The 547,308-nt window shown below is 48.5% G+C and overlaps 8 protein-coding genes, 3 long non-coding RNA genes, 2 other non-coding genes and 3 pseudogenes across 42 annotated transcripts; 9 read left to right on the top strand and 7 right to left on the bottom strand.

The window, feature by feature from the left end:
• Window positions 1–44,187: 44,187 nt before the first annotated feature.
• On the bottom strand, window positions 44,188–46,382 carry LOC118639545. The gene is made up of 3 exons (XR_004961197.1): window positions 46,150–46,382; window positions 45,250–45,349; window positions 44,188–45,058 (listed from the first exon to the last, which is right to left on the bottom strand). It is a non-coding gene; the product is annotated as an uncharacterized LOC118639545 (long non-coding RNA).
• On the top strand, window positions 45,541–52,779 carry LOC118639544. 7 transcript variants are annotated; one of them, XR_004961195.1, is made up of 6 exons: window positions 45,541–45,811; window positions 50,077–50,192; window positions 50,538–50,613; window positions 51,218–51,349; window positions 51,936–52,263; window positions 52,428–52,779. It is a non-coding gene; the product is annotated as an uncharacterized LOC118639544 (long non-coding RNA). The 7 variants fall into 7 exon arrangements; XR_004961196.1 differs by having other exon boundaries at window positions 45,585–45,811; window positions 51,936–52,080; XR_004961192.1 differs by having other exon boundaries at window positions 45,588–45,811; window positions 51,188–51,349; window positions 51,936–52,779.
• Window positions 52,780–101,876: 49,097 nt separating this feature from the next.
• On the bottom strand, window positions 101,877–102,636 carry LOC118638975 (annotated as a pseudogene).
• A 2,229-nt stretch (window positions 102,637–104,865) lies between these two features.
• ACSF3 (acyl-CoA synthetase family member 3) lies at window positions 104,866–169,000 on the top strand. Its single transcript, XM_036275856.1, has 10 exons — window positions 104,866–104,907; window positions 112,413–113,109; window positions 114,371–114,526; window positions 129,658–129,812; window positions 131,524–131,672; window positions 140,511–140,623; window positions 153,909–154,035; window positions 164,748–164,882; window positions 165,256–165,367; window positions 168,648–169,000. Exons 2-10 carry the CDS (start codon window positions 112,447–112,449, stop codon window positions 168,793–168,795), a joined length of 1,758 nt encoding a protein of 585 aa, XP_036131749.1. The 5' UTR covers window positions 104,866–104,907; window positions 112,413–112,446; the 3' UTR covers window positions 168,796–169,000.
• Window positions 151,392–152,308, bottom strand: LOC118638746 (annotated as a pseudogene).
• A 19,687-nt stretch (window positions 169,001–188,687) lies between the features above and the next one.
• On the top strand, window positions 188,688–207,297 carry CDH15 (cadherin 15). The gene is made up of 14 exons (XM_036275471.1): window positions 188,688–188,737; window positions 194,549–194,707; window positions 194,911–195,066; window positions 196,165–196,309; window positions 200,810–200,970; window positions 201,751–201,879; window positions 202,269–202,454; window positions 203,570–203,823; window positions 204,469–204,611; window positions 204,774–205,010; window positions 205,178–205,417; window positions 205,559–205,695; window positions 205,880–206,047; window positions 206,970–207,297. The coding sequence occupies exons 1-14, from the start codon at window positions 188,696–188,698 to the stop codon at window positions 207,168–207,170; spliced, it is 2,358 nt and encodes a 785-aa protein (XP_036131364.1). The 5' UTR covers window positions 188,688–188,695; the 3' UTR covers window positions 207,171–207,297.
• Window positions 207,298–208,003: 706 nt separating this feature from the next.
• Window positions 208,004–212,964, bottom strand: SLC22A31 (solute carrier family 22 member 31). The gene is made up of 9 exons (XM_036275786.1): window positions 212,587–212,964; window positions 210,767–210,870; window positions 210,516–210,670; window positions 210,096–210,264; window positions 209,777–209,922; window positions 209,583–209,691; window positions 209,248–209,462; window positions 208,767–208,878; window positions 208,004–208,292 (listed from the first exon to the last, which is right to left on the bottom strand). Exons 1-9 carry the CDS (start codon window positions 212,962–212,964, stop codon window positions 208,004–208,006), a joined length of 1,677 nt encoding a protein of 558 aa, XP_036131679.1.
• Window positions 212,965–225,450: 12,486 nt separating this feature from the next.
• ANKRD11 (ankyrin repeat domain 11) lies at window positions 225,451–456,218 on the bottom strand. Of its 18 annotated transcripts, XM_036275404.1 has the most exons (16): window positions 382,222–382,399; window positions 380,560–380,641; window positions 323,332–323,406; window positions 323,131–323,259; window positions 321,643–321,745; window positions 277,846–277,990; window positions 261,963–262,101; window positions 249,496–249,666; window positions 249,085–249,288; window positions 247,414–247,556; window positions 244,654–244,801; window positions 237,575–244,209; window positions 231,531–231,629; window positions 231,303–231,446; window positions 228,881–228,973; window positions 225,451–225,920 (listed from the first exon to the last, which is right to left on the bottom strand). In XM_036275404.1, the coding sequence occupies exons 6-16, from the start codon at window positions 277,930–277,932 to the stop codon at window positions 225,735–225,737; spliced, it is 8,049 nt and encodes a 2,682-aa protein (XP_036131297.1). In that variant the 5' UTR covers window positions 277,933–277,990; window positions 321,643–321,745; window positions 323,131–323,259; window positions 323,332–323,406; window positions 380,560–380,641; window positions 382,222–382,399; the 3' UTR covers window positions 225,451–225,734. The 18 variants fall into 18 exon arrangements, with proteins under 18 accessions (XP_036131297.1, XP_036131292.1, XP_036131300.1 ...); XM_036275399.1 differs by having other exon boundaries at window positions 323,131–323,406; XM_036275407.1 differs by lacking the exon at window positions 323,332–323,406.
• On the top strand, window positions 368,083–374,797 carry LOC118638973 (annotated as a pseudogene).
• On the top strand, window positions 396,614–397,029 carry LOC118639154 (60S ribosomal protein L34-like). The gene has a single exon (XM_036275414.1). It carries the CDS (start codon window positions 396,644–396,646, stop codon window positions 396,995–396,997), a length of 354 nt encoding a protein of 117 aa, XP_036131307.1. The 5' UTR covers window positions 396,614–396,643; the 3' UTR covers window positions 396,998–397,029.
• A 14,650-nt stretch (window positions 456,219–470,868) lies between the features above and the next one.
• LOC118639696 lies at window positions 470,869–471,059 on the bottom strand. The gene has a single exon (XR_004961262.1). It is a non-coding gene; the product is annotated as a U2 spliceosomal RNA (small nuclear RNA).
• A 7,953-nt stretch (window positions 471,060–479,012) lies between these two features.
• On the top strand, window positions 479,013–519,232 carry SPG7 (SPG7 matrix AAA peptidase subunit, paraplegin). Of its 4 annotated transcripts, none has more exons than XM_036274428.1 (17): window positions 479,022–479,204; window positions 481,751–481,853; window positions 484,149–484,238; window positions 487,937–488,178; window positions 489,334–489,473; window positions 490,547–490,649; window positions 491,072–491,197; window positions 492,055–492,217; window positions 492,613–492,786; window positions 503,406–503,530; window positions 504,426–504,528; window positions 505,990–506,100; window positions 507,897–508,012; window positions 510,493–510,649; window positions 512,555–512,721; window positions 516,311–516,388; window positions 518,900–519,232. In XM_036274428.1, exons 1-17 carry the CDS (start codon window positions 479,022–479,024, stop codon window positions 519,095–519,097), a joined length of 2,379 nt encoding a protein of 792 aa, XP_036130321.1. In that variant the 3' UTR covers window positions 519,098–519,232. The 4 variants fall into 4 exon arrangements, with proteins under 4 accessions (XP_036130323.1, XP_036130324.1, XP_036130321.1 ...); XM_036274429.1 differs by lacking the exon at window positions 479,022–479,204 and adding an exon at window positions 480,345–480,394 and having other exon boundaries at window positions 518,900–519,097; XM_036274430.1 differs by lacking the exon at window positions 492,613–492,786 and having other exon boundaries at window positions 479,013–479,204.
• LOC118638491 lies at window positions 506,092–525,405 on the bottom strand. 3 transcript variants are annotated; one of them, XR_004961100.1, is made up of 4 exons: window positions 525,294–525,405; window positions 525,100–525,204; window positions 506,335–506,519; window positions 506,092–506,197 (listed from the first exon to the last, which is right to left on the bottom strand). It is a non-coding gene; the product is annotated as an uncharacterized LOC118638491 (long non-coding RNA). The 3 variants fall into 3 exon arrangements; XR_004961099.1 differs by lacking the exons at window positions 506,092–506,197; window positions 506,335–506,519 and adding exons at window positions 515,736–515,884; window positions 520,179–520,270; XR_004961098.1 differs by lacking the exons at window positions 506,092–506,197; window positions 506,335–506,519 and adding an exon at window positions 515,736–515,884.
• Window positions 525,406–525,519: 114 nt separating this feature from the next.
• On the top strand, window positions 525,520–528,535 carry RPL13 (ribosomal protein L13). The gene is made up of 6 exons (XM_036274770.1): window positions 525,520–525,565; window positions 525,725–525,845; window positions 526,143–526,284; window positions 526,494–526,667; window positions 527,556–527,612; window positions 528,352–528,535. Exons 2-6 carry the CDS (start codon window positions 525,742–525,744, stop codon window positions 528,508–528,510), a joined length of 636 nt encoding a protein of 211 aa, XP_036130663.1. The 5' UTR covers window positions 525,520–525,565; window positions 525,725–525,741; the 3' UTR covers window positions 528,511–528,535.
• LOC118639667 lies at window positions 526,352–526,436 on the top strand. Its single transcript, XR_004961241.1, has one exon. It is a non-coding gene; the product is annotated as a small nucleolar RNA MBII-202 (small nucleolar RNA).
• A 10,147-nt stretch (window positions 528,536–538,682) lies between the features above and the next one.
• PDCD5 (programmed cell death 5) lies at window positions 538,683–545,028 on the top strand. 2 transcript variants are annotated; one of them, XM_036275275.1, is made up of 6 exons: window positions 538,683–538,834; window positions 540,428–540,465; window positions 541,976–542,037; window positions 543,374–543,465; window positions 544,441–544,512; window positions 544,848–545,028. In XM_036275275.1, the coding sequence occupies exons 1-6, from the start codon at window positions 538,769–538,771 to the stop codon at window positions 544,893–544,895; spliced, it is 378 nt and encodes a 125-aa protein (XP_036131168.1). In that variant the 5' UTR covers window positions 538,683–538,768; the 3' UTR covers window positions 544,896–545,028. The 2 variants fall into 2 exon arrangements, with proteins under 2 accessions (XP_036131168.1, XP_036131169.1); XM_036275276.1 differs by lacking the exon at window positions 544,441–544,512 and having other exon boundaries at window positions 544,848–544,995.
• Window positions 545,029–547,308: the final 2,280 nt, after the last annotated feature.

The following is a 547,308-nucleotide window of genomic DNA, read 5'->3' as shown; positions in this document are numbered from 1 at the left end:
CGGCTGTGCCGGTTTGCAGAGCTGAGCCTGCAGGGCAATGGGGACGAGCAGAACCCTGCACACATGGGCAAGGCGCCTTTTCATGTTCTGAGCTGAGCAGTCTCGTTTCTTAGTGATCCTTGTGTGTATCGCACCTTGGACAGGCCTGAGTGTCGTCATAGCCACTTATAGGTGCTACCAGCCACAGTGTGGGGCCCAATCACCATGACAGGGTTCTCACCCCTCACGATGACCCTTTCTTTCCATCACAACACTCCAGGCAAGGGTCACTTTGTGACCCCACCCCTCAACCACAGCTGACAGGCCAGGCCAGAACAATATACTGTCCCCTTGGAATTTGGGGAGGGGGCTCTGGGATGTCAAACATGTGATGGAGAGGGCAGTGGTCTGGGCTCCTGTGGCCTTCCAGGTCTGGTCCCAGCCCCCAGGTCTCGGCAGACCCTCTACGTGGAGAGGTCAGAGCACCGGGGAGCAAGACCTTGTCTCCTATGTGTACGGGGAAGGTCATCATTGAGTCAGGGCTGGTGTTCATGACAACCCGCACCACAGAAAAGTCATCTCTAAGCAAAGCTCCCTGGCCCCGTGGACACAGAGCACCCCCAGTTCCTTCCTAGGGGCCTTGAGGTCAGCTCTTTGGTCCCAGGGACCACCCTGCTGTTCCAGAGCACCGTTGGACCCTGGCAGCTGGTCCAGGGCAGAGGCGGGAAGACTTTCAGCCTCTGTAGGCTCTGCCACCTGCTCCCATGGGCTGACCTTCTGGTTTGGTACATCGGCCAGGGTGTAAATGCAGAACCCGGCTCCCGGGACAGCAGCCGAAGCCGGTGCCCTCTGAGTATCCGCTATCCTCTCCCCAGAACGGAAGCCACCTTTGGACTTGAGTTCCACGGCCATGACCCCGGGCAGCTGCAGGGCAGACCCACTGAGGATGAGTTTCTGCCAGGAGCCAGAATGTTCACTTTCATCAAGTGCTCCAGAAGGTTCTAGAGCTCACTAGTCAGGAAACCTGGCTCCGTCCTGGAACTCCTTGTCAGAACCGCCACTGTGCCGAAACACCTCCACCCCGCGGCCAGGCTCCCTGGGCCCCCCACAAACTCGACACTGTGGCGGCGCCGGGACCCAACTCGGACAGCAGAACTCTGCACAAAGCGCCAACGCGTTGCACCTGTCATCAGCCCTTCCAGCCCACGGAGGGTGGTGGCGAAGCTGACAGCACCCGCGTGTCCCCTCCTGCCTGTGCAGGACGCTCTGCCTGCCTCTCCTCACTGAATCCTCACACTGCCCCGTGGGGCTGTTCTCACTGTCCCTGTTACACAACTTGCAAGCCAAGGCCAAGATGGTAACTCGCCTGAGACACACAGAGTGTAGGGTTAGGGTCCACACCCAGGCTGTCACCCTGTCCCAGCTGAGCAAAGTTAGCTCAAAGGATGGTACGGTCCACACAATGGAGTGTGGTTCAGCCCGAAAAAGAAATGAAGTCCTGCCCTGGTCAGTCGGCATTGCTCAGTGGTTAGAGTGTTGGCCTCTGCACTGAAGGGTCTTGGGTTCGATTCCTGGTCAAGGGCATGTACCTGGGTTGCAGGTTTGATCCCTGGCCCTGGTTGGGTCGCATGAGAAGGCAACCAATCAATGTGTCTCTCTCACATCAGTATTTCCCTCTCTCTCTCTCTTTTCCTCTCTAAAAATCAATGAAAAAAATATTCTCGGTGAGGATTAAAAAAAAAAGAAATGAAGTCCTGACACACTCTGATGTGGATGAACCTTGAAAACATCACGATGAGTTAAGGGAGTCAGATACAAAGCCTGTACGGCCTACGGTCTCATTTATGTGCAATGTCTAGAACAGGCAGGTCCAGAGACAGAAAGTAGACTGGTGGCTGCCCAGGGCTGGGGGTGACTTCTAAGGGGTACGGCATTTCTTTTAAGGGCGATGAAAATGTCCTAAATTTAGATCATGATGCTGCGCACACAGCTCTGACTATACTAAAAACCACTGAAATGGTACACGTTAAATGGGTGAATTGTGTGCTTCTGTGTGCTATCTCGAGACAGCGGTTTCAAAAGCAAAGCAGGCCCAGAACTAAGCACCTTCCGAAGCACCCGCACTTGCCCTTGCTCGAGGGGAGACGGTCGGTGAGGCTCGAGGAAGACAGGTCGGGGAGCCCGTCCGGAGAGGGACGGGCTCTGGGCGAAGGCCATGCGGGAAGGAGGCCTAAAATAACCAAGAACCTGAAACTCCAGGGAGAAGTTGAGGGCGGTGCGGTCACCTCGAATGGGGAACTCCTCAGGGAAGGAAAGGAGAAGTTTTATTTGGAGGTGATGTTAGGGTGAAGCTCGGCAGGGACGGAGGAGGGAAGGCTTCGCGCAGGGAGACACGTCCTCAGTGTCCTTGGGCACCACGTGCTGGTCTGTTTGTGGAAGAACCCCGATAGTGGACAGGAAAATATTCCCATTTCCTGGATACGGGTGGGGCGCGACCGAGCCCTGGGCAGACGGAGAGTCCGGCTCAGTGGCCGCTCAGCAGCCTTCTTTGGCCTTCGGAAGGGATGCAAACCCGTTCCTGGGGACTCAGGGCCCAGGCTCCTGTGTATCGGGTCCGAGCCGGCTCTGTCCGTCCCCCATTGCAGACCGCAGGCCGCCTTTGGATTCCTCTCCGAGCCCCTGCCCCAGCCCGGCACTCCAGGTGCTCATTTTCCACCCACTGGGAGCAGAGCGCCCGGCTGTGCCAGGCACCATCCAGGGCAGGGATTCAAGGTGAGCCGAGGGAAATGCTTGACTCACGGCGCTCGTGTCCGACAAGCATTCAAGTTCAACAGGACTGGAGCAGGAGTGGGCCCATTTCCATCGATGAAGCTGGGTCACTCACAGACCTGTTTTCTTGCAGCCATTCCAGGCTGTGTGCCAGTGCCAAGGGCGCTGACCGGTGGGACTGATGCCACCCTGCTCTGACAGGTGGGAACTGGACAGTCACACAGGTCGGTGCTATGACCACTGGTGGGCTGTGACAGCTGGGGCACCTCCCCATCAGAGAGCAGAGGGGACCTCCTTGGGGAGTGAGGTTAGAGTCACCCCAGCAGCTGATGGGTTTGTGGGGAGGGATGGGGCTAGGTTGTTCAGGGCCTGGGAGGTTATCACGAGAGCAGCAGGTGAGGACAGAGGCGTGGGGTGTACCACCCCATCAAAGCTGAGTCACAAGAATGTTCTAGAAATAACTCCACACAATGCTTTGGTTGTCAGAGAAGCCAGGAAGGAGCAAAATGGAAGGAAACGGTTGAAGGAGAGAGAAGCTGGGAGAAGCACCCCCGGGGAACTCCTGACTCCCCTCTTTCCTCCCTGGAAGCTTGGAAAGGTGATGGAAAAAAGACGGGAAGAGAGAAACTCCATTGTCCAAAAACCCCGAGGTCAGGGGGGAGGCGGAATTCTTGTTTTAAACGACTAGTAAAATTCTAGGGGAGATGAGTCTGCTGCTGCCTTGAGTGATGTTCAATAGAAACCTACAGAGAAAGATGAGACCTTTCAGAGACAAGTCTGGAAGCCCAGTTCACACTATTCCCGCGGCCTACTCTATCAGGATGGTCGTCTAGATAAGAGAAGTGTGATAAGGACTCCTCCTCGCAGGGCCTCGGGCAATATGGTCTCCCCTCATGCTCCAAGTTCAGTGAGGACTGCCACTGATCAAGTGGCCACAGTGTCACCTGCTCTGCTGACTCCGTGGGCCCACAGCTGGGTTGATGGGCTCATGGGTGTGGAGCTGTTTGAAGACAGCTGAGAAGATGTGAAATTAGAAGCCAGAAAGTCCTGGTGTAGGCAGGGCCTTAGAGATGGGAACTGGGACCCTATTATCAAGTCTGTTGAGTGGGATGTCTACAAAAGCCTCGATTTTTCTTATAAAGAAGAACTGGCCCAGTTTTTTGTCCTCTGCACCTTCTCTCTCTCTTTTTTTTTAAATCTTCACCAGAGGACATTTTTCCATTTTTTGTTCAGATAGAGTGGGAGGCAGAGAGAGAGATTGACGTGAAAGGGACACATCGAGTGGTTGCCACCCACACGACCCAACCAGGGCCAGGGACAAACTGCAACTGAGGTACATGCCCTTAGCGGGAACCGAACCTGGGTCTCTCTGGACCGTGGGCCAACGCTCTAACTGCTGAGCCAAACTGGCCAGGGTTGCACCTTCTCTCCTGCTCTTTCTTTCTGCCTGGAATGCAGATGTGATGCCTGGAGGTAGTGCAGCCACTTTGCAACTAAGAAGCTATAAGTAAGAGGATGGTGGAACAGAAAGAGCATAGAGAGCCTGCATTCCTGATGGCGTTGTCGCTGCACCAACCTGAACCACTTGCTACTGGGCTGTTGTCATGTGGACAAAACCAAACAACCCTGTTTATACTGTAATTTGTTTTCTGCTGTTTGAAGCTAAACACAATCTTATTGCATATAGGGCTCACATCCTTCATGGTTAGGGCTGCCAGATTTAGGAAATGAAAATACAAGATGCCTAGTTAAATTTGAATTTCAGAGGAACAATGAAGAATTGTCAGTATAAGTGTGTCCCAGTCAATATCTGAGACCTACTTATACCAAAATAGTGTTTGTCTGAAATTTGATTTTTAACTGCAACCTTATCTATGGGTAAAGTAACAGAACGCAGAGGCCTGTCCAAGGTCTTGTCCTGAGCAAGCGGTGGAGTACAGGCTGTGTCCTGTTTGTGCTGTGTCCTGTTTGTTCTGGGCCCCCCTGATTTCCATCCTGCTCCGGTATCTCGCGTGCTCCCCTAAACTTGCCCTAACGGATGCACAAAGAAGGCTGAGAAAAGCCACGTGAGTCCTCACCCAGGACAGAGCAGCTAAGGGTGGTGCTCAGACAGGAAACTTGCAGAAAGTGAGAGTGGTGAATGCTTCTGTGGCAATTTGACCGTGACGTGACATTTTAATTGCATTTGAAAAAGTATCAGTCATCTGTGGATGAGGGGGTGGGACAACTGCTCCCCATGGATAGTGTGTGACTACTGACCCAGGACTCGCAGGAAATGCCCCGGCCCTGGGAGCACTGTACTGTGAAGGATGCTGAGGCCTCGTCTGAGCTCAGCAGAAACGTGCTGTGATAGAGTAGCCATACCTGCCCACAGGCCACTGGATGGGGGACCTGCAGCCCAGGCCAGTCAAGGGGAACAGTCATCCAAGTGGTCCTCAGGAGCCGAATTTCAGAAGTCACTTTGGTTGAGCCCTGTGGAGCGCCGGCATGCTCAGCGCCTCCCCTGGTCCTCCTGGAAGCACTGGGCATGCCCCCAACACAGATGTCTCCAGAAGCCTGGTATTATAATGGGGAGGACACACCCTGGCGCCCTGCACCTTAGATTCACAGGCCCGACTCCCTGACTGATTTCTGCACATAACGACCCCACCTGCTCAGAAGGGGAACACGAAGGGGGGACCCTGCATGGCAGGTGTGGGGAGGTACATCTGGAAGGACGGACAACATACACTTGCAAACGTGCTCTGTGGGCCGTAGAGGAGGAGATAAAGAAGAGGCCTCTGTGTCCTGGCTTCTCGCCCCTCCCCCACCCAGATAAGCGCCTGGGTAGGAGCAGCAGGCAGGATGCTGGGGGCCAGCTCCTCCCACAGAAAATCTGGAGGGGAAGCCAGAGGAAGCTTCCCAGGCCCAGAACGGGAGGGAGATAACACTGCCACAGCCCTGGCGAGGGGAGGTGACCCAAGGTTCCCTGGAGCGAGGTCACTGATGATTTTCCATGTCTGCAGGACACACATTGGATGGGTCAGTGGGAGCCCTGGAGCCTGTATTACATGCTCGTTTTGCCATGCTTTTTTTTTTTTTTTTTTAAGAAATTGAAAAAAATTTTAATTGTGATTAAATACACAGAACATAAAATTTACCATTTTAACCATTTAAAAATGAATAATTCGGCGGCAGTAAGTATATTCACATCGTTGTGCCACTATCGCCTCTATTTAGTGTCAGGACTTTCCATCACCCCCAAAGCAAGCCCCATCCTCTTTAGCAATCACTCCCCATCACCGGCCCCCAGCCCCTGGCAGCCACGCATGGACCTTCCGTCTCTGTGGGTTTGCCTGTTCTGGACTTTGTACGAATGGAATGAGGCCCTTTGTGTCTGCCTTCTTTCACGGAGTGTAGCTTTTCCAGGTTTACCCACACCGCTACCAGCTCAACCGTTCTCCAAGAGTCTCTCTCAGCCGGTGCTGCCATTTCTCTGTCCTGGCAGTGAAATGACCCAGCAGCCTTCGGACCTGGATGCCAGACCCCTTTGCCTGGTTGCAGACGGTGGCTGCTCCCGGTGTAGGCAGAGCATGGGTGGGGAGGCAGCAGGCAGGGCTCGAGGCCCAGCCCAGAGGTTGAGGGGCTCCTCATTTCTCTGAGTCCCTGTCTCCTTGCTGTGAACAGGGGACACTGGACAGGGAGGGCAGTTGGTTTACAGTGGTGTCCTCAGAACGAATAGGGGTTCTGCTTCCCAGTGCAAAGAGCGCAGAGAACCCCCTGCCCCCAGCCCAGCCCTGCCCCATGGAGCAGGCCGGATATCGCTTGCCCTGCGGCTGGGATCTTTAACACGGGCATGCGCACAAGACTTTCCAGGTACCTGGGCAAGGTAGCCTAAAGGAATCTGTAGGGTACTCAACTTCCAGGCTATCCTGGCAAAGAATTGGCCTGTGATCTGCCCATTCTCCTTTCTCATCTCACCTCTCCTGATCTTCCTCCTCTGACTCACACAGTCACGTCTCCCCTGCAGCCTAAATCCAACCACAGGGCTTTGCCTCAGGGTGTAAAAACCAGCAAGCACCCTGGCTGGTGAGTGGCTCAGTGGTTCGAGCACCGGCCCATGCACTGAAGGGTCTCGGGTTCGATTCCCGGTCAAGGGTACGTATCTGGGTTGCAGGTTTGACCCCTGGCCCCTGATTGGGGTTGTGCGGGAGGCAAGCAATCGATGTGTGTCTCTCTCTCCGCTCCCTCCCTTCCTTCCACTCTCTCTGAAAATCAATGGAAAAAAGATCCTGGGGTGAGGACGAACAACAGACGAACCCAGAAGCCTCCGCTACCTTCCTCACATCCTCTTGATGTCGAGCCTACAGCTGCTAAGGGTCAGTGGCCCTCAGGGGACACACCTTTGTTGACTTTAATTCATTGCTGTTTGGGTCCCAGACGCTGTAAGTCAGGTGGTAACTTGTAGGAAATGGACAGGTGGTAACCCATGATTGTTCCGTGGGAAAGATGGCGCTCAACTGACCGGTTCATCGGCGCCGGTGCTGCATTCTTTCCCTACAGGATCTGGAACTGCCCGTGTCCTCCCGTGAGCCACCTTTGTCGCCCTGCTGCTCTCTCATCGACGAGAGAGACACATCTTTGACACATGCTCCTTTGTTATCTGTGCATTTCAGAATTGTTTTTAACTTTGAAAGGTGTACTTTGAATTTTTCTTCCTGCCTGCTTCCTACTGTCTTTTTTTTCTTTTTCTTGTTTGTTAATCTTCACCCAAGGACATTTTTCCACTGATTTTTAGAGAGAGTGGGAGGGAGGGAGATAGAAACATCCACATGAGAGAGGCACAGTGATTGGTTGCCTCCTGTACAACCCTGACTGGGACTGGGGATTGAACCTGCAACCCAGGTACAAGCCCTTGACCAGGAATCAAACCTGAGACTTTTTGATCTGTGGGCTGGTGCTCTAACCACTGAGAAAACTGGCCAGGGTTCTACTTTCTTTCTTTTCTACCAGTCTATCCATCCATCCATCCATCCATCCATCCATCCATCCTCCCATTCATCATCCACCATCCATCCACATATCCACCCATTCATTCATCCATCCATGCATCCATCTATTGATATCGGAATTGGAATTCAGCAGTGAGACAGTTGGGTCATTTAATAACATGCGTATTTGAATTAAAAGCTGACAAACATCAGTCTGAGTAGAATGATTTCCAGTGAGGACCCGCCTGCCAGGTTGGGTTGGTGGCAACGTTTCCATTAATCAAGTGCACTACATCTGAAGCTTCAGGGTTTTCATGCACATGAGTATACAGTCCAGTATAAAATATACAAGACACTATACAACGCAACCTTTGTGACTATTGAAACAACAATATTTGAACTGGCCTGTTGGCACCATTGCCAAGGGTCCTGCCTCCAGTCATTGGTTTAGAAGAATATTTGAAGTGCAGTGATCCCCAGGGGCCCTGGCTCCGGCCTCTGCCATGTTGTTATGTTTCATACCAAGTGGGCTGGGCACCTGCAGGGTAGAGATTGTGAAACAGGTGTGTGCCCCGAGTGCCATTCACTAACACAGGTGTGCATGCAGGAGGCGAGGGAGTGTTAAGTCCTGCCCTGTGGTCAGGCTATGGGGGGTGGCTAATTGCTACTTTTGCAGACTTCTCTAGTAGCCATGGGGCCACTGTCATCTTCCAAAAGAGAAGCAGTTCTAGGGTCCGGTGTGACTGAGCTGGACAAGGACGTTTCGTAAGAACTGTCACCTTGAAGGGGACTTGGCTTTCCGAAAACATTTTAGAAGGCATGCAAGTAAAAATAAATAAAAAACACTGACCCATCGGTTTCGAGAATAGGCCCTGGTGTCCAGCATGTGACAGGTCCCTCCCTGACTGAGTGCCCGCCATGCTGTCGCGGTGCCGCAGGGGCAAACCTGAGTGCCAGCCTGCCTCCCTCAAGAGGATGAAGAGCTCTGCGGTGTGACCACTGCCACCATGTATAGTAGGACCCCCTGCCCTGGGACCCCCACAGGGTCTCCGCTGGGCTCCCACCGACCTGTCGCCCAGCCGGGGCTCTGTGTCAGGAGCAGCTGCAGGTTCCTGTCTGGCCCACTCCAGGCCCAACTGTAGGAGCTGGGGCTGCCCTACCAGGAGGACATCCTGGGCTCCAGCATGAAGCATTGTTCTATCACAGGGACCTGGCCTCCTCAAGGGACTGGTGACAGTGCCCTCTTACCAGTTCAGTCTGCAGGCCCCTCCTCTGCACTGTGGGCTGATGGGAGGGGGGGGGCAGGGGAGGCAGCGACGGGGCTCAGCCAGCAAGTGGCAGACGCAGAAGTCCCTTCAGCCTCCTCTTTTTTCTACTGCCGTGGAGGGGCACGGCATTCCCCTCGGCCACTTGGAACCCGGTTTCTTGCCTCCTAGACTGGAGCGGGGTTCCCAGCTCACCCAGCCGTATGCTCCAAAAGTCACATCTCTCCTGCCCACGCAAGGCCAGGACTTTCCACCACGTGGGTCTCACAGCAAAGGCCTCCCTGAGATCAAGACCCGAGACTTGTGGCCCAGAGCAGGGTTTAACTTGTCCTCAGCCGGAGAGTGGCAGGCGTCGCGGAGGGGGACGGCGCTGCCAGGGGTCACCAGCACAGAGTAGAGCCAGGGCAGGGTCACCCGGGCCTCTGTCCCGCCTGCTCATTGCAGCTGGGCTCCCCCCGCCCCCCCACTAATCCTCACCAGGGGTGACTACTGAACCTGTGTTCAGAAAGGATGAGGCTAGATTGACTGCCCTCCCCTTCCCCCGACACACACAGACCATGGGCTCAGAGGTGGGATCAGTAAAAATTTCCAGGAGCCCCGGGCCCCGCCCAGCGCCTGCCTCCTGCCTGGCCTTCGGAGCTGATACACGGGCTTCCTAGAACCGGGAACTCCCAGGAGCCATGCGCTCAGGCCTCCAGCAACACCCCACGCCCCTGCTGGACACTGTGCGAAAGCCTTTCCCAGGAACTGGGAGGGACTGTCCTTACAGCTCTGTCCTCTGGCCCTCGTGGGACCACAGGGACAACTGTGAAGGAACCGCCTGCCCTGCTGCCCTATCCAATGACCACGGGGAGAAAAATAGAAAATTGCCAAAGAATATATAGAACATGTAACAATGTAAAACAGAAAAACCACAATGTGTCTGGGAAAGACAGAGAGGCTCCAAGTGCTGATGTGTGTTGACAGGTCCCATGTTAATGATAAGGAAATGGAGACCAGGAAGGGGGGGGTGGTGAGGGTCCAGCATGGCCAAGACCCCTGCTGAGAACGCCGAACTCCTGGGGCCCCAGCAGGCTGGCCTTAAAGGGCTCACAATCCCGTCTCACCACCCCAGGGTAGGGCAGCCTCCAGGGTACTGAATCTATACAATTCACGCTTGTGAAGAAGGGGCAGGAAGGGAGCTGGCTCTGGAGCTAGGAACAGCATGTGTGCCCTGTCTGTTCCCTGCGATGGGGCGTTTCTGCTGTGTGTGTATGTGTGTGAATTATGTTATAATCTAAATTAAAGATTGGTCACAGAGACAAAGGAATGAGACGGACAGGGAGCACGTTAGAGGCTCAGAGGCTGGTGACGGTGAGACCTGTGTTTCCCGTCTCCGGGTCCCCTGGTCACAGAGCAGCCGGTGGAGCAGGAATTGAACGTGAGCCGCGCGTGAAACGTTCCATATTCTGGCAGCCGGAGTGAAGGAGTAAGAAGAAACAGGTAAAACGAGCTCTAATGTTCTGTTAGATTGGATCTATCTAAAATGATATCATTTTTACACGGGTTCAAGTTAAATTTAAGGTCTTTTGCATCCTTGGTTTTACTCGAAGACTTTGAAATCGTTTGCCAGGGTGGCTCAGGTGGGACCAGCAGCCTCAGGTGGTGGCTCCAGCATTTGTCCACCTTGGGGACAGAGGACACCTCAGTGCATTTCACAGGTGGTGAGCCGAGGCTCGAGGCTCAGAGATGCATGGTGTGGTGGAGGTGAGGCCAAGTCGGGGTGGACACAGGTGCATACCCGAAAGGGGAGTTGCCCAGCCCTGCCTGGGGACAGCATGGAGGGGTGGGGCTGCAGACTTCTGGTCCAGCTGTCTCTGGGTCACCTCGGGAGGGAGGGAAGCACCTGGCAGTTTCGGTTTCCGACAGGAAGCTGCCTGCTCCTATCTCCCCTGCCCCAGCTGCGCTCTCTGCCCCGAAGCTCTAGGTAGAGCCCCCGCCTGGAGAGCCCCCCAGGTGGGGACAGTCCCTTCAGCTGCAGACAAGCAAGCCCTGGCTCAGAGACTGGGGCCAAGCTCAGCCCCTCAGCTGGCCTCCTAGGCCTTGGAGGACTTGGGGGTGCAATGCCCTGAGGGCCAAAAGCAGGAGAGTGACATGGGTTCTGACTTGCACTTTTTGTCACCTGCTTTTAGAATGTGTGGTCCCAACCTTGGTCTAGAAAACGCTATGGCGGCAGAGGGGTGAGAATGAGCTCTGACATCTGTCTGTCCAGGGTGGGGACAACATCAAGATGACACCCTGCACTGAGGACCCCTGGGAAACAAGCGAAAAGAAGGAGGGAGTCTGGGCTGTAGGGAGCTTTGGGGTGAGGGAGCTTTTTTCCTCTCCTGGCTGAGGCAGAAGTAGGCACAAGGCCAGTAACAGGGGCGCTGGCAGTGTCCTGGGAGAGGTAGGTCCTGGGACCCTTGGGCAAACTACAACCACTCTGAGCTCCGGACTGAGCTCCAAGGTCTGGGTGTTGGGGTCCTGTGCCCTGGCTGGCAGGCATCTTGCACAGAGCAGGAGAGGGAAACCTTAGATCTTTCTCTTAATCACAGAACCCGGCCATGAAAGCACCCCAGGGTCTCAGCCCCAGAGCTCAGCAGAGGGGCCCATGTTTCTGAGGAAGCCCTGAGCCTCTGGCCGAGATGACCGGGCTGGCCCCAGCTGGCCTCGGATCGAGGTCCAGCAGACTGGAGTAAGGGGCACAGCCAGATGGGCCAATGAGTAAGGTCTTTCCTGACCCTTCTGCTTGTCCTTCCTCCCACTTCACTCCCCCTCCTGGGGTCTGTGAAGTTGGGGCTTTCCACAACACTCAAAATGTACCCCAATTTGGGAGAAAGGAGGAAGCTCTGGGAACCCACAGGGCAGAGTAAATCCCCCACTTCCTTCTCCATGGGCTCCCTCTCAGCTGCACCAAGTGGCTTTGCCAGGGGAGGGACCGCATGGGGTCACAGCTAGGCTCCCAGGAGGGGGTAAGCGTGAGGATGAGGGAGAGAAAGGTGGTCCTGGAAGGCAAGCTGGGCACTGGGCCAGGTAGGTGCGGGTGGGGGGCTGTCCCTCACCATCCCCTAGCCTCTGTGGATGCTGGCTGTCATCCTCACCCCACAGACAAGCCTGCTAGGTCTTGAGCAAGCATCAGAACTGGTCCCCAGCCCTCCATCCTATCTCAGCTACTCATCTGGTCCCTGCAGAGGAGCAAATGGAGAATCAGGGAAGCTGGACCACAAAGACCAAAGCACAGAGCCTGCCAGAGGTCTCGTCCTCAAAGCAGCCTCCTCTGACCCCTCCCTGTCCCTCGGGGGCCTCCCCACCTGCACTGTCCATCCCCACTATGTGTTTATGAAGCTGTGCGGACCCAGGGGAGGGATTCAGCCACGTGCCCCCTCCAGGCTGTGAGTCCCATGTTGGCAGGTGGCCCTCTCAAGGAGGGACACTTTTCTGCACCTGCGTCCTCAGAGTGAGAGTCAAACTCAGATGGCCACACCCTTCCAGAACCCTTAGCAGCATGGAGTGGGCACTCAAAACACCCATGTACACTTCAGTGGTGGATGGTGTTAGACCTGGGCAGGGGTGGGCCCACTTTTCAAAAGGTTTCAAAGCGGCAGTCAGCAGAGGAAAGGTGTCTTGGTCAGACAGACATGAGCAGACCAGGATGATGGGCCAGGTACGGAAGGTCCCCAGGGTGGAAAGCCCTGGGTGCCTAGCAACGGGCAAAACTGGGAAAACAAGGACCTGACCCCTGAGGGTAACCTTTCCTCCCCTAGCATATCCCTGGTCATGAGATTTGGACCCCTGACCTTCGTATCACGGGTCATGAGGTTTAGGCGCCCTGGCTTTTCCTCTCTAAAAATGACATCTAGGCCTCAGCTGTATTTCAGCTCCGGGCCCAGAAAAGCAGCAAAACCAGACAAGTGATGCTGTGGCTGCCTCAGGACCAGCTGCGTTGATGAATAGCTGGCCAATCAGTGGAGACCATGACCCTGACAGAGCACACCTGGAAAGCTGATGCATATCTGATTGAGACCCTCCCCTGAGACCTCCCCTAAGATTGCCACTGCAAGACAGAGATAGAAACCCTCAATGCAAAGGACCCAGTGAGCTCTCTCTGCAGGGAGCGCACCTGCATCATTGTCCTTTCCCCACAGACACGCACCTCCTAAGCTCTAAGGGACCCCACAAGACTTGCAGCCAGGGGAGCAATGGGCAGTGGCGGCTCGTCCCGGGCTAACCCCCTGAAACCGTTTCCAAGGCCCCCTTTTCTCTGACCTCCTAGTGAGCCAAGGTAGCTCAGCCTGGGCTCTCCTGCTGCTTCTGCTATGCCCTTCCCTGTTTCACTGTCCTGAGTGTGCATTTGCTGCAGCCAATGCATTCTTGCTTTGCTGCACTTTGTCTCTTGACTGAAATCTTTCCTTTAAGAAGACAAGAACCGAGTTCTTGTCATCTTGCTGGGAATGGTCTCACCCTGAGGACCCTGGGATGGGCAGGCCGCTATGCTCCCTCAGCTGGGATGTGCTTACTCCAGTTGTCAGCTGTAGACATCAGGCAGCACCTGCCCCGGGCTCCCCAGTGTGGTGCAGGCGGGCCCCGCTGAAGGCTCTGGGAGGGTCCAGGTGCGGGTGTGGGCTGCCGAGCAGGGCCTTTACATGAGTGGTGGGTGCAAAAGGGATTCCCTTCTTGAGGTCCCACCTGGGCTACATCCTCTTGGGGAGGATGCTCAGCAGACAGGGAGAGCCCCAACCCTGCTGGTGACCCTGTGTGACCTCAGACAGGTTCCTTAACCTCTCTGGTTTCTATCCTCATATGTATAACCAGGTCATTGATGCCTTAAAGGGCGCCTGGGAGGAAGCCACACCTGGGGCTAGGAAGGAGTCTGGAATGGAATTGCTAGTTCCACTCTACCTGCCCCCTTCCCTCCAATAGTCGTGGTTTTGGGGGAACAACTACAGGGGCCCTCTCCCATGTCCCCACAGTCGGGGCTCGCTGAGTCTGAGGCAGATCACGGCCCACTCAGAAGACCTGCACTGTCCGAGGGACAGGCCTCCTGGTGCACACCCGGCTTGTCACCCAAGGATTGCTGAGCCCCTGCCGATGCCACCTGTGTGTCTTCCCACCCGGAGCAGAGACAGCCGAGCCTGAGGAGGGACCCTGCCCCAGGTCTTTCAGATGCCAACTCGGGTGAGCCCACCTCAAGGCAGGCTGCACCCCATACCCCCTGACCCGCCAGCTCTGGTGAAGGGTTGTATGCGAGCTTGGGCCTCTGACCCAGGCACCCTGGGTCACTGTGGCCAAGTGGGAGCTTGGGACAAGGGACAGGAAAAGAGCCCATGCTAGCTGTGCCAGCAGAACGCGCACGTGGTGATCTGACTATGAGGATTTCATTAGCGCCCACTGCGGTTCGACTTTGGCTCCATAACAAATCAGTAGGAATGACCTGGAGTCCACGGGCACCCGGTCAGCCTGGAGCGCCCTCAGAGCGCGAGTGGCGCTGGGAGAGCCCCTCTTGTCCCCCCCATGACTGCCCCTGCCCTCTCCCCTCCCTCAGCTCCATCCCAAGTGGACATCTCTGGGAAGGAGCACTAGATGGAGAGTCCTGGCTCAGCTACAACCACGCCGGGCCTCTCCCAGGCCTCTTTCCAGCTGCACAGCCTCTGGTCAACTGCAGTGGCGGAAGTGAAAGCGCCTGAGAAAGCCCCGCGCAGCCCAGGGCAGGCAGGTTCAGGACACCACTCCTGCTCAGGCAGGGCAAGTCAAGAAGTGAAATCATTCTTCGCCTCCTCCAGCTGCCCCATGGGACCACTTCCTCCAGGAAGCTGGCTTGGTGTGTACCCTGTCTCCCTGGGTGACACCCCGCCCTGCGGCTCTGTCTTCCTAGGCTCAGCTTTCGGGTCCGATGGATGGGGAGGACCGGGGTGATCAGTATCCTCTTGCTGGATGGCCCTGAAGGCTTGGCCCGCGGGCTTGAGGGATAAGGATGGCCGGAGGGAGGAACGCGTAAATGTCAGCAGAAACAGTGGGTCCAGAGAAAGAGCACTCTGCATTGACCAGGGGAGGAAAGGAGACCCACTTTCCCAGGGCCTGGGGTGGAGCAGGCTCCCTCCTCAGGCTCCCTCTTCTTCCTGATGCAAGGACACAGGGATGGGGGCTGTGCACTGGGTTAGGGGCTGTGCACTGGGGTTAGAGGCTGTGCACTGGGTTAGGGGCTGTGCACTGGGGTTAGAGGCTGTGCACTGGGTTAGGGGCTGTGCACTGGGGTAAGGGGCTGTGCACTGGGTTAGGGGCTGTGCACTGGGTTGGGGGCTGTGCACTGGGTTAGGGGCTGTGCACTGGGTTAGGGGCTCTGCACTGGGTTAGAGGCTGTGCACTGGGTTAGGGGCTGTGCACTGGGTTAGGGGCTGTGCACTGGGTTTGGGGCTCTGCACTGGGGTTAGGGGCTCTGCACTGGGTTAGGGGCTGTGCACTGGGTTAGGGGCTCTGCACTGGGTTAGAGACTGTGCACTGGGGTTAGGGGCTGTGCACTGGGTTAGGGACTGTGCACTGGGTTAGGGGCTGTGCACTGGGTTAGGGGCTGTGCACTGGGTTAGGGGCTGTACACTGGGTTAAGGGCTGTGCACTGGGTTAGAGACTGTGCACTGGGTTAGGGGCTCTGCACTGGGTTAGGGGCTCTGCACTGGGTTAGGGGCTCTGCACTTGGAGTAGGCAGTGAGACTCAGTTCAGAGCATTCATTTATTCCAAAATTGAGCCCCAGCTCCTCTGCTCTGTGCCCTGGAGGCTGGTCCTGGGGGCTGTTCAGGGGGCTTCAGCAGATGTGAGGGGTTGGGGTGGGAAAGAGAGGGGGGTGTTTGCTCTGCAGTCCTCTCCCCTGAGAGCTGCCTGACTCCCTGGATATTCATACCCCTCATTCCACTCCCTCTCCTGGCCCCTCTCTCCTTACCCCTCTCTCCTCACCTCTATTCACCCCCCACCCCCGCCAAGACTTCTGTGCTGTCCCTGCCTGCCACTCTGTTCGACCTTTGCAAAGGGCTCCTCTGCCAGCTGTCCACACTTCATCACCCCGCCCTCGTGCTACTGTTTCCTGCCAGGACCACCTGATCTGGCAGGGGCTCTGGGGCCAGCTCTCCACCCTAAATGGGCCCCACACCCATGTGCCTCCGCATCCATTCTGCAGGGTCAGCAGGGCTGGGTTCGACTGCACCTCTGCTCCTGCCTGCCGTGTGCCCCTCGGACCCTCGGCATCTCCTGTGACTGCAGCCACAGCAGCTTGGCAGGCCCCGAGCTGTGATCCTGCTGCAGGAGCCCCCAGCACTGTGTGGTCAGCAAGGAGGGAACAGGAGGTGGGAGACGGGTCTGTCACCTCGGGTCTGTGTCAGGCCCAGTGGGGGGAGAAGCCCCACTGCAGTGAGTGAACAGAGCAGGGACAAGAGCAACAGCACAGGCAAGTCAAATAAGCACCGACGGTACTCGGCGCAGACCCGGATGGACAGTCATTGCCATGTCACAGGTCAGACGGTCACTGTGGGCTTTGCTCTCTGTCCCTCATTGCAGAGGGGCTGTGACTCCGATGTCCTTTCACACACACGCCAATCCCAGATGCCCTGGGCCCTCCCTGTGGGAGTCTACCGTCGTTCATAGCTGACCATCTCCCTACAGGCACTGGGGCTGAATAAAAAGTGGGGCAGAGACTCCTCAGGCTTCAGATTATCTCACCCCCTTGGAGGCATCCAGCCTCCCTTGCCGCTGGAGGCCATGTGCCCAGTTCCTAGCTATGGGCTGTGACAGAGCGGCCTGGTAGGTTCTGGCAGAACAGTCAGAGCATTGGTCACCTGGACTGGAATGGCCCCGATCCAATGACGTGTCTTTATAAGAGAAGAGGACACAGAGACACACACTCGGAGAGGCCACGTGATGATGGAAGGAGAGTGGAGTGATGCGGCCACAAGCCAAGGACACCTGGAGCCCTCGGGAGCTGGAAGGAGCAGGGAGGAACCTCCCCTAGAGTCCCTGGAGGGAACGCAGCCTGCCCACACCTGGGTGTCAGATTCTGCTGCCAGGGCTGGGAGGGAATATGTTCTGTTGTTCTCAGTCATGGGTTTGTGGGTGGATGTTGCAGTGGCTCCAGAAAATTACTACAGCAGGAAGGGCATTCCAGGCGGAGGACATTGCAGAGGAAACCTGTGGTCAGGTAGCGGCTGGAGGGGGAGGAGGAGCCTATGTGGGGACTATGATGGCCTCTGAAATCCGCGCTGGACCAGGCGACCCAAGGCTGGGTTCTGGCAGCTTCAGGACAGTGTCCTCTATGGGGTTTTGCCTGACACCCCCTAACATCCCAACCTGCCTTTGCTTGGACTCCTCTGGTGATGGGATGCTCACTACCTAGTGCTTAAGATGAAATCTGCTACCTGGATCTCATGCTAGCGTCTCAGGCGATACTGAACAGGCCTGTTGTAGGGTGGTCAGAATACATTGCAACCCCTCCCCCAAACACACACAACCTTCCTCTGTTTCAGGCTAAATCATGAGCAGATTTCAAGGCCTCCGTTTCCCGAACCTTGGCCAGGTGTCCTGGTCCTCACCTCTCCTTCCTGAGGGGCACAACATCCTGACCTTCAGTCTCCACACCTGGAAGATGGGTTTGCCCAGCTCCTAGTAAATACAGGAGGTGCCTAATAAATCTGAGCATAGCAAACCCTCCTCTAGATGGGGTTGTTCCTTCCTTCCCCACGTTCCACCTGCCCTCAGCGGCCTCACAACAATGTGGGGTCTTGATGGGTCCCCAATGCTCAGCCCTAATGGGGCTGACGAGGGTCGCAGTTCCTGAGGGGACGGGCCAGAGAGGGGCCAAGCTGCTCAGGGCTGCCTTGCACTTGGCCGCGGGATCTGATGGTCAGAGCAGCAAACGCCTCACTGTACCCCCATTCTCAGTCCTGAAGCCCCTCCTCCCCAAGCTCCTACCACGCAGGAGGGCAGCAGGACACATTGGTGTATGTCCGCTCTCAAACAGAAAGAATCTTACACTGCCGCTTTAAAAGGTATGATTTACGGTTCTTTTCCTAGTTCAGAGCCACTTAACGTGGTTTGGGGTCTCGAAGGTTTTCGTAGACTTGTGGGAAGCCCGCAGGCCCGAGCAGCTGCACGGTGGAGCTCCGCTGCCCGAAGGCCCGGCCCGGACCCTGGAGGCTCCCTGCAGCCGGCTCACTGCTTCTTCCCCTGGTGCTGCCTTCCGGCATCACAGGGCCCAGCACGCGTGCCCCTGGGCGAGCCCTGGTGGGCAGGATGTGCCCCGGTATGGCTGTGGCTATCTCTGGGACCAGGTGATTTAGAGAAGATGCAACATGAGTTACTCAAAGCCAGGGTCCTGGGGCTGGGAACTCCGTGCCCAGGTAAGCCCTCAACCCAACTCATTCGCCAAATGCCCACTGCTTCGCCCCCTGCCAGTACAGCCGCCCCCCGCGAGCAGTGCCCCTCTCGGGATGCACGGTGACAATGGGGTCAGCACACCGATGGCTGAGACTTTGAGTCAGAGGTCCACCCAGGACATCCGCTCCAGTTATCTGCAGCCCAACCAACACGACGGGTGACACGGTGAACGCAGCCGGATTCGAGGCCACCTGCCGGCCTCACACTCTTTCCCAGGTCAGTACCACCTGCACCCCGCCCCCACGCAAACCAAGCGGCAGCTCTCCTGTACACCCCGCCTCCTGGCCCTTGAGAGCACTCCTCCACTCAGGAAGCAGAGGATGGGGTTTGACACACAGGGAAACTGAGGCAGAGGTGAGGAAGGACTGGCCCGGGGCAGTGGCGGGAGGCAGGACTGAGCTGCTGGCTCCAGGACAGTTGGTTCAGGCAGGGCTGCCCCAGAAAAGGAGGAGGTGGCTGTGCGGTGGGACCAGAAGACCTCCCAGGGCCAGCCACCTGCCACCTCCCTGTAGGCATCTCTTCCACGATTAGGAGAAGCCAAATGACTTGCTCATTATTATGTGTGGGGTCAGGCCGTTCCAGCTTTGGCTTCGCCTGAGGTGACCGACGGAGCCCCAGACCCAGGGGGTTGGCCCTTGGGCCCCCGGATGGTGGCCGGTGGAGGGCTGCTCAGGGAACACAGTCTCTCTGCAGAGGAGGTAGGGCCGCCCTTGGGTTGCGGTGCTGAACATGGGTGTCAGGGGCCTGCTTGGACCCTGGGGATGACTACAGTAGTAAGACTCGGGGCTGTGAGCTCTGGAAGCTTCCAAAGGCTCCTTGGGGCATGGCCATGTGGCTGTGGGTTAAGGACGGGGGCTTGTAGCTCCTTTGGCCCCGTGTCCTGGGATGAGGTCCTGTAGGGCCCCAAGGACAGAGCAGCTGAAGCCAGGGGTGTTAGGAAGGACAGAGACCAGGTTCTCCACGGCCCCCACTGCCCTGTGGCATGGGCTGCAGAGGGCGGGAACCCTGGCAGGGCTGCTCCTTGGCAGGGGCCAGGGGCCAGTCTGGACCCTCACTGCCTCCCAAGGCCAGGCCCTCTCCCCTCTGGCCTGTTTCCTCATCCAACCTCCACAACCTGGGGTCTCCCAGGAGAAGAGCCCTGTGCACCGCCCACCCACCTGCACACCACCTTCCTCACCAAATCCAGGCCCGTGTCTACTGCGGAGCACAGAGCCCACTCCCCTACATGGAGCCCAGCAGCCCCTGCCTCCAGCATCTGCCTCTGGGTGGGGCCCACATGCCCAGCTTGGCACCTGTAGGTCTTCCCCGAGCCACCTGCCCCAGCTGTGCGGGATGTGCCCTCTGGGGAGGCTGTGTGGATGTTTGAGGTGAGTCAACAGCAGGCTCTAGCTGTCAACAGAGCCGGGCAGGCAGCAGCTTGGAGATGTTATTCTCTCCGGCCACCTGCTCTGGCTGCTCTCCCTCCCCCACACCCCTTACCTGGGCTGCCCTTCCTGGGACCTCGCGGAGCCGAGCAGCTGGTAGATGCCAGGAGCCTGCTCTCCAGGACCAGGGATGCGTGGGACATGGAGCTGGAGGTGGATCCCGGAGGCTGAATCCTGACCTGGGTGCGAAGCGGACAGTCCTCCAAGGGCCAGCAGGGGCCAGCGTGGGGCTGGGATCGAGCTTGGCTCTAAGTGCCCCTACCGACGTGGTGGGGCCTCAGGGACAGATGAGGGGCCGTGGCCAGCTGGGTGTTCTGGCAGCCAGAGGCCTCTGTGCCCCAGACCGCTCTGGGCCTTCCAGCCGCCGCTGCTGCCTGCCTGGGGAAGGGGTGGGAGGCCGCAGGGGCTCATGTGATTCGGGGCGGGCTTGGGGAGGCAGGCGGTGGGGGAGGTCTCCCTGCAGCCTGCAGGCAAGGCAGCCAGCTGTGTCGCTGCGATAGTGCGGCTGGGGGACAGGGAAGCGGCCGTGCAGCTGTGCCCCCCGCTTCCTCAACAGGAACCATCTGGGCCGGCCCTGCCCAGCCTTCCCTCCCGGCCATTCCGGTCTGACTCTCCAACAACTTCCTCCTACCACAGGCCGCTGACACCCCGCCCACCCAGCCTGGCCCTGCTGGGTGTTTCCTCGACCTGGGTGGGGGCTCAGGTCAGCACACGGGGTCAGTGTCCATCCTGGCCCAGTCCCCTAGGTGAAGCTCCGCCTACCTCTCTCCCCACCCTCCTGGACCTGCCCTGCCTTCAGCCTGGGGTGGTCTGGGGCCCTCCTCCCGCTCCTCCAGACAGACTTGTTCTAGAGCCCCCTTCCCGGAGCCAGTGGTCTGTAGGCATCAGCTGTGCCCTTGAGCCGGACCTCGGGCCGAGTTCTGGTCCAGCGGCTCTGGCCAGTTCCTCTCCACTCAAGGCTCCTCTCCAGCTGCCCGGGGCTCCTGGTCCCACCTCTCCGGAAGTGCCACCAGCTAAGTCAGGCAAGGAAGCCCCTCTTTGTTCTCGGCCTTCTGCGCAGGGCTGTGGGGGTCCTGCCTCCTGCCGGGAGCTCCTTGGAGACCCTTACACCACGTCCCAGCGGATGCTTTGGGGGAACAGGACCAATTCTGGCCCACAGATGAAATTTGCTGGGGGATTTGGGGCTATACCAACTTCCAATTTGAGGGACTCTACCAACCATGTCAGAGCCCTCTGTGACCACTCAGACACTAGAGGGGTGTCCTGGCATCCCCTCCCCACTGGGCACCTAAGTGGCAAAGAGGAGGCACATCATAGGTGCTAAAAAAGTCACAACTGTGGGAAGACAGCATATCACAAGTGGCCTCACAGAAGAGACGGTGGAACCTGTTACCTATGCCCCTCCGCCGGCCCTGCGGCTGGCTCCCTGGGGACCGACGGCAGCTGCAGTTACGGGGCCTCACCCAGGCCACAGCGTGCAGCCTGCAGACCCAGGGCCGGCAGACAGGCTGCTGAGCTATTTCCACTGCCCAGGTCGGGTTTCTAGGTAATGCCTGCACATGGTGGCGTAATTCAAGCGGAGCGGGGGCAGTACAGAGGAAAGGGCGTACTTCCCCCCTGCTGTCTTTCTCCAGAGGCCAGTCTTGTCACAGTGGTTTGGGCATCCTTCTAGGGTCCGTGCAGGGACAAGACTGTGTTTGTTCCTGGAAGGGGCTGCCACCACCTGCAGGGCCTCCCCACACGCCTCCAGGGCTCAGGGGGACAGGAGGGTCCTGTGACTCTGGCCAACCCCTGGGCATCACCTTTGTCCTCATGGCCTCTCCTTGCTTCCCATGGCCTGACTCAGAGGGGGACCCAGGATCTGAGGGTGACCCTGGCTGCCCTTCCGTGGCCGGTGTCCTGTCTGGCACAACGGTGACTGCCGTGGTCCCGGCTCCCGGGCTGTTTCTGGGTGAGGGGACTCTGTCCTGAGATGCTGAGCGTGGTCTGCCACGCAGTTGGCCTGCAGAGACACAGCTGTGACTGACAGCTGGCATCAATATTCTTGTCATTGTCACTGTTGTTTTCCAGGCCTCAAGAGGTGGGGGTGGGTTTCAGAGCAGGGAATCGAGGGGTCTTGAGGAGGCATAGACCTCTGTTTAGGCAACCTGGGCAGGGCAGCCCCCACCCCCAGCTCCCGGCAGCTGTTCGGGTATCTTGCACCTGTGGGAGCTCCCCCCACCCATGGGATACTTCCACTTTCGAGACCGGGCCTCTGTCCTGCCTGGTTTTCTAATTATTGGGGCTGACAGAGATTGGGCTGGAAAGAAGAAAGTTACACGTGGGGTCTGCCCCGGCCCCTTGGTGGCCACCTCGGCGTGTTTGCCTGCACCCCCAGGCCAGGCAGTTGGTGTCTGTGGGGAAGCAGACGTTGGCTGTGGCTTCTGGAGCTGGGCGGCCTGGGAGATAAGGAGCTGGGGAGGAAGCGGCTGCAGCTGGAGGTGGTGCAGGGGTGGGGTGCTCGGCTGGTCCCCCTTGGTCCCAGAGCGGCTCCCCCCAGAGACCACCGCCATCAGCAGGGGGTGGAATGGAGGGATCCAGGACCTCCCCTCTTTCCTTCCTCCCACCTCACCCACTTGTTCCTTCCCTTCCTCCTGCAAATACTATGCGGGTCCACTCTGGGACTACACAAGTGCACAGGACAGCCCTGTGCCTGCTCTCTGGGGACCTACGGGAGACAGACATTCAATCAATAAGCCCCCAACAGATGTGGCCCATGGGGCGGTGAAAAGAGGTGATTTGGAAGCTGTGTCTGAGGAATCAGTTGGGAACTGCCCCTAGGGAGGTGGGGAGAGCATTGCAGGTCGAGGGGCCCTGAGGTGGATCTTCAGGATGGCCAGGGCGTGGGAGGGGGGCCACACGGAGGGGGAGATGATCCTAGACGGAGGTGGGCAGGGAAGCCCATCAGTCTGGGTTTCATATTTCTGCCTTTTCTCTTCGCACACAGGAGTCCCCATGACTGTTGGGCGGATGAATAGGTAAACGGGTGGATGGGTGGGTGGTGGTGGGTGGATGCATATGTGGATGGGTGAATGCGTGTGCGGGTGCATGGGTGGGTGAGGACAGGGATGGATGGGTGGGTGAGTAGATGAGGGGGTGGGTGGGTGGCTAGCTGGCTGAGTAGATGGGTGGATGGATGGATGGGGGGGTGGCTGGGTAGATGGTAGGTGGGTGGGTTGGTGGGTGGATAGATGGATGGATAATGGATGGGACGGTGGATGGATGGGTGGGTAAATTAATGGGTGGATAGATGCTCAGTGTATGTGTGGTTGGTAGATAGATGGATCGATGGATAGATGGTTGATGAATGAATAAAAGGATGAGTGGATGGATGGATGAGTGCGTGGACAGATGAATGGATGTAAGGGTGGATAGGTGGGTGGTTGATGGATGGATGACTGGATGGGGGGATGAATGAATCAGTGGAAACACAATGCCATGCAGGTCTCGTAACAGCCCTATTTAAAGAGGAGGAGCTACTTTACAGAGGTGACATCCATAGTCACAAAGCCCCAAAGAGGAATATAAGTCACAAGGCAGCCCCAAAAGAGGCGGAATGGGAGGATGTGGGCAGCTCTAAGTGAACCAAGTCAGGCCCACACCCTCTAACCCGGTGCCTAGCAGGCCGCTGAACTCTGCTTCCAGGTCCCAAATGAGGTGTCGCCAAATGGTGGTGGGCGACAGGCTTGGTGTAGGAAAAAGCCCCCCCAGGCTCCTGCTCAGGGCAGCCCAGGGCTGCGTGCCTTGCCCCCCACGCCCCAGCTCAGGGTGCAGCTGAGCAAACCCAGAGCCTTGGGGAAGGTACCACGTGTGTGCCTGAGTGAGTCTGGGGAAGGAAATGAAAATGTTAACAGTGACAGCGAGGACAGTAAAGCTCCCGTTTACTGAGCACTGAGATGTGCCAAGAGCTTCTCAAGGTCTCGATGAGTCTGCTCAGCACCCAGTGAGACGGGAACTATTGACACCCCATCACTAGGAAGCCCAGAACAACTTCCCCACGTCACCTGCTTGGGCAGCTGGGATTTGGGACCCAGGTTGGATCCAGCCCGGACCCTGGAGGGGGACCAGGGAACAGGGTGGAAGGTCCTGCTTCAATGATGACCCCAACCATTCCACACACAGCCCCTCTGGCCCCACCCTTGGTCTCTGGTCCTCACTAGCCCCTCTCCTCCCTGAGTGGCATGAAGCTGAGGCTCGACGGCCCATTCAGCAGGATCGGAAGCCAAGGCTCAGAGAAGGACCTGTAGAGTGTCACCTCTGCATGGCCCAGAAATCCCGGGGTGGGGGTGGCTGGCCTACAAAGTGGCAGCCTCTGGGTCCTGGGGTGCTGCCTTGATCGACCATGCATCAAAGGGGAAAGCCCTTCCCCAACACTTTCCCTTCGAGAAGCCCCAGGTGGAGGCTGAGGTGGGGTGGACCCTGGGCAGCTGGCTCCGTCCTGGCTCCTGGTTTCTCTCTGACTCTCTGGGCTGACATTTCCCACGCCCCCCGGCCAAGCTGTCCTGCATGCAGAGAGGGCCCCCATTTCAGCGAGGGGCTGTGACTGCCTTCGTCTTTGAGTCCACAAGGCCATGGGCTCAGCTGACCTGGGCATGGTGTGTTTGGTTCAGAAACAGAAGGAAGCCTCCTCTGGGCTTGGATGTTGTTTTTTCCTTTTTGCCCTTTCTTCCTCCTCTCCATCTTGCCTTGGGGTTGGCCGCAGCTTAAAGGGGGAGCAGATGGGCTCTGGCACACCAACCAACCTTCTATCATTTCTGCAAGATTGTCATCAGCTCTCCTGGAAGGCAAGTCCCTCCTTGACCAGGCCTCGCCGCCTCCCAGTGGGTGAGGGTAGATTCCCAGGCTGCTTGAGGCGAAACTATGGCATACAAGCTTTGGATGTGAATATTTGCAGCTGCAAGAGTAGTTGGAAGAGGAGATCTTGTTCCTGTGTCTCTGGAAGCTGGGAATCTGGGTCATGGGATTTTGTTTCAAGCTGCCTCCCTCTTTCTTGGAAGTGGCAGCAGGAAGGGGACATGCCCAGGACAAACTGTCGGGGGTTAGTGGCCGTCCCCCACCCTGGGAGTGTCTGGAGTCTGATGACCTGGGCCTAGGTCCCAGCCTTGCATCTCGCCAGCTGCTTTGTCACCTCCCTGAGCCTCACTGTCCCCCTCTGCTGGGTGGGGCAAGAACAAGCCTGTGGCCCTGGTGTGGAGGATGAACTGGGGCAGCGTGAGGAGCTGGGCCCAGGGCTGGCCACGGTGAGACCGAATGCCTGGCAGCCCCAAGCAGCATTGTTGTTATTTTTCTCTTCCTCGTGCCTGGCTCCGATCCAGGTCAGGGGAAGAACCAGGTGTTCTCCTGTGGCCCCGCGGGTAAACCAGATGGCCTGTCACAGAATCATCTTCTCAGGGAAGGAGGAGGGTTTGGATGCCTCCTCTGGCCACACGGTGGAACTCAGAATTCCTGTCTCCTCCTCCCACCAGACTGAGGCCCTGGAAGATGGGAGCAGTCGGGACTCAGATTGGACCCAGGGAACGCCTCCACCACGAGCATTCCCTGGGTCCCCCTCTCCCATTGCAGCAGGGCCAAGTTGACGCTCCGCGTTCCAGGCCCTGACAGGCCGTCCTCCATGCCCATCTTCGTGCTGCGGGCCAGGCAGTTTTCGTGAATCCAGCTCTAGTGTCCGCTCTTCAAGTCATGAGGTTATAGGTGTATGAAGCTGGCAAAACCCTCAGAGATGGCCCAGCGTTACGGTTCCAGATTGGGGTGCACTACAGGGGCATCCCCCAGGGGGCTGCAAGGCCCTCTCCAATTTGCAATAGGGAAACAGAGACCCAGTTGGGGAGTGGGGTTCAATGACTTGCCAAAGGTCACCAGCCAGCGGATGGCAGAGCCATGCGTGTCCAGTCTTCACGTTCTGCCTCCGTCGCTGGGCTCCACGCAGGGCTGGCGGTGGCCCAGGCCGAGTCCAGGGGTTCGCGGGCTCAGAGCTTTGCCTTTCCATTGGGATCCTTTCAGCTGCCATGACCAGAGCATCGAGGGAACAGTGGTTGAACAAATACAGACATTTACTGATCGGGCGACCTGGAGGAAGGGGTGCTGGATTAGGTGCAGAAAGTCGGGGATGTCATGAGGGACCCTGGCTCTTCCCAGCCCTATTGTCTGCCATCCCTTGCACGCTGGCTTGTTGCCTCAGGGGTACAGGTCGGCTGCTGTCGTTTCAACCATCACGATGTCTGGCCACTGCTTTTGGGGGTGAAGAAAGGGATCCAATGAGGAGAATCTTTCCCAGAACCTCCGGGCAGTTCTCCCTTTCGGTTTATTGGCCACACGGGTCACACAGCCGTGCCGAGGTGTAAGGAGGCTGGGTGCATCCCTGCGGTCCTTGACTCTGAGAGGGGGTGAGCTCCCCATGTTCCCCTGGCAGGGTGGGGGTGGAAGAGAGAGCTCAGGGGAGGCAGGACTGGAAGGAGAGGTGGCGCTCTCCCGAGACTGTGGCAGGGATGCTTTAGGAGAGGAGGGTGATCCTTCATGGTGGACCCTGGGTGTGGGCAGCACATCTTAAAATGATGGCAATGGGGTGGGGGGCTGTCCTGGCGAGGGGCAAGGGGCAGCTCGCTGGGACTTAGATAAATGAATCGTGTACTGGGACGGGGAGCAAAGTCACACCTGCAGAATGAGGGTGACCTTCTCTTTCTGGTGGAGGGTCAGAAGGCAGCAAACTCTCCCTGCCGGACAGATTTTGTAAACTCAACTGCAAAGGCTCCTTGGGGAGCTGCGGCGGTGTTTCCCTCGGCCTGGGGCGGCCTCCTGCCACCTGGTCAGTCTACTGCGCTGCTGGCTGTGGCCGGGGAGGGACATGCACCTGTGGGTGCCTGGCTTCCTTCCGGGAGCCTCCAGAGGCCCACAAGGCTTCATGTCAATGCCGTGTCTGTTGTTTGGCACAAACTAAGGGTCCAGAAGAGGTTAGCTTCATTATTTCCCTTAAAAATCTCAATTCTTACTTTTATTTTATTTTTCTTTATTGATTTTTTTTTTTTTAAGACAGAAAGGAAGGGAGAGGGGGAGAGAGATAGAAACATTGATGAGAGAGAACATTGATTGGCCGCCTCCTGCATGCCCTCCACTGGGGATTGGGCCCATATGCCCTGACCGGGAATAAAACCAGTGACATTTTGGTGCATGAGTTGATACTCAACCACTGACCCACACCAGCTGGGCTCAATTCTTACTTTTAAAATGATGTGCCCCTAATTCCTTTAGTTGTTCCTTTAATCACCACATATTGATATTGGTATTTATGGAGGGCAGGCAGTCTGTTTCTTCACGGCCATGTCCCCAACACCTGGGGCCGTGCCTGACACAAGCACTTGCTGAATGAATGCATGCATGAATGAATGAGTGAGCTGCAGTCTCCTCTGTGCCAGGCCCTGGGAAGCCAGATGTGACCAGCATGGTCCGTGCCCGGTTCCATGCAGTGGGCCCCCTGTGTGAGTACTTACTCTCCTGGTGGACTAGAGCTCGTTCCCCAGCAACACCCCCCCCCCCCCACGACTGAGAGCCACACTTGCAGCTGCGATCATTGAAGACCTGGGAGACAGCTGGCTAACACCTGGAGAACCCCACCTTCCATATGAACAAGGGAATATGCACGAAAGACGTCATGTCTCCTAGGACCATCCAGGCCAGGGAGAGACACCACACCGAGCACTGGTGAAGCAAATAACTCTGCACTCAGCCCTCTGCACCTGCAGCCCTGGTCCACACGGCTGTGGTTGGGGCAGGCTCCTTAACTGCCCTGGCCGTCAGTTTCCCCATCGTCCGCCGGGAATAACAGGGCGTTGTGAGAGGAGGCACGTTGTTCTCTGCAGAACCCCAAGTGCAGAAGGAGCCCCGGGCCAGGCAGACCTGGCACTGCAGCTGCTCTGCTGGGAGACCTTGGCTGCAGGATATCTTGCTGCCCTGGGCTCCACGGGGCACCTCCGCCTGCACCGTCTCCCATCCCCGTCCCAAACAATTGCCCTGGGGTCGCTGTCTGCAGAATCCTGGCTGGAGCTCTGAAGTCGAAGGCTGCATCCGGCAGCCTTATCTTGGTTCCTGGGAACTTCCCCTGGGCTGGCAACGAAGGTGGCCCCAGAGATACTAGGCATGGGGGTGGGTGCTTTCCTGCCTGTGACATGATTAAGTAACAAAAGCAGTTGCTGGTGGGAAAATCAGCCTCGACACCCGCCATCTGGCCCTGCCCAGCCCTGCTCAGCCTCTCTCCCGATTTATCTCCCCTGGCTCAGCCCTGCTGGCTGCCCATTATCACCGCCAGGCTGGACTGGGAATTGCAATGTCCAGCGAATTTGCAAGAAGCTTCTACCAAAATCCTCAGCCAGACCCAAGGTGCAAAATGAGGGTCCTCCCCTAGGGGCACCTGGAGTGTCTCCAGCCAGCTTCCTGGGTACTTGCCCTAAGTAAGTCCCTGTCCCCTCCCCTCTGCCCTGCACCATGACAACCTCCTCCCATCTCACCCTGCCACAGGATGCTGTTTTGCTCACACCTGCGCTCTGTATGGGTTCACATCAGCCCCCAAGTCTAACCGAATCCAAAAATATTAAACCAGGGCCCATCTGTTGGCCAACTGATGAACGCAGATGTGCTCTGGATTTCAGAAGCGACTGGCAGCCAGTCAAGGCTGTTAGAAGAGGCACCTGCTGCCCCATTCCTCCCACTTCCGCTGCCCCTCCCAGCCCCAGGATTCTCGCGGCCAAAACAACCCCCTCCTCTGGAAGGGGCTGGCTCCTCCCCCCACCTGCATCAAGACCCACAAAGAGCCTCACCCACCAGCTGGAAGGCAAGACTCCCCTCCAGTCCAGCTGGGCCCCTTTGCCCTGAGCCCCCACTGTGAGCCTGGCCATGGGGTTACAGCAGGGACAGGGCCAAGGGCTCTACTTTGAATGGAGACACGTAGCAGTCCAGCACCAGGTGCCAGGTACAGCCACCTGAAGGCATCTGCACCTGCAGTTCTCGCCACCTGGAACACTCTTTCCAGGGGCATGTGCTCCCCCCCCCCCCCGAACCTCCTTCAGATCTTTGCTCAGATGAGGTTGGGACTAAACAAATATGACTTTTTATCTTGCTTTGACACTCAGATCAAGCCCTGTCTACTGCATGTTATGAACATGTGCTGGCTCTATTTCAAGAGGGGAAGAGGAAGGAAAAAAGAAGACGTTCCTCTCTCCCCTGTGTCCCCACGAAGGAGGCAGTGGCAGAAGCAGGAGCCAGAGAGGAGGCTGTGATTCGGGAGTTTGGGGATGGAACTGGACCATGAAGGCTGCGCTGGGGTGGAGATCTGGATACAGCTGGGGGAAGAAACAACAGGACAGTCTGGAGATGAGACAACGGAGCCCCCAGACATGGAGGTCCTGCCTCCTTCCTCTTGTCAGGAGCCCACCTCCCCCACCGGCACCTGCACATGAGGCTCCCCTGTAGTCACTGCCGGTTTGGCTCCAGGGACAGCCAAGTGCGTGGTGGCCCCAGGCCCAGGGGTCTGCATGGCTGGGTAGAAACCAGGGCCTGCCCAGAGGGAGATAGTCCATTGCAACCGAATCCCGGGGACTAGGCCCACCACTGGACAGGTAGGGAGACCCGCATGCAGGCACTGGGAGAACACAGCAGGGCCTCACCCACCCGCCCCTTCTCTCTGGGCTCTCACCCTGGGTTTTCCCTGGACGTCGGTGTGCAGGGCCTCTCGCAGCGGCTATGGGGGCTGTGGAGGGCAGGAGGCCAGGCTCCTCCCAGGCACTTTCTTCTCTCCACTGAAATGAGGGGGGTACTGAGGGCCATGGTCTCCCATGCAAGAGGTGGCAGACCTGGCATTGGAACCAGAGCCTCCTCCGGGCTTCAGACATCCGCATCCTCTGTTCCCCAATGACAGATGTGGGGCCTAGGCCAGCAGTGCTTTGCTGAGCAGCTGGACCAGGTGCCCCAAGCTGTGTCCTCCTGGCAGACGTCACAGCCAAGAGCCTGTGGGAGAGACTGTGAGCTGGGGACCTGTCACACTCAGTGCTCTTGCAGACACCCTCTGAGAGGAGGTTCTCAGAGCAAGGACTCCCCATGCAGGGGACCCAGGGATCCTGTCTGTCACCCACCCCCTCAGAAGCCTCAGTTGCTTCATCTGTCAAATGGGCATCCTGGTATCTTCATTAAGAATTTCCCAGTCCTGGCTGGTGTGGCTCAGTTGGTTGGAGCATCATCCTGTGCACTGAAGGGTCCGGAGTTCACTTCCCAGTCAGGGCACATAACCAGGCTGTGGGTTTGAACAATCCAGGATTGAACAATCCAGGATTGAACAATCCTCGGTTGTGTGAGTACAGGAGACAACTAATCTATACATCTCTGCCACATCAATGTTTCTCTTCCTCTCCCTCCTCCCTCTCTAAAATCAATTTTAAAAATTAAGAATTGCACAGATTTGTGGATTTTAAGCCTTTTTGAGTACAATCTATAGTGAGAAATACATTTTATATCCTGCCCAATATTTACATGTTCATGTGTGTTGCATAAAAAACACCTGTTACTTATATATGCATGTGTGTATATATATATATAAAATGTGTATGTGTAATATATATATATATATATATATATATATATACATATATATATATATTTATGTCTATGCTGAACAAGTTGTGTAAAACAACACTATCCTCACCCTTACGGGAGTGGTGATGCTTTTATTTTATGCATCTTACTTAGTGCTTCTTTAACCTTTTTTTTATCCTCACCCGAGGACATTTTTCCATTTTTTTGTTCAGATAGAGTGGGAGGGAGAGAGAGGAAGAGAGAGAGAGAGAAACATCGATGTGAAAGGGACACATTGAGTGGCTGCCACCCGCACAACCAACCAGGGCCGGGGACAAACTGCAACCGAGGTACGTGCCCTTAGCGGGAACCGAACCCGGGTCTCTCTGGACCGCAGGCTGACACTCTAACTGCTGAGCCAAACTGGCCAGGGCTTCTTTAACCTTTTTATTGTGAAACAAACACACCTTTGTGTCACTGTGGCTGGCAGCCTCCCGGGCCACCCTGCTCGGTCACCTTCTTCCACAGCCTCTCCTGACTCCCGAGATGCTCGCTCCTCTGCATCTCGTCATCGTTTGGCCACCTCTGTTTCTCCCTCAATGCAGAGTGCCGTTTTATCAGTGTGTGACTGGAACCACGACAGCTTGGCGTCCCCTGTCCGTGTTGATGAGTGTAGCCGTGTGCACGGTCATCCACCTAACATTCCTCTATCGGAGTCGCCGCCTCTCCGTTCCCTGGGTCCTTCCGGTCGCCGCTGTTACAGGCACATTCGTGAATGTTTTTGTATCTCCTGGTGCATGGGTGACCTGTGGGGTCCTGGGTTTGCACTTCCCAGTGCTCCTATTTTCCGTTTTAGTCTACAGGACTTTACTATAAAAATGCTGGTCGTACAACACATGCCGCGTGAAAGAAGCTGGTCGCGAAAGGCCACCTGTCATTTAATTCCATCTGTACCAAATGTCCGGAAGAGGCAAATCCACGGACAGAAAGGGGATTTGTGGTGGCCGGGGCCAGGGGTTTTGGGGAAACGGGGAGTGACTGCCGGTGGGTTCGAGGTTTCCTTTTGGGGTGATGAAAATGTTCTGGATGATGAAACTATTCTGGGTATGATGTTGAAACTTCATGAACAACGACTGCGCCCAGCCCTCTGAAGCCCCTGGGACCCTCACCCTGTCATGGCCACCTGAGCCCCTCCCTTCACGACCCCTCACCAAGCAGCAACTGAAGGGGTGGTGTCAGGTGTCGGGGAGCTCTGGGACCCTGCTCCAGCCCACATTGCTGGCCAAGCCTGCTCTGATGGTGCGTGTGTGTGTGTGTGTGTGTGTGTGTGTGTGTGTGTCCCGGGCTGCTGAAACAAAGTCCACACATTGAGATATTTAAACCATAGAAAATACTCTCCTACAGCTCTGGAGGTCAGAGTCTGAGATCAAGGTGTCAGCAGGGCTGGCTCCTTGTGGCGCTGAGGAGACTCTGTCCAGGCCCCTCTCCCCGTCCTGCGGGTCCGCTGGCGATCTTTGATGTTCCTTGGCCGGTAGACACGGCACCCCTCTCTGCCTCCATCCTCACATGGCGTTCTCCCTGTGCACATGTCTGTCTGTGTGCAGATTTCCCCTTTCTGTAAGGACACCAGTCGTCTTGGCTTAGGACTCACCCCAACAATCTCATTTCAACTAATTACACCTGCAGTGACCCTATTTCCAACTGAGGCCACATTCTGAGGTACCAGGGGTTAGGCCTTCAGCTGGGGTTAGGGCCTCAACATGAATTGGGGGGAAATGCAGTTCACGCCATGACAGTGAAATATCCTGAATTTTACCCCTGTGCCAACCTTGGCTTCGCAGAGAATCCATGCAGTGTGGGGCCAGGGTAGGATTTTTTTTTTTTTAATCCTCACCCAAGGACATTTTTTGCATTTATTTCAGATAGAGCGGGAGGGAGAGAAGGGGGAAGAGAGAGAGAGAGAGACATCAATGTGAGAGAGACACATCGACAGGTTGCCCCATCTGGGGCCGGGGACAAACTGCAACCAAGTTACCCTTAGCAGGAACCGAACCCAGGACTCTCTGGTCCACAGGCCGACGCTCTAACCGCTGAGCCAAACCAGCCAGGGCCAGGGTAGGATTTAAACGGGAAGATGGGCATGCGCCCTTGGGGAGGGGCTGCAGTGGGTCAGTGTGTTCACGGTGCAGTCACACGCTGCGCCACTGGCCCTGCTCTGCTGGCCACCTGCCTGGCATCCTGTCACATCAGTCTCCCTGAGCGGCTTGGATGAACCCTCGAGGACCTGGTCACATCCACTGGGCCAATAATATGGGTTTTGAGACTGATCCAATGTGCTCTGTTGGTGCCCCTGATGGGTCACTGATCCAGGCTGTGGCCCGGCCCAGCAGCCACGCCTGGTGGCCCCCGTGCAGGATTCGCATCTCCTGCTGGAGCTCAGGAAGGGCTGCTACAGGGACCCCCTTGGGCAGAGTGGGAATGAATTATTTCTCTATTACTGACCAACTTCTAAGGCTTTCTAGGGCTTGAGATGGGGCTGCTGCCAGGGCAGGGCAGGATCTGAGGGGGTGTCAGCCAGGTTCCCCCATCCTGCCTCAGGCTGCCCGAGGTCCCCACGGTGGTCAGCCAGAGCAGAGAGGTAGGTGGGCTGCTGTGGAACTGACCTCCAGCCTTGGTTTACACCAGGTCACCCAACTGAGCCACACCAGTCAGGGCTGCTGAATTTTTTAAAAAGTATGATTGATATGCTAGCAGAGGAGATAAAAGGAATCAAATGAAATACTCAATTACAAGCAGAGAAGGCAGGAAAAGATGAAGGGGGCGATCAATACTCTTCAAAGGAAGAAACAGAGTCCAAAGTCTCTGCCATGCTCTATCCTCAATGCTCAATATGCAATAACAAAATCACTAGACATGTGAAGAAATAGCAAAACTTAACCCACGGTCAATAGAAAAATCAGTAAGTAGTAAACACTCATATGACCCAGATATTAGATTAGTAAATGAGGACTTTAAAGCAGCTTTTTAATAAAAATATGTTCATAATGAGTGAACAATGGGATTTCCCAGCAGAGAAATAAAATCTAAAACAGAAACACACAAAAACTCTAGAACTAAAAAGTACATATCTGAAATTTAAAAATTCACCAGATGAGATTAACATTCATTTAGAAACCATAGAGGTAAGAATTTATGAACTTGAAGACAGAGCAATAGAAATCATCTCTTATCTTTTTTTTTTTTTTCTTTTTTTATTTTTTTATCCTCACCCGAGAACATTTTTCCATTTTTTGTTCAGGTAGAGTGGGAGGGAGAGAGAGGAACAGAGAGAGAGAGAGAAACATCGATGTGAAAGGAACACATCGAGTGGCTGCCACCCGCACAACCGACCAGGGCCGGGGACAAACTGCAACCGAGGTACGTGCCCTTAGCGGGAACCGAACCCGGGTCTCTCAGGACCGCAGGCCGACACTCTAACCGCTGAACCACACCGGCCAGGGCGAAATCATCTCTTTTCAAGAATAGTGATTTTGCCCGGCTGGTGTGGCTCCGTGGTTGAGTATCAACTCATGCACCAGGAGGTCGCCAGTTCGATTACTGGTCAGGGCATATGCCCAGGTTGTGGGCCAATCCTCAGTGTGGGGCATGCAGGAAGCGGCCAATTGATGTTCTCTCTCATCGATGTTTCTATCTCTCTCTCCCTCTCCCTTCCTCTAAATAAATACAATAAATAAAAAAAATTTTTTTTAAAAGAATAGTGATTTTAAAGAAACACTGGAAAAAAAAAAAAAGGAACAGAACCTATTGATCTATAGATCAATAACTTTCTAATACATGTATAATTGGAGTCTCAGAATGAAAGGAGAGAGAAATTGGATATAAAAAATATTTCAACAAATAACAGTCAGATCTTCTCTAAATTTAGTGAAAAGCATCCATTTACAGATCCAAGAAGTTCAGCAAACCCCAGTCAGAATAAATGGAGAGAAAACCAGACATAAGTACATCATAGTCAAGTGCTGAAAACTAAAGAAAATCATACAAGTAGCCGAAGAAAAGGGACACATTACAGACAGGGAAGCGCAGTCTCAGACTTAGTGTCCCCTTCCACATGCCCATCCACATGCCTCACCCTAGACCTGCTTGTCCCCAGTCTTCACTCTTTCTCCTTCAAGGCCCATGACCAGACCAGGCCACTGTCCACCGCCCATGAGCCTGTGCTTACTTTGACCTTGAGCCACTCTCTCGACTCTACGTGTATGACCAAGGGCAGCATTCAGAGCCCCGACCTGGGAGGGTTTTGCTCACCAGTCTTTCAAGGTGACTCCCTAGTGGGGCTGTGGAGCAGCAGCTGGCCACTGTCACCTCACAGTGACACTGGAATGACAGATCTGAGAACCTCCCCTGTCAGCTGATCATGACCGCCCCCTGTGTAGCCCTAGATGCACACGGAGGGAGGAGGGGTGCCAGCGAAGGATGTGGGGGTCTGCTCCCTCATGCAGTGTCCTACACTCCCCGCCCTGGTTGTACCACTTCCATCAGATGATGGGGGGCCGCTGGCCTCGAGACTTGGCGGGGTGGACACAGAAGCTCCGGCTGCATTGTCACTTGCTAAACCTGGTCAAGTGTTCTGTCTCTTCAGCACCTGGCAGCACGCAGGAGCGGCATTTTGAGTGGGATACAGTTCTCCGCTGCAGAGGACAAGCCCTTGCTCCAGAACCCTAGGGGGCCTGCGTTTTGGTTCTCCGGTTGGAGACTGCCGTGAATGCCACACAGTATCTGTCCTCACCACAGACACCCTTGGGCTGTAGGACACGCCAGGCTAGATGGTCAGTGGTAGGGCTGCTTACACCACAGCCTGGGCCCCTCAAAGCGGACAGCATGCATGTTCCGGGAACATGGTCCCAGTACTACAGCACTATTCCCAAGTGAGCTGCCTCCATACCCGCTGTGCTTGACCAAACCCTCCTCTGAGTGGTGACATGTGCAAGATGCAATTATTTGTTCTTTACTCTGGAGGGGACATTCTGGCACACCCCAGACAACTTGGTCCTTACATTTTTCACTGATATGGTACACCTTCAAATCTCTGTATGGTTTTTCTCCCCTCCGGAGTGCATGGCCTCCAAAGTACTTCTTGCTGATCTGGCCCGGTGAGCCTGGTGTCATTGCTCTGCGGACCACTGTGATGTTCTGCTGGGTATCCAGATGCAGTAGACAGTGGGCTGGAGGTTTACCGTGGCCCCAGGGCAGACCTGAGATGGACACTGCCATCCACACCTGCAGACCCTCCTTCCTGATGGGAATGAAAAGACTCCTCGTTTGCCAGATGAGTGGTTGCTGACGTCAGGTGGGAGCTGCGCCTATGTTTTCCAGAACGATGCCACGGCTGGCACATTTTCTACAACTTGGGCTCTTGGTTTAATCTGCGCAGTCCGCTGTTATCTGCTATTGACAATCTGGCTTTTGTAGGGACCAGACTCGTGGATTAAATGGGGGTGACACAGGGCCACCCCCTGCATTCTCTGTCTTTGAGGGTGACACATATCGGCCATCCTCTGAAGGTGGCATCGTCTTTGAGTTATTGTCTTCTGGGACATGGGAGCTGACACTGTAAAGACTTCCACTTGGCCTGCCCACTAGGAATCGATGTCAGGGCTCGGCACCTCCCAAGTGTGTTGACCCAAATGCACATCCAGCGGCCACGGAGGTGACTGCCAGGCCCCCACGCATCCTCACTCACAGGGGACAAGTGTGCTTGGGGCCCTGTTTCCAATGACCCTCAGACTGGGTGCTCCCTTTCTTCAGTGACACTCAGTCAGTGGCCTGTGGGATATGAGTTAACATACTCACTGTGGCATGGCCTTCCGCGCCGGGCCCGGTGTTCCTTCTGTCAGTAGCTTCTGGATCTGAGAATGGGCACAGCTTTGAAAACGGGCAGAAGGGCATCACTTATTTGGGAGAAGGGTGCTTGTTCTCGGCACCCTGACCACTGGCCTCATGAATTAGCAGCACCTGTTCTGTTAACCGCCACAGCTCTCTGCAGCTGAGCCCCACCTGCTGCTCCAACCTGCACCCGCTGCATTGTTGCCCCCACCTGGCTTCCAACAGTCAGCTGCCCACCTGCCCTCTGTTATCTTGACTCCTACGGTCTCTGTAGCTGTCAGGGGAGGCCAGTTCTGGGCGCCAGCTCCTCCAGCCAGCTGGCCCATGGAGAACTGCTGTCACCGAGCTTCTCTTGGGTTCTGGAGACCGTCACCTGTGCCTTCGTCACTGCACACGGAGTGTCCCCAGCTCCTTCTGCCCTCCCTGGGGGTCTGTGGTGCAGCATCCACACAGCAGGCCTGACGCTTCTGCACTTGGGAAGTTTTCCTTTCTCCCCTCTTCCCAGCACCACGCTGGCTGGAGGAGCACCGACTGCCTTCTGGAGTTCTTGCCAGCGTGACAACCTGTCATGGGGCTGCATCCATATTGATAACCCTCTCGTCCCACTTCCCCACCCTGCAGCCTCAGGGTCCAGTCCTACCTGGCCCCCAGCCTTCTCGGCACCTGTCAGCCAAACTTCATAGCTCCTTGCCTGGCGTCCCTTCATCCGCAGGCCAGGTGCCCCGCAGGGGTGGGCGGGGTCTGCCCCTTTACTCTCTGAGCCAGGAGGGGAAGGTGGGGAAATCTGGGGGCAGGCAACATTTTAGGGGGCCTTCCTGGTCTTCTGGGGGTGCAGGGTCTTGCTATTTCCAACCAGATGCAACCACCTTCTGCATGGGACACACCTGCTGAGCATCAGCTCCGCCCCCATTCAGAAATGGTCCTCCTGCACACCGGTCTCCCCACCACAGTCCGCAGATTCTGAGTAACCAACTCAGCAAACTTTCGCTGAGCACCTACTGTGTGCGAGGTGCTGTTCTGGGCAGTGGGGGGCACAGTGGGAGCAAAATGGACACACACCCCTATGATGGGAGACAGGAAATAAAGCAAACAAGTAAGTGGGGTCTATACTCTGCCAGTCTACACTCAGGAGGAAATGGCAGCCAAGAAGGGGCGTGGGGTTCAGGGCCTGGCTGGGATGATTCCCCAAGGCGCGGATGTGGAGGCGAGGGAGGAAGTGGACCAGGCAGAAGGCACAAAGGACCTGGGACAGGAGGTGGTTTGGTGTTCACACCAGTGGCCAGTGTGGCTGGAGTTGGGGGGGGGGTGTAGGAGGTGGGGTCAGAGGTCATGCAGGTCCACAGGGCCTTGTAAGGGTGAGGCTGTCACCAAGGTGGTGCCAGGGACTGGTCAGACTGGGATGAGGGAAGTGAGGCAGCTGGGGCGAGAATCCCACAGGAGCTGATGGTGGCCTGGACCCAGCGGTGCCGGGGACGGGAGAGGAGGATTCTGAGGCTGGGTAAGGTAGAGCTGATATATGGGGGCGGGGAGAGTGAGGGGTTAGAATGACACAGAGGTGAGGGGGAGGGTGGGATGCCCAGAGGGGCTGGCTGGGGAGGAGCTCACCTGCGTGCTCAGCGGGAGACGCCTGTTGGTGAGGTGGCCCCGCAGCAGAGCTCAGAGCTGCTCCGGTCCCATGCAGAAGTGTGGCGGTTCCACTGGGGGAAGGTGGAATCGAAGCCACGGAGGAAGTACGTGCAAATGATAGGGAAGAGACCCAAGGACCAAGTCCTGGGCTTTCCAAAGTTTTGGGGGCCAACAGAGAGCCTTGGGGAGAGCTGGAGCGCGTGGCGTCCTGAGGGCCAGGTTGCAAAGGTGTTGTCAGAGAGAAAGGAAGAGGGAAGGCCAGGGCATGCAGACGGGGGCTCAGGAGAGCGGCCGCGGGCCTGGCAGTGCACCTCGTCAGCCTGCTGGCCTCTCTGCCGTTGGCCCCAGCTGAGCTCCCCCTGGGCCGGCTCCTCACCTGCAGAGCCTGAGCCCACCCCGCAGCTCCGAAGCCTTGGCTCTAAAAATAGATGCCACCTGAGAGAGTAGACAGATGGGAAGCCATGCCCCCTGGCCACCGGCATCCTACTCACAGCTGGCCGGCCTGCCAGCTTGCTCGGCTGGCAGTGGACCAGGTAAGCCATGCCTGGCTCTCATGAGGCCTGGTGCATCCCAGCATGTTCCTGGCAGAGGAGGAGGCGAGCAACATGGCATCCAGCCCTAGGGGTGGCCCCAGCCTCACCTCTGGTGCCCACACCTCAAGAACCAGCTGTGGATCATGAGCCTCGATGCCAGCCTACCCGGCCTCACGCCAGCTTTTCTGCTCACTGCACACCTTTGGGCAGGTCCTGTGATCTGTCCCTGCTTCTAGATCCTCCAGGTAGCACCTACCCTGTGGGGCGGTGTGAGAATCTAGGAGATAAAATATGCTGTGTGCCCAGCAAGGGCTGGGGTGTGTAGAGCCCAGTAACTGACGCCAACCTACTGGCACCTTCATCCCTTCAGCTGTAGGGACCTACCCTCTACTGGACTGCCTACGTCCCCTCCTCACCTGGCTCACAGCCCCAGCTCGGAGTCCTGGGAGGCCTTAGATGGCATCCCAGATGGCAGGTGGTACATCTCTAGTGACTCACTCACTGGCCTTCCTGCACAGGATCACAGCTCACTCCTGCCTGTGACTCCCAGGACCCCGCCATCTCTGGGGAAGGGGGTTCATCCTGCTTTGTTAACGTCAGGCGTGGCCACATGGCATTTTGACCAGTGGGATGTGGAGAGACTGACGTCTGCCAGATCTGAGCTGCAGCTTTGCAGGTCACCAAGGGTTTCCACCACCAGCTCACTGTCATCGCTTTATGCAAGAAATGCATGGCGCCACGAGGCTGGTTCTGGGATCCGGAATGAGAACAGTCACAGCCAACCTGTGAGCAAAGCGTGTGTGTGGTTGAAAGCCACAAAGCTTGGGGGGTTGTTTGTTACCAGAGCAAAGCTGATGAATACACCAAGCAGAATAAGTTTCCTCCATGTTGCGCTGACACTTGTGAAAATCAACTTTATTTTGTTGTAATTTATATACAGTCAAAAGCACACATTTTTTAAAATAATTTTTTATCCTTTATTGATTTTAGAGAGAGAGGAAGTGAGAGGGAGAGAGAGATAGAAACATCGATGAGCCCTGGCCGGTTTGGTTCAGTGGTTAGAGCGTTGGCCTGCGATCCAGAGAGACCTGGGTTCGGTTCCCGCTAAGGGTGTGTAGCTCAGTTGCAGTTTGTCCCCGGTCCTGGTTGGTCGTGCGAGTGGCAGCCACTAAATGTGTCCCCTTCATGTTGGTGTTTCTCTCTCTCTCTCTCTCTTCTTCTCTCTCCCTCCCACTCTATCTGAACAAAAAATGGAAAAATGTCCTCAGGTGAGGATAAAAAAAAAAAAGAAAGAAAGAAACATCAATGAGAGAGAACATCGATTGACAGCCTCCTGCCTGCCCCCCACTGGGGATTTGGCCCACAACCTGGGCATGTGCCCTGACTGGGAATCGAACTGGTGACCTCTTGGTGCATGGGTAGACGCTCAACCACTGAGCCACACCGGCCAGGCAGCATCACCATCTTTAGAATGCAGCTCTGGGGCTGCATGCCGCCAAGTCATTCTCTCTGTTGCCGAGCAATGTCTCATTCAAACACAGCACATCACATGTATCCATTTGTCTGTTGATGCACTTTGGGTTATTTCCAGTTTTTTTACTATTACGAACCAGAGTGTCTGCTATGAATATTTGTGCACAAGACATTTGTAGATGTACATTTTCATTTCCTTCAGGTAGATCCCTAAGAGAAAAATTGCTGGTTATATCCCAGGTATATTTACTTCCCTAAGAAGTTTCCCAACTTTTCTCAAGTGGTTGTCCTAATTTTGCGTTCCCACCAGCACAGGGAGAGTTCAGTAGCTCCACAGCCTCTCCAACATCAGATAAAGTCAGGCATTGCTTATTTTTAAGTTTGGTCTTTCTAGTCGGTGTGCAGGAATAGTCTATTAGTGTTTTCATTGGTATTTCCCTGAGGACCCGCATACGAGCTTATCGGCCATTTGTATGTCTTCCTTTACTGAAGTGTCGTAGTGTCCGGGCCGTGTTTGGGATTGTTTATATTTTTATCATTGAGCTTTCAGGATTCTGTATAAGTTATCAATACGTGTTCTTTGCTGTGTATATGTCCTGTGCTTATGTTCCCCTTGGGTGGCTCTTTTGTTTTCGGAATGGTGTCTTCGACAAGAAAAGTAGAGCAGATGGCTTGACTTTGGATGAAGTCCGATGCATTGTTTTTTCTTCCGCAGTGAATGCTTTTTGTGCCCTAGCTGAGGGCTCGTCTCTGGTAGGTTTTTCTCCCGTGTTTCCTTCCAGAAGTCACATACCGTTAGCTCTGGCACATCCGTCTGTCACCCACCGCATGAGCCTCCTTCCTGTGCTGCCGGCTCAGGTGGGGCTGCGTTCCCGCACGAACACCAGGCATCTCGGCTGGTTGTTGAGGAGACCTCCTTTCCTGTCGGGGTCTCTGGTCCCTTTGCGAAAGTGACAGTTGGGGTGTTGCCGGCCCCTGCCCCTGCCCTGAGCACTGGGTCTTCCTCATCGCATCCCAGTGTCCACACCGCATGTGCTAAGAAGCCTGGGCCTGGGCTCTCTTGCCCACTGGATGAGTGTCCTGGGATTGCTGTGACAAAGGATGATAAACTGAGCAGCTTGAAGCAACGGAAATGTCTTCTCTCATAGCTCTGGAGCCAGAGGTGTTTGGTGGACCAGGTGAGTGGCCGTGGGGATCTGGTCCAGACTCAGGCTCCAGAGATGGCGCATCTGGGTTGACCCAAGAGGTGTCTATGGGAGGAATCATGGAGGCCTGGTCGCTGCAGCGGAGACTGGGGCGGGAGGCTGGGATGTGGGGAAGACTGGGGCGGGAGGCTGAGATGTGGGGGGAGACTGGGGCGGGAGGCTGGGATGTGGGGGAGACTGGGGCGGGAGGCTGGGATGGGGGGGAGACTGGGGCGGGAGGCTGGGATGTGGGGGAGACTGGGGCGGGAGGCTGGGATGTGGGGGAGAGACTGGGGCGGGAGGCTGGGATGGGGGGGAGACTGGGGCGGGAGGCTGGGATGTGGGGGAGACTGGGGCGGGAGGCTGGGATGTGGGGGAGACTGGGCGGGAGGCTGGGATGGGGGGGAGACTGGGGCGGGAGGCTGGGATGTGGGGGAGACTGGGCGGGAGGCTGGGATGGGGGGGAGACTGGGGCGGGAGGCTGGGATGTGGGGGAGACTGGGGCGGGAGGCTGGGGTCTGACATTGTTTCCCCGGCAGGCCCGGGGGAAGGAAAGCTGGAAAGGTCTGGAAGTGTGGTCTGCTTCTGGGAGTGAAGGGCAGAGAAGGGAGAGTCCAAGGGTGTTAGTTAACCAGGGAGACCTCTCGGGTCAACCAGGCTAAGGAGGGAAGGAAAGGGCCATCCCCGGGGGCCTGGGGTGAAGGGCATGACGGGAGGCTGGGAGGGGATGGATGGGTGGGAAATGGGGTGGTGGGAAGACTCCAAGGAGGACCAGGCAGGTTTAAGTTTCGCTAGAAGAGCAAAGAGCCCAAATTGCAGCAGACTGACCAGAGCTGGAGTATGAACCCCGGCCGAGAGAGAGGGAGCAGCCCCCACCAGTTTCTGCTCCCCATCCTTGGTGAGGAGTGTTCCTGGGGGCGGGGAGGCTCAGCTGAGGCAGGTGGGGGAGACTGTGAGCTGCCCAGCCCTGGCCCCTGTGGAGCTGTGATTGTGGTCTCTTGCAGTTTGGACAGAGCCAATTAAAGTCCTGGCTTCCACTAATTATGTGACAAGGGAGTGCAGGCACTTTTTATTAGTTAATGAGGGCTTTTCATTTGGCGGCCTAATGGCCTCCGACTGTAGAGGAGCCCTGTCCTTGCCCTGGGAGCCGGAGGGCTGCCCCTGGGGCTCTGCCTTGTCCTGACTGACAGGCGGCTCCCAGCTCCTGGCCTCGATGCTTCTGGCTGCGCAATGGGGTGATGACTGTCTGCTTCGTGCTGGTTGTGAAGAAGGGGGTGGCAGCCAAGGGTGCGGTCCTGGGGGCTGTCCTTGCCACCCACACTCTTGTGGGGCTGTGGCGGCCTGTTCTAGCTGTGCCGTTGCTGCCTGTGTGACCTGGATGTGCTATAGCTTCCTCCAGGTTTTTCTGGCTCCCACCTCCTCTGAGCCTGTTATCCTGGGCCTACTGAATCTGCACCTCCCTTTACCCAGTGGCCTCCCGGTGTGGGACCCACGTGTGTGGGAAAGAGGAATTTGGGTGGGGGCAGCTCCTCCAGACCTCCTACTTCAGCCTCTCTGGGGAGCCTCCTCACTGGGACCCCAGTGGGTTGACCTAGGAATACTCACCCTGTCTCACCTATATGCTCTCTTCTTCACCTGTCTGCCATCCTAGCCAGATGGAAAATTCCCCAGATGTCCCCCTCTCCCCAGGGACACTTGGGTCCTGGGCTCAAACTTTTCCCACCCCCATCCTCCTGGGGGGGTCCTTCCCCTCCAGCCCAGGTGCCTCTCTCTTGCTCTGACCCTTCTGAGCAGCCCACTCTTTGCCCCAGATGCAATCACTTGAGGCCCCACGAGAGTGGCCCTCACAGACCCACCGCCATGCCTGGACCAGCAGTGCATGGGGGTCTTGGTGACTGGCAGCCAGGGGGACGGGGATGACCCCACCCTGTGTGGTCTCCTTGGTGGCTGGTGGAACAATGGCTCAGCCACGCACCTCTGCGGCTCCCGGTGGTGAGGCAATGCATCATTTCTAGCTTTGACCTTTCCCTTCTTAGTGACAGAAACCACATCGATCCCCACAAGCGCCGAGCCTCTCTGTTCTTCGGCATGAAATCTGGAAAATAACGCGTCCCAAACGGTACACAGCTGCCCTCCCCACAGACTCTCTGATTTCTGTTCTTTAGATAAACGGTAGCCGTTGCCATCCCACACCCTTCCTGGGGCGGCCTCTGGTTGTCACGCTATTTATGAAGAAGACGCAAGAAGTCTCCCGCAGCCCCTGGATGGGGTTCCTCCCCCACACAAGACCACTCAGTCTCTGGGGGACGGCCGCTGTGTTAGTCCAGGCAGGCTAGGCTTGCTGCCAGAGCAAATCACTCCCCCAAATTTATATCCCACTTGCAAAAAATGTCTGTGTGGATGGAGAAGCATGCCCTAGCCAGGCAGCTGTCCCTCATGCAGACAGAGGGTGCTCAGATCTCTGGAGCCAGCATCCCTGCATCTCTAGGGAGGCGATGGAACCCCAAGATGGTTCGTGCCCCCTGGTGTGAGGAGCTAGAAACGTAGGTACACACGGATCTTAGGGGGCAGCATGCTGTCCTGTGCCTTTGGGTTTCCTGAGCTCAGTACCTGTAGCCTTTGGCACTGGGTTGCCAGTCCCCTGAGCTCTTCTGTGCTCGGGACTGATTCTTACCCTTGGGTTCATTCGCTCATTCAACAGACTTTCGCCAAGCACCTTTCGGTAGCTGGCACCAGACTTGGTGCTGCGGCTCTTGGTGCTGACCGGGACACCGCCATCCATACCTGTGAGGGGCTCCCGGACAGGTGGGGGATGGTGGGAGTGTCCTGGCGCTGCTGTGACCACAGACAGGAGATTAAGACAACAGGAATCTAGCCCAGCTGGTGTGGCTCAGTGGTTGAGCGCTGACCCACACACCAAGAGGTCGCAGGTCAGATTCCCGGTCAGGGCACATGCCCAGGGTGTGGGCCCGATCCCCAGTGGGGGGCATGCAGGAGGCCGCCAATCAGTGTTCTCTCCCATTGATGTTTCTATCTCCCTCTCCCTCTCCCTTCCTCTCTCTCTCTAAAATAAAAAAGGAAAAAAATATATAAAAAAAAAACGGGAATCTATTTTTTTCCAGTTTCCTCCCAGGTGTCACCAAGCTGTACTCCCTCCAGGGGCTCTGAGGAAGGATCCTCCTGCCTCTTCCAACTCCCGGGAGCCCCATGGATTCCTCGGCATGTGGCCACATCTGTCCAACCTCTGTCCTTGTCTTCACACAGCCTCTCACTGTGGAGGACCTCATCTCAGGATTCTCAATCAAATGTGCAAAGACCCTTTCTTCAAACAAGGTCCCATTTACGGGCTCTCAGGGTTAGGATATGGACATATCTTTTCCGGAAACTCCATTCCATCCACTGCAGGGGCATTGATGACACTAAACCAGGGACACAGAGGAGAGGAGCCCCCTTTGCCCCCCTGCAGGCTGGGCCCTAACAGTGAGCGGCTTCACACGCCTCTCGGTTCACTGCGTGATGGGGGTGTGAGCATCCAGCCTCACAGATGAGGGAGGAGACACAGACGAGTTGGCCAAGCACCCCCGGCGCCAGCCCTGCGCCGGATGGAGACCGTCTCCGAAGGCCCGGCCACTCTGCAATTCCTCTCTCTGTCACGAGTTGCCAACTTGGAGCAAGGTGACTGTGACTGATAACCTCTCGGAACCTCAGCTTCCTCATCTGGGAAAGGGAGATAATCATGGCTCCCCCAGATCCGTGGCGGTGGCGGTGGAGCAAGTCTTGAACCCGCCTGTTCCTCAACCGTGACAGGCTCCTCTCAGGGCCAGGCCAGATCATGTGCGCTCTGCCCCGGCTCCCAGGTTCATCCTCCAGGGCTGCGGGTGAAGGCTCCTTGTAATGAATCCCTCATCCTCAGGGCTGGGCTGGGAATTCAAGATCCGGGTGAGGGGTGAGGATGGGCAGACCTGGAGGGTGTGAGTCATTCAGAAAGGAACCCACAAAAAGAGGGAAGCAAAAGGCAGACAGGAGAGAGGCAGCTGGGACTGGGAGAATGGGGGAGACCGAGGGCAAGGAGGGCAGGGATGAGACAGGAGCCCCTCACCCCCTTCCTCACCTCTTCTCCCCCTTGTCCCCGCCGGGCCAAGGGGCAGGTGCAGCAGAAAGATGTAAGCGACCGTCAGCCTTGCCTTGCCTTGGTGCAAAGAAAATATTCCCTGAAACACATTAAAATGAAGTAAATAAAAGAGATAAAAATGGAAATATCAAGGCAGCAACTTCTTCTCTTCTGATTACAAAGCAGGCGGTGGGAGGCGGGGTGCGGGCCCTTGAAGACGCAGCTGCAGCAGCCGGGCCGGCCTGATAAGGGCCAGGCGGCCTGCGCCCGCGAGATAAAGCCGGTGCCATGCTGCCTGTCCCCAATCCCGCCCGGCCATCAATATTCACACGGCCCGACCCACTGGCGTTTCAGATAGATTAAATATAGACTGCTGCTGCTACGACCGAGACCTTATTAATCCGCTTGCAGGCATTTAAATGCAGGCATTGAAAATACCGAGTTTAGAGCGCAGCCGTCAAGAGCCTGACACTTCCTCGCGGTCTTTCCCTCCCACCCCCCTTGGCTCATGTCTCCGTGTCTCTACTTCCCTGGGAAGTGAAGTTTCCAGATTCAGGTGGAGGTACGGGTGGGGGTCCAGACACCTGATGGAGGTCACGCCTATCGGGGCGGGGCTGAGTGGCATCCCAGCCAGGGTCTTTGGGGGCTGCAGTGATTCGGGGAGGAAATGGCTTGACTTTGGCACCAGGGACCCTGCAGAGCAGGGGTGGGGGCCGGGGGCAGCCTCACCCTTCTGAGTCCTTTGTTTGTGGGGTGTGGCCTTTTCCTCCGCAGCTGTCTGCCCTCTGACAGAGACAAGGCTGAACAAACAACCACACAAACAAATTACAATGACGGGAAAGGGAAAGTAAGGAATGTGACAGGGTAGAGCATGGGGCTGGGGAGAGGAAGATGCCACACCATTCTGCTCGGATCTCTCCATGGCTCCAATCTTCCTTCGTGTAAAGTCCAAGCCCCCACCCTGACCCTGAGGACCGGCCTCCTCTCCCAGCCTCCGGTGTGCTCCACTGCCTCTTGGGAGCCTTCCTCCAGAGGTCCGCTCAGCTCCTGTCCTCACCCCCTCAGCTCTGCTCAAGTGCCGTCTCCTCAGAGGCTGGGCTTAGACACATGGCAGGAGGAAGGACAGGACCAGCAGGTAGAACTGGCGTGTGCAGAGGCCCTGGGTGGTGTGATGTGGCTGGCGTGGCTGCAGGACAGGGAGGGAGATGGAGAGGGAGGGGGAGGGGAGGAGGAGGGAGAGGGAGGGGGAGAGGGAGAGGGAGGGGGAGGGGGAGAGGGAGAGGGAGCGGGAGAGGAGAGGCAGAAAGAAGGTGAGCAGACAGTGGGCCAGGCAAACCAGGCCTCAGGCCATGGAAGACGGAGGTTTTCCAGTAGGAGGACAAGAGCACATCTAGGTTCCCCCGGGGTACGGCACTTCCACATTCCACACCGATGCACACAGCACCCTGGCACGCAGCACCCCAACATACTGACATACTGACTGTACCCCGACATACTGACTGCACCCTGACACACAGCACCCCAACATCCTGACATACTGACTGCACCCCGACATACTGACTGCACCCTGGCACACAGCACCCCGACATACTAACTTCACCCTGGCACACAGCACCCCAACATACTGACTGCACCCTGACATACTGACTGCACCCCAACATACTGACTAAACCCTAGCACACAGCACCCTGGCATACTGACTGCACCCTGACATACTGACAGCACCCCAACATACTGACTAAACCCTGGCACACAGCACCCTGGCATACTGACTGCACCCTGACATACTGACAGCACCCCAACATACTGACTAAACCCTGGCACACAGCACCCTGACATACTGACTGCACCCCAACATACTGACTAAACCCTGGCACACAGCGCCCTGACATACTGACTGCACCCTGACATACTGACTGCACCCCAACATACTGACTAAACCCTGGCACACAGCACCTCAACATACTAACTTTACTCTGGCAACAGCACCCTGACATACTGAACTGCATCCTGGCACACAGCACCCTGGCATACTGACTGCACCCCAACATACTGACTGCACCCTGGCCCACAGCACCCTGGCATTCTGATTGCACCCCGACATACTGACTGCACCCTGGCCCACAGCACTGCGGCACACAGCTCATGCTCAGCTGTCTCGGTCCAGGCTACTGCAGAAGCACGCCCTCAGGTGGGCTCCACAGCCAGGTAGAGATGCTGGCACTGGCAGGTGAGCACCTGGCTGCTGTGCACTGTGTTATGAAAGGCAAAAGGCAAAGGGATACGGCAGAGCACTAGAGCATCTCCACGTCAGGGAACGCTGGCTGAATCCCAGCCTCCGTGACAGCTGTTGAACGAGTGGACACGGTGGCCCTATGAACTAGCACCTCGAGAACAGATGCTGAAGCCGCCCTGCACATCCCTCCAAGGTGGCTCCCGTCCTCCGTCGCCCCCTTCCCTGCTCATGCTTCTCTCCGTGTTACGCCTCCTGTATTCTTCTGTCAAGCCTGTCAAAACCAGGTTTCCATGGGGTGGACAAAGGGAAGAGGACAGATCCCCTTTTCCCAACACAAAACACCAGGTCCCCCAGCTGAGCAGACAGAACCTTGGAGGGAAGCCCCTGGGTCCCAGGCTCTGTCCCCAGGGTGCTCTTCTTCCAGGCGAGGTTCTTCCAATGTCGGCAGCAGGGATGTTCAGACGTGTGGTCTGGGACATTCACTTGTGGGTTAAGACCAATATTTTAAAAACTCTTAGTATGCATTGCACATGGAGAAAGTAAACAGTGTTTGCGAAACTTTGGTTTGGGGGTGACATGTGAGTATGATTGCCAAGGCTGCCCCCTAGCCACCCTCTCTCCTGCTTCACACATTCACTTGTCGGTGTTCAGAACCTCTGTAAGGTGGACGCTTGCGACGCCTCCATTCCACAGCTGGGGAGACTGACGTGCGGGGAGTTAATTGTCTTTGGTCAGCTGGGGGCTCAGAGCCAGTTCCATGTTCCAAGTGGGATATACCCAGATAGGCCCCCTCTCATCTCTGAACCTATTTCCTTGTCTCTAAATGGGCATCACCCTAGGGACTGCCCCACAAGGATGCTGCGAGTGGTAAGCAGGGCACACACTCGAAGGGCACAGCCGCTGTCAGGCCCTCCTGCAGCTCTTCCCTGGGCCCCGCCTCCGGAGTCCCAGTGGCCGACGGGACGAGGCCTCTCCCTGGCTGAGCCAAGGCCAGCAAGCATGTTCAAGGAAAATGTACAGAACACGAAGAGGAAACGTTTCAGAAAGCACAGGACATGAGAATAGCCAAGTTCCCCATTCCCCTAACTCCCCAGGCGCACGTGGTGGTTATGAAGAGCCCCCCACGTCCTTGGAAGCATCAGACCCTGCACGAGGGCAGCTGCCCTCTGGCCGGTGGTGACCATCTCTCCCAGCACCCGCCCTCCTGGCTGCTCCTCATGGCGTAGACTCCAGTGCCATCTCTCCCCTCCCTCGGGGCCAGTCTGCTTCTGCATCTGGCTTCATTCATAAGCAAATGCCAACCCGCTCAGATCCAGAGCTCCTAGTCAGCAGAAAGCTCTGGGCAAATATCAGCAATCATTAATAATCATTAATGAGAATTAGAATAGGAGAGTCTCTCTTGAGAGTGGGTACCCAGTGGGCACAGGGACTTGTGGCTGACCCATCTGCCTCTCCCCTACTCCTCACACAGGCTGTGCTGTGGCTGCTTCTGCATGGCTGAGACAGCCCATGTGGTTCTGAGACAGACCACCTCCTCTACAAGGTGTGGTCCTGATGGCTAGGTGTTCCCAGTGTTCCCAAGGGTAGAGTGTGGGTGGGTGAGCTGGTATCTAGAATTGGCTAGCATCCCACCATCTTTCTCTAAGCCTTGCAAGGAAGATGCATGAACTAGGAAGGAGGGGTCTGTGTGGTTGGTGTGACCCCTGGCTCCTCTTCTTTCAAGCTGTGGGACCCTGGACCAGCCACTTCCTGCTCTGAATCTCAGTTTTCTTATCTGAAAAATGGACATAATCGTACTGACCTCACAGGCTGCTATGGGGATTAAATGAGCTAATGCAGGTGATGCAGGCAGGTCAACCGATACAGAGGAGGTCACAGCGTTTCCGTGGCCACCATGGCCCTGTCGCACTGGCCTGTCCTGTCCAGGGAATGACAAGCAAATAAACACAGTCCTGGGTGGTGATGATGAAGGTGTGGGGCCCTGCATGGTATCAAATGTCTAGGGGCAGAAGTCCTTCTTGAACAGCACCCCTGGCCATGGTGCTGAACCACCGTCTGGTGGGGAATGCTGCTCCCCTACCCTGGGAGCTAGGCGCCCCATCCAACATTTCCCAGGCAGTCGAAGCCAGGCAAGAGGCAAGATAGTATCGAGAAGGATGGGAGAGCAGAGGAAAGACAGAAAACAGGAAGGAGAGCAGGAAAGAAAGAGAGACACAGAGAGACAGCGGCGGAGAGAGGGAGAGACAGAGGGACGGCCGAGAATCGGACAAGGGGCCCGCCGTCAGTGACATGTCGCCAGGAGAGAAGAGGAACTGTGCTGATGTTTTTCAGCAGTCGTGGTTTCTGAGGAGGATGTATTCCAGGTGGCTACTTAATACGATTCTCCTTCCCATGTGCTCCGCTCATGGGTCCCCCAGCAGGTCTGTGTGAGAATACAACAGCTCAGCCACGGTGCATGTGTGCACGTGTGTGCGCATGCATGTGCGTGTTGTTAGGGATGTGTGTGTGTGTGTGTGTGTGTGTGTGTACATGTGCTGATATAGATGAATTTCGGACGGCGAGTTGACTAAGTTTGGCATCTTGTTAAACAGCGTCTTAGAGTTGTCTGAAGGAAAGGTCGCGGTGACGTGGGGGAGGACCTCAAGCACGAGCTGGAACCCCAGGAGGACAGCCCCAGATGTCTCATGCTTGTGCCTGTGACCTATGGGTAAGGAGGCCCCTCAAGGAATGCTTGGCCCGGGGAGGGACACGGGGCCGCCTATTTCCCAGCCCCACCGCCCCCAGAGCCAGGGCCCTTCCCAGGTCCCCAGGGAGCTTTGGTGGGACCACAGAGTTCCATGGTAGCCTTGGCTCTGTCTCTTCACCCCCCCCTCCCCAGGCCAAGTCTCCAGCCCAGGAGAGATGGAGAGGCCTCAGATCAGGAAACCGCTGGGGAGAGCTTTTAAAAATGCAATTAAATGGAAAATAATTAAATCCAATTAAAAACAAACCATGAGGGGAATTCTGGGGACTCCTGGCTGGCTGCTATTTTCTGCTGCTTTTCCACTGACAGCTCAGGCCACCTCCACCCTGCCTTGGCAGCCTTCCCAGCGCGCACCGGACTGGACTCCGAAGGTGGGACAAAGGAGGTCAGTCTCCCACACCTTCCAGGAGCCCCTGCTTTGCTCTCCTCGTCCTGCCCCTGCTGTCCTCTCCTGCCTCTTGGGTCACCTCCATGTCACCCCTTCTCCCTTGCAAGGAAGGGGTGCCTATGAGTCCTGCTCTCCCCCAGTCAACCCAAAGCCAAGAAATCATCTGAAATGCACTCGCTCAGAGCTGCCTCCAGACCCTGAGTATGTGACCTTCCCACTGCGGCATCAGAGCCACGTGGGTGCTTGTTAAATGCAGATTTAGCCCTGGCCAGTTTGGCTCAGCGGTTAGAGAGTCAGCCCGCAGACCAGAGAGTCCCAGGTTCGGTTCCCGCTAAGGGCACATACCTCGGTTGCAGTTTGTCCCCGGCTCTGGATGGGGTCATGTGGGTGGCAACCACTCGAAGTGTCTCTCTCATGTTGATGTTTCTCTCTCTCTCTCTTCCTCCCTCTCTACCTCCCACTTTGTCGGAGGATAAATACAAAAAGAAAAAGAAAAAGAAATGCCAATTTACTGGTCCTAACCCATCCTGGCTGCTAGGTCTTGGGACTCTGAATGTATAGTAACCCGCAGGCAATTCTGGTGGCTGGTGGTCCTTCCTAGCCTGGTGTCCTTCCTTCGGAGAGGATTAACTCAAAGCCCAGAGAGGAAGCTGGCCCAAGGCCACACCAGGGCCGGCAGCACTGGGATGGCCACTGTGGAGGGACCTCAGGCAGCAGCCAGCACCGGGGTAGGGTGAGGAATGCAAGGGTGCCTTGTGTGTCTGAGGGTCCACGGAGGAGCCACCTTGCTGGGATGCGCTGTCTTGGGGATCTGGGTGCATTCCTCCCCTAAAACGTCCATTATCAGGTGGGGCCACAGCTGTTTGCCAGGTGGGGACTGAATTCCGGGCTGAGTTCCATGAAGCTGTCTCCCCAGAGCCCAGCCCGGAGCAAGCCTGCGTCAGCTGACACTGGATTGTTTGGGGCCATCAGCAGGACAGCCGCAGAGGGATGGGCTCCTGCCAGGGCCATTTGCACACTTGGAGCAGCATCTGGCCCTTTGCATGACAAACTCGTAGTCCTGGGGGCTGAGACGGAAGCCCCATAGTGGGAGTGCTGAGGGGGCCTGTCAGCCCCCAGCTAGTGCTCCAAGGACATTGCTGACCAGAGAGCTAGTCTCGGAGGGAGCAGCGCCTGGAGGAGGCACCGTTTTTATTTCAAATTTTAATGTTAATGGAGAATAAGTACCACTACCACCAACAAAAGCCAAATGCCCAGCACTTTAAGGCAGTCCCCCAAACATCCCTTCTGTCCCCATTCCATGACCTCTGTCCCCACAGCCTTCCAGAGACAGCCGTGCATAGACAAGTATCCGTGTGACCACATGGTACGACATGATGCATCGTGTGCGAGTTTGTATAATCACGTGATACCCGTGTGCGCTGCAGTGTGTGTGTGCAAGTCTGTGTGATCACATGATACCAAGTGAGTGTGAGTATGTGTGTGTGAGCTACCTGCCTGTGTCTGGCATCTTTCATTTTGCACCTGCCCAAATGGGAGCAGCTACAGAACAGAGAGTGTCATTCTCCCTGCTCGTCATACTCAGGGAAAAGAGCCCGTCCACCCCCAGCAGTTCTGAGCCCATCCCAGGAGGTGTCTGGGGCAGAAGTTAGTTTGTGTTTTTAACTTCTCAGATAATATCAGTATCCAGCCAATGCTGAGAACCCCACAGTGGAAGCCAGTTGTGTGACTTGCCATTTTTCCTTTGATGTATCTAGTTGTGTTTCTACAAGTCTCTTGACCGTGAGCTTTTTGTTGTATTGAATCCACAGTGGTCCCTCGGTGATGACATTTGGGGTGTTCTCACTCCTCTGCCTCCACAAACATGCTGTGTGCCCTGGGCAAGCACATCAGAGGTGAATTCCTGAAGATGGAGTTGGTGGATGGAAGGGTATTTTGAGTTTCAAATTCATTTGTCTTTTTATGTCTTCACTGGGGAGAATACAGCATAAAGTCTTACCCGTTGAAGAGAGGGTGAGCATCTTCTCTCTTGTACACAGGAAAGTTGCATTGTGTTAGTTGGGAGCATGCTTGGTTACTATTGTTGTTGTTTGGAAGTTCAAGCCTGAATAAAAGGATGGGTTTTGAGTTATCAAAGGGTGGACTGGAAAAGATGTAGATCTGCTCTCTCAACCTTTGTTCTACTGTCTTTTTATTTGGAGAAGCTAAAAAGCTAATGTCTGGTTCTGGACTCCCTTGCAGCTAGCTTTCTGGATGCAAATGAGGCCCCACCAACTAGCTGTTTTTACATTTTCACAGACAGACCCTGGTGACAAGCAAAATCATGAAACACCCTTATCTCCAGGGCAAGTGGACAGAATCTTGGACACACACACATACATACCACACACACACTGCACACACATAGATGCACATACACACCATATCACACACAGACACACACTCACACATATACATGCCTATACCCTCCACCACATACATACCACATATACACTCACACACAATACACAAAGATATACACTCCACATATACCACACACCCTCACATTCCCCCCCCACACACATGCATACATATCACACCATACATCTACACACACCATACCTTGAGCTCCTTGGGGGCTGTTGTCTGGTGTCTGGGCAGCACAGCCTTGGTGCTGGGCCTTGCGATTGTCCCCCTTCCCAGGAGCTCCCCCTGCAAAGTCTTCGTCTGTCCTGTAGGAGCTGGGGTTCCTGCATCAACAGGGGGTGGGTGTGGCAGCTGGGTCTGGTCCACCCACATCCTGGGACCTTCCCAGAGGGCCCCTCTGGCAACTCGCTTCCTGTCCCCCAAACTCAGACCCTATCCATTGTAGACCTGGGGCTACCAGTCTCCCAGAGCCTCCAGGCCCCACCTCCTTCTCTATCCCCCTCCTCTTCCCCCTTCCCACCACCGCTGTGGCTGGCTCCTCCACGCATCACATTCCCATGTTTGGCAACAGCTGGCTGAGCTTAATTAAGCCCCACAGTGCCGGGTTCCACCTGGCAAGGAATTAACAACAATAACAAAATAGTGAACATCTGAGGAAGGGGTGTGAAGAGACAGGCAGCGGGGTGAGGGCCTCCTGAGGAGGCTTCTCGGTCCTCACTGTCCTCGCCAGTCCTCGGCCTCCTTTGAGTGGCACGGTGGCCTTGGTCTGCGGGTGCCTCCGTGTTCTCCCCATGTAAGCAGCAGCCCCCCTCCGTAGGTCTTTGTTTCTAGGAGCTGGGGTCTCTGTATCAACAGGGGGTGGGGGTGGGGGGGCAGCTGGTCCACCCATATCCTGGGGCTCTGAAGAGGCCCAGCTACTAGAGGGCCACAGGGTGCGGGTTCCTGTGCAGCTGCCCAGGGCAGGGACAAGTCCCCAGCTCACTAGGGTCCAGGCAGAAGGACACGAGCTGTGGTGGAGGCCCCATGCAACGTGTTGTTTCAGGAGTGGGGAGGCTGGCGCTGGGTTTCCAGTGGGAATTAGAGGGCTTCCCTGGTGATGTCTCTGTAAGGGGCTAAGAGCAAAGGCTGTGCCAGTGGAGGGTCTGCAGCAGGGGATGGGAAGAGCCACACAGCCAGCAGTGTCCCTGGACAGACTCATGGCCTTGGGCGCCACGGGTTCTTTTGCGTGCGGATCTGGCGCTCCACAGAGGTGGATCTGGGAGGGTCCCGAGTCCCAGCCTGCAGGGCTGGAGTTGCAGGGAGACTCTCCTGACTCCCAAGCTTGTGCTCGGTTTGAAACACCAGAGACACCTGTCACCTTCCCAAGGGAAGAGTGGGGGCTCCTCCAGGAGGCAGGCTCCAGTTGACTCTGGAGAGGAGGGCCAGCAATGTGGACACACCCCAGGAGGCTCCGTGTCGGGCAGGACTGGTTAGTGAATTGTGAGGTCCACCTGCGCATTCAGATTGGTTCCTTTAAAAATGTTATTTGTAACTTGTAACCCATCGGCTTCCGAACGGCATTTGGGACATGCAAGAGAATAATAGAACCGTGCAAACAGAAGTGGCAGGTTGATTGCATAAATTGTTATACTCCCAACCGGTCTGAAGTTTTATTCTGAACTTCCTGGCACCTAAGGCAAGAAGGGAGGTAAGAGGTAAGAAGGATGGGTTAGCTATAGATTTGTGTGTGTATGCTCCGGTTTTCCAGGAAATTGTAGGAGAGGAGGGAGCTCTCCAGAGAAAGCTGTGAAAGACCTGGAATGGGTCCCTTCTCTCTGACCTCAAGGAAATCTTCTGACCTGCCTACACAGGTATGATAATATGTCACCTGCTTTCTTGGATGGTGGGCAGGCTCAGGAGCACAGTGCAAACTGTAAAATGACAGTGATACTGTCAATACAATGGTCATTGTGTTGCAGTAGTTTCCCGAGAGCAGGAATGCTGTCACACCCCCCGTCAGGTCAACCATTCGTCCTGGCTCTGCAGGTCCGCCCTGGCCTGTGCCTGTCGTCCTGATGTAGCTGTCAGGAGAACCCCCTTTCACTTCCAAGTGTTCTGGCTTGGAGGATACATTTTATAGTGACCGTGTGCATGTGTGTGTGCGCGCGCATTTATATTTCTGTTTTATTAATATAGCAATAAAATGGAGCCCAGCTGGTGTGGCTCAGTGGTTGAGCATCATCCCATGCACTGAGGGGTCGCTGGTTTGATTCCCGGTCAGGGTACATGCCCAGGTTGTGGGCCCAATCTCCAGTGAGGGGCATGCAGGAGGCGGCTGATCGATGTTCTCTCTTATCAATGTTTCTATCTCTTTCTCCCTCTCCCTTCCTTTGTCTCTAAAATCAATAAAGAAAGGAAAAAAGATTAAAATGAATAAAATGGAGCCCCTGATCTCCAGGGGCACGTGTTATGAAAGAGTTACAAGACACTTAATCAAGAGTCCAAGCAGGGTGTTGTCTAAAAGATGTCACTTTGATGACGTAGATTGAGTCCTTTGTCCTTTGCCTGCAAGGCTGGGGGTGAGAAGGAACAGAAGAGGGGAGCATGCTCCGGCAGGTTCGTGCACATGCCTTGCTGTGGGCTCTGCACAGCTCTGCCACCTCCTGTGTGACTTTGGCAAGAGAGGGAACCTCTCTGAGCTGCCTACCTTCTCATCTGCAAACTAAGGTTGTTGTGAGGGTGAGACATGGTTGGATAAATCACCAGGCGTAGCGCCTGTGACTGACAAGGTAGGTGCTGTGATTCCTGTCATTGTCATCACATGTGCGTTGACCTTTTCACACTTTCTTCTTCAGCAATACTGATGACTCACCCTTCCTGGGACCAAATGACTTTCACCTTCTCCTCTGTGTGGGTGGGTTCATTAAAAATTCATCTTGTCATCAGCCATATGTCTTTTCAAAATTTTCTTTTTCTTCTTGTGTCAGTTTTGGTAACGTGTGTCCTTCAAGGGGTTTGTCCATTTCCTCCAGTTGTCGAATTTATGCCATTAAAATTGTTTGTAATATTCTCTTATTTCCCTTTTAATGTCTATAGGGTCTGTGGTGATGTCCTATCTTTCATTCCTTATACTGGAAATTTGTGTTCATATTCTCTCTGTCTCTCTCTGAGTAATATAGCTAGGAGTTAATTTTATTAATCTTTCGAAGAACTAACTTTTCGGGTTTTTAGTTTTTCTGTTGTTTGCTCAATTTCTGTGTCATTGATTTCTGCTTTTTATGATATCCTGTCTTCTAGTTTGAGCTTAATTTGCTCATCTTTCTCTTGATTTTCAAGGTGGAAGCTTAGAGGTTTTATTTAAAACCGTTAGTCTTTTTAAACACAAGCATCTAAAGCTAGAATTCTCACTTGAAGCACTGCTTTGACTATTGCACACAAGTTTTGATATTTCCTGTTCTCATTATTATTTATTCAAAATATTATCTAATTGTCTTTGTGATTTGTTTTACTCGTGGGTTATTTAAAAGTTTCTTTTTTGTTTGTTTACTTTCCAAACCCTTGAGAGAACTTTACAGATATCTTAGTGTAATTGATTTCCAACTGGACTACAACTAGAGACTATATCTTGTATGATTTTAACAGATTTCTATTTATTGAGACGTTTTATGGTGACTACTCCACATGTACTTGAAAAAGTATGTGTGCATTCCGCTCTTGTTCAGTGGAGCACCCTGCAAATGTTAGGTCATGTCGTTTGATAGTGTTAAGTCTTTATATCCTTGCTGAATTCTTGGTGGGAGGGAGGAAGGAGAGAGAGAGAAAAACATTCATTTGAGAGAGACCCATCAACTGGCTGCCTCATACACAACCCCAACCAGGGCCGGGGACCAAATCACAACCAAGGTACGTGCCCCTGACTGGAATCTTGCCCATGACTCTTTGGTCGGTGGGCTGATGCTCCAACCGCTGAGCCAAACCGGCCAGAGCAGATGGGTTAGTTTCTGCTTCACATATTTGAAGCTCCTATTAAGTGTGGACTCACTTATCACTGTTTCGCCTTCCTGGTGTATTGAAAATACTTGTATTTCACCTTTATTTTTAAAGGACTTTTTTGGGGTAGTATATGGAATTTTAGGTTCCCAATGTGTATATGCACAACCAATTGGCATGGACATTAGGCTGGGGAAGGCAGGAGGGGGATGGGAGTAGAAAGGAGGGGGTCAATGGGGAAAGGGGGGGCATCCATAATACTTTCAACAATAAAAATATATTGAACACACACACACAAAGAAGTTTAGGTTCTCAGTTTTGTTTTTAAAGACGCCTTTCTGCTGTATTGTGACCTGCAAAGAAGTTGACTGTATTTCTCATCTTTGTTCCTTTGCATGCGATGGGTCTGTCTCTGGCAGCTTTTAAAGTGGCCTCTTTATCTTTGGTTTTAATATGTTCCTATGTTGTTGTTGTTGTTTTTTTTAATGTTTATGCTGCTTAGGTTTGGTTGATTTGTGGGTTGATATTTTTCATCAAATTTGGGAAATTATCAGTTATTATTTCTTCAAATATTTTTTCTGCCCCCTCCCCTTTCTCCTTCCCCTGGGACTTAACTGACATATACACCAAGACTGCTTGATGCTGCCCCTCAGGTCACTGAGGGTCTTTGTTGTTGTTTATTAACAATCTTTTTCTTTCTGTGCTTAAATTTGGATACATTTTTATGGACCCAGCTTCAGGTTGACAAATTATTTCTTCTGTAGTCTGATCTGTGTTCACAGTTAAAAGTTACCTGGTGAACTTTTCGTTTCAGATTCTGCATTTTTCAGTTCTACATTTTCCATTCAATCCCCCCTAGTTTCCATTTTGTGGAGAATTTCCATCTTTTTGCTCCGCTTTTCTTTCGTTTCAAACCTTCCTTTTGTCATTTCAACAACCGTGTCCCCTGTGGGTCTATTCTCTTGACCAGTGGTTTTCTTTTTTGTTTTCTAGTTAAATTTTCCTGCTTCTTGGAATAGGTAGCCATTTTTAACGGTACGCTGGACACTGTGAGCCCTATATTATTAAGTGTCTGGGTGATGTGTTATTCTTTAAAGAGTGTTAAGTTCTGTTCTGGTAGAGAGTTTACTGGAAGGTTGGTGCGATCTGTCAGAACTTGGTTTGGGGCTTTGTGAGGGCAGGATCAAAAGCAATCCTTACCCTCAGTCCAGAATAGTCCTCCTTCTGAGCTCCGAGCTGCTCGGTGTGGTCTCTCTGCTCCAGTTTTTGGATGGCAGTGTCTCCCAGCCCTGTATCAACTGCAGGCTCTCCAGTCAACTCACAGCCCTTGGTGGTTCTCTGCCGGGTGCTGTGGAGTCCCGTTTGCATATGTACAGCTTACGAGTCGAAGATTCGGGGAGCTCCTGTGCAGATTTCCGGGCCTCCTTCTCTCTGCACTCTTCAAATTGCAGGCACCTCGGAACCTGGCATCCACCTGCGTTTCCCCTACTGGTTGAGGCCAATGCACTATTGGGAGCTCTGCTTCCCTGCATTGGTTTGGGAAGAGCCCCCAGGCAGAAAGCTGGGGTGAACAAGGAACCGGCTGTCGTGCCACGTCTGAAAATATTTGTGGCACTCATTCTGCCCAGTTTAATCGTTGTTTACAGCAAGAGGGTACGCCTGATGCCCTCTGTCTCTCTCGTGGCCAGAAGCAGCAGCACACTGTCTACTTCTGCAAACTATTGCCTTCCATTTGTATTGCTCTTTTTAAAAACACCCCAGTTCCATCAAAGCCCCTCTCGTTCCCCTGGACGCCATTCAGATGTGTCGTCTGTTGGTTCTCCCTCAATCCCTCGGGGGTGGAGCAGTCTCCACACTGAACCTTATCACATTCTCTCAGGTGTCTGAGTTGGCGGTTTCTGCGTCTTCTTCTGGAGGGTGAGCACCTGGGAAGTCGGGGACTCTCCACTGGGGTCTGTGAAAACCCTTCACAGTGTCGGGCACATTGCAGCTTCAGTGCATGTGGGTTTGTTTTGTTGCTGCGAAGGCACAGGGAGCCGCTGTCCCTCTGCTGCTGACCTCTTAGAGCAGTCATTGCCGAGAGCGAGGCTGCGAGGCCTTGGCTACAAGAGGTCCACCCCCCTTCTTCTTCTATAGGAGGAAGACCCAGGGAAGTTTGGCGATGTATTTCCATATGTCATTTATTTATTCATGATTTAACAAAAAATGATCGAACATCAACGATGCGTGAGGCTCTGGGGCTAGAGATCAAATACGTTGCCCTCAAAAATCTCTGAGGCTAGGATGAGATGGAACAGAGGAAAAAAATAAGTGCTGTCCACCCAGGGACCCTGAGCGGCAGGAGCGTGGAGGGCCTCAGCCAGCCTGGAGGGCCTCAGCCAGCCACGGACGATGTTCCAGAAGGGAGGCCAGCGCTGGTCTGTAAAATCGTCAAGGAAGAGGGGCAGGACGAGCAGAGGTGGGCCAGGGAGAGGCCCTGAGCAGGTGGTGTCTGGGTGCAAGTGGACTTGCCAAGGGTTTGGGGCGAGGGCCTCATGTGCAGAATAAGGAGGAAGGACTCAGTCTGGTGGCACAGAGGAGCCATGGAAAGCTTTAACCCAGGGTGGCGTGGTCAGGGTGTGCGTCGCTCCAGCCACCGAGGCTGGAGCAGAGAGAAGCCAGGAGTCGGAGCGCTGGGAGCTCCCACAGCAGGAGCCACGGGGAGTGAGAGGGGCTGAGGGCTCCAGGGGGCCAGGAGACAGACAGGGAAGGACATCTACTCACGGAATGCCAGCTATCTCTAAGCTGAGGCCAGGCCCAGGTTCACAGAAGAAAGAGCTTCACAACTTTTTGTTTGACACATGCTGGGGAGCCCCTCCTGTGTGCAGGAGCTCTGTGTGGACAGACAGATGCTTTGCTCTTGCCGGACACCTGAGAGAGTAAGGCTCACAGCCAGGCAGTGCCTTGCCCAAGTTCTCCCAGTAGGGCTGGCTGAGCTGGGGCAAAATGCAGCCTCTAGACTCCCATCAAGTGCTCTGCTGTATACTCTCTCCTTGGGTGTCCATCCTCACACTGCAGGGCTCAGTGGAGATGAATATGTGGCCAGAACTCCACACATATGTTCACATATGCACCACACACTCACACTCAGTGGCACAAAAGCACATGCACATACACAGAGATATACATGTATACACTGTCACACATGCATGCAATGTATGCATATGCATGAGTGTGCACATGTGTGCATGCACTCATACATGCAGGTGCTCATACTAATACACATATGTACGAACACATACACAACCATACAAATGGTCACACGTGCATATATATATATGCACACATCCACACATGTGTGCATGTGCACACATTCATGTGTACACTCTCATACCTGTGCACACATGCACACGCGCTCATGTACATGCACATGTGAATACATGTACACTTCTGTGCCTCTGTGCACACTCACAGTGCACACACATTCTCACACATGCACACTCATTCCCAGAAATACATATGCACACATACACTTTCACACACTCATAAACACATGCATACACACATGTATGCACACGTACACCCGTGTGCACACATTCTCACAATGTGAGCTCCCAATCCCACACTCATGTGCAAGTGCACAATGCATAAAGGTATGTGTACACATGCACTCACTCTGAGCTCAGGCGGAAGGGAATGATGTGGGGAGCCGCCTGGTCCCCTGAGTCTTGGCAGAACACTCTTGAGCAGGTGGTGAAAGCTGGGCTGGCTGTGGACACAGGGTGGTGGGTGGGTGGTGGTGCACATGGGGAAACACCTGTCAGGTGCGGGTGCCCACAGACACATGCCAGGTCAGCTCTCCTCAGCGACCTGACAGGATGTCGCACAGTGAAGTCTGCGGAGCACCCCAACACAGCAGCACCAAGGCCGAGTGCCCCCTGCCAGGAGGTGGCCAGCCCTCTCGGGAAAGATGATGAGAAGGGGTGGGCCCCCACAATCTTGTCTTGCAGATCATGAAAAATGACTTTGTTTTGATTATACTTGTCGATGAGAGGGGCAAGCAAAGGCACGTGTTCCCCTTGGCATGTCCCTGGCCCCAGGGTGGCTGTGCTTTTGGGGTGCTGGTGTTCCAGCAAAAAAGCACCCCTCCCAACCTCTGGCCTGTCCTTCCCTGTGCCCCACTCCCTGTTCCACCTGCAGTGTCTTCTCTCCCTTTTCTTCTCTTTCTCCCTCCACTTTGTCCTTTCCTATTTTCTCTCCCTTCAGACCCACCCTCTCCTCCTACAGCAACAAAGAAATCGACTGTCAGCCGCCCCTCCACCCCCCACTCTCTCCCAGAGACACTGATGCGCGGACCTGTTTATTAACTTGCCAATCTTCCTCTCCTCCCTCCTCCCCCTCCCCTGCCCTCCCTTTTCCTTTCCTCCCCCCATTTTTCTTCTCCCATATTCTTTATCTTTTTCTCTCCCCCACGTATTCTCCGTTCTCCCTCACACATTCTTTCTCTGTGTCCCTCATTCTCTCTTTCTCTCTCTCCATCCTCCTCATCCCCCACCACCACCCCCTCTCTCTCCCTCTCTTAAAAGGCAAGAGAAATGGAAGTCAAGATCTTCTCTTGGCGATAATTATTGAAAGTTCAGTGTGGAGACAGACAGCAACGCTGTGAGGAGGAGCGAGGGGGAGAGAATATTAAAATGCATGTGCACAGCTTGGCTTTGCAGCAGATGTTGGCATAATTAGAGAGGAAAAAATTATGAAATTAATTTGTGGTTCAATGTAAATTTCAGCAATGGGGAAAGCTGGGCTCAGTCACCTCATGGGCACAGATAGACACACACACGCGCACACGCAACGCACGTGTGCGCGCGCGCACACACACACACACACACACACACAGAGCACACCCCAGCTGCCAGGGACGTGGTAATTGTCAGAACCTATCCAGGGGGAAAGACTGGCATGAAAAACAGGGAGGAAGGGGGTGCAGATTCCTCCTCTTAAAGGCACAGGTACTCCCGTGAGCTGGAGGAGAAATGCCCCTCCCCCAAGTAGGAGGTGGGAACTGTCCAGCTGGTCAGGGTTCAGCTCAAGCCTTCTGCTGTCACAACAGCCCAGGGAGGACACTGCTGCCCTCAGCCTGGGAGAGATGCACACACAGCTGGGTGCTGCCTCTTGCCCTGTGGGTGTCCCTGCACCAGCACGTGGACCGCCGTCCTCTGGCTGCAGGGGCACCATCCCTCAGGACCATCTGCGTGGTGTGATATCAGACAGGAGAGAGAGACACTCCGGGGGAGGGGACAGCAGTTCGGTGGGTCTGGGGATTCGGTCAGGCAGTTGGGGTAGGGCAGAAACATCGAGGTGCCAAGATCCTGTGAGCAAAGGCAGGGAGGCCAGATCATGCAAGTTTGGGGACGGGTGGCACTGGGGAGCCATGGAGTTCCTGAGCAGGGCGGGGGTGTGAGCAGACCTGCGTGGCTCCCCTTACCGAGCCTCCTGGCCTGGGCGGCCTCTTTCTCTCCTTTGCTCTCTGCTCTTGCTGCCTTTTGGTTTCCTGCCCACTTGCTCCCTCCAGTCCTGTCCCCTTGAAAGGAGGCTCCATCTCCTGGGGCCAGCTTAGGCTGGGCCGCCCCTCTCAGGCTGTCCTTTTCCAGGCTGGGCTGGCTGAGACCCTCTGGGCCTCAGTTTCCCTACCTGCTCAATGAGAGCTGGGCAGGAGCTTTCCATCTGCACCCTGGGTGCCCTAGGCCATGACAGAGGAAGGGGCCGTGGCCCTGAATGCCTCTGCCCTTTGCTCTGGCTGCCACCATGGCCTCTCCCAGCCTGCAAATGATGAAAAGTTAGTTGTGAATGCAGCCCCTGCCACCTTCTCCGTGCACCCCACCACGCGGAGGAGTCCCCTCACAGCCAACTTGGGAGCTCCAATTGACGCCCGCGGGCTCCAAGGCCCTGCCGCCCATTTTCTGTGACCTCTTTATGACTCTGAGCCTTCCCATCACTGTCCTCAGCTTGGTCATTTCCAGGGCATCCCTTTGAGGTGCTCCAGTGCAAGTCCCTGAGCTCGGACGTCATGCTCATGCCCTCATGTGCCTCTCCTGCCCGTGTGTGCCTCTCCTGTCTGTATGCGCCTCTCCTGCCCGTGTGTGCCTCTCCTGCCCGTGTGTGCCTCTCCTGTCTGTATGTGCCTCTCCTGTCTGTATGCACCTCTCCTGCCTGTGTGTGCCTCTCCTGTCTGTATGCGCCTCTCCTGCCTGTGTGTGCCTCTCCTGTCTGTATGTGCCTCTCCTGTCCGTGTGTGCCTCTCCTGCCCATGTGTGCCTCTCCTGCCCGTGTGTGCCTCTCCTGTCTGTATGCGCCTCTCCTGCATGTGTGTGCTGCTCCTGCCTGTGTGTGCCTCTCCTGCCCGTGTGTGCCTCTCCTGTCTGTATGTGCCTCTCCTGCCTGTGTGTGCTGCTCCTGCCTGTGTGTGCCTCTCCTGCCCGTGTGTGCCTCTCCTGTCTGTATGTGCCTCTCCTGCCTGTGTGTGCCTCTCCTGCCCGTGTGTGCTTCTCCTGTCTGTATGTGCCTCTCCTGCCCGTGTGTGCCTCTCCTGCCCGTGTGTGCCTCTCCTGCCCGTGTGTGCCTCTCCTGCCCGTGTGTGCCTCTCCTGCCCGTGTGTGCCTCTCCTGCCCGTGTATGCCTCTCCTGTCTGTATGTGCCTCTCCTGCCCGTGTGTGCCTCTCCTGCCCGTGTGTGCCTCTCCTGCCCGTGTGTGCCTCTCCTGTCTGTATGTGCCTCTCCTGTCTGTATGTGCCTCTCCTGCCCGTGTGTGCCTCTCCTGCCCGTGTGTGCCTCTCCTGCCCGTGTGTGCCTCTCCTGCCCGTGTGTGCCTCTCCTGCCCGTGTGTGCCTCTCCTGCATGTGTGTGCTGCTCCTATCTGTGTGTGCCTCTCCTGCCCGTGTGTGCCTCTCCTGCCTGTGTGTGCCTCTCCCTGGTGCACTCCTACTCACCCCTCCACTTCATCCCCAACCTGCCTGGATGCAAACCCTCCGTGGGCCTAGATAATTCAGCCCATGTTCCCCAGGTGAGTCTTCCCCCGAATTATCAGACTCCAGGCCTTCCTTGTCCAGGAAGCCCTCCCTGACTACCCTCTGAAAAGCAGGTGCTCATCCAGAGTTGTCAGTGTTGTCTGTGCCCCTCTCCTCAGGGCCAGGAGCCCCCGCAAACCCCGCAAGCTGCACTGCAGGCCCTTGGCTCTTGCCTCAGGCTCCTGGTCTGCTCTGTCCTCTTGGGAGCCATGTCTGCACATCTCGAGGTTCATTATGATGTCACTGATTCTCCTTTAACCCTCCGGGTCTTGAGGCTGAAAAGATTGGCCTCCCAAGACTCAAGCATTGGAGTCCACAAACACTTGCCCACGGGCATTTGAGCAGCAGGTGTGCCGGCATCCAGCAGTGGCTCCAGCTCAGGTCCTGGGGTGGTTGCTGGTTGCAGAGTCACCCAGTGGTGGCTTTGTCACAGCAGAGGTCAGGGTTAAACATGGCCCCAGGGAGCCCCAGGCAACTGCAGAAGAGACAGCTGGGTGGTGGAGGGGTTTCCTGATTTGTCCAGAGTCATTCAGCTCGTGAGGGCTGGGGTTGAGGCTTGATCTCAGGGCCACGTGGACCCAAACCCTGTCTGCTGCCTCCTCTGGATGAGGATGGGGGACTCTGAGCAGAGGCTGGAACCTCTCCTGAGACTCTCCTAGTAACTCAAGCCCTGCCTATGATCAGGCCTCAGGACTTTCATGACACCTGGCCCTGTCTGATATCAGGGCTCAGGCCTCTAACCACCACTCCACCACCCCCACCCCCTTGGGATCAGGGTGCCAGTTTCTGGTCCTCTCCAAGGTGCTGAAATAATACCAAGCTGGGCCAAGGGGCCTGGGAGCTAGAAGCCTCGGTTGACTTCCTCTTACTGCCTGGCCAGCGAGGGTTGATGCTAACTCTGCATTTTCTGATCTTGGCTCCCAAGGGTGAGGAGAGGAAAGGGCATGGCTCTGGGGGCAGCCAGACCAGTCCCCATGCTGCTCTCTCTCAACACTGAGGTGTGTGACCCAAACAGATTACAACACCTCTCTGAGTCTCAGGTTCCCCTGCTGTCCAGTGGGAGTAATGCCGCCTACCCCACTCAGATGCCATAGGAGGAGGGATGATGGAGACCGGAGCTCAGGCTCCTAGCAGCCCCCGTGGAGGCCAGCAGCCAAGGGGCTCCCCCGCTCTCCCCGAGTGAGCCCTGAGCTCCCTCCAGTCCCTGGCCAGGGAGATAGCCTTACCTTTTTGCTACTTTGGATTGTTTCATTATTTCAACCCCTCTAAACGTACATCCTTACTGATAACCTAACTAAGCAGCAGCGGAAGGGGAGGTTGAGGCTGGTGAGGAATGGTGTTTGTGTGTCTGTCTGTGTTCGTGTCAGGCGGGAACCTGCAAACCTGTGAGCACATGGATGTGCCCACACTTGAGGGTGAGCCGGGGGAAGGCTGTATGTGGAGGAATGAGTGTGCCCGTGAAGTCATGTGCCTATGCGTCCATCCGTGTGTGTGTGTGTGTGTGTGTGTGGACATGCATGTTTGCATGTTCCTGGGGTTATTCCCAGCAGCCCCCACCTCACTCCACTCCCCAGCTCATTAAGGCTCTCCCATTATCCTGACATTTGTGCGCGTCACGTACCGGCAAGAAGTAATTTACTTAGAAGAAATTAAAAGTTCATTTTAATTGAGCGCACACTGCAGTATGCAAATGAGCACATTATGCACCCGATGCAGAGACAAAGCTATAATCAGCGGTTAACCCTACCCACGCCGGCTCGGCTCCTCAGCTCCTGTGCTGCCTTGGCTCTGGGTGTGGGTGGTCCTGGCCTTAGGGAGGTCTCCCTGTCCCCATGGGGGAGGGGGCTGGTCAGGCTGGGAGGGTCACATTCTCCCCAGCCCTCTGTGAACTTTTTCCACATGTTGACAACCGCATGAACGCCAGCACCCTAGGGAGGGATCCAGGCTCAGAGCCCGCCTCAGGCTCCAGCCAAAGCCCCAGGCAGTAGGGACTCAGCCTGTCCCCCTCACTCCATGGGGTGGCCTCACCCAGGCTACCAGCAGCCCCAGGCACACCGAGTGCAGCAGCAGAGAAGGCCTGAGGCCTGATGCTCCTGTCCCATCACAGAGAGAGACCTCAGGGTGCTGGGTGCTCCTCTATACCTTCCAAATCATGACCTGGGGGCCAGCATCTAGTGTGCACTCTGGCCCCATGAGAGAAAGGGGTGGTGGCGGTGTCCCCGAGAGGACAGCACGTCACTGCCGCCCAGGGCCTGGTGGAATGAGGCCAGCACAGGATCCCAGGCTGATCTGCAGGCCAGTCCCACCACATGGGACACCCTTCTTGTGCCTGTGCTGGGCACATCTGTCCACCACCACCGTTTATAGTTGCAGCCCTGGAAGTTCAGAGGGACAAGTGTCTTGCCTGAGTGGTGGAGAAATCCTAAGAAGCAAGGCTGACATCTGTCTTTGTGATCTGCATCGGTGTCCCCGGTGCCATGTTACTCGGTGGGGACACCGGGCCTCCTCCATTACCCAGGGAGATACTGCAGTTCTTCCCCAGGGCCCTGAAGGACCCCCTGACAGGTGCACCACCTCCACACAGAGGACCAGGAAGTCGGAAAGGCCCTCACGGACAGGCGGGTTTTAGTCATGTGACCGTGCTGCCCTGCACAGCCTCTGACCTCTTGTCTCCTTTCCTCACTGGTCAACGGGGCAGTGTTGGGCCCGCAGGGCGGGGTCCAGTGTCCTGTGTGATGAACAGGTGCAGCCCAGGGCAGGTCACTGCCTGCATTCGCGCTCCTCCCCGTCCACCCCCTCCCTCTGTCTTCTCTCTGGTCCTACTGTGCTGACGACAGTCTAGCACCTGTTTAGCTTACCCAGCCACCCCCAAACAATGTGGGGGCAGGGCAGACTCCCACCTTGCCTTCCAAAGGGTCTTGGCCCTGGGCTGGAAGCCAGGCTCCCCACGGAGCTTCAGTTGGCCCCTGGGTGGTTGTTTTCACGTTGGATTTTCTCTACCTGTCAGACCTGGGATTTTTAATGACAGTGAAAATGAAGCTGGTTCGCAGATGTGCGCTGACAGCCAGCTGCAGGAGGCAGACAGATTACCTCCAGGCCCAGCCCACATTGCCCGCGGAGCCAAACAAAGGAGCCGTCCTGGCTCGCTTGGATGAGAGGGGCGCAGGGGGCCGAGCAAGCCGCTCTCATGTCACTGCTGGCAGCACCCACCCGACCCAGGTTCCTGGGGCCGGTGTCCGGGCGCTCAGGGGTCTGTGCTCCCCGGCTCCCCTCCCCAGCGACAGCCCCTCAGCTCTGCCCGCAGTTCAGCTTTGACTCCACTGCTGCTTCATCTCACAGGGTCCCTGAAGGAAGAGGAACTGCAGGCTGCCGCCCACATGAGATTTAAGGGAACCAGGCTCTCAGACCTGAAAATCAGCCAGTGGGACCCTAAAAGGGGGTCTGGACTCACTGGACCTGGGTGGGCCCAGGAATCTGCATCCTCAGCAGGTGTTTTGGGACCTCCATGAGGGTGACCAGGACCGCCCTGAGAAGCCTGTGGGCACCCCCCTCAGTGCCACCTGCTGACCCTGGGGTTCCTCACTTTCCTTTGCCTCAGGCAGGGGATGCTGGCCTGGGCAGGACTACGTGCAGAGCTGGGCTTCTCCCCTCCCCCTCTACCAGATGCAGCGGTGATTTCGGCCCTTGCACAGTCCCTGCAGTGACTTTTTCCCAGCCCGAGGTGGGAGGGCAGCTAGTCTGCCTCTGTGTCCACCAGGCTCCTGGGCTGTGCCCCAGAGAGTTCTCCAGAGCACCAGCCCTCCACCAGAGTGCCTGCAGGGTGACACCCTGAGAGACCAGGGGGGTGGGGCAAGCCACTGCGCTGGCTGTGTGATGTGGGCAGGTTACCCTGCTGTGCCTCAGTTTCTCCTACACCACAGCCACATGTCTTGGCACTTTAAATGTGTGTGTAGGGCTCCACAGTGGCTGCATCGCCTTGCACGCCCCCCAGCAGAGGGGTCTACGCTGAGGGGCCAACCGGGGGCCTGACCAGGTTGCGGGGATGGAAGACTTGTCCGGCTCCGGTGCCTTGTTGCATGCTGCTGTGTGGCCAGTGGTCCAGGGCTACCTCTCGTGGGCCAGCCCTCTTCCTTCTCCGGCTGGCAGCTGTGGTTCTGCAGCTGCTCCTTCCTGCCCGCAGCTCCCAAGTGCTGGGCCAGCCAGTGGCATGTTGGTGCCCGTGTGTGCTTTTGTGGACGAGCTCCATCCCGTGTTCCTTCCTCCTTCCTTCCCTGCCCCCAGCCCATCCCCATGTCCGCAGGCCTCACGTGCTGGGAGAGGCATGCCCCCGTGTCCCACGTCACGCGTGGCCTGCTGGCTCTTCTGCAGCTCCTGTCGTCACCAGCTTCATTGGTGGAGCATGTGTCTTAATACCCACTGGCACTGACTTCACTGAGCATGTGCTGTGTGCCAGGCACGGACATAACCTCATGGGAGGCATCCCTGAGGTGGTCAGTGGCAGAACCCAGGCCTTGCAGAACCCAGGTCTCTGACCTCAAGCCTGTGTTCTTGGTCGCAGGGTGCTGCTGAGCCAGAAGGGGACAGCATACTGGGCAGATTTTGCATCTGATGTGGGAGGCTGGCCCTGCGGGTTGCAGACCCGAGAGCACTATTCACTAGCTGCTAGAGGGTCTGGCAATTGCAAGAAAGCTCAGAAGGAGCAGGATGTTCTTGGGTCTGTGGCCCAGACTCCGACACTGGCAGACACACAGGCTCCTCAGTGACTTACATGTGGGTGTAGACTAGCCCTGAGAGAGGGCATTTGGAACTCATTCAATTCAGGTAGCACAGAGCAACTCCTGGAATCCCAAAGCAGGGCGGGGTGGGGCAGGCTGTGGGAGAGAGTCCCTGTGGTTGATTGCTGATGTCTTTCCCAACTCAGGTCGGGCCAGGCCTCTGTTGATGCAGAGGAACTGAGTCTCCCAGAGGGCAGGTGGCTGACCTGGCCTGTGGACTCTGGTGTTCGTCTAGTTGGTCATCCCTCTTCCAGACCACTCCCTGCAACATCTTGTGATTCATGCCCACAACTCCTATGGGTTGCCAGGGTACCCACAACAGCTGCCCTCAAGCCCCCCGATCTGGCCACTTCCTGACATGGGGCACGTTGTTTCGATTCTATGGAAAGTAAAGTCCTGCAACCAGCTGTGGTTTAGGTGTGTCTCACACTTTAGGAAACGTTTCTTGTCCCATGCGTGGCATGTGCTCCTAGTTGCTCTCAGGCGCCATGACAAAGGGCAGCTGTTATTCAGATGACCACGTGCAGAGTGGGCATGGGGTGACAGCCCTCACCAGACCGTGGGGGGATGAAGTACGGTGCCTGTTGTCATGTCTGCTGTGGTGAAGATCAGGCGTTCGGCTAGAAACATGGCCCCGGTTAAACATCGTCCCTGGGGACACAGATCTGGCTGCATCACTGTGACGTGTCCTACCTCTTCTAAGTGGACACTGCTGTCCTAGGGAGTGGGGATCTCAGCCGTAGCATGTGGTGGCATTACCGGAAGACATAATCCTTGTCACTCATGCTGACATTTCAGAGTGCATTATTCCATCCTGCAACAACCCTCAAAATCATTACCCACCTGGCAAACTAGACAGAGGCTCAGAGTGGTTTAGTTGTCTGCCAGGGCACGCGCCCTGCTCAGTCTGTCATCAGGGGCCTTTCACAAACTTTTCCGGCTTCTGGGACCTCACAAGCCCTGAATCTGGTCAGAACAAAGAATCCAGCTCCCCAGATGGTTCTATGTGCCCTCTGCCTCCCAGGCACTTCCTCTCACCAGCTCTATCACTTAAAGAGATGTCCTTTCCTGCCAGCGAGAACACTCCTCCTGCATGGCCCAGGGCAAATGCCGCCTCCTCCGGGAAGTCTGCCTTGACTCCTCCAGCAGACGCTCATATTCCTCTCTGAAATCAGAGGGCTCTCAGCAGTGCCTAACCTTCTGCCAGCCCACCTGGTGGGGAGTACAGCCATGTGAACCCCCCATGGCTCCTGGCTGTGGAGGTTGTGGAATAAACAAATGGATGAAGATAATGGGGTATCTCCAGTTCCTAAAAATCGTAGGTGAGGGTCAGCCGAGGAGAGCAGCTGGGTGTCATTAGCAGCTCTATCCCCAGTGCCTATATCTTCTGGTCTCAGAGGAGCCCCCATGTGGACCCTGCAACAAAAGGGGGGCTGCCAGGCACCTGGAGGTGGGACGCAGCGGAAGGCCTGGGTGAGCCAGGAGGCTTTGGGTAGGCTGGCTGTGCGCTCATCACGCCCTCTTTCCAAGGCTCCGAACAGCAAGCAGGAAAGAGTTAAGTTCTCTGTGAGCCACTGGAGAAGGAAGTGGTAAACAATTTCTCTCTCCCTGGGCTAAATTAATATGCAAATTCCTACACCCCCTTCTACTCCCTTCCCCTGCCTTGAAATTAGCGAGGTAGACTGCTCAGCTAATTACGCATTCAAACGAGCAGGCTGCGTTCTCAGCGCTGAGGGGAGGCTGGAATGGTTGTGAGAAGGTAGAACTGCAGGGCCCTTCTGGTGCCTCCGGAGCCGCTCCCCTGCGCCCCGCAGATGTGACCCAGCAGTGACCGCCAGCCACCCGGCCCAGAAGAGGGTGCAAAGTCCCCTCCACACTCTGGCACTGGGAAGGGGACACTCTGAGCACCATCCCCTTCCCCACCAGCCAAACCCGACATTCTTCCCGGCACACAGGGACCCCCCATGATCCTGATGGTGCCTGCGGTCAGGACCCAACAGCAGCCAGAGCTGGGCAGGGGAGTGGGTTCTGCGGATCCAGGTCCCGGCTGGGACAGTGGCTTCATGCTGTGTCCAAGGAGCACTGGGGCTGCCCCCAGAGGCCTTCATGGGGGGCAGGCAGGGGTTGGCTGAACATGTGGGACCCTCACGCCCCCTCCCTCAGCGGTGCTCCTCTCACAAGCTGTTTTATATACTGTGGTTTTAGGTTGCATTTCATTCCGAAAGGTGTTTCCCTGTAAAGTAGGGGTTTGAGCAGCAGGAGAGAAGAGGGAACAAAGGCCACCTGGGCACCTGGGGTGGATGGTGTCAGCAGGAAGCAGGCAAGCTCCAGGGCTGAAGATGATCCAGACCCCTCCCCACCCTGCCCCGCCACACACACACACACACACACACACACACACACACACACACTGTTCTTAAAGGGTCCCATCCTTACTCTGCCTGTGAAGCCGGAGCTCCCGCCCAGGGATCCCAGCCCTCCTGACCTATCCTTGAGCCTCCTCCTCCCACATGCCCATCAGCAGCCTTGCTCACGGGAGGTCATCCCATAAGTCTCCCCCCCACCTCTTCCTTAGTCACCCACGCTGGGCCAAGCTCCAGACCGAGCACCCAGCCAGGCCTCTGTACCTTCCCCCATTCCCTAGCCCACTTCTCCTGAGAAGCCTCCTGATGCTGTGTTCATTCCTGTGCAAGACGGAGTTTAACGTCCTGGAGTCTGAGAGGGTCTGCCCAACTTGTCTCCAAGCCCCTGCAAGACAGCACCTTGTGCCGGACTCTGTAACAACCACAGCTCCTGGCCCTCAGCTCAGCACACCGGGGCATCTGTCCACGGAGACAGCTGTGAGGCAGCCGATATGGTGCCCTGTTCTGCTGGACACACTGGTGGCCATAGAGGAAGAGGCTTCGTCTCTGCTGGCCTCAGTTTCCCCCCTCTGTGCTGTAGGACTGTTGGACTAGATGCTCTCCAAAGATTCTTTCTTGTGTAAAGTTCTGAGTCCAGAACCTTATTCATGAACATGTCCATCTGTCCATCCACCACTCCAAAAGCATGGACTGAAGGCCTCTGGGTGCCCAGCACTGACCTCAGGGAAAAGAGTGGGGTTGGGTTCCCGAGAGATGTACAATTACAGAGTGACCCTCCTGTCCACAGAGAAGGGGAGTGAGGGACACAATGAAAGCAAGACGAGAAGGCAGAGACCACCCTGACTCTACATGTCAGGGGCTCGCGGCCCCTCGGGTCCAGGGAGAACCTGCAGGGCAGGCAAACACCCCTGCCTTGTGCGCCAGCCTTTTCTCTGCCCATCCCAGGAGCAGCCTAGACTTCCAGAGTTCGGAGGCGCAGGAAGGCGAGCGGAAGCAGAGGTAGATGGATGACATTAAGTATCCACTGGATGCAATAAAGTGCGGTCCAGCATCCTCCCCACTCCTAAGCCAGACACTCATCAGTCAGATGAATGGGGGTTGGGGCAGGGTGGGGAGCTGAGGAAGAAGAATTGCCCGGAGCAGCCAGCATCACTGTGGATCAATAAGGACCTGAAGCTCTGAGCAGCAACAGTGAGTAATAAATAAATATAACAAATAGGCAGAAGGGTAAACCGGGCCTTGTGGGAAAGGTCTTGGAAGGGGCCGAGAGCTCAAACCGTGGGTGACAAGGGAGACAGGAGGTGGGGTGTCAGTCAGCCACCAGGGCCAGGGGCCTAAGGGCACAGTATCCAAGGCAAGACTGGCCCAGAATTCATTTCCGGAGCCCAGTGGGTGACTGGCCGCTGCAAAAGGACAAAGGTGCCCTCCCAGTCCGATGCCAGCAGGTGTGACATGGGTTCTGGAGGAAGGGATCCAATGCTGGCCACACCAGACCACACCCCTGATCCCACACTGGACTCTGTTGCTGTTGAGTGGGCCCAATAGTAGGCACTGACCACTCTGAGCAGGGACCCTGAGGAGGGGAGAGGGGCCAGAAGCCTCTCTTCTCCCTAGAACCAGCGTCCTCCCGGGAGTCAGGGTTTGGGGTGCTTTGCGCCTCTGACGGTGATGCACGGCCCTGCTAAGTCAGCCACACACGCTGTCAATTCTGGCGCAGCTGCGGTCCCCGCCTCGTAGGTCCTCAGTAACGCCAGGCTGCAGAGCGCGCTGCAAATTAACGCCATTTGTTCTGCACAACGTGTTCTATTTCTACACTACACGCATAGCTTATTACCTCACCAGCAGCGCGGGAGAGCGGCGGCGGGGGCTGGGGGCTCCCCCAAGCCCACCGCCTGTGAAGGGAGGGCGCTGGCGCTGGATCCTTGGACTGTGGTCTTTGGAGGGCTGTTGTCCGGCTCTGGGGATCCTTCCCAGGGGAGGGTCCCAGATCCTGTCTGCCCATCCTGTGACAACAGCCAGGGCTCCAGGCCTGACACTCCCTGGCCGCTTCATTTCTGCACCATCCCGCTCTGTGGCCTTGGAGAGGTGATTCAGCTTCTCTGAGCCTTGAATGTGGAGCCCACGCACCTGCCTCCAGACAATTAGACAAAACCACCGGGGCAGAGCTCAAGCCCGACACTCAGTAAGTGGCACCATTACGGAGTTTACTCCAGGTGACAGTTACCAAGGTCAGAGCAGGCAGTTAACAACAGATTTAGCCCAGCGGCCATGGCGGGTGAGCTAGGCCTGGCGCAGACTTGGGGAGGGCTGGCGCCTGGAGCCCACCAGGGGCCCCTTCCAGGCCAGGGCCTGCTCCTGCGAGTGGACAACGTGGAGCACAGGTTTGGGCCTTGGTTCTGATCCTGGGCAGCGTCTCCTAGAGCAGTGGGACCCCCTAAAAGCACCCAAGGAACACGTGTTGCCCAGGGAAGCCTATGGGGCAGGACTCAGCTTCGCTGTGGCCACCTCCCATGGACCAGAGCCCCGGTGTCATAGGCCTCTCACTCAGTGGGCCTCTCTGTGTTTCCCTACCCACGGTGGGGACCTCAGGGGCAGCCATCGGCCCCACCAGACTCCTCCAGACCAGGGAGGCCCTGGCTGAGCAGAGGGACCAAGCGGAAGAAGGACCACCGCTGGATAAGACACATCCACCGGCCCCTTTCCTCCTCGCCAGCTCCCGAGACACCCACTCTGTCTGGCCGCGCTCTGCCACTGCAGGTGTGGGGTCCAGAGCACGGTGACACCTGGGAGCTCACACAGCCCAGAGAAACCTCTGGTCTCCCAGAACCCCATTCCCCAGCGAGAGTCCACAGGCCCCTGCAGGAGGGCTGGGCAGCCTCAGTGGCCCCTCAGGGAAGGCCGGCCCAGCCCAGAGTTCAAGGGCGCCGAGTCCCTCTCCCTGCCAACAGCACCGATGGCTCCTGGGTGCTTCTTTCCTAAAGGCAGCTAAACTGGAAGCTTCCTCTGGGCCCCGGCTCCCCTGTGCTCCTTGAGGGTGGACCCGGGGGAAAAGGTGGCAGAAGGCTGTCTAGACCCGGGGTGGCTGAGGTCAGGGGCCAGCCTTGGCCGAATGGAGCCTGGTCACTGCCTGCTGGTATTTTCTGAGGGCAACTCAGGCCAGGCACCAAGCCAAGAGTTATCCTTCCATGAACTCTGGTGTGGCTGGGACCATTTTACAGATAAGAAAGTGGAGGCTCAGAGGGGACAGAGCTCACACAGCAAGCACAGAACTGGGGTTTGGACTGGGCGTGGCCGGCCCCAAGCCGGGCACCCAGTGTCAGCACTGCCCCCACATTCATGGAAGGTTGTCCACCCCTTCTGCTCCTCTCCACCCCCCGAGCCTGCATTACCACCCCCGCCCCTGACTGAGCGGATCGCCAAGTGGTCATGGGCACCAAGTCACACAGAGGGTGTGGGGGAGCCACCTGAGCCCTGGGCATGCCACCCTCATCCTCCTCTCCATCCAGCCCCTCCCCTCTCACCCACCAAGCCAGACACGAGGACCTACAGAGTCTCACTTTCCTGAACAGACACACTCCACAGATCCACCAGGCAGGAGGAGCATCGTGATGCCTTGGAGCAGGAGTCCGATTCAGGGAGAGAAGGGTGGGGCACCCAGGTCTGTCACTGCCTGAGCAGAGGTACAAAGGTGCTGGCTGAAGGGCCAGGGTGGGGCCAAACAGGAGGGTGCAGGCAGCCAGCCTCAAGCCATCAGGGATCCACCACTGGTGAGTGTGTGCCCAGGGCTCACCCAGGCAGGTGGTTCTTAGATGGCCCCCCACAGGCATTGACAGCAGGGCTTGGGCCCTCCGCTCCAGCTGCCGGTCGGTGCTCCCGGTTGGCAGAGAGCTGAAGCAGGACTGGGCAGGCTGTGGGGCGGGCGCAGTAGCCCACCTCATCCCAAGCCCATCTGTGGAAGCAGTTTGCCCAGTGGAGGGGCCTGGAGAAGTGACCCCGCCGAGGCCCCTCACCCAGCTGGCCCCAGAGCCAGTCCCCAACCACAGCCTCCTGCCTTCCTGTACTCGCTTCCTCTAGGCTTGGCTGAGGAGTGGACACAGCAACTGAGATCCTATCCATTGCATTTCAGGGACCTGGGGTGACACCTGAGCTGGCCACTGGGAAGCTGCAGACAGTGGCTGGGGCTCTCCACGGCCTTGGCAATGCCCTGGGGTGCCCAGCATGACTAGTGCACGCAGGATATCACCCGTGTCTAGCCCAGGGCGCAGGGCCAGTCTATTTCACTTGACATTATGGAGCCCAATCTCCACGTACAGAAATGACACATAGTAGGCTTTGAGCTGATACCGTACAAACAGATGGAAGGACTGATGGACGAATAGGTAGATGAACAGTCGACGGTTGAACAATGGATGGATGGATGAACAGACAGATGGATGGACAGATGGGTGGATGGATGGCAGGTGACCTGAGTGCCAGCAAGAGCTTCTGGCCACCACCCAGCAGGAGAGACTCGGTGGGCTGTGGGTCAGGTCTCGGTGCGGCATGGAGGCCATCAGGAGCTATGGATCCCTTTCCTGCTGGGCTGCGGAGTAGGATGTCTTGTCCCCACCCGGGGTGGCCAAGGTTTGGACAGGGCAGGGCAGGTGGGGATGGTCGGTGCCTGCTCATTCCCAGGACCCTCTGGGAGGTGTGGGAGCCGCAGAGGCTTTTCTGTCAAGAGGCAGAAAGACTTCATGAATATTTCATTAGGGAAGCAATGTGGCAGTCAAGGAACATCTGGTGGGACTCTCCAGGGAGCTGGGAGCCCAGGCGGGAAACAGGACTGTGAGATTTGGAGGTGGTACGAGGGGGTGCTAGCCTCTGCTGCCGAAGGCAGCTCTCACCCTGTAACCACACTGGCTCAGGTCGCCCACCCGTTCTGGGAACAAAACCTGCCGGTGGGGGCGACTGTGGGCAAGGCTGTGGGGGTGGATATCATGGTCAGCTTCCTGGTTACCCCACAGCACGGCTCCCTCTGCCTACTCCCCCCACCCAGGCCCATGGCCAGAGCTACTCAGGGGAGGGGGTCCAGGGGTCTGAACCTTCAGATGAGGCCACAGGCTGGGGCAAAACTGGGACCAGGGGCAGTCCAGGGGGGCAGAGGAGCCCACCTGGACTTCATAGGCACTGCGTTGTGGAATGAGGCTGTGGATGGGGGGTTTCCTGCCTCCATTGCTGGAGGCACAGTAGATGGTCACTGCCCGCAGCCCCTTGGGTTCTGCAATCCACCGCCAGGTGCTCAGATCAGGGCTCACCTGGAACAGGGCAGCACCCATCCTGCTACAGGGGGAGTCAGAGCTGATGATGAAGGGTCCTAGGGGCTGGGGATGGAAAGACCTGGGCAACCTGCGCCGGTGCCAGGGCGTGATCCACAGGACCTACCTGGCCGACACCAGCCCACACGCCGAGGGGCTGCCCACCCTCCTCACAGCCAAACAAGCTGAGACTCTGAGGCCCTAGGCTGCCCTGTTGTGTGCAGACCCTGGACTTGGCTCCTGGCCAGCACCCTGGGGCCAGACAGGTTGGGTCCTGGCACCCTCTTCAGAGCCCCCATCACCCGCCAATCTGGGAGGACGGACCATCACTGAGAGCCCCTGCTCTCTGCCCGAGCAATCTTGTGGCTGGTCCCCTGCCAGGGTCTGAGCCCTGCCTGAAGCCCCAAAGCACCTCTTGCTCCAACTCCACCCACCTAACTCCAAATCCTCTGTTCCCTGGGCCCCTCCGTGCTGGGTGCCCCCATATTACTGCCCCTTAGCCAGCGCAGACCTTGGAACCTCCTCACTGCCCCCCTCCCAGGGCTGGGTTCCTTGGCCTTCACACTCACAGCTCAAGCCCCTTCCTGCTTGGCAGAGCTGGGACTGGCCACTGCCCCGAGCACGGCCCACATGGGTCTGAGCCCGTGCCCTTCCCTGCCAGGTGTGCCAGGCGCCCTTGTGCAGCACCTTCTTTCTGGGTCTGCTCTGGCTGCTCGGAGCGCCACACAGGACAGTATCCAGCCCAGAGTCCCCGGAGAGACAGTGGCGTCCCCCTGGTTCCTGTCCCCCAGTCCAAAGTGTGCAGCCCTGTATGTGCCGTTTGCCCGATGTGTTTGGAGGTTCCCTCCCACCTTCCCCATGGCTCCTGCCCAGGGAGGGGGAGCTGGGCACCGGGGCTAGCAGCACTCCACACAAGTCTTCTGTCACCACCTCCCGGCGGGCAAGAAGTCCACACAGCCTCTGCCACTGCCTTGGCCCTTTTTGCCCAGCAGGGCTTTGTCGTTGGAACCCCCCATGCATGGCTCCTCCCCACCCGGGCAGCTTGCCCCCGTGCTCTCGGCAGCTGGGCTCCTTGGCACAGCCGCCTGAGCTCCCTCTGATGGCCACGTTTGGCTGTGGTCCCACCAGTCTGCACACAGGCACCGCGGTGCCAAGCCAGGCTGGAGGGCTCTGGGCAGATGGGAGGGAGGGAAGTGAGACGCTTCTCCTGGGATCCCCCAGCCCTCCAGGTGTCACCCTCCGGCCCTCCTCCCGTCCCCACCTGAGTCCCCGGGTTGGCCTATGAGAAGAAACAGACAGACATTCAAGGACGGTTTGGGGACACCATTCCAAAAACGGGGCAGAGAGGACCTAGCCTTAAGAGCCAGCAGGGCATGGCGTGGAGGTGACTCAGCCATGAGACCCCAGAGGGAGTGGCCCGAGCACCAGAGGCTGAGGCAGGGACCCTGGATGTGGTTGCTGTCCCCTTAAATCCCGACACTACCCATACCCAGCTGGCCAGCCCTGCTTCGATCCTCTGTGAAGGGATGGCACTTGTGCCACCTGAAGGACTCCTGGCCACCGCCCCTGGACAAACAGGCCCCAGGATGGTGGCCCATCTCCTAAACCCATGGCAGTGCTCAGGGAGCCAGGGGGTGAGAGGGTTGAACCTGCTGGCCCAAAACCCCGCAGGACACCGCCATCCCCGTAGGTTGCTGTGCCACGTTCCCCGCACCCAGGCCGAGACCCAGCCACCTGCCCAGTGAGCCCCACTCAGTTGTTACCTGTGCCTTGCCGGCCGCCACTGTCCAGCTGCTCCCGCCGGGTCCTCCGCGGCTCCGCTGCCAAGCGCTGCTGCCTCCCCAGGATGGGCTGCCAGCATTTTGCTGTGGTTTTTGTTTGTGAGTTTCGGCCCCACGCGTCCGCGGCACCCAGGAGGCGCCCAGCCCGCCGCTGGTCCATGGCAAATGTCCATCTTCTCGCAGCGGCTCCTCACCTCTCCCTCCTCCTGTCCCCACAGTGCCAGCTCGGAGGCAACTGGCACGGACGAAGCCCGGCCAGCCTCTCGCAGCTGGGTGTAGCCACGCTTCTTTTTTTTTGTATTTTAAACACACACACACATACTCGCACATGCACACACACACATGCCAAGCCCCCCGCCCCCGACAACATGCATCCCTTCTGTCAGGAGCAGCCCCAGCCAAGAAAGCCCAGAAGCGGGCGGCGGCGGAGAGCGGGGCTGCCGATCAGTGGAAACCCCAGCCCCGAGCCCATCCCTGCCTCTCCCAACACCCTCCTCTTACGTAAGAACATCACGTTCATGTCGCACTTCGGAGCCTCCTGATTGGGTCCACCTTGTCACCGGCCCGGTCCTTCTGCGCACCCTGGCCCCAGCCACCCTGGCCCCCTGCCCAGCCCCCTTCCCGAAGGTGTGCTTATTTATGGAGTGCCCACTCCCGGCCGCGTGCTGAGCAGCCAGCTAGACGGACAGGCCTGGCCTCCTGGAGCGGACAGTCCAGCCAGGCACGTGGTTAAACGCGAGGCTGCGGGAGACTTGCTGGGACTGCGATGGACAAGACTACGTCGAGGGTGGCAACAGAGTCCACTTGAAGGGCCAGAGCTGGGGCCCAAATGGACACGAGGGTCAAGGCCAGTCTGGGGCCAGCACAGAGATGCGGGAAGAGGCCTCGGTGAGAACTCTAGCTGCTAGGGCAGCAGGTGGGTGCTGCCAGCTGTCTGCTCAGGGCCCTCAGCACCCTCTCCCCTGCTTCTACACCCCAGGGGGTGAGCCCACTGCCTGTCAGGTCCCTGGAGCGGGGAGTGGCCCCTGGAGCATGGGGAGATGTTGGGGGCAGGTGCAGCTGCACGTGGGCCCACCTTCGTCCTCCCCCACCCTGAGCACAGGCTGAGCGCCTCCAGCTGGAGCCGGGAGGGGTGGCCGTTCCACAGACTTCCCACCACCTTTTCGTCATCCAGGTCAAACAACAAGCTGGCGGGTCCCCTTGCCAGGTCTCCCATGAGCTTGGCCAGCCCCCGACATCCTCTTCCAGGCAAGTGGAAGGTCGACACCGGGGACAGGATGTCACCACAGCCAGAGGGCAGGTATGAGGGGTCCTCTCAGGGTTTGGCTGGGCCATCTGGCCGGGGGTTCATTTGTAAACCCCAAGGCCAGCTTGGCTCTGGGTCAAAGGTCACCCAAGCCAACTCACCTGTTCAGTTGGCCTCACCTGAACACCTCCCCTCTGCTGTGATGGGAGGGGTGCCTGATGGGCCACTGGGCTCTGGGTGGTGGAAGCCTCTTTGTTTTTCATCCTCATCAGAGGACATTTTTGCATTTATCTTCAGACAGAGCAGGAGGGAGAGAGGAAGGAAGAGAGAGGGAGAGAGACAAATCGATGTGAGAGAGACACATTGACTGGTTGCTGCCCTCATGACCCCAACCAGGGCCGGGAACAAACCGCAACCGAGGTAAGTGCCCTTAGTGGGAACTGAACCCAGGACTCTCTGGTCCAAGGGCCGACGCTCTAACCCAGTGGTTCTCAACCTTCCTAATGCCGTGACCCTTTAATCCAGTTCCTCATGTCGTGGTGAGCCCCCAACCATAAATTTTTTTTTTTATCCTCACCCAAGGACATTTTTTCATTTTTTTGTTCAGATAGAGCGGGAGGAAGAGAGAGAGAGAGAGAGAGAGAGAGAGAGAGAGAGAGAGAGAGAGAGAGAAACATCGATGTGAAAGGGACACAGTGAGTGGCTGCCACCCGCACGACCCAACCAGGGCCGGGGACAAACTGCAACCGAAGTACATGCCCTCAGCAGGAACCAAACCCGGGTCTCTCTGGACCGCAGGCTGACGCTCTAACTGCTGAGCCAAACCATCCAGGGCCATAAAATTATTTTTGTTTCTACTTCATAACTGTAATTTTGCTACTGTTATGAATCACCATCGGAAATATGTGTTTTCCGATGGTCCTAGGCGACCCCTGTGAAAGGGTCGTGTGACCCCCAGTGGGGTCGTGACCCACAGGCTGAGAACCGCTGCTCTAACTGCTGAGCCAAACTGGCCAGGGCGTGGAAGCCTCTTATACACCTCTTGTCTTCAGGCATCGCTTTATGTTTCTGGGTATTAATTTTTTATTACTAACAACTCGAAGGATTTGACAACCTTAATTCACTTCCAAACCCCTTGAAGTGCCCCAGATGGACAAGAAGAAAAAGTCACCCCAGGAGCTCATGCTCCCATGGTGCTGAGGCCCAGGGACCACAGGGAAAGTTCTGAACTGAGTTAGTGCTGATTTTCGGCACAGGGTCAATGCCCATACAAGCTCCAGCTGGTTCTGGTCACAGTTGGCATTTAGGCTCTGAGGTGACCCCCAGAGGCAACCTCTGACCTCTAGGCCACTGGGCCTTCCTCTCTGTAGGGTTTGCCCGGGCTCCAGGCTGGAGGAGGTTCTGGAAGGAATAGCCTCACCGGGAGGCCTCCTGGCCTTTCAGCCTTGCCTCCCTGAAGCTCCTTCCACCCACTGCCTCCCTGCGCTCCCCGGGCCCCCTTCCCCACACCGCCTCCTCGCAGCTTCTGGAACATTCTGGCAGCTCCTGCTGAGGTACCAGCTATTTCCAGATGCCCCTCCTTCACATGGCCCAATGCCTCTTCTTCATTCAAAGCTCTCACACCCCCTCAGAGAGTCTTCCCTGACCATTCCTTTTTCAAATAAAATTGTGGGAAAATATGCATAAAATGCACACGTCAGTGGCATCTGTCACAGTCAGTATTGGGCCCCCACCACCTCCTAGTTCCAGAGCACTTCTGTCACCCCAAAAGGAGATTCGTCCCCATCCACAGTCACCGCTCCCCAGCCCTGGCCACCACGGACCAGCTTCCTATTCATGGCTCTGCGTGCCCTGGGGGTGTCAGGTCCGTGGAATCACCCGCACACAGCCTCTCTTGCTGGCATGGCGCTCCGTTCATGCTGTGGCCTGTGTCAGCTTCCTTCATTGTTTTGTCTCTGATTTATGTCCTTTGTAAGTGGCCCAGGCTGCCTATCCTCCTGGTGGGCTCACACACTCCCCTTCCACACGGGTGGAGGGCTTTGCGTGTCCGGGAGCTGGGCCTGGCCCACGTTCGGTCCAGGTCAGCCTGCTGCAGGGCTCGGCTGGGACGGGCCAAACTCACTTTGAACGAAAACAGAAGCACTTCTAGGAACAGCAGACGTTCAGTCTCATGACAGAAGGGCTCTGGGTGTGGCTTAAGGGACAGGTGGACTTCACATTTCCCATGTGTGAACGCAAAGCCCTGGTCTCGGTCAGGGTTGGGATGGTCACCCTATGCCAGTCCACACCCAGTCACCCACCAAACTCTGCTTCCTGCATGTTGCAGGCGCCTGATGAGGCTGGAAGCGCCCCAGTGGCTGTGGGACCCCAGGTTTATGGCCACTGTAGCAGCTGCCACTCTGCCGGGAGGGGAGACCTGCTGTCTGGCTAGGGTTGCAGGAGCCGGGACTGGGGCGGGTCGTCTATCTACTTGCACCCCTTCCCATTCTCAGTCCACATAGAGTGAAGGGTGGACGGCAGCAGAGATCCCGCTAAGGTGACCACTGTGAGTGGGGCCGTGTGCGCCCTCCCGGGTGGGTTCTGTGGTTGTATGTGCACATGTGTGCACTGGTTTATGTGAGCTGAATTGTGGTAGCATGCTGGTAAACAAGCCCTCTAAAAAACCAGCAAAACACTACTAGGCCGCATTTGCCAATTTCCCGGTGTGAGTCCTCCCACAGTAGCTGGTTTCCAGCCCCAACATGATGTCTCTGCACTGGGAGAGAGAAGAGATGGGCACCAATGGCTTCCTCAACCCAGTGTGAGCAGGCTCCAGGACCACAGGCTGGGCATAGCTATCCAAGCATGTCTGTGCCTCCCAGGCAGGCGGCAGTGTGGTCACCTCTCTGCAAATCGGGTGGGAGTCTTCATTCAAGCCTCATGTTATGCCCATCAGGAAAGTCGTGTACTTGTCTGTTGTATATTGATTCTGCAATCACATCTGTGCTTAAAGTTTACTAAGAAGGTTGCTTTTCATTAAGCAAGTGTCCTAGGGCCCAGCCAGTGTGGCTCAGCAGTTGAGCATCAACCCATGAACTAAGAGGTCACTGGTTTGATTCCCGGTCAAGGCACATGCCTGGGTTGAGGGCTCAATCCCAAACAAAGGGAGTGTGCAGGAGGCAGCCGATCGATGTGTCTCTCTCATTGATGTTTCTTTCTCTCTCCCTCTCTCTTCCTCTTTCTCTAAAAATCAGTGCCTCTTCCTCTTTCTCTAAAAATCAATGCAAACTTTTTTTTTTTTTTTTAAATAAAAGAAAGTATTTAGGGGTGAAGAGGCATCATGTCTGCAACTTACTGTCAATGTTCAGAAAAATATAATAATATGATTATATTGAGAAAAAGTGATAAAGAAATACAGGAAAATGCTAACAGTTGGGGAAGCTGGATGAATGGTGTGTGGACATTCTTTATACAATTCCTCTATCGTCTGTACGTGTGAAATTGTTTCAAAATAAAAAGTGACAAAGGAATAAACACATCCTCTCCCAAAAAGAAGTAATGCATGGTAATGTTATCTAATGGAATTTTCTGCTTTGGTGTGTTGATCTAACGATTTATTTGAATTATTTAAATAGATGTCTTAGTATTGAACTATCCTTGGATTTCTGAGTGAACCACATTTGCATTTTAATATATTGCTAGATTCCATTTCTAGTACTTATTTCCAGTTTGTTAGGTTTATATCCATAGTAAGAGCAGTCTGTGGTTTCCTCTATTTGTGTGTGTTTGTTTGGTTTTGATATCAGAATTAAGCAATCTTTGTAAAATACATCAGAAATTGATTTTCCTTGACCATTTAGAAGAACTTATCTCTGAAACTTTCTGAGCCCCATGCCCTCCTTGCAGTAACTTCTACGTTTTTTTTTTTTCTGTAACAAAAATAAATTAATTTAAAAAATTATTATTATTTTTATTCAGTTTCTTCTTTGGTTATGGTGTGTTTGGACTTTCTGCCTTGTTAGGTGACTTTCTATTTCCACAAAATTGTGTATTTCAGTAATATTTTAGAATATATTAGGATAGAATTGTGCATATTCTCTTGTGATTTTTACCCTCTTAATTGGTAGCTATGTCCCCTTTCTTACTCTGCACTGTGTGCCTCAGTTTCTTATTTTCTGAATTAGATTAGGTAGAAGTTAAACTATTTCATTGTTTGTTTGGTTCATTTCTCGATTAAATAGCTGCGTCTATCAGTGTGGCTTTTTCTGTCTCCTTATTTTTTCTTTTGCGTTTTATTTCTTTGTTTCTTCTCTTTTGTTTGGGTTTATTTTCTCTTTTCTAACTTTTCACTGGGATGCCTTTTACCCCACATTTAATCATGGAAATATTTCAGGCCACGACTATACCTTTCTGTCTAACTCAAACTATATCCTATAAGTATAAAAATCTACGAATTTCTTATTTTCTAGATATTTTGCAATTACAGTTTTGTTTTTCTTTTTGTTAAAATAGTCAATTAGGTTGTTTTAAGTTCCAACTGGGAATTGTAACAAGCTTTTCATTATTAATTTAAAATGTCTATGTATTGTGGTCTTCGAATTCTGCCTGGATAATATCTGGGGTGTCCCTCTTTCCTGGTCTTCCTGGGACTGGGGAGTTTCTCAGGACGAAAGTCCTTTAGTGCCAGGCAAACTGGAATGAATTGGTTACCCTAATAATCAAGGTTTTCTCTATCACCTAAAATGTGATTTGTTTTAGTACTTGCTATAAGGGAACTTAAAAGAATGTGTTTCCTGATTGTAGGGTACAGAGTTTAAATTTAGATCGACTTAATTCACTTAATTAATAATATTTCTCAGTTCCTCTATATCTATTTTTTGGCTAATTTGATTAGTCAAAAATTGAGAGAAGTGTACATCTCCACTGCTATTTCATCCACCTTTTTTTTTTCCGTTTTCACTTTTGTTTTGTTTTGTTTTGTTAATCCTCACCCAAGGATATTTTTCCTATGGTTTTTTAGAGAGAGTGGAAGGGAGGGAGGGAGGGAGGGAGAGAAACATTGATGTGAGAGAGACTCATCGTTTGGTTGCCTCCCACACTCACCCCGACTGGGGCCAGGAACAAACATGCAACCCAGGTATGTGCCCTTGATCAGGAATCAAACCTTTGAACCTTTGAACCTTTGGTGGGCAGGCCAACGCTCTAACCACTGAGCAATGCCGGCCACGGCTTTTTTCACATTTTTCCAAACAGATTTTGCCTTATATAGTTTAGCACTGTTATTTTCACACAAAAGCTCATTAAAGTTGATAAACCTCTAGCAAGACCGACAAAACTAGAAATGAAAGGAGACTGAACTCGCCGATATCAGTAATGTACCAGGAAATACCACCTCAGACCCTGCGGCCATTAAAATAATAATCAAGAAATAACATATGAAAAACTACACTCCAACATGCCACAACTTAGAAGAAATGGACCAGCTCCTTGAAAAGCACACATAGCCCGAACTCAACCAAGATGACATAGACAATCTGCCTAGCTCGGCAGCCATTCAAAAAATCTAATTCATACCCTAAAAAGCTCCCCCAAAATAAATATCCAAGTCCCTGATGCTGGAAAATTCTATTGAGCATTTTTAAATCCTTTTCAGAAAATAGAAGAACACTTTCCAACATAGTTAATGAGACCAGAATTACCTGGTTACCAAATACAAAGACAGTTTTTAAAAAAGAAAAGAGAGAAAGAGAAACTATAACTATCTCTCATAAATTTGGATGCAAAAACCATCAACAAAATATTAGCAAACAGTTCCGGAGCCCAGCGTGTGAGCAGCCCCAGAGGCAGGTACGGCACGGACACAAGTGGGATGCGGACAAAAGTGGCCCCTGCCCAGCCGGTGCGGCTCAGTGGACTGAGCATCATCCTATGGACTGAGAGGTCCCGGTTCTATTCCCGGTCAGGGCATGTGCCTTGTTGCGGGCTCAGTCCCCAGTGGGGTCGTGCAGGAGGCAGCCAATTGATGTTTCTCTGTCACATCGATGTTTCTATCTCTCTCTAAAAAATCAATAAAATATATATATATATATATATATATATATTTTTTAAAGTGCCCCCTGTAGCCCTGGCCGGTTTGGCTCAATGGTTAGAGCGTCGGCCTGCAGTCCAGAGAGACCCAGCTTCAGTGCCCGCTCAGGGCACGTACCTCGGTTGCAGTTTGTCCCCGGCCCTGGTTGGGTCATGCGGGTGGCAGCCACTCGATGTGTCCCTTTCACGTCAATGTTTCTCCCCCCCCCCCCTTTCTCCCTCCCTCTCTCTTCCTCCCACCCTATCTGAACAAAAAATGAAAAAATATCCTCTGGTGAGGATAAAAAAAAGTGCTCCCTGCGTGTGGTCGTTGGAGCCACGGTGACAGAGCAACCTGAGTGGGTTTCCACCAGAACTGGTCTGCAGAGAGCTCAGAGGAGGGAGCTTGGTGGGAGCTAAAGAGAGGAGGGGTCCTTGAGAACATTTCTCGGGAGGCGCACCAAGGTCCTGGGGAGAAGCTGGAAGTGCTGCATTACAGGTGTCCTCCCAGAAAACACCCCGAGAGGAAGGGCGGTGTCACTCTCCACGCTGAGCCCGTCTGAAGCCACCTGGAGGACAGCGGTCACTCCTGGGCTTTAGCTTCAAAGGACTGGACACTGAGTGTGTCCAGGGAGGTCTGTGGGTGGTGGTCGGGGCTCAAAGACGGTCCTGGAGGAAGAGGGGACTCTAAGCCTGTCATCGCCTTCAGTATAAGTGTGTCCCCAGCAGCTGTGCATTGACCCAAGGGCGGAGGGAGGACCCCTGGCCCTAAAGGGTCAGCTCCCCATGCCTGATGGGTCCCCAGGTGGGGGCGCAGGTCTTCTGGACCAGACCTACTGGGCTGGGACCACTGGCCCAAGAGCCGGACATGATGGTGGTTGTCAGGTCGCAGGAAGGAAGCCCGGCCACGCAAGGGAAAGCAGAAAGCAGGGTTCGGAGACTAGCGGGTGTGTGGTGGCCCAGCCCCTGTCCCGGTCCCTGGGCCTGGCATCATTCTCCTCTCCGGGTAGCAAGTGCACGTGGCCTTATCCAGGGAGCACTGCAGCTGCCTCAGGCCTAACAACACCGTCTGAAGATGGGTCACTAGGGGGCCACTCGCTGGCTGCGTGGCTGGAGTCAGGTGTTCCCGTGCTCCGGGCCTCCGTCTCCCTTCTCTGCCTGGAAGGGTGCCGAGGTCTCGAGAGAACTTCACTCCACATCCCCTCCTTGTGGGAAGAAGCTGCTGGCTCTTGAGCTCTTGGGGTGCTGGGGTGTCCCTAGAGCCCCAGAGAGAGACCTGAGTGGGGAGAGGCTAAGGAAATGGAAGGCACCAGCAGCGGGTCGTGGCCCCAGGTGTGGTCCGGCTGGCCGGGCTGGAGGAAAGAGGAAGGGAGACTGGGCACGGGGAGGGCCCAGCCCACGGGAGTTTCCCAGCAGCACAGCCAGCCCCGTTAGATACCCAGTGGGGCCCCGGAAATGGGGGCTGGCCTGCAATCGAGCGAGCTCGTGACCCACCCCAGCCTACCTACCCAAGGTCACGGGATAGCAGGACAGCTGGCCACGGGCTGGGGTCACGTGTCTCCCAGGAGTCCCCGGGGCCTGCTGGGAAGGAAGGCTCCCCAAAGGCCCTGATTCTCACTTGGGATGCCCTGGTGGTCAGCTCAGCGAGGGGCCTGGGGCTGGAGGAGGGGCACAGAGGCTCCCAGGGCACGTGGGCCATGCTGACAACCCCCAGCTCCCTCTGGGCTCCAGAAGCTCTGGGTCTCACGGCTGCACTGTAGAGCCACATCCTTAACTCCACCCCAGCCCCCAGCCCGAGCCCCATCAGCCACCTCAGCTCGGCCCTGTCATCTCTGCTTCCTGTAGGGGTAGGGGTGGGGAACAGCCAACGGCTAGGGTCTCAGGTGCGCTGCGGGAAAGCAGGACCCCTTGGCCCCCAAGGAGTCCAGCTGGTCCCACGGGGCCCCTAATTGGGCCCTGGGAAGGTAGCAATTGGAGCCCAAGGCCAGCCACCTACTGGCTGCCTGTGTTTATCTCTGAGCCTCAGTCTCTTCATCTGCTAGCTGGGAATGGAGGTCGCCGTGCAGCTGGTCCATCTGAGACACTGCCCCATGCTGGCTCCTGTTCCCCCCTGCCCTGCACAGGCATCCGTTCAGGGTTGTGGGAATCTTCTCCTTTCTTTTCTCCACCAGTGAACTCCCTTTGGGGAGGCCATGCGGTGATCCGAGGAGAAAATGTTTATTAAGTGAGTATCTTCTCTCTGTCTGTTCCATCTGACCTGCTCAGCTTTACAAACCTTCAAGCATGAGCACCGTACACTTCACCACCGTTATTCTTAAGACACCCACTCAAAGCCCTTTTAGTGGCTCCCTTTGCCTACAGACCAGACCCAAGACACCACCTCCGGGGCCCGGGGCCCAGCAGCACCCCTCGGCAGGGTCGAGGTCCCAAGGCCTGGGGGAGTTGACCTGCGGGAGGATGATTAGCTGTTGGGAACAGCAAAGGCATAGCCTGGACCCCAGAGGTCCCACCGGTGTTTCCTAGGCAGCCGGCCCGCAGGGGGCCCTGCCATTGCTCCGTGGTCATCCTGAGCCAGCAGAGCCCCTAGCGACCTGGGGAGTGAGAGTCTGTCCACAGGCTCCCTGACCAGGCCCAGGCCCCACATCCCACAGAAGTTTTCCGTCTGGCCTCCACGGCCCTTCTTCCAGTGCCCAGGGAGCCCGGGAGGCTGCAGGAGTTTATAGGAATTATCCTGAAAAGCCCTGGATGGCCTGTGAGAGGGCTCAGCTTCAGGCCAGGTCACTGCTTCTAGAAGGTTCCATAAACTTGAAGGCATGTGCAGGTGAGCCACTTGCTTTGCTCACCACACACTCAACTCTGTCTAGTGGCCTGAGGAGGGTGTCCCAGACCCAGGGCCTGGCTTGGAGCCCTCGGCCGGCCCTCCTCAGCGTGCCTGTCCTGTTGCTGTCACCCTGGGGGGGACCTCAGCTCCTATGCGGCCCAGGCCGTGAGAATGGAGAGCCAGTCCCCGCTGGCCCCGGAGCGGTAACCAACCCCCTCGGGCTCGGCAGGCTCCTGGGGGCCGGCCCAGCCCAGCTGCACCTGAGCTGAAGCATGCAGTGTGTGGGCGCGGGGGTGTTCCGCCTGCAGTGTGCCCCCACCCACCCAGGACCGAGAAGTGAAATTGCTAGGTGTCTGGGTGGAGGCCAGCAGGATCCCCCAGGCAGGTTTTCGGGCCAGCCTCCTGCCCAGGCACCTGGCTGGACTCTGAGTATCCTCAGCACAGGGTCTGAGAGGACCGCACTTCAGAAGTATGGGAAAGAGGCCCCACCCGCCCAGCCTGCTGACCCGCCACTGACAGCCACCAGCCGGAGGAAGAGGCGATTCTGCAGCCAGGGCACCTGTGCACAGGCGTGGCTTCCATGCCACAGGGGAACCACGTGGGCAGCATGCTGGAAAGGGCCTACGTGGCAGCAGTCCTGCACCATGGCCTGTTCTCAGTGCCCAGCATGTGTCCTCAGCACGGCCCCCAGAGCTGTCGCCGTTATTCACCCTACCCCCTTCCACAGGTGAGGAGACTGAGGCCCAGAGGCAGGTCCAGCTATCCCATCTGCGGGGCCCACTGAAAAGGAAAGTTTGGGCCACCTGTTTGAAAAGTATGACGCATTGCAAGACTGACAGCAGAGCATTGAGCAAGCTTGGACCTCAGGAGACTTGGCAGGCACTCAGGGCTTGCTGCCTGCCAATCAGCCAGCCCCCAGGGAGAGCTGGGGCCACCACACACTCTAGGACAAGCTGGGAGGACCTGCTGTGAGAATCAGTGCAAGCATTCTCAAACTGGGTTCCCCAGAGCATAAGGGTTCTGTGGGCCCCTCACAGGCTGCCTTGGGCATGGCCAAGCAAAACCCCCAGCCCACCCTTCCACACCAGGCCCCCAGGCCCCCAGAAATCCAACTGTTCAGTTTACATATTTCTGGTCAATATTATTTGGAATAAGTAAATATTGACCTTCCATGTAAAAAAAAAAAAGGTTTTGGAGGGAGCATGGTTCAGAGAGATAGAGGTGTTAAAAATGCAAACCATGGATTTCATCCAACCCTGTATTTCAACATGAGGGAAACTGAGGCCCAAGAGCAAGCTACAAAGGCAACCCAGAATCCAGTCCCTCCTGGTCAACTGGAGCTGGTCACCCCCTGATCTCTTGCACAGGATCAAAGCTGGTCCCCCAAGTGGAGGTTTGGGGGCTCCCTGCTAGTCTGAAGTTCTTTGGAATTTTCCTCCAGCTCACAGCGGCAGCTCCCAACTCAAGTTGGGAAGCCCCACACTGCTTGCCCTGTGACATTTGTATATCTGTCTGTGTGAAGGCTGGTTAATGTCCCTTCCTACAGAAGCGTAGGGTCAGGGGGACTGTGTCACTCTGTCTCAAGGTGCTGGTCACCTTTGGGAGAGCAGGATGTGTGTGTGGAATCGGCTGAGTCAAGGAGGGACAGATGACAGAAGGCTGCCTCTCCCTCACACCTGGCTGCTGTCCCCATACACACCAGCCACCAACCAGGTGCAGTGACAGCCAAGGAGGGGCACAGCCAGGTGCAGACCAGGAATGGGGGTGGGGGAATAGGAGGTCATGCCCCACCCAAAGAAGATCAAACTTTTAAAAGGTAATCATTGTGCTGGTCAAATAAACTGCCTCCACATCTGGGTCTGACCGGATTTGCAGCTCAGGCCTGACCCAGTGCCTTTGGAGGTCCTCTTTCCTCTGCGTGTGGACACGGGCACACCCTACCTGCCTCATCACCGCCATCTACAAATATTTGTAGGGCACATTGGGTGCCTGCCCATGTTCTGGATGCATCAAGAACAGAGGCCAGACCTTCCCTGGGGTGTCGGAGCTTGGATCTTGATCTGCTATGGGCTTGCTGTGTGGTCCTGAGCAAGCTGCTAGACCTCTCTGAGCCTGTGTCCCCATCTGTAAAATGGGGCAGCGTGTTCAGCGAGGGTAAAGAACTGGCCCAGGGGAGGCTCATTCAACGGAAATTTTGTCTAGTGTTTTGGGGGAAGCCACCCACCCTGTTACTTTCTTATCCGGAGGATCAGCTGGGACAGGAGCGGGACACCTGTGTCATCTGCTCCAGGAGGCTGGATAGCAGGTGGGCACTGTGCTCCCGCTGGCTCCTTCCTGAGCTTCTTTCCAGTTGGCCTCCACTTGATGGAGAGATAGACAGAAACTGTCTGTCCAGCCTCTCTCCCTCAGAGGTTCTCATCCAGCCTTCCCACTACTTTGTAATTGGTGCCACGTTAGACCCATTTTACAGACCAGCAGACTGAGCCTCGGCGAGGTATTTGCCGTGAATGATGGAGCCAGGACCCAGCCCCCACATCTCTCCTCTGCTGCCCCTCCCTGGTCCAGGGGCTGCTTCCCTATCTTTTGATCCCTGAGGCCATTCCACCCATTGTGCAGCTGCTCCTGGTGTAGCCAGCAGGGCTCCCTCCCTTCCCACCTTCCCTCCCACCCCCACACCCACCCCCGTCCCCCGCCAGGGATGTGTCTGTTCTCTGGCCTTTGCTCACGGGGCTGAACTGGACTGAAATGCAATGGTACCCACGTGTCACCTTTACAAGGAGTGTCTGCCAGGTGCGGGCCCTGCTGGCTGCGCCCTGTGTGTGGCCGCCCCATTGCACTTTCCTCAACTGGAGCAGCCCCTTCTGCGGGCATGAGAAGTCTGCATGGCTGGCTTGTGGAATCGCTTGGCCCACGCGGACCCAGAATTAGAGCTTGGTGAACTACCCTCGGCACCGCCCTCACTCTTGTCATCGTGGTCACTCTGCCGTCCATCACTGTCACCTTATCCTGCCTGTGTCTTCTTCAGTTCCCGGAGGGCCCTGCCCACATTGCCCTGGACAAGTCAGTGGCCCAGCAGTCTCTGCACACAGCCTCCAAGTACCTCTCCACCCTGTCTCCCTGGATGACGTTCTCCTGGGCCAAGAATCGACCTGACCCTGCATCGGTGACAGTAAAGGGCCCAGGGGCTGGCTGGCTCCTGTGCTCTCTCCCGAACGCAGGTAACCCAGGGGAAGCAGCTTCTGTCTGGGAGGGCAGGACAGGATCCTGCATGGCAAGGGCTCTGGGAAGGCATGGGACCTTCTGGTCCTCCTCCTGCACTCCCGGAAGAGAGACTGAGGCTCAGAGAGGCCCAGAGGGGGGGTTGGAGGGGCACAAGGACAGGCCGGCTGTGCGCAGACCGGCTGGCATGGAGCCCACTCCAGAATGCCTGGGGTAAGGGGCCAGTGAGACTGCTCATCTGTCATTCTGATTAAACCCAGATGCCCTACTAGGGATGCAAATGTGCTCTGGGAGCATGTAAATGAAAAGCATAAGAATCAAGAAGTGTTCCTAGAATCGCTTCATCGGGAGCCTGGGGGGAGGGGAAGTGGCAAGAAGCAAGCTGTGGGAGTCCCAAGCCCAGTGCCCCAGAGCCCCCCCCCACTGGCCGCTGCTGGCCCCCAGAACGGCCCACACCAGCTGGGGGGCCAGGAGCAGGCAGGTGCTGGGACTGGGCCTAGGGCCACCTTGCCTGCACCCCACCCCCACCCCGCCCCAAGGCCCAGGGAGAAGTCTGAATGAAGCATGGCCAGCTTTTTCCAAGGATTCCATCCTGGGTCTGGAAATGGGATATTGAGCTCAAAGTGACCTGAATTCAAAAATCATTCTGGCCCTGGCTGGTTTGGCTCAGTAGTTAGAGCATCGGTCCTTGGACTGGGGGCGTCTCAGTTGGATTCTGGTCAAGGGCACGTACCTGAGTTGCAGGTTTGATTCCCGGCCGTCAGGTGGTACAGGAGGCCACAAACTGATGTGTGTGTTTCTCTCTCCCTCCCTCCCTCCTTCCCACTCTCTCTAGAAATCAATGGAGCCTGGTCTGGCCGGTGTGGCTCAGTGGTTGAGCGTCAACCTATGCACCAAGAGGTCCCCAGTTCAATACCTGGTCAGGACACATACCCAGGTTGTGGGCCTGATCCCTGGTGGGGGGCATGCCGGAGGTGGCCAATTGATGTTCTCTCTCATTGATGTTTCTATCTCTCTCTCCCTCTCACTTCCTCTCTCTATAAAATCAATAAAGAAGAAGGAAAAAAAAAAAAGAAGTCAATGGAGCCCAGCTGGTGTAGCTCAGTGGTTGAGCATTGACCCATGAACCAAGAGGTCGCTGGTTCGATTCCCAGTCAGGACACATGCCCAGGTTGCAGGCCCGATCCCCAGTGGGGGGCATGCAGGAGGCGGCCAATCGATGTTCTCTCTCATCGATGTGTCTGTCTCTCTCTCCCTTGCCCTTCCCCTCTCTCTAATATCAATGAAGAAAAAAAAAATCAATGGAGAAGTATCCTCAGGTGATGATTAACAACAACAAAATCATTCTGGTAGACAGCAGAGGCCAGGAGTGGAGGCTGAGACCTGGCCCCGGGGTGGGACTGTGAGGGCAGAAAGAGCTCGAATGCAGGCTGGGCCAGGAGATCTGCCCACACGCCTCCTGGGGCCTGAGCCTTGCCGTGGGCGGCTGGACTTGCCAAGGGGGCCAGGCAGGCCTCCACAGACCAAGACTGTACTCTGCTCAGCTCCTGCCCCAGCCCACGCTGAACCTGAAATGTGGACCTAAGCCAGGAAGCCAGGTAGGACCTTCTCCAGGGCCTCCTGCTGGGTCCAGGTTGTGGCAGAGCTGGGCCATGGAACAGTCTGGAAGCTTCCCAAGCCCCTCGTTTTCCTGACACCAAGCATGCTCTGGGGAGCTGGGGTTGAACCTGGTGCCCAGGCAACCTCTCCAGCCACTCAGCCCCACAGCTTTGCCCTGGGCAACCTCAGAAATTCCTGGACCCAGGAGCACCGGGCCTCCTGGACGTATCCCTCAGCTGCTGTCCTCTTGTTGGAGCTCTCGGCTCATGTTTGGTAGCAGGAGGAATAGCTGTTCAGGGGTCCAAGTATCCAGGTGTCCAGATGCTCAGGTTGCCACCAACCTGACTCACCAGCCAGGACCACTAAGGATCAAGGAGACTAGCCTGGCCCGACACAGGCCGCACACCCTCCACCGCGGCCTCCGGGGACTCCTGGCTCACCTCCTGCTGTGCTGAGTGGTCGTGGTGAGAGAGAAGGAAGAAGACAAGGGGACATGCGAGGCCTTGCACGAGCTCTCCCTTGGACCTTGGCTCAGGTGGGAGCCTGCACTGAACTGCACGAACCCGTCTGGCAGCGTGCTCTGAACACAGCCCCGTTCTCAGAGACTCCGGGAGCCCTGGGTGACAGGGAGAAGCATGCCAAAAAGAGGAGAAGCACTCCCAACCCCATCCTGTTCCCCTCATGCCTCATTCGGAGACAGCAGAAGCACCGGCCTCTCCCTGCAGCCCTGGCCTCCCCACTCCTTCTTAGGATCATTATTAATTTTTTAAAACAACTGTCCCATTTTATTTTCAGGGTTGCCCTTTACTACATTTAATGCACCTCTCCCCCACCTCAGTAGCTCATACCCTGTGCCCCAGTCCGTGGCCCAGGGGCCTGGGTTTCTCCAACCTGACTGTGGTGGGTGAGCACCCCTCAGCCCTTGGGCACGGGCCTGCTGAAAACATTCTGCAGATGAAATGGTTCCCCAGGGCCTGATCCATCTCTGGGCCCACCCCCCATTCTATTCCCCAGGTTACCCTATTTCTATCTGAGGCACGATAGTAAGAACCAAGGAAAATTCCTTGGCAAATGGAGTGGGGAAACTGAGGCAGAGGCTGATTCAAACTGGTCCCATCCAGCACCCTGACTCACCTGCCTCCTTCTCCTTCACATTAAGCCCTTAAGCATTAAGCCCTCAGAACAATGAGATTCTGATCAGCATCAAATAATTTTAGGAACAAAGCCTCGGGTCTGTTGACCACAGAGACAGTTTTGGTCAAACTAGAGATGACATCTAGGCCTCAGGTGTGTTTCAGCTCCAAGCCCAGAAAAGCAGCAAAATCAGACCAGTGATGCCATGGCTGACCTTAGGACCAGACGTACGACTAATGACCCCCTGCCCTAGTACCCACCAAGCAGTAGATATTATGACCCTGAAATAACACACCTGGAAAGCTGATGAATATTCTATTGGGATCTTCCCCTAAACCTCTCCTAAAATTCCTGCTTTTAGAAAACAGATAAAAAACCCTTAAGGCAAAGGACCCAGTGTGTGGGCTCTCTCTCTCCCTCTCTCTCTTGCATGCCTGTGCCTTTCCCCAACATCTTTCCTAAGGCACAGAGCTTGGCTTTTTTTCCTCCAAGGGCCCTTCTTTTGCCTCGGTAACTTGTTTCCTGAGCCCATGCAGCCCAACTGGCTCACTTCTTCTGCCTCTGTGACTTTCTAAAGAGCCAAGGCAGCTCCTCCTAGGCCCGCTCCTGTGGCTATGATCTTGCCTCTTCTATCTTAAGCCCTTCCTTTGTTTCACTATCCCCAGCTTTAATAAATGTATTCGCAAAATCACCTGGACTCATGCTGTGAAATCTTTCCTGCACGAAGTCAAGAACGGAGAGCCCACGTTGTAGCCAACACATCTTCACCTTCACCCCCCACCCCCACCCCGGCCACACACACACACACACACACATTGGGTGAGGGGGAAAATGAATGAATGAGCATCTTACTTCTCAGACACTCCAAACTCAGCCAGACTGTGGCTCATGGATCTGTCGCTGTGCCCAGACAGACCCCACGCCCCCTCCTGGCACCCCCTTCCTAGGCCTTTTGTGGAGATGGCAGTAATTCTGAATGCTGTGAAGATCAATTCAAGCGGTTCAGCATTGGAGAGAGAGCCCTGTAAATTGGAAGGTGCCAAGTGAGGACACGTTCTCCTCGTCTCTGGAGCTAAGGAGCCATCTGGTTTGCACACACCGAGACTCGCAGGAACTTCCCTGTTGTCACTGACTCCGGGTTTTCCCATCCAAGTCCAGGTTTTCCTTGGCTCGGGAAGAGCCTTGCAATTTTGCAAGATTTCCGTTCTCGAGAACCACTTCTGGACTCCTCCGGGGCCTCAGGTTCCCTCGGCCTTGCAGCACTAGCTGTCCTCTCTCCGGGGAGTAAGACGTGCGCGGGGACCCCAGCACCATGGGGGAGACAGTGCCTCAGCCAGGGGGCCCTCGCAGCAGACACTGTATCTGCCTCGGCGGGTACTCATGGCTGTGCAGTGAGAGACCCGTGGGATGTGGTGGGGATAGGTGAGGGCTTGGGGGTGACAGCAGAGGAAGGATAGAGATGCCCAAGGAGGAGGAGGAGCATGGTGGGAGGAAGGAAGGTTTGGAAGCAGTTCAATGTCCAGTTACCAGGAAACGCCTCTCTGGCCACAAGCAGTTGCTGAAGTCGTGGCCACATCCCAACCAGCACTCTGGCATGCGTCAGGGCCACTCTTGAAGCGCTTCCAAAGCTGGAAGCCAGCACTGGGTGACCTGCGGACCCTGGCACAGTGTCACTTCTCCCTGCTCTGTGAAGGGAGATGCTGCCAGCAGGAAGCTGGGCCGTGGCACGCCCGTGCTTGGGGCTGCTTCATCCCACTGGGTTTCCCCTTGACAACCACATCTGTGACGTTGGTCCCAAAGGGTCAGCCCTGTTTATCACACCTCTGGGAGGGAGGTCAACCACGGAGCCTGGCCCCCACAGTCTGTGTGGCTCTAGGTAAAGGCACGAACATCCAGTGGTGCACAGGCCCTCTGCCAGGTGCCAACGGGGCTGAGCCTGGGAAGTGTGGGGCTGATGCAGAACTTTCCCCAAGTCCAGGAGGGCAGATGTTCTGATCGGGTTCTGTAATCCTGTCTCCTTGATGTGGGCCTTGGGCAGAAAAGAAAGAGGTAGGTGGAAAGAAATGGGGAGAGGCTCACAGATGTCCCTGATAAGTGTGTGCAGGTACATATAAGTACACCTGTACATGCATGTGTGACATGCACGTGTGCACTATACATGTGTGTGCCTATATACCCATGTGTCCATACATGGGTATGCATGACATACATACATGTTTGGAAGCTGAAAAACCCCATGATCTGTCATCTGCAACCTGAAGAACCAGGAAAGCCGGCGGCGTAATTCAGCCCAAGTATGAAACCCAAATCCAGGAGCTGTGAGGGAAGAGGGCAGGAGATGGTGGACGGCCCAGCTCACCTCCTGGATGACAAGGGCCTTTTGCCTTTTTGTTCTATTCAGGCCCTCCGCAGATGGGCCGAGGCCCACCCACCTTGGGGAGGGCATATCTTCTGTCCGGGCCTACTGATTCAGATGCTAATCTCTTCCAGAAACGCCCTCACAGAGACCCCAGAAACAAAGTTTACCAGCTCCCTGGGTATCCCTGAGCCCAGTCAGGTAGACACATAAAATGAACCACCACAGGGAGAGAACTGGTTTATGTGCGCTTCGCATTTTGTCACAGGAGATACTGAACAAGGTGATTACTCGAGGTTAAGATTTAATGGAAACTGTCATCGTGCTGCCTCATCAAGGACGGTCTCAGAGGAAGCGGCGCGTCTTTGTATGTGTGAGAGTGGACGGCACAGTGATTGTGAGCACAGCTTGGGGCCGCGGCCTCGGCTGAGCTTGGACAGCTACAGTTTTGCCAACTTGGCGTCTGCACCGTCAGTGCAAAGGTCAACTTGTGAGAAAAAGCAAATGACATCTTAGTGTTCTGGTTATGCAGCTGGTTTTGACCTCACCAACCCACAGAAAGAGCCCTGGGGTCCTCGGGGTGAGGAGCGTTGGTGCAGAGAACCAAGTTCAAGCTCTCTGAGTGCCTCCCACGTGCTGCGCAGACCACGAGAGCCAGGTGTGCTCCCTACTGCTCACAAAGCAAAGTCTAGGCTCCTTAATTTCACCACTCCAATCTGCAGCCAGCCTTCAGTCCTATCCCCCACTGCGCCTCTTCGAGCCCCGAATTTCCCCTGAGCATGAACTGTCCACAGCGGGCCCTACCTGCCCTCTCTTCCCCTCTCCCCACGTTCAAATCCTGCTTATCCTTCGAGGACTAATTCAAATGTTGCTTTGTCGACGAAGCCTTACTTGACCCCACCCGTCTAAACCTGGTTATTCCTGATCCTTTTCTATCTTATGATATAGATGTTTGTATAGATGCTTTTAGAGTAATAGTGATTATTTACTCAGCATTTGATAGATTCTAGGCACCATGCTAAGAGCTTTACATGAAATTTCTTATTTAATTTTTATAACATCCATCAGAGGTGGGCATTCTTCAGTTGAGACACTGAGACGCAGAGAGATTCATTTGCCCAGATTACACAGCTGTAAGTTATAGAAGCAGCATATTCGTTCTTTACGGCTATATCCAAATTACCCCCTTCCCAAACTTAGTGGCTTAAAATAACAGATGTTTATTATCTCCCGGTTTCCGTGGGGCAGGAATTTGGGCACAGCCTCAGCTGGGTGGTTGACTTTCCCCGCAGCTGGAAAGTCATCAGGGGCCGCCAACTCATCTGAAGGTTCAACTGGGGCTGGAGGAGCCATTCCAACGTGGGCTCTCCACAGTGCTGCTTGAGTGTCCTCACCACATGCCCCCTGCGCCCCGCCCCGAGCATGTGGTCCTCAGAGAGCCAGGAGGAACTTTCATGCCTTGTATCAGCTCACCCAGAAGCTACTCGTTGACACAGTTTTATTCCGTTTCATGTGGGCACAGATACCAGGAGAAGACGGGGTTTACTGTGACCATCTTGGAAACTGGCAGCCACAAGCAGAGTCAGAACCTAGGGGTTGCCTGACTCTAATACTGGAGTCCCTAACCCCTCCCCGAGGCTGCAGCAGACTAGAAAATCCGAAGCGCTCCCCGAGCTGACTCAGCGCCGTCAAAACCCTTCTCAGCTAGCAGTGTCGGGAAGGTAATGTGTTCACAGTTTGCAGAAGCTCCCTTTGTGAGGGAACTGCTGCCAGCCGGATTTGTGTTTTGCTTTAATCAAGTGAAAAGGTGTGACCCAGACGCCCCCAGCAGTTTGGGCTCATTAAGCTGGAGGTGTAAACGGAATAGAGGGGATGGGGGCGGGTGGCTCCTACCCGCCTCCGTGCCGGTTCCCAGGATGTTCCAGCTGCTAGGATTCCCTCTGGAAAAGGCTGTGGTTTGGGCGTGGATGGGGGTCCTCGAGCGAGGCCGAGCTGCACCAGAGCTCTGCCCAAGCTGCTGGGGCAGGCGGGAGCCACCCACCCCGTGCAGAGGCCCCTGGAGAAGCCATCCCCACTCCTCGGCATCCACCGCCTGCTCTGGCTCTCTCAGGGGCTGGCCACAGGGACGCTGATAATGACAGCAGTGAAGAGCGGCGGCAGTTACTATTTATGAAGAGCGTTCAGTGTCCTGGCTCCTTGACCCTCACAGCAGGATCAAGCTAGGACCTGAGGAGGGCCCTGTCATTACCCTTTCATAGACAAGAGCAGTCGGCCACCAACACACTGTTTTACATTTGGGGGGGCTCCCAGCCACACGCAGAGGCAGACTGAGAGTCCAGAGCCCCCACAGCAGTGCGGAGGCCTCACCCACGCAAGACTCCCTCCCAAGGGCTCCTCTCCTCCAAGGGTCAGTCAGATCCAAGTGCAGCTCAGGTCCTGAGCAGATAGGACTCTCTCTGGAGGGGTCAAGGGGCAGAGAGGAGCTCAGCCCAGTGGGCTCACCTCCTGGATGACAAGGGCCTCCCAGTTTTCAGCTGCAGAAGTGCAAGATGGCTTGCAGCACTCTTACAAAGAGGGCCAGCTCCCCACCAAACTGAAGGGCCTCTGAGGCCATGCCAGCCCCTGACCGCACTGATGGGGAGAAAGTGTGGATTCACCAGACAGAGCTAGCCGCAATCTCTCGAGGTTTGTCTCTTGGGAAGGTAACTGCTTCCATTTTTTTTTTTTTTTTTTAATCCTCACCCGAGGACATTTTTCTATTTTTTGTTCAGATAGAGTGGGAAGGAGAGAGAGGAAGAGAGAGAGAGAGAGAAACATCGACGTGAAAGGGACACATCGAGTGGCTGCCTCCTGCACGACCCAACCAGGGCCGGGGACAAACTGCAACCGAGGTACGTGCCCTTAGCGGGAACCGAACCCTGATCTCTCTGGACCGCAGCCGACGCTCTTAACCGCTGAGCCAAACCGGTCAGGGCCTATTTATCCTTTTAATGCCATGTTGCCTCTTCTTATTTCGCTCTCTCTTAATTTACTACGCCTGCAGTAGAATACTTAAGTTGTTTCCTGGTTTGTGGCTATAATACATAACACTGCCTTGCACACCTTCAAAGATACAGCTTGTGGTAACGATGTATCCTTTATGCAAGGGGTTGGTCTGGCATCGTGTGGGGAAGACTTTGATTTTAAGCACAGCCATAAAGAGGTGAGAGGCATGTGGCAGGGAGGGAGGCAGGATGTGGAGTTCTGGGTTCCAATCCCAGCTCTGTCACTTTGTAGGCATGTGAGCATGGACACAGGATATAATTCCTCTAGCCTCAGTTTCCTCATTGGTGCAACGGGTGCAATGCAGCCCTTTCCAGAGAGGCTCACGGCTCACAGCCTCACTGCCTCTGGTCTCTGCTCCGATGGATACCCCTCCCCGGAGGGGCCCTGGGACCTCCGTGCCTGAAAGCCTTCCCCTTCGCCTTGCCTGGCTTCCTTTTCCTTCGTAGCACTTATCCGCTCTCTTAGTCAGCTGGTGGCGAAAACAAAATGCCCCACACAGGGGTGCTTAGACAAGAGATACTTACTGCTCACAGCTCTGGAGGCTGGAAGTCTGCGATGGAGGTGCCAGCAGGTCTGGTGTGGGATGAGAGCCCACTTCCCGGCCTGTGACGTCATCTCCAAGCTGTGTCCTCACATGGGGAGCAGAGAGGAAGCCAGGGCTCGGGACTCTTAGGAGGCCACTAAGCCCACCCTGGGACCTCCACCCTCATGACCACACCTATTCCTAACTGCCTTCGCAAAGACCTCACTTAACACCATCACGTTAAGGGACTGAGTTTCAACATGTGAATCTGAGGGTGTGTGTGACAGAAACATTCAGCCCATAACCTCATCACATGGCACAGTACTTGTTTATTTGTCTGTTTATTCCCTTTTCTCCCCTCCTCCCCCCCGTGAGCATGTGAGCTGCAGGGGAACAAGGGCTCTGCCTGAATGCCCTCGCCTGGAGCATGCCTGGGGACATGTTTCACCTGCGCAGACAGCAGCCTGTCTGTCTGGCCAACTTCGGGGAGGCCAAGGGGAGGCGGCGGGAGAGCAGGAGTCTGTGTTCCTCAGTGGAGGTTGGAGGCGTGATGATAGAATTTGCATGTAGATGGTCATCAGATTCCTCCTCCCAGTGCGTCTGGTGGAAAGCAAGTCCTTGGAATTCTCTTAAAGTGTTCAGGGGACCAGAGGCAAGAGGGTGGCCGAGGTGACAGTGCTGGGCAGGGGCTCTCTGAGGCTGAGAGGAGCGACTTCTACATGGACGCCCCTGAAGCACTTCCTCCTCCCTTCACCCTTAAAATGTATTTCATAGTCTAGATTAACTTTCATTTCTTACACACAGCTTCACGTCCACCCTCCCCTTCTGCATCACCAGAGGCACCAGCTTTCAAGTGATTCTTTTAATGCTTATGTCCACGTGCCTAAATAGCCTCCCGGTCCTCCCTTTTGATTTCCGTTTGCTCCTGTGATGGACAATCCGGGTTCACTCTCTCCCACCACACCCTGTCCTCTACCCCACACCCTTCCTGTGCCCCCATCCCTCCCTCCCAGAGTCTACCATAAACTCGGCTAGATCAACATCCGTTTGCATGTTCATGTTTACATTATAAACATTTACACTGTTGTCCATCTGTACATGTTACTGGGAATGGAGCCTCCTAAACCAACGCAATCGCTTTGCCTTCGTTGCACATCTTCGGTCTTCCCGGTATTTCATCATCGCCTCGTTTTTTTTCTTGATCAGCTTTCTATAGATTTATCTCTCTTCTGTGCCCAAACTCTCCCTTAATTGTTCAAATCCCCTCTCAACAGAGCAAACTCATCAGATATGTCATCAGGGTTGCGCCTTCCTGAGGACGACTGTCCCGGTCTGGCAGGTGGGGGTCCCCCGGGAATTGTAGGAGCCATGGCCAGTGAGGAAGCTAGGATTTGACTCAGGCTGCATTTATTTGTTTGTTTGTTTGTTGTTGTTGTTGTTGTTTTTAGATATTCGAAATACAACTTCATCCTGATTCTAGACGAAAAGGAATGGGAATGTCAGTAACAAACGAGGTCTCACCACTGAACACTGTGCTGCGACCGCCACGGCGTTAGAGTTGAAAGTAAGAAAGGAAGCGCTGCATTCCAAAACAGCTACATGTGGGGGCCAAATGAGGGAGGCGTTTTTTAGCTGCCACACTCACCCCAGCCCGTTCATCTCCTTCAGCACCCCAAAGGTCAAGCACAGGTTCTGCTCAGCTATATGACACAGTGGTGAGCATGCTGCAGCGCTGACATCACAGGACAGTTGCCTGTAAAACTGGACACGCCAGGCTCCAACTTCTCTTCCTCCCGGGTCGTCATCCTCGCCCCGGACAGCGGTGCTCGGAGCAACCTCCGCATCGTGCTCACACGGCACTGCCAAAGCTGGGTCCGTGATGACCTCAGACGGGGCAAGAGCGGGCATGGCGACAAACTTCAAGTGAGGGTCTCCAATCAGTTTTCTAACAAGCCAGAGGAAAGGCTTTTCAGAGTCGTAGTTACTTTGGGCAGAAATGTCATGGTACGGAAGACACTTCTATCAGTGAAAGACAAATGATTTGCCTTAACTTTCCTGTCTTTAGCATCTACTTTGTTGCTATACAACATGAGGGGGATGTTTTCACACACTCCTACCAGATCTCTAGGCCAGTTAGGCACATTCTCGTGAGATTCTTGAAGTTCCATCAAACATTATGATGGCTCCCTGGGCTGGATATAACAGCCATGTCTCAGTCCACTGAACTTCTTCTGGCCCGCTGTATCCCACACACTGAATTAATAGGCCCTCTGTTGGCATGGAACATGATGAGATGGACCTCAACACCCAGGGTGGCTACACACTTCTCACATTCACCAGTGCTACCATCACCAACCGATGCAAGTTTGAACTGAACTTGGGGTTCTCTTTGAGCAGCCATGGTGATGTTACTTCCAGAAGTGTCTCTGGGACCATCTGATTGACTTGACTCAGGTTATTTGTGGGGTTTTTTCTTTATTGATTTTTAGAGAGAGAGAGAGAGAGAGAGAGAGAGAGACATTGATGAGACAGAACACTGATTGGTCGCCTCCTGCATGCCCCCAACTGGGGATCGGGCCCACAACCCAGGCATATGCCCTGACCAGGAATGGAACCAGGACCCCTCAGTCCATGGGACATGCTCAGTCCACTGAGCCACACCAGCCAGGCAACTCAGGTTTTAACTGGGCCACTCTGGCTGCTGTGTTAGGAACAGACTGAAGGGAGCGCTGTTAGGGAGACCTGGAGGAGGCTACTGTAGCAATCTGCCTGTGAAATCAGGGTTTCCTAGGCCTCCTGGGGTGGTTGCAGTGGAGATGGTGGGGAGTGGCTGGTTCTGGAAGATTTTGAAGGAAAGGCCATGAGGACTGGATGTGAGGCAGGCAGGAAGGAGAGGAATCTGGATGACTAAGCACCAGGAATGATGAATAAGATGGGAAGGCAACTGCTTAGGGACTGTCTCAGTCCGTTCGGTCTGCTGTAACAGACACTACAGACGGGGTGGCTTACAAACAACACACATTTTTTTCTTCCAGTTCTGGAGGCTGGAAGTCCAAGATCAAGGCAAGATCCAGTGTGTGGGGAGAGCCGCTTCTTCCTAGATGATCTTCTTTTCTCTGTGTCCTCCTCCCATGCAGAAGGGACAAGGGAGCTCTCTGGGGTCTCTTTCATAAGGGCACTAACCCCATTCATGGCATCTCTGCCCTCATGACTTAAGCTTCTCCTAATACCATGGCATTGGGCGTTAGGTTTCATCACATGAATTCAGGGAGACACAAACATTCAGTCCATAATGGGGAAGATTCTGAGTTCAGGTGGGGCCATGCCAGGTGTTGGACTTTTTGGACATCCAAGTGAGATGTTGGGTGTGCAGTGTAGGATCTTCCATACCCCCGTGTTCTGAAATATCCCAATGTTATTTGCTCAGTTGCTGTGGGCTCACTTTTCCTCACTGTACCAGACACTCTGTGGCCCTCAACCCAGAAGCCCATGCCTCTCAGTTTCACTAATTGTCTTAAATTTTTGTTTGTTTGTTTTGGTACGTGCCCCTAGTGGGAACCGAACCCGGGGCTCTCTGGTCCGCAGGCCGACGCTCCAACCGCTGAGCCAAACTGGCCAGGGCTATCTTAAAGTTTTTAATGATTTCCTCCCCTCTGTCTTCTCTGCTCTCTCTTCCTAAAACTACTCTTTTTTTTCATATTGGATCTCATGGACGGGCCCATTTGCTTTTCTTTCGTCTCCTGTTTTCCATCCCTTAAGTCTTTTTGTTCGATTTCTAGGAGGTTTTTCATCCCTTCTTCACTTGGGCTATTCGATTCTTAATGTCCAAGAGATTCTTTATGTTGGAATGTTCTTTCTTAGAGCATCTTGTTGGCTTATGACAGAGAATCACACTCATCTCTTCTGCATGACACCTGGCAGGGTAGCAGCCAAGGCCCCACAAGTTCAATGGCCCATGTTCAATGCCGTAATCTTCCCTGAAACCCAGCTTTTTTCCTCCCAACAAAACTATTCTCGGGCTCCGGAGGGATCTCCGGGGCTCGTCAAGGAAGGAAGAGGGGCCCGGAGAAAAACTGTGTGTAGGTTCTACACATTATCTAAACTGTGTGCAGATAATTTGCGCATATTGTTGGACGGCCAAGCCGTCAAAGTGTTATTTTTATTTTAGGAAAAAAAGAAAGAAAAAACACGTTTCAGCCCACTGAATGGTCTTGTGTGTCTGGCTGTAAACGGTCTCCTTCGCTGTGCGGGAAGTTAGAACATCTGTCGCCCTAGAGGATGGCCAGTGTCCAGGATCCAAGTCCTCTCCGGCACCCAGCTGGCCACAGGCTCTCCGGATCCCAGGGAGGGCTGGGGCCCAGATGCGTTTTAATGGGCCCGCTGTACATCCTAATATGGGGACACTTTGGTCTACAGCTGTGCGGTCCAGTCGGGATACTGAATTAAGTGAGGTGCCAAGTAAACCCCTCTCGCTCCGCGGGCCTCACTCCGGGCGCCGCGGGGTCGCACAAGGGGACCAGGGGGAACGTTCGCGGCCGGAACCCGCCGCCTCGGCGCCGCTCCGCGCCGGGGTGGGGATACGCGTGGGAACCGGACGTGGGGTGCGCGCGCAGCTGCGGTTCCGGTTCCGACCCGGCGGGAGGAGGAGGAGCGGGAAGCCGCGCCGGCCGAGGTACAGCCCGCCGCCCCGCCGTCCCGCCCCGCTGCGCGCCCCGGCGCCTCCTCCCGCTCCCCAGCCGGCGCGCGGCTGCTCGGGCTGCTGGCCCCGCGTCCCAGCCCCCTTCCTCCTGCCACCTGGCAGGTTGTCCTTGGGCGGCAGGTGCCCTTGTCACGTGGAGGACCCTGCCCTCCGCGGGGTGCTCGGGCAGTGGTCCTGGAAGGATGTTGGGGTTCGTGGAGTGGCGTCCACGCTTAGCCACTGTTAGAGGGAAACCTGATCTGTTATGTCCGAAGTCCATTTCTGTTCTCACTGGGCCTGCAGGGATCATCCTTAACTACCTGTGGGCACGTTACTCTACACAAACATGGCACTATGTAGGTGCCAGGTGTTGTGCAGGCCTTGTGAGCGGGCAGCTTTCCGGAGAGAGGGGAGACTTGAAAGAGGAGGTGATACTGAGCGGGGCTTTGAAGGATCATTAGGAGTTTGCAAAAAAGGGAAAGGATGGGAAAACTAGGATGTGGGAACAGAAATCACGTGTTTGGGGAGTGGTTGATTCCCCGCGGGGGAGGGGAGATGTTTGTGGTTGGGGGTTAGTCATGGACGGTGGTCAAGGGGTGACAAAGCTGGGCCCAGGAGCACAGGCATTACCAGTGGGTTTCAGGGGGCCCCAGAGGTTTCTGCGGTGAAACATGACAACGGAGTGATCATTCTCCAGTCTCTGCTGTGATTGTTGCAATTGAGGGTTCCTTGCTCTCACCCCATATCCCAGGACTCCTGTTCAGGGCAGTGTGAATTGGTGGATTAAACTGTGGGCCTGGGATAGGAAGCTTCCTCCCTCCAGGTGGCATTTTAAAAATAGTATTTTACTTGCTAATATGGATGGAGGTTTAAGTGTGTTTTTCCTTTTTGGTTTTTTCATTTGAATGTCGTACTCGTGAATGCAACGTGAATGTCTGTTACTTAAAAATATAACTTCAAGAAAAACCTGCCCCAAACCGCAGGCATCGTGTTGAAACAAATGTCTACCGCAGGGAGAGTGAAGTCCACTTCTCCCTCCCCTCTCAGGCAGCAGACAACAGGAAGTGCTGGGGTCCACTTGAAGTTCAGGGTCAGGGGGGGTAGAGGTGTTGAGTGATGGTAATCAGTCAGGTGCCATTTTATTCATTTTGAAACCAGCCACCTTCATTTGAATGCAAGTATCATTCTTATCAGATAATTTTTGTCATGCAGTTCCCTGGTGAGGGTATGCAGCCATTTGCTTCCCCCTCGGTGTGTGCCAGGCCATTCTCACAGCTCTCTGTGCAGGTCTTCTTATTACTCTGTCTACAGATGGGGAGTTGAAGGCTTAGAGAAAGGCGGAAGAAAGGAGGATGTTCCAGTCTGCCTCTGTATTGACTCTGAAATCTGACCCCTTAACCAAAAGATATGAACTCCCTGGTGTTGAGTGAGGGTTCTGAGAAGTCCATGTGCCTTGGTGGTCCGACCCGAGAATCTGGATGATCTCTGCTGGGTCTCTGCTGGGTTTCCGGATGGGCTCCTGCCTCCTGGAGGAGTCTGAGCACAGCATGTCCTCTGGGAGAAGGCCGTCCTGACTTACCAGAAGGCAGGTTTCTGTGCTTGCACATCGATGCACAGTGACATTGGTTATCTAAGGTTGGTTAGGATGCTAAGCAGTTTTATGAAGTGTGTTAATGGAAACAGAAAACCCATGGTCAAATTGCATTTACTTGGTAATAGCTGTGCCTCTGGAGGTGATGGAGAGCTTCATGACTAAAGGAAGCCTGTGGTTGTAAGGTGGGGGCTCTCTTGCTTAGGGTCTTTCTGGATCTGGAGTGTTCAGGACACAGACATCTTCCCTGAATCAATTTTTTTCTTAACTTGTTCAAAGCAGGTCCCAATCCCCATGACTTTGAAGATTTTAGCTCTGTGTTGAAAGAATTATGATGCAGTGTTTCAGGGTCACATAGCTAAGGGACATAAAAGCTGTTTTGAATGAGTGGTGGCCCCATGCTCCTATGTGTTTAGTGAGAGAATAAATGAGTGCAACCTCTCTGGAGGCTCCTCTGGTAATATTTACCCAAATTAAAAGTGATTTTTTTGTTGTGAGGCTCCTTGGGGAGCACTGTGCAGGGCCACTTGTCAGCATCTGCTCCACAAACACCCAGGTATGACCACAATTACAGTTGCCACCTGAGTCTCCTTCTCTGCATGTTTGCTTGGCTGGCTCCTCATCCTGAGCTCTAGCTATACTGCTCCTTCTAGAAGGGCCTGCCTTCAGGAGTGCTCTGGTTAGAGGCCAGGGCTGTGTCTGTCTGGCTCATACTTGTCCCCATGTAGAGCCCAACTAGGTATTGCCACCTCCCAGACACTCAGAGACTTGATGGCAGGTGATTCGGGGTGAGGGCACCCAAGTCTCTTGCTGCTGCAGATGCATGACCTAATTGGTACTCAGCGTTATCCCAGTGTGCATTTGAATGGCTTTTGTCAAAACTTAACTATTTCATTGTCTGCTATACCTTTTATGAATGAATAGCTTCAACTGAAAGAAGAATTCTATTGCTCCGGCCAGGTGGCTCAGTTGGTTGGAGCGTCATCCCCATATACCAAAAAGGTTGCAGGTTTGAATCCTAGTCAAGGCACATACCTAGGTTGTGGGTTCAATCCCCAGTCTGGGCACAAACGGGAGGCAGCTGATCAGTGTTTTCTCTCTCTCTTTCCTTTCCTCTCTAAAATCAATAAAAACACCCTGACTGGGGGCTCAGTGGTTAGAGCATTGGCCCACAGACCAAAGGGTCACAGGTTTGATTCCCAGTCAAGGGCATGTACCTGGATTACAGGTTTGATCCCCAACCCCTGTTGGTGTGCATGCGGGAGGCAACCAGTTGATGTATCTCTCTCACATCAATGTTTCTCTCTCTGTCCCTCTCCCTCTCTTCTACTCTCTCTAAAAATCAGTGGAAAAAAATAACCTTGGGTGAGAACAAAAAAAATTGTGATAATCAATAAAAACATGCTTGGGTGAGGATTTTTAAAAAAAGAATGCTGTTTTCTCTCTTTTTTTTTTTTATCCTCACCTGAGGACATTTTTCCATTTTTTGTTCAGATAGAGTGGGAGGGAGAGAGAGGAAGAGGGAGAGAGAGAGAAACATCAATGTGAAGGGACACATCGAGTGGCTGCCACCTGCACAACCAACCAGGGCCGGGGACAAACTGCAACCGAGGTACATGCCCTTAACGGGAACCGAACCCGGGTCTCTCTGCACCGCAGGCCGACGCTCCAACTGCTGAGCCAAACCGGCCAGGGCTGTTTTCTCATTTTTAATTTACCTCTATTATTTTGAGAAATTAAAGAGCTACAGATAGTTACAAACACCCTTTAGATCCACCATCCAGAGCACATATTTTATGTTTATGTTTATTTCTTTTGTATAAAAGAAAAAATCCATCTCCATTTTTAAAAACTAAAGACATTTAGTAGACTTTTTAAGTCCGATTTAAAAAGTCCTACATGTCAATTGTGGAAAGGCTGGAGAAAATTGAGAAGCACTGAGAAGAAAAAAATCGCCTGTAGCTCCGTAACCCCGTGAACATCTGGGTGTTTACTTCAAATCTTTTTAACTCTGACTATCCTTTTCTCCTCAGCGGTATTGCGGAGTCTCTCCCAGCCAACTTGTGCTACCCACAGTAGGGCTGTGGCCCCAGCATCCCCGTGTATATGCCCTGATTTCCTTTGACTTCTTCTGGACCACTTGGTTTAGTCCCAGTTTTTCAGTATTATACATAACACTGCTGTGAACATCCATGGTAGGGAGAGAGAGAAGTGAGAGAAACGCATTGATTGGTTACCTCCTAAATGAGCCCAACTGGGGCCGGGGATTCAACCTGCAACCCAGGTACGTGCCCTTGACTGGGAATCAAACCTTCGATCCTTCAGTCTGCAGACTGATGCTCTAACAGCTGAGCCAAACTGGCCAGGGCATCTTAGGATACATTTTAAAATACAACCGTGGAACAGAGGACCCACCTTTTCTATTTTCATGTCTCACTTTGAAGAAATTGGGAAGTACCCTTTGGGATGGATGAGGCACTGCCATGGGCCTCACCTAGACTGAGACAGCCCTGCAGGCAGCCTGTGAGACACTGTTGAGTTCATATTGATGTCTTCTCTCAGCGTGCTCCCCATCACTGACGCTCCTCCATCGCAGGCTCCCCACCACTAAGCGTAGGGCAGACAGGTGGGACCAGCAGGCCTGGGTTTGGATCACTGCTTCGGGCCTGTTACTTTGTGGCCTCTAAGTTTCCCCTGGAGTTGTTGCTATGACTGTGCACTGCATCCATTCACAGCCACCCACCGGACCTCACCCGCAGCCCAGGCCAGGCAGGGAGGGCGGGCCACTTTTCCAGTTTCCCATCTCAAGCTGACTGCCCCCCTCCCTCAGCAGGTGCAGCTCCTGGTGCCCCAGGGGAGTGAGGCAGAGGTTCTCTAAGACCCCAGAGAGGAGGCCTTGAGGACGGGAGATTCTGTTGATTTTGGTGGCTGTAGCTGTGGCTTGGCATCTGACACTCACTCATGCCTTCCTGGCGGAGGGGTGGGAGAAGCAGCCCAGCTCATCGCTCGGTCTGTCCTCCTTGTGTCTGTGTGCGGCACCTGGCTGCCTGAGCATTCGACTTTTTAGCACCCCAGAAAGTGCCATCACTGGAAACTAGCACCCCCTGGAACATCCCCTGTGCTCTCACCAGCAGGAAACTGGCCTCAGCCATAACTCAGAAATACTAGTAGGTGTTCTATTTTCCGTTTGCCCACTCTCTTTGTTTTAGTCCCCCCTCCACCACCACCCAGCCGCAAGCAAATAGAGATGAATTTGCTAGAAGTGAGAAAAGAAAACATCTTAAAACTGCTCTGGTTTGCTTTTCGCTAGCTTGCTTGCTTTCTAAAACTGGCATGTCTCACATGTTTTATCACATTTCTTGTTTCCTCTGGTCAAGCCTAGCTGTTTTCTTACAGTATGACGGGTTTCATTATAGTAACAGAAATCCGGGGTGTAAGACCAGATGTGAACCCGCCTCTGAATGAGCGGAGGGCAGAGCACAGAGAAGTCCTAGGATACCCTCTGGCGTTTGATAGGTGGCCTCTTTCATCTGGAAACTGTGTGGGCGAGTGTACTTGGAACTAAACTTTGTTAAAGGCCCTGGAGCCTTAAGGAATATTTGCACAGGCCCTGGGAGCAGCCAGCCAGAGCTAAGAGGCCTCTGCATGAAACCCCTGTGGGCAGAGTGGGGTATCTCTGAGGTGTGGCATTTCCTCCCACCTGGCTGGGCGGGAGACTGTCTTACCAGGGGCCCCTGGCTGCAGGGCAAGCCAGCCAAGAAGGCTAACAGGCACTGGGCAAAGCGTACCTCGGCTCCAGCTATTTTTATTGTTGTGGAGTTTGTTTTGTTAGGTAATTATAAAGTGTTGTATCTAATCTGTTTTTTAAATTAAGAACAGAATAAAACTGTTTAGTACATACAGATAACAAACAGTAGCACATTCGTTCCCCCTGCAGCAAGTTAATGAGAGAGAAAAGGGAGGATTTGTCAGAGAGAACATGCTGAGCACGGAAGGAAAACCCCTGACTCGGGTGTGGAAGACGGAGAGAGAACTCTGAAGGAGGCAGCGCCAGCCCTGGGGCAGCCTGGGCACCTCCTCGGGGCAGGGCTGCCTGCTGGTGATTCCTGGCCTTCCTTGATTTTCAGGACCTGTTGGGGCGGGGGGGGTATAGCTTTTATTCTCCAGTGTTACTGGATGGCCCACTGGAAGGCATCCTGTCAGCCCCTGGCATTCGGAAGCACCCTCTAGGGTCCCTGTGCCTGCCCCGACCCTCCAGGAACAACTCAGCTGGCCCACTCCTCAGCTCCCTGTCACGGATGCTGCTCTGACCCAGAGCCACAGTCGAAGCTGAGAGAGGAGCGGAGGCCAGCAGGTGCTCAGGGAGGGGGAGCAGCGGCCACTCTTAGCTCCAGAGGCTGTAACGGGCGGAGTGATTCCTGAAGGAGCTGTGAAATCGGGGATTTCAAACCAGGGCAAGTGGTCATTAACCTTAATAGGCTGCGCTGGCACTGGGAGGGACCCGTTTTCAATTATGCTGGTAGTGAAGAGCCTAGGGTAGCAGGTGGGCTCCTGACCTCTTGAACTGAGCTAGACTTCAGTTATAAATTGCCATCAGTGCAGAAGCAGTTTGGAAAGTGCGAGCTTCCTTGTGGGCCTGTCGCTGTGGGGAAGTGTCCTAGAGTGGACCGTGAGCCCAGAGTCAGGACTGCTCTCGAAGGCAGGGGCTGGGGATGGACCAGGGCCCCTCCCCAGGTCTCTTCTGTCTCCGGCTCCAAAGAATTCTAGTGGGAAGTCAGCTGTTCACAGCCTCCCCAGTGAGTTCTCACTTCTTGCTGACCGTTTTGGTCATTATTTAGTAGTTATGTTTTGGAGGAGAGAGGAAAGAATTATGTTTCAGCTTTAAAAAAAAACAGATGGAAAGTCTTCAGACACATGAACTTGCTTTATTTAAGACCTTGCACGTCACCAGGTTCCCAAGTGTTCATGGTTGGGGAAGCGTTTGAGAGCAGACTCAAGGCCTGAGTCTGTGGGACCCCTCGTCCTCCAGACTCGCCTGCTGAGGGAGAGCACGGGCTTAGTGGCCCTTGGTGCTCATCCCTCCTCGCTAGTCTTCCCAGGCTCAGGTTTCTAAAAACAATGTTTCAGAATTTACCTTAAGTATATGGGGGTTCAGAATGAGCCACCCCAAGATGTGCCTCTGGTACATGGCCTATTTGGAGCTAAAGGCAACTGAGACCTTGTGGGCTTGAGAGAAACTCCTGCTGTCCCCACCCCCACCCCTCTGAACTCTCTAGAGGATTTGAATTTATCAATTGCCTATAAGAAGGGATTTTCAGAGATGACATTTTCTGACCTATGTATAGGACAGGGCAAACTTCTATTTACTGACCCTCTGCTCTTATCCAGCAATGACCTTCTAAAGCCCCAAGTTACCTTACCTCATCCTTAGCTCAGAATGTCATATTTACCTCATTTTCTTTTCTGTCTCTGAACCTCTTATATATGCAGGGTCTCTGACTTTCTCATGTATGTGGGGGTCCCGTGCACATGAAATTAAATTTGATTTTTCCTGCTCAGTCTGTCTCTTGTTGATGATCTGTCTAGCCAAAAGAACCAGAGGAGGGAAAAAGGAATTTTCCCGCTTCCCCACAAGTGCATTGAATTCTATGTGCTTCTCCTTGGTTTTCCTAGTTTAGCTCATTGTTTTAGACTCTTATGTTTTTGAAATCCTTAAGCTAATGAGATTACATGTTGGGCATTTAAATGCCAAAGGTGGTATATTGTGAGAGTCAGCATATCCTATTTAGAATGTTCCCTTACGATGGAAAGTTAGGCCAACTTGGTCTGGTTGGGTGGTTTAAATCTTTGGGTGAATTAGGACCCGGTCAGGCACAGTAACATGTGATGCCCTCACTTCCTCTTCTAGCCCCGCCCCAGGGAAACCAAGCGGATGTTTGTCAATGCCGCCCAGAGTGATGTCCGCGTGTCGCCTAGTCTGTGCAGTGGTCTCCCGCCAGATGGCTCCCTTAAGACGTGGAGGAAGCCGCCCTCTGCACGTAGCCCTCGAAGCCCGCTCTTTCAAGAGTGCCCCCGTGTTCACCCGGGCCCTGGCCTTTGGAGACAGAGTGGCCCTCGTTGACCAGCATGGCCGCCACACGTACAAGGACCTGTACTGCCGCAGCCTCCGCCTGGCCCAGGAGATCTGCAGGCTCCGTGAGTGTGCCGGCCAGGACCTGAAGGAGGAGAGGGTCTCCTTTATGTGCTCCAATGACGTCTCCTACGTGGTCTCGCAGTGGGCCTCCTGGATGAGCGGTGGCATCGCTGTCCCTCTCTACAGGAAGCACCCCCAGGCCGACCTGGAGTACTTCATCCAAGACTCCCGGAGCTCTGTGGTCCTTGCTGGCCAAGAATACGTGGAGCTCCTGGGTCCAGTGGTCAGGAAGCTGGGGGTCCCGCTCCTGCCTCTCCCACCTGCAGTCTATAATGGGGCAGCCGAAGAGCACGGGGCGGGGGAGGTGCCAGAGCGAGACTGGAGAGACCGGGGCGCCATGATCATCTACACCAGTGGGACCACAGGGAGGCCCAAGGGTGTCCTGAGCACCCACCACAACATCGGGGCTGTGGTGAGTGCTTGCGTGGGCCACCGCTGTGGGGAGGGTCCGGCAGTCATCGACACAGTTACGGCACGGCTGATGGGGATGGTGTGGTGTTCGTGTACTTTCTGTAGGGCCATTCACAGCTGTCACCATCCTAGCGACCCTCCCCGAAACATGCGGCAGTGAAGGGTCATGTGAGCAGCAGTCCACTCAACCATGTAGGGCAGCTCCTGGGAAAGGGCTGAGGGGCTGCAACACTCAGCCCATCGAGGGGCTCCCCCCGGGCAGTGTGGCATGTGCAGGACAGATTGGACCACTGGACATGACGTTAAGGTGCTCTTCAGAGATGAGCGCAAAGCAAATATCAGGATGTGTGATCAGCACCTAAATGGGGCTTGTTTGTGACACCTGAAAGCAGGAAGGAATTCACATGTGCCCGTGTCTTGGGTGTTACTTTTGTGCTCTGTAGCCTTAGTTACCGTCTTTGCAAAACCCCAGCCACGTTATTTATCTGTAATTTGTACCTTTCTTCCTTCCAAAAAACTATTCCATGCAAATTAAAGACTATTATACAGTAGGAGCAGTAGGATAAAACAGAAACTCAAACCACAAGAAGAAGGAGGTCAGTGCCATTGAATTTAGGCTAACTCAGTCCCGTGAGTCAGCAGTAAACTATCCAGGCTGGCTGCAAGGGAGCACGATTGATCTATCACCTGTACCTCCTAGAGGACATACTTTCCGTCTGGAGAGGCCGTCTCTTGCACAGAGCGGGCACCGAGGCATGCAGGACAGTGTGCTCAGTGGTGACTCAGCTGGGCGAGTCTCCTGCTGCTTCTCAGTATAAGCGGAGGGTGTGCCTGGAACACCCAGCTCTGGGTTCCTTCACGGCTGAGCTGAGGGTGGTGCTGGAAGTGCCAGGAAGCTCAGACAGGCTTCGAAGGGTGGGCACTGGATACAGCACTGGCCTCTGGTGAGGACCCAAGTCCCAGGGCCTGTTAGAGCTGAAATTGCACCTCTGACCACCTGGGGGAAGAGCCATCAAGAGTGTTTGCAGAGGCCACAGACACCGAATCAAAGACCCTTTCGCACTGACTCAAGCCCCTGACTATGTGCCTCTATTCTCCAACAGAGGGCTAGTGGGTAAAGCATAGTCCTCAGTAGATGCCATTAAAGATGGGCTAACAAAGAATGAGCCTCCTCTCCCCACCCTCAGCTGGGAGGCCCCCTCGGAGTTCCTCCATCTGCATGGCGGCTTCCCTCCGTCTGAGGCTGTGCTATTGTCCTGCAGGTGACCGGGCTGGTCCACAAGTGGGCGTGGACTCAAGACGATGTGATCCTTCATGTCCTCCCACTGCACCACGTCCACGGCGTGGTCAACAAGCTGCTCTGTCCACTCTGGGTGGGAGCCACCTGTGTGATGCTCCCAGAGTTCAACGCCGAGCTGGTAAGTTGGGGACCAGCTCTCGGCCTGGCCAGATTGGGCACCTGAGGACCAGGCTCCTTCCTCTCTCGTAAACTCTGCCAATGGTGTAAGTGTTCTGTTGCCACTATAACAAATGATCCCAGTCTGGGGGTTTAAAACAGCCCACTCTTATCCTCTTACAGTCTGAAAGTCACATGTCCAAAATGAGTCTCATGGAGCTAAAGTCAAGGGGTTGGCAGGGCTGATTCCACCTGGAGGCTCCAGGGGAGAACCTGTTCTTGCCTCTTCCAGTTAATAGAGGCACCACAGCCCTGGCCGGTTTGGCTCAGCGGTTAGAGCATCAGCCTGCGGTCCACAGAGACCCGGGTTCGGTTCCCGCTAAGGGCATGTACCTTGGCTGCAGTTTGTCCCCGGCCCTGGTTGGGTCGTGTGGGTGGCCACTCGATGTGTCCCTTTCACTTCGATGTTTCTCTCTCTTCCTCTCTCTCCTTCCTGCTCTATCTGAGTAAAAAATGGAAAAATGTCCTCGGGTGAGGATAAAAAAAAAAAAAAATAGAGGCACCACATTCTTGCCTTGTGGCTATGTCACTTCAGTCTCTGCTTCTGTGCTCACCTCTCCCTCTGTCTCCCTCCCTTAGGGACCCCATGATCACAGTGGGCTTGCCCAGATATCCAGGGCAGCCTCCTTATCTCAACATCCTTAACTTAATCACACCTGCAGATCCCTTCTACAACATGAGGATCACACCCCTGGAGAAGAGGAACATTTTGGGGCCGTTCTTCAGCCAACCACACTGGCTTCCAGCAGTTCTGGTGCAGATGGTCCAGCTGGGGGCTCTTTGTTAGTTTCTTTGCTTGTCTCCTTTTTAGCAGGTTGTTCCTTCCCAACGTGCTGTGAGGTCACGGGGGAGGGGACGTGTGGTTGTGGCTACATGGAGAGGGAAGTGGGAGTGGAGCTGGCACTACTGAGCAGAGCACAGCCATGAAGGACACTGCTTTGAAGGGGAAAGGACCTGGGATCTGCCACTGCCACTTGGCCCGTGTGACCTGGTGTGCAACTCCCCCGGAGCCTTTCAGACCCTGTCCTGAGAGCCCAGGCCAGCTCTGGGATAGGGGCTCCGGGACTTCCCTCCTTCAGCCACTGACCTCTGTCTTCATCTTCTTGTGTTTTATTTTTCAGCTGCAGGACTCTTAATGTTTTTAGATGAACGGAGAGTCTGCAGCTTAAAGATGCCTCTCAGGGCATGGTGCTGAGGCACTGTTCACCTTTAAGGACAAAGACCTACACACGGCCTCCTGGCCCAGAGGCCAGGCCACCTCCCCCACCTCCTTTCACTGTGGGGCTCTGACTGAGGGCCCTTCCAACCAAGCCTGCGGTTCTCAGCACTGCCCCCACCCCAGCCCATGGATCGCTGCACCGAAGGGAGGACTGGGGGTGGGGTTGGGGAGCAGCATCTGAGGCTGTTGTCTGCTTGGCAGGAGTGGCTGCAGAGGGCACGTGGGGTAGCCACGGGCAGGGAGGCTGCACCTGACTGCGAGGCTTGTGCAGAATGCAGCAGTGCTCTGGGCTCTCCAAGACCCCTAGTTCTCCATCCACGTGGAGGCCTCCCCGGGACCAGGGTGGCACACAGGGAAGCCTCCTCCTTGTGTAAGTTTCTGCACGCTGCTCCCCCCGCACAGAGTGCTCGTGGGTTCCGTCTGTCCACACTCCAGCGGTGGTTGATTACTGGGGCAAAGGAGGGAGAGCTGTCTCCAGATCCCCCGTAAACAGGGAGAGTAGGTCCCGCCCTGACGCAGAGCCCAGTGGCCGAGCCCGTCACTGACAGACTTCGCAGGTGGGCATTGCAGAGCCCTCGTTCCCAGCCCTGCTTCGGGAGCCACAGGAGTGCCCAGCAGACCTGGCAGGGATGCTCTGTGGGGCTGGCACAGCAGTGGAGGAACAAGCTGAGCAGGCCTTTGCTCCCCGGAATGGGAGAAGAAGTGGGAAGGACTTGTAGCTGGCCGCCTCCTAGCTGCGCCAGGCCTTGCCCCTTCTCACCTCTCCCACCCTCACCATTTTGCTCCAGCTGCGCTGGCTGCCCTTCTGTCTGTGCCACCCCCCCCAGTCAGCGCTGTCTCTGCGGACCCTCAGCCTGCCCTCGGCTCGCTCGCCTCTGTAAGTCTGCCCGCACGTCACTCAGCAGGGCCCCGGCCGCTCAACACTGCACCGTCCCTCCGATCCTGCCCTGACCCTGCACTTACCGTAGCGCTGACCACCTTGAGGCCATAGAATCATCTCCTCCTAGGTCAACCCTAAGGGCACAGGTTTTCCTTCAGTTCTCGGAATGTCCCCGGGGATTAGAGCATCGAGGGTCAGAGTGTCCGTGAACGGGTGGATGAACGATGGCTCTCACTGGGATGCCTGGGCTCTCGGGCCTCTCACTTCCCCCCTGGCTGTATGGACCGTGGGGACACACTGCTGGGTGGCAGGTTCACACCCCTCTCCACAGCCTGTCTTGCTTTTTTTAAATATCATCATGACCAGCTTGGTTTGTGCAACAAGCATATGGGGAGAAACTTTAGGGAGAGGTTATTTGTTTAATAGAGTTTTGCTGTATCAACCCCTCTGAAATCAGAGCATAAATACAGTGTAACACTATTGTCTACTTAAAATCCATGACCAGAGCCCCTTAAAGCCGTGAGCTTCTCTGTGAAGCTCTGGGTTTGTGCATGTTGATAAAGACCAGGGCAGCAGGATTGGCCTGTTGTGCTCCTGGCCGGGGCCATGGATGGTGTGTGCATGGATGGGCTCATTGGTGTCCTTGGCTGTGGGAGGTTCACGTGGAAACATGGCAGAGAACCTCATCCTTGGCTTGCGGGAGGCCCCACCTGCCACCTTGGTGTTCCACTCTCTGAGGTGGTCTTGCTGGTGTAAAGCTTGATGGAATTGACTTTGTGGATGTGCCCCTGTGTAGCTTAGATGTTGTGAAAATGAGAGTGCATCTTGGACAAGTCAGCACTCCAAGGGGGAAAACCCACAGGGTTTTCATATCTGCTCCCAGAGCTCCGGTTTTGTGTCTTTGGCTTCTTGGGCCTTCTCCCGCCTCTCCACAAGGGCCCAGCTAGGGGCCGGGAAGCAAATGGTGCCTCGCCCACCGAGCCCGCTCTGCTCTGAGCACGGAGGGCCGTGGTCTGTCATCAGGATGCTCCTTTCTCCTGTGAGGTGCTGGGGGTGAGAGGCCACCAGGGCAGCTCGCAGGGAGGGTCAGCTCAGCCCTTTGTGGTTCTTGGCACCACCTTGGAATTTCTTAAAACTGCAGCACAACTAAATATCAAAACAAATTTGATGTGGTCGTCGATAAAAGATTGCAACCCTGAACTGTTGTGAAGTTAGACATTTATATTAGTAAAATGCTTTTATTAAATATTGAGGTTTTGTTTAAGCTTGTGTTTAAGGAATTTGTGTAAAGCAATGGAAGGGGGTGACCAGAAACCTGCAGTGGTGTTTAAGTCACACATCCGAAGGTCCGAAGGTCATCCTGCTGAAGAAAACGCATGCTAACAGTGGGGTGACGGGCCGTCACGTCCTGCGAGGCTGACTGATGAGGTGACAGTGACTCGGAGGACAGCCAGAAAGATGGATGGGCAAACTGCCCGATGTCACCCCTGAAGAACAAAGTCTGGCTGTTGATGAGCTGTCCAGAGTCTCGATCGATTTCTTGTCTCAAACGACTTCGCTCTGGCCGACTTCCTTGGGATCCAGCAGCAGGAGTACTAAATCAGGGCAGGGCCGCGGGGCTGGCGCTCACTCTCTGTGGCCTTGCTGGGCACCTGCTCAAGGGCAGGGGCTCTGCCGTGCTGGCGGCTGGGGAAACCACCAGTGCGTTCTGTTGAGGCCGCACCCCTGCCCAGGACACCATTTCCTGTGGGTAAACGTGCTTCCGTGCTGACCTGTAGCCAAAGTTTATTCTGGGATCTGAGAAACTGGATCGTGTTGAAGTGGTTGTGTGGGTGTGTTTTCAGGCAATGTGTGTACCAAGGTACAGGCAGAGTTTGGGGAAGGGAAGCAAAGAACAGTATGCTACACTAGTCCCCTAGATCTGTTCCACAGGATGGGGTCACTGGGCAGGAGGTGCTCACACCTCACATCTGCTCCACAGTCTGGGGGTCACCAGGGAAGGCGGTGCTCACAGGTCTTCAGAGCCAGACATCACCTGTCTGCCCATCTCCGGTCTTTCATTGTGGAATGTCTTCCCTTGTTGCCAGATTTTGGCCAGAGCACCTTAAACACAGAACAAGAACCCCTTCCTGTGTGTTGTGTAGAATCACCCAAGAAATGGGTGATGGTTTCATCTGTGGGTGTCGTTGCTTTAAGCCGGTGAGTGTTTGCTGCAGTTTCTGACCTTCCGTCAGTCCCGTCCTTGGTGGGCTCTGCATGGCGGTACCGCCGGCCGGGGCCTAACTCCGGGTTTTCAGTACTGGCTGCACAGCATGGTCACACTGGGGGTGTGGTGAGTAAAAGAGATACCTGGACCCTCACATCTGATGCCCGGCAGTACCCCAGCTACCGGCAGCCTGATTTGGGAACTGTCGCTTGGTCTTGTTGTAACAGCTGCATCAGAGCAGGTAGAAATGGTTTCACTAATGAAATGTAGGGCTCAGAGAGGGATCCCCCAGAGCTCTGATTCTTAAGTTACCAATGTGTAGGAACAGCATGGCTGATCTGAGTGAATCTAAAAACGGCGAGGCCTTTCCAGCTGCGTGCGGCTCCAGGTGGATGTCTCTGTGCCAGGGTCGGATGTCTGCATTGATGACCAGTTACCGTCCTTCATTCGGCTGACTGAGCTCCGTCCTTCCCGTGGCCTCCTGTGGAAAGCCCCACGTGTGTGGCCAGTGGAGGAGGCCTGGCCAGGACCGCAGGTCCCCAGAGTGCACGGAGGGCTCACGAGGCCTGTCCTTCCTCTCATGCCAGAGCACAAAGAGGACGTGCCATGCCTGGGACGTGTGCAGTTTAATTCTTGGCCGTTCTGTGCCCTCTCGTCCAAGTGCTCATGGTAATAGGGAAGCCCTTGGTGAGTGGAGTCAGGCCCAGGCCCAGGCCAAGGTGTCATCAGAACTCGGTGGTGGTGGGGTCTACACACAGGTCGGCCACACGAAGCACAACCCAGTGGCTCACCCCTAAAAGCGCAATGGGCGAGAAGGAGATGGGGGCCCTGAGGCTGCTCCTCAGCCAGCTCAGGGTATCAACGCTCAGGAAGCCCGAATGGTGTCCAGTGTGTCCACTTGGCCACGCTCCTCCAGGCCCCACACTCCCTGGTGGCAGGTGGCAGCCGCCCTGCATTTCTTTGTGAGCCAGTGGGAATTAGGATGCCACGCAGAGTTTCTAGCAAATCTGCATTTCAGAGCTTGGAAGGGACTGGAGGGAGTTAGTCCAAATTGATGTCATGTTGTGAGAAGACAAGCTGAAGGGCTTGGGCAAGGTCATAGCTGCTCCTGGGGGAGTGAGGCGGCCTGTCGGTGGCTTCGTCTCTGTGGCTTGACTAAGGCCAGCTTCGTTTTCACTGCTGGCCCGCTGCTCCGTGTGCGGTGACTCTGAGCCATTAGGTTTTATCTCCTCTCGACTGAGCGTAGGAAGTGTGACTGTAGGGAAGAGCACTTCATGACCACATTTTAAAAAAATCTTAGCTTCTGCCCTGGCTGGTTTGGCTCAGCGGTTGGAGTGTCACCCTGCGGACCAGAGTCCCAGGTTCGGTTCCCACTAGGGCCACGTAAAAATATAGAAAAGAAAAAATCTTAGCTTCTCATTTCTGTACACACTGATTTCCTGTCTACTCAGCAATAGAAAAATGGGAATGGTGTTAACATAAATGAACCCTTGGGTCATTCCAAATGTGGATTGCTTTTACATGAGTTGTTAATATTTTTATTGTAAATAACATTAGCTCACTTCTTTGCTTGTAAAGAATTATAGGATGTGAGTTTTAAGGGCCCTTAGAGAGAAAACCAAGTTTAACCCCTCTTTTCATTGTAGTCTTAAAACTTTAAAAGTTATGTTTCAGACATCTACAAGAAAAATAAATGAATACCCATATGCCATCGCCCAGCTTCAACAGTGATCAATCAGAACTGTTCTTGTTTCTCCTAGACACATGCTTTCCCAGCTCAGGATTATATTGTTAAACAAATCCCAGATAGCACGTCATTTTAGCATCTCTAAAAGGTAGGGACGCTTTTTCTCAGAGTGAACGACACGATGAGGTAATGAGCAGGAATCCCTTAATGTCATGTGACCATCAATGCCGTCACTGTCCTCATTTCTTAGGTCTGTTTGAATGAGACCTAAACTACTCCTGCCTTGAGCTCATTGACACTGCCACCTCTGTCACTTCACATGCAGGTGGCCCCTCCATCTTTTCCTTGCGCTTTTTTGCTTAAGAAATCAGGCCAGCCTGGCTGGTGTGGCTCAGTGGTTGAGCATCGACCCATACACCAAGAGGTTGCCAGTTCGATTCCCGGTCAGGCCACATGCCCAGGTTGTGGGCCCAATCCCCAGAGGGGCATGCAGGAGATGGTCATTCGATGTTCTCTCTCATCGATGTTTCTATCTCTCTCTTTCTCTCTCTAAAATCAATAAAGGAAAAAAAAAAGGAATTAAGCCGTGTGTTGAGTAGACTTTCTCAGTTTTTTGGATTGCATCCTTGTGGTGTCATTTAACATGTGTCCCTATCCCCTGTGTTTTCTGAAAACTGGTCATCTGATCTGGAAGCATGATAAGACTTGGGCTTTATGTTTTGTTTTGGTGAGAAGGAGTCTTGAGAGGTGGTATTTGTGTTCCTCCAGCAGGGACACAATTGCCTGGTTGTTTCTCATTTCGTGATGCTTACTACCTAGAGCTGTTAATTCATTGGGGTTTATAAGATGGGAAGTGTCATGGCTTCTCATTTTAGGTGAGGTAAGATTTACATACAGTAAATGCATGTAAACGAAGGATGCAGCTGATGCATTTCTATCTATGTACACATCTGTGTAACAGTTACCACCCAGATAAGATGGAGACACTCACATCGCTCCAGAATGCTCTCTCGTGCTCTTTCTCATCATCACCCTACACCCCCATGCACCAGAGGTAATGCTGGTCTGGCTCTGTCACCATTGTTTCATTTTATAAGTGTTACATGTTCTTCATGCAAATAGACTTGGCAGTGTGTGTTCTTTTGTGCCTTCTAGTTCATCATACTACTTCACAGTGTTTTCCTTGCATTGCAGCAGTTGTCCTTTGTTCTTTTTTTTTTTTATCCTCACCCGAGAACATTTTTGCATTTTTTGTTCAGGTAGAGTGGGAGGGAGGGGGAGAGAGAGAGAGAGAGAGAGAGAGAAACATCGATGTGAAAGGGACACATCGAGTGGCTGCCACCTGCACAACCCAACCAGGGCCGGGGACAAACTGCAACCAAGGTACATGCCCTTAGCGGGAACCGAACCCGGGTCTCTCTGGACCGCTGGCCAACGCTCTAACCGCTGAGCCAAACCGGCCAGGGCTCCTTTGTTCTTTTTTTGTGTTGCTGTGCTGTGTGATAGGCCACAGTCGATCCATTCTGCTGTTGAAGGACACTGGGTTGTTTCCAGTTTGGGGAGATTGTGGATAAAGCTGCTGGGAACTCTCTCATGCAGACCTTTCTGTGGACATTTCTCTTGGATCTGTGCCTACTGTGCTAGATACCAGCTGGGCTGGAGGTACATTTAGTTTTGGTTGCACACCAAAGGGTTCTCCAAAGTAGTTGCCTGTTTCATCCTCCCACCAGCAGGGTGTGAGTGTTCCAGTTACCCACATCCTACCCACAGGTCGTCTTGTCAGTTTTAGCCACTCAGGGGTTGTGTTCGAGGTGTAGTGCCCGTGAAGTGAAATGCATAGATCTGAGTGTGTGGCTTAGTATGTTTGGTTTATTGGTTTGTTTATTTTTCCCCAGGTATAGTATTTTCAATGTCTCTTCCAATTTTCATTCAGACATCACTGTCTCCACTACACCTAGTACCGGGCATAGTCTTACCAGGTGTTAATGAATACACCTGTGTAATACACCCCCAGGTCAGGATATAAGACATTCCCACACCCCAGAAGTTCTCTCACAAGTCCTTCCAGTCTTCTTCCTACTCGAGACAGCCACCTCTTCTGGTTTTTATTGCTATACTTTTATTTACCTGCTCTTGAACTTTGCATATAATGGAACCACAGTGTTTGTACTCTGTGACTCACTTTTTTCGCTGAGCATAATATTTTGAGATTTATCCATGTTGCATATATCAGCAGTTAGTTCCTTTTTTTTTTTAATCCTCACCCAAGGACACTTTTGCATTTATCTTCAGATAGAGTGGGAGGGAGGGAAGGAGGAAGAGAGAGAGAGAAACATCCATGTGAAAGAGACACTTCAAGTGGTTGCCACCCATGTGACCCCAACCAGGCCGGGGACAAACTGCAACCGAGGTATGTGCCCTTAGTGGGAACTGAACTTGGGACTCTCCGGTCTGCGGGTCAACACTCTAACTGCTGAGCCAAACCGGCCAGGGCGCGGTTAGTTCCTTTTTATTACCAAGGATCCCACTGTTCGTCCATTCTCCTGTTGGTGGACATTTGGGTCGTTTATGTTTTGGACTTTATGAATAAAGTTGCTGGGAACATTCTCAGATAAGCCTTTTTGCAGATGTATGTTTTCATTTCTTTTGGGTAAATACCCAGGGGTGGAATTATTGGGTCGTAGGGTCATGTGTTTCCAAAGTGGCTGTCTGTTCTGTGCACTTGTCAGCAGTGTGAGAGCCAGGGCTCCCCGACTTTGCCAACTCTGGGCAGTGTCAGGCTTCGTAGATGTCAGTGATCCTAGTGGGTGTGTAAGGCTGCCTCATTGTCACTAATATGTGCTTTTCTCCCCTGGCCAGTGTGGTTCAGTTGGTTGAGCATCATCCCATGCACTGTAAGGTCACTAGGTTGCAGGCTGGATCCCCAGTAGGGGGCATGCAGGAGGCACCGATTGATGTTTCTCTCTCATCTGTGTATCTCTCTCTCCAACTCCCTTCCTTTCTCTAAAATCAATAAAAACATATATATATATATGTATTTTTTTAATTGTATTTCTGTGATGAGCACTTTTCATATACTATTGGTCATTCAGCGATTTTCTGGTATGAAATGCTTCATGAAGTCTTTAGTCCATTTATAAATTGTGTTGTGTTTCTTTTTATTATTAATCTGTAGGTATTCTTTATATATTCTGGATAATAGATCTTTGTCACAAAGGTTTTGTGAATCTTTCCCCCAGTCTCTGGTTTGTTGTTTCACTTTTTAAACTGTTTTTTAATAAAGAGAATTTTTAATGTTGATAAATCTGACTTGAGAGTGGTAATGGTGGGCATCACCGACTTCTCAGTCTTGGGGAAAGCATTCGTATTTTACTGTGAAGTCTGATGTTAGCTGTGGAATTTTGTAGATACTGTATGTTTGTGTCTTTTTATTATACAGTGGGTTGAATAGTATTAAGTTATTTTCCTTTATCTGTGGAAATGATTGTATAGAGTTTCCTCCCTTTATTCTTTATGTCTCTCCCCCTTTATTTTGTTCATGTTTATTAGTCACACTGCTTAAAGTTTTTAATGTTTCTCATTTCCTGATCTTATGATCCTTCAATAAACTTCTTGGCTCTGATGTGTTATTCTTTTTATAGATTGCTAGGCTTGATTCGCTAATATTTTTAATGGGTTTTGCACCTTAGTTTATGAGGACCACGGGCCCGTAGTTTTCGGTGGTGTCCTTGCTGGGCTTCTGCGCAGGGCCGTGCTCAGCTCCGCGCGCGTCTGGCCGTGCTCCTCCCCGGCCTGGGAGCGGTGGTGCCCGGCGGGCCTGCCCTTTCCTCTCGGGTTTGGTGGGATCACCGCGTCTCCAGACTGGACCTTTCCAGGAAGGGGTGTCGTTAAGGAGTCAGCTTCCTCAGTAGCTAGAGTACTTTTGTTATTTTCCTTTTTGCTCCTTCTGTCAGTTTTAATTTTTAAAGGAAGTTGTTTATTTTATCAGAATTGTCTAATTTATTTGCATAGTTTATAATTTTCCTCATCCTTTTCATGTTTCTAAGATTTATAGTGATGTCTCCTTTAAATGTCTGATATTGCAGTTTATGTTTTCATTCTTTTTCTTGATCATTCTTGTTTTAGAAATTTATCAGTTTTATTAATCTTTTCAAAGAACCAACTTTGTTGATTTTTCTCTAATACACCTGTACTTTCTATTCCATTAACTTCTTTATTATCTCCTTTCTTTAGCTTCATGATATATTGATATTATTGTTACTTTAAACAGTCAGTAGTCCTTAATTTGTTTTTTAATAGAGTGGGAGGGAGGGGGGCGAGAGAGAAACATCAATGTGAGAGAGACACATCGATTGATTGCCTTCCTCACGAGCTCAACCAGGGCCAGAGACCAAACTGCAGCTGAGGTACATGCCCTTGACTGGACTCGAACCTGTGACTCTTTGGTCCCCAGGGCTGACGCTCTAATCCCTGAGCCAAACCGGCCAGGGCTCTTAATTTTTTTTTTTTTTAAATAACCCATGTATTTCCTTTTCTGGTGCTCTTCATATGTTCCTCCAGGTCTGTGCTCCCCTCTTGGGTTGTTTCCCGTCAGACTGCAGAACTTCCTTTGCTAGTTCTTACAGCGCAGCTGTGCTGATGACAGATTCTCTCAGCTTGTTTCACAGAGAATGTTACTGCATTTTCTCTTTTTGGAAAACGTAGTTTTCCAGATGCAATTCACATACCATAAAATTCACCTGTTGTAAATGATTTAAAGAGTAGTGCACTAATCATCAGAGAGATGCAAATTAAAATGGCTATGAGGTATCACCTCACACCTGTCAGAATGGCTGCCATCAACAAATCATCAAACAACAAGTATTGGCAAGGCTGTGGAGAAAAGGGGGCTCTAGTACACTGCTGATGGGAATGCAGACTAGTGCAGCCACTATGGAAAGCAATAAGGTGTTTCCTCAAAAAAGTTAAAAATTGAACTGCCATTTGACCCAGTGATCCCACTTCTAGGATATATCCAAGAATCCTGAAACTCCAATCAGAAAGACTATATGTACCCCTTTGTTCAGCACTATTTACAATAGCCAAAATCTGGAAACAGCCCAAGTGTTCATCAGTAGATGAGTGGATAAAAAAGCTGTGGTAATATACACAATGGAATACTATGCAGCTGTAAAAAAGAAAGATCTCTTATCCTTTGAGACAATATGAAGGGACCTGGAGAGTATTATGCTAAGCGAAATAAGGCAGTCAGAGAAAGACAAATAGCACATGATCTCACTTATTTGTAGAATATAATGAACAAAATAAGATGATGAACAGAATAGACCCAGAGACATAGAATTAGGGTTCAGACTGACAAACTTCAGAGGAGGGAGCGGGGGGGGGAGAAGGGAAGAGATAAACCAAAGAACTTATGCATATAAGCATAACCAGTGGACATAGACAACAATGCTGGGGAAGGGAGAACTGAAGGAGGGTGTCAGTTGGGGGAAAAGGAGAAACGTCTGTAACAAAAATTAATTAAATAAATAAATTAATAAATGAGTAGTGCAACCATTATCTCAATTCTTGTTCCCACACCAGCCCTTGGAAAACCACTGTCTTCTGTCTCTGTAGATTTTCCCTTTCTGCACCTTGCACGTAAACAGAATCATATATGTAGTCTTTTGTGTCTGGCTTCTTTCATTCTGTAAAACATCTTTGAGTTTCATCCATGTTGTACCGTGTGTATTAGTAGTTTGTTCCTTTGGTTCCTGAATAGCATCATATGTATAGCTGTCCCACATTTTGTTCACTCATTTACCATTTGATGAGCATTTGGATCACTTCCAATTTTTGTCTGTTAAGAATATTACTGCTGTGAACACTTGCACACATATTCTTGTGTGGACATGTTTTCATTTACCTTACATAGATGTGTAGGGGTAGAATTGCTGCTTTGTGTGGTAAAGTTATGTGTACAGTTTTGTTTTGTTTTTTTCCTCTCTCAAGGACATTTTTCCATTTTTGTTCAGATAGAGTGGGAGGGAAAGAGGAAGAGAGAGAGAGAGAGAGAGAGAGAGAGAGAAACATCATTGTGAAAGGGATACATCTAATGGTTGCTTCCCGCATGACCCCAATCAAGGCCGGGGACGAATTGCAACCAAGGCACGAGCCCTTGACCAGAATCGAACCTGTGACTCATTGGTCCGTGGGCTGATGCTCTAACCACTGAGCTAAACCAGCCAGGGTTATGTTTAATGTTTTAACAAACTGACAACTGTTTTCCAAAGTGCTCTATTGTTTACATTCTTGCCAGCAGTATGTGAATGGTACATTTTCCCCACATCCTCACTTGATTATTGTTTTTTTTTAATTATTATTATAGTAGACATAAAGTATCCCATTATGGTTTTAATCTGCATTTCCCGAGTGACTAATGATATTGAGCATTTCTTTCTTTCTTTTTTTTTTTAATCCTCACCTGAGGACACTTTCTGCATTTATCTTCGGATAGAGTAGGAGGGAGAAAGGGAAGAAGAAAGAGAAACATCGACATGAGAGAGACACATTGAGTGGTTGCCACCCACACGACCCCAACCGAGGCCGGGGACAAACTGCAACCGAGGTATGTGCCCTTAGTGGAACCAAACCTGTGACTCTGGTCCGCAGGCCAACGGTCTAACCGCTGAGCCAAACCAGCCAGAGTGATGTGGAACATTTTTTCATGGTCTTATTTGCATCTACAGATCTTCTTTGGTGAACTGTCTATTCAGGTCTGTGGCCTATTTTAAATTGGGTTTTCTGTTTTCTTATTGAATTGTAAGAGTTCTTTAAAGATTCTGGACACAGGTTCTTTATCAGATACATGGTTTGCAGATATTTTCTCCCAGTCTGGCTTGTCTTCATTTTATTACTGGTATCTTTTGAAACACATGTTTTTTAATTTGATGAAATCTATTTATCAGTTTTATTTCTCCCATTGAAGTGACTTGGCTTCTTTTTCAAAAATCAAATGGCTACCAATTCATGGGTTTATTTCTGAACCCTCGTCTGTTCCATTGATCTTGTGTCCAGCCTTACTCGGCATCACACTGCACTGATCACTGTTTCAGAGTACGTTTTGGAGTGGGAAGTGCGAGTCCTCCACCTTTGTTCTTTCATTTCATGTTCGTTTTAACTCGTCTGCCTCCTTTGCCTTTCCATGTAAATTGTAGAGTCAGCTTGTCAATTTCTGCAAAACAACTTGCTGGAGTTTGTGGGAGGAATGTGTTGAAGTAGCTCAGTTTGGGGAGAATTGCCATATTAACAGTGTTGAGTCTTCTGATCCATAGACATGGGTTATTTCTCCGTTGATTTAGCTCTTCTCTCTTTTCCTCTTCTTTGACTGTAGTTACCGTATATTCGATCGTCTCATGTTGTCCCACACATTGCTCACGCTCTATTCTTTTTCTTTTCTTTTCTTTGCTGTCTATGCTTCGGTTTAGATCATTTCCACTGACTCATGTTTCACTTATTTTATCTTTTCTTCTGCTGTGCATAGTCTGTTAAGTCTATCCAATGACCTCTTAACTTCAGATACTACATTTTCCTGTATTATAATGGTTCTTTTTTGCAAATCTACTTCTCCAGTGAAATCCTTTATTATCCCTCATTTTGTTCATCTTTTCGTCTAAATTCATTAGCCTATTTATTGTAATTATTTTAAATTTCTTTTTTTTTTATCCTCACCCAAAGACATTTTTCCATTTTTTTGTTCAGGTAGAGTGGGAGGGAGAGAGAGGAAGAGAGAGAGAGAGAAACATGGATGTGAAAGGGACACATCGAGTGGCCGCCACCCGCACGACCAACCAGGGCCAGGGACAAACTGCAACCGAGGTACGCGCCCCTAGCGGGAACCGAACCTGGGTCTCTCTGGACCGCAGGCCGACGCTCCAACTGCTGAGCCAAACCGGCCAGGGCTATTTTAAATTTCTTGTCAGATATTTCCAACATCTGGATCTTCTGAGGGTCTACTTCTCCTGACATTTTTTCCCCTTAATGATGGGTCACACTTTTCTGTTTCCTTATATGCTTTGTAATTTGGAGGGATGCTAGTCATTGTCTTTAAAAGGATGTTATTTTTTTACCCAGAGAATGTGCCTTTCCTCTTTCTAGCAGCTAAGGTGAGGAGCTAATTACTGTCATCCAGTTAGGAACCAAGATGGGCAGGGGCTGAACTGCAGCATTAGTTTCCATTTATCCCCGAGTTTCAAGCGTGAGCTCTGTCTGCATTCAGTACACTGGGCCCCCAGCACCACGAGCTCTCTGCTCTGCGTCCTGACCATGAGCTCGCATGGCGGTGCTGCAGTGGAGGGAGCCACAGAGTGAGCATAATGCACCAGTTATTGTTTTTTTATCCTCACCCAAGGATATGATTTTAGAGAGAGAGGAAGGGGGAGGGAGAGAGAGAGAGAGAAACATTGATTAGTTGTCTCCCATATGCACCCTGACTGAGGATTTAACCCACAACCTAGTTATGTGCCCTAACCAGGAATCGAACCCACCACTTTTTGATATACGGGACAATACTCCAGCCAACTGAGCCACCTGGGCAGGGCATGCCAGCTTTTCTTAGAGGTTAGGGGAACACACAAGAACTTCACCTGGTGAGCAACTTGAAACATCTTTGTATTGAAACAACAAGCATTTATTAAACTACAAAATTAACTTAACTTTTCCGATATAACAGAAGATGTCATCTGTTCAACATCTGTCACATGTTCATCTGTGCCAGGCACTGTGTTGACTCTCAGGCTTACCAGTGACCACTTGGAGGAGTCTGAGGTGCCAGGTGGCACATACCTCCTGAGGGTGGATCGAGACTGAAACCTTGTCTCTCTGTACTTCTCTCCCAACCCTCTCCCTCCTTACAGGTCACTCTGAAGGCCAGACATGAGTGTCCCGGCATTGTCATCCTATAAAAATGAGATACCCTTTTAAGTGGGAGCTGCTTACAGACCCTTTAACGCTTCAGAAAAGGAGCAGCGTCTATTAAGAACACTGTTCGTGGAACCGGAGGCATCCGTACCTGTGTGCAGGTTTTCTAATCTTCTTGCTATGTACTGCTTTTTTCTTTTCAGGTTTGGGAAAAGTTCTTAAGTTCTGAAACTCCACGGATTAATGTGTTTATGGCAGTGCCTACAATATACACCAAGTTGATGGATTATTATGACAAGCATTTTACCCAGCCCCACGTCCAGGATTTCGTGCGTGCAGTTTGTAAAGAAAAGATTCGGTAAATGAACACGGTACATCTGCCCATCCAGAAAGTCTTAAAGATCAGCAGATATCACATTTCTAGTAAATAAGTTCTGCTAAGTTTTAGGAAGCAGTGTTTCTCCTTTTCTGTAAAATATATATCTGCATATTTACATTCTGCATATAGCTACATTCTCTGTTTATCCGTGTGTATTCTATATCTGTATCTCTCTCCTGTCCTTCTGTAGATATCTATATGCATGTAACTCTCTCCTTGTATTCTATCCACTTTCTCTATCTGTTTGTCTTTGTCTGTCTTGTGGCAGAGTTTGAAGGACAAGGATGAGGACAGCAAACTGACTGTCTTGCTCCCATCCTTTCTGACCCCACTTTACATGCCTCCCCAGCTCCTGCTGAATCACTTCTCTCCACCAGTCTCTGGGCCTTTGAGCCCTTCCTTCCTGGGGTCCCAGCACACCCCTCCTGACAGAGGTGCACCAAGACTTTGGGGTCCTTCAGGGGCAGTGCGTATGCTCTGCACTGTCTCGGGAACCCGTGGACACGGCAGGCTCCTCTCCCTGTTATACTGAAGAGGGACCCGCTTAGCTGCACCCCTAAATGGGTAGCTCGGTGAGTTTTCACAGGCCCTATAGACACACGTCACCAGAGGGACACGACAAGCTATGTCTGGTGTGCACAGCTTTTCAAATCCATGGTGAGTGAGCTGTTAGACAGACGTGAATTTAAAATTCCACTGTATTTGTGTGTGTGTTTCTGTGGCCTCCTGGCCGCTCTATCCATCTGATTCCTCGTCCTTAAGAACGCAGGAAGGGCACCTTTGTTTCCCTCAGAGAATTCTGGATTGCCCAAGACAAATATTTGATTTGGTTATGATTTTGCTCCTCTCCTGTGAGAGCATGTTGGCGGGACGAGAGCTCTCTTCGGATGCTGCCTGCTACCCGTCACCGGATGGCCACCCTCTCACACGCCGTGGTGGGGTCGGGCAGCTGCTGACGGGGGTGTCCAGTGCTCGGCCACCAACACAAGAGGGGACTGGGAGCACATTCTACCCAGCCCTACAGAACGCAGGGCAGGAATGACGTCAGAGAGGGAAACCAGGCTGATTTCTGGGTAACAGAGGCTCTGAGACCTGCCCTGTTTAGGCCTTGCTGGGGCGAGTCCCTTTGCAATGTACACCTTCGTGAGGAAACACAGCAGTTGCTTCTTCTCTGTCTCTAACTAGAACCCAAAACTTCCTCTCTCCACATAATGCTTATGTGACATGGTGCACCCCGAGTAGTTACGAGCTCTCGGATGCTCCGTGAGTGTCCTTGTCACCATCGTGAGCCCTTCAGCCCCAGCCAGTGTGAAGCACCTCCGCCGTCCCCAGCTGGACTGCCTCCTCTCGTCTGCCGCTCCTGCCCCGCAGGCCTGGAGCTCCTGCCCCTAATCTGAATTCTGTCATAATCATCTTATGATTACTGTTACTGTTTGTGAGCAGCATGTTAATTATTTGCAGAGTGCCACCAAAGACCCTAAAACTATTTTTTTCTTTTACCTTGATTGCTCATTCCTTTTGAAGACCTATTTAGATTCTAAAATATACCCAACACATTCTTTTCAAAGAATAAAGCTAAATTTTAGCCCCCAACTGTGGTTTTTATCCTGCATCGTAAATGGTGATGGTGTCTATTGTGCCAAGGATGCCGTCATCGCAGAAGCTAAGGTTGCTCTGGTTTGCCGGGTAGGTTGATGGTTTCGGGATCCGCCGCCCTGCCCCTGCCTGTGCTGGAGAAGTGGAAGAACATCACAGGCCACACGCTGCTGGAGAGGTACGGGATGACGGAGATCGGCATGGCCCTGTCCAACCCCCTGGCCGCAGCAGCTCGCTTGCCAGGTACACCAGGGCCTTCTCGGGGTGCCGGCCGGGTGGCCTTGGCCTCTCCCCTCGGGGCTCTCACTTTATCCCAAATGGCCGTTAAGGACAGCACAGAAAGGTGTTCTTTGTACCAGTGTCTTTTCCAGTTACCTGGGGCAGGGGGGCAGGTGGGAAGAACATGAACCACCAGAACCCATGTGCTTCTTCTTATTATTTTTTTTTCCTCACCCGAGGATATTTTTTCCATTTTTTATACAGATAGAGTGGGAGGGAGAGAGAGGAAGGGAGAGAGAGAGAAATATCGACGTGAAAGGGACACATCGAGTGGCTGCCACCCGCACGACCAACCAGGGCCGGGGACAAACTGCAACTGAAGTGTCCTTAGCGGGAACCGAACCCGGGTCTCTCCGGACCGCAGGTCGACGCTCTAACCGCTGAGCCAAACCGGACAGGGCCCCATGTGCTTATTATAAGAGTGCCTCCTAGAGTGGGGTGCTGCTTATGTCCAGGCCAAGTCGGCCACTGGTGAGAGCCTCCGGTCCTGGTGCCCTGAGCCACACAAGGCCAGTGGCTGTAGGAGACATGACCAGTGTGGGGGACAGGAGTGAGGGAACCACCACCTGTGCTTGGTGACCTGCACATGTCTGAATGACCTGCTGCTCGAGACGGGGTCTCGTCTTCTGGCCTTCCTGCCCAGCCTTCTCTATGATGTTCCGCTCTGACTTTCATTTATTTTATGTTTTTAATTCCTCACCCAAGGAGATGTTTTTAGAGAGCAAGAGAGAAACATCTACGTGAGAAATATCAATTGGTTGCCTCCCATACAGCCCTGTCCAGGGATCAAACCCACAGCCTACATATGTGCCCTGACCAGGAATCGACCTGCAACCTTTTGGTGCATGGGATGACATTCCAACCAACTAAACCACTCCAGCCAGAGTCACTCTGACTGTCATTTAAATAGACCTTTACATCCTGGGTCCTTAACAGGGAATCTTTAAACAGAGCCCGAGGCCCGAGATGGGACTGTACTCTGGTCTGCTCTTGGCCCTCTCTGGTCCTCACAGGAAGTCACCTCCAGTGTGGCCAGAACACAGCGACAGCTCATTTGAAGTAAAAATAAAACAACCCTGTGTCTGGAATTGTATCCGGACACCCATCTAGCTTGCACACACAGTGAGGTTCATCTCTCGTGTTCGGTTATGTGCATAGTCATGTAGCTGCCATCACACTCAAGATATGAAGGGCTTAATCACCTCACAACCTTCCCCTTTTGTGTGGTCAGCACCTCCTCCACCTCTTTCTGGACTGTCATAGAAATGAAGCCTACAGGACGTGGCCTTTTGGATCTGGCTTTCCTCACTTAGCAGGATGCATGTCCATTTCCATTGCCACGTGGGATTTGTGGTGTAAACAGGTCCCTGTTTATTAACCTGTTCACCAGCTGAAGGACGTTGGGCTGTGTCTAGTTCCAGACAGTTAAGAGCAAAGCTGTTGTAAGCAGTGTGTGGATTTGTGTGAGCGTCTATTTCTCGTGAGTAAACGCCTTGGAGTGGGATGGCTGGGTCAGAAGCTGGGTCTGTGCTTCACTTTATAAGAAGCTGCCAGACTGTCTCCAAAATAGCCCCTGATGTATAAGGACGACTTTTCCCACTGATAGATGAGACTGCGGCTTTGAGAAATCACAACCTGCCCAAGGCCACAGAGTGGATATGTGTCCGAACCGACATTCACGCCATTAGACAGGGACCCCCACTTTACTGGAGCACAGCAGACAGTCCAGTTTGAAGGAAAAGAGATGGGGCCAAAAAATGGGCAGGAGAGCCCAGCTGCTGTGGCTCAGTGGTTGAGCATCAACCCCTGTACCAAGAGGTCGTCGGTTCGATTCCTGGTCAGGGCACATGCCCAGGTTGTGAGCTCGATCCCCAATGGGGGGCATGCAGGAGGCAGCCAGTCGATGTTCTCTCCCATCGATGTTTTCATCTCTCTCTCTCCCTTCCTCTCTAAAATCAATAAAGAAAAAAAAAATGACAGGAGACTTTCTGGGCCTTAACAAGAGCAAACACAAGGCCAAGAAGCCAAGACCAGGAGGCAGGACAGGAAAGAGTGAGCTAAGAGCAATGTGGGGACCGCCTTTGAGAAGGGGACTCAGGGACTGTGCAGGCAGGTGTTAAAGTGCAGGTCGGCCCGGAGGCCCAGCGGGGCTCGCCCTCCAATGGTAGAGGGACCAGGAAAGCAGCCGCCCTGGACAGGTACACCAGGAGGGTCCCCCACTGCCTGATCTCTAGTTCCCTCTGACAAGGCGGAACCCGAAGACTCTGAAACCCAAGGTTTATTGGTGCAAAATTTCCTGAATCTTAAATTCCGGCTGCAGCTCTTACACAGGCCTCAAGGGCAGTGTGTGGAACATCAGAATGGGCACTGGCTGTAGTCTCTGTTCTCTACTCTGGAATCAAATATCCGCTATTGTTTTCTTGTCTATAAAGCAAGCCTCTAAAGTCGAGTGTTGTGCCAGTTTCTGGTTTGGAAAAAAAGTAAATAAAGTAACCTTCAACCTTAAATGTTAGAGTGCTACATGAGCCCTGGCCGGTTTGGCTCAGCAGTTAGAGCGTCAGCCTGCGGACCAGAGAGTCCCGGGTTCAATTCCCACTAAGGGCACTTACCTTGGTTGCACTTTGTCCCCGGCCCCAGTTGGGGTCGTGTGGGTGGCAGTCTGTCGTTGTCTCTCTCTCTCTCTTCCCCCATCCCTCCCTCCTGCTCTATCTGAAGATAAATAAATGCAAGGATGTCCTCAGGTGAGGATTAAAAAAAAAGAGTGGTACATGAAAATCCCTAAAATATCGCCTCTGAGCATCATTTCTGGAGAAGTCAGATTGAGAAGGTTTTCTTGGGGCCCTTTTGGTATTTTCTGTGCCCTGCGACTCCTGGGCTGGGGCTGGAGCCCAGCCTGTTCCCTTCCCACTTGGGACACAGCGGTGCCACTTCTCCTGGCTTTCCCACACCTCCCAGTGTGGGGAGTGTTTCTGGAGCTTCCTTCCTTTTTGTCGCCTGCACAGCCTCCGAACATCACTCCTACGGTTGCTTGAACGACCACCAGGATTTATTCAAAGGTTCTCAAACCTGATGGGGGCACGGAAGGGCAAGGTCAGCCTCCAAGGAGGGACGTGCTGCATGAGGGTGGATGTTTGCTGTGTGTTAAGTTCTGGGTCGGATCCGATCGTTCATTCCCTGTGTCCCATGCGGTTATCGTGAAGGAAGATGAATAATTCATGGCCAAGCGCTGCTGGGCCTAATGACGCTCTAATTGGAGGTTGAGATCAGAGGCGCTAATGGCTCCTGCAGTGGGACTCCGTGGAGCGTTGACAGGAGCTCCAGGACCTTATCGGCCTGTTTCCATTCTCTGGGGACGAGCTGCAGAGCAGCCTCGCTCCCCAGATGCTGGACCGAGCTGCAGGCCAATTAAAGTTATCTAGGAAGAGCAGACAACTGTTTTACAGAGAGGCGGAAAAATGACACGCCACTCTGACTCTGGCCAGTGCTGCTGCCAGATGGATGCTGGGAGGGCAGCACTGTCTGCATGGTGCTAGGAGGGGGCACAGTTCACAGAGTATCAGGTGGGGGTGCTGTCGCCGTGGTGCTAGGTGGGGGCGCTGTCCTCGTGGTGCTAGGAGGGGGCACAGTTCACAGAGTATCAGGTGGGGGCGCTGTCCCGTGGTGCTAGGAGGGGGAACAGTTCACAGAGTATCAGGTGGGGGCGCTGTCCTCGTGGTGCTAGCAGGGGGCGCTGTCCACGTGGTGCTAGGAGGGGGCTCTGTCCCCGTGGTGCTAGGTGGGGGCACTGTCCTCGTGGTGCTAGGAGGGGGCACAGTTCACAGAGTATCAGGTGGGGGCGCTGTCCCGTGGTGCTAGGAGGGGGCACAGTTCACAGAGTATCAGGTGGGGGCGCTGTCCTCGTGGTGCTAGGAGGGGGCGCTGTCCACGTGGTGCTAGGAGGGGGCGCTGTCCACGTGGTGCTAGGAGGGGGCGCTGTCCACGTGGTGCTAGGAGGGTGGCCACTGTCCAGTTGATCCTGCTGTGCCAGGGCCAGGTCAGGGGTGGAGTGGGGTGTTTCCAGGGCTCCAGGGCTGCTGACCCCTGTCTTCAGTTTCTTCTCTGTGGACCTCACTTTTATGTATTAACAGGGCTGTGAAACTCAAGTCATTATCTCTGCCTTGAGAGTTTAACTCTTTTGTTGTGTTTGTGACGCCATGGTTAATTAAAATTCTGTCAGCACTTTTATTATAGATCTTAATGGTTTATAACTTTCACTTTGCAAGGAGAGATGAGGCCTTACTGAACAGAGCAGAGAGGAACAGGAAGAGTGTGTGTGTGGTGGGGGCAGTTTCTTCCTTTAAAAATGGAATTGAAAGGTAGCAGTCAGGTGGTGGGGGCAGGGAGGCTGGCCTTTTCTGCGTTTGAGGAGGAAAGCCGTAGGTCCCTCTTTGATAGAAATACATATTTGGGCTGGTTCAAGATGGTGGTGGAGCATAGAGGTCTTGCTCGCAGCACCTCCCAGAACCACACTGAAAGTTACAGCTAAATTGGGGGACCATCACCCTGAAATACTAACTGGAGCGTATCTGAAGAGGACACTCTGAACCAAGGACTGCAGAAGCCACATCCAGACCACACCTGTACAACAACTTGTACTGCGCGGTCAGCGTGGAGCCTCACAGGCAGCCAGCCTGAGGGGTGATCCCACACGTGAGCAGGCCAGCAGCAGTCAAGACCCAGTTCCAACGGCAGGGCCCATGTAACCCACACACGGGCAGTCCTGGAGCATCCAGCTCGGGACATCAAGAGATTGCACCCCTGGGTCCCAAGGACACTGCCCACACCAGGCCACCTCACAAGGACGGGGAGGCATAGCATTTCTACCTAGTACATAGAAGCAACACAAAGAGACATTAAAATGGGGAGACAGAAACAACCCCCAAATGAAAGAAGAGGAGGAATCTCCAGAAAAAGAGCTAAATGAAATGGAGGCAAGCAATGCATCAGCTATGGAGTTCAAAGTAATGGTTATAAGGATGCTCAAGGAAATAGAAGCCATGAACAAGAACCAGTCGGTCATGAAGAATACCACATCTGTCTTCAAGAATACACTGGAAGGCCCTGGCCGGTTTGGCTCAGCGGTTAGAGCATCGGCCTGCGGTCCGGAGAGACCCGGGTTCGGTTCCCGCTAAGGGCATGTACCTTGGTTGCAGTTTGTCCCCGGCCCTGGTTGGTTGTGCGGGTGGCAGCCACTCGATGTGTCCCTTTCACATCGATGTTTCTCTCTCTCTCTGTTCCTCTCTCTCCCTCCCACTCTATCTGAACAAAGAATGGAAAAATGTCCTCGAGTGAGGATGATTAAAAAAAAAAAAAGAATACACTGGAAGGAATTAAAAGTAGATTGAATCAGAGGATTGAATCAGTGACATGGAAAACAAAGTAGGAAAAGGCACCCAATTAGAGCAGGGGGAAAAAAGCCAAGAGGATAGTTTAAGGGAACTTTGGGATAAGATAAAACCTAATAAAACCCCTATTGGTTGGGGGGCGGTGCAGGAGGCAACCAATCAATGTGTGTCTCTCACATCTATGTTTCTCTCTCTCTCTCTTTCTCCCTCTCCCTCCTTCTCCCTCCATCCCTTGGTCTCTTCCACTCTCTCCAAAAAGCAATGGAAAAAATATCCTCAGCAGAAGATTAACAACAACAATAACAAAAGCTCAACTGTCACTAATCATCAGAAATGCAAATTAAAACCACAATGAGGTTACACCTCACACCTGCCAGAATGGCTACCTCAATAAATCAACAAACAAAAAGTGCTGGAAAGGATGTGGGGAAAGGGGAACCCTAGTGCACTGCTGGTGGGAGTGCAGACTGGTGCAGCCACTGTGGAAAACACTATGGAGTTTGTATTAATAAGGCGACTTTTGGAAAACCCCTAAGGATGGGGCTGGTTGCTAGGGGAACCAACCAGGTGATCGGAGGTTTGGAACTCAGCCCCGCCCTGACCACCTAGGAGGGGAGAGGGGCTGGAGGTTGAGTTAATCACCAGTGGCCAGTGAGTTACTGGATCATGTCTGCATAGGGGAACCTCTGAGGAACACAAGGAGGTACTGGGAGGGTTGCGCCCCTGGAGAATGTGGAAGCACGGAGCCCCTTCCCCCCCATACCTGTCCTAGGCATCTCTTCCATCTGGCCGTTCAGAGGTTGTATGCTTTATAACAAATTGATCTTTTAGTAATTAAACTGTTTTCCTGGGTTCTATGAGCCACTCTAGCAAATGATTGAACCCCAGGAGGAGGTTGTGGGAACCTCCGATTTGTAGCCAGTCGGACAGAAGCTGTGGGTAACATCTCTTGGGACTGGGGTCACTGAAGTGACCCACTGGAGGTTGTGGGACTGAGCCCTTAACCTTCTGCACATGAGCCCCCACCAGCTGCAGCAGATGGCCAGGCATGGCCTGGGATGGCCTCACCTCCGCTGCCCTGAGGCCTCCTGAGCAGACCCAGGCGGGCTCCCTTGTCCGCACACCTCTCTGGTCCCAGGGCCTGGATGGAGCCTCTGCTTCCTTCCTTCTGGGGAGGTGAGCTCGGGGCTCACAGCCGAGGCGGCGGCGCTGTCAGAGCTCGGTCGGCCCGAGGGGCCCTCCCACTGCGGCCGGTGGGCTCCCGAAGGGAGGGAATGAGGAGCAGGCTTTCCTTTCTGAGTGAGGCGGTCGGTCCCGCTTCAGATTCTGTACTTAAGTTGATGGAGTGCCTGCTGATTAAATAATCACATTCTGCCTGATTACTTAAGGTGTGTTTATGGAACTCTTTATCTCTGGCAGGTACTTGAAGAACTCATATCTGACCAGTCTCGGAGGATAATACATCAATTTCCAGTATTTGATGTGTTCTTGTTATTCAGGCTAATCACCCTGCCCAGCACTGCATCACCCTTGTTCAGGCAGCAAGAAACATCTCATTGATACAGATTACGGGAGCATTGTCAGCTGCACAGGGCGAGGGGCAGTGCCGGGGGCGCGGGCAGTGTGGCCTGTCTGAGCATCCTCCTGCGTGGACTCAGCCCTGCCTCGCACACACGGCCTTTCTCTTGTGCGTGTTATCTGCCCGACTTCTTTGAATCCTTTGTTCCGTAGCTTTTACACACACACTCATCGTAAATTATGACCCAACACTCCAGTCACTAAGAGCTAAAACCAAGGTCTGCCTACTGAAGTTTGACCATAACACATGAGTGATGGGAAACATTTGGAGACCTTGGACCCCAGGTGAGTGTCCAGCAGTCAGGGCTGTGACCCTTGCTGGTCGCCACTGGCACGTCCATCAGTCCTCATTAGACCGTGAGGTGCAGTGAGGAGCAATGTAAACAACAGGAGTTAAACTCGTGACTAAAAAGAGAGCTCAACAAAGAAAGGGATTATTTAATCTAGAAAAGATGGTGACCTTGAGGTCGGCTGGAAACCAGGTTTAGAGTGTGCAGAATTGCAGCTGGTCCTGACCGCACCCAGGGGCAGGCTGAGCCATCAGTGGGAGAAGCAAAGCTTGTGAGGTCGGAGGGGATTGGGCTCGGCCCCACCTCCGCCTTCACAAGCTGGTCCTTGTCTCTGGTGCCCATGTCTTGCTCCTGGGCTCTCGAGTCCTGAGTGTCCGAATGCCTGCGTGGCCACTGGCAGTCTGTGTACCACCAAGAAGAGGTAGGAGGATGCACGCTGTCTGATCCCTTTCATGTGAATGTCCAGAGCAGGCAAATTCGTGGAGACAGAAAGCAGATTAGTGGTTGCTGGGGGCTGGGGGACTGGGAGTGGAAATGGACTGCTGATGGTTACAGGCTGCCTCGGGTGATGGAAAGTTCTGGAACTAGATGGTAATGATGATGGCACGACATCGTGACTGTGCTAAATGCCACTGAATTTTCACTTTATAGTGATCAGTTGTATCTTGATACAGATTTCACTTTAATTTGAAAAATCTTTGGAAGCAAAAAGAGAAAAGGGGGAGGATTCTGGTCTGTCTCCTTCCAGCTGGGACGCCCAGGACATGGAGAAGCCATCAGGACCTCAGGTGCAGAAGACAGGCCAAGGAGGACAGGGCAGAGCTGTTTTAGCCAGTCGAGACTGATGTAGGAAACCTCGTGAAGAGTTTGCAGACCTGGCTTCGGAGACCTGACAAATCCTCGTTGATTTCAGCAGTTACAATAAAGGCCCTAAACCTTGAAGTGAATTCTCATAGACGCTGGGAGTTTGGTCTTGACCCCTCTGTCACGCCTTAGTCATGTAGTACAGTGGCTGTGGGACACGTCCAAGCCACATGCCTCTCCTTCGTAGGTTTGTGTTTGATTGTAAGCTGGCCCACCACGCCGGGGCCTTCGAGTGGGATGGAGACACTGAACAAACCATGGTTCTAATTAAGTGGAGCAGAATGCCAGCGACAGTACCCCACTGCCTTGAGGATCCTTGCTCTCCGCCCAATCTCAGCATCGGGCCTCTCGGGACTTCTCGGGACAGGTGCACTGCGTGCCCTTGCTGCTCAGCCAGGTGCTGCAGGACAAGCGGCAGCCGTCCGCACCCCGCCCCGGGTGCCGGGAGGCCTTCCTAAGGTGGCCTGAGGCTCTCTGGAGCATTCGGAGCCTCGCCTCATGCGCTGTTGGCAGCCGCGGGCGCTGGCGGCTGCGGCAGGGTGGGCACTGCCGCGCCCAGGGGGGCCCGTGCTCTCAGGTCCTCTCTCCTCTGCGAGTGACGTCCAGGCAGGATCTGAGCACCTCAGGTGTGCAGCCCTCCTTTGGAATCCCTCCGACCCCATCTTTCTCATGTTTCTCCTCTGCAGGTTCTGTGGGGACCCCACTGCCAGGCGTTGAGGTGCGAATTGTCTCAGAAAACCCACAGAAGGAGGGCTACCCCTACCTCCTCCACGTGGAGGGAAATGAGAGAGACACCAAGGTGAGTCACGCTGTTTTCCATTGGTGGCACGTGGGCGTGGCACGTGGGCATTGCACGGTCATGACCACCAGCAGGCCAGTCACAGAGGTTGAAGGTCTCTGCTTTGGAGGTGGAATCCCACTGCTCGGGGATGGCCCTCCTGGATGATAGAGATGCTGGCTGGTGTTCACCGAGGGTGCCCACTGGGGTCTCTAGGCACTGCCCACGGTGTGGACAGCCTAAGAGGGTAACCAAGGCCCACCTGTGCCCCGACCTCCAGTGCTCTGCCTGGCTTCTCCCTGGGCTCCATGCACCAGGGTTACTTTGAGGTGGGTCATGGCAGTATTGACTGAGGACAACCCAACTTAAAACAGATCAGTGTAGTGGGATCTGGTTAAAAAGTCTATGCTGGCTGGACTCTGGTGCCCACTCCGAGTGGACGCCGACACAGACTTCCAGGGCAGGTGTGGCCACTCCAGCGGCCTCGCGAAGGCTCTCTGGGCAGATCCCCGGAGGCCTTTCATTAAGATGCCCCATTTCTACTGAAATCTTCTGTATTATTCTAAAAGTTACAAGGGTAGAGAGGAAAGGAACACTGTCTATTGTCTTAGTTCAGTGAAGATTTTCATAGCTACAGCTGTGCTGGGCATAAGTGAAGAGGAGTCGCAGGAAAGTTTAGGGCTTAGTGGGAAATGGAATTTTGACTTAAAAGGAAATGATTTGCACTACAGCTGATTTCCATATGAGACATCACCTGTGACTGGTTTCTGTTACTCAGAGGTTTCAAAGGATGACAGTAGTGAGTCCCCATTCCAGCTCATCCTTCTTCATGAGCGCGCACACCTGTGCCAGGAGAGGCTGAGGCCATGCTCAGTGGGTCCAGTTTCCACATTTGAAATGGGAGGGTGGAGGAGATTGTTGAATGTTTTCATGGGAGCAAACAGGTGGAACTTGGATGCTTTATAGTGTAACTTTACGGCCCGGCCGGTGTGGCTCTGGATTGAGCGTCACTCCATGGACTGAGAGGTCCCAGTCCAATGCCCAGTCAGGGCACATGCCCGGGTTGCAGGCTCACTCCTCAGTGGGGGTGTGCAGGAGACTGCTGATGACGTTTCTTTCTCACATCGATATTTCTCTCTCTCTCTAAAACATCTATAGAAACATATAAAAACCAATAAAATGTAACTTGACAAAAATTTCAGAAGGGCATCAAAAAGTAGGTATTCTGTTTACCCAAGAAAAGCCCTTACCTGGGCCCTCCCTAGGCCCTCTCACTCAGCCTCTACTCCCAGGTGTGATGACCTCTGGACCCGCCCGGCTCCTGCACCGCCACCCGGAGGGCCGAGCCATTGCCCCACCCCCTGACCGCCCTGTGCAGAGCTCTTGCCTCTGCCCTGCTGGCTCCTTTTTGCTTCTTAGCCTGTGCCCTGCACCACTTCTCCAGCCTCCGCCTCCCTGTGGACGCCCACCCACAGGCCACCGGCCCTCCCCGTGTTTGATGGCTGCCTCCCCGCTGGATGCTTAGCCTGCGTACCAGGTCAGGGATGGCCAGCAGAGAGTGCAGGCTGGGGTGTGGGTTGCAGGGACACTGTTCCATCAGGAGGTCCCCAGCAGAGAGGAATGGTGTGGGTTTGTGGGTCCGTCAGATGCTAGTGGCACAGGCAGCACCCATGACTGCTGCCTCCGCCAGGTGCCTGTCACCTGATGGCGCGGCCTCCATGTGCACCTGTTCTGCTGGAAGAGGCAGAGATAGATGCTGCCAGAGAGCAGGGGTGGGGGTGGGAGCATCTCCCTCTTAAATTGCAATACAATTTAATTCGCACCTGTGGTGGCAAACAGCCGGCCAGCTGACAGCTCCTCTCCCATCCTTGATTGTTTCAGTCTACAGAGAGTTGTGCACCGAAACTCGCTTAAAATAGAAAAAGCCGTAGCCCTGGCCCAGAGCGCTTGACAACCAGGAGAAGGAAGCACTCGCTTCACGGGGTGGGGCTCCAGGGCCGTGGGTGCCACTGGCTAGGGCTCTGAGGAGACAGGGGCAGGACAAGGAACCAGGGTCTCCTCCTCCCTGCATGGTGAGCTCCACACAGATACACCCTGGCTGTCTAAACGTGAAAGTAAGGGGATTTAGCGCTCGTGAGGGTGTGTTCTAGAACATTTTCAGTGAAGGGATCAGGATGACAAACAGCTCAGACTGGAGCTGCCCTGGTGGCCACACAGAGTCTGAGGCCCACCCCATGGAGAGACTCCAGAGGGCCTGTTGTCCCTCACGGGGTTACGGTGGACCTGGACCTGGTGTTTGGTCTTGTGACCAGTGAGGCCGCGCTCAGCACAGGCTGCCCCTGGGGCGACCAGAACCACAGGAGGACCCCTGGTAAAGTCCCGGCTGCAGGGACCTGCTTCTTTCTCCGTGTCTTTCTTGGAAGATGCCCCGCCATGACACTCTGCCTGAGCCCACCTCCGGGGCTGTAGGACACTCATCTCTAGGGTGTTACCTTCGAGGGCTGCAGACCAGAAACAGGGCTCTGTGGTCTCTCATGGGGAGAGTGAGGACACCTCCCTCTGTGTTTGATGGTATTTAGCAAGCTACTTTTATCCTTCAAAAGTGAGGACTCAGTTTTCACCCTCTGCCCCCAGGACTTTGTGGAGTAAGAACAGAGCAGTACTCAGGCAGTCACCTGCATGGAATTTTCCATCCGGGTGTCCCACCCCTGGGACACGGCCTCAGCTCCAAGCGGACACAGCCACATTGGCCTGCCTGTGCCAGCCCGTCGGCACCGTCGGGGTCAGGTGTCTCCTTGGCTTGTCATAAGGGCAAGTCTTCAACTTGGAAATGCCGCCTCCTTAGCCAGACAGGCAGCAGGCTCATACACCTGAGTGACAGGCCTGCGGTCAGGGCAGGTAGCATCTGCCAGAGGGAAGTGTGCTGCGTGATGCTGTAGCGTAGACCAGGGAGGCCGAGGGAGGACATCTTCACTCAGCACCTCCCTGGAGCCAGGGCTGTGGGCACTGTGGCCTCGGCTTCCCCCATCCACTCCTTCCTTCCTCACCCAGGGAGCACACGAGGAGACCCCTCTGGGCTGGCACCAAGCCCCGCGTTGCTGCCAGGATCCGCAGGCAGGAGTCAGCAGTAATGCACCCATCATGGCAAGCACAGTGCGGGGCGGGTGGGGGGCGGGGTCCCTCAGGCCTCTGCACTACCTCTGCACTTCCCAGAAAATGGGGTGATCCCTGCTGACCCCTGTAGGCCCGGAGTGAGGGGCCCACACAAGTCCACATCACCCAGTAGCTGTGATGCTGGGGGGCTGGGGGTACAGGTCAGGAGGGCGACTCACCTGTCCTGGGGGTGTGGTGAAGCACAGGTGTGTGACCAGCAGCCCACGGGGCTCAGTTGTCCCAGCTGCCTGGGGCTTGGCTGCCAGCACTTCCTGGCAACTCTGTCCGGTGGGACAGCAGGCCGGCAGAGTGTGCTCTCCCCTCCCCTCCCGGAGGTTCTCTGGCTCCCTTTGAAGTGGTCCCACCTTCCCGGTCTCTGGCTGCTACCTCCCTGCTGGGCTGGGTTAACCGGGCTTTGTTTGCTCTGATGCCTCTTTCACGTGCTACAGCCTCCAGCTGGCTCCAGCCTGTAAATTGCGCTCGCGCTGTCTATTCTATTTATTTATTTATTTATTTTATCCTCATCCGAGGTCACTTCTTTTTTTTATTTTTGTTCAAATAGAGTGGGAGGGGGAGAGACAGAGAGAGAGAGAAACATTGACGTGAAAGGGACACATCGAGTAGCTGCCTCCCACACAACCCCAACCAGGGCCGGGACAAACCACAACCGAAGTACATGTCCCTAGTGGGAACTGAACCCGGGTCTCTCTGGACCGCAGGCTGACGCTCTAACCGCTGAGCCAAACCGGCCAGGGCTGTCTATTTCTTTCTTTCTTTATTTTTTGAAATTGCTTGCTTACATGAGAGCTGAGTGCCAGCCCACAACAACGGGGTCCATCTGCAGATAGGGCTTCACAGCTGCACTAGTGCAGAGGGGAGCCGGCCCTCACACTGCATCGCTTCCCGTGCTGAGGATGCAGAGGCCCAGGGGGTGAGCGTTAGCGGGAGCAGGACAGCGGCCGGCCGTCAGCTCTACCTCCTTCCATCTCTTGGAAATTAATTATCTCACAGCTTATCCATATGCAGGCTGTCACTCTGGACAGCAGACTGCTCTGTTGCCTCTCCTCTCCACGCCACCAGCATCTCCAGTCCCCTCCCCTGTCACTGCCATCTGTCACTACATGTGCCACCAACTGCTGCACATGACCCGCAACCCTCAGTGGGGCCTGGCACGCTCTGCCCACCACGGTCACGGCGCCGTCCCCACAGAGGCTCCAGACAGGAAGCGCACGACACTGAAGGGGGACTCACAAGGAAAACAGAGTCCAGCCCTGGCCGGTTTGGCTCAGTGGTTAGAGCGTCGGCCTGCAGACCAAAGAGTCCCGGGTTCTATTCCGGCCAAGGGCATGTACCTCGGTTGTGGTTCATCTCCGGCCCGGTCGGGGTTGTGCGGGTGGCAACCACTTCATGTGTCTCTCTCACATCGATGTCTCTCTCTCTCTCCCTCTCTTCCTCCCTCTCTCCCTCCTGCTCTATGTGAAGATAAATGTAAAAATACCCTCTAGTGAGGATTTAAAAAAAGAAAAGAGTCCACTGTCACCCTGATGTGCCAGGTGAACGCCTGTGCTGTGTCTTCCAGCTGTCAATCAGAGCCTGCCCCCGCCCCCACATACCCTTTAAAGGCGTGCTCTGGAATGCAAGGCAGGAAGCCCCGCCTTCCCATTGTCTCATCCTGCTCAGATAACCAGTCTTTCTGGTCTAAGCAGTGGGCAGTGCTTGACTGGGCGGCCCTTCAGGATGCCGGAGCCAGCAGTCAAGGAAGGGCCTCTAGGGACAGGCGCTCTGCCATGTGCCTGCCCGGGCTCTCACCTGCCTGGACCCTGCACCTTCTCGTATTCCCTCCCGCACCGAGGGCAGAGCTGCTTTCTCCTCGTGCAGGGCAGGTGTCGGGCTCCCCGGGGCTCCCCGCAGCACCTGCGCTGACGCTGACGGAGGAGCGGAGGAGCAGAGCGCTGCTCCATCAGGCCGGCGTGGGCCTGGCTCCGAGTTGGGGCAGGCTCTGCGCCTCTGCAAGCGGGATGCAGGCTGCTTCAGACGAGGAAGCGTGCGTTCTCCTGTCGGCCGCCCTCGGGCATGCTCTGGTCGTGGCCAGGTGGAGAGGCACTCCTGGGCAGTGCGTGTGCCCTCGTCACAGTGTTCCTCTGGGTACGAAGACGGGGAGTCCCCTGTGAACACAGCCCAGATGCGTATTGCCCTGTGGAAAGTCGGTATGGCATGGAGTCACAGGAGACTGTGGACCCCCGAGCTCTGGGTGTGTGTCCCATCCAACCTACACTTAAAGCACCCTCAAGGACATCTGGGGTCCCCAGAGCACGGGGAGCGGGCCCCATGGACCACCCACCCAGCCCTGCTGGCCCTAGTGGGTGTGGTCTCAGCTCCCGGGTCCTGAGGAATCCCAGCAGAAACCCTGCAGGGCTCTGGCTGTGTGTGGCCTGGTGATGTGAGTGACAGATTGAGTTGAAGGAAGCGTTTATTGTTACACGCTATTTTAGCTTAGTTGTTATTTCTCTATGATATTCTCCTCAGACTGTTCTCCTTCTCCTGGTTTATCATCACCCTTGATATCCCGTCATACTCTTGTGTCTAAGATTTACGTCAACCACCAAAATTAAGTGGACCTTACTGTCAAGGCCTGTCCTGTGAATTAGTATGGCACAAATGTGTATTGGGCGTGTGTGTGTTTAGGGCTCTATCTGGTGCTGTATTTTTCTCCTCTCCCTCAAGAAATAAAAATGCCTTGTCATTTTTGGCATAAAGAAAATGATGACATAGTTTAGTTACTTGACGTTTCCTTTCCATAGACCGGAGACCCCCGCAGCAAACCTGTACAAAGCTAGGACTGGTGGCCCCCCTGTCTTCACGGTATTTACCCTGGTGGGCGTGGTGGGTCACCTAAGGAGGGGCTCAGATCAGGTGTTGGATGCGATGGGGCCGGACTGAGTGGCGCTGGGGGCTCTGGCTGGAAGAGGGCTGGCTTGGGCTCCAGAAGAGCCCGACTTCGCACCCTAGTGTCTGTGGCCACCGAGCCTGCGAGCTGGCAGCTGCTGTGCTTGAGGGCTGGTCCGTGCGTCATGGGGTTCAGTGCAACGTCGCAGCAGCAGTCATCCTCAGTCACCACATCCCAGTCACCATCTGTGGGGAGACGCAGTCTGGCTTCAGAGATGCCAAATGTAAAAAAAGTGCCCCTCCAAATTAATAGAATTAGCATCCCTTCACTTCATGCAGCTTGCCTGGAATAAGATTATAAATATTTTTTCTTACTGTGTAAAGTCAGAAATTGTTGAGGACACAATGTTGAGGTGTAGGCAGGAAGCCCTCTCTGACCTGAGTTCTGGTCCCCATTTCCTGCCCGCCACCAGACCAGTTGTCATGCGGTCAGTGTGCACCTGGGCGTGGGCAGACGGGCAGGGAGTGGCTTTGCTGGGTCTGGACTGTGAGGTCCAGCACAGACGGAGGAGTAAAGAGAGGGTCCATAGAAGGCAGGAGCTGGAGTGACCACAGCATGGAGTGGAGTGTTTCTGGGTGTAAGTTAACACAACGGGGTGGGTGTGGGTCTAATCACAAGACAAACCACACAGTGGAGAGGTGACACTTAATGCCAAGAATGCTCAGACTGACGGAAGAGCTTCCGTAGGGACCCGGGCTGGGGCAGGCTGAGGAAGGGCAAGGACAGAGGACTCTCCGTCAGTCACTCTTCTCCACCTCAGAGCGGCACTGAGGTGCGGTGTCCATTTCTCCCTTCGGCTCCGTCAGTTTCTGCTTCGTATATTTTTATGTGTAAATGTTTGTACTTATTATATCTTCTTGCTGTATTGAACCTTTTATTAATATATAATGTTCTTCTTTGCCTCTTGTAACCTTTTTTGATTTTAAGCCTGTTTTGCTTGGTAGTAGTGTAGCCACCGGCCCTGTTCTGGTTACTGTTTGCGTGGAATGTCTCCGCCTTCTCACTTCCAGGCCAGGCCCTTGGATTTCAAGGGAGTCCCTTGTAGTTAGCAGATAGTTGTTGTTTTTATTAAACCTTTGTTGTTGTTGTTTTAAACCCTCTCCCGCAGATACTTTTTCCATTTATCTTCAGTCAGAGTGGGAGAGAGGGAGAGAGAAAGAACGAGAGAGACATCGATGTAAGAGAGACGCATTGACTGGTTGCCTCCTGCACGACCCTGACCAGGGCCGGGACAAACCACAACTGAGGTACGTGCCCTTGACTGGAATCAAACCCACAACTCTTTGGCCCGCAGGCCGGTGCTCTAACCGGCCAGGGCGCTCCTTCACCTTTTCACCCGTTCCCCAACACCCCTCTCATCTGGCTACCGTCAAAATGTCCTCTGTATCTAAGTCTGTTTGTGTTCTGCTTGTTCGTTTCTTTTTCTTTTTTCTTTTTTTTAATGTTTTTATTGATTTTTCAGAGAGGAAGGGAGAGAGAGAGAGAAACATGGATGTGAGAGAGAAGCATCAATCAGTTGACTCCCATACACGCCCTGATCGGAGATCGAACCTGCAGCCTAGGTATTGAGCCCACAGCCTTGTTTAGAACGGGACGAGCTCCAGCAGACTGTGGCACCCAGCCAGGGCGTGTTTATTATCTTTATTACATTGATTGTCGTAGGCTGTCTGTGCTGAGGACCAGCCTGCGGTGTAAAATTAGGTCTTTTTATGTCTTTTCTGAACCTCTCCGTGGGCACGTGAGACACTTTCTCATTTCTCCCATGTGCCCAGTTGTTTTTTAATGTGCTAATTTGAATGTCTGGCTCAAATGAAAAATGAAGGGGGGTAGGGCACCAACCCTTGAAGTCCCTTGGAAGTCACTTCGTTGGGTTGGGGAGGGACTCACACCAGTGTAGGGCGGTGCAATAATGATGCACGCCTGCCTTTTGTCGGCACCTCTGTGGTCCGTCCGCAGTCAGACAGCCCAGCATCCGGAGCAGAGGGCAGGGTCCTGTGTGTTCACTCTGTTCCCGCGAGCTGTGTGAGGTCTGCCCCAGGAGCACGTGCGCAGCTGCCAGCATGGGGATGGGGTGGAAGATGGGTAGATGCTACAACAGTAAGAGCTGAAAATGACCAAAATTAACTGAAATTTGCCATCCACGCCTTCCCCTGGAAGGTGCCAGCCCTCCACAGACTCCAGGGTTCCAAAGTAGTTCCATCAGACAGGTTCAGCCCAGGCGGCTGTCATCCAGGCAGGGAGACGGCGCCTGTGCTTCCTGCTCGGCCAGTGTCCCTTCAAGTGGCTTGTTTTCCTACTGTTGCGTCGTGAGACTTCTTTGTTGGAAATACGGTTTGTCAGTATTTTCTCCCGGTCTGTCTTTTCATTCTCTTGCATTTCATAGAGCAAAAGTTGTTTTAATTGTGATGAAGTCTAATTTATCTCCACCCCCCCACCCCCCGGCTTTTATGGATCATGCTGTTACCTCTAAGAACCCCTTTTCTAACTGCAGGTCACAGACATTTTCTCCTAGCTTTTCTTCTGAGTCTTTTTTTTTTTTAATCCCTATCCAAGGACACTTTTTTTGCATTCATCTTCAGATAGAGCGTGAAGGAGAGAGGGAGGAAGAGAGAGACATTGATGTGAGAGAGACACATCAAGTGGCTGCCACCCACATGACACCAACCGGGGCTGGGGACAAACTGCAACCGAGGTACGTGCTCCCAGCAGGAACCGAACCCGGGTCTCTCTGGACTGCAGGCCCGACGCTCTAACTGCTGAGCCAAACCAGCCAGGGCTGCATTAAATATATTGATCAATTTGGAGAAAATTAACAATCTTAGTATGATGAGTCTTCAAATCCATGAACACAGTATGCATCTCCATTTACCTAGGTCTGTGTGTGGGTGGGGAGTGGAGAGGGTTCAGCATACAGAACCTATACATGTTCTGTTAGATTTTTACCTAAGTATTTCCTGTTTTTCCTCCTTATTTCTCCTTCCCCTTTGCCTCCTCTTTTTCAACTTTTGTTAGTGTAGTTTTCTGTTTATTTATCTCTAATTGTTAATTGCTAGTATATAGAAATACAGTTGATTTTAGTGTTTGGCTTCATATGGTTTAGTAACCTTTTTAAATTCACTTATTAGTGTTAGAAAATTTTGTAGATTTCTTGCGATTTCCTACATATATCAATCATGTTTTCTTCAGATAGAAGCAGTTTTATTTCTTCCTATACAATCTGCATGCCTTTTATTTCTTTTTCTTGCTTTGTCGCCCTAACTAGCATTTCCAGTATGATGGCAAATAGGAATAGGTAGCAATGGATACTCTTGTCTAGTTTTGGATCTTGTGGGGAAGTATTTGGTCATTCAGTGTTAAGTGTGAATTAGCTCTAGGCTTTTTGTAGATTCCATTCTATGTATAATATGCTGAGAGTTTTATCATGAATGGACATTGTATTTTTCAATGCTTTTTTCTGCATCAATTGATTTTTCTTCATTAGGCTGCAAATATAGGATTATATTGATTGATTTTTCTAATATTGAACCAGCCTTGCATTCCCAGAACAAACTCCATGTGGTTGTGGTGTGTCATTTAATTTGTATGGTGCTGGATTTGATTAGCTAACATTTTGTTAAGGATTTTTGCATCTATGTTCATGAGGGATTTTGGTTTGTAGTTAGTTACCTTGTACTTTTTTGTCTGGTTTGGGTATCAATGATACTGGTATGATAAAATGAGTTGGGAAGTGTTCCCCCTTCTTCTGTTTTCTGGAAGAGTTTGTATGTAATTGGAGTTATGTGGGGTTTTTTTTAATGTTTGATCAAATGTACCAGTGAAACCATCAGGGTCTAGAGGTTTTTGGGTTATTTTGTAAGATTTTAACTGAATTCAACTTCTTTAATAGTTGTAGGACTATTCAGATCATTTATTGCATCTTGAATAAGTTTTGGTAGATTATGATTTTTATGAAATTGGCCCATTAGAATTGCTGAATTTATGTGCCTAGTTTTTCATAGAATTCCCTTATTGACCTTTTAATATTTTAGAGTCTGAAGTGATACCCTTCCCATTGTTCATACTGATCATTTGTGTCCTTCCATTTCTTTTTTCTTTGTTATTCTTGCTAGAAGTTGACCTATTTTGTTGATCGCTCTTCAAAGAACCCCCTTTTTGTAGTTTATTGAATTTCTTCTATTGCTTTTCTCTTTTTAATCTTAGTTTCTGTCTTATCTTTATTTTTTATTTTTTCTTGCTTGCTTTTTAAATTTTTTTTCTCTTCTAGTTTTTTTTTTTTTTTTTTTACACAATTACTTAAGACCTTTTATTAACAGGTGCTTGCAGTTTGTTGAATTTTTTAAAAAAATCAAATTGTAAACTTTTATTACAAATCAAAAATGAGGTTCTTAAAAATCTTAGCTTGACCAGAGATGACACCATTTAAAAACTTTCAAAGGTGTATTGAGAAAAACCAGGCTTTTAAAAAACAAAACCACGTTTGTCACTACCAAAATGAGACATCTTTAGGTAAAAATAATAAAACCGCATGCTTTGTAGATGATGCAGATAGTTCTGGTTATCTGGCCCATGGGCAAAACAGAAGAAGCACTGAGGTCTTCAGCGCCCGTCTCTGCTCATCTCACTGCTGGATTCCACATTCCTCTCGTCTGGATGACTCAACCGGACGATGGTGGGGATGGTGAGCAGCATTTACTCAGCCTCCAGAGCGGACGAATTCTCAGCTGGTGGATCAGCTGGTTTGTGTCTTTGCCCTCTTGTGGTTCAGGGTTTTCTGGGCATCTGCCTTAGTAATCGAAGTTGCGGGGGTACCAAGGTTGAGGTGGCTGCTGACCTCGGGTCCCATCTCCTTGGTGTTCCTTACCTTCTGCTCTGCCGTCCTCTCTAGGCTCTTTCGGCCCAGAGGGCCCTAGTGGAATCGTGGTCTGTAGCGCCGATACATATTCTGTCTCACTGGTCTACCTTGTTCTCCTGCACCCCAGTTGTCAGCACCCTCCATCACTTTTCCCTGCACAGGAGGGTTGGAATACTGGGGTCGACACCTACAGGGTCTCTGCGTGTGGTCAGGTGGGAGCCATAGCCTGCGGGAGGGAGGGCACTGTCGGGCCTGGCCCTCGGGAGCTCTCTCCCGCCCCTCATTCTCTACTCCACTCTCACCGTCCTGCTAGTCCTGCTGGTAATGGTGCGGAGGAACCTGCCACGCGAGGAGCGTCTGGTGGTTATGGCTGCGCATTTCCTGCCTTGCACTGGAGCTCCGCCCGGCCTATAACACTTGCTGCCTCCGCACCCTTTTCTCCTTTAACATCAGACTCCAGTCTCTCCATCTCCTGCACTGGAAGGTACTTCCTGGGGTTCTTCTCTATGGCACCCTGCTGTACAAATACATCTTCCTTGGTGTCACTCCTGTTGATGAGGCCATATTTGTTTCTTGCATTGGACCATTTTATTGTTCAAAACCTTTGTTGTGAGACCTTTTTGTCCCCACCGGCAGGTGCCACTGATGTGAGGCCACCAGGGCTGCCACTCCCTGTGCCCATGGTGCCCGGCTTGGTGTCAGCAGCGCTGAGGGTGGGGCGGCAGGCTGCTGCTGCTCGATTGTCCTTGCTCATGGTTGCAGCGATGGCGACTGGGGTTGGCTGCTCTGCGGCCCCTCCCAGGTGTGATGGGAACCAGGCCAGCAGTGGTGGGGCTACTCAGGGTCTCTGGGGTCTGCTCTCTGCTCCCACTACCAATTGAACTTCTCATTTCTCAAGGTGAAACTTTAGGTTACTGATTTGAGAAATTTTCTCTTTTCTGATGTATGCATTTAATGGTATAAATTTACCTCTAAGCACTGCTTTAGCTGTACCCCGCCCCCGACGTTGATGTGTTGTATTTTCATTCAGATCAAAATAGTTTCTGATATTTTCTTAAGATACCCTCTTTGATTCATGGGTTATTTATAAGTGTGGGTATTTATTTTCCAAGTGTTTTGAGATTTTTCTGTTATTGATTTCTAGCTTATAGTCACAAAACTTGATATGATTTCAGTTTTTTATTTATTTATTTATTTTTAACCCTCACCCAAGGACATTTTTCCATTTTTTGTTCAGATAGAGTGGGAGGGAGAGAGAAACATGGACGTGAAAGGGACACATCGAGTGGTTGCCACCCGCACGACCCAACCAGAGCCGGGAACAAACTGCAACCAAGGTGCATGCCCTTAGCGGGAAACGAACCCCGGTCTCTCTGGACCGCAGGCCAATGCTCTAACCGCTGAGCCAAACCGGCCAGGGCTGATTTCAGTTGTTTAAACATGTGTTAGGATGTGTTTTATGGCCCAGAATGTGTGGTCCTGCTTGGCGGGTGTTCTGCTGGTGTGGGCTGAAGTGTAGTGTCATTTAGGTGCAGATGGTTGATGGTGCGCTGCGTCCTTCCCCAGCCTTGCTGGCTTTCTGACTACTGGTTCTGTGACTAAGTGAGGAGTGTTGGATTCCCCAGCGAAGCCAGTGGCGGCTTACCAGAGGAATGTACCCGTGGCCTCACGGGGGCCTCCTCTGCTTATGCTTTTCCTGGTACCACAGAAGTCCCTGCTCAGTGTCTTACAAAACCCACCTCCCTCCCGTCCTTGCTGCGGTCACACTGGAGAAACACTGAGCTTCCCGGCTTTCCACGGCCACGTGAATCCCAGTCCACGGTCTCTTGGCACCAAGTCTTCCTGGAGCCGCCCTCTCTCAGTTGATTACTCTGTCACTAGGCAAGGTAGCTGCCTCCAGAGGGCTCTGCAGCAGGTGCTACCAACTTGGGGCTCCTCCAGTAGCCACAGGTGGGGTGCAGGCAGCTGCCTGCCTCTCCCGGGTTCCATGGCTTGTCCTGAACACAGGATTTCACGGGAAGCCAGGAGTGTGGCTTTTAGAAGTGGGCAGACAGCTAAGCCAGCCAGGCCCAAGCTCTGAGACCTGGCCACTTGCTCACACCTTTGAAACCCAGGATGGAGCTGTTTTAGGATGAAGAGATGACCCACAGCTCTGCCCAGGGCAGGGTGAGCTCAGGGAGCAGCTCTGATTGAGGTTCTTTATTGAAAGCTGTGTTTTTCAGTCATTTCCAACAAAGTACTTAGTTTCAGAAAAGCTTGGTAGTCCTCAGGTCGGCGGGGGCACAGGGAAGGCAGGTGGAGACCCCATCCTGGGAGGTTTGCTCTGACGTGCACGTTTCTCTCCCACACCACAGGTGACCCCAGGATTCAAGGAGAAGGAGGGGGAGCTCTTGGTCAGGGGACTATCCGTGTTCCGGGAATACTGGGACAAACCAGAGGAAACGAAGAAGGCGTTCACCTCGGATGGCTGGTTTATAACAGGTGGGGGCAGGGCAGAGAGGGGAGGGCCCTGGAGGAGGGGTCGGAGGGGAGGGAAGGAGTGTGGCTTGGCCGCCCCAGGTTTTCACCAGCCTGGACACCCATGATCTTCTGTCAAGGGCAGAGACAGGGCTGGGGGGCACTTTGTGTCTCATCTTCATGGCTGCACCCCCACCCAGCACCTCTGCCCCCTGCCAGGCCCTGAAGGGAAGGTCCTGAGGGGACCCTCAGGAGGCACAGCCCCTGCCTGGTGGTCCCAGTGCCCCTCCTGGGTCAGGACACCGCCATTCCCAGTCAGCACTGCGCTCGAAGTCAGAGCTCCCCCTCCCCCCCCCAGCCCATCCTGCTAGCCTTCCCCAGCCCCACCGAGGATCACAGCTGTTTGCTGGAACATGGTTTCTCTGTGGTGTGGGCACTTCACTTCCCGGCTGGCTTCCTGCTGAAGTCTGCACTCTTGGTGTCGCCCTCCCAAGCAAGCAAGTAAAAACCTGTCCCCAGAACCCTGGCCCTCGCCTGGCAGGGAGGTCAGCCCTGCTGGAGAGTGCGGTGGCCCCCAGGCCGGCATCCTCCCAGCTGCTCTGCGGAGCCTGCCCCGCCGCCCCGCCCCGCCCCGCCCCCACCTCCTCGGGTCCAGCAGTTGTTCCGCTGCGGCTGTGTTGGTTCACGCGTGTGCGTGCTCATCTGGAACACGCACCAGAACCTCAGTTCCTGACCTCTCAGTGGGGGGATTCTGGGTGCTTTCTCTATTTCCTTTTGCCTGTCTGTATTTCTAAAACTTTTGTGTTGAGCATACATTGTTCACAGTAATCTCAAGGCAATATTTTCTAAACAGAAAGGCCTGTTTTCACATGTCACCAGACACGGCCCCATCATCAGAGATGGGCCTCGAACCCTGCCCCGCTGAGGGAACAGAGCTCAGGAGTAAAGGAGGCAGCCCGCAGGTGGAGTGGGGTACCACTGGGGGCCGCTGTGCACGTCTGATGGCAGAGGGGGTGTTAGAAGTGGCCGTGGCCGTGGCATAGCCTGGTGGCCCCGTGGCACATGCTGCCTGGGTCTGACACAGGCATGTCATCTCAACAGGCTGAGGTCAGCGTGGACCTGTAGGGGGTGGACCCCATGTCCACTCTCCAATCTGCCACTGCCATGGGCCTGAGGTCACCGACTGACAAGAGTGGGGAGCTGTGTGGACCCAAGTGGGGCTTGTGGGGAAGGGGCAGATAGAGGGTCCTTCTGGGAGGTATCAAGTGGCCACCTTTCTGCCCCTGTGCAGGTGGCACTTAGGGCTGGACTTGCTGACCCCAGCCTGTTCCATGTGTGCCCTGTGGTCCCACAGCCTTCCGTGGCTTCTCTCTCGTGCCCTCTCAGGAGTGTACCTCTCAGCATCTGTGGTTGGCAGCATCCCATCCCCCGGCCCCTCCACACTGAGCAGATTTGGGGAGGATTCGAAGGGTTTTCAGATTGAGTCCAGTGTCCCGGGAACCCTGGCTGAAGAGTCTGGGGTGCCGGTCAGCAGAGGTCCCGTGGTTGTGGACCCCGGAGCCCAGGTTACTTGTTTAGGGCCCTCCCGTCTGCCTGTGACAGGACGTGGTCAGTATATTAACACACGCCCGTCTGGTTTACCCTCTGTAAACATCTGCGTTAATACCTGTCAGTCTGGGAAACAAACCTCTCCTTTATTGTCCTCCGAATGCAGAATTTAGCAAACGTCACTTTCTAACGCATCTTGCTTTGTACGCGTACCTTCTGCAGCCCTCTGAATGGCCCGTTTGGAGACCTGACTTACTTTGTAGCCATCTTCTTTTACTTTAAAATTCAGATAAAAAGCTGCAGATTTTTCCCCCCTTTAAAAGCACGGGAACCAAAACCCTGTGGATTTTGCCGCTAGCAGGGCTGACTGTGCACGGGGGCGGCCGCGGCGCCGAATGCGGGGCAGTCAGCCCTCAAACATTGCAGTCACCGCTCCTGATGAATATTTCAGTTGGAAAGGAATCGTATGCATTAATTATTGTAAAGAGATGTCTTTAGGAGAAAATGATTTTGAAATTCGGTTTAATTTCATTGTAATGCACTGCAAACAGGAAGGGAGTATGTGTGTTTAATTGGCTCTCGGGGGTGAGGCCTGGAAGCCGCATGCCTTTGTCACAGGCCATTAGCGGTACAGACTGCATAATGAGAGCGCGCAATCAGCTCGCAGCTGCCGGCTCCTGCGGGGAGAGCATGATATTAAATAGAAATCAGGATAAATTAAACTTAACCCTTTCCCGGGCCAGCCCCTCCTGCCACGCGGATCCCAGCAAGAGCTGGGGAAGGCCGGGCCCGCCAGCTCCTCTCAGTGGCCTGCACGTCTAGATGGCCGGAGACGAGCTGGCCGCTCAGTGCGAGCCACGCCGGCCCCCCTGCCCTGCGTGTCTGCCTCCTTCCCTGCAGCCCGGTTCTGCCGGGGAGAGTGTGTGTGTGGGGGGGGGGTTCCTCCTCACACGTCCCTGACGGCCTCAGTGACTCCTGACTCGAGTTTCACCTGAGCTCCGCCCCCCTCAGAGAGGGAAGCTGGTCGACACTCGGGCTTCAGTGCCCGCCCAGCGCAAGGGGACAGGCGATTCCGGGACCCCGGCATCCTCAGGGCTGCACGTCGGTCCTGCTCTCGGAGCCGAGGACACGGGATAAGGCAGAGGCGGGGGGACACGGGTGGAGATGAGAACTCAGGACACGCATGAGGACAGAGATGAGGCCCAGGGCCCAGATGAGGACACAGACATGAAGACACGGGTGGAGATGAGAACGCAGGACACACATGAGGACAGAGATGAGGCCCAGGGCCCAGATGAGGACACAGACATGAAGACACGGGTGGAGATGAGAACGCTGGACACGCATGAGGACAGAGATGAGGCCCAGGGCCCAGATGAGGACACAGAGATGAAGACACGGGTGGAGATGAGAACGCAGGACAGACCTGGGACACGGACAGAGCTGAGCAAATGCTGCAGCTCCTGCTGCCTTCTCCATGCTTGTCCCTGCAGTTTTGTAATTTTAAAGAGACTGATAACTGAACACGAGGAAATAAAAATGGCATCTCTGATGATTTCAAAGACTATGCATCCTACACTGTTCGGTGTTGAACAAAGACATAGTAAACAGTGAGCTCTATTTTCCTAATGTTAGATAAGTACCTGTGTAGAGGTATTTAGGTAACTGGGAGAAAGAGCCACGGGAGAATCACCGGAGCATTGCCGGGGTGTCTGGGGGTGTCCCTTCCCTTTTTTTTTTCCTAAAATGAGCTCATGATACTATTACCAGAGACAAACATTAAAAGCTGTTTATTTGAGGAAACAACTCACCAGTAGGACAACAGAAGAGAGATCCTGAGGTGGGTTGGCCTGAGGTTTGCAGCTGGGCGGAGGGAGGACGTCCCTGAGGGGTCACTGGTGGTGACTGAGCCCTGACGGTGCAGCCCGGGGAATCAGCACTCACAGAGCCGGTCAGCCTGAGCACAGTGACGGGCAGGTCACAGGAAAGAAAGAAATGCAGCTGGCTGAAAAATGCAGAAAATGTTTCACTTCCTAATGAAGAAAGAGATAAACATAGAAACAAAGACGGAACCCTTTTGATCAAATTGGCGAAGATTCTTCAAAAGCTGATGCTCAGTGCTGGGAGGCCAGCGCTTCCCACGTACGGTGGGATTGTGAACCCAGGGAGTTCCTAGGAATCTGTTTACAGGAAATCATCCGAGGTGTTAAAAAATGGACGCGTAAAGCTGTCTGTTGCAGAATTATCTCGAATGTGAGAAATTGGGATCGCTTGCTCAGCGATGGGGGTGGCATGTGGATTGTCATCCATCCAAACAGCAGAACAACGTGAGACTTTAAAAACCTTGTTTTCAAAAATAGTGACACGCGGGAACCTCCTGTTGGTGTGTGTCATATACACACGCGTGCCTGGGTGTCACGTGCGGCGTGCGGTGTGTTTGGGGTAGTGTATGCCGCCGGCTGTTATCACTGCGTGATCTTCACGTGTCCTCCGTTTTCTCCCTCGTCCTCCAGCATCTCCTCAGTGGGCTTTGTTACTCCTGCAAACACAGGTAAGTATGAATGGTTTCGAATTTCACTGAAGTGGAAGCCTTCTCACGTTAAGAAGGCCTCAGGATGAGCACTCCGAGCGCGTTTGCTCCGCTCACAACTTGCCAAGGCAGCTTACTCGCAGCCGCTCTGATGCATTTCTCCAACAGGGAGTACTCTTACTTTGACCAGTGAATCCTAGTTAGAAATTAGGCAAAGTGTGGCAGTGCAGGGCCGCAGGTGTGACAGCCTTCACACCGGCCGACCGAGGGTGACCGTCTCATGCCCAAGCCTTGCTTTCCCCCGAGGCAGGGTGCCTGTTCCAAAGACGCGAGGTGTGGTTGGCCGGTCAGCATGCAGCTGCCCTGGCTGCAGGCTGAGCCCTGCTGTGGGCCTGGTGCCCTCTGTGGACACCTCGTGTGCAGAGCCGCTGGGGTGTGGTGCCCTCTGTGGACACCTGTGCAGAGCCGCTGGGGTGTGGTGCCCTCTGTGGACACCTCCTGTGCAGAGCTGCTGGGGTGTGGTGCCCTCTGTGGACACCTTGCGTGCAGAGCTGCTGGGGTGTGGTGCCCTCTGTGGACACCTCCTGTGCAGAGCCGCTGGGGTGTGGTGCCCTGTGTGGACACCTCCTGTGCAGAGCCACTGGGGTATGGTGCCCTCTGTGGACACCTTGCATGCAGAGCCGCTGGGGTGTGGTGCCCTCTGTGGACACCTCCTGTGCAGAACCGCTGGGGTGTGGTCGTCGGCAGCCGGCCTCGTGTGTGTGCTGTGTTTGCTCATGTCACTTAGAAATCCTTTGTTCCCAGCAGTCATAAAGATGTTCTCCTATATTTTCCTCTGGGACTTGTCAGGCTTTGCTTTCACGAGTTAAGTCTCCGACCCCCTGGAACTGGCTTCCGTGTGGAGTGACGTGGCGACGTCGCGGCGCCTGCTGCCCTGTGCAGACCCGGCCTCTGCCGCGTGCCGAGTGAGCTCTGCTGCACGGGGTTCTCCGGGCCTCCGTGTGTTCCTTCGGCCTTTTCCTCCTGCCCTGGTCGGTCCCGGATGCCTGGGTAGAGGGTGAATGTTTTTAGTTGTTTTCATCCAAACTGTACACCATGGCTCAAAGACGCCATCGGATTCACCAGTTTGGGAACAAAAACCAGTCGCCCCCAAGGTGTGTTCGCTGTTTCTCTGATGTTGATCTCGTGTCTGAAATGACCCCTGACGCTGCCAGGAGTCCCCACAGCACTCGGTCATTGCGCTCGTGCGCAGGGTCCGTTCAGAGCTGACCCTGCGGGACCGTGTGCTCCCCTCCTACGTCCACTTCCCTGACCAGCTCCGCAGTGCAGCGCGGATCGCCACCCTCCCGCCTTGGAGAACCCTCCACTGTCCTGCCCGCAGCCGGCTCCCACCTGCCTCCGTTGCCCATGGTCCCCTCCGCCCTCCTGTTCCTGCACCGTGGCTTCCTCCTTCCTTTTCACTCCTCAGGTCGGGGCCCACGGAGGCCTCCTGAGCATGGCTGTGTGTCTGGCAGTGTCTTCATTCTGGTGAGGCTGGGCACCGAATTGTGGGCTAGAAGTTCCCCGTACTGGCCTCTAGCTTCCATGTTGCTTCATGACCTTCCCCTCCGAGGGGTCCTAGAATTGTCTTGGTCCCCAGAGCCCTGACTTAGGCCGTGCACTGGGGGCGCTCTGACTTTCTTCTGCCTCACTCTGGAACCCTGTCTTGGAGTTCTGGGAATGGTTTGGCTGGTTTTCTCCCCTCTGAAGCCCAGCGACCTCTGGTGGCGGAGAGTGAGAAGGGTGGGTGGGGTGGCCGGCCCTGAGTGCTCACAGGCCCACCCCTCCTCCTGCCTGGCCGTCCAGCACCCTCTGTCCCCAAAGAGCAAGCCACCACCATGCCGCAGGCTGGGCTCCTCGCTCGCTTCCTACTTTCGGTCCCTTCACTCCACCTCCCACCGGGCCCCGCCCGAGCCTGTGTGGATCAGCGCCCTCTTCACACCCTCGCCCTCTTCACACCCTCACGGTCACCTCTTGGGGGTCTGTGTAGTTCTTGACCAGTAATGCATCTGTCTTCCAGCTTCCAATTTTTCAAACATAATCTCCTTTCCTATTCTCCCTGCTTAAAGCTTTGTGCCTTTAAAGGTGACTGTTGTTTTGTCTCAAGAGGGAGGGAACTGTGCTCACCTGCCCTTTCTCCCTGGTGCTCCCAGGCGAGGTCCATGCTCCGGAAGCTGTCATGTCGTCACTTCCTCTGGTCTGTCCCGTGTCCCTGTGCCCAGGACTCTGTCAGGACAGCAGCCGCCAGGCCTCTGCACGGCAGCAGCCAGGGCCCGTCTCTGGAGCCCGCAGCACAGCTGCACCCCTGCCGGCCCTGTCAGGCTTTGCTTGTCAGGCTTTGCTTTCACGAGTTAAAGGGCGACCTGCAGACAGAGCGGAGGCTCAGAGAGCAGCCAGGGAGGAGCTGACCAGTGGTCTCTGGCTCCCTCTGTCCTCAAGGCCCAGGAGCCCAAATGAGGGTGCTCTGTGGCCGCCATCGCAGTGGGTCTGGGTCTCCCCCTTTGTTTCCTCACTCACCTACCTGCTCTAGCTTTCTGCACAGTCAGGGCTGCGGCATGTGGGGTGCCCAGCACCCCCCTAGCAACCTCAGGATCCTTATCAGGACAGGGACAGTGCTGTTCCCATGTCACTCCAGAGTCAGCACTCGGCCAGCTGGGAGTGCTTTGTCCAAAGACCACACGTGGGCCAGGCCAGGCCTACCGCCCACGGTTCGCCCACACACCCAGAAATGTAGCCTCTGAGTGTCGGGAGACTTGTTTTCAATGACAGTTTACAGCGGAGGGCAGTGCCTAAAGTCTGCTGCAAAGCCATGTGCCGGGCGTCAGTGCCATTGTCCCGGTCCTGGTATGTGTGGTCAGCGAAGCTCCCTGATCTGGGGCGGCGCAGAGCCAGGGCGGCACACGCCCCTCAGCAGGAGGCCACTCCCAGAAGCGGTGAAGTGAAGGCCGTTGACCGGTTTAGTCCGAAGCACCAGCTCGGCAGCACGGCCCTCCCCTGGGCTGCCGGGCTCTGCGGGGGGCTGGAGCCCTAAAGGACGCAGGCAGGGTCCTCACCCTCGCCAGTGCTCATGCAGTGACGGTGCCCTGAGAAACTGCACATCACCAGCCACGTGGAGAGCAGACATAACCAGCGGGGGCCCTTCAGGGTGGTGTCCGGAGGCTCTCGGAGATGACGGGGGAGGCAGGGACATGGTCTCCAAAGGGAGCTGCGTGCACCGAGCAGGGAGGGACGTGGCGTTGGTGCGGAGCTGGGGGAAGGCTGTGCACTGGGAATCCTCCCGGTCTCCTCGCAGCTTCATGAAAGGCCAGGAGCCGCCCGGCCTGGGAGCTTGGGATTCCTCGTGGGCCTTGGGAGGCCTTCTCCTCCATGGCTAGCCAGGGGTTCAGAGGCCATCGGGGCCAGCATAGCTGTGGGCGGAGGGCCACCTGGAGGGCCGTCATGGCCCCTGCACAGATGCACACACGCTGGGAAGAACACCCCCAAGGCCAGGCGAGTCCCAGGCATCCCCAGAACCTCCCCGAGGCGGGTGTGGGCTGCTTTCGTAGAAAGACAAGTCTCTTGACCCTGCTGCCCTAGGGATTCAGGCGCAGCCTCTTACTGATGGGTGGCTGCCACGCTCTCTGACACACAAGCCTGGTACCTCAAGAAGGACACAGCGGGCACTGACGTCCTCCCTGGTCAGCTGTGCTGTCCCCCTGGGTGTGCCCTCAGCGTGACTCAGGAGGATGTGCAGCTGTACTGTGGTTGCTGGGTCACGTGGTGACCCTACCTGCTCTGCATTCACCCAGACACACACACACACACCCTGGTGTGGGGTGACCCTGCCTGGTCTTCTAGCTCTCTCCTGGGTGTCCCCACCCTGAGCCTTTGCCCCAGACCTTGGCCTCGGCTCCCGCGGTGAGCGGCCACATGGATGGCTGTGAGGACTGGGCTGGGGCCACGCACCTGCCTGTCCCTCGCTGACCACAGCCGCTGCCGAAGGGCCCGCTGGGAGACCCGGCCCACATTCCAGACGCGTCCTTGTGAGTCAGGCTTTCTCAGAACTGTTTTCGGTTCTTGCTCAGTGTTTTCTCTGGAAAACCACCTTTGCCCCACCTCAGGTTCATGCCCAGTCTCATAAGGCCCCACTCATGTCTGCGCCCCGCTCTTTCAGGCCCTCTGTCACCCACCCATGAGGTGGCCAGAAAGCTCGGACTCCCTCCCCCTTCACTCGGCCCTCACCCAGGCTGTGCTCCTGCGCTCGGTGCCCTGCTCGTCCCCACCCTGTCCCCCCTGGAGCTTTCAGATGCAAACGCTGCCCCTTCGCCCTGTGCCCGGCCTTCCCCCAGCTCTCGGGGTACCCCCTCCGCCCTGGCCCCCCACGCACTGGGCTTCAGCCCCACCCTTGCCTCCACTTCACGTGCTTCTTCCCCTCCAGACGTCGCTCCGCAAGGCCAGGCTGCCCTGCCTCTGTCCGGCCGGCCGGCAAACACTGCCAGAGCTCACTGCCCAGCCCCTGCCTGGTGGGGTGTCCTGGGGCTGCTGCACCCACGCAGCACTGACAGGGGTTCACACCACAGGAGCCTCTTCCCTCCGGGCTCCGGGAACCAGGGGTCTGAAACCTAGTGTCGCAGGGCCAGCTTCCTCCCGAGGGCCTCGGGGAGGATCCCTCCCACCTCTCCCGGCTCCGGGGCTGCAGGTGTCCCTGGCTGATGGCTGCATCGCCCCAGCCTCTGCCTCCATCCTCACACGGTCTTTTCCTCCATGTGTCCCATCTCCCTCTGCCTCCCTCTCTGGGGACATGTGTGGTCACATTTGAGGCCTCTGGGTAATCCAGGAGGACCACCTGTCTGCGTGTGTTGTTTCTGCCTGACACCCGGGTGAGTGACCAGGCTCTCCGAGTGTGCACCTCTCCTTACTTGGCATATAAATCCCCAGATCTCTCCACGATACACCTCCGTGTGTCCACAGCACCCGCCGGCCCAGTGCCCGGCCTCCGGCAGAGGCCCTCGTCTCACTGCCCACCAGCAGGCTGCTGGCAGGAGGCGGCAGAGGAAGCGTCACCTCTGTGCACTAGTGTGCGGGAAGGGGACACCTGCAGACGCCAGGGAGGTGCCCTCTGAATAGGGCTGATGCGGGGAGCCATCTGCGTGCCCCGGGGCTGTGGAGGGGCCCCTGTGGGTGCAGCCGTTGGGCCGAGAGCTCTCAAAGAGGGTGCAGGCGACATCGCAGAGGCCTCAAAGCCACACACGACGGCCGCGGAATGGTCGACGGCGAGGGGTCTCCAGCAAGACCAGGGACAGAGGCACGGCCCAGGGCAGGCAGCGACACCTCGCTCCACTGGGTCCCTGGGCTGGTGGAGGCCAGGGGAATCAGGCCAGGGAGCCTGGGGGGACCCGAATCCAGCACGGCCTCACCTGGGCAGTGGGGGGGGGAGTGGCCCAGACTGGGGCCATTCTCTGCATTTAAGTGACAGGCTGCTGGCAGACAGGAAACTGGGAGACCGCACAGCGTCCAGTGCGCGGGACACGGCAGAGCCAGGCTGCACAGCGGGAGCGGGAGAGAGGTTGCGGGACCGTAGGGGCTTGGGACAGGCTGCGTCCACCCCAGGCCCTGCAGCCCACTCCAGTCACCTCACGCCTGCGCCTTCAGGCTGTCCCCGCCCACAGCACACTTCTGAAGCTTCTCCTTCCTTGTGCTTCCTGTCAGCGCGGAGAGAACCACATGCTCGCCACCCTGTGCTTTTGGAGCCTGGCCTTCCCGCTGCACTATAAATACACCGGCGGCCCGTCCAAGCACACCATCCGTCTTGTTTAATAGACTGGAGAGCGCCCTGCTCGGCGGCAGGTCTCAGGGAGGGGCCCAGTGATGGATGGCTCCTTCCTGGGTCGGACGGCATGATGTATAATGAAATATTTATGATTTATTTCAGCTAATAGCCCGGCATGAAGTGCAGGGTGAAAGCAGACGGGTGAGACCTCACTCCTTGCAGAGGGCGGGATGGGGTGTCCCCAGGCGTACACGCCACACGTTCACACACGTGCGTGCCCACCTTCCATACCCTCGATGCCCCCGGCTGGAGTGCAGACCTCCAGCTCCTTGTCCTCCGTTCCCTCCCACCCCAGTGCTGGGTGACGTCTGAGAAAGGCCGGATCTGTAGCTGGGGAGGGCTCCTGCCGGGGTGACGCCCAAGGGGAGCAATGTGGGACAGTGGGTGGTTAGCTGAAGGAGCAGAAAGTCCCTGTTCTCCTGTCAAAGACCCACATGGAACCCCGTGTGGCCCAGGAATACCTATTGGGCAAGGGGCACAGTGATATCCAGCCCGACCGGGGCTCTGCTGTGGCTGGAACCCTGGCGTGGACACCGGGAGGCAGCCAGCTCTCGTTTGCTCTGTTTCCATGGGCCTGCGGGGCAGCAGGTAGGGCACTGGCCGGGGGCAGCCAGAGGGCTGTCCTGGCGCCAGCACTGCAGATCGAGGTCACGGCCGTGCCCGCAGCTGCCCCCAAGCGGCCGGATGCAGACGCAGGCACCTCCGCGCCCACCCGTGTGCGTGTCCTCCCTGCCTGCCCCTGCAGGCACGGGGCTGACACCCGAGCCCGGCCCCAGCCTGCCTCCCGGTCAGCAGAGCCCCTTTCCTCAGGCGACACCGCCATGTTCAAGGACGGCAGCTACTGGATCCGGGGACGCACGTCGGTGGACATCATCAAGAGCGGTGGCTACAAGGTCAGCGCCCTGGAGGTGGAGCGGCTGCTGCTGGCCCACCCCAGCATCGAGGGTGAGTGTCTGCGGGGCTGCGGGTCCCACGGCCACACTGGTGGCCAAGGTGGCTCCTGTGGACCCCAGTCCAGCCATTGCCCCAGGGCCCCAGGTGGTCTGTCTGCAGGAGCCCCTAGGCCTGGGGACAGAATGTTCCGGGCTTTTCATTGTCCTCAGCCCATTTATCAGTACTGTCCCCAAGGACAGTGCAGGGGGAGGGCAGGGATGGTGCGCAGGCGGCTGGCTCCCACCCTGGGCCCCCACAGAGACCCCGGAGGCCGCGGCAGCCGTCTCCCGGGCCTGCTCGGCCGCATCCCTGCGTTTCCTGTGTGTGCTTGGCTGCCCCCCCAGGGTCCCTGTGCTGCAGGTGCCCACCCTGTCTTCCCCCGTAGATGTGGCTGTGATCGGTGTTCCAGACATGACGTGGGGCCAGCGGGTCACCGCAGTGGCGACTGTGAAGGAGGGCCACTCGCTGTCCCACAAGGAGCTCAAAGAGTGGGCCAGGTGAGGGCGGGGCAGCCGGCGGGCGGCAGCAGAGCAGTGGGTGGGAAGGGACCGGTCTGTCCTGGGGTCTGGGGGGGCAGGTGGAGGCCCCACTGTCATCCGTCTGGGGGAGGACCGGGAAGGTCAGCTGCCCCCGTGAAGGCTCCGGGAGGCTCTGCAGACAGCAGAAGCAGATGCAGGGCCCGCTCATGCCCGTCACCGAAGGGCCGTGAACTCATGGGAAACCGGAGCCCCACTCCCAGCCCAGTGGCTCTGGTCTCAGGCTCGGGGAAGGTGCTGAGGTGGCAGAAACGTGTGCTCCCAGACAGGCCCTGTGAGGAGCGAGTGAGCCCCCCAGGGTTAGGAGGGGTCCTGCCAGGGACACGTCTGGTTAACCCGCCCCAGGGTGCTGGTGAGCCGGCTCTGGGGCCTTCCTGGGCCTCCGGCTTCAGCCACGCACCGTCCTAGGCTGTGCTCTGAACACGGCACTGAGCACGGGGACTTTCCTGGCTCCTCGGGTGCGCGTGCCCCCCAAGGCCAGAGCTTCCCCCCGAGGGCAGCCAGCTCCCTCAGCAGCACAGCCCCTGTCCCTTCCTCGCCCTGCATTTTGGCTGGTTTGCCTTCGCCTAACCCTGACCCTCCCCAGGACCCTTTCTGCTATCTGCCTGGCCCCGGTGGTCCTCTGTCCCAATGCTCACAGCCACACCCCAGGGCTCAGCCTGAATCCCCCATCCCATCCTTGTCAAAGGCTGGACAGGACAGGACAGGAGGAGGGTCTAGGGGACCATGGGGCAGTGTCCCTGTGAGCTCAGAAAGGGGCAGTTAGTAATCTCCAAGTTCTTTATCTGAAACCCAAGAATTTCCTCCTTTCTATTCCTTCTCCCCATAGCCCCCTCCACCCCAACTTGCATCCTTCTCGGTGCTAAAGATATTTTTGGTTTGTCCAACGTGATTTCACAAACATTCGGAGTCCCTGTTTCATCAGGGGCCGCACAGCTGTGCAATTAGAGCCCCGGGGATGTGCAGAAGCACAGTTGGAGCCCTGCCGCTCAACAAAAGAGAAGAGGCTGCTCTGATTAAACAATGGCTGTTAACAGTTACGTGTGCATGTGTGTGCGTGTGCGTGCGTGTGCACGCGCGCGCGTGTGTGTGCATGTGCGCGCGTGTGTGTGCATGTGCGCGTGCGTGTGTGTGCGTGTGTGTCCTGAGAGCTTCCGGAGAGTTTAGCTCTGCTCCTCTCTGCATCTCCACAGATTCAGCTCAGGCTTCTGGCCCAGCCCCAGCAGGGTCCTGCGCGGAGGGTCAGGGCTTGTGCCCGTGGGAGTGGGAAGAGCCTGAGAGGGGTGCTGTGTGCAGAGGATTTGGGGGTGCTCTGGGGGATGCTCCCAGGAGAATAGGAATATCTCAGACTGAGGCTGGCATCTGGGCCTTTGTGTCCTCCAGTGGGGCACCCACAGGGGCGACACCGGCTGCCCACCCGTGAGGGAGCAGAGCCCCCACCTGCGCCCTGGTGCGTGCGGGACAGGGAGGGCCGCACCCGCTCTTTTGGACATTGGTTAGTTAGTGAGGCAGATGTTTCTTTCTGTCATGTTTGCTACCATTTGGGGTCTTTCTAACATTTTTTAAATGACATTTTTGCTTTTGCCGCCATTTTTTTCATTTCTTAAGACGATTGCCGCCCTCCCTGTCCCTCTGCTCCCAGCAGCGGGCTGTCTCCACCCTGCTGCGCTCTCAGCAGGGCTCACGGGCGGCTGGTGGCCCAGTGCAGGCAGCGGTCTCCTGGGTGGTGTGCACGTGGCTGAGCACTGGGCCACCTTCCGTCCCCCAAACGGCCACGCTAGAATGAGCCACGTGGGACTTACACACCTGGGAAGCCTCCTTGGTGTCAGCTTCTGATCAGATCCTGGGTGGTGGCTCCAGTCCTGTCCAGCAGCTCCCGCCGTCCCTCCAAGGAGACGTGTCCGAGGCAGTAGGTGACATCTCCATTGTCCCAGGGGCTGTTCACAGGGAAACTCGCTCCTAGCAAACAACTCCGCTGTGCGGATCCCAGTGCGAGAAGCAGCTCCAGAGCTTTGTATTGTACCAGTTGCTGAGCTGGGGCCCTGGGGAAACAGGCCCAGCGCGCAGACTCTGAGACAGACTGTCCCACGTGAAGATTTCCACAGAAGGACCACTGTCCGTGGACGTGGCAGGGTCTGCGATTTTAAACCTGCATTTTTCACAGAGCTTTGAGTTATTTATTTATTCAGGTTAATCCTCACCTCAGGATATTTTTCCATTGATTGTTAGAGTGGAAGGAAGGGAGAGAGAAGTAGACATCGATGTGAGAGAGACACACCGACTGGTTGCCTCCCACATGACCCGACCAGGGCCAGGGACGAACCTGTAACCCAGGTACATGCCTTTGGCTAGGAATCGAACCCGAGACCCATTGGTCCTATGGCCGGTGCTCTGACCACTGAGAAAACCGGCCTTGGCTACTTATTATTTTTTAGTTAATCCTCACCTGAGGATGTTTTTTCCACTGACTTTTAGAGATTGGAAGGGAGGGATGGAGAGGCATCAGTGTGAGAGACACATCGATTGGTTGGTTGCTTTTAGATCATTTTTTTTTAATAGGTTTTGTTCCCTGACTTAGTGGTGGCTCAGTCAGGTTTATGGTGTGCGTCTTTGACTTCACAGTCTCCCTCCCGTGAGGTCAGCCGCTCCACACAGACAGCTTGTGCGCTGTTGTCGCTCTGCGTCACTTCACATTCGTTACACACCCTTTACTCTGTCAAACGGCTGTCTCCTGGAGAGAACGCAGTAACAAGGGATGGTATCTGTTTCCCATCTCTGGTTCTCTTGTCCTTGGCTAGTCCTCGGTTCTGTGAGCAGGGTCCTCCTGCCTGCAGACACACACCCCTCTGGTGCCGTCTGCTGCTGCGGGACCTGGTCAGCTTCCGTGTGTCTCCACCCATCTTTAATTTCATCTTCATGCTTGAGAGATACTTTCGCTGGACATGGGATTCTAGATTGACTGGTTTTTCTTTTCGTTCCTGGGAAATGGTGTTCCACCACCTGCTCACCTGCACTGTTCATCTTGGGAACCTGCCGTCCTCTCAGGCCACCGCAGACCCGCCTGGGCCCCCTTGTCTCTGGGCCCTGGCACCCCGCTCAGTGCCGGCATGGTGGAGGAAACATGATGTGCCCCCCAATCACCACTGGGGACACCGAGTTTGGCAGCCAGGCTCTTGGGCCGTGGGGTGGATGCCACCTGGGCCCGGAGTTTCTGCCACTCAGGTCACGCTTGTCTCTGCAGAGGCGTCCTGGCCCCGTATGCCGTGCCCTCGGAGCTCCTGCTGGTGGAGGAGATCCCCAGGAACCAGATGGGGAAGGTCAACAAGAGGGACCTGCTCAGACAGTTCTACCCCAACAGCCAGGGTGCACCGGAGGCCAGGCACCCATGAGCCAGCATCTGCTTCACACCCAAACCCCCAGGTTGGGGGGAACAGTCCAGCCTGATGGATGAGATCACAGCCAGAGACCGCCGCTGCCCTGGCCCTGCGGCCACACCCACACCCACACCTCAGGGTCCCTTATGCCCTGAGGCTGCTCGGCAGGTCCCAGGAGGGTCCAGCTGTCACCCTGGATGAGGTCTGCAAAGGACATTCAGTAAAGCTGCTCAGGAAGAACGCCTCAGCTGTGCTGTCTGCCCAGGGCCCCGGGGGGCGGTGCCCCAGGGCCAAGCATGCACTCGTCTGCCACTGCCCGGGGGTGCTCCCACTGTCTGCCCAGGGCCTGCGGGGGGCGGTGCCCCAGGGCCAAGCATGCACTCGTCTGCCACTGCCCGGGGGGTGCTCCCGCTGTCTGCCCAGGGCCCCGGGGGGCAGTGCCCCAGGGCCAAGCATGCACTCGTCTGCCACTGCCCGGGGGGTGCTCCCGCTGTCTGTCCAGGGCCCCGGGGGGCAGTGCCCCAGGGCCAAGCATGCACTCGTCTGCCACTGCCCGGGGGTGCTCCCGCTGTCTGCCCAGGGCCCCGGGGGGCAGTGCCCCAGGGCCAAGCATGCACTCGTCTGCCACTGCCCGGGGGTTCCTCTCACTGTCTGCCACACAGTCCCTGTTGCAGCCGGTCACCTCTGCTGTTGTAGCGTGGGTCCCACTGTTCTGTGGCATCCAAATCCTCTTGGTGGCCAGAGGCTGACCACCAATGGCCCTGCAGCTGCTCCACCTTCACCCTTGACCCTTAACCTCCCACCCCCTCGGTGCTGCTCCCTCCAGACACCCTGCACAACCCCAACCCCTTCTTTCAGTCTCTGTCTAAAAGCCACCTTCTCCTTCCCTGCGGCACTCCCGCCGCTCCCCCTAGACAGGCCCCGGAGCTTCCCCCTCCGGCCGTGGCCACACGGACCCCAGAGAGGGAGTGAGGCGTCAGCACTGGTCCAGACGCACGGGCCCCTTTGTGCAGCCTGAGCAGACAACCGAGGCTTCCGGACAGTTTCCCGTGACCTGCCGGCGGCTCCTCTGCCCAAACTGAGGGGAAGTGACACTCCCAGCACAGCAGGGGTCTGGCCCTGACTTCCCCAGCCACCTGTCCCCGGAGCTGGAGGAGCCACGCCCGCCTGTGCCCCGCAGGGCCTTGTCGAGGCTGTGTAGCTGGCGAGGGGACGCGGGGCTGGGACCCCTCTCCCCACCCCAGCGCTGCAGGTGGCCTGTGACTCCCTGAGGCCTGGCCCTGGCCTGGCATTTGCTCAGAGGAACATCCAGCCCCAAGCTCCCTCCTGCCTGAGGTCTGGACACGCATGCAGTCACCCACCTGCCAGGCAGGCCCCCGGGGCCTGAGACTTCCAGAATGTTCCCCCTGCTGACAGTGCCCCGCCTCCCCCATACACACATCTGGGTGTGCCCCACACCCAGCAGGCGCCCTGGGAGCGGAGTTGTGAGCCCATCTACCTGCTACCTCATAGGGGCCGAGCTGGGTCGGAACGTGGCTGAGGGCAGCCTGGAGCGCCAGGTCCCTGGGGGGTGATGCCCGGACAGGCGCCTCGGAGCAGGGGGGCAGCTTGTGCCTCCAGGTACCTCAGGACCCACGCGGGGGGTGAGGGGTGGGAGGGCGGGGACACCTGTTTCCACCGCCCCACGTCCCACCAGGTCCCTCCTGGATGTAGACTCCCTAGTGGCGGGGGGTAAGCTTGGCTGCCGCCATGCCCGCCAGCATCTGTGTGTGTGGACACGGGGGTCACCGAGAGGAGGGGCCCCTGAGGGGAGACGGGCTGGGACAGCCAGAGGAGCGTCTGGGCCCTCTGCCTGGGCCGCCCTGACCAAGGACTGACCCCACAGGGTCCCACCCAGGAGCTCCTCCGGCCCCCTGGCTCTGAGGAGGCCACAGCAGCGTGTCCAGGGGACCCGAAGTTCGGCCGCTGGGGTCGGGGAGGCCCAGCCACAGCACCCACCACCAGGCCCCAGGCGCTTCCCGTCCAGCCAGGGCTCAGACCTCACTGACTGTGGCAGGAGGTGCCCGCGGCTCAGGAAGGCCCCCGGCCCGTGGTGAGCCCACAGCTGCCCTCCACATCTGGACCCCTGTGCCTTCCCTCGGGACACAGGCCTCGCCTGCCACCTTCACCCAGGGGACCTACACGTGTCACCTGGACCAGGCTTCCCCGAGTCCCTCCCAGAGCAGGGCAGCAGCAGGAAATGTCACAGGCACAGACACCCCGCCGAGAGCAGCTCGCAGTGCTGGGCCCCAGGACCTGGATAGATGCACCTCACATCCTAGGTGAGCCCAACCCCCTGAGGGCAGGGGGTCAGACTCCAAGTGTGTCCCTAAGCAAAGCCACCTGCCACTCTGGTCCCCAGCCAACACAGGTGGGTCTGGGGCCCCGGGGAGAAAGATCCTGTGTCTACCTGCTCAGAGACAGGGCCCAGCTCGCACCCCTAGAACCAGGTCATGGGGTGCTGAGCTCAGAGTTCTGTCTGTAAGGGATTCTGGAGATGGTCCCTGCTCCGGTCCGTTGTGAGATAAAATGAGCCAGTCATGCAGAAAACAGCAGCCCGGCACCCAGGTTTAGATGCGATCACTGTAAAAAAGACAGGGCCCAGCTGACATGAACCAACAGTAAGAGATACTGCCTTCAGGTGCACACATATCCCTGCATACCTGTGTGTGCTCACAGACACCCCTGCATACCTGTGTGTGCTCACAGACACCCCTGCATACCTGTGTGTGCTCACAGACACCCCTGCATACCTGTGTGCTCACAGACACCCCTGCATACCTGTGTGTGCTCACAGACACCCCTGTATACCTGTGTGTGCTCACAGACACCCCTGTATACCTGTGTGTGCTCACAGACACCCCTGCATACCTGTGTGTGCTCACAGACAACCCTGCATACCTGTGTGCTCACAGACACCCCTGCATACCTGTGTGTGCTCACAGACACCCCTGCATACCTGTGTGCTCACAGATACCCCTGCATACCTGTGTGTGCTCACAGACACCCCTGCATACCTGTGTGCTCACAGACATCCCTGCGTACCTGTGTGTGCTCACAGATACCCCTGCGTACCTGTGTGTGCTCACAGACATCCTGCATACCTGTGTGCTCACAGACACCCCTGCATACCTGTGTGTGCTCACAGACACCCCTGCATACCTGTGTGCTCACAGACACCCCTGCATACCTGTATGTGCTCACAGACACCCCTGCATACCTGTGTGCTCACAGACACCCCTGCATACCTGTGTGTGCTCACAGACACCCCTGCATACCTGTGTGTGCTCACAGACATCCCTGCATACCTGTGTGTGCTCACAGACATCCCTGCATACCTGTGTGTGCTCACAGACACCCCTGCATACCTGTGTGCTCACAGACATCCCTGCATACATACCTGTGCTCACAGACACCCCTGCATACCTGTGTGCTCACAGACACCCCTGCATACCTGTGTGTGCTCACAGACACCCTTGCATACCTGTGTGTGCTCACAGACATCCTGCATACCTGTGTGCTCACAGACATCCTGCATACCTGTGTGCTCACAGACATCCCTGCATACCTGTGTGTGCTCACAGACATCCCTGCATACCTGTGTGTGCTCACAGACACCCCTGCATACCTGTGTGCTCACACACCCCTGCATACCTGTGTGTGCTCACAGACATCCTGCATACCTGTGTGTGCTCACAGACACCCCTGCATACCTGTGTGTGCTCACAGACATCCTGCATACCTGTGTGTGCTCACAGACATCCTGCATACCTGTGTGTGCTCACAGACACCCCTGCATACCTGTGTGTGCTCACAGACATCCTGCATACCTGTGTGTGCTCACAGACATCCCTGCATACATACCTGTGTGTGCTCACAGACATCCCTGCATACATACCTGCGTGTGCTCACAGACACCCCTGCATACCTGCCTGTGCTCACAGACACACATGCCCAGTGACACCCCCCAAGTTTTGGGGATGAGTGGGACTAGGATTATACAGCAGTTTTCCGAGTCCCTGGAATCACCTTAAACTCAGAAATCCCAACTCTTGTTCTGTTTTACATGGAAAAAGCAGATTCCAGCACTAAACAGTAAGTTTGGAAACTATCGCTCATTTCTTGATATGGTCATGCGCTGCGACCTCTGTCTGGGGTCCCCTGGGCACCTGCACCACCCCTGCCTCTTGCTGCTCCTCTCCCTCCTGGGCCTTGTCTGTGCCCTCGTATCTGTCCGCCGCTGGACGAAGCTGTTCCCCACAGGACCCGCTTCCCCTTTACCCCCCACCGCCCTCAGCCCCCTTCCCTAACCGTCCCCTCCCCCGCCCCCTCATCTCCCATAGTCCCCTCACCACACCTGCAGCCCCCTGCCCCACCCGGCACATCCAGCCTGTGTCGCCCCGTCCCTGTGTCCGCAGTGGTTGGAGTGTGGCCTCTCTCCATCTGTGGTCAATTGCTCAAGGTCACCTTTGTCATTGTGGTCCTGTGTGCACTGTTATGGCCTCTTGGTGCCCCTTCCAGAATCTTCCTGAGCCAGAGCAGCCCATGCTTCTCCAGGACCCCTGCAGCCTGCCTCGGGCCCTCTGGGGCCGGCTGTCCCTGCCCACGGGGCCGCCAGCGGCGGGCAGAGCAGCCCTTATCCTGCCTGCAGGAGTCAAGTGCATCCTTTGTTAAAACATCAGGGTGCAGTGCGTTCGTAGCTCGTCAAATAGATCAATATCAAATTATCATGTCCCACATTCATAACTCTCACGCACGCAGCCGTGGGGGGACAGGGTCACCGGAGAATGAATAGCAGCAGAGGCCCTTCGCGATCCATCACTGCAGACAGCCGCCAGCGTCCTGCGCTGCTCTGACGCGGCCATTAATAAAGCCGGGAGACGGATGGCGGCAGGGAGGGGCCGCACCACCTGCCTCACCCGGGGCCTGTCTGAGCCCCGCAAGGTGGGGAGGGCCCCCTCCGCCTGAGTGCGAGGGAGAGGGGGCTGGGGTCGCACTCCAGACCCCAACGCATTCACATACCCGATGGGTATGCCGCTCTCCTGGCCAATGCAGGTGGGCACCTCGAGCAGGGTGCTCTTAGCCCATTTTACAGACGAGGAAACTGAGGGCCAGTGAGGTGAGCAGCTGTCCTAGGGCCCCGGGAGAGAAAGTCTGTGGTGCAGCCCGTGCTGTTGGGCCCAAAGCCCTGGTTCGTCTACCTTCAGGAGCTCTGAGGGGTGAGGTCAGACACTCAAGTAGCTCACCCAGCCACTGACGGGCCATGGGTGCTGGGGAGCACTGGGGGCGCTCCAGAGGAGGTAGCATGTGAGGTGGGCTTGGGTGGCCCTAGATGGAGGTGGGGCAGCGTGGCCCAGGGCTCAGGCCTGGGCAAAGCCAGCAGGCCCCGGGGTTATTCTGGGTGTGGAACCTGGGAGAAGACACTGGACAGGGGACCAGGAGCAGGGAGCTGGCTGCATGGGGTCGCCGCGTGCTGGAGGTGTGCGTGCACAGAGCGAAGGGAGTCGGCCCGCCTGACTTGGGCAGCCCGTCCCCAGGGTGGCCTGGCTCCGTCTACCCAGATGGGGAGCTCCTCTGGGGCTGGTCAGGAGCCATGGAAGCTCCCCAACAAGCCTGGGCCCACCTCTGCCAGGTCCCTGTGGGTCCCCTAGCTGCCCACAGCGGCTGGGACTGCTGCCAGTGAGGGCCCCCCAACTCATCCACATCCTGGCCCCTGAGTTTGGGCCTGTGGATATGTTATTTCATGAGGCCAAGGGGTCTTAAAACAGAGGCTGGCCCCAGCCGGTTTGGCTCAGCGGTGAGAGCATCAGCCCGCGGACCAATGAGTCGCGGGTTCGATTCCCGTCAAGGGCACGTACCTTGGTTGCAGTTCGTCCCCAACCCTGGTCGGGTCATGCGGGAGGCGACAAGTCAATGTGTCTGTCACGTCGATGTTTCTCTCTGTCTCTCTCTTCCTCCCTCCCTCTCACTCTATCTGATGATAAATAGACAAATGTCCTTAGGTGAGGAATAAAAAAAAACAGAGGCTGATCCTGGGTCCCTGGACGGGCCCAGAGTCATCACAGGGTCCTAACACTGGAGAGGGGCAGGAGGGCCAGAGTCGGGGTGATGGGTGACCCCTGAATGGCCACTGCCGGCCTGGACGGTGGAGGGAGGAGGTGAGGGCCAAGGAGCCAGAAAAGATGAGGAAATGGTTCTCCCCAGAGCCCCCGGAGGGACCAGCCTGCAACACCTGCTCTCAGCCCGGGGACCGCGCAGGACGTCCCGCCTCAGGCTGAGGACACGGTGTTTCGGTCTCCAGGAGTGTGGTGATGAAGCCTCTTCCTGTCCCCTGCTCTCACACCAGCCTCCTGTCACCTGGCACTTTAAGAGGACGAAAGGGGTTGTTGAACTAACTCTGGGAACCGGCTCAGGTGGCCTCTCTGTGGCTCCCATTTTCTCTGCGACCAGCGGCCTGGGGACTCGGGGCTGGTGTGGCCACGAGGCCCCTGCCCCAAGGGGTAAACTGAAGCGTCCTACACAGGCTCACAAGGGTCGGTCCCTGGAGAGAGAGGAACATGGGAAACAGGCCCCAATATGCTCGCGGAGGGGCATCTGGTTGGAGGAACAGAGGGGTTGGGGCGAGGGGTCTCCAGGGAAGCAGGGGGAGCCTGACTCACCAAGGCCAGGGTGGGAGGCCCCACTTCCACCCTTGCATCCCCCCTTGCAAGCCCCTCCCCCTTCTCATCCAGATCTCAAGTTGGGGACAGTTCCTTGGGTTGAGCACAGAAGCAGGCGGGCGGGGCCGGAGGACGCACCCCCACCTTCTCACGAGGGCGCAGCGAGCCCTCGGCCCAGAGGAGCACAGGGGCTCCCTCAGCCTCTCCAAGGGCACCGCCCCTCTGCACCTGCTGGCGGGTGGGGCTCACACTCTGTGCGAAGTGTGCAGACCGTGGAGAGCACTGCACGCCTGCGTGTGCAAGAGGGTGGCACGTGCACATGGGCTGAGGCTGTGTGCAGGCTTGTGCAGAAGCAGCCGTGTGTGGGCTCACATGCAGGCTTCCAGGCGCGACCCGGGGCGCAGCACTCGACCTCGGCACACCTGCCCACCTTCACATGTGGCCCTGCCCGCCCCAGGCCGCGGCGCCCACCCGGCAGCCCCTCTCGTCATCAGCTTGCACATAGCTGACAGTCTGATCACATCTACACAGCCATTCAATTACCCTGGAATGGCCACGGGCCATTAAGCCGACAATCTTCTCCATTCCAGCCTGCCAGCCTTTCCCCACCACCGAGCAATAAAACCATTAGAACAGTGGCAACAAGCAGGCGCATCCTTAATGCACCAGCGACGCTCCTGGTAGCGCTGCCATGACAGGGAACAGCCTCTCCCTGGGCTTAGGTAGAAGGTGGACGCAGCGCCTGCCGATTGGCTGCCTCTGCACACACACACGGACACAGAGACATACCCAGGTGTGTACATGCATACATGCGTGTGCATCACATGCAAATGGACACACAGACATACATACCTGTGCACACGTACGCACAGAATTTCAGGTGTACACACATGGATATGAATACATGTATGCGCGCTACATACATATTCATACAGACATGTGCACAACCATGTACACACATACACATACACCTGTGTGCACATACATCGACCTATATAACCACACATGCTGTGCACATGTGTACACACACATACACAAACACATAAATGTCCATAGGCAACTCAGATCTGAGCTCTGAAGCCACCCGCCAGGTGTCAGCTGCCTCAGGCCCCTGGTGGCCAGTGACAGAACAGGCCAGTGGGGACATGCTGGGGGCCGGCAGCAGCGGCACCAGACCCATTCTTTCCAGAGTCTGTGCCCCAGCACATGGGACACTCCAATCTCACCTCCACAGACCAACAGACTTTTAGTTTCTGCCTCTGTGCTTGGTGTGAAGTGGAATCTCTTTGTTTTCATTTGCATTTTCATAATTACCAGTTAAAAGGAATCCCTTGAACATGTTTATTGGCCATTTATGTTTCTTATTCTGTGACTTGCCCATTCATGCTCTTTGCCCATTTCTTCTTGGTTGTTGGTCATTTTTTTATTATGAATTGGTTATGTGGCTTGTCTTTCACGTCACTTAATGATAGCTACAATATGCATAATTTAAATTTTTTCTTTTTTTAATCCTCACCCAAGGACATTTTTCATTGAATTTTAGAGAGGGGGAAGGGAGAGAGGGAGACGCACGCAGAGAGAGAGAGAAGCATCGACTGGCCGCCTCCCGCACACGCCCCACGGCCTTGTGGTGTAAGGGACGACGCTCCCCCACGGAGCCACACGGGCCAGGACGCAGACAAATATAACTTAAGGAAGAAACACGTATGGGGGAAAGAGATCTAAATAACATCCACCAAAAAGATGGAATAATTGCCCTGGCCGGTTTGGCTCAGTGGGGTGTTGGGTGTGGGCGCCTCGTGAGACAAGCAGGTCGTGAGGGTGGGGCCTCCCTGGGGGAATCAGTGCCCTTACCCAGGGACTTGGAGCTCCGGCCCCTCCCACAGTGCGCACCCACAAGAGGACGCCGGCTGCGAGCCAGGAAGCCCCCGCCGGACCCAGGTTTGCTGGAGCCTTCGCCTTGGACTTCCAGCCTCCAGAACGGTGAGAAATCGGTGTTTGTTGTTTAGAAGTCACCCCGTCATCTTGTCACAGCAGCCTGGAAGGAGAGCAACCGAAGACAGACCCGAGCGGAAGGGACGGGAGGCTGTCGGTATCTGTGCATTGGCCGCCGATCCTGAGGGGACAGGGATAGCACCTTACCGGCATCTGAAAATCTCCGAATTCCAGCACCCTTCGCGCCCAGGGGTTTGCCTGCATTTTATTTAAGATTTTGAGGGGGGGTCTCGTGGCCCCGGAGAGCACCCAGGCCTGCTATCTTTTCGTGGGTGGGTGTCTTTGATTACTGATTTGGCCACTTTCATGGTTGCTGGTTTATTCAAAATTGTCACTTCTTCACGAGTCCGTATCTTCTGTTAAACCATACACTTCATCCTAGGTTTCAGATCTATTGGCATGAAGCTGTGCCCGGCCTTCTCTGTCCTGTTCTTACGGTGCTCAGTGTCTCCGTCATCAATCTTGCTACATTGGTCTGTTTAACTTTCTCCTTTGTTGCTAGTCCTCACTGCATTTCTTTTGTTTCCTGGTGGCTTCAGTTGGACCCTCCCTCACTGGCTTCTGTATGGCTTGTTTTTTGTTTTTGTTTTTTTCTTTATTGATTTGAGAGAGAGAGGAAGGGAGAGGGAGAGGGAGAGAGAGATAGAAACATTGAAGAGAGAGGACATCAATTGGCTGCCTCCTGCATGCCCCCCACTGGGGATTGGCCCACAACCTGGCATGTACCCTGACCGGGAATCGAACCGGCGATCTCGTGGTGCATGGGTCGACGCTCAATCACTGAGCCACATGGGCTGGGATGGCTTGTTCTTATAAATGCATCTCAGGTCCTTAGACACCACCAGTTCCAAACCCATGATCATTTCCACTCTGATGGGAGGACATTTTCAATCCGCTGTTTTCTCTTATTCTCCATGTAATTCCGCAAGAACATGGTCCACATGATTCCGGTTCTTTGAAATCTGAGGCGCCTTTTGTGTCCTGCGCAACTGCTTTCTGTTTCAGAGTCGAGAGATCAAGAGACTCTGCCAGATTAAATCAGTTAATGTGGTTACCTCAGTGCCTCTGTGCTTCCGAGTCTGGCCTGCCCGCCCCCTCGGTCTGCAGCGCGTTCAAATCTCCACCAGGCAGTTGTTGGGTTTTCCCGGTCATTCTGTCAGCTTTACACAGTTCAGCGTTATGTTCTTTGGCCCACATCATACTTGATTATTCTCTCTTTTGTTTTTAATCCTCACCCAAGGATATTTTTCCATTTATCTTCAGATAGAGCAAGAGTGAGGGGGAAAGAGAGAGAAACATCGACGTGAGAGACACATCAATCGGTTGCCACCCACACGACCCCAAGTGGGGCCGGGGATGAACCGCAGCCGAGGTACATGCCCTTGGCCGGAATCGAACCCGCGGCTCTTTGGTTGGGCTGATACTGGAACCACTGAGCCAAACCGGCCAGGGCAATTATTCTATCTTTTTGGTGGATGTTATTTAGCATCTCTCTTTCCCCCTACGTGGTTTTTCCTTAAATTATATTTGTCTGCGCCCTGGCCCGTGTGGCTCTGTGGGGGGAGCATCATCCCTTACACCACGAGCCCGAGGGGCCCATGCGGGCGGCGGCCAGTCGATGCTTCTGTGTATCTCTCTTATCTCTCCCTTCCCCTTCTCTAAAAATATTCAATGAAAAATGTCTTCGGGTGAGGATTAAAAAAGAAAAATTATATTTGTCTGAGGTTAATATTGCTATTCCAGGGGGCCCGTGTTTTAGCGGCTCGTCTGCATCCTTCATCACCACCCCTCGGTGTGGTGGGGGGCGGGGGGTGTCTCATAAGCAGCACAGCTAGATCTGGTGCAGTCCAATTACTGTGGTTACTGGTGTACTGAGCCTTATTCTGCCTACCCCTTAGGGCTTTGGTTCTGTTGTTTTTGCCTTTTCCCTCTTTTTTTTTTAATCCTCACCCGAGGATATTTTTCCATTTATCATCAGATAGAGTGGGAGGGAGGGAGAGAGAGAGAAACATCGATGTGAGAGAGACACATCGACTAGTTGCCTCCCGCACAACCTTGACCAGGGCCAGGGATGAACCGTATCCAAGGTACCTGCCCTTGACCGGAATCGAACCCACGACTCATTGGTCTGCGGGCTGACGCTCTACTGCTGAGCCCAACCGGTCAGGGCAGCCTTCTCTTTTATTTTATTTTATTTTTTAATCCTCACCCGAGGACATTTTTCCATTTTTTGTTCAGGTAGAGTGGGAGGGAGAGAGAGGAACAGAGAGAGAGAGAAACATTGATGTGAAAGGGACACATCGAGTGGCTGCCACCCGCACGACCAACCAGGGCCGGGGACAAACTGCAACCGAGGTACGTGCCCTTAGCGGGAACCGAACCCGGGTCTCTCTGGACCATAGGCCGACGCTCTAACCGCTGAGCCCAACCGGCCAGGGCCAGCCTTCTCTTTTGTTGTGTGAATAAACATCTCTGCTTTCTTCCCTTTGATTATTAGGCAATTATAAATTCAATGTCTGTTCTTTGAGAACTCTTAAAGATTTTTAAACGCATACTATAAAGCCTATAGTTCTTCCAACCCCGTGTGTGGATCTGCGGTGCGTGGCCGCCCCGGCCGGGACAGGCCGCAGCCCGCTGTAATCTTCCTCTAAACACCTGCCCCTCTGTCATCTTGCTATTTCTTTAGAGCTTCCATTTTGTTTTCGGTTTTGGACCCGAAAACTAATAAGCTCTGTGTTTACGTTCAATCGTTACGTTTATTGACATTGCATCAACTTCTTGGCTCAATGGATTTCATTTTAATAAAGAACCGCTCCGTGATGTTTCCCTTGAAAGCGTCTGAGTGGGGACTCGCCTAACCCCGTACACCCGGGTCGCGGTGCCTGCTCCCCTGAACGAGTCCGGCGGGAGACCTGAGCCGTTCTCCGCCATCGCCCTGCTCCTCGGCCTCGGGCCCCCGCGGCCCTCGCGGTCATTGTTCTCCTCCCTCTGTGCACTCAGGGCCTCTTGTCCCTGACCCGGCAGCGTGCCTCCCCCGCTGGAGACTGCTGGAATGAGCGGCTCTGCTCTCTGGGTCCCCAGCCCGGTCCCCAGCCTTCCTGCTGCCTGAGCGTCCTCTGGCGAAGTGTCCCTCTCCAGACGGAAACTCACAGCCGAAGTGCGCTCAGCCCTGCTGGGGACGCGCCACTCGGGGTCCACACGGCAAGTGGGGTCACTGGACAGCCTGCTGAGCTCAGATGTCAGCCAGGCCTGCCGCACCCCATCTTACCCCTCACAGCTCCAGGAGCCTCGGCGCTCGTGTAACCCTGTCGGCCGTTCCATCCTGCTGCCATGGGCTGGCGCGACCGGCTCTCTGGGGCGTTGTGTCAGCAGCCGAACAGCCTGGGGCCTCCTCCGCAACTTCTGTCGGGCGCTGGTGGAATTGCTGACCAGGGCGAGGGTGAGGGCGAGGGGCAGCCCCCCCAACCCTTGCTGCAGGTGAAGGCCCTTCTCAGCGGAGGCTGCGGTGGGCTAGCCACTCCGCGGTGCCACACCCTCACGGTGAAGGTGACAACGTCACGCCACAGAGGTTCTTGTGCATGCGTGTCAGGTACGGTGGCCTGTTAAATCCAGGGTGACCTCCCCACGAGTCCAGTCCTGCTCCAGGGAGCCTCACTCCGGGGGACAAGGCCCAGTGGGGACATCGGCTGGAACCCTTGGCCAGGGAGAACGAGGGTGAGAAGTGATGCCCTGAAATGAAATCTGGGTCCTCCCTGGAATGAGGGCGCTGGGGGTACACAAAAGAACCTGGGTCGGGGGCAGGATCCAAGCAGGGTCTTGAAGTCACAGGACTCAGAGGGCTGCGCACCGGCAGGAGGGAGGAGCCAGGAGGCCAGTGCTGCTGGGAGGGGCAGCGGGGGGAGGGGGCGTCTGGACCCTGCCAGGCTTCCCGCGCAGCAGCTGGATGGAGGTGCAGGAGGAGGAGCAGGACAGAGAGAGGACGGTGGGGTGGGAGCTTACATTTGCCCAGGCTGAGCTGCCAGGGGGCACTGGGCACAGCCTAGGTACTTCTGAGGGAGCGGACAGGGAGAGAGGGGTCGTCTGCCCCCAACATTCAGAAGGGCAGGGAGCATCAGGACCAAGGAGAATGGCTGAAGTGCTGGTTCTCTCCAAAGAGGCCAGGAGGCCGTGAGCCAGGCCCCGCCCTCGCCCAGTAGCTGAGTTGGCTTGCACTGCAGTCCTGGGCACCCACCAGCTCTTGCACTGACCTGGGCACAACCTCCCGGGCCTTTCTGCCTGGGTCATCTGCGTGGAGGAGAAAGGCCAACAGGGAGGCCTGTATACCTCGCACCTTCCTCCTGGGCCCTGTCCCTGGGGAGGGAAACACAGCAGCCCGTGGGCCTGCCCCCAGTGAACAACCCACCTCCACCAGGGACCCAGAATGGAGGGCGAGATTAAATGCAGCAACGATGTCGTCAGACTAAATTGATTCCATTACAGCAATTGATTTCATCTGAATGGTCATTAATGTGATTTATACGGCTGTTTGGGATTCTTTGCTCCCAAATCTGTCACCAGGCTACTTGATATTGATTGAAAGACAATGGTGCTGGTGCCCAGTGGAGCAGGCTGGGGGTGGGCAGGGGCTGCACGGCCGGTGTTGATTTAGGGGCCCCCACACCCCTCCTGGTGCTCTCCCCACTCTGCACCACGTACCCCCTGCAGTCTCCCCTCCCCTCCTGTCGCCCCCCTCCCCCTCCCTGGCCTTCACTTCTCAGATTGAGGAGTTGCCCCACGCACCTGCATCAGCAGCTTCTCCAGGCCCCGGGGAAAACAGTGAGGTAGGAGAGGGGACCCATGCCCTGCAGGGCCTCCGGGCCTCCAACCCCCCAGCCAGCCACAGTGCCAAGGGGACAGCCCCTGGTCTCCCCTCCCCTCCCCGCAGGCCTGGAAGGACCAGCCACCAAGTGACCTTGTTTGCCTGGAGCCCCCCCCACCAGCTCCCGTCACCACCAGGGACCCTCCCAGAGCGGCTGGGCACCCAGAGCCCTGTGGGATGCCGTGCGTGTGACAGTGCAGGAAACAGTCTCCTGAACACTCCAGGGACCAGCGCTGCCAGGACCTCAGGAGCGCCCTCTCACGCCCGCTGTGCGTGAAGCCAGGGCCTGGGCACGGGCAGCCAGGGAGGGAAGTCACGAGGATGGAGGCCCAGGGTGCACACCCCTCAGGGGCTCTCACACCGCCTGTGTTCCACCCCACCCGCTTCTTCCAACGTCTAGTCTGGGGCCTGTGCCACCCCTTCCTGCCCAGCCCAGAGGGCAGCACCCACACCAGCCCCTCTCCTGGGCCCTCAGCACCCTGACGCTCTGCCTATGAAGGACACGGGGCCTGCACCCCGCCCTGGGGTCTTGGGTACATGGTGGCCCCAGCCGTGTCCCTGGCATATCTTGATGAAGTTTTTTCCAACAACACTGAGTCTCCGGGGGGTAGTTGTCATGACTCACAAACTGCTTTAAAATTTGACCCTCTGAGCCCGGCCTCGTTCTCTGGCCTGCCCCCCACCCAGCCCTGTCAGCCCAGCCCCATCACTATGGCCGGGCCTGCTCCCCCGAGCCTCACTGGACCACCAGCCCTCCTCATCGAGGCCGGGTCTGGGCTGACTTGGCTCAGCCCGTGACAGTGCCACCTGGCAGAGGCCATGCCCCTCAGTGCGCCTGCTGGGCTGGTTGCCCCCCCGCTGCCCCAGACATCCGGGTCAGCTGTGGAGAGGAGGCTGGCTGACTGCAAGGCCAATGCCGGGGTGAGACCTCAGGCGAGCTTCCTGGACCTGGCCAGGGCCTTTGGAGAGGTTGGCAGGGGTGGATGTGGGCAGGGGTCTGCACCGACCCTGTGGCCAGCAGCCCCTTGATAACACTTGGAAAAGCGAGGGTCCATATGGAGATGGGGGGTCCCGCCCTGAGACGGACAAGGTGCGACAGGGTCACGGTGGAGGCTGCATTTGCAGAGGAGTGTGTAGGGGACAGATGTGTCCAGGGTGGGAGCTAGACGAGCCCATCACAGCCTCCCCTCTGCCCACTAAGCCTAGAGCCAGGGACCAGCTCAGGCCCAGCAAGAGGGAGGACCAGGCTGCCACTTCTTTCAAACCCATCATCCCAGGCACCTCTGCCTGGCTTCCCTGGAGCCACACTGCCCTCTGCTGATGCTGGCAAGCATGGTGGGAGCCACTAGAACCCAGGCCCGCCCCTTGCCTTGCCCTGCCCTGCCGCCCTGGCGAGCCCCTCCCCCAGTACCAGGTCCAAGTCTGGCTCGGGTGATTATCACCTGAAAAACAGGCAAACCTGGCCACTGGCCAGATTCTCCATCTCTGTGTCAGGGTGGCTGGGCAGGCAACTGCTCAGCAGGACAGGACCCCGGGGGACTTGGAGCTCAGGGAAAGCCCTGGAGGGCGTCCAGGACAGAGCTGCTGGCCAGGGTTCCTCTGGCCAGCGGCCTGGAGATCCAGGACAAGGGTCACATTGTATCAGCTGCTGCTGGCTTCTCCCTCCCATGTCCTCAGGGCGGCAGAGCCCTGCAGCTTCTATCTGCTGTCTGCCCATCCGTATTTCTTGAGCTCTCAAGAGTGAAAACATAGTTTGAGAATGGCTGTTCTGCATTTGTTTGGGGGGTGTCATTGGGCTTCTGACAAAGACAAAGCCCCCAAACCTGCCTACACCTGTGCCGACGTGGGAGGCCTCTACCTGTACTGTGCTCTGTGGCCGCCAGAGGGCGGGCAAGGACTGGAACCAGGACAGTGACACCCCTGCGCTCCACGGGCCAGGTGCTGGTTCCAAAAGGCGCCAGCCTGGCCTCACCCACCCCTCCTGTCTCCTCCTCGAGGCCCAGCACTCCAGCTTGCCCTCCATCCTCTCTGACCCTGGGGCACATTTAAGGGCTGACAAGCTCTCTGTAGGACCTCACCCCAGTTAGGCCAGGGGGCCCCGGGTAGGGTTCAGGACAACTTCCACATCTGTTCCTCCCCTTCATTCCCCCCAACTTCTCATCCACCTCCCCCCACTGAGGGCCCTCACTGCTTCACCACCTCAGGGCCTATTGGTGCTTTGTCTCCTCTGGGAGGGTAGGTCCGCACTGAAGCCCTGGAGCCTGGCAGAGCTGGCACAGGGGAACTGTGGGCGCGAGGGAGGGAGAGGGGGAGGGAGGGAGGGAGAGGGGGAGGGAAGGAGGGAGAGGGGCAGGGAGGGAGGGAGGGAGGGAGAGGGGGAGGGAGGGAGGGAGAGGGGGAGGGAGGGAGGGAAAAAAACAAAGGGAAGGAGGAAAGAACTGTCTGCCTCCACTCAGCCTCTGTCCCGACCTCCGGATCAGGTTCAAACGTGGAACGGGCGTGGGCCCTGAACCTGGGCTCCATGGCCAGGTCCTGCTTCTATCGCCTTCTGGAGCCTCCAGGTCCTTGCTGGTAAAATGGGGGCCCCAGAGGGACCAGCCACATGTGGGGTGAAAACGATGCCTGGGCCTCAGGAAGCACCTTTTAGCCTTTACCCTGGTTATGTGCAGTTGCCCACTGGACACCTTCACCTGGACCAGAGACACCCCCGTTCATGTCCACAAGGAGCTGTCCTCTGTCCAGGTCAACACCTGGTGTCAGGATCACCTCCTTCCTGTCCAGTGTCTCCCGAACACCCAGGCATTCTTCTATGTGCTCCCTCTCTCTAGGTTCCCCACTCCCCATGTGGCAACTGAACCCTGGGTGAGCAGGTGCCCCTTCGTGCAGCCCAAGAAAGTTCACACCTGGCTGTCCCCTTGCCACACAACCCTAACTGACCATTGCTCACAAAGTGGATCTGTGTGCCGCCGGGGCCCCTGGAGGACGGGGGCAGTGTGGACACTGGTTACCCCCCTGCCAGGAGCCAAACCCCTGCTTGGTTAACTCCAGCTGGCATTGCCATTACTCAACCAGAACAAGTTACTGCAAACTTAGGGGCTGCAACAACATCGATGTATCATCTCGCTGTTTCTTTAGATCTGAGTCGGCGTCCAAGTGGGCTGGACCAAGTCCTCTGTTCCTGGTCACAGAAGCTAAAGACACAGTGTCAGCTGGGTGAGCCCTTACACAGAGCTGGGAGGAATGGGGGTGGAATCTGCTGCAAACTCATCCGGGTCCTGGGCAGAATCCAGTTCCTTGTGGTTGTCGGACTGAGGTCCCATTTCCTCTAGCTGTTAGCTGTGCTGTCCCTGGCTTCCAGAGGCCTTGCTGCCCGCAGCCCCTGCACCTCAGAACCCACACCCACATGTTGGTCCCTGGCGCAACTTGAATCTCTCTGATTTCACCCTCTTGCCAAATTTCTCTGCCAGCAGCCAATCGCTCTCTGCTTGTAAGAGTCCCAGCGATTGCATTAGATCTGCCCAAACGATCCAAGATCATCTTTCACCTCAAGGTCCCTTTGCCACAGAAGGTGATGTTTTCACAGGTTCTGGCTTCAGGACATGCACAGTTTTGGCCATCAGTCAAGCACCTGCTAAGCCGCAATGTCCCTACCTACAGTGAGGGCGGCCCCTGTTTCCTAGGACTGTCAGTGTGTGTGTGTGTGTGTGTGTGTGTGTGTGTGTGTGAGATATTTGTGTTTATACGCTTTTATACATGATAATAATTCTTATTTCACTGTATAATTGCAGTATTAGTCTAAAGTAAATATGACATCATTATTCTAAAGTTATAGTAGCTTCCTCTATCTACTGAAGGTTGAAAATCCCAAAGCACAGAGGATGCGCCCAGAGGGTTGGTCCCTGGCCACCCTGGCCCCCTGCGTTCCGCCAGTGGGCAGCTGGCTGCCTTCTGGGCCTCTCCTGATTCTGTTCACCATCAACCTGCCTCCTGCCGGTTCACAAGCACACCCTCTTAGGCGACTGGGCAGTCACCCACGCGCACTGTCTGTGTCGGCCCTGACCAGACTCAGGCCCTGGTGGGCAAGTGAGGTCAGTCCTGCCCACCCTGTGTCCCTGGGCCTAAAACCATGAGGCACTGCCCAAGAGGGGTCACCCAGCAGAACGGGGATGGGAGTGGCCCTGACCTTCTGGTGGACACAGGGGCTGTACAATCCCAGTTCTGCTCGGACCGAGCCCCCTGAAACTCCAAGGCTCAGCATCACTGGATAGGAGGGAAAATAGCTGCCCACAACCCACCTGGGCGAAGGGCCGGCCCCTCTGCACCAAGCCCACTGCTCAGGAGCATCCCTCCCTCCTAGGCACCTCTCAGGGCCAGATCCAGGGAGAGGCAGCCCAGGGAGGGAGGGCCGAGCTGCGGAGTTGAGGGTCTGGAACGTCTAAGGGAGGCTGCAGAGCTGGGGAAGGAGAGGGCAGCCCAGTGTGGGGGTCAGAGCTGCAGTCTTGGGGTACAGGAGTGGGCGAGCTTAGAGGGTCAGCTACTGAAAGCAAACTGTCCCTTTGTGGCCTGGGGTGGACCAGCTTTTGACGGGACGTCCTGGCTCATGGAACCCAATCCCCTCACTCGGACAAAGAGGAAACTGAGGCTGGCCGAGAGGACTACTGACCTGGCTCAGGACAGGGGACGGGTCGTGGGGGTGAGTTCTTTACCCGGGGCATCTTCCCCAGCCTGGGCACCACACCCTTCCCCAGCGGCCTCTCCTGCACTTGAGACCCACCCATGACCAAACCCAGCTTACCCTCTACCCTGGAGACCCCCACACCTGGGGGAGGTTGCTGGGTGGAAAAGCAGCAGGTGTAGGAGAGGAAAGCATATCAGAAGGCCGTCTCCCACCTGCGTTGGATGTCTGAGGTTACCCAGGGGGACAAGGGCTGCCTCTTTCTGAGTGGTTCAGCCCCCTCACTCAGAGGGCTTCTCCACCCACGTTTGGGGTCCCTCACCTCAGAGGAAGGGTGATGGCTGTCAGGGTTTGCTCCCCAGTCCCAGGACTTCAGAGCCTGGAGATGGAGGAGGCTCCCTGCTCCCCACCTTGGAGCAGTGAATGCCAGGGACAGTCACTGCCAAAGCCTGCCCCAGGTAGCTTGGCCTCCTTCCAAGCAGGCCAAGGGACAGATGGGGCGGCACCTGCTCGGCAGCCTGGCAATCTGGAGAGGAAAGCAAGAGGCCCTGCCTGCTCCCGCAACAGAGAAGACCCAGACGGGGGCTCCCCAAATAGGGCCGGGCTGGTCAGCAGCCCCACTCCCCAGTGCTCCTGCTCCTCAGACTGCCTGGGACCCACAGGGTCCTCCTCCCTCCCGGAGTCCGCCCCTCCTTTACCGCATGCTGGGGCTCTGAGAGCAGGCAGGATCGTGAGAAGAGCAGTATCCCGGGAGACCCGAGAGACCAGAGGAGGGAGGAATGGCTGCCAGCTGGGTGGGGAGGGCTGGGTTTGTGCCTGGCCTTCCTCTGTGCTAGCCCTGGAGTCAGCAGGGAAGACAGTGAACCAATGAGGGAAATGTAATTCAGGGGGTGAGATGCCTTGTGATGGGCAGTGACAATGTCTGAAAGGGTGGTGAGGAGGTGCCATCAGACACAGCCCTCGAGGCAGTGAGAGCAAGCCTCGGGGAGGGGGAAAGAGCATTCCAAGCAGAGAGAACAGCTAGTGCAAAGGCCCTGAGGCAGAAGTGTGCTTGGCAAGTTTGGGGACCAGAAAAGAAAAAAAATGAGTGAATGAATCCGCTCTGTACCTCGTCCCAACTTCACGGATTAAGGCTTGGTTCCAGTCTGACCCTGGAAGTGGAGCGTCCCAGGACAGCTGCCTGACTCCCCGCCCGCGCCAGGGCCCGCCATCAGCCCCACGGAGACCTCCCAAGTGCTGTCACTGGCCCAGTCCCCCACTCTAGGCACACACGTCCTGTCATTCAGTCCGCGGTCCACCCCCCACCAACCCTGACCCAACCCCCTGCAGTGCTGTCACTCAGCGCCAGACCCCGCCTACATAGTGCTGTCACTCATTCTTGACCCCACCGGTTTGCCCAGCACCGTGCTGTCACTCACTTGGCCCGCCCGAACCCGCTCCCACACTTGTGCTGTCACTCAGCCCCTGGCCCCGCCCTCCGCCCCGCCCCGCCCCGCCCACACACACGTGCTGTCACTCACTCGGTCCCCAGCCTGCACACTTGCGCTGTCATTCAGCACCAGGCCCCGCCCCGCCCACGTGCAGTCCCTCGCTGCCCTCCGCCGGCGCACTTGTGCTGTCACTTAGCCGGGTTCTGTCCGAGCGGGAGGCGCAGCTCTGCCTGCGGGCGGACACTCGGCCCCTCGCCCCATGGACACCGTGCTCTTCTTGGCCCTCGGGCTGCTGGCCCAGGTAAGGCACAGGCGCCGCGGGGCCCTGCCCCCTGCACTGCCCCACGGAGTTTCAGAGTAGGGCGCCCGGCCTCCCTGGGACTGCTGGCCTGGCTGCCTTTGTGGGTCCTGGGTGAGGCAGCGGGGTCCAGGGCTTGTGTGCCCCAGCAGTGAGGGGCCCAGACGCCAGTGTAACAGCCTCGGCCTGGACTGGATGGGAGCCAAGCTGGGGCACTGCCAGGAGACCACCCACAGGCCGGCCCCTCCCTGAGGTGTGCCCCTCGCCCTGGGGTGGTCAGTCTTGTGGTGGGGGGCAGGGAGAAGGTAGAGCAGCAGGGGCACCCGCCGCTGGAGGAGCTGGGAGGCCAGACTGTGCAGGGACCCCGCTGAGTTGGTGGTTAGTTTTGAGGGCAGTCTGAGCCCCCCTCCATGAGCCGGGCCAGCAGGGACAGCTGCACGCTCCACCCTCCAGGAACTCACGCTCCCTTGGATGTACCCTGTGCCCGGGAAGCCAGGTCCCCGCACAGAGCCTTCCGCAACCCTGCTGGTCCCCAGCCTCCCCAACATGGAGCAGGATCGGTAGAAGGAAGCACCGGCTGCCCCTTCCTCCCACTATGGGCACCCCCTGAGCAGGGCCACATCTCCCGATGCCCTAGGCTCCTGGGAAGGCGCTAGGCTGTGCCCACAAATGGAGCGTGGCCTCAGTGGCCTCCCATCTTCAGAGGACTGGGCTGAGCCAGGGTCACAGGACAAAGGCCAGGGGCCAGGGCTCACAACGTGGGGTTATCAGTTGCCATTAAGGTTCCAGGCCCATCAGGCAGCACCTCCGGATGCTGATGAGAGCGGGCTTCCCGGTAACCACCACAGGGGCTTCCTGAGCTCCCCCAATTCCCACAGACCTCCCAGCTCCAGCTGGCCAGCTCAGGTTTCACCCTGGCAGCTGACCAGGTGTCCACCAGCCGGACCCTCCACAGCAGCTGGCCCCTCAAGGCACTTAGCACCCTGGCTCCAGCCATCTCCACCCCTGCCTTAGGCCCCCCCACTGTCCCCTCCCCCCACAGTGTCCCTATGCCGAGGCCTTGGCTGCCGTGTCCCGCTGGCTCAGCACAGAGGTAGTCACCTAGGCCCAGCAAGGCCTTTGCCCTTCTAGCCCTCTGTTGGGAGACCACCCGCTTCAGAGCCCAGATGCCTCCCCATCTCCCATGCTCCCTCCCCACTTGACCCAGGAACAGCATGTCTGCCCCAGCACCCCTCCCACATCCCGTCACCCCAGGTGCATTTCTGCAGACCTGCTCCTCTGCGTCCACTCTGCTGCAGGGGAGGGGAGAGAAACCTCTCAGATTCCTCCCCCTGCCCCAAGGGGTACTGCAGAATGCCCTTGCCCGGACAACTGGGATTCAGGTGGGGGTGAGGGACCAGCCGGTGGGGGCCTGGCTGCTCAAGTTCCTGAACACGGGGGCTTAAATTAGTTCCACTGTAAGGGGAGGGAGGGGAAGGGTCGACCCCTCCCCCACCCAGCTCAACTTTCAGACTTGAGTCCTCTCCTGTCCAGCCACATGGGTTCCGTGGCTGTCCTTGGACAATTTTCTCCACCTCCGTGAAGCCCCAAGGCAGGCCGGCCCCAGGCCCAGGACGGCTGTCTGGGGTGGGCCCTGGTGGGGGTGGAGAGACCTAGAGATCGGACTGAGCAGATCCATTGCCTTGGATGAGGCATGTGCCCCCACCCCTGCCAGTGTCCCCTAAAAATCTCAACCAGGGGGCTTAGAGTGTGTATTTCCAGAACTGACCTGTGTCGTTCCCTCCCTCTGCCCACCGCGGCTCCAATAGCTGAGCTTACTCTGGGAGAGGCAGAGGGATGGATGGGGCAGCTCGGGTGATTCAGACAGGCCCAGGCCCTGCTGGGACCCCAAGCCTGTGTCTGTCCTGTGAGCCACACAGTTTCTGGAAAGAGGAGGCCTCAGCCGCAGTGCTGGGGGCTTTGCAAAGGGTAAAGACCCCCAGGGGCAGGGTGGGACAGTGCCTGGGACAAGAAGGCACCCACAGCGAATGCTCTCATCTTTTCCAGCAAGGGCGGGGCTGTAAGCCACCGGGCGGGTGACCGCAATCAAGGCAGAGGGGACTTGGCTCCTGGACCACGGGCTCTCCCAGGTGGGCGGGGTGGCTGGGTCCACTGTGGCGCTGTCACCGCAGTGGGGACAGGCAGAGGGAACGGCCGCCCTTCCCACAGCCCTTTGCCTGGCCGCCCTCATTCCTTCCCTGAAGCCGCAGCAGCTGGAGGGGGCTCGGGGGTGCTCGGGGCAGGCCGACAGCTGGGTCCATTCCTGGCGTGCCTGACGCTTGCCAGGCCATCCAGGAATGGGGTGGCCTGGATTCCAGCCCTGGGGGGGAAGGGGCTATGGCCCCAGCAGCTTGTGGGGAGTCCCGAACAGGGGTTCTTGTCCTCCGTGGCACCTGACCGCTCCCCCAGGCCAGGCTCCACCAGGCTCCACCAGGCTAAGGCTCCTGCCTGGTTCCTGTAGACTCCCAGAAACTGCGAGGCCAGAGAAGCATCAGGGCAGGAGGTGGCCAGCTGCTCACAGGCCCAGGGCCCTGGCCCAGGTCTGGGTTGGGCAACACGATTCCTGCTTCTGCAGGAGTGTTTGTAAGGCGCTCGCTGCGCAGCCTTGTCAGAGCTGGTGCTCTGTGCATGGTGGGAGCTTCACTGCTTGGCAGCCCTTGGGCCAGTGCTGGGGTGGCCCCCAGTGAGGGGCAATGGCCTTGGTGTCTAGGGCTTCCAGCACGTTCTCTCAGGTTCTTGGTTAAAGGCAGACCAAGAACCCAGCAGCTGTGGCTCAGTGGTTGAGCATCGACCCATGCACCAAGAGGTCGCCAGTTCGATTCCTGGTCAGGGCACATGCCCAGGTCGTGGGCCGGATCCCCAGTGGGGGGTGTGCAGGAGGCGGTCAGTCGATGTTCTCTCTCATCGATGTTTCTCTCTCTCCCTCTCCCTTCCTCTCTCTGTAAAAGCAATTAAAAACAAAAAAAAGGCAGGCCAAGGGTGGACCTGGGGTGTTATTGGGCATGCACTTGGGGCAGTGGGTCCATGATGCCGTTGTACTGGCTTGGTGTGGGAGACAGCAAGGTGTGAGCACTTGTCACTAAAGGGTGCCGCCTGCGTGCCGGGGTCTGTGTCCCTGGCTGTGTCCCTGGCTTTGCTGCCCGTTGCCCAGGTGCTCTCTCCCCCTCCAGCCACGTCTTCTGGGAAGGGGACGTGAGAGGCAGAGGACAAACTGGGAAGTGCCCCTGAGCTGCGGGGTCCAGCCCAGCCGCCCCACCCACCGCAGCCTCTGATCTGGGCGAGGGGCCTGTGCCAAGGCTCTGTGGCTTCTGCTGACCTCATGAACTTGCGCCGTGGACAGACTGGGACCCAGGGTTCCCAGGCTTCGTCTCCACCACCGCACTGGCCCCACACCAAAGGGGCGGGCATCCGAGGGAGTCAGCAGAGGTCACTGGCGGGAAGGGGGCAGACGGAGGCTCTGTGGTGGACTGGGGGTGGGGGGCGGGGATAAGGGCCACAGCTAGACAGGGCAGAGTGTGTCCCACTGTTCCTCCAAGAGCCTGAGGTCAAGGAGCACCTGTGGACTGTGTCCACCTCTGTCTAGCCCCACCCCAGGGGAAGTCAGGGCCGGTGGGCGCTGCGAACACGGGGCTCTTTCAGAGCCTGCTCCTGAGTGATGGGGGCCCCGTGCTCCCAGCTGTCCTGTGCTCTGAGCCTCCCTCTGTGAGCTGAACTCGCCACCACTCCTAGGGACCCTGAGGCTCAGAGCGGGTCTGGGGAGGGGAGCGGAGGGGGCAGGGGGCAAGGGGCAAGGGGAGGACTGGAGCTTGGTGCTGTCCCAGATGCTCAGAAAACAGACGCTGTCCCCAGTGGTACGGTGACAAAGGCAGGCAGGTCTCCACTGGGTGGGAACACCCACCACCCTGGAAGTGGCTTGTGCCTGGGTGGTTTGGGCACGAAGCCCCAGGCAGGCTGAGGCCAGCACTGCCATCTGTCCGGCTGCAGGGGTGGGCGCTGGCCAGCCACCTGGTTCTTTCTCTAAACCTGGTTTCTGCTACCTGGACTCCAGGCTCTGTAGGTGACATGCCCCTGAGGGCTCTGAAACTGGGGAGCAGGCCGGGGGCATCGGAGAGGTCGGCTTCAGTGTGGGGTTACTGCCACTCTGTCCCCAAAGTGTGCGAGGACTCACTGTGCCCGGCCCGGAGCCCAGGGAATAAGACCTGGGCAGAAGGGGGAGGCGATGCAGGGGACTGAAGAGAGGATGACACAGCGAGCAGCCCTCTGCCCCTGCCCCACCCTAAGCACCCCGACTCAGCGCACACGGCCCCCCACCCCATGCCCCTCCTCCATAGACTGCATGGCTGGAAGGGAAAGTGAAAGTCAGCAGGACCAGGCCGCTGGTAGGGGGGCTTGAGGGGCTTGGAGGGGCCCTTGGCTAGAAGAAAATTCCCTTCAGGAGGACCCAGGAGCCTAGAGACCCTGGGTGGGGGCAGACAGGGGAGCAGGAGGTTCACTCACTTGCTGGGGCCCAGCGGGGTTTGGCTGCAGGAGAATGTGAGACAGGCACCCTCCCATGGCCTAAGAGCTGCACCAGGGCGGCCTCAGCCATGATTTGGGGAGCATGAGGGACCTCCTGTACCTCCATGCACTGAGGGGCCTGTGCGAAGACCTCATATTTACACCAGGGCCGTTCTGGGAAGCGCAGGAAGGGTTTGTGGGGCTGCTGCCCCTCTGCCGTTGACTCACAGGATAGGTTTCCCCTCTGAGCGGTGGGGTGGGCTGTTTGGTGACAGAGAGCTGGCAGTGGTCTGAAAAGAGTTCTGGCCCCTCTGCCACACCAGCCTGCCCGGATTGGATCCCAGAGTGGTGACTGGGTGCCCCACCCTGGGGCAGAGTCGGGGGGGGGGGGGGAGGAGCCGCGGGCCCCTCTGCTGCCCACAGACTTGGCGCGGGGACTTTAGGGGCAGCCTCACGCACAAGGCATCCTGTGGATGGGGGAGGAGCGTGCCGAGGGTCCCCAGGTGCTAGGAACTGAGTATTGGCGTGAGAACCGCACCTGGTTCCGGGGGTCTGGGGAAACAGCACCGGCTGGCAGGGGGCGCGCTGGCCCCTCAGATGGCCCCTTCCTGTCTCTGGGCCTCTTCTGACAAAAGCATCCATCTGGCCGACCTCAGGAATCCCAACTGTGAGGAGGCCTGGGAAGGCCATGTGTCACTGCCCCTGACCCCCGCCCGCAGCCGAGAGCCCCCACCTCGTCCTCCCACGGGCCCAGCCGTGTGCAGCGGGCCTGCCCCCCCCCCCCATTATCCACATTCTTCACCACCAGGGTCCTCTGGGGCGGGGCCCAGCTGGGCCAGCTGTTGTTCCCATTACCCATCACTCGCGTCCCTCCCAGGCCTCCTCTCCCACCCCAGGTCCCCCCCCCACTGCCCCAGTACACCATACCTCCAGGCCCTGGTGCCTGAGCCGGCCCTGGACCATGGGTGGGGGGGGGGTGCCTGTCCCTCAGTAAAATGAGATGGGTTACAGCATGGTCGGTTCCCCCCAGTCACCCAGGACCTGTGACAACTCCTGGTCCCTGGACTCTGTGCCTCCCAGGGGGGGCTAGAGACAGGCTGGCGGGGAGAGGGGGGGCTGCTGGGCCTCCCAGGGCCGGAACTCAGGGTTTTGTGGGGCAAGGTGCTCCTTGCCCTTCAGGGAGGGGAGTTCACTCACCCACTACGGGTGGGGTCAGGCCTGCTCCCCGGCTCACTGGGGGTGCAAGCTGTGTGACCCCTGTTTGTGTCTTTGTTGCAGAGCCTGGGCCTCTCACTGGGGGTTCCCAGGCTGAGGAGGCCCAGCACCCTGTTCCCCTGGCACCGGGCGCCCGCCGCAGGCCGTGTTCGGAGAGCCTGGGTCATCCCCCCCATCAGTGTGTCCGAGAACCACAAGCGCCTCCCCTACCCACTGGTGCAGGTGAGGGCGAGGGGCCGAGTGGGCAGAGCAGGGGCTGGCTGTCCCCAGTGGGTCCCCAAGGTGTGTGCTCTAGGACAGGGATGCCACTGGGGCCACAGGCTGAGCTGCCCATCCCAGCTGGGGGCGGGGCTGAGACTGCCCGAGAGGGAGGGACACCCCCCCCCCCCCCCCGCACCTCCCCAGCCCATTTCCTGCCCCGACAGATCAAGTCCGACAAGCAGCCTCTGGGCAGCGTCATCTACAGCATCCAGGGGCCCGGCGTGGACGAGGAGCCCCGGGGCGTGTTCTCCATCGACAAGTTCACAGGGAAGGTGTTCCTGAATGCCACGCTGGACCGGGAAAAGACAGACCGCTTCAGGGTGAGACCCCTCCCCCTCCCTGGCTCCTGTTCCCCTGGGGGCGCATTAGGCCCAGTCACTTCTCCGGCAAGATCTGACTTCCCTGATTGGGGGACAAGGGTGGGAATTTGGGACTAGGACCTACTACCCAAGGAAGCAGATGTCATCTTCCCATTTAACAAGGGAGCAAACAGGCCCGTGGAGGAGAGCTCTGTCCTGCCCAGGGACTGGGCAGCCCGCAGCAAGGGCAGGCACCACCTCCCCAGGAAAGCACCATCCCAGGCTGGTGACACCCTCTTCACCCACAGCCAGTTCTTGCCCCACCTGGCTACGTTTGGTGGGGATGAGAAGCCGGAAGAATCCCACAGTATTGCCAAATGCCCCCAGCAGGTGCCCCTTGATTCACGGGGTTGGGACCCAGGGGAAGGCACCACAGACCTGCCCTGTGGAGGGTTTGAGACTGTGAGATCTGAGAGAAAAGGCAGTGGGGAGAGAGTTAAAGAGCCAGGGAAGCAAGAGGCTGAGGAGGGGAGCCAGGAACCTCACCTTTGTTCCCTACAGAGTAATCTGTCCCCCACCCCCCATCCTGGCCTGTCCTAAATGTCCTTTTGAACCTGCCTTGGGGAAGGGGCCCCTGCCTTTGCCTTCCTGTGCCTTGAATCTTCCTTCAGACTGTTTCCTTACGCAGAAAGTTGCTAGAAATTATGTCATGACCATGCTCCAAAAGGAGAAGAGGTGGTTTAATTAAAAATGTTATGTGCACAGAGGAATTAAAATAAACTTCAAGAGGAACCAAAACTGTATAGAAAAAGGGAGCGAGACCAGGAATAGTGGGAGCACTACCTCAGTCCCACCTAAAACCCAGCTGTGAGCTTCCTGGTGGCCAAGGCAAGAGGGGAAGCATGGTGGTCGCCCTGCCTGCTCTGCGAAGGAGTCTCCTCTTCAAGGGAAGTCCCCTTTGCAGAAGCACGTGCCCCACACCGTGCTGTTTTTCATCTGCGTAACTTGGTGTGCCCAGCGGAACATAAAGTCTACACTTGCTGTCCCTTTGGTACAGCCCTCATGGGAGCCACAGAAATTAGGGATCACAGTGCCAGACATTGCTCTCTGCTTGACTAGCTAAGGGCCTTTGCTCTGGACCTGGGAGGATCCACCCTGGAGGAGCCCACGGACCTGGAGATCGTGGTTGTGGATCAGAACGACAACCGGCCTGTCTTCCGGCAGGAGGTGTTCACAGGCCGAGTGCTGGAGGGCGCAGCGCCAGGTGAGGTGGGCGCCCGGCCCCCCTGCCCAGTGGGTTCCCGCAGGGGAGGGGAGATGCCGCAGAGGGGCTCTGGGTAGGTCAGAAGCTGAGGCTTTCCCTGTAACAAGATTTTCAAAGAGTCTGCAAGGAAGTAAACAGTTCCCGGCACTGACGGAATTCCCAGGAGTCAACTCATGTCACTTCCTGTTTCAACCCCCTGAATCTTGCAAATGCAATGAGAGGATTCGTGGAGGGCAAAGCTCTGGCTGCTGCCACCTCCTTTAAATGGAGGGAAAATGCACGTAACATAAAATTAACCGTTTTAAAATGAACGCTTCAGTGGCATTTAGTACCTTCACAATGTTGTGCAACCAACACCTCATCTAGTTCCAGACTTTGCCACCCCCCCGGAAGGAAACCCCTCGCCCATTAGCAGTCTTGTCCGCTCTCACGGCCTCTTAATTCCACATTTTGATCACAAACAAAACACAGCCCTCTGTCCTTTACGAATCTTCACAGGAAGGACTGCTGTGTGTGCGTCTGTTCCAGGCGGGCAGATTTCCTTCCAGACAGCGATCCCTCCTCTCCCCCTGCTCCCAGGGACTTGGTCACGCCCCAGGCCAGCCCTGCTGCAGATGGAGAGCACCAACGCATGCAGAGTGCGCCCTCCTTTGTCCCTCACGCTTGTTGTATTTCATCCCATGTTTTGTTTTTCATGACTTAACATGACAGTCCGTTTTTTGCTTTTAATTTTTTATTTTGACGTAATGTCATACTTACAGGAAAGTTGCCAAGAATGTCTGTATACCCTTCACAAAGATGGGACACACATCATGTTTCCTTCCTTCCTTCCTTCCTTCCTTCCTTCCTTCCTTCCTTCCTTCCTTCCTTCCTTCCTTCCTTCCTTCCTTCCTTCTCCTTCCTCCCTCCCTTCTTCCCTCCCTTCCTCCCTCCCTCCCTCCCCTCCCTCCCTCCCTCCCTCCCTCCCTCCCTCCCTTCCTTCCTTCCTTCTCCTTCCTCCCTCCCTTCCTCCCTCCCTCCCTCCCTCCCTCCCTCCCTCCCTCCCTTCCTTCCTTCCTTCCTTCCTTGCTGGTTGCGGATCTGATGCCTTCAGTGTATACATTCTAATTACTTAGCCACAACACACTTATCAAAATCAGGAAGTTAATATCTCATCTACAAACCTTATTGCGTTCCAGTTAGCCCAATAATACCTTTTATAGCAAAAGGAAACCCTGCCTCTTCTTATAGTCTCATTTCAGAGTTCTGCCGGGGAAAAGCCCCAGTGTCTGGTCAGCTATGGATTCGGTTCTGTTGGCTGCTTGATCTTTGAGGGTGGATCTTTTTCCCTCTTCCTTTTCTGTGTGTAAAAGAACAGCAGAGATGGAGATCAACAGTGGGTGCCTGGAAATGGGGGTGGCCTCCCCTTGGGCAGGTGTCATCTTTTTTTTTTTATCCTCACCCGAGGACATTTTTTCATTTTTATTCAGATAGATAGAGTGGGGGGGTGGGGGGGGAGAGTGGAAAGGAAGAGAGAGAGAGAAACATCGACGTGAAGGACACATCGAGTGGCTGCCACCCACACGACCCCAACCAGGGCCTGGGACAAACTGCAAACCAGGTACGTGCCCTTAGTGGGAACTGAACCCGGGACTCTCTGGTCTGCGGGCTGACGCTCTAACCGCTGAGCCAAACCGGCCAGGGCTCCCCTAACCATCTTTATAAAATTGTTGAAAGTATTATAGATGTCCCTCTTTTTGCCCCATTGACCCCGTCCTCTCCCATTCTGCCTATCCTAACCATTTTTAAGTGTATGATGCAGTGGTATTGAACACATTCATCAAGTTGTACAACCATCACCACCACCCATCCCCGTAGCTCTGTTCATCTTTTCAAACTGAAACTTTGTTTCTATTAAACACTAACTCCGTTTCCCCTCCCCCACCCCTGGTGACAGCCATTCTACTGTCCCCTCCATGAACTGACTAGGTGCTTAACGTGAGTGGAATGTATCTTTTTATGATCAACTTCTTTCACTTACCATAATGTGTATCCATGTTGTAGCATGTGTCTGAATTTCCTTCCTTTTTTGTTTGTTTTTTGTTGCTGTTGGAAGGCTGGATAATATTCCACGTGTGTAGAGAACACGTCTTGCTCATCCATTCATCTATTGACGGGGACTTGTGTCGCTGCCATGTATTAGCTGCTGTGAATATGGTTGGACAGATATGTCTTAGAGACCCTGCTTTTGATTCTTTGGGGATATCCCCAGAAGTGGAATTGCTGGGTCATATGGTAGTTCTATTTTTAATTTTCCAGGTAACTGCCATACTGTTCTCCACAGTGACTGCACCATTTGACATTCCCACTGACAGTGCACAAGGGTTCCAGTTTCTCTACATCCCTGCCAGCAATTATTTTCTGCTTTTTGGATAGAAGCCATCCTGATGGATGTGAGGTGCTTGCTACCTTGTTGTCGTTTCAATTTGCATTTCCCTAACGATTAGTGATGTTGATCCTCTTTTCATATGATTATTGGCTGTTCATCTGTCTTCTTTGGAGAAATGACTAGTCAGGTCCTTTGCCCATTTTCGAACTGGGTTGTTTGGTTTTTGTTGTTGTTGACTTTTAGGGGTTGTGGATATTAATCCATTATTCGATATATGATTGCAAATATTTCCTCCTGTTCTGTGGTTGTGTTTCCACTCGATAGTGTCTTCTGATGAACACAACTTTTTCATTTTCATGAAGCCCAATTTATTTTTCTTTTGTTGCTGTGCCTTTGATGTCATATCCAAGAAATTATTGCTAAATCCAGTGTCATGAAGCTTTCCCCTATGTTATCTTCTAAGACTTTTATAGTTTTAGGTCTTACATTTAGGTCTTTGATCCATTTTGAGTAAACTTCTATATATATGGTGTTAGATAATTATGGGTCCAACTCATTCTTTTGCATGTAGCTGTCCAGTTTTCCCAGCATCATTTGGTGAAAAGACTGTCCTTTCCCCACCGAATGGTCATTGCCCCCTTGTCAAAAATCATTTGACCCTGTATGTGACCATTCCTGGCTGTATTCTTTTCCATTGGTCTATACGTGTGCTTTATGGCAGTGTCACAACGTTTTGATCATTATAACTTTGCAGTAAGTTTTTTAGAACCAGAAAGTGTGAGCCCTCCAGTTTTGTTCTTATTTTGCAAGATTGTTTTGGCTATTTGGGTTTCCTTGAGATTCCATGTGATTTTTAGAATGGCTTTTCTGTGTAAGCCAAAAAAAAAAAAAAAAAAAGGCCTTGGAGTTTTGATAGTGATTGCATTGAATTTGTAGATTGCTTTAGGTAGTGCTGAACTTTTAACAATATTAATTCTTCCAATCCAGGAACATGGGGTGTGTTTCCATTTATTTGTCTTCTTCACTTTCTTTCAGTGACGTTTTGTAGTTGTCATTGCACAAGTCCTCCACCTCCTTAATCACGATGCTGACATTCTGAAGCATTCCAGCAATTACTTTGAAGATGGTCTCTGACTGTGGGTCTGTGTGGTTGGATTTGGGCTTCGCATTTCCGGTGGGAATTCCTTACAAGGGATGCCATGTCCTCCTCGGCGCGTCATAGGAGGAGGGACACGCGTCCTGTTCTGAAGATGTCGACCTTGATGCACCCAGTGAAAGGAGTGTCTGTCAGGCTTCTCCACCGAGATTTTTCTCTCTTTCCCTTTGTAATCAATAGGTAGCTTGTGGAAGAGACTTAGAGACTGTGCAAATATCCTGTTACTCCTCAAAGTTCCACCCACCCGTTTCAGCGTCCACTGATGGTTCTCGCCTGAATCCGTTGTTATTCCGATGGCTGTAAAATGGTGGTTTTCTAATTCCATCATTCTTTTATCAGTTGGCTTCCTACTATATGGTAGAACTTTACTTCTCCCCTATGTATGTACGTAAGTATGTATGTGTGTGTGTGTGTATGTATATATGTGTATATGTGTTTTGTTCCTTTATATTAGCCTGGACTGTGGTGTACACCTGAGCTTGGGGAGGATGGAGGTCAGACCTACATCTCACCACAGGGAAAACGGGTGTGAGGACAGGCATTGAGGAACCTCCTGGCCCCTGCATAGTCCTCACCCCTTCCTGAGATTAGGCGGCTTGTTTGCCCCAGAGCCCAGGTCTGGCCCTGGTCACTGCTCCTCTCTGCTGGTGGGGCTGAGGACAGCGCCCGTGGTGCCCAGCACAGCCTGTGTCCCAGGCGGCTGCGGCTCAGGGCCGGCCCCAGATGCTCCTGCTGCCTCCCGTGGTCTGACCCGTGCTCACAGCCCTGTTGGGCTGTCTCGGTGTCTCGTGGGAGACACAGACAGCTCTTGATTGAACGTGTATCATACACTCCTGCTTCCTCCCCCACAAACAATGTCCAAAGGCTGGGACATTCACGTTTGCCCAGGTCTCTCCGGCATGGTGGGCCGCAGGGGAGTGGAAGTTAGGGGCTGGCACCCTTGGGCGTCTTATTCACACGCTCTCATTCCTCCTAGGCACCTATGTGACCAGAGCCGAGGCCACGGATGCTGACGACCCGGAAACGGACAACGCGGCCCTGCGGTACTCCATCCTGGAGCAGGGCAGCCCCCAGCTCTTCAGCATTGACGAGCTCACGGGGGAGATTCGCACAGTACAAGTGGGCCTGGACCGTGAGGTGAGGCCGCCAAATCTGCTTCGGAAGCTGGGAATAGGGAAGCCAGGGTCACACGGGACCCATCTTTGTCCACCGGGTTGGCGCGTTTTGGTGAACAGGGGCAGCTCATTTAGAGTTGGAACCTCGGACCAGGCCTTGCTCAGCCAGACTCTCCCTCTCTAGTTGCTACAAACGGTCACAGTGACTGGGGGCTCTGGGCACACTCAGCTTGCCTCCTGGGTGGTTGTGGGTTAGGTCAAGAGAGGGTGAGAAGCCCTCTGTGCAGTGTCTGGCCCTGACACAACTTCAACTTTTTTTCTGCCAAAAATACCCATTGCCCACTAAGCAGTCGGGCTTGTCACTTCTTGTGCCCCGCAGTGGCCACTCGTGCTCAGAGGGATGGCCACCCTCTGTCAGGACCACTGCTGCCTGTCGCTGCTGGACTTCTGTGCAGCATCAGCACCTCCAGGAAGCCCTTCTTGGTTTCTCCACAGCCGCCTGTGTGGCTCTGTCTGGTCACTCACTGTGTTCGGTGATCATCTCTCTGCTGAGGCAGGGATACAGCTCGCCGGTGCCCCTCAGTGTCCAGCACCCAGTAGGTGCTCTGTACACGCTCATCTGACTTGGTAACTGGACCTCGAGAGGCTGCACATTGTGCCCAGAGTTTGGGAGCAGACAGGGTACCTGGAGCCGCTTGGGACCCTGCCACGCACAGGGCTCTCCTGTGTCGGCTGAGGCCACGAGGGTCTCGTTCCTGGCCTGGCTCTGTGCCCACCCGGTCTCCATGTTGCCATCCCCCAGGTGGTCGCTGTGTACAACCTGACCCTGCAGGTGGCAGACATGTCTGGAGATGGCCTGACCGCCACTGCCTCGGCCATCATCACCCTGGAGGATGTCAATGACAACGCCCCTGGCTTCACCAGGGATGAGGTGCCACTGCTGTCCCCCCCAGCCCCTGCTCGGGCTGCCTTCCCTCCCCACGCCCAGTGGGGACCAGGTTTCGTGGAGGGTGTGAGGCTGGGAGCTTTGGAGCAGGAGCCCGAGACCTGAGCTGGGGGCAACAGAGACGGTGCCTGTGAGCAGAAAGCTGTCAGCAGGAGCCAGGAGAGCAGTCCTAGGGGAAGCAGCCAGACACCCCTGTCTCCCCAAGCCCATGTGCCGAGCCCACAGAGAGGGCTCGCCGGGCCCTGGAGGGGTGCCGACTCTACAGGCAGACCAACCTGGGAGGGCTCCAGTGGGTGGGCAGCGCTCAGCTGGGAGGGGCAAGGGAGGCTGTCCCCACGCGACAACCCTGGCGTCACCGGGGTGGGCTCCCACAGTTCTTCATGGAGGCCACAGAGGCCACGAGTGGAGTCGACGTGGGGCGGCTGGAGGTGGAGGACAGGGACCTGCCTGGTTCCCCCAACTGGGCAGCCAGGTTCACCATCCTGGAGGGCGACCCCGATGGACACTTCACTATCCGCACAGACCCCAAGACCAACGAAGGCGTGCTGTCTGTGGTGAAGGTGAGTGGGGCGCAGCTCCCTCCCTGCGGTGTCGCTGTGGGCCGAGCTGAGGCGGGTGTCTCTCCTCATGCCCTGGGACCCCCTGGGACCCCGTCTGGACCTTCTGTGCGCCCTCAGGAGAGCGGAGGGAGGGGACGGAGCCAACAGGACAGGAAGTGCTGGGACGCAGGCTCAGGCCATGCTGACCCCGGGCAACGGGGCCACCCCACAAGCATGTGTGCCGTTTACAGTGTGAATCACTGTACCTGCCTCAGCCGGAAGGGAAACCCAAGAAACCATAAGAAACCCGGGTACGGACACATGTATATTCACACATGTAAGGATATAGATATACTTAGATATTGCTGTCTAAAGAGACTGGTTGCGAGAACCCGGCTCACACCGTAGTGGGGCTGGCTGGGCAGGTCTGAGCTGGTGCTCCTTCCTCCCCAGAAACCTCCGTTTCAGTCTCTTTTTTTTTTAAATCCTTATCTGAGGATATTTTTACATTTTATCTTCAGACAGAGTGGGAGCGGGGGAGAGAGAGACACACACACATCGATGTGAGAGAGACATATCAATTGGTTGCCACCCACATGACCCCAACTTGGGCAGGGGACGAACCACAACCAAGTACATGCCCTTGGCCGGAATCGAACCTGGGACTCCCTGGTCCGCAGGCCGACGCCCTCACCGCTGAGCCAAACTGGCCAGGGCTTCTGTTTCACTCTTAAAGACTTTCAACAGTGGGTGAGGCCCACCCAGATGGTTCAGCATAATCTTCTTTATTTAAGCCAATTGACTGTAGAAATTAATTTAACCACATCTACCAAATACCTGCCGTCAATACAGAGATGAGGGCTTGAGTCGCCGGGAGGACCGCCCAGCCAAATAGCACATGAAACGCCACACAACACCCAACACATTCATCCTGGGTGATGAGTATTTATTTGACCATCTTTACATCATTCTTTGTGACCTTTCTGTCCTGCATAAGCTTCACTGTTCCAGGGCTGAAAGGGAAATGGGGACGCAGGCCAGGGCCTGGGACAGGGGCCCCACGGAGGCTTTCTCCGGCCCAGCCCGCGGGGGCCCAGCGCCCTGAGCAGGCTCTCAGCTCTGCTCCCTCCCCACAGCCCCTGGACTATGAGCGTTGCGAGCAGTATGACCTCCGAGTGGCGGTGCAGAACGAGGCCCCCCTGCAGGCTGCTGCCCCCAGAGCGGAGCGGGACCAGGCCAGAGTCAGCGTGCGGGTGCAGGATGTCAATGAGGCGCCCGTGTTCCAGGAGAACCCACTGAGGACCAGCCTGGCTGAGGGGGCGGCCCCGGGAACACCCGTGGCCACCTTCTCTGCCCGAGACCCCGACACACAGCAGCTGCAGAGGCTCAGGTGCCTCCCCGGGGACCCTGGGGGTGAGGCAGAGGGAGCAAATGGCCCCATTCCTCCATTTCCCTGCCAGGGCCAGGAGCACAGCTGAGGGTACCCCAGCCCCTGTGCCCTGAGGGCTCCCATCAGGGCACTGGTCAGAGGGTGCAGGGCTCATCTGTCTGTCTGTGTCCCTGACAGTCCAGGGTGTGACCTTGTTCTGCAGGGCAGGACATGGCTACAGTCGGCACCGAGTGACGTGGCCACAGTCTATTCTGACCAGCCTCTGGGTGTCTAACCCTGTTCATTCTGGCAAGCGGGGCTCCCATGAGACTAGCCCTTGGATTTCACCCCCAGCCCTGACCCTGTGTATCTGTGTCTGTCTCCACGGTGTTCATGGGTTGAATCCTATCAATGTGATGCTGTGTCCCTCAGTTGCCATGGGGCCCGGGTCAGCTCACCGGCCTTCCTGTGCCTCACTTTCCTCATCTGTGAATGGGGATAGAAAACACCAGCCGAGGGCCTCAAAGGCACGTGTGTGTACATGCGTGTGTGCACGCAGTGTGTGTGCATATAAGGGATGTATGTGTGTCTGTATGTGACCACCCCGGTAGGGAGTCCTGTGGAGCTCAGGGCCAACCTGTTCCCTCTCCCCTCCTTGGCTGACAGCTACTCCAAGGATTATGACCCCGAGGACTGGCTGCAAGTGGATGGAGCCACAGGCTGGGTCCAGACCCAGCGTGTGCTCAGCCCGGCGTCCCCCTTCCTCAAGGATGGCTGGTACAGAGCCATCATCCTGGCCTATGATGACGGTGAGCACTAGTCCATGCCCGGGCCCCACGGCTGTCTAACCCGGGCGGGGCGTCCCTGCCGCTGGCCCAAGGGCTGAGAGGCAGGCCCACAGAGCAGACACACAGGGCGGGCAGCAGGCCGCAGCAGGGGCAGGACGCCCACCAGGCCTCTTCTGTCGGCAGCCTCCCCGCCCTGCACGGCCACCGGGACCCTGTCCATTGAGATCCTGGAGGTCAACGACCATGCCCCTGAGCTGTCCCCACCATCTGGAAGCCTGTGCAGCGAGCCCACCCAGGGCTCTGGCCTTCTCCTGGGTGCCACGGATGAGGACTTGCCCCCCCACGGGGCCCCCTTCCACTTCCAGCTGAACCCCAGCATTCCAGAGCTGGCCCGGAACTGGAGCCTCAGCCAGATTAACAGTGAGCTCCCCCCAGACCCCTAGGGGTCCGGAGGGGTGGGGGTGGGGGGGCGCGTTCAGGCGGGGCAGTGGGCAGATGGGAAACAGGCCCAGCGTGTTACGATGGCTGTTGGGCATGGAGGGAAGGCCAGCCCCGGAGGCCCCGCTGACCTCAGGCGCCCTCCACAGTAAGCCATGCACGTCTGAGGCTGCAGCACCAGCTGCAGGAGGGGCTGCACCGCCTCAGCCTGCTGCTCCGGGACTCGGGACAGCCGCCCCAGCAGCGCGAGCAGCCCCTCAACGTGACGGTGTGCCGCTGCGGCCAAGACGGCGTCTGCCTGCAGGGGGCTGCTGCGCTGAGGGCAAAAGGCCCGGGCATCAGCCTGGGTGCCCTGGTCATCGTGCTGGCCACCGTCATCCTGCTGCTCTGTGAGTGCTCACGCCCTGAGACCACTGCCCTCAGACCCTGGAGCCTTCGAGCGCCCCACTCCTCCTCTCCCTGCACACCCCGTGCCCCTACGTCCCTCACAGCCATGCCCAGCGCCAACCTCACCTTGTCTGCCTGCCCAGTGCTCACCCTGCCGCTGGCCCTCCTCCCGCGGTTCCGGCAGCAGTCGTGGGACAAGGGGCTTCTACAGGGGCTGCAGGACGACCTCCGGGACAACATCCTCAACTATGATGAGCAGGGGGGTGGGGAGGAAGACCAGGTAAGGGTGGGGAGTGTGGAGGCCAGAAGGTTAAGCTGTGGGAAGGGCCCCAGGGATCCCAGGCTGTGGGCCTCCCCAGATCATCTCCCTACACCCCAAACCTATCGTGCAGTCTCAGGAAGGCGCCTGGGATGGAAACCCCACCATCATGGATCAGGCTCCAGGCCGTGCACTTTGTTTGCAGGATGCCTACGACATCAACCAGCTGCGCCACCCCTCCGAGCTGGCAGCCCTGAGCGCCCCTCTGGGACGGCCGCCTCTGCGCCGTGACACCCCGTTGAGCCGGGTGCGACCCCCACCATCTCGCGCACTGCCCACCAGCCCCGCTGACATGGCAGACTTCATCAACGACGTAGGTCCCCCAGGGGTGGAGAGGGCAGGGGCACACATGTGCGTGCACACACACACACACACACAGCACATACAAGTGCCCTCCTCCGTGGACCCCCGTACACGCGCAGTCACAGAGTGGGCTCACTGTGGGGGACCCTGGCCGAGCTTCTAGGAAGCTCCTGGGAACATGATTGCTGACTGAGGCTGGGGGACAGAGGGCCACAGGCACTCAAGCCCTGTGGGAAGAGGAGGCTGGTGACGCCCTGCACAGGACCTAGCTGAGCTGGGGCTGGTTGGAGCCGGCTCTGCAGCGCTGTCCACTAGCACTGGCAGAGGAACCTTAACGACCCCTGCAGGTAGAAGTGACTGTCCGCTAAGCCCAGGCGTCCACAGTCGCCCCTCTGCACCCAGCATCAGTGACTTCCTGAGGTCCACACAGGAGATGCCCAGAACAGGGGAAATGCAATTAGGTGGGCAATGGGGGGAGCGTGCAGGTACTCCTCAGCAGCGCCCTGGCTCATAGAACGCCCCTGACAGATGCCTGGCGAGGGGCAGGCCCCGGCGCAGGTTCCGACTGGGAGGCAGGCAACCCCACAGGAGCCGATGGGACAAGCACAGGTGGAGGTGACAGACCACTGGCCAAACCTTTAAGAGGCAGAACTAGCTGTTCTCCCAGCTGGGGTGTCAGGGAGCCTCAGGCAGGACAGTCTTCGGGGAAGGCTGGGCCCCAGGAAGGAGAGCTGCCCAGAGGAAACCTCTTTCAAATCTGAATCCCAGGACAGGGGCTCTCAAAGGTGCCTGCACTCTCAGGGCTGCTCCTGGAACCCCCGGAACCCTCAGACCTCCTCCGCCCCTTCCTGGTGCGGAGCCTGGGGTTGACCTCGCCCTGCGCTGCGGCTGGGCTGCGTGCGCTAGGGTCCTGAACTGGGGCCTCTCTGTAGGGCTTAGAGGCTGCAGACAGCGACCTCAGCGTCCCACCCTACGACACTGCTCTCATCTATGACTACGAAGGAGACGGGTCCATGGCAGGGACCCTGAGCTCCATCCTGTCCAGCCTGGGCGACGAGGACCAAGACTACAGCTGCCTCCAGGACTGGGGCCCGCGCTTCGCCCGGCTGGCTGACTTGTACGGTCCCCCCTGAGGGCCCGAGGGAGGGCAGGATGCAATGGCCACTCTGGGCAGGGAAGGGAGCTTTCTAATGGGGACCAGCACCCACCCTGCGGAGGGCACAGCACCCGGACACAGGGGGTGGACACCTTACCAGGATGGACAGCCTGACCACAGAGGTCCGATTGGACATGCCAGCAGCTGGCCATGTAGCGTGGAGGACCAGCTGACCTGTGCAGAGGTGGCCGCAGGGCACCTGGCCCCACACTCAAGGGGCTTTGGGCAGCCTGCTTCTCCCAGGGGAGGATGGAGTCTCAGGGGCCGAGCCCAGGGCCCAGAACGGAGCTGTGGGAAGGAGGTGCCCCTCCCGCCCTGAGGGCCCAGCAAGCACTGTTAAGTAGGGGCCAGCCACCCTCATTCCCAGCTCTGCCTCGCCCCAGGCAGCTCTCATCTCTGTATGAAAGGATGCAGCTCTCCAGCAAATGTGAATTAAAAATGCGCTGTCTTTCTGGTGCAGGGTCTTCACAATGACTTGCAAGGCTTTGCTCCACCCCAGGCCGGCCAGGGCCTCCCCAGGCAGGTGGTGGGAGGGGCTGCAGGCACCCTGACTTGGGGAGCCCCTTCCAGCCCCAGGATGTGGCCTGAGGGAAGAACCATGAGGATACCAAGTTCCATGAACACTTTTATCCTTCACAAGTGGTGATGGGGTGTGGGAGGCCAGAGCCCCCTAGGAACAAGGGGTCCAACTGGGGACCCCTCTTCACGTTGACCCCACAGCTCCTCCCTGAGACCCCTCTGCCCACACTGACATGTGGCCATCTGAGGGGAGGTGCGTCTGTCCAGCCAGAGTCGCCCTTCCTGGACCCACTATGTCTGGGCCCAGCAGCGCGAGGGTGGCAGCAGGGGCAGGTGGTCCTGGCGGGGGCGGCCCCGAAGGAGTGGGGATCTGCGCAGGCGGTCGGCATCCTGCAGTGACTGGGGCAGCCCGCGTCCTCGGCTCTCAGGCAGCAGTAGGACACACAGCAGGAGGAGGATGGAGAACGAGGCGAAAACCATTTGTAGCAGAAAGAAGCCCCGTCTGCCGTGCATGTCGGCGAGAGGGGCCGCCGCCTGGCCCAGGAACCCGGCACCCAGCACGAGGCCCAGCCCTGCCCCCCTGCAGGAAAGGGCACAGTGTGGGCGACCGGTGGCCACCCTCTCAGACAGCCGGACATGCAGACGCAGTGCCCCCAGGCAGGCCCAACTCCGGGGAGGGGCCGGCCCCCCCAGAGCCAGAGGTGTGGGGACTCTAGGAAAACAAACTGAAAGCGGTTTTGTGGAACAGCTGCCCCTCTCTACCCTGACACAAGTTTTGTTCTTTTCATTAGAAAACTGGAACACAAAATGCCCCCTGGAATTTGACTGTCTCTGGGGGCTGGCTCCTTTCTGCCCCTCCCCCAGGCCTCCCTCTCCCCATCCTCCACTCCGGGCCTGTCTGTGCGGTGTCACCCAGGAAAAGACAATCCGAACTCCAGTTGTGATGGAGTGGACAAGTCTTGGGCATAAACTGTGGGGGTGTCCACTCCCAAGAGGGCTCTGGGAGCTGGGCTGGCAGGATTCTGGGCCCTGTGCTGCGCAGCCCGAAGCTCACCTGGTCACTGTGGGGAAGATCTCTGCCGCGAAGAGGCTGCTGAGGGTGGACACCGCCTGGGAGGCCAGGAGCCCCAGGACAGAGAGGGACAGCATGGTCCAGGCCGGCAGGTCTGCGGAGTGAAGAGGGGGATCCCGTGCTGCCCACACCAGGCTATTCCAGGGCCCTCCCCAACCTTTCAGCCCCGAATCTGCACTCTGGGCCTGGCATCAGGTGCTCCAGGCTGCTCCCATCCAACCCAAACCCTAATGTTAAGCCCCTGCATGTAGATATTTTTAGCCCCTTAAACTCTTTGGGCCTCAGCTTCTTGGGGTACACAGTGGGAAGATGAACAAGGTAAAAAGAACAGCAGTCTCATCCCAACACACCTTGCTTCTCTCATGACCCCAGGAGGGGGCTGATCCCAGGACCATCCCCGCCCCTCTGGGCTGACCTCAGCCCAACAGGATGACCCTGTTAGCCCACAGGACTCTGCACTCACACAGGACCCCTGAGAGAATCAGCAGGGATGCCAGGCCCATGACCAAGGTGCCCAGCAGCAGGACCAGGCGGCGCCCCCAGCGATCCACTGTCAGGAGCAGGAAGACGGTGGCTGCCACCTCTAGGCTGGCCGCCAGGTAGTAGGGTCCGTAGAAGGCTGGCTCATGAGGGACCAGTCTTCGGAAGAAGCTGACTCTCATGCCCCCTCCAACCAACCTGGGAGGGAAGACAAAGCTATGGATTCAGCCATAGCTGGGGACTCTGGCAACTGAACCCCCCAAAGGGGTGGGGGACACAAGTCCCTCTTTTAGCCCACCCACACCGTCCCCTCCTCACGAACTGAAGCCCAGGATGAGTCCGTTCTTCCAGGTGGTGTGGGTGTGCCAGAGCTCCAGCACCCAGTGGTGCCGGGGCCGGGGGCTTCCTGCAGACAGCACGTCCAGCTCTATGGGCACGAGAACAGAGGGGCGCGTATGTGCGGTGACGTCCCTCCTCCGGCACCCAGGCCTCCCTCCTGGCTGGTACATTACCCGTAGCCAGGGAGCTCTCCTCCTCGGGGCTGTTCTCAGGGTCCACGCCGCTGGCTTCGGCAAAGTGCCACAAGATCTTCCTGGCTTGGGCCAGCTGCCCCGTGGCCAGCAGCCAGCAGGGAGACTCGGGGAACAGGGCTGGAAACCTGCAGGGGAGGGGTGAGGACGCCTTCAGGTCCTCCACACAGTGACACCAGGCTCCAGTGCCTTCCTCCCTGGACCCGGGGTCAAGACATCAAGTGGCTTTATGTGTCCCTGTCCCGTACCCACATGCCTGGCGCTCCATGGAGGCCGCTGACCTGTCTCCCTCCACACTCACCCCCAAAAGAGCAGCAGCAGTCCTGTTGCCAGGGCGCTCAGCCCCTGCAGAAGGCGCCAGTCCTGCGCGAGCAGGGCCAGGCCAGGCAGAAGCAGAGTGCCTGCCACCGAGAAGAGGCCAGCCCCCACAGAGAACGTCAGGCGGCGTGGGGGGTCACACAGCTCCAGACCTGAGCAGACACAGGTGGCTGTGGCTGAGTCCTCCAGAAAGGGCTGCTCTGTCCAGTGCTGCAGGGACCAACTGCTGACCTGCCCAGGAGCCGGACATCTGAAGCCAACTCACTGCCCACTCCAACACCTGAGCCAACAGTGCCTCCCACCTTCTCAAAAAGAGCCCTCAACAGCCGTACAGACATCCCCTCCAGTGGGGTTGGAGGCCGAGCCTGAGTGGGTGCCCCTCTCCAGTCCCCCAGGTACTCACGAGTCACGTAGAGGGCGAGAGAGGCCCCTGCCAAGGCCCCCCCGTGAAGCAGCCGCAGGACCAGCAGGGCAGTAAAGCTGGCGGCCAGGGCCTCACCGGCCCCCAAGCCTGTGGCCAGCACCAGGGAGGTCACAAATACAACCCGGCGGCCAAACCTGGTGGGCAGTGGGGGACACACAGGAATGCAGGTCAGGACAGCTTAGGGGTTTAGCTGGACCCTAAGGGGCTCAAAGGGAGGGGCAGCACCTCACCGGTCACATCCCATGCCCAGGATGACACAGCCCAACAGCCAGCCCAGGAGGTGGCTCGTCTGCTCCAGTGGCACCTTCCAGCCGTTCTCACACACAAGGTTCCACTGCAGGGGACACCCACCGCCTGTCAGCCAGCCAGGAGCCCCCCACACCTTGCTGGAGTCCCCAGAATGTCAGCCTGGAAGGGGGCCTTAGACACTATGTTGCAATTCCTTTCTAGACAGAAGGGGAAACCGAGGCACAGAGAGGGCAAGGGACCTGCTCAAGGTCACACAGTGTGGTCTCCTGACTCTGGTGGGCTTCACATGGAATTGGGAAAAAAATTCCTGGTCTGAGCCCCCATGTGATAATGACCTGGGGTCCCCAGAGTACCCACATGGAGCCCCAAGTCTGGCTTCTGTTTTCTCTGGATGGAGTTTCATCCACCTCTTTCCAGCCCTCACTCTCCCCGAGGCTGGACCTTGGTTGATCTTAGTTTCTGCTTGCTGTGCCCAGGGCCACCAGGGCCTCATCCTCACCCTTCCCTGACCTGCTCACTTCAAGAGCAGCTCCCGGAACAGATGGCAGGGCTGTGCCCACCTGCTTTTCCTGGTCAAGAGCCCTTGACCTCAACCTCAGTCTTGCACTTCCCCACCTCCCTTTCCAAGGTCCTGTGCCTTTCTTTTTTTACAAGCTTAATACACTGTTTAGGGTCACACTATGTCAGTGTTTTTATTTTAAAATCCAACTACTTGTGAAAGTTGGTGGGCGCTGATCAACTGACACACCAAGAGGCCGAAAGGAGTGTGGTGGACAGAATGGGTGGGAGAAGAGAAGCCCTGCGGGGTGCGGAGCCAAGACAGGCCTGGCAGGGATGTGGCAACCTCGCTCCAGTTTCTACACTGGGCTGATGCTCCCAGGGGTGGAGGTGCAGCTGTGGGGCCGAGGCTGCCAAAGGGAGGCAGGGATGGGGCTTGAGGGTGGGACAGAAGGTACCAGCTACCCCCTCCCTATTTCTTCCCACCCAGACCCGAGTTGCCCCCTTGGACTCCCCTGCCTCTAGTCCAACCTGCACACACCTCACAGGGGGGAGGTCTGCCTTTTGAAAAGTGAACTGACTTTTGCTCCCTTTATTCTAAGCCTTCTGTTTTGGGAACCCAGTTTTGACACAGCCCAAAGCTATGGGTTGCTCAAAATGGTTATGGCACTGAAGTGGACTCCTGGCGCCTGCCTGATGATACTTTCAGCTTAACAACTCCAACTCCAACTCCTCCCCCCCCTCCCCCTCCCCCTCTCCCTCCCGCAGCTGCCCACCCGCCTTGGCAGCCTCAGGGTCTCAGGCTGCAACCTTTGATTTAGGCAACAGCTGCACCATCAGAGAGGAGGGGGGCAGCACCCTCAAATGAGAGCCTCAGTAGACCAAGGGCAGAAGGGCAAGGGTGTGAAGGAGGGGGACAGAGAAAAGGGGGTTCAGTGGAATGGGGGACAGAGAAAGGGGAGAAAGGAGAGGCAACAGAGAAGAGGGAGAAAGGAGTAACAGGATGGGGAACAGAGGAAGGGGATAGAAGGAGGAGAAAGGGGGAAAGGAAAGAGGGTACAGAGGAAGGGGGGAATGGAGAGGAACAGAGGAGGGGGGACAGAGGAAGGGGAGATGGAAGAAGGGAAAAAAGTAAGGAAAGAAACAGGAAAATGTGACACGAAGGGGGACTGAGGAAGGGGGACTGAGGAAGGGGGGAAGAGGGGCAGGGGAAAAGAGGAATGGGGAACAGACCAAGGGGGTACGAAGTTGGGGCGCAGAGGTGGGGGCAGGGTGTAGAAGACGCCAGGCCATCCTCCCGCACCTGGGTGACCGGGCTGCGCAGCAGACCGGCGGCGGGCAGCGCGTAGTGCCAGCCGCGCGTGCAGGCCCGCGTGCCGTTGGGGCGGGCGCGGGGCGCGGGCTCGGGGTAGCGCAGGAGCAGGCAGGAGCTGCGGGCGCGCGCGGGGCCCAGGCGCGGCACGCTGGCGTCCAGCAGCGCGGGTCCGCTCAGCGCGCGCAGCGCTGGGGGCAGCAGCGCGGGGTCCGGCCGGCAGTGGTGCGCGGGCAGCGCGGTGAGCAGCGGCTCCAAGCCCAGCGCCAGCCCCAGCGCCACGCACGGCAGCCACGAAGCGGCGGCCAGTAGGCGCCGGGCCCGGCTAAAGCCTCCCGCGGCGCGCAACACCCGCACCTCTGGCTCCATCCGTGGCCGCAGCGCCGGGGCGAAACTTGAGCGGGAAGAACCTGCGGGGCTGGACCCGGCTGCCTGCAGGCTAATGGGCGGGGTCGGCAGGTGGGCCTCCGAGGGAGCCGGCCGGCGGGGCGGGGCCTGAGGGGGCGGGGCCACTGAGGGGACGGGCCAGAGAGGGCGGAGCAGGTCCCTAGTGCGGGGCCTGAGAGAGGCCGGAACGGGGCGGGCTGAGGGGAGAGGCCACGGAGGACACGGCAGGTGAGGGTTTTAGAGGCGACTGCAGAGGCGTGGCTGCGGGGCGTGGCCAGCGGGGCGTGGGCGAGGGGCGTTCAGGGGTGCGTGGTCTAGGAGGCATCGGGGTGGCGCTGGAGGGCGAGCCTGGGTTGTCCTCGCGGGCCCCAGGCGGACGCTCTGTCAGGCGGCTCCGGGGTCTCAGGGTCCCAGCGTCGGCCTGAGACCCGGGGTCTGTGGCGCGACGGGGGATCGCGGGTCCGGCCTGTGGAGCACGGGGTGCACTGCCCCCCGGCGGCCTGACGCGGCGCTGCAGCCGTGGGAGGGAGCGGCTCGACCGTCTGTTCCGGTGTCCAGCTCCAGCCGTTCTGCGTGGCCACCGTTGCTGCAGCCCTGGCGGAGTGTGGTATCCGTGAGCAGAGGCCCTGCTCGGTGCTCTGCGTTCCAGCAGCGGGAAGGTGATCGTGATTATGTTGCAAAACGAGCTTCAGTTACTTGGTCCAGCCTTGGGTCCTTTTGTGAACTTGGCTTGGAATGGCGTTGCGTGGACGGAGTAAGTAGGGGCGCCGGCACCGTCACCCTAGTGGAGGCTTCCATCCCAGGAACAAAGTAGGTCGCGTTTGTTTTCAACTCCTGTTTTTTGCCGCGAGGAACATTACAATGGGTCCTATGGATTACGCCTAAATTTCCCTAACTAGTTTGCTTTCTCTTGCTTTGTGAAGGGACTGTGGCTTTGCGTTGCGTTTTCGAACTGGCTTTTTTTTTGCTTTTAAGGTTGTTATTGGCTTTTAAAAATATTGAGGTGAAATACACTAAACGTAAAACTAACCATTTTATGCTGCCACCTCCTTTATCAAGTTCCAAAATATTTTCATCACAAAAGGACACCTGGTAATCATTAAGTAATCAGTACCTATTTCCCATCAGCCATAGAATTTGTGGCCTTATGGGTCTGGCTTCTTTCACTTAAAGTAGTTTTCAAGGTTCACTTACATTGTAGTATCTGTCAGGATTTCATTCTTTTTATGGCTGAGTAATATTCCATTATATAGATCCGTCACATTTTGTTGATCCGCACTCATTTGTTAATGGACATTTGGGTTGTTTTCTACTTTTTTCTTGTGTGAATAGTGCTATAAACTTTGGTGTACAGCAGGTTCTCCAATAACATCATTTTGTTCAAAGTTGTTTTGTTGTATGTTGATATGCTGTGGGGACTTAACTCTTGTCTATGTTAATTAGCATATGGTAAAATTGTTTTACTACATGTTATTTTGCTTAGTTGCAGAACCTATCGATGTTAAATGAGGAGTTACTGTACAAGTATTTAAGTATCTATTTTCAGATCTTTTGGTGTATGTGTAGAAGCAAAATTGCTGGGTCAAGTAGTGAGTCTATGTTTAACTTTTTAAGGAACCACCAAACAATTTTCTGCAAGGGCTGCTTATTTTTACATTCCCACCAGTAATGCATGAGGATTCCAATTTCTCTACCTCCTTGCCAATACTTATCTCCCCTTTAAAAAACAAAACCAGAACTATATTCATCCTGGTGCCTCACTGTGGTTAGTGATGTTAAAAATCTTTTTATGTGTTGTCATGTGTATATTTTGCCCGTTTTTTACTTGAGTTGCATGCCTTTTGTTGTTCAGTTGTAAGAATTCTTTACATATTTTGGATACATAAGATATATGATTTGCAAGTATTTTCTGCCAACCTGTAGAAAATCTTTTCACAAGATTTTAGTGTTGATGAGGTTCATTTTTTTTTCTTTTGTGTTTGTGTTTTTGGTGTCATATGTGAAGAAATCATTGCAATATAATGAAGATTAGCACCCGCATTTCCTTCTAAGTATTTCATGGTTTCATCTCTTAGATCGAGAGTTTTTATCTAATTAATTCAATTAAATAATTTAATTTAATTAAAGTTTTGTATATAGTGTGCAGTAAGGGTTCAACTTCCTTGTTTTGCATGTGGATATTCAGATTTTCCAGCACCATTTCTTGAAAGGCCAATTCTTTTCCCATTGAATCCTGTTGGCACTCTTGATGACACCAATTGTATGGTTAATATTTGGACTCCCATATTTTTATTCCATTGATCTATATGTCTGTCTTTATGCCAGTACCACACTTCTTTAAAATTAGTATTTAATAAAATGTTTGTACTGATTTTTTAGAGAGGGAAGGGAGAGGGAAAGAGATAGAAACATTTATCGGCTGCCTCCTGCACACCACCTACTAGGGAATCCAGTCTGAAACCTGGCCATGTGCCCTGACGGGGAATCAAACCTGCGCCCTCTTGGTGCATAGGGTGATGCTCAAGCCACTGAGCCACACTGGCCGGGCAGTACTGAAAGGGGCAGGAGGGAATATTAGAATAATAGAAAATACCAGAATAGAAAACTAATAGTGGGGTGCTGCCCATAATTATAAGAAATGTTAATCATCCTTTCATTGTTAATCGTGATTGCTTTGTTCTGACTAAAGTAAAGCCCATTCTGACCTGGCTGGGAGGTGTACACCTTGGGAGTTTCCCTGAGGAATGCTGTTTATTCTCCTTATCTGAGAACAAGGGAAACTGCTTGACATCATGGAAAGATTTTGGGTTGCTTTTGTTCTTTTTCATGCTCTTTAAGATATAATGTTAGGGTGTTCATTTCTCTTGTTTCTTGAGATAGGTCTGTAATGATATAAACTTCCCCCTTATTACTGCTTTTACTGCATCCCAGAAATTTTGATATGTTGCCTTGTCATTCTCATTTGTCTCTATATATCTTTTGCTCTCACCTTTTATTTCTTCTTTGACCCATTTTTTTTTTTTTATTACAATCTTGTTCAATCTCCACCTATTTATGGGTTTCTTTACTTCCTTTTTGCAGTTGATTTCTAATTTCAAAGCATTGTGGTCAGAGAATATGCTTGGTATAATTTCAACTTCTTGAATTTGTTGAGGCTAGTTTCGTGACTCAACATATGATCTTCCCTTGAGAATGTCCCATATACACTGGAGAAAAATATATAATATGCCCTGGCTGGTTTGCTCAGTGGTTAGAGCGTCGGCCTGCGGACTGGAAAGTCCCGGGTTCCTGCGGACTGGAGAGTCCCAGGTTCGGTTCCCGCTGAGGGCATGTACCTCGGTTGCGGTTTGTCTCCAGCCCTGGGGTCGTGTGGGTGGCAACCATCGATGTCTCTCACATTGATGTTTCTCTCCCCCCTGCCCCCCCGCTCTATCTGAAGATAAATGCAAAAATGTCCTCGGGTGAGGATCAAAAAAAAGAATGTATAATCTGTCTTTCTATGATGAAAGGTTCTTTAAATGTCAATTATGTCCATTTTGATCTAATATGTAATTTAAGGCCAATATTTCTTTATTGATCTTCTGTTTGGATGATCTATCTAGAGCTATCAATGAAGTATTAAGGTCCCCTTCTATGATTGTGTTTTTGTCTGTTTCTCCCTTTAGTTCTGTCAGTAGTTGCTTTATATAATTCAGTGCTCCCTGATTGGTTGCATATATATTAAGAAGTGTTATGTCTTCTTGATGTAGTGCCCCATTATTATTATAAAATGTCCATCTTTGTCTGTTGTTACTTTTATTATCTTGACATCTTTTTTTTTTCAGATATAAGTATGACTACACCTGCCTTTCTGTGGATGTTATCTGCTTGAAGAATCATTTCTACCCTTTCACTTTGAGTCTAACTTTGTCTTTGCAGCTTAATTGTGTCTCCTGAAAGGTAGCATATGGTTGGGTTTTATTTTTTTATATAATCTGCTACTCTCTGCCTCTTTTTTTTTTTTATCCTCACCCAAGGACATTTTTGCATTTTTTGTTCAGACACAGAGCGGGAGGGAGAGAGAGGAAGAGAGAGAGAGAGAAACATTGATGTGAAGAGACACATCGAGTGGTTGCCACCCGCACGACCAACCAGGGCCGGGGACAAACTGCAACTGAGGTACGTGCCCTTAGCGGGAACCGAACCCGGGTCTCTCTGTACCACAGGCCGACACTCTAACTGCTGAGCCAAACCGGCCAGGGCTCTCTGCCTCTTTATTGGTGAATTCAGTCCATTTACTGTTAGGATAATTATTGATATTTAAGGATTTACTATAGCCATTTTGTCTTTTGTTTTCTGGTAGCTCTGTGACTCCATTGGTTATTTTTCATTGTGTTTCTGTCTTTTGTTTTTGTCTGATAATATTACATACTTCTTTCCTCTGTTTCCACTTTTTTTAAGCTATGTGTCTCACTTTTGGGTTTTTGTGTGTGGTTACCATTAGGTTTATGAAAATGAAAGTTTCATATATGCAGTAGTCCTTTTTTCTTTGAATGCATCTGATCGCCATCTTACTTTGCAAATTAAGACCTTTACCTCCTCCTCTTTCATGTTTTTGTTCTTTTTTTTTTTTTTTTTAATCCTCACCCAAGGATATGTCTTCATTGATTTTAGAGAGAGAGGAAGGGAGAGGGAGAAAGATGTGAGAGCAAAACATTGATTGGTTGCCTCCTGTATGCATTCCCACTGGGCTCGAACCTGCAACTAGGTATGTGCCCTGATCACGAATTGAACCTGCATCCTTTTAGTGTATGGAATAGTGCTCCAACCAAGACACCAGGCCAGTGCCCCTTGTATGTTTTTGTGGTCATAAATTATCCCTGTTCCTGCTGTAAATTTGTTGATCTTGTAGTTTTGTGACCTTTTTTGTTCTTTGTTTCAGTAGAATAACCCCTTTGAGTATTTCCTGCAGTGGAAGTCTTCTGGTGATAAATTCCTTCAGCTTTTGTATTTGGAAAAGTATTTCTCCTTCATATTTAAAGGAAAACTTTGCTGGATATATTATTCTTGGCTGGTAATTTCTTTTAGTAATTTGAATATTTGGTTCCACTCTCTTCTGGCTTGTACAGTTTCTGTTGAAAAGTACATTGATAACCTAATGGGCTTTCCTTTATAGGTTACTTTCTTCTTTTCCCTGGCTGCCTTGAAAATTCTTTCTTTGTCATTAATTTTTTAGTTTTAATATAATGTGCCTTGGAGAAGGCCTCTTTGGATTGAGGGAACTAGGAGTTCTGTTTGCTTCTTGAATTCAAGGATTTAGCGCTTTCCATAGGTTTGGACATTCTCATCAACTCTTTGAATAGGCTCTCAGTTCCCTACTCCCTCTCTTTTTCTGGTATACCTATTATTCTTTTTTAAAATGTTATATTTTGTACACTTATTCATACCATAAATAATACATAGTATTTCTTAATGTATGCATTTTGTAATTTAAATAAATGACATCATTCTTTATAGTTTCTGCAACTTGTTTTTTCCCTATTTAACATTAGGTTTTTGGCAATTATTCTTTTGCAATTTCTGATGGAGTCAGATAATTCTTGTAGAGTTCATTTATTTATTTATTTATTTATTTATTTATGCGCAAGTCTCTCTCTTCTTCCTTCTGTGTCATTTCTATCACTAAGTATTATTCATTTATTGATTTTAGAGAAAGAGGAAGGGAGAAGGAGAGGGAGGAGATAGAAACATTGATGAAAGAGAACATCAATTAGCTGCTTCCTGCATGCTCCACACTGGGGATTTGGCATACGACCTGGGCATGTGCCCTGACTGGGAATCAAACTGGAGACCTCTTGGTGCATGGGTCGATGCTCAACCACTGAGCCACACTGGCTGGGCTCTATCACCAATTCTTTCCTCCATCTGGTCAGCTGTATTTCCTATGCTTGCTAATTCATTCTTGATCTCTTTTATTGAGTTTCTCTAGAATTTGTTTGGTTCTTTTCCAAAGTTTCAATCTCTGGTAAAGTACTTGTTTTATTTATTGATTTGTTTTTTGAGCACATTAAATTGCCTGTCTGTATTTTGTTGTCATTGTTAATATTCACCTGAGAATATTTTTCCATTGATTTTTTCAGAGAGAATGGGGTGGGAGGAGAGACACATTGATTGGTTGCCTCCTGCACATGCCTTGACAGGAGCCAGGGGTTGAACCTGCAATCCAGGTGTGTGCCCTTTACTGAAATTGAGTCTGCAACTCTTTGGTGCGCACGTTGACACTTTAGCCGCTGAGCCACACTGGTCAGGGCTGCCTGTCTGTATTTTCTCACATCTCGTTGTGTATTTTCAGAACAGCAATCTTGAATTCTCTGTCATTTATATCACATATTTCCATGTCTTTAAGTATGATTTCTGAAGATTAATTTTCTTTCTGAGCTGCCTCGCTACCTTGATTATTCATGGTATTTGATGGATTCCTTCTCTGTCTAGGCGTCTATGTATGAGTGGCATTTGTCTAGCAGATTCATATGAAGAGATCTATTTTTTTCCAGTAGGTGGCACTGAGTCACGTTGTTTAGCTCTGTGAAATCCCAGTGTGTCCAGTAGCCAGGTGCTGGGCAGTCAAGTGCTGGCATCAGTGTAGCTGCAGTGGGGTGGGCTTCTTTGTTGTTTTTCCCTCCAAGAAATGGTGATCTCTGATCTCTGTGGGCCCCCCTGTGCCCTATCCTGGAACTGGTCACAGAGTGCATCCTTTACTCAGTGAAAAGTGTGATTCTGTAGTACCAGTTCTCATGTTTGCAGATAATGTGCTCTATAACCTGACACCAAGGGTGAAGGGAGGTGAGCTCTGGGAGGCTGCTGGGGGGAGGGGGCAGCAGCACAGGGCTCTGTGGCTTTGTTTCTCTGTCTAGAATGCCAACCATCCGACAGCCGCAGCTGTACTCCCTTGCTGTGTCCTTCCCAGGTCTCTGGGCTCAGCCACAGCTCATGTTGCTCACTCCTGCAGGAATGCCCACTGAATGAATCTCTGCTCCTCCTGACTGAAGGGAGCACCATCCACAACCGGATTCCTGTCCTCTCCAGCTTGGGCCCTACCATGAACTGCAGGGTTGCTTCTGTGGATCATCTCAGCCCTTCTCCCTTCTCGCCTCCTGTTTGTTCCCACTTGCCCACCTTGAGATGTTTCAATGCATGGATCTCTCAGGCATGTTTGCGGGTTGAGCAGGAAATCTTTTGCTGAGTTAGAACTGTTCAAATGGTTGAACGTCAAGGGGAGAGAACAAGGGGATCTCTCATGCTGCCATTCCTCTGATGTCAGTTTTGATCAGAAGTATGAAATGGGTTTTGCTGGGCAAAAATCCAGGTTTCTATGGTGGCATTCCTTTCTGGAGACTCTGGGGGAGAATCTGTTTTCTGCCTTTTCCTCTTTTTGGAGGTTGCCTGTATTCCTTGGCTAACTACTCTGTTTCTCTCTTCAGAGCTAGCAAGATCAGAGAGTCCTTTTCATGTTGCCATTGCTCTGGTTAACTTAATTTTTTGTATGTTAGATAATGATAGATCCAATTCATCCTTTTACACGTGGATATACAGTTTTCCCAGCATCATTTCTTGAAAAGACTGTCCTTTCCCTATTGAATGGTCATTGCCCCCTTGTCAAAAATCATTTGACCATGTATATGTGAGGGTTTATTCCTGGGCTCTGTATTCTATTGGTCTATATGTCTGTCTTAATGGCAGTACCACACTGTATTGATTACTGTACCTTTCGAGTAAGTTTTGAAATCAGGAAGTGTGAGTCCTCCAGCTTTGTTGTTTTTCAAAATTGTTTTGGCTATTTGAGGTCCCTTGAGATTTTATATTAATTTTACAATGGGTTTTTCTTTTTCTGCAAAAAAAAAAAAAAAAAGTCCTTGGGATTTTGATAGGGATTGCATTGAATCTGTAGATTGCTCTGTTGTAGTATTGACATCTTAAAGATTAAGTCTCTGAATCCATGAACATAGGCTGTATTTCCAGTATTTGTCTTAATTTTTTTTCTAGCATTGTTTTGTAGTTTTCAGTGTACAAGTCTTTCACCTCCTTGGTTAACTCCTAAATATTTTAATCTTTGTGATGCTGTTGTGAATGAAATTATTATTATAATTTCCCTTTCGGATTGTTCATTTTTATTTCTTTAGCTTTCAGTAGTTTATGATTTACTTAGGTATTAGTTTTTCTGAGTTTATCCTTTTTAGGTTTGTTTAGCTTCTTGAATATATAGGTTTATTATCTTTTGCCTAGCTTGGCATTTTTCAGCCTTTTATTTCCTCAAAATTTTCAGCATCATCCTTTTTCTTTTCTCCTTGTAGAACTCCAAGAACATGAATGTTAGACCTTTGTGTCCCCCAGGTACCTGAGGACCTGTTCATTTTTTAAAATTGTTTTCACTTTGTAATTCAGATTGATTAAATTTTGTTGATCTCTCTTCAAATTCACTGTATCTTTCCATTCTACTCTTAAATGTATACACAGTGAACTTTTTGTTTTGCTTCCTTTATTTTCTAGTCCTAAAATTTTAACTTGGGTTTTCTTTTTTTTTAATCCTCACCTGAGGACATTTTTCTTTTTATTTTCAGATAGAGGGGGAGGGAGAAAGAGAGAGAGAGAGGGAGGGAGATAAAGGGAGAGAGAAAACCATCGACGTGAGAGGGACACATCGACTGGTTGCCTTCCACACGACCCTGACCAGGGCCAGGGACCACAACTGAGGTACATGCACTTGACTGGAATCGAACCCGTGACTCATTGGTCCGCTGGCCGATGCTCTACCACTGAGCCAGACCAGCCAGGGCCACTTGGGTTTTCTTTTGCTGTTTCTCTTCTGCAGGTTGGGAAAAGGCCTTCATTTCCTTTATGTTTCCATCTAAGCTGGGGACTGCCCTGTGCAAGGCACCAACTTCCTTCACAAAAGGACTGTGTGTCCAGACTAACATGTTGGCCCATAGCACTTGGGGACTGGGTATTTGTCTAGAATTTTTTTTTTTTTTTTCATTTATCCTCAGAGCAGGAGGGAGAGAGAAACATCGATGTGAGACACATCAAGTGGTTGCCATACACACAAGCCCAACGGGGGCCAGGGACAAACTGCAATCTAGGTATGTGCCCTTAGCAGGAACCGACCGGGGCCTCTCTGATCCACGGGGTGACACTCTAACCTCTGAGCCAAACCGGCCAGAGCTAGAATTTCTATTCCATACTGATAAGGTTCTGAAGCCTTTGAAGGCCAAGGGATTAGGAAGTGTTTGCAGGGGCTTTGAATTATAGGGTGGTAAACCCTCTAACCAGTGAGGAATTTGGCATCTATCTGTGTCAGAGCCAGGACTCTAGGCTGCATTGTGGTAGCGCTAGCTGTGTGAAACCAGGGGGCTAATGGTGAGACACCAGTGCCTGGCGCCAAGCACTGCCTTCCTCCAGCTCAAGCTAGACCCTCCTGAGGGCAATCTTACATCTATACCTGCAGTTATAGGCCTCGGGGACCATCAGCAGTATCTCCAGCCAGGCACAATTTGGGACTCTTGGGTGTTGCAAAAATAACTGCACTGGCCCTAACTAGTGTTGCTTAGTTGGTTGGGCATCATCCCATACACTGAAAGGTTGCCTGTTCAATTCCCGTTCAGGGCAGATGCCTGGGTTGCAGGCTAGATCCCTGATGGGGGTTGTGTAGGAGGCAGCCAGTCAGTGTTTTGCTCTCACGTAGATGGTTCCCTCTCCCTCTCCCTTCCTCTCTAAAAATCAATTTAAAAAAACCAAAAAAAAAAAACCCCACCAAAATACCTGCAGACTCCTCAAGCTCCTACAGAGATGAACATTAGGAGCAGAATCACAGACAGCCTTTGTTTTTAAAATTTATTTTTAAATGTTCTCTGGGGTACCTTATTGATGTCCACCAGGCTGTGCACGCTGTGTAGGTGGCCACATGCATGAGGCCAGGGGTTCCAGGACTTCCACTGTTGCAGCCTTAAACTGTTGATGCCAAGGCACAACCATGGGAATGAATTCAAGTTAATTTATGTTTAAAAAAGCAGGGCTGCCCTGGCCGGGTGGCTCAGTTGGTTGGAGCCTCATCCTGTACACCAAAAGGTTGTGCTTTTGATTCATGCGGGGCGGGGTGTGGGGGGGAGGCAGCCTATGGATGTTTCTCACATTGATGTTTCTCCTTTCCTCTCTCTGTAAAAATCAATAAAAACATATCCTCAGGTGAGGATTGAGGGGAAGAAAAAAACAGGGCTTAACAGAAGTGTTACTCTGATCAGAGTTCTGTGATTAGAAAAACAACTTTTGCCCAGAAAAGCCATTGGAGCTTTAATGGCATCTCTGTGCCCCTTCCCAGATACCCAAGTGGTGGGACTAATCTGGAGGGAATATGCACGAAGAGGAAAACAGAGTCAGAATTAGAGAGGGGGTGCTCCCCCCATTATCCCAGGCATGGACCCTGAAAGGTCACACCAGGGTGCTCTAGGAAAACCAAGGCCCTGCCCATGGCCTGCCCCAGGAGAGGCTAAGGCAGGCCAAGGAGCCCTTACCTGCACCTGAGGAGGAATTGGTCACAGGCCACCTCAGGCCATTCTGGGGCGCACTTCTGAGCAGGCTGTTCTGCAGTGGGTGTGGCCCAGGAATCATGCTCTGGAGCGCTGTGAGGCAGAGCTGGGCATGCGAACTCATTTCTACAGCTCTTGCCGCCCCCACCAGATACAGGAAGCACGGAGAAGAGGGTGAGGGATCCAGGACATGAACAAAGAAAAGGTCTACCCAGACCCCACTGCTCGGACCTATCTCCTCCACACACTGCACATTCCTGCAGTACCCCAGGTGTTGGGAGAGCCAACTGTTTGTGAGCCAGATGTCAGAAGTTGTAGACAGGATGGAGTAAGGGTGGTCTAGGGGAAATGCTCAGGTGGCTCCTGCACATCCCCAAGCTGTCTGGCACACCCTGGAGTGACCACATGGCCGCTCATCCATTCCTGCAGGCATTCTCCTCGGTGCCCTTTCTACTCTGTGCGTCGCTCAGCCTCTCCTGGGACCCACTGTGTCAAACCTCCAACTCTTGCCCCTGGAGCTGGTTTTCTGCTAGCACCGGGGTTCTTAAAGTGGGGACCCCACACCAGCTGCTGCCTCAACAGAGGCAGATTCAGCCCCAAGCAGTTCTCTCAGCACAGGGAACAGGTAGAGCCAGGAAGTGAGAGCTGCTCAGGCCTGGACAGTGGTCTCTTCAAGGCCCCCTGCCCAGAGGAGCTGCTGCCCAAGCAGCGAATTATTCTGTTTCCTTCCTACTTCAGGCAGGCCCCTCAGGACAGATGCAGGCACCCTGTTAGGTTTTTGGCAGCCAAGGGCTAGTCCTCTCTATGTTCCCACACCCTTAGTCTCCTCAACAGAGAGCAAGCCTTGGTATTTTGCAGGTGCTGATGGCTCTGCCCCAGGCCCTTGTTGTCTACCTGGGGTTTGGGATGTGAAGAACACAGGGTTTGGCCCCTGGCCTCCCCACCTGCTGTCTCCCCATTGTGAACTGAGCAGTCCTGAGCAATAAGGGCAGGAAAGGAGGGGAAAATACATTTGACCCTTAACAACACAGGTTTGAATTGCACAGGTCCACTTATATGTATATTTTTCTCAGTAAATGGTGTAAATGTATTTTTTCTTTATGATTTTCTTAACTTTTTTTTCCTAGTTTTATTGCAAGAATACAGTATATAACATAACACACAAAATATGTGTTAATCAACTATGTTACCTGTAAGGCTTCTGGTCAACAGGAGGCTATTAGTAGTTAAGTTTTGAGGGAGTCAAAAGTTATATTCAGATTTTTGACTATATTGTTCAAGGGTCAACTGTATAATTTGTTTCAAAATTAAAAAAAACTTATTTAAGAAAGTGGAGTTTTTCAGTGGAGCAAGCCCTCATCTCATAGTCCTGCACATTGGCCCCTCCCGGGGAGGGGACTATCATGTACAAAAAGCATTTAATTAATTTATTTATTTCTTTACACATAACTGAAGTGATGTTACAGTACATAAGTTATTTACAACTGTGCAGTAATGTGTTGCAAAATAAATTATCTAGAAGGCAGCAAAAAGTACATTGTGAATGTGTATAAAACTGTACAGCGTTTAACGGGTACACTTTTTATATGATTATTGGCTCTGTAGTGTTTCAAGTTATGTTCTCAGAAAGAGAAACAAAATGCCCAAGATTAAAGGAAAAAATATACAAACCACGTGGATTTGACTCCATTAAAAACGCAACCGGAGAGTCCTGGCTCTGTGTCCCTCTGTGGCAGGCAGGTAGGCGGCGCAGCTGGCCCTCGCACAGCACAGCGTCCCAGCCCTAGTCTGAGGCCTATAGCTGTCAGCAGCTCCATGGCAACAGGACAGCAGCAAGGATGGCACTCTCCCTGCCCTCTGACCTGAAGGTCACTGTGAGGAGTGGACGCCTTATCTTTATTTCCTTTAGTTGATCAGAATGGAACAAGAAATTGTAAAAAATGCAATCCGTTCTGCAGCTCCTGAAATGCCCCGGCAGCTGGCTGGAAAACAGACCCCAAGACTGCCGAGGTCTCCTTGTCCTCCCTCAGCAGCTGGTATAAAAGAGACGTGCTCTAGGGGAAAAGTGCAGGGTTTTCCCTGGGTGTTTCCACCTGAGGGACAAGGTCTCCTTCCACCACTTGGACTTGGCAGCAGTGCTGGGCTGACCCATGTGGCCTTTGCTTATGTCCTGTGCAGCTGTCCTGTGGTGTGTCAGGCTGGCAGAAGCACGAAGTCGTCGTTGACATCTACCATGGGCACGTAGAAGGAGGGCACCTCATTCACACACAGGGATTTGTGCCCAGCAGGGTCCAGCTCCTGGACCTTCAGCTGCCACTCCATCCTCTGCACGGCGTTGAGGGCCGCAGCTTCATGCTGCTGCCGCATCAGGAGACATGTCTGCACGGAGAGCACAGCAGGTGAGGGAAGTGGAGGCAAGATCCTGGCCCATTCCCCAGGTATCCAAGCAAGAGGCCTGGACCCAGACCCGGGGCCAAGCTCTGGCCGCAGGATGGCCTGCCCCTCTGCATGGCCCATAGTGCCATCTTAAAGAACACCTGAGGAGATTATCCCTGCTCTGTGTCCCCACCCTCCATGGATTTCACAGTAGCACCTAATTAGAATTTGCAACTGATGTTTTTTTTAAATATTTTTTTCTTTCTTGATTTTAGAGAGAGGGGAAGGGAAGGGAAGAAAGAGAGAGAGACAATGATTGGCCGCCTCCTGCATGCCCCCCACCAGGATCGGGCCCATGACCTGGTCATGTGCCCTGACCAAGAATTGAACCAGTAACCTCTTGGCAAATGGGTTGATGCTCAACCAGTGAGCCACACCGGCCAGGTTGATTTTTCTCATTTATGGGTGGTGATATTGATTTAATTTGCATTTACAGTAGAAGTTATATCTTTTAAAAGTACACTTAATTTTGTCCTTGCTGGTGTGGTTCAGTGGTTAAAGCGTCGCTTTGCACCAAAGGATTGAGGGTTCGATTGTCAGTCAAGGGCACATATCTGGGTTGCAGGTTTGATTCCTGGCCCCTGTTGGGGTGCAAGTAGGAGGCAGCTGATTGATGTGTCTCTCTCACATCGACGTCGTTTCTCTCTCCTCCCTTCTACTCTCTCTAAAAGTCAATGAGAAAAAATATCCTCGGGTGAGGCTTAACAAAACAAAAGATAAGATAAAGTAAAAGTACACTTAATTTTTAAAAAGGATTGTCTAGGGTTTAGTATTAAAGTATTTCATCTTGCCCTGGTGGGTTTGGCTCAGCGGTTAGAGTGTCAGCCTGCAGTCTGGAGAGACCCGGGTTCGGTTCCCACTAAGGGCACGTATCTCGGTTGCAGTTTGTCTCCAGCCCTGGTTGGGTTGTGTAGGTGGCAACTACTCGATGTGTCCCTTTCACGCCGATGTTTCTCTCTCTCTCTCTCTCTCCCCCTCCCTCCCTTCCTCCCTCCCTCTTTATCTGAACAAAATATCGAAAAATGTCCTCAAGTGAGGATAAAAAAAAAAAGTGTTTCATCTTCATGGGTATATTATTAAATATAAATAGGTACAAAGTTAAAAACAAATAATGATTCACTGGATTACTGAAATGGGACATAACCAGATGTAGCACCTGTGGATCTGGGGTTAGGCACATTTTGGAAACAAAGGTAATGTAAACATGGGCAGACAGTAGACTATACTTTGGATTAAAAAAGCTTAATGTTACAGTGACTGTACAGTAAAATAATCTTTTCTAAGATGTGCACACAAATATTTAGAATAAAATATCACTATAATTTGCTTTAAAATAATTATATTTTTAAAAGTTGTTGAGAGGCGGTGAGGTGAGTGGGGGAATAAAAATCCTCCATCTTTAGTCTTCTGGAAATAACACTGAGCGCTGCAGTATGGCAGCCATGTCTCTAAACTGTCTTCACACGTGTATGCTGGAATGTGTCTGGACCTCAGGATGGACCCGCTTCATGAAGCAGCTCAGATACCCATGTTTGTCTAGTTTAAAATATTTTGTAGTATTTCCATTTTCAGATATTCCCACGCTCCATTTAATCACAGAATTATTGATGGGCTTCTGGGTTTCCATTTCATTGGGTTGTTCCAGTGAACTTTTTTTTATGTATCCCTGTTTTACACAACTAATGGGAACTTATTAGGTTAGGTGGCCAACACACACTGAAATTTGACAGATACCGTTTACCCTACAAAACTACCAAATAACAGTTGTCCCCAACTGCAGGAACATGCAGGGGAGGCCAGCAGGCTGTCTTCTAAATAGGATCTAGTTTAACTTGTGGTTCTGAAACGAATGATCACACAGAACGTGGCCTCATGAAGGTGTGGCTGCTTCATCTCCTTCGTTTATTGACTACATTCTTCACTAATTTCTTTTTCTATCCAACTTTTTTCTTACTAGTTTGTAAGTTTTTCATACATTAAGGAAACTGGACTTAATGTGGCATTTTTAATGTACAAAGTCTAATTTTACTGTGGTTAAAAATAATCTGTTTATAGGAAGGTCTTCCCTGTGGCTCCCTTCAAACCTGGCTGATGGCTGACGGAGAGCAGTAGTGTGGCTCTGCACATCACCTTGGAGCTGCACCTGCACCCACATTGTGACGAGATGCTAGAGCCTGAAATGCCACATGGACTCACTATTCATGGGCTCCCACCCCATGTGGCACCTGTATGCACTGCTGTGGCACCATGGTCATGAGTCATGGAGGTAAGGGGCACAGGTAAGGCTGGCATCCTGGAAACACTGTCTTACTCTCCAAGTACAGGTAACACAGGGTTGGGATGGGGGAGTTCTGGATTCCCCTCCAGCTCTGTAGCTCTCAGTGAGAAGAGCAGCAGGCACAGCCCACTCGGCCCTGCCTCATGGAGCTTCCTGGGTGGTGCTGACTTGTGTGTTAATTCTGTAACTGGCATATTACGTGTTGTGGCTGGTCCTCATTAGTGGCCCCATGTACAACTCTAGCAGCTGAAGATGAGGATGTGCTTCTTACTTGCTAATCTTTCTATCTCCCACCCATCCTCTGGCCTGCTGCAATGGTCAGCACATCTAGAACAGTGGTGATGGGTGTGTGCTGTGACCTTTAGGGAGGGCTCAAGGTGGGGGTCCTACAGAGGTCTGACCGCCAGCTGGTGACAGGAGCTGCTTCCCGCACACCTGGACAGGAGGGAAGACACTCTAAGGAAGCAACATGGAGGTGGGGAGACCCTGAAAGTACCAGCTGGGTTCAGAGAGAGTCTGAAACTGTCACCTCCAAACATGGGACCCAGCAGCCTCCCACTGCCCCAGTGGATTCCTGGGGGCTCCCAGCCCAGGTGCAGTTTGGGGGGAAGTACAGTGCACTCACCTTCATGCGGTCGTACTTGTCATCCACATCCTGGAGCCAGGAGATGAACTGGCGGGCATTGAACCGATCTCGCACAGACTTGTTCTCGTCCCCCTGGAGAAGAAATCAAATATGGGCGTTTGCTAGGGGAACAAGGGAGAAGGCAAACCTGCAGGGCGTTTCAAATCCTCCTTCCTCAGTGAAGAATGAAAGCTGCAGCCTCATTCCTTAATCCACACATTGTAATCATGATCAAGGACAGACCAGTATGACCCTTGGTCCCCCTCCTCCTCCTCATATGGCTTGCGTAATATGCCTAGGAGGCTGTGGGGCTCTCTGGATGCTGTCTGTGGTGAAGCTGCCCTGGGGGTGACTTGGGACCCCCAACGAGGGCTTTCCACATGTCTGTTATGCTGCCCATAGAGGAAACATCATTGGGAAGCCCTCTAACTCTGGCCTACACTCCTTCTGGAGGTAATACATAGGCACATGGTAAAGCTGGTGATGGCATCTGTTTTCATTTCTTCTGTTTGTAAACACTGAAAGTAATTTTTTTTCTTTGTAAAGGATGTTTGAGAGGCCTGAGGCGGTTGAGGGCCTGTGATGAACTGCGGTTTACAAACAGGGATACCTCAGGAGGGACCAGGATACAATGGAGCAGGTAGTTTTCAGATTCCTGCTGTCTGGTTCTCCCGGGAAGTTGGAGTAGTTGGCATGCTGAGGAGAACATGTGGAAGTCTCTCAGCCACAGATACATGCATGACTGACCACTGGTGGCTGAGCCCAGGCCCCACACCAAACATCTTTGAAGGGAAGAAGCTGCAGCCTGAGGCCTTCTCTCTTGGACATGCAGAAGGAATGCAGGAAATCCTTTAAAGATCAGCAGATTCCCTTTGTTTTTTCTTTTAGATGCAAAACTTTCAAACACCTAACTCTGAAGTAATCACTTGATCCCCAACCAAATTATTTTACTTTTCAGTTTGTTGACAAATATTATGCTTTAGGAAAAACTTGTCATGATACATAGTATGTTAGATGGGGAAACTTTTAAACATACATCCTTAAAGAGTGTATGTTAAATGAATGGAAAATCTTTAATGCACTAATAAACATTTTTTTTTAAACTAAATACCACTGAACCAGTGTATGTTACCCCACAGCCAAACCAGAAATGCTGCTCAGAACCCCAGGGGTCCATGTGATCCGGACACAGCAGGAATTCATGCCAGCCAGGGGGCCAGGAGGGATATCTGTCAGTAGGGGACTTAGCACCAAAGCCTGAACAGGGAAGGGGGTAGCAGGAGAGGCCCAGAGAACAGTCATGTTCTAGGAAAGTCAACATGAGCAAGGGCACAAGGCCAAGAAGAAGAGGGCGGGCCCAGAATGATGCACACTGGGTTGTTTCTAAAAAAGTCACAGTGGTTGCTGGGGAAGAGAATAAACTGGGGAGTAAAGCCCAGGGCAGACAGCCTCAGAAGGCCAAGCCTGAGTGTGGCAGGCAGCAGGGGGTGGGAGAAGCAGCCAGGCTCCAGATGGACAATGGGGGACATGAGAACCCACTCTGCACAGGTTAAATCTTAACCGTGTCCATGGACTGATCAAGAAGCAGCTGAAAACAACTGAAGCTGGGAGTCAGTAGCAGGCAGAGATACTTAATGGCAGAGTCTTGCACCCTAGCAGACAAAGGTGGGGAAACCCACAGACCACAGAGGCAGGGGCACCCAAATGTTTAGTGACAGGTCAGGTTGGGTGGGGGAAGGAAAGGGTATTATGACCACCATATGGGACAAATCTAACACTGGGGGTGAGGGGAGCCAGGATGACCAGCTGAGAGGGATGAGGCAGGACCACTCTGGAGAGCAGATGGGCAGTGCTGTAGGCGCTGCTGCCCAGCCTATACCAGACCTGCAGGTAAGTTCCAACAGGGCCATGGGGAATGGGGAGGGGAACCACTGCTATGCTAGGCAGCCCTAGGCTCCCACACTTCTTGGCCCTTGGCTGAGGGCCTTGCTGCCACTGTCACCATGTTGGTGCAAGGACACTACTGTTCCCAGCATGAGAGCCTCCTTATGGGGTCTTTGCTGCAGAAGGCTATTGATGCAGCAGCTCTTGGTGCTGCTAATCCTAATCATATATATGTTTTAGAGGAAAATTTAACTCTTCAAAAGTAACTGAAACTAAGGCCCAGCCCAACCCAGTGATCTAACAGCCTTTGCTCATGAGGACTCTGGAATGGGGCCTCAAAGAACTCACACAGCTTCTCATGTACTGCTGTCTGATTACCCGTGCCTCCTCTGTCTCAAAGGCAGACCTGCTCATATGATCAGAGTAGTTTGTGGGATGTGGGTGTTTCCTGCTCCTGCTTATGTGTGTAGCCAAAGTCTGGAAGGCCCAGCTTTTCTTAGGAGACAAGTGTGAGTGTACAGCCTTGGTGACCACTGACCTGGCTTTCCAGAGGCATATTGTAGACCTCAGAGTCCAGCAGCATGGTGCAGGCGCTGAATGGCACAGCCTGGTTTGCAATGGTCCTCGCTGCCCGGCAGTGAACCCGCAGGATCTCCTGTTCACAGGAGACGATAAGCTTTTCCTGAAGGACAGAAATCATATGAGCCAACCCTAACATGGCCAGATTTATTCTAGGCCCACAGTCCCTGAACTCAAGACTTCTTACCCGCTCAATGCTGTGCTGCAGCCGCAGCTTCCCCCTCACAGCCTCCTGCTGCTTGAATAGCTCCTTCAGGGGTTCTGCCAAGGAGGGAGGGGGTGCAATCTGCAGTCACAAAAGGTGAGAGGGAAGGGTTAGTGGAGGCTGGGAACCTACGCCAGCACTGACCAAGTCTACCCTGAAAATACATCTTTGATCACATGAAATACAGGTGCACCAGGTAATTCCCTAGAAAAACTAGATGTTTGTATGCAAGAGAGCAGGTGAATGAACAATGGATTGGACCCAGGTCCCGAAAGGGGCACCACACAGCTATGAAAAAGAATGAGGGGGAATGAGTTCCAGAGAAGTGTGAAGTGTAAAAAGTAAAGCACAGAGTGTCTACACTGCTACCCTTCATTTAAGAAAGAAGAGATTGCCCTGGCTGGTTTGGTTCAAAGGTTAGAGCATCGGCCTGCAGACCAGAGGGTCTTGGGTTCAATTCCTGGTCAAGGGTAAGTACCTGGGTTGCAGGTTAGATCCTCTGCAGGAGGCAACCAATCAATGTATCTCTCTCACATTAATGTTTCTCTTTCTGTTTCTCCCTCCTTCCCTTCCACTCTATCTAGAAACTCAATGGAAAAATATCCTCATGTAAAGATTAACAACAACAACAAAAGATCAAGAACACATATGCTGTGCTGTCTGTGCAGAACAAATAGGACAAAGAAGGAGGAGCAAGCAGGGTAGAGGAGGTGGACGCCGGGCTTTTTCCTTTATTAATAGTGAGGTTTCGTCCAGCCGGTGTGGCTCAGTGAGCATTGTCCCATGGACTGAGAGGCCCCAGTTCGATTCCCAGTTAGGGCACATGCCTGGGTTGCAGGCTCGACTAATAGGAGGTGTGCAGGAAGCAGCCAGTCGATGTTTCTCTCTCATATTTGTTTCTATCTCTCTCTCTAAAAAATTAATGAAAACATACTTAGCCCTGGCCAGTTTGGCTCAGCAGTTAGAGCGTTGGCCCGCAGACCAGAGAGTCCTGGGTTCGGTTCCCACTACGGGCACATACCTCTGTTGCAGTTTGTCCCTGGCCCCGGCTGGGGTTGTATGGGTGGCAACCAGTCGATGTCTCTCTCTCACACTGATGTTTTCTCTCTCTTCCTCCCTCTCTCCCTTCATCTGAAGATAAAAAAAAAAAAAATTTAAAGTAGTGAGGTTTCATGTCTCTCACATAAACCCTAACACCAAATGGGATGCAGATGCCAACATGGAACACATGTCAATAGAGCCTGACTGATCTAGTGGGGTCAGAGTGAGGGGAAGAGAGTGCTCACCTGGGTCACTTGAAAAGAGATCATGAGGCGAAAGACCAGAACTACTCACAAAGGCTCTTTTTTTTTTTAAATCCTCACCGGAGGATATTTTTCCATTATCTTTAGATAGAATGGGAGGGACAGAGGGAGGCACAGAGAGAGTGAGAAATATCAATGTTAGAGAAACACATCAAATGGTTGCCTCCTGCACGCCCCTGACCAGGGCCGGGGACAGAACCACAACCAAGGTACACGCCCCTGACCAGAATCAAACTCACGACTCTCTGGTCCATGGGCTGATGCTCTAACTGCTGAGCCAGACCGGCTAGGGCACAAAGGCTACCTTCTAACCAGTGCAGGCATTTCATGGGTGGGCCAGTGCTTGTGAAAAAGACACGTACACTAGGAGTGAACACATCACAAGTAAGAAGAACCACCCTGGCCAATTTGGCTCAGTGGTTAGAATGTCGGCCTGTGGACCAAACAGTCCTGGGTTCGATTCCGGCCAATTGCACATACCTTGGTTAGGGTTCACTCCCCCGCCCCGATTGGGGTCATGCGGGTGGCAACCAATGTGTCTCTCTCACATTGATGTTTCTCATTCTCTCTCTCCTCATCCCACTCTGTCTGAAGATAAATGTAAAAATATCCTCTGGGGAGGATAAAAAATAAAAAAAAGAAGCACCTAGTCTCGCCCTGGCTGGTTTGGCTCAGTGGTAGAGTGTTGGCCCATGGACCAGTGAGTCATGGGTTCGATTCAGGCCAAGGGAATGTACCTTGGTTGTGGTTTGTCCCCAGCCCCGGTCAGAGTCATGCAGAAGGCAACCAATGTGTCCTTCTCACATCGATGTTTCTCTCTCCCTCCCGTTCTATCTGAAGATAAATAGGAAAATATCCTCAGGTGAGGATTCAAAAAATAAAATTTAAAAAAAGCACCTAGTCTCTCTCTCAAAGAAGGAAGATGCAAGCACAGGATGAAGTAGAAGTTTCGATGAAGACCAGATCGGGGGGATAGAGTAACACTCTTTGCCTGGCTGTGTCACTCAGGACCTGGTTTCTAATCACCATTCTCACTAGACAGAACCACATGGTTAATAACAGGGCTCAGCTGGAACATCTTGTGAGGCTGTAAAGTGAGAGCACATTCAGAAAGATGGGACAACCTAAAAGAGTTCCTAATAGCCAATGCTGGAACAATTTGCACACAAAATAAGTAATGGTGATTCACATTGGATTACAGGAGCATTCCAATCAATAAACATAGAAAGAGAGAGAAATAGAATATCAGCATTAGGCCAACACCACAGGAATGACTGCTGCACACAAGATATACTAAAGAGACTAAAATCGGTGGGCAAAAGTTCAAGGAAAATAGGACTTGGAGTCTCAAAGTACTTTCTCCAAGATATTTATCAACTATGAAGGGAAAAACAGTAACTACACAGTGGAGATGCCTAGGAGACTTGAATCACTGTCACCACGATGGGACTGCTGACATCAAGAATCAGACACGATGCATCAAGTCCTCATGTCACATCTGTGCATTCTCACTAAAAACGTCTCTCAGTCCAGTCGTGGACGTAAAACCAATAACCTAATCAATATTCCTCAAAAGTGTTATCAAACTGTGCCTTTCAAGGAAGACAAGGAGAGGGTGACCAACACAGCTCAGGAGACCCAGGAGATGCAGCATCCCAGGGCCCTGTGAGCAGCATACATACACCCTGTGCTTTCAACTTTTGTCAGTCTAAAATTAACTCAACACATTAGAACATCTAGTCAGTCTCTTCAGTGGCACACCTCACCTAATCAGGCCCTGCTCCAACCCCTTTGCCTCAAAGGACCCAGCCCCACAGGGGCCCTGCTGTTCCTTCTTCTTCCGACTCTACCTGGGCTGCCCATAGGTGGTACCAGGTGAGGAGACAAATACAGTGGCACATCTAGGTGTAAGCCTTTCTCGTTTTTGAGTTTTAGTGTTTCTAAGGCACCACCATTTCCAGATACTCAAGAGAAAGCATCAAGACCTGGTGGCACAGCTGCTGGAACAAGGCCTCAGCCTCTGGCCTGGTATCCAGGAATGCTTGATCTCTGCTTGCCCTTACCTAACAGCCTGGGTACTCAATTATGTGGTAACAGGAAGTAATACAGAGCTTTCTTCTAGGACTAGGACCGGGGAAAGGGGGTAGGGGAAGGAGACGTCTGGCCCATGGGCTGCAAAAGGTCTGAGAAATCAATACCAGCTAACATCACATACCTCACCAAATTTGCCTGACCAAATGTAGAGAATGATTTTTAAGTTGATAATTTTGTATGGCCCATGAATGATGTTATAAATATCCAAGTGGCCCTTGGCAGAAAAAAAGGTTCCCCACCCGTTCTAGAAAGACATGAATACAGAAGTAAAAATGCAGACACTGACAGGGTGAACCCTGGATAGCAGGAGTACAGTGACTTCAACTGTTTTATTTCCTAAACTTTGTATGGTGGTCATGGTACTTTTATTTTGGTAACAAAAATTTAAACAACAAAACAAAAGGTCTCATCAAACAAATCTTAGGCCACATTTTTCTGAATCTAGTAACCTAGATGAAGCCAAGCAGCTGGATCTTCCCAGGCCAGACAAAGGCAGAGTTGCCTCAGTCCCTTCTCCCTAGAGTGGTTAGTGTACCAGAAGGGAGAGTGACATCCTGCTGGGTTCAAAGCTAGCCTTGCTCCCTGGAAACAAAGTACTGGGCAGGGCAAGGAGGGTGGTGGTCCCAGTGGAGGCTGTGCTCCATGCCTTAGCCACCGAACCTGATACTCAGAGCCACTTGCCCTCATGCAAAAGACACTGGGTGCCAGTCCTGGTTAGCTGAGCTTTCAACCTGATGGAGAGCCAGCACAGATACTGAGTTTGGGAACACCAAGGTCTGACAGCAGAACACATGAATCCAACATGACCTTCCTTTGGGACAGGAAGTTCCCTCCAAGACTGGTTATGTGGGCTACATGCTGTGGGCCTTCCTCAAGCCCCAGGGAATTAGCTCACCTCGACCAGCATCCTTTCAACAGCTGTGACTGAGGTTCATTCTGGGTCTAATAGACAAATCAAACAGAAGTCCTGGCTTTTCTTCAAGGGGGTGAAGAAAGTCAGTAACTGCATACTGTGTGAACAGGCAATCCCTGGGGAGCACATTAGGCTAGAATCCTCAAAGGCCAAGAAGGCTGTGGCTGAACAGAGGAGGACAGAGATCTGGCTACACTATAAAAGGATCGCTTTGCCTGCTGTGCTGAGAACAAACCTCAGTGGGCGAGGAGGAAGCAGGAGCTGGCCTAGGTGAGAGGGTGGAGTGGGGTCAGCTGGCCTGCAGAACCCCATATAGATGGATTTGCTGATGGCCTAGACATAGGCATGAGGATAAGGGTGTGTCACATCTGCACAGACACAGAGTCAACAGGTCAGGGTGAAGGGTGAGCCACCAAGAAAATGGGACAGATAAAAGGGGATGGAGGCACTGGGTTCAGTGCCAAGAGACAGGTGGGGTGCTGACTGAGGACAGGCCCACTGGGTAGAGAAACCTGGAAGCGCAATGAAGGGTGTGCTTTAAGGAGGTGGCAAAGGTGCCAGGGTTACTTAGGACTCCAGTGTGATGACAGCTGAGGCCTAGCCTCAGGTCAGTAACATGAAGCTGCTGGGAACCAGGACAAGAGGTGTGGAGGAGTTTAAGGGTGAGGGGCCAGGGTTGGAACCAGGCCATACATCCCCATGGAGGCCTTTAGCTATTAAAACACGTTGAGAAGAGCTCTTTTTCTTCTTGGCTGCTTGAAGATTGGTCGCCATCATTAATGACAGCTAACTGTGCGGACCAGGATATTCATGACCAACAGACTACTACTTCAGCAGAAACAAATGGTCATTGACGTCCTTCATCCTGGGAAGGCAATAATACCTAAGACAAATTTGGGGAAAACTAGCCAAAACATATAAAATCATACCAGATGTCATTGTGTGTAGATTCAGAACCCATTTTGCTGGTGTCAAGACAGCTGGCATGATATGATTCCTAGGATTATGCAAAGAAAAATAAACCCAAACATAGACTTACAAATGATGGCCTGTATAAGAAGAAAACAGAAAGGAATGCAAGAACAGAGTGAAGAAAGCTGGGGACTTTCCAATGATGGTGCTGCAAAAAGTGAGCTGGAGATTGGACAACAGAAGGAGCAAAGATTCTTTAATGACTTTATCTGTGGTGACTATGCAGATTTTTCATGAGAGGCCTAATAAACTACGAACATTTATGTGGGGGGAAAAAAGGGAGAAGTTGAGAAGAGACACTGAGCTACAGAACGGGGGAATGTTGTGCAGGTGTGCCCGACATGGAGGTGGGGACCTTGGTCAGCTACAGTCCCAGGTGAGGACATGAGGGAGATTAGGGACTGAGCAAAACCAGGGTTGGCTCTAGATGTTCTGCAGAGAAGGAGCTGGGTGACAGTCAAGAGGGGATGGGCATGGAACCAAGGGCACTCAGTGACCCAGTCAGGCAGTGGATGGGGAAATGACATAGGAAAAATGATGAATGACAAAGAGGAAAGCAAATGATTCTTCTGACCCAGAGGGGCTGTGTCAACATGTAACTCCATGTTGGAGGGTGGTCCCCAGGATGGCACCACACTCACTTTAAGCTCTGGCATCCCAACAGTTTGGCATTTGCATTCAGACATACAGCAAACAGGGTCTTGACCCCAGTCAACTGGCACCCTCAGGGGCCAGGGCCCCACCTTGGCACTCACCACAGGGATGTGCAGCTTGCTGAGTGGTTTGCCGTCTAGGAGGTAGGAGCCTGTATAGGTGACATACTCAGCATAGCACTGGGGTGCCTGTGGGGTGATGTAGCAGAGGATCTTTCGCTTCTCCTCGATCTTCTTCCTTATCTGTAAGTATTCAAAGTACGGGTTGGATCTGTCACTGTGGTAGGGCTCAATATCATCCAGCTTTATGGCATCGACGATGGCTGCCAGTGTCTGCTGGATCACCTCCCGTGTCTGTTGCGTGGACGTGTTCATATGCTGCTGCAGCTGCTGGCTAGAGCGCTGGAAGCGGCGTTTACGTGGGTGCTGGGCCTGGGGGTCCTCCTCCTCAGAGCCTCGACCCTTCGCTCTGGGAGTAGGGGCAGGGGCAGGTTCCTTCTCAGAAGGAGGTGAGCTCTGCTTGTTCTGGTTGGCCAGCATCTGAGCCCGGTTCCTGGTCATGCGCTGGGGGATCTCCTCCACTTTGGGGGCCTTCGGGGCTTCAGCTGTGGGTCTGGGTTCTGGTTCTGTAGTTTCGGGCTGGACACTTCCTGGAGGCCCCTCAAGCCCAGCATTGTCATGGGGGACAGCCCCGTTCACCACCTGTGCCTGTGCAGGGCCATCCCCAGAAGGCTCAGGTGTGCTGTGGGATGCTGCCAAGGGGTCTGGACCCTCCGCCTCATCTCCACTACCTGATGGATGCTGTTCTGGGGGTGCTGGAGTGAGCCCCAGGCTGGAGTCGGAGGCTTCAGGGGCCCTCCCCTCCGACACAGCCTCTGATTCCACTGTGGCTTCCAGAATCATGTCTGGCTTTGGCCCCTCTGAGGGCTCGGGCTCGGCCTCAGGCTCAGCAGGGAGCTGGGTAGCTGCCTGATCAGGAGACAGCACAAGCTGTTCCTCAGCAGCTGATGTAGCCACATCCCCACTGTTCAGGACCAGGGGGGCCCCTGCAGGAGTACTTTCTGGAGGAACAAGAGGACTCTCTTCTACAGGTTCTGTTTCGACATCAGAAACATCTTTAGTTTGCAGAGGAAGCTCTGGCAGTGAGAAGGGCCCCAGGTCCAGGTCGTCCTCAGAGTTGGCAAAGGCATCGGGCCAGGGCACTGGCTCCACCTGGCTGAGGGCAGAGAGACTGTGGCCATTTTCCAGGAAGGTATTTTCCAGAGAACCCAGAGCCTCCACCTGAGCAACAGTGGTCAGACACACAGGCTCTGGGGGCACATCAGGGGGTGCTTCAGGAAGCGACTTGCAGTTACTAAAGAAGGACTCCAGCCTGGAGGAAGGGGTGAAAGGGGCTGGTTCTTCTGCAGTGGAGATGGTGGCCGGGATTGCTTCTGCAGAGGCATCTTTGACTTCCTCAAGTCCTGGCTCAGGGACAGACAGAGGGTATGGGACAGGGGAGACTGGGTAAGGGGGCTCTGTGGTGCCAAAGGGCCCAGGGGCAGCAGGGTGGAGAGACTCAGCAGGGCAGAAATGTTTTGGGGACTCTGGGAATCTCTGTGGAGACTTAAGCATAAGGTCTGGCCCCATGGGCCAGCTGACAGGGTTTTCGGGGGCATTCCCGATTAGGCTGGAAGAGAGGCCCTGCTCTGAGGTAGCAGGATGAGCCCACTCAACCGGCTCCTCTGTGATTACCGTGCTGAAGGGACCCTCATCCAGGGGCTCCAGGTAGCTGGGCTCTGGGGGGATGATGGCAGCGGTGGCCTGCTGGTCCTCTGTGGCATCCAGGGGAATGCCCAAGTCAGGGGGAAGGGCCCCCTCCATGGATGGGGCCAAAAGATCATCTCTGTGCGATGTGGGGGACTTTGCTTGTAAACCAGAGAAGGCACCCTCTGGGGAGGGGGTGGTGGTAACCACAGCTGTGGGCGGGCAGTGCAGAGTGTCTACCTTAGGGGAAGGGATGCCATAGTCTGGGGAGTAGTACCCCGGAGACAAGCAGGCGAACTTCTCTGTGGGACCTGGGGGTACAGGGGCCTTGTCCTCCAAGTGCTGCCCTGGTGAGTCGTAACTGGATGCAGTAGGGACACTCTGCTGTCTGAACAGCTTGTCCCCAATGCTGAATTCTTCTTCAGGAGTCCTCCTGATATCGACAGAGACTGAACGATAAAGGTTTGTGCACAGAGGCCTTGTTGGTGTCTGGCTTGGGGTTTCTGAAATCCCACCCGCTGCCACAGAGAATCTATCAAAGAAGGAGGGAGAGCAGGCGCTGGCAGCAGTGCTAGAGACAGGCGGGGGATCTGTACAGTCAAATATGAGGTCAGCATAGTCTTCAGCGCTGCAGGATGGGGTTCTGGGTGTGTGCATCGCCTCCTCGTAGCTGGGGCCAGACACCACAGACGCGGGGGTGGGCACCCCAGTGGGCCGGTTCTGGTCAGGCCTGGGAGAAGCAGGCAAGATCTCTTTCATATGAGGTCCTGCCAACCAGTCTCTGGCGTCCACACCTGGTCCTGGGTGGGGCTTATGCTCAGGAACTAATGAGGCAGGAGCCGACTCCTTGAGCTTTTTGTCTTTAAGGGCAGGGTCCAGGCCCAGCGGCTTCTTTGGAGGGACATCCAGACTCTTCTTCCGCATGTCCTCACCTGGCTTCATCCTCTCCTTGAGCTTTGGGTCTCCAGACCTGTGCCTCATCTTCTCCATCTGTTTCATTCTTTCTTTGTGCCGTTTGTGGCGTTCTTCAATCTCCAGATCTTTCTGGGAGAGCATTCTCTCAAAGCTGGTCATCATCAAATCGCCGTCTCCCAGAAGCTTCTCTCTGGGCCTGACATCTTTCTTGCCCGGGTCTTTAGACAGTGGTAACTTATCGTTTCCATTGCTGATCTTCACAGAGTCGCCTTTTTCTTTCTCTAAGTTTTCTTTGAATTTCTCCTTCAGTTTGGTCTCACTGAGTTTCAGGCTTTCATCCTTGGCTTTATCTTTAAAGGAACTTGGAGAACTGTCCTTGTCCTTGACTGCAGGCTTGTGCTCATCTTTGTGATGTCTCAGGAGCCCGTCGCCATGCTTGTCCCTGTGTCTCTCCTTCTCGTCTTTCCACTTCTCTCGGTGCTTCTCTCGTCTCTTCCTCTCTTTTAGGATGCTGATGGCACTAGATCCATAAGGTTTTAGTTCCTTTTCTATTTTCTTAGAAGGTTCTCTTTCAGAATCATTTTTATCTTTCTTTTCAGTAGAAAACAATTCAATGGTTTTATCTAATTCATCTTCTATGTCAGTTTTTGTACTGTAAGAAATACTATAAGCATCAGCATCCAAGAAATCCTTTTCATACTGGCTGGAGTCCTTCTTACTGCCAATGTCCTTGTAGTCATCGCTCTTTTCTTTTTTCTCTGATTTTTCTTTCTTGCCTCTCTCTCTATCATGGCTTTTCTTGGATGAGGATGAGGAGTGCCTGTGCCTTTCTTTCTCTTTCAACTTCTCCTGTGGGCAATTTTCCTTGACCCTCTCCTCCAGAGGCTCAGTGAAAGACACCTCCAGGAGGGCACTCAGGCCAGGGTCCTGCCCTCGGTCCGTGAAACTGTCGGAGGACACCTCACTGATCTTGTCGTTGGAGTCTTCTCTGTACTCATGCAGAGCTTCTTCCTCCAACTTTTCCAGCAGGCTCTTCTCCACCTCAGCACTTTTTGATGCCTTTCTCTCTCTGCAGTGCTCCTTGTCCGGTCTCTCCCTGTGCCTGCTTTTGGCCTTGTCTTCAGCAGAGGGTTTCTTCTCCACTTTCTCGGAGGGCTTCTGTTTGTTTTTCTTTTCCTGAGTAGAATCAACTGAAGTTCGGTCTTTCCTATCCTTATATTTTTCAGTAGACTCTTTATCCTTCTTCTCTTTGTGCTTTTCAAAGATTTTTTCTTTCTTGTCTTTCGCCCCTTCTGTGGTTCCTTTTTCCTTTTTCTTTTCTTTGAGTTCTTTCTCTTTCTGCTTCTCCAAGTGCTGCCTGTCAACAGAGTGCTTCCGGTGTCTGTCTGAGGGGTATGGCTCCCTCCCGTCATCTTTTTCCTGGAGGCTGTCCACCCTCTGCACTTCACTGGCTTCTCCAATTTTGAATCCACTTGCTGTATAATCATCTTTTTCATCTTCACTTTCATCTGTGAATATATCTGCAATATACCAACTTTTCTCTTTACTCTTTTTTTCATCTTTTTTTTCAGAGAAGTCTTCTGAGATAATTCCAGGGAAATTTTTCTCCTTTTTTTCTTTAACTTGGTCAAGAGATGTTTTTCTTTCCTTGTCTTTACTATGTACATCTTTATGTTTTTCTTTAGTATCTTTCTTCTCTTTAAAACATTTATCAAATTCTTTGTCCTTCTGACATTTTTCAAGGATAGACTTTTCACTTTTATCTTTGTCACTGGACTTATCTTTATATTTTTCTAATTTTATTTTTTCCTTCTTCTCCTTCTCAAGGCAGTCTTTTTTCTCCTTTTCTCTCACTGGATGATGTCTTTCCCAAGGCTCCAGATTCTTCCCAAAGTCACAGTCAGACCTGTCCTTGAATACGCTTTCACAGCTGTACTCCTTCAGGTCCTCCCGGTATGCCTCCTCAGCCTTCACTCGGCCATCTTTCCGCTCCTTGGTGCTCTCAAAAGGGTCCTTCCTGTCCCTGCAGATGTCGCTCAAATCCCTGTCCTTTCTGTCTCGTCCACCTTCAGCAGACTCTCTCCTCTTTTTGTCCTTTTCTGAAAGGTAGCTGGGGATACTTTTATGCTTTTCAATTTGGTCTTTTCTCTTCTCAGAGTTTTTATCCAGATAGTCCCTGTCTTTCTTTCTAAAGAAAGCATCTTTGTCGCTTCGTTTTTCACTGTAGTCTCGCTTCTCCCTGCTTTTGTTTTCCCTCTTCTTCTCCTTACTGTCCTCTTTCACGGTTTCTAAGATCAGTCTGGCCACAGAGTCATTTTTAATGTCTCTATAGTCTGTCACTGGAGAATCCCAACTATCTTCCCCTTTGAAGTCAAAGGATGAATCAGACAAGTCAGAAAACCACCGATCTTGCTGATCATCAGAAAGACTAAATTTGGTGTCTTCATTCTCCAGAAACTGACTTTTGTTACAATATTCATCAAAAGCAGAATCTTCCCTGTAAATTTTTTCTTTTTTAGGTTTGTCTTTATCTTCTTTGAAAGTCTTTTCCTTCTCTTTTGAAATCTTGTCCTCTTTAAAATCATTCTTTTTCTCTAATTTTGAGGGCCTGTCCTTGGACTTTTTCTTTCTTTCCTCTTTGTATAGTTTCAGTTTTTCCTCTTTTGGAGACTTTTCCTTCACTAATTTCTCCTTTTCTGCTTTATTTGAACGATCCTTCTCTTCTCGGAAAGACCTGCTAACATCTTTGTTCGTGTCTTTGATTCTCTTGAGTGACTTTTCATCTTTGGAGACCTTTATTATGTCATCTTTAAAGAGCCATTCTTTTTCTTCCGACTTCATTTTGTTAAGCTTCTCTTCTTTCTTAAAGTGGTCTCTATCGTGCTTTAATACTTTTAACTTGTTTTCAGTGGAAATGTCATTGTCTAAAAGTATAGCTTTGTCTGACCTTTGCTTGGAGTCCTCATATTCATAAGTGAAACTTTTCAATTTGAGTTCCTGACTGACTGAACACAGTCCTTTCTCCTTGTTTTTGTGTTTGTGTTTTGTTTTATGTTTCTTGACCACTTTCCCCTCCTTGTCTAACTTGGGAATGACACCATCCACACTGGGATGGAAGCTCTTCTTCTCCGACAGAGCACTCTGCAGGCTGCCCCGCTTCCTATGCTCCTGCCTCTTCCTCACTGGCTTTAGTGACTCCACACTGGAGCCCTCGGAGGAGCAGTCAGACTCACTGGTCAGTCTCGTTCTCGTGGAGTCTGATAAGGAGCTGACCTCTGACCAGGCAGGAGAAGAAATGGTTTTCCAATTGTCTGTCCGCCAGTGCTTGGCATGCTGGTCTGTGTGGCTGGGGTTATGCTTCTGGGTAGCAGAGCTCCCATGAGATGAGGTGGAGGAAGCAGACAGGGAACTGAACAGGGAGGGGTCCTTCAGCACCAATGGGGACTCCTTGAGGCAGCCAGAGCTCCCCACCGAGTCGCCATCGTCCTCGCCACTCTCAGAGGACTCGCTCTCTGACTCGGAAGAACAGAATTTGTCGCTCCTTTTCCCAAACCGCACTTCTTTGCCTTTTGTTTCTTTCTTTCGCTTCTTTTTCACTTTATTTTTTTCCTTCTGCTGCTTAGAATTAGAAGACTCCCGTGTTTTATTACTAGGCAAAATTGTGTGTGCAGAAAGTCTCAGCTTCTCTCCTGTTCCCACAGTGACTCCAATGTCCTCCTCATCTGACGTGTCTGACAAGATGCGATGAGCTGCTTTCTTTGGTGCAATCGTGTTATTTTTAGTGTAACTTTTCACTTCCATTTTGGGTATAGAAATAAAACTATTTGATTTAGTCTCTTTTCTGTAATCCTTTTTCAGTAAGTGTTTGTCATCCACTGGAGGGACTCTGTCCTGCTCATCATCCTCGTCAAACTCATACTCGTCCTTGACAGGGGTTACAATTTTCTGGGGCTCTGGATTCTTAGCCTTGTGCTTTAGGCCTTTTTCAAACTCAGAGTCCGTGTTATTTCCATCAACTGAACTAGAAGGTGCAAATGATGGGGCATCTTCCTCTTCTGAGCTCTCTGTTGGAAATAAGGAGAAAGATGTGAGAAGCAGGTTCAAAACTCTTGCATACATGGACAGGGGAAAGCTCTCTACAGAAAGGCCTCCCCAAGCACTTGGTCACCCCTAGGATTAGAAGGGATCCCCCTCCCAGAGAAGCATTTCACTTGAGTTAGTGAAATCTGAGGCCATCCAAAAAAAAGGTTTGCGCAAAGACAGGCTGGCATCTTATAAGCCTGCAGGCTTTTTTGGTACTGAAACCCCAGGTCCTCACAGTCCAGAAGTTCCTGTAAGTGCCAGGTAGTCTAGGAGGCTGGGACCCGGTGTGCTGATCTGCAGGTAAGAGTCAACATTGCCTTTGACGTCACAGCAGAACTGGGAGACTTAGACCCCGTTAGTGTCACACACCCTGCTCCCACTCCCATGACCCGACCCTGCACATAGCCTGGTACCCAGCCACTGACCAGTCGAGCTCTCCTCACTGGATGTGTAGGTGCCCTTGCCCAACAGGAGGTTCACCATGGTTGGGGAGTTGGCCACCTTTAGCGGCGTCTCGCCCTTTCGGTTGCTCTGCTGAGGATTCCCTCCATACCGCAGCAGCAGCTTCACCACCTACAAGACAGTAGCAGGTGCTTGAGGGCATGTTCTGAGAAACACCAACTGTGCTATAGTGCCTGTGTAAAGCTGTATCTTGTTCAGAGAACCTTGAGCTTAACCAGGGAACAACCCCCAGGCAGAGGGACAGAAGTGGTGTGTACTTTCTGGTGGGGTCTCTAGACCTGTGCCTCTTCCACAGGAAGGACCCTAACAGAGTCCTGGTACCTCTTCCAGGCTGTTTTGCAGGTAGAACCATCCCAACTCCCACAGATCTCAACCCTCGTGATAACTTGACCACTTTCTCAGAATCTTCTCACATAGGATCTTCCCCTCCTGCCATTGATGAGCTCACCATCCAGCAGGGTCCAGTGGTCATCAAAGGGTTCTGGTAGCTTAGGGAGAAGTTGGTGTTTTTTTTTTATTGGAGGGGGGTTTACAGAATAGAGGAAACAAAGACCAAGCTTCTGCTAGCAGATTTATTTATGTTTTCATTTATTTTAGAAAATAAGATCATCTCTTCTTTATTTTACATGGGTAAGGATGGTCATGTGAATGACAGAAACACTCCAGGTGACATTTCAACAGCTCTGTTCAACTGTTCATGATCAGCAACCTGTGCTTCATATGCCCAAGACAACCGATTCACTGAACTCAAGTACAATGATTAAGTTCAATCTCAACTTTAGTTCAGTTTGAGATCAGAGCATGAGAAGAATCTTTATTTTTTTTAACAATTAAAAACAATTTTTTTTTCTTTTTCATTGATTTCTTTAGAGAGAGAAGAAGGGAGAGGGAGGGAGAGATAGAAACATCACTGAGAGAGAACATCGACTGGCAGCTTCCTGCATGCCCCTCACTGGAGATCAGACCCACAACCTGGGCATGTGCCGACTAGGAATTGAACCGGCAACCTCTTGGTGCATGGGTCGACACTCAACTACTGAGCCACACCAGCCGGGCAAAGAATCTTTAAAAAGGATGTAACTCTTGTTACTTACATACTCTTATTTTCACTCAGTAGTTACAGTTTCTACTGCTTCATCAGGACAGTCTCCTATTGCTGCTCTAACAAATCATCACCACCTTTGTCTTACAATCCAGGTCAGAAGTCCAAAATCACTTCTGCTGACCCAAGTGACTTGTGGTATTGGCTCTTTCCTTTCCATGTGTGTAGGGTTCCTTGCAGTGGGGGGACTCTGGTAATGTGTCCTTGCTGTATGCCAACTGAGGGCCATCCTAGCTGCTGGAGGCCGCTGCATTCCTTTGCCATGGCCCCTGCCTCTAGGGCCAGAAGTGTAGGTCAGGTCTCCCTCATGTCTTCCTCCCTCCAGCCTCTGCTTGCAACTGTGACCCAACCGGGAAAGGATCTCTGTTGTCAGGACCCTTGAAGGCCACTGGGATAGTCCGGATAATGCACGATCATCTCCCACCTCATGGTCCTTCAATTTCTCCCATCTGACGTCCCCTTACCATTTGAGGTCACATGTCACAGGTTCCAGGATCAGGATGGGGGTATCTTTGGGGCCATTATTCTGTCTCCCTTACCATGTTCTAGTCTTTGGCATTTTCCATAACAGAAAGTTTTAAAATGAGAATTACAAAAGTACAGAGATTCAAATGACAAGCCCCTTCCGCTCTACTTCATCATCTACCAGCTCATAGTCAGTCTCATTTCAATCACACCTGCCCACTCACGTAGGTGTTTTAAATCACATACATTTCATTACATTTTTCAGTATATTTCTCTAAAAAGGTTCTTTAAAAACAAGAAAGTATAATGCCATTATCTTACCTAGTAAGTTTATTATAATTCCTAACATAAAATATATAATCAGTGTTCAGATTTCTCTAGTTGTCTCAGAAAACTTTTCATTGAAGAGTGCCACCCCATTTTGTCTCTCCCCTGCAGTGACTTGTCAATTTATGCTCATCACATTCTTGATGCTATTGGTTCCCTAGTATCTGCCAAAAATGACCAGGGAGAGCAGCCACAAGGAGCATTATGAATTCAAACAGCCATGGTGTGTTCTGGTCTATGGTGTCTTCATCCTCACCATGCTCAACTGTCTTGTCTTTGGCCAGGGGCCTCTTCAAGATGACTCTGGTAATGACTGCAGCAAGACCTCCTCATCTTTGCAACCATTCTGCTTTCTGGTAGCACAAGATGTACCAGGCATATCATGTACATCTCCTGCTTCAGACCTGGAGGCAGTCATTACTCCAAGGAGGCTGAGTCCTCTCAGGAGAAACCGTGCACTGAGGTACTCACTACACCTCTCAGCATCACATCAGTCAAGGCCTTCCTAGTCTAACAGAACCACAGGGACAAGGACAGGGTCAGCAGCAATCCTTAGGGCCCCTCTTCCTATGGGTAAGATCGTTCACCTATTAAATTCCAACTACACCTGCATGGCCAGAGCAGGGCACTGTCACAAACACTGCAGACGATACTGGTTGTTGAAACTATGAGAGGCCATCCAGGTTCCAACCCAGGATGAGAAAGCTGTGCTGGTCAGAGAAGACAGCTCTGGTGAGGGACAAAGATTCATTTCTCAGTTACCCAGCAAACATGAAGGACAGAGAGACAGGAGCTACAGAACGATGTGGAAGTCAGACAGGAGACCCACCTTGTAGTGACCATTGTTGGCAGCATCATGTAGGGGTGTGTCATCATCCAGGCCCTTGGTGTTCACCTCTGCACCTGCAGCCAGCAGCTGTTTGGCAACATCGTAGTAGCCCCGGTTACATGCCTCGTGCAGCGCTGTCCAGCCTGGAAACAGACACTTAGGACATATGTTATTTAATCCTCAGGAACGTCACTCCTGTCTCAAGGCAGCACTTTGAAGACACTAAAGACAGGACAAAGCCCTAAAGGGTGCTGCTCTGCAATGAAAGGCTAGAGGTCCAGGGAAGCCCTGAATGTGCTTTAGTGCCTCTTGTTTGTTCAGGGATATCTGGCTTGTTAACTCTACAGATTAACCACCTGCAGGGACAATCTTGAGCAGTGAGGGTGGAGGTCTAGTGAACATATAGCATCATGAGGGGCAGCCTCAGCCTAGCTCATCCATCAACACATGGAGAAGAAAACCTCCCATTTTTGGAAACACACCCTCCATGGAGCACATGGTTGAGGCCACACCTGGAGAATTCCCTTGGCGGTAGCCCAGAGAGCCTCAATCTGCCACCAGGTAGAATAGCCACACACCAGTGTACAAACAGGGCCGCTCCTTTGGACAAAAATTCCAGTGCTGTGAAAAATCTTGATATAGGCCCTGGCCTGTTTGGCTCAAAGGTCAGAGCATCAGCCTGTGGACCAGAGAGTCTTGGGTTCAGTTCCTGCTAAGGGCATGTACCTTCGTTGCGGTTTGGCCCCGGCCCTGGTTGGGGTTGTGTGGTTGGCAACCTGTTGATGTGTCTCTCTCACACTGATGTTTCTCTCTCTCTCTTCCTCCCTCTCTCCCTCCCACTCTATCTGAAGATAAATGCAAAAGTGTCCTCAGGTGAGGATTTTAAAAAAAAAGAAAAGTTTTTTGTAAAAAAAGGGTGCTAAATTAGGTTTTAGTCAGATACTATCAACTACAACAATGGGGAAAATCTACAACTATTCTGCACGAAGATGGCTTTGCTCATCTTACGTTCTCATTCCCCTTTAACAAACAACTCAAATATGTTGATGGTGCATCATGGCATAATGGAAGTAAATTACGCAAAAAAAAAGACACCACTGAACTGCAGTCATGGGGCCCTCACTCAGCCTATCTCAGGTCAGGAAGGCACACCATTTATCCTACACTAAAAGGAGAGTCTCGCGGTGACATTTCTTCCCTGGGAGATGGGAAAGTGTCCCTGGGCTGATAGGCACAGAGGCACCCTCTGCTGGGGCGACATGACTTCCTAAATATGCCTGAACACTCTTGAGAAGCCAGGAAAAATTATTCCTCTAGCACAGAACTGGGCTTTATATAACATAGCAGAGTAATATAGCTAAAAATTTCTCAATTCTCTTAAAAATTATAAAAATAAAATGATTTTATTTTGAAATACTTTCCAAGAAACACTAATTCGTCTATCTCAGGAACAGCAAATTATACTTGTACCTAGGACACACCTACAGAACCACATGGGCCCAGAGACTGGCTCTTTCTCCTGCCACGCTGATCCCAAGTCAAGGCTACTGCTGCCAGGATGATGACACTTGGCCAAAGGGCTCCACGACTCTGGGGAGGCCAGCCTCACATCCTCCTGTGAACTTGCTGCAAGGTACCCCTGCCCTGCCCCTGGGTACTGTGTGTGCTCACCTGCAAAGTCTTTGACGTTGACATCCGCCCCCTCACTGATGAGCTCCTTGATGCGCCGGGCATCTCCCCGGATGGCAGCTCGATGTAGGCGGGTCTCTCCGCGCTCGTTTCTCTTGTTCACTTTATCTTTGGTTTTTGAGGCAGAGTTAGGCGTCCCCTTCTGACACACTGTCGATTGGGAGGGATGCTTTGGTGTTGTATCTACTGCAGGCCAAAGAAAGGACAGGTGGAGCATTACTGAAAGAGCCAGTGAGGCTGGGCCTGGGGGTGTCCCTGCTTTATCGAAACCTCCAGGACCAGGGCCATCTTCATGAGTGAAAGAGGACAGCTTTGCAATGGATCCCCAATCCCAAAGAAGAGAATTTCTCCAGTCCCAGGAAACACCCACTACCCACCACCATGGAGGCTCACCTGGGCTATTTGCAGACTCTTCAGCTGTCATCTGCATGAGGAGAGCCACCTGCTGGCGCTCAGAGAGGGGGTAGCCAGCTCGGATCCCAGACAGCCCCATGCCAAACAGCAGCCCGGCCTTCCGGGTGACAGGCTCCTTCTTAATCCTCTTCCGCTCAGGACCCTGCTTCTCTGTGAGGTGGTGGAGGAGAGGGGGGAGATTTCATGCCATGGAGTCCTTGGAACCCAGCCTTACCTGGCATTTCAGAGCCCCTGCCTCCCACTTCACAGGGAAAGGGAAAGAAGAGTTGGCAGCATTCCTACTGCCCATCATCACCTTTTCCAGAAATAACTGTGAGACACAATTCCAACACCTTGTTTATCAGCCAATGAAGCCTGCTAAGCTGTTGCCCCACCAACCATTTACTCAGCTCCAGGTGCCTCCCCAGACCACCCACCATGTGCAAGGCGGTGGGACAGCTGATCACCAATGTCCTGGCTCACACAGGACAGGTCTCCATCTATTAAATACACGTATCTGTAATTCAAGTCCTCCTTCCCGTCCCTCCTCCAAACAGTACAGACATAAAATGGCAAACAAAGTTTAGAAATACATAAACAGATCAAGGCTGACTTGCAGTACTGTACCTTTCTTCTTGCTTCTAGGCACCTCCATTTCATGCCATGGCGCTTCGAGGAGCGAACCCGCCTTGAACCACGACATGGACTGAGCTGGAGGCATCTAAAGGCATCAACACAGAGCACTAACAAGACACGATGGAACAGCGCGGCCATCCCGTCTCAGCCTCCTCATAACAAGCAAATCCTCCACCTATCTCACCCATTATAAAATACCCTGTCAACGTTCATCAGAAATATATGTGCTGTTTCTTTTAAAAAAGGCAGGGGTTGAGAGAGAGAAAAGATACCCACAACTCCAGGAGCCAAATGCTTGCCTTCTTCCTTTACCTCACCCTCCTACTGAGGGGAAATTGGGGGTCCATCAAGAGCCTCACAACCCTCCCCCAAAGCCCATGCTTTCGGGGTGAAGACCCTATTCAGGGCCAAGATATTGCAGGGTGTTCTAGGTCACGGGATGCAAGCTGCAGGCAGGAAAAGAGACACGGGTCTCTAAAACTCTCCTCTAAGGGGTGTTTCCCATGCTTCCCACTCAGCATATCCAAGGAGCCCCTCTCTTCAGGTCACTCAGCTGGATTCCTGGCTGGGGCTTGACCCTAGAGAGGTGGGGACATTTGTGAAACCAGACTAAACAGATCACATGTCCATCTTGTCTACTCCTTCCCAGAACAATGTCCCTTCTACTATTCACCACCTCAGGCCCCACGAACATGTAATATTTTATTTTCTTAAAGAAAGTTTTCCATAAACTGCTATTTCTTTAGAAAGTATTTTAAATTGCCTTTTTAAAAACTAAAGTTGTAAATTGGTGAAAATGCTGATTTATGAGTTGAGGTGATAACTCAGGCACTACAGGTCACCATCACCAGCAACAATTATTTTTTTTGGTTAGTCCTCACCTAAGGGCATTCTTCCACCCATTTTTTAGATAGAGTGGGGGGGGGGGGGGAAGAGAGAGAGAGAGAAACATCGATGTGAGAGACATCGACTGGTTGCCTCTCACATGACCCTGACTGGGTCAGGGATCAAACCTGCAACCCAGGTACATGTCCTTGACTGGAAATCGAACCTGCAATCTTTCAGTCTGCACATCAACACTCTAACTACTAGATAAACTGGTCAGGACACCAGCAACAATTTTTACACCTCTTTTTCAAATAGCAGGGCCTCATGGTACACCCCAGAGTCAAGGGCCTTTGAGGAAGCCTCTGCACAGGATAATGAACTCCAGTAAGTTCCAAGAAGCTATACCCCACTTTTGAAATGACTGGGAGCTGTCATATCTGAATCAGGGCATTTTGTTTAAATGCTCTTCTTACACAGCTGAATGCTCCAATCTCTGCAGCTGCCCCATGCTCTGCCTGCGTTCTCTCATTTATCCACTTGGTTATTTGCTGCTAGCCTACATGACATGTTCTGATGATGAAAATGACAGAGCTTTCCATTGCCAAGGTATAAATAACAACAGAAACACCCTGGCCGATTTTGCTCAGTGGTTAGAGCATCGGCCAGAGGACCAAAGGGTCACAGGTTTGATTCCCAGTTAAGGGCACGTACATGGGTTGCAGGTTTGATCCCCAGCCCCGGTCGTGGTCATGCAGGAGGCAACCAATCAATGTGTCTCTCACATTGAATGTCTCTCCCTCCTTTCCACTGTATCTAAAAAAATACATAAATAAACAAATGGGAAAATATCCTTGGGTGAGAATTAACAACAAAAATGATGAAAACAAGACCAGTGGGAAGGCCGGACCCACCTCCTTGGCAGCTCTCCACAGGCACAGACCAACCAGCACCTCTCCATGGAGAGAGCAGTGATCCTCCACCACTGAGGAGGTATTTCCAGCACAGGGTTCTGAATGTCCACTGCAGTTCCCTCACAGTAAGGCAGGACGAAGGTACATGCATGCTCCCCATACTCTGTAAGCTGGACCTCACTTCTGCCCAGTCTCCCAGGAAGCACTGGTTGGTCTCAAACAATCAGCCTCCAACCTCTCAGGGTCTCTTGCCTACTGTGTCCCCACTAAGCACACACAGTTCAAGAGGCCCATTGCCTCCTCCTCACCTACAGCTGTGAAGACAGGAAATTCACTAGGAAGAGGGTGAAAGTAGAACCCGAGGAAAGCACAGTGTGGAGAATTCCTGGTTGTGAATGACATTTGCTAACTACACTGAATAAATACAGAGGTATAGTTTCTCTGCTATGTGCAGATGCTGGTGGTGCTGGGTGGACACAGAAGGGCAGGGCAGGATCTGAGTGGGATGTCTTCAGGGTAGATACGACAACGACTTTAAGATGCCAGAGGAACCAAGCAGAAGGCAAGGGGTCAAGAAGATGGGAGAGGGACCTCCAGGAGCTCAACCCACACTTCCTGAGAGTGGTGGCTGAGAACTTGTGACATTTTACCCAGAGGGCTTTCTCTGCAGCAAGAGAGTTTGTTCCTCGTTGCAGAGCAGGACCCAATGGCACCTGGCCTGCAGTTCAGGAAGGAACAAAGGTCAGAGGTGGAGTACAGAGACAATTAGCAGGCAGTTGGCGGGGGGGCCCCCTGCACAGCACCACACCCTACCACCATCCCTCCCTCTGCCCATTCTGTCACTGAGCTTCAGCAAAGGCAGGATTGTGTCTTCCCTCTCTCCCATGCCATGAACTTTAAGTGCTCTCCATGATGCTGAGGGAAAGGCACAGACACTCTCCTGGTGAATTCACACCCTCACCGGAGCCTTGGGCTGTCCCACATGTGGAAAGGGTGCAACCTTCTCACAGGGACCTCCCTGGGCTTAAATTGGGTGTTTTATGTTTCCTAACAGGGAAAGACCCCAAATGTAATCAGATTTAAGGTGCCAATTTCTCAATGGCAAAATACCATTTTCTACATGCACCTAGAGCTACCAGTATCTAGAGGGGTCTGAGTCTGGCCGAGTTGTGAGTCTCTGGGTGGAGGGAGAGCCTGCAGAAGCCCTGCTTGCAGAAGAAGTCTCTCAATTCTGGCCCAGCCTCAATGAGGTCATAGAGCTGAGGATCAAAATGTACACAGAGTGTTGTTGAATACTATAGAAGTGATCCCACTGCCTTTCTTCCAGATGCCTCCCCGCCTGGCCTTGGCCCACTGTGTCCTGCTGTGAAGGGCCAACCCAGAGGTCAGCCCAGGTGAGACTGATCCCTCAAAAGAAGGAGGGTGCACAATGTGCCTCCTATTCCAGGTGGGCAACGTGCCCCTGGCCAACCAGCACTCCCACTGTCCAGTGCAATGCTGGGTACAGGAAAAGAGGAGGAACACTTGAGGCAACTGACAACCTCCTTTGGCATTACGCTAAATTTTGTTTGTAATATCTAACCAGAAATAAAGTAGAACTTATATGAATTCCAAAGGGCATTTGCCAAGTTTCAGAGTGGAAAGCTGGTAGTTCCGTGTGAGAGGCAAGCAACAAGTTCAGGTCGAGGGTATGGCTATAACAAGTAGGTCTATGAAACGTCCCCCAGGCTTAGATTGGGGGGTCAGAGGGGCCAGGGTTGCAAAGCGGCGCCTGTGGTCTGCAGCTTCCACATGCTTTCAAGAGCTCTGAGGGCTTTGCAGATGACAGGCAGAGTTCCAGAGAAGGCAGAGTAATGGAAAGCATGGGTGGGAAACAGCTGGGCCTATGATCCCAACAGCTGGAGCAGGGCTGTCTTCCTACTGGATTCTCACTTCCTGTCCCTTCAAGTCTGTCTGCTGTCTTCCTCATTTCTGCTGTGTTCCAGGTATTCCAATGTCAGCTGTGGCACTCCTCTTAGGCTGATGGATGAAAGATGGTTTTCACATGAGCCTGGCCAGTCCTCCTACATCTTCTTTAGGAAATCATGGTGATGTGACAGTACTTTGTATCTCTACAGCACTCATATTCTTGTGTATATTCACTTTTGCTCTCTATGAAATAGGTGCACATTTTATCAGGTCCTCTTGGTATGTGGTCACCCAGCTGGCAAATGCAAGCAAGAATCCCAACGCTCATCAGGCCGTTACTGGGTTTCCTACTAAAGCCCTTTCTCCTCCTCATCTCAGCCGTTCTGGAACATACTCCTTCAACATTCTTTATTGCAGTGGTCTGACTAGAATGAGGCCTTTTCCCAGGGGAGTAGGACTGGCAAGGGTGGATGTTTCTGAGGAACTTTTGTGTGCAGGAGTCGGTGTCCAGAGTCCACTTCCTGTAACTGAGTCTCACTTCTCAATAGAACTCAGATGCATCCACAGGAGAAAAGACTTGTCTAAGTTACAGTGAATTCTGGCAGAAAGGAGTGAGCGTCTAGGGGAAGTTTCCCCATTAGAACCAGTCAGAAGAGTTCAGAGTTGTGTGGGTTGGTGCCGGCTTCTGGCTTCCACAATATTATTAGGAGGTTGGCTTTCTATCTGTAGGCAATGTGTCCTCTCCTTGGCCACTTTTAACATTTTTTTTTTTTTTGTGTGTTCTGTAATTTCATCACAAAATACTTTTATGTGTAATCTTTCCCTTGCTCATAATGCACTATCTTTCCTGAACTGAAGACTCCTGTTTTCATAGACATAAGAAGTTCTGTCTTCCCAGCACCAATGCCCCCACTTCTCTCCTTAGCCAGATGCTAACGCTGCCCCAGTCCCTCCACCACACACAGAACTCATAATGTCTTTCATGTCTCCTATCTTTTTTCTATGTCTCAGTCTAGGCAAATTATTCAGTTATAACTCTCAATTCACTAATTCTTTCTTATATCTAATAAGCTACAAAATCTGCCCACTGAATTTTAATTTCAGTGATAATTTTCATTTTCATATTCCATTTTATATTTTTTAAAAATCTACATGATCTTTCTTGACAGTATCTTGTTTCCTGCTCATGTTTTCAATTTTCTCTTATTGCATTCTCTAATCATCCAAAGGCATGAAGTCCCTGGGGCTAAACCTCCTTCAGGATGGGTTTCTTCATCATGGTCTGTAGTTCTGATTGGGAAACTGGGTTCATCTGAATTCTGGAGCTCAGAAAACTGCACAATGCCCATCTGGGACTGGAGGGAGCACAAGGTATTTCCAATGACATAAGGTAGCACATAACCAACTGACAGTATACACAGAGGGCAGGACAGGTTAGTTTCTAAGATTTCTCAAAGACCCTCACCCCGTCCAGAAGAGATAAGTAAGTGCCTTAGTTGAGGAATGGTGTCTTCTAGCCCGAAGTGTCCACAGGCATGGCCTCTCATTGGCCTAACCTTGTGAGGCCCTTGGACTGTCCACCGCTGCCCCAGCAGACTTACAGTGGTGGCCAGGGCAGAGATGTATTCCAACTCTCACTGTTCTCAGCCCCTGGGGACTTTCAGATGCTCACTTATTTATCACTCACCATCTTTAATTCCTAGGCTTTTCCGGCAGAGGTTTTCCAAAAGACATAGTCCACCATATTGCCAAAAGGGAAATCTGTAACTTCTATGACCCACCATAAATCCTAAGTTGTCAATACCATCTTTTTTTGTTGTTAATCCTCACCTGAGGATATTTTTCCATTGATTTTTAAAGTGTGAAAAGGAGGGAGAGAGGGTTAGGAGAGAGAAAAATCGATGTGAGAGAAAAACATCGATTGGTTGCCTCCCGCACAACCCCGACCTGGGCCAGGGATTGAACGTGCAACCAAGTACGTGCCCTCAACTGAACCTGTGACTCTATGATCTGCAGGCCGACACTCCAATTTCTGGGCCAAACTGGCCAGGGCTGTCAATACCATCTTGATTCTACTCCATGGGAGAACATTTAGAAGTTCTATTGTAAAATCATAAAGTTCACTGTAATGTCGGGTAAAACTCAGATAAGTCTGCAGTAGGTAGAGTGGTGGGGCACTGGGGAAGTTGCTGTCTCGACAGCCTCCCTGTGTTTCACCTGGCCTCAAGAACATGCGTTTCACACCAAACATATGGCTCAACCTTGATGTTCAGAGTCATGAAATATATAGTAAGTACTTAAGACCAAGAACCCTGATTCAGGAACAGCCCACACCCTAGACAAATGATCCAAATCAGGAAGTAAAAAAAAAAGTCAGGTAATGAGTTGCATGAAGGATTGTCATGTTTACTCACGCATCACACTCCAATTTTCAAATGCAGCAAGATAGAAGACCCAAGGATCCAAGCAGAATGCTGAGCCATTTAACCAGCATTGTAGGGCATCATCTAATATTTAGGCTGCAGTTGGGACTGGCTTCTCCTTCCAATTTCCTGATTTGTATCAACTTCTTTCTTTTTTTGAGAAACTATCATCATTCATCATTTTTTAAAAGGGGGCTCTGTGTGGCTCAGCAAGTCCCTTCTTCTCTGGTCTTAATCTCTTCTCTCCAAGAAGGGAGCAGCTGGGTCTGCTTATGGGAATTCAATGAGGGCTATCATGACCAGGAAGCCAGAATATAAGAAAGTGATGTCAGCATAAAAGGCCCAGACATCTGCCTCCCAACCACTGCCTGTCACTTTCACTATACCAAAACATATTGAGAATTAAAAAAAAATACTAATTCAAACCTGCAACCACACCTGAACCATGTCATCAATCCTGCTAGACCCTGGGCCTGCCTGCACCAGTCTTCAACTGCAACCCTGGGAACAGCTTTGGTGGAGGGGCCATGTCCTGACCCAGACTCCTCCTGAGAGCTGACTGGAGCACTCGCTGCAAGTCACACCCCCCACCCCCAACACACACACACAACTTCATAGGTCAGAATCACAAACTCCTCGCAGTTTAGAGATTTACGAATGAAAACATTGATTGGCATAGGGAAGTTAAGAAATACACCCAAAGTCCCACGTCTCACCAGGATGCATCCGGGACAGGCTCCTGTGCCCTCCCGTCTATGACCTTCCCTGGTTGACTATACTCCTAAGTGTCCTCAAAACCCAGGGAAGTAAGTAGTCCTGTGACTCCATGGGAGGACCAGAAGCTAACCTTACTTTGTGTCTTGTCACTGTAAACAAGTTACAGGCAAGAGCAGGACTATATGAGGGGTCCCAGGAGTCCTCCCAGCAAATCACTGGAGTGGTTGTGGGGCCCTGACTCACCTGTACTATGTTGACAGAATGGGCTCTGGCTACCTGCTGGAGTGCGCCTATGAGGGGTCCTGAGTGAGACTATGATACCCTGTAGAGTCAAACCTTTTTTGCAACTGAGGGAAATAGAGAATTTTAAATAGAGAGAATCTTCTTTTGGTAGTTTAAACTCCCTTTTGTAAAAGAAGCTGCTCACATTTAGAGAGGAAAATGATTGGATTGTGGCCTGACCAGAGGAATTCTTAATTATTTGAAAACATTTCACTCGGATATGCTTCTTTATGAGAGACCAAAAATGGTTCCTCAGATAAACCAGGCTCTTACTCTCAACTCTAAACATCATGGAAGAAGCGGGTTCTGGGCTCCTTTTACCTTCTGCCCTGTAGCCTCACTGGCTGCTCACCAACATCCACATCCCATCTCTTTTCTGCATAACAGAATTAATCTTTATTCCATGGCAGTAGTGGGTCAGGAATTGGCAGAACCTAAGTCTAGCCACATGGTGTGAGAAGAAAGCTACAGAGAAATGGGCCCAGCTTTGTCCTTCTTTTCGACTCCACTTTGAGATGTGAGGTGATCAGGCACCCAGTGCACACTAAAGCAGGGCTCTCTGCTGCATGTGGCTAAAGCATCCTACCCCAGTCCTTCTAGCTTTGGGAGTACTGTCATATGCATCAGCCAAGTCCTGAAAGCTCCTAGGGTCACACTGTGGGTGGTAGGTGCCCTTTACAGCCAGAGGTTTCACAGAGGTGTCACACACTTTCCCATGCTGCCACTTTGCTCCCCCTCTGCCACAGTCAAGGACTCGGTGAATAAGCAGAAGCCCCTTCATCGTCATGCAAAAGTCACCTCCAGTTCACAGCAGGGCATGGTTCTGGATTCCAAGAAGTTCTGCAGATGCCAGCAGCAGAGATAATGTCTTCCTTTCACAAACAGGGGACAGCCCCCGAGAAGTCACAACAGCCAGTACATCCCTATCTTACAGAACCAGGGTGATCATGATTTCAGTAAATAAGTGTCCTTGAACCTCAAACACTAAATGAGTGAGCTCACATTTCAGTACTGGTGAATAAATACCCCAGATACTAGAGCCAAGTCTTACTCCCAATGTAAAAGTGAAGTAAGAAAATCTTAATTTTTCCTCATTCCAAAGACACGTTCAGGTGTTGAGAACAGGCAGCTGCTAGCTCTTGATGCTTCTGGCAGAGAAGCTCTAGATGGGGAGCCCATGTGGCCTCAAGGGACAAACAGGGCCCACCTGTGTTCCAAGTAGGAAGCAGTAGACTAATGTTCAGACTAAGGGATAGAAAACTGTAATGGATAAAAGGCTTATGTAGGAAACCTGGAGAGAGTAGGTAATCATCTAAACCAACCTATACAATATTTACTTATAGGTTTTTTTCAAGTTCTGGGAAAATTTGAACACATAAATAGTATAAATTGAAGCAAGTAGCAGATATCACACAATTTCATTGTGAACACTGTAAGTGGTAAAATGCTTTACAACAAAACTAGTAGTAGGCACTTGGGCAGGCTGAGCCTCCTCTACAAAGACCTGCCTAAGAAAAGTTGTCCTGCTGGAGTGGCCTGCTTATTCTGCCTCGACAGAGAGCCAGACCTGCTTCGGCCCTAGGCTGGAACAGCCAAGATACAGCATGTGCAGCCTGTGTCCAGCCCTAACAGAGACCTGGCTCTGGGGCACACTCTGGCCAGAGCTCCTTGAAGGACACAGAAGTAGTTCCTGCCACATACTCATATTCACCTGGACATGAACTGCCCAGGGTGCTATGTGGGTAGCCAAAATGACAAACCACGTCAGGGTGAATTTGCTTTGATTGGGCTTAGATGTGCAGAGTATTTCCAGCTTTCACCACAGATGGGTATTGTTTTTGGCAAGCTGCCCCCAACCCTGACTAAGTGCTGCGGGTGCTGCGGACACCTGCCTCCTGTGGGCTGGGTCACGTGGAGCAGCTCCTGAGGGTCTGGGAAACAGAAGAAGGTTCTTAGGCAGCACAGTGGTCTCTGGGGGAAGCTCAGCAGCCTCTGTCACCTCAGGGCACAGTCAGGGAAACTCACTATTTGCCACTCAGAGCCCCAACTTCTGGAGCCTTCTGCTGTGTCCACCTTGTAGAGAGCGCTGGATCACATCTTCCCAGCAGAGGGTGCTGGAGGAACACGAAGAATCAGGATGCAGGGCAGCACAGACCTGGTGCCCTCTCCACGTCTGTTGCTCCTGAGGACCCTACTTTAGGCCAAAGGGACCAGCATATATATCTCTCTATCTCAGTCACTTGTCAGAGTTAATAATTCTCCCCTGTGTGGCTTCTCACCTCCTCACAGCTGGAGGCACAGCCCTGCGGTGGGGGCAGCAGCTGCCAGAGTTGTGTACCACTCAGAGAATAGTCTCATCCATCTTACTCCATTTCTGTGCAAGAAATGCTCCTAGAGTTAGTAAGGAGTTAATGCCCAGCTCAGGTTTCCTGCTGACCAGAAAGTGAAAGTAGGAAGAAGACAGGTAACAAGGGCCAGGCAGAAGACAGTCTCCCACTGGTGTGTGTGGTACACAAAGATCAGCTAGTTTAGAGGTTCCTAATACAAGCGATACCCGACAAACCCAAGAACCAGAATCATCTCACTGGAAAATCTAGTTTTGTCATATTAACAGAGCAGACATATAAGAAAGTTATTAAAATCGGCCCCCAAAAGGGAAATAAACACAGAAGTGCAAGTACCAAATTCCCTGTTGCCCTCACCTGGGTTCTGACTCACAGAAGAATAAACATGAGCACTCCCAGAATGCCCCAAGAATCTTCTGGACACCCCAGAGAACTAGTGTGGACACCTCCTTCGAAGAAGACGCCAACCATCAACACTCTAATCAGTGAGGCCCACTGGAACACACAGACCCGAAAAGCTACCATCAGGACAAAATAGGTCCTTGAAACCTATGTAATGTATTAACCAATGTCCCCCTAATAAATTAAATGAAAAATGTTTTAAAGAGATAAAATGGGCCCTGCAAAAGAAATCCTACCAACTAGACAGGATGGGTAGCCAAGAATGCCTGCCCCTAGGCATGCTCTGCAGGAATGAAGATGCATAACCTCTGCTCAGGCAGCATATTTTCTCAGGAGGTGGGAGCTCTAACACTGCCTCCTCAACTCTGAAAGCAAGGCTCCGGGGATTCACGGGACCATCACAGAAGTTTGATGCCAACCTCTAGACCCCCAGCATCCAGGCAGCTGATAACCAACAGCAACAGCACACCCTCCACAATTAGAACAGGTACAGGCATTAAAAATAGGAGAGAATATCCAGGCCCGGTCTGATCTCTGGATAAGCCTGAGTCACAGAATCCCTGTGAGCACTGCTCCATTCTATGGGAGCCCAATGTCCACATGTACCCACACCCTCTCTCTGCTCCACTGCTCCATGGAGTATTGGCCCCTCCCCTTGCACACCCATCCCTTCCCATCCCAAATGTGCCTGCTCAGTGACAGGAGCCATGGGCTTGGTCCATACCATCTTCCTTATATCCCAGCCAGCAAAATCAAACCCATTTCACTGGCTTTTAACTACCCAAACACTCTGCCTTTAACAGTCTCCCTTGAGGAGCACCTGCCCAGGAAGCTGTGAGTGAGGGACCTGTGACCTCATGAATAAATGCTGTGACACAATTTTTCCAGGCTGCTCCCTCTGCCCTTTCTCCCAATTTTCTTACGTTTATCTTGTTTCAGTACCTAACACACACCCTATATGCAGGAAGCCCATCACCATGTCCCATCTTTGCAGGGCTTCTGCTCCTTATCCTGTGGCTGCATTGTGGGAAAGTCAGGGCCCATCTCACAGCTCTGTGGGCTCACTCAGACTCCGAGGCCTTCTGCGTGCTCTGTGCCCTTTCTCACCCCTGGCCTGTGACCGGCCTACAAGTCTGCAGAGCAGTCAGATGGCCAGCAGGCTGGGAAGGGCCCTGGGCACCAGGACCAAAAGGCAAAGTGTGGGCTGGCAGGAGAGAAGCTGGGTTACTGCCTGGACAAAGCACGTGTCCCAGTGAGCAGCTCAAGATGGAACCAACTTGAAAGTACACATACCAAGTATTATTAACCCCTCACATGCACACACTCAAAGGCACAGAGACATGCACGCACACATGCAACACACACATACACACATGTACACACTTCACGTGCAGGCACATGCTCACACACGTGTACACATTCATCCGCACACACAAGTACACATACTCTCACACTCAGGGCTGACTTGCATTCACTGGGTCCTGTTTTCAGTGGTCCCTTTGACTTTAATTTCAAATAATTGGGTTTAATTTATGTCTTTGTAGCCCTGAGGGAAAACATGTTTAACCTCCAATGAAAAACTTTCAGGGGACTAAAAAGAGCACTGAATGCCTGAAAGCCTCATGGCTAGATACACACTCAGATGTCCCCTGGGCATGCTGGGGACCAGAGGAGCATTTCTACTTTGCACACTTATGTGAATTATCTGTGTGTTAATCTTTCCTATCATCTCCAAGTAGCTCTGAACATCAGGTAAAGAGAAGGAGCTGTGAGGCCTTGCTCTGGGCCAGGTCTGCAGTAGGACTCCTCAAATGGGTTTGGAGCCACCTCCCAGGTGGGGCCCAGTGTCAGCAGACCCCTGAGGATGAAGGTCAAGGATACTTTCTGTGGAAGAGAAGAGTCTGGCAGGTATGATGTGGGAAGGGTCCAAGTGAGGATGACCTGGAGGCATTCAGGAGGGAGCAAAGGGACAGGAGACAGCAGGAGGGGCAGAGGCGGTGCCGGGCTCCTGGTACCTGTGTCTGAGTCCTTCTGCTCTCCATTGGCCCCCACAGTGAAGGGCAGCTTCCGTTTGGTTGCTCTTTCTCTCACTTCCTTCCCTCCATCACTTCGGTCCAGCTTTGGGGTCTTGGTTAGAGAAACTTTATCTTTATCCTACAAAAGAAAGTGATACTTTCAGACATCATTCCCAAATTAGTCTCAAAATCCTCATATTTACTATGGTCTCATTTATGTGCTAGTTAAAGCAAATCTCTTAGATGTGCACATGTAGCTTCCTCCATCTTCCTCTACAGACCAGACAGCCAAGCTCATCCATAAGGTCCCTCACAGACAAGAGCTGCAGCTGAGCCCTGTCCATGAGACACAGTTGCCCCCGAACCCATTTTCCCAGGGAAAAGTTACAATGAGGTACAAGAACCTTAAAAAGGTTTGTGGAAAAGTGGAATCCTAATTTCCACCATGAACTCTCCCTGTGGAATAAAGAGGCCCAGATGCCCCACCTGCCTGGGGCTTCCACTACCCAGGAGGGTGTTCATCCCTCAAGAGGCTGCACTCCTCCCTTTTCATGAATGGGCTGGATTCTCCTCCTTCCCTATCTGACACCCCTTGCATAGTCCCACGTGGTCTCACATGACCCTCAGTGCTCATGCTGTCTCTGACACCACCACAGGCCTGTGAGACTGAGAAGCTGTCTTCAGGACAAATCCTGCAAACATAGTGCAGATGACTCCCTCCAAAGCAAGAGCTTGCTGGAGAGAGTGGGCGGGACACGTCCTCATCACCCTCTTCCTTGCTCTAGTCTCAGGGCTGGGGTGTCCTGCAGGGTAGGGACTAACAAGTCCGAATTCCAGCCTCACTCTGACCAGCTGGCCAACCTTGGGAAATTCTAGCATTGTGTCTGCCTCAGTGTTATCATCTGTAGAATGGAAGACAGTTCCCACCTCAAGATGATAAATGCGGATCTCAGTGTGCGTAGAGGATGTAAATTCAGCCGCTCACTGTTCAGTACTGTACCACGTGAGGTGAAGTCACATATGGAAATGGCAGTGTGCAGAGTCCTAGGGGAGGTGAAGGTAGGGCAGCAAGATCCCAAAATGCAGTATGTATTTGTGTTTGTGTGTGTGAATGAAATGGCACTTTGTGATGACAGAAGCCCCTGCTTTGCTGGCTCTAGTATATGGACACCCTGGATCCAACCCCTAAGTGGACAGTACCATTAAATGTGGGGGTGCTCCCCGGAGGAGCTACCTCCCAACACCAAGCATAACTGAATTTCCTCCTCCTGTGGCCCAGATGATCCTCCAGCTTGATCATTCAGCTACAGCATCTACCAATCTTAGCAGTTCAGAGACACCCTCAAGTGAACAGGAAGATCTCTGCCAGAACATGCTGCCAGTTCCAAGGGCATCTGGAGTACAAAGAGGGGCCACCAGGCAGAGCCTGAGCCATGGCCAATACTGCTACACAGATGCTAGACATGCCATCTCACCTCACAGTGCGCCTGAGATGTCAGGATATAGCCACATCTGTCACTACCTATACCCACAGGACAGAACTGGGAGAAGAATGGGAACCATTAGCAAAAACCCCGAACTCTAAAAAACACCCGCCCACCAAGAAAACTCCTGGCCCAGTTGGTGAATCTGCTATACAGATATATAAAAAAGATCATACAAATAATAAGGTATTCAAGAATGCAAGAAATTAAAAAATCAATGTAATTCACCACGTGAAGAAAATAAAGAAAATTATATGAACATCTCAATTACTGCAGAAAAGGCCTGTGATAAAGTTCTACATTAATCCTGACATGACGTCTCTCCACATGAGGATAGTCCTCTACTTGACAATGGAGACCCAGGGACCCTTATGATCAAGTGCATAAGACTGGGTGTTGCCCTGAGTTGGGAGGGGTGTTTCCTAGGCAAAGTTGCCTAGAATCATCTCATCTATTAAAAAGCAACTCAGGCCCTGGCCAGTTTGGCTCAGCGGTTAGAGCGTCGGCCTGCGGTCCGGACAGACCCGGGTTCGGTTCCCGCTGAGGGCACGTACTTCGGTTGCAGTTTGTCCCCGGCCCTGGTTGGTCGTGCGGGTGTGGCAGCCACTCGATGTGTCCCTTCACGTCGATGTTTCCCTCTCTCTCTCTTCCTCTCTCTCCCTCCCACTCTATCTGTACAAAAAATGGAAAAATATCCTCAGGTGAGGAAAAAAAAAAAAAAAGTAACTCAGCCCTGGCCAGTTTGGCTCAGCGGTTAGAGCGTCCGCCTGCGGTCCGGGGAGACCCAGGTTCGGTTCCCGCTAAGGGCATGTACCTCGGTTGCAGTTTGTCCCCGGCCCTGGTTGGTCGTGCGGGTGGCAGCCACTCGATGTGTCCCTTTCACATCGATGTTTCCCTCTCTCTCTCTTCCTCTCTCTCCCTCCCACTCTATCTGTACAAAAAATGGAAAAATGTCCTCGGATGAGGATTTAAAAAAAAAAAAAAAAAGCAACTCATGTATCTTTTAAAAAATGTTTTTATTGATATTTTAGAGAGAGAGGAAGGGAGAGAAAGAAACATCGATGTGAGAGAAACATCAATCAGCTGCCTCCTGCACGCCCCCTACTGGGGATCATGCCAGAAACCTGGGCGCATGCTCTGACTGGGAATCAAACAGGACCTCTGAATCCATGGGACAACGCACAATCCACTGAGGCACACCAGCAGGGTGCAAATCACATTTTTAAGCTAGCAAAAAATACGACTATGCAAAAGAAAATATCCATACAGCAAATTAACATTTGGAAAGGTATTCTGTATTAGGAAAATGCAAATTAAAACCACAAGGATATCTAAATACTTCCACTAGAATGGCTAAAGTAAAAAAGACTAACTGTGAAATGTTGACAAGGATGTGGCACAGAAACTAGAACTTGAGGTGTTGCTGGTGGGGATGAAATGGCAAAACCGCTTTGAGAGTTTCTCATAAAGTTAATTAAATGAGTGCATATGTTCACAAACTGACAGTAACATTCACAGCAGTTTAATTCACAATAGTAAAAAAATAGGACTTCCGGTCAAGACGGCGGCATAGGTAAACGCAGTATCGCGTCCTCCCACAACCACATCAAAGTTACAGCTAAACTACAGAACAACCATCACTCAAAACCGCCTGAAATCAAGCTGAATGGAAGTCCTACAACTACGGAATTAAAGCAGCAGCCACATCGAGACGGGTAGGAGGGGTGGAGGCCAATGGGCTGGTCCCACACCCATGTGTGGTAGATAAAAATCAGGAGGATGCCTCTGCTGGGAAGGTCCTCCCTGAGGACTGAGGGGTCCCCGTCCCACACCAGATGCCCCACTCAGGGTTCCAGTGCCAGGAAGAGAAGTCCCCATAACTTCTGGCTGGTAAAACCAGCAGGAACTGAGGCTCAGGGAAGCTGAAGCGGCTGGAGCCCCAGGCAACTCCTTAAAGGGCCCATGCACGGACTTATGGAACTCACTCCCTCTAAGCTTAGAGGGGAGGCAGCTTGAGGGGCACCAGAGACATACAGGGAAGAACAGAGCTGTTTGGCATTGGAGTGAGGGCTGGAGAGAGGGGGCTTTCTCCTGGACAAACGTGCTGTCAGAGGCCTTTGTTTCTTTGGTGAGCCCTTCCCTGGGGCGGCAGACAGTCGCAATATCTGGGACTCCAGCAACCTGGCTCACACTGGTTGCCCTGCCCTGGTGATTCCCTGAGGCCCCGCCCCACCCAACTTTCAGGCCCACCTAAGCTGTTGCCAGTTGCTTAACCATAGGATTGGCCTGTCTTGGATCCTGCTTCAGGTTTTCCTAAATTCTTTCAAACAAGTAGCATCTGGTCTCAGATAGACCCATACTTCTCGCTAAGTAATACTCAGAAACACAGAGAGGCAGCCAAAATGAGGAGACAAAGGAACAGGTCCCAAATGAAAGAACAGAACAAAACCCCAAGAAAAGAACTAAGCGAAATGGAGATAAGCAACCTAACAGATGCTGAGTTCAAAATACTGCTTATAAGGATGCTCAATAAACTTAGTGAGGGCCTCAAGAGCATAAAAAAGGACCAGTCAGAAATGATGGATGCACAGTCAGAAATGAAGGAGGCATTAACTGAAATAAAGAATAATTTACACAGCTTCAATAGTAGAGTATGTAAATCCAAGAAGCAAACCATCGATTTGGAATATAAGGAAGCAAAAAAACGCCCAATCAGAACAGCAAAAAGAAAAAAATTTTAAAAAATGAGGATAGTGTAAGGAGCCTCTGGGACAACTTCAAGTGTGCCAACATTCGCATCTTGGGGGTGCCAGAAGGAGAAGAGAGAGAACAAGAAATCAAAAACCTGTTTGAAACAATAATGGCAGAAAACTTTCCTAACTTGGTGAAGGAAACAGACACAAAGTCCAGGAAGCACAGAGAGTCCCAAACAAGATGAACCCCAAGAGGCCCACACCAAGACACATCATCATCAAAATGCAAAAGGTTCAAGGCAAAGAGAGAATCTTAAAAGCAGCAAGAAAAAGGCAACTAGCTACCTACAAGGGAGTTCCCATAAGGCTGTCAACTGATTTCTCAAAAGAAACTTTGCAGGCCAGCAGGGAGTGGCAAGAAATATTCAGAGTGATGAAAAGCAAGAACCTACAACCAAGATTACTCTATCCTGCAAAGCTGTCATTTAGAATTGATGGCCATATAAAGAGTTTCCCAGACAAGAAAAAGTTAAAGGAGTTCATCACCACCAAACCGTTATTATATGAAATGATGAAGGGCCTTTTTGAAGAAAAAGATAAAATATATGAACAAACAAAATGGCAATGTATACATATCTATCGACAATGGAATCTACAAACAAAATGAACAGACAGAACAGAAACATTCTCCTAGATACAGAGAACATTTTGTTGGTTGCCAGATGGGAGGGGGATTGGGGGAATGGGTGAAAAAGGTGAAGGGATTAAGAAGTACAAATTGGTTGCTAGACTGACAAACCTCAAAGGGAAAGGGGTTGGGGGTGGGAAGAAATAAACCAAAGAATTTATATGCATAACCAATGGACAGAGACAAAAGTGTGGGAAAAGGCGGGAGGGGGGCGGGAGTGGGAAGAGGGGGTCAATAGGGGAAAACGAGGAACATCTGTAATACATTCAACAATGAAGATTAAAAAAAAAACAACCACAATTGCCCATTAACAGGCAAATGAATATATTAATTCTAGTGTAGTCATAAATGGAATATTCCACAGCAATAAAAAAGACACTGTTACATGCAACAACATAGATGACTCTTCTATGGCACCTCCAAAAGAACAATGTTGATGCATGTACTCATCATCACATCATGGCACTTCTGGGCCAAAAAATAAAATCCCCCCTTGGAACCAGATTTGGTTCAATTCCTTTTTTTCCCTTCGAGGGATAAAGTATGATCTTTAAATGATTTGACTGTATATCTGAAAAATCCAAAGGAATATTTAATTAAAGGATTCAAATTAGTATGTAAATTAAAGAAGTTGCTAAATAGTGGAAGTAATTGATTTTTATTTACTATAAATAATTACAAAATGATATCAAAATATTACTTATATAAATATCAAAAGATATCAAACACACAGAATAAATCTAACAAAAGATGTTCAAGCCCTCTATATGGACAATTACAAAACATTACCGAGAGAAAATAAACACGACTTATAAAAATGAAGGGTTATGTTCATGGTAAGAAAATTCACATTGTTAATATGGCAGTTCTCTACAAACTGATCTTTGCATTGATAGTAATCTAGTCAAAATCCCAGCAGGCATTTTGTAGATTTCAACCAGCTTATTTCAAATGTACAAGGAAAAGCAAAGGGTCAAAAATAGTAAAGACAATTCTGAAAAACAGCAAATTAAACTACCGGAGAGCAAGACAATAAAATGATGGCCATCACAACAGGTGGTCCTGGACCAAAGACCAAAGGTTCAGAACAAAGAGCACAAGTTGGAACCTCACCTTGCTGGGGACAAAGGCTCTGCTGCAACACAGTAGGGGGAGGGGAGGTCTTTTCAGTAAGTGACAATGACCATGTGAACATTCATAGAATATAAAATAAACCTTGACCCCTTATACCACAAAACAAAAATTAATTCCAGATGAATTGCAAACTGAAATCTTTTAGAAGATAGTACAGAAGAACATCTTCATGACTGGTAAACAACAGAACACAAATAAAACCACAATATACCACTACACACCCACCAGCATGACTAAAATTAAACTGACACCACGCGTTAGCAAGAATATGAGTCAACCTTAAATCTCACAGCTTTAGGGACTGCATTAAAGATATAATACCTTTGACAAACGATTAAACCATAACTACCACTGTGGAAAAAACCCAATGTACATATGTTCATGTCATTACTCTGTTGTTTTCCAAACTAAAAAGAATACAAATGTTCACAGAAGAATGGATAAATAAGTTGCTGAACATTCATACAATGAAATACTACACAACAACAAAGAGAAATGCTGCTAAGAAAAAGCCTGTAAATCAGATGTAATATTGAACAAGTGTTCTCCTCATGTAAATCCCAACAGTAAAAACTTGTCTACAGCCCTGGCCAGTTTGGCTCAGCGGTTAGAGCATTGGACCCCAGACCACAGAGGCTGAGTTCGGCTCCTGCTAAGGGCACGCACCTCAGTTGCAGTTTGTCCCCGACCCTGGTTGGGGTTGTATGGGTGGCAACCAGTTGATGTGTATCTCTCACATCAATGTTTCTATCTCTCCCTCTCTTCCTCCCACTCTCCCTCCTTCTGCTCGATCTGAAGATAAATGCAAAAATGTCCTCGGTGAGAATTAAAAAAAAAACAAAACTTGTTTACAGTGCTAGATGTCAGAACAGAGGTCACTTTGGTCAGAAGTACTGCTGCAGACTGCACAGGAACGCTCCTAAGGAGACTGGCAATGCTGGTATATTTTTATCTGGAAGAAGTCTATCCCAGGTTTTAAAAATAAAATGTAATATATGATATGCACTGATATTTCAATAAAAAAGTTCAAAGAGCCCTCAGTTCGGTTCCCACTAAAAGCACATATCTCAGTTGTAGTTTGTCCCCGGCCCCGGTAGGGGTTGTGTGGGTGGCAACCACTCGATGTGCCTCTCTCCCATCAATGTTTCTCTCTCTTTCTTCCTCCTGCTCTATCTGAAGATAAATGCAAAAATGTCCTCAGGTAAGGATTAAAAAAAAAAAAAAATTTTGTGTGTTTTAAAATCCCATCTCCTCACCAAGTATGGGAAAAGCAAAGACCTGCACTGCACCTTGAGTGCAGTAGGGGCTCAGTCCTGAGCAGTAACACAGCTCTCCCAACAGACCTGGGTTCAGAACCTTGCTGAGCAGCTGGACTGGGGCAGAGTTGAGCTTTCCTCACTAGTAAAATAGGAATCTCAACAGGAACTAACTGTACACATTACAACATGTTTTCATTTCCTAAATGCTAAAAGAATAACTGAAACATTAAAACCTCATCAACCACTTCTGTGTCAGACTTTGATATGCCATAAAAACTGCCTGGGTGGTAACAGCTGGCATGGGACAACCAGATGGTGACCTGGTCGCTCCTTGTCATTTCATATATCCTTCACAATAAACTTGAGGAGGGGGCTCCACACACATCATATACAAAGAAAGAAAGGCCAGCTTGAAATTCCCCACCACACCATGCTTTCCACATAGAGGGGAAAAGAAAGCTGTAATACTGTTTGAAGGATGGTCCTGGTCCACTTGATCCATTCACCCTGGACCTACCTTAACTATGGTTAATTAACACTTATCTACAAATGACCAACAGTGAAAGAATCCAATAGGAACAAAAATTATATTAGCCATTAAAAACAGCATAAATATGTCGATCTAATTGTTCCACTTCCATTTGTTGAAAAGATTACCCTTTCCCAACTAAGCTGCCTCAGCATCTTTGCTGAAAATCATTGACCATACATGTATGTGGGTCTATATGTTCTACTAATCTATAGGCCTGTTCCTAGGCTAATACCATACTATCTTATTATTGTTAACCCTGTAGCAGCAATTTTCAACCAGTGTGTCACAGAGTTTTTAAAACATGTAATACCTGACTATTTAGTTAGGGGCACTGACTTCTTTTCTCTTAGATTGTCAAATAAAAAAATAACAGCTCTGGCTAGGTGACTCAGTTGGTTGGAGCATCATCCAACACATCAAAAGGTTGTGAGTTCAGCCCTGGCTGGTTTGGCTCAGCGGTTGGAGCGTCAGCTTGCGGTACAGAGAGACCCGGGTTCGGTTCCCGCTAAGGGCATGTATCTCGGTTGCAGTTTGTCCCCGGCCCTGGTTGGTCGTGCGGGTGGCAGCCACTCGATTTCTCTCTCTCTCTCTCTCTCTCTCTCTCTCTCTCTCTCTTTCTCCCTCCCTCCCTCCCTCCCTCCCGCTCTATCTGAACAAAAAATGGAAAAATGTCCTCGGGTGAGGATTTAAAAAAAAAAAGGTTGTGAGTTCAATTGCCAATCAAGGCACATACCTACATTGTGAGTTTGGTCCCTGGTAGAGGCATATACAACAGGCAACAGACTGATGTTTCTCTCTCACACTGAAGTCTGTCTGCCTGTCTCTCTTTCAAATCAATTTTTTAAAAATATCCTTGGGTAAGGATAAAAAATAACAGTCAACACAATAGACATCTGGCATGAATGAATCAAAATTATACCTGTTTTTGGTCAAATTGGCAAAAAAGATATTTTTTGGTGTGCCACAGAGTTTTAGTAATAGTTTATGTGTGCCATGAGATGAAAAGGGTTGAAAATCACTGCTCTACATCTGCCTGCGGTCCCGAGAGACCCGGGTTTGGTTCCCGCTAAGGGCACGTACCTCAGTTGCAGTTTGTCCCCGGCCCTGGTTGGTCTTGCGGGTGGCAGCCACTCAATGTGTCCCTTTCACATCGATGTTTCCCTCTCTCTCTCTTCCTCTCTCTCCCTCCCACTCTGTCTGTACAAAAAATGGAAAAATGTCCTCGGATGAGGATAAAAAAAAAAAAAAAAGAAAAGAAAAGAAAATCACTGCTCTATAGTAAGGACTGAAATCAGACTATGTCCTCCAACATTTTCCTTCCTTTTCAAAGCAGTTTTAGCCCTGGCCGGTTTGGCTCAGCGGTTAGAGCGTCTACCTGCAGTCCGGAGAGACCCGGGTTCGGTTCCCGCTAAGGGCATGTGCCTCGGTTGCAGTTTGTCCCCGGCCCTGGTTGGTCGTGCGGGTGGCAGCCACTCGATGTGTCCCTTTCACATCGATGTTTCTCTCTCTCTCTCTCTCCCACTCTATCTGTGCAAAAAATGGAAAAAAATGTCCCCGGGTGAGGATAAATCAAAGCAGTTTTAGTTATTCTAGGTCCTTTGAATTTCCATATGAACTCTGAAATCAGCTTATCAATTTCTACCAAAAAGCCTACAAGAATTTTGAGTGGCATTATGTTGAATCTATAGAGATCAATTTGGGAAGAGATGGTATCTAAATGATATTGAAAGTTTTCTGACAAATGAATATGGTGTAACTCTCCATTTGTTTAGGTCTGCCTAATTTCTCTCAGCAATGTTTTGTAGCTTTCAAAGTACAAGTCTTGCACATCTTTTATCAAATTTATCCCTTAAGAATCTATATTTTGACACTACTATAAATGTATTGTAAAATTTTAATACTCGATTGTTCACTAATAGTATTTAGAAATATACTCTGCATACTGGCTCTGTATTATGCAACTTTGCCAAGCTCACTTCTTAGTTCTTAGAGCTTTTGTGCAGATTTCTTAGGATTTTCTTCATAGATAATCATGTCCTCAGTGAGGAAAGATAGCCTCACTCCTTCCTTTCCAAACTGTGTATCTCTTATTTCTCAAAGGCCTCACCTGCCTTTGCTTGTGAAATCTGATTTGAGCATCTGAGGGTGTCAGTGTTTGCACAATAATGCCTAGTGAATGCCCAGTGTATAAAGCATTGAGAACACAAAAAGGCTCCTCCCAAGAGCTTACTTATGGTGGGAGGAGATCATAAGACAAACAAATGCAGCTGTGTCAGGGAAGTACACAATACAGAGAAGAATCATGTAGTGTAAGGGGCACAAAGAAGGGTGCACAGCCAGCAGGGACTGTTCAATTTGAATAGCAGTTGGGGAAGCCCCTGTGGCTAAGTGAGCAGAAACCTTAAATAACTCCCCAGCTCCAGAACCAGTCTGGGAGCAGAAGGGGACCTTGGCAAATCTCATTTCCTCTGTTTTCCTCTATTTCCCCTCTGCCCTCACAAAACAGAGACAGACAGGCTAACAGGAATCCTAACAGCCAAGACTCTCCAGGTCATAGAGATTGCAGGAGTCGATCTGTGACAATAACCTCAATTCGCTGGAGATTTCACTGCCATCAGAAAGCCTATTTGAAGCCTGAAAAGAGCCGATACTCTCAGGGGTCTGGGGTCCAAGACAACCAGACCCACCATCATCCTTTCTGTGATTTTATTATCAGGACATAACCTCTTGCTCTTTCTTCAGCACATTTCTTTTGGATTTGTGGAACCAGTGTTCCCAGGGTTCCCCAGAGTCAGGAGCAACATGGGGACCTATAGCCCTAAAGACTCTGTTTATTGTAGCCTTGTATAGAGCAAGAGCAGAGGAGACCTTTTTTTCTAATCCTCACCCAAAGATATTTTTACATTTATCTCCAGACAGAGTGGGAGGGGGAGTGAGAGAGAGAGAAAAAGAAACATCGATATGAGAGAGATACATCGACTGGTTGCCACCTGCATGACCCCAACCGGGGCCAGGGATGAACCGCAACTGCGGTACGTGCCCTTGGCTGGAATCAAACCTGGGACTCTGGTCTGCGGGCCTACATCTAACCGCTGAGCCAAACCGGCCAGGGCAGACTCTTTTTTGAACACTTTTGGCAATCCAATATGGAGTCACTGTTAGCCATGACAGTTATGTAAAGTGCTATGTCAAGACTGAGGTAATGGCCCTGGCCTGTTTGGCTCAGCGGTTGGAGCGTCGGCCTGCCGTTCAGAGAGACCCGGGTTCGGTTCCCGCTAAGGGCATGTACCTCGGTTGCAGTTTGTCCCCGGCCCTGATTGGTCGTGTGGGTGGCAGCCACTCGATGTGTCCCTTTCACGTCGATGTTTCGCTCGCTCTCTCTTCCTCTCCCTCCCTCCCGCTCTATCTGAACAAAAAGATGGATCCTGGGGTGAGGATAAAAAAATAAAAAAAAAGACTGAGGTAATGGGGTATAATGGGAATGCCCTTTGGTGGGGCCCAGAACACCCAAAACTACAAGTCTGAACACTTGGACAAGGAATTCATCTCGGATATGAGTGGGACTTCCACCCATTGTGGGCTATAAGAACTCAGAACTCCAACCATTCAATACTCCAGCTTGGCTGTACCATGGATCAACTCAGAGGCCCACTGAACCTCCGCTCCACCAGACCTGTGCCAACACTGTCACCTGGCTTGAGACTGATGCCTGCCTCTCTATCTGCGGACGTGGCCAGTGACCAGGACTTTGCAACAAACGATTGCTCTGCTTGCTTCTATCATGTAAGTCCCCCGACTCTGTCTATAACCTACATGTGACTCTATTGGATTATTGGGGAGGTCTCCCTTAATAAACCTGGCATTATGGAAAAACACAAATGTGTGTGGGTAACTCCTTTTTGGCAATGCTCCCTTGTTCATGACAGGCCTTGTCCAAGGACTTCCATAAAACCACAGTAGGAAGCAGCTACAAGCCAAGGCCACTTCAACCATGCCCCTTCCAGCTTCAAAACTGAGGTCACCTTGGGTGGGTAGCTCAGTTGGTTGGAGCATCGTCCTGTATACCAAAAGGTTGTGGGTTCGATCGCCAGTCGGGGCATGTATGGGAGTCAACTGATTGATGTTCCTCTCTCACATAGATATTTCCCCTCATCCCTCTCTTCTTCTCTCTCTTTAAAGAAACAGCAAAAGCAAAAAACTAAGGTCACTTTTGAATTTACTCCTCTTGGATAAAGAGGGGTGGATCACAGGATCAAAACATCCCCACTGACAAGGTCTTTAAGGAGGCTGAGAGTAATATCTACGGACCAGGCTACAGGGTTTCCTCTAAGAACAGTGTTAAGGGAATACTGGATGTTACAGTTTGTGGCATGCACAGTACGTGTACAGTTCTCAGAGCACTCACTGCATCCTTGAAGGACTTGTTAAAATAAAGGGCAGGCCTGGCCGGTTTGGCTCAGTGGTTAGAGCATCGGCCTGCAGTCCGGAGAGACCCGGGTTCAGTTCCCGCTGGGGGCATGTATCTAGGTTGCAGTTTGTCCCCGGCCCTAGTTGGTTGTGCGGGTGGTGACCTCTCCATGTGTCCCTTTCACATCGATGTTTCTCTCTCTCTCTGTTCCTCTCTCTCCCTCCCACTCTACCTGAACAAAAAATGGAAAAATGTCCTCGGGTGAGGATGATAAAAAAAAAAAAAATAGAGGGCAGGCATGTACCCTCAGCCTGTATGATTCTTTGTGCATTCCTAAAAGGTTCCTAGGAGATGCTGATAGTGCTGGTCTGAGAATACACTTTGATAAACACTCATCTCACACAAAAGAAAATGAATTTACTACCACATAAACTTGGGAGTAACCATGAGCTGTTGTGCAGTGTCCTTTCTGAGTGGTGTGTGACAAGCAGAGGGGGAAGAATCCTGTGTGAGATGGAAAGAAGGGATGGTGTGGGAAAGCCCCGGCCTGGGGATCAGGGGGTCATTTCTTGCTGGGTGGCCTCAGACATGACAGTGGTTCTTGGCTTCTCTGTACAGAATACCATTAACTACGAAGGGGCTTACTAGATCTGTCTAAGGCTCCTTCTACCTTGGATATTTTGAGATTCTGGGGTCTACTGTGGGGACATAGCATTCCCTGGGCAGGATCCTGAGGAGGCCCTGAGGAAGAGCCTGTCTGCAATGCAGCTGCCCATGCTCCCCGAGGAGTCCATGCAAGAAGACCCTATGCCTAAAGGACACCAGGGAACTGCCAAAAGCGGCATGAACACTTCCTCCAGAGTTATGGGCCCCTTCTCCACTGTTCACAAATGCATCACTTATATCATGATTCTTCTGCAAAAAATCTAAAAATATGCTGCTTTTGGTAACATGGATCTGTATCTGAAGAAAAGAGAGTTTATGAGAGAAAATAGAACAGAACAAGTTCAACCATGTGTCAACAGCAGAACTGGCGGTTCTGTGCCCCTAGCCTCTGCCATCCCAAGATCACCGGACCCTAAGGTAGAGGTCACTTTCAAGCTGCAGCTGCCACCAGGTACATCTTCCCAGATATTCTCTTTAGAATTGTCATTTAAGCTGAGAAAGCTCCTATACTATTGAGCACCTGGCTCCATTATGTGGCATCTTCAGTGTTAAAATTTGTCTGCCTCCATGAGGATTAATATCTGGCTTCATCTAGGGTAGTTTTAAAAAAAAAAAAAAAAAAGCCCAGCCAGTGTGGCTCAGTGGTTGAGCATCAACCCATGCACCGAGAGGCTGCAGGTTCGATTCCCAGTAAGGGCACATGCCCAGGTTGTGGGCCCAATCCCCAGTTGGGGGAATTCAGGGGGTGGCCAATTGATGTTCTCTCTCATCAATGTTTTTATCTCTCTCCCTCTCCCTTTTTCTCTCACTAAAAATCAATAAAAGGAAAAAAGTTTTTTAAATAAAAAATAAAAGTACAAAGCTACCTTACTGAGGGAAAAAGAAAAGCAAATCCACACATGTCCCAAGGCATACGTGTACATGCTGCTCACAACAACCACACCAGAGCCAGTTCAGTCTAGCTGAGTCTCTGTTTCAAGTAAAGGAAACCCATGCAAACAAGCCCCATGTTAGAGGGTGAGCAGGATGCCTGTCAGCAGCCCCCATCTCCAAGGTGGGCACTGATATTGAGTGTCTTTTCCAATTTGGCTTCGGGCAAGAAGCCCTTCCAGGTAGGAAGAGCCCCAATTCCTTCACCTTGTGGAGAACTGAGCCAGTGGGGATAGCAGTTTGGAGCTCCTAAGGACCCAGCCTGGAGGCAGAGAAAGCAGATGGGTAGGGCTGCAGGCCTCTGACACAAGAGCAAGGCACAGGTGGGGCTCTCTCTCATCTTGAGCTCATAGCTAGGAAATCCTCTTGCAAGAAAAATCCATACAGAAACCTGGAAACCATGGCACTATCAAGGGTGGTTTGGCCTATTCCGTGTGAAAGTGTCCCAGTAACTGGGATCTTGGCCAGCAGAGTGGGAGTTCTCATGCTCCCCGGGGCATACTGTCCCACTGACTGCATTTCCTCATGGGCACAGCACCACTTGTCCATCCCAAGCTGAACCCAGGCTTTCCACAGACCTCACAAATTTATGTACATCTCCATGTGTGCTCAGACCAAGCTCAAGCCTCAGCCGCACCAGGCAATAGGGGACAGAGCAAATGGGATAAAATGTGTGAACACAACTGCCCCAACATCAGAGTCTTAGAGGCCTGCTTGGTCATTCTGATTAGCAACCAAGCATGTATATGTTCATAAACTATTCACCTCAAACCTAAACTAAATGAATCCATGGTTCTACTTGCTAATCTTCTCATGTGGAAAACATGCTCCCCTTACAGCCCACCAAACCTGGGGTGTCATCAGAGATATGGGCATGAACTAACACAGCAGCAGGAAGCACTGGCAGAGAGTGGCCAAGCAGCAGTCCCAGAGATTCTGTTCATTCCCAAGTGTCAGGACAATGGGGGCTGGTGGGAGGGGAGGGAGAAGCAGCTTGAAGGACTGGTAACTGGATTGCAAGAGGTAACCCCTGAGCATTGAGGCTAAGAGTCAGACTCATTAGTGTGGATGGCCTGCCACATGGGCATCCAGGAAAAGAAGGAAAGGAGTCAAGAAACATCAGGATTAAAGGATGGTACAGCCAGGGTGGTGTCATTCCATGGGCAAGCTGGCACTGTTACCCCACCTCACCACAACTGCACAAGATGCTCTTGTTCCTGCTGCAGAGATGAGAAAACCAAATCTCAGGGCAGATAACTGACTTGTTCATAGTCACAAAGACACATGGCAAAGCATGAGCTTGAACTTCTTTCTGTCTGATTCCAAGTCCATGCTCACTGGGCAGCCTCACACAGGAAATGTGCACCGCAGAGCTCAGTGCCATCCCACACCACAGGGTGGGAAGTGCACTCCCCAGAGCACCGGTCACCCCACAATGCAGGACAAGAAGTGCATACCCCAGAGTCCAATGTTAACAGCACATTAATAAGATACAAGAATTTTAGAATTACATCCTATTTTCCTATTCACATTGAGAATAAGCCAAATTGGAATTTAAACCATCCAGCAGTGGTATTAGAATAACTCAAATATGGTTAAATGTCAGATTTGGTCTTACTGAAACCATGACAGGAATCCTGTGGTCCTGGGGGACAGAAGTGTGGAGCCAAAATGAGGTTATTTCAAACATAAACCTATTATTTAAAGACCTACTTTGGTCCCCAAATAATAAACATCCTATAAAGAAAGCAAGCCCTCTTTGGCAAGATTACTGCTCTCCTCAACCACCCACCCAACAATACCTTCTCCACTGCTGGCTGCTGAGGGAGGCCCAACAAAGAAAACACATGACCGCTATATAGACGGACAACTTGAGTGGGCAAGGCGACATTCTCAGCCTTTATCCCTGTTTAGATATGGTGAATGTGCTGAGGATAGGTGAGTGTGAGGAGGAGAGTAGGGCAAGGATTAGAAGGGGTGAGAAGAGGGTAAAGAGGAGAGGAGGTTAAGGATGAGAGGAAGACAAGGAGGAGAAAGAACAGGAAGAAAAGGAGGTGAGCAGGAGGAATAGACTTGGGCCAAGTGTTACCTTTTTCCCTGTTTGTTTCTCCACCATGTCGTTGCTGAGAGAAAATTCTTCTTGCTGTGGTGTTTTAGAACACCCACCCTTGGGCATCGTTCTTCTCCCCTTACTTGATCTTCATTTATACGGCCATTGCTTCGTCATCAACCGTCTGCTTCAAAAGAGAGGAAGAGGGTTCATGTTTGTTGAACTTAAAAAACAAAACAAAACAGGCAATCTCAAACTCATGACAGATGGACCAAATCAACATAACCAGTTCTTCTGATCAGCACATAGGAAAAGACTACTTAGGATGCACCCAAGTGGTCAATATCAGGAGGAATAAGGTCTACAATACATGACAGAGAACACGATGGGAAAAGCAAGAATTTCTCAGCTGCAAAAAGGATCAACCAGCAAAGGTAATGGCCATGCTTCTGGGCAGTGGTGGCCAATACCTGAGACCTCTGATTGCATGCTGGGTTCCAGCAGCTGTAGCTCTGCTCTTCAGGTCTGGGTACCACACAAGCCCTTCCCTCACCCAACATGGGCATAGTCACACCAAAGGTGCAGTACCTGCCCTTCAGATCTACAAATCTTGATCACCATCCTCTGGGACAATGGCCTCAACACCACTCACTACCTAGAAAAGCAGTTCCATTCCCACACTGCCCCCCAGACAGAAGGTCAGATGAAAATCATCATTATTCTTTTCAAGCACACCCAGTTCACCAACTTCTCCCAAATAAAATGTTCAGAGGGCAGTGATGTGACATCTCTGAAGGCGTTTCCAGAGCATGTCCAGGCAACTTTGATGCCAGACTCTACCTACTGAGCCAGATCCTGCACATGAGCCTGAGGCCCTGGCACCTGCATTTCCCATGAAATCCCAGGACACCTGATGTATTCATCATATTTTTATTTTCTGATATGTTAACACCTTAAAATTTGTGCTGTCTGGCCCTGGCTGGTTTGGCTCAGCAGTTAGAGCATCAGCCCACTGATCAAAGGATTGCAGGTTCAATCCCCAACCCCTGTCGGGGTGATGTGGGAGGCAGCCAATTAATGTTTCTCTCTCACATTGATATCTCCCCACCCACCCGCCTCCCTTCCACTGTTATCTAAAAGTCAATGGGAAAATATCCTATGGTGAGGATTAACCAAAAGAAAAAAGAAATAAAAAGTTTGCTATCTGGGAGAGATTGCCCTTTCCAGGGCTGGCCCTTTCTTTTCTTTTCTTTTTTTTTATAGCTTTATTTATTTATATGGGGAGGGGGGAGGAGAGGAGAAAGGCCCTGGTGTGCTCCCTCCGGGGAAAAAGAGCTCAGGACTGGCCCTTTCTTAGAGACAGCAAAGGGCTGCTGAAGTGGACATGCCTTTCGCACAAAAAACTACTAATCAGGTCCTATCTCACTTACACACAAGCGAATTATTTCCCCTGAGGAAAATCGTTCCAGCCACTAAGCAATACAGACCACCCTATAATCCACAGCTTAAAGAACTATTCAAATTAATCAACCCTAAACTGCTCACTCTGCCGTGCCTTGCCTTCCTGTGGAAACCCCAACAAAAGATCTGGCCAAGACTCCTCTCGCTCCTGTATTCTCCTCCTGACCACCCTAATGCTTTCCCCGGTAGCTCTGTGTGGCACAAAGTAACCTCTCTCTGGGACCAGCGTGAAGAACTTCCTTTCACATTTCCACTTGTGGCTACACTGACCTGACCCGGACATGGACATTCCCACAATACAGACCGCCTCTCTCTCCACTTCCCAGTCCTCCTATGCTTGTGCTATACATCACATCCAAGGGTTTAGTCGCACAGAGTAGGAGGAACAGGGAAAAGTAATTCTATTCCATCTTCCTAAAAGCCAATGCCTTACTTTTCATGCATTACTTTCATTGTCAGAGTTAGAAAACAATTTATACAAAACAAATTACATGTACTGTTTCATCTCCTTTTTCCAGTCATACGCTTTTGTGCTTATCCATTTTTTTTTTTTTTAATCCTCACCCGAGGACATTTTTCCATTTTTTGTTCAGGTAGAGTGGGAGGGAGAGAGAGGAACAGAGAGAGAGAAACATCGATATGAAGGGACACATCGAGTGGTTGCCACCCGCACAACCGACCAGGGCCGGGGACAAACTGCAACCGAGGTACGTGCCCTTAGCGGGAACCGAACCCGGGTCTCTCAGGACCGCAGGCCGACGCTCCAACCGCTGAGCCAAACCGGCCAGGGCTGTGCTTATCCATTTTGGATGAGTAATTTTTATAATAAACTCTATTATGGAATTAAACAGCCTCTATTATGTATGATGTGTAGCTTTGGGGACACGTGTTCAAAAGCATTCGGTAAGTGGCAGTACCCTACTCTTCCTACTTCCTGTCTGCTGAAGATCGATCTGTACCCTTCAACCATGCCTTCGGGAGATCCTTTTGGTGTTTACCTGACTTAAGAACACCCAAATTTATTTTGGAAAGAGGGACACAGCTGACCAATTTTATTCACTTCCTTCCCCAGCACACAATGCAGGTTAACTGGATACTGTCACCCATGTTCTGATGGCAGAGGCCAGAAATGACATTTTCTATCCCTGCTTGAAGCTACAAATTCTAAATTCTCCTCCAATTTTCCACTATAGAACTGAAACATCTCAGCTTGGAGGAATGGCATATCAGAGCCTATCTCAGGGATAGCTGTTGAAACTCATTACTGTGTGGGAATTCATCAGCAATGTTACATTAGAAATTTAAAGATTATCCGGAAGTTAAATTTTTAAAAAATCCTGACTGCCTGCTCTCATAATGGAAAAACTGAGCAAAGTAATCATGGGATATTCAACCCTCCAGCTCCTGGATGTGAACACATGAGTCTGTGGAGAAGGTGCAGAAAACAACCAGAACAGCCCAGGAGTGGCCGCAGTGCAGACCCCGCAGTTCCTGGACCCTGATCTCATAGCCCACTTCACAGCATCTCAACCAGGAGAGCATACAGACAGCCACTTCATTCTTCAAACAATTGATTTCATTCAGTGTCCCTGAGTTGGCTCTGCTGGATGGTCTCTCCATTCAAAATGGAGTTCTGAGGCCCCTGAACTGACCTGAGAAGACCTGCCTCCTTCTCCCACTCCCACCACCCTCCCCCTAGGAAAGGCTACACAGTGGTTACTGGACAGCATCAAGAGAATATGATGTTTCCAGAACAAATGCCCCCAACCTCCAATGCCTAATTATCTTTAAAAACAACCAAAGCTGTGGGCCAGAGAAAATGGTGATGTGAGTTCTGAGCTTGTTCATTCAGAATTTCTTACATTTTCAAAGTGCCCTCAAAAACTGGAGGGCAAGGTGTTCTACAGGTGGACATTACAACTAGGCTAAGTTCTGATGTGACACCCAGCCACACTGGGAAAGAGCTCTGCTCACCATGCCCCAGGACCTGTGACGGAGGTAACATCTCAAAGTACAGGTTGAACCCACAAAGTGGTTGTCCTCTAAGGTGTACCAATGATTTCTTAGTACCATGTAACCATGAAATGGTCCACCAATGTATGCTGTCATAACTGTTGTTAGTATTATAATTAAAACACTGAGACCTCGGGGTACCAGTCTTTGGGTCCAATTCCTCTGACCTAAACTTTGGCACACAATCCTCTGCAACAGGCAGTTTGTCTTCTGCTACCAGGAGACTCACTAGTATTTTCATTTTGTGACCAACCAACCAGTTAACTCCATGTGATCTATCAGAGTGAGGGCAGGTCCATTCCTCATCAGGACAACCTGAGGGACATTACACACTGACAACTGGTCAAGCATGCTATGTCCTGTCCTGGCCCACGGACCACCTAGGCACCTCACTCATGAGATCCTCATGTCTGGGCGTGGTGCTTGTTAAAAAAATACCTCAATATTCAGCCCTGGCCGGTTTTGCTCAGCGGTTAGAGCATCGGCCTGCGGTCTAGAGAGAGAGACCTGGGTTCGGTTCCCGCTAAGGGCATGTACCTCGGTTGCAGTTTGTCCCCGGTCCTGGTTGGGTCATGTGGGTGGCAACCACTCGATGTGTCCCTTTCACATCAATGTTTTTTTTTTTCTCTCTCCCTCCCTCCCACTCTATCTGAACAAAATATGGAAAAATGTCCTCAGGTGAGGATTAAAAAAAACACAAAAAAACAAACCTCAATATTCAGCACTAATTAGGAAAACCAGGACAATGACAATCGTTTCCTGGTACATCCCAGTACACTAGACCCATCTCTTTAAGGAGCAATCAGTGAAAGAGAGATCATAAAGGCCGTTAGTGATAAAGAGACAAAGCTCAGATTTGCCAGTGACACGTTCCAGTTGAGTTTCTGGGAAAGCTGGATGCACAAGTCAATCTATACCATTCCTCACATGACCCATCATCCATCCAGTGAGCTCCCTGGGCATGCCAATTTTTATTGTTTTCTCGCGACAAACTAGATGAGAACAAAAGCTCAAACGCTTGGTCATCCTGACTATCCCAGAGGCTACTGGTCCCTCGGACTCCACACCAACTTGTGCCCTCTTCCTGGTCAGCCTCTCCCTTGGCTGCAGGAAGTGGCTATGCCAGCCAAGGAAATGATGCAGATGAAGCAGGACCACCAGCAACTCCAGTCAACACTGTGAGACCTCCTAGAGAAGCTGACTCCCTACATCAGGAGCCAGGCTCTAGAGCACTGCTGTGAAGCCCAGGAAGAGGCTGGGACCACACAACAGTTGACACAGTAGAAACAGTCTTCATGGCTAACAATTCTCCCTTCTAGACAGTTACAAGGCTGTCTGTACTCAGGCCGTGGTACTTTCTGATCAACGTGCTCCACAGCTGACCACAACTCAATAGATGACCAACAAAGGCTTACCCCTGGAAGACCACCTTCTTCCTGGAGGTGACCTGGCTATCCCTTGCTCATACATACTATAAGTACAGCCTGAATCCCCTTGCTTCCAGTATCAGAAGAAGTCTACTATAAACTCAGGGATGCTCTAATCCCAATTGAGACAAAACACTCCACAGCACACTGGGACACACGCTGAGTTGACACTGAGCACCTGGGAAATGTCTACAATATAGTATGAAGGTGGCAAAGGATAGCACAGCTGGTCTGAGCCCTGCCTTGGCCACTAACCAGCTCCTGCACAGAAAAAAGCAGCTGGATACAGGCCCTGTTTCTGCACCTCCAAACTGAAGGGCAGCTGTTCCACGTTCGTAGGCTGTTGGGGACATGAAGACCATTCAGGAAAGCACTCAAGAGAATCTGAAGTAGAGGGAATTTTCTAAAATGAGACGCTGTCACATTCCATGAGTCACATTGGAATTTGCCAATTACCTGGCAGCTGCGTGTCAACCCCCCCCCCCCCAAAATCTATTTAGCCTGGAGGGAAGCAAGAACTGTCTGTAGCCAGGCCCCTGACCCATGATCACAAAGGACAGGAAAGGCCATCCAGTCCTGTACCTATGCACATTGCAGGTGGCCCACAGCCCACAAAAACTCCACGTGATATCCACTAGCAAAATCTTCCTGCCTGCCTGCTGTGGGGCCCTGCATCTATGGATCTGGAGAGACAATCATTCAAAGAGCTGACAAGACAAATGTGACAAGTGGCCTTTGGACAAGGAAGACAAGGTATGTTTCTTCCCAAAGGTGCTTTGAACAGCCTTCAAGTATGAGAACTGCCAGCAGATCCAGCCCCCACCCATACCCCAATAAACACACTCAGGGTCTTTGTTTAAGCTAGCCATTCCAAATAGCACACAGACTTCCCTTCTCTACACACAATATTACACAGCAGGTCATGGGCAGGAGACACAGCACATGTGAAAGAGGCTCCTCCAAGATAAAACCTGATGCAGGAAGGTGACAGGCACTACCCTCAATGCCTGCAGCTCAGCAAAAATCCTAGGAATTTTACCGCTATCCTGCCTTAAGTGTCAATCTAACAGCAACAGGAATCAGAAGGCATTTTTAATGGCCTTATGTAGATCAGAGCTACAATCCAAGTGGAAAAAGACAGAGCCTGTTAAAGTTCCCAAAGGCACTAGGGGCCTTGTGGGCTCAGCCAGCTGGAGCAGCTCTGCCAGGGAGATCACAATGGAACAAAGACGCAGGGTCAAAAGCCCTGACCACCTGGTACAGGCCACACACATCAGTGATCAAGGAAAACCACCAGGACCCAGGGCACCTCCTCCAGCTGAGCTGCAACCACCAGAAGAGGACAGGCAGCCAGAGAGGAAGACCCACTTGAACAAGCACACACACCAGGAGTGCAGAGAACATTAAGAACCCCTACTTACACAGCAGGAAAAGACAAGGAACAAAACAGAGTGCTACAAAACAGAAACAAAGGATTAGAAACAACCTTACTATCAGAGTAGAAAAATTTAAGGAGAGAGAATAAAAGGTCAGAAATTTAAAAATAAGATAGGCCCTGGCTGGGTAGGTAGCTCAGTTGATTAGAGTGTCATTCCAATATGCCAAAGTTTAGAGTTCGATCCCCAGTCAGGGCACATACAAGAATCAACCAATGAATGCATAAATAAGTAAAACAACAAATCTCTCTCTCTCATCAATGTTTAAAAAATAAATGAATGAAATCAAAACAAGATAAAACGTTAAGTTCTTGAGAATCAATCCAAAACTCTCTGCCAAACAAAGGCAAAGACTTTATACCAAAGAAATAATTAAAAAAAAAAAACAGCCAAGGACATGCCTTTTTAAACAAAAAGAATCTGAGGGCACACAGCAGAAATGAACGGAGCCATAACCCTGCCTAGCCTCCAGAAATCCCACCCACTAAAGACATCAGGACAAGGACAGTGCCAAGGTCCTCCATGAGAGAGTGAGAATCAGATTTCATCAGAATTCTCATCAACTTTATGAATGCCAGATGACAATAGAGGCCTAGACCTGAGAAAAGAATTTCCACACTGAAATACCCAACTCAGCCATACTGTCAATGACAGTAAGAGCAAATTGAAGACACTTTTAAAAAACCACGTGTAGAAAAGTGAAGTTAACCTCCCCTATACCTCTTCTCGGAGAGTCAACATACTATAGCCTCAGGCCAAAGCCAGCCCATCTCCATTCAACCTGAGAATGGGTTTTATATTTTAAATCCTTGGGGATTAGTCCACAAGAAAATCAAGACTAATATTTTGTGACAAATGAAAACTGCATGGAATAAGAATTTTTGTGTCCAGAAACAAAGTTTTACTGGACCTCAGCCATGCCCAGATAGATTGCAGCTCTGGTCCACAGATGTCTTCACACTGTAAGGGTGCGTAGACCTGGATCCTACCCAGGACCCCCCCTAGTTCAGCGGTTCTCAGTGTTGTCTGTAGGTCCTGAAGATAACTGGGGCCCTTTCATAATAATATCAAGAGCTACCTGCCTGTGCCAAGGTACACATGGTCATGACCCAGAAGGAAGCAAGTTCCTTATGGTCCCTGTGCTCCTTGCTGTCACACAATCACAATAAAACAAGCCACTATCACCTATGCTCTCCTCAACAGAGCAGCAACAATGATAAATTTTAGCTCTGGTCGGGTGGCTCAGTTGGTTGGAGTATCATTTGCGGGTTCGATCCCCAGTCAGGGCATGTATGGGAAGCAACCAACTGATGTATGTCTCTATCTCTGTCTCTCTTCCTCCCTCCCTCTCTTTAAAAAAAAAAAAGGTAAAAACATATCCTCGGGTAGGGATTTTAAAAAGTATACATTTTAGCCCTGGCCGGTTTAGCTTAGTGGTTAGTGTTGGCCCGCTGACCACAGTCCCAGGTTTGGTTCCTGCTAAGGGCACCTTGGTTACAGTTTGGCCCTGGCCCCGGTTGGGGTCGTGTGGGTGGCAGTCAGTTGATGTGTCTCTCTCACACTGATGACTGATGTCTATGTCTGTCTGTCTGTCTGTCTGTCTCTCTCTCTCTCCCTCCCTCCCTCCCTCCCTCCCTCCCTCCCTCCCTCTTACTCTATCTGAAGATAAATGCAAAAATGTCCTTGGGTAAGGCTAAAAAAAAAAAATTGTACGTTTTATTAAACTGTAAACCTTGAATCCTTGTCCTTCCAATATTCTGTGACAAGCTGGAAGCATGTGTGAAGCACTTCTGCTGCATATCAAAGCATAACACTCATCTGAAGAAAACCTGCAAGTATGTAAGTTGCTAGATGAACTAGCTGCGTTTTTATGGAACACAAGTTTTACATGAAAGACTCTTTCAGACAAACTATTATTATTAAGAACTGGGTATCTGGCATTTACTTTATCAAAAACGAACAAACTGAGCCTATCACTTCAAGGAAAAGTAATAGTAGTTGTGGCCAATAATAAAATTTGAACTTTCAAGTACAATCTGAATTTTAGAAAACTTGTATCCATCTCCATTAATCTGACACTATCTCAATGCTGAAAGACATTTTAATGAGATTGGTGGCAATATAAAAAGGTTATTTTGTAAATAACATGTAATATAACATGTCAACATTTGGAAGATCTACATAATTCAGTGAACCAATATTTTCCAAATGACTAATACAGGATATTACAAAACAACACACAGGAAAGACTCATCCATGCACAGAACACAACAATGGGACTGCAGTGCTAACACTGAACCAACAGGATTTTCGGAGCCTGCACTGCACTCCTGTTAAAGTAGAATCCACAATCATGTGAGAAAATTCCCAGTGTCTCCCCCTCTCCTACTACATGTCTGTGAGAGGCTGGATTTTTTTTTCATACTTTAAACAAAACAGCAGAGTGCAACAGGTGGAGTGCAGGCACAGACAGTATGTCCAGCTGTCTTATTTAAGCCAGGTATTAAGAGATCTGCAGATATATAAAATAATGCTAATTTTTCACTAAATTTTTGTGATTTCTTTTGTAAAATAGTTACCTTTCATTAAATGTATTTATATGTAATAGTTAACTAAATATTGAAATAGTTTCTGCTTTACTTTTTAAGACAATGTTTTAATGTAACAATTTGAAAGCTACAACCCACATACCAAAAGCTCTGTGGGGTCCTCACTAATCCTCAAGCCCAAGAAGTCTGGGAACTTCTGCAACCACAAGGGCAGGAAAAGACTTGCACTCAGGAAGTGATGAACCAAAAACCAGGAGAGCAGTGGTGTGAAAGTCAAAATGACTACTGCACCCAAATTATCGTAAGAAAAAAAGCGGGAAAAAAGTCTTAAGAGGAAAAAAAAGAACTCATGCAAATAAACTTAAAATTGAAAGTAAAGAGCCTCAAAATGAAAATCAAAGTTATTTAAAAGCTGAAGCAACACTGTTAAAATAGCATGATGCTGATATAGCACTAACCAACAGCAGAGCCAGAAACGACCCTGGGCCCATAAGTGAACACTAACTTATGACCACAGAGAGACCACAGGGCATGAAAGACAGTTTTGTCCACTGAGTTTTGGGACAACTGGACATCCATATGGAAAAAACTAGACATGATTCCCACTTACACCATAAGAAACCAGTTCCAGACAGATTACAAATCTAAATGTAAAAGGCACAGCCATTACGCTATTAGGCAATAGTAACAGCTTCACAGCTTTAAGGTAAAAGTAAGATCTTTTCATCAGAAACATTAACCATAAGGAAAAGTCTAAAAATCTGGACATTTTGAAAATAACAAATTTTGTTCATTGAAGGTCAACTTTTCACAAAGGAGAAGAGAGTATTTCCTACACATGCACTTGACAAACAGGTCTCATTCAAAATATATATATAAAGAATTCCTACAAATCAATGTGAAAAAGACAAATCATCTAATGCATAAATGGACACGAGGTTTAGGAACTTCACAAAAAGAGGAAACCCACAAGCCCAGTAAGTCGATGAAAAGTTATCAGCTTTTTTGACAATCAAGTAAATGCAAACAAAATCAAAACATGGTATCAGGTATCAGAGAAGATCTACAACAAAGGAAGCTGATATAATCTAATGGGAGTATGAACCAATGCAATAAGTCTGGCACTAGCTACTCAGATTGAACATACACATATCCTACAATCCAGCAATTTCATCCTGGACACACATCTAAAAGAAATGCAAGCACAAATGCACCAGGACACAGGTACAAGAATGTACACTGCAGCAAAGTGTGTAAGAGGGCCACACTGGTAGTATGGCACTGTGATGGTGACAAAGAATAATATTCAGCAGTGACAACACACAACCCGAATGAGTCTCACAAATAATGTTGAGGAAAAAAATACATTATATCTTTACACAGATTTCCAAAAACACTCAACTACAATGTTTAGGGATGCATACTTAGGTGACAAGACTGTAACAAAAATAAGGACCTGATTATCATAGAATTCTGGAGAATGGTGGGGGCTGGGGCACCATGACTAGGAGGCTGACCAAAGGGTATTTCTGAGTGAAGGGTTACACACGTGTGTTCTTTGTGATGAGTAAATTGTACATTTTCGCTTTGTGGACTTTTAGGTGTTATGTTACATTTCACAATAAACAGTTTTAAAATAAAGTTAAAAAAAGCTGGATATGTTCAAAACATCGTACACACTATATATACTCTAGCAGGACTTTAGAAAGTAAAAGGTTGGTTATCTGACTTTGTTGTAGGACTGGTCTCTCTCAAGTGGCACCAGCTCCAGAAAGGGATGGTGAACCCCCATGACCCTATGTGATCCTGTTGAGAATTATGCAGACATAATGAAGTAGCAGCTCATGGCTTCCCAACATTTGGAGTGAATCTAACCTATGCACAAGCCACTGTAATTGCAGAACAGAATGAAAAGTGAAAACTTTGATAAAGGTAAACACATAGCTTTAGAATGTGAGAGGTTAAGAGGAGCTGGAAAAAAACAAAACAAAACCCAGTAAGAAAAATAGCTGTCTTACACAGAAGGAACTAAGATACAGACTAAATGAGATGAAAGTCAAAGAAATGTAGGCACACTCCTGAAAGGTACATAACCAAATAACTAAAAATAATAATAACCATAAAGCATTGAATGGAGGAGGGGTGAGTCCAAGATATCTTCTAAGGCTAATCTGTATAGAAATTAACTGAGTGACCAGGAGTAGACAAAAACACAAGTGGAGAGAAAGATCAGAAAGAGGTCCCAGGCACACTCATGCATTTCTGCTGGGAATGCAGAAGAGGACAGCCCTCTAGGAAGAGGCTGTGGAGTGGCAGCCTGTGGTATCATGTACATCTCACCCTGTAACCCAGCTATCACACTGCTAGATCTGCCCCAAGATGCACGAACAAGGACGAGAAAGGGAGGCACAGGGCAACATACTACAACACTACCTAGAGAAGTACTGAGACACAAAGTCCACCTATTAGGTGGCTTCTCAGGTCATGCAGCATATCTACACTGTGAAGCAGGACAAAAGGGGGAATGATTTATTACTATGGAGTGACTGCTATATTATCATCAAGTAAAGAATACAATTAGGTGAGTACAGCTATGCTTGTGGTAACAAATACAGAATATGCAAGGCTGGTTCAACATTAAAAAAATCAGTCAATGCAATCCACCATATTAACAGGCTAAAGAAAAAAATTACATAATCCTAACAATTGGTGCAGATAAATAAAGTATTTAACAAAATTCAATATTCACCCTAAAAACTCTTGGCACAATAGGAGTACTACAGAGAAATATGCTCAATACAGCCAACATTCACAACAGTAAAAAAAAACTGAATGTTTTCTACCCAAGATCAGGTACAAAGCAAGGATGTCTCCTCCCAGCACTGGTAAATGGACATGGCACTGGCCAGAGTAATAAGGCAAGAAGAAGTAAAAGGCATGTAGATTGGGAAGGAAGAAATACAATAGTAAAACTTTCTACAGTGGTCCCTCAGTATCCACTGGGGAACTGATTCCAGGAACCCCCTACCCCTGCAATGGATACCAAAATCCATGAATGCTCAAGTCCCTCATACAAAATGGCATACAGTATTTGCACACAACCTACCCACATCCTCCTGTATATTCCTCCTGTATATCATCTCTAGATTACCTACGTTACCTTAATACAAAGTAAATGCTATATAAACAGTAGTTGTATTGAGGAGAAAAAAGTCTGTACATGTTCAGTACAGGTACAGCAACTATGATAGGCTTAACTACACTGTACATTTCAGAAGCAAAAGTTTTTTGTTTGTTTTTTTAAGTATGTTCAATTCATGGTTAATTGAATCTGCAGATGTGGAAACTGTAGATACAGAGGGCCAACAACAGTATCTGATAATGACATGATTGTCTATCTATAAAATGAAAAGGAATCTGCCAAAAACTCCTAGAAATAAAGGGTTCAAGAAGGTTGCAGAATACCACATCAACCCACAAAAATTCACTGTATTTCATAAAACTGCAATAAACATATGAAAACAAATAAAAACAATACCATTTACAATTTGATCTAAATAAATATGAAATGCTTATGTATAAGTCTAAGAAGACCTATAAAAATTTTAGGGGGGTGGGAGGAAACAAGAGAAAATCTTTAAGACCTAGGGCTAAGTAATGAGCTCTTAGAGCCCTGGCTAGTGTGGCTCAGTGGATAGAACATCGGCCCTCACACTGAAGGGTCAAGGGTTCGATTCCCACTCAAGCATGTACCTGGGTTGCAGGTTCCATCTTAGGCTTTGGTTGGGGAATATGCGCGAGGCAACCAATTAATGTGTGTTACACACCCTTTTCCTCCCTCTCACTCACTTTAAAATTCAATGGGGAAAAAATATCCTCAGGTGAGAATTAACTTAAAAAAAAAAATTCTTAGATATGACACTAAAAGTACAATGCACAAAAGAAAAAATCTCAACAAAATTTACAACTTTGGTCTGTGAAAGACCTAGTTTATAGGGTGAAAAGACGAACTGCAGCTAGGCAGAAAATATCTGAAAAACACAAATCAAACAACTTATACGTAGAATAAGCAATCAAAATAATAGTCAACAACAATCCAACTAGAAAATGGACAAAAAACAGGAATACACATTTCACCAATGAAGAGATATGAAAGCTAAACAGCAACTTTGGGAACTGTGTTATACAGATCTGCTAAGGTGTTTTCAAAACCAGGGTCAATCCCAGAATCATTTAGCATGATAAACAGCCATTTTTTAAAATGTGAAATAACAGCCCAGCCAGTACGGCTCAGTGGTTGAGTGATGACCCACGGACCAAAAGGTCACCAGTTCGATTCCTGGTCAGGGCACTTGCCCAGGTTGCAGGCTTGATCCCCGATGGGGGCATGCAGAAGGCAGACTATCGATGTATCTCACGTCGACGTTTCTATCTCTCTCTCCCTTCCTCTCTCCAAAAAAAACCAATAAAAACATTAAAAAAATAAATCAGTGATGGATCCTTCACTACCCATCTCTCAAACAGGGAAGGGTAGAACTAAGGATGGAGACCCCTGAAGATGATATTCTAAATACTTCTCTTGAAAAAACACTTTGGTACCTGGAACTGTCGGTGAGCATACCTTAGCTTCCACAGTATGTCCTCTGTCCTTCTTTGAGAAGCCATTCTCTTCTCATCACTTTACTCTCCCCAAATAGTGAGGTCCAGCCACTTCCAACTGCAGGCTGGCACAGAGCTACAACTGATGCAAAGTGACAACAAGATGTACCACCCTGCTGGGTGCTCAGTATACTGTGAGATCCCTAGGAGAAGTGTCAGGGTGGGAAGGCCAGGATCTGACCTGGGTGCAAAGACTGGTGGGCATTAGGCTCTGCCTATGCTCCACTGCAGGTGCCATTCTAGACATGCCCCAACTGACAAGAATGCACAGACCACCAAAGCCATGTCACATCCACACTGACTTATGCAAAACCTGCAAACAGCCCAAATGTCTATCAGCAGGAGAGCAGATGGGCCATGATGGCACCATGACAGCATACTGTTGGTAAGTTTCCTATGGTGCTAGAAGTGCATACTGGGGTGGGGGTGGGGGCACACACAATTCCATCTTCATTTGGGTGGTTGCACAGGTGTATGTCATTTCCTGCACCACCATTGGCACGTGAGGCCTTTGCATTCAGGGGTCTCTGCCATCCTTGAGCTTCAGATAAGATTGGCTCTCCCACCAAGATCCCGCATGCACCCAACATTTGGCATATTGCCCCCCTCACTACCCTACCTACCAAACCACCCCTCTGAAAGTTCTGTGCTACTTCATTACCCTGAGAAAGGACACCAGATGACATCACCTTGGTGTGAAGCCCCTCACACACACAGGTTCAAGGGTGAGATGACCCTCCACATAAACCTTAGCTGTGGGCCTGAAGAACAGGAGCAAGTGTCCACTGAGAGGGAGACCTATTCTCTTTTTTGCTTTGTTTTTCGTCCAAGAATAACTCCTGAGTTTTCTCTAGGCCCATGCTACTAGAGGGTAACAAGCAGACATGCAGCAGCTGGTGGCAGGACACTATAGTGAGACATGCTTGAAGTCTGTTTGATGACTTTCAGGCAGATCTTTTATTAGAATTTCTAAATTAAGAAGTGATGGTGGACATCACAGGAAACTCAACTTAGACACTTTTCCTGCCAGTTGGTTAAAAAAGCTGTAACTGTTACTTTACTGATGGGTTTTTGGCCACGTGACCATGTAGCCAGGAGATCTGAGGACTCAGAACCACTGTCTTCAGAAGTGGTAAAGGCCCAGGGCCAAGATAGGAGCAGCAGTTTATTTTGTTCACTGCCTTCACCAGAGCCTAAAGCAGCCTGGATGGGATAGGTGCTCAAGAAACATTTGTTGAACCCTGGCCAGGTAGCTCAGTTGGTTCAAGTGTTGCCCAGATACGCCAAAGTTGTGGGTTCAATCCCCATCAGGGCATATATCAACCAATGAATACATAAATAAGTGGAACAAAAAATTGATTTTTTTTCCTCTCTCTCTCTCAAATCAATAAATAAAAATTTTAGATAAAGGAACACTTACTGAATAAAAACACACAAGAGCACCCAACACACACACCCTTAAAGACTGCATCTCCAGTCTCCTGCATGGAAAATCCCTCACACTTTCCTACAAGATTCAGATAACAGCCACCAACTCTGCAACAATGATGGGAACCAGAACTTCCACAAGACATGAGGTACCCTGTTTACAAGAGATGCCTTCCAAGGACGAGAGGAGGAAAACTACCTGCTAAAGCAAGTCCTCCTGAGGGACATGGCTGACATGTCCCTGTCTGTGGTTCATCCACTCTGTGCAACTATTAGCATTCTTGTGCTACCCCCAGGATGGTCTAACTGGAGCTGGACAAACCAAAGGAGAGATGATGAAAAGATTTCATACAAGTACAACATTTTAGATATCAAGAACATCTTCCCATTAGAACTTCAAATTCAAATGTCAAAACAAAAGACAGGGTGAAGATGTTAAGCAGGGTACTTCTATTAAATGTTACAAGGAGGAGACATAACTAGCGGCTTAGATTCTTTATCCCCCATGATCAAACACAGCAAGTGCCACAGGCTCTGGGTCTCAGTACACAGTATAAGACACACACTTACATAGTGCTCATTATTTTATTTTATTTTTAAAATATTTTTTCTTTATTGATTTTAGAATAAAGGAGAGCAGCAGGAGAGAGAGATAAAAACACTGATGAGAGAGAACATCCTACATGCCCCAACTGGGGATTGGACCCACAATTTGGGCATGTGCTCTGACCGGGAATTGAACCAGCAACGTCTTGGTGCATGGGTCAATGCTCAACCACTGAGCCACACTGGCCGGGCCAATGCTCATTATTTTAATTCTGTTGAACAATATATGCTCCAGCAACAGAGATAATGTGTATGTCTCCTCCCTCTTTTCCTCAGCCCAGTGTGCAGACACGGGCAGCTCTGACACATGGAGACACTTCAGGAAACCCAGGACACCAAGTATTCTATCCAGCAGCCCCACACCCCATGGTGGTATTCCTGCCTTGCCACCTCATCCATGTCGCTATCCCCCATTTAAAAGCCCACATTCCGCCCTGGCCGGTTTGGCTCAGCGGTTAGAGCGTTGGCCTGCGGTCCGGAGAGACCCGGGTTCGGTTCCCACTAAGGGCACGTACCTCGGTTGCAGTTTGTCCCTGGCCCTGGTTGGTGGTGCGAGTGGCAGCCACGTCGATGTTTCTGTCTCTCTCTCCCTTCCTCTCTCTCCCTCCCACTCTATCTGTACAAAAAAATGGAAAAATATCCTCGGGTGAGGATAAAAAAATAAATAAAAGCCCACATTCCTGAACCAACCTCTTGGCAAAATGAACAGGCAATTAGAGTACACATCTACATGACATTGCCATAGTCTACAGGAAGGCTGCCCCATGCATGTCCTTGGGGCACCTGGGGTACCCAGTCCCCCTCACTCTAACCGAAACTACTCTAAAGAATTTTAATATCAACTTGCAGGGTCCACACAATGTTCCTGGTGTGAGTGGCTGCCTGCCAGCATGCATCTCTTCATGTCTGACCTCTTGCAGCTCTCAGTTAGTCATCTGCTCTGTATGGATGGCTGTACTGCCCTGTGTGCAGTCATGATGGTTCCACTTGGTATGCTTTTCTTCATTTTAGCAGTTATATACTGATTTAGAGTATATATATATATAAAAAAAAAAGATTATAGCTAAGCCTTTGACCAATGCTAAGAGAGTAAGAGCATCCCAGGACGTAACACCAGCCAGAGTCACATAGTTAGGTAGAACTTGAATCATCGGAGCCAAAGTGATGACTTATCCTACTCCCTTTGTTCTCAGCCCATCAACTCAGCTTGGACCTGTGCTCAACCTTGTGTCCAGTCCCAGCTGGCGAGGCACACCTGCTGAGTGTGAGGGTACTGCCTTTCCAACCTCCCTATTGCATGTGGGGCACACTAAGGGAGGCCATCAGAGTGACCTCCTGGTACATCAGTGTTGCCATATCCCTCCGCCATGTCCATTACCAGACACTGAGACCTGTCTAGTTACCAGGACATGCAGTGCATCCTCCACTGGGCCAGGGTGGCCATATCTATAATCTCACAACAACATACCTCTCCCATGAAGCCCTTCACATCCATCTGTCCATGACAGGTATCACCAAGGCACTTACCCTGCCTATGTGCTGCTCTGAGTGGCTGCACTCTGCATGGTCTTCCCTCAGTGCCGCATGGCAAAGTTCCCCAGGCCAAAACCCAAACCAGGACAGCCATCTGTTTACTATAGAGGGTACTAACAAATGCTGACTTGCTGCCAGTTTGCAAAAGATCTGTCTAATTGGAAATACTATATTCACAATACTCTTTTAGTTTTCTAAAACAGAAGACCTTTTGCAGAAAAAGGCTACCAAAAAACGACCATCTTTGCTTTCCTTATGGTTAGATAATAAACAAGGTAAAACAATAGTTTTCCTCTTTTAAATGCAAAATTTGCCATATAGATTCTTGGAGCAAAACAAGCGTAATTAGTAACAACTAAATCATCCAGAAATAGACCCATAATAAAGCCACCTCCTTTCTCCCCAAAGTCACCATCAACTGGTTTGTGCCCAGAGTCTCATCAGACTCAGTAACAAACATAAAAACCAGGAAAGAGATCCAGTGTTCACTGGTTCCCTGTGCTTAACCTTTGAACTTGACTAGAAGGACATACTGGGTAACTGTTCACAGACAACTATGTAGAATTCAATGTTCTCCCCCATCTCATCCCTCATATTCTTTTTTGTTTTTTAATCCTCACCTGAGGACATTTTTCTATTTATCCTTAGATAAAGTGGGAGGGAAGGAGAAATAGAGGGAGAGAGAGAAACATTGATATGAGAGGGACACAATGATTGGTTGCCTCCTGCACAACCCTGACCAGGGCCGGGGATGAACTGCAACCAAGGTACGTGCCCTTGACTAGAATCAAACCCACGACTCTGATCCTCAGGCCGATACTCTAGATACTCTAACCGCTGAACCAAACTGGCCAGGGCCCCCATACTCCTTTTTTTTTTAAATCCTCACCCGAGGTCATTTTTACATCTTTTGTTCAGACAGAGTAGGGGAGGGAGTGAGGGAGGGAGAGAGAGAGAGAGAGAGACATGGACATGAAAGGGACACATCAAGTGGTTGCCACCCGCTCAACCCAACCAGGGCCGGGAACAAACTGCAACCAAGGTACATGCCCTTAGCAGGAACTGAACCCGGGTCTCTCTGGACCGCAGAGCCAAACCGGCCAGAGCCCCCATACTCTTTTTTTTTATCCTCACCTGAGGACATTTTCCCCCCATTTTTTGTTAAGATAGAGTGGGAGGGAGAGAGAGAGAGAAACATCGATGTGAAAGGGACACATTGAGTGGCTGCTACCTGCACGACCCAACCAGGGCCAGGGACAAACTGCAACCGAAGTACGTACCCTTAGTGGGAACCAAACCCGTATCTCTCTGGACTGCAGGCTGACGCTCTAACTGCTGAGCCAATCCGGCCAGGGCTCCCTCATACTCTTTTAACTACAGGTCTCACAAGCACCAGAACAAAATAACTTGAGATAAAATATCCCAGTCTAAAGACCTGTTTGTGATAATGGTCAACAAAAATGTTTCCTTCATTGTTCTTATGGTTAAAAGAGGATAAAATTGAGTTTGTCTTTGTGAAAACAGGAGGTACAGGTTCAAAAGTTGGAGGTAGCTAACAATGTTGTGACACTTACAACCTTGTCCTGTACCACCTCACCAGAATGGGGCTTGGCATGAACTTGGCTAAACATTTTAGGGCAAACAGGCTGATAAGCTAAATAGCCACAGACAATGCTTCCAGAGGAGGCCACAGCCTGGTGCCTCCTGGCTGCCAACAGTGTGGTGGATGGGAATGGCTATGTTGCACAGGTGTGTGTAAAGTACTGTGTTGCAACATGACTTTCCTGTTTCCTTAGAAACACCACAGGCAGATCTCCTGTAACCAAACCTTTCCTAGGACATTGGCATCATCAGCTCAGGGCACAACAAATGCACTGACTGCAGCTTGACATAACTAAAACCTCAATCCCAGACTGCTCACCTTTGCAAAACCAAGTAAAAGGCCTCTCCTTAGGTAGACAGCAGAGTGTTTGGAGAAATTAAGATACTTTTCTTTATTAAAAGGGCATTAACTGAGAGGACATATTTAAAATACATTTCCCCAAATGTCCTACTTCCTTTGGAATGAAGCAAAGCAGCTTTTTATGTATAACAGCCATAAAGTGCAAACAACCCAAATGTCCATGAACATATTAATGGATAAGTGAGCCGTGCAGTGATCATATCATGGGAGACAACTCAGCCATAAGAATGAACTACTATACATACATCAACATGGGTGAATCCCAGGGAGAAATGCCAAAGGAAAGCCCAGACACAGACGGATGCTTGCACACACTTTGCATACAATGCAATTCTGCTTAAATGAAGACCCACACAGGCAAAACTACACCACGGTGACAGACACTCAACAGGGAAGGAGGACTGACTTTAAAAAAGCTCACAGAAATGGTCTGTAACTTAAAGGGAATGGAAGATTACATATGGGTGTATATACTTACTTTCCAACTGTATACTTAAAATCTATGTATTTTATTCATGTCTAAATTACATCTAAATTTAAAAAGAAAACATTTAAAATTATACATTTACCTTGAGAAAACATCAGTAGGGCAGCTTCTACCCCAAAAAGATATATAGATCTCCACATGGAAGCTGTCATAGTGACCTTATATGGGAAAGGGTCTATGCAGATATAACTAAATTAAGGATCTCCAGCTAAGATCATCTTGGATTATCTGGAAGGACCCTAGAGCCAATAACAAACATCCTTATAAGAGAAGGCAGAGGGAGGTTAGGATAAGAGAAGGCAGCCATGTGAAGACATAAGAGAAACTAAAGTGATGCAGCCACAAGCTAAGGAATGCTAAGACCCACCAGAAGCTGGAAGAGGCCAGGGAGGATTCTGCTTGAGAGCCTTTGGAAGAAGCATGGCTCTGCCAGCACCTCAATTTCAGAATTCTGGCCTTTAGAACTGTGAAAATACATTTCTATTGTCAAAGCTACCCAGCTTATGCTAAATATTACAGCAGCCCTAGGAACTAATACCTCTATGCAAAATAAACTTGTGAATTGTCCTGACTGACCACTTGCTCCCCAAAGCCAAAATAAATGGACTCTCTCCCATGTCCTCAGGCCTTGGAGACGTCACTGCCATGGCTTGCAGCTTACACTGCAGGCCAGCAGAGGCTGCATTCTGTCTTTCTATCCTGCTCCTAGGGAGTGTGACTCCCTAGGACCACTGGGGTAAGGTAGCACAGCAGCTCCTGGAAGTATCTCTACCTAGTGGAAGAGCCTCAGTTGTGTAAAATGACTCTGACTATGGCTATCACATGCCTAGGAACGTTCATCACAGAAACTGGACTTTGTTTACAATAAACGGAAAGGGTCTCTGGTAAGCCCAAAGCAAGAGGCTAGCAGGCACTTGCTGTTCCACACTGGAGGAGAACTGCTGGGAGGGGACCCAGGCTGGGCCCTAATAACAGCTCAGACCACAGATAACAAGTGGCAGTGCTCACTTGCCCAGCTGGGGCTTTCCTCCTGCAGGGGACGGGCAACCCTGGGAATAGAACTGTTTTCACATCTGTAAATAATTATACAAGTGCCTACATAACAGTGTCAGTGTTGCCTTTTAGGTTGCAAAGCCTGAAATATTTACTATCTTGCCCTTTAAGCTAGAGAGAGGTGTCTATAGTAATTATGAACAGAATGCTAGTTTCAACAAAATAGCTCAGATCTAAAACAGAAAGGCAGAGATAGATGTTGGAAGAAAAAACAGACTACAGAACAGTATGATCTCATATGTTTGCTAAAAATAAAACAATATAAAATATAAGTTATACATGAAACAAGAATAGAGAACCTATTAACACTGGTGATTTGAGTAATGGGCATGTGTTTTCTTGTTGTTGTTGCTTTACATTTATCTTCAGACAGAATGGGAGGAAGAGAGAGAGAGAAACATCGATGTGAAAGAGACACATCGATTGGTTGCCACCTGCAGACCCCAACCAGGACCGGGGACAAACCACAACCAAAGTACGTGCCCTCAGCCAGAATTGAATCCGGGACTCTTTGGTCCGCAGGCTGACACTCTAACCGCTGAGCCAAACTGGCCAGGACATGGGCACGTGTTTTTTAGGAAGTTTTGCTTATTTGTATTTTCAATTTTCTACCATGCGCATATATTGTTTCTATAATCTTATTACAGAATAAATAGATCAAATTTCTGGGTGTATTCACAATACCTTATTTGTTTAACATTTTATGTTTTACTATCATTTCACCTACATGATCTGGATAAAACCCAATGAGTTTTGTCAAGAATGTATATATATTTCACAGGTGAAAAACAGAAGCTCAGAGAACACTAGAATCCACATCCCATCTGGAAACATCCTCCAGTGCTGCCTGTCAGAAGTCCATAATCATAATAAAAGTAGTATTACTATTAAGGTAAAAAACCATGGATCAGATAGTAAAAGGACCTTAGGCATATGAGAATTCCTCTTATATATAACCAAAAGAGTAGATGTGGCCAGGCTGGCTTTAAGGTGTATACCCACCAAATAAAAACAAAAACTCAACTATGAAACTTTCTTTTAAAAGTTGCAAACTGGCCCTGGCCAGTTTTGCTCAGAGCATCGGGAAGGGTCTCCGGTTCGATTCTCAGTCAAGGGCACATACCTGGGCTTGCAAGTTTGATCCCTAGCCCTTGCAAGAGCCCTTTGTGGAGACTCGTGCGTGTGTGTGTGTGTGTCCCCGCCCTTCATTCTCTAAAAAAAAAAAAAAAAAAGTCAATGGAAAAATACCCTTGGGTGAGGATAAATAAGTAAATAAATAAAATTAAAAAACACTAATAAAAGTTGCAAAATGGGGGAGTCCGTCAACAGCATAACCGAGGTCAAATTTTAAAGCCTCCAAATCAATAGTATCTATTCTGTACCAAGTATGATTGACATTCATAAAGTGTCAAGTGTAAAAGCAGTTCTTTTTCAAACTTCAAACCATTCCAGGAATTTGAAATACCCCTATATTTGTTTAAAACAGGTTCCTGTATTTTATTATTTCCTCATAAGAAATATTTTCTATCCTTATTTTATAACAAAGTAACACTGACTAATATTAAAATGTTTCAAGCCCTGGCCGGTTTGGCTCAGCAGTTAGAGCGTCGGCCTGCAGTCCAGAGAGACCCGGGTTCGGTTCCCACTAGGGGGGTGTACCTTGGTTGCAGTTTGTCCCCGGCCCTGGTTGGTTGTGCAGCCACTCGATGTGTCCCTTTCACATCGATGTTTCTCTCTCTCTCTCTTCCTCTCCCTCCCTCCCACTCTATGTGAACAAAAAAAAATGGAAAAATGTCCTCGGGTGAGGATTAAAAAAAAAATGTTTCAAGAATACAGAAAAGTATAAAGAATAATGTAACAAACACTCATGTATCTACTGTCTGTTCATTCTGCCATATCTGCCTTAGAATTATTTAAAAAACAAAAAATATTACATACACAGTTGATGTACCTTATGTAACTCCCATTTTGCTCTCATTCCTCCTCCTCGCAAGAGTCTAGATTTTGATGCTAATTATTCCCATACACATGACTAATATTGTTTATATGCAATATTATAAATTTTTTAAAATTGAGATTTCCACTGAGAAATGTCTAAAACCCAAGTCCACAGTTCTGTTTCTAAAGAGAATGAGACAGGTAAGAGCAACTAAAAACACTGACGTTCTGCTGCAACCATGACATAAAGAAAAGACATGAAAACAATGCTATCATTCTGTTTCTCTTCATATTAAAATTTATCACAAGATTTTTCAAGTTATCAGGTAAAGTAATCAAGCAATCAAGCTAAAAAAGAGCAGACAAATTGAAATGGAGCAATCTGCAGATTGCTCCAGCATGCACCCACAATGCCCTTGTATGAACAGACCCCACCAAGCAGTCCCCACCTTCCAGAAGGACTGTGTGGGTAGTGAGATTGAGGCTCGTCACCTTAGTAACAGCTCTAAACATATGTACAGTGACACCAATTGATTTCTGAAAGCTGTAAATAGTGGATAATGGCATTAAAAATTCTGATTAAAGTAAGGCTCACCCACCCTTCTCTGTACCCCACCCATGCCTTAAATCTCACCATAACAACTCAGAGCAAATCTATGTATGTGCTTTTAATCATCTAGATATACCATTCTATATTATTATGTACCTACAGAAAGCAAAATAAGGCCCTTGGATCAATTGTCTTTGTGCAAATCCTGTATAGACATGAAGTGGCCACGAGACGGCAGAGTGTGTGGTACAGGACAATGAGCCTGAAGCAGATGCAGGGCTCTGCAGGGATCATAGGGCCTTCTCTGGCCCCATCCCTTCCTGCCTACATGGTCACCTGATCCCCTCTCAGGCCTACCCATTCTAAGATTCCTGTGACTTACTCTGCACCTGGCTTCAAAGCCCTGGGAACTATCCTCAGATCAGCTCCACAAACCAGGAAGTCACAACAGAAGAGGAAAATGGTGTGGAGGGCCTGCAGCCTGGGGAAAGAAGCCCCTGAGAGAGGGTCCAGGCTAAGACCACACACTTCTGGCAAAGCAGAATATAGTCAAAGAAAGTATCAGTGTCAAAACCCATCTCCATCTTTGTTTGAAAAACACAATTCATTTTGCCTTGGACAAAGAAAGTGTGGAATTTGCCCTTACTGGTTTGGCCCAGCAGTTAGAGCATCAGCCTCAGACTGAAGGGTTGAGGGTTCAGTTCCAGTTAAGACTATGTACCTGGGTTGCAGGTTCAATCCCTGGCCCTGAGGCAATCAATCAATGTTTCTCTCTCTGCCCCCTTCCCTCCAATCTCTCTAAAAATCCATGGGAAAATATCCTCGGGTGAGGATTAACAAAGTAAAAGAAGAGGAAAATGTGGAATTCCCTGAAGATTTTGAGACCATGGAACAAAATAATTTAATCTAAGATAAATCAGTATTAGTATAAGTAGATGTATTCGGGATCAGACTTACAAAGCAATGGGCCAACATGACCTACCTAGAAGGGATTGAGGGCAAGACTGAACAAGAGAGAAACGGACATCATTTCATAGTAACTCCCAGCTACCATCCCATTAAGATCAGAAATATCTATCGCCTATCTTCAATCTTCTTCTAATGTATGATGTAGTGGAAGAACAACATGCCTTTTCCTTCTTTCCTTTCTAACCATATTTGGAAAGCATTATATAGAAAACTAAGCAAAATAAATGTTGTAAAAAACCAAGTTATGGGCTCTTACAGATACACTTCTCAGCATAGTCATCATTAAAATTAAATACTAAGTAGTCCAAGGAAATACACAATCACATTTTAAAACTAAGATGTTAAAAATGTTCTGAGAAATTGTTTTTATAGAATACAGCAGTTCTCCCTTATCTGAGGTTTTGCTTTCTGCAGTTGCAGTTACTCACGGTCAACCACAGTCCAAAAATATCATAAGGAAAATTCCAGAAATAAACAATTTGTAAATTTTAAATTGTGCACCGCTAATCTCGCACTGTGCTGCTGGGGACATGAATCATCCCTTTGTCCAGTGTATCCAAGCTATATACACTACCTGTCCATTAATCACTTAGCAGTCAGGTTGGTGATCAGATCAACTGCTGAAGTACTGCAATGATTGTGTTAAAGTACCCTTTGTATTACTTAATAATGGCCCCAAAGACTAAGAGTAGTGATGCTGATAATTTGAATATACCAAAGAGAAGCCATAGTGTGCTTCCTTTAAGTAAAAAGGTAAGTACAAAAGATATTATGAGAGACAGACAACATTCACTTAACTTTTACTACAGTACATTGTTATATCCATTCTATTTTATTAGTTACTGTCATTAATCTCTTACTGTTCCTAATTTATTAATTAAACTTTATCACAGGTTATACGTATAGGGTTTGGTACTGTCCACAGTTTCAGGTACCCGCTTAAGTCTTGGAACGTATGACCCATGGATAAGGGGATCTCTACTGTAATCAAACTTGTTTACTCAAGAGAGTCTATCTGCAGTGATTTACCCCCAAATGTCAAAAGCATGGAAGAAAGGAAAGATGTGAAAGAAAAGAAGGTCTACATCATGTGTCCTGAAAAAGATATCATTTAGATACATTATAATTCTGAACTCAAGATGCAAAACCAGTAAAAATTATATACTTATGTTTGTTCTCAAATCTAAGTGCATTTTGTTTCAGCAGTATCTAACTTCCTGAACAGATACAAATCAACATTTATAAACTCCAACAACTAACTTTTTAAAAAAAGATTCAGCTATTTAAATTGTGTCTGTGTAATTCTTCCCAAGTAAAATAAACTCAGATTTGCCATTTTATGTTAACTGTCCTATGCATGTGTACAGGGGGTGAGGGACACTGACAGTGGAGAGAGGGGTGTACATGCCAGTGTCTCATCTTGGATGGACCATCTACTAAAGAATGAATCTGTTTCAGAACTTCACTCCAGTGAGAAAACACAAATAGCAAAGAGTCTGAAGTTGGTCAGCTGCTACCTTATGAGAAGCATTTTAATACCTTCACAGAGAAAAATTATGAGGTTTATTCCCAAAGATTCACTGTTCATGTTTTTCTTAACCTCTGAGAAAGGAATCAAAGCACAGTGAAACATCAAGCCACACTCCCCTCCATCTCTCCTTCACCATGTGTTTTCTTTGTCCAATAGGCTCTTTTTTGCTGGCTCAGTAGGACTCTCTTCCTTGCTCCAAAAGACTAGGGTAAACTAATGGAATAGAGGGAGTATGAAGGTGCCTTGGAAACTATGAATTATGGGGCTGTTTTGGGTCTGGGGAATCTGCAAGTCAGACCCTTGAAACTCATAGGTATGGCTATGGACATGAACACAGGTATCAAACAGCTCCACCACTCAGTGGCTGAAATCGTCGAGCAAATGACTTTATCTGTGCCTCGATATTCTCATCTGTAAATTGGGGAAAAACACTGTCCTCCTGGGCCATTTGGAGAACCAGCAAGTGTTTCTTATACATTGGCAACTGTAATTAATGACAGTATCCCACTCCCTTCAGTTAGTAACTGGGGTTTAATGATCGACTTCAAATTACATTTGCACGGAACTTTACTTTTATACGTTATTTTATTTAGTCTCTAACTAGCCTCAGCTGAACAGATGGTATTATTTCCACCATGCAAATGAAGGCAGGAGTTGAGATGATCCAAAGACATACCCTCCCTGGGAGTGCCACGCAGGGCCTCCAAATGGGGACCATCTCTTGGGGCCACAGCAGGGTCAGTAAACTCCAACTAAACTGACAGATTTTATCTTCTTGGGGATAAAATAATTCCATCTTCTGAAATCACCTATGAATACAGAAATCTTGCCCTTCCCCTGTCTAAAAACTGCCTGAGAGCGCCAGCCGGTTTGGCTCAGCGATTGGAGCGTTAGCCTGCAGACCAGTGAGTCCCGGGTTCGGTTCCTGTAGGGGCATGTACCAAAAAAAAACAAAAAACACAACTGCCTCAGAGTCTTGAGGATAAACCCTTGGTATTTCTTCAAGGTCTTGGAGACTGTGTCTGAGAGAATGTTTCTAAGAGAACACTGAAGGGTTAAGGAGGGTCTATATAAAAATAAAGAGATGGGAGTGAGGACTCACTCGCCTGTGGAAAGCTTGACTGAGGCCTTCACACTGAGAGGGAGAGAATTCATAAGTATCAGGGTTAGTTTTAAACATAAGGGCAGGAAAGATGATTCTGGTAGCAGCACTCTTTTTGATTTAAAAAAAATGCAAAGGACAACAAATATAGAGGAGGGAAACTGAACAACTTGAAAAAATTTTTTCTTTTTTTATCCTCACCCAAGGACATATGTCCATTTTTTGTTCTGATACAGTGGGAGGGAGGGAGAGGAAGAGAAAGAGAAAGAGACAGAGAAAGAAACATCAACGTGAAAGGGACACATCGAGTGTCTGCCACCTGCATGACCAACCAGGACCGGGGACAAACTGCAACCGAGGTACATGCCCTTAGCGGGAACCGAACCCGGGTCTCTCTGGATCGCAGGCCGATGCTCTAACGGCTGAGCCAAACCGGCCAGGGCCAACCTTGAAAATTTTTATCTTCATCGAGTAAACACCAAACTGCATTTTCTCTGGTTTCATTATGAGGCGTCTTATGGAAACTATCCAGTAATAGGTGTAGCTGGACGAAGTAAAAGTCACAGGAAAAAAATATAAACTAACAATATAATTACAACAGAGTGGACAAGGAGCATAAAGAAAAGCAGAGTTGGGAGGTGTTCCAGGTCTAAAAAGTTGCTAAGATCATTCCCTACAACTCCACACAAAACTGCTTTAAATCTTACACAGGTTTCAAAATTTGGGAGCATCCACCAGGAAAGGGAAGGAAAAAGCTGGCGTACCACACATCACTCTAACTTCCAAGATGACCATGAAAGAAAGTCTATAATTTCAAAATTTTTAGAGAATAGAAAAAGGCAAAAAAGGAAAAAGATGTCAGAACAAATAGAAAGCCCAATACAATATGATAGACCTATATGTTTATTAAGTGCAAAAATAAAGGGACTAAGAAATCCAGTAAAAGACAAAGTTTGTCAGATTGAAATGGAAAAAGTAATCTACCCACCTCAGAATAAGGAAGGGATATTTAATATATAAAGGAAATAAAAGACATGCCAGGTAAATATTGAACAGAAGAGCTGAGGTTGCTGCATGAATACTGGATACAGGCTTGAGGCCAAAACACAACTCATGAGATAAAGTTAGTCATTGTAACATAACAAAAGGTTCCTTTCACTAGAGAGATAAGATGGTTCCAAATGTTTATGCACATAATAGAACAGAGTAGGGTCTCAGAATGAGGTTTCCCAAGATGTGTCTCAGTGGTATTCGGATTATTTTGAGTTAAAGGCAATTTTAACTTCAGGCTCAAGAGAAAACTCTGCCCCTCCCTATAAATACCTAGAAGAAACTGAATTAAGGGTCTTTTCCCATAATAAAAGATTATCAGCAATAATAGGCAGGGCAAACTTCTATTTACTAAACATCTGTTCTTCGTATCATCCTGTAATGACCCTTTGAACTTCATCTCTACCTCAAAATGCCTATTTTATCTCCCCCCCACCCCATTTTATCTCTGACCTCTCATGTACATGGAGTCTCAGACCCTCTGTTGTATGCAAGATTCTCATAGATATGTATATATTAAATTTGGTTATTTTTGCTTGCTAATATGTCCCACGTCTATTTGATAATTAGACCAGCCAAAAGAACTTTGAGGGTAAAGAAGTTTCCTCCTCCCTCACAACAATTTCAAGTAACGAACAAAAACTGACAGAACAAGGAAAAGAGACACAGCCACAATCACAGGAGTAGACTTTAAAATACCTTCCAGACCTGGCCAGTGTGGCACAGTTGGTTGGAGTGTCAGTCCCATACACCAAGTGACAGTTTCCATTCCTGATAGGGGCACATGCAGGAGGCAACCAACTGATGTTTCTCAATCTCTATCTCTCTCCGCTCTCCTCTACAATCAATAAAAAATAAAAAATAAAAACCTGCCAAAAAAGAAGAGATGGGTAAGGAAAACTAGAATTAAAATTTAAAAATTTAGCCCTGGCCACTTTGGTTCAGTGGTTAGAGCGTCGGCTTGAGGTCCACAGAGACCTGGGTTCGGTTCCCGCTAAGGGCACGTACCTCAGTTGCAGTTTGTCCCCGCCCCTGGTTGGTCGTGCGGGTGGCAACCACTCAATGTGTCCCTTTCACGTCGATGTTTCTCTCTCTCTGTCTCTTCCTCTCTCTCCCTCCCACTCTATCTGAACAAAAAATGTCCTCGAGTGAGGATAAAAAAAAAAAAAAAATTTAAAAATTTAAATAAAATACCTTCCAGGAACTCACAGGCCAAGGAGATAACCCCTACCAAAAATTAAAATACAGAAAAATTGAACACAATAGCAAACATGATGCAATGAGTGCGTACACAAAACATTCTAGCCAATAATCAGACAATGCCCATTCTTTTCAAGGACACAGGGAACAAACACTCATGAAAACTGACTATACATAAGCCTATAGAGCAAGTTAGACTTGCTCTATAGCAAGGAAGGGAGCAATCATGAACACTTTAAATCTGAGAATTAAGAAATCAGAGTAGGGAATTCAAAATCTTCAAAATTGGGAATGACAAAATGCTACAAAGTAAATTGGGAAATTCATCTAAAAAGGTTCTTAGAAAGAATTCTATTTATCTCCAGAAGGTATCCATTAAAGAGGTTTTAAAAACCAGAATATAGCCCGGCCAGTGTGGTTCAGTGGATTGAGCATTGTTCCATGGACTGAGAGGTCCCGGTTTGATTCCCAGTCAGGGCACATGCCCGGGTTGCGGGCTCAATTCCCAGTGGGGAACCTGCAGGAGGTAGCTGATCGATGTTTCACATTGATGTTTCTATCTTTTCCTTCCTTCCTCTCTCTAAATAATCAATAACAACATTTTAAAAAATCAGGATATACTCAAAAGCATAGAAGAAAAAAGTGATGAATACAAAATAAAAAACAAATATATAATAGAGGTTAACCAAAGTCAAATGACCCATAAAATAGACAAGCTAAACGACATAGAAGCTAAATGATGCAACAGGAAAGCAATAAGGAAACTGAGAAAAAGGGGGCTTTCAGGTCAGTAGAGGAGACTGTGCTGGATGAGAGTGACCTAAAGGAGATGACCGTGTACAGCACATGGACTAGACACTGGCTGGGATAAAACACTGGACCACAAAAGGTCTCTCTATGGTGGGGCATTAGATGAGATAGAAGCTTACTGAAAGGAAAAGGTAGTAATCACTGAATGAAAAAGAGGTAAGGTTTTATAAAATTAGTAAGTATATATTATATATGCATATCAGTTAGGGTTCAATCAGAAACTGCTGTATACCCTGGCAGGTTTGGCTCAGCGGTTAGAATGCCGGCCTGCGGACCAGAGAGTTCCAGGTTCGGTTCCCACTAAGGGCATGTACCTCAGATGCAGTTTGATCCCGGCCCCAGTTGGGGTCGTGTGGGTGGCAACCACTCAATGTGTCTCTCTCACGTCGATGTTTCTCTCTCTCTCTCCCTCCCGCTCTATCTGAGGATGAACGCAAAAATGTCCTCCGGTGAGGATCAAAAAAAAAAAAGGAACTGTTGTATATTAAACAGGAAATGTACTAAGAAATGTATTTCAAGGAACTGGCTTGCAGCAGCAATTTTCAACCTTTTTCATCTCATGGCACACACAAACTACTAAAATTCTGCAGCACACCAAAAAACATATTTTTGCCCACCTGACCAAAAAATAGGTATAATTTTTTTTTAATCCTCACCCGAGGACATTTTTTGCATTTATCTTCAGAGAGAGCGGCAGGGAGAGAGGAGGGAAGAGAGAGAGAGAGAGAGAGACATCAATGTGAAAAAGAAACATGGACCTGTTGCCACCCACACGACCCCAACCGGGGCAGGGGACAAACTGCAACGGAGGTATGCACCCCCAGTGGGAACCGAACCTGGGCCTCTCTGGCCCACAGGCCGATGCTCTAACCGCTGAATCAAACCAACCAGGGCAAATAGGTATAATTTTGATTCACTCACACCGGATGGCTATTGTTGTGTTGCCTGTTGTCAATTTTTTATTTGACAAGCTAAGGGAAAAGAGGTCAGTGCCACTGATTAAATAGTTAGGTGTTGCATGTTTTAAAACTTCCTGCAGCACACCAGTTGAAATTCGATGGTTTACACAGTACGTATTGTGAGGACTGGCAACCCAAGTCTGAACTTGACAGGGCGGACTCTGGATTAGAAGCTTCAACTCTGCTGAAGGCCTTTGAACAATACATCAGTCCACCCATTTTTCCTGGGATGTTCTGCCTTACTCCAATCAACTCATCATGGACTGTATGCACACTGAGAGCAACAACTAGACTAGCACTGTAGCCTAACCAGGTCAATCCACCAAAATGACCATGTCACATGTAGATATGCATGTATACGCACGCGCGCACACACACACACACACACACAGATCTCTTCTCCAGGCAGTGAAAATGTGATGTTTATGTTTTACTTTTCTTTATCATTGTCTTCTGATTTTCCAAAATACAGAATACTGTTTTAGCAATAAAGGTTATTTTTAAAAAGAACAAAAGAGGTGACTACAAACAACCCCACTTTATAATAGATATTAGCAAAAGAGTATTTTGTCGTTCATCTTTAGTACAATGTCAATCAGCTGTAGGTATCTCTTAAAATGTCCTTTATTTTAAGGAATTTGACCATTTAATTTGAACTGTCAAATTTATTGGCATAAAGTTGTTTTCCTTATCTTTATAACAGTTATAGAATCATAGTGATGTTCTTTCTCTCATGCCTGATACTGAAATTTTGTGTCTTCTTTTTTTTTTCCTGTGTAAGTTTGGCTAAAGATTTTTCAGTATTATTTATCTTTCCAAAGAAATAACTTTTGGTTCCACTGTATTTTCTCTATTGCAGTTTCTAAATTTTTGACTTTGATAGATTAAAAAGCAAATGATAAAACTCTATTTCCATTCACATTCACAAAAAATATACTCTTATTGATCCTTTTAGAGAGAAAGGGAGGTAGGAGGAGAAAGAGATAAACATCATTGTGAGAGTGAAACATTGATCAACTGCCTCCTGCATGCCCTGTAAAAGGGTTCGAGCCCACAATCTGGGCATGTGCCCTAACCCAGAAAAAAACCAGCAACCTTTTGGTGCATGGGACAATGCCCAACCGAGTCACACTGGCCAAGGTCCCATTCACATTTTTTAAAACTAAGAAAAGAAGAAATCATTGTCAACCTAATAAAGAGAATCTACTAGAACTCAACAGGTAACATTAATTGTGAAAATCTCAAAAGTTTACCCCTAAGATTATGAACAAGACAAGAATGCCCACTGTCAACTTTTATTCAGTACTAGACTACAGGTCCTAGACAGTGCAATAAGATATGAAAAAGAAATGGAAGGTATACAGAATGGAAAGGACAAAGTACAACTGTCTATACTCACATTCAACATAAATATCTATGTAGAAAATTCTATGGAATCTATTTTTTTAAAAAGCTACCACTATAGCCTTGGCCAGTTTGGCTCAGTGGTTAGAGTATAGGCCTGTGGACCAAAGAGTTGCTGTTTTGAGTCCCGGTCAAGGGAATGTACCTAGGTTGTAGGTTCGAACCCCAGCCCTGATCAGGGTCATGTGGGAAGCAACCAATCAATGTGTCTATCTCACATCAATGTTTCTCTCTCTTTCCATCCCTCTCTCCCTCCCTCCTACTCTATCTGAAAATAAATAAATATATAAAATACCAATACAGTCTGGCTGGTGTGGCTCAGTGGTTGAGCACTGACCCATGCACCAAGAGGTCACTGGTTCAATTCCTGGTCAGGGCCCATGCCTAGGTTGTGGGCCAGATCCCTAGTGTGGGGGACGCAGGAGACGGCCAATTGATGTTCTCTCTCATGAATGTCTGTCTCTTTCTCTTTCTCTCTCTCTCCCCCTCTCTCCCTCCCTCCTCTCTCCCTCCCTCCTCCCTCCCTCCCTCTTCCTTCCTCTCTCTCTGGAATCAATAAAGAAAAAAATTTTTTTAAATCAATGCAAAAATATCCTTGGGTGAGGGTTAAAAAACAAAACAAAACACCTACTACTGTAAGTGAGTTTAACAAAGTTGCAAGACAGATCACTATTTAAAAAAAAAAAATCAATTGTATTTCTCTGGTCCCTGGGCCAACACTCTAACTGCTCAGTCAAATTGGCCAGGGTAAAAAAAAAAAAAAAATCGACTGTATTTCTATGTACTACCAATAAACAATAGGAAGCTGAAATGAAAAAATATATATACAATTACAATAGCATCCCCAAAATTAATTACTTAGGAATAAAATATGTACAAGACCTCTCAAACATAAAATTCAATTTAGCTAAGATGTCAATACTCTCCAAATTGTTCTACAGATTCAACACAATCTCAATAAAAATCCCAGCAGATTTTCTGTAGCAATTGATGGATGATTCTGAAATGCATATGGAAATGAAAAGAGACCCATTACAGCCGAGCTAATGTTGAAAAAGGCAACATTTCAAGACTTACTATAAATCTAAAGTAATAAAGACATTATGATAACTGGTATAAGGACTTGCATGTAGATCAATGGAACAGAGAATTCAGAAATGGACCCACACGTTAACACTCAACTAATTTTCAATAAAGGTAAAGCAATTGAATGAGAAACAATAATCTTGTGAACAGGTGGTGCTGGAACAATAATCTTGTTAACAGGTAGTGCTGAAAAAATAAGACAAATAAACTTCTATTAAAAAAGAAAAAAGACCTTTAACCTTACCTTATACAAAAATGATCACAAAATAAAATACAGAACTAAATATAAGAGACAAAACTACGTAACTTCTAAAGAAAACATTAAATTTCTGTGACACTGGATTAGACAAAGACTTTAAAGACACAAAAAGCATTAAGTGTCTAAGAAAAAATATTGTTAGGTTGGAATTCATTAAGAAAATGAAAAGACAAGCCACAGACTAGGAGAAAATATCTGCACAACATAAATTTGGTAACGGACTTATGTTTAAAATATATAAAGAACTCACTTAGGTATAAAATGTATTTTTAAAACTCTCAGTAAGACAACCCAAATTTAAAAATGTACAAAAATGATAGATATGAAGGAATGGATACTTCAACAAACAAGATACATGGGTAACTAAAAAAAAAAATTTTAAGTACATGAAAAGATAATCAACATTTGTTGTTAGGAAAATGGGAATTAAAATGGGAATCACAATGGGATGCCACTAGAATTGCTAAAATTGAAAGACTTATCATACCAAGTGATGGTGAGAATACAGAGCAAATGGACTCTTGTTCACTGTTGCTGGAAACATGAACGTATATAGTCACTTTGGAAAACAGTTTGGCAGGTTCTTAAAAAGTTCAAACATTCCTCTACCATATGACCCAGAAATCCCAATCCTAGGTATTTACCAAAGGATAAATAAAACATATAGTCAGTTCACTGTTGGTGGAAACAAAATTATGTAATCAATTTGGAAAACAGTTTGGCAGGTTCTTAAAAAGTTAAAACATTTCCCTACTATATGACCCAGAAATCCCAATTCTGGGTATTTACCACAGAAAAAATAAAACATATAGCCACAGTATTCTGTATGCAATTAGTCAAAGCAGCCTTATTTATAGTAGTTAAAAACTGGAAACAGTGCAAATGTGTATCAACTGTTGATTGTATAAACATATTTATCCAATGGAATGGCATGCTAAGTGAAAGAACCAGTCACAAAGACTTTACACTGCATGATTCCATTTATTAAATTCTAGAAAAAGAAAACTTACTGTGACCAAAGCGTATCAGGGGTTTCCCAGGCCCAGGGGATAGGAGAAATGTTGATAACAAAGGTACACTTTTACAGATAATGAAGATAGTCTATGTCACAACTGTGGTGGTGAAAACATGGCATTCAGGAATAACAGAGATGTTTTGTCATGACTCTGGTGGTTAAGAACATGACTATACTGATCTGTTAAAACATTACACATTTTATACTTAAAATTGTTGAATTTCATTGTATTTAAATTTTGTCTCAATAAATCTCTCAAAAAGAGAGTGTGGAAGAGTATATCACCATCTGTTTCAGAGGACTTTTACAGCAAAGGGGAGCCAAGAAATATGCTGGCAGTAAAAGAGGGGGTGGGGTTGGTAATAAATGGGAAAAGGACAGAATGTTTACATGCTGATGAGAGCACCCCATATTCACCCCTTCAAAAAGCAAGTTGGAGGAGAAGAGGTAGCACTACTAGAAGCAGCAGCTTCAGCAAGAGCTGGCAAATTTTGTACTGGACAGAGAGCAGAGCCCACAGGCAAAGTGGGAGGGCCTCTGGGATGTATACACAGCTTCTCTAGACTAATTTTGAGAGTTGTTCCGGTTCTGATGGCTGCTACAGGGGATGGAGCCAGAGAGTGTTGTAGGGTTGGAAAGGCTGTCAACTTGCACTGCAACCCTTCATTACTCATCAAGTTGAATAATTGATTTTCATCGTGTAAATGTACACATGCAGACTCGCTTAAGTAAAACCTATCAAACTCTTAAAATGAAACATTTGATATAATCTCTTTAACGTGACTGTAAGTTAAATTATGGACATCTGGGTTCTTTTTGTGTTTCTATCATTACAAACAATGCTTCCATGGGCATTTCTGACATCTGTTCACATAGACATGTGTACAGGTTTCCTGTGGTACCACATAGTATTTGATTCCATTATAAAAATGTTCAAAATGGGCAAATTCATAGAGACAGTGGTTTGCATGGGACTAGGGAGGAAAATGGGAGAAATGATAACCAAAGGAAATGGGATTCTTTCTGAGATGATCCAAGTGTTCTAAAATTGACTCTAGTGATGGTTGCATGTCTGTGAATATACTAAAACCATTTTAAATGGATGAAATGTATGTTGTGTCAATTTCATAGAAAACAATTATTGATTTTTTTAGAGAGGGAGAGGGAGGGAGGGAGTGGAAGAGGAAGAGTGAGCGAGGAGCACCGATTTGTTATTCCACTTATTTATGCATTCATTGGTTGATTATTTTTTAAATGTTCTTATTAATTTTTTAGACAGAGAAGAAGGGAGAGAGATAGAAACATGGATATGAGAAACATTGATCAGCTGCCTCCTGCACGCCCCCTACTGAGGATCCAGTCCGCAACCTGGGCATGTGCCCTGACCTCTCAGTCCATGGGACAACGCTCAAACTCCTGAGCCATATCAGCAGGGCACTGATTGATTCTTGTATGTGCCCTAAGGATGACATTCTAACCAACTGAGCTACCCAGTCATAGATGATTAATATTTCTCAAAAGGAGTGGCTTCATGGTGGCCAAGCATGCACCACACCCAAGGCCAGGGTTGTAAGCAGGTATCCAGACCAGCACAGCCCTTCCCCAAAACCCACTGGCAGGAAGCACACCTCAGTGTGACCACTGGAGAAATGTACACCCAAGACCCAACCTACTGCTTCTCTGTGCTGGTCAATGGGCAGTAGGGCACTGGCTAGGCACAGAGGGCATATAAAGGAAGATCCTGCACTGTTACTAGAGCTGCTCTGCAAAGAACAAACATTGCCATCCTTTTGTACAGCTCTCACATGAATGGCAAGGCCTATACTCAGGGCTACTTCCTCTTGCCCTAGCCTGTCCAGACCACACATTGCAGCTCCACCCACATCACTCCTCGGCACAAAAGTGTCCGGTGGCTGATCCTTCTCCACCAAATGACCCAGTTTAGCATTAAGAACCCCATCTACATAGCTTCCGCCTGTCCCTGGGAATGTCTGCAGCTTAGTTAAGCAGGTTTATTTAACATGTCATGTACATACTGCATGCTGTGCAAGGTACTTATGGCACAAAGCTAACCAGGGGCACTGGCATCCTCCAACATTGCTTTATGAACCCTACCCCCAAGGCCTCTTTCATTCACCGTGTCTTCTACTCAATGGCACATTTAAGCAAAGGAGCCCATTACAACAAAATTATTTCTAAAATCACATTTGAGGAAAGGGTATGGAATAATTAAACCTTAAATATTTAAATACTAACTTTATAGAGTCTAGTTACTTCATCCTAACACTGATGGGAAATTGTAACACAAAAGAGTAAACAGGAAGCTTCTACCTTTCTCTACAGAGAATCTCAAAGAGAGAGCTAGAAATGCTGGCACAAATATTCATCAAAAATGAACACCAGTCTCAGGCAACAGACCTGGTCACATATTTATGTAATGTAACATTTCTAATGCTGAGACATGCAGCCAACACTACACTACAAACAAGACCCAGCCCTTGCAGCAGAACATGCGCTCCCTAGGCTAACAGGAAGGCGGACCTCTGCAGAGCTGGGGCAGTGAAGACCTCTACACAGGCTGTGTGCCCTGTGTCTGCAATGACTGACAGGAGCCCCACACAGTGGGCACACTACCTGCACCAGGAAGCCAAGACAACCCACCCCACCCCTACCACCATCCTCGAGGTCAACCAGCCAGGTCATCTTACTGCTTTTATTTGTGTATTTATTTTTTCTTTATTGATTTTAGAGAGAGAGGAAGGGAGAGGAGGAGGGAGAGAGGGGGAGAGAGAGAGAGAGAGAGAGAGAAACATCAATGAGAGAGAACATTGACTGGCGGCCTCTTGCATGCCCCCCACTGGGAATAGGGTCCACAACCTGGGCATGTGCCCTAATGGGAATCAAACTGGCGACCTCCTGGTGCATGGGCTGACGCTCAACCACTGAGCCACACTGGCTGGGTTCATCTTACTGCTTTTAAATAATACACTGCATAAGTGGCTGAAAAACATGCCTTTACTCATTCAAATCTTCTGAGGCATGCATCTTCAAATTGATTCTACATGTGATAATCAAATTCTGCATTAAGGAAAAAAAAAAGTTCTGCCCAAGTCAGTGGTTAGAGCATCGGCCTGCATGCAGACTGAATGTCTCGGATTTGATTCCCTGTCAAGGGCACATACCTGGGTTGCAGGTTTGATCCCAGACATAGTCAGGGTATGTGCAAGAGGCAACGGATCAATGTCTTTCTCACATTAATGTCTCTCTTCCCCCACCCTTTTCACTCTCTCTAAAAAAAAAAAAAAAAATCAATGGATAAAACATCCTCAGGTGAGGATTAATAACAACAAAAAGTTCTTATTGAAGCAAGTACCTCACCCTAGAATTTGAAGTCTCCTTTTCCTCCTCACTCTGAATTTAAAAAGAGGAAACTCTAAGAACTGACTTCATGAAGTTAGACAAGTCTATAAATATAAAGAGCTTAAGATAATCAATGTTTCAGTAAGTAGAATTTCACTAAGTAGTACTAACCATGTAAAGCCAGGTGAAGATGCAAAGACTCTCACAAGGTCAGGTGAAGAATAAGGTGTGCCCAGGCAGCCCAATACTCCTAGACAGAGACACCCACTGCAAGGCTACAGGAATCAGAGATCTGATTCATCTGTGGGTATTCTATCATCAGTGTGCTTCCAATAAAAAGACTGGGAATGATGTGGCAAGTTCTGTCCTCCTAGTTCCTTTAGGAAAGATAAAAAGTCCAAAGGCAGTAGGGAAATGGTGGGTAAGGAAAGAGTCTCAAAGCCCCAAGCGGTTCACAGAAAGACACACTGAAGATTCACTAGAGTACAAGAAGAAAATACTGAATGAAACAACACAATTTGTTTTAATCTAAAAACAAAAAATCTAAATATTACCAACTCTCCCTGGCTAGATGGCCTATGGCTGTTGTGTGAAGTGTCAGTGACCTCCAGGCCAGTGCCAGGACTGAAGGAGGAGCAAGGGGCCATGGACTCTAGCAAATGGCTCACTCCCCGCTTACTCTCGGCCAAAGCAGCCTTCAGAACACGGGCAAATGGCCACAGGAGTTCCTGCAAGGACCAAAAACATGTGAGCAACCACGGCAATAACAACCACGAAAGGGAAGAGCTGACACTCTCATTCTGAAATAAACTTTTCACCAGCCAGATTATTTTGCTTGAATGACCTAATCAAGGTTAATGATTCAAAAAAAAATTTCAAAACTATCACCTGTGGTGAAATCACCTCAATATAAGGTACATACTCTGCTTCTGAAAATTATCCAGCTATGATATCAAACAACAGTACAAACGCAAAACTAGACCTTCAGATCACAGCATTACCAGCATTAAAACAAAATATTTACTTTGTTCCATTAATAAACAAAATAAAAAGCAAGATGCTGATTTTTCTTTCATCTTAGAATAAGCAGACATACATTGAGGGGTGAGTAATGTTCTTTAATGACTACAGCACGCAATCATCTATTTACAGTGAGTGCTTGTGCTCCACTTAATGAGATGTGGAACCATTAAATAACCCCATGAAATAAGTAGAGAGGAAACATGATTATTCTCATCTTATAGTTAGGGAGACCAGGGCTCAGATATGTTAAGTGACTTTCCAAGATCATACGAAACAAAATTTAGATAAAAACCAAAGGCCTCTGCCTTTAATTCCTGCCTAAATCCTCCAAACCCTAGAGATAGTATCACTGGTGAGTGTTGGCCTAGAGCAGAGGAGGGCTGGCACACAGAAGAATGCATCAGCTGTCCTGGCCAAGAGCCAGGCCCAAAGTGAGATGACTCCCATCCACTGGAGTGATGAAGTGAATGCAAGCATATGTGTGATGAGCTTTTAATAATTCATGGCTGCCTCACATTATACTGTAGACAGCAAATAAATGATTGTGAAAGCATTCTGAAAAATCTTACCATGAACTGTTGCTTTTCATTATCAAAGAACAGTAATATTTTTTATTCTCAAATTCCTGATCTACAGACTCAATGCAATCCCTATCAAGGTACGAATAGCGTTTTTCACAGAACTAGAACAAATATTCCAAAAATGTATATGGAACCACAAAAGACCCAAAAGAGCCACAGCAATCTTGAGAAAGAAGAACAAAGTTAGAGGAATCACACCACCTGGTATCAAACTATACTACAGGCCATAGTAACCAAACAACATGGTGCTGGCATAAACTCTCTCTCTCTCTCTCTCTCTCTCTCAACAGAATAGAGAACCCAGATATAAACTCACACCTTTATGGTCAATTATTTGACAAAAGAAGCATAAACATACAATACACCCGGCCCTCGCTACTTTGCGCTTCGACTTTCGCAGCTTCACACTATCGCGATTTTTTCAAATATATTCATTAAAAAGTTGATCGAGATAGTGAAAATGATACAGCGCACGCTCGGTTGTCTGAGTTAATTATACACCCCTGTATTGCAATTAAAATTAAAATTACTGTATGTATGGATGGAGGCCTATGTATTTGAGCACCCCAGGAATCCTTCAATGCCAGGTGCAACCACTAGAGTCTGGAACAGATTAAGTGCGATAAACGAGGGATGACTGTAGGTAAAGATAGTCTATTCAATAAATGGTGTTAAAAAAATTGGACAGATATGTGCAACAAAAACAAAACTAGATCACCTTCTTACACACAAAAATAATCTCAAATTGGAATAAAGACTTAAATTTTAGACTCGAAACCATAAAAATTCTAAATATAGGCAGGAAAATCTTGAACATTTCACGTAGTAATATTTTTTTCTGATATACCACCTCAGGCAAGGGAAACAAAAGAAAAAAATAAACAAATGGGACTACATCAAACTACAAAGTTTTACACAGCAAAGGAAACCATCAACAAAATAAAAAGAAAACCCATTGAATGGAGGAACATATTTACCAACGATACATCTCATTAGGGGTTAATATCCAAATTTTATGAAGAACTTATAAAATTCAACACACTCACTCTGGCCAGTTTGGCTCAGCGGTTTGAGCGTCGGCCTGTGGACCAGAGAGTCCTGGGTTCGGCTGCCACTAGGGGCACATACCAAAAAAATAAATAAATACATAAAATTCAACACACACGCTAAAAACCCAAAAAAACCAATCCAATTAAAAATTGGCAAAGGACCTGAATACACATTTCTCCGATGAGGACATACAGATGGCCAACAGACATATGAAAAGATGCACAGTATCACTAATCATCAGAGAAATGCAAATTAAAATCACAATGAGATATCACCTCCACCTGTCAGAATGACTATAATCAATAAATCAACAGCAAGTGTTGATGAGGATGTGGAGAAAAGAGAACCCTCATGTACTCTAGGTGGGAATGCAGACTGGTGCAGCCACTGTGGTAAACCGTATGAGATTACCTGCAAAAATTAAAAATGTAACTGCATGACCCAGTGATTCTACTTCTAGGAATATATCCAAAGAAACCCAAAACATGAATTCAGAAGAATATACACACCCCTACATTCATTGCAGCATTATTTACAATATCCAAGATTTGGAAGCAGCCCAAGTGTCCATCAACAGATGAGTGGATAAAAAAGCTGAGGTCGCCCTGGCCGGTTTGGCTCAGCGGTTAGAGTGTCGGCCTGCGGTCCAGAGAGACCCGGGTTCGGTTCCCGCTAAGGGCGCGTACCTCGGTTGCAGTTTGTCCCCAGCCCTGGTTGGTCGTGTGGGTGGCGGCCACTCAATGTGTCCCTTTCACGTCAATGTTTCTCTCTCTCTCTCTTCCTCTCTCTCCCTCCCACTCTATCTGAACAAAATATGGAAAAATGTCCTCGGGTGAGGATAAAAAAATAAAATAAAAAAAAGGCTGTGGTACATTTATACAACGGAATACTACTTGGCCATGAAAAAGGAGGAAATGTTACCCTTTGCAATAGCAAGGATGGACCTGGAGAGAATTACACTAAGTAAAATAAGATAAGTACTATATGATTTCATTCATATGTGGAATCTAATGAACAAAAAACTAACAAACAAAATAGAAACAGACTCAGAGAGAACAGACTGATCACTGTAAGAGGGGAAGAGGGTGGCGGGACTGGGTGAAAAAGTTGATGGAATCACACACACACACACACACACACCCACACCCACTCATAGACACAGTATGGTGATTACCAGATGGAAAGGGCAGTGGGGGAAGGTAGAAGAGGGTATAGGGGAGATAATGGTGATGAAAGGAGACTTGACTTTGGGTGGTAAACACACAATACAGTGTGTACAGATGCTCTGCTATAGAATTGTACACTTGAAACCTGTATAATTTTGTTAACCAGTGTCACCCCTATAAACTCACACAGATGGTGTATTATAGATAGAGTTGTGTACCTGAAACCCATATAATTTTACTAACCAATGTCACCCCAATAAAATCCAATCTTTGAAAAATGAGACATCTTTTATCAAGGGGGTAAAGTGAAAAGTTCCAGAGATGAACCCAGTTCCCTCCCATGACAGACCTCTCTGGGCCCTCACGGACTGGAGAGAGGATGATGGATGTCAGTTGTCCTTAGATACAAAAAACAAAAGGAAACAGGCTCAAGAAGCTGGAAGGAACAGAAGACAAGCTCCCAGCATGCAGCAAGGAGACACTGTTGGTTCAAATGCTAGCAGTTCTGTAAAAGAAGGTATCGTGTAATTTTGGGGACCTCCCGAAAGGACAGTAGTGTACGCAATAAACAGCAACAGAAGCTAGTGTGCCATCTCCTGGGACTTCTCCCAGGCTGTACAACCATCATCTCTGTGGCCCAAGAGTCTTGTGCTAGAAGAGTCAGCCCTGAACAGCTCTCATAACCTTGAGGGGCCAGCAGGTTCCTCCGTTAGGACAACAGGTCCCACTAGTAACAATTCAAAATCTGGGATTGGCATCTTTTATTCTAAAAATTTGCCACAGCCCTGGCTGACATGGTTCAGTGGTTAGAGCATCAGCTGGCACAACAAAGGGTCACGGGTTCGATTCCCAGTCAAGGGCACATAACTGCGTTGCAGGTTCAATTCCTGGCCCGGTAGGGGTGTGTGCAGGAGACAACCAATAGATGTGCCTCTAATGTAAATGTTTCTTTCTCCCTCTCTCTTCCCCTTCCCCCATCCCTTCTACTCTCTAAAACCTAATGGAAAAAATATCCTCGGGTGAGGATTAACAAAACAAACAAAAAACCTACCATAGAATAACCAAAGGGCAGAGGTGGAAAACAAGGATAAGTTTGCAGGAGGGTCAATGGGGACAGACAACAGGAGGGAGGCCAATGGGAGAGGGGAGATCTGCCAGGCCTCTCTGTCCACCCCTGAAAGGCATGGGTAGGTAGCATGAATGAACTTTCCTTAAATATATCAGTATTCACTTTCAATCCATGAGATCTGCTGGCAAAGATTTCACTGTGTTGTGAAGGAAGACAAAAGGGACTGTGCTGACCAAGTGCTGTGACTGGCATTGGTGGCCTTGGGCACCTCACAGGAACAGAGCAGTGGAGGGTGTGAAGTAATTAGGACCCTCCTGGTAAAAATGTAAAATGGTACAGCCATTGTGGAAAACAGTATGGCAGTTCCTCAGAAAACTAAACACAGAATTACCATTTGACCTAGAAATTCCACTTCTGAGTACACATACAAAAGAAATGAAAGCAGGGTTTCAAAAAGATACTTGCACTCCTATGTTCATAGCAGCATTATTCACAATAGCCAAGACATGGAAACAACTCAAGTGCCCATCAAGGAATAAATGGACAAAGAGAATGTGGTCTCTTCATACAACAAAATATTTATTATTCGGCCTTAAGAAGAAAGGAAATTCTGACAAATGCTACAACATTGATAAACCTTATGATTCCACTTACATGAGGTATTTAAAGCAGTCAAATTCATACAGTCAGAATAGATGGAATGACCATGGGTCATTTATTTATTTATTTATTTATTTTTATCCTCACCCGAGGACATTTTTCCATTTTTTGTTCAGATAGAGCGGGAGGGAGAGAGAGGGAGAGAGAGAGAGAGAGAGAGAGAGAGAGAGAGAGAGAGAGAGAAACATCGATGTGAAGGGACACATCGAGTGGCTGCCACCTGCACGACCAACCAGGGCCGGGGACAAACTGCAACCAAGGTACGCACCCTTAGCGGGAACCGAACCCGGGTCTCTCTGTACCGCAGGCCGACACTCCAACCGCTGAGCCAAACCGGCCAGGGCACCATAGGTCATTTATAAATCACTGGTCATCAAAGCCTGTCCTGGCCAGTCCTTCTCCCCTCTGACTTCCTCCCACAGGATGGCCCTTTCCTGACCTGACGTCCTCTCAGCCTGGTCAGTGTAGGAGCAGACATATCAGGAGAGGCCTTCTTGTACCCACACCATGCACTCTGGCCCCAGATCTTCACAAGGTGACTCCTGCAGGAAGTTGGGGAAAGGCTATGCTGTAACCAAGGGAACCCTCTCACTGGTGCTCAGGAATGCAGAGTAGCAATGTGTGGGCCGCTGTGGTCTACCCCTTCTGGACTAATCTCAAAGAAGTGCCCAAGTCCACTCTAAGTAGCAGAGTTGTTTCTACCTGTAGTGGTCATGTGGGGGCATCTGTCTTTGTTAGCATGGGATCTGGGAAGCAGTAGGTAAGCATTAGGTCAGAAGGCAGAACAAGTATAAGCTAGAGCTCAGCAGAACTCCAGGGGAGAAGCCCTAGGGGAGGTTGCCAGACATCCCTTGCCCTTCCCTTGGAAGGGCCACCTTCTGTCCCTGCAGGTGGACACCAGTACAACTCTGCAGGTCCCTCCAGAAGCACAGAGGAGGGACCAGAGTGCTGGCTGATACATTCAGGGGTACCTTTCCTTTCTTTCGTTCTTGAAAGAACACTGGAGTATGAAAGTAATAAATAGTGGTCAGTCCCTCAAAACACAAATCAGGTACAGTTACAGTACTGTGCTCAATTCCTAAAATCTACCTTTAGAAACAATCCTATGAAGAGGTCTTTTTCCTTTAATGAAACTACACCCACTTCTTCTCACAATCACAGGGCTCTCTGGGCTCCTCTAGGCCACACCATACAGGTGACCTGGGTACCTCTTCAAGCACCTCCAGGAATGTCCACATCTGTAGACCTGGGTCCCGGAAAGACTGACTCCCTCACTGATTTTAACAATGCAAAAACTGAGGCTCCAAGTTCCACATTTAACCCAATATTACATGTCAATGAAGTGATCACCATTAATGAACAGGGCTGCAGCATGCACCCCAAGTGGTCTGGATAAACATCCCACATGCAGAGCAGACAATGGGAATGGCATGTACTAAGGCTTGAGAGCAGCTGGGCAAGCTCTTTCTCTATGTCACTCACATTGCGACTGCACATCCCTAGCAGGAGTTTCACATCATTTATACAAGTTTCCATGTCTGTAAATGTGGGCAGCTTAGCAACAGTTCAAGGAGTAATACAAACAAATGCTTTTGTTACCGGTACTGAATTTATACGCTGGGTTCATCATCACACATCTGGAAACAAACCTTTGTAAGACCTTCCCTTCATAATCCTTGACCTTACTCAGAGCTTCTGTTTAAACTAAAATGGGCCCGCCTGTGGGGGAAGGGCTCACCCACCAAAGGAACAACAGCTACTGCCAACATGTCTGTCTGGGAGAAAGTTGCCCCTCCAGCTCTTGCCCCAATGCCAAACAGCTCAGTTCTTCACTGTATGTCTCTGGTGCCTTTCAAGCTGCCTCCCCAATGCTGGGGCCCAGAAGGAGCGAGTCCAAGATTTAAAATGCCTTTCAGCAGATACTCACATATCAAATGATATCCATCAGGATTAGACAACTTGAGGAACTCAATGATCTGACCTTCCATGTCCACGATGGCAATGCAACTGCTGCTAATAGTGACTACATGACCATCCATTCTGACAACTCAATTAGCTGAAACAGAGAATATGTTATTCTTTGGCCAGACTACTCCAACAGTGGACAAAAAAAAAAAAATCCACTTACAAGGAGGAAAATAAGGCAGGTTTCAGAAGTCTGTCCAGCAGCGATCTATAAAGTGCCAGGATGAAGGAGAGATGTCTACAAGGAAAAGAGCGCATGATCCAAGTGAATTCTACCCAGCCATGTTAAAGCTTAAGTATAAAGGCAAGAGCTCAGATTATCAAACATGAAAGGACTCAAAAAATACAGCATCTATGGGCCCTCTTGAAAAATCTGCTTGGTGGAGAAATCTCACTCACTAAAGGATGAATCCAAATAATAATAATAACAATAATAATAATAATAATAAATAAACAAATAAAATGGGCCCTAGCCAGTTTGGCTCAGCAGTTAGAACATTGGCCCTTGGACCAAAGGGTCACGGGTTTCCAAAGGATTCCGGTCAAGGGCACTTACATGGGTTTCAGGTTTGATCCCCAGTGCCCCGGTAGAAAGGCAGCCCCCCTCCACTCTCTAAAAATTAATGGAGAAAATATTCTCAGGTGAAGATTAACAACAACAAAAAAACTAAAATGGGTGTTCAGAAAAATACAAAACACACACAAAACCAAAACATTTGACCTTTTAGTGATTTATCTGACCAACAGGAAATCTACACATATATTCTCTAAACTTCATTCTCTTAAGGAAAGAGCAAGCAGATTCCAGAGGCTTCCATTTTGGGAGACCTTCATCTGGGTTTCTCTGAAAGTGGCTTTCTAAATGCTGCACACTTATTTCTCACACATCCTAAAAAGCCTAAAAAGCTCAGAGGGTCATCCTCTAGAGCTGAAGGTGAAAAAGAAAAGAAGACCTTAGACAACGGAGAATCAAATATCCTGACACCAAAAAGTTTTCCTTTACATAGAACCAGAGTTTCAACTATTCTGACCTAGGGTGCCACCTGCAGCCAAATTCAATGATAATTCAGACACTGTGTCCTGCACCTGAAACAGGGCACCTGTGGCAGAGAATAGACCTTATGGCTCTCACCGGACACCATCTTCCTCACAGTAGTAAACCACACGTCTCACTTAAAAGTTTTAGTTTTACCGTTTTGTTTTTTGTGGTGTTTGAGTTTTTTGTTGTTTATTTTTTTTTTTGCCTAAGATTCTGTAACATTATTCACACCCATTTTAATTTCTGCTAGTAAAAAAGAAGAGGACACATAGTTCAATAAAGATATACATGCTGCCCCAGGCAGGTGGCTCAGTGGGCTGGTACATCATCCTGTGTACCAAAATGGCTGCAGATTTGATTCCTGGTGAGGGCACATACCTAGGCTGTGGGTTCGATCCCTAGTTGGGGTGAGAACGGCAGGTAACTGATCGCTATTTCTCTCTCATATAAGTCTTTCTCCTACACTCCTTTTCTTTCTCTTAAAAAAAAAATTACATATACATATAAACATATCCTCAGGTGAGAATTTAAAAATAAAAACAAGCCTAGCCAGTGTGGCTCAGTGGTTGAACATCAGCCCATGCACTAAGAGGTCATAGGTTCGATTCCCAGTGGGGGCATGCAGGAGGTGGCCAATCGATGTTCTCTCTCATCGAGGGTTCTGTTTCTCTCTCCCTCTCCCTTCCTTTCTCTCTAAAAATCAATATAAAAAAATAAAAAAATAAAAGTAAAAACAAAATAAAAAATACAAATGCCATTAATTATGTTTTGTTGTGTCTCATACACCATTTTTCCATAATATTACAGACAGATCAAATACAACACACATGGAAAAAAAAATAGGAACTTCAGGAGCCTCTCTGCTCAAGCTTGGCCTATGCTAATTTCACAGGCAAACATAACCATCACAACTTCCATTTGTAAAACAATATCTGAATGATTACCAATCAATTCACAAAACAGAAGGAACTGATCATCAACAATTATAAGATCCAAGTCTTTCACAAATTTCTTCTATGTCCACATTGCCAGTTACTTACTGAGCAAAGCTTTCCTCTGCTTCAAATTTTAGCATTCCAAAAATCCTTAAAGCAACACCGCCAATATCCTCATCTAAAGGACTGCTCCTGCATTCTTTACAATAGCCAGAAGCAACTTGAATGTCCATACATAGGCAAATGAATAAAGAAGATTCGGTACATATATACAATGGAATATTATTCAGTAATAAAATAGAATAAAATCTTGCCATTCACAACATGGATGGACCTATAGGGTATTATGCTAAATGAAATAAGTCAGTCACAGAATGACAAATACCATGATTTCACTTACATGTGGAATTTAAAAACCAAAATAAATGAACAAACAAAATAGAAACAAAGTCATAGATATACAGAGAAAAAATTGATGACTGCTAGATGGGAGAGGGTTGGGGGAGATGGGTGAAAAGGGAGAAGAAATTAAGATAAGAGTTATTAAAACAATTATAGGGATATAAAATACAGCAGGGACTGTAATCAGTAATATTTTAATAATGTTGTTTGGTATCAGATGAATACTGAAATTATAGGGGTGATCACTTTATGTTATATAAAAGTCTGATCAGTATGTTGTATGCCTAAAAGTAATATAATATTGTATGCCAACTGTAATTGAAAAATTATTTACAAAAATTTTTATGCTATAGCTCAAGACTAAGAAGTTGCTTAAAGAAAAAGGTCAAAAACCAAAGCAGACCAGCCCTTAAAAAGTATAAAAACAAATCTCCACTAGTTCAAAGTGATTGGTCAGTAATCTGTCTTCCTGATGGAAGAAAAATAAATGCTCTTCAGAGATGATAATAATAATGGGTCTGCTCCTGAAAACATATTCTCGAAAACAAGATAACGGATGTGCCCCTGACCTCCACATACCATTGGTGCCTCCACAAAACAAATGTTAGATGCAGAGAGCTCAAGAATTCTTTTTTTGCACCCCTGTGTTCATTGCAGAGTTATTTATAATAGACAAAATTTAGAAACAGCCCAAGTGCCCATCAGTAGATGAGTGGATAAAAAAGTTGTGGTAGCCCGGACGGTGTGGCTCAGTGGTTGAGCAGATATCTACCTGTGCACTAAGAGGTCGCTGGCCCGATCCCCAATTGGGGGGCATGCAGGAGGCGGCTAATAAATGTTCTCTCTCACTGATGTTTCTATCTCTATCCCTCTCCCTTCCTCTCTCTCTAAAAATCAATAAAGAAAAAAAAATTAACAACAACAAAAAAGTTGTCGTACATTTATACAATAGAGTACTGATCAGCCATAAAAAAGGGAGATAAATGGTGACAGGAGACTTAACTTTAGCTGGTGAACACACAATATAATATGCAGATGATGTATTATAGAACTGCACACTTGAAATCTATATAATTTTTAATCCTTTTTTATTTTTAATAAAGACCAAGTAAAATTCCCACAGAAGCCATGGCAATTCAACAGCCATGAACACTTAAGTATGTTTCCCTATGAAGTGAGAAGCTGACTTCCTGGGACCCAGCAGAGGCCTCCTAACCTGGGCCTGGCAACAGCCTTGGGCTGCTCGGGCTGCTCCTGCCTCCTCACTTTGGTACAGTAGTCCTGACTGTTCTGGCTAGACCCATTCTGACGGAGCCTTGGCTGCCAGCCAGAACAGTTATTAATGGCACAAAAATTTATTTTAGCTTCTTCTTCACCCATAAAGGTTGTCTCTCCATGCCTCTACCTCTCCCAAGCTGAACCTGAAAACAGAATGTAATTTCACAAGAGGCGCTTACATCCACCTTCATATCCACTGGTATGAAATGTTAACATTTTTTTAATTGATTTTTTTTGGTAGCAAGAGGAAAGGGGGGAGGGAGACTGACTGATTCATGGGCTACCTTCTATATGCACCTTGACTGGAGATCGAACCCAAAATCTGGGCATTACTTCCTGACCAAGAATCGAATCAGCCACCTTTTGGTGTATGGAACGATCCACACTGTTTTTATCTACACAAGATGTTTTTATCTTCGCTAGATTGAAAGTGATGCAGAAAGTTAGTATAGCATTCACCACATTCTTGTGTAAAAGCTACAAAATCCTAAAAACAAAAGTATAGATAAAAAATCAGCATCATACTTTTTTTTTAATCCTCACCCGGGGACATTTTTACATTAATCTTCAGATAGAGCTGGAGGAAAAGAGGGAGAAAGAGAAAAGGGGGGGGGGGGCAAAACATTGATGCGAGAGAGACACATCGATTGGTTACCACCCACACAACCCCAACCGAGGACAGGACGAACCACAACTGAGGTATGTGCCCTTGGCCAGAATCAAACTCGGAACTCTTTGGTCCTCTTATCGCTGAGCCATACCAGCCAGGGCAGTATCATACATTTAAATCAGTTTATATCTGTGATGAATAATTTTTAAATTATGTGTGATGAAATTCTGAAATGATATACCTTAAATCTTAAATATTTAAAATATTAAAGGTCCACAGACCTATTTCTGTTACTTGCATTAGACAATGTTGGTGCTTTCAAGAAGTAACGTCCCTTCTGAATACAAGGGCAACATGATATTCATGTCAGGGACGACAGCATTCTAGGACAGCTGCTTCATCTATCATACTAGGGGACTCCTTTTTCATGTATGCACGCATCTGTGTTATGGGCTACAAAAAGGAGAGGAAAGATTTAGATCCACTCAGCACTCCTCTGAATGCCCATAAGACAGTTCTAAGTAGTAAAATATTCTGCTTGGTCACAGCATGAAACCCCCAGCCGTAGGCAAGGTGTTCCAGCTTCCACAAAACCAGGGCCCCCTCATGTCTGGATTCCAGCTGAAGCCTGGCTATTCCAGATGGAGCCATGGGCTCCTCACAGCTCTCGTCCAGCTCCACACCCCAGAACACACAGAGTTATTTCTGTCTCCACTGCACACAGTGGATGTGCAAAGCCTGGGCCCTGTCTGTACTGCTACAGTACCTCCCCTACTTTCCCATGAAGAATCCTTAATTCCTGATCCTAGCTGCCACCCTTGGCCTTGTCATTTTTCCTCAAAGTCTGAAACCTGCTCCAGAGGTAGAGAGCCCTCTCAGTTATCCTAAACCACTACCTCTGCCCTCTCCTAAGGCAACTCCATAAAATATCCATTCCTGCCCTCCCAGGAGGCCCACCCAAAGCAGCAAGCACAGACCTCTTTGGTCTGGGCACAACTGTTACAGTGAGGGCTTGGGAGGAACTGTTGGAGAATTACCAACTTCATTTCTTTCAGTGTCAGCAAAACCCCGGAGCAGTGAGCTGCTTACTGAGGCCCAGTGACCATTTTCGTCACTACTCAACTCTGAAACTAAGGATTTGATTCAGCTTGTTTATACTCCATAGTTACATCTTGAAAACATTAACAAGTGTTATGCTCTTTGGTTATTGTTAAAATCCAAAACTGTCAATAGGGCATCAGCAGTTTGAAAATATTAAATGGAAAATTACAGAAATAAACAATTGATGTTTTAAACTGGCCCTGGCCAGTTTGCTCAGTGGTTAGAGCATCGGCCTGCGGTCCCGAGAGACTCAGGTTTGGTTCCCGTTAAGAGCGCGTACCTCGGTTGCAGTTTGTCCCCGGCCCTGGTTGGTTGTGCGGGTGGCAGCCACTTGATGTGTCCCTTTCACGTCGATGTTTCTCTCTCTCTTCCTCCCTCTCTCTCTCTCTCTCCCCCTCCCTCCCACTCTACCAGAACAAAAAACTGGAAATGTCCTCGGGTGAGGATTAAAAAAATAAATAAAATAAACTGAACGCCAGAGTAGCATGATGAAATATCATATCTCCATCCCAGCTGGGATGTGAATCATCCCTTTGTCAGGTGCATCTACACTGTATATGCTACTGCCACTTAGTCCTTCAGTAGACATCTTGGTTATCATCAGATCAACTATTGTGGTATCATCACAGTGCTTGTGTTCAAATAACCCTTATAGTAGCCTAACACTACATCACGATGACTACCTCATTCACCTCACTTCACTCATCCTACAGGCACTGTATCATCTCACAGCATCATCATAACAGTGAATACAGTACAATAAGATATTTTGAGAGACCAAATCCACATAACTTTTATTACAGAACTTGTTGTAAGTATTCTGTCAATCTCTCACTGTGCTTAATTTATAAATTAAACTTTATCATAGGTTATATATGTATAGAACAAAACACAGTATATAGGGTTTGGTACTACTGAGGTTTCAGGCACCCACTGGGTAGCATAGAACATATCATATCCCATGTAGGTAAGGCAGACTATTATATTTGAAAACATACAATATTTTCAAACTAAAGAATTCAGGTCACAAATATATAAATGTTCATTCCTATATTTTTATTCACTCTATAACCTAAAGCATTCTCTAAATTCACCCTATAATTTGACAATGCATACAAATTTGCTACTAATGCTTAAATGCCAGGCAAAAACCAAGATTTAGTATTACAAAGTTTTGAAATGTTTAAAGCAGCAAGCTTCAACCCTTTTTATCACATGGCACACATAAGCTAATTACTAAAATTTTGGCCAATCTCACAAAAAAAAAAAAAGTATAATTTTGGTTCATTCACACTGGACAGCTATTGCTGTGTTGGATGTTGTCATTTTTTTATTTGGCAGTCTAAGGAAAATGAGGTCAGTGCCCTTGACTAAATAGTTAGGTATTGCATATTTTAAAAATTCTTGTGGCACACAGTTTGAAAATCACTGCACTGAAGGGAAAAATAGACAATTCACAATTCACAGAATTTAGGGAAATCAACCCAAATTTTCTTCTCATTCTATTAAATTCAGATGCAATCCTTGTATCAAGCCTACCTCACTACTTTTACGCACCAAACACACTAGACATATTTGTTCACAAATATACCTTGAGCAGACTGGATAACAGGCCACAAGATTCCCAGCTCCTCCACTGAGGAAGGAGCCTCCTTCCTCAACACCTGAGCCCAAAGGCCATCCTGGAACATTCCTGCATCCACACACAAGGAAGACTGGGCAAGACCAGGAAAGAAAAAACTCAGCAAGTCCACCAGCTTACTGTCACCTCATGACCCAGGTGTGACCAGCAGACAAACCACTCAGACAAAATAAGAATTAAAAGAAATTGTAAGTCACTGTCGTTTTAAGACATTAAGTTTTGGGGTGTTTTTGTTACATAGCAATGAACAACTAATACACATCTCACCAGGTTGAGATCTGCTTTAAAATATAGAGAAAGTGTGCCCTGACTGGTTTAGCTCAGCAGTTGGAGCGTCGACCTGCAGAACAATGAGTTGGGTTTGATTCCAGCCAAGGGCATGTACTTGGGTAGAGGTTCATCCCCGATCCTGGTCGGGGTTGTGCAGGCGGCATCCGGTCGATGTGTAACTCTCACATCAATGTTTCTCTCTCTCTCCCTTCCTCCTACTCTATCTGAAGATAAATAGAAAATATATTCTCTGATGAGGATAAGAAAAATATATATATGGAGAAGGTGTATAAGGTACTCCTCAAACACACATTTAACTTTGAAGTATTTTTCTTCCCCAGAACCCCTTCTTTTGTTTAGCCCTAAAGCATACTAGTGTTCCCTTGTAAAACTACAAAAGAGTATTCCAAATGACAAAATCCTACCTTGGCTCCTTGAAGGAAAAGCCTTTATCAGTATCATCCATCACCTTTATCACAATACTCCCTTATTATACTCAAAATGCTTGGCATGGAGATGGCCCAGGAAAAGGTATAACCACCAAATGCTGAATACTTGTGAAACCCTTTAGTATGAATTAAGGTGAACAATACTACGTTAATTTCTCAAATTTAAGCATGTTAATCCCATTCCAAGATTTTCCCCCAAACTTTTTGGAGGGTGCAGTGAAAACTCTTTTAATGAGTAAAAAGTCTGGAATCCAAAATAATCAAGATTTAATAAAATACTCTCAAAAGTGACAATTTCCAGGCCGATGTAGCTCAGTGCATTGAGCATCCTCCCATGGACTGAGAGGTCCCGGTTCGATTCCTGGTCAGGGGCACATGCCAGGGTTGTGGGCTCTATCCCCAGTAGGGGGGGTGCAGGAGGCAGCCAAACACTGGCTGTTTCTTTCATCAATGTTTCTCTCTCTCTCCTGTCCTTTCTCTCTCTCTAAAAAAAATAAAATAAAAACATTTTTTTTTAAGTGACAACAATCGCCTTTCTACTACCCACTCCTCATTACATACACTGTTTATCATCCTTTCTAAGAGATTGCTAATTCAATTTTTTGAAAGCCCTACCAGGAGTGACAATTTTGTTGGCTGGTTGGAGAGCTGAATTCTTAAAATGGCTGAAAGACCCGGTGGGAGGAGAAGTTCCAGAGTAGAGAAGTGGTTTTTGGAGACAAGATTTATAAATGTAACTTCAGAAACCCCAGATTCCATTTGATAATAACACATACTTGTGAATCCCAGGGCATCTTATCATATATTCTAAACCTTTGGATCCTAATGCTTAATTACATACAGGCATATATATATATGAATATATATCAGTAGGTTCATGAAAGACCTGTGCAGAGTTCCAATATTAGAGAGCATAAATCTGATTATTTGGGGGAAGATGCAAAACATAAACTACACAACCACCCATCAGTTCAGAAAATGGAGAACATCTGAGCATCTGAGTGTGGCCCCAGGTTGTGTATTGCAGAGTCTTCTGAAGGTGGGTTGAGCCTCACAAAGGAGGGTCCTCGCCTAGGCCCCATCTGGCAGGGCAGGTGATCTCCACAGCACTGGAGAGACACTTTGCATGCAATACAGCAACAGCTATGGGACTTTCTGAAACTTGCTTTCAAAAACTAGCTCTTATGTCTCATGTTTGCTTTAATAGTAGAGAAACAGGTATGCTCACTGGAGAAAGGGAAGAGCAGTTGACCGACTATACAGGCTGCTCACAACTCTTACTTGTGTCTGTGAAGACATGCAAGGATGGCACTGAGCGGAGTTCTAAACAGAAACCTGTCTTCAACTTGCCTACAACCAGCAGACTCCCCTAACTCACTCCCTTCCTGTATTTTCCATGGGTCATGGAATAGACTCCAGTCAGAGGCATGGCACTCAATGGGACAGAGCTCAGAACTTTGGTTTAACAAAGCCACTCCTGGAAGCATAGCTCAAAGGAGCAAACCAAACTTTGTTCCAGGAGGATGACTCTGGAAAGGACCAGAAAGCAAACCCTTTGGCCTTTGCAGGCTTTGTTGTTGTGAACAACTCTTTAAATGTGAAAATCACCCTTAGCAATCTGGTTATACAAATTCAGGCCAAAACCACCTGGTGTGGCTCAGTGGATTGAGTGTCCTCACATGGACTGAAGAGGTTCCGGTTCGATTCCAGGTCTGGGCACCTGCCCAGATTGCTGGCTCGGTCCCCAGTGAGGGGCGTGCAGGAGGCAGCCAACTGATGTATCTCTCTCACATGGGATGTTTCTATCTCTCTCCATTTCCCCTCTCTAAAACAATCAATAAACACATATTTAAAGAAATAATAACAAACAAAAACAAATTCAGGCCACAGTTTGCCAACCCCTGGCCTGTGGTCAAACCAGTGTGCAACCCCAATTCTTCATTGTGGCCCTCCTCTCATCTCTCTCGGTCCCCTCCACATGAAGACTCATTAGATGCCCACTGCCTACCTCCTGCCACTTCCAAGGACAAGGAGCAGGTCCATCACTGTGTGCAGGGGCAGTGAAATCACATAGGCCTGTGTGTTCTACACCTAACATTTGGAGTGGAGTAGTGCTGGTGGGCAACAGTCCCTGCAGGCCCCTACCATACAGAGTATACTTGGGGCTGCTCACTTCTGTTTCTAGAGGGCTGAACCTAAGACTAGTGGGCAAAGCAACTCCAGGAAACCAGATGTGGCTTCAACTTTCAAACAGTCCCCATTAATGTCAGATGCCCGTAACAACTGCAGAGCCCTCTTAGGCTCCCCTTCAGCCCTGTTCCTCTGACTTGGTCCCTCCTTGCAGGTACCTACCCAGCCTGAGGAGTTCATCTGTTTCTAGAGGCCTCCAGAAAATCCTCCATGGACCAAAACCCTCTCCACTGAGAAGGCCCCCAAAGCAACTCCAGCAGGCAATAGCTGTGGGTCAAGTACCACACACATCATCCTTATTACATCCAGTAACCATGTGGATATATGTGCTGCTGCCCTCCCGAAATACAACTGACAGAGTCCCGTCCTGCACTGCTGTGGGCAGCTACCACCTCCAACAGGCCCCAAGAAAACTGATTCAGAAAGGGGTTCATGTTTTGAAATACTTTCTGGATGCGCATTGTTCACCACTATTCATTATTCTGGATTAAAATCTGTTAGAGATGAGGAAAATGACACTAAAACAGTTAATTCAAAGAAAGAGTCCTCTCTGTTTTATTAAATACGAGGGAAACATTTATCATGTGTGTGTTGGTCCTCATGCTCATTTGGATCACCTCTTCAGGATCCAAGTGTAAGAAACTGTACTTGTAGCAAAATATTTATTTGAAGAAACTGCATTTACCCAGTTTCTAGTTTTGTTCACAGTGGTTTGAACAGTAAGTCCTAAATCAAACCAACTTCTAACATACTTTGTCCAAAAAATGTTTTCAAGGCTTTTCTGTGTAGCACTTTCTCTTGTTCTCACATTAGTTTCTTTCTCTAAAGGAAAAGACAGCACAATAAAAGACCACAGAAAAACCGGTAGATGGTGGGATAATAACAGAAGGCCCTCCTATATGCTTGAGATAAGCAGACAGTCGTACAGTCACTTGGAATTTAAATCAGGATACGGGCCCCAGATGGGAAAGGAACACCCCCACTAGGAAGTCCATTTTTTCCTCCTTTGATCCAGAACTGCCCCCAACATGAACTAGTTATAATCAGCTCAACCCTGGCAACCTACTGTAGAATAGGTACATACACAAGATCAAAACCACCAGTACCACAACCTTAATAGGTTCTCAAGAGAACATAAAATTTTCTTATATCCAAAGGCTTAAATCAAAACAAAAAGCAGTGCAGCAATTCCTCAAAGAAACAAAAGCATACATCCACAGAGAACCTTGTATGCAAATGTTCACAGCCACACTACTCATAAGCACCAAAAAGAGAAAACAATTCAGGTGATGACAAACAAAATGTGGTCCTTCTACACAATGAAATATTATTCAGCTATAAAAAGGAATAAAGTGATGACACTCTACAACACGGATGAATCTTGAAAATATGAGGCTCAATGGAAGATACTAGACATAAAAGGCCCCACAGAGTGTGAATCTACTTACATGAAATGTCCAATATAGGAAAATCCATAGAGACATAAAGATTAGTGGTCAAAGGTTATAAAACTAACAGAGGCGATCTTTGTGGTGAGAGTACTGTTCTAGCCTCCTGATTGTGGTCCCGAATACAGGAAGCCACAAATGTGATAAAAATGTACAGAAGTAACACACACACACACAACTAAGTGAGAACAAACCTGAGCAATCTGAGTAAGATCAGAGGATTTTATCAGTGCTGATATCCTATCCTAGTTGTGATACTGGTCAGTTTTGCAAGATTTACCATTAGAGAATCTAGGCGAAGTGTACAAGACTCTCTCTGTTACTTCCTATAAACGCATGTGAATCTATAACAATCTCAGAAAACCAACAAACACAAACAACATGAGCTTGCCCATTTCAACATCCCAGCCCCAGCTGAAGCCTGGGGGCCAGTCCTCCAGGCACAGCCCATGCTCACATGACCATGAGGCAAACTTTCTCTAGATTCATGTCCCAGGAACAGCAGGGAAAGAGATGAGCCATTTCAATCAGGCATGGTGAAAGGTCAAGCATTAGACTTAGGAAACTAGCTTCTCTTCTTTTCCAAGAATTCTTGCACATACAAGAGTATACATGATTCTTTCTTCCCAGGCCTCAGTTCAGGGTGAGAGGACCCCACAATCCAGGGTGGCCAGTGTGCATCATGACAGCAGTCCTCAGGAAGTGTGGAAAAGTTTCTAGAAGGAGGTGTGAGCCACCATGCAGTCAGCAGCATACAGAAGAAAGCTGGTGTGCATCCCAGCAAATAAGGTACACTCAGGTATTTTATCTCAATTTTAAAATCTAAGAATTTATGACACAAACCTTCTCTATCAATTTCTAGGTGAGATAAAAAAACAAAATCTGTAAAATAATTTAAAAAAAAACAAACTCAAATCAAGTGTAAACAATGAACTGGGCTCTCAATATGCCTTGAAAACGGAGTGTGGTAATTAGAAGCCACCAGAGTGAAGAGACACAACCTGGATGAACTGTGGGCAGGGCATCCAGAACCCAGCTCATGCAACTAATCACACCAAAGCATTTCCAGGGTTGCCCTTGAACTCTGACAGTGATGCTTTACTATTTCTCTCATGGAATGCAAGAGCTTCATGAGAAGCAGTTTAGTTTCAATTAATGGAAGACGTGTATTCTCAGGATTAAAGAATAGGGGTGGGGTGGAGGGCAAATAAGGCTGTCACCTTCATTTTAATTGTGCTTGATTTCAATAACTTCCAAAGAAACACAATTTCAATCTAAAAATTTTGAAAATACAGAAAACAAAGAAATTTAGGAAGAAATAACCTGCTACAGAAACTTATCATTTCATAGTTTCTAACCCTCATCTTTCAAAAACTCACACCTTCATCTTTACTCACCAAATACTCTATTTTCTGCATCTTCAAACTACTCCAGCTTTAATTCAGGTCCAAATATAAATGAATATTTCTTTCTACCAAGAAATTCACTGTGAAAACATGTTATTTCTGGCACCCCAATTGCAAAATGATGATGCCATTTTTTTTTTTTTATCATCCTCACCCGAGGACATTTTTGCATTTATCTTCAGATAGAGGGAGAAGGAGAGAGGGAGGAAGAGAGAGAGAAACATTGATGTGAGAGACACATCGAGTGGTTGCCATCTTCACGACCCCAACCGGGGCCGGGGACAAACTGTAACCAAGGTACGTACGTGCCTTCAGCGGGAACCGAACCCGGGCCTCTCAGATTTATGGGCTGACGCTCTAACTGCAGAGCCAAACTGGCCAGGGCCGATGATGCCATTTTTAACTCCTTTTCTTCCAAGTTGGTTGAGTGCCATGAACCTTCAGGTACTGTCTGTGCAGGCTACTCTAGAGCACCATATGGCTACACCTACCCACATCCTCGAGGGTCCCCAACATCTTCATGTTCTGTGGTCCACACATTCTGCAGTCCTACACTAAGGCCACCACACAACTCTAGGGAGACGCCCTGAGCATGTGAAGAGCCAATATTTTTGCTGAAAGGCCAAACAAGTCTTTGTTGAAAGACAAAATCAACAGAATATAGGTTTATTTTCAGAAAATCCAGAGAAAACTATAATGGAACACAAACTGAGTAACAGGCTCTCTAATGAAATGAGTATACTTTCAAGGGAGGAAGAAAGGAGGAGCAGATGCTGAAGAGAGAAACTGGACAATTTCTCAAACAAGTCTTTGCTGAAGTAACTATCACTAGGAAAGGGTTTTAAAGATTCTGTGCAGTTCTGGTCCAAAACATTACGAGGCTCACACCCAGCACTGCAATCCTGAAGTTAGGAAGACAGCCAAAAGAACAACACAAGTGCTTCCCAACATGTAGTCCAGCGGAAAGCTTGTTGCACTGGCACACCAGGCAAGGTTCTGATAGGTTCCAGTGCTCAGGCCCTGAGCAGATGGTAGACAATCTACCCAGAAAGTGAATGTAGGAGTAGGCAACAGAGGAGAGACTGCACGAAGAAAGACACCAAAAAACTACCAACACGGAAAGACCTGTCAGTCTATGCTTGCTGTCTAAAGGTTACAGCAACAGTTTTCACACTGTAAAAGTCCCGATTTTAAGTAATCAATAAAAATCTAATTATGACCAGCATTCTTCTAGTTTATAAAACAGGCTAGATGACACTGTAATTACGCAAACAAATGACTTACATGGAGTGACACACATTCCAACACAAAAACACAGTTAATCCTGCACTGAAAGTGACTGGAATGAGATGGTCACAATAAGAGTAATCTCTAACCTTCTGGGTCCAACCTACATCCTGCCTCCTTTCAAGATGGGTGTCACTTTCCACCTGGAACAGGGTAAAGCATGCAGATCCTGGGCAGGTTATACAGGGGGGCTGCTGTGTTGAGAGCAGCACGGGCACCCCCCAAGTCAGATTCCTGAAATTTCCACAGTGCCTTTGCTTTGGCAGGTTCTAGGTGAACATGTATCCTTAGCTGTCCTAAGAAGCAGAATCTCAGGACTCTTCTGGAAGAAATCTATTCAGCAGGAAGGGAAAGCTTCATCTGAACCCAGACCCACTGCCCTTGATTGCAGAGTTCCATGAACCAGTAACTTGCTATTGAATGTAGTCAGCTGGACTTAGGCTGTAAATAGCACACAATCAAAAGTGCCTCCCCCACCCACACCCCAACAGCCCACACAGCTCTGGCTTCAGACAAAGGGCCCTCCACACAACCAAATTCCTCTTTCCTAACCCAGATAGACCTCCACCAACTAACAGGCTTATTGGGAAATGTGATTCACAGAACTGGACCTTTAGAATTCTCATCTCAAGAAATTAATGCCCTTCAGCTACTCAAAATTCAAGCTGGATGATTTGTCACTTCATTATATACCCACACACACCCCAAATTTACTTACATCATTGTATTTAGTGAACATATGTAGCCCCACAAATGGATGTGACAGGAGGATGCCAGATTAGATCTCTAAGGACATAAGTGACAGTTGGCCATGGGTCATTCACTTGGTGACCACTGTACAGCCATTCAAGCTCTCTGGGCCATGGCCTCCCTGTGGTACTCAGATCACATCTGTTCTATTCCCTCCCAGAACTCTTGAGATCCTTCAAGTAAAAGGGCTTTGCCAGCATTAGCACAGAGGCTCAAAGAAGGCAGAGGGAAGCTGGGAGTGGACTGGGCCTGGAAAAGGTGGAGAGAGCCTGACCACTCTCATCCCCAGGGCAGATATGTTCTGACCCATCTTTTCCCCTAGAGCCCTCAAAGCCACCAAAAACATTTCAGGCCAGTGACTACTACAGGGGTGCCCCAAACAAAGCTGAAAAAAAAGTTACTTCAGTCCCTGCTGCACCTGGAACTAGACAGCCAGGCTACCCTAAAGTCAAGAAAAATACATTTTATCCCCACTTTACCAACTAACCAAGACATAAAAGTACAATTTTTAATAAATTAAGCCATTTATTTATTCAACTATGCCAAGTCAAATTCCTCTTTTTAGTCTAGATTTTCAACCTTCAAACCACTGTCAGTTATTTTAAAAGGTATTAAAACAGTTACTAAAAACATTCAATGTAAAACATTAACCCAGGCCTCACTCAGATTCTTCCATCCCCCAGCACCAAGTCTAGACCCAGGCGATTGGCTAGAGGCATTTTGAGAAAGAAAAAAGGAAGTGAGGCATGATCTTTCCTTTTTTAAAAACCATTTAATGTGAAAACAGTAGCAGTACATTTTTATTGTGAAAATTTAGATAATACTGGCACACTATAAGAAAACTAGAGATAAATCCCTACCACCCAGGTCTCCAGGGAAACATTAGATTATATTTTCCAGCAAAAATGGTATCACTCTGAATCTACTATTTTGTAAAGTACTTTTAAAAATCAACATTCCCATCCTCTTCATTTAATATTACAAATGTTGCCCTGGCTGGGTGTCTTGTTGGAGAGCCATCCCAGACACTTAAAGGTTTTAGGTTCAATGCCCAGTCATGGCACATACCTAGGTTGTGGGTTTGATCCCCAGCCAGGGTTCGTACAGGAGGCAACCAATCAAGGTTTCTCTTTCTGTTTCTCTTTCTCTTTCTGTTTCTCTTTCTCTTTCTCTCTCTCTCTCTCTCTCTCTCTCCCTCCCTCTCCCTCTCCCTCTCCCTCTCTCCCTCCCTCGCAAATCAATTTAAAATACGTACACACCTTCCTCGGGTGAGGATTATTAAAAAAAAAGGTTACAAATGTTACACGAGCAAACTTTCCCTAAATTAACAATGAAACACGTGATTGATTACCCAATTCTGTACATGGTTCTACACTAATTTATAAACTTGTAAGAACGCATGATCCTAACTTGTTTTACCCCATTGCTCAATTTACAGCAGAAAAGCAAAAATTAAATAATTCATCCCAAGCTGCCACAGATGGTGTTTACCTCTTGTCTCGTAGAGCAGCATGTAGGGACATTAGTTATATTGTCAGTCACTGCCTGTCTAGTGAGACACAACCCACATAATTAACACATCGTGGAAAACGCTGACATCAGGATTCATCTGTGAACTCCCTACTGGACAGCTCCTAGTGAGAGGAACATAGGGGCATCACAAGCTCCTAACCTCCTCGAACCAGGCAGCTGCTAAACCATAAGCAGCCTGTTGCCACCTAAAAATGACCTATGACCTAAGGCAAAAAAGATGCCAGTGGTGCTGACTGAGGTGGGAAACAGGCGTGGGCACCAGGGTTCTCTAGAATATAAATAGAGAGGAACCACAAAAGGAAATGATGAATTTATGGATGAAAGTTGCAAGATAATAGAAATACACCAAGAGTGATGAGATTTAAAATTCCCAAGAACATCCCAAAAGCTTCCTTCCTGCCATGACTTCCTAGCTGCTGTGGGGAGACATCAATAACCCTCACATAACTGCTTCCTGAGTGAGGAGAAATCAACTGCCTGTTGGAGATATCCTTCCAACAAATATCTCCAAACTCTGGTAAAACATCATGGACAAAACGATGTTACATACAACCTTTCTGAAGGGCTGATTTCTCTTTGATTCCAAATCTAGTGTCATGCTACATGGATGCTGACTACTTGATATGTGTCTGCAATTAAGTCACTCTGAAGCAAAGCTGCACCAGAACAACTGGAGTCAGGAGGCCAAAGCAGATGAAGCCCTATGGGTGGTCAAGTGCTCTGCAGAATCCAATTGGAGAATATAGCCAGCCAGCCAGCCAGCCAGCCAGCCAAACAAAAGCCATGAAGCTGGCACCAACAGGGGACATTCATGAATGCCATGGACCCTGGAGAGCTGCCTCTACACACCCACCTTCCTCCTCCACCCGCCCCATAGTCCATGCTGAAAGATGACAGTATTTCATACCCACAGCTCCCACTGAAGAAAGTCCTTGAGGCCCTTGATAAATGCAACTGGCAAGATAAGAATCTAAAACATCCTCTGGCTGAATCCTGAACTCCCTTCAGGAAAGAAAATCTCTAAGACAGAATTCTGGCAGGAGCTCAGGTTTATCCCAGACTCCACCCTCAAACCCTGAAACAGGAAGTACTTAAGAAAGGGACTGACACTATTGCTGGATAGGTCTGCAAATCTAACTCTGAGCCAAATTCAGACAGAGCCTCCTGAAAGATTCAGGGAGAGACCCATGTACAGCTCTCCAGAGTTTAGAGCTATATTTGCTCACATGGGACACATGTCCAAGCACACCTTGGGAAGAAGGTTAGACTTGTCTGGGAACCTATTCCCCATTTTTGTGTAGGCAGCCATTTGCTCTGAAGTTGTTCTAAGCCCAGAAAATTAAGGTGCATCAAACAGTCACCTAGGAATCAAAATAGAGCCGAGATCCAGAACACAAAACCTATCTCCACAAACTAAAAAAAAAAAAGACAAAAATTAAACTGCAGAAATCAGTGATAGAACCACAATGAGTACCTTTGAACCAATCGAATATTGAGAGCTGGTGTAAGGGGTGAAATAAGAAGAAAGCAAAGATATGCACTACAGAAAGGGTCACAGTAGGTTTTAAAAGTTCTCATCACCCCTTTGCTGGTGTCACTCAGTGGTTGAGCGTTGCCCCATGCACCAAAAGGTCACCAGTTCAATTCTCAATTAGGGCACATGTCCCAGTTGTGAGCTCAATCCCCAAAAGGGGGCATGCAGGAGGCAGCCCATCTATGTTTATCTCTCACATTGATGTTTCTCTCTCTTCCTCTCCCTCTCTTTCTAGAAAAAACAATTTGTGCCCACCCAGTGTGGCTCAGTAGATTGAGCATCATCCCATAGACTGAAAGGTCCTGTTTTGATTCCCAGTCAGGGCACATGCCTGCCTGGGTTGCAGGCTCAATCCCCAGTAGGGGACATGCAGGAGGCAGCCTGTCTCTCTCTCTCAAATGATGTTTCTATCTCTCTCTCCCTTCCTCTCTCTCTCTCTCTAAGAAAAAAAAATATATATACATATACATGTATATAAAAAAACAATTTGTAACTACATGAGGTGATAGATGTTGACTAGACTTATTGTGATGAATATTTCACAGCATAAACATGTATCAAATCATGTTCCACACTTTAAAGTTATATAATGTTGTGTCAAGTATATCTTAAAATTGGGGGGGGGGGGGGGGTTGTGGGTTTTTTTAGAAAGGGATCCCAACCCTGGTTGGGATACATTAGGGAGGCAACTAATCAATGCGTCTCTTAAACACATCGATGTTTCTCTTTGTTTCCCTCTCCTTCCTTCCCTCCCATTCTATGGGGGTGGGGGTGGGGAGATCAATGGAAAAATAGCCTCAGGTGAGATGGGGGTGGGGGTTATAATGCTGCCTGACTGGGGTGGCTCAGAGGACTGAAAGTCATCCCATGGACTAAGAGATCCCGGTTCAATTCCCGGTCAAGGTACATGCCCAGGTTGCAGGCTCGATCCCAGGTAGGGGACATCCAGAGGGACAGCCAATCAATGTCTGTCTGTCTGTCTGTCTGTCTGTCTCTCTCTCTCTCTGTCTCTCTCTCTCTCTCTCTCTCTCAAAAAAAGCCATATATATGAATAAAAACATTTTTAAAAAAGAGAAAAAAATATAATGTTGGACTTCCGAAACAATTTATCTACTTTTTATGTGATCAAAAAAATTGTAAAAACCTGTACTGCAAAGTATTCTATTAACATAATGACTGAATACAAAAATGAATTCACGTAGAAAATCACATATTTAAAAGTTTGATGATTATGACAGACAACGCATGTAACCTTTCCTTCTTATATCAGTACAACCAGTCTTCAAATGACATGACAGTCCAAGGAAACCTATCATACTACTCTTTGCTACCCCTATTCATGAGGCAGGCACCTGTCCTTCCAGATCTGAGACACTCTCATTGCAACCAGCATGGTCGTATGGCCACAGCAGCTCACCAAACCTTCACTGCTAAGGAAGGGGGCCCTCTTTTCTTGGCTGTGAAGGCCAAGAACAGAGAACATAGCACAGCTATCAGGAAGAAAAAGGTGATCCAGAAGACCACAGGGAAAGGTCTCCCCTAGAAGGACTACTGCAACTGTGGGGCAAGGGAAGGGGGGGGGGGGACAGGGCTGCCAACACCAGCTCATTGGGCTTTTATTCTAAAAGGATACCTCTTAAGGAACCGTATTTCTAAAAGAAGCCTTCAGGACACAAGTAGTGACATAAGTGCAAGTCCTGACCTAGTAAAATTCTCTTATCTCTGGCAGGTGGATAAAGGAGATACTTTCACAAGTTACAAAAATTTTATTCAAGAAAATAATAACCTTGAAAACATAGATTACACCATGCCCCTAGCGGGAACCGAACCCAGGTCTCTCTGGTTCGCGGGCAGATGCTCCAACTGATAAGCGAAACCGGCCAGGGCAAAACTATACTTTTTAAAATTACATGAAATAGAGTAGAAGCAGTTTCTGCTTTACACATAAATCTGTCAAACAGTTATTTAAAAGCCCACAAGATGATTAAAAAGGCAGAATGCTACTTTTCCATCCCCAATTCTTCCTTCTTTCCCTTTAAAATTATCCAGATCTGCAGAAGTCCCCTAGACCTTCAGGGAGCAGAAAACAACCCACAGGCAGGCAGAGAATCAGGATGAGGCTGTGCCAGGCTCCATCAGCCAGGTCACAGCCCAGGAACTGGTGGAAAGTCAAGAAGGTTTCAGTCAGAGGAGCACTGCCCACAGTTGAGGAGGCCCACCTGCTTCACAAACCTTAAGAGCAAGACTTGAGCCCTGGCCAGTGTGGTTCAGTGGTTAGAGTGTTGGCCAGCTCATCAAAGGGTCTTGGGTTCGATTCCCAGTAAAGGGCATGTACCTGAGTTGCAGCTTCAATCCCTGGCTCCCCAGGTTGAGACTCAAGCAGGAGGCAACTGATCAATGTTTCTCTCTTTCTCCCTTCCCCTCACTCCCAATCCCTCTAAAAATCAATGGAAAAAAATACCTCAGATGATTAACCAAAAAGTACAGTATAATATAAATATAAACAAATCTATACTGATATAAATTTAAAAAGTGAATAAACAAAGAAATGAGTAGAAAAGACAAATCTTCCACACAAACAGACCAGCCCCTCCTCTTGCATGTGTACTGGATATAGTACTGACATTTGAAGGACAAAGGATGAAAAGGGAACAGTAAATATAGTGTAGGGACCTTCATACCCTGACAGGATGCAATGACAAGGAACTTCATCTCTGTGGTCATTTTGCACCAAAACCAAAACCCCATGCTAAGGAGAAAACATCAGACAAACCCAAATGAAGGACATCCTACAAAACACCTGGATGGTGTGCCTCAAAACTGTCAAGGTCACAAAAGACAAGGAAAAACTGAGAAGCTGTCCAAGACAGGAGACTGAGAGCAGATGAATAAATGTTGTTGGGAGTGCTAGATGGAATCCTGGGACAGGAAAGGGACATTAGGTAAGAATTGAGAAAATCTGAATGAAGTCTACAGTATAATTCATAATAATGAATCAATGCTGGTTTGTTTTGACAAATGTACCATAGTAATGTAAGGCGTTAGCAATTAGGGGAAGTTGGAAGAGACGCAGGAATTCTCCATTATGTTTACAACTTTTCTGTCCATCTAAAGTTTTTCCAAAATAAAAAGTATATTGAAAAAAGTCCCCAGTCATGTAATCAAAAAAACATAACACATAATGAGAAAAATCTACTGAAACCAACCCAGACTTGACACAGATGGCAAAATGAGCAGACAAGCATTAAACAGTTACTATAACTCAGTTCCTCAATATTCAAATACTTAACTAGAGACATGTTAAGTATGAATTTTAGAAGTGAAAACTACACCATGGGAGATGAAAACCACACTGGATGAGACTAACAGCAAAAGAGACATTCAGAAGGAAAGATCAGTGAACTCCACTACCCTAAGCTGAACAGAGAGAATAGATGATTATGAGAGAAGATGAACATAGTGCTACTGAACTGTGACAACTGCAAGCAACTGAACAGACGTGTGATTGGAGTTCCCACAGGGGGTGAGGGACAGAAAAAAAATAATATATTTGAAGCAATAAAGCCCTAAAGTTTTCAAATTTTGATGAAAAGTGTAAAAACCAAGGAACTCCAATGAACCTCAAGGCTAAAGAAACACGAAGAAAACTGCAAGGTACATAACAGAGATAAAAGTAATATCTTAAATAGCAACCAAGAAAAGGCCACACTAAAATGGACACAAAAATGACAGCAAATTCTCACAGGAAACAACCTGAGCACAAAACAGGGGAACAGCACCCGTGAAGAATTTTAAAAAATATACTTGTTACTTGGGGTGTGATAACCACTGAAAATCTTCCAAAAACGACCATGTGAATACATTAAAATTCATTCACTGTAAATACTTCAAGTGGGTGAACTAGTTCAATAAAGGTGATTTCATACACACACACATACACACAGTTAAAATAAAAAGTTTTTCAAATATATAAAAACTGAAAGAACATATGAGTATAACTACACTACAAAAAATGCTGACAGGAGTCCTTTAGCCAGAGGGAAATGACACTGGATGGAAATAGAAATCTACACTAAAAATGAAGAGAACCAGATATGGCAATGACACAGGCAGATACATCAGACTTTTTCCTTTTATTTTATTTTTTTTATCCTCACCCGAGGACATTTTTCCATTTTTTGTTCAGATAGAGCGGGAGGGAGAGAGAGGAAGCGAGAGAGAAACATTGACGTGAAGGGACACATCGAGTGGCTGCCACCCACACGACCAACCAGGGCCGGGGACAAACTGCAACCGAGGTATGCGCCCTTAGCGGGAACGGAACCCGGGTCTCTCTGTACCGCAGGCCGACACTCCAACCGCTGAGCCAAACGGCCAGGGCCAGACTTTTTCCTTTTAAAGACAGACCATTGCCATGGCCAGTTTGGCTCGGCGGTTAGAGCGTCGGCCTTGAGTCCAGAGAGACCTGGGTTCAGTTCCCGCTAAGGTCACGTACCTCGGTTGCAGTTTGTCCCCGGCCCTGGTTGGTCGTGGGGGTGGAAGCCACTCGATGTGTCCCTTTCACGTGGACGTCTGTCTGTCTGTCTGTCTCTCTCTCTCTCTCCCTCCCTCCCACTCTATCTGAACAAAAAATGGAAAAATATCCTCGGGTGAGGATAAAAATAAATAAAATATAATAAAGACGGTCCATTATTTAAACAAACAAAAAAAGCACTTCCGGTCAAGATGGCGGCATAGGTAAACTCGGTATCGCGTCCTCCCACAACCACATCAAAGTTACAACTAAACTACAGAACAACCATCACTCAAAACCGCCTGAAATCAAGCTGAATGGAAGTCCTACAACTACAGAATTAAAGCAGCAGCCACATCCAGACTGGTAGGAGGCGGCGGCGCGAGGCAAGGCGGCAGCGGTGCGGAGGGCTGGTCCCACACCCAAGTGTGGCGGATAAAAATCAGGAGGCTCCCTCGGCTGGGAAGGTCCTTCCTGAGGACTGAGGGGTCCCCATCCCACACCAGGTGCCCCACTCAGGGTTCCAGTGCCAGGCAGAGAAGTGCCCATAACTTCTGGCTGGAAAAACCAGCGGGAACCGAGGCTCAGGGAAGCTGAAGCGGCTGGAGCCCCAGGCAGCTCCATAAAGGGCCCGCACAAACTTATCAGACTCTCTCCCTCTTAGCTTGGAGGGGAGGCTGCTCGAGGGGCACCAGAGTCATACAGGGAAGAACTGAGCTGTTTGGCACTGGAGCAAGGGCTGGAGAGGGGGCTTTCCGGGGAACAAACGTGCTGTAAGAGGCCTTTGTTCCTTTGGTGAGCCCTTGGGGGGGGGGGGGGGCAGACAGTTGCCATATCTGGGACTCCAGCAACCTGGCTCACACTGGTAGCCCCGCCCTGGCGACTCCCTGAGGCCCCGCCCCACCCAACTTTCAAGCCCACCCAAGCTGTTGCCACTTGCTTAACCATAGGATTTGCCTGTCTTGGATCCTGCTTCAGGTTTTTCCTAAATTCTTTCAAAAGAGCAGCATCTGGTCTCAGCGAGCCCCATACCTCTCATTAAGTAATACACTGAAACAAACACAGGGAGGCAGCCAAACTGAGGAGACAAAAAAACAGGTCCCAAATGAAAGAACAGAACAAAACCCCAATAAAAGAACTAAGCGAAATGGAGATAAGCAACCTAACAGATACTGAGTTCAAAATACTGCTTATAAGGATGCTCAATGAACTTAGTGAGAACCTCAGTGAACTTAGGGAGGGCCTCAAGAGCATAAAAAAGGACCAGTTAGAAATCATGGATACACAGTTAGAATTGAAGGAGGCATTAACTGAAATAAAGAATAATTTACACAGCTTCAATAATAGAGTACGTGAATCCAAGGAGCAAACCATCGATTTGGAATATAAGGAAGCAAAAAATGCCCAATCAGAACAGCAAAAAGAAAAAAGAATCCAACAAAATGAGGATAGTGTAAGGAGCCTCTGGGACAACTTCAAGCGTGCCAACATTCGCATCTTGGGGGTGCCAGAAGGAGAAGAGAGAGAACAAGAAATCAAAAACCTGTTTGAAACAATAATGGCAGAAAACTTTCCTAACTTGGTGAAGGAAACAGACATACAAGTCCAGGAAGCACAGAGAGTCCCAAACAAGATGAACCCCAAGAGGCCCACACCAAGACACATCATCATCAAAATGCAAAAGGTTCAAGACAAAGAGAGAATCTTAAAAGCGGCAAGAGAAAGGCAGCTAGTTACCGACAAGGGAGTTCCCATAAGACTGTCAGCTGATTTCTCAAAAGAAACTTTGCAGGCCAGCAGGGAGTGGCAAGAAATATTCAGAGTGATGAAAAGCAAGAACCTACAACCAAGATTATCCTGCAAAGCTGTCCTTTAGAATCGATGGACATATAAAAACTTTCCCAGACAAGAAAAAGTTAAAGGAGTTCATCACTACCAAACCGTTATTATATGAAATGATGAAGGGTCTTTTTGAAGAAAAAGATAAAATGTATGAACAAACAAAATGGCAATGAATACATATCAACAATGGAATCTACAAACAAAATGAACAGGTAGAACAGAAACATTCTCATAGATGCAGAGAACATTTTGTTGGTTGCCAGTTGGGAGGGGGGTTGGGGGAATGGGTGAAAAAGGTGAAGGGATTAAGAAATACAAATTCATTGCTAGACTGAGAAACCTCAAAGGGAAAGGGGTTGGAGGGGAGGGAAATAAACCAAAGAACTTATATGATAACCAATGGACAAATAGTGTGGGAAAAGGTGGGAGGGGGGGCAGGAGTGGGGAGGAGGGGGTCAATGGGGGAAAAAGGTAGAACATCTGTAATACATTTTACATCCAACAATAAAGATTTAAAAAAAAAAAAAAAAGGCAATGAAGTATGTGGCTTAGAATACATGTAAAAGTAAAATATAAGAAAACAAACCCAGCCAGTGTGGCTCAGTGGACTGAGAGGTCCTGGTTTAATTCTTGGTCAGGGCATATGCTGGGATTGCAAGCTTGATCCCCAGTAGGGGGCATGCAGGAGGCAGCAGATCGATGTTTCTCTCTCACATCAGTGTTTCTCTCTCCCTTTCTCTCCCTATAAACAAATCAATAAAATATTTTTTAGCCCTGGCCGGTTTGACTCAGCAGTTAGAGCATCGGTCCCGTGGACAAGAGAGTCCCGGGTTCGGTTACCGCTAAAAGCACATACCTTGGGTGCAGTTTATCCCCTGCCATAGTTGGGGAAGTGTGGGTGGCAGCCAGTCAATGTGTGTATCTCTCACATCAATGTTTCTCTCTCTTCCTCCCTCTCTATCTGAAAATAAATGCAAAACTGTCCTCGGGTGAGGATAAAAAAACAAAACAGAACATATTTTTTTTAAAAAAGAAAGAAAATAATAGCAGAAAGGCTGGGACGGGAGACATGGATGTACAGTATGTTAAGGTTCTTATACTATAAAAGTGATACTCAGTAATAGATCTAAACTTAATCATACCAATAACCACACTAAATGAAAATAGTCTAAACACCCATTGAAAAGGAAAGATTGTCAGATTGGGTTTCTTTAAAAAGCAATACCCACCTCCAGGCCGTGTACCAGAACCCTCTAAAATATAAAGATAAGTAGTCTTGGCCAGTTTGGATCAGCGGTTAGAGTATCAGCCCATGGACCAAAGAATCGTGGGTTTGATTCCGGTGAAGGGCACATACCTTGGTTATGGTTCAGTCCCCTGCCTTGGTCGGGGTCCTGCAGCAGGCAACCAGTCGATGTGTCTCTCTCACATCAATGTTTCTCTCTCTTTCCCCCTCCTTCCTCCCACTCTATCTGAAGGTAAAATGGAAAAAAATATCCTCAGGTGAGAATTAGAAAAATATTTAAAAAATATAAAGACAAGTAGTTTACATCTAAAAAAGATGAAAGGATACAGCATGTTAAAAGAGTAGTCATTTAATATCAAAATGGTCTGAAGAACAAAAGATCATCAGGGATAAGAATATTAATTCATAATAATAAAGAGGCAGATTTATCAAGAGGATGTAACAGTCTCAAATATTTATACCCCTAATAACCGAGCTTCAAAATACATGAAGTAAAAACAAATGGCACAGAGAAATACACAAAACCACATACATCGTCAGAGATTTCAATAATCTGTTCTGAATGCAGTTGTCCCTCAGCAGTCTCAGGGATTATAAATTCTAGGACTACCCGTAGATACCGAAATGTGCAGATGCTCAAGTTTCTTATATACAACATAGTAGTATTTGCATATAGCCAGCCTACACACATCTTCCTGTATACTTTAAATCATCTCTAGATTACTTGTAACACCTAATACAATGTAAATGCTCTGTAAATAGTTGGTATACTATATTGTTTAGGAAATAATGACCAGAAAAAAGTCTATACATGTTCAGTATAGAGCAACCACTATAGGCTTAAGTACATAGTACCATTTCCCCCCAAATGTTTTCCATCTGCAGTTGGTTGAATCCGTGGATGCAGAACCTACAAATACAAAGGGCTAACTGTAATTGAAGGGACAGGTAGACAGAAAATCAGTAAGGATAGTGACTGCCCACTACTTAAGAGTAGTTAATAAGACCCATTGCCAGGATGATGGGTTTAAGGTATATCTGACCCCCTTTCATGTTTTCCTATATTCTCTACAATAGATGGAAAATGAAAATAAGAAAAACAATGTTTATTTTTTGCGAACTTTACAACAGACCTCCTGGTCCAATTTCTAAAAAAACAAAATAGTGAAGCACAGGCTAAGGTGTTTAGGAGATCTGTCCCTAATTCAGGAAACATTTATTGAGCACTGACAATGGGCAGGCTGTGTTTGAAACAAACCTGTCTTGACTGTACCTCAGAATCCAGTCACAGCAGCTGATATTTAATCCATCGTCTAGAATGCACATTAACAGAGCTGAACCCATGGTCCAGGGCCTCCAATAAGCCCAGAGCCTGTACTTCTTAATCACCAAATTCCTAGAATAAAAAACTTCCCCCAAGGCTGCTCTTCTCTGAACACTATGTTGGGGGGGAGACCCCACTAGAGATAGATTTGTTAATTTTTTTTTAATCCTCATCCAAGGACATTTTTCCATTTTTTGTACTGACAGAGTGGGAGGGAGAGAGAGGAAGAGAGAGAGAGGGAAACATCGATGTGAAAGGGACACATCGAGTGGCTGCCACCCACACGACCAACCAGGGCCGGGGACAAACTGCAACCGAGGTACGTGCCCTTAGCGGGAACCGAACCCGGGTCTCTCCGGACCGCAGGCGGATGCTCTAACCGCTGAGCCAAACCGGCCAGGGCTAGAAATAGATTTTAACCAGTCCCAATTATGTAATCAATAAAACACCCTGGCCCTGGCTCAGTTGGTTGGGTGTCAAAAGGTTGCCAGCTCAATCCCGGTTGGGAAGATCTGCAGGAGGCAGCTGATTGATGTTTCTCTCTCACATGTTTGTTTCTCTCTCTCTTTCTCTAAAAAAATCTAAAAAGAAAACACCCTGGAGAGTGAACTTGTGTCTAACCACCACCAGTGATCTTGCTTATCATCTGAATTAAACTAGTGACTGACTTCATCCAATTTAGCAAAGGCATTTTGATACCAAGTTATTCCTTCCTCTCCCTCAACTGGTACACCTTAAAACCAATTATCTTGTCCTGCTGGTGTGGCTCAGTGGTTGTGCACTGACCCATGCAGCAGGTCACCGGTTCGATTCCTGGTTGGGACACATGCCCAGGTGTGGTCCTAATCCCCCGTGCGGGGCATGCGGGAGGCGGCCAATTGATGTTCTCTCTCTCCCTCTCACTTCCTCTCTCTCTAAAATCAATAAAGAAAAAAAAACTAAAAAAAAAAACAAAACAAAAAAAAAAACTACCTTATAAAACACTTCAATATCAACTCTGAAGAATTGTTACACAATTATTTCAAAGCACCAGACAAGCATAAAACCATATCCATCCCAATAGAACTTCTCCCTGCCACACTAAAACCACTCTTCACCCATAGCATTATCTATTTACCAGGGGTGGGGAACTTCCTGCGGATCGTACATATAGCCCTTGAAATCAATACCAACTAACATTGCTTGCCTCACCGAATTAGCCTTACCAAATATAGCAGACTAATTTTTAACTTGATAATTTTATATGGCCCTGGAATGAAGTTATAAATATCCAAATGAGCCTTGGCAGAAAAAAGTTTCCCCACCCTTAAAGCCAGTACCATGGGATAGGTGAAGAAGAGTGAGAATGTAACAACCCATGTTGGTCTGGAAAAACTAAAAACTGTTCTTAGTGACACATAAATGAGTCAATTGAATTAGAAAAAAAGATATCCCCCTAAAGGTCAGAGCCATGGTGTGAGTTCTTTAGCTCCATTACCATCCATTTAACCTCCTGATGCAGCAGCCCAGGAAATATCTGGAATGCACCTGTAGATTCCAAGATTTCAGGGGACAGAGCTTTAACACCATTTAGCCCTACCTGCCCACGGGGAAAGTGCAACCTTTCCACTCCTTGCACTCATTTGTTCTGTTGTGTTCTGGCTCATTTGGTCCCAACCATCATACTCCAAAGTTTAAGGAAGTAAATCTTATAGGAGGTGGGGTGGGGCAGTTGACTAAGAGGAAAGACCCGTTTCAAGTTGAAGCAAACAAAAATAGCTACTAAATGATGGTTTTAAACTCCTTAAGCCTCACCACAAATACCTGAAAACTAAATTGATATCCTGGGCTCTTCTGAGGAAGCTTCAGTCTAAAACACATCATCGTTATTGCTTCTTCAGACAATTTTAAAACCCTAAAATTGCATGGGAAAAAAGTAACATTAACACTGTATGAGCAATACTTATGAGGTTTAAATATGTAATAATGGCCCTTGCCAGTTTGGCTCAGCGGTTAGAGCGTTGGCCTGCAGTCCAGAGAGACCGGGGTTCAGTTCCCGCTAAGGGCGTGTACCTCGGTTGCAGTTTGTCCTCGGCCCTGGTTGGTCATGCGGGTGGCAGCCACTTGATGTGTCCCTTTCACGTCGATGTTTCTTTCTCTCTCTCTCTCTCCCTCCCTCCCTCTCACTCTATCTGAACAAAAAAATGGAAAAATGTCCTCAGGTTAGGATTAAAAAAAAAATGTAATAATGTACAGAGATTAGAACATAAGGCACCTTATTTCCCCAAATACGAAAATGACCCAGAACACATCCATTCAAATAAATCTACTGGCATTACAGTGGGAGAAATTGTTTTATAGATGTTTAGTTTATCTTGAAAAAAAAAAAAAAAAATCCAATCTGTTTGTGTGCACAATGCCCCCCACCATTACCAGTGGGACTCCAGGTCTCATCTTCCTGCCCTGAATTATCTCCCAAACCCTAGATGTCCCTCTCAACTGCCTGTTGAATACCCCAGTCACTCCTTCCACTGGTAGTACTTCAAATCCATACTGCCTAAACCACAGCTTCTCCGGTCAGCCCCTTCGGTCAGCCCCTTCTGTCTGTTTTCTGTTTCCACAGAAACACTGTCTTCCTTCTAATCACCATGCCTCAGGGATCTACTTGCCCAGCTTCCCAAAGCCCACTCTGTGAATCTTCCCTTGAAAGCAGTCTTGGAGATAAGGCCTTGGGCCTGCCTCACTGGGCTTCCTGCACCACACTCCTCTTCCAATACCTGCTTCTGCTCACTACCTTTCAGGATGCTTCTTGGTCTAGCATTCCAACCTTGCCTGTGCCCCAAACCTTTAGACACATTGAGCTACGCTCTGCTCTAAATCCATTGTTTTCTTCACCTAAAATTCTTTTTCTAATCCCCATGGCCATTTTTTCTAACTTTACTTATTACTCAAAACCCACTCAAATCCTATAGCCTTGGTGGAGCCTTTGTTAACCCCAACCTCTACCTCTAAGAGACATGGTCTCCTCCCTTCCCATTGCACACTTCCTCTCACAGAAGCTGCTTCTGACTGGTCTCTCTGTGGTCCATGTATCTTACTGCAAGACTGGAAGTGTCTTGAAGGCAGGAGACCAAAGCCTCATCTGCCTGTGTTCACAAGTAACACCATGGCCACATGGAAGAGCATGCCCTCGGAGTGCCTGTAGAGTCCCACACACACTTTAAACTTTCATTTTTCTTCTGTAATTGGAATAATAATGCCCACATCAGAGGATCATTAAGTAGTAAAAGGCAAAGTAGGTGTCCCAGTGCTAAGACAGTATGCATTCCAGATGCCATTACTCTTCATCCTGGAAACCCAGCTGAGTTCTACACAGCATCTTGTACATAACAGGTGTTAAATATTTAATGAAAAGAAGGAAATATGTCAGATAATTATTATTTTGATTTACATGGGAAGGTGTATAAGGACATGGATGCCATAAAAGGATTACAAAGAAAGTCTGTATAACAGAGATTGACATAATCTGAGGGCTTCAAATAAGGAAAGTTCAAACCACCACCTGTTGAAAATGAAAGTGGGTGTGCCCTGGCCAGTGTGCTCAGAGGTTAGAGCATCAGCCTGGGCACCAAAAGGTCTTGGGTTTGATTCCCAGTCAAAGGCCCATACCTGGGTTGCAGGTTCGATGCTGGCTCTGGTTGGGGCATGTGCAAAGGCAATCAATTTCTCTCTCTCTCTCTCTCTCTCTCTCTCTCTCTCTCTCCTCTCTCTCTCTCTCTCCTTCCCCTCCCTTCTGTACCTCTCTCTGAAAGTCAATGGAAAAAAATATCCTCGAGTGAGGATTTAAAAAAAAATAAAGGAAGTGGGTGTTACTGACCCACAGTTGGATATGCAAACCCAGCAATTCACAAAGTTGCTCCTCTGAGGCCTTTTTTACTATGTCCCAGATACAGCATGAGCTTCCACAGAAAGCACCTGGTAGCTATGGGCACAGTCCAATCCAGAGGTGAGAGCAATTCACAAGGTCCATAGAAAACAGGAGCTCTTAGCCCATTCTCTCCACAATACTGTATAGTATTTGAGAAAACCGTGATAGTGAAGCTGCGAAAGTCGAAGCGCAAAGTGACGAGAGATGACTGTACAGATAAAGAATCCTACTTCGCAGAAATCCGTTTATTGCGGTAGAGCCTGGAAATGATTAACCATGATAAACGAGGGCCGACTGTATAGCACATCCTAAAAATGCAATCCCAACCAGGCTTCCAGGTCACTGGAAAACAAATGGCCTTGAGTCCTCCAACCATACCATACCACTCTCAATAATCAAGAATCTTCTGATTGCTTTGACCATTAGACAATGACAGAAGTGATGCCATGTGACTTCCAAGATCAGGTCACAAAAGGCCATTCATAAAGTCTCATCTTGTCTGGGAACCCCTGGAGCCCTGAACAACCTAGATCTTGAGAACCAGCAAAATGAGGCTGGCTCACCTTAGTTCCAGCCAGGAGGTTGGGTAAATGAGACCTACAGAATCATTGAGGCTAAGAGGCTCTGTCTTGAAGGCATGTCCTCTCAACTCTGGAGAGGCGAAAGCTATCAGATAACAAGACGTGTGAAGGGACTCAAAAGCTAAGAACCCAACAATGTAGAGGAAATTATGGGCAAATTCTTGGGGAGTCTGGTATGTGAACGATGAAGGGGAAGAAAGGACCAGGCATGCAAAAACAAAACAAAAAAGTCTCCAAGAACATATAAAATCACCCTTTTGCTACTCCCCAAAGATTCCTAAGGTGCCTTGGAGGAATGGGAACTCCAAAGTGATGCAAGGTCTTTGTGGAAGCAGAGACCTGGCTTTGAATCTGGGATCAACTACTCTGTGCCCTTGAGAAAAATCTCTTAACATGTCTGAATTTGTTTCATTGTGTGTCTCATGGACATGAGAATCCTTTTCTCCACAAACTCACAGGTGTTGTCAGGATGAAATAAGACAATATATGTAGAACCTAACACACTTGATAAATGGTATACTTTATGAACTTGTTTGTATCTGTTAATTTCCTAAAACCTCAGTTACAAATAAAATGTGATGAAATATGAAGAAAAAAAAAATCTTCTCTTAGCCTGGCCGGTGTGGCTCAGTGGAATGAGCACTGACCCATGGACTCAGAGGTCCCAGTTCGATTGCTGGAAAGGGTACATGCCCAGGTTGTAGGCTAATCCCCAATAGGCACCATCCAGGAGGCAGTAGATCAAAGTTTCTCTTTCTCCCTCCCTCTCTCTCTAAAACAACAATATAAAAAATACATTTAAAAAAATAATCTTCTCTTAATATAAAAATACAGATTCCTTCTCTTTTACAATACTCACTTATAATAAACAGACCTCATGCTCGGGGAAGAATTTACTTTACCGTCCAATAAACACACACACACACATACACACACACACGTCTGACAGAAAATCAGGAGTACATTCTCATAGCAATAAAACCTGAAAAAATTCCTTTCATCTACAGGAATTACACCTTATGATAAAGAGCTCCAATAAAAATGCTTATAGGATTGTATGTCATAATCTCATAATAAATAGGCTAAAGAGGTTATTGAGTTACTGGAAAAAAAAGATCCAGAGTTCTCATTTCCAATTGAAGCAAATCAGCTCTAGAATTATTAGAAAGTCTGTTTCAAGATCTCATTGTAGCTGATTCAAAGATAGCAATTTTTTAAAAGACTGATAAAAGTTGAGTATACAGAACTACATAACTTTAAAAAGTTCTCCAAACTGGAGAATATATAATGATATAATTCAAGGCCATTGCAATCCAGATCTTTTAAAAGATCTGCAAAGTTTAGAAAAGCAAAGACAAAAAAATTAAACCATGTGAACAGGCTGAAGTATAAGACAAGATTAAAGTGAGCCCAGAGAGACAACATAATTGAAATAATCCAAGAGAGTCAGGGTCTTAAAAATATGAAATGCACAGTCGATTCTGAAGCAGCTTCTTAAAAGGAAGAATTATGCAAGTAAACTGGATGAGCCAGTTTCTTCGCTGCCAGAGGAATGGGCTGGACCTCACCCAGTAACCTACCCCGGGAATAGAGTCCATGCCCCTAAAAACAGGCTATCTATCACTCAAGAACCCAGCCTGCACAGTGGGGCTCAGTACATTTGCTACTGGTAGGCAACCAAACTCAAGATCAAAGGAAGGGCAAACAAACAGTGAGCCAACACGCAACTGAGGATGTGCTGAGTGTATGAGCACACACCCAAGATGAATACACAGACCCACTTAAAATGGCAGCCAGTGTGGTTCAGGGGTTAAGCACTGATCCATACACCAAGAGGTCGCTGGTTTGATTCCTGGTCAGGACACATGCCCAGGTTTCGGATTCAGTCCCCAGTGAGGGACATGCAGGAGGCAGCAGATCGATGTTTCTCTGTCTCCTCCTTTCCTCTCTAAAAATCAATAAAAGCATTAAGTAAATAAATAAATGGGAGTCAGTTTTCATGTTTCCATGGCTGCAGGAAGGGTGCTCACTGCCAAGGGTCCCCTATGAAAATGCACACAAATTTGTGAATTATACTGGGGGGTTGGGCACACTTACAATCAGATTCTCCTGATTCTCCTGAGGCTGTAAAATGTTTAGTTATGGACAAGCATTTAGGTTGACTGACATAATTTGTTCAACTATATTTTCTCTTAGTACAGTTGTTTCCAAAGTGTTGTCCAAAAACCCTAGGATCCTGCAACACTGCTTTTTTAGCTGGTGTAATATTTGTACTGATGATGCCAAGGTGATGGTCCAATTTGCTAAACAATTTCCACAATGAAGCAATAACTGTTAATCTCATTAAATTCTAAACCTTGAGTAATCTGTCATATCCTATGACAAATGAGAAGTGTGCATGAAGCATTTTTGCTATGTACAAAATAAAACACCTCTCTCTCCAGCAAAAGCACTTTTTCAGGGAACACAATTTTCTGTGAAAGGATGACTGATATACAAACTCCAATTCTTCAGATATAGGTATTTAGCAGATCATTTCTGGAAAATGAACAAAACTAGACTACCAGTTCAAGGAAAACACCTGACCTAATTTATTGCCAATACTAAAATTCAAACGTCCAGTCAAATATTAAAATTTTGAAAAACTCCCCACTGTGAGCAGATAGCTTCTGGTGACAGGGGTGGCAACAGAAACAAAACTTTCTGTCATAGTAAAATAAGTACATCAGCATCTAGAAGATCTAAACAACTCAGAAAACCAATCACAGTTGTAAAAGATCATCACCTCACAGTGCAAATGTAGCTGAAAAGCAACAGTCCATGACTCAATGGAGGTTCCAGGCTGCCATTGACCTTTCCTCCAAGTAACCATTTGTCCAGTAGTGCTATGGCATCAAAGAAAACCTCCAAAATTATGTCAAGGAGCAATTCAAATATTCTTCCCTATTCCAACCACATATTTTCTTAGTATACTTTAACCAAAGTAATATATGACAATCACCAATTTTTTGTTTTGGAAAATAGTTATTTTTTTAGTAAAAATGTGTTATTTAGCCCTGGCCAGTTTGGCTCAGCAATTAGAGCGTCGGCCTGTGTACCAAAGAGCGTTTGATTCCAGTCAAGGGCACATATCTCGGTTGCAGTTAGGTCCCCAGTCCTGGTCAGGGTCGAGTGGGAGGCATCTAATCAATGTGCCTCTCTCACATAGATGTTTCTCTCTCCCTCTCTCTCCCTCCCACTCTATCTGAAGATAAATGGAAAAATATCCTCGGGTGAGGATTTTTTTTTAAATGCATTATTTAGAGTAAAATGCAATAGGTTTATTATTCTTATTAGTAAATAAACATTTTATCAACAGGCATACCTATACAAAAATTCTTTGGACTCCTCAGTTATTTATAGCATAAAGAGTTCCTAAGCCCTTGTCGGGTAGCTCTGTTGGTTAGAGCGTCATCCCAATACACCGAGGTTTTTAGTTTGATCCCCGGCAAGGACATATTCAAGAATCAACCAATGAATGCATAAATAAGTAGAACAACAAAAAGAGGTTTCTTTCCCTCCCTCCCATCAATTTAAAAACATAAAACAAACACACACAAAGAAAAGTTCCTGAGATGAAAACGTGTGCAGATAGGACAGGATAGAGGCTAGTCCAGGGCCCCACTTTCATTGCAAAACCTGTCAAGACCTCACCCATAACAATAACCTTTAATTTGTGTGGCCTATTCACTGTACCCCCACCATACATGCTGTCAACTAAATGAAGAGAGAGAAAAAAATGTACGTATACAAAATCTGAGCATTTCTCCCGAAGAAGTTTTGGCTTTCTGACAGTCTCCCTGGGGTAACTCCAGACTCCCAGCACAGCGGTGTTCTATGTCAGGAGCACAGATGCAAGCCTGGCCCCGTTGGGTGGGCCTTTCTGCTGTCCTTCTTTAGGAAGAGAAAATGTAGCCACCTCCAGCTGAGAAGTGTGAAGACCAGCAGATCCAGTTGGCCAATGGGATGGAAACACAATACACAAGAGGCCTGTTTGCCTTGGGCTGAGGCATGACTGAGACAGTCCCTTTTGCTCAACAAGGATAAAACACACTATTTCAAATTTTACAGCCTCCTTTGTAGACCCAATACTATTCCCTGAATGTCTAAATGAAAAGGACCCAGAATCATGTAATGTGCATGACAAGGATAAAAGCAGCACAGACTGAATGCACTGATTCCAACTCATCCCAAGCTGGCGACCAGCGCAGGACACAGTCCTTCACCTCTGGACATGTACTCTGTCAGGTAGAATTCTGCCTAGGACAAGGTGAGGGCCCTAAGCAGCAATCCTGTTGCTGAATAAGTGCGCACAGCTTACTCTCAGAAATGATCCGAAAGGGTCATGACCCTGTATGTGTTTAGCGGATAAAATTAAATTGTATTTGGAGAATTTCATTATATTTTGAAATAGCTAAAAACCCCAATACATTCTAAGTGTTCTAAATCCAGATTATGAATTGCTAGTCTAGCCCTGGCTGGTTTAGCTCACGGCCCGCAGACTGTAGGGTCTTGGGTTAGATTCCTGGTCAAGGGCCATGTACCTGGGTTGCAGGTTTGATCCCCGGCCCTAGTTGGGGTCATGCAGAAGACAGACAATCAATGTGCCTCTCTTTCTCTCTTTTTTCAAAAAATCCTCACCTAAGGATATTTTTTCCATTCATCTTTAGATAGAGTGGAAGGGAGGGGGCAGAGAGAGAAAGAAAAAAATTGATTGGTTGCCTCCCCCACGACCCTGACCAGGGCCAGGGACAAATCATAACTGAGGTATGTGTCCTTGGCTGGAATTGAACCCATGACTCCAGAGTGCAGGCCAACACTCTAATTGCTGAGCCAAACTGATCAGGGCCAATGTGCCTCTTTTATACCCATGTTTCCCTCTCTTTCTCTCCCCCCCTCTACCCCCTCACTCCCTCGAATTCTATCTAAAAACCAATGGGAAAATATCCTCAGGTGAGGATTAACCAAAAAGAAAAAAGAATGACTAGTCTAGTCTCTGAAAGAAAATTTAAGCAGTGTGGGCAAAGGCACACTGGCTGGACACAATAACATACATTTCACAAGAAATCCCAATAAGGACCAGGTATGCACCTCTCAGATACCCCAGAGAGACTACAGCATAAGGCCGTGCTTCTCCATCTCTCCCATCACCTACTTTGTAGTCTTTAAATGCTGTGGGAATGGTTTCCATGCAAGATGTTTCAGGTGTTCCCTGAGGAATGCATCATTCCTGAGAAATGTCCTCCTGTTACAATCTAGGGCTCTTAGAACTAACATAGCACAACATAGCACAAGCTTTGGGCAGGAATAGCCCCTCTCTTTCAGGCAGTTTACAGAGAGGTCAGCAACTGGCTTTGTTTATTATTTGTTTCTCCATCAGAGAAAACTAGAGAAATGATTAAAAGTGATCCAAAATGACCTTTTGTAGGTGAATGGATAAATAAACTGTAGAACATCCAGATGACGGAGCATTATTTAGCACTAAAAAAAGAAAATGAAACTGTCAAACCATGAAAAGACATGGAAGCGAGTATGAAAAAGTTAAATACTGTAGGATTCCAACCATAAAACATTTTGGAAAAGGCAAAACTATGGAGACAGTAAAAAGATCAGTGGCTGCCAGGAATTAAAGGGAGGGGAGGAACAGGTGGAGCACAGATATTTTTAGGGCAGTGGACTATTCTGTACAATGAACCCTTAAAATGTACAACACCACGAGTGAACACTAATGTAAACTGAGGACTTTGGTTGATGATGTGTCAATATACCTTCATCAATTGTAAAAAAAATGTACCACTTTGGTAGAGGATTGTTGATAATGAGGAAGCTTGGGGGTGATAATATATATGGGAAATCTCTGTGCTTCTCCATTTTGCTGTGAACCTAAAACTGCTCTAAAAAATAGTTTTTGTTGTTTTTCTGTTTTGTTTGGACATTTTTCCATTTTTTGTACAGATAGAGTGGGAGGGAAAGAGAGGGAGAGAGAGAGAGAGAGAGAGAGAGAGAGAGAAACATCGACGTGAAAGGGACACATGGAGTGGCTGCCACCCGCACGACCAACCAGGGCCGGGGATAAACTGCAACCAAGGTACATGCCCTTAGCGGAAACCGAACCCGGGTCTCTCAGGACCGCAGGCCGACGCTTTAACCGCTGAGCCAAACTGGCCAGGGCTAGTTTTTGTTTTTTAAAGCGATCCTCCTGCCAGAAAAACAAAATGTGCAGCAAGACAGGCTTACAGTACTGGGTCAGTTGCCAGGGAGAATTGAGGTCCCAGGAGAGGGCCCCAATAAACAGAATGGCCAATTTACATAACAATAGCAATCCCTTTCCAGGGGGAGGCCCCATCAGGAAAAGCCTGGACAACCAGGAACAGGTTGGACAATGCCTGGTTCCACCCCGCATCCCCCCTCCCCAGCTAGTTATCCAGGCACCCCACCTCATGATGCCCCTCCAACCTCCAGACCTGCTTTTCACACTGTCTCTGACCTCTTAAGGTTCACAGACAAGCTCAAGTAACGTCTGCCCACCCTCACAAAGCACCTAACTGTGCTGATATGCCTTGTATGTTCCCATTAAGATGGAAAAGAAATTATGGTGCCAAGTGGACATGGTCCCTTCTTCAGAAAATGTGAAAATTAAAATTTTATCAGGTACATTATGAATTTCTCTATATATTACAAAACCATTAAAGTCATGTTTTGAAGATTAATGTCATGGGAAATTAAGGCTCAGTTTTAAAATGCAGAATATGAAACTTTATATACAGTGTGATCCTTATTTTGTGAAAAGTATGTAACATTATCATTTTTCAAATTAGATTTTTAATTTGATTGGTGGGGATACACATATTTTTATTTATATTTAACTTCATTTATTAAGTGTTATTAGTTGAATATACAGCAACATGTATAAAATTAAAAAATCATTTTGTTAAAAAGATATGAAAAGGCAGGTCGTAGATAATTTTATACAGCGTGATATGTCATCAAAATTTAAAAATTCACCAAGGATTGGGGGGGGGGGGGCCGCATTATTAGTTGAATTGTATCCTCTCGAAAAAGACATGTTAGGCTTCTACTAACCCCAGTACCTCAGACTGTGGCCTTATTTGGAAACAGGGTCATTTAGATGTAGTCAAGATGAGATCATGATAGGGTGGGTACTAACCCAATATGTTTGGTTTCCTTATGCAAAGGGGAAATTTGGACACAGAGGCACACGCAGGGAGAACACCATGTGAAGTTGGAGGCAGAGATGGGGTGATTCTCTATAAAACAAGGAACATCAAGAATTGCCAGAAAACCAATAGGACTTCCCTCATCAGCGCCAGAAGGAATCAGCTCTGCTGACACCTTGGTCTTAGACTTCTGGCGTCCAGGACTGTGGGAGAATAAATTTCTGCCGTTTAAGCTACCCGATGTGGGGGACTTTGTAACAGCAGCCATGGCAAACTGATACACCTAAAGTTTTATTGAATGTGCATAGACTAGTTCAATAATAGGAAAACCTAATGTTTCTAAGATACTACATAGCATAACTTTTAGAATAAAAATAAGATTTCTAGCCCTGGCTGGTTTGGTTCAGCGGTTAGAGCATCCACCTGCGGTCCGGAGAGACCCGGGTTTGGTTCCCGCTAAGGGCATGTACCTCGGTTGCAGTTTGTCCCCAGCCCTGGTTGGTCGTGCGGGTGGCAGCCACTCAATGTGTCCCTTTCACATCGATGTTTCCCTCTCTCTCTCTCTCTTCCTCTCTCTCCCTCCCACTCTATCTGTGCAAAAAAAATGGAAAAATGTCCTTGGGTGAGGATAAAAAAAATAATAATAAGATTTCTATAGCGCAGTGCACAAAAGAACTGCCCTTTCAGCAAAAGAAAGCAGTAGCTTGGATACCTACACTTTGCTTTAGCTCTTTGTAGAAAAATTAGGAGTTACCTTACTGATATTAATTTCTGTTTAACCATACCATACACTCTCAAGCAACAATAAGGTATTGACAATTGAATACTTTTTAAAATATATGTTTTTGTTGGTTTTAGAGAGAGAGGAAAGGAGAGGAGAGACAGAGAAACATCAATGTAAGAGAGAAACACTGATTGGTTGCCTCCTGTACACACCCTGACCAGGACTGAACCTGAAACCTGGTCAAGTATCCTGACCAGAAATCTAACTGGCAACCTTTTGGTATACAGGATGACTTTCAACCAAGCCACACAAGCCAGCGTTAAATGCTTCTTTAAATTTCTGGAAAGATGTTAATATTGATTCTACTGAGAAGTGTGGAGATGAAAAGATAGAACTTAATTCTTAGTAGTAGTTCTATTCCTTGCTAATCCCAAATCCTGTTTGCCCTAGAATCTATCCACAACCTCCCAACAATAACTGATAAGTTATTATTGATTTGATTTAAATTGAAGACAATTTGGAATAGACAGATTTAGCGAACTCTCAAGGCCCCAAGCACAAACATGACTGAAACAGGCTTCAAGAGCTGAGATTACGGGAAAAGAGGGAGCAAAAGGAATGAAGTGATGTAAGAAAGAAAGGGGTGACTCAAGGTTCTTTGGAGAAGGTGATACTTCCTGAAGGGGAGGTGGGACAGAAAACATGGTAGAGGCATAAAATTGAGATGCACAGGACCATACCCACTAACCTTCTAAACTTTCGACTGTATCTTCTTTTGCCTCCAAGACAAGTTTGGAGCAGGCCCTGAGGCCTCTACCCCAGGGTCTCTAACTGAGTCACTGCCTCAGGAGATCACCCAGATGACTGGGGCAATAAGTAATCGAAGTGGGACCTTCACATTAATATGCACAGAGATACTATGAACTAAACATGTGAAATGTTCCTCAACTTTTCAGGTAAAACACTTCAAAAAAATTCCTCCTGGACAGGTAGAACCCACACTCCTCATGGTCTAAAATGGATGAAATACCTGACATATGCCAACTCAGAGAAGTCACAAAGAGGCTTTAAAAGAATCACTGTGTGACGTCACTCCTGTCTAGTCTTAATGTGTCTCTCCAAGAGCTCAAAGCCTGATTGTCCCAACCAAGTCTGAGACCATGTCGCTACTGGTCTTGCTTCCTGGAGGGTCTGTGCCATTTCAGGAATCCAGCCTCAGTGTGGCACAGCCAGTTTGGGAAAAGCCAATAAATCATAGTACATAGGTAAACTGAGGCCCAAGGCTCTGAAATGGTGGCCCTGGTGGGCTTAAAAAGCACTCCCCAAACAGACAGGCTCAAGTCTACAAATATATACACCAGGCAGCCTCCCCAGCAGGAGTCTGGAGTGTGTCTGTGTCACAGGGCACAGACAGGAGAGAGACTGTAACGTAACAGAGCAGATGGTACAGAAGCCAAACCATAGCACAGGTACAACTAGAACTCAAAACAGTGTACAAAAAAAAGCTATGGGCCAGACATTAATGAGGGGGCAAGTTTTGTGTGTTTTTTAAGATTTTATATTAATTTTTAGATAGAGAAGGAGGGAAGAGAGAAACATCTAGGGGAGGGCAACACATCAGTTGGCTGCCTCCTGTAGGACCCCCACCGAGGGTCAAGCCAGAAACCTAGGTATGTGCCCTGACTAGGAATCAAACTGGTAACCCCTCAATGCCCAGGATGATGCCCAACCAACTGAGCCACAGTAGCCAGGGCAGGAACAAGCTTATTTAAGAAAAGGAGTCCACTTAGATGTCAATCATCTACACACACTGCTGTACACACTTCCTGGGCGAGAGGCTGTCAACAACCCCTGGAGGCTCAAGCGTGGAAGCCTGGGGCCCAGCACATTTTCCTCAGACACCTCTGCCAAGCTCTGAGTCCTTTGTAAAAGCCTCTGACACTACCAACCTCCCTAACTAAAGAAAATGGAACTGTGGGAAGGGAGCCAGAAGCAAAGAAAACACTGCCTTCACTGAAAAATGTAGAAACCTGTTATGGCCCCCACATAAAACTTTTGATTTTAAAGAATTAATAACCACAAAATGTTCTTTTGTTCTGCTGGTATCACTCAGAAAATTCAGGATCAGTTTCAAGGGTCTGGGGCAAAACTAAAGAAAATGAAGAGAAGTCCTATAAGATACCAACAAGCAAAAGTCAATGTGGCCCCAGTGTCCCAGGTCAGGCCCCTCCCAGGAGAGGACACAATTAAGTCACTGTTCTCAATCCTGAGTGTGAGACACTAACCACTACCAAAGACTTCACCCCAGAAGGGTGTGTTCTGAAGAGTAAAGAGGCGCCCAGCCAGTGTGGCTCAGTGGTTGAGCGTCGACCAATGCACCAAGAAGTTGCCGGTTCGACTCCTGGTCAGAGCACATCCCCAGGTTGTGGGTCTGATCCCCAGTGGGGCCCATGCAGGAGGTGGCCAATCGATGTCCTCTCTTATTGATGTTTCTATCTCTCTCTCCTTCTCCCCTCCTCTCTCTCTAAAATCAATAAAGAAAAAAACATTTTTTTAAAGAGCAAAGAGGCCAATTCAGTGATCTCATCTCCCAACCTCACAGGGCTATTCTGAGGATTCAAGACTTCATGTATTCACATGGACAGAGATTTGGTTTTCAAAATGTTCTCCAATAATAGGGCACCATGTAAATACACCGCTGACTTCTCACTGACCTTCTTTTTTCTGGAGTGGATAATGTGAAAGCATTAGCAATAGAGTGGTAACCACAGACCACCATAAATGAAGTTTGCTGTTTTAAGTAAAACTGAAATCAGACATTCCAAAAAGAAATGTCTAATAGTCTCTCCTGTTTGTACCCCACCCCAGGGTCACAGTCAAGACCATAGCCCAAGGTCACTATCCCATGCTCTTCTGAACAACCACCCCCTCACTGATTAATCTGATGAAACTGCTAGGGCAAAAGGGGAGGAAAAACTTAAAAATTTTCTCCCCATTAAAATTTCTCTATGGTTATTTCTTTTTCTTTCTTTTTTTTTTAATATGTCTTTATTGACTTTTCTGAGAATAAGGGAGAGATAGAAACATCAATGTGAGAGAGAAACATCAAGGGAAACATCAATCAGTGGCCTCTTGCACGCATCCTACTGGGAATCAAGCCTGCAACCCCGGAAAGTGCCCGAACCGGAAATAGAACAGGAACCTCTCAGTCCATGAAACAATACTCAATCCACTGAGCCACACCAGCAGGGCTTGATGGTTATTTCTAAATGATTTTCAGAGTCGTTTTTCCCTAACAACCTGTACTCTCAAATAATTTTCACTATCCCTACTTAGGTAATAAAGAAAAATATTTTGTAGTGCCCATTTGCGCAACAGCTATTTAGAGAGGCCTCTCTTTACAAAGCTATCTTTCGTAGCTTGCTTCCTGAGGACAGAGGTGATTCTGGTCAAGGCAAGGTGTGTACTTATGACTCTGCATAAAAAAAGTGTCCTTGGGACTAGCTCAGGTACCTGCAGCAGCACTTAGGGCTCAAATTCCTAACATGTTCTCCAGCACTCATCAATATATAGGATGCATTACATTGAATCTCAACAAGTCTCCAGCAAAACTTCATCCAGAAAAATCACCAAGGCTCTAAATCCAGTTAGCGCTTTGTTTTCTGTTTCTTAATTATAAAAACACAGCAAGAGGTTAGTGCTGGAAGCTGGACGCCCTAGAGACCCAGTTACTCTGGGTTGAGCACATGTATGATGGTCAGACACATGTTATTCCCACAACTAAAACCAAAGCACATAAATGCACCAAGGCTACACACAATGGCAAAGGCACATGCTTCATACCACTAGACAGTGCAGCATCACCAACGCCACCCACAGGGGAGAGTGACCCAATCACTAACCACCCAATGTGCTCCAGGACTGATAGGAAGTCCTGGAGGAGAAGCAGAAGTTTGCAGCCCTGAAAAGGGCATGAAGAACTAAGGCACCACCATGAGCTGTGGAAAAAGGACAGCTGCAGTGAGGAAATCATACCAACCCTTGGTGCTTACGTTCTTAGGAGGAGGGAAAACAGAAAAGGACAGCATAGGGGAAGGAAAGCAAATGTGACATCTGCAGGGATGAGTTCTTTAAAGAAGTTAGGCCTTACAAAGCCACTGTAAATCAAAACAGCCTGGTACTGGCACAAGAACAGACAGATAGACCAGTGGAACAGAACAGAGAACCCAGAAATGGACCCAAGGCAATATGCTCAATTAATATTTGACAAAGGTGGCAAGAGCATACAGTGGAATAAAGACAGCCTCTTTAATAAATGGTGTTGGGAAAATTGGACAGCTACATGCAAAAAAATGAAACTAGACCATCAACTTACACCATGCACAAGAATAAACTCAAAATGAATAAAAGACTTAAAAGTGACTCATGAATCCATAAAAATTCTAGAAGAAACTGTAGACAACAAAATTCCAGATATCATACACAGCAGAATTTTCGCTGATGCATCACCTAAGGCAACAGAAACAAAGAAGAAAATGAACACATGGGACTACATCAAACTCAAAAGCTTCTGCACAGCAAAGGATACAATCATCAAAATGGAAAGGCAACCCACTGTATGGGAGAGCATAATTGCCAATGATATATCAGATAAGAGGTTAATTTCCTATATATATATATAGAGTGCTCATACAACTCAACAAAAGGAAGACAAAGAATCCAATTAAAAAATGAGCAGAGGAACTAAATAGACACCTCTCCAAACAGGACATACAAATGGCTAAGAGACATATGAAGAAATGCTCAACATCACTAATCATCAGAGATGCAAATTAAAACAACAGGGAGGTATCACCTCACACCTGTCAGAATGGCAGCCATCAACAAATCATCAAACAAGTGTTGAAAAGGGTGTGGAGAAAAGGGGACTCTAGTACACTGCTGGTGGGAATGCAGACTGGTGCAGCCACTATGGAAAACAGTTTGAGGTGTTACCTCAAAAATTAAAAATTGAACTTTCATTTGACCCAGTGATCCCACTTCTAGGAGTATACCCTAAGAAGCCTGAAACATCAATCAGAAAGAATATATGTACCCCCATATTTGTAGCAGCACTATTTATAATAGCTAAGATCTGGAAACAACCCTAATGTCTATCAGTAGACGAGTGGATAAAAAAAGCTGTGGTACATATACACAATGAAGTACTATGCATCTGTAAGAAAGAAAGATCTCTTATCCTTTGAGACAACATGGAGGGACCTGGAGAGTATTATCCTAAGCGAAACAAACCAAACAGAGAAAGACAAATATCATATGAACTCTTATTTGTGGAATATAATGAACATAACAGTCTGAGGAATGGAGTAGTCCCAGAGACGTGGAAGTGGGGTACAAACTGACAATCCCCAGAAGAGGGGGTGGTGGGGGGAGAGATAAAGCACAAAACTTATATGCATGTATGAATGAACAATGGATATGAACAACAAACCTGGGGACAGGGCGGAGAGGGAGGGGGAGAAGGGAATCAGTGGAGGAAAAAGGAGAAACATCTGTAATTAAGAAACTAATTAATTAATTAATTAGAAAAATAATAATAAAGTAAAAAAGAAGTTAGGCCTAAGTGCTTCCCGGAAGCTTACAGCACTACCACCAAGCAACCAAGGATGTAGTATGCTATGTCAAGATGCGGATGCCCTCCAGAAGGCAGAAACAGAATGCAAAAGAAAAGAGGTAGGGAACTCAGAAACCTCCAGTCTGGAGAGAACGTGAGGGGAAAAAAAAAAGGGGGGGGGGCACTTGAAGGGGAAGCTGAGAAACGTCAGCACATAAGAAAAGAACTAAAGAAAACAGATGGGAGAAGAGTAATAAAAGATAATATGGCTGCCCAGCCAGTATGGCTCAGTGAATTGAGTGTCCTCCCTTCACTGAGAGGTCCTGGTTCGATTGCCGGTCAGGGCACATTCTCTGGTTGTGGGCTCGATTCCCAGTAGGGTGCATGCAGGAGACAGCCAATCGATGTTTCTCACATTGATGTCCCCACCCCTAAATAAATAAATAAATAAATAAATAAATAAATAAATAAATAAAGTATTCTAAAAATAAATACATGAAAGATAATATGGTCACAGAGGTTTGAAGAGAGAGCAAGACTGAAGCTCACGAAGCCCAGCAGGGCTGATCACTTCAGTTTGCATTTACCACTGGCCGCTGTCCCAACCCCAAGGACAAAGATACCCACCCCACCAGTTTCAGGACCACTGGAAAACACATGCAAAGCAAAAATTTAAATCCTTTGTTCATACAATAAAACTCCATCTTCCATTTAACTTTTAAAAAAAGGCTCAAATTAATAAATTATTTGGTCAAGAATGAGGATGCCAAAAACTATGCGGAAATCATGGCTGCCCTTCCTCAGTTGCAGATTCAAGCAGTGGTTCTGTTCCCTCTAATGTTGATTCCGGACAGGGAGCCACTGGCATACATGTGACCACAGATGAGGAAAAGGAAGAGGCCACAGGCACAGCTGGCAGGACTCTGAGGGTGTGGCACTGTTTGAAGAGTACTGGTGTAAGTCAGTCACCAAACCAACATTGAGTGATTTACCAGCCAGGACACCTCATACTATCTTCTCTCTTAGAATCCCTTTTGACCACAGACCACACCACCACAGGGCTTTACTGGGGCAGCAGGTTCTAACAAGGCTAGAAGAGACTAGGCCCTCAGGACATAGACTGCATTATGTAAATGAAACAAACCACTGCCTCAGCAAGCTTTCCAAGTTTACTTAAGTCTCAGGCTGCCATATAAACAGACAAGAAAGAAAAGAGTAAAAAGTTAAACCAGTGTAGGTAAGCCGCCTGGCTGGGCAGAAAAGGCCAGGATCAGGATCTAGTTTCCAGGACAAAAGAGAAAGAAAAGGATGGCAGGTACAAGGCCTTTAGAAAATAGGCTTTGCCAAATGGATAAATTCCTAGAAACATACAATCTTGCAAGATTAATCAAGAAACAGAAAATCTAAACAGACCAATTACAACCAATGAAATTGAAGTAGTAATAAAAAAATACTCCCAACAGGCACCTGCCGGGCCATCCATCACGCTGCCACGACCAGAATGAGCTTCACACAGTTCAAGAAAGGGCCCTTGTAAGGGCTTTTTGGCCAGGGTCAAGAACCAACTCCTGTCCAAATATGACCCTCAAATGAAGGCAGAACTCCGCAGCTGAGGACTCATGGGCCTATCGGTCCCAACTTCCAGAAGTGTCTGAAGGACAGTTATCCTGTGCACTTTTATGAATAAGCCGCAGGCAGGTTCAGTCCCCAAGATCAACTGCTCCATGCAAAACTAGTACCAGCTAGAATACCTCTCCAACTTCATCAAGGTCAAGGTCAGCTACAGCATGAACTCCGTGAACCGGTTCAAGGCCAATGACCTATTTGAGAGTGGAAACATGAAACAGGTACAGATGTCTCTTCTGGCTCTGGCAGAGAAGGCCAAGACAAAGGGGTTGCAGAGTGGCTTGGACATTGGCATCAAGTATTCAAAGGAGCAGGAGCAGAACCTCAATGATTCCACCACTAAGGCAAGCTAGTGTGTCATTGGGCTCCAGATGGACACCAATGTGTGCTAGCCAGTCAGGCATGATGTCATATGGTATGAGAAGGCATCAGTATGACCCCAAGAACTATATCCTGCCACCCATGGACCACTCAACAATCAGCCTGCAAATGGGCACCAACAAGTGTGCCAGCCAGATGGGCACAATGGCTACTGGGACCCGGCAGCACCTCTATGACACCAAGCTTGGGACCGATTAAGTGTGAAACTCCTCAATGTCTCTGCAGATGGGCTACATGCAGGGCGCCAACCAGAGCAGCCAGGTCTTTGGCCTGGGCCAGCAGATACACGACCCCAAGTACTGCCCACAAGGCCCAGTGGCTGACTGGGTTCCAGGCTCAGTCGGCAATTGCCCAAGCCCAGGGAAGGCCCCAGAGTACCCATCCCACTACCAAAGGAGGCAGGCTACTCCAAGGCCCCACTTGTGGGGTGTCTCCCCACATCACTGGCCCCAACTGAAATTACGAGTTTTTCTGTGTTTTCATCTTGCTTTTCTATGTGTTCGAATGCTTCCAGCTAAGTGTCTGTGAAGACTACATCCAGATGCATATAGAGCAGAGGTCCCTGGAAGATCAAGGTAGCAAATTTTCCAACAAGCTTCAGATCAAGCTGTGGAGGTTAGAAGAAACCTGTTTAGGGAAGGAAATTGTCCCCAAATGCCTTCAGGTTGCTTTTGCCCCTCTTCCCTTTCTCTGCTGATCAGTCTGTGGTTTCTGTACCCACAGAGGTTTAAGGTAGTTTTAACAAAAGTAATTTTTTTTCCGGGGGAAGGAGGTGGGGATGGTGGAAGGGGTTGCTGGGAAGGAAGTCCCCAGGGAGAAGACCAGGCCACAGTTCCCAGATATTTTAGGCATCGTGAAGGACTAAATTTCCCCAGGACCTTCCCAGAGGCCCAGTGAGGAAATGGAGGCCCAAACAGGACAATGAGTGGTTGAGGCCCCCACTTCCATATTTGTCCCTTCTCCCTCTGGCTCAAGGACCCCTACTAGGAGGCCCTCCCTAGAACCAGCCCCACCCAGGAGCCCTGGGACCAAGAGATAATGTGAAATACCAACTGTGGACCAAAGGCAATAAAAATCTATTGGGAAGAGATGGGATGGAGGTAGGGAAACAGGACAGTTGGATGGATGGATTCCCAATAAATAAAAGTCCTGGACCAGATAGCTTCACAGGTAAATTTTACCAAATATTGAAATAAGAATTAACACCTATCTTTCTCAAATTATTCCCCAAAAATTCAAGAGGAGGAAAGACTCCCAAGTTCATTTTACAAGGCCAGCATTATCCTGATTTCAAAACCAGATAGAGACATTACCAAGAAAGAAAATTATGGGCCAATATCCTTGATGAATATAGAGGTAAAAATTCTCAACAAAATATTAGCAAACCAAATTCAGCAATACATGAAAAAGATCATACGCCACCCTGGCCAGCTTGGCTCAGCAGTTAAAGCGTCAGCCCTTGACCGATAGGTTGTGGGTTTGATTCTCGGTCAAGGGCATATACCTAGGTTGCAAGTTTGATCCCCAGCCCTATTGGAGTCATGCAGGAGACAACCAATCCATCTTTCTCTCTCCCCCCTCCCACTCCCTCTCTTCCACTCTAAAAATCAAGGGGCAGATATACTCAGGCGAAGGATTAACAATAAATCAGTAAGTAAAAGATAAAAAGATCACAGGAATCAAGTGAAATTTATTCCTGGGATGCAAAGTTGCTTCAATGTCTGCAAATCAATTAACATGATATAACCAAGTGGCTCAGTTGGTTGGATCATCGCCCTATTGTGGGTTCAGTTCCTAGTCAGGGCACATACCTAGGTTGTGGGTTCAATCCCCGGTCAGGGCGCATGTGAGAGGCAACTGAAAGATGTTTCTCACATCTCTCTCATCTCTCTCTTTCCCGCCCACCCACCTCAAAATCAATAAACATATCCTCAGGTAATACTTAAGAAAAAATATGATCAGCCCTGGCCACTTTGGCTCAGCAGTTAGAGCATTGGCCTGCGGTCCAGAGAAACCTGGGTTCGGTTCCCACTAAGGGTGCGTACCTCGGTTGGAGTTTGTCCCCGGCCCTGGTTGGGTTGTGCAGGTGGTAACCACTCAATGTGTTCCTTTCACATTGAGGTTTCTCTCTCTCTCTCCCCCTCCCACTCTATCTGAACAAAAAAATGAAAAAAGTGCCCTCGGGTGAGAATAAAAAAAAAAAGATCATATCAGTAGATGCATTTTTTATAACCTGAAGGCTTATGGCAACTCTGTATCATGTAAGCCTATCGGGGCCATTTTTCCAAAAGCATCTCTTCACTTGTGTCTTTGTATCACTTTGATTATTATATTTGTTATGGTGACTTGTGATCACTATTACTATTGCTGTGAAAACTTCTGAAATGACAAGAAAGGATTCAGAATATCATATAAACCTAATTGATTAAGCAGTAACAAGGTTTAAGAGGATTGACTCCAATTTGGAAAAAAGTTCTACTATGGGTAAAATGCTATCAAACAGCATTACATGCTAAAAAGAAAGTGTTCGTGAAAGTAAGTAAATGAATTCGGCAAATTTCATGGTTGTCTTATTTTAAGAAATTGCCACAGCCACCCCATCCTTTAGCAACCGCCACCCTGGATCAGTAAGCAGCGATCAACATTGAGGCAAGATGCTCCTTCCTCCAGCAATAAGATTACAACTTGCTGATGGTGGTAAGCATTTTTAGCAATACAGTCGGGTTTTTTTTGTTTTATTCTAATCCTCACCGAGGATATTTCTAATCCTCACCTGAGGATATTTTTCTATTTGTCTCTGATAGAGTGGGAGGGCCAGGGGGCAACTGATGTGAGAAAGACACCTCGGCTGGATGCCTCCCACACAATTCTGACCAGGCCATGGATTAACCACAACCGAGGTATGTGCCCTTGACTGGAATCAAACCCACTACTCATTAGTCCAAGGGCTGACGCTTCAACTGCTGAGCCAAGCCAGCCAGGACAGCAATACAGTAGTTTTTAATTAAGGTATGGTACATTGTTTATTAGAACTAATGCTATTTAACACTTAATAAACTACAGTGTAAATACAATGTTTATATTATATGCACTGGGAAACCAAAAAATTCGTATGACTTGCTTTGTTATGTTCACTTTATTGTGATGGTCTGGAATCAAATCCATAATGTCTGAGTATGCTCAACACTGTTTCCAGGCCTCCCTCTGACCCGGAACATACATTACGTCTGCCCAGGAGTAAAGCTGTGGGTGCAAAAAGTTATGGGGCTTAGGCTTAACATCTCACCACACACATGCAGACCCCAAAGATGAGCATACATGCCTACACAACAATTGTGGCACTAGTTTAAAAGAGGGTCCTGGGAAGGCCAGTGGCTAGGGCAAACCTGTGCAGCATAGCATAACCCCAATAATTTACTCCCCCTACTCTACTCCTCCCCACCTGTTTCCCTTCTATCTTCTCTAAAGTCAATTGGTACATTCATCTCTTGTGTTACTGTAAGAAAGACCCCAAAACACTTACCCTGTTACTCATCAGCTATGAAACTTTGAAAACCCAATATTCAACATCTCTGAGGCCTAGAATTTTATCATAAAAATGTGGAAAATGTTACCCTGGTTGGTTTGGCTCAGCGGTTAGAGCGTCAGCCTGCAGCTCAGAGAGACCCAGGTTCAGGTCCTGCTAAGGGCACGTACCTCAGCTGCAGTTTGTCCCAGGCCCTGGTTGGTGTCGTGTGGGTGGCAGCCAGTCAATGTGTCTCTCAAATCAATGTTTCTCTCTCTCTTCCTCCCTCTCTCCTCCCACTCTATCTGAAGATAAATGCAAAAATGGCGGGTGTGGCTCAGCGGTTGAGCGTGGACCCATGCACCAAGAGGTCGCCAGTTTGATTCCTGGTCAGGACACATGCCCAGGTTGTAGGCCAATCCCCAGTGGGGGGCATGCAGGAGGCGGCCTATAGATGTTTCTCTCTCTCTCTCTCTCTCTCCCTCTCACTTCCTCTCTCCCTGAAATCAATTAAAAAAAAAAAAAGTGTCATTTGATTTCCAAAGAACCCCTTTACATTTCTCTTCTTTATCTCTTTTCCTATTGCTGCTCAGGCAGAGAACCTGCTGAGCTCACAGGAGTATCTACCCTGGTCCAAAGAAGGGACTCTGGGCTTAAACAGAAAGGGAGAAAGGAAAAAGCAGAGCTGTGAAGCAAAATACGGAGAGGTCAGTGTATTGAAAAAGAAAAGGCTTGTGCACACCCATGTGCATGCATGTTTCTAAGTAGAGCCTTACATACTAGCTCACACTGTGGGCCAAGACCTGGTAGCTTCCACTTCCAAAGTCAACATGTTCTGGCCACCCAGCTTCCATACCTGGTTTCCTTAGAATGAGATGCAGAAGGGTGGCAGTAGCCTGGCCAAAGGCTCAGTACTCCATGCTGGCACTGCAACCAACACTGTACGCACATCCAGGGCCACACGGCACAGACCCTGCCCTCCCTGACCTCTGGCACTTGCTGGTACAATCACAGGCCCAGGAACTGGACTGCTGTTCTGCTCCGTTTCCCTTTCAGACTTGCTGTCCTGGCCAACACTCAGCTCCATCTTCAGTATTCCTCACACAGGTAGGGGGAAATTTAGTGGTAACTAGAAGATGGTGCAAAGTGACTTGCCTGGACCAAAAACAGCATCCTTGCATTCAGAATAGTGCACACTACAAACCCCAGCACCACTCATTTTTTGGGACACTAAGAATATCCTAAATCCCTTCTCCCAATAGGCAATACAAGTAACAATCAAGATACCTATTCTAGAGTGGAGAAAAGACTAGAATTCTCAGCAGGCCTATCATGAAGGCACTTCCTGAATCTCCCTCAGCTGATTACCAGACACAGTCCCAAGGTCAAACAACCTTCCTCCTGCCACCTTCTTTCTCCCACCAAGATTGAGTGGGCCGCACACGGAAATTCTGCAGCAAACATTTTAAAGCTGCACAGAGCCCTCCCTCCCTGAGTTACATTCAGCAAGGCACCACCAAAAGGGAATGTGTTTTATGTGTTGTTCCAGGAGTTAAAGTCAGCTCAGTTTTAAAAAGAACTTATGGAGTCCTGGCCAGTTTGGCTCAGCGGTTAGAGTGTCACCCTGTGAACCAGTAAGTTGTGGGTTTAATTCTAGTCAAGGGCACGTACCTCGGTTGCAGTTCGTTCCCAACCCTGGTCAGGGTCATGTGGGAGGCAACCCGTTGGTGTGTCTCTCTCACATCAATGTTTCTCTCTCCCTCCCTCTCTCCCACTTTTATCAGAAGATAAATGGAAAAATATCCTCAGGTGAGGATTAAAAACAAAATAAAGTAAAAAGAACTTATGGAGCTCTGGCTGGAGTGGCTCAGTTGGCCCGGCCCATTCCAGCTAGTAACATCTACAGAGAAAGAAAAGCCCAACAGTCAGAACTCACAGTGCTTAGCCACTGGTAGGACAAGTCGCCCCTTCTGCTCTGATCTGCCTACTTTCCAAACCCTCTTCTTGCCTCTTCCAAACCCTCCGCTCCAGCAATTCATATTATCTTAGAATAAGAGGATCAAAGTTCTACTACTCAACAAGGGCTAAGCTCGGGAAGTAAGAGCTTCTAGAGAAAAGTGTTTGAATACAATTGCCAACTTTTACATTAACAAAAAATATCCATTTAATGAAATCTAATTTAAATGATATTTAATATTCTGTATTTTATATTCAGTTTAAAAGAACACAGCCAAAGAATAGTACAGAGAACCCTAAAATACAATAAAAATTCATTATACTAAAAAATTCAGTAAGTTATATTTCATAATTAGCTATGTAGATCTCTATGATAATGAAGCAAAGTGTGCATTATCTACTTTTAAGTCCTAAAAAAAACTTCTTTGTTAAAAAGATAATTAGGACATATACATTCCTTACAACCTGCAAATCCAACCCAGCCAACTGCCTAAGCCATGGCAACTGCATATGCCGTGACCAGGAAGGGACCTAATGGCCAGCTAGTAACCAGGAGTGGTGGTAGGGTCAAGAAGAATTACCAGTCCTACCATACAAGCAAGGCACAGAGGACCTGCTTAGGAAAGCTTCTCTGCTTCAATACCAGACGTCAAGCAATTCTCTGTCAGGAGAGGCGCCAAGGACTGGACCCCTCCCCTACTCACTGCCCCCTCCGACCTTGCTGCTCAGGTAGGACTTTGTTCTGCTGCTAACAAGACTTCTAGTCCCCCAAGATCTCAGGGATGCAGAGTCAAATGTAAGAGGTGCACACCTCTCTAAAGTGAACACAGCCTGCTCAGAGTGCACTGGCTCAGTACTGCCTCCAGGGACACTGAGAGACTATACACATCACTCTTCTGCATGCTTTGCAAGTTCAACATTTCAGCAAGTCAAAAAATGATCACTTTTAATTTTATTTTATCCTCACCCGAAGGATGGACAGATTAGGAGGGAGGGAGGGAGGGGGAGAGAAAGAGACAGAGAGAGAGAGAGGGAGAGAGAGACAGAGACAGAGAGAGAGAAACATCATGTGAGAGAGAAACATCAACTGGTTGCTTCCCGCGTGACACCGACTTGAGTCAGGGACAAACCACAACCGAGATACGTTCCCTTGACCGGAATCGAACCCAGGTCTCACTGGTCCCCAGGCTGACACTCTAACAACTGAGCCAAACCAGCCAGGGCTTGATTTTATTTTATTTTATTTATTATTTTATTACTCTCCTGAGGACATGGTTATTGATTTTAGAGGGGGGTGTAGGGTGGTAGACAGAGAAACATCGTGTGAGAGCCCTGGCTGGTTTTGCTCAGCGTTTAGAGCATGTGGACCAAACAGTTTCATTCCGGTCAAGGGCACATACCTCGGTTGCGGTTTAGTCCTGGCCCTGATCAGGGTCGTGCAGAAGACAACCAATCAATGTTTCTCTTTCTCTCTCTCTCTCTTCCCCCCCCCCTCCCTCCCCACTATATCTGAAGATAAATGGAAAAAAGTACCTTGGGTAAGGATTTTTAAAAAGAAAAAGAAACATCGTGTAAGACAGAAAAATTAATCAGTTGCCTTCCTGTAGGCTCCCCCACCAGGGATCAAAACCACAACCTAGGTATATGCCCTGACCCATAATCGAACCAGCAACCTTTCAGTGTATAGAATGATGCTCCAACCAACCGAGCCACACCAGTCAGGGCCACTTTTCTATTTTAAATAAGGGTGTTCAATTAAAAATATTAAACATTAGCCCAGGTGGCGTAGTTCAGTGGTTGAGCATCGACCCATGCACAAAGAGGTCACAGGTTCGATTCCCGGTCAGGGCAATGCCCAGGTTGTGGGCCCAATCCCCAGTGGGGGGCATGCAGGAGGCAGCCAATCAATGTCCTCACTCACTCTGACTCTCATATCTACAATCCTCTAAACCTGGTGAATGTGTGTCAAAGAGCTTTTCAATCTCATCACATCTCTGGAAAGGTCCTGACCATGGCTTTACCAAGGAAGATGTTAACAAAGTGAGAACTAACTCAGCTAAAACTAGAGTTTAATGCTAGAGTTTAAAAACAAAAAACTAAATCTTAATTATTTTGAAGTTTATATTTTCATGGAGCTCTATTTCCATAAATAGGATTGCTTAATCTCTAAGGAAACCTTTTAAATGAGTATTACCATTGCTATTTCACAGGGGAGGAACCAAGGCTCACAGGATTAAAGACATGGACCCAAGATCACAGAGCTAGGACCAGTCACCACAGAACCCTGTAACCAATCACCGCCATGCCTAGAACATCTCAGAACAGGATCAAGCCAGAATCCACCCAAAAATCACTCAAGATGCTTTAACAAGACTACTTTTTAAGTAAGTGATTTTAATCTGATCTAAATGGCTCATATTCTACCTTAAGTGGTTAAAACGAAAGGTAAAAATAAGGAATAATATGAATAACAATGAAAAGTTATTAGAGAGCCTGCAAAAGAATTTTATATTTTAAATTCTTCCTTTTGATGCCAGGAAAGGTCATAGAGGGTAGACTTCAGGAAGCCACTCATACTGCTACAGCCACTGAGCCCTGGCCCCTGCACTCACACATTAGGGCCACTGACCCAGAAGACCCACCTGCTGGGCAGTCACAACAGCACCTCACGTTAATAAGAACCTTTATCTTTATTCAATCCAAACACTGCAGATTATTAACTGAATATTTATGGTTCATTTAAGAGATAAATGACATTAGATACCTTGGACTATTACTAGCGTATGATAAAAAAGCCAATCCTTCAACTGTGAGAAAAACCTTCTAAACATTAACACACCCATTGCTCTCAATCTACCAGACCTATTAAGGAAACCCAAGAATCTGTCAGCAAAAACTTGCTGTAACTTGTTTTCTTTTAATCAGGAAATTACCAAATACTTAAGAACATACTTTAAGCAGTATTTTGTTTTTCCTTGTTACAAATTAAGACCAATATTATAGTTTCCAAACAAATGCAGATCTTGGCTTCCAGGCATGGGTCTCTCCTGGATCTAGTCTCTCAGTGGCTTTCTCACAGCAATGACAACCAAGGAGTCCACATGCACATCCTGGGAATGCCTGGGAGGCATTCACAGAGTGTCACAAAGCCTATCACCATTCCACCTGGTCACCAACACCCCCAACGGCCAGGATGGTTTCTTTCTAGCTGCTAATCATCCTGCAGATTAAGAGGAGACAATTTCAGAGATATCTAAGTATGTCTTCCATTAAACCTTATCCCCATTTCCAAAAATATACTTCAGTCAACAAGAACAGCCAGGTGCATTTCAAAGTGGCCTGATTCAGTGATGGTTGAGATAAAGGACAGGTTCTGTTAGATTAATAACACGTGCCAAGGAAGTAGCAAGAAAGATTTCCTTCATGTCTGCTAGGAACACCACCAGAAAAGAGAAAATACACTTTTGAACTGTTTGCTTAAAAAACACTAAGAGCCTGGTTGGTATGGCTCAGTGGTTGAGCGTCGACCCAAGTATCAAGAGGTCTCCAGTTCGATTCCTGGTCAGGGCACATGCCCAGGTTGTGAGCCAAATCCCCAGTGGGAGGCATGCAGAAGGTAGCCAGTCAATATTCTCTCTCATTGATGCTTCTATTTCTCTCTCCCACTCCCTTCCTCTCTCTCTAAAAATCAATTAAAGAAAAAAAGAAAAACAACAACACTAGAAGCCCTGGCCAGTTCAGCTCAGCAGTTAGAGCAATGGCCTGTGGACCAAAGGGTCTTGGGTTCGATTCTTGGTCAAGGGCACGTACCTGGGTTGCAGGTCCTATCTCCAACTCCAGTCAGGGTTGTGCAGGAGGCAACCAATCGATGTGTTTCTCTCACACCATGTTTCTCTCTCCTTCCCTCCCCCTTCCACTCTATTTAAAAAAATAAAATAAAATAATCAATGGTAAAATATCCTCGGGTGAGGATTAACCAAAACAACAACAACAAAACACTAACACCAGCCATGGTGTGAAAAACTAAAATGAGCTAAGAGTTTCCTTTTCAATTGTTATCAATCCACATATCAGAGGAAATAAAGTATATGCCAAGAAAGGCTTTATTCAGGAGCAACAGATGCTGGGTCAGACCCGACACCAGCGTCTTTTAAGAAAACAGCTGCCCTTCCTCTAAAAAATTTGCCAGTAATCCCCAGAAGGAGGCAAGGAGTCACAGCAACCCAGCAAAAAAATCCCATTCCTTATCCACATACCACACACACACTGGCCTCAAACTTCTAGGAATAGAATACCATGGAGAAGCTACCAAGACTACCCAGCATCTACTAGCTGCCCAGACACAAAGGACAACAGACCAGAGTACAGCCAAGCCTTACTGCTTCCCCCAGAAAAAAAAGCACAATTCTGCCCTGGCCGGTTTGGCTCAGCAGTCAGAGCATCAGTCTGCAGACCGGAGAGTACCGGGTTCAGTTCCTGCTAAAGGCACGTATGGGTGGCAACCAGTCAATGTGTCTCTCTCACATCGAATCAATCTCTCTCTCTCTTTTTCTCTCTCTCTTCCTCCCTTCTCTTCCACTCTATCTGAAAATAAATGCAAAAATGTCCTCAGGTGAGGATTTTTTTAAAAAAGAAAGAAAAGGGACAATTCTCAGACTAGAGAAGCTCTCCTTCATGTAATATTAATGCAAGACGCACAGAGCACAAGACTAACATAGCAAGTGTTAGCACAGGGTCCCGGGCAGCCTCCAAATGTCTTGGGCATGGAACAAGTAAGATAAACAAAGCTGAGAAGAAACAAACTTCCTTCGGGCCCAGCTATCACCTGTTTAATTTTTCTGTTGAATTCCTCTCTGGGACACTAAGGATGCTGTTTATTATCTCTACACAGCTCATTACCACTATTCTGAAACACTCTCATATAAATGAAATCCTCAACAAATTCAAAACACTTAGCCAACACTCTATCAAGCCCAATAATGCTATTTTGGAGATTGAACCATTATTTAGACACTCCTTTTTACAAACTAATGAAAATAAACACACACAATTGATGACAGGTGATGCAATAAAATATTTACCGATTCCATAGCTGAAAGTCGATGTTGATGAGGACTGTATATTAAATCCAATAGGTGTGTCCAGAGCAATGTGGTGTATATTCTGAAACAAGAGAGAAAAATTAGCTCATGTAAATAATAAATTCTATTTCAGTTCTGTTTACAATTTGTCTCTCTCCATTTGGACTAGCCATTTATTCTATTACTACCTTGCTTCATTTCACCTAACACAAGATAAGCAAAAAGTTTTTAAGATGTTTGTGTGATTTAGGGTTATAAAGGGAGAGTAAAGCCCAGGAAAGAGGCTCACACTTGATCATTTGTTTTAGGACATTATTTAAATGAAAATCTCTGTTCTCAGGGAATTCTTCTTGGAAAGCAGTGTCCAGAAAGCCCAGATTGAGGGAAAGAACACTTAGGTGGGCCTATCATTCTCCCCAGAGATGGGGCCTCACAACTGGGGCCATGGAGGGGCCAATTCACAGAATTTTCTCCTTACGTGGAGTTCAATAGAACTCTCAGAATTATTAAACCTTTGTCAAAATTATGTATTTTGCATCCTCTGCAGACTTCCTTTCATACTCAGAATAAATCCAAGCTCTCCCTTAAGATCACAAAATCCCTATGGCCCACCTCTCCCCACCTCCATAGCCCCTTAACACTATTTCCAACGCCCCCCCCCCACACACACCTCCCTGTTCTATAAGGCCTCCCCTGGATACTTCCCCCTCAACACTGCCCACATTCTCTCTTCCATTTTCAGTTTGTTATTACTAGTCCCTCTAAGTAGGACATTCATGACCACTCTAAGTCTACCCTACTTCACTCAATATCTCCTTTGATACACCTAGGGATCCATTCAGACCGATGTGCTTCAGGTGACTAGTTCAGAACCATAATTCAAGCCTCCTACCATGCATTTGAGTTCCTCCCAATACAACACAGGAGAAGCAGGAAGATCAGGGCAACCCCAGGAGGGTCTGAACATTTCGTTTATTTTTTTTCCTTTATTGATTTTACAGAGAGAGGAAATGAGAGGGAGAGAGAGAGATAGAAACATCAATGAGAGAGAACATCGATTGGCCTGCATGTCCCCCACTGAGGATCGGGCCCACAACCTGGGCATGTGCCCTGACCAGAAATCGAACCGGCAACCTCTTGGTGAATGGGTCGATGCTCAACCACTGAACCACACCTGCCCGATGGGTCTGAACATTTTGTAAATGTGATTAAAAAATGTTAAATATTGTGATAAGCACAACAGTGCTGAGGATCACGGAACAGAGGATCCTTCAAATTCATTCCTTCCAGAGGTAGTTCACATGTAAACAATCTCTGTATGAATTATAAACTACAAATACATAATCAAATCTCAAATACTATAACAATGAATGGAAAAATAAAGGTCTCTTGAATATATCTGTGTCTTTCAAAAGCACATGAAATTTAAACTATTTTATTTAATATGTATACAGTAAAATGTCAGTAAAAAAGCAAATAATCATGAAATGCAAAATTCAAAATAATGCTTCCTCTTGAGGGTAGGAGGTGAACACTAACTGGGAAGCGCACCCTGAAGTTTGAACACTATTGTTAAAGCAGGGTTGGCTGGAACACAGGGTATAAAGAACAGGTTTTCATATTTATACCATTATAACCCTTGCAGCTCACATGATATAGTACCTATAATCTTCCAAAACTCCAACAGTGACAGAGGCTGCATATCCCTCATCTCCTGTAATGCCCTAACAGGGAGTGGAGAAAAAAACAAAGCAAGGGCCACATCACAAAGCCAAGATGATCCCTGGTCCCTAAATTGTACACGTGGTCACTATTACGTTTTGTAATTATTGAAATAATTTATTTCTATTATTCACAACTAAGAATTTAAAAGTATACAGACAACTAAAAACTTTATTTTTGTTCACCAAATATTTTTACATTAAAATGTAGCAATTTCGACAATTTTAAGATAAACTGAAAGATTACTATCAAAAAAGAGCAAAGGATACAATACATAATCTTGCAAAATAGCTATGAGAAACAGATTTTATTTAGAAGCCTCTCAAACTTCCTATGTACAAAAAAAAACAAAAAAAAAACAAGTAACCACTGTAGCCTTGCCATATGAACACAATAACACTGTGTTATTATAGTAAGAAAGGGAGAAATCATAGCAAAGTATCATGAAGAAAATTGACTCAATAAAACTGTATAATCTCCCAGGAGAGCTTTGAGATCTTTAAGAATAAAACAAACCAGTATTAACTTAAAAAGAAAAAAGAAAAAAAAGAATACCATTCATGCCCATTTTTCACAATCCCATGGGAAAATCAGACTCTCTTCTATCTCTAAACACATCAAAAGTGCAGAATCAGTCAGGGAAAAATGCAAACGGAGACAGGAGAAGGTTCTCAGGACATGGTGCTTTTATGAAGCGGGACTCTCAGGCTCTACACTCACAGTGGTTTCCTGAACTTACAGGTGTATGTGTTTTGCAAAAATGGAGTGAGATTTTTTTTTTCTGTCTTTGTATTCCTGTATAGGGCTTTTCAAAGTTAACATTCACCTCAAGGACTATCAAAAACAAACATGGAAAAGCAGCTTCCAGTCACCACAACTCAGTTTTAGTGAAAAGCAACAAGTATGTCATTAAGCTTTCCAATTTGTCCAATAAAAACGGTAATGGAACAACAGAGTACATCATGAATGTCTGTAACAGGAATACAGCAAATAATATCTACTATTAAGCCCAGCCACTATGGCTCAGTGGATTGAGTGTTGTCCCATGGACTGAGAGGTCACTTGTTCAATTCCCGGTCAGGGTACATGCCTGGGTTGTGAGCTTGATCCCCAGTGGGGGTTGTGCAGATGGATGTTTCTTTCTCACATCGATGTTTCTATCTCTCTCTAAAAAAATCAATGAAAACATATATTTTTTTAAAAATCAATTAAAGCATTAAAAAAATCTATGTGTCTACTATGAAAACTGAAGAAAACGTGAGGCCCCTTGAATGCAAGGTTTGTCAAACTCAGCAACACTGATAATTTTGATCAGATTATTCCCTACTGCCCTGGACACTGGCAGGTGTTGATCAGTACCCCAGCCTCTACCCACTAGTTGCCAGGAGCGATCCCCCACAATGTGACAACCAGAATGTCTACAGACACTGTCAAGAGTCCCCTGGGAACAAAATCATCTGCATAAAGAACCAGTACTCTGATTCACCTGCAATTTTACAAGTAAGGAAACTGGGCCCAAATTAAGTTAAATGAGATTCTTAGTTGTAGGAAGTCATGCAGATAATTAAAATCAAGTTGAAAAGAGAATCCAGGTCTACTAAATTGTGGTCTAAAGGTCTTTTCATTCTAAGGGAAAATACTTTAGTAACTGACTCACTTATATCTGGAAGATTACAAATTAAGAGCCTCTAAAATATTTATACCTTGCCCTGGCCAGTTTGGCTCAGCGGTTGGAGTGTTGGCCTGCAGTCTGAACAGACCCAGGTTCAGTTCCCACTAGGGGCACCTACCTCAGTTGCAGTCTGTCCCCAGCCCTGCCTGGTTGGGTCGTGTGAGTGGCAGCCACTCGATGTGTCCCTTTCACGTCGATATTTCTCCCCCTTCCCCTGCCCTCCCACTCTATCCAAACAAATAATCGAAAAATGTCCTCGGGTGAGGATAAAAAAAAATAATAATAATTAATTAATTAGTTAATTAATTAAATATTTATGCCTTGACAGAGTAAACCCATTCCTGGGAAAACATGCTAAAGAAATAGTCTTAGATATAAAAAAACCTTCATATAGCATACCTACCTGTTCACATCAAAACTACCACCACCACAACTATAATCAAGCTACATTTTCAAACCAAAATGCACCTGATTATAATTTTTGCTGTCAGCTTATAGCTATAGTACTTCAAACAGCATGTCTCCATCCCGGAAATACAGAGATCAGTGGGGACAGAGTGCAGACTTAGTCTAATACAGCTGGCAAGTGACCAATGAAAGGAGGAGGAGCTAATCAATTGTTGGAACAACTGCCCATCCATGTCTGGAGGCGGGGCCACCTCGCTTCTACATAAAAATTTATATTGGAATGCTGGCCTTCCTTTCTCTGCTACAAGACAGTGTCACATTTACTCAGGCTCTCTATGAAAAGCCTGCATGCACACTGTCCCCAACATAGAAACATAACCTTGTAAGGAATCTGAATAGATTCTATTATTATTGGGGGGGAAGGGTCCAAAATTACTAATGTTTTCACCACAGAGTCATTCTTTTCTCCTCTAATGGAACCCCAAGTTTTGAAAGATTGTACTTATACAACTATATTTAACATTTACTACATTTCCATTCCTATTAATTGCAGACCTGTAACTGTTAATCAGTAGTTTCTTTCTTTTTTATTTGGTTGTTAATCTTCATATGAGGATATATATGTATATGTATAAGTATATATATTTTTTCCATTGATTTTAGATAGAATGGAAGAGAGGGAGGGAGAGAAGGAAAGAGAGAAACATCCATGTGAGAGAGACACAACAACTGGTTGCCTCCCGCACAACGCCAACCAGGGCCGGGGACCAAACTGCAACCAAGGTTCATGCCCTAGACCTAATCACTAGTTTCTGATCAGCATAAGATGAGCATTTATTTAAACCTATCTTGATACAATTCTAATCATTACCCAAAAAATCATGCTATTTTAGTTGGCTTACAAACCATTCTTTTGGATTAACAATTTTCACTCTGGATCTTAAAGTACTGAACATTCCTCGAGCTTCCCTTCTCTCCCTCTCCTTCCAAAAGCCTTTAATGCCTAGGAATTCCTTTATCCCACAGGTCCTAAAACACTGTTAGCCAAAGAACCACTCTTTCTTTTTTTTTTAATCCTCACCCGAGGACACTTTTTCATTCTTTGTTCAGATAGAGCAGGAGGGAGAGGAAGAGAGAGAAACATCGATGTGAAAGGGACACATCAAGTGGCTGCCACCCGCATGACCAACCAGGGCCGGGGACAAACTGCAACCGAGGTACATGCCCTTAGCGGAAACCGAACCCGGGTCTCTCCGGACCGCAGGCCGACGCTCTAACCGCTGAGCCAAACCGGCCAGGGCAAGAACCACTTTTTCCATCACAATCTTATGTGATTCTCATTAACAGAAACTAGGCTGGTCTGATCGGTGTGGCTCAGTGGATTGAGCATCGTCCCATAGACTGAGAGGTCCTGGTTCAATTCCCAGTCAGGGCACATGCCCAGGTTGTGGGCTCGATGGTCAGTGGGGGTTGTGCAGGAGGCAGCCAATCACTGTTTCTCTCTCACATGGATGTTTCTATTTCTCTTTCCCTTCCTCTCTCTTAAAAAAAAAAAAAATCAATAAAAGACATATTAAGAAAGAAAAAAAAAGGGCCCAGCCAGTGTGGCTCCATGGTTGAGCACTGACCCATGCACTGAGAGATCGCTGGCTTACTTCCTGGTCAAGGCACATGCCCAGGTTGTGGGACCAATCCCCAGTGGGGGGTATGCAGGAGATGGCCAATAGATATTCTCTCTCATTGATGTTTCTATCTCTCTCTCTCCCTCTCCCATCCTGTCTTTCTAAAATCCATAAAGAAAGAATATTTTTAAAAGAAGGCAAAGAAAGAACAAACGAAAGAAACTAGACTGAATGGATTAAGTTCACATTCAAATCATTGACTAGCTATGGGGGCCCAGGGTAGGGCAGATACTCTAAATATATTGGTTGGCAAAACCAGCACAATTATACCAGGATGGTGGCCACACCCAAGGAGCTGCAGGACTGGAGATGATTTTGTCTTTTCCCATACTACTTCCCATAGAAAAGCAACAGTGTGCTTGTCTGGGTTTTAACAGACTGGTGCAGAACTACGGCCTTCCTGATAAGTAAATACTTTTTTTAGTAAATTCAAATACACGCACAGAGATGACAAGAGATGTGTGCCTCAAAGCCTGCACACAGCCAAGCTAAGTCAACTCAACAGAAGAGCACCTGGTGACTTCTGGGTACCAGAATGAGCTATCTGAGACTACCATTTTTGTAGATCAAAAATGGTCCAATACTCTCCACAAGAATATTCATAGCAGTTTCCATGCACACCATGGAACAGTTCTCAGCAACAAAAAGGAAGGAGGTATTGATGCGACAACTCAAATGGAACTCAAGGGATCAAGCTGATTCCACTTATATGACATTCTTACATGACAAAATTTTAGAAATGAAGGACAGACTGATGGTTGTCAGGGTTATGGACAAGAGTGAAGAGATGAGCCAGAAGCAACAGGAGCCCTGGCCAGGTGGCTCAGTTGGCTGGAGAGCTGGCCCATACACCATAAGGTGACAGGTTCAATTTCCAGTTAGGGGACATACCTAGACTACAGGTTCAATCCCCAGTCAAGGCATGTGAGAGAGGTATCTTTCTTTTTTCCTCTCTCTCTCTACTCTCTCTCTCTCAAAACATGTCCTCAGGTGAGGATTATAAGAGGGGGGAAAAAAAAGTGCCCTGGCCGGTTTGGCTCAGCGGTTAGAGTGTCAGCCTGTGGACCAGAGAGGCCTGGGTTCAGTTCCCACTAAGGGCATGTACCTCAGTTGTAGTTTGTCCCAGGACCCAGCTGGAGTCGTGTGGGTGGTAACCACTCCATGTGTCTCTCTCACGTTGCTATTTCTCTCTCTCTCACTCATCCCCCCCCCCCCAGCTTTATCTAAAAGATAAATGCAAAAATGTCCTCAAGTGAGGATTAAAAAAAAAAAAAGGGCAATGAGAGGCTATCATGGTGATGGTGGATACAGGGACCTGGATATGTAATAAAACCACACACACACACACACACACACACACACAGCACAAGTGAAACTGGGGCAATATGAAATGTATCCCTGTCCATATCCTGGTTGTGACATGGTACTATAGTTCCACAAAATGTTACAAATGGAAAAATTGTAGACAAGGGCTCCCTCTGTATTACTTCTTATAACTACGTGAATCTACAATTACCTCAATTTTTTAAAGGGTCTGATATTAGCAATTTCATGTAGTATGATTAATTCATTTTACCATCACAATAATACCATAACGTAGATATCTTTATTATTCCCACTTTACAGATGAGAAATTTGAGGCCCCGAGAGGGTGAGAAACTTAGCCAAGGTCCCGTCTTAAATTGAGGGGCCAGGATTCAAATCTAGACTGGCTGGCTCCACAGCCAACACTCACAACCACTCTCTCTCTCGAAACTGACAATGTACAATTAAGACCATGTTTGCTGTTCGCATTACAGCCTTAAAAATCTCCTTAAAAATGTAACCTTAGAGAAATTCAGTGGACACAGTTTGAAGACCACTAATATAACTTTAACTCAATCACAGAGAGCTATGATGATTCAATTCTATCAGCACATGAGCCATAAAACATTCCTCCCTGACAGTGCTGACAGCCCACAACTTGCGACTCACTCTGCTGTGGGAGTGGAGTAGGCATCACCTGTCATTTCTAGTTCAGAGCTATAGCCTGACCTTGACCATCTTCCAGGGAAACAAAAAGTTGTGAGGGTTTGGGGGCAGGGGTGGTAATTTGTATTTTGGTTTCCAGTAGGTGCTATTTGTTTGTTTATTTTATTTGAATGCACAAGAAGATTCAAGGAATAAAGGCAACTAAGCAAACTTTAGCAATAATGTGAGGTAGGAAAGAAGCTGGAAGGAAAATGACCTCATACACCTACTTTCTTCGGTTCAAATGCTTCTTTTTCACTACAGGATAAAGCAAGCAAGAAACTGAAAATTAATGTTTCAAGACAATCTCTTTACAACCCTTAACAGAAGTGCAAAATGAATAGAAGCAGAATAAACACAGAGAGGGGATGATCTGACACAACTGCACCCCTTTCTCAGACAACTGTGCTGCAGTAATCAAACACCACAAGCCTGAGGCTCCAGTGCAAAATGATCGGTTTCATGCTACCAAATCCGGGAAAAGAAGAAAATGGGGTTTTTAAAATAAATATAGAGCTACTAAAATAAATAAATAAATAAAACTAAAAGGGGAAACTGTAGAACAGAAACGGGAAATTCCTGAAAAGTAGGAGGATAAAAACATGAAACCAAAAACTAGAGAAAGTAGCTGGGAGCAGATTGTGAAAACAGGACCCTGTTTAACAAAAGACAGGCTGGTACTCAGTGTCCACAACACATTAACCAGTGCTGACTTCCAAACAAGAAGGAAATCCACAATTCTTAAGTTTACAGGCTCCCTGACTCCGTAACTCACCCTCAATACAATAAGCCACAATAAGGAACAGTTGTTTAGATATCATACACACTTGAAATCCTGATTAAAAGGCATAATATGGCTTTTCCTGGTCTCTAAATCAGGAAACAGATTACCAGTATCTCCAGCTCTTAGAAATACTCAGAGAATTCCAAATCAGTATCACACTCTAAGGGCAAAACTCATAAATATGCTGTGATCTGTCCATCTCTAAAGTACACTGTGGGCCTCACCATTTTATGATCGGGTGGAAACACACAAGATAACAAAAATCAGTGCTGGGACTATTTCACTTCATTAATGTGAAGTGCCCACAGAACAAATGCTTATTTATTTGCAACCTCTGACAACACTCATCTGTTTATTTCTACAAAATGAATAATCTAAAGAGGACAGACTACAGGACTCTCTGGGTACCAGCCTGTCTTCTGTTAAACAAGAACTCAGAATCAGATACAGTTCCATGAAAATATTGTCTTCATTCTACATGTCTTTTTTTTTTTTTTTTTAATCCTCACCCAAAGACTCCTTTCCATTTTTTTGTTCAGATAGAGTGAGAGGGAGAGAGAGGAAGAGAGAAACATCGACGTGAAAGGGACACATCAGGCAGCTGCCACCCACTCGACCAACCAGGGCCGGGGGCAAACCACAACTGAGGCACGCGCCCTTAGCGGGAACCGAACCCGGGTCTCTCTGGACCGTAGGCCGACACTCTATCCACTGAGCCAAACCGGCCAGGGCCATTCTACATGTCTTAATTCACAAAATTCTTTCAAGTACTCTACATTCTCTCCCCCTTGAAAACTTAAGGCAAGACTTATAGTAACACAGCTTAAAAGAAGCAACATACCAACCACATAGAAACACATTCAGGAAACCAAAAAATACCGTCTGTGGGACACAACTGAAGCTTCAACTAAACTGGTTGTTCAGCTAGAAAACTCACCTTAAAAGAAGGGTGTAAACCCTAAACAATCTACACAAAACTATTAGAGCTAATAAATGAGTACAGCACAAGAAGGTTGCAGGATACAAGATCAATATACAAAAAAAAAAAATCAGTTGTATTTCTATGCACTCACAATAAACGATCTAAAAAGGAAATTAAGAAAAACTACACCATTTACAACAGAATCAAAAAGTATACAATATAGCCCTGGAATTTGGCTCAGAAGTTAGAGCCAACCCACAGACGGAAGGGTTGAGGGTCTTATTCCGGTCAAGGGCATGTACCTGGGTTGCAGGTTCGATCCCAACCCCAGTCAGGGTCCTGCAGGGAGGCAAACAATTGATGTGTCTTTCTTTTTTTTTTTTTTATCCTCACCCGAGGATATTTTTCCATTTTTTATACAGACAGAGTGGGAGGGAGAGAGAGGAAGAGAGAGAGAGGGAAACATCGATGTGAAGGGACACATCGAGTGGCTGCCACCCACACGACCAACCAGGGCCGGGGACAAACTGCAACCGAGGTACGTGCCCTTAGCAGAAACCGAACCCGGGTCTCTCCGGACCGCAGGCCGACGCTCTAACCGCTGAGCCAAACCGGCCAGGGTTTGATGTGTCTTTCACATTGATGTCTCTCTCTGTCTCTAAAAAAAAAATTAATGGAAAAATAGTCTCGGGTGAAGATTAGCAACAACAACAACAAAAGAATACAATAGGAAAAACTTTAACCAAAGAGGTGCAAGATTTGCACACTGAGAAAAACTACACATTACTGAAAAAATTATAGAAGACCTAAATAAATGTAGAAAATCCTGTGTCCGTTGATAGAAGGCTTAATATTTTTAAGATAACAACACTCCCCAAAGAGAACTAGAGAATCAGTGTGATCTGAACTGCCTCTTTTCCAAAACTGGATGAGTGATCCTAAAACCCACATGGAATCACCTTTTAACATTAAAAAAAAAAATTTTTTTTTAAACTTGACATCACATGGATTCTACTACAATTTATTTATTTTTTTGGTACGTGCCCCTAGCGGGAATTAAACCCGGGACTCTCCAGTCTGCAGGCCACCGCTCCAACCACTGAGCCAAACCAGCCCAGGCTAAATATTTTTTTCTTTACTGATTTGAGAAAGAGAGGAAGGGAGAGGGAGAGAGAGATAGAAACATCAATGAGAGAGAACACTGATTGGCCTTCTCCTGCATGTCCCCCACTGGGGATCAGGCCCACAACCTGGGTGTGTGTCCTGACCAGGAATCAAACCAGCGACCTCTTGGTGCATCAGCTGACGCTCAACCACTGAGCCACACCAGCCGGGCTCAACATCTTATATACTGCAAATTATAGAGACCTACAAAAATTTTCCTAAACCTTTTTTAGAGGAAACAATGAAGACATTGCTGAAATGCCTAATACTTTATGTTGGCAGTTTTTTTCCTAAAAAGGTGACATTTTTTTAAGTATGGGGAAGGTCATGGAGAGTGCCTCAGATTACAAATCTATAGAAAAAGAATTTAATTTTATTTTATAATCCATAAAACCTCTTTAGTTTTAAAAGTTTAAGATTCTTCAGTATCCAACATAAAAAAAATAAAATAAAACACTGCTTCCTTTAAAAATACATCATTTTTGAATTTTGCATTTGGTAGATTGCTTGTCTCCATTTTGTTTAGTTCTTTTTCTGAAGTTTTGTTCTCTTCTTTCATTTGGCTCTATCTCTGTCTCTTCATTTTGGCTTCCTCCCAGTGTGAAGTGGCTGAATGAGACACAAGCTGCTGGAGTACCATGTATTCCTCTTAAAGGGCCTATGCACAAACTTACTCGAACTCACTAGCTCTGAGTGCCAGCACTGGGGCAGCAGATCAAAATATGCCAGAGACATACTAAGAGGAACTATATTGTCTAGCATGAGGGTGAGGGCTGGAGGGGCAGCTTTCTCACAGAGATAAGTGCTGGCAAAGGCCATTGTTCGCTTGCTGAATTCTCTCCCCAGTGGAGCCAGAAGGTGGTTGCCATATCTGAATAGCCATCAACCTGGCTAACAATGTTCACCATGCCCTGATGATTCCCTGAGACCCAACTGCACCCAACAACCTGCAAGCCCACCCAACCCCTTTCCAGTGGCTCTTACACACGAAGCCTGTTTTGGCTCATGCTACTGACTTGGCTCATGCTATAAACATTCCTAAAATCTCTCAAACAAGCAGCACCTGGCTTTGGTATACAACATACCAGTAACATCTTGCTAAGTCACCCCAGGCCCAACACTAGCAACAGCAGCCAGCTTCAGTTCACAGCTTGGCTTCTCTGTTTCTCCAAACCTAGCACTAGTAGCAGCCTTCTGCAGATCGCTTTTTTAGCTCATGCTTGACAGCAGCTGACCTTGGCCTGCACTTCCTGGGGGCCCCCAGTGCCAGCACACCAATGGACTACGCTGAAGCACCACCAAACACTTCCATAAGCAACACACTCAAAAGGCAAACTCAGTGGGCATCAGAGCCCCACTGAAGTGAGTCCTGCTCTGTGGGGTTGGCTTTGGCACAGCAGTTCCTCCAAGGCTATCAGGCAGTCCTCACAGCTGATGGGCCTGGTGATAATTCCCTCCTATTGACGTGTCAACAACAATCAATCATCAACTACAACAGAAGGGTGCACATAGACCCCACAAGGTAGCTTACCTGAAATGCCCCTCTAGGGTGACCAAGGAGTGTGTCCTCTGGGCCCTACAAGACATTTTACCAAGGCCAGGAGACATAGCATTTCTACCTAATACATAAAAACAAACACAGGGAGGAAGCCAAAATGAAGAGAAAAAGAGACATGTCCCAAATGAAAGAAGAGAACAAAACTCCAGAAAAAGAACTAAACAAAAGGGAGACAAGCAATCTACCAGATGCAAAATTCAAAACACTGGATATAAAGATGCTCAACGAATTTAGGGGAAAGTAGAGGAACTGAGTGAGAACTGCAAACATGAGATGGAAAATATAAAAATGGAGAGAGAAAAAATTTTAAACCATGAAAAAGAACCAGTCAGACATAAGGAATAGCCCTGGCTGGCTTGGCTCAGAGGTTAGAACACAGGCCCATGGACCAAAGGGTTACAGGTTCAATCCCCAGTCAAGGGCACATACCTGAGTTGCAGGTTCAATCTGTGGACCCACATGCAGGATGCAAACAACTGATGTGAGATACATCGATGTTTCTCTCTCTCTTTCTCTACCTTCCTCATTCCCACTCCCACTAAAAATCAATGGAAAAAATTTATTAACAAACAAACAAAAAAATGGTGAAGATCAACAACAACAAAAAGAAGGACCCAGCAATTCCACTTCTGGGTATTGATCCAAAGAAACCCAAAACACTAAATCAAAATGATTTATGTGTCCTTATGCTCATTGCAGCATTATTTACATCAGCCAATGTATGGAGGCAGCCTGTGTCCATCAACAGATAAATAAAAGAGTGGTGTAGCCCTGGCCGGTTAGACTAAGTGGTTAGAGCATCACTGGCGCACAGATCAGTAAATCTCGGTTTTGATTCCGGTCAAAGGCATGTTTCTCAGCTGCAGTTCGTCCTTGGCCCTGGTCGGGTTGTGCAGGAGGCAACCAGTCCATGTGACTCTATCACATCAATGTTTCTCTGTCTTTCTGTCTCTCTCCCTCCCTCCCACTCTATCTAATAATAAGTAGAAAAATATCCTCAGGTGAGAGAATTTTTTTAAAAAGTGGTGTATATATACAATGGAATATGACTCAGACATTAAAGAGAATGAAATCTTGCCCTCACCAGGTGGCTCAGTTGGAGTGCCATCCCATACACAGAAAGGCCATGCATGGGTTTGATTCCTGGACAGGGCACCTACCCAGGGTGGGGGTTCAATCCCCAGTCGAATGTGTATGGGAGGCAACTGATCAAAGTTTCTCTCTCACCCCCCCCCCAATCAATAAAAACATATCCTCAAGTGAGGATTTAAAAGAAAAAGAAAAAATAGTAATAGTCCTGGCCAGGTAAGCTCGGTTGGAGCATCGCCCCAATGCACCAAGGCTGCAGGTTCGATCCCCAGTCGGGATACATACAAAATTCAACCAATGAATTTCATGGATAGGTAGAACAACAAACCAATGTTTTTTGTTTTGTTTTTCTTTCTCTCCCGCTTCCTCGCTCTCTCTAAAATCAATTCTTTTTTTGAAAAAATAATAAAAATAAATTTAAAATACATCACTTTCCATAAATGTATGCTGCTCTTTTCATTTGGAATGTGAACCCACAGCAATGATTTGTACAGTTTAAGATTAAAATGCAATGCATAAACTGTAAATGGGGGTGGTGAGGAAACGATTGGTAGGATACACAACTTTTGACATCATAGAACTGAAATGTAGCTAAGCAGACAATTTTCAATTCTGATTTTCAGATGTTCTAGTAATATGGCAGCTGAGTTGTTTCCATGTAATATGGACAAAGTTTAACAACTGTCTGCAGAATGAATGACTGATTAACGGGTGTTCTACACTGCAGGCTCTATTCCAGCCCTGCTGGATATGTCTACTATCCTGAAATATTGCTTCTCTAATTTCATTAATGCATCCTGATGCTCAGCCACTAAAACAAAAGAAGTATCACCAAAACAAATTAATCTGCTTCCTTAAGACAAACAAAAGGGAGTTGATCCTTTTTGTGATTGTTCATCCTTACCTGAGGTATTTTTCCATTAATTTTTAGATAGAGTAGAAGGGAGGAAGAGAAGAGAGATAGAGAGAGGGAGGGAAGGAGAAACATTGATGTGAGAGAGACACATCAATTGGTTGACTCCCGCACAACTCCGACTGGGGCTGGGGCTCGGGCTCAAATCTGCAACCCAGGTGTGTGCCCTTGACCGGAAATGTTCAATGTTCTAACCACTGAGTCAAACCAGCCAGGGCAGGAGTTTATTCTTTATGATATCTTTTCCAATTTCTATTTGGAAATCATAATGTTTATTAGTGTTAACTGTACTCTTCCACCTCTACTTTTTCTCCCATCATGAATGAAGCACCACAGCCACGAGAAGTGGACTAGGATGTCAACCTAAGCTCCATCCAAACCTTTCAGGAAAGCCTTCCTGACTGGCAGAGTTTACAACCAGCTCTGTCCTCCCATTAACTTTCAACAGATCCTTTAACCCCACTCCCCCCAAGAACTGCCACTCAAAGTCTGCCCCTTTATTAAGAACTGTTTACAGAACTCTCAAGTAGCAAAGGTAGAAGTAAAAGCAAGCTGGCCCAAGTGAACGTGACTTGATATATAAAGTTTTTATTTACTGTTTGTATATGCTCTGACACATTCAAACATCTGGAAGGTCCTGGCACAGAATGGTAGCCTCACTTCTACCAGCTCGAAAAGTCGCCACCACAGACAGACACGCACCATTTTCCATTCACTGTCTCATTTAACCCTCACAACAACCCTAAGGATAACATGATCACTTCCATGTTTCTGATGAGAAACCAGGTTCTGAAGATTGTATCATTTACCTCCAAGTCAGAATCAAACTCAAGCTTTAAAGCCTGTATCTGTAATAGTCACACACATCACCCACTTCCCCTGCACCCAACAGCTGGTAGAAAGCACTAAAGTCTAAAATTGACAAACCCCTCCTCAACCCAAAATTTTGACATAATGCTACACTTATGACAATAATCCAGACCTCAGAAATCTAGGGTAGGCTTAGTTCATCCTCCATCTAAACAAGGAACATAATTGACTCTTCCCTGACTTGCATCTCACAGTAGCATTTATCTTACCAGCAACACACCCCCTCTTTCCCAGGGTTCCCTCATACCACCCATTTTTCTTGCTCATGTTCTGTTTTTGTTTTCACTTCCTTTCACTGGCTAGCTCTTTCTCCCTCACCTGCTCCTTAAATGTGGTTTCCTTCACACTCTCCCTGGACAATCTTATCTGTCTCTGTGGCTTTAATAACCATGCTGTTAAATCCCAGTTCCAGTCTCCAACTCTGAGCTCCCCCAAAGAACTCATAAAGTTCACTCATATCAGAGGCACACATGAGGTCCCCAAGTCCAAAAGACTGCTATATTTCCTGCCCTGGTTCGAGGTACCACTGTCTAGACAATCCTGTCAGAAACCCATTGTCCCCTTCTCTCTGAGATCAAAAGTTGACAAGTTGTCAATTCCAGCTTCTAAACATCCCTCTCTCTCCCCACTGTCACTGCCACTGCCCGAATTCCTAATTCAGCAGAGTCTCAGTGTTTCTACAGCTATGGTATCGTAACAACTTAATTATCTCCACTTCCAACCACACACACCAACCCATTGCCCACACTCCTGAGAAGTGAACTTGGCACATCTGAATCATCTCTTGTGTACACCTCACTCTCACCTATAGTCACTGGGCTAACAAGGAGTCCATTAGTGTTTTCCAAACTTCCAATGCACAGTGAGAAATGTTTTACATTATGATGCAGTACACACATACCTACAAATATGTAATTGAAGAAAAGGCTTCACAGAACAACTCGGCCTTCCTACATGGAAGGCACCCCAATGTTTTCTACTGTATTCTAGATTGGCTACTTGTGTTGGTTGGTTTTTACTGTGGGTGCATCCCACTAAGTTATTTCACAACCCATTAATGTCACAACCCCTTAATGGAAAGCTGGGAAACTCAAGTCTTGAATTATGCTGTTCTGAACCACCTCCTCAACAATTTCATTCTTCCAACTTCTTGAAAATACCGCATTTTTACTCATAGGAGGCTCCCTCTGCCCACCTGGGCAAGCTCTTATTCATACTTCATCACACTAAGATGCTTCCTTAATACTGTCAATATTGCTCTTCCGGGGACGGGGACTTCGGGCACTCACAATGGTGCAGCGTTTGACGTACCGTCGGAGGCTGTCCTACAATACAGCCTCTAACAAAACTAGGCTATCCCGAACCCCTGGTAACAGAATTGTTTACCTTTATACCAAGAAGGCTGGGAAAGCACCAAAGTCTGCATGTGGCGTGTGCCCAGGCCGACTTTGTGGAGTTCGTGCCGTGAGACCTAAAGTTCTAATGAGGTTGTCTAAAACGAAAAAACATGTCAGCAGGGCCTATGGTGGATCCATGTGCGCCAAATGCGTCCGTGACAGGATCAAGCGTGCTTTCCTTATCGAGGAGCAGAAAATCGTTGTGAAAGTATTGAAGGCACAAGCCCAGAGTCAGAAAGCCAAATAAAATGAAGCTTTTTTGAGTAATAAAAGCAAAAAAAAAAAAAAAATACTGTCAATATTTTTCAAATTGTCTAGAGTGGACATATATTATTTTATATTATGTAACCACCAAACTCAGGAAACCTTTCCCACACATCCCTCCAAAAACTCATGCTATAGTACAACCACTGAGCTTGTATCCCAGTCCGTAAAAGATCCCTAGTCTCAGAGCCCAACAATGTACCCTGGTCACATGGCACACATGCACATAAGACACAGAGTAGGGGAAACCTTAAACTTCAGAGAACATGAGAAAGTATAACTAACTGCTATATTAGCAAGTATAGAAATAAGGCCACTTCATAGAGAAGCACTGAGTATTTGTGCCTTTTGATCCATCCAACTTACAATCATTATTTGATACAGGTGAAAATTCACCTCAAATAAATGTAGTGTATAGACAAAAATAATGATAAAGTAAGAAGCCCTCCCCATGCAGAGTGTTCTACTACAATGATGGGATGTGAAAACACAAAATACAATATTCCAAAAATGTTAGCAACACAGTAAGTACACTGTAGAGTATTGGTTGTTGACCCTCATGACTGCGTGGCTGGCTGGAAACTGTGGCTCACTGCCACTGCCTAGCATCACAAAAGAGTATCATAGTGCATATAATTACTCCAGGAAAAGATTAAAGATCAAAAGTCAAAATTCAAAGTACAGTTTCTACTCAATGCACATCACTTTTGCACCATCATAAAGTCAAAAAATCCTGAACCATCGTAAGTTAGGGACCATCTATAACGAAGACAGGTGATAGTGTCACAAGGATAGACAAGATAACCAATGGGATGAACACATAAGAGCTCAGACATAAAGCAGGAACACCAGGAGACCTGATTCATGACAGGTAGCACTGTAGGTCAGTGAGCAAACATTCTACTCAGTGGATGAGACTTGGACAACTGGTATTCACATGAAAAACTATTAACAACCAGTTCCTGATCTCACACAGTACACACAAATCAATCTAGGATAGAGTCAAGGCTTAAATGTAAATGGCAAAGTACAAAATTTTCAGAATGCACACGAAACTATATGTCCTTGGCATAGGAAAGCCTAAATAAAGACATAATGGGTCATGATCCACAGTTTAGAAGACATTGTCCTGGAGAACCTGGCACAGTCCCTTCTAAATAAAAGAATTCAATATTCAATTATAATATGCAACTGCATTTTCCCATTCTTCTCATAACAGAATATTATCTTAATTCATGACATATGATGTTCAAAATGCAAGTATACGCACAATCATAATAAAATTCTTAAGTTTCCGTCTCAGCATTGAAGGTTCAAAATGTCCCACTGTTTTGGGTAAACAGAAACATTTTTTGAAAGACACACACCATTTAGGTATCAATAACTCTGTATGAGTAATGAGCACAAATATATATGACCTCTAAATATATTAAATTTTTAAAGCCAGCAACACTAAGTTAATGGTTTTATTTCTAAGAATACAAAGTCAAACACACCCATTTAGGGCTAAAAACCACACCATCCCTGGCGAGGGAGGCGCAGTTGTTTAGAGCGGCATCTTGATACCCCAAAGTTGTGGTTCGATCCCTGGTCAGGGAAGGGCACATACAAAAAGCAACCAATGAATGCCTACATAAGTGGAACAACAAATAAATGCCTCTTTCTCCTCCCTGCACCTCCATCCCAAATCAATCAATAAATAAAAACTGCACCAAAGGGAAAAAACAAGTGACATAGTTCTCCACGTAAACAGTAACTTAGAGAAGTGGGGGAGAAAAAACTGTGTAAAATGCAATGTGATATTTAAGATGAACTTGAAACATACAGGAAAGAGCCTCCGTAAACAGCATTGTGAAGATGACCACATAATCAAAAAAGAAAAGACTTTGTCTGCACCTTTTCAGTTCACACACACCACCAAAGGTGTTCCTCTCACATCGATGTTTCTCTCTCTCTCCCTTTCTCTCCCTCCCACTCTACCTAAAGATAAATAGAAAAATATCTTCAGATGAAGATTAAAAAAAAAAAAAAAAAAAATGCAATGCCTGATAATTTAGTCAGGGGCACAGACCCCTTTTCCCTTAAATTGTCCAATTTTAAACAAAGACAACCGCCAACACAACAATAGTGGTTCGGTGTGAATGAATCAAAATTATACCTATTTTTTAGTCAAGTTGGCAGAAAATATATTATTTGGTGTGCCCCAGAATTTTAGTAATTAGTTGTGTGTGCCATGAGATGAAAAGGTTGAACTACTGATGCAGACCATATGACTAGCCTCCAAGAGTAAGCCTCACATCTCCACTACAGGTACAGCTTTCTGAACATACTACCATATCAGGTGTCATTTTGTTTTTCCTTGATTTGGGAGTTGAGCCACAGTTCACCATTTTAATTCTATGATCTATGACTTTACTCTTATGCAGTTTGACTAAGAGTAAGAGCTACAGAGGGAATCACTGCATGCTAGGAGCAAGGTCTAAAACATAAAACTACCCTAGCTTCCAGCCTTGTGTTGTTTCTCCTACACCATTCTCCCTGGCTCATTTTACTCTCTGACCTTCAAGGTGAAAATGGAATGATTCACATCAACAAACTTCCTTCAAAGCATTCAATGAGCTGTTATTAAACAATAACATCTTACAAATATATTAGTATAAAATGTCAATGTTCCCATGGGAAAGGGGTAAATAAAAACAGAACTGGAAAAAAAGAAAACCACTGGAAAATGTCAAGCACAAACTAAGGGCCCAAAAAGTCTGACCCAAACAGCCATGTGGGTAAAGCCCTCCAGAGGGCTGCAGAAGCTGCCTAGGGCCAGACAGAGAAAACACTGGGAGGTGTGGGGGGGAGGGTCTGCTGAGAGTTCCCACTGGCACTTCAACCACACTTGCCAGAGCAGAAAATGAATCAATATGGCATATTCGTGATGGTGTTCCAATGTGTGTACTTGTACGAATCTTAGTGTAGCTATGTAAGTTGAAACAAAAGGGAGAGAGAGTTCAGATTATCGTTTTTGAAAAAGAGGCTGTGCCCTGGCCGGTTTTGCACGAGTGTCAACCCACGGACCAGAATCTTGGGTTAAATCTGGTCAAGGGCATATACCTCAGTTGCGGACCGCGAGCCCAGGTTGGGGTGGTGCGGAGGCAGCCAATTGATGTCTGTCTGTCTATCTCTCCCTCCCACTCTATCTGAAGATAAATGGAAAAATCATCAAGTGAGATTTAAAAAAAACAAAACCAAAAAAACACAGGTACACAAATGTTCATTGAAAAAGAGGATGGTCCAAGTATAGTGATGCCTACAACTAATTGATCACAGCCAGTTACAAATTTCTTTGTTCCTTCTCCACTCCCATTGCTTCACTTGACTAGCCTAAAATAATAAAAAAACTTTATTTAAAAAAATTAAAGTTTCCTTCACTATGCATATGCTTAAAACTCTATGGGGAGGGCCCTGGCCAATGTGGCACAGTGGTCAGAACATCAGCCCAAGCCCCGATTGGTCAGAGGTTTGATTCCTAGTACATACCTAGGTTACAGGATCAATCTCCAGCACCAGCCAGGGCTCATGCAGGGGGCAAACAATCAATGTGTCTCTCTTACATCGATGTTTCGCTCTCTCCCCACCCCACCCCCTAAAAAAAAAAAAAATCAATTTGAGAAAATATCCTCGGGTGAGGATTAACAAAAAGCAAACAAAACCTCTATGGGGAGGAAGTCCTAAAATATTTTAATGGATTTTCAATCTAAAGAGACTAAAAGAAATTTTTAAAACAGGCTCTATTACAAAGACTAATTTTTAAGATCTTGCAAAGACAATGTCAGAAGATATTATACCACCCAATAACACATGCAGTCATTTAAAAAAAACAATTCTTCAAAAAGAGAATTATTTCAAAGACGTGCAAACCTGATCCTAAAAAAAAAATTAAACCTACCCTGTATAATTAAACAGAAGTCACATGCAGCTATGTAACTTAGTATTGCCATAGTGATCCCAAGTTCCAGCCAATTACAGCCACTCACAGAAACTGCCTTCTTATATTCTCTTTGCAAAAAGCTTTCCTGTAGTCATCCAAGATTTCAGACTAACACTGCACTTGCTGGCAGACTTCAAAACAATGTATTCTAGTTTAAACAGCTCCAAATTAAAAGTCAGAAGTTTAAAATCCTTGTACTGGAGCCCTGGCTGGTGTGGTTCAGTTGGTCAGAGCACTGCTCCGTCTGGTACACCCAGGGGTGACAGGTTAGATTTCCAGTCAGGGAATACGACCAGGTTGTGGGTTCAATCCCATTGGGATGCGTTCAAGAGGCAGCTAACTGATGTTCCTTTCTCACATCAATGTTTCTTGGTGTATACAATAAGCACATAGTACAGAGTGCAGGAATTATAAAGGACAGAAACCTGACCAGCATTAACAGGTGTGGGGAGGGAGGAAGAGAATGGCCCACATAAGCCACCTCCTCTAATCCCTACAAGGTAGAATACCCACAGATGGTGGATACCTTGAAAAATGCCAGGCAATGTCCATGTTCTCACTACAGACTTTATTTCAATATTCTGCACTATTTCTAACTTTTTAAAACAATTAAAAACCATGTTTTTAATGTGATAGAGTGTTGGAAACGCTGTCTCAGAAAACTATCTGTTAACAAAAAATTAAGACTTCTCAAAATTGATCCTGGATACAGAAAAATTCTATAAACTTCTCCCTAGAAGCAGCTTGTCCAGACCTATTTTTTGTCTGTCTCCATCTCTGTCTGTAGGTTTTAAGACAAAACAAATCAATGTTTTATCACGTGGATTGTCACTTAGAAATGATTTTTACACATCTAAGACTCATTTCCAAAAGAAGTCTGTGAGTGGCTCGAGGAGGAGACCTAAGTCTTACAAAAAGGGCAGATAGGGGCTGGTTCAACTATCCACCAGGAATGTGGGTGGATTTCAGGTTCTTACAGCAAGACACCATTTGCAATGTTCTTTCTGCAGCTTCCCCCTTGGCTTCCCCCAAAGGTTAACTCCCCAGCAGCACAAAAGTCTGTACTTTCACTCCTGCCTCCAGCCCCTATCACAGGCCCCACACTCCCATGGCCAGCCTCCAACCTGGCCAGCCTCCAGCATGACCATCGCTTCTTCCAGCTGGCCCTCTGCCACTGTTACTGAGCATTTCACTACAATATCCAACCTACCTCTTTTGTCAGTAAGATAAATATGAATTTTTCCTCTAGCCAGAAAATTTGTCAAATGTTAAGTATTTGAAATTACACTTATTCTTAGTCAGCAAAAAGAAACAGATACCTGTGCTCCAACTCGCCAGGTGCCCTCCAGTAAGTGAGGAGGTGAGAAACAGAGTGCTCTGATTCGTGAAACAAACATCCTTCCCCAGCACCACCCTGCACTGCTTTGAGAGTCAACATCACATGTGGGTAAGGATGCCAGCCACTCTACCTGCCTCCAGCACATGGAAAATTCTTTAAACAACACCCTCCCCACCCAGAGGCTACCACACCTGTTAAGCCCTTCCAACCATGTTTTGCATGCAAGAGAAATTAATTTATTAGGGACGCTGTACTTAAAAGTGAGAAACATCCTTTTTTACATGTCAAGATATACCAAAGGGATGAATTAATAAGTGGGCGCAAAATTCACCTATTACCCAAATCAGTTAAGAATCAAGTTTGCACATGTAGTGAGAAATGGACCAAAAGCCAAAATAAGCCCTGGCCAGGTATAGCTCATTTGGTTAGAAAGACATGCTAATACGCCAAGGTTGTGGGTTTGATCACTGGTCAGGGCACATACAACAAATAAGTGGAACAACAAATCTGTTTCTCTGTGTCTCCCTTCCTCTCTCTCTCTAAAATAAATAGACAGAGAGACAGAGCGACAGAGCCAAATAGGTGCAGAGTGAACCCACTTTGAGAACAGAGCTCTGTCCCCAGAAGACAGTGTGAACAAAATGTGCGCAAATAAGTAACTGTTGCAGGCCAGTACAATGCACCCTGTTGGGCTGGACAGGGCAGTCAAGTCTGAGGATCAAGACCTTCCCATGAGGTTTTAGTAAACATTCAAAAACACCAAGGCTGAATCAAAAGTTGAGAAGTTTAAATCTGAAATTAAGAATAAGTCACTGAGATGTTTTGGCAAGGAAAGTAAAGTAAACCCTTGATTTTACAGACCTCAATTTAATGGAGTTCGGATTTAAAAGACAAAATTTCTGGTCCGTATGTCATATGAAAATTAACACCTGTTAATTTTTAAATGCCTTCAACCAAGAGTTGCTTATAATTAAATTAACAGGTTATCATTTTGCTTTTACTGATTTCCTGTTATTTATTTATTTTTTTTATCCTCACTCAAGAACATTTTTCCATTTTTTTGTTCAGATAGAGTGGGAGGGGGAGAGAGAGAGAGAGAGAGAAACATCGACATGAAAGGGACACACCGGATGGCTGCCACCTGCATGACCAACCAAGGCCGGGGACAAACTGCAACCGAGGTACGTGCCCTTAGCGGGAACCGAACTTGGGTCTCTCTGGACCGCAGGCTGATGCTCTAACTGCTGAGCCAAACCGGCCAGGGCAATTCCCTCTTATTTTTAACAAATTTTAACAAATAGGCCATATGTTGGAAAAAATACTGAAGTAATTTTGCCAAAGTAAGTATTGCATATCTACAACTATAGTGTACATATTTAAATCCAAGAGTCATCACTTGTAAACAATGTTCAGAGAATGATCAGCATGTGATCACACTGTATCTCACACAGTAATTGGTTCTTGTCTTGTGGCATGGCTTTATTCAGCAGTTTTAACACAGGCAGATGTTCAGACCTGAGCTAAGCTATGCCCCAGCCATGTGCATTCGGTTACTCACAGTGACTGGTAAATGCACAAATTTACGATACCTATTTAATATAAATGCAAAATTATAGTAATATATATATATACATATATATATAAAACCTTTCTGTGAAGTTCCAGTTTTCACACATACTTATTTTTAATCGCACAAACATGTCTACATAAGTAAAAACAGGTAAACTAATTTGTCAATTTTTTAACATATGTATTCAGAAAACCTACTTTATTATATAATGGACTTCTGCCTTTAATGGACAACCCCTCACCCAAATTAGTCCATTATATCGAGGTTTTACTGTAGTGATATAAATTTTTATGTTCCCATATAAAACAGTAACAAGACTCAAAATAAATAGTTATTCAATTATTTAAATTACTAGCAGAATAAACAACACAATGTGAGCAAAATAATTTATCAATAGAAAAGTTTTTATCTCGCCCTGGCCAGTTTGGCTCAGCGGTTGGAGCGTCGGCCTGCGGTCCGGAGAGACCCGGGTTCGGTTCCCGCTAAGGGCATGTACTTCGGTTGCAGTTTGTCCCCGGCCCTGGTTGGTCGTGTGGGTGGCAGCCACTCGATGTGTCCCTTCACGTCGATGTTTCTCACTCTCTCTCCCTTCCTCTCTCTCCCTCCCATTCTATCTGTACAAAAAATGGAAGGATGTCCTCGGGTGAGGATAAAAAAAAAAAAAAAAAGAAAAGTTTTTATCTCAGAGTACTTTGAACAAGTGGCTGCTCACCAGATTCCCTGTGCATAAAACACTTTTGCTGGGAAGAACAGCTGAGCATGAAAATACTTTCTCCAGACTGCCTACTTTTGGGGAGGAGGGTAAAGGATGGAGACAGTTGCCAAGCATTAGCAGCTTTACTGAGGCCTGGATCCTTTCCTCTGGACCCCTTTCTATCCTTGGACTGCACCTGAAATCTGATTAGACCAGAACACCAAAGGATCCAAGTTATCATGACAGTTAATCCACTGTCTCTTATCCTAAAAACAAGAAAAGGAAAATAAAGCCCGTGGATATGAAACTATTATGGACCACTTCAAGACTTACTAGTACACAAGGCTACTTTTAGAAACTCTAATAAATAGAAATTGAACATGAAGCACCAACCAAGAGACCTTACAGTTTCTGCAGGAAGTGCATTAGGGGCTACATTGCTGGGAGCTTAAAGGAGTCTAAACAAAGCAAAGAACCCACAGAGGACAATAACCCCAGGGCTGAGAGGCACACACAGCACCACCACCCTGCTGGACCCTGAGTCACTCAGACCCACATGGCATCTAGTATGCACCAACCCATCCTGGGAAGCTCAGAGTTCTTATTGGCCTCTAAGGGACAGGACCAGGTGCTGGGTAGTGCTCAGGTGCAAATATACGGAGCCTCTATATCTCTCCACTGCAGGTCCAGCTCTGTGGAGGCAACTATTAACAGCTAAGACCTTATCTGTGTCACTTGTTTGTAAAAGGAAAACAGGTTGTTTGGGGGTGGCATTAATCAAGTATTGTAGAAGGGAGAAAGCAGAACTGTTTTATTGATTTAACAAACACAGCTATGTGCTAGGTTTTTGTCAAGTGTTTTACCAATTCAATCTCACTGAATCCTCACAGCACCTCCACCTGGGAGATTCCACCATCTGATGCCCATTCCCCTTGGCAGGTAAGTAGAACAGATAAGGAGACTGAGTGAGGCACAGGCTTGCCCTGCAACCTGAGTCACTGTCACTGTTCACAACAGGGAGTAGTACAGTCAGACCTACAGAAGCATCTGCAACATACACACTTAGACTGCAGCTCCTTTTTCAGACAATCTGTGAACTGAGAAGAACATCTCCCAGGACACATCTCCTCCAACCTGGAGAAGCAAGAGCACAGCCTCTGTGATAGAACATGGGAACGTGCAATGACCCAGCTGGACAGGAAGTGGGGAAAATGCACCACATAGCATCCACTACATATCCTCTTCCTAACACGAGGAAAAGCTAAGGACACATGGTGTCATTAAGGGAGGCATCAGCAGAGGAGGACTCCAAAGGAGACCCAGGCCATAGTCCAAGTCCCAGCACTGAATCAGAACCCAAGCAGCCTCTCTGGGTTTGGAGGAAACTTAAGAGACCGTCTCCATCCCAAGATGCTGCCCATGGAAACCTTTCATGGGCACCACTACGAATCTCAAACTTCAAACACCCCACCAAAAACCCTTCTGAGATTACTGCCCCAGCTATCAGTGAATACTTCCTACCTCCTCCAAACTGCCATGCTATTCCAACAGTGGGAAACAAGGAGGATACTCATTACAAAAGGTGCATTTCTCTTTAAAAGAAAGATTTTTTTTTAAAGATTAGCTTAGTACCCTGGCAGGTTTGGCTCAGCGGTTAAAGAGTTGGCCTTGGGACCAAAGGATAGAGGGTTCAATCCCCGGTCAAGGGCTTGTATCTGTTTTGCAGGTTTGATTCCTGTGGGAGGCAACCAATCGATGTGTCTCTCATACTAATGTTTCTCTCTCTCCTCCTCCTTCCCCCTCTCTCTCAATCCCTCTCTTTCTCCCTTCCTCTCCCTCTCTCTAAAATCAATTTTTAAAAAATATTTTCTCAAAACAGGCAAAGAGTTCCTTAAAAGCAGGGTTTCAGTGTCCAGTTTACTTCTGTTTTTTTGTTTTAATTGATTCATTTTTAGAGAAGTTTAGATTTACCTTCTATACTCAGCATCCTAGCCCAGGGCCTGGCACATAGTAGGCATTCAATAAATATTTGCTGAAAAAATAAAGCAAGCCAGAATCTATAGAGGTGGAAAGTACCTTCCAGATCATTCAGGCCAGGAACTACCATACTTTTCTAAAACAGTACCTGGTGAGAAATACAATTTACACCTTGGCCTAGAACATGCCACATCCAAACAAAACAGAGATATACGGAGACAGTATTTCCATAGAGTATATGTGACAGACACGATGTTTTCTATTCTATTCCCTTAAATTAGAAACAAGCTGGCAAGACCCAATCTCTTGTGCTATTCTTTGTCCCACCCAGCCAATGTTTGCTAAACTCACTCATCTCAGTACTATTCCTAAATTTTTACTGTAATCATGCATTCATTATAGATACCATCATTTATCTAGTATTTTTGTAATATAAAATTTTGTTCAATATATAATTTTCTTTAATATAAAATTTACTTATTTAAATGAAAAAAGTTCCCTTTCATGACAGTACTATGATAATAGACAATAAGACCACTTTTCATACATAGACATAACCCGAAATGTACCATTTGCCTCACCTTCAGAGCCAGAGCTTCAGGCCCTACTTGGGAGTAATCCCTTCTCAGAGGTCCCATTTCCTTCAGGTGAATCCCCAGGTCCCACTACCTCCCAACCATGGCCTAGTTCCAGCTACAAAGAGGAATAGAGGGCTGACATTCTCTTGCAGGCTACCTCTGCGCTACAATAGGAACAAGCCTCTGTGCCCAACCCATTCAAATCACCATCACCACACTTTTCCACAAGTGTGGCAAGCTTAAGCTCACCTACAATATTCAGCTCAGCCCAGTCTAGGAGTCCTGCAACAGCCCTGTGCATATCTCTTTCTAATCCTTCTCAAATACTTCTGTCTGTTGTCAAGTCTGTCTCCATAGGCGCACAGCCAGCTCCTCCAGGTCAAGAATTGTCCCCTTCCTCTTGGTGTCTACAACACTGAGGTACAGAGTCAGATATACAGTGGACATGACACCCCTGCTGAGTGAGTCCAGGATGAGCTCATGTCACAGACCTGTTCCCTGACCAGGACTGGATGCTGCCTGCCAAGAGGGAATGACCTTGTCACATTCACCCTCGAAGGCAGTGGGCACAGAAACTCACACTAAGCTGAAAAGGTTACATTAGCACATAGGTGCATATTTCCATAGATGTACAAAGAGAACAAAGTCTCTTTAAGAAGTTCTCAACCACAAAGCTAGCATACTCAGTCTAAAGATAAAATCAAATATTTCCTTTAAAATTTGAATTAGCCCTGGCCCGTGTGGTTCAGTGGTTAGAGCGTGGGCCCAAGTACCAAAGGGTCTCGGGTTTGATTCCTGGTCAAGGGCACATGCTTGGGTTGCAGGTTCAATCCCTGACCCTGGTCGGTCAAGGCACATTTGGGAGGCAATCAATCAATCTATGTGTCTCTTTCACACAGATGTCTGTCTGTCTCTCTTTCTCTACCCCCTCCTTCCCAGCACGGTTCCACTCTCTCTAAAAAAAAAAAAATTGAATTGAAAGGACAAGTCAAATTAATACTAATGCTAATGGTCAAGGAACAACTCTCAACGATCTGTCAAAATTCACAATATGGGATCCCAATCATGTCATCAAAGCACTGAAAGTCTTGGTGTAAGCAAACCTTCTGTAGCATCTGAATATGAATCTCCATTATCTTTTAAAAAGGAAAAAAGCCCAGGCCAGTGTTGCTTAATGGTTAGAGCATCAGCTCACACTTTCAATTCCCAGTTAAGAGCATGTACCTAGGTTGCAGGTTCAGCCCCCGACCGTGGTCAGGACCAATGTGGGAGGCAACCAATCAGTGATTTTCACACATCGATGTTTCTCTCTCTCTCTCTCTCTTCCCTTCCACTCTCTCTAAAAATCAATAGGAAAAAAAATCCTTAAATGAAGATTTACAACAAAAAGGAGAGAGAGAGAGAGAGAGAGAGAGAGAGAGAGAGAGAGAAATTAGCCTGTCATATATATTACTTAAATTTTCAAACCAAAAACTAAAAATTAAAAATATGAATCTTAGCCCGGCCGGTGCGGCTCAGTAGTAGAGCCAGGAGGTCGCCGGTTCGATTCCCGGCTGGGGCACATGCCCAGGTTGTGCCAAATCCCCAGTGGGGGGCATGCAGGAGGTGGCCAATTGATGTTCTCTCTCATCAGTGTTTCTATCTCTCTCTCTCCCTCTCCTTTCCTCTCTCTTTAAAATCAATAAAGAGCCCTGGCCAGTTTGGCTCAGCGGTTAGAGCGTCGGCCTGCGGTTCGGAGAGACCCGGGTTCGGTTCCTGCTAAGGGCACATACTTCGGTTGCAGTTTGTCCCCGGCCCTGGTTGGTCGTGCGGGTGGCAGCCACTCGATGTGTCCCTTCACGTCGATGTTTCTCTCTCTCCCTCCCACTCTATCTGTACAAAAAATGGGAGAATGTAAATGGGAGAAAAATAAAATGGGAGAAAAATAAAATAAAATAAAATAAAATAAAATAAAATAAAATAAAGAAAGAAAATATATACATATATATATATATATATATATATATATATATATATATATATATCTTAGCCCTGGCTTGTTTGGCTCAGCAGTTAGAGCATTGGCCTGCGCACCAGAGAGTCCTGGGTTCAGTTTCCGCTAGAGGCACGTATCTCAACTGCAGTTTGTCCCCGCCCCGATGGCTTGGGTCGTATGGATGGCAGCCACTCAATATATCTCTCTCATATTGATGTTTCTCTCTCTCTTCCCCCCTCTCTCCCTCCTGCTCTGTCTGAAGATAAATGCAAAAATGTCCTTGAGTTAGGATTTTTTAAAAAAGATGTATATCTTATATATGACACAAGTATAAAAATATCTTCCAAATAATACTCAAGTATGCCTTATATTTCAAAGCAAGCACTTAACTGCACAAATCCAAAGCAAAGTTAAAGGTTAGGTGCTACTGGCCTAGCAGTTCATCACACCAGCAGCCAGCTAAGTGCTCTCACTACCCACCAACTCTAGCTTGCTCTGTGAGTAGTGAGTAGCGCAAGCAAAATTGCACTGCCCTGCCCTGCCCTAATGCACCATATGTTTATGTTCAGCTTGACCACATCACCATTTTTAGTCCTTGCTGGAAGCTATCAACCATTATAAACTAACTTATTTCACTCTTTGTTGCTTCAAATCAGCAAATGAAAGATAAAACCCAAGAACAGAAACATAGTAATGGAGGGAAGGCAGCTATAATGGGGCCAGTGTAAACAAGAACCTCTTAAAACTGGTGAATTTTTTTTTGTGGGGGAGTTAATCCTCACTGAAGGATGTTTTTTCCACTGATTTTTTTTAGAGAGTGGAAGGAAGGGAGAAAGGGGGAGAGAGAGATCTATGTCAGAGAGAGACATCAATTCGTTGCCTCCCTCCCCGGCTGAGACTGGAGATCAAACCTCCAACCCAGGTACCTGCCCTTGACCGGGAATCGAAACCCCAACCCGATGGTGTGCAGACTGATACTAACCACCAAGCCACACCGGCCAGGGCAAAAACTGGTTATTTAAAAGCAATTACACACACGCACACACACACATCCACACATATCTTGCATTCTTCAATCCTTGAAAAGGCATGTGTACCTTGTGAGGTACTGCAAGTTATCTCCTGAAAAAGTTTAGTCAGAAACTGAAATAGAAGACGGTGACAAATTCAAAGTCACAAGAAGAGGGCAGAGCCAAACCAAGGAGTACAGTGCTCCTGGTTCTGTTCCTGCTCCTTCCACCATTCTACACTCCCTAATGTGTAGTGTGGCAGGGACATGTCTTTATTGCAAAGGGCATTTTTTTCACCTTGAATTTCTCATAGAAGCCTAATTATTTCCATGTGGAACATCTGACTTCAGGATTTGTAAATATTTATGCATTTGCTAAATGCATCCTATTTCCCTCCATGTTACAGGAAAAGCAATGGCTGATAATACAGTGGGATGATTCTGCCATGACTCCTGATTTCCTCTTTACCTTTATTTCCAAATCTCATTATCATGTGATTACCTCAGATCCCTCATTGAGGGCTTAACCAAGCACAGAGCCAGCCCAACTTATCTCCATTACCAAGCTATCCCGAGCCCTGGCCGGTTTGGCTCAGCAGCTGGAGCACTGGCCTGTGGACCAGAGTCCCGGGTTCGGTTGTCACTAGGGGCACGTACCAAAAAAAAAAAAAAAAAAGCTAGCCTGAAAATTCCAGAAGCCAGCTTCTACTTAAAGAACGTGTCATAAATTATTATTTCTACTCATTTAAAATTCAAATACCTAGGAAATCCAAATGAAAATCACATTGTAACATATGCCTTTTCAATCTCAAGTTTGTTATAAGCATAGCTGCCCATGAGTAGATCTCAGGATTTCTCAAACCCATTTATCTATGAATCACTTTGTTTTCTTACATTATTGGTTCTACATAATTTATCTACAGTTCACTAATTAACAGTAAGATAATTGCCATCTTATTGTGCTGACAGAATCACAAACCATCATCCTAACTTGTGCTCTGTCTTTCAAGAAAATCATCAGGGTTTCTAAGAAAGGATGCTGGTTAATGCCAAAGAACCTAATGGTAGTGTAAGCATCTCAAAAAGCTCTACTTTGGGACAGGTGAATCAGTGAAAGTACCCAAAATAACTACTGATATAGTTTTATATTATTTTAACTAGCCCAGAATGTAATTAAATTATGCCCCCAAAGAAGCCCCAGAACATTCCAAAGCACATTTCAATTCTACAGCACATAACTGGCCTAAAACCTACTCAACACTGCATTAATGCAGAAGGGTTGAAATAACTCAGAGAAGAACCCATGTTTCTAGTTACTAAAGTGAAACCTGACTTATAAAAGGTCTGTGCAATGTCTTCTTGAAATTCAAATGTGGGAATTAAGGAAAAATAAAGCCCTTGGCCCAGAAACGTAATGTCATGAAATGATATATGGGGGGGCGGGGATAATGAACCCCAGTGGTTCAGGTTTGATCCTTGTATACCATCTCACTTCACTTTAGCCTTTCATCTAAAACTTCTTTGTAAATGCCTCAGTAATATACTCCTGCAAATGCAAAGAGCCCCCACAAACTGGGAAAGTGTAGGCACTGTCATTCTCCATGGTTAGTGTTCCAGGAACTGACAGACAGGAGTGGAAGAATCACAGTTTTATGGGAGGCTGCCTCAAATACCAAATTCCTGGTCTACAGGCCCTGCCTGTAAGCAGGAGTCATTGCACCAATAATTTACACTCTGCATTTCAAACCTAGTACCTTCCAGGCCCAGAAGAATCCAGTACTAGGGCTACCAGCAGAGAGAAAGCAGTGGAGAGGTACACAGAGTGGAGAGGTACCTAGTGCAGTGATGAGAAAGTAACCCAGAGCAGAGATGGCATGGTACAGATACACTGCAATCTCTGACATCTTAATTAAAAAAAAAAAAAATCATCCCATTCTTAATGATATCCTGGGAAACTTCTGTATTCTTTCTTCAGATCCCAAATGAATGTCTAGCAAATCAAGATGTAGTAAAAAGACTGGCACAACTAAGAGAAAAAACAAGAAACTGTATGTCTTAGCATATAAAGATATGCGACGTGCTGAATAACAAAAGCGGATTACTAAATAATATATAGTTTCATTCACATTTTTTAAATTATATTTTAACAAATAGACACACCCATTTTTATACACCCAGGAGAGGCATTTAGGGTTCTATAAGAAGATACAATAAACCCACCATAGTAGTACTCTCTACACTTGATAGATATATGTGGATTGCAAGTTTCTGTTTATTATAAACACCTTAATGTGCTCAGAACACAGTACTTTTACAACTGGAGATACGAATTTTTCCTATTGTAAAAAAGTAAACAAAACCTTAAGACTCAGAAACAATGCAGAAATAAGGCTAAGTGCAATTGGATGCAAGGAAAACTATTATTTTAACAACAGTGACCCATACGAAGAAAAGGTAGGGCATAACATCTAATAGTCTAGACGTGTTCAGTTCTTCAGTTACATTTAAGTGATCAACATTTCAAATTAAAAGGTTTTAAGTCCAAAACCTTTTTTTGTATTTATTGCTGATGCTTTCTTATGATCCTACAAAACCCAAATCTTTCCTTGGAATTATCATGCCCAATCTCTTTTCTAAAATTTACTATTCATGCACTCCCCAATTCCTGTTTCTCTCTCTTTCTCTGACCCTTCCTCTCTCTAAAAAAAAAATCAATTAAAAATATTTTTTTCCCTTGATTGGTTTTAGAGAGAGAGAGAGAGAGAGAGAGAGAGAGAGAGAGAAACATTGATGAGAGAGAACATCAACTGGCCACCTCCTGCATGCCCCCACTGGGGATCGGGCCCACAACCTGGGCGTGTGCCCTGACTGGGAATCAAACTGGCCATCTCTCGGAGCATGAGTCGATGCTCAACTAGTGAGCCACATCAGCTGGGAGAAATTTTTTAAATTAAATTTATTAAACTTCAATGCTGGAGTGGATGTTGTCTTAATACTCTGTGACAAGACCAGAAAGGGCATAAAGCACACATCTACTGAAGACAGATATACAATGATTCTCAGAACAAAAAGCACTTGTTCAACAGTTAAGAGTTACAATTTTATGAAAAATCCAATTTTATTATAACTAACGAGTAACAAACCATATTTATTCAAGTAAACAACTGTCAGTATTTGTTGTCAATTATAAAATAAGAGCGTTCAAGAAAAATAAATTTTTAAATAATTTCTATCCCAGCTTCCACTTTGACCAAGATGGATTAAAGGGAATGGATTCACTATCCCTCTTAAAGCTCGACAGAAAGTAGGAAACAATTGTTTACAAAACACTGGACATCAAGCAATGAGGAAAGTGATCCCTGAGAGATGAAAAACAGACCGAAAGAGCTCTACAACTGCCACAGCTAACTAGAGAGAGTTTCCAGGCTGCAGCATGGGCAGGAGAAACCCAGGAGCAGCCCAATGGTCTGCCTGACTTGAAAGGATGAAGCTGGAATTCCAGTCAGGCAAAAGCAGCTATAGTTTGCAGGGAGAGCACAAAAAGAGAGAGCTGAACAGAGAGAATTCTAAAGATTTGTAAAATTAGCCCTAACAAAATGCTGCTCTGGTGCCATTTAACAAAGCTTGAAATAAAAGGCGGGGGGAGGGGGGGGGTGTCAAACTGCTTCAAAGTAGCTTAACTACATCCAAGAACAAAGCCCAAGGATATTTATAGTAATACAAAACTATCCAACAACAAACAAGGTAAAATTAACAATGTCTGGCATACGATGAAAAATTACTTGACATACAAAGAAGCAGGAAAATGTGTGCAAAAATGAGAAAAATCAATCAACCAACCAGAAGTGACATAGATGAAACAATTAACAGACAAGAACATGAAAGCATTCTATATAGTCAAAGAAGTAAAGATTAAGCATGCTAATTAGACACATGAAAAACATGAGAATGAAAAGGACCTAAATCAAACTTCTCAAAATCAAAACTACAATGTATGAGGTAAAAAATTTCAAGATGAAAAGATCTGACAGCCCTGGCCGGTTTTGCTTAGTGGTTAAGAGTTTCAGCCTATGGACCAAAGAATTTCAGGTTCAATTCCAGTCAAGGGCACATACATCTCTGTTGCGGTTCAATACCTGGCCCTAGTAAGGAGGCAACCAGTTGATGTGTGTCTCACATTGATGTCTGTCTGTCTGTCTGTCTGTCTGTCTCTCTCTCTCTCTCTCTCTCTCTCGCTCGCTCTCTCTCCCCCTTCCTTCCTCCCTCCCACTCTGTCTGAAAATCAATGGAAAAATATCCTCAGGTAAGGATTTTAAAAAAAAGTCTGACATATTAGACATTACAGAAAAAAAGGGTAGTGAGCTTGGAAACAGAATAGAAATTATTCAAAATAAGACACAGAGGAAAAAAGACAAAGTGAACAGAGCATCATTGTTCTGTGTGACAATTTTAAGCAACCTCATATAAATATGTAAGTGGAGTCTCCAAAAGAGAAAGAGGAGGGATTGAAAAATTATTTGAAGACTAACCAAAATCTTTCCAAATCTGATAAAAACTATAAACCCAGAGATCCATAAAGCTCAACAAGCCCAAAGCACAAGAAACATAAATCAAATTACACTAACCTACATCATAACTTAAATAGCTTAAATATCGTAAAAAGACACAGCAGTACGATGACAAGGATGACAGAATACTAGTCAGAAACAATCAATGCAAGTCAGAACCCAGTGGAGCACCATGACTGAAGTAGTCAAAGAAAAAAGGTGGCCCTGGCCGGTTTGGCTCAGCGGTTGGAGCGTCGGCCTACGGTCCGGAGAGACCCAGGATCGGTTCCCGCTAAGGGCACGTACCTCGGTTGCAGTTTGTCCCCGGCCCTGGTCGGTCGTGCAGGTGGCAGTCACTCGATGTGTTCCTTTCACGTCGATGTTTCTCTCTCTCTCTGTTCCTCTCTCACTCTCCCACTCTACCTGAACAAAAAATGGAAAAATGTCCTCGGGTGAGGATAAAAAAAAGAAAAAGAAAAAAGGTGGACCTGGAATTCTTTACCCAGCAAAACTACCTCCCAAAAGACAAAAAAAATAAATAAGCATACGTTGAGAAGAAGCCAAAAGAATTAATCGTATTAGCAGTCAACTATAACTAATACTAAAGTAAGTCCTTCAGAAAAGAGGAAAATAATAATAGTTGAACTCTGGATTTACACAGAGGAATGAAGAACACAAAAATAAAAACTATCCAGTTTTACTGTAAATTCACTAAAAATCTATAGAACTGCTAACTATACCAAATAACTTAGGTTACCTAAATTCTTCCAGTCTAGCTTTTAAAAAATTAGCTTATTATTTAAATGTATTTAGAAGAAAATTAACCATTTGAAGTAAAAATGATAATGTACTGTGCATTTTACAACATGTAGATGTAGCAAATAATACAAAGACCAAGAGGGAAGAAATAGAAATAGACTATTGTAAGGTTTTTAAACTATATGTACAACAAATAATACCATTTGAAGAAGGCTGTGATAAGTTAAAGATATATACCATATACCCTAAAGCAACCACAACAAGGAAATAAAAAATTTGTTTCTTCTGTACAAGTCAAAACATGTGTGGTGAAAATGCTTCCTGCCCAGAGTGCAAATAATGTTTATAAAAAGAGCAATACTATTAGATCACAATGGTGGAATCTATCTCTTTCATCCAAAATTTCTTAAAGTAACATATATATTGGAAAAAATAAATCCATAACAGAATTAGAAATAAAAAATAATATACCACTAGCAGACCAGATCAAACATGGACAAATAACACAAGTTGAACAAAACCACAGATCAAGCTATATAGAAGAAAGGAGCAAAGTCAAGATTATTGCAAACCTCAAAGAAAGCTTTCAAGACAAAAATCAATAAATTCAAGCAGTTCCAAATTCATATAACATGACAGTGGTCAGCAAACTGGGTCCAGAGGCCAAATCTGGCCAACATTTTTTTTATACTGTCTACAATCCAAGAATGGTTTTACATTTCTGCCAGATTGGGGGGGGGGGGGGGATATCTTGTGACAAGTGAAAATTGCAATGAAATTCAAATTTTAGTGTCAATAAAGTTGTTCTCTGTTGTTGTTGTTAATCCTCATCCGAGGTATCTTTTTCAATTGATTTTTTAGAGAGTGGAAGATGAAGGGAGAAACACTGATGTGAGAGAGACACATAGATCAGTTGCCTCCCGCATGACCCTGACCAGGGCGGAGAATCAAACCTGCAACCCAGGTACGTGCTTTTTGACTGGGAATTGAACCCGAGACACTTCAGTGTATGTGCAGACATTCTATCCATTGAGTCATACCAGCCAGGGCAATACAGTTTTATTAGAACATAGTCAAGCTCATTTTTTTTTTTTACTATGGACTATGGTTCCTTTCATGTGACAACAGCAGAGTTGAGTAGGTGGAACAGAGAACACATGGCCCACAGTCTAAAATGTTTACTATCTAGCCCGGCCAGTGTAGCTCAGTGATTAAGCATTGACCCCATGCATCAAGAGGTCGCCAGTTGCGTGTCCTGACGTTCCATTCCCCGTCAGGGCACATGCCCAAGTTGTGGGCCAGATCCCTAGTGGGGGGCATGCAGGAGGCAGTCAATTGATTTTCTCTCTCATCCATGTTTCTATTTCTCTCTCCCTCTCTAAAATCAATAACAAAAAAAAAAATTGTTGTTTATGCTCACCCAAGAACATTTTTTTCGTTTTTTGTTCAGATAGAGTGGGAGGAAGAGAGAGAAAGAAACATCAACGTGAAAGGGACACATCGATTGGTTGCTACCTGCACGACCCAACCAGGGCCAGGGACAAACTGCAACCGAGGTACATGCCCTTAGCGGGAACCAAACCCGGGTTTCTCTGGACCACAGGCCATCGCTCTAACCACTGAGCAGGCTGGCCAGGGAGGGGAAAAAATTTTTTAATAAAATAAAATATTTACTATCTAGCCCCTTACATACAACTTTTGAGAGATTAATTTAAAAAGACAAGCCTGCACCCTGGCCAGTTTGGCTCCCTCCCTCCCTCCCTCCCACTCTAAAAATCAATGAAGAATTTCTCATGGAAGAAGAAAGCGTACTGGGGGCAAAGGGAGGGCAGGGTGGGAGGGATATTATAAAGAGATACTAAAAAACTTTAGGGGCATGAGCCCTGGCCAGTTTGGCTCAGCGGTTAGAGCGTCGGTCTGCGGTCCGGAGAGACCCGGGTTCGGTTCCCAATAAGGGCACGTACTTCAGTTGCAGTTTGTCCCTGGCCCTGGTTGGTCGTGCGGGTGGCAGCCACTCGATGTGTCCCTTCACGTCGATGTTTCCCTCTCTCTCTCTTCCTCTCTCTCCCTCCCACTCTATCTGTACAAAAAAATGGAAAAATATCCTCGGGTGAGGATAAAAAAAAAAAAAAAAAAAAAACTTTAGGGGCATGATAGATATATTCATTATCTTTTTGTTGTATTAATCCTCGCCTGAGGATATTTTTCTATTTATCTTTATCTTCAGATAGAGCAGGAGAGTGGGGGAGAGAGAGAATCTTCCATGTGAGAGGGACACACCCACCGGCTGCCTCCCACATGACCCCAACCAGGGCTGGGACGAACCGCAACCCAGGTATGTGCCCTCGACCAGAATCAAACTTGTGACTCTTCCGTCTGTAAGCTCACACTCTAAACACTGAGCCAAACCGGGCAGGGCTATATTCATTATCTTAACTGTAGTATATCCATAAACCAAAATTTATCATATTGTATACTTCAACCAGCAGTTTATTATATACCAATAAATAAAGTTGGTTAAAAAATAATAGCGATGCCGCCCTGGCCAATTTGGCTCAGCGGTTAGAGCGTCGACCTGCGGTCCCGAGAGGCCCGGGTTCGGTTCCCGCTAAGGGCGCATACCTCGGTTGCAGTTTGTCCCTGGCCCTGGTTGGGTCGTGTGGGTGACAGCCACATGATGTGTCCCTTTCACGTCGATGTTTCTCTCTCTTCCTCTCTCTCCCTCCCACTCTATCTGAACAAAAAATGGAAAAATGTCCTCGGGTGAGGATAGAAAAAATAAAATAAAATAATAGCGGTTAACAGGTATCAAATGTCACTTTGGCCAAGCAAAACAAGGAGAAAAAACAATTACATTATTATTTAGGACTTATGTGCTAGTCGCTTTATTTATATATATATAATTTTTATTGATTTCTCAAAAGAGGGGAAAGGAGAGAGAAAGAGAGAAAAAAAATGATGAGAGAGACACATCGATCGTCTGCCTCCTGCACGCCCCCCACTGGGGATGGAGCCTGTAATCTGAGTATGTGCCCTGACCAGGAATCGAACCAGTGACCTCTTGGTCCATGGGGCAATGCTCAACCACAGAGCCACACCAGTTGCGCTGTGCTAGTTGCCTTAACAGTCATTAGCTCATTAGAAGAAAAAGAAAAAAAGAGGCAAATATAACCCCAATCCTTATTAAAAAAGAGAGAGAGAAATTAGTCATTTACCCATGTAAAGGCTTACAACCTTGTCTACAATTCCTGACCTATACAAAAAGGGATGAGGTGGGATGTGCCATGTGGTATGCATGCAGCAAAATGAAAACATAAACATGCACTTCAATTAAAGTCAAGTGAATCTGAACGCAGGGTGTGTAAGTAGCCAGATTAAGGACAGGCAGCCATGGACATCAAATGTTCAGACTAAACGTAGGTAGGAAAATTGATTCATCTCATAAATTTAGGAGGAGAAAGAGAGTACCAGCCCCCAAAAAATCTCAGGAAAGCATATGTCCTAAATTTAAAAGCACTTTTAAACCACAAACTAGATACTATTTAGAAATTCTAGCAATTTCCATATCACAGCCTTTAAGCAGCTGAACATAAAACTTAAAAGATGGCCCTGGCTGGTTTGGGTCAGCGGTTAAAGCACTGGCCTGCGGTCCAGAGAGGCCCGAGTTTGGTTCCCACTGGGGGCAAGTACCTTGGATGCAGTTTGTCCCCGGCCCTGGATGGGTCGTGCGGGTGGCAGCCACTCAATGTGTCCCTTTCACGTAGATGTTTCTCTCTCTCTCTCTCCCTTCCACTCTATCTGAACAAAAAATGGAAAAATGTCCAAATGTCCTCGGGTGAGGATAAATAAATAAATAAATAAATGATGGCTAACACGAATCCCTGAATCATGACCTCATATCCCTCACAAATTTCAAACAGGCGATTAAAGCAAGTTATTGAAAACTGAATTAAATTTCACAAGACAGCAAGAACTCACCAAGTTGCCCAATAGGAAGTGATTCTCTGTCAGAGGCTGCTCTGAGCAAAAGCTTCAGATCATGAATGAAGCCACAATGTTTAAGGTCTGAATGACTAACTATCCAAATTGGGTAGTCACATGCAACACTGCACAGAAAAGAGGGAAAGGCCATGGATGTTAAGTACTTTCCTCCCTCACTATCAGGTCCAGCCTGGTGAATGCAGCCTTGCCAAGCTACAATGCTCATTTTATCTTGAGTTTTTAGAAACTATATTCATTCTCTGCCAACGAGTACCTCAACAGTAAACTTAGTATCATTGATACTGTTTCCCAATTACAAGGCAGCATCATCACTCCTACTGACACACAGACAAATCTCTATAAAATGAGAGGCCAAGTGCACAAATAAAGGTCTCCCCCAACTCTGACATCCAGGCAACTTCTCGTACAGGTCCTCCCAAACGAACAGAAGAGAGCAACAGAATCCAGGACAGAAACATAACACTCAGGATTCTAAATCTAAGAGCAAGTTTACCATCCTTTTTCTGAGGCTGAAGCTGCTGTAGATTTGACGACAAAGCTATCAAATGAACATTCTCAGGCACAGAAACAGCTAAGAAAAAAGCCAGGAGAAAGGACAAAAGCAAGAATGCGAGCTTGCTCTCTGTGTTCCAAATGCAGGCACCAGCTATGCTTTTATTGTTACACAAAAATGGGAAGAGGGTACCCATATCTCTAAGTTGGGTGCAGTATGAGAGATCTGGACATTATTTTTAAAAAATCACTTTAGACTCACAATAAATTCAGCAATGAATAAGTAAACTTATTGACGCTGGAAGCAAAGGAGAAGCCAGGTGGATCAAGACAGCCACAGGTGATAGATGCAGTAACTAGAGTGACAAGGAGTCACATTATATGCCACATCCCTCTCCATTCCATTTAAAAGGCTGTGATGTGCAGTGACACTGTTTCATTAAGTATCCACCATGAGCGTGCCAAGCCCTGTGTTTGCTTACAAATAGAAGTTTCATTTAGTGGAAAGACAGTCAAGTAAAGGATGATTGTCACACAGAACAATAAATTATTACCACAGAGGCAAGACAGAAAATGAGAATAGTCATCTGAAGGCAGAAACCACATACAAAAAAGCTAAACTGTGCGATTAAGAAGCCTCACTGGGTGATACATCCAATAAGGGGTTAATATCCAAAATTTATAAAGAACTCATATAACTCAACACCAAAAAAAACAAATCATTCAATTAAAAATGGGCAAAGGACCTGAATAGACACTTTTCCAAAGAGGACATACAGATGGCCAATATGAAAAGATGCTCATCACTAATCATCAGGGAAATGCAAATTAAAAATACAATGAGTTGTATCACCTTACACCTGTAAGAATAGCTATCATAAATAAATCAACAAACAACAAAGGGTTGCAAAAATGTGGAGAAAAGAGAACCTTCATGAATTGTTGGTAGGATTGCAAATTAGTGAAGCTACTAAGAAAAACAGCATGGAGTTGCCTTAAAAATTTTTTTAAAAGAACTATCTTGTGACCCAGCAATTCCACTTCTGGGTATATAACAGAAGAAATCCAAAACACTAATTCAAAAAAGTATCTGTACCTTATGGCAAATTATGGAAGTAACCTATGTGTCCATCAATAAACAAGTAGATAAAGACAATGTAACAGCCCTGGCCTGTTTGGCTCAGCAGTTAGAGTGTTAGCCTGTGGTGCAGAGAGAGCCGGGTACGGTTCCCGCTAAGGGTGCACACCTCGGTTGCAGTTTGTCCCTGGCCCTGGATGGGTCGTGCGGGTGGCAGCCACTTGATGTGTCCCTTTCACGTTGATGTTTCTTTCTCTCTCTTCCTCTCTCTCCCTTCCACTCTAACTGAACAAAAAGTGGACAAAATGTCCTCGGGTGAGGATAAAAAAAAAAAAAATTTTTTTTAAAATGATGATGTGATAGCCCTGGCCAGTGTGGCTCACAGCTGGTTGAGCATCATCCCATGCACTGAGAGGTCACCAGTTCAATTCCCAGTGAGGGCACATGCCTGGGGTTGTAGACTCTATCCCCAATAGGGGGCATGCAGGAGGCAGCCAATAGATGCTTCTTTCTCTCTCTCTCTCTCTTTAAAATCAATAAAAACATATTTTTTAAAAAGATGGTTGTGATACATATATACAATGAAATATTATTCTGCATTAAAAAAATAAAATCTTGCCCTGGTCAGTTTGGCTCAGCAGTTAAGAGTGTCAGCCCGCAGACCAAAGGGTCGATTAATCCACGTACCAGGTTGGGGGTTCAATCCCCAGCACCAGTCAGGGCAAGTGCAGGAGATGACCAATCAATGTGTCTCTCTTATATCAATGTTTCTCTCCCCCCCCTCCCTCTCTCCTTTCTGCTCTCTCTAAAAAAAAAAAAAAAAAAAAAAATCAATAAAAAATAACCTCAGGTGAAGATTAACAACAAAAGAATAAAATCTTACCATTTGAGACATCATGGATGTATCTAGAAGATATAATGCTAAGTGAAGTAAGTCAGACAAAGACAAATACTATAGGATTTCACTTATATGTGGAATCTAAAGAACAAACGCAAACAAATCAGAAACAGATTCATAGATACAAATGTTGTAATAAATAAGTATGGTGCCAGGTGGGACTAGAATTATCCAGGGAACCACTTCATAAATTACATAATTGTCTAACCACTAAGCCGTACACTTGAAACTAATATAATAATATTAAATGTCAAGTGTAATTGAAAAAATTTTAAAAACAATCAATTAGTCCTGAATACCTTCCATGTACTATGTCAACAACAACAAACAATGAGCTGTACAACAACAGAAAGCATACCACTTAAGACCTGGAAGATGACAATCTCCTCTAAAGAGGAGAATAGAATCAGCACTTCATTTTTTAAAAATCACTTTGATAATTGTGTAGACGTATCAGGGACCAGTTAAGGGGTTGCTGTTGTAATAAAAGGGAAAGCAGGAGGACCAGCAGTAAGGGAGTGACAATGAGGACAGACATAAGTAGACAGGCTGGAAGATGTTTAAGAGGGAGAATGAACAGTGGCTGATACTATCTAAAAAGCCTCAGAGAATGTTCACCACCAAAAGTCCAATATAATTCAGAGCCCAGACTGGAGGAACAGGAAATCTGAGAGGCTACAGCAAACTGATAATACTACACTTTCTCCTGAAAAGAACCAATCCACTGCCTGGAGAATGGAGAAGCAGTTTAGTTCACTTGGCTCGGAGACCAGCTTCCATAAGCCATGCCCAACAAGCTCACTGGCTACACCCACCATCTTATCTACCTTCATCACAAATCTAAGAGGCAAGAGTACACAAGGCATGGAGTAAACACCATAAGGTGGCAGAACACTTGTAGTATCAACCCAAGCACTCTTTCCACCCAACCTGTGGCTCAGTCTTGGTTCTGGCTGCACCTGTGCCACTAGGCCCACAGTGCACTGAGAAGGAATGGGCAGTGGGGGAGAGAAGAGAGAAGCCACCCCAAGATTGGCATGTCAGAATCCAGGGAATGAGAGTTCTAAAAAGCTCGCCACTCCAATGAATACCCAAAAGGGCAGTAAGACCCTCAGGTGATCGCAGTGACCCCACCTTGGAGGGTCTATACCTTCATGTAACCTCCTCCTCCCCTGGAGTTCAGGATTTGCAACTTACTTCTAAACAACATAATATGGCGCAAGGGGATGGACTGTCTCTTCCTTGACTGGGTGGCATTACGTGGCAAAATTGGTACAGTGGCAATCCCATGATTACGGATTACATGAGACTCAGTCTTAGCAGACTAGAGCACAAGACTCATCACTGGCTTATGAGAAAAATATATGGCAAGGAACAGCAGGAGGCCTCTAGTAGCCAAGAACAGTATCCAAGTGAAAGCCAGCAAAAAACAAACAAAACAGGAACTTCACAACTACAAGGAGATAAATTCTGCCAACGATCTAAGAGATCTTGGAGGAGGCAGACCACTCCCCATTCCAACCACTACTGAGACCACAGTTCCTTCTACCTGACACCTGGGCTATAACCAAGTGAAGCCCGGAGGAGGAAACCCAGCTAACGTACAAACAAACTCCTGATCCACAGAAAATACAAGGTAATAAATGTATGTTGTTTTAAGCTGCCATGTTTGTGCTCATTTGTTATGCAGCGATACACATATATCCCATCTCCACTCTTTCATGCCACCTCATTACATGTACAAATAATTGTGTAGATATAGGTTGCCAAAAGGATACACAGGCCTCTCAGACATGAAGTTTAAGAGAAGAATACCAGAACTCAAAGTTCTTTACAACCTATTACTCAAACAGATTATGCAGATCAAGCTGAGACCAAGTTCTTCATAACTGACTTCGTAGCTTCCAACAATTACTATACTACAATATTTTATAATGTTAAAAGAATGCAGTTTTCGCCCTGGACAGTTTGGCTCAGCAGTTGGACCATCAGCCCATGAACAAAACAGTCTCAGGTTCAATTTCGGTCAAGGGCACGTACCATGGCCCTGCTCAGAGTAGTGCGGGAGGCAAACCAGTGGATGTGCCTCTCTAACATCAATGGTTCTCTCTCTCTCTCTCTCTCTCTCTCTCTCTCTCTCCATCCCTCTCTCCTATTCTATTGGAAGATAAATAGAAAAATATCCTTGGGTGAGGATTAAAAAAAAAAGAATGCAGTTTTCCAGGTTGAAGTCAGCCACCAACTTTAACCCCAGATTAGTGCATACTAGACTAAAGTACACCAATCTTTAAAGTTCACCAAGAAATCTAACTTAAATATCCCAGCACAGTCATGTTGGTGGTCCAACATGAAAGTGACGGGGTTTTTGTCCCTCTTCTTCCCTGCGCAGCATGCAAGACCATCACTGCCCTCTTCTTCCTGCCCTCCTGGTGTAGTGAGACCCTCAATCTCAATTAGGAGACTGGCAGTGGGAACTTTGACAATTCAGGACAAATTTTAACATTTTTTGTTCAAGCAGTAATCATCCAATAGACCCTCCTGATTGCCTCCTGGGAGATGATCTTATAAGACAGGCAGAGAGACTAGAAAGGTATTCTACTGCCTATGGGGTTGCAAAGAGACTCACAGGCCAAAGGAAATCTATGACCATTCATTCCAAGAACAAAGGCCACAGAACTTAAGCTGAAAGAAAAGAAAATTACTCCGTTCTAATCATCCAGATCCTCATGCTCTCGTGACCAAAAAGAATAAGAAAAGAAGACACCTTGGAGATAGTCCAATAAAGCCAGGCTGCGTCAAAGACAGGCTATAGCTGCTGAGAGTTAAAGCCAAAACCCAGGTAACCTGGCACTCGATTAGCACTCACTACCACATTGAACTGTTTCTACAGCAACCAGAGAGAAACTATAAAGCAACCACTTTTACACGAAAATTATTCTCTATTACAGTGAAATGTTGCAGTCAAGGAAAGCATTTTGATAAAAAACTAGACAGACTGTCCAGCCGGTGTGGTTCAGTGGTTGAGCACTGACCCATGCACCAAGAGGTTGTTGGCCTGATCCCCAGTCAGGACACATCCCCAGGTTGTTGGTCTGATCCCCAGTGGGGGGCATCTAGGAGACCACCAATCGATGTTCTCCTTCACCGATGTATCTATCTCTTTCTCCCTCTCACTTCCTCTCTCTCTAAAATCAAATAAGGAAAAAAAAGAAAAGTACTAGACAATATCAATATTAATGCTAGCTATTCATCATCCATACACATAATTTTTCCTTAAATTCTAAAATAGTAACACCAGAAGTCTAAAAGCTATTTTATGAGCGCTAAGCATTACTAGAAATAAAGTACGTTGGGTACTTTTTTTAAAATTTTTTTTCTTTATTTTTAATTTTATTTATTTGTTTGTTTATTTATTTATTTAATTATCCTTACCCGAGGACATTTTTGCATTTATCTTCAAATACAGCGGGAGGGAGGGAGGGAGGAAGAGAGAGAAACATCTATGCGAGAGAGATACATTGACGGGCTGCCATCCACACAACCCCAACCATGACTGGGGACGAACTGCAACCAAGGTACATGCCCTTAGCGAAAACCGAACCCGGGACTCTCTGGTCCACAGGCCGATGCTCTACCCGCTGAGCCAAACCGGCCAGGGCTTTATTGATTTTTTAGAGAGAGAGAGAGAAACATCAATGAGTAAGAACATCAACTCCTGCATGCCCCCCACTGGGGATTTGGAAAACAACTTGGGCATGTGCACTGCCTGGGAATTGAACTTGCAACCTCCTGGTGCATGGGTTGATGTTCAACCACTGAGCTATACCAGCTGGGGAGGTCCTCCATTTTTAAACTAGGAAACCGTAGCAAAAGATACAAGAGCAAGCCAACAAGTGCAAATATTACAAAGTTCTGGCCCTGGCTGGGTAGCTCAGTTGGTTAGAGCCTTGTCCCAATATGCCAAAGTTGTGGGTAGTCAGGAGACATACAAGAATCAACCAATAACTCCTGGCTGGTTTAGCTCAGTGGTTGGAGTGTTGGCCTGCGGACCAGAGTGCCACAGGCTCGGTTCCTGCTAGGGGCACGTACCACCAAAAAAAAATGGAATCAACCAATGAGTGTATTAACAAGTAGAACTAATCGATGAATAAAATGTAAGATTCTGATCTCTGCTCTAATATCTATATAGGACAAGAAATGCCCTCAGAAATCTGAAAGGAGACAAGGAACATAAAAACAGCTGAGCAGAATTATTTTTATTAAAACACACATACATGCCCCAGCCGGTCTGGCTCAGCGGTTAGAGTGTCAGCCCTCAAAACAAAGAGATGCAGGTTTGATTCTGGTCAAGAGCACGTACCTTGGTTGAGGTTTGGTCCTGGCCCTGGTCGGGGTCATGCAGGAGGCAGCCAATTGATGTGTCTAAGTGTCTCCCCTTCCCCCCACCTCTCTCTCTCCCTCCCATTCTGTCTGAAAATGAAAAATATCCTCAGGTGAGGATAAAAACAAAATACACAGCCCTGGCCAGCTTGGCTCAGCAGTTAGAGCATCGGCCTGCGGTCCCGAGAGACCCGGGTTCGGTTCCCGCTAAGGGCATGTACCTCGGTTGTAGTTTGTCCCCAGCTCTGGTTGGGTTGTGCGGATGGAAGCCACTTGATGTGTCCCTTTCACGTTGATGTTTCTCTCTCTCTATCTCTTCCTCTCTCTCCTTCTATCTGAACAAAAAAATGGAAAAATGTCCTCAGGTGAGAATAAGAAAAAGAAATACACATACATGCGACAGTCCTAAATAAATAAACAAAAACAGCTGAGCAAAATAATGATGAACACAGAAATATGGCCTGGCCAGTGTAGCTCAGTGTATTGAGCATCATCCCACGGACTGAGAGGTCCTGGTTCCAATTCCGGTCAGGGCACATGCCTGGGTTGCAGGCTTGATCCCCAGTAGGAGGCAGTCGACTGATGTATCTCTCTCAAATCGATGTTTCTACCTCTCTCTCCCTTCTTCTCTCTCTGAAAAATCAATAAAAACATATTTTTTAAAAAAGGGCAGTCAGAATTCTTCTCTGGAAGAACATTAATATTTCACACTGTCCTCTGTTCTTAGGTTGTTTATAGAACAGTAAAGTGATTTGCTTTGTAACAATAAAATTACTATTTACATGTCAACATAAGGAAGAAATACAAATCAAAACCTGGCCAAACCAGGAGAGTTGTCTGGGCCCTGACAGCCCACACCTGCCTCTGACCAGCCCAGACAAGTGGGTAGTTCTTGACTCAGCGGGGCGTGGCTTTCCAAACAGCAGATACAGACGCTTAAACCTCAAAAGCCCCAGGGACTGAGTTGCCCAAAAGAGTATGCTCCCTGATCTCACACTTGACTGGGGTGACTAGTTCTTCCAGAAAGAGGTTCTCACATCTCATTCCTGCCAACTCCACCATGACTGCTGCCAGTCTACACACATGGGAGAGAATAGGCTAGAGCCACCATCAGCCCCTTCCCTCCCAAACACAAGGCCCACCACCCCTCTCCATTGACATGGAATTCCTTCCCCAAATCCACTTGTGCTTCTGGAAACTACTCTCAGAGAAAAAATAGTCCAAGACATGCTTCCCCTTCCTACAGACCCACAGGTGGACCTTCGTCTAAGAAGTCTACACTGGCTTTGAAGATTACTGAAACTAAAAGGGGACTAACCTCACAGCACTAACCATGGTTATGCTGCTCTGTAGTCTGGCCCAGCTGACATGCAAATGCTGCTATGCATAATTACAAAATAAAATCACAACATATTTTAATAACATTAACTATTTAACCAGTAACTTCTTCAGCCTTTACTGAATAGAAATAGAGATATCTCTATAAAATACAAACACCAGTCCCTCAATGTGTGAAACCTTTCAACCTATTTAGAAAAGCTAATTAAGTTTGACACTTCTCCCCAAAGATTAAAATTCTCCAGCTTCTGACCAAGGCCACCTCAAAACATGAAGAACACAGAGCAGACAAAAATGGTCTTTAAAAACAAATCGAGCCCTGGCCGGTTTGGTTCAGCAGTTAGAGCGTTGGCCTGCTGTCCAGAGAGAACCGGGTTCGGTTCCCGCTAAGGGCACGTGCCTCGGTTGCAATATGTCCCCGGCCCAAGTTGGTAGAGCAGGTGGCAGCCGCTCGATGTGTCCCTTTCACGTCGATGTCTCTCTCTCTCTCTCCTTCTCTCTCCCTCCCCTCTACCTGAACAAAAAATGGAAAAATGTCCTCGGGTGAGGATTAAATATATATACACACACACACACACACACACACACACACATATATCTCAAAAACAGTCAACCAGCACAATCTCGACCAAAAGCAATCTGGCAAAATAAAAATAAAAATACCCATAACCCTTGACCTAGCAAATTCTAGGAATATAACAAAAGTATGTGCAAAGATGTTACTCTGTCACAGTAAAACACTGAAAATAAGGAAATGTCCATCAGTAACAATCAAGTTAAATAAACTGTAGCACATTCACATCACAATGATGGAAAATCATGAAGCAGCTCCATTGACTGAATACAAAATAAATTCCAAGAATAAGTGAAAAGGGCAAAGTACAGAACAACATGTATCTACTACATGAGCAAACCACTGTATACATACTCATATGCTTGAATACACAGGGACTACCCATACAAGGACACACGAGGTACAGAAAGGGAGCTGGAGGCCAGAAGCAAGGACTTTCCATGCCAGCCTACATAAAGAAAATCACTATTTCTATAGAAGCAAGCATAAAGATAAAAACAAAATAAAATTAAATTGTATGACCCTGGCCGATGTTCTCAGTGGTTAGAGCATTGGCCCACAGACTAGGGAGTCTCAGGTTCGATTCCAGCCAAGGGCACATACATACCTCCGTGGCAGTTCATGCAAGAGGCAACCATCAATGTGTCCCTCTTATGTCAATGTTTCTCTCTCCCTCCCTCCCACTCTATCTGAAGATAAAGAGAAAAATATTCTTGGGTGAGGATTAAAAAAACAATTAATTAAAACAACAAGGTATCACCTCACACCTGTCAGAATGGCTGCCATCAACAAATCATCAAACAACAAATGCTGACAAGGGTGCGGAGAAAAGGGGACTCTAATACACTGCTGGTGGGAATGCAGACTAGTGCAGCCACTATGGAAAACACTATGGTGTTACCTGAAAAAATTAAAAATTTAGCCCTGGCTGGTTTGGCTCAGCAGTTAGAGCGTCGGTTTTTGGTCCAGAGAGACCTGGGTTCGGTTCCCGCTAAAAGCGCATACCTCAGTTGCAGTTTGTCCCCGGCCCTGGATGGGTCGTGTGGGTGGCAACCACTCGATGTGTCCCTTTCACGTAGATGTTTCTCTCTCTCTCTCTTCTTCTTCTCTCTCCCTCCCACTCTATCTGAACAAAAAATGGAAAAATGTCCTTGAGTGAGGATAAAAAAAAAAACAAAAAACTAAAAACTTAACTGCCATTTGACCCAGTGATCCTTCTTAGGAATATACCCTAAGAAGCCTGAAATACCAATCAGAAAGAATATATGTATCCCTATGTTCATAGCAGCACCATTTACAATAGCTAGGATCTGGAAACAGCCCAAGTATCCATCAACAAATGAGTGAATAAAAAAGCTGTAGTAAATATACACAATGGAATACTATGCAGCTGTAAGAAAGATAGATCTCTTATCCTTTGAGATGACATGGAAGGACCTGAAGAGTGTTATCCAATGCAAAACAAGCCAAGCAGAGAAAAACACACACAGCTGTCCCTCGTTTATTGTGGTTAATTGTTCCAGACTCTAGCCGTTGCACCTGACTTTGAAGGATTCCTGGGGTGCTCAAATACATAGGGGTCCACAGTCCATACGTACAGTAATTAAAAAAATTTTTTTATCCTCACCCAAGGACATTTTTCCATTTTTGTTGAGACAGAGTGGGAGAGAGTGAGAGGAAGAGAGAGAGAAACATCAACGTGAAAGGGACACATCGAGTGACTGCCACCCGTATGACCCAACCAGGGCCGGGGACAAACTGCAACCAAGGTACGTTTCCTTAGCGAAAACCAAACCCAGGTCTCTCTGGACTGTGGGCCAACACTCTAACCGCTGAGCCAAACCAGCCAGGACAAGTAATTTTAATTTTAATTGTAATACAGGTGTGTATAATTGACCAGACAACTGAGCACGCGCTGTATCATTTTCACTGTCTCGATCAACTTTTTAATGAATATATTTGAAAAACTGAGACAGAGTGAAGCTGCGAAAGTTGAAACAAGCAGCAGCAAGGAATGACTATATCACATGATATCATTTATTTGTGGAATATAATGAACAAAACAAACTGATGAACAAAATAGACCTAGAGACATAGAAGTAGGGTACAGACAGACAAAACTCAGAAGGGGGGGGAGATAAACCACAGAACTTATATGCATGTATATGTAAATAATGGACATAGACAACAAAGCTGGGGACGGGCAGGGTGGGGGGAGAATGGGAGGAGGGTGTCAATGGGGGAAAAAGGAGAATTGGAAGAAAATAATTTACCATGTCAAATTGATATCTCAGGAAACAGGTGTAATATGAAATATATAAGCCTCACCTACAAAGTATTTTTCCAATATTTTTTAAAATTTTAATCATTGCATTGGCCAGTTTGGCTTAGCGGTTAAGAGTATTAGCCCGCGGATCAATGCGTCGTGGGATCAATTCTGGTCAAGGGCATGTACCTTGGTTGCAGTTTGTCCCCAACCCTGGTTGGGGTCGTGAGGGAGGCAGCCACTCAATGTGTCCTTTTCACATCGATGTTTCTGTCTCTCTCTCTCTCTTCCCCTCTCTCCCTCCCATTCTATGTGAACAAAAATGGAAAAATGTCCTCAGGTGAGGATAAAAGAAAAAACAGCCCTAGCCAGTTTGGCTCAGCAGTTAAAGGGTCAGCCAGCAGACCAGAGAGTCCTGGGTTTTGGTTCCCGACAGGGGCGCATACCTTGATTGCAGTTTGTCCCCAGCCCCATGGGGTTCTGTGGGTGGCAGCCAGTCGATGTGTTTCTCTCACATCAATGTCTCTCTCTCTCTCTCTCTCTCTCTCTTTTCCTCCCTCTCTCCTTCCTGCTCTATTTGAACAAAAATGTCTTCCGGACCTGGTTAGTTTGGCTCAGTGGTTGGAGCATTGGCCTGCGGATCAGAGTCCTGGGTTTGGTTCCCGCTAGGGGCATGTACCGAAAAAAAAAAAGAAAGAAAAATATCATCGGGTGAGGATAAAAAAAAAGAAAAAACAAACTTTTAATCCTCACCCTAGTACAGTCATCCCTCGCCATTTCACAGCTTCACTCTATCGCGGTTTTTTCAAATACATTCACTAAAACGTTGATTGACACAGTGAAAATGATACGGCGCAGCGCATGCTCAGTTGTGTGAGTCAATTATACACCCCTGTATTACAATTAAAATTAAAATTACTGTACGTATGGACTGTAGGCCTATGTATTCAAGCACCCCAGGAATCCTTCAACGCCAGGTGCAACTGCTAGAGTCTGGAAGGGATTAAGCGTGATAAACAAGGGACAACTGTGTATGTTTTTATTGCTTTTAGAGAGGGAGAAAGTGGGAAGAAAAAGAGAAACACCAATGTGAGAGAGAAACAGCAATCAGTTGCCTCCCATATGAGCCCTGACTGGGGATCAAACCCACCACCTTTTGGTGTGCGGGACAATGCTCCAATCAACTGAGCCACTAGGCCAGGGGATTTTTTTCAATATTTTTATATTAAAATGTGAAATGTAGAAAAGGTGACAAACTAGCACAGTGCGCACATGCACATGTGTCAAGTAGGTCCCTCACCCAGACTCAAGGGTTCACATTTTGTCTCCAATCTATTTATATATTGCTAAGCAAAGAATAATCAACAAAACCACAAAAATCATCATCATACCTAAACAAATTAATTTAAAAAATTTTTTTTCTTTATTGACTTTAGGGAGAGGAAGAGAGAGAAACATCAATGAGAGAGAACATAGACTGGCCGCCTCTTGCATGCCCCCATGTGCCCTGACTGGGAGTCAAACCAGTGACCTCTTGATGCATGGGTCAACGCTCAACTAGTGAGCCACATCGGCAGCAAATTAATAACTATTAACTAACATCATCTGATATCTACTTCATACTTAAATATCCAAGGGTCCTCAAAACAGTTTTTTAATTTAGGTATAACTGACATAAACTTTGATTGCTTTGACTACCGTTCATGTCCCAACTGGGGATCAAATCTGAAACCCGAGTATTTGTACTGACCAGGAATTAAACCAGCCACCTTTCAGTGTAGATGATGATGACCAAAACAACTGAGCCACAACAGCCAGGCAACATAAACAAATATGTTTTTATTGATTTTAGAGAGTAAGGAAGGAAGGGAGAGAGAGAAACACAGATAGGCTGTCTCCTATAGGCCCCCTACTGGGGATGGAGCCTGAAACCCAGGCATGTGCCCTGACCAGAGAATTGAACCAGAGACCCTTGCACAGAATGATGCTCAATGAGACACACTAGCCGAGCGACATAAACATTTTTTAAAAGCCATTATGTTCTCTTACTCCAAATTGGACTCTAATTAGGCTTCATCATTGAATGTACTCATTAATACAGACTCAGGTTAAACATTATGTAAGAGCCCTGGCCAGTTTGGCTCAGCGGTTAGAGCGTCGGCCTGAGGTCCAGAGAGACCTGGGTTCGGTTCCCGCTAAGGGCATGTACTTCGGTTGCAGTTTGTCCCCGGCCCTGGTTGGTCGTGTGGGTGGCAGCCACTCGATGTGTCCCTTCATGTCGATGTTTCTTTCTCTCTCTCCTTCCTCTCTCTCCCTTCCGCTCTATCTGTACAAAAAAAAAAATGGAAAAATATCCTCGGGTGAGGGTAAAAAAAAAAAAAAAAAAAAAATTATGTAAGAATATTTCATAGATAATGCTGACTCAGTATTAGTGATGCTGAGTTTGACCACTTGGTTAAGGTGGAGACAACCAGGTCTTCTTCCCACTGTAAAGATACATGTGTTCCTCTGCAACCAAGAAGTAATCTATGGGTTGATCCTTTGTCACCATGTCAATACTCTAAACCAAAAAAATTTACCCGTGAAGGTAAAAATGTTTAATCAAACTCTAATCAAGCCTTCCAACATAACTTCTAGTTTACAGGAAACACAGAACAGAGGAACAAGTTAAACCACACAACTTTGAAAAAGCCAGACAACTCAAGAATGCACTCTCATCTACAGATGATGGTCTGGACTCATGAGAAAAAACAAAGCAGGAGGGCTATCTGACACTAAAGGATACTAAAAACAATCAAGTGAAAGGCATGCTTAAGCCAGCCAGGGTTTAATTATGGACCTAATGGACTATATTGTGCAACATGATTCCCTTAAGTGCGATGTGACACAGAAGACTATAATTTTATGAAGATGTCCTAAAGATGCAGTGTGATGCCTTGGCTGGGTGGCTCAGTTGGTTCAATGTCATCCCATGGTGTGGATTCAATAGATTGATGTTTCTCTACCTCCCTCCCCCCAAAAATCAATAAAAACGTAATAAAAAAAAAGAAAAACAGATGCAGTATCATGAGGTCTATACCTTACTTCCAAATTTTCAGGCAACATTTATACATGACAAACAAAACAAACATGGCACAATGTTAACAAGGGTTGTATCTAGATGGTAGGACACGGTTGATCAATGTAGTACCTACCTTCTGCATATTTCTGAAATTTATCATACTAAAAAATTGGGGGGGAGAAGAAAACATTGAATTATTTTTTTAATATGTTTTCATTGATTTTTTTTTCCCAGAGACAGAGAGAGAGAGGAAGGAGAAACATCCATCTGCTGCATCCTGTATGCCCCCTACTGGGGATCAAGCCCACAACCCAGGCATGTGCCCTGACCAGGAATTGAACCAAGACCTCTCAGTCCATGAAACAATGCTCAATCCACTGAGCCACACCGGCCAGGCTGAATTTTTTTCCCCTCAAGTTTACTGGACTAATACATGCTTACAAAATCAATTAATAAAAGCACTCTTTAGCCTAGCCGGTGTGGCTCAGTGGTTGAGCACCGAACCATGCACCAAGAGGTCATCGGTTCAATTCCCAGTCAGGGCACATGCCCAGGTTGTGGGCCAAATCTCCAGTGGGGGGCATGCAGGAGGTTGCCAATCAATCTTCTCTCTCATCAATGTTTCTATCCCTCTCTCCCTCTCCCTTCCTCTCTCACTAAAATCTAATTTTTAAAAAAGTACTCTTTAAACTAGGTATTAGATGATAGGGAATTATTGTTTATTCTGTTAAATTGTAGATTTGTAGTTTGTTTTAAAATACTTCCACAGCCCTGTTCGGTTTGGCTCAGCCATTAGAGCATCGGCCTGTGGTCCAGAGAGACCTGGGTTTGGTTCCCACTAAGGGCATGTACCTCGGTTGCGGTTTGTCCCAGGCCCTGGTTGGGTCATGTGGGTGGCAACCACCTGATGTGTCCCTTTCACATTGATGTTTCTCTCTCTCTCTCTCTTCCTCTTTCTCCCTCCCACTCTATCTGAACAAAAAATAAAGAAATGTCCTCAGGTGAGAATTAAAAAAAAACAAAAACCTTAAACAAAATAACAAAAAAGGAAATATGGTATAATAAATACAGGATGTTCGTTTTACCATTCTGTCTACTTTTCCGCATTTTATAATAAAAAGTCAAAAATGAATGCTACTTTTTTTAAAAAAGTGTTACTGGTACAGTCACTATGGAAAAAAGTTTGGCAGTTCCTCAAAAAGTTGAACACAGAACTACCATATGATCCATCAATTCCACTTCTGAGTATACACCCTAAAGAACTGAAAGTAGGAAAGTGAACAGATATTTGCACTCCCGTTTTCACAGCAGCATTGCTCACAATAGCCAAAACATGGAAACAACCAAGTGTTCATCAACAAATAAACAAACAAAATTGGTATTTACATACAATGGAATATTATTCAGCCTTAAAAAGGAAGAAAATTCTGCTACAACATGGATAATCCTTGAAGAAAATATGCTACGTGAAATAAGCCAGACATACAAAACACAAAAATACTATACTCTTCCACTTTATGAAGTACCCAGAGTAGTCGAATTCATAGAGACAAAAAGTAGAATGGTGGTTATCAGGGACTAGGGGGAGAAAAATGAAGAATTATTATTCAATGGATACAGTTTCTGTTTACTGTTGAAAAGTTCTAGAAAGAGTGGTAATGATTATACAACATTGTGAATGTTATTAATGCCACTATTTTGGATACTTAAAAGTGGTTGAAAATGGTAATATTTATGTTATTTATATTTTATCACAATATAAAATATAAAAGAAGAGTAAGAATAATTTATGAATATGTAGATCAAGGTCACAAGCCCCCAACTCTACAACAAAGAGAGGGCTCTAGCTAAAAATTAACAAAAGGCAGAATCAACACAGTGATGAACTTTATAAAATATTCCTAGAAAGCATGGGTATAATTTCTAAGTAGAGGAAAACCATTCTCTTAACTAGCTTATTTCCACTACATCTAGAAATACTTCCATTGAATTAATATGCCTGATATAAGGTGCTTAGCTATTAGCAAGAAACATTAAATTTTCTTGATAATAAGGACTCAAAATTATCCCCTTTCTTCCTCAACACTCTGTGATTTGCCCCCACTGAATGTCAGAGCATTAGAGAAGTTGTAAGGGGAATATCGCCAGTCATCCTTTCTCTGTCCCTAATGTGCATTTGTTCTTTTGGCACCAGGTTTTCAGAACACTGGTGACAGCACATCTTTGGCCTTTGGTATGATTAACCATGATTAAAAAAAAAAAAAAAAAGGTCACAGTAAAACAGTTTTGGAAATATTAAATAATTGATAAATTTTAAATGTTAATAATTGGATCTCACCCTGGCCAGTTTGGCTTAGCAGTTAAGAGTTTCGGCCTGCGGACCAGAGTCCTAGGTTCAGTTCCCACTAAGGTCACGTACCTTGGTTGCGGTTTATCCTCGGACCCCGATTGGGGTCGTGTGGGTGGCAACCAGTCGATGTGTCTCTCTCACATCGATGTTTCTCTTCTCCCCGCCCCTTCCCGCTCTATCTGAAGATAAATGCAAATATATATCTCTTTGGATGAGGATTAAAAAAAAAAATTGGACCTCATATTTGTTTACCGAAATCTATTATTTTATTTCCAATTCATTATGGCTTAAAAAAAATTTTTTTTTAAAGGAAAAAAATGGCTTAGTGTGAACAGTGCTTAAGTTGCTTTTGTTTGACTATAGTTCCTAACTGCAGACTTTGTGAGGACCCACAGGACCAGTGCACAGCAGCAGCAGTGGGCCTGCTCTGCCACCTGAACTTGGACTTTAGGGAGTAGCACACACATAGGGCCCTCAGGACTGATTGGCAGGCACAGACCATGAAACATCCCCATGACTCGAGGACCCTATTTTTTTTTTTTTTTGGTCCTCACCCGAGGACATTTTTCTATTTTTTGTTCAGCCAGAGTGGGAGGGAGAGAAACATCGATGTGAAAGGGTCACATCGAGTGGCTGCCACCCACACGACCCAACCAGGGCCGAGGACAAACTGCAAATGAGGTACGTGCCCTTAGCGGGAACCAGACCGCAGGCCAACGCTCTAACCACTGAGCCAAACCGGCCAGGGCGAGGACCCTATTTTTATGGCCAGAATTGGACAAACAGAAATGCACATAGGAACAATCACCCTACCATACACTCTGATTCCAACAATAAAAAAGAGGGAGCCAACAACTAGAAGATAAGTAAAGCCAAACTGAAAATAAGACCTCCTGTTCCAAACATCACAATAGTAAATAAAAACCCCTACATGTTGCCCTGGCCAGTGTGGCTCAATTGGTTGAGCATCTTCCCATGCACCAAGAGGTCACAGGTTCGATGCCTAGGTTGCAGTCTTGATCCCAGTAGGGGGCGTACAAGAGGCAGCCTCCTACTGCCACTGATGTTCCTCTCTCTAAAATCAGTTTTTAAAAACCTTTTTTAAAAGACCCCTACATGTTAACCAACATGATATGATGTCTCCTTCCCACACATGAACATTTCCCTAGCACACTAAGTTCCAAAGAGATCAGGTCTGACTGACTTCCCTCCAGAAGCAACCTGCATGTCCTACTCACGTAAGCAGCCAAACAGCATCCACAAGTGTCCCTTTCATCCTTGCTCAACACCAGCTGGAGGCTGCTCTGCCTTCAGACCATACTCTTCTTCCACCTGTTGGCTGAAGGAAAGCCATTCTCAAACCATTCACTTCATCATCCGGCTATAAGTGGCAGCTTCTTCCTATCATATTTCTCATTAGTACTTCTCATAAACAATTTTTGATGCTTAATGAAAACTTCTTATTCCTATAAATCTAAACAATTTTCTTTCCTTTATTGATTTTAGAGAGAGGGGAAGGGAGAGGGAGATAGAAACATTAATGAGAGAGAACATCGACTGGCCACCTCCTGCATGCCCCCCACTAGGGATTGGGCCCACAACCTGGGATTGTGCCCTGACCAGAAATTGAACTGGTGGCCTCTTGGTGCATGGGACGATGTTCAACCAGTGAGCCAGGCTTGTTCCCACAACTCTAACATCAATCACACCGCAACAGAATGAAACCTTGACTATTCCGAAGTTTTCCAGGATGAGACAGTCTGAAAAGCTAAACAGGTCTGAACTGAGCCATCCTACAGTGATACACTTGGGCCCTCATATAAATGACCCCACACCAGCTAAACATTCACCACCTTTGATAACTTCATGGATAGCGTCCCCCTATTCCCAGTGGGTCCCCCACCCAACACTCAGTACCTTGAGAAGCATGGTCGTTAAGAGTTTTGGGTGTCATATAACCAAACTCAAAGTATAGCTAACTAGAAAAACATTAATTACAAGGCAGTTTTGTCTCCTGTGTAAAACAAATGTGACTTGATATAAAAAATTTCTCACTACTCAGAAATTACTTTTAATAAAACTGAGGGCTGACCCACTGGTGTAGCTCAGTGGTTGAGCATTGACCCATGCACCAAGAAGTCACCAGTTCAATTCCCAGGCAGGACACATGCCATGGTTGTGGGCCTGATCTGATGTTCTCTCTCATCGATGTATCTCTCTCTCTCCCCCTCTCACTTCCTCTCTCTCTAAAATCAATAAAGGGAAAAAATTTAAGAAAAAAAAAAAGAATGACACATTTAAAACAAAAACAAAAACAAAAACTGAGGGGTATTTAAAGCAGCCTGAAAAATCTACTTCCTTAATGAATCAACACTTGATATTTGCTTTTGAATATATTCAGTTTATAGACATGTGAGTGTGTACCTTTTTAATTACCTTTCAAAGGAAAGGCACATAACAGATAAAACTAACATGCCAGCAACAATGACATAAGATAGAGGAGAGAGCCTAGTAGTCAAAGGGAGAGGCTGCACAAAATTCTGTGGAAGACACCAAAACCCTCCAAGGGGTCAGGACATCCCCCTCCTCACAGGTTTTCTTATTTTTGTTTTTTTTTGGGGGGGGGGGTTGTTTTGTTTTTTAAGAGAAAAAGAAACAGTGAAGAGAGAAACCTTCTGCACACACCCCTACTGGGGACTGGGCCTGAAAGCTGGGCAGGATGACACCCCACCAACTGAGGCATACACAGGAGCCAGGACTACTCAGGGTTTTTTATTCTTTGTTTTGTTTTTTTATTAATCCTCACCTGAGGATATTTTTTCCATTGATTTTTAGAGATAGTGGAAGGGAGGAGGGATTTAGGGAGGGAGAGAGAGATGGAGACGTGGAGAGAAACACTGATGTGACACACACATTGATTGGTTGTCCCCATAGGTGCCCCAACCAAGGATGCACCCAGGTATGTGCCCTTGACTGGGAACTGAACCCTCAACCCTTCAGTGTGCAAGCCAACACTAACCACTGAGCAATACCAACCAGGGCTGCTCACAAGTTTTTAAAATTATATTACTGGTACTAAGTGAGTACTACCTCAACCTTGTAGTGAATGCCTTTTAATTTTTTTCCAGTTTTACTGAAAAATTGGCATACATCACTGTATAAGTTTAAGGCATATAGCATGATGGTTTGCTTTATATTTACTGTGAAATGATTACCACAATAGGTTTGGATAACATCTATCTTCTCATATAGATACAATTTTTTTAAAAGGGGGGAAAATGTTCTCCTTGTGACAAGAACTCTATAGTCGTTATGTTGTACAATACATCTCCAGGAATTATTTGTTTTATAACTGAAAGAATGTATCTTATGACCACATTCCTCTAATTCTCCCTCCCTCATTCCTCTAATTCTCCCTCCCTCTACCCACCTCTATATGTCTGGTTACTAAAAATCTGCTATCTTTGAGTTTGGGTTTTTTTTTGGTTTGGTTTATTTTTTTTTTTAGATTCTTCATATCATATAGTTTTTTCTTACTCTGTCTGACTTATTTTACTTAGTATAATGTTTTCAAGGTCCATCCAGGTTGTCACAAATGGTGATTTCCTCCTTTTTTATGGCTGATAATATTCCATTGTATATATATACCACAACTCCTTTATCCATCCATTCAACCATGAATGGACACTTAGGTTGTTTCCATGTCCTGGCTATTAAGATTAATGCTACTATAAACATAGAGGTATAGATATATTTTTGAGTTATTGTTTTTGTTTCCTCTGGATAATCCCAGAAGTAGAATTACTGGATCATACAGGGGTGAGCAAAAGTAAGTTTACAGCCCCGGCCAGTTAGGCTCAGCAGTTAGAATGTTGCCCTGTGGACGAAAGAGTTGTGGGCTTGATTCTGGTCAAGGGCACATACAACTCAGTAGTGGTTCGTCCCCGGCCCTGATCAGGTCATGCGGGAGGCAGCCAGTGGATGTGACTCTTATCACATGGATATTTCTTTCTCTCTGTCTCTGTCTCTGTCTCTCTCTCTGTCTCTCTCTCTCTCTCTCTCTCTCTCTCACTCCCTCCCTCCCACGCTATCTGACATTAAATGGAAAAATGTCCTCAGGTGAGGAATGAAAAAAAAGTAAGTTTACAACTGTATGTAAAAAGACACACAGGTTATGATTATAATAAAACAAAAATAAACTTTTTTCTTGTACTCACAACTATAAACCTACTTTTGCCAACCCCTGTAAGGTAGTTCCTTTAATTTTTTGAGGATCCTCCATACTATTTTCCATAGTAGCTAAACAAATTTACATTCCCATCAGTCCATCTCCACATCTTTGCAAACATTTATCTCATATTTTTTAATGAGGGATGTTCTAAAAACTGTGAGGTGATATCTCACTGTGATTTTAATTTACATTTTCCTAATAACTGATGATGCTGAGCATCTTTTCATGTTGGGCTTTCTTATATCTTCTTTGGAGAGATGTCTATTCAGGTCCTTTGCCTGTTTTTTAATTGGGTTATTTTGTATTTTTTGCTATTGAGTTGTATGACTTTATATATTTTGGATATTTTGACCCTTACCAGGTATATAGTTTGCAGATATTTTTCTCCCATTCTGTAGGCTATCTTTTCACTTTGTTGATGGTTTATTTTGCTGTACATGAACTTATTAAGGAAAGGTCCAGCCCTGGCCGGTTTGGCTCAGCGGTAGGAGCAGAGGCCAGCAGACCAAAGAGTTGTGGGTTCCATTCTGACCAAGGGCACATACCCCAGTTGTGGTTCATCCCTGGCCCTTGTCAGGGTGGTGTGGGAGGTAGCCAGTTGATGTGTCTCTCTCACGTCGATGTTTCTCTCTCTTTCTCTCTCTCTCCCTCCCACTCTATCTTAGGATACTTGAAAAAGTATCCTCGGGTGAGGATTTTTTTAAAAAAAAAAGGTCCATAAAACAAGAAGAACAAAAATGATAACATAATGTTAACACTAAAATATTAATTTACCAACATCTTAAATGGACTTGACTTTTACATTTTACATTCCAAAGAGTAATTTTTATTACTTAATCAAATTTGAACATTTGAGAAATACGTCCATATGGGAATAAAACCTAAAACCACTGTCTCACCCACACCATGCTCCACCTGCCGGAATATACCAGCCACACACTGGGGCCATCAGGCAAGGAAATGGCATGCTTTCCCCTATGACAGGAGCCAGGGAGAACCACTGGCTGAGGGGGGACCTTTTCTCCCAAGATGCAGTGAGCAATACTAGAAGAATCTATTTATGGAAATCAACATCATCAAACAATTATCAACTAATAATGAGTGTGTTGTCCAGCCAGTGTGAGTCAGTGGTTAAGCATCAACCCATGCACCAAGAGGTCAGTTTGATTCACGGTCAGGGCACATGCCCAGGTTGTGGGCCCAATCCCCAGTGTGGGGCATGCAGGAGGCGGCCAGTCGATGTTCTCTCTCATCGATGTTTCTTTCTCTCTCTCCCTCTCCCTCTCTCTAAAAATCAGTAAAGGAAAAAAAATTTTGTTTTTTAATAATAATGAGTGTCTATGTCTCTGAATTACATGCTTTGCTTCCAAGTCAAACTGTGAATATATTTAATTCAGAAAAAATAAATGGCCCTGGCCAGTTTGGCTCAGCAGTTAGAGCGTCAGCCCGCAAACCAGAGAATCCTGGTCCGGTTCCCGCTAAGAGCACGTACCTCAGTTGCAGTTTGTCCCCAGCCCCGGTTGGGGTCGTGTGGGTGGCGACCACTCAATATGTCTCTCTCACATTGATGTTTCTCCCTCTCTCCCTCCTGCTCTATCTTAAATGCAAAGGGAAAAAAAAAAAAAAAAAGTCCTTGGGGGAGGATTGTCTATCAGCTCTAAATCTTATTAGATGACAAAATTACAATTTCATCAGTAAAAGCTCCAGTTTAGGAAATTTAGCCACCATTAACAAATATTTACATTGGAATGTTTAAAAGTACCCTTTTTGTTGTTGGTAAAAACACAAGTTCTAGTTCCAACTCTTAAACCATATAAAGGGAAGTATGGGCTGGAATTAAAACCTGCATGCCAGACCATGCACAGAATAAACACGTTAACATTATTCTGTTTGCTAGAATTCTCTGCTCCTTCCTTTACATGTCAACTTATAAACTCCCCCAAGAGGTCTAAAGCTGTCATTTTAAAATCCAGTTAAAGTTTGGAAACACAGTAGCATATATCTGGTACCCCTGCATCTACCATTTAAAATACGATGGTTCAAAATCCCTTACAACTTTAGTCCGTAAACTACTTCATTAAAAGAGCACCATCTGAGGATGAAGGAGGGCAGGAAGTGTTTCCCTTCAGCCCTGGCCAGTTTGGCTTAGCAGTTAGAGCAGTTAGACTCGGGTTTGGTTCCTGCTAAGGGCATGTACCTCAGTTGCAGTTTGTCCCCGGCCCTGGTTGGGTCGTGTGGGTGGCAGCCACTCGATGTGTCCCTTTCACATCGATGTTTCTCTCTCTCTCTCTCTCAGACTTCCCACTCTATCTGAACAAAAATGGAAAAATGTTCTCGGATGAGGATAAAAAATAAATAAATAAAATAAAACAAGTGTTTCCGTTCACCTTAAACCCAACAGCCCAGGACAGAATGACTTCAGCCCCAGCTGTAAACACTTGGAAGCCAAGCAGCTTTGATTATCCACTGATCTTAAATTATTTATTTATTTATTTTTATTCTCACCTGAGGACACTTTTTCCCATTTTTTGTTCAGATAGAGTGGGAGGGAGAGACAGCGAGAGAAACATCGATGTGAAAGGGACATATCGAGCGGCTGCCACCCACACCACCCAACCAGGGCCGGGGACAAACTGCAACCGAAGTAACATGCCCCAAGCGGGAAGTGAACCCTCGTCTCTCTGGACCGCAGGCCGAAACTTGAACCTGCTGAGCCAAACCGGCCAGGGTTTAAATTATTTTTATGTAACCTACATCACTAAAAGCACAGTCCACAAAAGCATCCTGGACAAAGAAACAGTAACAAGCAAACCTCAGATCCTGTTTGGCTTCAATAAATTTTATAAAATTTAAACAGAAGTGCAGTAACTGCCCGAGACTTGCCCTGAGTCCTGTGTCCCATCCCCAATAACTTCCAGATCAACATTAAACTGCTCTGTAGCTTCTAAATGTGGTCTGCTGGTCAAGAAAGGACAATGGTTGTTAGCCCTGTGACAGTATAACAACTGTAAAAACCAGTCCTCTCCTTCAGATAAACAGCTGTTGTCAACCAGTGAAAGGTAAAATGTTTTAATGTTACAGAGGGATTGGTAACAAAAAGAATTTAGCAGAACAGTGAAGTCAAAATAAAGACAACAAAGTTAGTACACCACACACAGGCCTGGCCCTGAGGCAACTCCCTTCAAGTGCACCTTGTCCTGGACACTTGCAAAAGTCAGGCTGACCAAAACATTTACTTTTGCTCTCCATTTATTTCTGCATCTTCAATTAAATTATATGCAATTCAAGGCCCCAAAAGAAACAGTAGAGCCAATGGAGACAGCCATCAATCAAAGGTTCCCTAAGCCAGATGCTTGAGTTTTACCACTGCCTGCCCACAGACAAAGGACAAAGTTCTTAGGGTCACAACACATGATAAACAATGCTATGAGATAGATCAGGATAAAGGCTACATTCTATTGACTAGAAGCAAATCACAAATATTCTCACACTAGTTAATACGTTTGGAACAGATTTAAAAGTATTACATGTTTCTTGCATAGAGTATTATGCATTTTTAAAAAAATTTTATTGAGTGATTTGAGAGAAACAGAAACATTGATTTGTTGTTCCACTTATTTATGCATTCATTGGTTGCCTCTTGTATGTGCCCTGACCGGAGATCCAATCTACAACCTTGACGTGTCAGGATGATGCTCTAGCCAACTGAGCTACCCAACCAGGGCAGAGTATTATGTATTTCTTGCCAGGTATTACCTCTTTCTCAGGACATAAGCCCTTTTTTAACGTTTAAGATTGATCTTTCAAGCAAATATTGATTACATATCTACTCATGTATATACATAGAACTATGGAAAATATAAAACAAACACAAGTCCAAGATGAAGCCTAACTGAATTCAAGCAAATTAACAAAATCCCTGTTCTTCCTTCCACGTAACCTCCACCAGCAGGCTAACTACTTCTCCAGACCCCAAAATCTCTAGCCCCTCCTATATGGACCCCAAACTACTATCCTTGGCCTGCAGTTTATACTAAAATAAACTGCTTGAGGGCAAGGACCAAACTGTCTTACTCATAAGAGGCATTCAAACTAAATGTCTGCTGAGCTCAAAAACGTCATTGTTCCCAGGCTCTTGGCCTCTGCCTATCAGACTTCCTAGAGAGCATTCTCTCTCCTTACCAAGCTGTCCATTTCTCCCTCCAAACTGTAAGTATCACAAAGCCAGGGGCATTCAGGCTTATCACAGTGCAGAGATGGAGTATGGCATCGAGCAGGCACAAGATAGAAAAGTCAGCACCGTGTCCTAGTCTCCCCTTCCAGCCCTCTCTTCCACATCCCTTTTGCCCCATCCTCTTACAAAACTGCACATCACTTGTTTGCCCCATTCTGTCCACTCTGAATCAAGTTATCCTGTCATTTACAAGCATTTTTATATAAACACTTCTTAGCTAAGAAACACCATTAAGTCCTTACAACTTGCCCATGCAGGCCACTTTAAGAGTCCCCTCCCTGTTTCAAGATTCTCTTGATCCTCTTAGGAACCTGTTAGCCCACACTGCTATTCTCATGAGAGCTCCTCCTCCTCTTGCCAGAGGCATTCCTCCCTCACTGCCGGGCCTCCATCCTGGTTCTATTTTATGCACTTCACTCCTCAGGCACTTTTCTGGGATGGGCATTTTTGCCATTCATCTGAATTCAAGTATTAGCCCCATAAAAAATGTTAAGCCCCTTCATCCATTTCTAACAGGTTGTTTTACATTTTTCCCTAGAAAATGGTCTTCCTACCTTCTATAATAGTGTTTCTAGTGAGACACATTTTAAACCCAATATTCACGAAAAAACAGAGAATGGTGGGGGTAAAGGAAACAAACTAGACGACAAAAGTGACCTTATAATCACCTCCTTGAATAAGCAGTGACCAACCTGAGATGATTCTCTCTCCACTAAATTCCTAGAAGCCACTCCTTTCTTGATATCCCAAGTTTAGGAACAGGAGTACTGCAAAGCCTTCCACCACCTGTCACTGAGTTTCATCTGACCTGTCCACCACTGTCAGACTGTGACACATCATGTCCTGCTACAGACAATGTAATGCCTCCTCCTCAGCAGACCAAGTACAGGCATCATCCTTCCAAGTCCCATACAATGTGACTACAGTCCGTTTTCCTAGCTTTATCTGCTACCATTTTCTTTCATGGGCTCCATGTTCAAACAGGTCTAGCTGACATTCTCAAGTTACATCCCACCTCCCAGCCTTTGTCCAGAGCCTTCTTAGTCTACAATGGCCTCACCCTGCTCTCTCACACTGACATTGCATCAATTCTTTGTTGTTGTTGTTGTTAATCCTCACCCAAGGATATTTTTCCATTGATTTTTTAAAGACCAAGTGGAAGGGACGGAGGGATTGAGGGAGGAAGAGAGAGAAACATCAATTCGAGAGAGACATATCGACTGGTTGCCTCCTGCATGACCCCAATAGGGCTGGAGGTCAAACCTACAATCCATGCCACATGTCCTTGACCGAAAAACGATTCCAAGACCCTTCAGTCCACAGGCCGATGCTTTTAACCATTGGGCCAAACCAGGCAGGGTGCACTGATTTTTTTTATTTTTATTATTGATTTTAGAGAGAGGGGAAGAGAGATAGAAACATCGATGAAAGAGAACATCAATGGCCACCTCCTGCACGCTCCCCACTGGGGATTTGGCCTACAACCTAGGCATGTGCCCTGACCGAGAATCAAACCGGTGACATATTGGTGCATGGGTCAATGCTCAACCACTGAGCCATACCGGCTGGGCAGCACTGATTCTTAAATAGCTCTTTCTCCATTAACATCTCCCAGATTAGAGAGCCAAATATGCTTTCCCTCTCTAAGTGCATCTCTTTCTCCCCAATCTCAGGTCAGGGCTATGTCTCAGTCATCTGTTTCTACAGTACAACCTTATACAACCAATAGTGAGCAACCAATAAATGTGACTAAATCAGTATTAGTAGGGAAAAAGCTAAGTTTGTCTAGTCTTAGAAACCCCCTTCCTAAAACATGTAACTCATTCCAGTTGCAAAAAGACACAAAAGTTTTCTCCCACTATACAACAGTCCACACTTGGAAAACTAGTCAGATAAACCAGACATCAGCTATACAGTGCTTACAAGTGTGCTAAATGGGTAAACAGTAACCAAGACATAAAAAAACAAAGATCATACTCTTAAAAATATACAAGGTCATAAAAAATCAAGAAAGACTGAGAAACTGTTAAGACAGGAGGGCAGTAAGAAGACATGACAACTAAATGCAATGTGGGGCCCAACTAGTGTGGCTCAGTCGGCTGGGCATCTTCCTGTGTACCAAGAGGTCACCTATTCTATTATTCCCAGTCAGGGCACATGCCTGGGTTTCGGGCTCAATCCTCAGTAAAGGGTATGCAGGAGGCAGCTGATCAATGATTTTCTCTCAATGACGTTCCTCTTTCTCCCAATTCATTCCTTTCTCTCTAAAAAACTCAATAAACACACTTTTTTATTTTTTTATTTTTTAATCCTCAGCCGAGCACATTTTCCCATCTTTTGTTCAGACAGAGTGGGAAAAAGGGAGGGGGAGAGAGAGAAACATTGACATGAAAGGGACACATCAAGTGGCTGCCTCCCACGCAACCCAACCAGGGTCGGGGACAAACTGCAACTGAGGTACGTGCCCTTAGCAGCAACCAAACCCAGTCTTTCTGGACCACAGGCCGACGCTCTAACCACTGAGCAAAACGGGCCAGGACAATATACTTTTTTTTTTTTTTTAAATAAAAAAATAAAAAATAAATAAATGCAATGTGGGATCCTGGACTAGTAAAAGCAGAACAGGTATCCTGGCCGGTTTGACTCAGCGGTTAAGGCGTCGGCCCATTCACCAAGAGGTTGCTGGTTCAATTCCTGGTCAGGGCACATGCCCCATTTGTGGGCCCAATCCCCAGTGGGGGGCATTCAGGAGGTGGCCAATCTATGTTCTCGCTCACCAGTGTTTCTATTTCTTTCCTTTCTAACATCAACAAAAGAAAAAAAATTTTTTAAACAAAAAAGAACAGGTAAAGTTCAAATGAAGTCTGGAGTTTATTTACTAGTAACATACCAGCCCTGACTGGGTAGCTCAATTGATTGGAGTGTCAGCCTGTACACCAAAAAGGTTGTGGGTTCCATTCCCAGTCAGGGCACATGTCTAGGTTTTGGGTTAAGTCTCATCAGGGTACATACAGGAGGCAATCAATCAGTTTCTCTCTCTCTCTCTCCTTCTCTCTCTGAAATCAAAAACATATCCTGGGGTAAGGATTAAAAAAAATAGTAAGATACCAATGATAATTTCTTAGTGTGGACAACCTTACTATTGTTATGTAACAGGTTAATCCTAAAGACCTGGATAAAGAATATAATGGAGCCCTGCCAGTGTGGCTCACTGGTTGAGCACCTACCCGTGCACCAAGAAATCACCGGTTGGTTGGATTCCTGGTCAGGGCACATACTGAAGTTGTGGGCCCGATCCCTAGTGGGGGGCATGCAGGAGGCGGTTAATTGATGTTTCTATCTCTCTCTCCCTCTCCTTTCCTCTCTCTCTACAATCAATAAAGAAAAAAAAAGATAGCAGGTGGAATTAAGGTTACTCATCAGAAGATAGGAAGAGTATCTTGGATTATCCAGGTAAGCTCGATATAATCACAAAGATCCTGGCCCCGGTCAGTTTGGCTTAGCGGTTAGAGCATCAGCCTGAGGACCAGAGAGTCCCGTGTTCGGTTTCTGCTAAGGGCATGCACCTCAGCTGCAGTTTGTCCCTGGCCCCCAGTTGGGGTCATGTGGTGTCTCTCTCACATCAATGTTTCTCTCTTTCTCTCTTCCCCGCTTTCTCCCTCCCACTCTATCTGAAGATAAATGCAAAAATGTCCACGAATGAGGATAAAAAAAACAAAGGACCTTAAAAGTGTAAGAGGAAGGCAGAAGAGAGTGGGGGAGGAGATGTGACTTTGGAAGGTCAGAGAGAGACAACATTGCTGGCTTTAAGGATGGAGAAAAGGGCCAATGAATGTGAACAGCATCTTTTAAAAAATGGAAGAGCCCAGAAAACAATCTCCCACAGAGCCTTCGGAAGGAACCAGCCCCGAACACCTTGATTTTAGTCCACTGAAATCCATGTCAGGTTTATCTACGGAACCGTAAAATAATAAATTTGCATTGTTTTAAGGCACTAATTTGTTACAGCAGCAACAGAAAACACTAAAATATTTTTTTAAATCAGTTTCTCCAAATCCTGAGAGCATATGTTTTCCTTCCACCCTCACAACCTCCTATGTCACCTCCTCTAACACACCCCTTGAGAGAACGTATTTGGGGGCTAAGAAGAAAGCTATCAAGGAAAAGGAAAAGGAGAGGCTATAGTTAAAATTCTAGGACAGAGATTTTTCTCCCCAACTTTCTAAAACTTCATTGTGCCACTGGTCTTTACTAAAATATCCTATCCTTTTTTTTTTAATTCAAGTCATTGTTTCAACATAGTCTTCATTGGTCAGTCATCTGATAAAAAAACCAAGTTCAGCAAAATCAGATCTAATTTCTTCACCAAAGAAAAACAAAGTTTGCATGTAAATTTCATTAAAGTTACATCTGCTGAAAATTACTTAATCTGTGAGTGAAAAGACACATTGCTTTTCTAAGTTCCATATTAAAAAATAAAAGACAATTCAAAGATTACCCTTCTCATGTGTAAGGGGGTAAAAATTTCTATAAGAAAATATTTTCAGAGTTATAGCATATTTAATATATTCAGCAGTGTCAGGCCAGTGTGGCTCATTGGATTGAGCATGGTTCCATGGACTGAGTGGTCCCAGACTGATTACCAGTCAGGGCACATGCCAGGGTTGTAGGCTCCATCCCCAGTAGGGGGTGTGCAGGAGGCAGCTGTTTGATGTTTCTCTCTCACATCAATGTTTCTCTCTCTCTCTCTCTTCCTCTCTCTCTGAAAAAATCAATAACAACATATGTGTGTATGTGTATGTTAAGCAGTAAACTAAGCTTCAAATTTCAAACAGACTATTCTCAAAGTATTGAAAATACCTATGTGGGTAATCTAACTACATTTGGAGCAAATCATTTATCTCCAACAAAGAAAAAATTCACAAAGTCTAAACTTTCCTTAAAATCAAAATCACCCAAGGGGTTGCAGAACAGTAACCTAACACTGCAAGTTCTTCAAAATTCCAGACCCCTACAGGCCAGGCTTTCTTTTTTGTAATCAACCAAAAAGGCACAATTTTTTTTTTTTTTAAGAGTTCTGCACATCTTGTAATTATCCAGGCATTTTAGTAATTTTTTTAAGTTAATTCCTTCAAGAGTATTGCTTTGGGGTTTTTTTTTTTATTGTTTTTTTTTTTTTTTACTTCCTGCTTTACAGGATGTAAAACCACATTTGGAAATGTGGTAAATACTAGCAAGGCTTAATTTAAGAGTAACAAGGTTCCTCACTGCTTCTCTCACCCTCTCTATTTTAGATAATTTACACAGTATAACCATAATGATCTCAAGTTTACATTATCACCCAAAATTAAATGAAAGTCTTTTTTATTTTGCTGTATATGAATACAATGGAAAAACTAATCATAACTTTAGCCAAAGCCTTATAAACCAATCACCCTATGCAATCTTCTCATTATTTAGAAATATGCATTATTTCAGGACATTAGCATTCAGTCTGAAGACTACCATTGGGAGGAAAGAAGGGATACTTATTATTAATGAGCTCAGAAAAGAAGTCTATTTGCTACATTTTAGAGTTAAAAATAACCTGAAAGTTATTAAGCATTTACAAGTTAAATTGCAATTCCAGACATTCTTAAAGATCAGAATTTTTTTTAGAGTTAAACAACTCATTGGGGGAGAGGGAGATTTTATGAATTTTATTTAACCTTGACAAAAAATTCTGATCTAAGTGATCAAAATTGTTTTATGTTGAAAAGGGCTGACATTTTAATATAGTGAACAGGTGCACATTGGTTTCTTTACAAATGAAAAAGGAGTGTCTATAGATTTTCGGGATAATAAATAATTCACTGCACAGATACCAAGGGCAGAAGTGGAAACTTGGGTCTTACCCTCGGCCAGGCAGTATGGACACTGTAACATCGCTCCTGAAAACCACCTCAATTGGGGCGGGGTGGGGGCACAACACAACTCAGGACATATGGCATCAAAGAAGCCTTGGCCCAGCAATTAGATTTTCCATCCTTTCACACTGAAAACCCACTTAACTCTGTATTCACAGAACCAGCAAGTTCTAGAACGGTCTCTTTTAGTTTTTTCAGTAATTTCTCATATCCATTACTACCTAGAGAGTTAAAAATCACACAAATCCTCCCTGGCCGGTGTGGCTCAGTGATTATAGCGTCCTTCAGAGGGCTTGCTGGTTGGATTCCTGGTCAAGGGCATGTTACCTGGGTTGCAGGTTTGATCCCCAACCCCGGATCCTGGATTCCAGATTCCATCCAGGCACGTGCAGGAGGCAACCAATCAATGTCTTTCTCTCATATTGATGTTTCTTTCTCTCTCTCTCTCTCTCTCTCTCTCTCCTCCTTCCTTCCCTCCCACCCACTCTAAAAATCAATGAAAAAATATTTTTGGTGAAGATCAATCAAAAATAATACTACTACTAGACTACACAAATCCAACTCTGTACCCAAACCAAGAACTCAAGTCTCTATCACCTAAATTATTCCCATTAGTCTTTTCAAAAGAAGCCATTTTGTTAGTTACATAACAGGTTCATCTATATCTATATCTATATCTATATATATCTATATATATATTTTTGTGTTTTTTTTTAACCTCACCCGAGGACATTTTTCCATTTTTTGTTCAGGTAGAGTGGGAGGGAGAGAGGAAGAGAGAAAGAGAGAGAAACATCGACGTGAAAGGGACACATCGAGTGGCTGCCACCCGCACGACCAACCAGGGCTAGGACAAACTGAAACCAAGGTACATGCCCTTAGCGAGAACCGAACCCGGGTCTCTCCAGACCGCAAGTCGATGCTCTAACCGCTGAGCCAAACCGGCCAGGGCTTAAAAATATTTTTAAATTGACTTTTAGAGAGAGAGGAAAGGAGTGGGGGAGAGAAAAACATAGCGTGTGCCCTGTGCATGAATCAAAACAGGGATCTCTCTGTCCATGGGACAATGCTCAATCCACTGAGCCACACCAGCAGAGCATTTTTTTTTTTAATTTATAAAACACACATGAGAAAAATACAAAACCCAATTTTGGTGTATTTGCCTCCAAAGAGATTTCTTTTCTTTATTGAAATGATAAAACTTACAAGAGGCATTAAGGGGTTACCTCCATTCTGGGCAATTTACGTTTAAACCGAGGCTTTTGCTTCAATACAGTTATGAAATTAAAAAATGAATAAATAATAAAATACTAAAACTTTCATCCTGGCCGGGTTGCTCAGTTGGTTGGAGCGTCATCTTGTACACCAAAATGGTAGTGATTTTGATGCCCAGTCAGGGCACATACCTGGGTTGCAGGTTCGAGCCCTAGTCAGGGCACGAATAGGAAGCAACCAATTGATATTTCTCTCTCACATGAATCTCTCTCTCCCCCTAAAAAATAAAAATAAAGAAAATTAAAAAAAAAACATCATCACCCTGGCTGGTATGGTTCAGCAATTAGAGTGTCGACCCGCAGACCAATAAGTCCCAGGTTCGATTCCAGTCAAGGGCACATACCTCGGCTGCAGTTCATCCCTGCCCTGGTTGGGATTGTGCAGGGGGCAACCAGTTGATGTGCCCCTCTCACATCAATGTTTCTCTCTCTTCCTACCTCCCACTCTATCTGAAGATAAATTGGAAAATATCCTCGGGTGAGGATTAAAAAAAAACACACATATTGTTGGGTGAGGGATTAACAGAAAATAATTTAAAATGCTAAAACTTTCAAAGTGTTAACCCACTGTTACTGTTAAATGTGGCCAGGTACTTAAAATTCTAGATGAAATACCTATGACCCGTGAGCAGCAGCAGCAACAAACTACACTAAGTGAGCCTTGGACTATGGCCCCAAAAGCAGCAATCCTACTAAAACTGCTTTCACAGAAAGCATTCTTTTTCTTCCCACAAAGACAGCCTCCTCTTTATTCTTTTCCTTTATCTCTTGTTCTGTGCCAATTTTAAAAGCCATGTCCCATACCTTTATCTAAACTGTAAAGGCAAACTTAAAACAAACACAAGTAGGAAAATGACTGATATGCACATAGCATAATTGCTAGTTGATCAAGTAAATGAAAGTTCATAATCCTAAATTTCGCCTGTCAAAATTACTCAAACACTTCCATATATATGCTTTAAACAATTCAATAAATATTTCTTGAGCCAATTCTACAACTAGTGTCCATGTCCTAGGTTGGGCCCTGGGTGGCCAGAGAGACTATTCCTATCATCATAAGCTTAGTTTTCTATCACAGGGACAGACATAAACCAATCATTACATATTTGATCACTTGTTTTAAATTCTATGTGGTTATAATGAGGTCAGGTGGCCACTTTCATTGGGAGTGATGATTAAGAAGCTCTCTAAGAGGAAGCAATATTTAACTAAGGTTAAGGAGTTATTTTTGAGATTTGGGGTGGGAGGGGGTGCTGGGAAGATTTGCAAGGGAGGTGATGGACACTCAGCAAATCAGCAAGTGTTAAGGCCACACAAAAATAAGGCACATGGTTCAGGCAGTGTGGATCAATTGGTTGAACGTCATCCCATGTTCCAGGAAGTCGCAGGTTCGATTCCAGATCAGGGCATATGCACAAGTTGCAGGCTCAATCCCCAGTAGGGGGCATGCAGGAGGCAGCCAATTGTTTCTCTCTCTCTCTCCCTCTCCCTTCCTCTCTCCAAAATAAATAAGAACATTAAAAATAAATAAAAGAATAAGACATGGTTCAATCTAGGAAATGAAAATACCAGGAGTTCAGAGGCAGAGTGACCCAGGATAAGAATGGAGTCTGGCCCTGGCCAGTTTGGCTCAGTGGTTAGAGAGTCAGCCCACACAACGAGTCTCGGGTTCCATTCCAGTCAAGGGCATGTACTTCGACTGCAGTTCATCCCTGGCCCTGGTCTGGTTGTGCAGGAAGCAACCAGTCGATGTGGCTCTATCACTTCAATGTTTCTTGCTGGCTCTCTCTTCCCCGCTACCTCCCACTCTATCTGATGATAAATAGAAAAGTATCCTCTGGTGAGGAATTTAAAAAAAAAAAAAAGAGTGGAGTTGGGGAGGAGAGGCCATGCAACCAAAGTTTGATTGTTAATAACCATTTGGGACATTATCATCATAAAAATAACATTTGTAGCCCTGGCCTGGTAGCTCCGTTGGTTAGGGGGTTGCCCCGTACCCTGTTGCAGGTTAGATCCCCAGTCAAGGCACATACAAGAATCAACCAATGACAGCATAAACAAATGAAACAACAAATCTCTCTCTCTTCCTGTTTCTTTCTTTCTTTCTCTCTCTCTCTCTCTCTCTTTCTCTCTCTCTCTCTCTCTCTCATCATAAGCTTACAGTTGGGTAGCTTACAGCCTACCCAACCCCACTCTCTCTAAAATCAATCAAACAATAAAAAACACTATTTGGCCTAAATGCGAATTTAAAGAAAAACTTAAATACTTTGAGGGTGGAATGGGAGTTAAGTACAAAAGAATAACAAAACAGACATTTAAGTCTATGGCTGAGTCCAACTCTGGCTTAAAAGATACCATGAAAAAAACCCACGAAACAGTAAAGAACCATTTAGAAATAGAAATGTCTTTATCAGATTTAACAAAGTAGTTGTTAAAGTAGATCATTTCCTAAACTTAAAAAAGCTTTATATGTTGATTATCTCTAATTGCCAGAGTTCCAAGAGCTGAGGATTGAACCCCCTTTCATATAGCTTTAAGATAAAACTGAAAAAGTTGAATTTCACAAAAATCCCATTTGAAATTCAAATTAAGAGGACACACACTAAAAACACTCCAAGACAATAACTTTTAGTTATTTGAGTTCATTCAATTTTTGTATAGTTTATCAACTAGCCAAGCTCAATCCCCACAGAGCACTGATATACAGCAATAATAAAACTGACAGCATGTGGTCAGACAAGCAATGCATCATCATTTTCACCTATCAACTAACAAATATCTTGCTATTGAAGGAAGCTCATCCATTACACTTACGATTTGAAGGATAAAAGGACTTATACAGGGTAATAGACAGATCAAAACACTTATTTTGGCAACAAATGCGGATTATGCTCTGAACCAGCATTTACTGACACTCCCTAATTATGTTATTTAATTGATGATGGGCTCACTGCCCATATGCAAAAAAACCCTCTCCTTTACATATGTGATGAAACCTAAACTTACTAAGTCAAATATACTTAAAAATCCAAGGTACACAAAGCTTCTTGAAAAATATTCTCAATATTCCTTAATTCTATCTGTAGAAAGTTCTACTTGTCTACAGTATCAACACTGTAATTACAACTAACATGACAGCCACGAGTCATAAGCAGCCCATCTGGTTTAGAGAGATGAAAGGCACACTGCTGGTGCAGTGCGATTATCATGGCTGGTCCACACAGGGTCTAGAGAAAAACATCTGACAGTGGAAATTCAAGTAAGAAAGCTGACACAAACTTAGAACAGCAAATGAGGAATCAAAACTATGTGAAACCTTTAAAAACAAACTTCTGGTAAATTGTGTTATGTACTTTTTAAATTTATCTTTATTGTTGAAAGTATTACAGCTGTCCCCCCATTTACCTCCCCTCTTCCACCACTCTCCTGCTACCCCACCCACCCCCAGGTCATGCTGTGTATGTTTTACAATAAAAAAAAATTCAGAAAACTTCTGAAACTTTGCAATTTGGATCAAACCTAGTAATATCTTTGGGTAGCTTTTTAACTAACTCAAGAGGCATGCACAAAGAACAGAGAAAAATGTCATAGCAACTTGGTCTTTGTTTCCTCCCATCTCATTCCATTCAAGAGGCCCAGCCTATCAAATGAGATCCTGCTCTTAAGCCTGAAACTACAGAAAGAGAACAGCAGCTGAATGGAAGGTGGGGGAGGAAACACCAAAGATAGGGATCCAATTCCAGGGTCACAATCAAAGTTGAGCAAGATATTTTTACTTTTTTTTTTTTTTTTTAAGTACAGTTTCAAAGTAATATCAGAGTATTTGTGCAATCATACTCAAAGGACACCAACACAACTCTAGGTCTTCCAGGTAGCCAACATTAACTAAGATATCAAGGTCCCAAAGTCGTCAAATAAACAGTCTCAGGGTCTCTGATTTAGAACTATCCAAGTTATGCCATTGACTGGGTTTGTACAAACCAAAAATAGTAAAGGTTTCAAGGCATTTTTCCACAAGCAATATCATATTTCATTGTTTTGCTGAATTCATCTTATCATCCCACCAAAAGGACCAAGATACTCTTGCAATTCAACAACTGTGCACACGTTTATTCCTCAGTTGAAACGAAATGTTAAGGATACTGTTTAAATCACTTCAGGAAACTCACAGTAATAGGAAAGCCTGAGATTTGATTTCTCTACTGAGAAATTTACAAAATCACCCTGTTCTTACAAACGAATATGAAATGTCTCATAACCTATAGAAACCATGATACCTAAGTATGTTGCATCTTACATGTTAGAAAAAAAATATGGTTTTCAAAGCATAGGGTAATCTTAGACCAGCTTAATCTTATAAAACTCCTTAGAAGCTGGGATACAAGACTGGCTTTCCAAAAACACAACGAAAGCAGAAAGCCTGGATGGGGCACCAGAAACAGAACAGACCTCAAAAAATTAAGACTCCCCCCCAACATGGCGGGGATACCGGATTTAAAAGCACAATCCCTCTTTGAGAGGGGACTGAATCCATGAGGCCAGGCCAAAAACCACACAACCACACACACACACACACACACACACACACACACACACACACAACACAGCTACACACACACACACACCCCTACCGCCTGCCAGGGAATGATGAAATGAGGAACGGAAATTAACATTTCAAGCAACGTCTCACATTGTTCCTTGAGGCCAAGGGCTGCTGTTGCAGCCTCCACCACTTCCCTCCCACCGGCCCCCCCCAGGCCCGCCTACCCCCCCCCCAAACAACACCCCCTGCGCTGCTGCCCCGAATTCCTGCCCCTCTGTGAGCCCACGCGCGCCCCCTGCAACCCCGGCGCCCCCACTTTCCCTCCAGAGCCTCGGTTCACCGCCTCCTCCGGCTCAAAGCCCGAAACCCGCCAGCTCCCATTTCAAAACAGCGATAATAATAGGGACACTGGGAACAACAACTACCACCGCTACCAGAAGGGTGCCCCTCCCGCGGGTCAGAGGTCGGTGCCCCAGATCCCCAGGTGCCCTGGGCCCCCGGAGCCCACCCTAGCCGCTCACAGACACCCAGACCTGAGACCCATCTAGTGGCCCAATCAGCCCCTCCCGACTGCCTTAGCGCCCCCCCCACCTCCCACCGCCCCCAACGCCCCCCCCTCCAGCGCCTTCCATCAGATCCTCAAGGCTGCTCTGGGACCCCAGGCCCACTTTCCGCCCCTCATGGCTGCCCTGAGCCCCACAAGTCCCCCAAGACCGCCCCGGAACCCACTCTCAGTCGTCCCTCACGGCTTCCCCGGGCCCCAAGGCCCACCCTCAGCCCCGCACGGCTGCCGCGGGCCCCCAAGCCCACCTTCAGCCCTCACAGCTGCTTCCGGACCCCGAGGCCCGCCCCGGAACCCACTCTCAGTCCCTCACGGCTTCCTCGGGCCCCAAGGCCCACCCTCAGCCCCTCACGGCTGCCCCGGGCCCCCAAGCCCACCCTCAGCACTTCACGGCCGCCTCCGGCTCCCCAGGACCGCCTCGGAGTCCATTCAGACCCTCAAGGTTGCTCCGGCCCCCATGCCCACGGTCGGCCCCTCACAGCCGCCCCAGGTCCACGCGCAGCCCCCCGTAGGCCCCTAGTGGCTGCCGGGACCCCCAGGCCCTCCCCGGAGCACCCTCGTAGGCCACTCACCGCTGCCTAGACCCCGCGGGCCCAAGTCCACTCAGAACCCACCCTCAGCCCCTCACGACTGCCTTAGACCACCCCAGGCCCACTCAGCCCCTCAAGGCTGCCCCAAACCCTCCCCGGGCGCCCCCCCGGCCCCTCGCCGCAGCTCCAGGCCCACCCGGAGCCCCCTTCGGCTACTCACGGCTGCCCCTGGCCCCCCAAGACCATGTGGAGCCTACCCTCAGCCCCTCAGGGCGCCCCCAAGCCCCCCAAGAGCTCCCCCATCAGTACCTCACGGCTGCCCCAGGCTCCCAGGCCCACCCGGAGCCCCCCGTTGGCCCGTCATAGCCGCTCCGGGGCCCCCAGACCCGCCTGGAGCCCACCCTCGACCCTCAGAACTGCCCAAGACCCCAGGCTCGCCTGGAACTTCCCCATCAGCCCTTCACTGCTGCCCCAGGCCCTCAGGCCCACCCGGAGCCCCCATCGGTCCCTCACCGCTGCCTTGGCCCCCAGGCCCGCCCGGAGCCCGTCGCAACTGCTCCGCCCAGCCGGGAAGGCCTACAGGCCGCGAGACCGTCCTACGACCCAGCGCCCACCAAATCCCCGCCCCGGCGGCGGTTCTCACCCGGTTCCGGGCAGCGCGGCTCCGCGGGCTCAGCGGCGGCGCGCAGGCGAGGCCATGCAGCCCCGACCCGGCTCCCGGCCCGCGGCCCGCGCGGGAAGGCGGCGGAGGCTGCGCGGGCTCCGAGGCCGGCGAGGCGGCCCCTCGGGCGCGACCGGGCTCGGCGGCGCAGCAGTGGCTCGGGTGATTACTGAGGAGGCGTTGGGCCGCGCGCTCCGCGGCGGCGCCTCCCCGCCTGTGGCCCTCGCTCCATCGCGATCCGGCTCCGGCGGCCTCTGGCTCGGAGACCCGCGGCGGCTGCGGCGGGCGCCGGCCTCATGAGACGCCGCCGCCCATTGGCCCGCCGTATCCGCCACCGCCATTGGCCCGCCGCTCTGGGTACAGAGCTGCAAACGTCACGACGTCAGGGAGGAAGTGCGCGCAGGGTGAAGGGGCGACAGAGTGATTGACAGCTTTTGTGACAGGCCTGGGGCGGAACCAGAAAGACGTCGCGTGACGGATTGGTCATGGTCCTGCGTCCAGGCGCACGTGACGTTACGGTAGCAAGCAGCTGGATTGGCTGCTTGAGTCGCAAAGGGGGAGGGTAGGTTTTTTGATCTCGGACGTGACAATTGGCCTTTCCAAGTGCCGGAAGCGACTTGGGGAACTATAAAAACCAGGGCCCGATATTTAAGGACTGGAGGATGGAATGTGAGCCTGGTGTTCCGCAGCACGGATTCTTCCTGAAGTTCTCAGTCCTAGTCTGAGCGACGTGTCCCCACGGGTCCGCGGAGCTATACATCGTTCACCAGTCCCTGTGAGCTCACAAAGCGCGGAGCGGTCGATGGGGTTGTGCGGAGGTACCTTGTTTGCGGCTGAGCCACCTTGTTTGCGGCTGAGCCAGGCCCCACTTGAAATGCTCATGTTGCTTTATACAGGCGCCTCAGCCCCACAACCAGGGAAGGGGACGTGGTAGGACGTGCAGGATGCCTAGCTGGATGCCGCTGACTGGCCTCAGCCTTGGACATTTTAATTCACTTCTCAAACCCTATTTCAAGGGGCTATCTGGAAGATTCAAGGAGAACCACGTGAAACCCTTAGAACAAAGCTTATCACCTAGCAAACTGTGGAAGTAGTGGTTGTGCCATAACCAGTCTTTCAGACTATTCTGGGCAGCCAGATTCAGCCATTCACAGCCAGTAACTTCCCTAGATGAGGGAGGACACCTCACAATAACAGCCAACCCATGCGTGGGCTGTTGAGTAACCATGAAAAGATGGTCCAAAAGTATTCATATTTGCCTCATTGCAGGAGTTACCTGGTAAAATTGATAGAATTTATACTCTAGACCCCATACTCACCTATTATATCAATCTAAATGGGAGAGAACTAGAAATTCGGCTTTTTGTGTTGGAGTTTTGTTTTTGTTTGTTTTGTCCCTGACAATACTCATCCTTGGGAAAATGTAAAAAATGCTTACCTTCACCAATCAGACATTCTCTCCAGGAAGTTTAAGTAGAAAATATGAGTAAGGAGGCAATTTGCCTTGGGAACAATCTGAAAACATGCAAAGTGAAGTTCCACAGAAGCAGAACCTCAACTAAAAAGTATACAGTAATGAAAAGAAATGCAAAGTAAAGGGAAAGGATTAAGCCATTTAATGCATTAATTAAAAAAATGTTTATTGTCTGCTGTGCACCAGACACTATATCTAGCACTGGAAATTAAGTAGAAACAGAGCAGGTCTGGTCTTTACCAGCATGTGATGGTTTATCAGGCAGGAAAAACATGTTCTTCAAATAGCCATAGAAGTACCTAATTACACCCCAGCTGGTGTGTCTCTTGTTTAGAGCGTCAGTCCATGGACTAAAGGGTTGTGGGTTCGATTCCCGGTCAAGGGCATATTCCTGGGTTTCGGGTTTGATCCTGGACCCTGGTTGGGACCCATTCTGGAGGCAACTAACCAATGTGTCTCTTTCACGTGGATATTTCTCTCTCTCCCTCTTTCTCTCCTTCCTCCCTCCCTTTCTCCCTCCCTTCTACTCTCTATAAAAATCAATGGAAAATATATACTCGGGTGAGGATTTAAAAAAAAAAAAAGAAAGCCCTGGCCGGTTTGGCTCAGCGGTTAGAGCGTCCGCCTGCGGTCTGGAGAGACCCGGGTTCGGTTCCCGCTAAGGGCACGTACTTCGGTTGCAGTTTGTTCCCAGCCCTGGTTGGTCGTGCGGGTGGCAGCCACTCGATGTGTCCCTTTCACATCGATGTTTCCCTCTCTCTCCCTCCCACTCTGTCTGTACAAAAAATGGAAAAATGTCCTCGGATGAGGATAAAAAAAAAAAGAAGGCGGCCCTGGCCAGTTTGCCTCAGCAGTTAGAGTGTCGACCCGCGGACCTGAGAGTCCCAGGTTCGGTTCCCACTAAGGGCACATACCTCGGTTGCAATTTGTCCCCGCCGTGGTTGGGGTCGTGTGGGTGGCAACCACTGGATGTGTCTCTCTCACATCCATGTCTCTCTCTCTCTTCCTCCCTCTCTCCCTCCCGTTCGATCTGAAGATAAATGCAAAACTTTCCTCAGGTGAGGATAAAAAAATAATAAAAAGAAGTACCTAGTTACAAGCTGTGATAAGTGCTTTGAAAGAGAAGTATAGGGAGTTATGAAAGTACACTGAGTAAAAATCAGGTCTAGTCTGGGGAGTGGCTTGCAGAGGTTTCCAAAGCATTTCCAAGAACTGGATCAGAAAGTTGAGGAAGAGCTAACTAAGATATAGTGGAGAGAACATTGTAGGTCTGGTGTACAATAAAGATAGCCCCAAACCACATACGACTATTAACCACTGGAAATGGCAAGCTCAAATTAACGTATGCTGTGAATATAAAATACTAGATTTCGAAGTTCCAATAAGAAAAAAATGTAAAATAGCTCACAAATAAATTTTTTGTATTAATACATGTGGAAATGACAGTATTTTGAACAATTGCATTAAATGCAGTATTGAAATTAATTTTGCCTGGTTGTTTTTGTTTTTGTGGGAGTTTTTTTTGTTTGTTTTTGTTAATCCTCTCCTAAGGATATATTTTCATTATTTTAGATAGAGTGGAAGAGAAAGAGAGAAACAATGATATGAAGGAGACACATCGATTTGTTCCCTCCCCACAATCCCAACTGGGGCCTAGGATCTACCCTGCAACCCAGGAATGTGCCCTTGACCAGGAATCTGACCCAAAAACCTTCAGTGTGCAGGCCAACACTCTAACCACTGAGACAAACCAGCCAGGGTGTTTCTTTTTTGTTTTTTAATCATCGCTACTAAGAAATTTAAAATGACACCCTGCTGCATTTGGTTTCTGTTGGACCACCTTGGGCAAAAGGGCAGCCAAACTGGTGTCCCTTAGGTTAAGAGAGGCATGGTGGCTCAAGGAGCAGCACTCATTGTTTCATTCAACACATACATAGGGCTTCTAAGTGCCACATGGGTCCCGCACCATTCTAACGCCTGTATTAAATATGGGATAATGGGGAGAGGGTGCTAGTTTAAGATAACCTTTAAGTAGAATCAGGAGTGAGGAAGCAAGGTATGTGGATTCCAGGAAAATCACTCCAGGTGGAGGCAGGAAGGAGCCCACAAGCACAGAGCAAAGTTGGAGTGGATGAGTTTAGGAAGGTGGCTGAGTGAGGGTCAGAACTCAGAGATGGGATTTCACCCTGAGTGGAAAGTTAAGCCACTGGAGGATTGAAAGGAGATGGATCATGATCTGACCTACTGTTTAAAGGATCTCTCTGGAGGTGACAGAGCATAGAGGAAGAGATGTGAGGTGGCAATGAAATCTGGACTCATGAGACAGTCTGATCTGGGATGTGTTTCAAAGATAGGGTCGGCAAGATTTTGTGGGCTGTAAGAAAAAGAGAAAGGTCCAGAATGTAGTTGACATTAACTGGAAGGACCCTGGGGAAGTATGTGTTTGGATTGAAAAACTGGGAGTTTAGTTTTGTACGTTTAAGTCTAAGATACGCCCTGGCCAGTTGAGCTCAGCGGTTAGAGCATTGGCCCACGGACCAGAGAGGCCCGAGTTCGGTTCCTGCTAGGGGCACATACCTCGGTTACAGTTTGTCCTCAGCCCTGGTTGGGGTCGTATGGGTGGCAACCACTTGATGTGTCTCTCTCATGTTGATGTTTCTCTCTCTTCCTCCCTCTCCCTCCCGCTCTATCTGAAGATAAATGCAAAAAAAAATGTCCTCAGGTGAGGATAAAAAAAAAAGTCTAAGATGCTTGGGTCTCCATGGAATAATAGGCGAATACAGAGGACTAGAGGGGCAGCGACAGAGACTGGAGGTAGCCAGGGCCAGGAAAGGCCTTGTGGGAACATGAATGATTCTCTGCCAGCCTGTGAGCAGCACCTGCCAGTAAAGGGCTTTAATCGGGAGGTACAGGAGCAGAGTCCTCTTTTAAAACTGCTCTTGAGCCCTGGCTGGTTTGGTTCAGTGGTTAGAGCGTGGGCCCACAGACCAAAGAGTCGCGGGTTCAGTTCCAGTCAAGGCCACATGCCTAGGTTGCAGTTCGGTCTCCGGCCCTGTTGGGGGTCGTGTGGGAAGCAACCAATCGATGTGTCTCTCTCACATCAATGTTTCTCTCTCCCCCCATCCTCCCCCACCTCTATCTGAAGATAAATGTGTCCTTGGGTAGAGACAAAAAAAAATGCTCTTGAAACAGTTTGAAGGGCAAGACCATGATGAGAGGCCAGGTGGGAAGCTGTCCCAAGAGTTCCAGAGAAAAGAGAAAGAGCAATGAGGAAGCAGTGAAGGGGAAGATGAGGGAGTGGAATCAGGTGGCAAACTTTGCGTCTGCTGGGCCCAGGAGGAAACTGAAGGGGGCTACCAGAGAGCCAACTTTGCCACATCTTTCAGTTTTTCCATTGAAAATGAAATTTAAATTTCTATGGGACATTTCAATAAAAGCAATTAATTTGTCAAACACTGTGTGGATCAGAGAACCTAGCAGGGTAGCTCATTTGGTTAGAGCATCTTCCCAATATTCCAAGGTTTTAGATTCAATCCCAGATCAGGGTACATACAAGAATCAACCAATGAATACATAAATAAGTGAAACAACAAATTTATCTCTCGCTCGCTCTCTCTCTCTCTCTCTCTCTCTCTCTCCCTCCCCCTTTCCCTCTCTAAAATAAATAAATTTTTTAAACAAACTGTGCAGACCAAACAAAACACATCAAACCTACCAATCCCTGATCTTGATCTCTAAAGGGTAGTTCTCCAGTGCTTGCCTGGGAAGCCTGTCTTCCTTAATGCAGTTATCTGGGCCCATTCAGAGATTCAGTAGCTCTGGAGTGAGATCCATAGTGTGTACCCAAGGTCCATCTTCCAACTTCAGAGTATTCCCCGGGCCAGTCAAGAAGGTCTTGACAGTCCCTGTGCTTGGGACACCGAGACTGGTCAATGATATGTCTTGGTGTTCATTATAACTCACCCCATCCTACCCAAATGTCTTGGATTCATGCTGCAAACATTTATTCAGGGCCTACTATTTGTCAGGCACTGATTTAGAAGCTGAGGTTTTAACTATGAAAAAAAAACAAGTTCCTGCCAAGGCACTTACCTTCTGTGTTCCCAGGAACCAAAAGAGGCTAATTATTGATTAAACGTAAGCAATACATGCTCCAGAAAACTCCAGTGCCCACATGGTGCCTGGTGCCTTTCCAGAGATGAAATGATATGTTCTACTTCATTCTGGCCCTAAGCAAAGGCACCTCAAGCACCTCTTCACATACTACCCCTCTACTAGGGAGCTTGCAGAGATCTCCTAGGGTGGGGCAGGGGTGGGGGCTCTTCTCTCCCTTGCAGAACTGCCAGATGTCACTGCTAAGAAGGAGGCAGCCTAGCCACTTTGCTTTCTTTCTATTTCCTTCTCTACACAAGTGGCAAAAGTGGCCAGAGCAGGCCCACATTCTGGTCACCTCCTTCCGGCTCTTCCCTCCTGACTGTGTGATAGGAACTGACATCTGGGTTTGAGACTAGCCCCATCTTACCAGTATTCTTAGCACTAGAATATGGAACCCAAGCTCATTTCACAATAAATTATTATATGTTTCACTTTCCAGTTACCATATCTCTGTAGTACTTTGCCCTCCCAAACTTCAAGGGAAGGAAGAACTGTGGCATGAAACAAGATTCAGATATTCCTAGGGCCCCTGAGCTTGAAACTACCAAAACCACCCCTTAATATTTAAAACTCTGTACCCGGTACTTCCATATAGTCCTACAAATGTTGATGCCATTTTAAAGTCTAAATATGTGATGTATCATTCTTTAATTAAATAATCACAAATCCAATTAGAAAGATAGAAAGTAAAAATAAGTCTTCCTATGACATTTTCCTATTAAGGCTCTTATCATATTGCATAATGTGTTTTATGTAATGAATTTCATCCTGCAGTAATCAGTGACCTTACTCAGCTGAGAAATGAATCATGTATTCATTCAATAAATGTTTGGGTGCCTACTGTGTGCCAGATACTGTTACAGCAGAGAAAAACACACAAAAAATCTCTTAAACACACTCACAGTCCAGACAGGACTTGAAACAGCATCTTGTGATTATGTAACTAGTGTATAACATGCCAGAAGCTTTGGTGGGTAGCAATATTCAGTAAGTGACTCAGAACTCAGAGATGGGATTTCACCTGTAATCCCTCTCCCTCGGTTAGCAAAGGAACCACAGATTTACCAACATAGCATCTCTACCCTTCTCCATCCCTGGAACCTAGCCTTGGGAATACAGCTAAGCTCTGCTAGTCACAGTCCTTGGGAAACAGCTCTTTGGCTGATGCCAATTATGTGAGTAACTACAATGGTGGGGTTTTTTTTTTCAGGATGGTCAATTCAGAACCTTTTACTAATGCTGAATTCAGTAAAGATTTAAAAACATAATCTCCAAGTTGTCCCTGAGTACTTTAAGCTGTCTTAGCTGCAGATAGGTTCACATAGGGATAATGTTCAATCTAATAATGACAAGTTCCCTTTTAAAATGTACAAAACTTGCCCTGGCCGGTTTGGCTCAGCGGTTAGAGCGTCGGCCTGCGGTCCTGAGACACCCGGGTTCGGTTCCTGCTAAGGGCACGTACCTTGGTTGCAGTTTGTCCCCGGCCCTGGTCGGTTGTGCGGGTAGCAGCCACTCGATGTGTCCTTTCACATCGATGTTTCTCTCTCTCTCTCTGTTCCTCTCTCTCCCTCCCACTCTACCTGAACAAAAAATGGAAAAATGTCCTCGGGTGAGGATAAAAAAATAAAAAATAAATAAATAAAATGTACAAAACTTGCCCTGGCTGGTTTGGTTCAGCAGTTAGAGCGTCATCCCGCAGACCAAAAATGTACAAAACTCACTTTTTTTTTCTTTAGTTTATTTTTAATATTTATTTATTTATTTATTTTGTGGTACATGCCCCTAGCGGGAACCGAACCCGGGACTCTCTGGTCTGTAGGCCGACGCGGCCAATGCTCAACTGCTGAGCCAAACTGGCCAGGGCCCTTTATTGATTTTTAAAAAAATTTTTTTTTCTGTTTATTGATTTTAGAGAGAGAAGAAGGGAGAAGGAGAGAGAGACAGAAACATCAATGAGAGAAAACGTCAACCGGCCACCTCCTGCATGCCCCACTGGGGATCGGGCCCACAACCTGGGCTTGTGCCCTGACTGGGAGCTGAACCGGTGACCTGTTGGTGCATGGGTCGACACTCAACCACTGAGCTACACCAGCTGGGCCCTTTATTGATTTTTCAGAGAGAGAGGAAGTGAGAGGGAGAGACAGAGATAGAAACATCAATGAGAGAACATCAATTGGCTGCTTACTGCATGCCCCCCACTGGGGATCAGGCCCACAACCTGGGCGTGTGTCCCGACTGGGAATTGAACTGTGTCCCGACTGGGAATTGAACTGGCGACCTCTTGGTGCATGGGTTGACACTCAACTACTGAGCCACGCCAGCTGGACTCACAGATATCTTTAATTAAAAGAATTCTAGCCCTGGCCTGTTTGGCTCAGTGGTTAGAGCGTCCACCTGCGGTCCGGAAAGACCCGGGTTCGGTTCCCGCTGGGGGCACGTGCCTCGGTTGCAGTTTGTCCCCGGCCCTGGTTGGTCGTGCGGGTGGCAGCCACTCGGTGTGTCCCTTTCACGTCGATGTTTCCCTCTCTCTCTCTTCCTCTCTCTCCCTCCTACTCTGTCTGTACAAAAAATGGAAAAATGTCCTCGGATGAGGATTAAAAAAAAAAAAAAAAAAAAAAAGAATTCTAATTACATTAGAATTGCCATCATTAACTTAGACCACTGTTTCCCAATGTGGGGTCCAGGAACCCCTAGGGGTTCTAACACCTTTTGTGAGGTCAGCAAAGTCTATTTTCCTAATAATACTAAGAGTTTTCCCTGGCCAGTGTGGCCCAGTTAGGTGGAACATTGTTCTGTGCACCAAAATATTGCAGGTTTAATTCCCAGTCAAGGCTTATGTGGGAGGCAACCGATTGACGTTTCTCTCTCACATCAATGTTTCTCTCTCTCTCTCTCTCTCTCTCTCCCTTCCTCTCTCTAAAAATCAATAAAAACATGTTTAAGTAAATAAATAAAAAATTTTAATATGTTTTGATTTTTTTTTTTTTAGAGAGAGGAAGGGAGAGGGAGAGACAGCGACAGAAACATCAACGTGAGAGAGAAACATCAATCAGTTGCCTCCTGTATGCACAGTGACTAAACCAGCAACATGGGCATGTGCCCTGACTGGGAATCAAACCCATGACCTTTCGAAAGGTTCTCAAGGATGATGCTCAACCAACTGAGCCACACTAGCCAGGACAATAAATAAATAAAATGTTTAAAAAGATTATGGCTACATGTCTAGTTGGTGTGGCTCAGTGGTTGAGCATCAACCCATGCACCAAGAGGTCACCAGTTTGATTCCCAGTCTGGACACATGCCCAGGTTGTGGGCCTGATCCACAGTGGGGGGCATGCAGGAGGCAGTCGATTGATGTTCTCTCTCACTGATGTTTCTATCTCTCTCTCTCTCCCTCTCCTTTCCCCTTTCTCTAAAATCAATAAAGGAAAAAAATTTTTTAAAAAAGATTATGACTACAGAATCTGAACTCAGTCTTTTGTAGACAGAGCCCCATGGACAACTCTGCCAAGATAACACAACCGTCAAGAGCATATACTCTGGGACCAACTTTGCCCTGACTGTGACCTTGGGCAAAATATTCACCACTTGGGGCCTCAGTTTTCTCCATCTGCAATGGGGCTTATGAGAGCACCTACCTGGTAGGACTTTTATGAAAATAAACATCTCCAACTTGTTGAACTGTCTCTGGCATGTTGTAGACATGAATGCTAACTTCTATTGTAAAACTAAAGAGATGGCTACATTAACTCTGTGGAAGGTTGTGAGGGTAATAGCACAGATAAGCATGGGCATCAGAGTGGGTGCTGTGCTCCAGCAGTTTTGAGGGCATGGCTGCTGGCAGCCAGCAAGGGTGGGTGATCTCACAAGATGATTCAGAGCCTTGAGGTCTGGATGTTGGCTGTCACTAGACCAAGAAGTGGGTGCATGACAATCAACAAGGGAGAAAAAAGTGTTTCAATTTAGTAGAATGGTAGGGAGTTTCGGAAAAATGGTAATAGACAGTGTGTGAAGATAGAACATGGCCAGGCCTTAGTGTTTTGTAAGCTGGGAGATGGCCAATGGAGCTGTTCCCGTATGTCATTAATGTACTTGCTGGTGAGAAGCAGAGACCTTTAGTGATGGGTTTGCTGTGGATGATTTTGCACCCTGGCCCAGGCTGCAGGAACCTGGACATCAGTCACTGAGCACTTTCCCAGAGCAGACAGCCTGAAAACCATTCACCCCTTCCTGCTTAACCTGGTCCCTGATCTGGAGACTGTTTTATGAGTGTACATACCTTTTACAACACTATAATATAATACTAGGGACAGCACAGATGCTCAGTATTATAGGAACTAATATATTTTGTCACTAAACCTACGTTTATTAGTTAGTTAATCCTCACCCAATGATACTTTTCCATTGATTTTTTTAGATAGAATGGGAGAGAGGGGGAGAGAGAGAGAGACATCGATCTGAGAGAGACACATTGATTGGTTACCTCCCTCATGACCCTGACTGGAGCCAGGAATTGAACCTGCAACCTAGGTACGTGCCCTTGACCTGGAATCGAACCTGTGACCCTTCGATCCTCAGGCCTGTGCTCTAACCGCTGAGCCAAACTGGCCAGGGCTAAACCCAGCTTTAATTTGCAACTTTAAAATATCCAGAAAATAGAAGGATAGATTTCGTATGAGTTCAATATAGAAATGCTACCAGGCTGCTCCTGCATTTTATCGATGAATACTGTAAATCATCTTTCAGTGACCCTCAGGGCAGCACCCATGCTGTCCAGGGAAGCTAGTTTCGCCAGGCCCCAGTGGAACTGCTGCCTCACCCTCTTTCCCCAGAGCTCCCAGACGTGTGCTTCAGTTCTTCCCTTCTGCAGTAGAGAAGATTGTAAACATGTTCTACAGGATTTGTTTTGTTTACTCTGTTTATGAAACGATAATCTTAGAAAGAATTGCCTTAGAGCTCAAGTAACAAATAAACTGTCAAGTGAAATAAAACATAAAACAGCAGGAATGGAGATGGCAAAATCCAAATTGCATGCTTTTGATTTGAGGCATATACAAAGCCAAAGTATGCTCCTGTCTTCAAATCATCTCCAGTTGAACTCAATTAGCTCTCGAGCTTCCTCCAACCAGGCCTGGGCATGAATTCTAGAAACATAGTGTCCTCTGGGGAAAACTGCTGAGTGCACCACAGGAGATCCTGGTGCCTAGGCACATTCTGCTGGTGTGTATGTTTTTCCTGTGTATGTGTGTGTGTGTGTGGGGGGGGGGTGCTTAAGTGAGCCATGGTTCAAATTCTATATAGAAGTGGCCACCTCTTTCTCTGTCAAATCAACTCTGTAAATTACAGTGAAAAGGAGGCAGTGCCTGAAACTGTTCCTCTGAGACCTGAGCCTGGTGACCGCTGCTCCTGGCCAGCCTGTCAGAGAGAGAGGCTTATCTGGGTGCTTGGGCTGGGCAGTCATGGCCCCCTGGCACTGTGCCCGACCACCCTTGCCTCCATGGGGCTGCAAGTCCAGCAAAGCAGCCAGACTCCAGGGTAAACATCAAGCCACCCAGGCTTTTCTGTGCCTCCTGAAGACCAGCTCCTCTCACCTTGCCTCTCCTCGGTCCAGACAGCAGCTTTCGCTCTGGCCCTGTTGCAGCTTTCTCCTGCTCCCCACCTCCCCACCTCTGGCCTCTCTAGACTCTGTGCCATGAAGTAGCCAAAATGATGCTTTTATTTATTTATTTATTTATTTTTTTAATCCTCACCCGAGGACATTTTTCCATTTTTTGTTTAGATAGAGTTGGAGGGAAAGAGAGAGAGAGAGAGAAACATCGACGTGAAAGAGACACATCGAGTGGCTGCCACCCGCACGACCCAGCCAGGGCCGGGGACAAACTGCAGCCGAGGTACGTGCCCTTAGCGGGAACCAAACCCGAGTCTCTCTGGACCATAGGCCAATCGCTGAGCCAAACCGGCCAGAGCCAAAATGATGCTTTTAAAACAGGTCAATCAGGGGACGGGAGCAAGGAGGGGGATGTCAATAGTGGGGGGGTGGGGGTTGGAGGAGGGACATCTGTAATACTTTCAACAGTAAATATATATAAAAATAAATAAAACAGACCGAGCAGTCCTTGCTCAAAATCCTCCACACCCTCCACCTCAAGCCCAAAGACAGTATCCCAACAGCAGCTGAGCCCAGTACCAGTACCATTAGGTGCTCCAGCTGAGACCTGACCCCAGCCATACCCACTCCCTCCAATCTCCCTCCACCACACCTGGCCCCATCCCAGCACACTCCCAGTTGTCCTGGGGCAACATTTTCACTTCTCTTCTGCTCTGAAGTCCCCTTTCAAAGTAGCAAATTGTATGTTATGTATATTTTACCGCAATTTTCAAAAACTCCCCTCCCTTTGAAGCCTGCCCTGACCCCACCCCAACTCAGGCTTTGTCTCTGTGGTTATTTACAATCTTTTCACATACCAATGTGTTCTGCTGACTCGTTTTACTTTTGTCACCCCCTCATCCCTGTCTCTAGAAGGGAAACTTCTTGAGGCTAAGCATCATTTTGCTCACTTGCTATGTCTCCAGAACCTAGGACATGGCTTCACATTAAATATGTGTTGAAGACCATTCCATTTATTCCCCAAAATCTCCTTTTCTCTCTAGTTCTTCATTCTCTGCAACTGCTTTGGGGGCCTGTCACCACTCTCCCCAAAAATTTGTCCCCTGAAACTCCACCCACCTGCTCCTTTAACTCCCTCTCCTCCTCTTTCCATCATCTTTACGTTGGGACCGTAACAGCTCTGGTGTGTCCTTCCTCCATCCTTTTGCATCTTTCATCCTTTCTTTTGACCTATTTTTGTCCTCTCTCTCCTTGTTAATCCTCACCCAAGGATATTTTACCATTGATTTTCAGATAGAGTGGAAGGGAGGGAGAAGAAGAGAGATATAGAAGCATCCATGTGAGAGAGACACATCGATTGGTTGCCTCCTACATGACCCCAACTGGGGCTGGGAATCGAACCTGCAACCTAGGTACATGCCCTTGACCGGGAATTGAACCTGCGACCCTTCAGTCCTCAGACTGACGCTCTAACAAGAGCCACACCAGCCAGACCTGTCCTTTCTCTTTTTGTTCTGCATTACAAAACATCCAGGAATGCACTAACAATCTCTGAGGATGGAGTTGGAAGTTCTGAGTGGACAAAGGCAAGGTTTTCTTTAGCAGCCTGGAAGAAAAGGCAGGAGTGTCTGTGAACACTCATTTGTCACTGAATCTTTTTTCCCTGCTACACTGTGGCTATCTAAATTTACCTGGTTGATGGGAACTTCGACAGAGGCAGGTCCACCACTGATTTTCTGGAAAACCATAAAGGCCATAGACCTCTAGGATCCAGGACCAGCCAGCTGGTGAATACTCTGTGCCTTTTTGTTTTTGCACCGTTCCCAGAGGTACTGCAATACCGGGTCGATGGGTGGAGTGGATGGAGCAAGCTCCTAGTCCATCTCCCTGTTCCAAAAACACATTTACTATAATGTCCTCGGGTAGAAGATGTATCAGATATTAAACTGATAAGAACAGATACTACACTTGATCTTAGCCTAAAGGCCGAGAAGCAATGGTGTATTTTGTGCCTTGCTAGGACTGTCCTCCGCGGAGATAGCACACTGTTCAACTTGTCGAAATGGAGCAGCTCTGCTGATAATTGCCAGCTGTGGATTATAAAGAGGAGATATAGCCAATCTGATCACTGGCTACATCCCAAAGACAAGCAGATAGAAAATCCTGTTGGCTACATGACACATTCAACTGAAAAAACTGTTGGGAGACCATACACAGCCAAGCTGAACTCTTTCTTGCTATAAATATCATTACCCTAACAAGTAACCCGAGACCAGAGAGATATCTGGCTAATAATTTTTACGTATAGGCTATAAACTGGACAACCAGACATGGTCCCTTTTTCCTGGTAGCTGAACCTAGGTAAGGCTTCTGAACCCATACAGGGGAATTGAGAAAGAACCCTAGTCCTCTGGCCAGCGATGACTCCCCATTGGCTAATGTACCTGGACAGGCAAACCCCAACTTGAACAGATAAAAACCCAATGTAAATCTGCATCATCAGCCCTGACCAGGTAGTTCAATTGGTTAGAGCATCGTCCCAATACACCAAGGTTTCGGGTTCAATCTATGGACAGGGCACATACAAGAAGCAACCAATGAATGCATAAATAAGTGGAACAACAAATCAATGTTTCTCTTTCTCTCTCTCCCCAAACTTCCTCCCTCTCTCTAAAATCAATTAAAAAGAAAAAAGAAAAAGAAGAACAAATATTTATTAAAAAGAACAAATTAAAGAATATATTATAGCCCTGGTCAGTTTGGCTCAGCAGTTAGTGTTGGCCTATGGACTGAAGGGTCGTGGTTCAATTACTGGTCAAGAGCATGTACCTAGGTTGCAGGTTCCATCCCTGGCCCTGGTTGTGGTGGTGCTGGAAGCAACCAGCCGATGTGTCTCTCTCACATCGATGTTTCTCTCCCTCCTCCCTTCCTTCCACTCTGTCTAAAAATCAATGTAACAGCCTGGATGGTGTGGCTCAGTGGTTGAGTGTCAACTCATGCACCAAGAGGTTGCCAGTTCGATTCCCAGTCAGGACACATGCCTGGGTTGTGGGGCAAATCCCCAGTGGGGAGCAGCCAGTTGATGTTCTCTCTCTCCCTCTCCATTCCTCAATCTCTAGAAGTTAATAAAAAAAAAAAAATTAAAAAAGAAAAAGAAAAATCAATGAAACAATATGCTCGGGTGAGGATTAACGGAAGGAAGGAAGGAAGGAAGGAAGGAAGGAAGGAAGGAAGGAAGGAAGGAAGGATTAAAGAATATATTATAGCCCTGGCCAGTTTGGCTCAGTGGTTAGAGCGTCGGCCTGCGGTCTGGAGAGACCCGGGTTCGGTTCCCGCTAAGGGCACGTACTCCGGTTGCAGTTTGTCCCCGGCCCTGGTTGGTCGTGCGGGTGGCAGCCACTCGATGTGTCCCTTTACGTTGATGTTTCTCTCTCTCTCTCCCTCCCACTCTATCTGTACAAAAAATGGAAAAATATCCTTGGGTGAGGATTAAAAAAAAAAAAAAAAGAATATATTATAGACCTGGCTGTTTTTGCTCGGTGGTTAGAGCATTGGCTCATGGACCAAAGGGTCATGGGTTTGATTCCTGGTCAAGGGCACGTACCTGGGTTGCTGTTTCAACCCTGGCCCTGGTTGGGGCACATGTGGGAGGCAGCTAATCGATGTGTCTCTCCCACACCAATGTTTCGATGTTTCTCTCTCTCTCTCCCTCCCTCCCTTCCACACTCCCTGAAAATCAGTGGAAGAAATATCTTTGGGTGAGGATTAACAACAACAAAAAAATACACATATCTATCTATCTATCTATCTATCTATCTATCATCTATCTATCAAACTCTAAAAAACACCCTACATCATAAGGAAGGGGTCGACTTATAACAAGAAAATGAAGAGGGATCCTATTTTCCAGTGACTGGATCTAGGCACTTAAATGGGCTATCCGAAGTCTCACCTGTAGCCTTGGCTACTTCACTCTCCATATGGGCCTCATTCTCTCCAATCACAGCTGGCTTTCTCCTCAGGGTGGGAAAGGTGCCAGCAGCACTCTCAATTTATCCTTCTACTCCATGACCCCAAAGGCAAGGTCCCTTCTGCAATGTGCCATTAATGTGACACTATGAAGGTATGAGATCACATGATTAGGGAGACAGGAACCGAGGGAGTGAGTTTTGCTGAGCAGGCCTGAACAACAGATATCTTCTATAATCATCACTATGGTCAGTAGTCTCCAAGCTGATCCTCAGTGATCCCTGCCCCCTTGAGTCATTCCTGCCACATGATATACCATGTCATGTGAGCAGCCCCATGGAGAGTCCTTTGGGTCAGGACTGAGACCTCCTGCCAACAGCCAGGCAAAGGTATCACCCTGGAAGCCCATTCTCTAGTGTTAGGCAAGTTTCAAATGACTACAGCTCTGTCAGCTCAACTGAAGCCTTGTGAGAGACCCCGAGCAGCCAGAACTAGCCAGTCAACCACACCTGTATTCCTGACTGTCAGAAACTGTATGAAATAAACAATAGTTGTTTTCTGTTGTTGTTACTTCTCACCCAAAGATATATTTTCCTTTATGTAGAAAGAGTGTGTGTGTGTGTGTGGGGGGGGTATCGATTGGTTGCCTACCTCATGTGCCCAGATTAGGGCTGGGGATAGAACCCAGAACCCAAGTACGTGCCCTCGACAGAGAGACCCTTCTTCCATCTGCAGGCAGATACTCTAACTGCTGTGCCAAACCAGCCAGGGCAACATTAGCTGTTTTACCTTGCTAAATTTTACAGTAATTTGGTAATTTGTTACAAAGTAATGGATACCTGATACAATCAACATAATAAATGGTTAAATTAATGAATTTGGTAGACAGCTGGCTACAGCTGTGTGAGTTAAAATTATGAGGAGAGCCCAGCCCGTATGACTCAGTGGACTGAGCATTGCCCCATGGACTGAGAGGTCCTGGTTCAATTCCTGGTCAAAGCACATGCCTGGGTTGTGGGTTCGATTGCCAGTAAGGGGCATGCAGGAAGCAGCTGATCGATGTATCTCTCTCACATCAATGTTTCTATCTCTCTCTAAAAATTCAATAAAAACATTAAAAATAAAATAAAATTATGAGGAGAAGGTATAGTCCGCCCTTTCTAGCTCTCTCCTACATCTGTCCAAAGTCCCACACCCAACAGTCTTAAGAAATATTGAGGAACATACAGCTATTTAGTCAAATGCAAGTTCCTGTACAGGTTTTTTTGTTAGTAGAAATAGACTTTGCATCACTTCAAGAAGAACAAAATCTGTGATTATGAAATCTTGTTGCACATGTGATAAAATCCAGTAACAAGTGATATAAGAAATAGTTTCCTAAGACACAACTTTAGTTTAGAAACAAAGTTTACCAAAATTCAAAGAGATAAATGAGTTTATTCAAACGTTCCACAAGGGAGTATATTTTATAGAAGACATCTTAATATTAGCCAAATATCTAGTTGCAGACCAGGTCATTCAAAGCTTCGTGACTTAGTCTCAGTAGGATGAGCTCACCTTCATGATTATAGTGTAGCAATTATATTGTGCAACAGTCCAAGGGCTTCAAAGGCCAGGGTAAGTGTGGAAGCAACTTTTATTTTTTTTTTTTTTTTTTTTAATTTTTTTTTTTATCCTCACCCGAGGATATTTTTCCGTTTTTGTACAGATAGAGGGGGAGGGAGAGAGAAGAAGGGAGAGAGAAACATCGACGTGAAGGGACACATCGAGTGGCTGCCACCCGCACGACCAACCAGGGCCGGGGACAAACTGCAACCGAAGTACGTGCCCTTAGCGGGAACCGAACCCGGGTCTCTCCGGACCGCAGGCCGACGCTCTAACCGCTGAGCCAAACTGGCCAGGGCTGGAAGCAACTTTTAAAAAAAGTTTAGAAGTTTAGTTGCTACCAACCTGTCTAATTTGGAAAGAAGCAAGTAATTATTTGTTCTGATACTAATAAGGAAGCCTAGATTTTAAAAACAAAAAGATCAACTTCTGTCTCCAGACTGCTAAGGTTTTATTCCTATTTTACAAGTAAGACAACCAACAGATATTCCAAAAGCAGCTTGCCTGAAGCCCTTCAGCTAATAGTGAGCAAGGACTCCTCCATGCTGGGGAACAGAGGGAGGAATTTTTAGGATGGGAGTGGAACAGATGCACTCTCTGCTCCTCTCCCCTTATGGCAGCCAATGCTGAAAAGGTGGTGCTCCCACACCTCCTGAGGCTCACTTTGCTCATAGCTCTCGAACTGGATATAATAAATGGCACCCAGTATCAGAGTGGCCGTGCAGAGACCTAGGACATGCCCTGAGTCAAACTGGGAGTTCACCATGAGATCGCTTCTCAGACAGTTAAGGGAAGCCACCCTGAAACGTCTTGATGAAGAGTTCAGAGAGCTGAGGAAGTACAAATTAGTAAACAGAAGTTGCGAAGTACCAAAGAAAAAAGATAGCGGTAACGAAAATGGCTGAGAGGAAAGAGAAGCTGATGTCCTGGTGGGAGATGAAGTAGGGCCCGAGAGCCAAGTTAGATCCAGTGAGCCAGCTTTCTCACAGAGCCTTTTCCAGGGCATGGGGCACCTGAATCTTTAAACTAAATCCCTAATGCAAGGCCACAGGAGCCTCTGCCCTGGGCCATTGCAGAAATGGAACTGAAGCAGGGTGAGATTCAGAGTCACAATTCACCTCTCACCTAAGGCCTGGGACACAGCCAGCTTTCAAAGCACATTTTTAAAATAAATGTATTTGAATAAATGAATCAAGTCTGTTTTCCCAGAACCTAATTTCACACAACATCGTAGGAATAACTCTTGGCTAAGAATGCCTTCCTGGTTCACAAGTTGCTTTCACAGACTTTAATTGCATTTTATCTTTACAACAACCCTGTGGGAACCCCAAGGCTGATATTAGCCTCACTTGGCAGATAATTATCATCCCCATTTTACTGATGAGAAAATTGGGGCTTGGAGAAGTTAATAACATGCTCAAAGTCATAGGCTGAGAAGACAGAAGCCAGCGTTCTCTCCCCGGAGGCTGGCCCTTTCCATCACCCTGCACTGCTTACAAATGAATCACCAGGCAAAGATACAATAACAATTTTATTTCAAACAGCATTGATGGGATTGCATCTTATACCCTTCCCAAACACATTCAAGTTTGTTAGAGGCTTTGAGTCACGAATCCTCTGAACTGGGTGAAGGAACAGGTGTGAGGTGTAGGGCTTGGTCACTTCCAGTCAGGGAGGCTTTGCACAAGCTTTAATAGGGCCCAAGAAATTACTCTTGTAAGTTTGGTTAGTAACTAGACTGGTCTGGGGAGAGAGTAGGGGCAGGACACAGGGAGTTGGATGGCAGAAAGTAGGTGGGACAATTTAACCAGGAAAAGAAAAAATGGTGGAGGAAAACTGGGGGGGAATGGACTGTGAAGGAAAATTGTAAGTGGACAGGTGAAACAAAAGGAAAGGTAGTTCAGGTGTGTAAATCAGCCGCAGTCCTGGGCATAGGGACTGCTCTCTCCACCAACAAACCACAAATAAGAACCTCTGCAAAAGCAGTGGCTGTCAGAGAACTGAAGACCAATAATCAGGGCACTTAATTTCTTTTTTTTTTTTCTTATCCTCACCCGAGGACATTTTTCCATTTTTTGTTCAGATAGAGCAGGAGGGAGAGAGAGGAAGAGAGAGAGAGAGAGAGAAACATCGATGTGAAGGGACACATCGAGTGGCTGCCACCCACACGACCAACCAGGGCCGGGGACAAACTGCAACCAAGGTACGTGCCCTTAGCGAGAACCGAATCCGGGTCTCTCTGGACCGCAGGCCGACGCTCCAACCCCTGAGCCAAACCGGCCAGGGCAGGGCACTTAATTTCTAAAAATGTCCTCAAATGTTCCAAATTTCAGGGGGGAGTGAGGGAAAAGATATACTAGTCATACATGTTACTTTATTCATTTATATTCAATTTTTTTTTTTTATCCTCACCCGAGGACACTTTTTCATTCTTTGTTCAGATAGAGCAGGAGGGAGAGAGAGAGAGAGAAACATCGATGTGAAAGGGACACCAACCAGGGCCGGGGACAAACTGCAACTGAGGTATATGCCCTTATGGGAACTGAACCCGGGTCTCTCCGGACCGCAGGCCGACGCTTTAACCGCTGAGCCAAACCAGCCAGGGCTCAAATTTTTTTTAGAGAGAGAGAAACATTGATGTGATGGGCTACCTCCTGCACAACCCCCACTGGGGTTCGAGCCTGAAACATGGGCATGTGCCCTGACTGACTGGCAATCAAACTCCAACCTCTCGGTCCAGGGATGATGCTCAATCCACTGAGCCACACAGGCTGGGTCATACATGTTACTTTATAATACTTAAGGCATAATGGTGAGTGGACTAAAAACCAGCAAGACCAGCTCTGAAACTCTGTGCCATTACTTCTTAGAGTAACTTTGGACAGGTTTCTTTAAATTTTTTTGAGTTTGTTTCCTTATTTGTCAAATAGATAGTAAAAGTATTTGCTTCTGCCCCGGCCAATTTGGCTCAGCAGTTAGAGTGTCCACTCGACCAATCAGTCCTGGGTTCAATTCCGGTCAAGGGCAGGTCAAGGGCACGTCCCTGGGTTGCGGTTAGTCACCAGCCCTGGTAGGGATCGCCCTGGTAGAGGTCGCGAGGGGAGGCAACCAGTTGATGTGTCCCTCTCATGTCAATGTTTCTCTCTCCCTTTCTCCTCTTCCCTCCCACTCTATCTGAAGAAAAATGGAAAATATCCTCCGGTGAGGAGTAAAAAAAAAAAAAGGTATTTGCTTCTCAGCCGTGGCCAGTTTGGCTGAGTGGTTATAGCGTCAGCCCAGGGACCAAAGAGTCTCAGGTTCAACTCCAGTCAAGGGCACCTAAGTACCTCGGTTCTATTCAGTCCCTGGCCCTGATGGGTCGTGCGGGAGGACCGATGGATGTCTCTCTCTCTCTCCCAACTCTGTCTGAAAATAGATGTAAAAATACCCTTCGGTCAGGTTTTTCTTTTTCAAAAGTATTTGCCTCTCAGAGTTGTATTAAATAAGAGTGATATGGAGCCTGGCACTAGTTAGCACTCAGGAAGATGCTTATTGCTATGATTTGTCACTAGGAATTCAATACTAACCGTACCTCTGTAATACATCCACTTTAGTCTTTGCTTTTCCTATTCAACATGCTTTTCAGCTCTCAGCAATCAGCAGCCTCAGAGCTAACATTCCAGCAGAGAGCTAAGGTGAGATTGGAAAGGGGTGGGTGGGTAAGGTCAGGAAAAAGCCGGCACTGCAGGGTGAACAACCTGAGCCTGGGATTTAACAAAACTTTTGACTGCTCATTCCCCAAGAGCAGTTGGTGGACTCCCGAGTCCGGGCGGTGACCCTGCCCACCAGGGGTGGGAATGACTTTCAGAAACGAGTCAGCGTGCCCTCAGAAAATTAACTAGTTGGGAAGTTGTTGTCTACTCGAAATTAAACCTCTGTAGGACGAGATTCCAGACTTGTGTCCGCGCCAGGGTTACTCCTTGACTCTCCTCTTAACCTGGGCCCGTCAGCGTGAAGGGCCCTCTCCGCGCTCCTCGCGCCAATATGCGGCCGGGGCAGGATCGGACCCCGCTGTCTGCTCACGTTCCTCTCGGCTCTGTCGCTCCACTCGGTCACCCGGAACCTGCTGCAGCAAACCCCTCCCCACCAGTGGCCCAAGCCGAGTCGTGACAGTTCCCTCGAGGTGCCGCCAGGCTGCAGCTATACTTGCGGTACTTCGCTCCGCGGAACCTCAATAAATCGCTAGGAAACCCCAGTCGCACCGGCGCGAAAAGGCCGCACGAACCCGGAAGCCGGGAGCAGGGGACAGGACCTTGGAGGTGCCAGCCGCGCAGGCGCCCAGGAGGCCCCGACCGCGCAGGCGCCCAGAGTAGGCTCCCAGCGCGCCGGCGCCGCTTCTGGGCCAACATGGCGGCCCTGTGGCGGCTGTTGCGTGCCCTCCGCCAGGGCCAGGGTACAGGTCCCGAGTGGTTGAGAGGCCCCTGCTTAGACTGGGGCCCAGCCCTCTATGTCAGGGCCGGGAGGAGGTGGCCGCACTTCGTCCACAGGACTCCGATTGGTGTCACCAGGGCTGGAGGCCGAGCCCTGCAGGTAACCCCGGTCGCCGTAGATACCGCTTCGGCCGGGGCTGGGAGAAGGCAGCGCAACCGTACGGCCCTGCTTGGGTGTTTCCAGCCCGTATTTCTTGTGCTGATATTTTTCTGCCTGTCTTCCTTGGGTTTTAAAATTGAAAACAAGAATTTCACCATTTTCTAGCAGAGAAGTATTTTATACTTGGCTCGCATAGATTAGAGCCCATCGGGATGAATTTTAGCGCCTTGCACACAGTAGCTGGCCACAGCCCTTCGTGACCGCCTGAGGGATTTGTGTGAGCAAAATACCACGTAGCCGTATTTTAGTTTTGTCGTGTGGCAGCTTCAAACGTTATGGACACAAATTCATGGAGCACCCTCCATGTGAAGGCTGTGTCCCCGGCCCTGCTAAGGTTGACATTTCATTCTGAAAGCAAACCATAAGTCCTGATGCGTTTTTGGCTGATTTTTTTTTTTTCCAGCCCTTTTATCAGTTCAACCTTCACATTTTAGGTCGAAATTTATTATTGTTATTATGTTTTTGCATAATTTGAGGACAAATTTTAATTACAATCCTATTCTAGATTATTGGCCACTTTCCTGAACCTGAGGACAACTGTAGATGTATTACACTTTTTTTCCTTCTTCATTCTGTTGAGAAGGAACATAATTTATTATCTAAAGTCTGACCCTTTGCTTATTCTATAAAATAAAGGCTGAAATAGGCAATTCACACATATTTGTGAAATCTAAGCAAATTCACCAATGTTATAATAGTAATAAACTAAGCTGGTTTAAACAGTCTTTGGGGTTGACTTTGAAGAATGACACTTTTTATGTGTGCTATATTTGACAAACTGATGTTATTTATTAGGCCCAATTCACGCTCTGTGGCCCTCCTTTCTATGACTTCTGGTTGTCACTGAGCCAAGAATAGTAGTATTAATTAAATGCGACAATAACCGTATAGACTAGGAATTTTCATGTTGCTAAAGGAAATTGCATATAATGTGCTCCTGATCGAAGAACATTGAGCAAGGTATTACTTTTCTTCATAGCAGCAGCAGAGCAGGAATGAGCTAAGGAAAAAAATTAATAAGTGGCCCTGGCCAGGTAGCTTAGTTGGTTAGAGTGCCCTCTCTATATGCCAAGGTTGCAGGTTTGATCTCTGCTTAGGGCACATACAAGAAGTAACCAATGATTGCATCAGTAAGTGAAACAACAAATAGGTCTTTCTCTCTCCCTTTCCCTCTCTCTCTCTTACTCTTTCTCTCTAATCAACCAATAAAATAAATAATAAAACAAATGAAGAAATTGCCATCACAGGCACAGAAAACGTTAAATTGGCCTTAAGAATATGAAACAGCCCTGGCCGGTTTGGCTCAGCGGTTAGAGCGTCAGCCTGTGGTCCGGAGAGACTCGGGTTCAGTTCCTGCTAAGGGCACGTACCTCAGTTGCAGTTTGTTCCTGGCCCTGGTTGGGGTCATGTGGGAGGCAGCCACTGGATGTGTTCCTTTCACGTTGATGTTTCTCGCTCTCTCTCTTCCTCTCTCCCTCCCACTCTATCTGAACAAAAAATGGAAAAATGTCCTGGGTGAGGATTTAAAAAAAAAAAGAAGAATATGAAACAATTCAAGTGGGAGAATCCTCATCTTCAAAACAGAACTCTGGCCCTGGCCGGTTTGGTTCAGTGGTTAGAGCATCGGCCTGCGGTCCAGAGAGACCCGGGTTTGGTTCCCGCTAAGGGCATGTACCTCAATTGCAATTTGTCCCTGGCCCTGGTTGGGTCGTGCGGGAGGCAGCCACTCGATGTGTCCCTTTCACGTTGATATTTCTCTCTCTCTCTCTTCTCTCTCTTCCCACTCTGTCTGAACAAAAAATGACCTTGGGTGAAGATTAAAAAAAAAAGAAAGAAAACAGAACTCTGGAAATACAGACTGGTAAACTACTATGGCATCTGGAAGTGTTACACAAGAAGTGATTTTCTGGAGATGTCTGGGCAGTGACTATGGCCTTTAGGAGCCCTCTACTCTTTTTGTCTTGCAGGAGAGTTGTGAATCTCGAGGCACAGAATGGAAGCCAGGGTTCCATGCCTTTAGTTCAGTGTTTCTTTGATTTGCTCACTTGCTTTTGGTGTTTAGATTATTTTTTATTTTGGTGTGATATCAAAACTTTGAAATAATGCTCAGACTGTTACATTTTGGGGGCAATATAAACATTAAAAGTAAATAGCCTGGCAGGTGTGGTTCAGTGGTTGAGTGTCGACCCATGCACTGAGGTTGCTGGTTCAATTCACGATCAGGGCACATGCCCAGGTTGTGGACCCGATCCCCAGTGGGAGGCATGCAGGAGGCAGCCAATCGATGTTCTCTCTCATCGATGTTTCTTTCTCTCCCTCTGCCTTCCTCTCTCTCTCTCAAATCAATAAAGAAAAATATATTAAAAAAAAAACTAAATAAATATTTGAACTTTCAGAAAGGATTTTACATCAGGGAATTAGTCCACATTGCTTTGGTGTGCTGTAATGTTGGTGAACCTGATCTGGGGTATCATTCTTTTTTTCAGAGTTTGCAATTACGACTGCTAACGCCTACCTTTGAAGGGATCCATGGATTGTTATTGAAACAGCATCTAATCAAGAATCCAGTCAGACTCTGGAAGCTTTTAGGTGTGTATCTATTGAAAGACAGAAGTGACCAGCAAAGCCTGTGCCATTTGTGAATAAATTAGCATAATGTTGCTGGTTTGACATTGACAGAAAAATGAAATTAATAATAGGACCTTTGGTGTCTATTTATCATGAGCCCTTAGATGCTCTGAAATTAAGTTTACAAAACTGAAGATTGTCTAAGATCAGAACAGGCTATTTTTGCTTATTTTGAGTCTTTTAATTTTTTTCTTCTGGTGTATAGCAAAAATTGGGCTGCTTGAAAAGTTTTATTATGTTCTCTAGCCAGCTCCAAGAACTTTAAAAAAAAAATTTTTTTTTATCCTCACCCTAGGACATTTTTTGATATTTTGTTCAGATAGCATGGGAGGGAGAGAGAGAGGGAGACATCAATGTGAAAGGGACACATTGAGTGGTCACCACCTACACGACCCAACCAGGGCCGGGGACAAGCTGCAACCGAGATATGTGCCCTTAGCGGGAACCAAACCCAGGTCTCTCCAGACTGCAAGCCGACGCTCTTACTGCTGAGCCAAACTGGCAAGGGCCAGCTCCAAGAATTTTTGTAAGGATCTACAGAGTGGCTCCTAGGTTTCATATCCAGAAGGTAACTAAAAATAGCCTGGAAATAATTTGTTCTCACAATAGAGTTGCACTGTTTAGTGAGACTCTCTGATATCCTGCTGTCTCTCTTGACATCTTAGGTCAAAGGATCTTAAGGACTGACATCTGGCCCGGCCGGTGTGGCTCAGTGGTTGAGCGTCAACCCATGCACCAAGAGGTCACTGGTTCAATTCCCGGTCAGGACACATGCCCCGATTGAGGGCCAGATCCCCAATGGGGGGCATGCAAGAGGCGGCCAGTAGATGTTCTCTCTCATCGATGTTTTTCTCTCTCCCTCTCCTTTCCTCTCTCTCTAAAAAAAATCTTCCAAATCCTAGTGTACATTAAATAGCCTGGCATCCAAACATGGTCAGAGAAAGCTGTGACTTGGAGGCAGTTTGCACATTTGCTGTCTGTTTCTTTTTTTTTTTTTTTGTAGTACGTGCCCTTAGCAGGAACTGAACCTGGGACTCTCTGGTCCGCAGACCGATGCTCAACCGCTGAGCCAAACTGGCCAGGGCTGTTATTTATTTATTTATTTATTCATTCATTCATTCATTTATATTTATTCCTCACCCAAAGGACATTTTTGTATTTATGTTTAGATAGAGTAGGAGAGAGAGAGGGAGGAAGAGAGAGAGAAACATGGATGTGGGAGAGACATATTGAGTGGCTGCTGCCTACACGACCCCAACCCGGGCCAGGGACAAACTGCAACCGAGGTATGTTCCCTTAGTGGGAACCAAACCGGGGACTCTCCAGTCTGCGGCTGACGCTCTAACTGCTGAGCCAAACTGGCCAGGGCTGCTGTCTGTGTTTTTTTATTTAAATCTACACATGCACCTAGTGGCGCACACTTCACAGCCTGATGTGTCAGGTGGCCATCAAAGCAGTTTCACTTATGATTCTGTCAATGTCTGTGAAGAAAAGTACAGGTCATTATTTTGAGAATCTTTTCCCCTCATTTGGAGAGGAGGGTAATCCTCACCCAAGATATTTTTTCTATTGATTTTTAGGGAGAGTGGAAAAGAGGAGGGGGTAAGAGAAACATTGATGTGCGAGAGACTCATTGATTGGTTGCCTCCTGCATTCTGGAGATTGAACCTGCAACCCAGGTATGTGCCCTTGACAAGGAATTGAACCCGAGACCCTTTGGTTGACAGGTTGATGCTCTAACCATCTTGCTACACTGGCTAGAGCTTCCCCCAGTTTTTAACACTGATTTGTTCAGGTATTAGATAAGACAGAGCCTTTTTTGTGAGGAGTGTTAATGTGGTCCTGTTTTGGTGATGGTGACAACTGGTTCGCTGCCTTACTGCATGTGCCAAAGCCACTTGTGTCGTTCATTTGTTTAAGTTCATTTCAAGTGACTGTATATATTAAAGGGATTGTTCTCCAACATACTGATGCCACTCTCAAATTTATGTTTATAACTAATTTTCATTTCCTCACATTGACTCATTTAAATTACAAAGATACTTCATAAGTTGAAGTAGTGTATTATTTTATAACTTATAAATACTATACTAAGAATGATAGAAGGAAATGCTTTATCTCGAACTTCTAAATCTTATGGCTATAGGTTTTAGATAGTTTCTATTTTGATTTGATTATCTGAGAACATACTCTTCTCCTGAGTGTTCCACTATAGTTGCAGATCTTGATTGTTAAACACTTTCCCTTTCCTTGTAGGTGGCACTTACTATTTTAACACCTCAAGGAGGAAGCAGAAGACTAAGGACCATGATAAATCCAAGGGGAGGACCCCTGAAGATGATGAAGGTAGCTCTGCTGGATGTTCTGGAATGAAGGCTAGCTTGGTTGTCTTCACATGCACATACTAGTCTAAGCAGCAGGAAACCTATCGTAAAAAGTAGGGCAAGCCCAGGCAACTGTGCTCGCCTTGCCCTGAATACACCTGCCTCCAATCTCTAATTCTGTTGCTGGGTCCTTCCTGTCTGTCCCTTTAGAGATGCTTACATCAGCACCTGTGTCTCTCGTCCTCTTCAGTATGCCTAAAGGCAGGTGGCATTTCTGTTCTCTGTGTGAAAAAAGTGAGTCTTGGATCGATCTTGAACTCAGAGTTCTAAGGCATGAAGAAGGCACTAGGACTTCTTGGATGAACCCACTTTATACATACCTGGTTAGTGTTGCCATTGCCTCCAGGCTTGAGAAGCAGCCCCCAGAGGAGAGGAGGGTGCAGTGTGTGTCCTTGAAAAAAGTAGGAGATCACTGTCTTATACCACTGTGGTCCTGGCCAGTTTGGCTCAGCGGTTGGAGCATTGGCCTGTGAACCAGAGAGTCCCGGGTTCAGTTCCCGCTAGGGACATGTACCAAAAAATAAATAAATAAAATAAAATAAATAAAAATAAGAGGACCACTGTGATCCTGTGTCAGCTCCCAGCCCCAGTTCACAGTAAACTAACTTAAAATCTTAAGTCTCATCTTAAGTCTCTTCTCTACTCTGAAATTGGGACTGGGTAATCATGGAAAGGGTGAGGGAAATAAACAGGTAATTTTGAACTTAGTTGCCCTCTAAGGTGAAAGGTGGCTGCTAGGAGCTGATATTAATGAGAATGAATGAACTGGGGGAAGTCTGTGCTAAAGGTACAGGGTTTGTGTGTGTGTGTGTGTGTGTGTGTGTGTGTGTGTGTGGTTTTTATTTGAAAAGAATTGAACTTTCGTGGAGAAAATAGAACAGGTGTTTATTGGAGTCCAAATACAAGCTGTCTTTTTATTTTTAGACATTCTTGCAAGGCTGTGTTATTTAACACTAAGCTATATCTTTTGAAAATTGTAGACCTGTTTCACACTCTGTGAACAGATGGTTGTGAGTCACAGAATTGCTTTAAACCCCTTTCACGTGCAGTGTGGTAGGGCATCGTGTGCAGAGCGCTGAGGAACAACGGTTGATTTGTGCACTGCAGCATCCAGCCAGAAACAGGGGACTTACTCATAAGTTCAGTGTCTTAACTGTATCAAAAATAGACATTATGACCAAATAAAGCCTCTGAAGGAAAGACGTTGTTGGCATGAGCCTCATTCAGGTCAGTGTGTTGTAGTTAGTTTGATGACTGTCAATGTTGTCAATTAAAAAACAAGATTGAAAATGAAATATTTGAAATAGATAGTTTCTAAATAATTAGTACTCACCCGAGAACATAAATTTTTCTTTCCAAAATAAGTGATAGCCTTTATTTAGCTGCCTTTTGTGAAATATGAACTTTAAATATTAGATTCATTACTATAATCTATTATAACAAAATATGATATATCAGATTTACCTTCATGTTTTCAAAATGATTACTAGGACAGCCTTCTCAGTAGGTTTCATTTGTGGTGTTTTGTTTTTTCAACTTTTGAATTTATTTGTTCTGCTGTTCTCTGTTTTGTCATTTGTGTTTTAAACTGATTTAAAAATGCTTTTGAATTCCTCTGAACTGATGATTGGAGAGGAAGGTGGTATGTTTTTGGGTGTTACCTCTAGGCAGTGCAGAGAGGAGCAGGTGCACACTGACTTCCAGCTGTGCTCTTGTCCTTGGAGTAGTGACCACATATGTAGCTTGGTGTGGACCTCCCACCCTAGGCTTTGAGCTGGGCCCTGCATCTGACCGGGTCCTCTCTCCTCTTCCCCTGAGTGGATGAGCATATTTGTGCATGAAAGAACCACATGGATTGTGGGGATTTATCTAATGGATATGAGAAAGAATTGTTCTTTGGGAATAGTCTCAAATTAAGTGGTCGCCAAAATATGTCTTAACGACTGAACAGTATATCTTGCACCTTTTTCTTTCTCTTTATTGATTTTAGAGAGAGAGAGGAAGGGAGAGAGGGAGAGATAGATAGAAACATCTATGAGAGAGAACATCGACTGGCCGCCTCCTCCATGCCTTCTACTGGGAATTGAGCCCACAACCGGGGCATGTGCTCTGACCAGGAATCGAACCGGTGACCTCTTGGTGCATGGTGCTCAAACACTGAACCACACCTGCAAGGCTATCTTGCACTGTTTTTTTTTTTGTTTTTTTGTTTTCAGATAGAGCAAGAGGGAGAGAGAGGGGAAGAGAGAAAGAGGGAAACATCAATGTGAGAGAGAGACATCAACTGGTTGCCATCTACACAACCTCAACCGGGGCCAGGGACAAACTGCAACCGAGGTCCTTGCCCTTAGCGGGAACCGAACCTGGGACTTTCTGGTCTGCAGTCCGACGCTCTAACTGCTGAGCCAAACTGTCCAGGGCTATCTTGCACTTTTAAAATATATATATGTATTTATTGATTTTTTAGGAAGAGGAAAAGAGAGAGAAACTGAGAAATATCAGTGTGAGAGAGACAGACATTGATTGGCTACCTCCAGTACTCGCCCCAACTGAGACTGAACCTGCAACCTAGGCATTTGCCCTGACTGGGAATTGAACTGGTTACTCTTGTGTGTATGGGATGACACTCCAACTGAGCCACACGGGCCACATCTATCTTGCACTTTTTATTTATTTATTTTTTTTTTACATTTTTCTTTGGTATGTTTTTTATTGATTTTTTTTTAGAGAGGAAGGGAAAGATAGAAACATTGGTGTGAGAGAGAAACATTGATTGGCTGCCTCCTGCATCCCCCCTACTGGGGATGGAGCCCACAACCCGGGTTTGTGCCCTAACTGGAAATCGAACCAGGACGTCTCAGTCCATGGGTCAACGCTCAATCCTCTAAGCCACACTGTTGGGCAAATTTTAATTTTTTTATTGATTTTAGAGTGGAAGGGAGAGGGAGAGAGAGAGAGAAACATTGATTGGTTGCCTCTACCTACACCCTGACTGGGGACCGAACCTGAAACCTGGGTATATGCCCTGACCAGGAATTGAACTGGCGACCTCTCCATGTACAGGGATGATGCTCAACCAACTGAGCCCCACTGGCCAGGGAATATCCTTCACTTTTTTTTCTGTATTGATCTTAGAGAGAGAGAGACATTAATCAGTTGCCCTCTTAGGCACCCCAACCAGGATTGAACCTGCAACCTGGGTATGTGTCCTGACTGTGAATCGAACCAGCTTCCCTTCCATGCGTGGGACAGTGCCCAACCAGCTGAGCCATACTGGCCAGAGCCTGGGAAGCTTTTTGAGTTTAAAAATGTTTTTATACGCCCTGGCCAGTTTGGTTCAGTGGTTGGAGCGTCGGCCTGCAGACCAGAGAGTCCTGAGTTCAGTTCCCGCTAGGGGCACGTACCAAAAAAAAAAAAAAAAAAAAAGTTTTTATACTATCTGAGCTGGTGGGACCTCTGAATGGAATGTTGGTGACTTGGAATGGCTTGTGATTAGTGTTTGTTTCAAATCACTTTGTTGAAAAATAGGCCAAAATGTAGGATCTTATGGGAAATGAGACACCATTGTCTCCGTGTTGAGCTTTCCTGAAAGAATGTAAGGCATAGAGGGTGGGCTTGGCCTGAGCCTGTGTCTCACACTCCTCTGATCCCTGCTCACAGAGGAGAGGAAGCGCAAGGAGAGGGAGGACCAGATGTATCGTGAGAGGCTGCGCACCTTGTTTGTCATCGCCGTTGTCATGAGCCTGCTGAATGCGCTCAACACCAGTGGGGGCAACATTTCCTGGAATGACTTTGTCAACGAGATGCTGGCCAAGGGCGAGGTGCAGCGGGTCCAGGTGGTGCCCGAGAGTGACGTGGTGGAAGTGTACCTGCACCCTGGAGCTGTGGTATTCGGGCGGCCTGTGAGTGATGGCGGGGGCACAAGCGTGGAAAGACCTGAAGAGCCAAGGGGAAATCTGTTACTCAGTTTAGATCCCAAGAATGTATATAGAATCTGAGCTTAGAACAGTTTAACTTTGGCAAGCATGTGGACCAGGATGTTAGGAAACTGATGGGGGATCAGTATGATGCAGTCCACACTGGTGGGAAGAATGACTGCCCACCCATGCTCCTGCCTCTTGAGGGTTGCACAGAGGTTTCTTCTGTGGAGGCTTCAGACTGGCCCAGGAGCTCTCGATCCCTAAGACCTGGTCAACTCACTGAGAAGAGACTTGGGGACTCAGTGTGGTTTTGAGTTTCCTTCTCAGTGAAGCCTGTGTACCTCATGGAGGCAGTGATTTCACTTTAGGAAACTTTGTCTGCTTACTCTTTCTTAGTCTCTTTTCTATCCAGAGAAGGTTTACTGAGAAAAAAGACACCAATTTAGTTGAAGTTCAGATTCAGCCAATGGTTAAACACACAACTTTATAGTTTGCCTTATTGGTTGAGCGTGCTGTACCATGCACCAAGAGGTCACAGGTTTGATTCCCAGTCAGGGCACATGCCCAGGTTGTCGGCTAAATCCCCGGTGCTGGGCATGCAGGAGGTGGCCAATTGATGTTCTTTCTCATCGATGTTTCTCTCTCTCTCTCAAATCCATAAAGAAAAAATATTGTATATTTTGCCTTAGGAAGTGGTCTATGTCCCCAATCAAGTACTGCAGACTTGTCAGTGTGTCTCTGTGTTCTTCATGCATGGCTGAATGGGGCTGGGTACTGAGTTTTAAATGCCTCCCTCTATTTTTCTTTTGTTTTGTTAATTCCTCACCTGAGGATATTTTTCCATTAATTTTTAGATAGAGCAGAAGGGAGCGGGTGGGGGGTGGGGGGGGGAGAGAGAGAGAGAGAGAGAGAGAGAGAGAGAGAGAGAGGTGAGAGAGACACATTGATTGGTTGCCTCCTGCACACATCCTGATTGGGGCTAGAAATCGAACCTGTATACCCAGGTACGTGCCCTTTACTGGGAATTGAACCTGCAACCCTTGGTGCATGGGCAGACACTCTAACCCATGGCCATGCTGGCCAGGGCCAGTCTGTCCTGTTCATCATTCTCACTGTCCCTCTGCTTTCTGCCCCCAGAGGCTGGCTTTGATGTACCGAATGCAGGTGGCAAACATTGACAAATTTGAAGAGAAGCTTCGAGCGGCTGAAGATGAGCTGAATATTGAAGGCAAGGACAGGATCCCAGTTTCCTATAAGCGTACAGGATTCTTTGGAAAGTATGTTGGTCAATTTTGTTGGCCCTGAAGCTAAACTAGGCTTGGCTTTGTAATGAGAGAAACAAACCACTAACAAAAATTTCAAAATGGCCTTCCTACAGTTAACTAGACCCCCTTGAGGAAGATAAATAACTTATGGGTGAATGGCATAATGCTGGGAAACTTGGAAATGTGTGAGCCTGTTGGAATTTGTCTTACTTGCTTTTGTTGTGTGGTTGCACTTACGAATTTAGCACATTGTGGGGTTGCTGTCTTTTACAAAGAGGAAAATGGAATAGAGAGGGAAGAAGCACAGATATCCAACAGAAATTCTTGGTTCCATGTTGCAGAGAGCAATAGAGACTGTAGGCCATGGGTCTGCAGACTCTTTAGTGGGAGCAGATCAGTCAGCACAATCAGGGGCCTCTAACTGCATGCTGGACCAATAGTGGCTGATAGCCATGTGCAGAGAGGTTTACTATTGACATGTGGATATGCTTTGTAATTCTGATAAGACTCACTTGGTAACTAGCCAGCACATCTGTGAAATTCTACACACAACCCACTGGTGCCTGAAGGCTCAGGGCTCTGAGGTTGTGCTTCTGGTTTATTGTAGCAGTAATAGTGGTACAGGGCAGATGGGCAGCTTCCCCTCTTCATGTGGAGGGCTGACATCCCAGGGTGTACTCTTTATTCTAAGCTTATCCTGGCTTACAAACAAAAATTATCAGCCTCTTTTTGAAAACAAAATTTATCGAATGTGAAAACCTGCTCTTGTCGGTTCGTTAATTATCACATGGCTCTAGATAAGGCATTGAGTGGCATCAGCTATTCTGACTTCACACCAAGGTTATATATACTGTATCTCCAGCATTTCCACACACCATCTGACAGTTTGGGAAAATGTTATGAAAGCGTGTAATTGGTGAGAACTGGACAGGGAAACCATTTTCACATGTTGCTCTTGGAGGGAGGGGTAGCTCTTCTCATCTTTGAAATGTCTGTGGTCCCTGGTCCCTGACTGTGTACAGCAAGACTTTCAGCTGCCTAGTGGCCACTTCTGAGCCTATAATTACCTCTCTTTCTCGAACTAGTGCCCTCTATGCCTTGGGGATGACAGCGGTGGGCTTGGCCATCCTATGGTATGTTTTTCGTTTGGCTGGAATGACGGGAAGAGAAGGAGGATTCAGTGCATTTGTAAGTTGTACAAATGACATCTCACTGAACTTGCAGTCTTAGGATTTGTGTGTGTGTTCTTGCTAAGTGCTTTTCCTGTAAACAACAGAATAAGTTTACAGTGAAAGTTAACCTGGAGCTGTAATTTGGCAGTTCATCTTTCCTTCTGCTTGGCTGCCTGGAGGGTGTACAGTAACCAGTTTTAACTGAGGCTCCCTTTCCTTGACTTGTGGGGTGGCTGAGCCATGGGAATGTATAGGGCAGCTTATTCTGCAGTTTTCAACATTAACTGGGTTGGTTCTTCTGGGTGTTGGGAGGAGGGTCTGTGAGATCCTCCAAAAGTGGGGAGGTGGGAACACGGGCGGGACAGGCAGAGCCAGCACTGAGGTGCTCCTCTAGCTCTGGGAGTGCACAGCGCCCTGCCCTCTGTTCTTTCTGCCCAGAATCAGCTCAAAATGGCTCGATTTACGATTGTGGATGGCAAGATGGGGAAGGGAGTCAGCTTCAAAGATGTGGCAGGAATGCACGAAGCCAAACTGGAGGTCAAAGAGTTTGTGGATTATCTGAAGGTAAGCCCATGTGCTGAGCAGGAGATGGGTGTGAACGCTCTCCCAGAGGGGAGAACTTCATTGATCAGACGTGTGTGCTGCATGGAGAGCCCTGTGCTGAGGTGGGGGTACACATGTACTACACATGCTGGTGTTTGTTAGCCTGGCAGCACAGGCTAAATGCACAGTTTTGACCAACAGAAAGTCTGATAGTTGATCACTGATCAAACCCAGAACCTTGGGGACACTGGCTTTTCCCAGAACCTTGTGCATCATGGCTGATTCGAATTGACCTTCAGGAGATTCCTTTCTTGAAAATTATGTTTTGTTTTTTGTTTTTTTTAATCCTCACCCGAGGACATTTTTCCATTCTTTGTTCAGGTAGAGTGGGAGGGAGAGAGAGGAACAGAGAGAGAGAGAGAAACATCGATGTGAAAGGAACACATCGAGTGGCTGCCACCCGCACAACCGACCAGGGCCGGGGACAAACTGCAACCTAGGTACGCGCCCTTAGCGGGAACCGAACCCGGGTCTCTCCGGACCGCAGGCCGACGCTCTAACCGCTGAGCCAAACCGGCCAGGGCTGAAAATTATGTTTGAAAAATCTGTGGTTAGCCTGGCCAGTGTGGTTCAGTGGTTGAGCGTCGACCAATGCATCAAGAGGTTGCTGGTTTGATTTCTGGTCAGGACACATGCCCAGTTTGTGGGCCCGATCCCCAGTGGGGGGCATGCAGGAGGTGGCCAATCAGTGTTCTCTCTCATCATTGTTTCTATCTCTCTCTCCCTCTCCTTCCCCCTTCCTCTCTCAAATCAATAAAGAAAAAAAATTTAAAAAGAAAAACCTATGGTTAGTGTCACATTATCTGCTGCTTTTCTAGAGCCCAGCGCGCTTCCTTCAGCTTGGTGCCAAAGTTCCGAAGGGTGCACTTCTGCTCGGGCCCCCTGGCTGTGGGAAGACCCTGCTGGCCAAGGCTGTGGCGACGGAGGCCCAGGTGCCCTTTTTGGCGATGGCTGGATCGGAGTTTGTGGAGGTCATTGGAGGTAGGCATTGCTCAGGGGGGCTGCAGAAAGACTCACCTGACCATTTGTTTAAGATAGCCCTCCTTTCACACATTCTCTCTGTCAGGTGGCTGAATTAATGGGGAAATGGGGGGAATAGAGAAGGAAAAGTGAAACCTGATATATGGGAAACATTGTGTTTATGTAGAGAACTGGATTATGATGTTCTTTGAAGCTGCTTCCACTTGTGGTCCTGGGAGTCCAGGGGTTGAGCATCTTTTAGTGTGACATCCGCTGGGATAGGGCCTGGTTTTGTTTGCATGAGTGGATGCTTGCTCAGATTTCATCATTCTTACCGAGCAGCTCTGGCCCCTGGCTCAAGAGTAGGGTTCATCTCCTGTTACCTGTCAGCTTCCTGGCCCTCTGTGTCCCCTCAGGTCTTGGTGCTGCCCGTGTGCGGAGCCTCTTCAAGGAGGCCCGTGCTCGGGCCCCCTGCATCGTCTACATTGATGAGATTGATGCCGTTGGCAAGAAGCGCTCCACCACCATGTCGGGCTTCTCCAACACGGAGGAGGAGCAGACCCTCAACCAGCTTCTAGTGGAAATGGACGGTGAGCACCCTCCCTGGCTGCTTCTGCGAGGGGAGAAGAGTTTCCAACTCTTTCATAACAGTCATTTTCATGCTGCTTATGTTTGTTGTTCCAGAACCGTACACTTATGTTCATAGGTATTTTATTTTTCTCCAATCATTGGTCTGTACTGTTTCTCCACCTTACCACCTGCCACAGGTGAGGGTGATACCAGTACACAGAGAATCATTGTTTAGCAGATAATGACTAGAAACAAGGTCAGTTTAAGAACTATTCATCATCTTGCTGCACCCAAGAAACACAACTTTTAATTTTAAAAAGTCAAGGGAATAGTAAAGAAAAAAGAAAAACAACTAGGAATACAAGTGGCAGGTCAGGCCACGATGATGCTTTTCAGTCTTGAGTGAGCCAAGTTGATTGCGCTGCCGTGTTTGTCTTTACACGCTGCCCTGGTCAAAGGGGGACCCAGCTGGAGGGTGGAACAGGACGTTCGTGGAAACTGATGCGTTGTTGCGCTGGGGGAGGCTCTGTGTTTGCCACCCTTGAAAATGACCTCTGGACTGGCTTCCTCACAATTTCTGTTTCTTTTTTTAATGGAAATGACCCAGTAAAGGTGACAAGGAATTGTTTTCTTTTGAGCTACTTGGTAAGATCTTTTTGTGTTTGTGTCTGTAGTTTGTTTTTATTGTGGTGAAATAAACATAACATAAAATTTACCATTTTTAACCATTTTTCAATGTACAGTTCAGTGGCATTAAGTATATTCTTTTCTTTTTTTTTTTTTTTTATCCTCACCCGAGGACATTTTTCCATTTTTGTTCAGATAGAGTGGGAGGGAAAGAGGGGAAGAAGGGAAGAGAGAGAAAGAGAGAGAGAGAGAGACATCTACGTGAAAGGGACACATCGAGTGGCTGCCTCCTGCACAAGCCAGAGAGAGAGAGACATCGACGTGAAAGGGACACATCGAATGGCTGCCTCCTGCACAACCCCAAATGGGGCCGGGGACAAACTGCAACCAAGGCACACGCTCCTAGCGGGAACCAAACCCGGGTCTCTCTGGACTGCAGACCAATTCTCTAACTGCTGAGCCAAACCGTCCACGGCAGTATATTCTTATTTGTGTGGGCAACAATCACCACATCCATCTCCAGAACTTCCTCTTCCCAAACTGAAACTCTGTCCCCGTTAAACACTGACTCTTCATTCCCCTCCCCCAGTCCCTGGTGTCCACACTTCTGCTTTCTGTCTGTGAATTTGACTATTCTAGGGACTTCGTATAAATGGAATCATACAGTATTTATCCTGTTGTGACTGAGTGTAATATCCGCAAGGTTCATCCATGTTTTCACGTGTAAGAATTTCCTTCCTTTTTAAGACTGAGTGATGCTCCATTGTATAGAATATAGATAAGACTATATTTTGTTTATCTATCTATCTATCATCTATCTATCTATCTGTTGATGGGCACTTTGGGCTATTGTGAATAATGCTGCTGTGAACATGGGCATACAGATATCTCTTCATGTCCCAGTTGTTGAAGATTCATTTTTATCTTCTCTTTAATCAGAATTCTAGCCCTGGCTGGTTTGGCTCAGCAGTTAGAGCATCGGCCCGTGGACCAGAGAGTCCTGGGTTCAATTCCGGCCAAGGGCATGTACCTCAGTTGCAGTTTGTCCCCAGCCCCGGTTGGGGTTGTGCAGGTGGCAACCAGTCGATGTGTCTCTGTCACATGGTTGTTTCTCTCTCCCTGTCTCTTCCTCCCACTCTGTCTGAAGATAAATGTAAAAATATCCTCGGGTGAGGATTAAAAATAAATAAAATAAACTTACAAAAAATCAGAATTCTAGTTGTATTTTAGCTATTGTAAATGAGGGAGACACTTTTTTCTCCATGTATTTTGATCCTGAGAGAGTTAACTACTTATTCGTGTACTTATGTTTCCTTTTACAGTGTTCTTACTATTTGGGATATATATCTGTTGTCCAGCACACAGACAGTTGAGTTTGAGTATATGTATGTGACTAAGGGCAAAACTTTTTTTAACCTTTCATTTTAAAATAATCCCAGACTTATAAAAGCATTGTAGAAGCAGTCCAAAGAGTTCCTTTATACCTGCCCCCAAGTTTTCCAGGGCTGACATGGCTGCAACCAGGCTGTAGATGTTCACAAACATCATCTCTCAGCCCACGATGTGCCTTTCCTAGTTCAGGATCCAGCATGCCAACATGTCCCATTTAGTTTTCCTGTCTCTTTGGTCTCTTCCAGCATGGGACTGGTTCTCTGTCTTTTTTGTGTGATCATGACACTTTATAGACCTGTCCCATTAAAGGACATCCCCACTGTGATGCTGTGCTGTGCCCCCAGAGTTAGGTCAAGTCAAGCATTTTTGGCAGGAACCACACAGCAGTCTTGGTGTCCCTTATTGTACATGGCATCACTGTGCCTCATCCCTGGTGCTGAGATTCTGACAGATGGCCTCTGGCAGGCATGGCAAGGCCTTTCCTCAAACATTGTTGAGCAGGTCAGATGGACTGATGCATATGGAAGCATTTTATAAGCTCTGCAAGCTCTCCAGTTTTAAAATCAAGACATAGCCCTGGTTGGTTTGGCTCAGCAGTTAGAACATTGGCCCTCAGACCGAAGGTTGAGGGTTCAATCCTGGTCAAGGGTACATACCTGGGTTGCAGGTTTTCTCCCCAACCCCGGTCAGGGTTGTGCAGGAGGCAACCAATCGATGTGTCTCACATCGATGTTTTTCTCTCTCTCTCTGCTCCTCCCTCCTTCTAACAAAGTTGAGGAAAAGGCTGTGTTGTTACACTGTAAGAATGGTTCTCCCTGGGGCTGCTTTGCAGACCTCCTGCATTCCTCTCTGTCTTTCATCCAGTCATCCATCAATATTTGGTCAGGGACTATTTTATTTATTTATTTTTAAAATTGATTTTAGAGAGGAAAGGAGAGGGAGAGTAAGATAGAAACATCAATGAGAGACATTGATTGGCTGCCTCCAGAACGCCCCCTGCTGGGGATTGAGCCTGCAACCTGTGTATGTGCCCTGACTGGGAATCAAACTGGGGATCTCTTGGTGTGTAGGTCGACGCTCAACCACTGAGCCACACCGGCTAGGCACTCAGGGACTATTTTTTTGTGTGTGGTGGTGGTGGTGGTCTCAGGGACTATTTATGGTACAATCAAGATTTGAAGAGCTACCTTCCACATGAAGAGCAAGCTTTCCAGAGAATGAATTTTCCAAAGACCTCAGTATCTCTAGAGATGTAAGTAGAGTGAGTTGTTGAGAGACACACCCTCAAAGATGTGGGCCCTTCAAGAGTACTTTCCAGGCCAGCTTCCAGGGATCCCCTACCCTGGGGTCATGTGTGCCAGACCTGCTCTGACTATTCTTCCACTCAGTGTTTGGCTGTGGCTATTGAGACCTGCTTTTCAAGGGAGGCAGTATTTTATAGTTTAAAAAGTTACCCTCTGTCCTGGCTGGGTACTCAGTTGGTTAGAGTGTGATCCTGATACGCCAGGGTTGCTGGTCAGGGCACATTGAAGTATCAACCAATTGTCCTAGCCAGTGTGGTGCAGTGGTTAGAGCATTGGTCCTTGGACCTAAGGGTTGCGGGTTCAATTCCTGGTTGAGGGCATATACCTGGGTTGCAGTTTTGATCCCCGGCCCCAGTCAGGGTTGTGCAGGAGGCAACCAATCATTGTGTCTCTTTCACATCGATGTTTCTCTCCCCACCCCTTCCTTCCACTCTCTCTACAAAAAAAGACATAAAAAAATCAACCAATGAATGCATATATAAGTGGAACAACAAATTGATCTTTCTCTTTCCCCACGTCCCTTTCCCCCCTCTCCTATCTTCTTTCTCGAATTTTTTTTTTATGTTACTCTCTGGGTCTCCAACATTTAAAAAACCATATGAAATTAGTTCTCTTGTGAATAGCTTTCCATGATCTCTTAGTAGTGTTTCATCTTCAGTGTGGCTTTGGTTATTACTACTAGGGGTGGTTTTCGAGTCCTGAAGCAATCTTTTTTTTTCTTTATCCTCACCTGAGGACATTGTTTTTTGCATTTATCTTCAGACAGAGTGGGAGGGAGAGAGGGGGGGAAGAGAGAGAGAAACATCAACGTGAGAGAGACACATCGAGTGGTTGCCACCCGCACAACCCCAACTAGGGCCGGGGTCAAACTGCAACCGAGGTACGTGCCCTTAGCGGAAACCGAACCCAGGACTCTGGTCCATGGGCTGATGCTCTAACCGCTGAGTCAAACCGGCCAGAGCCTGAAGGAATCTTAAAGACCCCTCATCCTGGCTACTGATGGGTCAGGTGGGCAGATGGTGGGGATTGGTCAGGCCTGAGGGTGCCGGAGCCTAGTCTGCTGTCAGCTGTGACAGACCATGCTGAGACCCAGCACTGTGCCTGTGATGACTCTGCTATCAGACGTGCCAGGTTTATCAATAGCTTCTGATTGTCTCTTTAAAAGAATAAGTAGCCCTGGCCAGTTTGGCTCAGTGGTTGAACGTCGGCCTGCGGACCAGAGAGTCCCGGATTCGGTTCCTGCTAGGGGCACATACCACAAAAAAAAATAAATAAAAGAATGAGTAATCTTTGTGATACTGAGTGGACAGAGGGGAGCAGTCTTTTGAAAGTTGTCAGATGATTAGTTGGCTATCCAAACCTGATTTGTCATTGAGTCTCACTGCCCTGCTGGACGCAGTGATGTCCATGTTTGTCAGATGGCCGTCCAAGCCTTGAACCCCAGGCATGCTCATGGACTGTGGAAGGATGCTGTGGGGTTCACACCAGTCCTCTCTTCTGAGCCATGGTTTTCTGATGTTACAGTGCGGTTAAAGTTTATGACCTTACCTGTGGTTCTGCACCCTTCTCAGTGCAACAGAGCATCATTCTTGGTGATTACGAAGGGGCTCCTCCTGGCTCTGACTGAGCACTCAGGGCCATGGGCAGCACTGCACGTCTTCTCTTTCTGCTTATATTGCTTTTTGCGCTGAAGACAGAGACTACCTTTTGGGGCAGGCTTGAGCCCACCAGGAAGCATTTACCAGATGGCGTCTTCCTCTGAGCTGAAGCTCTCTGTGCTGCCATGAAAAGAGCTGCTTCCGCCCCAGGATTTGCTCATGCCCAGAATCCCTGACTGAAGAAGGCCTCTTGTTGGGCTAGGCCAGTAGCAAACAAGTCCCTGTGTGCACAGACACAGCTGAGCATTCTCAGCCCTTCAGCTGTGTCTGAAGAGTCTTTGTTACTCCTTGGGGAAGAGCAGTTTCTATTCATTGAAATACAGAGCTCGGAGCAGATGCTGTGTAGGTCGTGGGAAAAGCTCACTGAGGAAGAGAAGTCCTCATCTCATGGGTTAGGCAGAGTAGGCCCTGCCGGACTGCCAGACCATGTGGGGGAATGGCACCTGCATTTAAGGGCGCTGGGCCTACCTTTTTACGGTTCGATTGGCAAAAAGAAGGTTGCACTGAGGGCCCTCTGCGATGGACGTGTTTGTCTGAACCTCTGAGTTAGAAAGTGTGAGAGGACGTAAACTCTGGTGCTGCATGGAGTCCTTAGAAAACCCCAGCTGTGCATAGGGCCCTTCCCATTTTTTTTTTTTTTTATCCTCACCCGAGGACATTTTTCCATTTTTTGTTCAGATAGAGTGGGAGGGAGAGAGAGGAAGAGAGAGAGAGAGAGAAACATCGACGTGAAAGGGACACATCGAGTGACTGCCATCCATATGACCAACCAGGGCCGGAGACAAATTGCAACCGAGGTACGCGCCCCTAATGGGAACCGAACCCAGATATCTCTGGACCGCAGGCAGACGCTCTAACCCCTGAGCCAAACCGGCCAGGGCGGGCCCTTTCCATTTTAATCTAGGATCCATTTTACATTAATACTTGTATAAGTTGGGGAGTTTTGGTCACGGTTCATTTTTCTGCCTACGGGTGTCTGGTTGTTCCAGCAGTGTTTGTTTAAAACACTGTTTCCTCCACTGAATTGCTTTTGCACCTTCGTCGGAACTCAGCTGGAGTATCTGGAAGTGTCTTTCCTGGGCCCTCTGGTCTGTTTGTTGGTCTCCAGGTCTGTGCCATACCACACCATACAGCCTTCTTCCCTGAGGTGCCCAGTGAGCCTCAACAGAGACGGAGGAGTCCTCCTACTGTGTGTTGGCCAACAGTGCTGAAGTGCTTCTCCTTCCTTTGCCTTTTCCTGTAACTTGTAGAATAAGCTTGTTCATATCTACCAAGTAGTCCTGCTGAGATTTTGATAGGAACACTCACCTAGAAGGATACCTAGAGTAAAAAATTATGGCAACAGCAGATGCTGGTGAGGATGTGAAGGAATTGGATCTCCTACACTGCTGGTGGGAATGCGAAACGTGTAGCCTCTCTGGGAAACAGGCAGTTTCTGAAAAAAATTGAACATACATGGTACCTTATGACACACTCCTGGGTGTTCTTCCTAGAGGAATGTTTACACAAAACACCTGTGCAGCATTGTTCATTTATTTGTAATAGCTGAAAACTGGAAACAACCCAGATGTCCTTCAGTGAGTACATAAACTCTGGTATGTCCTTTTCATGGTTTCCATGCAACAGTAAAAAGAAACTAACTCACCCTGGCCAGGTGGCTCGGTTGGAGTATTGTCTCATACACCAAAAGTTCGGGTTCAGTTCCCGGTCAGGGTACATACCTAGGTTGCAGGTCCATCTCCTGTTGGGGCGTGTATGGGAGGCCAGTAATCAATGTTTCTCTCTTATTTTGATGTTTCTCTCTCTCTTTCTTGCTCTCTCTCCCCCTTCCTCTCTTCAAAATCCATAATAAAAAATTTTTAAAGAACGCTGGACGGTTTTGCTCAGCATTTAGAGCGTCGGCCTGCGGACCAGAGAGACCCGGGTTTGGTTCTCGCTAAGGTCATGTGCCTCAGTTGCAGTTTGTCCCCAGCCCCGGTTGGGGTCATGTGGGTGGCAACCAGTCGATGTGTCTCTCTCACGTTGATGTTTCTCTCTCTCTTCCTCCCTCTCTCCCTCCTCTATCTGAAGATAAATGCAAAAATGTCCTCAAGTGAGGATAAAAAAAAATTTTTTTTTTTAAGAAAAACTAACTGTTCTTATATACAATTACTTTCATGGATCTCAGGAGGATTATGCTGAATGAAAAAAGCCAACCTGTAAAGGCTACATATATGATTCAATTTATATGAGACTGTCAAAATGACAAACTTCTAGAGGTGGAGAACAGATCAGTGGTTACTAGGGGTTAGAAAGGTGGGAGGGGAGAGGAGGGGATGTGACTATAAAGGGAGGTCTTTGTGGTGGTGGCATCTACCTGGTTCGAGGTGGAGGTTACAGGAATCTTCAGTGATAAAAGTGCAGAGAACCAAGTGCATGTAAGACAGTTGATGTCGATTAAGGCCTGTGGACTGTGCATTGTGGATTTCCTGGTTTTGACATTGCACTGTAGTTACTTAACATGCCACCAGGAAACGGGTGGGGGACTTCTCTGCACTATTTTTGTAATTTGCTGTGTATCTACAACTATGTCAAAATATAAAGTTTCTATAAATTAATAAGGATTCCTGATACACACACACACACACGGTATCTTTTTTGTTTGTTTGTTTTGTTAATCATCACCCAAGGATGTTTTTTCCATTGATTTTTAAATAGTGAAAGGGAAGCAGGGGGAGAGACAGAGAGAGAGAGAGAAACATTGATGTGAGAGATTTATCAATTGGCTGCCTCCCAAACTCACCTCAACTAGGGATTGAACCTGCAACCTAGGCACATGCCCTTGACTGGGAATCAAACCCTTGAACCTTCGGTCTGTGGGCTGACACTCTAACTACTGAGACACACTGACCAGGGGAAGTTTCTCTTTTTAAAAAAAAATTTATTTATTTTAGCCCTGGCTGGTTCTGCTAAGTGGTTAGAGCATCGGCTTACAGACCAGAGTCCCGGGTTTGACTCTAGCCAAGGGCATGTACCCCGGTTGCGGTTAGTCCCCGGCCCCATTTGGGGTCATGCAGGTGGCAACCAGTCAATGTATCTCTCTCATGTCAATATTTCTCTCTCTCTCTTCCTCCTACTCCGTCTGAAGATAAAATGTAAAAATATCCTCGGGTGAGGAATTAAAAAAAAAATGTGTGTGTGTGTGTGTGTGTGTGTGTATTTACTTATTTTAGAGAGAAAGGAGAGTAGAGAGAGAGAAACATCGATTTGGTGTTTCACTGATGCATTTATTGGTTGATTCTTGAATGTGCCCTGACCAGTGATGGAACCTGCAACCTTGGCATATCGGGATGACACTCTAACCAACTGAGCTACCTGCCAGAGCCATCAAAATATAAAGTTTCAAACAGGAAACCTGGGGGCACTGCACCCTGTGGTTTATATGACCAGGCCCTGGAGTGAGGGGTCCATTATACAGGGAGGTCAAGGTGACTTGTGATGGCAGAGCTTTGAATGTCACTACTCCCCTTTCTGCTTGGAGCCCACTGACATGGTGTCCACCCTTGCCTTGCTGTTGTTTTTATTCTACAACCACTGTTCCTACTACTTTTCAATATTTTTTTGTTATGTGTATAACTTCAGATTTCTGTATTTACAACCTTGACCTGTGGAAGACAGCATTTCAGAAACGTTGAGCGGTGAACCCTGACAGGTCTTCCCAAGCAGCACTCTGGGATGAGTGGCATGGGGGCCCCCCGGCACTGAGGAGTCTCCTGGGGAGTGAAGCTGCATCTGGCCAGATTGCTTCCCTCCAGTTGCTTCTCAATTTCTTTCTTTCTTTTTTTTTACTATATAAGAGAACATTTATTTGGAAAATCACAGAGGTAGAAGAAGTAGTTTGTAGGAGAAATGGGCTTAGGAAACAAGTTATAGAGGCAAAGGAAGGAGCTTGGCAGTGAGGGAGGTAATGGTTGCTTCTCATTTCCATGGCAGTGTCTTGCTTTTCCTAAAACAGGAGTGTGAGCAACTGGAGCAAAGAGGCTGACGCATCATATGTGCTGGGTGGTGCTTGCTCTTGTTTCTGAATTTGTTTCAAAAGTCAGAGTGATTTTAAGACATCACCTTTGCATCAACCAAGTGGATACTTTTCTGCTTTCTCCACTCTTGGCACATGAACGGGCCTGGACTCATGGTGGCCTCCTGGCTTATCCCATTCCACACTGCTGATGAGAGAGGTCGCACCTCTGTGAGATATTTTTTTGAAGTTGTGGAGTGATTTTCTTGGGAATGGCATGTGGTTTGGGCTGTCCTGGTGGCTGCTTTTCAGTGACACGGGTGTCAGCCCCTCAGTTAGGTGGGTGCCCTCCCTGAGCTGGTGTGTTTGGCTGGGGTCCTGGAGTGGAGTGAAGGACAACATGCTGTGAGGTGGCAGTGCCTGACATGCTGTCAGGGTTTAATTCCGTAATATTTCTTCAAAACTTTACTTTTGTTAAAAGACGTTATGGGTGGTTTAAAATTGTATTTGTTCATGTCAATTTATCAGATTTATTTAAGTTAGGAAAAGATAGGTCATGGCATCTTTTTTTTTTAATTCTCACCTGAGGTTATTTTTTTCCATTGCTTTTAAGATAGAGTGCAAGGGAGAGAGAGAGAACATCAGTGTGAGAGAGACACATCTATTGGTTGCCTCATGACCCCCCCCCCCCCAAGCCCGGGTATCAAACCTGCAACTTAGGAACATGCACTTGACAAGGAATCAAGCCCACAACTCTTGGTCCGTGGGCCGATGCTCTTAACAGCTGAGCCAAACCGTCCAGAGCAGGTCATGGCATCTTAATTTTTTAAACTTTGCATTATGGAACTTTTCAAACATCAACATAAGCAAAAGTGTGCAGTGAGCCCCCATGTCCCAGGTCAGCTTTAGTCATCGGTGCTTGTCCAGCCCTAGTCCATGTACACCTCCCTCTCTGTTTCTTCTCCCCAGTGGGTTGTTTTAAAGCCAACCCAAAGTTCTGGACCTTACACATTCAGAGAAATATCATATAACTTAAATTAAAAGTAACTTCTTGCCCTGGCTGGTTTGGCTCAGCGGTTGGAGCGTCAGCCTGTGGACCAGAGTGTCCTGGGTTTGGTTCCCGCTAGGGAACCAAAATAAATAACTTCTCTGTGCCATCTAATATCCAGTGAGGCACAGAGTCCCCAGTTGCTTCTAAATGTGTTTTTGCAGTTGCAGATCTGGGCCATTCATTGGGGGTTTCTGGACTTGCTTTTAAATTCTCATGTGAGAAACCTGGGCCAGAAAACCCCGGCCCTCAGACCAAGTGTTAGAGGTAGAATGTCCCAGATGTCTCCATGGTGGTCACTTCGCCTCAAGGAAATGCAGTGTTGAAGCTAAGAGGGTCCTTGCTCCTGGGGCCCACCCTGTTAGCAGTTCCCTCCGGGGGTGTTGTGTGGACTCAGAGGTTCCCAGCTGCAGTTCTGTCTCTGGGGAAATAAAACCAGCCAGTTCTTGCCCTTGTGGTGATCTTGGTAGAAAGCTCTCAGGGAAGGATCAGTCCTAGGTCAGTAGTCTTCTCTCGTGGACCCTGGTAGGAAATATCTCCTGTCCTGTCTTGAACCCCATGGGGAAGGCTACAATATTGGGGACCCCCACCATAAAGGCCACTGTCTGTTCCTCAGGAATGGGCACCACTGACCATGTCATCGTCCTGGCATCCACCAACCGAGCCGACATTTTGGATAATGCTCTAATGAGGCCAGGCCGACTGGACCGACACGTCTTCATCGATCTCCCCACACTGCAGGTCAGTATGGAATGAGGCTGCCCCCTGCCAGGGTGCAGCTGCTGTTCCCTCTCGTGCTTGTCTGTCCAGACTTTTCTTTGGCTCACCGCTCTTCTCATGGTTTTGCAGCTTGTTTTCTGTTTACCCACATTGTTTTTCCCTTTATCCTTAAGAGTGTGTGATTGAATGGACTGGTCTTGGTTGCATTTTGTAGCATATTCTTTGGAGAGCCTCAGAATTCTCATCCTGACCAGCTCAAGTTCTTGGTGCCACATGGTTGTGGAGCATAAGCTGTGCAGCTGCCCCAATAACAGGTTGGAAGGGGGAGTAAGACCAGCTGACCTTTTGGCCCCACCAGCCTCCTCCATTTCAGCTCTGGTTGGATGTCCACCTCTGGGTGGCCAGGCCTTTGTGGTGGCCCCTGAGGGAGCAGGGACCCAGCATGCAGTGATGAGGGTCACGTGTGTGGTAGTGACCACCATGGATGGTGACCGTAAAGGTGGTTCAGTTGCTTACTGTTCCTGTAGGTCCACACATGGGGGCACAGGGCGGTGGCTCGTGGCACACCCAGTGCTCATTCTGGGTTCTTTCAAACTGCTACTCTGTCGAAGTGGAGGGAAGCTGCCCTCTGACACTGCTCCTGGAGAAGTAGCTGTCCATCTTCCTGTGTAGGAATCATTTCCATGTTAACATTGAGATGTGCATGAATCAAAGGTTCCACAAAATAATTTTGATGTACTTTATTTTCTATTGTTTTCTTTTTTTTTCATTTTGCAATGCTACTTGCAGTTCTAGATTGGTTTCACAAACTATGGTCATGACTAATGATGGGGAAACTCTCGAGTGCCTCTCGAGTGGTTCCTGTCTGCATGGTGGACGTGTGGCCCACATTGTGCCCTCCTCCCGTCTTTGGTAGGAAAGGAAGGAGATTTTTGAGCAGCATCTGAAGAGCCTGAAGCTGACCCAGGCCAGCAGCTTTTACTCACAGCGTCTGGCGGAACTCACTCCGGGGTTCAGCGGTATGGGAGCCAGTTCTTGTTGGTCCTGAGGGTGGAGGGCAGGTGGTCTTTCCCGCATGCACGCATGAGCACAGGCCTCCCCCAGGTGCGCTCCATCCCCTCCTCTGGGCAGCACAGCTTGGTTGGGAGTGAGGTGGTGCACTCAGAGCCCACAGGAGGTAGAATTGCACACCACTTTACTTTTCCTCCCCAAGTGGTGGAAAACCTAACAGTGCTTCTCTTGCTTGCATTCAGACTGCCCATGCCTGTGTCTCCACTGTGGAGCTCTGCCTTTAGGGCTCTGCACACCAGCTCTTCAGTTCCTGTTCAGCTCAGATCGTGAGATTCCGCTGCTCCCACCAGGGGCTGCCATGGCTAGGCCTTGTCTCAGCCCAGGCATATCACTGCCCTCCCTCACAGTCTCAGTTTTAATTCGTAGACACAGACATCTCAGATCAAGATTTTGGGTGGAGCATTTTCTCAGTCTATTGAGATTTTGCTTCCCAGCAATTGTCATCAGTTTGGCTCAAATAAACACATAAAATTAAAAAAAAAAAAGATTGTTTTTTTCTGTATGGCTCTCATTTTAAAGGGCAATGTGCTATTTTTCTTTAGAGTTTTTTAATGTCTTTAACTAGATTCTTCTGGATACTAGAGAGCCTTTCATTTTTTTTTTTTTAAGGCAGGAGGCCCCGCTTAGTTTTTGTTTTTATTTTTTAAATAAGTGTGCATTATATAGACCTAATTCCAGTTTAATTTTTTTTTAAATTTTTTTCTTTATTGATTTTTAGAGAGAGGAAGGGAGAGGGAGAGAGAGAGACAGAAACACCGATGAAAGAGAACACTGATTGGCTGTCTCCTGCATGTCCCACCCTGGGGATTTGGCCCACAACCTGGGCATGTGCCCTGACCAGGATTCGAAGCAGCGACCTCTTGATGTATGGGTCGACGCTCAACCACTGAGCAACACTGGCCGGGCAATTTTTGTTTTTAATCCTCACCCAAGGATACGTTTCTGTTGATTTTTAGAGAGAGACTGAGAGACATTGATGTGAGAAAGAAATATCCATCAGTTGCCTTCCATATGTGCCTGGACCGGGGATTGAACCCGCATCCTTGGTATGTGTCCTGACTGGGAATCAAACCTGCAACCTTTGGTATACGGGCCAATGCTCCAACCACCTGAGCTACCTGGTCAGGTTAATTTCTTCTCCATCAGTGCACAGAGGAATTATTAGGTAGAATAAAACACCAGGTGGCACACGAAGTGTGCTGAGTACAGTGTGTAATAAAGCAGTAGAGAAGGCAGAGGGACTGAAAGAGGTTGGAGTGGATGTGAAGAGGTGGTTCTTTGGGTCCCATAGAGCCATTCCTTCTCCCCTGGACCCCTCTTGATGTGTTTGTGCGATCCTCCTTGCCTTTCCTCCTCTCAGTCCCTGAGGGAACAGAGCCAACACCTCTCCCATCCCGTTTTGCTGACAGGTGCTGACATCGCCAACATCTGTAACGAGGCTGCTCTGCACGCTGCACGGGAAGGGCACTCATCTGTTCACACGTTTAACTTCGAGTATGCTGTGGAGCGCGTCATCGCAGGTATGAGGCACGGATCCCAAAAGTGAACTCGGAGGTGGGGTAGAGGGAGCGGGTCAGGCTTAGATGTCACATGGTGGACCTTATCAGCAAGCAATTACTGGACAAGAGAAAAATATGTCAAGTATTTCTATTTTTTATGTCAGGGCTTGACAACGTGACTTACTTTTCCATAGTTTAAAATACTGTAAATTTGCTTAAGAGCACTCTTCAAATAGAAATTTAAAAGGATCTTACAAGCCCAAATGTGCATAGTGCTCAGCTCATTAGCCATCGTGTGGTGCCTGAGAGCCAACTGCATAGGGACAGGCCATTGTGTATGCTGTCAGGGGTCTGCACTGCTACTGCCCGAGGACGAGGGGGACGTCTGCTGAAGGCTGTGCTCCGCCAGTCAGCTTCATCTCTGTTGAAACTCCTGTGCTCTGCTTGGAACAGGAATGGGAGAGGTGGTTAGGTAGAGAGGGGCTGCAGTGCTCCTGTCAGTGCTTAACCACTGCTGCTCAAAGTGGGATCCTCTGAGAGAGCAGGACTGAAACTGAGAGAAAGCATCTAGAAGCTTCCATAATTCCATGTGGAAACATCCAGACATGAGCGTGCATCTTGTCCTTTAACAGAGTTCAGAACAAAAGTAGTCCAAGACACTGAACATTTAAAAAAAGGAAACTGGTCCTTCCTATAAATGTTTGAGAAGCAGGGGCCCTGTGTGTGGGTAGTGAGCCCTCTGTCATAACCTGTCCCTACAAGAAGCACATTCCCTTCACCCTCAGTTTTGAGTTAAAATCTAGGACAAGTGCACCAAGTTTCTAGGCTGCAGCTTGGGAAAGAAGTGAACTTGTGTGGATGGAAGGAAATGTAGTTGCTGTTCCTTATTATAAATTTTGGTTTTGTATAAGCCATTTATTTTTACATGGAATTGATAAACTTACAATAATATTATCAAAGTGGGAAAGACCAGAGAAAATACTAATAGAATACTGTTCCCCGCACTCCGCCACCTCCCCATTTATGCAGTGCTTAGAACAAGGTGAACTCTCCTTACTTTGGTGTAGACTGCCTGCGCTGGAACGTGTTTGTGTTCAGGGAAAGTCTATCCTGTGAGGCTGTAACCTCATGTTTAGAGGCTCGTATAATCAGCTCTGGTTGAAAAGGATTCGTCAGCCACAGCCAGTGCATGTTAGAAAGAATTTATGACCTTATGGTAAATGTGGTAGATGATCCTAGTAGCTTGATGTAGTAAATACCCTGAACCTACAGCTTGTTCAAGTTGCGTAAAATGGAAACTAAAGGATGTTTGGAAAATTGGGAACAGTGAAGGAAACCTTAGCAGTAATTTGAATGGGTGAACTGTAAGGTAAAGTCACCAAGGCAAAAGGTAGTCAACTACTGTGGGTGAAATAACTGTAGGTCACAGGGGCTGCAGTTACCACTGCTAGTTCTGGGAGAAAAGCCAAGAAACCTAGAGTTTAGACTGTGCCCAGGCTAATCCTGTCAGCCCTGTAGCCCTATCCACAAAGCCTGCAGGAGCCGTTTAGATTACTCCACCATTTGTGGAGGTGGGAACAAACATGGCCTCCTCCAGCACCTCTCATTCCCAATGAGTTTCCCTTCGAGTTAGAGTAATAGTGAGTAGAGTTGTGGATGGGGCCAATTTGGGGCAGAAACATAGGAGGTGAACGTCCCATGAAGATCTTACTTTAACAACATGGTAAAAAGTTTGCAAGGCTGAGCAAGGAAGGTTCCTGCATGCTTACAGAGGATTATCGGTGGACCTGAACTCAGAGTCCTGGGTGTTCTTTCAGGGACGGCCAAAAGGAGCAAGATCCTCTCAAAGGAAGAGCAGAAGGTGGTTGCGTTTCATGAGTCAGGCCATGCGTTGGTGGGTTGGCTGCTGGAGCACACTGAGGCTGTGATGAAGGTAGGGTGTTGGAGGGTGGGAGCCATGGAGGCTCTGGGGTCTTCTGCCCCAAATTGGCCCCATCCACAACTACTCCTCATTATTACTCTAATTAGAAGGGAAACTCTTGGTATAAGCCCAACCGGCCCTTGAACAGAGCTGACTTTGGGAGCACCATGTGTTTGTGCTTGGTGAAGAGAAAAGTGCAGCCTGAAGTGGACCTGGGGACAGGTAGAAGGGGACTGTGCAGAATCCCCAGGACCCCTCACCTGGGAAGTGTATGGCAGGATGAGGTCTTACATCTAAACCAGTGGGGTCCAGTTATGGGCATGATCATTGGAAAGCCACATGACCATTTAGGGTCTTTTTCCCCATCTACAGTCAGTCTTGGAATTAAGAACTGCTAAGTTTACTATCAGCTCTAAAATGTGTTGATCTAATGATTCCTAATCTTAAAAAGTGAGTTAAGTACACTTTAAAAAACACTGCTCTTGTAGATATTTGTGAGTTTGATGAAAATGCATTTGTATCAGATGGTAATATCATAGACAGTTCCCACAAAAGGTATGGGTTCATGACCATGAGATCCTTGAATGACCAGTAAGGAAAATGTAAATGTTTGGGATGCAGGTGTCCAGTCTGTAATGATGAGGACATAAATTGTCATTGTCCCTCCACCAGAGCAAGTGAGCCACTGGGATCCTGTGCAGGTAGTTTGGTTCCACTAGCAGGGAAGGAGCCGCACTACAGTTCCCTAAGACCCAAACATGGCAATAGTGTGGCAGTTGCCAGCCTGGTATGTTAGTGTTTAATGTCCTATAATCAGCGGTGTTAGTTGTAGCAAAGTAGATTGTTAGTCTAGTAATGTTTGCTTATGTCCTGCTTATCAGGCCAATTCCTTTTTTATGCTCATCAGAAGGCTAAGCCTAGTGTTTTGTGACAGAGATAAGTAAATGCAGCAGTCTCTGAGGTAGGTGATGGGCTGGGCTCAGGGTCAGGCAAGTGGGACAGTCACCTAGGGTGTGACATTTATGGGACACTAAAACATTCAGTAATCAAGATATTTTAGTGCAGCCTCAACAAAATAAATACTAATGCATAAAAATCCACAATGAAGTAAATATCACAATTAAAAAAAATTTTTTTAAATCCTCACCTGAGGACATTTTTTCATTTTTTGTTCAGGTAGAGTGGGAGGGAGAGAGAGGAAGAGAGAGGGAGAAACATCGACGTGAAAGGGATACATCGAGTGGCTGCCTCCCGCACGACCCAACCAGGGCTGGGGACAAACTGCAACTGAGGTACATGCCCTTAGTGGGAACTGAACCCCGGTCTCTCTGGACCGCAGGCCGACGCTCTAACCGCTGAACTAAACCAGCCAGGGCTCACAATTTAAAATTCCTCTTCTCAGAATTTTTGCTTTACTTGATGGTTGAAAGTCATAATGAGAAAACCTCCCTTGCGAGGCTTATACTTTGCTGGGGAAAAGTTCCCATTGCTGTTTGGTTGTGATTGTTATTTCCAGCCTTTGTGTTTATTTATTTTATTAAAAAATTTTTTTTTCTTTATTGATTTTTAGAGAGAGGAAGGGAGAGGGAGAGAGAGAAACATTGATGAAAGAGAACATCGACTAGTCACCTCCTGCATGCCCTCCACCAGGGATTTGGCCCACAACCTGGGCATGTGCCCTGACTGGGAATTGAACCTGTGACCTTTTGGTGCATGGGTCGATGCTTAACCACTGAGCCACACTGGCCGGGCTGAGCGGGGAGAGAGAGAGAAAGAGAAACATCAATGTGAGAGACCCATTGATTGGTTGCCTCCCACACATGCCCCAAATGGGGCCAGGGGTTGAACCTGAAACCCAAGTATGTGCCCTTGACCAGGAATGGAACCCGAGCCCCTTGGTGTGTGGGCCAGTGCTCTAATCACTGAGCCACACCAGCCAGGGTCATTTCCAGCCTTTTCAATAGTAGTTTACTTTAGTGTTGGATTTTAAGTTTCCCTTCAGATTTTCAGGGCACTGTGAGGTGGTTTTCTTGCTGCCATAACCCTCAGAAATGGCACCTGCATCCCAAGTCTCTCCTTGTTGCTCAGGAGCAGGCCTTGTCCCACTGGAGCTCTAGGCACACCTGGTGTTGGGCTTTGGGGGAAGCTTAAGCAAAGATACTTTCCATGTCCCCCACATAACCTCTTGGTCAGGGGATCACGGTGGTAGGGGGCTCTTGGTGGCGTTGGTTCCTGCACTTCCTGGTTGGTTCACCTAAGAGCTCCAGTCTTGGTTGTTCTTTGCATCATATATATCTAGTAATGTACAAGGAAGATACACTCACAGTGTGAGCTCTTCTGTTTAAGGATAGTATATTCTTGTTGTAAAAATGGGGACAGTGCAGATTTTCTTAATGTTTTTGAAATCTTCTGATTAAAGATCTTATATTGCCCACCTTCATGTTTAAAGCCCACATCCTGCCTGCTCACTCAGGCCACCTGATGTTCTGCAGGTCTCCATCACGCCTCGGACAAATGCTGCACTGGGCTTTGCTCAGATGCTCCCAAGAGAACAGCACCTCTTCACCAAGGAGCAGCTGTTTGAGCGGATGTGCATGGCCCTGGGTGGCCGCGTGTCAGAGGCCATCTCCTTCAACAAGGTCACTTCTGGTGAGGAGCTGGCTCTGAAGGGTCTGGAGTTCTCATAGTACTTTTACATCCATTACCCCTCGGCAGGGAGCGGGGGGTGGGGGGGGCAACAAGGTGAGGGGAGTAAATCTGATGAAAGGATTTGAATAGTAGGATGCAAATATACTTTGACTTTCATTAGATGTTTTTTCTTTTTTTTTCTTTCTTTTTTTCTTTTTTTTAGAGAGAGAGAGAGGAAGGGAAAGAGAGAAATATCAATGTGAAAGGCAAACATCGATTGACAGCCTCCTGCACACCCCCTACTGGGGATTAGGCCCACAACCCAGGTATGTGCCCTGACCAGGAATCAAACTGGGACCTCTCAGTCCATGGGACAACACTCAATCCACTGAGCCACTCCAGCTGGGCTTCATAAGATGTTATTTTAAAAGATGAGATATGGCCCTGGCCGGTTTGGCTCAGCGGTTAGAGCGTCGGCCTGCGGTCCTGAGAGACCCGGGTTCGGTTCCCGCTAAGGGCACGTACCTCGGCTGCAGTTTGTCCCCGGCCCTGGTCGGTTGTGCGGGTGGCATCCACTCGATGTGTTCCTTTTACATCGATGTTTCTCTCTCTCTCTCTGTTCCTCTCTCTCCCTCCCACTCTACCTGAACAAAAAATGGAAAAATGTCCTCGGGTGAGGAAAAAAAAAAAAAAAAAAGATGAGATATGCCCTGGCCGGTTTGGTTCAGCGGTTAGAGCGTCGGCCTGCGGTACAGAGAGACCTGGGTTCGGTTCCCGCTAAGGGCGCGTGCCTCGGTTGCAGTTTGTCCCCGGCCCTGGTTGGTCGTGCGGGTGGCAGCCACTCGATGAGATATGGTCAAAGATTTGAAACTAAGCAAGACTTTTAAAATAATTTAGTTGTTACAAAAACTTTTATATACATACAGTCTATAAATGCATTTAAATGGTTAATTATTGGTAATTCAAGCAACTTGACTGTTCTCTAACTGTTATTTCACTGGGATGGCCAGAGAGCAGGCAGAAGACTTTCCCTGATCCCTGACATTGGGGTTCAGTGTTGACAAATGTGCCCTGTGCACACTTGGACTTGTTCTGGAGAACTGCTGGTGAAGTGAATGCAAATATGCATCCTGAGTGGTTTTTTATATTTTAAATTTTATTTACTGATTTGAGAGAGGGAGAGGCATTGATTTGTTGTTCCACTTATTTGTGCATTCATTGGTTGATTCTTGTATGTGCCCCGTGCCCCAACTGAGGATCAAACCCGCAACTTTGGCGTATTAGGAAAATGCTCTAACCAACTGAACTTACCTGGCCAGGGCCTGAGTCATTTTTTAGACAAAGGAGCATTTTGAAAAGTTTCACATCTCTCTTTAAAAAAATTTTTTTTTCTTTTATTGATTTTAGAGAGGGAGAAAGAAAGATTGAAACATCAATGAGAGAGAACAGCGATTGGTGGCCTCCCGCGTGCCCCCAACTGAGGATTGGGCCCACAACCTGGGCATGTGCTCTGACCAGGAATCGAACCAGTGACCTCTCAGTGCATGGGTTGATGCTTAATCACTAAGTCACACTGGCTGGCCTCACGTCTCTCTCTTTCTTTATTCCTCACCTGTGAATATTTTTCTGTTTATCATTAGAGTGAAAGGGGAGGGGGAGAGAGAGATACATTGATTGGTTGCCTCTCACATGACCAGACCAGGACCAGGAATGAACTGCAACTGGGGTACTTGCCCTTGATTGGAATCGAACCCATGACTCATTGGTCTGCAGGCCAACGCTCTAACTGCTGAGCGAAACTGGCCATGGCACACATCTCTCTTTTAAGGAATACTAACAGGATATAGATGTGTGCCAGTGGGGTCTCCAGAGTGCCCTGACTCTGCACCCCCAGCAAAGAAACCTTTTCTTCACTCCATGCTCCAGGGGCACAGGACGACCTGAGGAAGGTCACTCGTATTGCCTACTCCATGGTGAAGCAGTTTGGGATGGTACCGAGCATTGGGCACATCTCCTTCCCTGAGGCTCAGGAGGGCCCTGCAGGCATTGGACGGCGCCCCTTTAGCCAGGGCCTCCAGCAGATGATGGACCATGTGAGTACATAGCCTTTGCTGCCATGTGAGCCAGCCTCTGCTCCATCCCAACCACAGTTGTGGTAGGGGGCAAGTATCTGTATTCAGAGGAGCCCTCACACTATGGCTGTTCCTCCTGGCCTCTGTTGTTGCTCTGACCTGCTGAGTGTGCTCTTTTTTTTTTTTAAACTTTATTGTTGAATGTATTACAGATGGTCCTCATGTTTCCCCCATTGACCCTCTCCTCCCCACTCCTGCCCCCCTCCTGCCTTTCCCCACACTGTTGTCTGTGTCCATTGGTTATACATATGTACATATAAGTTCTTTGGTTTATTCCCCCCCCCAACCCCCTTCCCTTTGAGGTTTGTCATTCTAGCAACCAATTTGTACTTCTTAATCCCTTCACCCTTTTCACCCATTCCCCCAAACCCCCTCCCATCTGGCAACCAACAAAATGTTCTCTGTATCTATGGGAATGTTTCTGTTCTGCCTGTTCATTTTGTTTGTAGATTCAGTTGTCAACACATAAGTAGTCATTGCCATTTTGTTCTTTTTTTAATCCTCACCCAAGGCCATTTTTCCATTTTTTGATCAGCTAGAGTGGGAGAGAGAGAAAGAGTGGAAGGGAGAGAGAGGAAGAGAGAGAGAGAGAGAGAGAGAGAGAGAGAGAGAAACATCAATGTGAAAGGGACACATCGAGTGGCTGCCACCAGCATGACCCAATCAGGGCCAGGGACAAACTGCAACCAAGGTACATACCCTTGGCGGGAACCGAACCCAGGTCTCTCTGGACCACAGGCCAACGCTCTAACCGTTGAACCAAACCAGCCAGGGCATTTTGTTCATATTTTTTATCTTTTTCTTCAAGACCCTTCAACATTTCATATAATAATGGTTTGGTGGTGATGAACTTTTTAAAAAATTTTTAGCTTTTTAAAAAATTTTTCTTGTTTCTGTTTTTTTTTTTCTTTTTCAGATTGCATTAAGGTATTTTTTAAATCTTTATTGTTGAATGTATTACAGATGTTCCTCATTTTCCCCCCATTGACCCCCTCCTCCCCACTCCCGCCCCCCATCCTGCCTTTTTCCACACTGTTGTCTGTGTCCGTTGGTTATGCATATAAGTTCTTCGGTTTATTTTTTCCCAACCCCCAAGCCCCCTTCTCTTTGAGGTTTGTCAGTCTAGCAACCAATTTGTACTTCTTAATTCCTTCACCTTTTTCACCCATTCCCCCAACCCCCCTCCCATCTGACAACCAACAAAATGTTCTCTGGATCTATGAGAATGTTTCTGTTCTTTCTGTTCATTGTTTGTAGATTCCATTGTCGATAAATATGTATTCAATGCCATTTTGTTTGTTCATATAGTTTATCTTTTTCTTCAAGAAGACCCTTCAACATTTAATATAATAATGGTTTGGTGCTCATGAACTCCTCTAACTATTTCTTGTCTGGGAAACTCTTTATATGGCCATCAATTCTAAATGACAGCTTTGCAGGATAGAGTCATCTTGGTTGTAGGTTCTTGCTTTTCATCACTCTGAATATTTCTTGCCACTCCCTTCTGGCCTGCAAAGTTTCTTTTGAGAAATCAGCTGACAGCCTTATGGGAACTCCCTTATAGGTAACTAACTGCTTTTCTCTTGCTGCTTTTAAGATTCTCTCCTTGTCTTGAACCTTTTGCATTTTGATGATGATGTGTCTTGGTGTGGGCCTCTTGGGGTTCATCTTGTTTGGGACTCTCTGTGCTTCCTGGACTTGTATGTCTGTTTCCTTCACCAAGTTAGGAAAGTTTTCTGCCATTATTGTTTCAAATAGGTTTTCGATTTCTTGATCTCCCTCTTCTCCTTCTGGCACCCCAAAGATGCAAATGTTGGCACGCTAAAGTTGTCCCAGAGGCTCCTTACATTATCCTTATTTTTTTGGATTCTTTTTTCTTTTTGTTATTCTGATTGGGTGTTTTGTGCTTCCTGATATTCCAAATCGATGTTTTGCTTCTTGGCTTTACCTACTCTACTACTGAATCTGTGTAAATTATTCTTTATTTCAGTTAGTGCCTCCTTCGTTTCTGACGGGTCCTTTTTTATGCTTTCGAGGCCCTGGCTAAGTTTGCTGAGGTTCTCACTAAGTTCATTGAGCATCCTTATAAACAGTATTTTGAACTCAGCATCTGTTAGGTTGCTTATCTCTATTTCGCTTAGTTCTTTTCCTGGAGATTTTTTCTGTTCTTTCATTTGGGACCTGTTTCTTTGTCTCCTCCTTTTGGCTGCCTCCCTGTGTTTGTGTTTATGTATTACTTAATGAGAGGTATGGGGCTAGCTGAGACCAGATGCTGCTGGTTTGAAAGAATTTAGGAAAACCTGAAGCAGGATCCAAGACAGGCCAATCCTATGGTTAAACAACTGGCAACAGCTTGGGTGGGCCTGAAATCTGGGTGGGGCAGGGCCTCAGGGAATCACCAGGGCAGGGTAAACTGTGTGAGCCAGGTTGCTGGAGTCCCAGATATGGCGACTGTCTGCCGCCCCAGGGAAGGGCTCACCAAAGGAACAAAGGCCTCTGACATTACGTTTGTCCCGGAGAAAGCCCCCTCTCCAGCCCTAGCTCCAATGTCAAACAGCTCAGTTCTTCCCTGTATGTCTCTGGCGCCCCTCAAGCTGCCTCCCCTCCAAGCTTAGAGGGAATGAGTCTGATAAATCTGTGCACGCACCGTTTAAGAGCAGCTGCCTGGGACTCCAGGCACCTCAGCCTCCCTGAGCCTCATTTCCCACTGGTTTTTCCAATCAGAAGTTATGGGGACTTCTCTTCCTGGCATTGGAACTCTGAGTGGGGTGCCTAATGTAGGACGGGAACCCCTTAGTCCTCAGGGAGGACCTTCCCAGCCGAGGTGTCCTCCTGATTTTTATCCGCCACACTGGGTGTGGGACCAGCCCCTCCCCCTTCCCCTCCACCCCTCCTACCAGTCTCAGTGTGGCTGCTTCTTTAACTTCGTAGTTGTAGGACTTCCATTCAGCTTGATTTCAGGCGATTTTGAATGATGGTTGTTCTGTAGTTTAGTTGTAACTTTGATGTGGTTGTGGGAGGACGTGATACAGCATTTACCTATGCCACCATCTTGACCAGAAGTCCTGCTGAGTGTGTTCTTGGATGAGGACTTGTGTGGCTCCTCATGAAACTAGATGGGAAACTGGAAAGAATATCAAATATATGGATCAAATGACAGAGCCAGTGTCAGTGATCCTTGTGGCCAGCAGGGATTTGCTGCACTGTCCACAGGAGATTGGACCAGGACAGTGTCCAGCCTGTCCTGGTGCACAAACATGTGAGGCAGCTGTAGGCATGGAGGCAACACAGGATCCTTAGCCTCCAGGTGCCAGTGGGGCGCCTACGGGTGATAGGTGCTCTGGGAAGGCATCCTGAAGTAGGGCATTCCTGGGGGTGAGACAGGGGCTAGAAAATGTTGGCATCTGAGCTCTCCTGGTCATTGGGAGACACAAACGATTGTGTTTCTGAACCTGCAGTTCTTTGGTATATTTTGGTGTCAGAACCAGTCTATAGATGATGCTGAGAATAGGGGTCAGCTGTTCTCATTACAAATCTCTCTCATTCACAGGAAGCTCGGCTGTTGGTGGCTAAGGCCTATAGGCACACTGAGAAGGTGCTGCAGGACAATCTGGACAAGCTGCAGGCGGTGGGTGCTTTCTGACCTCCAGGCATCTGCCAGTCTCTCCGGAAGTTGTGTGTGGGGGTACTGACTGTTACTACCCAATGCTGGCACAGTGGTCACCTTTTTCATGGATGATAGATATAGATGTAGATATATTTTTTTAATTCTCCATTCATCTTCAGATAGAGTGGGAGGGAGGGAGAGTGAGAGAAAGAGAGAGAAACATCAACATGAGAAGGACACATCAATTGGTTGCCTCCCACATAATCCCAACCAGGGCCAGGGACAAACCACAACTAAGGTATGTGCCCCTGACCAGAATCAAACCTGTGACTCTGGTTCGTGCGAGCCAATGCTGTAACTGCTGAGCCAAACCCGGCAGGGCTTCATGGTGTATTTCAAATGAACACAGTACTTGGTCAGTATTATTTTTTAACTTAAAAAATTTTTAATCTATTGATTTTTTTTTTAGAGCGAGCCAGCTGGTGGGGAGAGAGAAACATCGATTGTTGTTCCACTTACTTATGTATTCAACCTTGGCGTATTGGGATGACACTCTAACCAAGTGAGCTACCTGGCCAGGGCTCAAATGAACACAGAACTTTAGAAAACAACATACAAAGTATGTGTTCCACCCAGCTCAACTGAAATCTAATATTTTCCATTCTTTTTAGCATTTTCTTATGAATATGTCAAGCCAGTTCTTCAAAATAGAAGTAATAACCTCTCATGTATCTTTTACCCACCATCAGCAATTATTGTTTCATCAATTTTGTTTAATCTTTTTCCAACTCAAACTTTTCCGGCAAGTGACAAATACAGTAGAGAGAATTCCCTCGTACCGTACACTGTTTTATCTATTGTCTATCTTCCAGTAATATGTTGCATTTTTCGCCCTGGCCAGTTTGGCTCAGCAGTTAGTGTCGGCCTGCGAACGAGAGTTCTGGGTTCGATTCCGGCCAAGGGCACATACCTCGGTTGCGGTTTGTCCCTGGCCCAGGTTGGGGTGGTGTGGGAGGCAACCCATTGATGTCTCTCCCTCTCTTACTCCCTCCCTCTCTCCCTGAAGATAAATGGAAAAATATCCTCAGGTGAGGATTAAAAAGTTGCATTTTTCACAACCTAGTGAACCAATATTGATGAAGTAGCTAGACTGCCTTAGCTTTTCCCTAATGTCCTTTTCCTGTCACCCATCCCCACCACTACCACATTTACATTTAGTCATCATGCCTTCTTAGGCTCCTCTTGCCTGGGACGTCCTCACTTTTCTGTTGTTGAAGGCCTGCTGTGGCAGTGTTAGGAGGATGGGTCTGGGTTTGATGTTCTCACAATAAGACTAATAGGTGTTGGGCTTAGGGTCATCTGTTTTGTTTTTTTTGTTAATCCTTACCCGCAGGTATTTTCTTTCCCACTTATTTTAGAGTGGAAGGGAGGGAGGGAGGGAGAGAGACACATTGGTTGCCTACCGCACACATCCCACCTTGACCAGGGCCAGGGATCTAGCCTGTAACTCAGGTACCTGCCCTTGACTGGAATCAAACCTGTGACACGGGTCCGTGGACCAATGCTGTAACTGCTGAGCCAAACTGGCCAGGGCTGGGATCACCTCTTGACTCCATAGGTGAAGTTACTGTGTCCTTAGTACAGGTGATTAGCTCTTGGTGGACAGGCTGTTTCATTAATGTGAGGCTCTGCCAGTTTGGGAGTTGTATGTGGTGGATCTTCCAAGTGTTGCCACTTACTAACAGCAGTAGCCTTCCCTGGAGTTGTGGGCAGTGTGGAATATCAGGCCTGCCCGACCTGCTGAGCCATAAACTGCCATTAACAAGGTCCTTTGTGTCATGTGTGCATTGCTGCTGCTGCTGGGCAGGACTCAGGGTCCCTGTGGTGGGTTGAGGATGTCCTGCTTCAGTTTTCACTGTGATCTATTCATATCATCAGTGGGGTACAGTGCTTAGCAATATACTAAAGCAGCCACACAGAAGAACTGGTCACCCAGTTTGGGGGGTGACAGAAACCAGTCTAACTGGCTGTGGCAGCATCCCTTATGGGGAGTGAGCAGCAGAGATTGCTGGCACAGGACATTCACAGGATTCATTCAGCGTTTTCCATGACCATATAGAGAGGCAGAGCCCCCTCTCCCCCCGCTCACACCTCCACACCAGCATTCCTCTCCTCAAGTTCCAGCAAGGATGTTCTGCATTTTAGCCCCTCGACCCCATACAGATACCCACACCTTGTTTGGTAAAGGAAAATCAAAGCTGCCCCAAATAAGCAGAGATTTGGAAAGGAAGCAGGAAATTAATGAGGCTGCAGCTGGGAAACCATCTCCAAGGTTGAGACAGGGAGTGATTCTTTGCTTAAGCTGCCCTGTGTGTGCCGCTGCCCTGGGAAAATGGCCTGTCTAGGGGCATCGTGCTCCCAGACACCCCTTCCTACGAGGCTGAGGGGCCCCTTTTCTCAGTGCTCTGCTCTCAAAAGGCTGTCTGTGTCCTTGTCCTCCAAGTTTCTCACATTGGCCTTTGTTCCTCCTAGCTGGCGAATGCCCTGCTGGAAAAGGAAGTGATAAATTACGAGGACATCGAGGCCCTCATCGGCCCACCGCCTCATGGGCCCAAGAAGATGATTGCGCCTCTGAGGTGGATTGACGCTGAGAGGGAGAAGCAAGATGCTGGGGAGGAGGAGGTGCCTCAGCAGCCCCCACTTCGAGAGGAGCCCTCTTGGCCCAAATAGCTGGACCTCATTAATGATGCCTGTGGGGACCCAGGAAGTGAACTCTTTACTTAGCTGGCCCCCAAGTTCCTTTTCACCCGAGATTTGTATCTCACAGCCCTCACTGGTGCCTGCTTAAGGGCTTCTGAGATCTGTTGATTTCTCTATCTGTAATTAGTAAAGACTTTACAGAGGTGAATTTAGTTTTGCTTTTGTAGATCGGTTTCCCCCATGGGGAGGGTTGTCTATACTTGTCACAGGTGCACCTGGAGGAGTTCCCAGGTTTGACACGGTCGTTTCGTGGGTGTGGGGTAGATCTAGGGGCAGCCCAGCAGTCAGGCTCATGCCAGGGCTTGTGCAGGGGCTCTTTCCAGCTTTTGTGACTTTGTCAGCATGCTAAATGAGACCCACAATGAAAGCACACTCTGAGCCAATGTCCTCGTCCACACTCGTCAGTGGGGTTACAGAATACGGACAGGCACTGGGCTCTAAAGGATTAAAACACTGCCACCTACTGCCATGCGGACTGGTGTGTGCAAGAACCTCTCCTCACTAGTCTGGTGGCACCATGTGGGGGATACCTGAGGACTGTTGATACTTTATGATGGAGAATCCAACTTTGTACCACTTGGCCAGCTCTAACCCAGAGGGGCTGTTGGGTTTGTTCTGAATGTTCGCAAGTTATTTTAGCAACTGAAAAGCCCCTTTTGCCCTGGCCGGTTTGGTTCAGTGGTTAGAACGTCGGCCTGTGGTTTGGAGAGACCTGGGTTCAGTTCCCACTAGGGGCACATAGCTCGGTTGCAGTTTGTCCCCAGCCCTGGTTGGGTCGTGTGGGTGGCAACCACTCAATGTGTCCCTTTCACGGTGATGTTTCTCTCTCTCTCTCCCCCTCCCACTCTATCTGAACAAAATATCAAAAATTGTCCTCAGGTGAGGATAAAAAAAAGTAATAATAAAAAAAAGCTACCAAAAAAAAAAAAAAAAGCCCCGTTTGTAGGGCTCTGGGATAAAGGGTCAAGAACACCCCATCACTGTAAGATAAACAAGTACACTCAGTTCCCGTCTTCCTGGGGATATGCAACACACACTCAGGTGCTCCTACCTGCTGCTCTCATCACTTTATGGGTACTTCCTGACAAGAATGGTCGTTCTGTCGCTGCTCCCACATTCAGTGCCAAGGAAATGCCTGCTGAGCTGTAGGTAGGCAGATGTAGGTGTGGTTAAACACCTGAAGGTTGGTAGCTGAGAGAGCACTGGCTTTTTGAGAACACTTTTGCCTTTGTCCCAGTTCCCCAAATTCATTTCCAAAGATCTGCATATATTTAGGCTGGTGTCTTTCTCTGAGGGCAGTATCTTTTGTAACCTAGTAATGGTGGACATGGCCAAACTCATCCCTTGTATTTTATCCAATAAAATGGCCCATGTCTGCCTGGCTGGTGTGGCTTAGTGGTTGAGCGTCAACCCATGCACCAAGAGGTCCCCAGTTTGATTCCCAGTCAGGGAACATACCCAGGTTGTGGGCCCGATCCCCAGTGGCGGGGGGGAGGGGCATGCAGGAGGCAGCCAATCGATGTTCTCTCTCTCAAAATCAATAAAGAAAAAAAAAGGCCCATGTATGTTTTTTAGAAAATCATTTGCTGAGTGCCAGAAGATGCTTAGCCAGGAACAGGATGTAAATAGTGTGAAAGGGTTGCCTTGCTATAGTGGGGAAAGGTACAGCTGTCTTCCCAGCACTTGTTGGCGCTAGTGGGTTCATGGCCCCTCAGCCGGCGGTGGGGGGGGGGGGGGTTGCTTTGTGCTCTGATATGAGTTGTTTGCAGACTCTGGTCAAATTATGTCACCTTCCTGTCACAAGATACGTGGCATTTGAGAAGAGTACCAGGAATTATACTTCCTCTGCTATCTCCTGCATAGATGATGCTCACACCTCCTTTAAAGAGGATCCTAGAGGTGAAGAGGCTTCGATAGTACATGATCTCTAGAGCAGCCAGACCAAACTTGGCAACCTGTGTGCTTGCTGAGTGGAAACTGACCCTCTGTTCTCTGCACAGCAGAGCCAGTATATCATGGCTGATTATAGCTTCTGGAACCCTCTTTGTCTAAGTTAGGCCTGTGAGACCTCCTCATTGAGATAAACACATGTTCCTTAAATAAACATGTATATTTAACACTGTGGGGTCACACAAGGATATATTATAATCCTCCCTCCCAGTCAGTTGAATGGTGTCTGCTTGGACAGCAGCCACCAGGAATAGATAACTGGGAGTTTTCCCACGTCTCTGCTAGCCAACAAGTTTTTGTCTTTAGCCTGCATGAAAGCTGTTCTAAGCACGGGACCCTCCCCCTCCCACTGATAGATAAGCCTCTGCCTAACCCTGGCCTAGTGTGGAAACTCACCCAACTGGCTGCTACTGGGTCTTCCCCATTGTGTAAGTAATAAAGGCTATGTCCTTCCTTTCTGGTCCCCCTTGTGGTTTTTCCAGACTATCAAAGAACAGCATGATGCTTCCTGGGCTGGAGCTCTTCCAGTACAAACACAATCAGAGAGCGCCTCAGAAGATCATTAAATAAGAAAAAAATTAACTTGTACTTCTGAAATCAATACAAATTGTTCTTCACTCTGATCTATACTCATAAATGTGATTGTTTTGCTTTTAAAATGTATTTTACTTTTTATTGAAGTATAATTGACATATGCTACTTTGAGGTGTACAACTGATTCGATATCTGTATATATTGCGAAATGGCTGGCACAGCAAGTCTAGTTAACATTCCATGTCACAGTTACAGAATCTTTTTTCTTGTGATGAGAACTTTTAACATTAAAACTTAGCAACTTTCAAACAAAATTATTTATAATTATGACAATGTACTTCTAGTTGTCTTTCACTGACATTAGTGTTTCTCATTATTACAGGAAACTTTGAGCTAGTCTGTATTTGATTTACGTGTAGGCCATGATTTTGGAAAGCTGATAGACTGGATGGTGCTGAAGCAGTGTATCATCCTGTTCTTATTAGTCTACTGCTTTGCCTAGTTTAACCATGAGCCCAAATTTACGACATGGTAAGTTTTGCAAAATGCATCCCCCTCAAAATAACCTATGAAATCACTTTAGTGCTATGATGATTTTTCTTTTTTATCCTCACCCAAGGACATTTTTCCATTTTTGTTCAGATAGAGTAGGAGGGAGAGAGAGGAAGAGAGAAACACATAGATGTGAAAGGGACACATCGAGTGGCTGCCTCCCGCACAACCCACAACCAGGGCCGGGGACAAACTGCAACTGAGGTATGTGCCCTTAGCAGGAACCGAACCTGGGTCTCTCTGGACTGCGGGCTGATGCTCTAACCGCTGAGCCAAACCAGCCAGGGCACTGCTATGATTTTTTTATTTTTCTTAAAAAAAATTTTTTTTTTGAGAGAGGAAGAGAGAGGGAGAGAGAAACATCAATGAGATAGAACATCGATTGGCTGCCTCCTGCATGCCCCAAATTGGGGATTGGGCCCACAACCTGGGTGGGCACTGGCAACTTCTTGGTGCATGGGTCGACGCTCAACCACTGAGCCACACCAGCTGGACTATCACAATGTTAGAAATCCAGGCTGTGTGTATAAAAGGGTTCCAGAAGCTTTGTTGACTGTCTTAGGTTAGATTTCAAGACTGACCCTCAAAGCACCAGGTGGAGGAGGCCAGTCAGGTGCAGGTGTACAATAAGCAGGCACTCTATGAGTAATCAGGGCTCGGTCTTAAAATTCTGGATGTGCAGAGTATACTCCCACATCCCCAAGGTTACATATCCAGGAACCCTTGGCCCCCTTAGTTGAATGCTGCTTCCAGGGACGTTAGCTCTTTCAGGCCTAAATCCTGAACAAAAGCCCTTTTTTGTCCACAGGCTGTGGTTTGCCAAGCTAAAGATTTTTTTTTTTTTTTTTTTATCCTCACCTAAGGATATTTTTCCATATTTTGTACAGATAGAGTGGGAGGGAGAAAGAGGAAGGGAGAGAGAGAGAGAAACATCGACGTGAAGGGACACATCAAGTGGCTGCCACCCGCACGACCAACCAGGGCCGGGGACATACTGCAACCGAAGTACGTGCCCTTAGTGGGAACCGAACCCGGGTCTCTCTGGACCACAGTCCGACGCTCTAACCGCTGAGCCAAACCGGCCAGGGCCAAGCTAAAGATTTTTAAAACCCTTGAGCCAGCCAGATCTTTCTATCAGAAGGACTCCTGCATGACAGTTCACTTCTTTAACCTTTCCCAATGGTAAAGCTGAGCATGTTTTCCTACCAAGACTATTTTTTGTTTGATACTTTGCATGCTTTTCAAAGGAAGTGTGGAGTAGTCAAGCATAAAAAATTGGATTTAATTTCTTTAAAAAAATTGGATTTCTATCTAACATGCTTATGTGCAGCAGAGTAAAGTACTCAAAAAATAACTTCACCTTATTATACCATTAACTATACTCTGAATTGTTTCCAACTGAAATTAGGAGTCACCCCCACCCAGTGACCCAGCACAACTTCTTTTTCTTTTAAATTCTCACCTGAGGATATTTTCCCATTTGTTTTCAGACAGAGTGGGAGGGAGAGAGGGGGAGAGAGAAAGAGAAAGAAACATCAATGTGAAAAGAAACACATCAATTGGTTGCCTCCTGCACAACCCCGACCAGGGCCCGGGACCAAACTGCAACCGAGGTGTGTGCCCTTCATTAGAATCGAACCCAAGATTCTTTCTTTGGTCTGCGCCCCGCCCCGACACTCTAACCACTGAGTCAAACTGACCACAGCCCAGCACAACTTAACCAGGAGCAGCTGGAGCTCAGGTGGAGGTGAGGGTTAGGGGAGATGGAATTGTATGAGTCTCTGTGTCCATCCAGAAGAGAAACTGGGAATGGGGACAGGAATGTTTGAGATTACAAAGCAAGGTATCATGGTCCATGGTGAGATCACTGAAAGGGGTCTAAGAAATTTTAAGAAAAGCATGACACTCTGGCCCATGTGGTTGAGTTGGTTGGGTGTTGTCCCATGCACTGAAGGATTGTTGGTTTGATTCCTGGTCAGCGCACATGCCTGGGTCGCAGGCTTGGTCCCGGGGGAAGGGGGGGTGCCATGTTGCGCTCTCACATCAGTGTTTCTCTCTTCTTACTTCCTCTCTCTCAAAAAATCAATATTCTTGCCCTGGCCAGTCTTGCTCAGTGGTTAGAACTTTGGCCCACGGACCAATGAGTCGCGGGTTCGATTCTAGTCAAGGGCACGTACCTTGGACGCAGTTCGTCCCCAGTCCTGGCTGGGGTCCTGCGGGAGGCAACCAGTCCATGTGTCCCTCTCACATTGATGTTTCCCTCCCTCCCTCCCACTCTTGAAGATAAATGGAAAAATATCCTCAGGCGAGGATAAAAAAATCAGTATTCTTTTCCAAAGAAGACAAAAGAAAAGCATGCCTGCTATTGCCCTTGTTTCATAATTGAACACGTTATCTATTAAATGGCAGTCAGGGTCTGACCTTTCCATGTAGGCTCAGTGTACTTGTCTGATAAGACTGTGTGAGCCTCATCTGTTACACATGTTCTGTCTTCCTGATCATAACCTTGTTAATGCCTCAGTGAGTCCCAACGTGATTATTCTAACATCCAGGGATGTCCTAATACGGAAGAAAACTTATAGTAATCTGTTTACTCAGTGCAAGGCACAGGCTTCCAAATTTCTCATTTTGTGTCATGAAACTCCTAAAATGTAAGGTTTTGCTAGGAGGAAGACTGGTGATTGGCGTGAGGGTGGGAAAGAGAGGGTTACTGGGATGTAAAGGCTTACAGACAGCAGTAGGGTGCTGGTGAGTTTCCAGGCTTGTCCTGGAGAACGGGAGCCTCGCAGGGCACAGGTTACAGACGCATGCCTGGCTACCTAATGTTTTTATGATGTTCGTCTCCGGGAAGGAGGCAGTACACACAGCGGCAAGTGTGACATCTGCAGTCGGCCACGAGGATTCTTGGTGCCACCACTTCCTACCGGCTGCCCTACCTCAGAGAAGTTGCCAGACCCTCCGCAGCGCAGAGGCGGTGGTAACGTTCCGAGTGAAATTGCATGGCGGCCCCGCTTACAGCAACCGCTCAGTGGTAGTTTTGTCTAAAGGAAGAAGCACAAATGTACCAAGTGGCTGAGGGAACAAAGACTGGGACACGGGAGACGAGGATTTAGGTGGTGGGGAAACGTACCGAGTCCCTACGTGTGGAAGCTGGAAGGGCCTGGCGCTGCCGGGAGTTGACAGAACCTAGGAAGCAGCAGCTCTTCTTCCCCAGCCTTTGTTACGCGCGCCCAGCCCGTCTGGGGCCGCAAAGGCGGCTGGGAGTGCACTTACATCACTTCCGTGATTCCTGGCTCTGATTGGCTAGAACGCCCCATCGCTTTTGATTGGCCGGGATCACTGCCATCCCGGGGTGCTTTGCGGCGCCACTTTCTTTCCGGTGGCCATTCTCCTACGGAGAAGGTGGGTACGCATAAGGCGGCTGCTGATGGAAGTCATCTGGTGCCATCGGGCTCCATCCTTCGCCATCGGCGTAGGGGCATGCCACAGATGGGCCGAGGCCGGGCTCTGTGGGCGCGCCTTCCGTCCAGAGCTCGAGTCCTGACTCGCTTTTCTTCCTAGGCCCGTGGGCAGCAGCTATGGCGCCCAGCCGAAATGGCATGATCCTAAAGCCCCACTTCCACAAGGACTGGCAGCGGCGCGTTGCTACGTGGTTTAACCAGCCGGCGCGAAAGATCCGCAGGTGAGCGGGGTGCGTGGAGCGCACAGCCAGGTGAAGACAGTGTCTAGTATCACTGTAACCTGGGTGCAAGTGCACTTGAACTTTTAACCATGTGATAACCGTTTGGCTCTTGTAGCTCCAAGTTAGAGCCGACACTGTAATGGTGGTTGGGGGCGAGCGGGTGGAGACTTTGGGCTTGGGTGTCGCAGGTGTGCGCGTTGTCTGCGCTCTTCCGCGACCTCGCTGTAGTACGACACACCCGAATGGGGAGATCGGCCTTGGGGTGCGCTAACCGCCGCCTGGATTCTGTTTGCTCAGACGCAAGGCCCGACAAGCTAAAGCCCGCCGCGTCGCCCCGCGCCCTGCGTCCGGACCCATCCGACCCATAGTGAGGTGCCCCACAGTGAGGTACCACACCAAAGTACGAGCCGGCAGGGGATTCAGCTTGGAGGAGTTAAGGGTAAGTGTCCTCAAAACCTCATTAGACCAGAGACGCTTAAGTTTTGCATCCTGGGCTCACAGTCAAATGATGACATTCTCCGGAATCGCTGTACTTGCCTTGATGAAAGTACACTTGAACCCTTTTCCATCTGACGACTGAGCACTTTCATTAGGGTATGGAGAGTGGAGGCTCCTTGGGATTTCATTTGTCTGTGTCTCCGCGGGCAGGTGGCCGGCATCCACAAAAAGGTGGCCAGGACCATTGGCATCTCCGTGGATCCAAGAAGGCGGAACAAGTCCACCGAGTCCCTGCAGGCCAACGTGCAGCGGCTGAAGGAGTACCGCTCCAAACTCATACTCTTCCCCAGGAAGCCTTCAGTCCCTAAGAAGGGAGACAGTTCTGTGAGTACAGCGCTCTCAGCTTTGGGGGGGGTGGGGGTGGGGGGGGTGGCGGAAACGGTTGTGGAGGTCTCTGCAGACCGGCAGGGTAGGGAGACTTGGTTCGGGTATAAGTGGCATTTGTCCCTGGATCCAGCTAGGGTGTAGAGGAAAACGTTTAACTGTCCCTCTTTTGACCTCCCCAAACTTGGCCTTCATGTCTAGGTAGTAGAGAATGTTAATGAGAAGAAAGATCCCAAATTCGTCAGAACTGACAAGATTCACTCTTGTGCTCTTCAAACGTCTTTTTTTTGTTTTGTGATAATAGCAAAAGCTGTTTTGTGGGGGTTGCAGTGTTTTTACATTCGAAGTGTTTTGCTCTTTAAAATGCTTTATATACAAAACAAATGTTTCTAGAAAGGCGTTTTATTTATTTTCTCAATTTTTAACAATGATTTTTTAGAGAGAAACATCAGTCTGTTGTTTCACGTATTTGTTCATTCATTATTCGTTGATTCTTGCATGTGCCCTGACTGAGGATCAAACCCCCAACCTTGGTGTTTTGGTAGAACACTCTACCAACTGCGCTATTTGGTCAGGACTTTAGAAAAACCTTTTAGAACAAAGTTGACAGTGTCTATTCATATAGGCTTTATTGGAGTTGGGTTGGCGTGTAGCTTTAGGTTCCAGTTGGCATTTTGTTCTACCTGCATCTGGTACAGACATAGGTGCCCTTTTGCATATGCCTATGTCTCTGTCAACTGGATATAACAGGAATTCGGTGACATGCCATTACTTTGCATACGGTCACCCAGGGAAAGGTGTGGGGTTGGCTTAGAGGGTTATGTAAGTTTGAAGCCCTTGGGGAATTGAACTGAGCCCACTTGACTCTTCTTTTTCATTAATATACAGGCTGAAGAACTCAAGTTGGCCACCCAGTTGACAGGACCAGTCATGCCCATACGGAATGTAAGTGGAGGTGTTGGGAAGATGCCCAAGTGAATGTTTCTTGGGGTAGGGATTGGCTTAAAGGAGGGAGTAAAAGGTGGCATGAGCATCCTGCATTCTTTTTTTCTTTTCTTTTTTTTTTAAGTGTTTTTATTGTTTTTTCTTTTAGAGGTGGAGAGAGAAACATCAGTTGGTTGCCTCCTGTATGCCCTCTACTGGGGAACGAGCCCAAAACCTGGGCATCTGCCCTGACCAGGAATTGAACCAGCAACCTCTTGGTCCATGGATCATTGCTCAGCCACTGAGCCACACTGGCTGGGCTGTCTTCTCCTTTAAGGAAACTTTGAGGACCCACACTTTTCATCCTCCCTCTTGGGTTCTTTTTCCCTTCTTGCTATTTGGAAAGCTCGGGGCATATTTGGTGATTTTGTAAACTGCCCATCAAATGACTGGTCCCTTGAGGTTACTCAAAGAGAGAAGAGGTGGGCCCAAACCCTCCTTTGTTCATGTCCTGCTATGTGTCCAAGCATGGCACCCTCCCATCCCTTATGTCTAAGAAGGTTGCTGCTGCCTCTACTCTAAGTTTGGTCTTTTTCTAAATCCAGAGGATATCGCTTCCTTGGTGGCCTGTGTAGCCTTTCAACATTATTTTAATCTCTCTCCAAGGCTTTCTAGGTTCTGCTGACATTTGGGTTCTGGGCCATGTCACAGGCCTCACTGCAGGCGAGGGTTTGGGTTTGACTCCCTGTGTTCCTTCCAGGTCTACAAGAAGGAGAAAGCCCGGGTTATCACAGAGGAGGAGAAGAACTTCAAGGCGTTTGCCAGTCTTCGCATGGCCCGTGCCAATGCCCGGCTCTTCGGCATCCGGGCAAAAAGAGCCAAGGAAGCTGCAGAACAGGATGTTGAAAAGAAAAAATAAAGTGCTGTTGGCAACTTGTGATAAATTTGCAGTCTCCCTTATGAGATCTGTCTGTATAAGGAATGGGGGCAGGACCTGTTTTTCTAGGGGGGATCCTGGGGGCTGGGCAGGGGATGAGGGTGTTCTTATAAGATAGCCCAGAGACTAGGTTGCGTCCTACTTCCTATATTGTAGGACTACTGTTTGACTAGTTGATTGAATCATTTAACAGCTTTCTGTGGCAAGATTACAAATCCTAATTTTTTAAGTCGAGCTGCCTTTTTTGTTTAAACTGGAGTAGTTTCTAATTATTTTAGCACCTTGGGGCTTGGGATCTCAGCCTTACTGTTTAATTCACAACCAGATTCTTCCTGGGCTTGTCTGCACTACTGCTGTGCCGAGTAGCAGCAGCAGACTTGAGTTCTGTGGTGCAGGTCATCCTCTAACTTTTCCCTTCAAGCTACTGTACCTGCTTAGCTGTGAGGTGGCAGCCAGAGTATCTTACTGCTCACCCCAGAGGGAGGCTGGAGCCCTGCCAAGTTGTCCTCTTGTGGGTAAGCACTGCTTTGCCTGTATGCCTGATGGCAGCATGGTGCCCAAGTTTTTTGGTTTCTCTGCAAGTGAGATGCTCAGATAAGGCCCCATTCTTGTTCCTGGTCACAGCAGGGCCTACTGTGAGAGAAGCACTCCTGGAGACAGCTGTGTATGTAACATGTTTTCTTGTCTGGTTCTGAGAGAAATAGATAGCTGTCTCCAGCATGCAACCTGACTGGGAGCCGAACCCAAAACCTGGGTGCATCAAACCAGTGACCTTTCAGTACAAGGGATGATGCTCAGCCGACTGAACAGACCAGTCAGGACCAGGTGCAGGTCTTTATAAATCACAGCTGATGTGCATTCCCGTACCTGAGAGCTGCAGGAAAAATTGGACTATTGACTTCTAAACTGAACAGTTTATAAGGTGCTGGATGCCCATGGTAATTTTGTTCTATATAAAGGTCAGCTGAGGTGGGTGTGGGGGGTGAACCTAAGCTGTGTCCCTGACAATCCATCTGAAGGAAATGAGGGGCTATCTCTGAATGGCCCAGTGGCCCTTGTTCTGTGTTTTGAGATCTGGTGAAGATTTAGAAAAACAGGTGGCTCTTCCGCCAGAGCCCTGGCTGTGAGCTTCACAGGTTCGAAGCACAGGTGAGTGTGCAAGACAGAAGCCCTCCACTGCACCACATCTAGCTCTGTCTTGGCAGGTGAAGGGGAGAAACACCTACCTCTACTTAGACATGGCTTCCACTGTCAGTTACCTGTGCGTGCCTGTCCACCTTCCAGCATTGTGCCACCAACCAGACCCCACTGGAATGTAGTGTCTTCTGAGTGCCAGAACAGAGCCAGCACTCTAACCGCCGAGCCAAACCGGAATGGTCAGGACCATAGATTTATATTTTTGTCAACCTGGACTGTGAGCCTGATACAGAAAGTGATGTGGACTGCCTTGCAGGGAGGAAGTGAGACTAAAGGCTCTCTGAAGGCAGAGCTGGAAGTCTGGAGGGTGGGTGGTGCTGACTAGTCTCAGACTCCCCAAATTCATGCTCAGTCCCTGGTGAAGCCTGCAGGTTGTGACCAAGACCTTGTAGCTGGGGAACAAGAGAACAAATTCACTTTTGGTAAATGATGTGGTTCCTACAAGGGGGCAGGGACCTTGCTCAGGGCTGCCTGTGTGTCTGTGTGACTGTCAGCTCCAAGACAGCACTGCTGGGACAATGGGGTCCTTTGTCCACCAGCTATCCCCTGTCACTGGGGTAGCAGGATTCTGTGGGCCTGGGATTCTGCCCCAGAAGACACGCCTGGGATTTCTCCTTCACTGCCAGAAATGTGAAGAGGACCAATCCTGATTCCTTGATATACCTAGTGGAAGGCAGAGGCCTCTGCAGGCCCTTGGAGCCACAAAACAGCAAGAACACAACCTCGGTTCTCACCTCAAGGAACTGAATTCTGCCACCAACCAGGACCTCCAGTATAATGGCCCCTGGGCAGAACACCCAGCGTGCTGTGCCAGGAGCCTGCCTGCTGTTTTAGCCACTACATCTGTGGTTTGTTATGTGGCATAGAAAACTAACCCAAGTACTGATTCCTTATCCCTTTCTACAGCTAGGTAGAATTTCATGTGCGCTCTTTATCTAGCCATCTCTAGGGATGAGATGCATAGTAAACGGATTATATACCATGAACAAGTGGGATTTATTCCTGGAATACTAGGAAGTTTTCAACACATGAAAATTAAGCAATGCATCACAGTAACAGAATAAAGGGGAAAGAACATCATTTCAATTGATACAGAAAAAGCACCTGACAAAATGCAACACTCAACAAACTAAGAATAGAAACAACTACCTCCAAATAAAATCCATGTATGAAAAACCCACAGCTAACATCATTCTCAATAGTGAAAGACTGAAAACTTACCTCTAAAATAAGGAACAGCCCTGCACGGTTTGGCTCAGCAGTTGGAGCACTGACCTGCGGACCAGAGTCCGGGGTTCGGTTCCCGGTAGGAGCACTTACCAAGAAAATAAAAAAATATAAAATAAGGAACAAAACAAAAATGCTTACCTTCACTGTATCTATTCAATATAATACTAGAAGTCCTAGCCAGGCCCAATATGCAAGAAAAAAATAAAAGCCATCCAAATTTGAAAGAAAGAAGTAAAATAATCTGTTTGCCAACAACATGACTATATGTAGAAAAGCCTGAAGACTTAAAAAAATTTTTATTTTAGCCTTAGTGTTGGGTTCTTGACTTTGTGCAGGAAATGAGAGTCTAGGTAATTTTTTTAAAAATGTTTTCATTATTGAGAGAGAGAGGGAGAGATGTAAACATCGATGAGAGAACATCGATTGGCTGCCTCCAGCATGCCTCCCACTGGGGATCAGGCCCACCACCTGGGCATGTGTCCTGGCGGGAAATAGAACCGGCAACCTCTTGGTGCATGGGTCAACGCTCAACCTCTGAGCCACACCAGCCGGACAGAAAGAAAAAAATATATATATACATATCTATATATCTATTTATATATATTTAAATTTTTTTTTCCTTTATTGATTTTAGAGAGAGAGGAAGTGAGAATGAGAGAGAGATAGAAACATCGATGAGAGAGAACATCAATTGGCTGCCTCCTGTATGTCCCCCACTGAGGATTGGGCCCACAAGCTGGGCATGTGTCCTGACCGGGAATCGAACTGGCAACGTCTTGGTGCATGGGTCGATGCTCAACTACTGACAGACAGGACAGAAAAAATATTTTAACAAGAAAAGAAATATTGCCCTGGCCAATTTGGCTCAGTCGTTGGAGTGTTGGCCCGCAAACCGGAGGGTTCCAGGTTCAGTTCCCGCTAAGGGTACGTGCCTTGGTTGCAGTTTGTCCCCAGTCCTGGTTGGGGTTGTGTGGGTGGCGACCATTCAATGTGTCTCTCTCACGTTGATGTTTCTCTCTCTCTTCCTCCTTCTCTCCTTCCTGCTCTGTCTGAAGATAGATGCAAAGGTGTCCTTGGGTGAGGATAAAAAAAGAAAAGAAATATTGATGAGAGAGAAACATCAATTGACTGCCTCCTACACGACCACTAATTGGCACTGAGCCCACAACCCCGGCATGTGCTCTAACTGGGAAATGAACCCGGGAATCTCGGTGCACAGTACAATGTTCAACCAACTGAGCCACACCAGCCAGGGTGAGTCTAGGTGATTTTGACAGTATGTTTATTATAGTTGGGGACAGTGAAACAAAGGAATGGCTTAAGGTAGAAGAAGCAACGTAAGAGACCCTAGGCAGAGCTCACTGAGAAATAAAGTCGGCGAAAGAAGTGAGCCAAGGTGGGGCTGATGTCAGCTCACTGGAGAGTCAGAGAAAGGGGGCCTTGGAGACAGGTTCAGGGGGTAAGCCAGTGACAAGCTGCTCACCTGGTTGCAAGTCTCCTGGGGTCCCTTAGAGTTTAGGAGAAAGAGAGCTGAGATACAAGGTGCTTTCTAGTGAGAGCACACCATGTGTTCTTTGTCTTGAGACTTTTTAGCTTTCTTTGGCAGCCAGAATGCTAGGGGAAATCTAAGGGGAGGGTCTTACCAGAATCTTCATTAGCTTTTCAGGTGTCCTTCAATATACTGATTCATCAAAACGTGTTTTTAGCCCTGGCCGGTTTGGCTCAGCAGTTAGAGCGTCCGCCTGCGGTCCGAAGAGACCCGGGTTCGGTTCCCGCTAAGGGCACGTACCTCGGTTGCAGTTTGTCCCCGGCCCTGGTCGGTCGTGCGGGTGGCAGCCACTCGATGTGTCCCTTTCACATCGATGTTTCCCTCTCTCTCTCTCTCTCTTCCTCTCTCTCCCTCTCACTCTGTCTGTACAAAAAATGGAAAAATGTCCTCGGATGAGGATAAAAAAAAACACAAAAAACGTGTTTTTAGAGGGGTCAGGGTTATCATCTGGTTATTTTTATTTTTTTTAATCCTCACCTGAACATATTTTGTCACTGATTTTGAGAGATCTGAGGATATTTTTTTTCCATTAAAAAATAAAGCCCTTGCCGGTTTGGCTCAGTGGTTGGAGCGTCGGCCTGTGGTCCCGGGAGACCTGGGTTCGGTTCCCGCTAAGGGCACGTACCTCAGTTGCAGTTTGTCCCCGGCCCTGGTTGGGTTGTGCGGGTGGCAGCCACTCGATGTGTCCCTTTCACGTCGATGTTTCTCTCTCTCGCCCTCCCTCTCACTCTATCTGAACAAAATATCAAAAAAGATAAAAGTCCTAGGGTGAGGATAAAAACAAAACAAAACAAACAAACAAATAAATAAATAAAAAGAGCCCTGGCCAGTTTGGCTCAGGGGTGGCCTGTGGACCAGAGTCCTGGGTTTGGTTCCTGCTAGGGGCACGTACCACCATAAATAAATAAATAAATCAACCTATAGACAAAGCACAAAGTCTTAACTATAATTACAGATCAGAATATCAATAAGACAAAACACAGATAACAAGCTTAGAATATAGAAGAAAGGCTATGAGCTTACTGAAATGGTAGAGATGCTAGTATATTCACCTTTAAAAAAATTTTTTTATCCTCACCCGAGGACACCGTTCCATTTTTGTTTAGATAGAGTGGGAGGGAGAGAGAGGAAGAGAGAGAGAAAACACCAACGTGAAAGGGACACAATGAGTGGCTGCCTCCCACACAACCCCAACCAGGGTTTGGGGATGAATGGCAACCGAAGTATGTGCCCTTAACCAGAATCAAACTCACAACTCATTTGTCCACGGGTCGACGCTCTAACCACTTAGCAACACCAGCCAGGGCTATCTTCACCTTTTAAAGCTGGGGGTTGCCCTGGCTGGCTGGTTTGGCTCAGCAGTTAGAGCATCAGCCCGCAGACCGGAGATTCCCAGGTTTGGTTTCAGCTAAGGGCACGTACCTCGGTTGCAGTTTATCCCCAGCCCCGGTTGGGGTGTGTGTGGGTGGCAATCACTCGATATGTCTCTCTCACGTCGTTGTTTCTCTCTCTCTCTTCCTCTCCCCCTCTCACTCTATCTGAAGATAAATGCAAAAGTGTCCTTGGTGAGGATAAAAAATAAATAATAAAGCTGGGGGTCAAGAGACACACAATACAATATATAGATGATGTGTATTACAGAACTATACACCTGACACCTATATAATTATAGTAACCAATGTCATCCCAATAATTCCATAAAAAATTGAAAAAGAGTCCGGCCGGTGTGGCTCGGTGGTTGAGAGCATCGACCCATGCACCAAAAGGTCGCCGGTTGGATTCCCCGTCAGGGCACATGCCCAAGTTGTGGGCCCGATCCCCAGTGGGGGGCATGCAGGAGGCGACTAATCAATGTTCTCTCTCATTGATGTTTCTATCTCTACCTCTCCCTTCCTCTCTCTCTAAAAGTCAATCAATAAAGGAAAAAAAAAATGAAAAAGAGACACCATCTATACTTGATAAGAAACAGGTGTAACTATATTATTTAAAAATGTAACAATAACCAACTTGAGAACTAAAAATGGTAATACATATTTTTGGAAACTAAGAAGAAAGGGAAATACGGGCTCTGAAAGTGTGTTAAACCTTTATCCATCATGAGAGGTCATTTAGAAAATATCTAAACCATATAAATTAAGAAATAACAATATATTATTTAAATATATAGCCTCTTTTGCCCTGGCCGGTTTGGCTCAGCGGTTAGAGCGTCGGCCTACGATCCAGAGAGACCCAGGTTCGGTTTCCGCTAAGGGCACGTACCTCGGTTGCAGTCTGTCCCTGGCCCTGGTTGGTCATGCAGGTGGCAGCCACTCGATGTGTCCCTTTCATGTCAATGTTTCTCTCTCTCTCTCTCTCTCTCTCTCTCTCTCTCTCTCTCTCTTCCTCTCTCTCCCTCCCTCTCTCTCCCTCCCACTCTATCTGAACAAAAAATGGAAAAATGTCTTCAGGTGAGGATAAAAAAAATAATAATAATGATAAAATAAATATATAGCCTCTTTTTATTTATTTTTTTATCCTCACCAGAGGATATTTTTGCATTTATATTGAAACAGCAAGAGGATAAGAGAGAGAGAAACATCAATGAGAGAGACACATCAACTGGCCACCATCCACAGAACCCCAACCGGGGCTGGGGACAAACTGCAACTGAGGTACGTGCCCTTAACGGGAACTGAACCCAGGACTCTCTGGTCCGCAGGCCAACTCTCTAACTGCTGAGCCAAACTGGCCAGGACTATAGCCTCTTTTTAAATGTTTTTTATTTATTTATTTTTTAGAGGGAGAGGAAGGGAGAGATAGAAACATCAATGTGAGAGAGAAACATTGATCAGCTGCCTCCTGCATGTCCCTCCCCCAACCAGTGATTGATTCTGAAACCTGGGCACATGCCCTGACTGGGAATTGAATTGGGATCTCTCAGCCCATGAGAGGATGGTCAATCCACTGAGCCACACCCGGCTGGGCTAAATATATAGCCTCTTAACTCATTTCCTGATTCTGCCTTTGCCTCTTCCCTACTCTCGTAGTTTAGTCTAGCCTCAATGGAGTTTCTTTGTAGTTCCTTAAACATGTCAGGCATGCTTCTACTTCAGGGTCCTTGCATTTCTGTTCCCTCTGCCTAGTATACTGTTCCCTAAGATACCTTTGTGATTGTCTTATTCTCTTCCTTCTACTGATTCTGTTTTCACCTGGTTTTGGTTTCCTTACTTCCTTGTAAGTGAATGCCACTCAGGCACCAGCTCAGGTATGGCTGTATACTCCTGACTCAAGGCTCACATATCTCAGTGGAAGTCATGTGAGCCATCTCATAACTCATTTCACAAATGGTCCACAAAGGCAAAGTCAAGACTCCAGACCATCATTTAATAACCCCCCCAGCCCTGGCCAGTTTGGCTCAGCGGTTAGAGCGTCGGCCTGCGGTCCGGAGAGACCCGGGTTCGGTTCCCGCTAAGGGCACGTATTTCGGTTGCAGTTTGTCCCCGGCCCTGGTTGGTCGTGCGGGTGGCAGCCACTCGATGTGTCCCTTCACGTCGATGTTCCTCTCTCTCCCTCCCACTCTATCTGTACAAAAAATGGAAAAATATCCTCGGGTGAGGATAAAAAAAATAAAATAAAATAAAAATAACCCCCCCAATCTTGCCTATTTATGTTAGAGAAAAGGCAACATTAATGTTTAAAAATGTCGAATTCAAAACACATTAATTCTCTATTCCCAAGAATTAAAGATATATTTATATTCTAAATAATGTTCTTGGCAGCATTATTAATCATAGCCAAAAAGTGGAAACAGCTCAAGTGTCCACTGATGGATGAATGGATAAACAAAATGTGGTATATATATAAAATGAAATATTTTTCAACCCTAAAAATGAAGGACATTTTAACACATGCTACAGCATGAATGAATCTGGCATACACTAAGTGAAATAAACTAGTCACAAAAGGACAACTATTCTATGATCCATTTATGTGAGATAGTCAAAAATCATAAGGAACAGGAAATAGAATGGTAGCTACTAAGGATTGGGGGAAAGGGGACTGGGGAATTATTATTTAATGGATATAGAGTTTCAGTTTTACTAGATGAAAAGTTTATGTGAATACTTAACACTATTGAACTGAACTGTACATTAAAAATAGTTTTGCCCTGCCTGCGTTGTGGCTTAGTGGTTGAGCATTGACCCATGCACCAAGAGGTCGCCGGTTGGATTTGTGGTTATGGCTTATGCCCAGATTGCGGGTCCAATCCCCAGTGGGGGCATGCAGGAGGCAGCCAATCGATGTTCTCGCTCATCAATGTTTCTCTCTCTCTCCCTCCCTTCCTCTCTCTCTAAAATCAATAAAGAAAAAAAGAAAAAAAAAAGCTACTGAAAATAGTTTAAATGGTATATTTTATATGCACACCAATGCCCCCACTCCAGTGCCCCTCATCTCCTGCCAGGGAGTTCACACAGCTCCAGCTGCCCACCCTAACAGCCTCCAACAGGTCCTTGTAAGGAAGTGGGTGTCCAGAAGTTTACACTACATCCTACTGTGCTCCCCTCCCCCCAAACTGGGAGGAAAGGCCTGTTTGTGCCCAAGTCTCGCCCTCAAAGTTTGCTTTATGCCCTGGCCGGTTTGGTTCAGCAGTTAGCGCATCCACCTGCGGTCTGGAGAGACCCGGGTTCGGTTCCCGCTAAGGGCATGTCCCTCGGTTGCAGTTTGTCCCCGGCCCTGGTTGGTCGTGCGGGTGGCAGCCACTCGATGTGTCCCTTTCACATCGATGTTTCCCTCTCTCTCTCTCTTCCTCTCTCTCCCTCCCACTCTATCTGTGCAAAAAATGGAAAAATGTCCTGGGGTGAGGATTAAAAAAAAAAAAAAAAAAAAAAAAAGTTTGCTTTAACTTGACTTCTTTTCTTTTTTTTTAAATATATTTTTACTGCCCGGCTGGTGTGGCTCAGTGGTTGAGCATCGAACCCATGCACCAAGAGGTCACTGGTTTGAATCCCAGTCACGGCACATGCCCAGGTTGTGGGCCCAATCCCCAGTGGGGTGCATGCAGGAGGCAGCCAATCGATGTTCTCTCATCGATGTTTCTACCTCGTCCTTTCTCTCTCTGTCTCTAAAATCAATAAAGAAAAAAACAAAAAATATATATATTTTACTGATAACAATATTACAGATGTCCCCCAACCCCCCCCTTTCCCTAGCTCTATTCCTTCACCACACTATTGTCACACTATTGTCTGTGTCCATTTAACTTGGCTTTTTTTGTTGTTAATGTTCACCCGAGGGTATTTTCCCATTGGTTTTTAGAGAGTGGAGGGGGGGAGGGGCAGAGAGAGAAAGAGAAAGAAACATGGATATGACATCCATTGGCTGATTCCCCGACTGACTGCAAGCGAACCAGGGCCCCTTGGCCTGGGCAGAGCTCTAACTGGTCAGGGCTAACTTGGCTTCTTAATGGCCAGGTGATCAGCGAGTCTCTTCTGTCTCCGCCTCTGACACCTCTTTAACCCAATTTAAGTGTACAACTTAATATCTTTTTAGTATACTTAAGTTGTGCAACTCTCACCAGTTCCATTTTAGAACATTTCCATCACCCCACTTAGCCTTTCTTTCTTTCTTGTTCATCCTCACCGGGGGATATTTTGAGGATTTCCCTCCCCATTGATTTTTAGAGAGTGGAAGGGAGGGAGGGAGGGGGAGAGAGAGAGGGGAACACCGAAGTGGGAGAGACACATCCACCTGATATGCCTCTAACGGGGCGGGATGGAGCCTGCTGACCGTTGGTCCACAGGCCGAGGTTCTAACCGCTCAGACAAACCAGTCAGGGCCCCACTTGGCCTTTCTGAGGCCCGGGATCTTCATCTACAAGTGGAATTCACATGAGCCTAGCACATAATTGACCACTATTTTACTTGCTGCCGATGGCCTGTTTTCAGATTTCTATCTTATCTCACCCGCGGCCGGGTCCCAGCCTCCGTGACAGCCGCAATCCAGGGCGTCACTGCGGGAGCGGAGGTGGGGCGGCCCACGAGAAGGCTCGGCCCACGGGTTAGGCCGCCCGCCAGGTCCCACGCTGGACCACCTGCGATCGCGCAATCGGGCCTCTCCAGGCGCCCTGGCTGCGTGGGCGGCGCGGCTCCGGGCTCGACTCGTGATGCCTGGAAGTTGCTGGCGCCTGCGCAGTGGGCAGGGTCGCGCTCGCTTGGCCGGGCTGTGGGAGATAACTCGGAGTGGGCCGCAGCGGTGCTGTGGCTCTTCTTGCCGGGCGGTCGCACCATGGCGGACGAGGAGCTGGAGGCTCTGCGGAAGCAGAGGCTGGCTGAGCTGCAGGCAAAGCACGGGGTGAGCGCGCCCGCCGCCCGTCCGGCCTGTTTTTCTGCGCGGCGCCGCCCTCGTCCCAGGTGGAGGGCTCGGCCCCAGGCGGAGGCTCTAGGCGCGGCGGCCGGTTGTCGGGCGGCAGGCGGTGAACCCGATTCGCCCCCGAGGCTGTCCGGGGCTCCTCTGCCTGTCGTGTGGGGTTTCGGGCGGCAAGCCGACCACGTGGTCCCGGGTGGGTCCGGCTCGAGGCCTCTCAGGCAGGGTTCGGCTCGCCCCAAAGGTCTCTCCTGGACCGGCGTTGGTCGGAAGCAAATCTTTAGCCCCCAGGGTCGCTGTACCCTTAGCTTTGGGATCTAGCCTGTTTCAAGTACTGGTTCCAGCGGAATTGTTTTCTAGAATTCTGACCCAAGTAACCGACTAACATTGGTTGAGGGTCTGAGGGTACAGTGGAGAGAGAGCATCCCATCTCCTGGGACCAAGAGACAGCCGCGGGGAGGAGCCAGACGCTAAACACTAAGCCCATAGATAGAATACTCAAGTAATGACCATGCTGTAAAGATGGGGAGAGGGCCCCGTAAGGCATGGAACGCGATCGGCTCCAAGGAAGTGCCATTCGAGTCATCAGCATCCCCAGTACCCAGCACCCCTCCCAAAATCAATTACTTCATAAAATACGGTTTCGTGGTACAGGGACTCCCCTCCTTAAAGGTTGTTGGTATTCTAAAACATTCTATTAGATTGTGACTTCAGAAGCTTACCAAAACATTTATTTTAAAAAATAATTGGTGTATTTTTTATTGATTTTGGAAAGGGAGAGACTTTAATTTGTTGTTCCACTTATTTATGCATTCATTGGGTTGATTCCTTTTTCTTTTTTTTTGGTACGTGCTTCTACCGGGAACTGAACCCGGGACACTCTAGTCCGCAGGCCAACGCTCCAACCGCTGAGCCAAACCGGCCAGGGCCTTTTCTTTTTAAAAAAATTTTTTTTCTTTATTGATTCTAGAGAGAGGAAGTGGGGGGAGAAACATGGATGAGAGAGAACATTGATTGGCCGCCTCCAGCATGCCCCCCACTGAGGATTTGGCCCACAACCTGGGCCTGTGCCCTGACCAGGAATCGAACCTGCCACCTCTTGGTGCATGAGTCGACTCTCAACCTCTAAGCCACACTAGTGGGGCCCCTTTTTTTTTTTAAATCCTCACCTGAGGATGTGCTTTTATTGATTTGAGAGAGAGAGAAACATTGGTGTTCGGTTGCCTACTATAAGTGCCCTGACAGGGATCAAACCTGAAACCTTTTGGTGTACCAGATGATGTTCCGGCCAACTGAGGCACCCGTCCAGGGCCACTGGTTGATTCTTGTATGTGCTGGTGACTGGGGAATCAAGCCTGAAAGGCATATTGGAAGGATGCGCTAACCAACTGACTATGGCTAGGCTCAAAATGTTTTCATAAGTGGAAACTATACAATTGACTTCTTGGAGGCCCAGGTTTTAATTATTTGACAATAAGTTGATCTCTACCACTGCAGGAGCCTGTTAGGTATCAGAAATAAAATGGAATATTTTCTGTTTTCCCTCTGCAAAATTACTAAAAGATAAAATTATTTTTTCAGGATCCTGGCGATGCAGCACAACAGGAAGCAAAGCACAGGTATGTGCTGGAGATCTAAAGGGTGGTTTCACCAAAGATGTATTTTTTTACTTTAGTAATTCTAATTATCTGTTAATTTAAGTTTTTCCTGGAATAGTGATTTTTCATAAATCATCAGGGTATCTATTATTTATGTGTTAAATAAATGTGTAGAATCTCACAGCACTTACTACTTTATACAATTACTGGTTGATGTTTCTCTTCTAAACTTTGTCTTAAAATGAGCATAATACTAGGACTACCTCATAGGGATGTTGTGTTACATAGGCCCGGTCCCTCACATTTAGTAAATGCTCGATAAATATTAACTGGTATACTGTTCTTATTGTTATTTTATCCCAGCACATGGCAGGTTTATTGAATGAATAGTTAGTGCTTGGCCAGGTGTGGTTCAGTGGCTGAGCATCAACCCATGCATCAAGAGATCGCAGGTTCGATTCCCAGTCAGGGAACAGGCCCAGGTTGTGGGCCAAATCCTCAGTGGGGGGCATGCAGGAGGCGGCCAGTCGATGTTCTTGTTCATCGATGTTTCTGTATCTTCCTCCCTCTCTCTTTTTCTGCCCCTCTCTCCCTCTCCCTCCCTCCCTTCTCTCAAGAAATCAGTGGAAAAAATATGGCTGAGTGAGGATTAACAATAACAACAAAAAATTGCTGCTACTTAAAAGAAAATTTGAAACCACTATCCTATGACGTGAACTCATTTCCGCTTGGATAGGTAGTAAGGTGCAAGGACAGTTGCAGAGTTATAATTTCACTCCCCCTCCCACCCAAAAAAGTAGAACTGAGAGTATTCAAACATGAGATTTTATTCTAACTTGGCCACAATTATATCCCTTATAGCTTCCTAGGTCTCAGCTTATTTTTATTTTTTTTATCCTCACCTGAGGACATTTTTTGCATTTATCTTCAGATAGAGCAGGAAGGAGAAAGGGAGGGAGGGAGGGAGAAACATCGACACGAGAGAGACACATTGAGTGGTTGCCACCCACAGGACCCCAGCTGGGGCCGGGGACAAACTGCAACCGAGGTATGTGCCCTTAGAGGGAACTGAACCCAGGATTGACTGGTCCACGGGCCGATGCCCTAACCGCTGAGCCAAACCAGCCAGAGCTCAGCTTCTTTATCTCTTAAGATAATTACATGGATTAATCATTTGGTGCTTTAATTGCCAGAAATCTTACTATAGATTTCTAGCACCTTTCACATACTAAATATGTAATAAATGTTGGTAGTGGTGATTGAACTGAAATTGCTATAAATTACGAAATTGTAACGTTTTACCTTTCAACCTGGTAGAATTACACCCCACACAATATAAAGGTGGCTTTTGAGGGCAAGAGTGGACTCTTCTATAACAGCTGCTGCCATCCACATAGCACCTACTGTAGCACTATCTGTGTATATATAACCTTCCATCTTGGGAAATGTATTGAGTGAGTTACATTTTCATGTGTGCAATAGGAATGCCGACAGCTTAATTCTAATTTTGCTTGACTTGTTTTTGTTGTAGAGAAGCAGAAATGAGAAACAGTATCTTAGCCCAAGTTCTGGATCAGTCAGCCCGGGCGCGGTGTAAGCATCTTCAGTTTCCTATATTTCCATAAGATTGGCTTGGGTTAGTTGAATGGGGAGGTATAAAATAATTGCTCTCTCTACATTAAGTATTTATTTAACATATAAACACTTAAAATATAGATACAGTATTTGTAAGAAATGTGAAGTTGATAAACCCAAAGAAATGGACTTAAATTATTATTATTATTATTATTATTTTTTTATCCTCACCCGAGGACATTTTTCCATTTTTTGTTCAGATAGAGTGGGAGGGAGAGAGAGGAAGAGAGAGAGAGAAATATCTCGATGTGAAAGGGACACATCGAGTGGCTGCCACCCGCACGACCAGCCAGGGCCGGGGACAAACTGCAACCGAGGTACATGCCCTTAGCGGGAACCGAACCCGGGTCTCTCCGGACCGCAGGCCGATGCTTTAACCGCTGAGCCAAACCGGCCAGGGCTGGACTTAAATTATTAAATGTACTGGCTTGGTTATCTCCTATCAAGGAGATAATCTCCCAAGTGCTTATTCAGTAAAATTAATTGGCAGCAAATCTTAAGTCAATTACAAAGTGTTGCTGGTAGTTGACATACGTGATAGGAGCTTGAGGGGTTTATTGTATTCTACGTGTTAATTAATGATTTTTCATAATTATAAGCCAAAGAGAAAACCATGTAGAGAAAAATTTAAATGAGCCAACTGGAATGAACTAATATCTTCTATATTGTAACTTGAAGCCCAGCTAAGAAAAGGCAGCCTTAAATGGATACTATGATTATATATGTAGTAATATATAACTTATTTTCCATAGGGCAGTCATATTTTTGTAAAAAGCATGGGGCGTAGACTCTGAGGACCCAAATTTAATCTTGGCTCTGCCACTACTTCTGTGTGGCCTTGACTGAGATTGACATGGCTGAACTTGAGTTTCCTCATTTTTAAGAGGGTGACAATACCTTCTGCCATCCCTACCTTACTAGTCTCAAGACATAAGTGCCCTGGCCAGTTTGGCTCAGCGGTTGGAGCGTCGGCCTGCGGTCCGGAGAGACCCGGGTTCGGTTCCCGCTAAGGGCATGTACTTCGGTTGCAGTTTGTCCCCGGCCCTGGTTGGTCGTGCGGGTGGCAGCCACTCGATGTGTCCCTTCACGTCGATGTTTCTCTCTCTCTCTCCCTCCCACTCTATCTGTACGAAAAATGGAGGAATGTCCTCGGGTGAGGATAAAAAAAAAAAAAAAAAAAAAAGACATAAGTAAGTCTGTGAAGTGCTTTGAAAATGTTGGTGCTTAATTTTAAGTTATAATGTAAATACATTTTGTTCTGACATCTTTTTGTACATATTTTTTTTTTTTTTAGTAAGTAACTTAGCACTTGTAAAGCCTGAAAAAACTAAAGGAGTAGAGAATTACCTTATACAGATGGCAAGATATGGACAACTAAATGGGAAGGTAAGCTAGGACTGCCTTGAGGCAGTTTTATCTGTTGTTAGCTACTTTGTCAAAACAAGTCTTCAAAAGGTCAGTTTCGCACTGGCCAGGTAGCTTAGTTGTTTAGAGCATTGTCCCAGTATGCCAATGTTTTGAATGGGCCTGGTCGGGCACATAAAGAATCAACCAATGAATGCATAAGTAAGTGGAACAACAAATTGATATTTCTTTCTCTCCTCTAATTTTAAAAATAAAAATTAAAATATTACCAGTGTAGGTAGATATTAAGCTTGTTTTGCAAATGAGGATGTGCTAAAATTCCTGGTGATTATGTGTGTTGCTGTGATGCCATGATGGGTATATTCTTGCAAGACTGTCCTTCAAGATGCAAACACGCCCCACCTGCACAGGAAGCCCTCCGATGCCACCATAGCCTGCAGGGATCAGTCCTGCCCTGAACCCCTTACACTAAGAATGGTGTGTGGAAGAGACAATTACATCTTTTTTAAGTGACTTATATCTTGCATTTAAGCTTCTCAGGGTCTCAAGGGTAGAGGTGGTGTCCCTATCACTGACACAACAGGGGTGTAGGTGATTGTCTTTGTTCTTAAATACCTGTTAACTTTGGGTTTTTCTGAGGATACTCCCCCCACCTCCTCAAATGACTAGCAGAGCAAATTCTACTTGGAACTGAAACTAATACAGGTATACCTCAGAGATACTGCGAGGTTGGTTCCAGACTACTGCAGTAAAGGGAGTCAATATTTTTGCTGGAGGGTCTTGTCTTCACTTTGTAAAATGTGCAACAGCTGTGAAGTGCAATAAAGGGAAGCATGATAAAACGAGGTATGCATGTAGTTATAATCGGGAGTTTCAGCCTCCTGTCCCACCTGTCCTTCCCTCTTGACCTCCACCCTGAAAAACTAAAATGATTCAATCCGCTGAGGTCAGTTCTTTGTTCACAAAAAGTACTGTTTTTCTTTCTGGCTATCCTAGGTAACAGAACAAGGTTTAATAGAAATCCTTGAAAAAGTAAGCCAACAAACAGAAAAGAAAACCACAGTTAAAGTAAGTTTCCTCAAATGCACAGGGCAAAAGAGAAAGGTTGTTATTTTAAATGTGTTGAATATACATCTGCTGTATCAAAACATGTTTCAGCCCATAGACATTTCCATTTGGTAACACATGGAAGCTTGGGGAGCAAGGCTGCATGTATTGAGGGGTCTAATTTTTAAGTATCTTGTGTCATCGTTCCCCCTCCCCTTAGATCTAAAATACTAAGTCGTTTTAAAGACAGACAAAAATGCCTTGCTGTAGTAGGTAGAAATATTTCTTCTCAGAAAATCTGAGTTATGCTTTATTAAATATGTAATAACTCTCGTTTAATCCCTCCCTCCCCCCAGTTCAACAGAAGAAAAGTAATGGACTCTGACGATGACGACAATTACTGAATTTCAGACGCAGACACTGGGACTTAGTGGAACAATTCCAGGACAGATAATACTTGGCAGTTAAGATCTGATTGAATGTTTACTTTATTGTTTATATACCTTTAGAAAAATAAACTTGTTATGTAAAATAAAACAATTTGGGCAAAGTTATTTTAGTACTGTAGCTGAATGAACAGGAGATCTGCATTTTGCATTTTTTCTTTTCCTACGAGAAACTTTTACACGTGTAGCAGCATGGGTATATCCTTTGTAATTGTGACATTAGTGCTTGGGAGGAAAATGGCCATAGCAGAAACAAACTGCTTGAGTAGTCTTCAGTATGAAGAAAATAGCACCTAGTAATGTCATGGGAGTTAAAACCCGTGGATTAAGCTGAATCAGCTTTAATATCTAATGTTTCTAAGACCTAGGTTCTGAAAGCAGGTGAGTTATTTTTCTTTCTGCAACAGTACTTATATTTAATGTAAGAACATTCCCAGCTTTGGTTTCATTTATAATCTGCTTTTCAAAAGCATCGAGGCATATTACATTTTTATTTTTTCCTTTATTGATTTTTAGAGAGAGAGGAAGTAAGGAGAGTCAGAAACATCGATCAGAGAGAACATCGATGGCCCCCTCCTGCATGCCCCCCACTGGGGATTTGGCCCACAACCCAGGCATGTGCCGTCACCTGGAACCAAACCGGAAACCTTCTGGTGCATGGGTCAATGCTCAACCAGTGAGCCACACCAGCCAGGCGAGGCATATTAAATTATTTAACAAATATTACCCCTATCCAAAAAACCTCTATCTAGAGTGATACTTCCATTGAAAAGAATTCCCAAAATAACTGGAAAATACTGGGAATAATACTTCAACAATAATAAACATGTTTGTAAGTAAGAGTAATGACTAAACATGTTTGTAAGAGAAATGATTGCAATCTAGTTGAGAGAATTTAACTACAGTTAAACATTTTTTTTTTTTTTTTTTATCCTCACCCAAGGATATTTTTTCCATTTTTTGTACAGATAGAGTGGGAGGGAGAGAGAGGAAGGGAGAGAGAGTGAGAAACATCAACGTGAAGGGACACATCGAGTGACTGCCACCCACACGAACAACCAGGGCCGGGGACAAACTGCAACCGAAGTACATGCCCTTAGCGGGAACCGACCCCGGGTCTCTCCGGACCTCAGGCTGACGCTCTAACCGCTGAGCCAAACTGGCCAGGGCACAGGTAAACATTTTGGTAGAAATGTTCTGGGTTCTTCACTGATAAAGTTGCAGGTAACTTAAAGCACATGTCATCTCTCATACTGTGCTTCACTCCTATTAGGTTATGAAACCTTTGCTCATAAATTTAACTCTAAAGTGAGCTGTTTGGTGTAACCTTTTAGATGTCTTAGTACTGTGAGACTCAGTCCAAGAGGAAGTTATAACGTTTAATGAGATGAATAGAATTAGTAGCAGAGAAGTGCTGGGAAGTGTGGTTCACAATCTAATCTCTGCTTTGGCTAGCATACTGCTGATGTATGTTTAAACTACATTTGAGAATTTACTCTATTTAATTACTCTTGAAATGTGTAAACTAACTGTAGTCAGTGAAGCAAGTCAGTGTTGGAATTAAATGTCTAGCCTTCCTGAATGAACAAGTGAATGAGTAGAACCATTAAGAACATCAAGATTGTTTTAAAGAAATAGAATTAAAGAGTCAAAAGGAAATTTTCATCAGATTTTGAAAAAAACCAAAACCTCATTACAGGTAAATTTTGCTTTGGTTCTCATTTACATAAACATGCTGGAGGGAGACTAGACAATTCTCAGCAAGTCTTGTTAATGCTTTCTCTTGCAGAATAACCACTGTCCTAACGGCAACTACTGATGTGAATGTGTGTGTTGTTCTTTTTGCCCTGGCTGGTTTGGCTCAGCGGTTGGAGCATTGGCCTGCGGTCCGGAGAGACCCGGGTTCGGTTTCCGCTAGGGGCACGTACCTTGGTTGCAGTTTGTCCTGGGCCCTGGTTGGTCATGCAGGTGGCAGCCACTCAATGTGTCCCTTTCACGTCGATGTCTCTCTCTCTTTCTCTCTCTTCCTCTCTCTCCCTCCTGCTCTACCTGAACAAAAAAATGGAAAAGTGTCCTCTGGTGAGGATAAAAAAATAAATAAAATTGTTTTTTTTTTTTTTTTTAAATCCTTACCCGAGGACAGTTTTTTGCATTTATCTTCAGATAGAGTGGGAGGGGGAGAGAGAGAGAAACATCGATGTGAGAGAGATACATCGACTGGTTGCCACCCACAACCCCAGCCAGGGCCGGGGACAAACTGCAACTGAGGTACATGCCCTTAGCGGGAACTGAACCCAGGACTCTCAGGTCCGAGGGCCAATGCTCTAACTGCTGAGCCAAACTGGCCAGGGCTGTGTTGTTCTTTTTAAAT

This window comes from Molossus molossus, unplaced genomic scaffold, assembly GCF_014108415.1.
Source record: "Molossus molossus isolate mMolMol1 unplaced genomic scaffold, mMolMol1.p scaffold_m16_p_21, whole genome shotgun sequence".
Taxonomy (NCBI): domain Eukaryota; kingdom Metazoa; phylum Chordata; class Mammalia; order Chiroptera; family Molossidae; genus Molossus; species Molossus molossus.
Note: the sequence above shows the minus strand (reverse complement) of the source record. Positions and strands in the feature narration are given on the sequence as shown.

Coding starts and splice junctions, on each gene's coding strand:
- ACSF3 (XM_036275856.1), top strand. CDS start 112,447: ATGCCGCCCAGAGTGATGTCCGCGTGTCGCCTAGTCTGTGCAGTGGTC. Junction 113,110..114,370: donor ACCACAACATCGGGGCTGTG/GTGAGTGCTTGC, acceptor ATTGTCCTGCAG/GTGACCGGGCTGGTCCACAA. Junction 114,527..129,657: donor CAGAGTTCAACGCCGAGCTG/GTAAGTTGGGGA, acceptor TTTTCTTTTCAG/GTTTGGGAAAAGTTCTTAAG.
- CDH15 (XM_036275471.1), top strand. CDS start 188,696: ATGGACACCGTGCTCTTCTTGGCCCTCGGGCTGCTGGCCCAG. Junction 204,612..204,773: donor CATCCTGGCCTATGATGACG/GTGAGCACTAGT, acceptor TTCTGTCGGCAG/CCTCCCCGCCCTGCACGGCC. Junction 205,696..205,879: donor GGGGTGGGGAGGAAGACCAG/GTAAGGGTGGGG, acceptor CTTTGTTTGCAG/GATGCCTACGACATCAACCA.
- SLC22A31 (XM_036275786.1), bottom strand. CDS start 212,964: ATGGAGCCAGAGGTGCGGGTGTTGCGCGCCGCGGGAGGCTTTAGCCGG. Junction 209,692..209,776: donor GGAGAGCTCCCTGGCTACGG/GTAATGTACCAG, acceptor TCGTGCCCATAG/AGCTGGACGTGCTGTCTGCA. Junction 209,463..209,582: donor CTCATCCTGGGCTTCAGTTC/GTGAGGAGGGGA, acceptor CTTCCCTCCCAG/GTTGGTTGGAGGGGGCATGA.
- ANKRD11 (XM_036275401.1), bottom strand. CDS start 277,932: ATGCCCAAGGGTGGGTGTTCTAAAACACCACAGCAAGAAGAATTTTCT. Junction 249,667..261,962: donor GCAGAAGGACTCAGACACAG/GTACCAGGAGCC, acceptor ACCACCTCACAG/AGAAGCAGGGTCCTGAGCGG. Junction 228,974..231,302: donor ATATGCCTCTGGAAAGCCAG/GTCAGTGGTCAC, acceptor TTTCTTCTCCAG/GGGGACGAGAACAAGTCTGT.
- LOC118639154 (XM_036275414.1), top strand. CDS start 396,644: ATGGTGCAGCGTTTGACGTACCGTCGGAGGCTGTCCTACAATACAGCC.
- SPG7 (XM_036274428.1), top strand. CDS start 479,022: ATGGCGGCCCTGTGGCGGCTGTTGCGTGCCCTCCGCCAGGGCCAGGGT. Junction 479,205..481,750: donor CTGGAGGCCGAGCCCTGCAG/GTAACCCCGGTC, acceptor TCTTTTTTTCAG/AGTTTGCAATTACGACTGCT. Junction 488,179..489,333: donor CTGTGGTATTCGGGCGGCCT/GTGAGTGATGGC, acceptor TTCTGCCCCCAG/AGGCTGGCTTTGATGTACCG.
- RPL13 (XM_036274770.1), top strand. CDS start 525,742: ATGGCGCCCAGCCGAAATGGCATGATCCTAAAGCCCCACTTCCACAAG. Junction 526,668..527,555: donor CTAAGAAGGGAGACAGTTCT/GTGAGTACAGCG, acceptor ATTAATATACAG/GCTGAAGAACTCAAGTTGGC. Junction 527,613..528,351: donor CAGTCATGCCCATACGGAAT/GTAAGTGGAGGT, acceptor TGTTCCTTCCAG/GTCTACAAGAAGGAGAAAGC.
- PDCD5 (XM_036275275.1), top strand. CDS start 538,769: ATGGCGGACGAGGAGCTGGAGGCTCTGCGGAAGCAGAGGCTGGCTGAG. Junction 540,466..541,975: donor CAACAGGAAGCAAAGCACAG/GTATGTGCTGGA, acceptor TTTTTGTTGTAG/AGAAGCAGAAATGAGAAACA. Junction 543,466..544,440: donor ATGGACAACTAAATGGGAAG/GTAAGCTAGGAC, acceptor TGGCTATCCTAG/GTAACAGAACAAGGTTTAAT.